General features: G+C 42.9%; 3 protein-coding genes across 8 annotated transcripts; all 3 read right to left on the minus strand.

The window, feature by feature from the left end:
* Positions 1–13777: 13777 nt before the first annotated feature.
* On the minus strand, positions 13778–377164 carry spata20 (spermatogenesis associated 20). 4 transcript variants are annotated; one of them, XM_060844319.1, is made up of 16 exons: positions 377038–377164; positions 363502–363669; positions 359464–359528; positions 354026–354180; positions 352092–352235; positions 351310–351511; positions 345874–346004; positions 343052–343156; positions 324334–324408; positions 315898–316110; positions 305218–305410; positions 281429–281597; positions 264720–264928; positions 237708–237907; positions 159768–159848; positions 13778–15778 (listed from the first exon to the last, which is right to left on the minus strand). In XM_060844319.1, the coding sequence occupies exons 1-16, from the start codon at positions 377154–377156 to the stop codon at positions 15608–15610; spliced, it is 2400 nt and encodes a 799-aa protein (XP_060700302.1). In that variant the 5' UTR covers positions 377157–377164; the 3' UTR covers positions 13778–15607. The 4 variants fall into 4 exon arrangements, with proteins under 4 accessions (XP_060700302.1, XP_060700304.1, XP_060700305.1 ...); XM_060844321.1 differs by lacking the exon at positions 377038–377164 and adding an exon at positions 376735–376805; XM_060844322.1 differs by lacking the exon at positions 377038–377164 and adding an exon at positions 376693–376780.
* A 6561-nt stretch (positions 377165–383725) lies between these two features.
* On the minus strand, positions 383726–407514 carry tsen54 (TSEN54 tRNA splicing endonuclease subunit). Of its 3 annotated transcripts, none has more exons than XM_060844324.1 (11): positions 407400–407514; positions 404640–404804; positions 403221–403284; positions 401756–401839; positions 401065–401163; positions 399425–399477; positions 397359–397454; positions 393326–393990; positions 390739–390799; positions 389299–389415; positions 383726–385258 (listed from the first exon to the last, which is right to left on the minus strand). In XM_060844324.1, exons 1-11 carry the CDS (start codon positions 407438–407440, stop codon positions 385108–385110), a joined length of 1596 nt encoding a protein of 531 aa, XP_060700307.1. In that variant the 5' UTR covers positions 407441–407514; the 3' UTR covers positions 383726–385107. The 3 variants fall into 3 exon arrangements, with proteins under 3 accessions (XP_060700307.1, XP_060700306.1, XP_060700309.1); XM_060844323.1 differs by having other exon boundaries at positions 397359–397466; XM_060844326.1 differs by lacking the exon at positions 407400–407514 and having other exon boundaries at positions 397359–397466; positions 404406–404730.
* A 149697-nt stretch (positions 407515–557211) lies between these two features.
* LOC132827997 (melanin-concentrating hormone receptor 1-like) lies at positions 557212–570978 on the minus strand. The gene is made up of 3 exons (XM_060844850.1): positions 570773–570978; positions 561761–561840; positions 557212–558245 (listed from the first exon to the last, which is right to left on the minus strand). Exons 1-3 carry the CDS (start codon positions 570976–570978, stop codon positions 557212–557214), a joined length of 1320 nt encoding a protein of 439 aa, XP_060700833.1.
* Positions 570979–576716: the final 5738 nt, after the last annotated feature.

The raw sequence follows: 576716 nt of genomic DNA on the forward strand, positions 1-576716 counted from the left end.
TTCCTGTCAGGGTGAAAGGGAAGGCTGGTAGATATAGGGAATGCTGGATGACTAAAGAAATTGAGGGTTTGGTTAAGAAAAAGAAGGAAGCATATGTACGGTACAGACAGGATAGATCAAGTGAATCCTTCGAAGAGTATGAAGGCAGTAGGAGTATAATTAAGAGGGAAATCAGGAGGGCAAAAAGGGGACATGAGATAGCTTTGGCAAATAGAATTAAGGAGAATCCAAAGGAGTTTTACTAATACATTAAGGGCAAAAGGGTCCCTGAAAGATCAGCAAGGCAGGCTTTGTGTGAAGTCACAGAAAATGGGGAGATACTATAAACAAGTATTTTGCATCAGTACTTACTGTGGAAAAGGATATTGAATATATACTGTAGGGAAATAGATGGTGACATTTTGCAAAATATCCATATTACAAAGAAGGAAGTGCTGGATGTCTTGAAATGCATAAAGATGGAGAAATCCCCAGGATCAGGTGTACCTTAGAACTCTGTGGGAAGCTTGAGAAGTGATTGCTGGGCCTCTTGCTGAGATATTTGTATCATTGATAGTCACAGGTGAGGTGCCGGAAGACTGGAGGTTGGCAAACGTGGTGCCACTGTTTAAGAAGCATGGTAAGGACAAGCCAGGGAACTATAGACCAGTGAGCCTGATGTCAGTAGTGGGCAAGTTGTTGGAGGAAATCCTGAAGGACAGGATGTACATGTAGTTGGAAAGGCAAGGACTGATTAAGGATAATCAACATGGCTTTGTGTGTGGGAAATCATGTCTCACAAACTTGATTGAGTTTTTTGAAGAAGTAACAAAGAGGATTGGTGAGGGCAGAGCGGTAGATGTGATCAATATGGACTTCAGTAAGGCATTCGACAAGGTTCCCCATGGGAGACCGATTAGCAAGGTTAGATCTCATGGAATACAGGGAGAACTAGCCAAAGGTAGCAGAGGGTGGTGGTGGAGGGTTGTTTTTCAGACTGGAGGCCTGTGACCAGTGGAGTGTCACAAGGATCAGTGCTGGGTCCTCTACTTTTTGTCATTTACATAAATGATTTGGATGGCAACTTAAGAGGTACAGTTAGTAAGTTTGCAGATGACACCAAAATTGGAGGTGTAGTGGACAGCGAAGAGGGTTACCTCAGGTTACAACAGGATCTGGACCAGATGGCTAATGGGTTGAGAAGTGGCAGATGGAGTTTAATTCAGATAAATGCAAGGTGCTGCATTTTGGGAAGAAAATCTTAGCAAGACTTATACACTTAATGGTAAGGTCCGAGGGAGTGTTGCTGAACAAAGAGACCTTGGAGCGTAGGTTCATAGCTCCTTGAAAGTGGAGTCGCAGGTAGATAGGATAGTGAAGAAGGCTTTCGGTATGCTTTCCTTTATTGGTCAGAGTATTGAGTACAGGAATTGGGAGGTCATGTTGTGGCTGTACAGGACATTGGTTAGGATACTCTTGGAATATTGCGTGCAATTCTGGTCTCCTTCCTATCAGAAAGGTGTTGTGAAACTTGAAAAGGTTCAAAAAAGATTTACAAGCATGTTGCCAGGGTTGGAGGATTTGTGCTATAAGGAGAGGCTGAACAGGCTGGGTCTATTTTCCATGGAGCGTTGGAGGCTGAGGGGTCACCTTATCGAGGTCTATAAAATTATGAGGGGCATGGATAGGGTAAATAGACAAAGTCTTTTCCCTGGGGTTGGGGAGTTCAGAACTAGAGGGCATAGATTTAGGGTGAGAGGGGAAAGATATAAAAGAGACCTAAGGGGAAATGTTTTCACACAGAGAGTGGTACGGGTATGGAATGAGTTGCCAGAGGAAGTGGTGGAGGCTGGTACAATTGCAATGTTTAAGAGGCATTAGATGGGTATATGAACATGAAGGGTTTGGAGGGATATGGGCCGGGTGCTGGCAGGTGGGACTAGATTGGGTTGGGATATCTGGTCGGCATGGACAGGTTGGACCGAAGGGTCTTTTTCCATGCCGTACATCTCTATGACTCTAGATCAAATACAGCTAATCTACTCAGGGAATAAGTATATATCATGTGAGCAAAATTTCAGAAGTTTATCCGCCTCCTTTTCAATTTTCCCTGTTTTCTTCTGTACACGAGCTTGTTTAATGGCAGTCATATATCACTGTCAATTGTCGTAAAAACCCTTCTAGGTCATATTCTCCTTTCAGGAAAGAAATCTGCTGTCCTTATCTAATCTGGCCTGCATGTGACACAAGATCCATAGTAATGTGACTGACTCTTAACTATTGCCTGGGAAATTAAGTGTGGGTAATAAATGTTGGCACAACCAATACCCACATCCCATACACAAATAAAAAAAAGACACCTGAAGTCAGAACCATACATTCCAATGGAATGGTTTGATTATCTCAGTCAGTGTCAATTCTGGCAACTTCCAGTTCCACATCTACCTATCCAGTTTCTTCTTCAGAAGCTAATGGTCAGCACCTTAACTACACTGGGTGGACATCAGTGTTGAGGCAAAAGATAGAAGAGGAGTTTGTGTGCTTACTATCTTGGTCAAATGAGTTGAGGTTTCATCATATGACATGCCCAACTCTCCAGCCATTGGTCAGCCACCACATCCATCCCTGTGATACACTGCCTGCTTTGGCAATCATAAAACAACAACAAAATTCATGACTCCTGGGCTGTAATATTATTATGGATTCCCCTGAGAAAGGGGAACTGTTCAAATGAGATCTGAAGCAAAGTCTTCAAAAGAAACATTGGAATCCCTTGTGAGAATGCAATGAGATGCGATGAGTCACTGTGGGAATCCATGAGGTCCATCTTGACTACATTTTAGAGATCATTTCCTGTTCTACTTCAAATGGTAATATTTGTTGTTGGTTCCATGATTTAGGACAAACTTTGTGACTTTATTCTCTTTGTAAGTATCTGGGATCTCACACCTCATCAAGTTTAAAAAGATTACTCATGCATTGTCAGATTGTAACATAAATTTGGTGTTTGGTCTGGTGTATTACAGAATCAACTAGTAATGAAAGGGCCCTTTGGCCCATTAAGTCTACACCACCAAAGTTACACTAAAATTAATGGGAAACACTGCATTCTATTCACCTTCTCCATGTCCCTCATAATCTTGTACACCTTGATAAGATTCCCCCATCAAGCTCCAAAGAAAACAGCCCAAGCTTATTCAGCCTCCCTTCATAGCTGAAGTGATTCTATCCCAGGCAACAGCCGAGTGAATCTCCTCTGCACCCTCTCCAGTAGAATCACTTTCAGTAGTGTGGAGACAAAGCTCCAACTGTGGCCTAACCAAAGCCCTGTTCAGCTCTAACATAAGCTTTGTCTTTTATAATTTATGGCTTGACTGATAAAAAGGAAGTATCCTACATGCGTTCTTAACTGCCCTAATAACCTCGCCTGCCATCTTCAGGAATGTGAACAAACCCAAAGATCCTGCTGTTCCTCTGAGCTTCCTCATATCCTGCCATTCATTGAGTACTCCCTTGAATTGTTATTTCTTCCAAAGTGCATCACCTCACACTTTTCAGGGTTACACTTGAACTGTCACTGATCTTCCCATCTGATTAATCATTTACATTCTCCTGTAATCGCCAATCTTCTTCCACACTGTCAATTTGGCTAATCTTTGTACCATCTGCAAACGTATTTATCATCCCACCCACATTCTCATCTATATCATTTATATATTGAAGTCACTACAGTCTCATCAGACCAATAGAGATGCTCTCTCATAAGAGATAACTGGTGATGGTTGAAACTGAGGGTTACCATGCCTCAGTGAGGGGAGAGGTTGAGAATGAGAGCCCTTCATTGTAATCTCAGCTGTTGCAGGAATTGAACCCCCATTGTTGACCTCACTCTGTATCGCAAACCAACTCCTAATCACGAACAATAAGGGACCCAGCATAAATCCCTATGAAATGCCACTGGGCTTCAGTCACACAAATAGCCTTATACCACCACTCTGTCTCCTGCCACTAAGCTAACTAACCAAGTTGCCCTGGATAGTGTGAGCTTTCATCATCTTTTTCAGTCTCCCACATAGGACCTTGTCAAAGGCTTTGCTGAAATCCACATAAACTACACCGCCCTCATGTATACACTTGGTTAACTGTTCAACTAGATTCATTAGGCATGACCTCTGTCTGACAAAGGCATGCTATTTCTGACTAAACCTTGCTTCTCTAAATAGAGATGATTTCTTTCCATCAGAATTTTCTGCAGTAGTTTCCCTCTCACTGTTGTGAAATTCATTGGTCTGTAATTCCCTGGCTTACTTTTAGGACCCGTCTTGAAAAGTGGAACCTCTCTTCCAATCCTTAGCCACATCTTCCATGGTCAGAAAGGAATTAAACATTTGGGTTACAATCCCTGTGATTTCCTCCCTTGCCTCCACAGCAGCCTGTGATACAATCATCTGGACCTGGGCATTTGTCCACTATTAAATCCCTGCCAAATCACTCAATGCCTCCTCGCTCCCTACACTAATCCACTCAAAACCTCTGTCTCGCTTCCTGACACGACCTGTTCCTCACTCTGTTTCCAAAGTACTGCAAAATATGGCAAATAGATAGTTGATTTAACCTTTTCAGTAGGATGAAATTAGTGGACACTTTCCTTTTTAATTAATTGCTGTCAAGACCAACATTTATTGATCATCTGTAATCACCACTGAGAAAGTTGAGTTTCATCTCAAGCTGCCGCGGTCCACGTGGTTAAGGTGATCCCATAATGCCGCTACACCAGGTAATTACAGAATTTTGATCGAGTGATGATAAAGTATTGGCGAGAGTTAGGCTCCCCAATTATCCTGCTTTGGCTGGCTGATTCCCAGATGGTGGTTTCCCAAGTGCTGCTGCAAACTGGGAAAAATGGTCCTTGATTGCTGGGTTGACTCATGCATTGTAATTCACTTGTTCAGGCTTAGAGCGAAACATCATCTGATATCAGTCCAACATTTGGAAACACTGTTGGCTGCAAGGTGGCAAGGAAAATCATTTGGAAAGTCATTGAGTGTCAAGGGTACAACTCAGGAGAAGAGAAAGAGAGAGAGAGACAAACTGAGAGGAAGAGAGATCTTATACTAGAGAAATAGAGACACACAAACCAGGGAGGGTGAGAGATGAAAGCTAGTGGGAGGGAGAGCCAGAGGTGCAAAAACAAGGGAGGGTTGGTCTCTAATACAGGCTGTAAGGTGCATTTAATTATGGGAATCAGGTAGCTTCAGAATTGCTCCGTCAGCTCCTGGAGGCTGGGTTTCCACACTGAGGTAACAGAGCTAGTGAATTGATTAGGCTTGATTTCCACTATGATTTATTGTTTTGTTAAACATCTTGCTCAGTATTATAAAAAGGTATAAAATTGGATCAAACTTTATTCAGAAGTACTTGCATCGATAATGTTTTTCTTGAATTACTCTAATATGCTTGGTGTTCTGCACTGTGGTCGATACTGTAGAAACATCATGAGCAGTTTTTATTTCAACATTATTCATCATTAAATCCTCTCATTCTTCTCCACTCTGATTTATAAATAATGTTATTTGTCTCATTACAAAAAAAAACACATTTCATTCAGGGTTTAGCGATAAAGTAAACTGAATAATATTTGCAAGGGGGCAGATGTCACATGATCACCCACCATGTGATGAAGCATGACACAAGCTCTGTGTAATAATATCATATGATTAAATATCCCAGAATACATCGACCCAGTGTTGGTAACCCCAAGTATCACGAGGCCTTGCTAAAATGTATTTATTGTGTTGCTGCAGACTCTCAAGAGGGCCAATGCAAATCATTCGCGACGCACGCGCCTCCGATTTACAGAAAGATAATTAAAATTAATAATTGACTGAAGCAGAAATGAAGGAGAAATAATGTATATTAATATTTAATTACCCCAGAGTTCATTAACACCACAAAGAAAATGGAATAAATGCACATCTGATCTGAAGCTGAAGATTTCAACTTAAAATTCATTTTCCCTCTAATCATACAGAAACCTTGGATTAAATTAGTTTCACAGTTAATATATACATAATACTCAACTTCAATCGCTGAAGTTGAAAATGTGTTGCTGGTTAAAGCACAGCAGGTCAGGCAGCATCCAAGGAATAGGAAATTCGACGTTTCGGGCATAAGCCCTTCATCAGGAATGAGGAGAGGGTGTCAGGCAGGCTAAGATAAAAGGTAGGGAGGAGGGACTAGGGGGAGGGGCGATGGAGGTGGGATAGGTGGAAGGAGGTCAAGGTGAGGGTGATAGGCCGGAGTGGGGTGGGGGCGGAGAGGTCAGGAAGAGGATTGCAGGTTAGGAGGGCGGTGCTGAGTTGAGGAACCGACTGAGACAAGGTGGGGGGAGGGGAAATGAGGAAACTGGAGAAATCTGAGTTCATCCCTTGTGGTTGGAGGGTTCCCAGGCGGAAGATGAGGCGCTCTTCCTCCAACCGTCGTGTTGTTATGTTTTGCCGGTGGAGGAGTCCAAGGACCTGCATGTCCTCGGTGGAGTGGGAGGGAGAGTTAAAGTGTTGAGCCACGGGGTGGTTGGGTTGGTTGGTCCGGGCGTCCCTGAGGAGTTCTCTGAAGCATTCCGCAAGTAAGCGGCCCGTCTCCCCAATGTAGAGGAGGCCAAATTGCGTGCAGCGAATGCAATAGATGATGTGTGTGGAGGTACAGGTGAACTTGTGGCGGATATGAAAGGATCCCTTGGGGCCTTGGAGGGAAGTGAGGGAGGAGGAGTGGGCGCAAGTTTTACATTTCCTGCGGTTGCAGGGGAAGGTGCCGGGAGTGGAGGTTGGGTTGGAGGGGGGTGTGGACCTGACGAGGGAGTCGCGAAGTGAGTGGTCTTTGCGGAACGCTGATAGGGGAGGGGAGGGAAATATATCCCTGGTGGTGGGGTCCGTTTGGAGGTGGCGGAAATGACGACGGATGATACATTGTATACGGAGGTTGGTGGGGTGGTAGGTGAGAACCAGTAGGGTTCTGTCTTGGTGGCGGTTGGAGGAGCGGGGATCAAGGGCGGAGGAGCGGGAAGTGGAGGAGATGCGGTGGAGGGCATCGTCGATCACGTTTGGGGGGAATCTGCGGTCCTTGAAGAAGGAGGCCATCTGGGCTGTGCGGTGTTGGAACTGGTCCTCCTGGGAGCAGATGCGGCGGAGACGAAGGAATTGGGAATATGGGATGGAGTTTTTACAGGGGGCAGGGTGGGAGGAGGTGTAGTCCAGATAGCTGTGGGAGTCAGTCGGTTTATAGTAGATGTCTGTGTTGAGTCGGTCGCCTGAGATAGAAATGGAAAGGTCTAGGAAGGGGAGGGAGGAGTCTGAGACAGTCCAGGTGAATTTGAGGTCGGGATGGAAGGTGTTAGTAAAGTTGATGAACTGTTCAACCTCTTCATGGGAGCACGAGGCAGCGCCGATACAGTCATCGATGTAGCGGAGGAAAAGGTGGGGGGTGGTGCCAGTGTAGTTGCGGAAGATGGACTGTTCCACATATCCTACGAAGAGACAGGCATAGCTGGGGCCCATGCGGGTGCCCATGGCAACTCCTTTAGTTTGGAGGAAGTGGGAGGATTGAAAAGAGAAGTTATTCAGGGTGAGGACCAGTTCAGTCAGTCGAAGGAGGGTGTCAGTGGAAGGGTACTGGTTGGTGCGGTGGGTAAGGAAGAAGCGGAGGGCTTTGAGTCCTTCATGATGGGGGATGGAGTTGTACAGGGATTGGATGTCCATCGTGAAAATAAGGCGTTGGGGACCGGGGAAGCGAAAATCCTGGAGGAGGTGGAGGGCGTGGGTGGTGTCCCGAACGTAGGTGGGGAGTTCTTGGACTAAAGGGGACAGAACCGTGTCGAGGTACGCGGAGATGAGTTCGGTGGGGCAGGAGCAGGCTGAGACAATGGGTCGGCCGGGGCAGTCAGGTTTGTGGATTTTGGGCAGGAGGTAGAAACGGGCGGTGCGGGGTTGTGGGACTATGAGGTTGGAGGCGGTGGATGGGAGATCCCCTGAGGTGATGAGGTTATGGATGGTCTGGGAGATGATGGTTTGGTGGTGGGAGGTGAGGTAGTGGTCGAGGGGGCGATAAGAGGAGGCGTCCGCGAGCTGGCGTTTGGCCTCAGCGGTATAAAGGTCGGTGCGCCAAACTACTACCGCGCCTCCCTTGTCTGCCGGTTTGATGGTGAGGTTGGGATTGGAGCGGAGGGAGTGGAGGGCTGCACGTTCCGAAGGTGAGAGGTTGGAGTGGGTAAGGGGGGTGGACAGGTTGAGTCGGTTAATGTCGCGGCGGCAGTTGGCTATAAATAGATCGAGGGCGGGTAAGAGGCCAGCATGGGGTGTCCAGGTGGATGGGGTGTGTTGGAGGCGGGTGAAGGGGTCGTCAGAGGATGGGCGGGAGTCTGGATTAGTAAGACCCCAGTCCTGCCTGGCACCCTCTCCTCATTCCTGATGAAGGGCTTATGCCCGAAACGTCGAATTTCCTATTCCTTGGATGCTGCCTGACCTGCTGTGCTTTAACCAGCAACACATCTTCAACTGTGATCTCCAGCATCTGGAGACCTCATTTTTTACCCTTCAATCGCTGAAGACATAGCATAGAAGTTAAGTCTTAAAAATGTTTCTACCAGCAGTTCAATGCTATCCAGTACTTTTCTGTGCTCAACAAAACATCAGCACGGGGAATGGAACACTTTTCACTTTCGGTACTCAATCACAGAATTAAAGAAAGGAAAAAAAAACTAATTTTATGTAGAGTCTTTGACTTCCCTTGGATCACTGAATCACAGATCATAAGATGTCCCAAAACTCTTCACAACAACCTTTGAAGTAGAGTATTTCTGAAAAAAAGACATTTTGTCAAAGTGTCTTATTGTGGGCGCTCCAAGGTGACATCTCCAATAATCAGCATTCACTTCCATTGACACTTGCGGCACTGAAATAGGCTACTTGACCTATAATAAATAACAAAATCTGACCACACTAAACCCGTTTCCAGCTTTTGTCCATGACCCTGGAGAATATTGGAACACAAGTGAATATCTAAAGACTCTTAAGAAAGTTTTCCACTCGACCACCCTTTTATGCAGTGAGTTTCAGATCCTCACCACTTTTGAGTAAAATCAATTCTGAACCCTCTTCTTAGCCTTCTGTCTTTTAACTTAACACGACACCTCTAGTTATTGACCATGCTACTAATGGAAAAAGTGCCTTCTATTCACCCTATCCATATCTTTCATAACTTATACACCTCTATTAGGTCCCCTCTCAACCTTCACTGCTCCAAGGAAAACAGACACAGCCTATTCAATCTTTCATCATAGGTTAGCCCCTCCAGCCCAGGTCAATTCTGACAAATGTCCACTGCACCCTTTCTAACCAGTCAGCACTCTCTTCTTATATATAATAGTAAAAAAATGTTGCTCTCCCTTGACTGTTATTTTTTGTAAATTGTTATAATAAGTGCAAGACAGAAAGTTTCACCAAATGTGTCTTTTTACAGCAATACCCAACCTTTAGCAAGGCAGAGTAAACCTTGTTCAAATTCACCACCTCCAGTGTGATCAGTAAGACCCCAGTCCTGCGGGCTCCCTCAGTGAGCTTGAAAACTTAGTGGTCAGTGCCCTTTAAAATTTCATACATAGAATCCCTACAGAATAAACAATGTTGTGTTATGGAGGTCAGTCTGACTGAAAGGTAGTGGAGATGAACATCCTGCAATAACACAACCAAGAAAACAAAGGAAGAGGTCACTCTATGAAGGTTTACTGTTGAACGTTTTTGGCATCTTCTGCTTTTATTTCAGATTTCTAATGTCCAAAGTATTTATCTTTTATTTTCCAACTTTTATAATTGCATATTGGGAATGACCTCTATCTAGCACATGACTTTCTATCCAGTGTAATTTTCCAAATAGGTTGGCTCCAGGAAGCCAATCTATCGAGCTCCTCATTGCAGTTGGAATACTGCATATTTCATTCAGGGCTTGACGATAAAGCAAACAGAACAGTGCAATGTGATAATGTCATGTGATTAAATATCCAGGAATGTATCAAACTAGAGATGGTAAACCCAAGTATCATGAGGCTTTACTGGACTGCATTTTATGGTATCTCACTGCAGACTCAGAGGGAGTCTTTTATCCACATGTCCGAAAACACCGAAACACCAAAGGTCTTTTCAATCACAGACCTGTGGATATGCTGGGTCTGAGCACTCTGTGGGAAAAGAAAATTTTGCTTGGCCTGAATGAATCTAAAAGCAAAGTTGTTTTCCAAAGGCCTGAGCTCTGTCTGCCTACAGGTCTGTTTGGGTCCATTCAAGCCCTTTGGAAACAAAACATTCACACTTCTAGGTGAACAAAGCATTTTTTACCAAACCGGCTGAATGGACGTAAATGGTAAGGGTATCAACAAATGAAGACAAAAGAATAATGAGTGCCCAGATAATGAAAATAAAAGATTTACAGATACCATTGGATTTTTGATCAAGATAAAATGAACCCATTCCCCCATGGATTAGGGTATACCAAGTTAAAGCATTACATGAACATTCTGCTTTTGGTTGTGAGATGATTAGTGAAAGATCTTAAAGTGTATCTAAAAACTGAAAATATTCTTCATCTGAAGAACACTTGGTGCCAAGGTTTCTCGAAGGATTTATCCCTTTGAGTCTTTTCCACCAGTCAACTAGGATGTGACTGATCCACACCTTTAATTCCATCCACTCCCTTTGCTTCCATAACTCCCAACACACCTTGCTTAACAAAGAAACTACAATGTTAACTTTACAACCCTAATAACACACAGTATTCCCCCACCCAACCTCAAGTTTTTTTTTAAGAAATGGAGAGTTCCAGATTTCTACTACAGTGTGAAAAAAAGTTTCCTCTCATCAGCAAATGGCTGAGGTTTAATTCTAAACATGTGCCTCCTTGTTCTGAAATTTCCTGCACTACAGGAAATAATTGTCTTTCAAGACTATGAATTTCTTCAATCATCTGAAACACTTCACCCACTCACTATGTAATCTTCCATACTCAAGGGAATGTAAGCATGGTCTCTGCAACATACTAATAGAATTTAAATATTTTTGTCTCGTTACCTTTCTGGTAGATCAGTGCTGCGCTGCCCTCACCACGTTCCCAATGGCCAACATATTGCTTCTGAAGTGCAACACCCAAAACTAACCAAAATAACCTAAACAGGAGCTAACAAGAAGTCTGTGTGATTTGAAAATACCTTACACCCTCTATATACAAGCTGAAAATGTGTTGCTGGAAAAGCGCAGCAGGTCAGGCAGCATCCAAGGAACAGGAGATTCGACGTTTCAGGCATAAGCCCTACTTCAGGAACCGAAGAAAGGCTTATGCCCAAAACGTTGAATCTCCTGTTCCTTGGATGCTGCCTGACCTGCTGCGCTTTTCCAGCAACACATTTTCAGCTCTGATCTCCAGCATCAGCAGACCTCACTTTACCCTTTGTATACAATCCCACTTGAGATAAAAGTCAGTTCGTGACCCTTTTCCACTTTTTTTTTGTAGCTTCCCATCAGCTTTCAGTGATTTTTGTATGTTCATTATCAAATATGATGATGTCTATGCGTGCTACAGGTCAGGTATGTGAAAGTGGCAGATAAACAAATGCCCGAGAGCAACATGAGAAAGTTGTTCTTTCACTCCCAGTTTGGTAACTGAGCCACAGCGGTAATGTTGATACCAACAAATTCCAAATGTGAAGGTTTGAGTATTGCCTGGTGCAGATAACGTACCTTCATTTCCCAGAAATTAACTTAGTAATGAACACAGAGGGTATGGAGGAAGAATTTAATTACAACATTCTACTTGTCCAAACTGATAATGGGGAGCTGGAGACATATTGGGAATGATACTGGGCTCTTAATCCAGAGACCCAAATAAATGGTCAGTGCACATGGGTTTAAATCTCACTTGAGTTTATACTGCAGATTTGAGAATGTGTTAAAATTCCATCAGCTTGAATTATTCAATTAATAAATCTGTACTGGAAAGCTCATCTTAATAGCAATGAGCATAAAACTATTAATTGCTGTTAAAAAAAACATTTAGTTCACTAATGCCATTATAGAGATGAAAATCTGCCATCCTTGCCTGGTCTATCCTATATGTGATTCCAGATCCACAGCTCTTAACTGCTTTTGAAAGTAGCCTATTAAGCCAGTCAGTTAAACGGCAGTTAAGAAAGGACAATATCCTCCAACTCTGTTGTGATTTAGTCCCTGCCCTCCCCTTCACTGTTTGATCACACAGCATTGCCCTTTGATGTGAAGGGCACTGCTTGTCACTGGCCACTCCGGTGTTTCCTTTCTTCCTGGTGGTGGAAATTAAATAAAGATTTGTGCACTTTGTGTCTCTCACTGTGTCTTCACAACTGCACACACACACCATGGGTGCTGGGGAAAAAAATAAGCACTACCGCAGTTAGGCGGTAGTGTGGGGCTAATAAAAAAAAGGAAAAAAAAATATAACCAGGAGATTAGAATCTCCTTTAAAAAAAAGAAAAAGAAAAGAAAAAAATATAGACAGGATATTTCCCCTTCACTGTAAGAGAAAAAAAAGAAGAATGGACAATAAATATCAGCTTTATAAATGACACCCAAAAATCATGAAAAAGAGGATTTAACTAACATTCAGAAATCGGTAAACCCACAAGTGATTTGCAAGAGATAAAATCACTAAGATTTTGAGTGCTAATGCACATTCAATAACTTTGTGGTATACCTGTCATTGCTTGGAAAAAATAATGTTGCCATGGTTGCCAACTGCTCTTTCAAAAAAATCATAAACTACATTGCAACAATGCTAAATCAATGGAATTATCACTTAGGCAGAAAATGACAACATAAACCTAAATGACCAATAACACAAATAAATTATACATTTTTAATTGGAAAGGATAATAAGTTTACTTCCCAGTCTGGTATTATGGGACAGATGGAGAATGTCACTGGTTAAATTCCCTTTGTGTACTGTGTCAAACACCCTCAGCTATAGGTAATGAATGGTAGCTTTCCTTTCCTTGAGAACCGTGTTGGAATTCAGATTCACATTCTCTGGATTATTAGTCCAGTAAAAGAGTCATTTAGCTACGCTTTCCGTGCCTCAATAAGAATCAACTACTTTACTGGGGTTCAGAGAAAACATAAAATTGAACAGAAAGTGAGCAAAAAAAAATCGTGTGTGCTTGAATGAAGGAGTATAAAACTAAATCTATTGCATCTGCTCAATCTGTTAATGAGTCTTAATTATTTCATCATAATACATCAGATGTACTTCAAACACTTTCGGAGTCAAATTTGATCAAATATTCTACTGATTTCAGAAACAAAAGGTCACCAGGTACAGACATTGGTGTAGAGAGTATGTTTTGGATCAATTCATGATTACAGAGATCTTCCAGATATCGAGTATTCCTCAAACTGGATTGTCGTCACATCATGCTATGTCAGCTTTCATAGATGGACAAACAACAGAAATGTTGAGCTAGATGTTCCCAGTTAGGGTGCCTTTCTGATTTTGGTTTCAATTCCGAGTCAGGGATTAGGAACCCAGTCTGATAAAAGCAAGCTGGGAAGCTCAGTCAGAGCAAGTTCTGACCAGCAAACCCACAGAGAGCGGTGCATTGTTAAAGTATGAAGACATCCCCACAAGCACCACAAAATGAAGGTGCTCTCTGCTCTTCTCTTCTCTCCACAGTTGCCACCTGACCTGCTGAGTTTCTCCAGACTTTGTTTTAATTCAGATTTCCAGATTTAACTTTTGTATGTTTATTTGCAGCTCATCTTTAACCAATTGTCCTTTGCAGAGACATTTTAACATGACAATACAATAATAAGCAATCCTATTTAGTTACCACTTTAAAAATCATGAGAGATATGCTCTATTATGCCTGCAGTTAGGTCATTCTCCATTAATGAAGTCCTTGTACTTTGTATCCAAACGACATCCACAGCAAAATCACGGTCAATTGATTGTAGGGAACAATGCCCCATTTTCTGCATGTTATCTCAGATCATTAGTATTTTACTTTCTGCATTAAGGACCACAACCAGTGTCAAAAATCAAACACAGAAAACAACCAGAAGGAAAATCATGCACCAGTATGTCACAGGCAAAATCCTCAGTGTCACAGTGTGTGGGTTTTACAAAAATAAAGAATCGCATTTATGTAGGGACCACAGGTTCCTGCAAACACTTCACAGCCAGTTAGGTACTTTTGAAGCAGTTTTATAATAAGGACCAAGTAATCTGAATTAGCATGCTGACTGAGGGATAAAAAAAAAGTTTGGGACAGGCATTCTTGTGGCAGTGGCAGCGTTCCTACCTATGGGTCAGATAGGCTTGGGTTCAAGTCTGGTCCAAGGAGAAGTCATAGGACATATGAGCACACTGTGGGAATGGGCAGCAGTTGTCTTACTAATCTTTCTGAATACTGTGATGGAGGCAGTGTAGAGGCTTCAGATATCATTTATTTAAAATGCAAACAACTGGTTGGCCAAAAATGAAAAAAACACACACAAGTCCTGATGCTCACCCTAGGACTGTCCCGCTTGTATCTCTCTCCACTCTGCAGCTCTCCCTGTTGCTTCAGAAGTCAAGCTACTGATTCTACAGATTCTATGATAATGCTTCGGTCCCAACCAAGGGCTGGGGTGGTCATAAGCTCAGTGTCCTAACAGGATAGATATCTCATCAGAAAGGCCACCCCTCTGATAGTGCTGTATTTCCCATGTACCATGCTGGAGTGTCCATTTAGATAGCTGTGCTTAAGCCTTAGAGTGGCACTCCAGGGAGACGGTGATGTATTTATCAGTGGAGTGCTGGGAAGATTAAAACTGACTTCACAGGTGCATGTGCTTCCATGGTACACTGATGGATTGTGAAGCCCAGCTGAGAATGGCGACTGGGGGTGGGGGCACGGGAAACAGCCCCAAAGGTATATTAGATTAATGCACTGTCTGGGATGGTAAGGAATACAGACTTGCATTTGCATAATGTCTTTCACAACCTCAGAACATCCCAAACATTTACAGCTAACAAGGTATTTCTGAAGTGTAGTCATTGTTACCAGGTATGGACTGCAGCAGCCAATTTGTATATAAAGCAAGCTCTACAAACTGCAATGACCTACTGACAAGCTTTTCCTTTGGTGCTGGCTGAGGGATAAACACTGGCCAGGATTCCAGGAAGAAATCCCCTGGTTTTTCTTCAAAATAATGCAACTGGATCTTTTATATACACCCAAAAGGGTAGATGGAGCAAGGATTTTGTGTCTAATCCAAAAATATGAAACCTCTGGCAGTGCATAATTCCCTCAATACCAGGGCACAGGATAGTGTTTGCAAACATCTTGCTAATGTCATACTAAGCAAAACTGTGACCCGTCATAACCACTTAAATATCATAATAATTGAGCAAAAATTAGTTTTGAACATATACAATCACCAACCCCATACGACCATCTTGAAGCTTGTCCACTTGGCCAGAAATATAATAATACTCTTGAAGTTTAAACTTAAAATTAAATTCCATAAAATTTGCAAAGACTAATAGCAAATGATTTGCCCATTGTTGCGTATTATTATTTAACAAGTAAAGTCTGTAGCTCCCTGGCTGAGGTAACTGGCAGGGAGCAGGAGTAGTTCTGGCAAACATAGGCTGTGGCTTTACCATTCTTCAATACAAGCGTTGACAGGAAGGGCAACATCTGATACAAGCTGCTCTCGGAGTTTCCATCCGCCAGAAGTAATATCTGTTGAAGAGAAAGGAAATCTTTGTTAGGGTTAACAATGGAAAGAGTGTATTACAGAGACATCACAATGGAATTCCAGGATTAACTCCAAGCTAAAATGATGATTTCATGTTTTTCTTGCTGTTGGGAACATGGCTAACAATGACAATATCTTGCCCATCATGTTTCCATGAAGAGTATGGAATCACGTATGCTGGGACAAGTTGGTACGCAGGTCTCCCCTTGAAAGGCCTGACAACTTTCCTGCTGTATCTCTGGTTGCCAGCTGAAAATGACCAGATTTACAGAATTCAGTTTCATAAACTGTCTTGGAGTGTTTCAGTTACAAGTCTTGGCTATTACTTCAATACTAGAACCACTAGTTTCACATATCTGTTTGGGTAATGACAGGGAATAGTATGTTTGTAATATATACCCCTGATAGCATCCTGGCACACTCTTTCAACACCTCCTCCCCTTTCTATGACTCCTCTCTTGCAAATGCACGAGATGCAACACCAGAATAAAAGTAATATAACGCGAATGCTGAAAATCTGAAATAAAAACAGAAAGTGCCAGAGAAATTCAGCAGGTATGGCAACCGTGGCAAGAGAAAGAGAGTGCAAAGATGCAACACCTGTCCTTTCATCATCTCCCCTCCCAGTGCACTGCATCACAAATACACATTCCAGGTACACATTACCTGTACTTGATTCAATTTGGTATACCTTATTTGCCACTCCTGATGTGGTCTTCTCTATAGATTCAGCTACAAAATCCAAATAATGATCACCTTATGGGACGTCTCTGTTCATTGCAACAAAGTAATCCCAGCTTCTAGCCAATTGCTATTTTAATTCCCTGTCCTACACAATCTGGCCTGCTGCACTGTACCAAGGAAACATCAACTCTGTCTCTCTTACTGCTAACCTTACCTGACCTGAAGGTTTTATTTTTATATTAATCATTTCCAACAGTAGCAGTATGGTATATCGATGGAATATAGTACTGATATACAATTTGGTAGAGGTCTATATCATTCAAAGTTTGTGAGAAGATTTGTAGCTCGGGTGCTCGTTGTTGTGGTTCTGTTCGCCGAGCTGGGAGTTTTTGTTGCAAACGTTTTGTCCCCTTTCTAGGTGACATCTTCACAGGAGGCTCCCAAGCACTGAAGATGTCACCTAGAAAGGGGACGAAACGTTTGCAACAACAACTCCCAGCTCGGCGAACAGAACCACGACAAGGTCTATATCATGGTACATAAAGTATTTTTATAAACAGCACCTGTCTTTCACCAACAGTTCAGGAGGCCAAGTAGTCAGACAAATTGTTTGGACTGATGATTTTCAATCTCTATCCACTTAAGTGCCATATTTTCATTATCAGCTAACCACTTTGGGCCAATTGAGCAGAGCAGCAAACCTGACAGATGGCAGGCGGTGGACAATGTGCAGAAGCAGCAGACCAGAAATAGTCCACAGATTAATCCCAAACAGCAATGAAATTCCACCCTCATTCATAACAGCAAGAAGCACTCAAGATTAAAAGAGACCTACTGCCCACCTTGTACCTTTGCCCTGACTCATTGACAGGCACTGATATGAGCCCAGGCTTAAAAGCACAGTGCTTTCTACCAGTTACTGATGGTATATGGAAGGGCCAGCAGCAACATGCCTCACAGCAGGATGAATTTTGACAGCTGATATTAAACAGTGAACATATTATTCACTGGAAGTTAAATATTTTTAGACAAAGTCTAAACGTACATTTTCTAATTCCTTACCTTTGAACCAGGAGGCCTAGGTTCAAGTCCCATCTGTTGAAAAGTATGTCATAGCACATCAGAACATACACTTTCTCGTTAGTTTTTTTTAAATGAGCAGCACACCATAAAACTCAGCCTCTCCCTGGCTGACCCTCCTATAAATATTAGATTAGATTAGACTTACAGTGTGGAAACAGGCCCTTCAGCCCAACAAGTCCACACCGACCCACCGAAGAGCAACCCACTCAGACCCATACCCCTACATTTACCCTTCACCTATCACTACAGGCAATTTAGCATGGCCAATTCACCTAACTCTGCACATTTTTGGATTGTGGGAGGAAACCAGAGCACCCGGAGGAAACCCACGCAGACACGGGGAGAATGTGCAAACTCCACACAGAGAGTTGCCTGAGGCGGGAATTGAACCTGGGTCTCTGGTGCTGTGAGGCAGCAGTGCTAACCACTGTGCCACCGTGTCCACTGACACCCTCCTTTGACTGACTGAACTGGTCCTCACTCTGAACAACTTCTCTTTCCAATCCTCCCACTTCCTCCAAACCAAAGCAGTAGCCATGGGCACCCACATGGGCCCCAGCTATGCCTACCTCTTCATAGGATATGTAGAACAGTCCATCTTCCGCAACTACACTGGCACCACCCCCCACCTTTTCCTCCGCTACATAGATGACTGTATCGGCGCTGCCTCGTGCTCCCACGAGGAGGTTGAACAGTTCATCCACTTTGCCAACATCTTCCTCTCCGACCTCAAATTTATCTGGACCGTCTCAGACCCCTCCCTCCCCTTCCTAGACCTCTCCATTTCTATCTCGGGCAACCGAATCAACACAGACATTTACTATAAACTGACCGACTCCCACAGCTACCCAGACTACACCTCCTCCCATCCCGCCCCCTGTAAAAACGCCATCCCATATTCCCAATTCCTTCGTCTCCGCCGCATCTGCTCCCAGGAGGACCAGTTCCAATACCGTACAACCCAGATGGCCTCCTTCTTGAAAGACCACAATTTCCCCCCAGATGTGATCGACGATGCTCTCCACCACATCTCCTCCACTTCCCGCTCCTCCGCCCTTGAGCCCCGCCCCTCCAATCGCCACCAGGACAGAACCCCACTGGTCCTCACCTACCACCCCACCAACCTCCATATACATCGTATCAGCCGTTGTCATTTCCGCCACCTCCAAACGGACCCCACTACCAGGGATATATTGCCATCCCCTTCCCGATCAGCGTCCGAAAAGACCACTCCCTCTGTGACTCCCTCGTCACGTCCACACCCCCCACCAACCCAACCTCCACTCCTGGCACCTTCCCCTGCAACCGCAAGAAATGCAAAGCTTGCGCCCACACCTCCCCCCTTGCTTCCCTCCAAGGCCCCAAGGGATCCTTCCATATCTGCCACAAATTCACCTGCACCTCTACACACACCATTTACTGCATCCGCTGCACCCGATGTGGCCTCCTCTATATTGGGGAGACAGGTCGCCTACTTGCGGAACGTTTCAGAGAACACCTCTGGGACACCCGGACCGACCAACCCAACCACCCCGTGGCTCAACATGTCAACTCCCCCTCCCACTCCACCAAGGACATGCAGGTCCTTGGACTCCTCCATCGCTAGACCATAGCAACACGACGGCTGGAGGAAGAGCGCCTCATCTTCCGCCTAGGAACCCTCCAACCACAAGGAATGAACTCAGATTTCTCCAGTTTCTTCATTTCCCCTCCCCCCACCTTGTCTCAGTCCCAACCCTCTAACTCAGCACCACCTTCCTAACCTGCAATCTTCTTCCTGACCTCTCCGCCCTCACCCCCACTCCGGCCTATCACCCTCACCTTTACCTCCTTCCGCCTATCACATTTCCAACGCCTCTCCCCTAAGTCCCTCCTCCCTACCTTTTATCTTAGCCTGCTTGGCACACCTTTCTCATTCCTGAAGAAGGGCTCATGCCCGAAATGTCGATTCTCCTGTTCCTTGGATGCTGCCTGACCTGCTGCGCTTTTCCAGCAACACATTTTCAGCTCTGATATTACTACGACACCACCATCTCTTTCCCCTATCTCCAACCCTCTGTAAGATCAAATTTTCTGTCATTCTATCTCTCCTGTCTCATCCCTTCACAGGTCGTCCTTCGGTCCTTGTCCAATCCACCTCTTGCTCAAAGCCAATATGTTTCTAAATGCTCCCAGTTCTGATGAAAGGTCAGTGGCATGAAACATTAGCTCCTTACTTCTCTTCACAATTGTCACCTAAACCGCTGAGTATTTTCAGCACTTTCCATCTGAATGTCTGCCTCAATCAGGCTCTTTTACCATGTTCAGCATTCCTCAGTGCCTTGCTATTTACTTATTAAAAAAAAACAAAAATACCGTGGAAGCTGCCTGACAAAGTTCTGATGAACAGTCAATGAATTTAACTTTACTGTGTCTTTCCACAAATCCTTCCTGACCTGCTGAGTATTTCCAGCACTTTCTGTTTTTTGTTGATGCTATTTATTGGGCATTGTTTGTTCTTACACTTGGTGTACCTTAACCAGGTGTGAACCAGTGGATAAACACAGCTGTTTGTGCCCAACATAAATGGAGCTCTTAAGGTGCTCTAACTGGCAGCTTTGGAATTCATATTTATTTTTGACATTAATACAAATAGATAATGGTCATATCTTAGTGAATGTGCTTTCTTATCCCTGTCTGAAATGCCTACTCTCTCTACAGTGGGGATAATGAAGTGAATACACTTGGGCTTAAACAAACTGCTTCACTGACTGCTCGTCTCAAACTGTTGTTGATTTGTATTTGTACAGGTTAATGCAGGCACTTGTTTATTATAAGAATGCTGAAGAATATATAATCCTGTCACAGCCACACAAGACACAGCTGTAGACAGCCTGATCTGGGAAAATTCAACTGCTGGATCCCATATGACTTCTACTCATTTAGGAAATGTTTCAGTTAAGTAATACCTCTGCAGCCTTTCCCCAATGCCTTTGCTTTTTTTTAAACTTCATGAAGTCACTGTCAGATAATATGATGTTTAAGCAACTGACTACTGTAATTTTCTGCTTTAAGTTCAAACTGTAGTGGAGCAGCATTTACATTACAACTCTGCTGGTTAAAAATTTATTCAACCTTCACTTTTCCTCTCTAAATCTCATCAATAAATCTCTGTGCCCTTGTGATTCTCAGTTATAAAATTCTCATTCTTATGCTCAAATCCCTCCGTTTTCTTATTCTTATTGCTTTTTTCTAATATCCTGCAAGATATCAGCACTCTCCAATTCAGGCCATTTCTGCATCTTCAATTTTCATTATTCCAACATCTACTGTCTGTGCTGCAGCTGCCAAGACCCCTAATCTCTGGAATCCCCTCCCTAACTCTCTGTCCTCCTAACACCTTCTTACATTGTTCTGTATTAAATGTTAGGCGAAGATGACAACTGAAGAAGAAACTGTGCGTAAACAAAGAAAATAATTAAATGAATAGATAACATTGAGATGTTAACAGAGGGAGACTTGAAGAAAACCAGAGAAGGAGGAAGATGATACCATGGCTCCGCTAAGACCACGTGAAAACAAATGAGTGACTGCTTTTGTTAAGTGCCTTGAGATGGTATGCTATGTAAAAGGTATTTCATAAATGCAAGTGCTGTCATTTTTTTTGTTCTTTCTGGTTAAAACAATATTGGACATGTCTTGGTATCATCCTGAGAGTCTGAACGTTTCAGCAATGGCTACAGCAGAAGTAGAAATCAAATTGAGATGAAACTACAATTACATTATCTCCTCGGGGTTAGAATTCCCCAGAAAAACAATAGTTATACTGTCCTGCACGACGACCTGTTATAGTCACCACATATTATATTATCGCAGATCACCAGGTTACAGCATTCCAAGTTCGCTTATATTACAGTGGCTTGGGTCACCATGTGTTAGAGTCCCTGACTGCCACGTATTATAGTCACCATATGATAGTTACCACGTGTGAATGTCCCATGTTGCCACACGTTATAGCCACATGTCAGTGTCCCACATCACTATTACAATCACTACATGTTAATGTCCCACATCGCCAACAGTTACAATCACAACATGTCAGTGTTCCATGTTGTAAGGTGTTACAATCATGTGTTGGAGTATCCCTTGTCATCATGTGTCCCACAGTACCTTGCGACATAGGCACATGTTACAATGTCCTGTGTCACTGTATTAGTGTCCTATGTTGCCAAGCGTTCCAGTCATCATGTGTAAGTGTTCCCTGTCACCATGTGTTATAGTCACATGTTATCATCCCATGTTACAATGGGATAGTTACTGTGTTACAGTGTCCCATGTCACAGTGTTCTAGTCACTGTGTATTAATGTCCCATGTCACCATGTGTTATAGTCATGGTGTTAGTGTCCCACATTGCTGTGTGTTCTTGTCTCCAGATATCCATGTCATCAGCTCTTGGATCACAACATTTTGACTGGATTCCTGATCAGCCATCGATCAAGTCTGCTCTGTCATCCTGTCTCTCAGCTTTGAATATATTCACTGACTCATATACTTAAAGCCCTCTGCAGTACAGCATTCTACAGATTCCCTACTCTGTTGGATAACAAATTACTGCTCATTCTGTCTTAAATGTTCAGCCCTTTATTCAGTGCTCATGCCCTCCTATCCTAGATTGTCCCACGAAGGGGAAAAATCATCTCATAACTGAACAATTCACGTAGTATCGTTTTATTTGCATTGTAAAGTTGGGCTCCTCCGTTGGTCATCTTCTTTGTGACAGCTAGGGACTCTCACAATATTTGAACTTACTTCGGCTCAGACGCTGCTTCAGAGGTCGGTCAGTTTTTAACAACTAATGCATCAGGACTGAATTAACACAGCTGATACCAACCTAATATTGCACAGGCATGTCTTAAAGTATCCTGTGCAGCCGTATCTCTGCTGAATTTGCTGTGGAATCAAGAATCTTCAAATGTCACAGATTTATAACTCAGGAAAATGTTAATCCATCTTTAAGATGTGGTAGTTACATAAAAAATGCTTTTAACTAAGATAGACTTGCTAGAGTTAAAGCTAAGGTTCAACTTGCTTGAAAGTGGAACAAACATCGCCGATGAAAGTAGTGAGATATTCTTCTGTCAGTCAGTAAGAGAACAAGAATTCCTTACTGATTTAGGGATCAAAGGCCATGGGAAAAGGATGTATGATGTTGCAGTTGTTTGTGCAGCCTTGCTATTAAATGCACAGTAATTGCCTCAAGAGATTTCATAGAAGGAAGTAAAGTTGGTTTCAGAAGGTCAGTTTCTTGAGATAAAGGCTCCCAATAATGACTGCTCGATTTGAACATTGGGAAAATGCTGCTTTTATTTATTAAAAGACTATGGGTAACAAGATTATGACATAAAATGATTCTCTGGGAAAAGGAAAGGACTTATTACCATAGATACCAGTTTGGGTAAATGTCAAACTTATGTAATGCCAACAGGGGATTCTAGAGAGAAAGGAATTGACCCAGAAAGGATAGGAGAGTGATTGCAAAAATGATTTGAGTGCAAAAAAGGAAAGGAGTCAAAGTGGAAAAAAAGGAAGCTGAATGTTAAAAATAAACTAACTCAAGAGGACATTGTAGTGCAGCAGGATAGACAGTTGCCGTTCAACTCTGGAGCCCGAGTCTGAACCTAGCCCAGTCCAATAAATAGTACCAAATTCACCCTCTGAGAAAGAATACCAAATGAGTGGTGTAGGAAATAGTGAATACCACACTGGACAACAGCAGTTAGGATTGATGCACATAATGGAGTTTGCCAAGAGAGGTTTACTCTGTCTGTTTGTGCTAAATGTGGTCTAACATTATTTGAAGGGACAGTATGGAGGATATTTTATTCTGCGTCTGACTCATGCTATGGGCATCTTGGTTTTGCTTCTCTCACCATATTCTCTGTTTCTGTTACTTTCTATTAAAACATTTCCATTTGCTGACGAACGATTCCACAAACACAGCAAGTCCTGTGACTCCACCATGTATAGGCTGAGATGGTGAGTAACTCAATGGCAGACAGCATCACACCCAACTTCAGCATTCCAGCTGTTATCCCAACAATTGTTAAATTCATTTTAGGGATATGGGCATTAATTGCCCATCTGAAATTGTCTTGTGGTGGTGCTGATGGCCCCTCCTCATTAACCACTACAGGTATAGTGGTTTGATATAACATTGCAGTCTGCTAAGACACTTCATGGGCAGCTAAGAGACAATGCATTGGCGTGCAACTGGCATCACAGGCCAGACCTAGAAAGGATGGAGGTTTCCTTTTCTAAAGGACATAAGTAGTGATAGTCTAACTGGGCCAGATGAGCCAAAGGATCAAGAGATGCATATTTACAAATCACTTAAGGTCGTGACCCAGGTTAATAAGATTATTAAACAAACATGTAATAGGGTTAACTTCTAAAATTATAGAACTGAAAAGCAGAGCAAAGTTTTCTAAACTAGTATCAAACCTTGCCAAGCCACTGCAGTAAACCATACACTGACTGGTCTCCATATTTTAAAATGATAAAGAGACAACTGAGAAGCTAAAATCCAGAATTAGCAGAAAGACATCAGAGACTGAGGAGATTCCTAGCAGGAAAGGCCTATTAGAAAAGAAAGCTGAAAGGTTTGAGATGGTAGACATAGAGAAATTTTTGCAAGGTTTGTAGCTCAGGTTGAGGTTTAGGGTGTAGGTTTGCTCACTGAGCTGTAGGTTTGATATCCAGACGTTTCATTGCCTGGCTAGGTAACATCATCAGTGGCGACCTCCAAGTGAAGTGAAGCTGTTGTCTCCTGCTTTCTATTTATATGTTTGTCCTGGATGGGGTTCCTGGGGTTTGTGGTAATGTCATTTCCTGTTCGCTTTCTGAGGGGTTGATAGATGGTATCTAGATCTATGTGTTTGTTTATGGTGTTGTGGTTGGAGTGCCAGGCCTCTAGGAATTCTCTGCAATGTCCTTGCTTTGCCTGTCCCAGTCAAAATGGTGGGTTTTTTTCTCCATGTGTAGGGCTACGAGGGAGAGAGGGTCGTGTCTTTTTGTGGCTAGCTGGTGTTCGTGTATCCTGGTGGCTAACTTTCTTCCTGTTTGTCCTATGTAGTGTTTGTGGCAGTCCTTGCATGGAATTGTATAGATGACGTTGGTTTTGTCCAAGGGTTGTACTGGGTCTTTTAAGTTTGTTAGTTTTTGTTTGAGAGTGTTGGTGGGTTTGTGTGCTACTAGGATTCCGAGGGGTCTTCGTAGTCTTAGTGACAGCCAGACTACTAAGACCCCTCAGAATTCTAGTAGCACACAAACCCACCAACACCTCAAACAAAAACTAACAAACTTAAAAGACCCAGTACATCCCATGGACAAAACCAACGTCATCTACAAAATTCCATGCAAGGACTGCCACAAACACTACATCGGACAAACAGGAAGAAAGTTAGCCACCAGGATACACGAACACCAGCTAGCCACAAAAAGACACGACCCTCTCTCCCTCGTAGCCCTACACATGGAGAAAAAAAATCACCATTTCGACTGGGACAACACAACATCCTGGGACAGGCTAAGCAAAGACATGCCAGAGAATTCCTATTGGCCTGGTACTCCAACCACAATCCCATAAACAAACACATAGATCTAGATACCATCTATCAACCCCTCAGAAAGCGAACAGGAAATGACATCACCACAAACCCCAGGACAAACATATAAATAGAAAGCAGGAGACACCAGCTTCGCTTCACTTGGAGGTCGCCACTGATCATGTACCTAGCCAGGTAATGAAACGTCTGGATATCAAACCTACAGCTCAGCGAGCAAACCTTCACCCTACATAGAGAAATTGTTTCTACTTGTGTGTGAATCCAAAACTTGAGGTTATAAAACTAAGATTAGCACTAATAAGTCCAACAGGAAATTCAGATAAACCTTTTTTCCCAAGAGACAAGTTAGAATATAACCCTTGTCTTCCCATTTAAGTGGTCAAAGGGGAGTTTTATGTATTTGGCATAATCATCACTCCAGTTCTTGATCGGTTGTTTAAAACTAATTTTGTTCAATTATTCGACAAAATCAAGCAAGACTTTCAAAGATGGGAGGCGCTTCTGGTCTCATGGTTAAGTTGGATGGTGCTTATTAAGATGAACATTCTCCCCCATTTGTTGCACCCTATACGGATGCTCCCCCTGATTTTCAATAAGCAAAGTTCAGGAGACTGAATAGCTGGTTCAGCTCTTTTATTTGGCATTGTAAGCGGCTCCTTATTAAACTGAAATTGCCTCATAGATTGGGGGAGTGGATTTCCTGGACATTAAAAACTGAGTTGCTTTTATCTTATGTGTGAGATTGGGCTTGCAGGGACCCGCTTTCAATATAGTTAAATATTGAAGCCTCCCAGGCAGGGTGCCCCCTTACTAGCTTGGTGTTTTTGGACAAAATGAGGACAGTGTAGGGAATGTTACCATAACCCAATAGTTATCAATACTGTTAAAGCATGGAGGAAAATTCAGCAGAGGGAAGGCAATATTGGCAAAACATCTTTTTTTTTACACCTATAGTGGGTATGCCAGGTTTTCAACCAGGGATGATGGATTCAGGATTCAAACATTGGGCAACCACGAGGGTGTCTTGCATGGGCGATTTATTTGAGGGAAACACAATGATGTCCTTTGATCAGTTAGCACGGAATTACAAGCTATCTAACAGGGACTCTTCCGTTTCTTTCAAGTCAGGGATTTTATTCAAAAAAAGACTACACTTTTGACAGATCCCTACAAATCTGACATAGAGAGGACAGTGCTCAGTGCTAAGAGTACACTTTTTGTCAGCACTTGATATCATCAATTGGGGGGAATGCCCTATCGGATGAGTTTGATCGACTCTGCAGGCTGTGGGAGAGAGAGCTACATGTTGAGGTCTCCTCAGAGGCATGGGAAGATATTTGGGAAAACTCAAGAAAAATATCAATTTGCAATAGGACCTATGCTTTATTGTGGAAGATTCTCCACAGGGTCCACTTGGCTCTGGATTGTTTATCAAAATTTAAACCCGGGGTATCTTCAACATGTCTCAAGTGCAACGTTGTTATGGGCTACCCATTGTCTCTGGTCCTGTGTTCAGCTTCAAACATACTGGATTGCTGTGGCAGGAGTAATGGAGAGGATTTTGGGTGTAAGGGTGGAGAAGGACCTGATCTCTCTTCTCCTTGGCCTGCCCAGTGTATTCCCTGTAGATGCGCATATGAAAATGCTTTTTAACATTCTCACTTTTTGCACAAGAAAGAACATCTTGTTTGGTTGGGTATCCGAAAATGCCCTGGGTCTGTCGGGTTGGCAGAAGATTGTTATGGAGCACATCCCCTTGGATTTTCTCACCAGTATGGTCCACCCAAAACTGAGAATTTCTATAAGACATGGCAGCCCTTTTTGGACTCCATGGACACAAATTTATCTCCCTCACTAATAAGGGCTTTTATATAGCTGTAACAATTGTTCTGTACGAGTCCAATATCCAGAGATGGGGAACTGTGAGCATATGAATAGGTGAAAATGTATGCTCTCGATATTCGAGAGTTAGTGTTTTGCTTGGCTGAGCTGTATTATTATTATTTATTAGTTTGTTGTTAGCTATTATTTATTTAGCTAAGTAGTTGTATTTTTTAAGTATACATATTTATACAATTGCACATGAGGGCGGTTTGGGTTTTTTTACAATTTTTGGCATTCTTTGTATTCTTTTGAATTGTATTGTTTTGTATTGACTGTAATATTAATAAATCTATTTTTCAATAAAAATATATTAAAAAATATAGACCTTGTAGCCAACTCAGTAGTAAAGGCAAGTAGCACAGGTGCATTTAAGAGTGAGTTAGAAAAGCACAAGACAGAGAAAGAAATTGAAGAATATGTGTTAGATTAAGTCTGAGAGAAGTAGGTTTGTATGAAACATAAATGCTGGCAGGGACCAAATGGTCTGTGCTTCACATGAAACATGACCTGGGGCTGTTTAATGGATGTTGCTCTGCATTTAAATACGTTATATTCATTCAAAATTGATGGTACAGATAGACGGAGGTTCAAGCAATATTGGTGTGTGAAATGATGCTGTGAAGGTTTTTCCCTAGTTGTGGACACACTCAAGTAGTACAGGGCCTTGAGATAGGTGCCAGCAGACGGTCAAAATTCAAATCACTTTCCAAAGAATTGGAGCTGTGCCAAAACAGTCAGATGCAGCAAAGTTGTGAGAATACTATTGTCTGCAAATCCACAAACCACCCTGAGGAATATACATCATTCCTTCAGCAATGCTAGTTCAATAAACTGAAACTTCTGACTAACTTCTGATTAGAGGGCACCTTTATTGCCTGGACTAAAGTGCTCCAAGAAGGCAGTCTTCTAAAACCTTCTCAGGCTACTTAATGGCAGGCATTAAATGCTGCACCCATTCCTGTCCACATATACAATAAATTTAAAGATGCCACTTTGCTTTGATGCAGACACAAGAACATCCCATCTGGTTGCCTCCTAAGCTGCTTTCTAAAACCTCCTGGCTGGCTACATTTTTTGTTTCCTTAGCCTTTTCATTCCTCACCCCATGCTTGATGACTACCATATCTGTATCCTCCTCCTGGTAACATGCTTTGAGATTCCTTCTTACACATTCCAAGTGCAAAACTCCACCAGTTGAACCAAGCAGTTGAACCTCCTTTTGAATGAACAGGGAACAGCCCTAGCTTTAGTTTGTGACTGAGCCAAGGCTGTTAGCCATTTTCACTTCTGCAACAATGGTAAGGCCATTCCCCAGTGCCAGGATAAGTAACGGTGTCACAGATTTGCTATTGCCCCAGGAATTCTAGCTAGAATAAACATTAGAAAAAAACAAATAAACTGTTTTCTTCACATGACCCTTTAACTTAAAAGGTAAAGGCTTTCCCAGAAAAACAGCCAGAACCATAAAATAGTATTTGAAGAGCTTAAAAATAACTTGGCACTCCAGAGAAAAATCATAAATGTGACCACTTTGTCTCAGTACTTTGTGGTTCCTTCCTTCCCCTTTTATTGCTTCATTATTCTTTCTGCTTTTGTTTTTAAATCCTTCTCTGTTCTTTCTTCCCTGACCCTGTTGCTTCCCAAATGTGCCCTTTTTAATGCTTTCACAGTCCCCAATCTCTCTTGTTCATTTAGATCACATTCTTAAGTTTGGGAGCAAATGAAATGTATTTGCCAATCAGATCACCCAAAAGGTTATCTTTAAAGGAGATTTACTAGAATGATATTAGGAATGAGGGAGCGCAGATACAATGAAAGATTAGAGAAATTGTGTTTATTCTCCTTAAGTAGAGAAGGGTTGACCTTGCTGAGGTATTCAAAATTATGAATAATTTTGACAGGCATATTTTGAAGGATTTTCTACTTCTACTATTGGTATCTAGGAATCACAATTTCAAGATTGTCAGCAAGAGAGCAAGGAGTGAGATGAGGAGAAACTTCTTTACTCAGAGAATTGTTAGGATTTGGAATGCACTACCTGGGAGAGTTGTGGAGATGGCTTCTACAGGAAGTTTCCAAAATGGGCTGGGTATGTATTTAAAAGTGATGAATTTAGAGGGCTATGGAGATAGTGCTGGTGATTGGAATGAACGGAATAGCTCTTTCAGGAGCCAGTGCAGACACAATGGGCTGAACAACCTCTTTCTGGAAAGGAAAATTCTATCTGATCATTGTCACAGTGCTGCTTGTGGGAGCTTATTCTGCATAAATTAACTGATGTCCTTCACTGATTGTAATTTGTTTTGGAACATCCTGAGGTTATGAGAGGCATGACAGAATGCCAGATTTCCCTTTTTGTGAAATCTGGACTCATGGATGGATGAAAATCAGCTTCAAAAGGATGCTTTTCTGGTTCAGGTCAATCTCTGATGCGCGAAGACCAGAGGTACTGTTATCCACAAACTGGTAACCTCGGCAACCCTGACAGAGGCTGAATGAGTAAAATGGTTTGACTGCGTGGTTTATTTTTCTGTAGATTAAAAAAATACTTTTAGCAATGAACTTTGATGACCTCACTGGGAAATTGACTGGGAAGAGCAAGAATTACTGTGCCCAAGGGCACACAGAGCTACATTAACATCAATGATTCGGTCATTAACTCTCATGCTTCAGAAATTTATCAGTACAACTAAGTCTATATATTCAGTTCCCTTGAGGAGGCAGGCAACGAAACAGACCCAAGATAAGTAAAGCAATAATGTCATTAATCTCTATTTAATAGAGGTCCTTAAAATTATGAAGTAATTCAACAACCACCATATTTATAAACATTTAACATACTAAAATATGTCAACATGGTTCTCAAGAGCATAATATTTTTTTAAAAACTGAGCCGCATAAGCGACACTGGCCTGGAGTTTTGCTGAACTGGGTGACTCGGGAGATCTTTATAAAAGATCTTTATCACCTGATGAAGGAGCGTCGCTCCGAAAGCTAGTGTGCTTCAAATTAAACCTGTTGGACTATAACTTGGTGTTGTGAGATTTTTAACTTTATAAAAGGGGTGTGGGACCCAGATGCAGAAGTTTTTCTCTATTTCTGCAAGACACCCTTTTTGTCAGTAGTGGGAGAGGCAATGGATGCAAATCACACAGGGAGGAAATCTGAAACTGAGCGGGCTGTTAGATTTGACTGATGAATACATACACAACTAATATACCTTGTTCCAACGGCCTTATTCCACATCATGGGAGGAATGATTTTAGGAATATCAGATTTAAACTCTGTTTATCTTCCCAACCCTTAACATACAGATACCCACTTCTGGAGTACTTATCTTATGTAACTCAAGTTTTTGTTTGCAATTTCAATGGACTTCATTCTTAACATTTCCAAAGGTTTGTTATTATGGTTGTGAAGATCATGAATGCTCAGCTGAGTTTCAAATGTCTAGAAGAACATATCACTGCACAGGGTGTATAGACATTCTGAGTGACAACTTTAAGAGTTTTTTTTAGAAAAATTAATTTTTGACGTAACTGAAATAGGTGCTTGCTTTTACAACAACCTGACAACTTAAAAGGGATTTAGGCTTTTAGAATCTATTTCATAATTTTATTTTCATGATTAAATATTTGAACAAGAACTCAGTCAGGATACTGCATGAGTGAGATATGAAGGATGAATGGGAGAACGTGAGGAGCATTAGATGGCAAGTAGGTGGCATGGGGAAGAGGAGAGACATGGCAATACGAGGGGGATGAAGGCAGCATGGAGGGGGCATTTGGGATATAAGCGGGAATTGGGAATATGAGCAAGCATGGGAACATGAGGGGGAAAGGAGGGACATAGAGGTAGATGAAGGGATGAGGGCATGTGTGCAGTGGAGGTACAAATACATGCAATTTAAGAATTCATTCAAATAACAGTAGTGGTTTTTAGTTTCGTCTACATAGTCCCAAAGCGTCTAATTAACTCACCACAAAGTGCCTTGAAATGTTGCTGAATGATGTAACAAGGTTGAATATAATCCTTCTTTAAAAAAAAAATGATATTTCAGTTTTATATCTCAGACTGAGTCACTTTCACACATTACCATGCTTGGTAACTGCCTTCAAGCAGCAGCCCAAATCTCTGCCCCTCAGAAGCATTATTGGCGGTGCCTCCCCCAGGATGTGATGTTAAATATATCTGTCTGCTTAAATGAAGAGCGATCGCCTGTCAATTTTCATAGCAGGCAAGAGAAGTTATTCTTACTGCTGCTCTAACATTTTTCCTTTGACTAATTAACTTCATCTTCTGGTTGTTTGTAGATACTTGTTGTACATAATTTGCTTACCACTTTTGTAACAAGAAGTGCATTTAGTGGTCAGTGCATTGATTAAAGGAGTTAGGATGCAACGTTGCAGGACATGGGATACGCCATTTCTGGAATACTGCATTCAATTCTAGACCCCCTGCTACAGGAAGAATGTTGTTAAATTTGAAACAGTGCAGAAAATACTTACAAGGGTGTTGCCAGGGTTGTACGGGCTTGAGCTATAGGGAAAGGTTGTTTTCCCTGGAGTGTCAGAGGTTGAGGGGTGGCCTTATAAGAAGTTTATAAAATTATGAGGGACATGGATAGGGTGAATAGCCAAAGTCTTTTTCCCAGGGTAGGGGAGTCCAGAACTAGAAGACATAGGTTTAAGGTGAGAGAGGAAAGATTTAAAAGGGACTTTAGGTGCACCTATTTCACGCAGAGGGTGGTGTGTATAAGGAATGAGCTGCCAGAGGAAGTGGTGGAAACTGGTTCAATTACAACATTTAAGAGGCATATGGATAGGCACATGAATAGGAAGGGTTTAGAGGGATGTGGGCCAAATGCTGGCAAATGGAACTAGATTAAGTTAGAATAGATTAAGTTAGACGAGTTAGATCTAAGGCAAAAGCGAGGACTGCAGATGCTGGAAACCAGAGTTTAGATTAGAGTGGTGCTGGAAAAGCACAGCAGGTCAGGCAGCTACCGGGGAGCAGGAAAGTTGACATTTCGGGCAAAAGCCCTTCATCAGAAGTTAGACCTAAGGGTCTGTTTCCATGTTGTACATCTCTATGATTCTAAAGCACAAATTATTCCACTTGAAAAGTTCTTCAGTGGCTTTGAAAAGTCCAAACCATTTTGCCCCAGGTGTGAGGAAAGCTCTGTATGCATGCAAAATCTTTCTCAAACATTGTTCACTGATAGATCCAAAATGCAGCTAAAGGGAAAAAAAGGAGATTCTTCCAAGAAGTGAATGAGCACTATCAACGATCTATCTCCTCCTCTTCTTAGGCAGTCTCATGGGATCAAGGATGTACTCTGTTCCCAGTTGAGACAATAAGACTCTGATAGGTCTCCAGGTAAGAGAAAATGAATCAGGGACTTTTCACTTTATAGCGGCCCTATGATTACTGCTAAAATATACAGGTACACAGATACTCTCTGAATGACCTCAGTAAATGGATGTAGGTTTGCTCGCTGAGCTGGAAGGTTCATTTGCAGACCTTTCGTCACCTACCAGGTAACATCTTCAGGTGAAGCACTGTTCATGATTCCTGCTTTCTATTTATATGTTTGGGTTGCTTTAGGTTGGTGATGTCATTTCCTGTTCCTTTTCTCATGGGGTGGTAAATGAGGTCTAACTCGATGTATTTGTTGATAGAGTTCCGGTTGGAATGCCATTCTTCTAGGAATTCTCGTGTGTGTCTTTGTTTGGCTTGTCCTAGGATGGAGGTGTTGTCCCAGTTGAAGTGGTGTCCTTCTTTATCTGTATGTCATTTTGTGGCTAGTTGGTGTTCATGTATCCTGGTGGCTAGTTTTCTGCTTGTTTGTCCAATGTAGTGTTTGTTACAGTTCTTGCACGGTATTTTGTAAATGACATTAGTTTTGCTTCTTGTCTGTATAGGGTCTTTTAAGTTCATTAGCTGCTGATTTAGTGTGTTGGTGGGTTTGTGGGCTACCATGATGTCAAAGGGTCTGAGTGGTCTGGCAGTCTTTGATGTAGGGGAGAGTGGCTACAGTTTCTGGATGTGTTTTGTCTGCCTGTTTGGGTGTGTTGCTGAGAAATTGGGGGACAGAGTTCTCTGGGTACCCTTTTTTTTAAATACACTGCACAGGTGATTTTCCTCTGTGCTGCAGTATGTGTTTTGGCTCATGGAAAATCTTCTCAAAACTCGCTAAGACCTCAGTGAATGGCACACTGAACTCAAAACAATGAAGTTTAACTTTGCCAGCCTAGTATTCAAGACAATGAAAGGCTAACAATGAATCCAAAGAGATGCATTTTCAGAATCCACAAGTGATTGACGTTTTCCAGTTATGCCACTTCAAAACATATTTTGCCCACAAATCCCTGAGCAATGCTTCCAATATCCTCCTTTCACAACTAGTGAAAATGAGTCTGTTAATGGTCTCTGTGTCAGTGCTTTTCTCTGATTTGTCAGTAGGGATGATTCATAGTGCAGCCTGAGAACCTTTATTCTTATTCATTAGGTGCCTTAATTTTCACTCAGTGCAGGGCTAATGACCAGGTAAAGATTTGCTGTTTGTGTTGTGGCAAAGTTGTGACTGAAATTTGAGTGCTATAGATTGCTTTGTATTTGCTGGAGCACTGCTGAACAACATTCTGTCATGGAAAATGTGAGAATTAGTTGTGAACATGATTGAAATCAAGAAATATACTTGTAACTGGCTATAAGTTGGCACTTCGTAACTTGAAGAATATACTTGGATGGACCATGCTTTTAAGAAGCAACAATATTTGTTAATTGTCATATGGCTGGATAAATAGATTTATGGACTGGTGTTGTATTAGAGATCTGATTCCCATTAGAGATATGGTTTACAGTGACATTGCACTTTGAAGATTATTTTCAGCTTATCCCTTTATACGTGCCCTCGAATCCATGGACGTTATTGGTTACATTTGTTAAGTAATAAATTCCTTTGCTGCCACTTTTCAGGTATTGAATAATATGTCTAACAGGGTTAAAGATATATTTTTTTTAAATTAAAGGTTCCTCTCAAGATTTACTTAAGTTCTATTTTTTTTTATTTCTGGGGACATAGTTACTCACACTAACTAATTTATTAGGTATTTCCATCATGTAGTAACAAGAGAAATATAGCTACTTCATCAGTGATCTTCCCTCCATCAAAAAGCCAGAAGTGGGATTGTTTGCTGATGATTGCACAATATTCAGCACCATTCATGACTCCTCAGACACTGAAGCAGTCCATATTCAAACACGAGAAGATCTGAACAATATCCAGGCTTGGGCTGACAAATAGCAAATAACATTTACGCCACACAAATGCCAGGCAATGATCATTTCCACTAAGAGACAATCTAATCATCGTCTCATGACATTCAATGGTGTCACCATCACTGAATGTTCCACTACCAATACCTTGGGGGTGACCTTTGACAGAAAACTCAACTGGACTCATTGCATAAACAGAGTGGCTATAACAGCAGGTCAGGTGCTAGGAATACTGCAAGTGACTCACCTCCTGATTCACCAAAGCCTGTCCGCCAACTATAAGGCACAGGTTGGGAGCGTGATGGAGTATTCCCCACTTGCCTGGAAGGGTGCAGCTCTAACAACATTCAAGAAGTTTGACACCATCCAGGACAAAGCAGCCCACTGGATTGGCATATCTACAAACATTCACTGTCTCCACTTAGTACACACAGCAGCAGCAGTGTGTACTATCTACAAGATACAGTGTAGAAATTCACCAAAGATTCTTAGACAGCACCTTCCAAACACACAATCACTTCCATCTAGAAGGACAAAGGCATCGAGAAGCAGATGCATAGGAATATCATTACCTGTGAGGTCCCTCCAAGCCACTTGTCATCCTGACTTGGAAACGTATCACTGTTCCTTCACTATCACTGATCATAATCCTGGAATTCCTTCCGAAGGGTGTACCTATATATAGCACATGGACTGCAATGGTTTAAGGAGACAGCTCAGCACAACCTGGTCAAGGGCAGCTAGGGACGGGCAATAAAATGCTGGCCCAGCCAGCTACACCCACATTTCACAAGTGAATTTTAAAAATTATTGTGTATTTATGATGACGAGAGCCCACCAGAAGCAGAATTAGAATTAAAGAATAGGAAATTAATCAATAATAACAAACTCTCCATTAAATTTAAAGCTATAATATACAAAGAAAATGCCCTAATATTTGAGTTGGAACAAAATAATAAGCATAAGTAAAAATTTATAAGTTTTTGGAAAAATAAACTGACAGAAACTTCTACAAAAATATCACTTTAAACACAAATTCCCAGGACAGGTGGTACCAGGGGTTAGGTCTTTCCCTTGCACATAAACAAAGCCAGAACATTCGAAACACGGAGTTGCAACCTTATTTATTCCATCTCTGACTTCAATCTAAGATTTCAATTTAATAATTGACTGTGTCCATTACCTCACCTTCTACCCTATTAATCTCCGGATACAACGCATCATCCTCCACCATTTCTGCCTCCTACAATCAGACCTCACCGCCAGAGATATTGTTCTCTCTCCACCTCTATTGGTATTCCACAGAAACCATTCCATCCATGACTCCCTCGTTAGGTCCATGCCCCACCACTAACCCACCCTCTACTTCCAGCACCTACCCTTGCCAATGCAAGAGGTGCAAAGCCTGCGTGCACACCTCCCCCCTCACCTCCATCCATGGATCTGTTCACATCCAGAAGAGATTTTCCTGCACATCCAAACACCTCATTTATTGTGTCTGTTGCTCTTGGAGTGGTCTCTTCTACACAGGGGAGACAGGATGCCAATTCGCAGAATATTTAAGGGAACACCTCTGGGACACAGGCACCAAACAAGCCCACCGTCCTGTGGCCAACCACTTCAACTCCCCCTTCCGCTACGCCAAGGACATGCAAGTCCTGAGCCGCCTCCACCGCCAAATCCAAGCCTCCCAACACCTGGAGGAAGAATGCCTCATCTTCTGCCTTGAGACCTTCCAAGCACACGACATCAACATCAGCTTCACTAGTTTCCTTATCTCCCCTTCTCCCATCTCCATCCTAGATCCAACTCTCCAATTCGGCACAGCCATCTTGAACTGTCCATCTGTCCATCTTCCTTCCCACCTATCCGCTCCACCCATCCCTCCAACCTATCACAACCACCTCCCACCTGCATCTACCTCTCGCCTTCCTAGCTACCTAACCCCCATCCTATTTGTCTCTCAGCCCCCTTTCCTGCTCCTTGGATGCTGCCTGACCTGCTGTGCTTTTCCAATGCCACATTTTTCGATGGTGTCCATTATAGCAAAACCAAATAAATCTTTTCAATAGCTCCTGAACCTACGTAGTCCTAATTAGAGAGTCTATTTTAATTTGCAAGGAATTTATTATCTCAGTGATTTATAGGTCTACTGAATCCCAGTTAACTCAGTACTCTTGTTGACAGGTTTCAAACCATTTTCTCTTCATTGTAGTCACTTTCTGTCCCCACCAGCCCTCTTGCAGCCTTCTATTCCCAGACTCCTCCTGCAGCTTTGTCCACCTCTACCTTTCTTGTAGCCTCCTTTCTTCCCTCTTACATCTCTGCAGAGTTGCAGAGACAGGTTAAGAACATGGCAAAGGCTTGTCAAATGAATTATAATGCAGAAAAATATGAGGTTTTAGCAGGAGGAACACAGGAACTAAAATTTGAAATTGAGCTTTAAATGGAGAATGATTGGAGAAAGATACAGTTCATTCATCTTCTGGATCTTGATGGATGGGGCAGGATCGTGTATTTTGAGCATCACGCCTAATAGCATAGTTCTTAGACTGGAATGCTTGGAAGTGAAGTACTGAACTGACTGAACTGAAGACCTGCCTGGTTTCCATTAGTCCAGTGGATTTGAGCATAGTTCTGAGGCTTGAGTTACAAGGAGTAGTTTTTACTAACTAAAGTGCATTTACTGTCAACTGCTTTGTAAGTCCAAGCTGGGAGCAGACAGTTAGTCATGGATCCTTCAACTTCTAAGTGCTGAAAGATGCTGCAAGATAGTAAGAGGTGGCTGTCTTTAATATAAACTGCCTCCCACTAACTTTCATCAACTGGTTTAACTTTAGTACATTTAATTCTGAAGGTACTCAATATAATCATTATTTCAACTGCTTCAAACAAAAAGCACATTCTGAATTTGACATGATTGGCGAAGTGACTACATTGATTTAATTACGTCTGTTCTCATCTTTCATCATACATTTGAATTAACAGTAAACATACCTTGATAACATTATGAATTTTCAATATTAACTTGTTGGCTATAATTGACATAAATCAATTATGAAATTAATTTACAGGACGTGTACCCATGGTCAAATTTGTTTGGGAAAGTTCAGTTTTTTGCAGGATTCAGCTGGCAAAGTTTTATGGCAGATGCTCAAGCCTAATGCACCAATGGTCACATTTTCATAAACACATATCTATAAAATATTTTCTGAGGCTCTCGAGACAAAACTCAATGTGGACCTGGACTATATATACAGTTAGCATATGACATTAAAGTTGAAAAAAAAGTGAGGATAGTAGTAGACTTCTGAAGGACACTGAAACTCTAGTGAAACAGAAAGCCACGTGGAGCGGTGCGTTCTTCTGAAGAGATGTATTTCAGAAGAATGATTAGAGGCTCATGAACAAAATAGTACAATTTTAAGGGCAGTTCTGGAAAGGAGAGACTTGGGGTCTATATACACAAATCCTTAATGATTTTGGTTGTCAATTAACTGTTTAAAAATATATGAAAGTTCCTTTACATTATTGAGACACAAAAGCAATGAAGATGTACTAACTCTTTGAGATCACTGGTTAGCCTTCAGTTAATGCACTGAATCCAATAGTGGGCAGCACACTTCAGAAAGGTCACAAAGCCTTGGATAGGATTTCAGAGGAAACTCATTATAATGGAATCCCTGACGAGGGCCTTCAATTGCTTGCAGAGAGACTGGATAATTTGAGTCTTTTTCTTTAGCCCAGAGAAAGCAAAAGGAGATTTAAGAGACTTATTCAAAGTTTTGGTTTTGATGGAGTAAAGAGTTTTGAAATAAGTAAGGAGAAAACTGTTTCCAATGCCAGAGAGTCTATGAGTGGATGTGTACAAAAATTTAAGCTGATTTTTAACTTTGTACATCCCAGTCCAACACCAGCACCTCCAAATCATGACTACATTCAAGCTAATTGGCAAAAGAGCTTAAGTAACACAAGGAGAATTTTTTTTTCCCACGTGTAAGCTATTATGAATTGGAATGCGCTATCTAAAAGGGTAATGGATGCAGATTAAGTTGTAGTTTTCAAAAGGGAATTGGAAAAACAATAAATGTGAAAGAAACTGAAGAACTATGGAGAGAGAGCAGGGGAATTGATAGGTATTTTAAAGAACCAACATAAGCACAATGGACCAAATGGTTTATATTCTTCTAAATTCCATAATAATATTACAAAATTTTTTTTCAGATGCAGACTAATAGAAGTTAAATTATGAATTGGAATTAATTATGTATGTATTATAGCAAATTTTACAATATGCATTGGAATATATTCACTTCCATTAGACTTTAAAGTATTGGGATAAATTATATATCACCCAGACATTCACACCCAGAATTGCTCATATTTGAAATGGAGGATTCATTTTTAGAAAGTGAGGCAGATCATCTTCTGTCTACCCATGTTGCCATCTTTAAACCAGTGTTATTAGTACTTCTGTCACTCATGGGACAGGATAGGGAGGATAAGATCATCCTCCAAGTACATATAGAATGTAAATGAACATTTGGACCTGTTACTTTCCCACTTTTAAGGTCCACTTCATCTCCATTTACTGGAACAAATCAGGCTCATTATTACTCTGAAGGCATTGAACAAACACTTGCCAGCAACAAAACCAGCAACAGAATCAAACAGCAATCCCATTTCACCTCTATCTACAGGCCTAACGAGAACCAAAGAACTGTGGATGCTGGAAATCTGAAATTAAAATAGAAATTGTTGGAGAAGCTCAGCAGGTCTGGCAGCACCTGTGGAGAGAAAGCAGAGTCAACATTGTGGGTTCAGTGACCCTTCCCCAGAAGTATTCCAGGTTTGTGGCTAAGCATCAATTCAATTAACATGGTCAAAATCCAGAGTACAAGTAACTGCAGAACTATTCTTGAACCCTGGAACACATTTTGTACACCTCACACACATTTGTATTGTGGATATGAAACAGGTTCTGATTCAAATCAAATTCACCACAAAAACTGAAGAAAATCTATCAAATTACCTAGTGAAATATTTAGTTCAATTACTAGTTTAATGAAAACTTTATTCCAGTAAGTAATAAGTAGCTACAGAATTGAAATGGAATTATTATTACTGAAACAGACTCCCAGTTTCAATTATTCATATTAACTTCTTAAATTCTAAAAGTTATTAAAATTATAATTAAAAAAGGTTTGAGCAGCCTGTTCAAATCTCTGGTAAAAGTAACCAGTCTTAATTAAAGATATGCAATCCTGACATAGTAAATCACAGAAACCAGTCTGAAATTGAATTTTTCTGAACACTTATAACAAAGTTTCTAAAACTTCAGCTTTGACTCTGCAGGTCGCATTCTGATTCTTGAGCCGGAAGTTTGTGGATTCTAGTCTCATTCGAGATACCTCAGTACCCCACTGAGGCTAACATTCCAGTCCTGCAGAATAGAATAGAATTTCTACAGTCACCCAAAGCTGGAATTGAACCCGGGAACTGTGAGGCAGCAATGCTAACCACTGAGCCATCAGGCTGCCTAGGTATTTCTGCACTTTTGGAGTTCCATTTTTCAAGTGTATTTAAACCCAGGGCTCATCTGTTTTCCCAGGTGCTCGATCAATACTGCGAAAATAGTTTCCAGTCAGTCACCCTCACAAACCATGGAAAATCCATCAAATTACCGACTGAAGTACTTGGTTCAATTGCTAGTTTAACTGAAACTTCACCATTTCTTTTGTGGGAACTTGCTGTGCACAAATTGGCTACTGTGTTTCACTTCATAAGTGCTTTGGGAGGTCCTGGATTTGTGTAAGGTTTACAGAAATACAAATAATATTTTTAACTCATTTCAATAAACATTTTACCGACTAAATGATAGCAAGACTGTTCCAACATCAGACTTAGCTTCTCATGAGACAGCAACAGACCGCTCAGGATATTTTCCTCATCATTTTCCATGGTCGTCTCTTATTGATATTTCAATGTCAAGTTGCCATGCCAAGGAGATTAGATTTAGAATTTGAACACCAATTAAAAACCTGCCTCCTCTCCATTATCTCGAACGTGGCAGTTAGATTTCAAATGCAACTCATTATTCAAGCTATTGTTAGAAACGCTTCTTGTCGGAAGCTTTCGAAACAGAATGAGTTTTATCTTTGATTTAGACAAATCTGACTCTTGTGACATGGCAGAAAATGCTACTGGAAGGTTCCTATCTCATGATGTAGGTTTAGCTGACTATAGACCTGCAAGTCTCGCACAGTCAGTACAAACAAACTTAGCTCTCATTTGCAGAAGCTATCACTGATCAAACAGAAGTGTGAATCTGAAACTGTTTTAATATAAAGTCATACAGCACATGCGACCCAATGAGTCTGTACTGACAGTAACTAACATGGATTCAATTCCACTGTCAGCTTACTGGATTCATATAAAAACTCTTAAGGAAGGTCCTTGATTTTTTTAACTACTGGGATAAAAGAAGCTATGAAGAAAGGGAAGTGCAAGGCTGGAAAAGGAACAATCATTTGTGCAGGGCTATGGGAAAACAGCCAGGGATTGGATCTCAATAAATTGCTCTTTCAATGAGCCATTGAGGAGACAATGGGCAGAATGGCCTTCTTTTGTGCTGTATTCATTATGTGATTTCATCCGGCCACTTCTGATAATGAATTCTTCTAAACCACCCACTTCCTCAAGTACCTACCTATCCATTCTCTCATTTTATGTTTTGCCCTATATGTGTTATCAGCCAGTCCACTTCTGTATTAATAGGTTCAGTGCAAGTTTCCTCTTCTACATCTAATGCAACTTTTGGTTCCAGAGGAACAAACATATAACCAAGGTGAAAGAAACAAAATTATTTCAAGATGCTGTAAAGTTTTTGTCAACTAATTAAGTACATTTTAAAGCATAGTCAATTAGTGTACAACAATAAATAGAAAAAAAAACAAATCAGCAGAATGTCTATTGTTTAGATTTGGTTAAGGACTAAATGTTGGCTTGGAGACTGGGAAAACATTAATACTTTTTTTTATAATGAGGGTGCACCCTATCTGTTCCCTGAAGAATTCTCCAAAGAATTTGGGGCAGGAAGGTGGCTCAGTGGTTAGCACGGTTGCCTCACAGTACTAGGGACCCAGGTTCAATTCCAGCCTTGGGCAACTGTCTGTGTGGAGTTTGCACAATCTCCCTCAGGGTGCTCAAGTTTCCTCCCACAGTCCAAAGATGTGCAGGTCAGGCGAATTGGCCATGCTAAATTGCCCGTAGTGTTAGGTGCATTAATCAGAAGGAAATGGGTCTGGGTGGGTTACTCTTCGGAGGGTTGGTGTGGACTGGTTGGGCTGAAGGGCTGTTTCCACACTGTAGGGAATCTAAAAATAATTCTAAATACTGAATGAATATCTCCTTTGAACTCAGGATTCTACAAGCTCTTGGCTTTAGTATTATAAAGCCTACTCTGTATGCTTCCCTGTGAAAGCATTGACAGACACAAGTCCCTCATTTGATATAACAATGGCAGAGAGGTATGGTTGTAAATCTCCCAGATCCAAATATGCGAAGAATTTTTCAACATTTTGAGTTTGCTGTGCCATCATGTGCTAATGATGGCAATTAATGGTCCTGCCCTGTTATCAAATGGATATAAAACATGGCAAGGATTCTCTGACTCAGGAAGTGAAGATCCCTTTTCTGTGTTTAAACACCTAAGGAAACAATTGGGGTGTGTTATGAAGGTATAAAGGGGACTGTGCCTTTGAGAGAGTTAACAGTTAGTAGAAATACCTGTCAGCACTACGTGTTCTGATCAAGATAAAATGTAACATTTTGGTCCAGCAGCTAGGTTAGCTGGTTGTCTGGAGACAAAAACATATTTGAATTAGGGCAATCAGTTAAATTATACCCCAAAAAAACTGAACTCCAATCAAGTTTGAATTTAGTAGATTGACAATATTAAAAGCCAATGACACAATCTGAAGGTTTGGGGGTGTAAGACCAGAGAAAATTGAATAGTTGAGGGAGGACTGCCATGCCAGCAGCATGTAAAGACTGCCTGAATAATAGCTCTCTTAAAGGTACCTTTATCTATCAGTGACCTGTGAAACAGAAATCCCTAAGAAGAAAAGAAGACAGAGGAAGACATAAAGATTCGACAGCTGGCTGGCTTTGAAATTTGAATTTTGGTAAATTTTAATCAGGGGTTTTATCAGACTAGTATTGTAGAAGGGGAAAGTAAAGCATAGGTTAGAGAAAGGAGTTATAAATAGATCTTGTTAATTATTCCCTGTCATACTTTAAGAAATAAAGTTTTTTTTAACTGTAAATGGTTCTTGGCCTTTTGAAGTTTCACAGAGTATCACAGGAGGTTAAACAGGCTACTTTAAGTGCTTATGAATTGGTACCAGAAGCATATAGACAGTGGTTCATACATACAAAGAAGGAACCAGGTCATGGTTTGAAAGAATTAAACAGTCATTTTGATAGATGGGCACATGCTTTAAAAACAGATAAGACCTTTGAGGCTTTATGCAGGAGTATTCTGCTGAAGGAGTTTAAAAACTCACTTCTACAGATGGTAAGAATTCACATGGAGGAACAAAAAGTTCAGGGAGTGAGAATGAGCAGATGAGTACATGCTGGTGCATAAGACAAGCTTCCAGCCAGAATTTCATCCTATGAGGAATTAAAGTTAGGAGAAGGGGAGATCTTACACTAGGAAACCAAGAGTAGAGAGCACTGGTATGAATTTAACACAGGATACAAAAGAAGCCCAAGAAGTTGGAAATGAGGTGAAAGGCCTCAGGTATTTCCACTGTTGTAAAGTAGGACACTTCAAGTCACAGTGCTGATCGTTGAAGGAAGGCACTGTGGGAAAAGAAGCGAAGTCAGTGGCATTAGTGAAGGTAGTAAAGGAGACCCCAAAAAGAATCGAGGAGCTGCAGGAGAGTGCACAGCCTAGGAAGGGGCTGGATATGGAGTTAGTACCTGATCTTTACAAAGAATTTGCCTTTGGGTACAGTTTACTCAAAGAACAGGGGGAGAAGGACAAGTAATTATAACTTAGAGAGATACTATCAGTGACTGGTTAGATCCTGTAAGAGTTGAGTGAGAATGCACTCTTTCTGAGCTGTTACCCAAGAGTGGTAATTTGTGGGAAAGATAGACAGAAATTTAGCATTCCCTTACGTAAGATGCAGTGCCAACTAAAGATGAGGGAAATTACAGTGGGAGTGCTTGACAGAATGTCAGTTCCAGGAATTCAGTTTGTTCTTGAAGAAGGATCACCGGACCCAAAACATTATCTCTGACTTCTCTCGACAGGTACTGTCAGACTTGCTGAGATTTTTCAGCAATTTCTGTTTTTGTTTCAGGATTTCCAGCATCCGCAGTTATTTCTGTTTTAAACCTGCACCATTAGCGTTATTCTCCACCAGTCTAGTCAACTAACCAACTGTGCAAACTGGCACCACATTGAATATTGGCCATATATATAGGCTAAGCTCAATATTACCCCTCACTCCTAGAACCTTACCATAAAGGAGGAGGCCATTCAGTCCATCGTATCTATGCCAGCTTTTTCAAGGACCTACCCATTCATCTGACAAGGTTCTCAGAGCACAGCAACTTTTACTTTTTCAAGTGTTACGTCCCACTCATTTCTGAAAATTACTACTGTAGTTGCTGCCACCAACCTTTCAGGTCATTTTCAGATCATAACAACTGGTTACATAAATGCTTTGTGTTATTTGTTCAAAGGGAGGTAAGGAAAAACAACAACTCAATTTGTATAGCATAATTAACATAGTAGAGCAGCCCAAAGCTTTTGTGTTGGACCAATCAAATTTTGGCACTTTGCCAGTTCAGAGGATGTTGGCATTGATGATCTAAATTTGGTCAAAGCATTAGATTTGATGAGCAAAGCCAGGAAGAATGAAGGAGAAGTTAACGGCAAGTATTCCAGAGCTTGAGGGCTTGACAGCTAAAACAACGTTCGCCAATACTGGAGAGATTAAAATTAGGTTTGTTGAAAGAGTATGATATCACAGAGCTGGAGGTCAAAGCAAAAGTTTTTTTTTAACCTGGATGAGTATTTTTAAATTGAGACATTGATTAACCAGAAGCCAATATAGTTCAGCTCGGACAGTGGTTATCTGAACATAACATGATGCAATACAGGAGGCAGGCAGCAGTGTTTTGGATCTGACACTGCTGTAAACCAGATTAAATGCACCTCATTCCAATCCTTAACACAGAGCATCTGAACAATCCTCAGAGACAAAGGAACCCTTGCACAAACAAAGTTAACAAGGCAAAGATACAAAATGACACTGACCCCAACTGGTGACATGAACAAAGCAGGATTTCTGTCATTTTCTAGTCATTGCAGGTCATCCAGCTTCCTACATGGGAACCAACAGGCAGCAGACTGCATGCCACTCTGAGCCAGATTTTCACTACTGAGGCATATAGCTCAAATCGCATAATTTCCTGACTCAGTTTAAAGGTATCACAAAACTCAATCTTCTTTTTGGGGAGGTAGGGACCGACTATCAATCCTGGAGCCACAGGGCAGACAAGTGCTTAGATGAACTGATTGGAAGGCCCACGCGATTCATACCCCTGCCCAAACACCATGGGCTTTCACAGCTGCAACATTATATCTATGCCAACAATTCTCTTCCATCCACCCATGTTTCTGTCTCTCAGCCCCCATGCCAATTCATGCCTCCCCCCTCCCCCAAGCAATACCACTTCCCCTCTCATAGCCCCATGCAAACGCTATACCAACTCTGTATCCAGCAGGATCAGAGATCAGGCCATTTGGAAATGAAAGTAAACCAACAATCTAATACAGCTCTTAATCAAATACATTTGACCATGAAATGTTCCCATTCATGAAGCATATTGAAAAAGATTCAAATATCACATGATTAACATCTCTGAAAAATAAATTTCTATTCAGACGCAACATTAAACACATAATCATTTCATAACGTTTTAAAACTATCGATCAAACTGTGAACACAGATCCTCAGTGTGATGAATGTTCACTTTGAAACTCAGCCAAGCATTTATAATGATATATTAGCCCTTGGGGAAATATCAACAAAACCATCAGACGTTAACATTGTTTTCTAACCCACAACTAATGGCCTGTAAATCAAAGCACTCCAGCAAAGTGATTTTTTTAAACTCTCAATGGCATTAATAGCCTGTTTGTCCAAAGGGCGGTTATTGTTTGTTTAAATCCTTCAGGTTCTGAAATTTAAGGATAGAAACACAGAAAATAGGGGTAGAAGTAGGCCATTAGTGCCCATTCTGTCATTCAACTTGATTGTGTCTAATTCTCCATATGAGTGACATAGATTCACTATCTCCTCATACAAATCGACATCTTTAGCTTCTAGAGATCTAATTATTTCTTACTGATATGTATTTAATCACCTCCACAGCTTTCTGTGGTAGAGAATTCCACAGCTTCACCACCCTGAATGAAGAAATAGTTCCCTATTTTAAACTGATATGGCTTTTCCTGTATAATGAGACTGCGTCCACTTGCTTTGCAAATGCAGGAAGGGGAAAATATAATCCCTGCACCCAGCCTGTCCAGCCCTGTCAAAGTTTTATATCCTTCAATGAGCTCCCCTCTCAATCTTCTCAACTCCAGTGAATGAGGGTTCAATTGGCTCAAGTCTCCTCTTATGACAAACCTGCCACCCAGGTAACAGTCTGGAGAACCTTCACTGCATTCCCTCTATTTCAAATATATACATACTTTCTTAGGTAAGGAGAGTAAAACTATATGGAGTATCCCAGATATTGTCTCACCAAGGCTCTCTATAACTGCAGTAAGACATCCTTGCTTCTGTACTCAAAACACTCTTGCAATGAAGCAACTACTTGCTGGATCTGCATGTTTGCTCTTAATGACGATGTACAAGAATTCCCAAGTCTCTTTCCTTTTCTAGTTTATCACCAATTAAATAATACTCTGCCTTTCTGATGTTCCTACCAAAGTGGAAAACTTCACATTTATTCATACTATATTGAATCTGTGATGGATTTGCTGACACAATCAACTTGTTTAACTGCCCTAAAGCCTCCTTATGTCGGCTTCACAACTCACTCCCACCATCAACAAATGATGAATAGTGGTGGACAATTAAACCACCACACATTAAATAACTCATTGGAGGAAGACACTCACAAATACCTCCATCCTCAAGATAAGGCTGAACCATTCGCAACCACCTTCAGCCAAATGTGGTAAATGGCTGATCCAACCTGTCCTCCTCCAGAGGTCCCTAGCATTACAGACACCAAGTTTCAGACAATTCGATTCACTTTACATGATACCAAGCAGCAGCTAGAAGTACTGGATACTGTAAAGATTATGAGGTCTGACAACATTCCACCAATATTATTGAATATATGTATTTCAGACTCAATAGATGTGGACCTGGAAAACCACAGCAGATCAGACAGCATCTGAGGAGCAGCAAGGTCAGCGTTTTGCACTTTCCTGCCCCTCGGATGCTGTCTGATCTGCTGTGCTTTTCCAGCTTCACATCTAGAGACTCCTGTTTCCTGCATCTGCAGTCCTTACTATCTCCACAGTTAAAAATCACACAACACCAGGTTATAGTCCAACAGGTTTTAACTGGAAGCACACTAGCCTTAGTTGTGATGCTCCGAAACTAGTATGCTTCCAATTAAACCTGTTGGACTGTAACCTGGTGTTGTGTGATTTTTAACTTTGTACACTCCAGTCCAACACCGGCATCTCCAAATCATGATTACTATCTCCAAGTCACTTGTATTTCAGAACCTGCTACACCCTTAGTCAAGTTAGTCCAGGACAATTAAAACACTGACAATCTACCTGACAATGTGGAAAGTCACCCAGGTACATCTTGCACACAAAAAACAGAACAAATCCAACCTGGCCAATTACCACCCCATCAGTCTACTCTCGATCATCAGTAAAGTGACTGAAGGTCTTGTCAACAGTGTCATCAAGCAGCACCTGCTCAGTGACACACATTTTGGATTCCACCAGGGCCACTCAGCTCCTGACCTCATTACAGCCTTGGTTCAAACATGGACCAACAAGCTGAATTCCAGGGGTGAAATGAGTGTGAAATATTGCCTTGACATCAAGCCAATGTTTGACCAAGTATGGCATCAAGGAGCCATAGAATTCTCTAGCAGTTGGAGGCATACCTGGCAGAAAAGAAGATGGCTGTGATTGCTGATGGCCAGTCATCTCAGTTCCAGGAATCTCAGGAGGTGGTCCTCAGGGTAGTATCCTTGGATCATCCATCTTTAACTGCTTCCTCTATCATAAGTTCAGAAGTGGGGATGATCACTAAAGATAGCACAATATTCAGCATAATCCATGACTCCTGAGATACTGAAGGAATACATGTCCAAATGCAACATGATTTGGACAATATTCAGGCTTGGGCTGAGAAGGGACAAGTTACATTCATACCAACAAATGCCAAGGAATGTCAAGCTCAAACAAGAATCCAACCATCATCCCTTTACATTTAATGGCATTACCATCACTGACACCCCCATGACCAAACAGTCTGGGGCTTACCATTGATGAGAAATTGAATTTGACTAGGCATATATATATAGTGGCTACAATAGATCAAAGGCAAGGAAACATGTAGCCAGTAACTCACCTCCTGAATCCTAAACCTTGTCCACCAGCTGCAAGGTACAAGTCAGGAGTGTGATGGAATATCCCCCACTTGCCTGGACGGGTGCAGCTCCAACAATACTCAAGAACCTAGAGACTGTCGAGGACAAAGCATCCCACATACTGGCACAACATCCAGGCAACGCGGCAGCTCAGTACCACCTTACATAGAAAGTTACAGTGCAGTACAGGCATTTCAGTCCTCAATGTTACGCTGACCTGTGAAATTAATCTGATGCCCATTAGATTAGATTAGATTCTAATTAGATTAGTTTCCCCACAGTATGGAGGCAGGCCCTTCGGTCCAACAAGTCCACACCGACCCTCCGAAAAGTAACCCACCCAGATCCATTCCCCTACCCTATAGTTACCTCTGACTAATACACCTAAGACTATGGGCAATTTAGTATGGCCAATTCACCTGACCTGCACATCTTTGAAATGTGGGAAAAAACTGGAGCACCCAGATGAAATCTACGCTGATACAGGGAGAATGTGCAAACTCCACACAGACAGTTGCCCAAGGCAGGAATTGAACCCAGGTCTCTGGTGCTGTGAGGCAGCAGTGCTAACCACTGAGCCATGTATGTCCAATGCCCATATAAATGTCCTTAACGTCGGCGAGTCTACCTATTGTTGCAGGCAGGCTGTTCCACGCCCCTACTACTCTGAGTAAAGAAACTACCCCTGATATCTGTCCTAAATCTACCACCCCTCAATTTAAAGCTATGTCCCCTCGTGTTAGCCTTCACCATCTGAGGAAAAAGTCTTTCACTGTCCACCTTATCTAACCTTCTGATTATCTTATATGTCTTGATTAAGTCACCTCTCAACCTTCTTCTCTCCAACGAAGACAGCCTCAGTCCCCTCAGCCTTTCCTTGTAAGTCCTTCCTTCCATACCAGGCAACATCCGAGTAAATCTCTTCTGAGCCCTTTCCAAAGCTTCCACATCCCTCCTATATTGCGGTGACCAGAACTGCACACAATACTTCAGTTGCAACCTTACTAGTGCTTAGTACAGCTGAAGCATGACCTCATGGCTCGGAAACTCTGTCCCCCTACCAATGAACGCCAACACACCATATACCTCTGAATAACCCTATCAGCCTGGGTGGCAACTTTCAGGGATTTATGTACCTGGACACCAAGATCTCTCTGTTCATCTACACTGCCAAGTATTTTACCATGATCCCAATATTCTGCATTCCCGTTACTTCTTATAAAGTGAACTAACTCTCATTTTTCCGCATTAAACTCCATTTGTCATTTCTCAGTCCGTCTCTGCACCTTATCTATGTCCCTTTGTAACCCACAACATCCTTCAGCACCATCCGCAACTCTGCCCACCTTCGGGTCATCTCCAAATTTACTAACCCATTCTTCTACGCCCATCTTCAGGTAATTTATAATTACCTTCTCAAGGACAAGTAGGGATGGGCATTCAATGTTGGCCCAATCCAAATCCCATGAAAAATTCAGAAATATTACAGTGACTCCTTAATCCAAATCATTAACATATACTGCGAATAGTTGGGGCCCAAAGCACTGAGCCCTGCCAGAGTACACTTGCCTGTCACCATCTTCTACTCCAAAAATGACCCATTTATTCTTACTGATGTTTTTCCTGTCTTCCAATCATTTCCAATCTATCTCAGTACATCACCATCAAATACGATTGCTTTGGTTTTGCACAATAACCTCAAGACACAATAATCTCTTGAGGGACTTTATCAAAACATTTCTGAAAATCCAACTACACTACATCTACTTGTTATATCCTCAAAAGATTCCAGTAGACTTATCAAATATGATTTCCTTTCATAAATCCATGCAGACCTCTGTGGATTCCCAGTGATTTTATGTTTTTTAAATGTCATGTTACCGCGTATTTTATCATAGACTTCAGTATTTTCCATATTACTGATGTGTGGGAAACCAGTATTTTAATTCTTGTTTATTTTTCTTCGGTTCTTTTTAAAACAGTAGTGTTACATTTGCTATCTTTCAATCTGCTTGGACTACTCAGGATGTATAGAATTTCTGAAAAATGACAACTAACGCATCCACCATTCCATAGCCACCTCTTCTAGCACCCTGGGATATAGATTAACAGGCACTGGGGATTTACCTGCTTTCAGTCCCAAACAGACCGTATCTATTATTCAAGCACATTCAACTCCATCAATTTGTGCTTGTATGAATTCAGCACTAAATTCAATCGGTCTTGAAGAGTTAAGATTTTCCTTCTTTGTAAGTCATGCCCTGTCCATTACCCCCACTGGCAAAAATTGAAGACATCAGAATTGGAGTGAGAATTCGACATCTGAGTTGATCATGACTTTGAAAAGTCTGTCTGACTCCGTATCCCTTCCCTCCCCATGTTTCTAAACCTTCTGCTCTCGTTGCCTTTCCTCTAAGTTTCTCCTTCTGGGAAAAATTACTAAAGATTAGTCACAATAATATTAATAGGTTTGTGAAGTTAAAATAATCCTGCACAAATTAAATACTTGGCTTAATGTCTGACAAAAAAAACATTTTTTGTAATCCACAAATTTATTTTTTTTCATTCCAATTCTCTTCAGTCATGAAGTTACCGTCTCCCTGAGAAGTTGAGAGATTTCTGCAAATGTTCCTTTGATAGGTAGAGCTAGAGAGAGTTGCTATTATTTTCCTTTAGAACTTCCCATTCTATCTTCATGAGACATCAACATTCAGTACAATTCAGATTGAGAACCCACTAGAATAGGGAATCTGTTGCCTACTATTTCAAACTTCACACAGTTTTTATTTTAAAAATCTCTGCATCAAATATGAGCAGGGCATAAAGACATTTAGTTTAATAAGGAGCACATGAGGACTGCAGATGCTAGAGATCAGAGTCAAGGATGAGGTGCTGGAAAAGTACAGCAGGTCAGGCAGGTTGACACTTCAGGATTCCTAATGAAGGGCTTATGCCTGAAACGTCGATTCTCCTGCTCCGCGGATGCGGCCTGACCTGCTGTGCTTTTCCAACATCCCACTCTCGACATTTAGTCCAATAACACAGAATTAAATTATAAAATCAAGCTGTGTAAATTGGGTTGGTTTACCCTTTCACAAAAAAAAATTTTGCAGCTAACTAGCTTTTTTGACAACCACAGGGAATGAAGTATTTCTTATGCCTAGTCGCTATTGTGATTTCAGAAGCTAATCTGATTGAGGTTTTTAAAGCACTAAAATTAATTGAAAGAGTTCTCATGGAGAAATTATGATGCCTTTTGGTACTGAATCAAGAGTAAGGGGGCAAAATCCAGCACTGAATTCAAGAAACACATCTTTCCATAAAGAGAAATCTGGAATTTTCTTCTCCAAAAAGCCTGAGAGTGGTGTGTTAATTGGAGCTGCCAAAGGTTTGATAGACAATTATTAGGTAAGTTTATTAAGGGATATTGAAGTAAGGCAGCTAAACAGGTTTGAGGTGCAGATCAACCACGGTCTAACTGAATGTCTTGAGAAGCTGAATGTTTTATTCCTACTCCTATGTTCCTAAACAGGTGCACCTTCAAGAGATCTGGTCAGGTGCCTTCCTGTGTGAATTACCAAGTTTAGTGGTGGTCAAGCAGTAGACGTTATCCAGGTTCCTCTCTGGAGTCACTGCTATCAAAAATAAAAATGTTCCATTCTACTGTCAATTCCATATATCCTCACAGAGTCATGATGGCCAAATGAGGTTTCTCAAGCTTAATGGAGACATGTTAAGAAAATCAGTCCCATATTGTTGCAAGACTGCTCCATCAATCTCTCTCAATTATTGCACTGACAACATGGCGTTTGATACAAAGGTTAATCTTGCCTGTAAATCAATTATCAGCAGGTGCTTGTGTGCTTCATGAAGCACTGACAAAGCATTGGAGAATTTGAGCTTTCTTTACTGTTTGAATGAAACAGAGCAATCTTATTTCATAAAATAACAGTCATTTAGTCAGTGGGAATCTAACCAGCAATCTCATGCTAGCAACTATTAAAGAATCTCTGTGCTTGAACATTGAGTGGCGATGACCACATCTTCATCTGATGTGTTTGTTACTTACAAGACATTAATGAGCAACTTCTGTCAGTTGCATTATTTTACGGAGAGATAGTAGTGGGATTAATGATTTTGTTAAGTTTGAATATGTCTGTGTTCTAATTTACACAAGATTAAATTCATTTAAAGTTACAGAGATACAGCACAGAAACAGACTCTGATCCAGCTCATCTGTACCGAGCAAACATCCCAATCTGACCCTGTCCCATTTGCCAGCATTTGCCCATATCCCTCAAAACCCTTCCTATTCACATACCCACCCAGATGCCTTTTAAATATTGTAATTGTACTGGCCTCCACCACTTCCTCTGCAGTTTGTTACATACAAGTATTACCCTCTGTGTAAAAAAGTTGCCCCTTAGGTCCCTTTTTACCCTCCACCCTAAATCAAAGGCCTCTAGTTTTGGACTCTCCCACCCTCAAGGAAAAGACCTTGGCTTTTCGCCCTATCTGTGCCCTTGATTTTTATAAACCTCTATAAAGGTCAAGTTTAATAACATCTTTCCTATTGCAGAAACTCCAAAACTCCAGAACTCACAGTACTCCAAAATGCTTTTGCACATCAGTTTCTTACTTCTCCACTCCCAGCTAACACAATCAGCAGATCTTCCATTCCTTCCTCCCTTGTGAATTAATTTACCTTCCTCTTAAATGTATCGATGCTATTCTTTCTGGCTGTTTCATGTAGACAGGCTGGACTACACTCTCACCAATTTCTGGTTGAAGATTTAACTAGAGTTGTAGGAGTATGTAGTTTGAATTGCCTAAAGGGGAAATACCCTAACTGGAATTTAATGTTTGTAGAGGTGGCCTGTCAACTTGTGGCACAGCTACTGGTAACCCCTCCCAGTGAATTCGGCTTCATTTCACCACACTCTTCCATCCCAATCATCAGTTACGAACTTACCTGTTTGATGTCAGACTCTTCCCCATGGTCAGGGGAATTTCTCACCTGTGCAGCTGCCATCAGATGTAGTGGCCAGTGCTGAAACTTCAGGGGGTCCAGATTGAAATTTGCCGATGAAGTCTAAAGTATAGGTAGGTTAGACAGCCCCCTTGAAGTCTTCTTGACTGGCCCTGATGTGTGTCGATGGGCAGGGGACTTCAAGTATGTGCAGCTAACGTTGTAGGCAGGTGTCTAGGTTAGACATGGACTGTTCAAGGAGGGGAGGACCCCTTCCAAGACACCAGGTGAATTGGATGTGCTTTTTCCATTGATGCTTGCAGAGTAATGGCAGTGGGATTGAGTCCTGAAGTGATATTTAAGTGGTCTTAAAACCTTAAATTGTACCTGAGTGGGAAGATTTTTCTCTTAATTGGAGCAAATCAGAAATACGATGGCGTCCCCATGCTGCACTTTCTTGCTGACTACATAGCCCCTCCCATAGCATTCAAACTCTTTATTAAACCTCTTTGTAATTTTAAAACTCTCTACTAACTCAGCCTTTAATCTTTTGAGAGTTAAGAAACCCCATTTTTATTTAATCTTTCTTGTTAGTTGCAACTTTGGTTCAAAGCTAACTCATGCAGCACAAATAAAGAGAACTTCAAAAGAAAATCTATTTGAAATGTTCTATGAAAATGACTGAAGTATGGGTTCAAACATTGCCTCTCAGAGATAGAAGGCAGTGTTCTGACTGAATAAAGGACCTGTTGAAATCCTTTCAGGGTCCTAATACTGGGCTGTGTAGTGAATGGCAATAATAAAGTACATTTTAAGTATCAAAGTAGAAAAAGTGTCAGACAATTTTCCCATTACCAATCCCTCCCACAGACATCAGTATGATAAATTACCATATAATTATAGTGGCATTGCTTGAGGTATAAAGACTGGTTGGCGTGGGTGGGGGCTCCCTTTCTCTTTATCAAAATATACCCACCTGAATGATTTGGAGATGCCGGTGTTGGACAAAGTTAAAAATCACGCAACACCAGGTTATAGTTCAACAGATTTATTTGTAAGCACAAGCTTTCGAAGCACTGCTTCCAAATAAACCTGTTGGACTATAACCTGGTGTTGTGTGATTTCTAACTTTGCCCACCTGAATGGACAGGCTGCCACAGTTTACCATCTCATCCAAAAGAAAGCATTCCAACACTGAAATGCCAGCCTGGATTCTGGGTTGAAACATGGCTTGAATCCACAGACTCCCTCAGATGCAGGAGTGTTGGAACTGATCTGCAAAGCCTGGAGACACGTCTTTTAGTTATTGCCTACATTTCCTGCCTATATGCCATCCTCACAGTTCATTGTAGGTCATTACTAAGCAGTCTACAGGTGTTGGCGAATTAGCCTGCAGATGCTGATTGTTGATTGGTTATGTTCTTATTCTGGAATGGACAGAAGACAGCAGGATTCCAGTAGGTTTGTAAATGCATAATATGTTATAGTTTACCAGATGCTCAAAAAATATTGTGCTGCCATCTTGACAAGTTCCCTCCCTGGAGAATTTTACAGATATCAGTCTGCATCATATTTTTTTTTTAGTTGTTATGTTCTGGAGAATACAACAAAGATGAGATAACCCTCAAAGGTGAATGATCTGTCACTGTGTACTTATTATTTCTTAAACATTCTGCAGTCAACACAGTCCCAGATGACATTTTATTTTGCTCCAGATGATTTGGTGGGTGACTTCAACACAATATTTACTTGTTAGAGTTTCAGAGAACAAGGTAGCAGGCTTTGGGAGATAGGTTGTCATTGCACAGTCAGTCATTCTGCTACATTGGGTTCTCACTGAACCCAGTGTGTTTGGCCCATTTACAGTTTTTTTTCTGCTCTGCTGTTCATGCATTAAGTTCATCTAGGGTCATCTACTGCTGTTGAAAGTGTCTCTATAGCTTTTCCCTCACAACATCCAACCTTGAGCCTATTCTGCATGGTCAGTTATTTCAACTCCTGGCCTGTAAATATACAAGTTTTAAACAAAATAATTCAGAAAATTAGAAAGAAATCAGCTTCTAAAGTAATCTCCTGAATCCCCTGCACACAGCAGTATCCAATCTTTGAGTCTCTAGGAATTAATAGTGAAGAATTGCTACACTAAACTTCACATCACAGAATGTGGGAGATTGTGGTGCTTTTCCAAATCTCACTAGCCTTGCAACCTTTGTCTTAATATGTGCGTTTAGTTTTCCCACTTGACCAGCTTGGGCATCAGCTGCTTCAACGTCAGTGATGACATCCACAACCATTTCTTGGTCCTAAATCTTTTTGTGCCTCACATTGCCTTTAACCACCTAGGTCCTAAACTCTAAGACAATCCATAAATCTCTTACCTGTCCAAGTCTCCTTGCACTTTGAAGGTCTCTTAAAAACTTACCACTTTGAACACACTTTAGGTCACCTGGGAAATGTTTCCTTCACTGGTTTGATGTTAAATTTTGTCCTGACTTCATTGCTGTGTAATAACTTGAGAAATTTTATATTGCCAAAGTAGTTATGAAAAGATCAGTTCTTCTTGATGTTTTGAATCATGACATTCCAGGGCAAAGAAGCTTGTATCTTTAAGACAATTACATGACATCACGACAATCTGCTACATGTCTCAACTTTAGTCTCTCCATGTCATGCAGTCACTCAGTAAACAAACTTCAAGGCATCTGTCTCGTGTCTGCCCTCAGGTGGGAGATTTCAAGACGAGAGGGTACATTTTTAAGATGAGAGGAGAAAGATTTTTAAAAGCCACAGGGCATTTTTTTTTACACAGAGGGTGGTTCACATGTGGAATGAACTTCCTCAGGAAATGGTGGATGTGGGTACATTTAGATATGCATATGAATAGGAAAGGTTTGCAGGGATGTGGGCCAGGTGTAGACAGATGGAACTAGTTTAGGTTGGGATTATGTTTGGTTTGGACTGGTTGGATCAAAGGGTCCATTTCCATGCTTTATGACTATGAGAACCTGAATCGTTGTAATTCAAATGGCCTCTCTCTTCTTGCATTCAAAATCTTCACAACACTTTCAATTTTAATTGTTCCTTTGCCTATCATCTTTAACCCTTCCCCCATCACACTCAATGCCTCAGTCTCCTCAATGACACAGGTTGGGATATTTACTACATTCAATACACCATATTAAAAACAAATTGCATCCACAGTGTTGGTAACTATGCATTGTGAACATAAATTTTATTTTTAAAACATTTCAAAGCAATGATTATAAGTTTTTGTCAGCAGTCCTAACACTAGTTGGAATGTATACATGCGTGGACAAGTGATCAGACTCTGACATAATTAAATATACTGATGGTGGTCATCTTATATATTCAGGTAAGAAAGATGGTTTCTTCGACAAATTTATCAGAGGATACTGTACTCCTATCAGCAGCAAAGGAGGATAAGACAGAGTTGGAAAGAGAATAACTTAGGGACTTGGTGCAACTGGAACTGAAGTAATTGATACAATGAATGTGATAGACAGGCCAGACCTTACGTTCTGTTTTAATACCAGGAAGTAAAACAGGCTTTCTTTGTTAATAATGGGTGGCATGGTGGCTCAGTGATTTGCTCTGCTGCCAGGGACCCAGGGTCAGTTCCACTCTTGGGAGACTGTGTAGAGTCTGCACGTTCTCCCTGTGTCTGCGTGGATTTCCTCTGGGTCCTTCGGTTTCCCCTCTCAGTCCAAAGATGTGCAGGTTACATTGATTAGCCATGGGAAATGCAGGGTTATAGGGATAGGGTTGGGGGTGGATCTGGGGTAGAATGGTCCTTGGATGGTTGGACTCAATGGGCTGAATGGTCTGCTTCCACACTAAGGATTCTAATGATAATAAAAAAAAGCACATAACTAGTTGCAGTAATAATTAAGTTTTATCTAATCTTTGTATTAATGCCCTGTGGCACTTTATCAGCAAATTCCAAATGTGCAATTAACTTCGGGACAAAAACAAGTTATGTTTTTGAATCATAACAAAATCATGTGTATGCAAAGAGTCAGGCATCTAAATACACATATGCAGTAAACAGTAATAATTAAGAACCATAACACTGTTTACGAGATAGACACATTCATATAGAAAGGTATTAACTACTTACATACAGCAAACAATGAGAAGACAACATGTTACATTAATTGGTTTTCAGAAGACATTTGAAAAAGTGTTACACAGGAGGCATATTAACATAGAAGTTTATGGTAGTAGGGGTAAAATGGCAGTATGCATATGAAATTATCTTAGTAACTAGAAGCCGAGGGATTCATCCATGGTGAATGGATGGTTTTCAGACTACAGATGTTTTGCAGTGGCGATCCCTGTGAGACCACTACTCTTTTCAATTCTTATAGATGACCAAGACTCAGTTGAAGGAAATGCAACATCATAAAGTTGGCAAAGTACTAGATCATGGTAAAGATTGTTATGGAATTTGTGATATAGACAGATGTAAAATATGCAGAAGGATGGCAGATGGAGTTTAATGCCATGAAGTGGGAACTGATGTAATTTGGGAGGAATGGTCAGGAAAGACATGACACTATAATTGACATAATTTTGCAAAGTGGCCATAAACAGAGAAACCTTGGAGATCCATGTACACAAATCAGATCAGGGATTGGGAGGGGTTCTGTGGGAGTGGCTCTGGGAATCTCACCAGATCAGGTTGTGGGGGAGTTCGGGATCAGTTTAGGAGAGCAGTACTGTCAGATGTAGGAGGTGGGGGCATTGGCAGGTGAGTTGAGGGGCTCAGTACAATAGTTACTTGAAGTTGCTTTAACTCTCTAACATCTCCTGTATAGCTATTCAGTTTGATTCAGAAACCTCTGAAATCTCAGAGTCTACTTCAGAAATGGGACTCTGCAGAGGTTTCCAGCCACAGGGTTATTGACTCAAGGAAATTTCAATTTCCCAGGCAATTGTCATGAAGTTAGTTGCATCCGGATTTTGGGATGATACTGATTTGCAACTCCAATCTAGGCTGTTGCAACAACTATCGCCCCACCAAAATATCTGGACCATGTAATCTTCTACAAAAAGTGAAGTAGTACTTGAAGTGAAAACATTGCATACACAGGATATTGGTCTACCTAAATTGCTGTTGTAGAGAACTAACACAACTTCAATGGATTGAATGGTCTCCTCTTGTTCTGAAATGAATGTTTTGATTTCATCATAAATTTCATATTTATAAGAGGCTTTTCCACAGGGAAGCATAATTGAGGCAATAACTAGAGGTGATAGACTCTAAATCATTGCAGAAAGATCTAGAGGGAGATAAGGAGAACTTTGTTCACTCACTTGAGCTAAGCACAAACTGCTCTTTCAAAGCAGTACCATGTTACGATGGGCCAAATGGCCATCTTTGGTGTTGTTAATTTTTGTACTTCTATAATCCTCCATGAGGACACATAACACAGGTACACAAGGGAGACATGCAGAAATAGACAGGTGATTAAGTACGCACTGACTGCAGACAGTAAATGAGAAATGATATGCTCAGTAACTCCACAGTTACTGGACAGCTGTCAGAAGTTACTCCAATCAACACTGGAACAATGTGGAGCAATAAGAACATCTCCTTTTCAACATGTTGGGATAGAACAGGTCAGAATTAGAGTCACACCAATTTAGCAATGACTGACTGACCCAGGGCACTTTGAAAATGCTCTGTGAATTTACAGCAATGTGATCTGACAATGCAGCACATTCCACAATTGCATTTAGCACTATAACAGGACTCCTGTGTTTTATTACTGAGAAACTCAGCAGCCTGTTCTACCACGAAGACTGATGCAAAGCATATATTCAATTCTTCTGCCATTTCCTGGTTCCCCATTATTATTTCTCCAACTTCATTATCTAAGGGACCACAAAAAACAATGTGGCAAAGATTAGTGGTACGCTGGATGATTGGCAAAGTTTCAAAACCCGACAAATGATCACCAAAAAATAATAAAAAGCGTGAAAATAAATATTGATGTAAACTAGCAAGGAGTATCGAAATGGACAGTAAAAGGTTCTTTAAATGTATAAAAAGGAAGAGGAAGACCACAGTGAATCTTTAGTGAATGATGCTGGGCAAATAATATAGGGGAACCAGGAATTGGCAGAGGAGTTGAATAAACATTTTGCAGTCTTATCCGTAGAACACAGTAACAAGATTCCAAAAACACTAACTAATCAAGAGCAAAAGATGAGAGGAAACAAACAAACACTGGAGAAAAGGTACCAGGGAAGCCAATGGAGCTGAAGGCTAATATGGACCTAATAGGTTGCATCCTGGGATATTAAAGGAAGCTTAGTTAGAGACAAAAAAACTGCAGGTGCTGGAATCTCCCGACCAATCCCCACCTGAACCCCCTGGTACTTTCGCCTGCAACCGGATAAGATGCAAAACCTGCTGGTATATCAGCCCCTCACCTCCATCCAGGGCCCCAAACAGTCCTTCCAGGTGAAACAGAAATTCATCTGCCTCTCGTCCAACCTAGTTTAATGCATCAGGTACTCCCTATGTGGTCATCTCTACATCGGGGAGACCAAATATAAACTTATGTCATGTTTCTCTGAGTATTTCAGTCGGGCCCACAGGGCCTGACCAGACCTCCCAGTTACCGCCCATTTTAATTGCCCTGACCACTCCCTTTCCAACATGACCATCCTTGGCCTCCTCCATTGCCACAATGAACCACACCTCATTTTCTGCCTGGACAGCCTACAGCCCAGAGGACTCAACACTGGGTTATCCAGTTTCAAATAACCTTCCCTTCCCCATCCCCCGACTCCCTTCCTGGCCCGTCACCATCCCTTCCACTACTCCCAGCCACCAACCTGATTCATTCTTCCCATTGACCAACCAGGTTGTACCTTCTACCTGTCTTCACCTATCCCCACTTCATCACCCTGCCCCTGCCACTCCCTTTATCTACCGCTCCCCCTACACCCACCCCCAGTCCTGAAGAAGGGTTACACCTGAAATGTCGACTTCTCCACCTCCAGATGCTGCCTGGCTTGCTGTGTACTTCCAGCCTCCTGCCTGTCTATTTTAAAGGAAGCAGCTACATAGATAGTGCATGCATTGGTAGTAATCTTCCACCCATCCTTAGATTCTTAAAAACTCTTCAATGATTGGAATATTACCAACATAACACCCTTGTTCAAAAAAGGAAACGGACAGAAAAAAAGCTAACTATAAACCAGTTAACAGTGGTCTTTAGAAAAAGGTTTGCTTTAAGGAACAGAACAGCAAAAATAAACAGAAATAGAAATACAAAACACAATTAAGCAGAGTCAGCATGGCTTCACGAAGAGGAAGTCACATCTGATAACTTTATTAGAATTCCTTGAGGAGGTAACAAGCAAGATAAATAAAGTAGAACCAGTATAAGTTATTCAGTTTGATTTTCAAAAGGCAATGAATAAGTTACTGCATGTTAATCTACTGAATAAAATAAGAGCCAATAGTGTTGGAGATCATATATTAGCCTGGAAAGACGACCCTTTAACTAATAGAAGAGAGGATTGGGATGGGGGGGGGGGCATTTTTCAGGATCACAACCAGTGAATGTACCATAGCTAAACTTGCAGATGACACAAAAATAGGTGGGAAGGCAAGTGATGAGGATAAAGAGGAAAGATAGAGCCTGCGGAAGAACGTACATTTGGCAGGCAATTGGGCAGAAACCTGGCAGATAGATAAGAATAAAAAATGTGAGGTTATGCATCATATCTGGAAAAGCAGAGGAGCTGAACATTATTTAAATGGAAAAAGATTGCAGAAAGCTGCCGCACAAAGGGATTTGGGGCTCTTTGAGCATAAGTTACCATCCAAGTTCCCCAAGTAATAGAAAAAGCAAATAGAATATTGCCTTTATTTCAAAGGAAATGTTTATAAAATAGGAAAGTCTCGCTAAATCTATACAATGCATATACATTGTATAAGTTTAGCAAGAATACTCTGAAGAGTTCTGGTCCCCTTATTCAAGGAAAGGTGTACTGGCATTGGTTGCAATACAGAGCAAGTTCACTACATTGATCGTGAGTATGGGGGGAATCTTCTCATGAGGTAAGGGTGAGTAGGGGAGGCCTGCATTTATTGGAGTTTCACAGGGTGAGTGGCAAAGACATTGAAACATACAAAATACTGAAGGAGCTTGACAGGATAGATGCAAAAAAGTTGTTTCTCCTTGTGGGAGAGTGTAGGACCAGAGAGCAACATCTCCAGGTAAAGAGTCATTTAGTAAGAACAATGACGATGAAGAATTTCTCTCATATGCTGTCGAGCCTAGGTCTTTCGATATATTCAAGGCTGAGATAGATTGTTAATCAGTAAGTGACTCGAGATTGTTGGGAAAAGACAGGAGAGTGGAGTTGAGAATTACCAGATCAGGCATGAAAACATCAAACAGTAGAACAAATTAGGTAGGCCTGAGGCCTAATTCTGCTCCTACATATTATATTCCTATGATCTAACTCAGGTGAAAGTATACTGCAGGATAGTGCTGCAAAAGGAAAGAGAGCGCACAAAGACTGTTAAAGCAGGGGTGGCTGATAATTTACCTACGTGGCTGATACCCAGTTTGGATATCAAGAGATTGTCCTGCATTTCCTAAAAGCAAGTTAATAGTGGCATTAAATGAACAAAATCACTTATAGGCAGGAGGTTGAGATTCAGAAATGTGCCAGGCTTTGATGACTTTCTACTTTAAAAAAAAACATGAAGTGATACTGGGTAAATCTGTCCATACTATTTAAAGTGAAGGGAGTTGAAAATGCTGAACACCACCAGTCACCTGTTCCAAACATGTATGTTCTGCAAGTTAATTGGCATGGTAATAATGGTTTCAATAAACCACAAGTGTGAATCTTGACAAACCAAGTAATACAGGTGAGCATTTTGGAAATGGCAAAATTCTGGCCCTGTGGTACATTTGGCTATTGAATTACAAAATGACTAACATTGTGATTGGTGTCTGCTAATTTTATTTGTATGTTCATTCTTACTTTGTATAATTTCAACCATGAAATACTGTGTTTAAATATTTCAAAATAAACTTGAGTTAAACAAAGTGACTTCAAAGTTTCTTCAGAAAGAATACAGTAATGTCAGACAAATGGAAGTGTATAAAAAAAAGTAATTAGTTAGCTCAGTTGGTGAGGTTTGTAATAAAGGTTATGCCAATGATATGGGTTCAATTGCTACACTAGCTGAGCTTATCATAAAAGTCCCACCTTCTCAACCTCTTCCCTTCTCCAGGGCGTGTTCAGCTTACGTTAAACTACCACCAATATTTTTGTCAGAGACAGCTTGGCTACCATCCACTGCGTGAGAATTCATTTTCAGCCTTAGCCCCATAAGGAATCCCACTGGCTTCAAGTATATTCCTCAAATCAGACTTCAAACAAAACCCTGAAAAGACATCAAACAAACTCCAAGCCATTAATGAACTCCATCAGCATCAGTTAAGGATACTTTCTTTACAGATCTCAAGTGCATCTACTCGTTAGCTTCCACTAACAATGATGCTTCGCATGAATTAGTCATTGATTCTTTCACTTGCAAATTTCTGCTCAATCATGTCTGTTTATGAATTCCCAACATTGTGGCTGAGAGTTATGAACAAGGGAATCATCCTTGACATAAAGGAAAACAAAATGCAACTTACTGAGGAAAATATGACTTCCAGTGTTTCACTATGATTCACATCAAAATTCTGGATTCAAATTTTACATTTTGTGACAGAATTGTGTGTGTGATTAAGAAAAACGAAAGAGAAGTGTATATATTGTTTTTCATAACATCTGTATGTCCCAACATGGTTTAGTTAGTGAAGTACTTTTACAGTCATATTGATCAAGTTTATCGTTGCACTGGGAATTAAATAAGATTTTATAAAATTAAATTACAACAGAATAAGGTGACAAGGTAATATTGCGAGGTATATTTTAGCAGGAATCAACCTCAAACACCCTAAGGGTCCACGTCAGCAAAAATGACTGAAGAGGAATCTTGTACCCCCTAAATTGGCTTTGGAAAAATATTATAGATAGATTTGTATCATCAGAATAATGGAAAGGAAATATCTATTTATTATACAAGAATGAAATGCAAATAAATTATCCATATAAAGGCTGGTGGAGCGACCCTTGTGGTGCAGTCATTCAGAGCTGAGGGACCCTGGATCAAGTTGCATTGCCTCAGCAAGGGTGTGTAATAACAACTCTGAACAGGGCTGATCAGCAAAATATCTATAAGGGTGAATGATTTTCTGACTGAATCGGTCAGACATGGGACAGAGTATCAGACAGAATTCTGTTTTGCCAGTGTCAGACTAAGACGGTTTACATAAAAATAAAGTGAACCTGTTTACCCAAATCCTCTTGGGATCTGTGTAAGATATATTAACCACAACAGGATGCCAAGCATCATATTACCCAGATATCTGTGACAGAATTGGGTGGGGACGGCAGAAAAGAAAGAAAGATTTACATTTTCGTGGTGTCTTTCACTCTAGTGGAACTTCCAATGTGGATTATAAGTAGACAGGCAGGAGGCTGGAAAAACACAGCAAGCCAGGTAGCATCAGGTGGTGCAGAAGTCAACGTTTCGGGTGTAACCCTTCTTCAGGACTAGGGGTGGGTGTGGGGGGAGCTGCAGATGAAGGAGGTGGTGGTGGTGAAACGGGGATAGGTGAAGACAGGTTGAGAGTACGACCTGGTTGGTTAATGGAAGGAATGAATCCAGTTGGTGGCAGGGACCAGAGGAAGGGAGGGGATGGGAAGGGAGGTTATTTGAAATTGGAAAACTCAAGACAATAGGAGTTTGGTTTGTTTTGGCAATGGAGGAGGCCAAGAATGGTCCTGTCAGAAAGGGAGTGGTTGGGGGAACTGAAATGGGTGATGACTGCAAGGTCTGGTTGACCCTTGTGGACCTGTCTGTAATGCTCAGTGAACTGTTCCCTAAGTTTACGTTTCCTCTCCCCGACGTAGAGAAGATGACATCAGAGGTATCTGCTGCAAGAAACTAGGTTGGAAGAGGCTGTAGCCAGTGAAGTACTTTTCAGGTGTAGTGCTAGTCATTTCGTACAAGTTGGCTATTACATATTTCACTACCAGCTGCCAAGAACACGGTGGCTCAGTGGTTAGCACTGCTGCCTTACAACGCCAGGGACTTGGGTTCGATTCCCACCTCGGGTGACTGTGTGAATTTTGCACATTCTCCCTGTGTCTGTATGGGTTTCCTCTGGGTGCTCCAGTTTCTTCCCATAACCCAAAGATGTGCAGGTCAGGTGAATGAAGGGCTTTTGCCCGAAATGTCGATTTTCCTGCTCCTTGGATGCTGCCTGACCTGCTATGCTTTTCCAGCACCACTCTAATCTTGACTCTCATCTCCAGCATCTGCAGTACCCACTTCTGCCTGGGTCAGATGAATTGGCCAGGCTAAATTGCCCATAGCGTAAGGTGCAATAGTCAGGGGTAAATATAGGTCAGGAGAATGGGTCTGGGTGGCGTTACTCTTCTGAGGGTCGGTGTGGACTTGTTGGGTCAAACAGCCTGTTCCAATATTGTAGGGAATCTAATCTAAACAATGAGCTGATTATGACCAAACCAGCTATTTCAATGCTAGAGCTCAAGAGATAAATATACCTTTTCCAAAAGTGCCTTGGGAGCTTTTACATGCATGTGTCTGGGCAGAGTAGTTATGATTAGATCAGATTATTTACAGTGTGGAAACAGGCCTTTCGGCCCAACAAGTCCACACCAACCCTCCGAAGAGCAACCCACCCATACCCATTCCCCTATCACTACAGGCAATTTAGCACAGCCAATTAACCTAACCTGCACATTTTTGGACTGTGGGAGGGAACCGGAGCACCCGGAGGAAACCCACGCAGACACGGGGAGAATGTGCAAACTCCACATAGACAGTTGCCTGAGGCAGGAAATGAACCCGCGTCACTGGCGCTGTGAGGCAGCGGTGCTAACCACTGTGCCACCCATAATGGTTATGGTTTTAAAACCAGCAAGATATCAGTCCCATGCTTAGAGATTACATCTAGGATTATTCATTTCGTATCAAACCACAATGGGAGTTGAACAGACAACCAAACAGTGTTCTCAAGACAACACTGAAGATAGTTAATTGAATTTGAGACTCTGCATAGATTGATGCTGCATTAGCTATATAAATAAAAAGCAGGGTCATGTTAATTGGGCTTGCAATCAACAACACTCTTTCTAGAAGCTATTTAATTGGGATTCCAGCAAGACACTCCCAGGGTTGCAGAGTCCTGATTAAAGTCAATACAATCTCTTTAGTACTCGCTGCAATTTCCACAATATATTGAACCACATCGTGAAGGGCCCACTCAGAGACAGTGCACCTCCCCTCTGTGGAGCCAAAACTGACTGAAGTTAGTTTCTTGGAAAATGCATGAAAATAATCTGAACTAAAGTTCAGTATCATTTAAATCACACAAATTGATGACAACGAGGAAAACCCATCTTCTTAACATAAATTTGAAAGAGTGAAATATTCCCAACAGTTTCTCCTGTAATAGCACTGGCCACAAACAGAATCATTAAAATTGAGTCTGCTGTTGACAGTTCAGTCCTCTGGCTAACAAAATTGCCCATCCGTGTATAATTTAAATTTCTGCACAGATAATTATGGAAGACTGCCACTATAACTGATTAATAATGGGAATATTATTGCATTAATTTTGCAATGATGCACAGTTAGTTTTACAAGGACTTGGGGGAACTGAGGACCCTATAGAAATACAGTGGGAAAACAGTGAATCAATTCTGCACTTGAAATGAATTATTCGTAATTTATCATTCCCAGCAATATTTAACCTCATCTTAGGGTGAGAAGATGAATGGATGTTTTCTAATGAATTGTATTTTCTTTAACCAATGTTCAGTCTTGCAAGCACTCAGCCTTAAACTCATATAGCTAAATTTATAAAGGTATGCTCCAGGATTCTCATACACCAGGAATACTTAATGGGAAATGGTGGGCAAGGCTTCAAATGTTGAAAAGTAAGGCCTCATTTCTCCTGAAATGAAATAAAGAACTAAAATTATTGAGATAACCTCTTCAGAACTGACAGTAGATGGGCAAAAGTGAAATATACACTGAAGACATAGCATGGTGTCAGGGAGAAGGGGCAAACGGATAGGTGAGAATGGAGCCCAGAGAGAGACAACAATAGTGAGGCAGACAAAGGAATGGATGACAGTATGCCAGGGAGAAAATAAAGCTGATAATGAGGACAATGAATTGGTGAAAATGATCTGAAAGCAATTAATGTTATGACAAGGTCTGGGGTTTGGTTTATAGGTAAAGGACATGAAAGAAGGTGTTCAGGTTGGAAAATATTGACCTCAATACTGAAGCATGAAGGTTGCTGGATCCCCAAGCAGAAAATGAGATGCTGTTTTTCCAGCTTGTGCTGAGCCTCCCTCTAAAAACGCAGCAGGCCTGAGAGAGAAATATTGACCAGGGAACATAGTGACGTACAGAGGAAACTCGATTATCTGAAGGACACAGGCAGAGAATATTTTGTTCTGTTAATCAAATTCTGGATAATCGAATGCCAGATAACAGCCAAGCATTGGGACCTTGCGATCTTATTCGGATAATCGAATGCCGGATAATTGAGGTTCCTCTGTATTGAAGTGACAGGCAACTGGAAGCTCAGGGTTATTTTTGTGGGCAGAATGTAGGTGTTCCGCAAAGTGTTCACCAATCTGCATTTTGTCTCCCTAATGTAGAGGAGACCACATTGTGAGCAGCAAATACAGTAGACTAGATTGAGTAAAATGCAGGTAAATCGCTGCTTCACCTAGGAGGAATGTTTGGAGTCTTGGGTTATGAGAATGAAGGAAGTAAATGGACAGGTGTTACATCTTCTGTGACTGCATTGGAAGGTGCAGTGGGGATGTGGGTAGGTGTTGAGGAATGGAAGACTGGACCAAATTGTTCCAGAGGGAATGGTCCCTGCAAAAGGCAGATAAGGGATCGGAATGGAAAATTAGTCTGGTGGTAACATCCTGCTAGAGATGACAGAAATGGTGGCTTATTATCCTTTGGATGTGGAGGCTGGTGTGGGAAACAGGTTGGATATGGCTAAGGAGTCTGTAAACCATGGTGGCGGGGAATCCTTGGGTGAAACAAGATGTGAAAATTTCTGAGATCATCAGAATAGATGCAATAAAGACAGAGAAACTGAAAAATAAAACGGAATGGAGTCCTTATGGAAAGCAAGATGTGAGGATATATAGTCCAGGTAACTGGTTTTGGTGGCTTTGTAGTAGGTATCAGTTTATCCCCAGATATGGAAATTAAGATGTTGAGGAAGAGAAGGGAGAAGTCATAGATGGACCAGGTGAAGGTGACAGCAGAGTGGAAGTTAGAAACAAGGCTGATAAACGTTTCCAATTCCATACCAGAGAGGGAAGCAGCAATGTTGATGTCATTGATTTATCAGAGAAAGAGTTATGGGTAGAGGCCCCAAGTAGGACCGGAACAAAGAATGCTTCAGGTTCCCCATAAAAGAGACAGACATAATGAGGGCCCATGCAGGGAGCCATCGATCTGAAGAAATTGGGGGGACTTAAAGGAGGATTATTCAAAGGTGGATGAGCTTGGCCATACGTAGGGTGGTGGATGGGGATGGCTCAGGCCTTTCTTCCAGGAAGAAGTGGAGATTCCTAAGACCATCTTAACTGGGTCCATAGTGCACAGGAGGCAGCTGCTGCCCATGAACTGGAAATTTTGAAACTGACAAAAAGTGTCAGAAGAACGTGGATTAAGTGGGGAGGGACTGGACAAGGGAAAAAAAAACGTGGAGTCAAAGTAGGATGAGATAAGTTTCACGGGGCAGGCACTGGCTGAAACAATGGTTCTGCCCAGGCAGCCCTATTTGTGGGTTTTGGGAAGAAGGAAGATGTGGGCTGTATGGGGTTGTGGGACGATGTGCTTGGAAGCTGTGGAGGAGAGGGGGTGTGTTGGAGAAGAGACACCGAGATCTTCATGAAGGTGAGATTAGTGACCATTACAGATGCCTTTTTCAATGCCCTTGACAGACCCCCACACCCCAGGCACCTTTAACGACATGAATTGCTTTCAACACGGCTAACCCATTTTCACCTATTCATTATCCTCATTATCAGCTTTACCTTCTCTTGAGGATACTATCATCCATCGTTTTGTCGGCCTAACTGCCCTTTTCTCTTTGGACTCCATCTCTGTCTCGTCGCTCATTCCTTTCTACTGCCAATTACTTGTCATTTCAAACAAAAAGTATTGGTTGGAATTTTAACATCCGAGACGGATGTTAAAAACGTGACTACAAAGAATGCAATCCTCCTTGAACCTGCCCATTTCTGCTTTTAAGAGAGGTGGAATGAAAGACAGGTGAGCTCAGGATGCAAATCGGTTCTTGAATCCTTCTAACAAGACAAAATACCTCCATATTAACAGGATTTCTACTTTTGAAACAAATGTTGACGAGGTTGTCTGGCCACCAGGAAAACCAGCCAGGGAAAGAAAACTGATGCACACAGTAAATGTTTCCACAGGGTTGTCTGAACACAGCAGCTTATCGGTAAAAGTTTTGCTACCTCCACGATTGCCTCAAGGATCACCTTCTTTACAAAACTATCACCCACTGTAATCTCTGAATCTTGACAGCCTCCATGAACTGCACTCCCAACTTTCAAAACTTTACTATTGCCACCAAAATCCCACTGGCATTACACCCTAACAATGATAATCCAAGATGGAGGGTGGGAAAAATTGTGGCTGTAAGAGTTGCTCCTTTTCTGAGACATTTTAGGTGATGGAGGTGTTTTCCTCAAATTCCAGGAGCATCAATTACTGTTTTGTATGTTTTTGCATTGTTTTGGAACTTTCTTGGGTAAAAAGATCAAAACAACAGTACTTTAAAAAGGAGAAAGACAGACAAAAGACAGTGTCCACGGGTCAGGTTGGGAGAGAGAAATAAACCTATACTGCTAATTGATGCAGCAATGATTCTGCACAGTTATTGCCTTTACTGTTTGAGTTCAGGACCTCCGGTGATTGGAGTGCATCTTGGAAAAATGAACAAACAGCAAAATTCACAGCTGACCTTGGAGGAACCAGTGTGGGAGACCTCAGCACAGGAACAGTTAAGTACATAGTTTTTAATGTGTAATCTTGCTGTAAATCTACAGTAGTGAGTAGAGTGGGTTCTTTCTTGATTATATGTTTCATTGAGATCTGTCTCTTGACTAAATTTTAAAAATATAAACTATAAGTACTAAGTTAGCCTGGAGCATTTGTTTTACAGCAAACAGATGGTACTATATTTTTGTTCTTAGATTGTGAAGGAGCAAAGATGATCTTTAGTAGAGTGACATGCTCTTCCTGATGAATGTGGGAGTTAGGTAGAGTTTCCATGTTACTGATGATTATGTCTGCAGGAAGTGTCTTCAGCTGCAAATCCAATCAGATCGCATGGATCGGTTGGCGCGGCAGTTAGAGGCAATGAGGAATTTACAAGAGCGATGGGGTGTGATGGATGGCAGTTATAGAAAGGGAGAAAAGCTGCTGATACAGTCAGGTATATGGGTTAACTCCAGGAAAGGTAGCAAGGATAGTCAGGTAGTACAGGGATCTTCTGTTGCTTTGAAAAATGTAGGGGGTGATGGACACTCAAAGGAAATAGCACAAACAGCCAAGTTTCTAGTATCAAGACTGGCTCTAATGTAATGAGGGTTCCAAGCAATTGATTGTAACAGTCTCTAGTCAAAATCATACAGACGTTTCTGCAGCCAACAATGGTGTGTTACGTCCCTGGTGCCAGGATCAAGGGCATCTCAAAGAGGGTACAGAGTGTTCTCAAAGGGGAGAGGGACCAGCAGGAGATCATTTTACACATTGGACCTAATGACAAAGAAAGGAAATGGATGAGATTCTGAAGGGAGAATATAGAAAGTCAGGCAGGGATTTAAAAAGGTCATGGAGGGTAGTAATATCTGGATTACTCCTGGTGCTACAAGCCAGTGAGGGTAGGAATAGGAGGATAGAGCAGAAGAATGCATGAATGAGGAGCTGGTGTATGAGAGAAGGATTCATATTTTTGAATCATTGGATTCTCTTCTGGAGTAGAAGTGACCTGTACAAGAAGAATGGATCACACCTGAATTGGAAGGAAGGGGTCTAATATACTGGCAGGGAGTTTGCTACAGCTGCTCAGGAGGATTTAAACTAGTAAGGTGGGGGGGTGGGACCCGGGGACATAGTGAGGTAAGAGATCAAACTGACACTGGTACAGTTGGGAAGAGGAGCGACTCAAACAGTTAGGGCAGACAGGAACAAGGCAGAGAACAAGGGAAGATGGTTCACTGCCAGAGGACAAGGTAGGACTGCTAAACTAAACTGCATTTATTTCAATGCAAGAGGGCTAACAGGGAAGGCAGATGAACTCAGGTCACAGTGAGGAGCACGGGACTAGGATATCATAGCAACTACAGAAACGTGACTCAGGGATGGACAGGACTGGCAGATTAATGTTCCAGGACAGAAATGCGATAGGAAGGATAGAAAGGGGTGGGGGGAAACAAGAGAGGAGGGGGAGTGGCATTCTTGATCAGGCATGCTGTACTTAGGGAGGATATTCCTGGGAATACATCCAGAGAAATTATTTGGGTGGAACTGAGAAATAAGAAAGAAATGATCACTTTATTAGGATTGAATTATAGACCTCTTAACAGTCAGTGGGAAATTGAGAAACAAATTTGTAAGGAGATTTCAATTATCTGTAAGAATAATAAAATGGTTATGGTCGAGGATTTTAACTTTTCAAACATAGTTTGGGACTGCCATTGTGTTAACAATTTAAATGGAAGGAATTTATTAAGAGTGTACAAGAATATTTTCTGATTCAGTATGTGGATGTATCTACAAGAGAAGGTACAAAACTTGACCTACTCTTGTGAAATAAGGCAGGACAGAGATGTCAGTGAGGAAGCACTTTGGGGCCAGTGACCACAATTCTGTTATTTTTAAAATAGTGATGGAAAAGGATAGACAGGATCCAAATGTTGAAGTTCTAGATTGGAGGAAGGCTAATTTTGATAGTATTAGGCAATAACTTACAAAAGCTGATTGGGGGCATATGTTTGCAGGTAAAGGACAGCTAGAAAATGGGAAGCCTTCAAAAATGAAATAAGGTGAGTCCAGAGACAGTATATTCCTGTTAGGGTGAAAGGAAAGGCTGGTAGACAGAGAAAATGTTGGATGACTAAAGAAAAAGGAAACATATGTCAGGCATAGACCGCAGAGATTGAGTGAATCCTTATAAGAGTATAAAGGCAGTAGGAGTATACTTAAGAAGGAAATCAGAAGGGCAAAAAGGGGCCATGAGACAGCTTTAGCAAGTATGGTTAAGGATAATCCAAAGGGATTTAATAAATACATCAAGGACAAAAGGATAACTAGGGAGAGAAGAGGGCACCTCAAAGATCAGCAAGGCGGCCTTTGTGTGGAGCCACAGGAGATGGGGGAGATACTAAATGAGCATTTTGCATGTGTTTACTGTGGAGAAGATCATGGAAGATATAGAATGTGGGGAAATAAATGGTGACATCTTGAAAAAAAAAGGTGTTGCTGGATGTCTTGAAATGCAAAAAAGTGGATAAAACCCTAGAACCTGATCAGGTGTACCCTAGAACTCTGTGGGAAGCTAGAGAAGTGATTATTGGGCCCCTTGTTGAGATGTTTGTATCATCAAGTCACAGATGAGTTGCCGGAAAACTGCGGGTTGGCTAACGTGGTGCCACTATTTAAGAAAGATGGTAAGGAACAGCCAGGGAATTATTGACTGGTGAGTCTGACATTGGTGGAGAGCAGGTTGCTGGATAGAATTCTGAGGGACAGGATTTACATGTTTGTGCGAAGATTTGTAGCTCGGGTGCTTGTTGTAGTGGTTCTGTTCGTCGAGCTGGAAGTTTTAGTTGCAAACGTTTCGTCCCCTGGCTCGGAGACATCATCAGTGCTCTGGAGCCTCCTGCGAAGCGCTTCTTTGATGTTTCTTCCGGTATTTATAGTGGTCTGTCCTTGCCGCCCGGACTGACACCCGGAAGCGGCAAGGACAGACCACTATAAATACCGGAAGAAACATCAAAGAAGCGCTTCGCAGGAGGCTCCAGAGCACTGATGATGTCTCCGAGCCAGGGGACGAAACGTTTGCAACTAAAACTTCCAGCTCGGCGAACAGAACCACTACTACAGGATTTACATGTATTTGGTAAGGCAAGTACTTATTAGGCAGGGATAGAAAACATGACTTTGTGTGCGGGAAATCATGTCTCATGAACTTGCTTGAGATTTTTGAACAAGTAACAGAGGATTGATAAGGTCAGAGTGGCTGATGTGATTTATATGGACTTCAGTAAGGTGTTCAAGACGTTTCCTCATGGGAGACTGGTTAGCAAGTTTAGTGGAATATGGGGAGAACTAGCCCATTTGGATACAAAACTGGCACCAAGGTAGAAGACAGAGGATGGTGGTGGAGGGTTGTTTTATAGACTGAAGGCCTGTGACCAGTGGAGTGCCACAAGAATCGATGCTGGGTCCTTTTTAATCATTTATATAAATGATTTGGACATGAACATAGGAAATACAGTTAGTAAGTTTGCAGATGACACCAAAATTGGAAGAGTAGTAGACAGCATAGGTTACCTCAGAGTAAAACAGATCTTGATCAGATGGACCAATGGGTTGAAGAGTGGCAGATGGAGTTTAATTTAGATAAATGTGAGGTGTCGTATTTTGGAAAAGCAAATCTTAGCAGGACTTATACACAATGGTAAGGTCTTGGGGGAGTGTTGCTAAACAAAGAGACCTTGGAGAGTAGGTTCATAGTTTGTTGAAAGTAGAGTCGCAGGGAGATAAGGATAGTGAAGAAGGCGTTTGGTATGCTTTCCTTTATTGGTCAGAAAATTGAGTACAGGAGTTCAGAGGTCATGTTGTGGCTGTACAGGACATTGGCTAGGCTACATTTGGAATATTGTATGCAATTCTAGTCTCCTTCCTATCAGAAGGATATGGTGAAACTGGAAAGGGTTCAGAAAAGATTTACAAGGATATTGTCAGGGTTGGAGAATTTGAGCTATAGGGAGAGGTTGAATAGGCTAGGGCTGTTTACGCTGGAGTGTCAGACACTGAGGGGTGACCTTATACAGGTTTATAAAATCCTGAGGGGCATGGACAGGATAAATAGACAAGGTCTTTTCCCTGGGGTGGGGGAGTCCAGAATTAGAGGGCATAGGTTTAGGGTGAAAGGGGAAAGACATAAAAGGGACCTAAGGGGCAACTTTTTCACACACAAGGTGGTGCATGTATGGAATGAGCTGCCAGAGGAAGTGGTGGAGGCTGGTACAATTACAGCATTTCAAAGGCGTCTGGATGGGTATTTGGGTGGTTTGAGAGATATAGGCCAAGTGCTGGAAATGGGACTAGATTAGATTAGGATAGCTGGTCGGCATGGATAAGTTAGATCAAAGGGTCTGTTTCCATGTTGTATATCTCTATTATTCTATCACAGTCACTTAGCCTTTCTGCACTTCAGCCGCCACGTATTATCTTTAGGATCTCCCACCAAAATGCAGGCGCACACTCCATGGAATTTTATGAACTTAAGGGAAGCTTTTATTTCCAGGATCATCTGTGCCACCTACCACATCTCCTCCCTTGAAAAATGTTGAGACTTTGAGCATGTAATCTAGGTAAACAATCCAATGCATTATTGAGTGAGTGCTACACTGTCTGCTCTCTCTCGTGAACAATGCTACTGTTTTGATGAACAGCAGCAGACTTTGTGCTCAAGCAGCATGAGTAAAAATATTACCCAGTCATTATGATATTGCAGTCTGCTTCATGTTACAGTGCATAAATTAGCTGTCACATTATAGTAACTAATTTCTAAATTACTTCATTCCCTGTCAGGTGCTTTGTTATGTCTTTAGAACGTGTAAGGTGCTACATAAATGCTAGTTCTTTATCTTCTTTTTAATAAACACAGACTCCTACAGGCTGGCTGGTTTACTTTTTATGTTCTGCTTGCACTATGACACCAATGCAGGAACAGCTTGAATATGATAACATAATCCATAAACCACATTTTCTGATAAATTGTACATCTCTGCTAACCAACACAACCTTTCAAAGCCTAAGCTACAAAAACTAGCAGAATTTTACATTCAAAGAGTGTTCGTCCATTAGGCTTTTTCCCCCAATTCCTTGACTGTTCTTCCTCCTTATTAATTTCATTTTTAATCTCACTTTTATCTATGATTTTACAGGTGAGAATGTTTATATTCCTTCATAGTTGGCTAATACGTATTAGCCAACTGTTGTGGAGATGGAAGTGGTCCAGCTATTTTTCTGTAATGTTTAAAGCCCTAATCTTTCAGTGTGTGAGGCAATGGTCTAAATTTGGAAAAGAGATTTAACACGATGAACCTGAAAACAAAAATTACTTCCAACTCAGGCTTTATCTCCAATGTTCAACAGTGCAGAGATAATTAAATGCACCCAAAAGGTCTTCAGAGCATCAATTGCAAATTGTGACATTTAATAAAAATTCAACAGTGACAAATAATTAACAACTTCATTACGTCTATCCTTGAGGACCATTCTGAATATCTGTGTTTGAATGATGAATAATGATGGTTCCCCAGTCCTCACCTCATCTCCAGGGGTGATTTCTGAGCAACATCTTCTTTCCAGGCTGTTCTTTGTATAAGACTACAAAGGGAAATTTTTCTCTTTTTAAATTAGTTCATGTGATGTGGGCATCGATGGATGGGTCAGCATTTATTACCCATCCCTAATTACCCTTGAGAAGATACTAATGAGCAGCCTTCCTGAACTAATACAGTTCATTTGGTTCCGTTGATCATTTGTTGATGAAAGCCTTATGCCCGAAATGTCAAAATATGTTCCTCGGATGCTGCCTGATGGCTGTGCTTTCCAGCACTACACTCTCAACTCTGATCTCCAGCATCTGCAGTGCTCACTTTATCCGTTGATCATTCGCTCCATTCTGAGGAAGGGTCATTGGACCCAAATCATTAACTCAGATTTCTCTCCACGGACGCTGCTGGATCTGCTGAGCTGTTCCATCATTTTCTGTTTGTGTTACAGATCATCTGGTGTTGTTATGGAGGGTGTTCTGCATTTTGTCCCAGCAACACTAAAGGAATGGCAATATATTTCCAAGTCAGGATGGTGAGTGGTTTGGAGGGGAACTTGTAGTTGGAGGCATTTTCATGTGTCTGCTGCCCCTGTCCTAAATGGAAATGCTATGGGTTGGCAAGATAATGTCCAAGAAGTCTTGGTGAATGTTGCAATACATCTTGTAAATGGTACAAACTGCTTCTACTGTGCAGAGGGAATGGATGTTTGTTGATACTCTGACAGTAGGGGGTGCCATGTACAACAACGCAGCCTCCCCTTCCTCTGGCAGTGAACCATCTATGCTGTGAATATCAAACATAAAACACGAATGACAGAGGAAACCTTTCAAACCTGCTCTATTCTTCAGTATGATTACAGCTGATCTGCCTCAAACCCATTTCCTCTTCAACTCCTCAGATATCTGGTTTCCTTGAGATGTCAGAAATCTGTCATGCCTCATGTGATGAGATGTATCCTGTTTCTCTGGAAGAGGGCTGTTGAAATCCTGGTGCTAAGTTGTCTGCTCCATGGACACCAGAGTAAAATGTTTTGGTTTTTTTTGAAGTAGACAAAAGAAGCATGAGTGGGTGGATTCAGGCTGACACATACCTGGGTTTAAGACTTTGCTTTCAGTTGTCGAAGCTGGGGTTTTTGAAGTTGAAGCCACTAGGTACAGCTCTCTCTCTGCTGCTGGATTCATTTGATCGGAGTCCTTTCTCCTGGATGGGAGGTGATGGCAGGAGAGGGAAATCTGCTTTGTTAAATTTGTGTTTGCCGAGGGTGTGTTTATGGGATGCTGCTATAGTAGAACAATTGATGAGTAGTAATTAAATATTATCTTACAATATATTATGTTAAGTATTTCAAAAGAGTTAAAGTTATGCCAATTCTTCTTTTTTTGTTTGTATTTTAACTGTGGTGTAAGAATAAAGTACGTTTTGCTTACTGCCAGTCGAGCCATCAACATTTAAGGTAAAAACAATGACTGCAGATGCTGGAAACCAGATTCTGGATCAGTGGTGCTGGAAGAGCACAGCAGTTCAGGCAGCATCCAAGGTGGAGCGAAATCGACGTTCTGGGCAAAAGCCCTTCATTTAAAGACAAGTGTAATTCAGCACCTTACACTTGCCTTTAAACAAGATAAAAGTTAGATATAAAGGCATCGCCTTTATATGTTTTGAGGGCATTTGGCCTGGTCTGTAACAATGGAAACTCCTACAATAGATGACCACTCTGTACAACAATGAAGCCTCCCCTTCCCTTGGCAGTCACCCACATCCATTGACAATTTTATTGCCTCAATCATGCATTTGCAGCTTGTTTCATTTAACAGTGTAAATAAAATAAAACAGTATTAACAGCACTCCTAATCTAATGGGCGGTCTTCCTTTTTTGAAAATTCATTCTAAAGAGACATGCATGTCGCCAGAACGATTGCCATTTGTTGCCCACGCCAAGTTACCCTTGACACGACAGTGATAAACATCTTTGCCAAACTAACACTGTCCACTGGTGAAGGTACTTCAACAAGGAAGTATGCCAGAAGTCTGGGGCTGTTAGAGTCAGGTTGTGGGGGGGGGTGGGGGGGGGGGGGGGGGGGGGGGGGGGGGGAGGGTGGGGGGTTGTGCAGGTAACAGAATAATAGTTGAGTTCAAACGTTTTATTTTTTATTTATACATAATTATAAAAATAACATTCAGATTTATGCATTTAATACAGTCAATTTATGTTTTAACATTTCCAGATGCCTGACCACTTTTTATTCTTGTGAATTAGTGTCTGTTACAAAGTCACAATGAACTGTATCAGTTATTCTGCAGGTACGTGGAGTATAGTATTAATAGAACATTTATGATGCTCTGTTTTTCCTGACGTAAAGCCTCCCTAGGGTAGACAATTGTCATTCCTTTATTAATGCCAGGCCATTGTCTCAGTCTATTCTTCTCCTTTTGTCCTGAAGGATTTGGTCTATACTACCAATGTCAGTGCTAAGAGACTCAGGCATCCTGCTAACAACAGATAAAGCTCTAAGGGGAGCTCTACTTAGCTTTGCAGCATAGATACAGCCTGTGTACATTTCCAGAATTTTTGCTGTCACTAGATGTAAAAACATATTCCAATCTGGTTCTAAAGATAGGGGAGGTTTGAAAATACATGGCAGCTCACCATTTGCATTGGCTCAGGTAGCAACTGCAGCCATCATTTTGGCCCAAAGCTGTCTAAATCAAATAGATTCTAGGTATGAATGTGTATTGCAAGGCTGGCTGGCTGTTCAACAGGAATGCCTGGTGTACAAAGCTACAATCAGGGATCAAAGAGGAGGAGAGTGTGTGTGTGTGTGTGTGTGTGTGTGTGTGTGTGTGTGTGTGTGTGTGTGTGTGCGCGCGTGGGTGTGGGTGCGTGGGGGGGGGGTGGAGGGTGTGAAAGGACAAGAGCAGAAAATCACATTGCAGGGTGGGCAAAAAGTAAGGTACAGGGAGATCATGAGGGCAATGAGCGTGGCGTCGAGACATCAGCCACATGAGATCGGGTTGGGGGGTGGATGGGGCTTGGCTAATGGGGACTGGGGCAGGATCAGAAATCATAATGAGATGGTGGTGGAGTGCGAATGCTACTGGACTAGCAATTCAGAGATCCAGGCTAAAGCTCTGGGGCATGACTTCAAATTCCACCCCAGAAAATAGTGAAATTTCAATTTAATTTGGAAATTTGGAATTAAAAGCTAATCCAATGGCAGCCATGCCCAAACAGAAATCAGCCTATTTTTTTATTTGGTGAGAGGAGTGGAGGATTTCTGTCCATGAAACCCATCGAGTTTTCTCATATCATCGTCCCAAGCTCTCTTCATTAACTGCACACCTCTATGGTGTCCCTCTCATCCTATTTTTCCACTCACTGTAGGCAGAAGTACCCATCACAGACATTGGTAGGATTGACCACTATGCTGTCCCGTCTTCACATTGAGGATATCCTCAAATCATGTTGTGGGGCACTACCATCAGGCTGATTGGGATAGATTTCAACAGATCGAGCAATTCAAACTGGGCATCATGAGGTGCTGTGAACACCAGCAGCAGCAGTATAGCATTCAACCACAATTTATGACCTGACAGCCCAGCACATCCTCCACAGCACCATTATAATGAAGCTAGGAGATGAACTCCTGTTCAATGAAGAGTGCTGGAGGGTGTGCCAGCAGCAGTATCAGGCAAACCTAAAAATGAGCTGTCAACCTGGTAAAGCTATAAAGCAGAATTATTTGTGTGCCAACCAGCATAAGCTGCATAAAGCCAAGTGATTCCACAACCAAAAAATCTGATCTAAGCTCTGCAGTATGGCCATATTCAACTGTGCATGATAGCAGACAACTAAACAACTCACTGGAGGAAGATGTTCCACACAATAATTGTGGACATCAGTGCAAAAGACAAGACTGAAGCAGTCAGAACCACCTTCAACCAGAAATGCTGAGGAGATGATCCATTGCAGCTTCCCCTTGAGGTCCTCAGCATCACAAATCCAACCTTCAGCTAACTTGATTCACAGCACATATATCAAGAAACTTCTGAAGGCACTGGATGCTGCAAAGGTTATGCACCTCTCACCCAGTTATTCCAGTACAGTAACAATACTGGCATCAACACAGCAATGTGAAAGCTTTGCCAAGTACATCCTGTTAAGTGAAGGCAGGACAAATTCAAACTACCCAATTACCTTACTGTCAGCCTACTCTCAATCATCTGCAAAGTAATGCAAGATATTGACAATTGTATTATCATGTAGCACTTACACAACAATAATCTGCTCACTGGCCCATTTGGCTCCTGACCTCATTGAAGCTGTGGCCCAAGCAAGGACAAACGAGATCACCTCAGGATGTGCAGTGTGGGTGACTGCAAGTGACATTTCAAACTAGCATTTGACTAACAGTGGCTGAAATCAATGGGAATCGGAGGAAAGGTCTCTACTGATTGAAGTCATACCTCACAAAAAAGATGATGGTTGCAATTATTTAAGGTTATAGAATGTCTCTGCAGGTGTTTTTCAAAGTATGTCCTCGGCCTAACCATTTTCAGCTGCTTCATCAGTGAACTTCACTCCAACATACATATTTCGGATATTGACTTATCACTGTGCAATATTCAGGACTGTTTGTGACTCCACAGATACTGAAGCAGCTCATCCAAACAAAGCAAGATCTGGACAACATTTAAACTTGGGCTGACAAGTGACATGTAGCATTCATGGCACACAATTATCAGGCACAAACCATCTCCAACAAGAGCAACTTTGACTATTGCTCCATGACAATTAATGATACTACCATCACTGAATTCCCCACTATCAACATCCTCGGAAGTGTTACGTTTGACCGGAAAATGAACTTGACCCAACTATATAAATAGTGTTGCTACAACAGCAAGTCAAATTCTGGGAATTCTACAGCAAGTGACTCACTTCCTGACTCCTGTCCACTTTCTATAAAGTGGTCTCAGCTTTCCTGGGTCAATGCAAATTCCAAAACCTCAATGAGCATGACACCATCCAGAACTAAAAGTAGCTTGTTTAACTGGCACTCCACCCAAAAACTTCAACATTCACTTCCATCACTGCTATAAGATACACTACAACGATTAACTCACCAAAGCATCTCTGACAGCACTGTCCTATTCTGGGACAACTATCATCAAGACAGACAAGATCAGATATATGGGAACTCCATCAACTGCAAGATCCCTACAAGCCACATACCATCTTGACTTGGAAATGTACCACTGTTTCTTCACTGTCAATATCCTGGTTCTTCACTGTCAATATCCTGGAATTCTCCCCCTAACAGTACTGTGGGTGTACCTAGCCAACGGAACTGCAGCAATTCAAAAAGACAGCTCATCACTTTCATGACCTACTTGAGAACTTGCGCTGCTATTCAAGTCTTCCACTTCCAGAGTCATTACAAAAGTTAAAGATTTAGTCAAATTGTACAAAGTACCCGGATTTCCTGTTTGATGAACTCGGGTTAAATTGACCAGGATTCTGTATTTAACAGGAACTATTATTTATTGCAAATACATTAGTTTTAACAGGAAAACAATAATCGTAAATATCAACACATAACCCTAATCATTGAAAGTCTTACTCTCTTCTTAAACTCCTATAATACATAGGCACGATGTGTACCATCTTTAAGATGCACTTCAGGAATTCATCAAGATTCCTCAGATAGTACCTTCCAAACCCACAATTATTAACATCTCGAAGGACAGGACAGCTGATAAATGGGAACACAACCACCTGCAAGTCCCCCTTGAAGCCACTGACCATCCTGATTTGGAAAAAATATTGCCATTCCTTCAGTGTCACTGGGTTGACAGCACTCCCTAAGAGCACAGTGGGCCTTCTTATAGCACATGGACTGCAGCAGTTCAAGATGGCAGATCACTTCCACCTTCTCAGGGGCACCGAGGGTTGGGATGTAAATGCTGATACAGCCAGCACTGCCCAGATTCCATGAACGAATAATAAAGACAGATGACAAAAACCATGGATACTGTGATTGGAAAAAGAACTGGAAAACAACTGTTCCACAGCAACAGTCCACAAATTTGATAAGGTGCCATTTACTTCTTTCAAGATCTTCTGATCTCGAACCTCTTTATTTTAGGATTCATTCAGCTCTTTACTGAAGACACAGAGTGCTTGGTACATTAATTATACAGCCTTTCAGCCACTGGTTAGAAACAACAGTTTACAGTAGCTGGTGGGAGAGAACAGCTAGCTAACTTCAGGTTTCAGTTACTTTATTGCAGGGAGGGAGTGTGTGTGTGTATTTGAGAGAGAACTTGTCTTTTTTAAGAAGTCTGCAGGCTTTTCTCCTCTCACTTCTGCATTGTTTACATACACTCTGTTCACCTGCTCAGGAGGCATAGATCTGTCATCATGCTGGTGACTTCTGGTGTCCATAACATAATCAGCAATCTGTCTCTGGCTGAAGCTTTCCTCGCACTGTCAACTGGGATGAACAATAAATACTGGCCTGGCAAAAACAAAGCCCATATCCCATGAATGAATTAAACAAAAACTCATTCTTGGGGCTGTGATGGCTTAGAAATCTCCTCTCACTACTTCACTGCTTACAAAGCAACAGTGAAAAAAAACTCTCAATGAATTCCAGTAACTTGCTTTTACAAGTGGAGCAACTCCTTCCAGTCTTTGGTTCAAAGCACTACTTTTCCCATTTTGGTCCAAAATAAAAAGGAATTTTTTAAAAAATCTGATCTTTATACGACCACTTTCTCAATAAGGATAGTAGTAAATGCTAGTCCATGCAATCACATCCATCCTGTGGATGAATAAAAAAGCTTACAGTATAGGCAGGCCTGGATGTTAACTTGTGTGCTGGATCGAATACTTTTGCTTTGGTCAACTCATAAGCAGTACTGGAACACACAAGACTGGTTCTGGTTTTGTTCACATTTACTTTCAGCTTTTGTATTACCCAGCCTTGGGAATCTGGACCAAATCCAAACAGCTAGTAAAATCTGAACCAAGCTACTTCATTCAGATCTTAGGAGTTGGCTAAACAGTCGCACCCAACTCAATTCTGAAAAACTTGGAGAAGACACACCAGAAGTTGGGGGTTTGATTTCTCTTTGATATTAATTTAACATCTCAATTGTGTGGAATATTAGGAGTTAAAATGCCCACCAACAAAACAGTCACTGAAAACAGAAACTGGCTCAAGCATGAATATCTCCATTTTATATTCCGACTTTTTTTTTAAACTAGGGGAACAGACTATTAATGCAGTGGCTTAGACATCACCAATATACAATAATGAGTTATGATCAATCTATTTAAAATTTTGGTTTTGGTGTTGGACTGCCCAGAGAGTATTAGCAGCAATAACGTAGAGAGCTGTAATCTATAACAAACCTCTGCTGTACCTGCCCAGGGAGGGTTTGATGAGACTGTATTGAGGGGTATTAACTCAGGAACCACCAGTAACCTAATCCGTACTCTAGTTGTCTTCGAAGAGTTTGATGGCTTAGTGTGGAGGTAGCTTTACTCTATATCCAATTCGTGCGCTAGCCATGTTTGAAGGAACAATGGGAAGAGAACTTTATATCTAAGCAGTGCTACATCTGACTTCAGGAATCAGCCTCAACCAAACTATATGTTGTACTATACCTGGGAATGTACTATTATAACTGCACAGAAGTATTTAAATAAATCAGACTTCCATAGCACTTAACTCTGCATTGATGAAAAATACATTATAGAGAAGTTTCAGTGTAGAATGTTCTTTTTATTATCGGGATAAGCTTGTATCTTGTACATCCTCATTCTGCCTTGCTTTTGTTACCCTATGCTACCCAAAACTAAAGACTGGCTACCTAACACAGGCTATCATTGACCGACATGGCACAAAAAGATTGGCCAATGAAAGTAAAAGAAATCTTTAGCTTTCTATTCTGGTAGAAAATCAAAGACACAGTAAGTCAGACAAAGCAGTCAGAAGGGCAATGGCATGTTGTTGGCACTTTCTTGTTACATCTGTCAACTTCAAATTGCCTTTGTTATTTTTGTCTTATTTCTATCAAAAAGACAAATGAAAAGCCCATGCCATGCATCAGGGCAGGCAGAGCCTTGGTGACCCTCAAGAGACGTCAACACCAACACTGTGCTGTCAAAACAACTCAATCAAAGTAACAAGAGTTAAAGTAGGAGCTGATGTTCTGAGGATGCCAATATTCTCAAAGATGTTGAACTGTAGATGGTATTAAATTTTCTTTTTCTTTCATGTTACTACAATGAATTCTAACCTTATCGATAGCTAGAATGAAGGAAATATTCCAAGAAATAAAGTAAATGAAACATAAAAAAGAAAATAAGGAAAAGCTCGTAAATTGAAGGAGAAAGACTAACATATTATCTGTGCAGATATTCAGCTCAATTCATTTGTTTTACTATCCACTGCAGGTTTGCCCTCAGAATTAAAACCTCAAGGAATGTGGAATGGCTGATGAATCAAAACTCCTTCAGAACTATTCAAAACTTGTTCAAGTAATACAAAGACTCCACAAAGTACTGGAAATGTCCACACATTTCAGCCGGATGTGAAGTATCAGGTTATCAGCCTCATGTGGAGTATAAACACTGGCATGGAATAGTTGGGGTGTTTCTTGCCGTAAGAGACAATCTATCTTAAGCAGCAACAGCGAGAGTGCACATCAGTACGACTGAAGAAAGAACAAGTTCACCTTCCACCTTCTCAACCCAATATTAGATGAGGGGAGATGAAGAAAGTTTTGCTGACATAATTATGTAGTGTTACATTGCAGCAGCACACAAAAGTGTCATTTTTGTCCAACTCCAGCAACCTTTCCTCATATAACTTTATCCCACAGATACTTATCAAGTATCTAGGCTATTTTGCCTCAGCAACTTGGTGTGATACTGTGATCCACTTTACCACCATGCTCTGGGTTAACAGGCTGATTCACCATATTCACTTAATTGTATTTCTGACTTCACTTTTGGACTTCCCCTCAAAAGGAAACATTGAACCACTTCTTTCCTGGTCAAACCCTCTCTAAACCTTGAAGACTCTAAAAAATAATCATCCCTTGGCCTTTTTGCTAGAAAAAAGAAACCCTGCCTATTCAGCCTTTCCTGAAATACAGAAAATGTGAGGTGATATATTTTGTTAGAAAGACTAAGGACAGATGAATACACCATAAATGGTACAATTTTACAGGAGGTGAAAGTGACTGCAGGCTGTTTGTGAATAAATTTATTCAGGTGCAAGTAGAGATTAAAAAGTAATTAAAAAGTCTATGTTTTATAAGCAGAAACAAAGAACACAAAATGCTAGAGAAGTTATGCTAAACCCTATATAAAATCAGTAGCTTTGGTGAGTTTCACAACATTCTGACAAAGCAATCAGGTGGTGTGAAAGAAGTTAACCACTAACTTGTAAATTCAATTAAATGTATTTAAACATATACAGAATTCCTTCCACCATTACTGGAGTGCCTAAAAGCAAACTTGCTGTCTTTGGGCCAGGTAGCTCTAGATAACCTCCCTAACTTTGTAAAGATAGAAACATGTCCTATTATCTCACGAGGGGGGGTGAAGGCAAGTGGTGTGACATTATCAGATCAGCCTAAAATCAACAAAACTCAACTGGTGAGTCTTCATTGACTCGTGCAGTCCAGAAGAACATCATCCTTGAAAGTTATCTAATTATCTCCATAACCTCATTATCAGTTCTGAAGGAGGGTCACTGGACTTGAAACATTATTTCGAATTTCTCTCCACAGATGATGCCAGACTTGCTGAATTTTTCCAGCTGTTTCTGTTTTTGTTTTTGCTTCCCATTTCCAGTATCCGCAGATTTTTAAAAAAATTATAATTATTTATGTTCTCTGACTCTTTCCCCATAGTCCTGCAAATGATTCCCTTTAAACATTATTTATTCCATTAAACTCCTCATAATTTTGCAAAACTCTACTTAATCTCCCCTTAACCTCTCTGGTCAGAAGAAAATAATCTCAGCTTCTCCATTCTCGTCCCTTATTCCTGATATCATTCTAATAAACCTCAGTGTGGAGAGAAATTATGAATCATTGGGACAAAAAATGTTTTTCTAAAAAAGGTAACACTATTTAGTTATTATACTGAGTTTTGCAAATGTCTGCTTCCAATGTTTCACATTCGTTGAACAAGGATGAGCAATTAACAATAAACAACCACCTTATGTTTTATCCAACCTTTTCTAGATACATTGGAACTACATTCATTGCCAAGGGGCAAAAAGTTCTCCCCCAGGACAATCTTCCTCCTTGAATACAGCACAAATCCATCCACTGATGGAATGGTTGGCATCCAAACGGGTGCCAATTATTAAGGCTCATGCTTAATGTTAATGTGAGAGGCCCTTGCGAACGTTGTTGTTTCTGCAAAAATCACAGGGCTGAGTCATGGAGCGGGGGGGGGGGGGGGGGGTTGTACGTTAAGCTAGATATGCTTGCACAAACAGTTACAAGTAACTGTGTCTTGCTTCTACAAAAATTGCAAGGTGGAATCATGAGAGTGTATACCAAGAAATAATTAACCAAAAAGGGAGGTGGTCGAATGGTAGAAACAGATGTATTGGCATGACAGTTGCAACTGTCACACGCATACGGAGTTAGTATGAACTAGATAACGAAATAAGACCCAGTGTTGCGTCAGCAAAAGTGATAAGATGAAGGTGGGGGGGAGGGGGGTGTTGCACGCAGATGTGGTAAGTCAATTAGATTAGCAGCTGCAGATTGCAATGCAACTATCAGATATGAAGTAAAAGGGGGAATACCAAGAGACTCAACTGAACTGTATAAATTGTAATGTAACCTCCTGAATTAGGTGCCTACTATATGGTCACCTGGCTTGCAAGACTGTATGAATAAAGACTGCTTCAGAATTTGACTCGGACTGAAATTATTGAACAGTGAGCTTTGTTTCTCACAGTTAAGGATCTCTCAGCATGTTTCAAAACTCTCCGGATATTCCTCATTCAAAAAGCATCACCAGAAATTCAGCTGTATTTGTTGGATTTTTCTGTTCACGAACTCTGTTCCATGTTTGCTGCACAAGAATAGCCACTGCATTTCAGTGTCATTCATTGTGCAGATTGGGACCTTCAAAAAGAAATTGGATGTATTTAAATGCAATATGTTTTTCATCAGCGATACCCAGTAATGTTTTGCCGTTAGGCAGGCGAAGGTTATCAATGTTGAGGAGTGAGGTAAGTTTCCAGGTTTCAAGCTGTAATGCAAAACGGTATTTCACCTAGAGTGACTCATGCATTTTTAGTCCTTTCAGTCTGCGTTCACCAACTAAGCTGGCATGACTCTTAACAAGTTAAATTTTTAGTGTTAGCATTCTACATGGGCTGTGTGAAAACTGATTGCAAATCAGAAGTCACCTTTGTGTAATTCATTGCAATTACAAATGTAGTCATAGTAAAAAGAAATATTTCTTCTAAAAGGCCCTGAGGTCATAACATCCAAGTTTTACTTTCCTTCTTGTACAGATTTGAAATTGGCCACTCTTCAGCAACAGTTTCTGTACAGCTGGTTTCACACCACTGCATTGCCTGAAGTAAATCTCAAGTTCAGAATAGAGACCCTTGATAATTACTTCAAGATAAAACACACTGCAGACTCGGTAAAATTTCACCCAGCATGCAGAATCAACCTAACTTTGGATATTATGTGCCAGTCAGCTTTTCTGCTTTTTACCTCAGACATTGCAAAAACATATCTAAATGAAAATTTTAATCAGTGTCACAACGTGGGCAGCTGTTACTGCATTTATTGAGAAGTGAATGATGAGCACCCAAACTCATTTTTGAGCACAGCCAGCAACACAAAAGGAGGTTTAGAAATCAAAGGTCAAGGAAGTGCATTCCAAGATACCTGCAAACCAGCCCCCTTCAGTTAATTAATTAGTAAAAAAACAGTCCTAGTAAGGAAGCTAGACTGGATTGAATGTATACTTTGGCTGAGAGGATCATGAGTTCAAGTCTCACATCAAGAACTGAGCAATCTAGTCAACAGTTCAGTGTAAAAGTTAATAATGTGTGCTGGAATTTTCCCAGTTTGCACTAACCATTAGCACTGCACTATACATACATGGCTGCTTCTTCAAGCAAAATTGAGTGAAATTCCTGCATGATAACATTTACTTCAAAAGCATTTATTTGGGTATTAAGCGCTTTGGGACATTGTAAGGCTGTAAACGGTGTTACATAACATCTTTCTTATCTCTGTCAAAAGTTGTTGGTGTAGCTCTGGCTAAAGCAATCACTGAGCAAAGTATCTTTGACACTTTTCAACATGAGAAAGTTGCTGCATAAGTAGAACAATCGCTTTTTCTATGTGAACACACAAAAAGAAAGAAATTACATGAAAGCAAAGCAACAGGAGGCAAATGAAACAAAGTTGTCAAAAGTGGCACTAATTGAGTGACAGTCTGTCACAAGTTATTTCTTGCAGCTGTTGACAACAGGTCAGCTTATTTGCTTTGTCAGGTTGACAAACGAAGTGACCATGTTGGCCAGAATAGGTGGTTGTTTTTGTAATCCTCGGGGGAGAGGGGGTACATTTCAGTCACAATAATGTGCTGTCAAAACAACAAGTTGCTCAAGAAAACAACAGAATGGCAAGAAAGTAATTGATGTTCTGAATGAATGATTTATTTTACTTACTTAATGAATAACTGCAAGGCAGTTAAAGCCTGCAGTAGTGCAGGGCAAAAAAAAAGTGAGAAGCTATTTTTATTGTGAGCACAAACATAATGAAGGGCAGTGGACTAGGCATGCGGAAAACAGCCGAGAATTTGTTTGCCTAAGACTCTTTTTGAAATTGAAACACTATCTCAGGTCGAGTGATAGCTGGGCCGGTTGAATTTTGGGAGACATGGAGATGAAGAAGCTTAAGTTTGACTTGAATTGCAAATCTTTGTGGCACAGAAGCACAGCCCCTTGTGTTTCTGGTGGATCTGTAACAGGAGCCACAACAACAGTTTACAACTATACAGCAAATTAAATTTGAATAATGACTCAGAGCAGCAAATGATCACAAGGACATATGAAGCAGACCATGTGGCCTCTTGAATACAATTTAGGCTGACCATTGGCCTTAACTACACTTCCCACCACTCCACGTATTCTCTGTTCCTTGTAGGATTTTTTGAATATAAATTACATATTACTAACTTGATATTTTTTTGATGAGGTGACAGAGAAGGTTGTTGAAGGTTATGCAGTAGATGTGATGAATATAAATTTGAAAAATTCATTCACAGGGTGTATCAGTCTCTGTGCAACCACCACATATTGTTCATCCCTAACAACATTGGAGAAAGTGCTGATGAGTTGCCTTCTTGAATTTCTCAAAGGTAGTCAGCTCAGGATTACTACCTGTGCCACAAGCTAGTCAGAGGAGAAACAGCAGAATATAAAGGCTGAACACGTGGCTGAGAAGATGATGTGAGGGAAGAGTTTTGGTTTTATGGGGAATTGGGGCCGGTTCTAGGGAAGTTGGTACAAACTGGATAGGTTACAGCTGCATAGGACTGGGATTGATGTCTGGGGCGGGGCGGGGCAGGGCGGGAGGGAGGTACTTGGCAGAGTGACTGGGGAGAGTTTAAACTAGGGTGGAGGGGTGGGAACCAGAGCAGTATTGCAGTAGATGCAGTGGAGGGGTTGAAACCAAGGCTACCATGAAGAAGAACATGAACAGGCAAGGAAACGCTGGTGAAAAGAGCAGAGGTGGTGGTCTGAAATGCATGTGTTTCAATGCGAGTTATAATAGGCAAGGAAGATAGAGTTATAGAGATGTATGGCATGGAAACAGACCCTTCGGTCCAACTCGTCCATCCCGACCAGATATCCCAACCCAATCTAGTCCCACCTGCCAGCACCTGGCACATATCCCTCCAAACCTTTCCTTTTCATATAACCATCCAAATGTCTCTTAAATGTTGCAATTGTACCAGCCTCCACCACTTCCACTGGCAGCTCATTCCATACATGTACCATCCTCTGTGTGAAAAAGTTGCCCCGTAGGTCTCTTTTATATCTTTCCCCTCTCACCCTAAACCTATGCCCTCTAGTTCTGGACTCCCCGACCCCAGGGAAAAGACTTTGTCCATTTATCCTATCTATGCCCCTCATAATTTTGTAAATCTTTATTAGGTCATCCCTCAGCCTCCGACGCTCCAGGGAAAACAGCCCCAGCCTGTTCAGCCTCCCCCTGTAGCTCAAATCCTCCAACCCTGGCAACATCCTTGTAAATCTTTTCTGAACCCTTTCAAATTTCACAACATCTTTCCGATAGGAAGGAGACCAGAATTGCACACAATATTCCAACAGTGGCGTAACCAATGTCCTGTACAGCCACAATATGACCTCCCAACTCCTGTATTCAATACTCTGACCAATAAAGGAAAGCATACCAAACGTCTTCTTCACTATCCTATCTACCTGCGACTCCACTTTCAAGGAGCTATGAACCTGCACTCCAAGGTCTCTTTGTTCAGCAACACTCCCTAGGACTTTACCATTAAGTATATAAGTGCTGCTAAGATTTGCTTTCCCAAAATGCAGCCCCTCGCATTTATCTGAATTAAACTCCATCTGCCACTTCTCAGCCCAGTGGCCCATCAGGTCCAGATCCTGTTGTAATCTGACATAACCCTCTTCGCTGTCCCCTACACCTTCAATTTTGGTGTCATTTGCAAGCTTACTAACTGTACCTCTTATGCTCGCATCCAAATCATTTATGTAAATGACAAAAAGTAGAGGACCCAGCACCGATCCTTGTGGCACTCCACTGCTCATAGGCCTCCAGTCTGAAAAACAACCCTCAACCACCACCCTCTGTCTTCTACCTTTGAGCCAGTTCTGTATCCAAATAGCTCGTTCTCCCTGTATTCCATGAGATCTAACCTTGCTAATCAGTCTCCCATGGGGAACCTTGTCGAAAGCCTTACTGAAGTTTATATAGGTCACATCTACTGCTCTGCCCTCATCAGAGCAGAAGATGAACTTAGAGCTTTGATTAGTACTTGGAACTATGACACTACTGTCATTATGGAGACTTGGCTGAAAGAAGTACAAGACTAGCAATTGAATGTCCCAGGATCTAGATGCTTCAGGTGTGATAGAAGGGGACATAGCATTACTGGCACTGGAGTATCTCACAGTTGTACTGAGGGAGGATATATCAAAGGACTCATGCAGCGAGGCAATATGGGTAGAACTCAGGAATAGGAAATGTGAAATCACAATGCTGGGAATATATTATAGGCCTCCCAACAGCCAGTAGGAGATAGAGGACAGAGTATGTAAACAGATTTTGGAAAGATGCAAAAACTGCAGGGTTGTTGTGGTGGGTGATTTTAACTTCCCCTATATCGACTGGGACTCAGTTATCCTAGGGGCTTGGATGGGGCAAAATGTGCAAAGACCATTCAGGAGAGTTTCTTGACACAGCATATAAATATTCCACTCAGGGAAGGGGTTATATTGGATCTGCTTTTGCGAAATGTGCCGGCGAAGTGAGTGAAGTTTCAGTGGGGGAACATTTAGGGAGTAGTGACCATAATACCAAGAGTTTTAAGATACTCATGAATAGGGATAACAGCAGTCATTGGATGAAGGTGTTAAACTGGGGGAAGGTGAACCATTACAATATTAGGCAGGAACTGGAGACTTTGATTGGAGGTGGCAGTTTGGAGGTAAATCTATATCAGACATATTGGGGTACGTAAAATGGCAGTTGTTAAGAATTCAGGAGCAGCACGTTCCTATGAGAATGAAGGGTAGGTATGGCAAGTTACGTGAACCTTGGATGACCAGGGATGTTATGACTTTGGTCAAAAAGAAAAAGGAAGCATACATAAGGTCTATGAGGATGGGAACCGACAAAGCCTTTGGAGTATATCAGGGAGATAGGAAAGAACTTAAACATGGAATAAGAAGGGCTAAAAGAGTCATGAAAAGTCATTAGCAAACAGGATTAAGGACAGCGCCAGGGACCTAGGTTCAATTCCCACCTCGGGCAACTATCTGTGTGGAGTTTGCACATTCTCCCAGTGTCTGCGTGGGTTTCCTCCGGGTGCTCTGGTTTCCTCCCACAGTCTCAAAGATGTGCAGGTTAGGTGAATTGGCCATGCTAAATTGCCTGTAGTGTTAAGTGCATTAGTCAGGGGTGAATGTAGGGGAATGGGTCTGGGTGGGTTGGTCTTCGGAGAGTCGGTGTGGACTTGTTGGGCCAAAGGACCTGTTTCCACACTGTAAGGAATCTAATCTAATCCAATCTAATCTAATATAAAAAGCAAGAGGGTGGCCAGGTAAATGATTGGTGCATTCAAGGACAAATGAGAGGATCTATGTGTGGAGTCAGAAGAGGTAGGTGAGATCCTAACTGAATATTGTGTTGGTATTGAATAAAGTACAGGAAATAGTGGAGGATGATCTCAGGGAAGAGAGTGCGGAATTTCTAAGCCAAGGCACTATTAGATTAGATTAGATTAGATTTACAGTGTGGAAACAGGCCCTTCGGCCCAACAAGTCCACACCGACCTGCCGAAGCGAAACCCACCCATACCCCTACATTTACCCCTTACCTAACACTATGGGCAATTTAGCATGACCAATTCACCTGACCCGCACATCTTTGGACTGTGGGAGGAAACCGGAGCACCTGGAGGAAACCTCCGCTGACACGGGGAGAACGTGCAAACTCCACACAGTCAGTCGCCTGAGTCGGGAAATGAACCCGGGTCTCAGGCGCTGTGAGGCAGCAGTGCTAACCACTGTGCCACCGTGCCGCCCACAAAGGTGTTGCGCATCTTAAAAAGTAGATAAGTCCTCAGGTCCTGAAAGGATCTATCCTAGAATACTCAGGATGACAAGAGAACAAATTGCTGGAGCACTGACAGGTATCTTTTAATGCACTTTAGCCACAAGTGAGGTCCCAGGCTACTGGAATAGCCAATACTGTCCCATTGTTTAAGAAGGGTAGCAAGGATAATCCAGGAAATTCATTCTCCCCGTGTCTGCGTGGGTTTCCTCCAGGTGCTCCGGTTTCCTCCCACAGTCCAAAGATGTGCAGGTCAGGTGAATTGGCCATGCTAAATTGCCCATAGTGTAAGGTGGATTAGTCAGAGGGAAATGGATCTAGGTGGGTTGCTCTTCGGAGGGTCGGTGTGGACTGGTTGGGCCGAAGGGCCTGTTTCCACGCTGTAAGGAATCTAATCTAATCCAAAAAAAATTACAGACCCGTGAGCCTCAAGTCGGTGGGAAGGAAATTATTGGAGAAGATTCTCAGGGACAAGATCTATACGCATTTAGAAGCAAATGGACTTACTAGCAAATAGACAGCATGGTTTTTTGCAGGGGAGATCATGCCTCACTAATAGGTCAAGTTTTTTGAGGTGGTGATGAAAGTGATTGATGAGGAAAAAGCAGTTGATGTTGTTTACATGGATTTCAGTAAAGTCTTTGACAAGGTCCCTCATGGCAAACTGGTACAAAAGGTGAAGTCACATGGTATCAGAAGTTAAAAATCACAACACCAGATTATAGTCCAACAGGTTTATTTGGAAGCACTAGCTTTCAAGGCGCTGCCTACTCATCAGGTGGTCAACCACCTGAAGAAGAGGCAGCACCTTGAAAGCCAGTACTTCCAAATAAACCTGCAGGACTAAAACCTGGTGTTGTGTGATTTTTAACTTTGTGCACCCCAGTTCAACACCAGCTCCTCCAAATCATGGTATCAGAAGTGAGCTGGCAAGATGGATACAGAACTGGCTGAATCACAGGAAACACAGGGTAGTGGTGGAAGGATGCTTTTCAGAATGGAGGGTTGTGACTAATGTTGTTCCACAAGGATCAGCGCTGGGGTATCTGCTGTTTGTGGTCTCTACAAATGATTTGAAGGAAAATGTGGCTGGTCTAATTAGTAAGTTTGTGGATGATACAAAGATCAGTGGAGTTGCAGATAGTGTGGAGAATTGCCTAAGGATACAGCAGGATATAGATACATTGGAGGCATGGGCAGAAAAATGGCAGATGGAGTTTAATCCAGGCAAATGTGAGATAATGTATTTTGAAGGATCAAGTATAGGTGGAAACTATACTGTGAATGGTAGAAATGTTAAAGAGTATTGAAATGCAGAGGGATCTGGGTGTCCAGGTCCATAAATCACTGCAGGTGGCAGCACAGGTAGATAAGGTAGTTAAAAAAAAGTTCTATGGCATGCTTACCTTCATTAGAAGGGACATTGAGTATAATGATAGGCAAGTTATGCTGCAGCTTTATAGAACTTTAGTTAGGCCACACTTAGAATATTGCATTCAGTTCTGGTCACCACACTACCAAAAGGATGTGGACGCTTTGGAGAGGGTACCAAAAAGGTTTATCAGCATGTTGCCTGGAATGGGGAATTTTAGCTATGAAGAAAGTTTGGATAGACTGGGTTTATTTTCACTGGAATGTAGGAGGTCGAGAGGTGACCTGTCAGTTTAGAAGATTATGAATGGCATGGATAGAGTGGAAAGTATGTCGCTTTTCCCAGAGTGGAGGGCTCAACTACTGAGGGGCATGGCTCAAGGTGCGAGGGGTGGGAGTTTAAATGACATGAGTGAGGCAAGTTTTTCATACAGAGGGTGGAGTGTGCCTGGAACATGTCGCTAGAGGTGTTGGTGGAAGAAAACACAATAACAGCATTTTGAGAGATACGAGATGAATTATTTGCTGCAGAATTTCTAGCTTCAGACTGTTATTTATGCAAGTGGTCCAGTTCAATTTCTGATCAATGGTAAACCCTAGGATGCATCTCGGGTAAAAGGTGTTTGGTAAAAAGCGAAACAGTAGGCTTGCCAGCAAGTTGAAGTCCATGAAAAAAATACATTAGTGGCAGCAAGGATACAAGTTGGCTGAGTGATAGAAAAGAGAACAGTGCTTAATGGTTAATGTTGTATTGGAAAAAGGTACATTACAGAGTCAGCATGGGTCAGTACCACAGCCAGCGATTTTCATGACACATATTAATAACTTAATTATGTGCCCAGGGCAAGTTTCAAAATTTGCGAATGGTGCAAAACATGGAGTTATAGTGAATGGAGACATTGATAGGCTGGTATAATGGACAAACACGCGGAGATGCAATTTGATGCAAAGAGGTATGGATTCATTTATTCTGAGAGTAAGAACATGGAAAGCATCCAATTCTAAAGATGGTGAAGGTGCACAGAGACATGGGAGATATATGCACATACCATACGATAGCAGAACAGATTCATAAAATAGTAATTTTAAAAATGCCTAAGAGATCTTGGTCTTTACAGATGTAGAAATCAACAAAGATACAATGAGCCACTTTAAAAACACTATTTTAGCCTCAGCTGGAGTACTGCGTCCGATTCTTGGCATACACTTTAGGAAGGATGTGAAGATTTTAGAGAAAGTATAGCTTTAAGGATGAGGAATTTCAATTGGATGAAAAGACTAGAGAAGTTAGATTGTTCTCCTAGGTGAAAAGAGGGTTAGAGGAGATTAGGGAGAGTTGCTCAAAAGCATAACGCAAAGAACTGTGGATGCTGTAAATCACAAACAAAAACAGAAATTGCTGGAAACATTAATTCTGATTTCTCTCCACAGACCTGCTGAGCTTTTCCAGCAATTTGTTTTTGTTCAAAATGCTGACAGGTTTAGGCCGAGTAGAGAGAGAAACTGTTTCTATTAGATGGGAGAACTGATAACCAAAAGACAAAAAATTAATTGGCTGCAGAATCAAAGGCAATATGAGGAGAAGTATGTTAATTCAGTCATGGTTAGGATTTGGGACTAGCTAAACTGCTCTTGCAGAGAGCCTGTTCTATTTTTTGTGTTAACCATTCTATGGTAAAAAAAGCAGACCCACTACCACCTTCTCAATGTAAGATGAACCAGAACTAACATACTTCATCTGACCTGGAAATGCTTAATGCTGACAGCACGTATGCAAATTTACAGTGTTCTGTTTTGCTGCACTCACAGAAGAAAATTTGCTGAAAGAAAGCTGGATTTTTTTACCTCATGCCTATTTTAAAGATTATGGCAATAATATAAAAAACCTTGAATGTACAATTTTCTTTTTGGAAATCTAGGTTAAAGGCAGCAAACTATACAGAGCTACAAAACAAATAACTGGCATCAGCAAATAAAAATTGTTACGTCTTTGGTTCTATTCAGAGGTACCGTTGGCAAAGTATAATCTATCAGTTGGAAATTAGGACAAATGTTTTGAGAATATCTGCCTCAGAAGTTGACTTGATGAAGACACAGAAATTGCTAGTTAAGGATTTTAACACTCAAAAGTAGGAGAAAGTGAGGACTGCAGATGCTGGAGATCAGAGTCGAAGAGTGTGGTGCTGGGAAAGCATAGTCAGTCAGGCAGCATCTGAGGAGCAGGAGAATCGACATTACATTAGGAATGAGGCCTGGGGGCAAAGGGGGCTGAGAGATAAATGGAAGGGGGGGTGGGGCTGGGGCTAAGGTAATTGGGAATGTGATAGGTAAATGAAGGTGGGAGTGATGGTGATAGGTCGGAAAGGAAGTGGAGCGGATGAGTGGGAAGGAAGATGAACAAGTAGGACAGTTCAAGAGGGCAGTGCTGAGTTGGAAGATTGGGACTGGGATAAGGTGAGGGAGAGGGAAAAGGAGAAACCTGGTGAAATCCACATTGGTCCCATGTGTTTGGAGGGTCCCAAGGTGAAAGATAAGTTGCTCTTCCTCCAGGTGTCGGTTGGTTAGGGTTTGATGATGGAGACAGCCCAGGACCTGCATGTCCTTGGCGGAGAGGCAGGGGAAGTTAAAGAGTTTAGCTGTGGGGCAGTGGGGTTGGTTAGTGCGGGTGTCCCAGAGACATTCTTTGAAATGATCTGCAAGTTGGCATCCTGTCTTCCCGACGTAGAGACGACACATTGGGTGCAACGGATGCAGTAGATGACAAGTGTGGAAGTACAGGCAAATTTCTGACAGATGTGAAAGGATTCTTTGGGGCCTTGAACTGATGTAAGGGGGGAGGTGTGGATGCAGGTTTTGCACTTCTTGCAGGGGAAGGTGTTGGGAGGGGAGGCATGGATCTAATAAGGGAGTTGCAGAAGGAATTCTTTCTTCAAAATGCACATGGGGTGGGGAGGGAACTATATCTCTGGTGATGGAGTCTGTTTGTAGGTGGCTGAAATCGTGAGGATGATGCGGTGTATCCAGAGGTTGGTGGGTGGAAGGTGAGGACTTCTTTTTCAGAAGTGTAGAAGAAACAAGCTTTCACTTAACCTGAAGTATTAGTGTCTTAATGCAACTTCCATAAATTGTCAAAGCATTCCTGTCTCAAATCCATATTAACTGTTAGGAAATATGTCAGTCTAAGTGCACCTAAAAAAGGTGTATTTGAGTCGGCTGTAGACGTACTCCAGAGCCTGAGGACAGACAGCAGAACCCTACTTCCTCACTGATGAAAATACGCAATTTGAAATTATTCTCTTGGAACTTTCATCATCTATTGGGTTGCACTTGGTTTTAGTTTCTCTCCACAAACTTACGCAAAGGGAGCCACATTTAAGGGAAATCTAGGCAAAAAAGTACCCCCAGTTCTTTATCCACCAGCAACTAGAGCTTCACTCAATTAGTACTTTCAACCTATATAATATCTTGTAAAGACATCCGCAATTTTACCAACTGCTGAGGTGGGATTTAAACCCATGACCCAGAACATTATCCTACGGTTCTGGATTACTAGCCCATTGATATTATCATTACCCCACATCACACCATCATTTCATATGAGTTAAGTGGAAAGTAAAATATGGCTGGAGCAGAGGCTGAGAATCTCAAAAGAAGTACAAGATTAAAAATCACAACACCAGGTTATAGTCCAACAGGTTTAATTGGAAGCACTAGCTTTCAGAGCGCTACTCCTTCATCAAATGGTTGTGACACGATTGTAAGACAGAATATATAGCAAAAGTTTACAGTGTGATATGACTGAAGTTATACATTGAAAAATACCTTGATTGTTTGTTAAGTCTCTCATCTGTTAGAATGATCACATCGGTTTCACTTCTTTCATATATAACTCACAAAACGTTTTTTTTTAGAAGTTACATTCTCACTTGAAACTAACGTGGTCATTCCAACAGATGAGAGACTTGACAAACAATCAAGGTATTTTTCAATGTATAACTTCAGTCTTATCACACTGTAAACTTTTGCTATATATTCTGTGTCTTACAATCGTGTACTCCACAATCACTTGATGAAGGAGCAGCGCTCCGAAAGCGAGTGCTTCCAATTAAACCTGTTGGACTATTACCTGGTGTTGTGAGATTGTTAACTTTGTACACCCCAGTCCAACACCGACATCTCCACATCAAAAGAAGTAGCTCCTGTCCATAATAAAAGCAAAGAACCTGCAGATACTGAAAATCTGAATTAAAAAACAGGAACAGTCAAACAGATTGTCGAAGTGGCACTGATCTGGGAACGTTAACTGTTTCTCTCTCCACAGATGCTACCATGCCTGTTGAGTTTCTCCAGCACTTTTTGCTTTTCTTTCTTAACTCCAATTCGAGATATATTGGAGAACACAAGAGAGCACGGATTCCAGGATTTTGGACACTGCACAGACGTTGAAGGAAGTTCAAAGGAGAGTTCCTGGATTGGAAGTGGGCAGTGGGGTCAAAGTGGACATCAATGTCGCGAGTGCCTGAACATGATGCAGCATCTGTTAGGCAATATTGCAACTTCTACAGCAGCACAAGCAGCAATTCCAAACAATTGGCTGTTGCAGTAGAAACTCAGACTGCTATCATGCAAGGTCAACTGGCTAAGGATTACAGTGTACAAAGGGGCTTGTATGGCAGCACAGCAGTTTGGACTCCAATAAATTACGTTGCGACACTACCCAAGAATGCCTTCTATTCATTCTGAATACTTAATGTTAGTGATGGAAGTTCTCAGAGTGTGTTTTAATTAACAGTCAATTACACCAAATCAGAAGTGAGGAAACAGGCCATTCAGCTCAACTAGCTTATGCTGGTCTTAACCCTCCATACAAATCTCTGCACTTACAACGTATCTTTCCTTTCCTTTCTCCATTTTACTTAACTAGCATTTCTGGAAAACAGATTGGTTTGCCTTAAGCAATCCATGTGACAGTGTATTCCACATTCTTGCTATTTAAACTGACGGCAAAGACCTGGAGATTTTTGGTCTTCTGTTTGTAAATTCTACTTGATGGTTCCATCAAAACATTTCTGCAAACTTTCTCTAAATTTGCTGTCTTTTCACCAACTGTCCATAGGTAGCAGCAAAGGGGATGCAAAGATCTCAGTCCTATCCTCTATTTAACAAAATGAATTTTTGTGATTTTTGTTTAAACTCTCAATTTCTGTACTGTCCAAGTTAGATTGTAAGTGATTATGCCCAAGGTTACCAATCTTCATGTGTTAACTTAGTGAGTAAGCATCAGGAGTCAGTCCCAACATGAGCACTGTCGCCAAGTGCAATCTTGATCTCACTTGAATGTCATGCAGGTTTCTGGCAGGGATTGCTGGATTGGAAACATGAACACTAAGACTGGTTAATATTTCCTCTTCCTGAGATCAATAGTAATGCACACATCACTGGTTAGGCTGATAATCACAGCGGGTCAGGCAGCATTCATACACAGACAACAAGCTAACGTTTCAAGTCTAGATGACTCTTCACCAGAGCTGACATGAAATATCATCCAGGCTCAAAACATTAGCTTGCTCTCTCTCCACAGATGCTGACCCGCTGTGATTTTCAGCATTTTTTTTACAGTACAGATTCCAGCATCTTCCTAGTCCGTGTGCCACAGGTGAATGGGAAAGTCAGCATGGCAAACCTTACAAAAGGAAATAACTCAAGCCAGGAGCATTCAGGGACAATCTGAACAAATGAAATTTGTAATAGCAGCTGCCAGAGCTAGAAATAACGGACTTGAGAAAGTCATCACTTATGCATGTCAGTGCAAAGCAACTGGGACAATTCCCTGGCAAATATAATGTGGTGAAAACCTACCATGTCAGCACATTCCTGCTGTAAATACATCTTTACTGTGTCCCAGTGTGCTTTTTGATTGATTCAGTGGTACTGTTGCTGTTCCAGCTATTTGTCTGACCTAGTGCATTTGACAGGAACGTAAGGTGCTTGATCTAAACATCTGATAAAGGAGAGCTACTATTGTAAATGGGAATTGCCGGTCAACTCTGTTCCTAGTACAGTTTCCTTTACATTCTTTGACAAGGTAATTTGCCTTCCATAGTTCCGATAACATGTTGATACTCTATACCTATACACTAATTGTAATTAGCATCAGGTATGAAGATATCACTCTCTTCCCACCACTTTGCTTGGGAAGCAGCATTTCCGAAAGAATAAATTCAAGATTAACAAGAACCCATTCCTATGCACTCCAGCTGGCCTCAGTCTTCGATGCTCCCCAAATTAATTTAAAAAAAATATATATAATATATATATATCACTTGCCAGGTGACTGTCAACAATTCAATGATAGGAACCATTACAGCTAAGCCAATCCCATTACAGTATAACAGTTCGACCACGTACGTACATGAAAGGAGAGCTTTTCAGCAACAAGTGCAAACAAGATCTGGACATTCAGTTTCATACAATGGACCCAATTAGTGCACTGGCAGCTCATGATAAGGTAAATTGCTGATTTCTCCCTTGTGGGTCCAGCTACTGACAGCATCATCAATCTCAGTCATGTGTAACACTGACCTTTTCCACTATCAGCAGCCTTGCAGCTGAGTTCCTGACAAAGATTTGAGCTCAGTGTGAGTGAGCCCTGCAAATGATTCTGCTTCATGACATCTTAAGGTCTGAGGTCAGCAAGCACAGGTTTCATGGACACAGAGTTGGTACTAAGGAGCTGCTTTTTCTAAATTAAAAGTTGTACTTTTCCATACCAGAGAAATCTTGAAAGGAAACAAACTTCTCACTCAACATTAGCCAATATGTAGCCAAAATTGTCAAACAGTTCAGATTCAAGAAGGCTTAGAACCGTGATTCTGTTCCCACGTTTGGAGAAACCCTCCTAATATCGCTCCACATTTTTGACCAGAATATAAAAAAAACTCGTCAGCTAATACTGTACATGGTTCGTCAACAGAGTGCATGCCCCTCCCCCCCAATAAGTCATCCTAGTTTTTTTATGATAAAACTAACATATAGATTTATGATGTCTCTGAGTTCCAAACACTGCATCCTACCCATCTACCCTTCACATCCATAAATTCAGAAGGTTCATTGCTCTGGCATTTAATTAAACTCTACCTTTAATGGATTCCAAAGCTGTCCTTTCCTCCTCCCTCCTCACCATATGTACTTTGCCAGCTACAAAGCACTCTGAGGCATCCTGGAAGGTGCTAGATAAATCCAATTGTTTCTTCTTTCTTTGTTCCAAGCACTTCCTCCAGCACAATGACAAAGCTGAGATGCTGCCAAACAGATATTAATGCCATATTCTGTATCCAATTGGGAAACATTTATTTTAATGCAGTATTGTTACACATCACAGAAGTAGTGTGATAGCAATCAAGCCTTGTTATTTCCAGAGTTGTGACAAAAGTTAAAGATCTTAATAATGGCTCCGGATCACAGGATGCAGAGATCAGGTTTTGAACTTAACAAAAATGACTATTTGGAACTTTTAACTTAACTTCTTATTTACTACTTTATACTGAGAAGAACTGTAATGTTGAACTTTTAACTTAATTCTTCATGTTTATACTTTTAACTTACGATTTTGTACCAATGTACCTTGTACTTACGATGATGCCAGGAATGGTGACATTGTAAACTTCCTGTTTCCCTGTACTTGAGTATATGTGAGAAACAAAGCTCACTCACTGCAATAATTTCAGTCCGAGACAAGATCTGAATCAGTAGTGCCCTTTATTTCACACTTGCAAGTGGGTGTGATGTCCACAAGGCAGGGACAAAACACACTGAATTCAACAAATACTCGATATTTATATAATTTGGTTCCTACATTCTTTTCTTATTTCATTGTTTCCCCCCCCCCCCCCCTTTTACACCCTCCACTTCCCTAAGACCGGTACCCATTACTCCTGTTTATCTTGTGTCTTATCCGGTCTTGTCTGTGAAAAAAATGCTCATTCCTATTCTCAAGGCCATTTGCCCTCATCCTGCTGTGGGCACATCCTTGCTGAAAATGTGTTGTTAGTTAGGCAGCATCCAAGGAACAGGAAATTCGACGTTTCGGGCCAGAGCCCTTCATCAGGAATGAGGAGAGGGTGCCAGGCAGGCTAAGATAAAAGGTAGGGAGGAAGGACTTGGGGGAGGGGCGATGGAGATGTGATAGGTGGAAGGAGGTCAAGGTGAGGGTGATAGGCCAGAGTGGGGTGGGGGCGGAGAGGTCAGGAAGAGGATTGCAGGTTAGGAGGGCGGTGCTGAGTTCAAGGGAATCGACTGAGACAAGGTGTGGGGAGGGGAAATGAGGAAACTGGAGAAATTCGAGTTCATCCCTTGTGGCTGGAGGGTTCCCAGGTGGAAGATGAGGCGTTGTTATGTTCTGGCGATGGAGGAGTCCAAGGACCTGCATGTCTTCGGTGGAGTGGGAGGGAGAGTTAAAGTGTTGAGCCACAGGGTGGTTGGGTTGGTTGGTTCGGGCGTCCCAGAGGTGTTCCCTGAAGCGTTCTGCAAGTAGGCGGCCCGTCTCCCCAATATAAAGGAGGCCACATCGGGTGCAGCGGATGCAATAGATGATGTGTGTGGAGGTGCAGGTGAATTTGTGGCGGATATGGAAGGATCCCTTGGGGCCTTGGAGAGAAGTAAGGGAGGAGGTGTGGGCGCAAGTTTTGCATTTCCTACGGTTGCAGCAGTTAACCAGCAACACATTTTCAGCTCTGATCTCCAGCATCTGCAGACCTCACTTTTTACTCGTGGGCACATCCTTGCCTTACCATTATCTACTCCCTCCATCTGTGCTGCCCTTCACAGCATCTTATCACTAAGCCCTTTTAATTGGGGTTTGTTCCTGTGTTTCTGTAAAAGAGGGAAACAGATCTTTATACCTACTGTTTATACAGGCCTGTCTTCACAGCATCTTACCACTAAGCCTGTATTTTTTAACCATTGTTTTACAGTCCCATTTCTTTCTTGCAAACATTTTTAGCTAATACAAAAAAACAATTATGCATTTCCTCCACATAGTTCCCATTCTTGTTGACTCAGCTCCTGGCTGAAACAATTACACACTAATGTGAGTTCATTCAACTTGTATCAGAAATTATAATTGAGAATTGCAGAAGTAACATTAATTTACCATATCCCACAGTATACATGACAATAAAGCCTAATTCTAAGAAATTAGACTCTAGCTACAGGTACAACTATGAACTGTAGTCATTTAACATTACTAATTAAAACTCTAATTCCTTTGTGAGTCTCCCCTTTTACTCTCTCTCACTCACCAGCCAGCCACCCTTCCCCCCCACCCCCCAACACACACACACACACACACACACACACACAGACACAGAACAGGGGAGAAACTTGGGTGTCATGGATAGAGGGGAAACTACAAGTTTTGCAGTTCAATGGATCTGGAAACAATTCTTATGACTTTTCTAGTGCTAACCCATGCCATATGACTCCAAATTCCCATTAAGTCCCACTTCACCATTATCCCCACATGGCCAGTTTCCAAACGTGAGCCCAGATTGTGAATGTCAATCAATAGGTGACTTTGGTGGTGATGCAAGTCTAGTTTTCTTATTTACACCAAACTCTCATGATTGCAGTTTCTAGTGTCACTGGGAATGACCATGGACCTCAGGTAATATTTCTCTGTTTCTCAATTCATAGTTACAGTACTCATACCATATTAGATTAGATTAGATTAGACTACTTACAGTGTGGAAACAGGCCCTTCGGCCCAACAAGTCCACACCGACCCGCCGAAGCGCAACCCACCCATACCCCTACATTTACCCCTTACCTAACACTACGGGCAATTTAGCATGGCCAATTCACCTGACCCGCACATCTTTGGACTGTGGGAGGAAACCAGAGCACCCGGAGGAAACCCACGCAGACACGGGGAGAACGTGCAAACTCCACACAGTCCGTCGCCTGAGTCGGGAATTGAACCCGGGTCTCAGGCGCTGTGAGACAGCAGTGCTAACCACAGTGCCACCGTGCCACCCATAGGATGAAATCAACTAGCTCCACACAGGTCAAGAACAGTTGGCAATTTGCTGGTCAATAAGGCGCAGTAGAACATCGGGCATTTCATTTATCTACTGAGCTATTTTGGGAAGCCAGCTTCTATAAAATGAAAGCAGGTTTTTAATGCAGAGATTCGAGATGTCAAATCTGTATTTTAAATACGTGACGTCCCTGTGAGATGTCAACTATCATTGAAATCAAAGTGCCACATGTTCTGAAGGGCTGGTGAAAATTGGCTGTTAGATTGTATGCAAAGAAGTGAAAAACATGAGAAAGTGCTTTTGTAGAAGGAAACCTGCTTTTATATGACATATTGTCAGACCATTCAGTAAAGGTTCAGAATTACTCATCATTCACGTTCTGAGATGTAATGAAACAAAAGGAGTAAGTAAGTCATGTCAAAGTCTACAAATGCCACACTGCCAGTGATTTACCTGAATGTTGTCATGCAATATTAATCTTTCGGCTTTGTCTGTTAAGCAGGGAAGACAAATGGGTTTTGCACTAGGATTGATCTCAGATTAATGGTCAGTTTCTGAAAGTAATTCATTAATTGCAAAGCTCAACAAAGGTGAACATCTAAAAACATAACATCCATTTTACTTAATGATACAGAAGCAAAAACAGTCTCAATCAAAAGTTTCACTCTGGTAGAACTGCAATTGCACTGAACAAGATTGAAATTATCACAATATAACAAAGTAAGGAAGCTTTGTTAATTCGATGCAAAAGTAAAATAAAGTTAATAGTAAGGCCAAGCCAATTCAATTGTCCTCACAAGGAGTTGTATTTTAATTTGTATATAATGTTGTGTTGCAGTTGTCACACCCTTGGGCAGTCTGTGTGATTCGTTTAGTCCCTTTTCAGTTGTAAAAAGTGTTCAGATTGGTAAACATGCAGCAGCAAAGGTTTAATCTGAAGCAAGATCCAAGTTCATTGCACAACCAACTATGTTGAAAATTACTTCGTAAAGAGGGACAAGATTATTAACGAAACACAATACAAAGATGTAAAGGTGGGTACTGAGAAACGATACTGCAGAAATGTGAAAGAAAGGCCAGTCTATTACCTTTGTAGGCCTGGCTAGTTTGAAGATTTCTCTTTCCAAGTTGAAACAAGTAAAACCTTGAAGTGAAGAGTTCAGCTGCTGTGCATGGTTTCTGCAGTCAAATATCTGGAGGTGACTCTCCCAAAGGGGGACTGAACACAGCAGGTTTTGGGCAGGAGCGAGAGCTCCTTTATTTCACTTTTTTTGCACGTTCTATCCATGTCCTGAACTGTGACAGTTCAGCACAGCAGTCCTTAATAGGGTTGCCTTTCTTGATTATCCTTTAGGAACCATTTCTCTCAGATAGTGTTACAGAATCATATTTCGCCCAACAAGTCAACACCGACCCTCCGAAGAGTAACCTACCTACACCCATTCCACTAACCTATTACTCCATATTTAATCCTGACTAATGCACCTAACCTCCACATCCCTGAACACTACGGTCAATTTAGCATGGCCAATTCACCTAACCTCACATCTTTGGATTGTGGAAAGAAACCGGAGCACTCAGAGGAAACCCACACAGACACAGGGAGAATGTGCAAACTCCACACACACAGTCACCCAAGGCTGGAATCGAACCTTGACCCCTGGCGCTGTGAGGCAACAGTGTTAAACACTGAGCCACCATGGTTGAAAATGGCAGCTCACAGTCTGTCTGATCAAAACTTAAAATGTCTGCAATCCCATAACTCTTGCACCATACTTCCATATTGGGTAACACATCAATCCACTGTCTTTCAATGGAGGTAGCTAACTTTTACCTGTCCAATCTTGGTCAAAAGTTAAGTGATGGAAGTTGTAATCAACAGTGTTATCAAGCAGCACTTATTTACCAACAACCTGTACATTGATGCTCAATTTGAGTTCTGACAAGGCGAACTTCATTACAGTCTTAGTTCAAAATGACAAAAGAATTGTGCTTCAGAGGTGAGACAGGAGTGCTTGTTTTGACATCAGGGCATACATGACTGACTGTAAAATCAGGAAACCTTAGGACAACTGCAGCCAACAGGAATCAGGGAAAGCTCTCTGCTAGTTTGAGTCATAACTGGCACAAAGATGGTTGTGGTTGTTGGTCCATCAGTCATCTCAGCTCCAGGCCATCTCTGCAGGAGTCCCTTAAGGCAGTGTCCTAGACCCAACTGTCTTCAGCTTCTTCATTGATAACGTTTCCTCCACCAGAAAGTCAGAAATGGGGTCATTTGCTGATGATTGCATAATGTTCAGCACCATTCATGACTCCTTAGACGCTGACATAGACTATTCCCAAATGTAGCAACAAGTGTATAATATCCAGGTTTAGGTTGACAAGAGGCAAATAACATTGGTGCCACATAAATGTCAGTAAATGACTAACTCCAACAACAGAATTAACAATCAATCCTCAACATTCAATGGCATTACCAACATCAGTGTTCCCTACTTTCAACACTGTAGAATTATTCATTGACCAAACATTGTACTAGATTAAGCCATAGAAATGCTATGGCTATAAAGGCAGATCAGAGGCTTGGAATCATGTAGCAATTAACCTCCTGATGCCCCATGGCGTGTCCACTGCCTACAAGGCATCATTCGGCATTCTGATAGAACACTCCTCATTTGCCTGGATGAGTGTAACTCCAACAATGCTCAAGAAACTTGACACTATCTAGGATATTGATACCATCCAGGACAACACAGCCTACCTGACTGAACCACATCTACAACATTCAATTCCTCCACCACCAACACTCAGTAACAACAGCGTGAACAATCCACAGGGTGTACTGTAGCAATTCACTGAGGATGCCGAGATAGCACCTTGCAAACTCAGGACTACTTCCAACCAAAAGGACAAGGGCCACAGAAACATGGGAGCACCACTACCTGAAAACTTCCTTAAAAAAATACTCACCATTTTGATTTGGAAATACATCACCATTCCTTCAGTGTCTATGGGTGAAAATCTTGTAACAACCTGTTTCAGAATGGAGGAAGAGTCACCGGACCCGAAACATTAACTCTGATTTTTATTCACAGGTGCTGCCAGGCCTGAAACTTTTCAGCAATTTCTGTTTTTGTTTCTGATTTACAGCATTCACAGTTCTTTTGGTTTTTATTGTAAACTTTCACTGTACTCCTGTACTTGAGTACACATGACGATAAAACCTAATTCTACGCTATTCAATCTTTCACCAAATATCAAGGGCAGTCACTCTCACCTCATCAAAGGGAACATTTTTGGATTAGTGACGCTGCTTCGAAGTGGAATGGGATCTTCAACATCCACCTGACCCACTAAAGACGACACAATGGTCAGTGAGATACAATTAAACATAAAGGATGCCAGGTCTGCCAGTTCAGTGCTCCCGCAGCACTGCAACTGAACAGAGTGATAGAGTTATCAAGTGACCCACTAACTCAGAGCTGACAGTGCTATCAACTAAATCAAACTATTACATATACATGGCTCCAGTGAACAGCACTTACTATAGTAGATGCAAATTCAGAAGTGTTAGCCTGATTTTAACTGTCCCCACATGGCAAAAACTTGGCTCTAACTCAATACATCCTACCTCAAGTCTCTGTTCCTGCTTGAAGGCCAGGCTGTCAATCTGGCTGGGCGCCAGATGGGTCACTGCACATTTTGTTTGAAATCAGTTGTCTGTTGTTAAGTTTGATTGAGATTTCACACACCCAGCTTTATTGGGTTACTGCTCACAATCCTGCAGAATCTCCCCATTAATGACATGGCCCAAGTCTACAGCTCAATATTAAAGGGCAAGTTAAAGCATCCTCACTTTTAAAACTGACAGACATATCTGATTAGTTATTTAAAGTGCAATCCCCTCATTGCAACTTAATTACATAGATTATCCCACAGGCAGGGTGACACCACTGATTATAGTAATTGATCTGCCACTTCTAATTAGCCAGCTAATAGTTCATCACCTCATGAAGCACAGCAGGAAACCCCAGAATTTGGTGATGATCCCCCATCATGCAGGCACTAACTCCCAGAAACCCATCAGAGGGAAAGCTGCACAGCATGCTGAATTACATTCAGAGACTGTTACCATGCAACCAGAAATAAATTCTCTCCTTGCACAGGCTCACCTCGGTATGTGTGAACCCTGAGGCACTCTGTCATGAGGATAAATCTGATTATCACACACCTCCGCTAGTAAGAACACAACTATCAGGCAAACCTTGCTCATCAAATTCTATGGTCTATTAGAGGAGAGGACCTACTGCAGTGGTCTGCTCGTGCCATTTTGTTGGCTCAGGTTTCATGTGAACTTGGGCTCAAATGAGTCACAAAGTACAGGGTTCAAGTCACACTCCTGGGTTTGTGAACAAAAGTCCAGGTTGATTGGAGTGTTGCCTTTCAAATGAAACGTTAAACCAAGGCCCCAACTGCTTGCTAAGGTAAATGCAAAATATCACATGGCACTATTCTGAAGACGAGCAGGCGAGTTATCCCTTGCGCCCTGGCCATTATGTATCCTCTAATCAGCACAACAATATCAAAAACAGAAGTTGCTGGAAAAACTCAGCAGGTCTGGCAACATCTGTGAAGAGAAATCAGCGTTAATGTTTTGGGTCTGGTGACCCTTCCTCAGAACTGACGGTAGCTAGGGAAAATGTTGATTTATATGCAGAAGACAGGATGAGAGGAGGGAGGACAGAGTAAACGATAGATGGGGATAGAGCACAGAAGGAGAGAAGAACAGTTGGACAGACAAAGGAGTGGATAACGATCTGGCTAGGAGATTGAATAGCTGTTAATGGGGACTGTTAGTGGCTAACAATAGTTAGTGTACAATAGCAGACTACGTGAAAAGGCTTGGTGTGCGGGGGGTGGGGGCTACGATATGGGGGAGTTCAAGCCCTAAAGTTATTGAACTTGACAGTGAGTTCAGAGGGTTGCAGGGTTCCCAAGCGACAAATGGGTCTTTTACTTCCAGCTTGTGCCGAGCTTCACTGGAACACTGTAGCAATGTGTTTTATGTTCTATGATGCTGTCTAGTCCTCGATTCCCCAACCCTGGGAAAAAGAGGCATTCAGCCGATCCATACCACTCATGATCTTATGCACTTCTGTAAGGTCCACCCTCAGTTTCTTACATTCTTAAAGAAAAAAGTCCTAGCTTGTCCAACCTCCCCCTACAACCCAGACTGTTTTGAGCCCTAGCAATATCCTTGTAAATTTCTTCTGCAAACTTTCCAATTTAATTACATTCTCCTCATAAACTTGAATTAAAACCAAGAAAATCAGCTTGCCTGCACCCACCTTTAATTCTGAGCTTTCCATTCGACAGAGCAACAGGGTAAAGTCTCACTAAGGGAGACAGACCAACACTGTATGACACACATAGTGCTGATGCAATTCTGTGGGCATATAAAGTAGAGTGCATATCATGGAGACTCCACTCAGTAAAAATCAGCAATAAAAGGTAGAAGCTCCAAAGAGACAAGATCACAGACTCTTAGAATCCCTACAGCATGGAAGCAAGCCACTTGGCCCATCAAGTCCTCACTTACCCTTCAAAGAGCATCCCGCCACCTTATCCCTGTAACCTCACATTTCTCATGGCTAATCTATCCACCAGGTACATCCCTGAATACTAACCACTGAGCCACCATGTCACCCAAGTTGGACATGACTTTAGTGATGATGGAAAGAGTGGGAGTATCACACTTCTGACCGTTCTTTGGCACTCAGTTGCAAACTGGACCAAGACAACAGTCGGAATCATGGGGCAGCCATTCTGCATGTTTTTGATCAGCTGCAGAAATCACTACAGAACTGTATGAGTGCACAGATTGTCAAGTAATCATTGGAACCATTCAGAAAGAAGCACTGATCTGAGTGCATCCACAACTCTGCAGTCAACTGCAAGCTGAAACATCAAGGAAGTTTACAAGTCAAGTTGAGAAAATGCCTCAAACTTAACAGTAAGGAACAGCCATCTACACATGAAGGACTAGAATCTTGATTTGCTTACCGCAAGTAAAACAATGCAGTTACACACAGATTTGTCATTACCGAGAGTACATTTTTTCCCTGGAGCCCTCAATTGCCATCACTAAGAGCAACTGCTAAGGAAAACGTTCTCAAATTTTTCATCATCAGGCTACTTCAGCAACAAGTAATGAAAAACCAAGGCAAGTATATTCAGTGGAAAGTGGTACGGGATGAGAAGTTGTGATTTGCTGACCTCGACACCTGTAGCAGAAGGGGAAGATAGAGGCAGGTAAGAAATCCCACAGAATTGATATCTTGCTGGGAAAAAAAGCAATCAAATAGGAGACATACCACGGAGTGTAACACAACAGAAGGAACATTGTGTAAGTACGGTATTTGGAGTGAACAAGTTGGGAGGAGGACTGACCATTACACAGTTAATGACAGGACTACAGAAAGCAATGTATAGAATGCTACTGCAGCTTTTCTCAAAGCTGATAGCAAACAGTGGAAATACGTAAAATTTATTAACAATGAAAAGGCTCGTTAATCCTACAGCAAATGCACAGTTTTCTCATCATATTCACGATTCATTAAATTAACATTGATATGTTATGACTTGAATGATTCACATGCACAAGCTTACTGCACAAGGTCCAAAGGTCTGCTTCAAGTGGTTTAACATGAATTTCCCTGATTGCATAATGAACCAATGGTGAAGCAGTAAATTGATCATTTAAAGTTGAGTATCCACAGCCCACTCAATGGAATTTGCTAATTGGAATGGGGTATCGCATATCATATATGTCTCCAGTGTGGCCCATAGCCTTCAGGTAACCACAGTGTGACCCACAAGCTCCAGGTGACTGCAGTATGATGCACAAGCATGGGATGAACTGCAGTCTAACCAAGGAATCTGTTAATGTGACCTGAGCCATAGAATCTGAACCACTCCAGTCAGACATAGAGCCTTCAGATGATTCATTTTGGCCTACACTCTTGTGATGTTCGGTAACTAACCCACAGTCAATGTATGATCCTAGCCCGATGTAATAAAATTACCAGCTTCCACACTAACCCTTGTATAAATCTTACCCAAAGCCTACAACTACTATAATACTCCACCTATATCACTACAGTTTGTAAGTGAGCTATGGACACACATTGCCAGTCATTAATGGCAGTAGTTGAGTGCTTTTGTAACAATACTAGGTTTTGAAAGATGTACTATGTCCTTTTGTTTTAATGAAGAAAGGTTGAGACAGAGGTGTTGATCAGTCTATATGGAGCCAATAAAGTAAATAGTTTGTGAAGCCTTGGGGATTTTGTTTTGAAGTTGGGACAGTAGAGGCAGTCTGAATGGGTCGAGCTCCCACTGTACCAGGACTGTAGGTTTAGATGGATTTGGAAACTGCAGTACATCTCTTCCTGCTACTCCCTCTCACTCAGAGTTTACTCTTGACGAGTTTTTGTCCAGGACTGGAAAACTGCATGTGAGACAATTCATTTTAGCAAATTTACTTTTTCCAAGGGCACATTTATGGAATGTTACTATATTGATACAGTTGCTGTTTAGAAGTTAAACAATCTATTATTCTGTTAAGTTTTCCAATATTGTTAAGTTATTCCAATTCTTTCCTTTGTTGTATTTTAACTATAGAGTATGAATAAAATGTGCTAAGCTTCAAGACTAGTAGTTTAATCAATCAAGTTGCATCTGGAACACTTGCTTTTAAAATAAGAAAAAGTTAAGGTCTAAGCGATCTTTTAATATAATTTGAGGGGGTTCGGTCTCGTCCATAACACTATTCACTTTAACATGGCAGCCCACACACTTCAATAGAACAGCGTAAAATCTGGAACAGGCCAATTGGAAATCGACTATTTCATGTAATATTTAAATTTATCTTTACCCACAATAAGAAAGCTACAGTAGAAACACAGAAACATAGAAAATAGGTACAGGAGTTGGCCATTCGGCCCTTCAAGCTGCACCACTATTCAATGTGATCATCAATTTCAGTATCTCATTCCTACCCTCTCCCTTGATCGATTCATCCGTACAGTCACAAGGGCCATGCCCAGCTCCCTCTTGAATCTATCTAATGAACTGGCCCCAACAGCTTCCTGTGAGAATTCCACAGGTTCACAACTCTCTGAGTGAAGAAATTCTTCTTCATTTCAGTTCTGAATGGCTTACCCCTTATTCTTAGACTGTGACTCCTAGTTGTGGACCTCCTCAACATCAGCAACATTCTATCCATAACTGGCCTGTCCAGTCCCATCAGGATTTTATATTTTTCTCTGACATTCATCCCTCATTCTTCTAAATTCCAGCGAATGGGCTCAGCGGTTAGCACTACTGCCTCACAACACCAGGGTCCCAGGTTCGATTCGGCCTTGGGGACTGTCTGTGGAGTTTGCACTTTCTCCCACTGTGTCTGTGTGGGTTGCCTCCGGGTGTTCCGGTTTCCTCCCACAGTCCAAAAATGTGCAGGTCAGGTGAATTGGCCATGCTAAATTGCCCGTAGTGTTAGGTGCATTAGTGAGAGGGAAATGGGACTGGGTGGGTTACTCTTCGGAGGGTCGGTGTGGACTTGATGGGGCGGAGGGCCTGTTTCCACACTATAGGGAATTTAATCTAACCTATTCATAAAAGCCCAGTCAATCCAATCTTTCCTCATATGACAGTCCTGCTATACTGGGAGTAAGTGTGGTGAAGAATTTCCTTTCTCTGACTAGGAGACCAAAAGTGCACACAATACTCAAGGTGTGGCCTCACCATGGCCCTGTATAAATGCAGCAAGACATCCTTACTCTGATACACAAATCCGCTTGCCATGAAGGCCAGTATGCCATTATGTTTCCTCACCGCCTGCTGTAACTGCATGCAGTTTTCTTTTTGATGGAAGACTAACTTTTGTTAATCCTGGATTAACAAAAGTGGCATCAATGATAACTCCAAGAGCAGCAGACAGCAGGTAGGTCTGCAGACAGTCGGAGAGTTTTTGCTGGTGGCCCAGTCAATGAATGAAGGATCAAACTTAGCTCCAGCCTGGAACTCTCTTCTCAAATTCTACCAATCTTGATAAACACTCTCTTCTTTTTGAAATCCTACCTCCTTAACCTTTCTCAGCTCTTCTACCAGTTCTCCTGAGTGTCCAAATCCCTTTATTAAGAATTATGTGAACCCCCTTGAAATATTTCTGAAGTACCATGTAAAAATAAACATGGAATAGGCAATATATGAGCAGACATGTTTAAACTGTTGGGACTGGTATGTCACCATTGATATCAAGGGAAGTTTGCATAATGAAACTTCCTTTAGAGGTCAGATTAGAGTGATGCTAGAAAAGCACAGCAGGTCAGGCAGCATCTGAGGAGCAGGAAAATCGGCGTTTTGGGCAGGAGCCCTTCATCAGGAATTCCTGACCTGCTGTGCTTTTCCAGCACCATTCTAATTTTGACTCTGATCTCCAGCATCTGCAGTCTTCACTTTCGCCTTCCTTTAGAGGTGTCTAATGCACAATCCAGTTTCAAGTGTGGGCTCAAGTCTGTGTTATGCAGGTCTTTGTTCTAAGCAACATTGTAATAGGATTATTTCACTTGGTCCTTTTATTTGTCCACTGACACTTGGAAAAAGTGATCCTTCCCAATTAGGTTCAACATTGCATTTTAGAAAAAAAAGGGCTTAGACAACAAAGTAAAGCAGTGACTAGGGCATCTCCGACCTGATTTATTTTGTGAAGCATTGAAGGGAAAACCTTTGTGCTTCAGTGATATCAGACCTGAGACCAAAAGGATTTTAAAATAGCATTATATCCATTGTGGGTTTCATGACTAAATTCTTGTAAAGGAGCTATACGACAGATGTTTTCAGTGTTCTGAATGACCTACTTTACATTATATTTTCTCTTTTTACTAAATTAAGTAAATTAATCACAAACGTAAAAGAATGAAATGCAGACCTCATTGCCTAAATGTGAACAAATCATACACATTTATGAGCAGTGCTGTGAAGAAGGCATATGGTGTACTGGGCTTTATTGGTAGAGGAATTGAGTTCCGGAGTCCTGAGGTCATGTTGCAGTTGTATAAGACTCTGGTGCGGCCGCATCTGGAGTATTGTGTGCAGTTTTGGTCGCCATACTATCGGAGGGATGTGGAGGCACTGGAACGGGTGCAGAGGAGGTTTACCAGGATGTTGCCTGGTATGGTAGGAAGATCGTATGAGGAAAGGCTGAGGCACCTGGGGCTGTTTTCATTGGAGAAAAGAAAGCTTAGAGGTGACCTGATAGAAGTGTACAAGATGATTAGGGGTTTAGATAGGGTTGACCATGAGAACCTTTTTCCACATATGGAGTCAGATATTATGAGGGGGCATAGCTTTAAATTAAGGGGAGGTAGGTATAGGACAGATGTTAGGGGTAGATTCTTTACTCAGTGAGTCGTGAGTTCATGGAATGCCCTGCCAGTAACAGTGGTGGACTCTCCCTCTTTATGGGCATTTAAATGGGCATTGGATAGGCATATGGAGGAAAGTGGGCTAGTGTAGATTAGGTGAGCTTGGATCGGCGCAACATCGAAGGCCAAAGGGCCTGTACTGCGCTGTATTTTTCTATGTTCTATGTTCTATTAGATTTAAAACATGATCCCACTAATAATCTGGGGTTGATACCAAGGCAAATTTTGCTAAGGGCCATGTTTTGCCAATTCATTTGGCTATACTCAACAGCAAATCATGACAGAAGTGTTTCCACGGTCTAGGAAGCACCATGTTCATGACTGGCCTTGCACTCAATGCTGACCTAGGTCATGCATGTTGTTCAAAGAAAATACACCCTACATCAAGGAACCTTGCAGAACATTGTTCTTGCTTGTAGGACATTTCCTCACTACTGCTGCATTAGACCCCAACAGAAGCAAATGATATTCAGCTTCTGCCTAGAAGTGGAGAAATGTTAACATCTAAGAAAGACATCTAAAAAAGGGCATCTCAACAGAAGCCAACTCTCAGCTTCAGCATTCAAGCTATCCCCCAGAAAAAGCAGTAGACTGGCCATGGGCAACAAGCCAACAATAGCATTTTGCCCTAAATGCCCTAAAAGAGCCAACAGTGCTAACAATGTAAGCAGATCTCATGCATCCTCAACTCAACTGTCATTAGCAAATAATTTTATGCATTAATTGTCCCAAATATGTGCACAAGAAATATCAATAGCTCTAATGTACTGACCCTGAAAGGACCAAGGAATCAAATATACTGTGTCTTCATGAAATATGTCTCTGTCTATAGCCCTTTCAATTTTAAATGATAAATAAAGCAGGTTGAAGTGTAATTCCCCAGGCTAACTGTATTTGATGTCTTCAAAATGCAACTTCATAGATTCTGACAGGCTGATGCTAAGTCACCCAGACCAACTGCAAGCATTGCAAGCTTCAGTGATAAAGCTAACCTGAAGTGATCATTCAGAATAGGAATGAGTACACAGGGCCACACTGCAACTGGGTTATGGTCCCCTCCAAAGAGCAAAAATGCACTGTATGAGTCACCACTGGAGGGGAGTTCCTCCTTACAGTCTCTTCATGTATAAGCTACCCTGAAGCTACGTCACAAGGCATTAGACTCAATGACAATTGATATGATCTGTACAGAGGCTCCAACATGGGTCATAAAGTCTGAGCATTTCAAATAATCAAGAACACTAAACCGTAAGGCCTAAGACAGAATGGCAAACAAAATGAAGTCAACAACATTTCAGATTGCAATAGAGTTAAGGTTAGGGGAATTTCATGGTAGTTCAATCAGGAGAAATGACTGAAGTTTTTCATCTTCCTAAATGTAAGATCTTGGTTACATTTTTGAAAGAAATGTTTATAAGTTAAATGGAGCAATGCAAACAGAGCTCCAAATAAATTAGGAGCAACAATAAGCCATTCAGTCCCTCGCTGCTGCACTGTCATTTGAAAAGAATATGGCTCATTTCATTGTGGTCTCTACATTCCTATATAGCCCCAATACTGTTCAACTCTGTTGGCAGTCAAAACTCTAACTCCATCTTAAAAATATTCAATGACACATCTCCATTGCTCCCTCCTATAGAAATTCCACAGATTGTTAATCTTCTGACTGGTAAGGATTTAAAATGTGATTGATCATTTGGATTATATGCCAAATGTGAAACTGTAATCAATATTGTAAATAAAACTCTACTGCCTATGTGCTAATTTGCGGTATTTCATACACCTATCATTCCAGTGCTCACTGATCTACATCAGATCCAGATATGGTAACATGTCAAACTTAAAATTCTAACCCTTGTGATTAAATTCCTCTGGACTCCATTCTGACACTCCTACACACACACACACCCACACATATATGTTTGTGGGGTGAATTTGTACTTGCAGAGTTCCATTGTACTTTGCTCAACAACTGCACAAATCCATGGAAGACTCTGTTAACTATTTGTTTAGATTAGAATCAGTCTAAACATTATGGCATAGACAACAGCGCACCGTGGGCTAACACCTTCAACACATCATCTTGGCTGACACCAATTGTTAAAGTTAACTTGAAAATGTAACTTTTAAAAAAAAGGTTCTGTGATTTACATATGAAAGAAGTGAAACGAACATGGTCATTGTAACAGATGAGAGACTCAACAAACAATCAAGGTATCTTTCAATGTATAATTTCAGTTACATCATACTAAACTTTTGCTATAAGTTGTGTCTTACAATTGTATACTCCACAACCACCTGATGAAGGAGCGGCGCTCCGAAAGCTAGTGCTGCCAATTAAACCTGTAGGACTATAACCTGTATTGTGTGATTTTTAACTTTGTACACCCCAAATCCAATACCAGCATCTCCAAATTGTGTTCAGGTTTGGTCATCTTGCTCTCAGAAGGATGTTATTAAACTGGAAAGGGTGCAGAAGAAATTTACAAAGATGCTGCCAGGATTCAATGTTTTGAGTTATAGGAAGAGGTTGGACAAACTACACTGTTTTCTTTAGAGCATAGTAGTTTGAGGGGGGAATCTTACAGAAGCATATAAGATCACGAGAGGCATGGATAGGATGAATACACTCAGCCTTTTACCCAGGGTTGGAGAATCGAGGACGACACAGTATCAGTTTAAGGTTAGAGGGGAAAGAATAAAAGGGAACCTGAGGGACAACTGTTTTTTACACAGAGGGAATGAGTTGTCAGTGGATGTGGTTGAGGCAGGTACACATTTGGACAAGTACATGGATAGGAAAGATTTAGAAAGATATGAGCCAAGTGCAAGGAAATGGGATTAGTGTGGATGAACATTTCGGTCAGCATGGACCAATTTGGGCTGAAGGGACTGTCTCTGTGCTGTAGGACTCTATAACTGTTGCTGAGCTATACTGTTACTGGACTACAAGATAGACTTCATTTGCCCAAAATTTGATAAAGTTGTACCTAGATATTAAAGCTTTGCAAAAAGGACCTAAACAAACAGCAGGAACACCAGAAACACGAGAAAAATGAACTACACTGAAGAAAACATCATTCACAGTCTTAGAACGTGCCCAAGTGGTCCACACAAAATGTCAGCAATACACACATGGCAACTAACTTTATCCAGTAAGGTTCCAGAAACCAGGTACAGAATAAATTGTCACAAACAATTGGACAAATGATCTCCATTGTGCCCTGATTCTATGACCAGATAGTATTGCTGGTGATGGCAAAAGGCAGGAATTGGGGAGAAACACATCCTCTGATCATCTTGAAACTCTGCCAAGAGATCAGTTTTCATTATCTTTGGGATGGCAGGGGTCAGGTTACCCTAAGGTCATCAAGAGTCAATAGACTGCAGTGGGCCTAGAATCACAGAAATTTGTAAGGGTAGCAGATTCTATTTACAAATGACCAAATGTATAGAATTCAATTTCACAATTAACCATAGATACTCATAAACACCTGTATTACTAATCTTACACCATACCCCACCAGAGAACCTTATCCATTACTGGAAAAACATGTCCTTGTTTTGACAATCCATCTGTCTGAAAACCTGCACCTGACATAAAGCAGTACACCCCTATAGTGCACTGAGATCTTGTCCCACAACCTTCCAGCACACTGGGCAAGTCTGTGCCATGGATTCAAATTCAAAGAAACAGTGAAAGACCAGAGGCTCAGCTAACATAATTGCTGTGCAAGTATCACCACAAGGATTCCACTCCGATCTGATGGTGATAAATGATGAAAGGTGAAGAGATTTAGGACATCATGAAAATTACAAAATTTCAGTTTTACTCTATTTAGCACAATTCTATTTTGACCGAAACTTCCAGAATTTCTCCTCCTACCTTTAATATCGAATTATGTTCTCAAAACTCATGGAAACTGTGAGAAGCACCAAGTCTCAGTCTCTAAACTATATCCATTAATACTGAAATTTAGCAGAACCACAACCTCAAAAATGTGCCCTATAAAGTTTACAGACTTTTATAGTCATGAAATTGACTGCAAGTGTTCTGACCTAATTTTTTGAAGTAACAATGTTTCTTTGCATTTCTCCTAACTTGGAATCTTCCCCAGAACAAACTGTAAGAAATTGTGTTCTGTTATATTAAGTACACAAACGCCATCCATTCAAAGAACCCCTAAAGGACAAACAATTATTTTACTGATCACATTTCATGCAGTTTTTTACTTTGGAATTCATTCTCCACTCACTGTGGGGAAACCACATTTACTCTGAGAGGAGAGGTTGTACATGGGGCTCTAACAACATAACCCCAACTCTCTAACCCATGTCTCTTGGAGCATTAGATACTGGAATTATTCCCTCTGTTACTTTTCTTACTTATGACTATATTTTGCTTCTTACAATTATTCTAATCATCTCCTGGTTGGCCTGCTTGCCAAACTTCATGATCGCAAACCGAAGCACATCTAATTTGCACAAACTTCCATTCATCTGTAGCACAGCATCTGAACTGGCTCCTGTTCTGGCAATGCCTCAGTGTTAGGACTTTCTCACCCTTGTTTTAAAATCATTATAAGCCTTCACCCCTCCTCATCTGTCTCACCTCCTTTGCCCACAACCCTGCAAGATCCCCGCCAATTCTAGCCTCCAGTACATCTCTGATTTTCATTGCTACATTGCTTACGACCCTGCCTACAGATGTCTATGTCGGAAGCTTAGAATTTCCTCCCAAGTACCCTTTGCCACTTCTCTATCCTAAAATATTCTTTAAAACTCAGTTTAGATTAGATTAAATTAGATCACCTACAGTGTGGAAACAGGCCCTTCGGCCCAACAAGTCAACACCGACCCTCCGAAGAGCAACCCATCCAGACCCATTCCCCTACACCTAACATGATGGGCAATTTAACATGGCCAATTCATATGCTTTCATCTAGTTCAATGTTAAATCTGGACTGAAAGTGATGTAGTATAGACATGGGTCATCTTACTATACGAAAGGCTTTAGCTAAAAGCAAAGTGTGGACAGACTCCCAAACACTCATAGGAATAACACTGATCTTGTACAGTTACACAACGTAACCATCTCTGTGTTGTTCTATTCACATTAAACTAAATAGCTGCCAGCTCAACAGGACACCTTTCACATGTACAAGGTTACTATCTTTTTTTGTGCTGAAGTTCATTTTAATTATCTCGTCCCAGAGGCATTTTCTCATTCTGAAAGCAATAAAACAAAATGGGATTTGTACTGCTTCCAGTGCTGTCAGTCTGGCTATAATAAGTGTTTATATAACCAAATAGGTTGGTGCAGGATAGGGATGGCAGGAGAGTTTGTATGCTACAATCAAGGAATCAATTTTGTCATGAAAGAGCCGCTTCTAACTAGGATGTGGTTTAACTATTGGTAAGACACAACTTGCAGCTGAACAGAGGCTACAACCATATTTTAACAACCAATCTGAGACCAACAGCTTCAGAATCGATTCCGAACTGTGAACAATCCTTTCAGGCACCCAGTCATCGAACCAACAGCCTGACTGTAGCTAGAAACTCCCAAGTGGAAATGACTACTGCAATAATGCACTGGCATTATTGCAGTGTGCTCCTTTACTGTTGCCAGGGATGCCAATTCTGCAGCTCATCGGTTTAACAGTGTCACAGAACCACTGTAAAGCAAGTCTTGCCTTTTAGTTAATTGTATGCCACGGCACTGACTATTCAGTCAGTCATGTATGAAACTCTTATTGTCATTTCCTGATTCAGGGTAAGACTCAGTGCGATTGACAATATTATATGAATGAGAAAATGAAGTCTTCCATTACAGCCAAATGGTGTGTGTAGAAGGCAAAATGCAGTAAATCTATCAGGTCTGTTTTATCACAAGACAAATACCAAATTAGGCAATGTCACTGCTTGACTAGTACGGAGTTATCTTCCCAGGTGGAAGCATTTCATCAACTTGTTAAGTAACACTGACAGCAGTGCAGATCCATGCTCACTCATAAGACCATGAGAAATGGAAAAAGGAGGAGGTCATTTGGCCCCCGTGAGCCTGCTCTGCCATTCATCAGGATCATGGATGAACTAACATTTCTTATGTCCACTTTCCTGCCTATGATCTATAAACTTCGACTGACTCAACATCAAGTACACAACTACACAGCCTGATTCCATCCCTCTATGATTTTTTTTTAACCCAACACTACATCCAGTCCTGTTATGTCCAGGCCTTTTCACCCACACTCAGGCCTGTTATCACATGACATAATTTGCTTCAGCATAGATTATCCATTCTCTGCTCCCTCAACTCTCATTACCATTTATTCAACTTCTCTTCTATTCTGGCCCATTATTCAGATTCCTCTTGTTTACGTAACACTTTTCATCTCTCTCTCACTCTCCCTGGGCTCCATCTCCACTTATCTGCTCACCTCTCCCTTTCCCCTCCTTGCCCTCCCTCAATCTGGTCTTCAGCATTAATGCCCCTTTTTCCAAGCTGCTGTCAGTTTTGATGAAAAGTCACTGGACCCGAAACGTAAACTCTGCTCTCTTTCCACAAATGCTGCCTAATTTTGCTGATATTCACCAGCAAAGTCTGCTTCTGTGTTTGCTTTCCTTTGATGCTTTTTCTTTAACCTCTGCCCAAAAGGCTCTACATCAGCTACACCCAGATCCCTTCTCACAACTGGCCTCATTTCATCTCTTATTAACAATGCTACCTCACCACTTTCTCACTCCTTCTGTCTCTCCAAATTTGAAGTTTCCATCTTTGATGTACTTGTAAGCATGTTTCCGTAGTGACTAGGATTTCATATTAATTTACCTTGATTTGTGCTGTCGGTTCATCTACCTTATTCCAAATGCTTCATGCATTAAAGATACAATGCCATTAAGTTTGTTTTGTAATTGCATCTCTTTACACTTTTATGAATCCTTGGTAAAATAGGACATTCAAACATTCTGTCCCTTAACAATCAACCTCAACACTAACCTGCAATCCCAGCTTCCCTTTAACCTTTGGTTTTATATTTTTCTAGGCTATACTATTTTATTTAAAGCCCTATCCACAGCCCTAATTATGTGATTCGTCAGGACTCTGGTTCCATTAATGATTCAGGTGGAGCTCATCCCATCAGAACAGCTCCCTCCTTCCCCAGCATTGGTGCCAATGTCTCATGAATTCAAATCCCTTTCACTCACACCGATATTTGAGCCACATATTTATCTCTTTAATCTTGTTGACCCTGTGCCAATTAGCTCATGGCTCAGGCAATAATCTTGAGATTACCACCTTTTCAATTCTGGTTTTCAATTTAACTCCTAGTAGCTCATATTCCCTCAATAGTACCTATGTCTGCCTTTATGGTTCATACCTAATCAATCTATCCCTTCCAGCAGGAGAAAGTGAGGACTGCAGATGCTGGAAATCAGAGCTGAAAATGTGTTGCTGGAAAAGCGCAGGTCAGGTAGCATCCAAGGAGCAGGAGAATCGACATTTCGGGCATGAGCCCCTTGCCCAAGTCCCTCCTCCCTACTTTTTATCTTAGCCTGTTTGGCACACTCTCCTCATTCCTGAAACTCAACACTTCAACTCCCCCTCCCACTCCACCAAGGACATGCAGGTCCTTGGACTCCTCCATCGCCAGACCATAGCAACACGACAGCTGGAGGAAGAGCACCTCACCTTCCGCCTAGGAACCCTCCAACCACAAGGGATGAATTCAGATTTCTCCAATTTCCTCATTTCCCCTCCCCCCACTTGTCTCAGTCCCAACCCTCAAACTCAGCACCACCTTCCCAATCTGTAATCTTCTTCCTGACCTCTCCACCCCCATCCCCAATCCGGCCTATCACCCTTACCTTAACCTCCTTCCACCTATCGCATTTCCAACGCCCCTCCCCCAAGTCCCTCCTCCCTACCTTTTATCTTCGCCTGCTTGGCAAACTCTCCTGATCCTCTCCCACTCCAAGTTCCTCTGCAGCTTAGATAAGATATCCTGAATCTGAGCACCAGATAGGCAACACTGCCTTCTGAACTCTTGATCTGGCCACAGAGAACACTCTATTCCTCCAACTATACTATATCCAATCACAATTACAATTACATTTCTCTCAGCTTTCTCCCTCTTGAACGGCTCCCTGTACCATAGTGCTATGGTCAGTTTGCTCATTCTCCCTACAATTCTAGCTCCTGAGAGCAAGAATGTCAAACCTCTTAGATGAGCTTACGGGCTGAGGCTCCTCCAGCACTATCTCCAGACCCTTCGCTCTGCCTCATTCATAGTCACAGCCCCCTGTTCCAGACCACTGACTAAGTTCAAGTTGGTTTATCTAAGGTAGTAACTGCCTCCCGAAACACGTGTCCAGGTGGCTTCCCCTTTCCTGATGTGTCGCAATGTTCGAAGCTCTTGCTCGTTAAGTCTGTAACAACCACCCTACCAATGCATCTTCTCATATGGGGGTCTGAGCAGTGAATATCGATTAGATATTGTGGAGTCTCTCACTCTCATCACCAAACATCATTTTAACGTAGGAAACTGATGCCAACTTAATGCCATTTGTGGCTTAGACTGGGTGCCATCATTTCTCACTTGTAGCAAGGTTCAAATGTGGCAGCCTCCTAGTCTGGATAGTTAAATACCATGATGGGTCAATACCCTCAATGAGCCAATCAATACATCTTCCCTACATCTCAATTGTCTTTCCCTCTTTCGCCTCCTGGTTTTAAATCAACACACTTATTAGATCAGACAAAGAATCTGAGGCTCAGGGTAGCTTTGCGATTCAGTAGATCTAACCAACTTGAGCGTCTGCTGTTATGAATGACCGAGAGACTGAAGAGATATAAAGTGGGCTTGCAGCCAACCAAGGTCTGTGTGCTCACTGGGCAGTGAGAGTTTTCCTCAGGGCTGGTCAAATATGTCAATGCAATGTTTAAAACTTTGTTGTTTGCCTTGTGAAGCAGAATCTGGTTACATTAGTGCTGACAATGTTTCATATTCCTCCTGAATGTGCTAATTACTTACGACAGCACAGTTTTACAGGGTGCCAGCTGCTTTCCAGCATTCCAATTAAGTGGTCAGTATTCAGCCAATAGAAGGGCTCACATTCATTCACATACACTAAACATGAGGAGAAATGGGTGGCCCAAAGCAACAAAAGTCTTGGCTGCTTTTATTTTCCATCTGTGGCACCCCACATGAGATCAGCTAGCTTGGCTAAACAGCATGGACATTCCAGTTCTGTACTACACTGTTTCACACAGCACTGCCTCCTAGCACCTTGAGCCATAAGTTAAGAACTGTTCCCACTGTTCAACCAACAAGATTGTAAAGTCATTTTGGTTTGGCTGAAGGGATGACGTACGTAATTGTTTGAGAATCTAATCTGAACATAGAGACCTCATCATTCTGAAATCAGCCAGGCTTAAATATTGCGTTTCTCTATTACTGTTACCATGTCAACCATCATGAGTCAGCTCTCGGGGAATAGGTTTTGATTTCCTCAAATATTCACTGTGCTTTAATTGCAAAATTACAAAATAACTCAAGCTGGCATTCGGTGAGACAGAACTGGCCCTGTCATGGACAAGGGTTGAAACAAGAGAGTGCCACTGTATATTCAAGCTGCCATCTTGTTGAATTCACTGTGATTCTACATTAAATGCACAAATACTCTAACATTTGACTAGCAAAACAATTCAATGATCACAGCTTGGCTTTTATTTCCTAAACTTCTCACCCTCCATGTCATGGGATGGTTCCATAAGGTAGCACAGCTTCTATAGTATCACCAGACTTGTTTAAGGTTACCTTGCAGCCTATTTTATTATATAGGTGTACTGCAGCATCAAACTGTGGTTAAAGATGCCAGATCAAAGGGAAATGGGCATTAAGAAGCAGATTATAATATTCAGCAGAAAGCATCCTATGTTACACAGGAGATTCCCAACACCATTACTGAAGGGGACCCCACAGCCCTGGCCAATCCTTCAATCATGTTCGCTTGCTTACTGGATAGCAAACAGAAATGCAAACCCTGAGCTGGATATGTTACTTATTGTCTTACTTAGGTCAGGTTCCAACTCAGGGCAGAATGTTTGAAAGCCTCAATTTACATGTCATCAGTCAATCAGGATTTTACGTTTCCCTCTTTCACTACATGTGATTTATGACATATTGAGAGAATCATTACGAGTAACGATGTGATTCAAAATGCTGCAATGCTGGCCATTCTTTGCACTAAAGCTCCATGTGCACAAATTGTGAAAGAATGAAGGGACTCTCAAACTTAATAGCAGGATGTCCAAAGCAGCTGAAAAACTTTTGAAAATTAGTTGCTGTTTTAAGAGGAAATGTGATATGCCATCTTTGCACAGCATGAGCCCACAAACACCACTCAGTTAATAACCAGGTATTCTGTTTTAAGGCTACAAATATGGTTGATAAAACGAAGATTACAATTAAGACTACACACACCCCTGCAACACATGAGCAGGACAAAACAAGTGTCTCTACAGGCAAACTTCCAGTTGCTTTGATACTGAACGAGACATTTATTTAGATCCTAGGTTTGATTCTGTTTCTGTTCTAATTTAGTTGATCTAACTCAGAAAAGTGACACAACTCAGATCAGTGTTCCTGTGCTCATAACTAAATTAACAAACTTGGTTTTCCACTGCTGACCATTGTTCATAATGATGGTGGAAGATAAATGGAGGCAAGTGAAGACCTGGCTTGGCTATGAAGACCAAACTTGTTCCCTCATGGTTAAGAATTATATCCAAATAGACAGTGGAAACAGATCTAGATGGTCATGTTTTTGTGTGGGTAGAATTTGTTTGGGTAATTTGCCATAGTGTAATTGGGAAGATATCAGTGGCTGCAGTGGTGCAGGGTAAAATAGTTCTATGATATGTAAAACCTCAGCATGATCATATCTAGGTTGGCAATTAGAACATTCCAATTATTTACTTTGATGAAGAACAGCCACTGCATTTGGGGCTGAAGGCCACTAATGTTAAAGGAGAACGGTTTGAGAAAGCGATAGCCTAATGTTATTAGTTCAGGGACCCACGTAATGCTCTGAGAACCCGGATTCGAATCCTGTAATTGCAGATGGTAGAACATAAATTCAATTAAATAAACTCGAATTAGGAATCTAATAAAGACCATGAAAATGTTAGCAGGAGAAAAAAAATCTGGTTCACTAATGTCTGAAGGAAATTAAGATAAATCTGTTGATCTTATCCAATTTAGCTGACATATGACTCCAGACACACAGCAACGTGATGGAGTCTCAACACCCTCTGGACAATTAGGGATGGGCAGCAAATACTGGCCTAACCAATCACGCCCACATCCCATGCAAGAATTTTAAAAATGCCATATTACCAACGAGCTTCAGTACCTTGAAAGGGGAGAAAGCAAATTGGGGGCAGAAATAACTGTTTAAAATTATAGGACAGTAAGCTGGTTCTTGAATGAGATATGAACAAAAAAACAATAATGAGTCAAATAGTCTTTTGTTTCTTCTTCGTTCTCATGCAGGACAATTGAATAGTACTAACAGAGGAAAGATGAAAAATATATCATCAGAAGACATTAACTTATCGTCATAGCCTCCATCAAAGACACGGTCAACAGAAAACACAGTCATCTCATCCTTCAACAAGGGAGATGGACACCTGAAGGCCATACATTTCGATTCATCCTTTCTTTAAGGAGAATGAAACGTGAAAAGTATAACCGTCTCTCCTGAGAGAAATTGTATTCTAAGTCCCTTCACTAAACCACTCACAAGCACTTTCTATTTCCCACTCAAAAGCACTTTATGTCTATTCATTCATAAATTCTTTACTAACCCACTCACAAGCTAACATCGCATTTCCATTTCATTCATTCATAACCCTTTACTAACCCATTATTTACTATAACACTGCTTCATTCATTCATAAAACCACAGTTCTGCAGTATATTTAACTAATATTAGACCAAATTTAAAACAACTCTCTCTAATCAAAAGAACCCTTTCAAACCCATGACTGCATTTTTACACTTAAGCAGCTGTTGCTACCTCTGAATCAATGTAGTGTACAGAACAATACGATCCCCGCCACCATGTCTCCACAAAACATTATAATATTAATCAGCCCTTACCAACCGTCTTCCGGACCCGAGTAGATTACAGAACACCAAACAGTTTCCCCAGTTAGTATGTACTTGTTGAATACCTTTTGACTGGGCTGATATCCTTTTAAGAAACTGAATGACAAAACAGAGCTTCGATGAAATTGCATGAATGAATGAAACTCATACCAGCAAATAGTAACCAACCACAACCCAGCTGTGGTAATCAGTTTAATATCCTTTATTATTTTATTAAGTACAGGTACAATTTCTAACTTAGAGCATATAGGCTTAGTATTTTTACTAAATATATTAACTTAAAAGACAAAAAGCCTGACATCTCTTAATTATGCAAGCAGACCAGATAGACAGTCTTAATCCCATCAGAAGTAGCAGCCAGCACTTACAGCACATAGAGTAACAGAAATACACAGCACAGAAACAGACCCTTTGGTCCAACCCAATCCAGTCTCACCTGCCAGCAACCGGTCCATATCCCCCCAAACCTTTCCTATTCATAAACCCATCCTGATGCTTTTTAAATGTTGCAGTTGTACCAGCCTCCACCACTTCCTCTGGCAGCTCGTTCCACACACGCACCACCTTCTGCATGAAAAAGTTGTCCCTTAGGTCTCTTTTATATCTTTCCCCTCTCACCCTAAACCCTATGCCCACTAGTCCTGGACTCCTGCATTCCTGGGAAAAGACCTGGTCTATTTATCCATGCCACTCATGATTTTAAACCTATAAGGTCACCCCTCAGCCTCTGACACTCCAGGGAAAATAGTTCTAGCCTATTCAATCTCTCCCTATCGCTCAAATCCTCCAAACCTGGCAACATCTTTGCAAATCTTTTCTGAACCCTTTCAAGTTTTACAACATCTTTCTGATAGGACGGAGACCAGAATTGCACGCAATATGCCAACAGTGGCTTAACCAATGTCCTGTACAGCTGCAACGTGACCTCACATCTTCTGTACTCAATACTTTGTTTTAAACTATCTCCTATCTCTCAGGCCAGAAGCCCTTCAAACCTTTGTGTACTACAGATAAAAAAAAGTAACAACATAGTAATGAAATTTTAATATATTTAAGGACTGTGTATAAAGAGACTCTTGTAAGGATTGTATTTCAGGATTCTATTGCAGCATCAAACTTGTGCCATTTGCAGTTTCTGAATAAAGACACTATTTTTGTCAATCACAGATTTTGGTCATATTTTGAACTTGATCCCACTCCCATCTTTCAATAAGAGAAATTTGTTGGAAGGGCTTGGCCTTTCACCTCATCATTTGATGGGGAAAACTTGATAATTTACTTCAAACATCAGTCAAGCTTCCTTCTCAATCCGAGAAAAGGTGGATGTGTTGTCCCAGTCGAAGTGGTGTCCTTCCTCATCTGTATGTGAAGATACTAGTGATCGTGGGGCCTGTCTTTTAGTGGCTAGTTGATGTTCATGCGTCCTGGTGGCTAGATTTCTGTCTACTTGTCCAATGTAGTACTTGTTACAGTTCTTACAACATTTTCTGTAAATGACATTTTGTTCTTGTTGTCTGTATAGGGTCTCTCATCTTCATTAGCTGCTGTTTTAGTGTGTTGGTGTGTTTGTGGGCTACCATGATGCCAAGAGGTCTGAGTAATCTGGCAGTCATTTCTGAGGTGTCTTTGATATAGGGTAGAGTGGCTAGGGTTTCTGGATGCATTTTGTCTGCTTGTTTGGGTTTGTTGCTGAGAAACTGGCGAACTGCGTTTATTGGGTGCCCGTTCTTATTGAATATGCCATATAGGTGATTTTTCTCTGCTCTTCATTGTTCCTTGTTCTGCAGTGCATGGAAGCTTTTTGAAATAATGTTCTAATGCAGCTCTGTTTGTGGGTGTTCAGATGATTGCCTTTGTAGTTTAGTATTTGGTCTGTATGTGCTGTTTTCCTGTAGACACTGGTTTGAAGTTCCCCATTGGCTGTTTGCTCTACTGTGACATCTAGGAATGGCAGTCTGTTGTTGTTTTCCTCCTCTTTTGTGAATTTTATGCCAGTAAGGGCATTATTGATGGTCTTGTAGGTTTCCTCTGATTTGTTTCATTTGGTGATTATTCACGTGTCATCCACATAGCGGGCCCAAAGTTTGGGTTGGATGATTGGCAGAGGTGTTTGTTCAAGTCTCTGCATTACTGCCTCTGCTAAGAGCCCTAATATCTGAGAACCCATGGGTGTTCCGTTGGATTGTCTGTAGGTTTTGTAATTGACAGCGAAGTTGGTGGGAAAGCATAGGTCCACTAGCTTGACGATGTTGTTCTTTCTGATGAAAAAAATACCTTGCAAGAACTATAACAAACACTACATTGGACAAGTAGACAGAAAACTAACCAGAAAAAGACAATACCCACTATCACTATTATCCTTACATACAAATGAGAAAGGGCAGCAGTTCGACTGGGGCAACACATCCGTCCTAGGACAAGCCAAACAGAGACATGCACAAGAATTCTGAGAAACATGGCATTGTAATTGGAACTCTACCAACAAACACATCAAATTAGACTCTATTTACCATCCTCTGAGAAAAAGAACTGGAAATGACATCACCACAGGAAATGACATCATCAACCCAAGGAAACCTAAACACAAATAGAAGGCGAGTCATAACACCAGTGCTTCATCGGTGGCTCACTGATGATGTTATCTAGTATGGTGATGGAACGCCTGAAAATGGACCTTCCAACTCAGCGAGCAAACCTACATCCAGACCCTCAACCTGATCTACAAATCTTCTCAAAACTTACGGAGACAGTGGGCCAGTTATTCTAATCAGATTTCCAACCCCGACTGGATTAGAAATTATCTACTTCCTTTACGTAACTTAGAGTCATTGAGTAATACAGCATGGAAACAGGACCTTTAGCCCAATCAGTTCCATGCTGGATGCCCATTCAGTTGGTTCCAATTGTCTGCATTTGGACCATCCCTCTAAACCCTTCCCATCCATACACCTATCCAAATGTTTTTTAAATGTTGGTAATGCACTTTCCTCAATGACTTTCTCTGACAACCCATTCCATATACACTACTCTCTGCATGAAGTTGCCCCTCAAGTCCATCTTAAATTTTTCCCCTCTCATCTTAAATCTATTACCTCTAGTTTTCAATTCACCATTCCAATTTCTGCGGTGGAGATTCCTGGACAGAGGTGTACAGTTATGAATCTGTCCAGGAATCCACAAATCCAGAAACCAAGTTGATCTTTGTAGGAACTATACCCTGTCCTATCAGTGTGCACTATTACATGTCCAGCAACACAGCCAGCCAGTTTGCAAGCTCCTGCTAAAGGATAACAGTCCAAGGTAAGTGAGAGGGTTAGGGTGCCAGATGGGTGAGGTGTTTGGAATGCTTGTTGGATAAGTAAGATAAGATGCTAAATATGTGCAGTGCCAAATGTTTGATGGTTTGGTAGGGGAGGTATTACAGGTGGCACCAGGTAAGTGAATGATAGCTAGGATAGACTGTACATGGCACATTTGAGCCAGGTGGTGGTTGTCAGGGTGGCGGGACGTCATTTGGAGAGACTGTTTAGATGTCAAGTAGATGCTTGTAGAATATTCTCCAGTCATCTGGATGAGTGCACATCCAAAACTTAAGAAGCTGACACCATCCAGGACAAAGCATACCACTTGATTTGCACCATGGTTAACATCTTCAACAATGAAACAACGGGAATTGTGTTTATCACTTCCACGGTGCACTGTCCAAAGACCATATCATTTTTCTTGTATATTTTTGATTGTAGATTAAAACGAAAGAAAGGACTATTTCAAAATCAAAGGACTGTGGAAGGAATAGCTGCATTTCGAAAAGAAAGTTTCTGAAATTCATAAGTGTGTTGTTTACACTACAGCTTTGTTGAAGCAGTGGGGGAAGGAGTTTGTAGATGACACAGCAATGGAGTACACGTGTGTGTGTGTCTGTGCGTGTGTAGTGAAATATCCCTAACAACAAATAGTTAATTTGTGCAACTTGTTTGTAGGTATCAACAATATACTGAGAAGCCTTTGGACTACTGGAAGGGCAGGTGACATGTTTCATGCTCTCTCTCACTCTCACTTCCTCCCTGCAGTAGAAATACCAGAAAAATGCTTGTTGTTTTCTCCTACCAGTAGCTGTAAGCTGTTGATTTTCTCCAGTAACTAAAAGACTTTGTAGTTGGTGTATCAATTGCCTGTGCCTTGCAAAGAAGTAAAGGGACATGGAGATCAGAGACTGAAGAACCCTATGGACTGATGTCATTAAACTGTGGTTCCCAGTATTTTCCCAACACCTCTAAAACAAGCGATTTTTGTTTCAGTATCTGCCTGTGGACGTGTGTGCACACACACAGAGGGGTGTAAATGGGAATGAGAGTTTTAACTAGTAGTGCCAAATATTGATAGTCCATATCTGTTTACTTGTGATTAGAATTTACTACTTATAATAAACAGCAGTAGTTAAATTAGAAATCTGGTCAGTGTTTCGTGTTCACAAGTGCCCAAGATAGGTAAATTGGGGACTTTGCGTGCTTTAATTAAATCATTAACTTCTCTGGCAACAATGGGAGTAGTAGTGCTTGAGGATCAGTGGACTTTTGCAAGTGGGTCATAACAACTACAGACTTTCACCTAGACTTCTTAGACAGCACCCTCCAAACGTGCAACCTCTACCATTTAGAAAAGCTTTGGTTCCCTTATCTCAGGAAAGACATAATGCATTGCAGGCAATCCAGAGACATTTCATCAGATTAATTCCAGGTTAGCAGGGATTTTCTCATGAAAACAGTTGGGCTTGTATTCAATTTAGTGTAGACGAATAGGTGGAAAACTTATTGAAACATACAAATTTCTTATGGGGCTCGACAGGAGAGTATCAGAGAGGTTGTTTCCCTGTGTGGGAGAGGGCATAATCTCAGAGTAAGGGGGTGTCCAATTAGGACAGAGGAGGACTTTTGTTTTCTCTCCACAAAGTGCTTTGAGAATAGGATAGATAGATTATTAGTCAGAAAGGAATCAATGATAATATGGAAAAGACAAGAGGGCAAGTGGAGATGAGAATTATTAAATCAGCCATGATCTCAATGACAGCCCTGGGCCAGTTCCTACATTGTATGGTCTTACAGAAGGATGATCACAGCAGATGGTCAGCACAATCTGAATGCTCTTCTTCAAACTATACACATCTTGACTCGAAAAGATATTGAGGCTTCATTGGCATCGGTTACAACCCTGGAAATCCCTACTTAACAGCACTATGGATGTACCTACAACCCAAGGACCACAACAGTTTAAGAAAGCAGTCACAACTCATTCTCCACAGGAACTTAGGGATGGGCAATAAATGCTGGTTGAGCCAGAGACAGGCACAACAAACAAATTTTAAAATATCATCGATATAAGATAGCATAAACAAATTCAGTAAGGAATCCAGAAAAAAAATGTCCTTTCCCAATATATGAATCTGAAACCTACTATCACAGGGAGTGGTTGAAACAAATTAGGATTAGGTTTAAATGCGAAGAGAAAATTAGATAAACATATGAAGGAGAATGAAACAAAAGGTCATACTGATAGATTTGAATGAGGAAAGATAGAAAGCAGCTGGAGTGCAGCATAGATGCCCAGTTGGACTAGTTAGGAAAAAGGGTGTGTTTTCCATGGTTTTTATCCTATGTAATCCTCACTCTTTTTTTAAAAATTATGCTTCAAAATGAACCAGTCAGGTCTTTGACTATTTTTAGCTTGACAATATTGCTGAGTTCTCAACTTCTTCCCACCTCCAGACTCTCTTTCTGTCCCAAGTTAATGCATTATCTTCCTCCTGAGCTTTCAGTAATAAACATTTTCATAAATATTTATTGAGACCTCTAAAATAAATTTGCAAGTGCGATACTCAAGCTGAGCAATGACTCAATACTATCAAATCATTTCCAAAGCTGCTGCTTCAACGTAATGATATTTTTCATCAGCTACTTTTGTTTTGATTGAATTAATAGGAGCAGCATGTCCAATTCTCAGAGCAGAGGTTTCAACAGACTTCCCTCACTTTTGTGTAGCATCTCAGCATTTATGAATTCAAAATTATTCTTTTTATCAGCAGTGAATATATTAATAAATCCTATGAATTATTGTGCAACTCCAAAAGCAAACTCTCCCCTTCATGCACTGTCTCAGTAGGTACCTAAACATTCGATACCCTAATGACAAGACATAGAAACTTGCTATCACCTGCCCTCCACTACACCCCTTCTGATGTCAGCCTTGGTTCAGTGGTGGATCCAAGGCTGGAGGTGAGTGGCTTCAAGTCCCACTCAGAGTCCTGAGCATAAAGTCTAGACTGGCCCTTCAGTGCATCCAGAAGGACATGGGCAGCAGATATATGGAAACATCACCACCATCAAGCTGCCCCCCAAGTCACTCACCATCCTGACTTGGAAATATTTTGCCGTTCCTTCTCTATTACTGGATCAAAATCCTGCAGTTCCCTTCCTAATGGCATTGAAAATCTACCCATAGTAGGTGGACTGCACCGGTTCAAGAAGGCAGCTCATCATCACCTTCTCAAAGGCAATTAGGGATAAGCATAAATGCTGGCCAATCAGTGATACCCACAAATGAATGTAAAAATGACTTTGTCCTTGGAAAATGCAGTAAACACAGAGTTTGCAAGCAATTCCAAACATGGAGGCTTGGCAAACAGCGATGAAGATATAAATTGTCTGCAAAGAACATAGATAGGTCAGAAGGATAGCAGACAAGTGGCCTATCAAATTTATAGAGAAAAATGTGATATGCATTTTAAAAGCAAGGATGGGGAAAAGTGAAATATAAATTTAATTGTACAATTCTAAAGCATGTGTAGGAACAGAGATACCTGGAGTGCCAGGTCTTTTAAAGTGGTGGGACATATTGTTAGAGTGGTTAGCAAATTATATGGGATCTTGGGCTTTATAGAGGCATTAAGGACAAATGCAGTAAAGTTCTGCTGAACTTACATAGCTCTGCTTAGGTCATAACCAAAGTAGTACATTCGGTCCTGTTCATCATGTTTCAGGAAAGAAATGAAGATCCTTGAGAGGCTTCAAAGGAAATTTACCAGAAATTTACAAGGACAGCTGGTTACATGGTTAGTTTGGAAAGGTTGGTGTTGTTTGCCTGAGAACAATAGAGGTTGAGGAAAATTTCATTGAGGTGTATAGGGATTTATATACAATAGGTTTAAATATTTCGAGAAGATGACCTCTTCCAATTAGCTGATGGTATAAGAACTAGGGGTCACAGATTTAAGTATTTTTATGTAGTGAGTGATAGTGGCCTAGAACTTGTTGCCTACAACGGTGGTGGATACAAAAAAAAACTGCAGATGCTGGAATTCAAGGTAGACAAGCAGGAAGCTGGAAGAACACAGCAAGCCAGGCAGCATCAGGAGCTGGAGAAGTCAACGTTTCAGCTGTAACCCTTCTTCAGGACTGGGGGTGGGTATAAGGTGAGCTGCAAATAAAGGTGTGTGTGTGTGTTTGTTTTGTGGGGTGGGGAATATGACCATAACACATAGGAGTGGAAGCAAGTCCATTTGGTCCATCGAGTCCACTCTGCCATTTAATCATGCCTGATGGGCATTTCAACTCCACTTACCCGAACTCTCCCTGTAACCCTTGATTCCTTGCGAGATCAAGAATTTATCGATCTCACCTAACGTCCCAGCCTCCACTGAGCTCTGTGGCAATGAATTCCACAGGCCCACCACTCTCTGGCTGAAGAGATGTCTCCTTATTTACATTCTAAATTGCCCCTCTAATTTTAAGGCAGTGCCCACAGGTCCTAGTCTCCCCGCCTACTGGAAACAACTTCCCAGCATCCACCCTATGAAGCCATGCATTATCTTGCAAGTTTCTATTAGATCTCCCCTCAACCTTCTAAACTCTAATGAATACAATCCCAGGATCCTCAGCCGATCATCATATGTTAGGCCTACCATTCCAAGGATCATCAGTGTGAATCTTCGCTGGGCACGCTCCAGTGCCAGTATGTCCTTCTTGAGGTATGGGGCCCAAAATTGGACACAGTATTCTAAATGGGGCGTAACTAGTGCTTTATAAAGTCTCAGAAGCATGTCACTGCGTTTATATTCCAACCCTCTTGAGATAAGTGAAGAGGTGAACACAGGTATGACCTTGCTGGTCGATGGGAAGACTGAATCTGGTTGGTAGCTAGAAGGAAGGGTTGATCAGAGGAATGGGAGGGAGGGGGAGGGACTACAGTTCTCCAATTTCAAAAAACCTCATTTCTCATCCCCCGACTCCCTTCCCAGCCCCTCCACCTTGTTATGAAGGGTGTGGGTGTACTGTACCTTTAAGAGAGTTAAAAGCCAGCAGTGACAGCACCAAGTGTTCTCAATAAGATACAATGTAACATGTGGTCTAGCTACTGGAGTAGCTAGGCTAGCTGGCTGCCTAGAGACAAGAACAGATTCAAATTAGGCCAATCTGTTTAAGTCATACCCACAAAATTACCTAACTCCAAACAAGGTTGTATTTAGTATATTGACAATCTTAAAAGCCAATGACACAATCTGAAGTTTTGGGGGTATAAGAACAAGGAAAATTGAACAGTTGGGAGAAGAACCGCAAAGCCAATGAAATCTGCAAACTGCCCAGAGAATACCTCTCTTAAAGGTACCTTTATCAATCAGTAACCTGTGAAGCAGAATCCGCAAAAAGAAAAGACAGATTTACAGAGAAGAACTGAAAGCTGCTTGGTTTTGAGATAAGAAGCTTTGTTTAGTAAATCGTAATTGGGAGTTTTATCAGGCTAGTATTATAGAAGGGAAGATAAAATAAAGTTAGAGGAAGGAATTGTAAATAGCTGTTAGTTAATTATTCTCTGTTATACTTTAAGAAATAAAGGTGTTAATTTTTACTTTAAATAGTTCTTGGCCTCTCAAACTTTCACAGATTACTGCACAGGATAAATCTTTTCCATGTTGCTGGTTTAACTTAAATAGGAGGGTTTACCCTGTGTCGGAACACACTCCCTTCCATTTCTCTGATTGACCCTTCCTTCCAGCTATTCAATCCTCCATCGATCAACAGGTCATATCCTCTACCTGTGCTCACCTATCCCTACCTCATCATCCTGTTCCCACCCTAGGGAAAAGGCAACTACTATTAACTCTGTCTATACCCCTCTTTATTTTATAAACTTCTGAAAGATCTTTGAAGTTATCATTGCAGGTAGCAAAGGCCATTATTATTGCTGAAACAGAGAAGTGAATGTTAATTTTGCGTAAATAAGTAGTGGTTTGGACCACAGACCTCAGATTACAATGGGATCTTGATCAGATGGGCCAATGGGCTGAGAAGTGGCAGATGGAATTTAATTTAGATAAGTACGAAGTCCTGCATTTTGAGAAAGCAAATCTTTGTAGAACTTCTACACTTAATGGTAAGGTCCTAGGGTGTGTTGCTGAACAAAGAGACCTTGGAATGCAGGTTCATAGCTCTTTGAAAGTGAACTTACAGTTAGATAGGATAGTGAAGGTGTTTGGTATGCATTCCTTAATTGGTCAGAGTATTGAGTACAGGATTGAGAGGTCATGTTGCGGCTGTACAGGACATTGGTTAGGCCACTGTTGGAATATTACGTGCAATTCTGGTCTCCTTCCTATCGCAAGGTTGTTGTGAAACTTGAAAGGGTTCATAAAAGATTTACAAGGATGTTGCCAGGGTTGGAGGATTTGAGCTAAAGGGAGAGGTTGAATAGGTTGGGGCTGTTTTCCTTGGAGCGTTAGAGGCTGAGGGAGTGACCTTAAAAGAAGTTTATAAAATCATGAGGGGCATGGATAGTATAAATAGACAAAGTCTTTTCCCAGGGGTGAGGGAGTCCAGAACTAGAGGGCATAGGGTCAGGGTGAGAGGGGAAAGATATAAAAGAGACCTAAGAGGCAACCTTTTCATGTAGAGGGTGGTACGTGTATGGGATGAACTGACAGAGGATGTGGAGGAGGCTGGTACAATTGCAACATTTAAAAAGCACCTGGATGGGTATATGAAAAGGAAGGATTTAGAATGATATGGGCCAGGTGCTGACAGGTGGAACTGGATTGGGTTGGGATATCTGGTCGGTATGGACGAGTTGGACCGAAGGGTCTGTTTCCCTGATGTACACCTCTATGACTCCATGACAGTCAGATTAATGTTTACAATTCTAGGCTCCCATTACATGGAGAGAATATAGTTGACTGTACTTCACTCAATTTACCTACCATCTGCCTTGAAAATGTCAATTGCCCTCAAAGGTTTCTGGGGAAGTTGAGATTTTACAACTGAAGAAAATTATTCCTAATTTAACTCTTGAATGACCTGATTCTAATTTAACAGTATCTCACATTCTTAACTTATTCACCAGAGAGAAATTATCCCCCTACTATCTGCCCCAATCATATCCTTTTAACATTTTAAGCACTCAAAGCTGCTTATGCAAAGGAATGAAATATCATGAGGAGATTAGATGGAAAATTAATATTAACTGGCTGCTTCTGACCTATTGATAGATGCTAAGTCCTTTTGGACAGCTGATTGATGCCCACATAATTGCTTCTCCAATTCTGGCCTCTTGTGAATCCTGATTTTCATCACCGGAGCATTGGTGCTCATACTGCCAAATACTTCGGTCCTAAGTTCTGAAATCCCTTCCTTTAAACGTCTATACCTTTGTAACTTCCAGATGCTATTTAAAACCAATTCTTTGACTTACTTTTTGATCACCTGTCTTACTTTTCCCTTTTCTGGCTCTGTACCAAGTTTGTTTGGTAACATTCCTGCTAAGGATACTGAGATCTTTATACATAAATGCACGTTACATATAGAGACAGGAGGTTTTTTTTGTGGAAACAGGCCCTTCAGCCCAACAAGTCCACAATGACCTTCCGAAGAGTAACCCACCCAGTCCCATTTCCCTCTGACTAAAGTACCTAACACTATGCTAAATTTAGCATGGCTAATTCACCTGACCTGTACATCTTTGGACTATGGGAGGAAACCGGAGCACCCACAGGAAACCCACACAGGCACAGGGAGAATGTGCAAACTCCACACAGACAGTTGCCCGAGGCTGGAATCGAACCTAGGAACCTGGTGCTGTGAGGCAGCAGTGCTAACCCCTGAGCCACCGTGCTGCCCCGGGTTCTTTTTTTTTAGACTTACAGCGTGGAAACAGGCCCTTCGGCCCAACAAGTCCACACCGACCCGCCGAAGCGCAACCCACCCATACCCTTACATTTTACCCCTTACCTAACACTACGGGCAATTTAGCTTGGCCAATTCACCTGACCCGCACATCTTTGGACTGTGGGAGGAAACCGGAGCACCCGGAGGAAACCCACGCAGACACGGGGAGAACGTGCAAACTCCACACAGTCAGTCGCCTGAGTCGGGAATTGAACCCGGGTCTACAGGCGCTGTGAGGCAGCAGTGCTAACCACTGTGCCACCGTGCCGCCCGTAACTCTCTGAATTCCCCTTTCCTTGGTTGATATGATTTTTTATTTGTTTTCTCTACTTACATGCAATAATAATTTGGTTTAGAATTTTAAAACACATACAAACAACAGCTCTTAAAACAGGATTAAATTCAACACTGTGGTATGGAAAGTGTGCACAAAGACAGGAAAATATCAGATCCTGTCACAGCAATGACAGCAGACTATCATTAAGCAGTTATAGGTTGTAGCTTAACTGGATATGGTAATAAATCAAAGGCTCTTTTCTGGATCATAATACATTAGGTACAGAGGCAGAACAAGCTTCTGTGCAACAGTGTATGCTGAACACAGCCATAGTGTAGATATTAGCACTGCTGTTGCAAACTGACAGCTAGCAGACTTTAATGAAGATAAAGCAGAATGATTAATGATAAGTGGAGAATATGGCACGCCAGGGACAGACAACTCAGATATCTCACACTGATGGAGAGGACTGACACAAGCGATCCAGAAGCTGTTCACACGCCTCTGTGCAATCACAGCTGGTCCACTGCTCATCAACAATACCAGTAAGAAAAAAAATCTACCATTGGATGTCACTGATGGAAGATTCACTTTTATTCAGTTTTCAGTCTGAAAGATGTGTGACATAATCAGCAAAATATAAACTGAAATGTTGATGAGGTGAGGCGGAGCTGGTCTAAGTGACTAGACTCCGCTTCAGGCTCAGTAGAATTTCTTTTTAAGATTGTACTCCCACCTGCTTTGCCTTTCATGTGATCTATGGAATCCAGCCCCATTTGCATTCTCTGGTCTACGTAAAAATTCTAAAGCTCAAATTTAAAAATCAGGGAAGTTTCTTCCCAGGTTTCCCAGCCAATATCTAACTATCCACCAATATTCCTAGAACAGATTATCTGCCCATTATCCAACTGTTCTTTATGGGACCTTGCAGTGTGAACTGACTGCTGCATTTCCCAACACTTTAACAAAGACGGTATATCAGAAGTACTTCTGTGGCTGCATTGTGGTTTGGGCTGGCACCCTGAGGGCCTGCTAAGTCTTTATAAATATGAGCTTTTGGACTGAATTCTTAAGCTGACCAACTTGGTAACCCTGTTGGTTATTCTCTCTCTTGAAAGTCTAACCTAATTGACAAGGTGGCTTCCAATGAGCTGGGCAACTGATTGGTTAAGGGATCAGGACAGAGTAGGAGACCAGAGGTGGACAAAGGATCATAACATAATCTCAATGAAGAGGTTAAGAAGCTGATCAGAAATCTGGTTTGGGGTGGGGGTTTATTGGAGGCTTCAGAGGGTGAGATCTTGGGCCTAGGGAGGTTGGAAATAGGAAGCTTAGGGTAGGCTGTGGATTGGAAGCTTAGTGGGGGAGGAAGTCAGGGCTTGCTGCAGTGGGTTGGACAGATTGGGCAGTGTAACTGAAGATCTACTGCAGTAAAGTCAGAGGTTGAGGTGGTGAGGAGTTTTTCAGTTAGACTTTGGATGTAGGAGGCAGATGCACAGGGAGTCATTCCTGGATCCACCTAGCTGTCAACTGGATTAAGCTGTTGGGTTTCTTGAGATTGAACAAGGCGGCTCACAATCTTGCTATCATATTTAAAACTCAAATCTGCTTCTTTGGAATAGGTTAGTTGTTTATCTACCATGCTGTCTCAATTAAAGCCAAAGGTGAATTTGATTTAGATCAGATTCTGATTGTTCGATATTTTCACCACCCCCAACTAACCCAATCCACAGTTTAGTTAGGGTAACCCTTTTTTTCAGCAGCTCTACCTATAGGCCTGAACAATACAGAAACATACAATATATACATGCTAAAATAAGCGTGCATCCTCATGAGAGAGTCTAAGGAATTAATAGTGGGACATAACGTGACAGTAGAGAGTGTTTAACAGCTACTCTCTACACTTTAGAAGGTACAAATAACACTTTGGAAATAATTCCAAATCAAGAGGTAAAGGAGGAGAAACAATTACAATCACAAAGAAATTGTACTGAGGAAACTATTAGAAGTACATTTGGGCACAAGAACTTGCCGGACATCATACTTAGATCCTAAAAGAAATAGGATAGTTGAGATAGTTGATGCATTGATTTTCATTTTCCACAATTCCCTTAGTTCTGTCAAGTGTATAGATTGAAAATTAACAAAAGCAGAAAACTACAAGCCAGTTAGCCTAATATGTGTCGCAGAAAAATGGTAGAATCTATTATTAAGGGGGTTATAGCGGGGCATTTAGAAAGTCTTAATGGTATTAGGCAGAGTGAACATGATTTTGTGAAAGGGAAAGTTTGACGAATCTATTAGGATTCTTTGAGAAAGAAACAAGTAATGTGGATAAAGAAGAAGGTGCAGATTTTATAAAGAATTATAAATGTTGACAATACAGGAGGCCATTCAACCCATTATATTTGTGTGGTCAACAAAGATCTGACTACACTAATGCCATGATCTAGCTATTGGCATAGTCCTGGAGGCTATGGCAATATAAGTGAAAATCTAAATAGTGCCTGAATGATATAAGAGTTTCTAAGGGGAGAAAGTGAGGACTGCAGATGCTGGAGATCAGAGCTGAAAATGTGTTGCTGGAAAAGGGCAGCAGGTCAGGCAGCATCCAAAGAGCAGGAGAATCAACGTTTCGGGCATAAGCCCTTCTTCAGGAATTCCTGAAGACCTCCACCACACTCTGGATGAAAAATTGTTCTCCATCTCTCCTCTTAGATTTAAAGTAAGAGATAGAAGGCTATATCCCCTTTTATTGAGTCCTCCGCTAAGAGCAAAAATTGCCTTTCTGTCCACCCCAATCTATGCCCCTCATAATCTCATCAGGTCCCCTCTCACCTTTCACTGCTCCAAGGAAAACAACCTAAGTCTATCCAATCTTTCCTCATTCCTCAAACCCTCCAGCCCAGGCAACATTCTGATACATCTTCTCTGCATCCTCTCAGTGTAATCACATCCTTTCTATAATGTGATGACTGAAGCCACATACAGTACTCCTGCTGCAGCCTAGGCAGCATTTTTACCAATCCAGCATAACCTTCTTGCTTTTGTGTTCTGTACTTCAGCTAATATAGCTAAATATTCCAGGAGCCTTCTTTGCTGTCTTATCCACTTGCTTTGCTATCTTCAGGTTCTGTGAATACGGACATGAAGGTCCCTCTGATCTTCAGTACTTTCGCAGGTCCTACTATGCATTAGGTAATCCCATGTCTTTTTAGCCCTCCACATGTGTACTACTTCACTTTTCAAGGTTGAATTCTATTTGCTGTTGCTCTGCCCACCTGATCAATCCATTGCTACCCTCCAATTGTTTATGGTTATCTTTCTCACTATTTACCATCATACCAATTTTCATGTCATCTTGATCATACCCTCCACAATTAAGTCCAAATCATTCATGTACAAACAGCTAGTACCAAAACACCAAGCCCTGTGGAATCCCACTGGAAACAGACTTCCATTCTCTGATTCATCCCTCTACTGTCACCCTCTCTCCCAATTTTGGATCCAATGTGCCAGTTTGCCTTGGATCCCATGGGCTTATACTTTTATGGCCAGTCTGCCATGAGGGATCTTATCAAATGCCTTCTTAAAGTCCATGTGGATGACATCAAGTGCATTACACTCATCAATATTTGTAGTTATCCCTTTAAAACGTGATTCATCAAACATGACTTTCCCTCAACAAATCTACGCTGACTATACTTGGTTAATTTGTGTCTCTCCAAGTACAGATATATATTCTCTTAGAATTCTTATTAATAACTTTGCCATCACAGAGGTTAGACAAACTATCCTGAAATTTCTTGGTCTTCCTTCCCTTTTTAGTAATGGCACAATGTTAGCAGACCTCCAGTCCTTTGATATTTCAGATATGGTGTACTTGGATTTTAGAAGGGATTTGATAATGTGGCACATCAAAGCATACTACACCATTGCTCCTGGTGTAGGGGTTAATATATTACTAAGCATAACTGATTGGTTGGCTAACATGAAGCAAAGAGGTAGGATGAGTATCATTTTTGGGTTGAAAGAGAAAGTTAGTACTGCAGATGCTGGAGATCAGAGTTGAAAACTGTGGCACTGGAAAAGCACAGCAGGTCAGGCAGCATCCCAGCAACAGGAGAGTCAATGTTTCAGAATGTTCATTCATGATGAAGGACTTATGCCCGAAATGTTGACTCTGCTGATCCTCAGATGCTGCCTGACCGTGCTTTTTCAGTGCCACACCTTTCGTCTCATCATCTTTGGGCTGGCAGACTGAACTTTGTAGAGTGCCACAGTGCTGAGGTCTCAACTATTTACAAACTACATTCGTGACTTGGATGAAGGGACCATGTACGGTTGCTAAATCTGCTGATGTAACAAAGATAGATAGGAAAATCATGTGAAGCTCACAACATCTACAAAGATAAGTTATTGAGTGGGCAAAAACTTGGCAAATGAAATGGAATGTGGGACAACATAAACTCATGGCATGGTGATTAGAAAAGTGATATTATTTCAATGGAGAAAAACTGTAAAACTTTGTGGTACAGAAGGTCTTATGTCCTCGTACATGAATCATTAAAAAATGGCATTGCTGATACAGCAAGTGATGAGGAAGACAATGGACCATAGTCATCTGTTCCACAGGAATGGAATATAAAGGTATGGAAGTTTTGCTTCAATTGTATTGTGCATTGATGAGACCACATCTAGAGTACGGTGTAGTTTTGGTCTCCTTACTTCAGGAAGGACATAATTGTATTAGAAGCAGTTCAGGAAATGCTCACACAACTGATGCCTAGGACGAAGGGATTATTTTATGAGGAGAGATTGGATCAAAAAAATGGAATCTGCAAGAATGAGATGTGATTTTCATTGAAAAATACAAGATTGTAAAGGAACTTAACAGTCTGGATACTGACAGAACATTTGCTTTTGTGGGAGAGATGAGAACTAGGAGACACAATTTAAAAGTAAGGGTTATCCTATATTAGAATGAGATGGGAAAAACGTATCTCTCTCTAAGGCTTGTTTGTAGAATTCTCTCCTCTACAGAGCAGTGGAAGTAGTATCACTGGATTTTTTTTTAAGGCCATGTTAGGTGGGTTCTCGATTGGAAGGGGAGTTAAAGGGTACAAGGTTGATAGAGAAGCAGAGTTGCAGCAGCTACAATCAAATTAGCCATGAACTTATCAAACAGCACAGCAGGTTAAAGTAGCTAAATAGCCTACTCCTGCTCAAAATTCACATGCTCATATGTATGTTTGTGTTGCTACAACTGAGGCTCAAGGAGAATTCCGTGGCTCACAGCAAAATAAAAGCGTACTTTTCCCAGTTACCAATATGACCTATTACATACTGTCACAGACATAGAATTAAACACACAGACAAATACCAAGTGAAGAACTGTGGACCTGTAACATGTGATGGAAGCTTTGTAAAGTTATCGCAGTAACTCCTCCAAACCTGTTCCTCAATTTACTGCCCCGAGCCAAACTTATTATGAAGACTTCTGACACTGTTGGCTTTATGTAAAACAAAAATAACTATCTATTATCAATAAAAGTACTTTACAAAATTCTTGGGATGGCAATGATTCAAAATCTTAAAACCATGACCAACTGGCAGATAAGACAAAGCTTAGTATTGGAGGTTAGATATTAGGTTAAAGATAGAAAGCAAGCTGATAAGCCATGTGCTGGACTCACAGTATTTGCATCTCAGGCTAGCAGTTCTAACCTGTAAATGTGCTGAATCACTCTGAACAGCTCTTTGACAGTTTGGTCTGGAAAGAGTTTATGCCTTTGAAAGAGTTACTAAGTTGGGTTTGTTCCTCATATTAGCCTACTAACTGGACACTCATGATATGGTTTCTTGCCAAATACTGTCTTCTGGTTTGACCTTCGCTGCTCTAATAATTATTATCCATTCTTTGCTCTAACCAATGTCTCCGTGGTCCCCTATCAAGCAGGCATTCATGGCGTGTTTCCTCTCTAGGAGCAATCCTTTCCTCTGCCTCATTGCTCAAGATCTAACCATCAACACCTAACACAGGGCTGTGGGGTTTATAACTCTGTCCTTGTGATTCCATCCAAATTGTAATTTCTTGTGCCCACTTTTTTTTGTACTTGTGAGAGGTCAAAGTTAAACTCCCTCTTAGTTTTTGGCAGCTTTCTGTATGTGTGGGTAACCAATCAGCAGACAGTCCTGAACTGTGCTGATTCCTGCTGTCCCCAATATCGATTCCCAGCAGGCAAGGGGTGAAGAAAGGGGGCTAGACTGAACCATGAACCTTAAACAGTATCCCAGTCTCTTCTGATAAATTTTAAAAGTTAGGAGATCGTTATAGATGGAAAAGTTGGAAAGAATGGATTGGGTTATAACAATACCTATATCAACATTTTAAACAAAATCAGCTGGTTTCTTAATTAACACAATTATGGGATTATTGTTGAAACAAAACTTATTCAATAAAGATGCATAATTTGGTGAAAGGATAAAGTCTCGGATGTTCTTGAATCTATTGCTCTGGTATTCTGGCACATGGTAAGTTCAATTATGCATAATTGTCTCTGAAGTCTTACAGACACAGCTTGCTCAAAGTATAATCTTGAGAGGTTCTTTCTATTACTGTTTCAAAGAATAAACAGATTTCACAGTGAACTGATTTGGAGGACTCTCTTCACAGGAAGAGGGGAAACCAGCTGGATACCTTGTTCACAGCAAGTTTTCCTCCAACTCAGCTACATAAAATAAGTACCTCTTCCAAGTTACTCACTATTCAAAACCATCCCCAGCAGAGGTCTACAGCAAAAGCATGTAGTTGTCACCAGTCAGAAGAAGCTTTGTTATAAAAGAAGAATTCCTGTTCTAGGACTTCTTTTAAAGAACCCATTTCAGGTATGTCTACAAAACTTAAAATAAATTCCTGTTTGCATAATGCTTCAAAACTCATGTTATCCAAATATTTCCACCCTCCACATGCCTGGAATGATGCAGCTGCCACAATACTCCAAACACGTGACACCATCCAAGTTAATCCTCGCAACCAAATTAAGCATTCACTCCATGCACCATAAAGTGAGTGCAGGAATGTGTATAATGTACAAGCCGTGTGCCAGTAACTCAACAATACTTCTTCTACAGCTCTTTCCAAACCCATGACCTCTCCCAACAAGAAAAATCAAGGCCAGTATTATGGTTGTACCATTACCTTCAAGTTCCCTTCTAAATGCCACCCTGTCTTGGAACTAAATCATGGTTCCTTCACATGTCACAGGATCAAAGTCCTGAAAATCCCTAGCAGCACTGTGGGTGTATCTCCACTAGGTGGTCTGCAGCAGTTCAAGAGGGGGCTCAAACTGCCTCCTAAAAGGCAGTTAGAGATGGGCAACAAATGTTGGGCTTGCCAGCAGTACCCATGTCTCACAAAAGAAAATGTGCTCATATATCTTGCTATTCAATGAAGGTGAAAAACAGAGAGCCACACCCACTCAAATCAAATTTTGAAGCTGCAACCCTAAAAGAGAGAGCAGAGAAGGTGAACAGAAGGTTGGTTAAAAAGACAGATCTTAAGGAATTTCTGGAAGAGGATTGCCAACATAACGGAGAAGTTTAGGGACAGAATAACAGGCCTTCGGGCCTAGGCACCCACATGTATCCGCCCATGATGGAACCCTGAAAACAATTTTTTTGATGCAAGACATCAGTATTGAAGAAGCACAGAGTTCACTAAAGTCAGGAAGAAACTGGTAGAAGTAAGATTGTGGAGGAACAAAGATTAGAAATTTAAAATCAAGACACATCTGGATGAAGTGCAATTACTTAAATATAAGTGACATTTACGCCATCTACCTTAAGTAGTATAATAGAGGGAATGATGTGCTCTCTTATTAAAAGCTATCAGTTAATTTTCTTCACTTGTTATCCACCTTACCCAGTGCAGTTATCCACCTTACCCAGTGCAGTTATCCACAGCTAATTATTGCTACCCATTCACCATGAAGGGAGGGGAAGAGGCGGAGACAGTGGGCTATTCCATAATTACTTTCAAACCTGTTCCAAATTGGCCAGGAAAAACACCTGAGTTTTGTTTTAGGAACATTGCTACTATCTTCAATGTCCAACATGTCCACACAAAATGTGACTTTTCATTGGAGCATTAATAGCCACCTGAACAGGCAGAAACTCTCTCAGGTATACATCCTAGCCAAAGCAGTGTTTCATCAATACAACAACCCTTAATGTTATGCTAAAGTGCATACATAGATTATATGCTCAAATATCAGAATGGGGTAGAAAACCACCACATTTAGGCTCAGTAGAAAAATTAGCTCTAACCACTGAACAAAGAGACAAACAGATAAACCAGTTGTCAAATCTGATCTTATTTGGAGATGTTAGCCTCTCTCATTAGGCTTCTAAAACTGACTTCGTCATGAGCTGTAGAACAAAATTAAAATCAGCCAGAGCTCCCACACCAGATCACTAAGAATTTAACCCTTGCACTGATGTGGATGGGAGTCTGAACAAGATTGGACTCAGAGGGGACCCTTCTCCCAGCTGAATATTCTGACTTTTGCTAACTGATCTTACATACAAAGAATGAGCAGTTCTCTAATTGGACAAGAGTTTAGGGCTGGGAATAAACTGGGAACCAGAAGAAACATATAAAACCTTGTAAAACAAACACATTCCTTCATGTAAAGATCAAATTTGATCAAATTGATAATGTATAGTTAATAAATGCTTCCGCATCCAGCTTTTAAATATGAATGTCCATACAAAAGCCCTAAAACAGAGTCAACAAGCTAATCAGTCATTTACCTGCTAATAAGATAGGACATGTTTTTATATTTGTTGTGTTCACAGATTAATAGTTGTGGCTCAGTAAGTAAATAGGTCACACTGAGAATGAGGCGATGTCATGCCTGCACCTGCACCAACTTCACTGGACAACCGAATTCAGGGATGAAAAGCATTACTTTTGGCATTTTCATTTTATCCCCACCTCTCTCAAAGATTTTTATTTAAAATCACACATGGGATGTGTGCACCAATGGCTGACTAGCATTTAATGCCCAGCCCTAATTGCCCTTCAGAAGGTGGTGGTGAGCTGCCTTCTTGAACCACTGCAGTCCTTGTGCTGCCGGTTGACCCACAGTGACATTAGGGAGTGAATTCCTAGATTTTCACCCAGTGACAGCGAAAGAACAGAAATATATTTCCAAGTCAGTATTGGGAGTCGCTTAGAGGGAAACTAGCAGGTAGTGGTGTTCCCATCTATCTGCCACCCTTGCCCCTTTAAATTGGGATGGTCATAGTATTGAAAGGATCAGTGGCAACCTTCTGCAGTACATCTTACAGAATATACACACTGCTGCTACTGAGCATTGGTGGTGGAGAGAGTGGTTGTATGTGGATGTGGTTCCAATCAAGTAGGCTGCTTCACCCTGGATGGTGTCAAATTTCGAGTGTTGCTGAAATTGCACCCATTCAGCCAGGTGGGGAGCATTCCAACACAATCCTGATTTGTGCCTTGTAGATGTAAGTGAGTTTAGAGGCGAGTTACTGGCCGCCATATTCCTAGTCTCTTGTAGCCAGTGTTTATATGGCAATTCCAGTTGAGTATCCGGTCAATAGTCACTTCAAGCTGCCAAGAGTAGGAGGATTCAGAGATGTTAACACCTCTGAATGTCAAGGGGAGGTGGCTAGATTGTCTCTTATTGGAGATGATTATTGCCTAGCATTTGGATGGCATGTTACTTTACCACCTATCAGCCCAAGTCTGGATATTGTCCAGATTTTGTTGCATTTGAATATGGACTGTTTCAGTATCTGAGGAGTCGCAAATGGTGAACACTGTGCACTCATCAGCAAACATCCCCACTTCTGACTTTTTGATGAAAGGAAGGTCTTTGATGGAACAATGTTGTGCTGCTCTAAAATCAAACTAACTTAGATATCTTTCATTTTACTATCATCCATGTCCCTATCCAAGAGTCATTTAAATGTCCCTAATGTATCTGACTCTATTACCACTGCTGGCAGTGTATTCCAGGCATTCCCCACTCTCTATAAAGAAAGGGCAGCACAGTGGCTCAGTGGTTAGCACTGCTTCCTCACAGCGCCAGGGACCTGTGTTCGATTCCATCCTCGGGTGACTTCTGTGTGGAGTTTGCACATTCTCCCTGCATCTGCATGGGTTTCCTCCGAGTGCTCTGGTTTCCTCCAACAATCCAAAGATGTGCAGACCAGGTGAACTGGCCATGCTAAATTGCCTATAGTGTTAAGTGCTTTAGTCAGGGGGGTGGGTCTGAGTGGGTTACTCTTCGGAGGGTCAGTGTGGACTTGTTGGGCTCAAAGGCCTTTTCCATACTGCAGGGAATCTAATCAACTGAAGATAGTTGGGCCTGGGACACTACCCTGAGGAACTCACACAGAAATGTTTTTGCAGCCGAGATGACTGATCTCTAACAACTTTTACAAACTTAGGGCCTACACTTTCATGTATCTCTCTGTGCCAGAATGGAAGCAAATTGCTAGTTTTATTAGGGTAGATGGTTCACGGCACCTCTGAAAAATTATGAATTAATCACCGAGTCCCAAATAGGGTCCAAAACAATACCTCCTGGAAATCATTTATTGATAGGCTTTAAAATACTCACAAAAACTCTACTTTTAATTTCTATAGTCAGACACACATAGTCCATTTCCAATGCAACAAGATCTGGACAAGTTGCAAGGAGCATTCGTGCCACACAAATGCCAGGCAATAATCATCTTCAATAAATACACTTTTACTAATTGATGATATTTACTTATTAAATTCTGGATGTAGGTTTGCTCGCTGAGCTGGAAGATTCGTTCCCAGATATTTCGTCACCGTACTAGGTAACCTCTTCAGTGAGCCTCCAAATGAAGCACTGGTGGTGTAGCCCAAGGAAACCCAAATGTATAAATAGAAAGCGGACTACATGACCAGTGCTTCATTCTCAGGCTCACTGAAGATGTTGCCTAGTATGGTGACGAAACGTCTGGAAATGAACCTTCCAGCCCAGTGAGCAAACCTACATCCAGAACCTCAACCTGAGCTACAAATCTTCTCAAACTTCACTTACTTATGAAGGATGTGGCTCAATCCTGCAAAGGTAAGTTGGCCATTGAATGCTAAAATGTATTAGAGTGCATTTAAATTGTATTAGAGTTGAAGAAAACTTAAAATCTTTACTGAAGTAATTTGAAGTGATTTCATGCCTGGATTCCTTCCGAATAAGTAAAAATTGTCAGCAGCTATCACAGAAGAATCAAAATTCCCATGTGTTCTCAACTTAATTTCATTGACAGAACATCTCATGCCAGACTGTCCCACAAACTCAGGAAAGCCCAATTTTTAAACTTCCAAAATCCATACTTTGCATGACTTTGCCTAGGACTTACATCAGTTCACAGAGCTATCACATTCGCAATGCAGATCTGAGCCAGAATGGAGTGCATAAGAGTGTGGGTGCAGAAATGGGCCAGCTAGACAATACAGCATAACAGCTACTAACATCAGCCCCTTAAAACATAACCCTCATTACTCAGCTTAAGATCAAGAATTTAAGCTCAGGTTTGATTCTGAAACCTTCTTGATTTAATAACCTGCAGGATAATGTATACATCTCCTGAGTCAGAAATGGAGCTTTCTGCATCCCATATTAAACCGGCATGCATTCTTAGCCATTCATGAGTGTGTGTAAACGATCCTCCTGGAGTGCTTAAAGAAGAGTGAGGTGTTGTCCTGCTGGGACCTCGGTATCCACAAACTGGCTGTCTCATTTGTCCATAAAGCAACTTTACTTCAGAACATTGGCTGTGAAGGGCTTTCAGATGCCCCACAGACATGCAGCACAAATTCATCAGAAAGATACTGTTCAAGTTCCAAGGCATTCAAAGATATTCTATCAGATATAAAATATCATAAAGAGGTAATCTAATTATGTGTTTCAATGGATTCACTAGGATACTTAGAGAGAATCCATTCACCCATTAGGAGAATCCATAACAAGGGATTTAATCTTAAAATTAGTGCTAGATTATTCACAGGCAAATTCAGGAAGCAGTTCTTCATCCAAAGGGCTATGGAAATCTGTAACTCTCCCTCAAAAGTCTGGGGGTCATTTGCAGATGCAGAGATTTGAATAGGGAAAGGCAGTGAAAACATTGTGGAGATATGCATTAGCCATGATCTAAATAAATGACAGACCAGACCTGAATAGCTGAAAGGTCTACTCCTTCTACTATACATCAACATTAGTTAATTTTCTCAAAATAATAACAAGCTCTTTCTCACGATTGCAATCTACCATCTGGCATGCTGAGACAAGACTATATTTTCCCACAAGTGAGACTAACCCAAACTCTGATTAGCAGTAAAGCTGGTTGAAATCCATCTGATATTTATGACCAGTTCACATTACAACAGCAAGAAATTCAAACAGAATTATCAAGTTTTCAACATTTTGAAGTAAATATCTGAAACTACCCCTGGAACATTGACAGAATATTAAATGGGGCTTCCAAAACAAAGAACCAAGCTAGCAATCTTGGGTGTTGGTGCAATTTTCATTTTGATTTATTTTAATCTGTGATTGGCAGATTTATTATTGCTAAAAGCTAGTTTGAAAAAGTGAAACCGCCTCAAAACTTGTTGAATTTATTCAGTGAGTAACAGCTTAGAAAGATTAAGTTGATGTCTCTCTTGAACTGTTAAGGTGACCTCAACTTCGGTGTTCTAGAGAAACTATGACCACAGAGGGCACTGCCCAGCAATCTCCCCTGAACATTTGCATGCGCAAAATTAAAGTTAATAGGATGTGGTACAACTGGTACACATGGACCCAAACCCAAGTGAAGAGTGGGGTAAAGTGGCAAGGAAAGAATCAATAATGTCTCAGGTACATGTAAAAAGAGAAATCAAGAATACAGATTATAATAACTATAAAACATTCTTGCATTTATAAAGGGATTTTTGAAACCACCATACACCTCAAAGCACTTCACAGTGAATGAATGTCATGGAGGTTTATTATTATTTTATTATGAATTGGATACTTGGGTTGTGAAGTGGAGACAAAGGTTTGAGTTTTCAGTTCTGTGAAAGTCTGCGCTTTCTTTTAAGAAAGGTTAGTTTGAACAGCAAGCTCGAAACATAATTTATGAGAAACCATATGATTTAAGGTAAACAGTCAACAAACCACCTGCAGTCAGGCTAGGGAAGATCCTGTAAAGCACAGAGGTCAGCGGTGGAAGCTCCAGAAACAGAAGGGCATCAAGATGTCAGAGAGGAAAACATCCTACAAAGCTACTGAATAAATGAGTTTAACATAAGTAAACGTGAGGAGAGTTAGTAGTTTGTTTAAACAGTCTTGAGGAGAGACTTTAATTAAAGAAAATGGTACTGAGTGAATGCACATTAGACATTTGCCAAAATAAACTAATTACAGTTGTACCAGATAAACAAGAAGCTTTAGAACAGAGATAGGAATGACTTCACTGAAATTTGAGTGTGCTATGCAAGGTGTAATTTATATATATCATAATGCCATTTACTTTTAAATCTTTGCATTTTGAATTCATGGTATATATGTTCTCTGTGTGCCTAATTTAAAGATTAATTTGTAAGTATTTCTGTAACCATGGTGATTTCTTTTGAAACATAGTATTAAAGAGAATATCTGAAGAGTAATGACGATTTGTTTACATCAGGAGAATTTACAAGTGAACAAAATTGAACTGGAGAGTGTGTTACGCTTTCAAATGGAAAAATCTGGGATTGTTCCTTTGGGTTTAGAGGAAACATCCACAATGTGGAGAAAGCTCTTGAGTTTCAGTTTGGGCAGTTTGCAGAAGTTTTGGCAGAAGCTGGATTTGTATAACAGATGTTCCTGAGTAAAATAAGTCATTTTAGAATTGTTAAGGAAGAGGTTACCTGCGTGCAAGAGGTTTGATTTCAAATTTCCAGATCAGAAGGCTAAATCTCTGGAGGGAGTTATGTGAAGCTAAGAAAGTCAAAGCTCACTTACACATCAAATCAGGGAAGAGGTACATATCCTACATTCTCAATGTTGGGAACTAAAAAAAATTTCAGATTAAAACCTACAGATGAGAAAGAGATATTAGCTGGTACGAGCACTCTGATGGAGTGTCTATTTATCATGTGTTTTGTAATCTTTAATTTTGTGTTATAGGTTTGGTTTATTCTGTTTTATCTTCATTGATTTTGCACAACAAACTTTGTCTCATGGTTAAAACTGGGTCTGCAGCAATGTTTATTTATGTTTCAGTGAAAAACCACCTTGTAAAAGTTAAAAAAGAAATCATTATCTATCATGACAAATTTCAGACTAAGACCTAACTTTTCCAGTAGTAACATCAGAAACAAAAATAGAAATTATTGGAAAAGCTCAGCAGGTCAGGCAGTATCTGTAGAGAGAAATCAGTGTTAACATTTTGGGTTGAGTGACCCTTCCTCAGAACATCAATTCAACTGGGATTGTAAGAATTGTTTGTAACATTATTGCTAGGGTAAAAGAGATTCGTCTTTCTTTTTGATGTTAGTAATGAGATCATTCAAATACAGCAAACATTTTTATTAACAGGCACGTATGGAATCAAGGAGTGTGCTGGTTAATCAAGAGATATGCATACCGCAATAAACCCAAACCAAACTAAGTAAAAACAGACTAAGTAACAGAAATGTAATGCAAGGGATACACATCACTGTTATACTTGATTTACATCATAAATGCTCAGACAGTGTGATAGATTGCGTTATTTGAAGTATAAGTTTTGCCGGTTTACCCGGAGTGCTGGTTGATAAGGTGCCAGTTAAAACAACGTTTGGTGTACTTTTTTTTAAATTTGTGTTTATGTAAATGAAAGAACATCAAATGCATTAAAGTGCCTTGGCAGCCTCTTGTTAACATGTTCAGTGATTGACTTCTATGATTTAAATCATACAAAACTTACAAACTTGTCCAGTATCAGAGCAGTGATCAAATGCAACAGCCAATTTACGCACAGCAAGCTTCCACAAAAAGCAATGTTGTAATGGCCAGATAATCAGTCTTTTGTGACACTAATTGAGAGACCAATACTAGCCAGGACAGATAATTCTCTGAACTAGCAACAGCAACATCTCAACAGGACCTCAGATTAACATCTCACCTGGATAAAACATATCTCCACAGTGCAGCACACCTTCAATCCCAATTTGGAGAGGAAGCCTTAATGTTTGTACTCAGGTTTTGGAGTGCAACTTGAACCCAGGACTTGTACTCTCATCTAAGTCACTATCAACCGAATCATAGCTAACATGGCATTACTGCACCTCCCTGTCAAGTGCCACAGTGCTTTGTCAGAGAAAAATTGGCTGTATTTTATCTGGGCATGTAGTGTATATGGCTCAGAACAAAGTAGTAAAAAGCAGCAAGAGGAGACCAGACGACAGACTGCCCAAAACTTGAAAGAGCTTCTCCTGTTTAATACAAACAATGTACTGTGGATGCTGGGAAGTACTGCTTTTTTTTAATGCTGCTGATAGGAGTGGAGCAGGAACGAGTGGAACAAATGGTGAGAATGCAATAATTTACTTGTGCTGCTTTCAATCTAGTCTACTGTATGTTACGCTCACAATGAGACCTTGTTCATGTTGGCGAGACCAAATACACATTGGGTTACTGTCTTGCAGAACACCTGTGCATTGTCCACCAGAGTAACAGACTCTAGCCTTCTCGTTGCTTACCAAACCTATAAACACTCCAGCACAAACATTGCCATCCTGGGCCTGCTGTAACATTCCAATTAAACTCAATGCAAGCTGGAGGCACAACACCTCATTTTCCCTTCAGCACTTTACAGCTTCTAGGACTCAACATTGAGTTCAACAACTTCAGAGCATGACCGCAGTCCTCCGTTTTAATTATAATTTCCTTTTCCATTCCACTTTGCAATAATCATACAGAAAATGTCTGTTCATCTTTGATATTTTGAGTTTTGATGAATAGGTGAGACCTGATTAGTTTGTTTCTCTCTGACCTGCTGAGTGTTTTTAATATTTGTTCTGTTTTTATGTCATATTTCCAGCACTAACAAGTGTTCTTATGTCATATTTCCAGTGGATACAACAGAGAGAGAGACAGAACAGATTAAGGCAAATAGGAGCATAACATGACCATTCAGTTCCTCAAGCTTGCTCTGTCAATCAATTAAATACAAAGATGTGAATGTTAGGCGAATTGGCCATGCTATATTGGCCATAGTATTCAGGGATGTGTAGATTAGGTGCATTAGTCAGAGAAAAATATAGGGTAGGGATTTATGTCTGAGTGGGTTACTCTTTGGAGGGTTGTTGGGCTGAATCCTGTAGGGATTCTATGATTGTCTTTTAACCCCAATAACCTTCTTTGCTGTTGTGTATCTTAATACTTGCTTATTTGCTTAACAAACATCAGTTTTTGAAATTTTCAATTGATCCCCAACTTCAATCGTTTTTTGGGGGAAGAAATTACCATTGGCCTTTGGTGAAAAAGTGCTTTGTGACATCAACAAATCCATGAAAGGCCTGCTCTAATTTTAAGGTTGTACTCTTTCGATCAGGACTTTATCATCATTGTTTTAACTTGGTGCACTGTGTCAATATAATAAAAAGGAATACAGCATTAATGATTTGGAGATGCCGGTGTTGGATCGGGGTGGACAAAGTTAAAAATCACACAACGCCAGGTTATAGTCCAACAGGTTTAATTGGAAGCACTAGCTTTTGGAGCGCCCTCCTTCATCAACCACCTGATGAAGGAGCAGCGCTCAGAAAGCAAGTGTTTCCAATTAAACCTGTTGGACTATAGCCTAGCATTGTGTGTGATTTTTAACATAGATCAACCACACAAGTGTTGGAGGAACAGGAAGGATTCTAGGTTAGGATGATTTTGAAGTTACAGCAGAAGAAAGGGTGAGCTTGAGTTTCCAAATGAAAGTGTGCATAATAGAAAGATTACCAACATTGTCTAAAGAAAGATTATTCCAACTCAATTTCAAATCCAGAGAATATAGAAGCTATCCAGGCATTGGGCACACACATTTGTAGGGGGATTCTAGGAGAACAGAGGGTGCGAACCATGTTGGAGTGCTCACTAGAACATCACCATCAAAAGGAAACATGGCTGTACCTATATAGACCAAAATCAGTTCAATAGCCCCTGTGGATTTTTACTCGCACAGAACATCAGAACTAATCACATTCAGTGCATATGTCCAACGATTTTGGTGAGACTGTGAGCTATATATTTTAAAGTGTGGATTCGGAAATAACTCAGTAGTGTGTCCTGGTAATGCTTTTGGCACTTGCACGTTGCTCATTATTGGAGGTTCTAAGTCTAAATATCGGGACTTTCATACTATTTTCATAGTTTGATAATTAAAGTTCAGGACGAATCTACAAATTCCTGCACGTTTTCACAAAAGGGCACTGAAAACAAAAGAAGTATCAATGGAGTTGTTCAAGAAGGTAGCTGATCACCACTTTCTCTAGAGCAACTAGGGATAGATGCAATAAATGTTGGCCCAGACAATGATCCTACGCGTGAATAAAAATAAAGACAATGAAAGATTATTTACACAGCCAGAGATGAATTATAAAACTGCACTCACAAAAAAGACAGCAACAGTCTTAAGGCTACAAAAAAGGGTTATGTTCCTTTTGAAAAACTGAGATAAAAATAGTCAAAATAATTATACTGGATTGACAATATTGTCTTGTTTAAAACTTTTAATTGGATATCTAACTATTTTTAAGGTAGAATTAAACACTGTGCATAAATTTAAAGTAGAATAGTCATATTTTAACTGTTTTTAATACTCTATGATGTTATTATAGTATAATTTAGAATAGAGTCTTTAGCTAGTATTAAAGAGTTGTCCTCTCATATTCAATCATCTTGAGCCCACATCTCAATAACAAAATCCTAAAATTAAATTATTTTTCTAAGTGCCAATAGACTTAAACTTTAAAGAAAAGATTGCTTCTGCTATAATATATCTGTAGTTGTATTCTATTGAGATAATCTGCTGTGAAAATTCCTGCAGGGGAGGACCTTCTGTTACAGGATCCAGTGTTTGGGTGGTAAAACTGAAAAACTTCCTTTAATTGTCTGAAATTTCACATGGTTGAGGTTTTAAGCTGACAGTAAGTTTGGCTACATGGGTTTACTTTGCTGGGTGGTGAGGGGGTGAAACTAAAAGAGAATAGAACCATGGGAATGCCTACTTGTCCATTCAGCCTGTCCCACATGGTTATGGCAGTTCATCCATCATGACACACATACTTACACATCACTTAGAGGGAGAGAGAGAATTTTCTGAGAGATATGAGAAACAGGCTTATTTCAAAGGTATTGTTTTCTCTCTGATATCCTGGTTCATTCTTCAATCACCTACAACAGCCTGCTCCCTTGCTTTCCCTTTCACATGCAAAGACAGGAGATTTAACACTTGTCATCTCACCTCCTCTTTCTTCATCATCCTATGATACCAAACACTTCTCCAGGTGAAGCCACAATTTCACAGAAACATACAGTAAAGAAAAGGCCCTTTGACCCATCAAATCTGTACTACCAAAATTACACTAAATCTACACTAGTCCCACTTTCCAACACTAGGTCTATAGCCTTGAATGTTACACTTTAAGCGCTCATCAAAACACTTTTCACAGGTTGTGAGGTTATCCGCCTCAACTAACCTCACAGGCACTGCTTTCCAGACCACACTCCCCCACCCATCTGGGTGAAAGCATTATTCCCCAAACCTCCTCTAACCTCCTTTCATCTGAACATTATGTCTCCTTTGTTACTCGTCTTTCAACTAAAGGGAATAGCTGTTTTCTATTCACCTTGTCTATGTTCCTCATTATTTTATACACCTCTAACAGGTACCCCCCCCTCAACCTTCTCTGCTCCAAAGAAAACAACCCTACTGTTTCCAGCTGCTCTTTGTAGCTAAACCACTCCTACCCAGGCAACATCCTAGTGAATCGCCTCTGTAACCTCTCCAGTGCACTTAGAATCCTAATTTCTACAGTGCAGTGACCAGAACTGCACATAGTTCTCTAACTGTTGTCTAATAAAGTCTTATACAGCTTCAACATAACTGCATTCAATTGTCTATCATGAATCCCTACAGTGTGGAAACAGGGCCTTCAGTCCTTCAAGTCACACCAACCCTCTGAAGAGCAACCTACCCAGACCCATTCCCCTACCCTATTACTCTATCTACTCCTGACCAATGTACCTAACCTACACATCTCTGAACAGTACGGGGCAGTTTAGCATGGCTAATTCACCTAACCTGCACATCTTGTGGGAGGAAATCGGAGTACCCGGAGGAATCCCGTAGGGATCCCAGTGAAAAATGTTTTGAATGCTAATCATACCTTATATAGTATGTCAGAGTAATAGAACAGAATGCATAATGTACTGTTACAAATCAGGTGCAGAGAAAGATCAACTGTAAGATATGAGGGGTCTATTCATAACAACATCAGGGAAGAAGCTGTTCTTAAATCCGTTGGTACGTTTTCAAACTGTTGTATCTTCTGTCCAGTGGAAAAGAGTATAACTGGGTTGGGAGGGGTGTTTGATTATGCTGGCTGCTTTCTTATGGAAGTTAGATGGAGTCAGTGGAAGGACAGCTGATTTACATGATGGACTGGGCTGTATTCACAACTCTCTATAATTTCTTGCGGTCTTGGGCAGAGCAATTGCCATTCCGAACTGTGATGCAACTTGATAGGATGCTTTCTATGGTGCATTTATAAAATATGGTAAGAGTCATTGTGGACATGCTGAATTTCCTTATCTTTCAGAGGTGTTGGTGTGCGTTTACGACTGATCTCTAATTCTTCCATAATTCTGATGAATTTTCATGTTGCAGTTGTATAAGACTCTGGTGCGGCCTCATCTGGAGTATTGTGTGCAGTTTTGGTCGCCATACTATAGGAAGGATGTGGAGGCATTGGAACGAGTGCAGAGGAGGTTTACCAGGATGTTGCCTGGCATGGTAGGAAGATCGTATGAGGAAAGGCTGAGGCACTTGGGGCCTGTTCTCATTGGAGAAAAGGAGGTTTAGGGGAGATTTGATAGAGGTGTACAAGATGATTAGGGGTTTAGATAGGGTAGACACTGAGAACCTTTTACCGCTAATGGAGTCAGCTGTTACTAGGGGACACAGCTTTAAATTAAGGGGTGGTAGGTATAGGACAGATGTTAGGGGTAGATTCTTTACGCAGCGGGTTGAGAGTTCATGGAATGCCCTGCCAGTAGCAGTGGTGAACTCTCCCTCTTTATGGTCATTTAAGCGGGCATTGGATAGGCATATGGAAGTTATTGGGCTAGTGTAGATTAGGTAGGATTTGGTCGGCGCAACATCGAGGGCCGAAGGGCCTGTACTGCGCTGTATTTTTCTATGTTCTATGTTCTATATGTCACAGACCCGAAATTGCTTTTCTCTGCACAAATGCACCTGAAGTGCTGAATACTTTCAGCATTTTCTGATTTTTATTAACAAAACCCAGGACATTAAAGAAGAAAGCTAGATAATCCATGGCCATCCACCTAAGCAATCAATATTAATCCATATTATATTAACCCCAATTATGTTACCAAGTGTACCATTCTGGATTATTTGCAACCCAACCAAAAATGCGTACAGCTCTCACTTGAAAGAGTTAAACAAATCAGTGTCCATCATTTATGTCAGCACCTTGTTGCAGATACCCATCATTCCCAATGTTGACATATATTGGGTCTCAAATAACTTGTTCAAGAGAGACCCCTCATCATTCCTGTTGAAATAAATGCAATCTAGTTTCTTTATTTACGTTATGAAACTAAATGAGATCATTTCTAGATCTGCTCTTTCTAAACTATAAATGCTTATGCTCCTTAAGATGATCTGTCAACTGAAGTGTTTTAAACTAGGAATTAATCTTTTGCACTCTTTACCCATCATAGCAAGAGACCAGAGCTGGACACAGTTTTATCTTGCAACTGAGCCTAAATCAAGTTTTGTTTTTACAAGAATACAATACCAATGGTCAAGAAAGATGACAATACAAACCTGGATAACAACAAGCATCATGAAAAGTTTAAACAATGGAATCTGTTAAAAACAAAATACAGAAGTAACAAGGAGCCAGTAGGTTTTCAGAAGGGATGGCTCAGTACTTTAAGAAAATTGCATCCCAAGTGACTATTCGAAAGCCCTCTAATACAGTGGACATAGATTTCCAGAAAGCCTTGATAAAAAATCTGCACGAAAGGTTTGAAGGCAAGGTTAGGCTTGAGCTTCTGTTGTAAAGTCATCATCCTGAAACATTAATTCCTTCTCTCCCTCCACAGGTGCCACCTGATCCTGCTGAGTATTTCCAACAATATCTTTTCTTTCCGATATTTAGCATCGGTGGTGCTTTTGTATTTGTGCTGTGTAGTGTTATAAGTCTTTAGTTATCTTTAGTAAAAGTTGAAAGACGATGAAGAAGTGGCTGTAAGAAAGTGGCTACGTGGCCTTAGTTAGTGACGTGAAACTCGGTTAGAGCAAGAGATCTTGTGGTAGTGTCCCTGTGTCCGGGCTAGAAGGCCTGTGTTCAAGTTCCACTTGTTCCACAGATTTGTAATAACACATCTGAACAGGGTGATATGCGGAGTGCAGCACCTAAGAATCAGGGTGTCTATTCTGTTTGTTCTACATAACGTTTGGACCACAAACTAAATTGGTCAAAGTTGCAGATAATGTTAAACTGCGATAGGGGTAGTGGCAGAGAATGAACTATCAAAGATCTTTCAGAAATTCTGAAACCTTCCCAAGAACGTGATATCCTTCCTAAAGTACAGTGCCCAAACTGAACATGCAACACCCCAGTTGAGGCCTAAGCAGAAGAACCCCAAGCAAAGTTCAAAGTGGAATAGACAAAGCAAGGGGTTTAATGGATATTACATTATCACAAGCCCAAACGCTGGCTATGACACAGACTAAAGAATGTTCTGGTGAAGCTGCACTAGGAAGTTACGTGTTGTCTTGGCAACATAACAACAAAAAAAATGTGTGGCATTGAGTTGTTCTCTAATAAACTGCAGCACAAGTTTCTGCAATGTGTTGCATTTTCTAAAGCTTCCCATCGTACACAGAAACTATAAAACATGCACTGAGCAGGTTTGAATTTCACAGAAAAAGAGATAACAATCTTTGCTGATATTTTTCCCTATATATTTTACAAAGTTATCATTTAGAGTTTAGCCTCAAACTGCCAATCATTACTGAGAAATATCGCTTGAAGCTTGGACAACAATATGCATTGTCTAGGAGAGATCATGAAAGATTTTCAGGCAGTTGAATTCCTCTGTAATAGGTGCCTCTTCCAACTTCCAATACTTATACGCCCAGCTCTTAAATCCCTTTTCCACAAGTGAACATTCATTTCCTACCTTGTTGTGTACAAAGTGGTTATTGACGCACTGTATCAACTCTTGTGTGTCAAGTGCTTCAAGCTCCCCACGGATCACGACCTGCAACAAAAGAAGAACAAGTAGAAACGTGAAGACATGAAGGCCAGGCTGTATCTACCTGCCGTCTACTGATTTTAATCACGTCTCAATGTTTGTCAGTACATTTCAGACTGTCTACACTTCAGACTAGAGAAAGCTACAAAATTCATAACCTTTCTTGTTCCCTTCACTGCTCCTGTGACTGTGACACTGTCTGCCCAACATCTGATCCTGCACATCCAGAAACTTCCTCCAATTTACCAAAGCCCCATCTTGCTTCCTTGTCACAAACTCCATCCTATAGTTACTAACTCCACTTCCCTCCCTGGACATTACCTCAGACTGCACCAAACTGTTCACAAATTATCGTACTGTCTCTCAACTGAGTTTCCGATGCCCTCCAAAGTAACTTACTTCCACCTCCATGTTACTATCTGTCCCAACTTGTGTTTTAGCACATCTGGTATGTGGAGTTTGCACATTCTCCCAGTGTCTGTATGGATTTTCTCCGGGTGCTCCGGTTACCTCCCACAATGCAGGTTAGGTGAATTGGCCAAGCTAAATTGCCAGAGTGTTAAGGGATGTGTAGGTTAGATGCATGAGTCAGGGGAAATGTAAAATAATAAGGTAGGGTAAATGGGTCTGGGTGGGATACTCTTTGGAGGGTTAGTGTGGACTTGTTGGGCCAAAATGGTCTGTTTCCACACTGTAGGGATTCTATGATTATATGATTTCTATGCCTTTATTATCTCCAGTAAACCAGCTTTTCAGCAGCTTAGGCATTAACCTCTGAAGTGATCCCTAAACCCCTCTCCTTTGAGATGGCCCTTTAAAGTCTTTGAACAAGTGTCTGTCCTAACTTGTCCTAATTTGTATGTGTGTCAATTTATCTGATCCAATTATGTTCTTCTAGAGTACATGGAACATAGAACAGTACAGCACAGAACAGGCCCTTCAGCCCATGATGTTGTGCCAACCATTGGTCCTCATGTATGCACCCTCAAATTCCTGTGATCATATGCATGTCCAGCAGTCTCTTAAATGTCCCCAATGACCTTGCTTCCACAACTGCTGCTGGCAACGCATTCCATGCCCTCTCAACTGTCTGTGTAAAAGAACCCACCTCTGACATCCCCTCTATACTTTCCTCCAACCAGCTGAAAACTATGACCCCTCGTGTTAGCCTTTTCTGCCCTGAACATAGAGTCGATAACCAGAGACTATCTATGCCTCTCATTATCTTGTATATCTTAATTAGGCCCCCTCTCCTCCTCCTTTTCTCCAATGAAAAAAGTCCGAGCTCAGTCAACTTCGCTTCATAAGATAAGCCCTCCAGTCCAGGCAGCATTCTGGCAAACTTCCTCTGAACCCTATCCAAAGCATCCACATCTTTCCGATAATAGGGCGACCAGAACTGGACGCAGTATTCCAAGTGCGGTCTAACCAAAGTTTTATAGAGCTGCAACAAGATCTCACGGCTCTTAAACTCAATCTCCCTGTTAATGAAAGCCAAAACACCATATGCTTTCTTAACAACCCTGTCCACTTAGGTGGCCATTTTAAGGGATCTATGTACCTGCACACCAAGTTCCCTCTGTTCCTCGACACTGCCAAGAATCCTATCCGTAATCCTGTACTCAGCTTTCAAATTCGACCTTCCAAAATGCATCACCTCACATTTATCCAGGTTGAACTCCATCTGCCACCCCTCAGCCCATCTCTGCATCCTATCAATGTCCTGCTGCAGCCTACAACAGCCCTCTATACTGTCAACGACACCTCCAACCTTTGTGTTGTCTGCAAACTTGCTGACCCATCCTTTAATCCCCTCATCCAAGTCATTAATAAAAATTACAAACAGTAGAGGCCCAAGGACAGAGCTCTGTGGACTCACCACTAACTTCCAGGCAGAATATTTTCCTTCTACTACCACTCGCTGTCTTCTGCTGGCCAGCCAATTCTGTATCCAGACAGCTAAGTTCCCCTGTATCCCATTCCTCCTGACCTTCTGAATGAGCCTACCATGGGGAACCTTATCAAATGCCTTGCTGAAGTCCATATACACCACATCCACAGCTCGATCATCATCAACTTTTCTAGTCACATCCTCAAAGAACTCAATAAGGTTTGTGAGGCATGACCTGCCCCTCACAAAGCCATGTTGACTGCATTTAATCAAGCCACGCTCTTCCAGATGGTCATAAATCCTATCCCTCAGAATCCTTCCTAACAGCTTGCAGATGACAGACATGAGACTTACTGGCCTTTAGGATACTAAAAGCACTCTACAAGTGCAAGTTATTGCTGCATTTCATATGGGTAATTTACTATAGGATTTCTCACAGGTTCAGTACACTGCTGGTTGACATTTCCACCAGCGACTGCATTTTCATGTTTGCAAGAAAGGAAATATGATTGACAATAATGGGATGGGTCCATGTTTTGTTGCTTGGTCTAGAATGTTATGTTAGACTAGACTAGACTAGACTAGACTTACAGTGTGGAAACAGGCCCTTCGGCCCAACAAGTCCACACCGACCCGCCGAAGCGCAACCCACCCATACCCCTACGTTTACCCCTTACCTAACACTACGGGCAATTTAGCATGGCCAATTCACCTGACCTGCACATCTTTGGACTGTGGGAGGAAACCGGAGCACCCGGAGGAAACCCACGCAGACACGGGGAGAACGTGCAAACTCCACACAGTCAGTCGCCTGAGTCGGGAATTGAACCCGGGTCTACAGGCGCTGTGAGGCAGCAGTGCTAACCACTATGCCACCGTGCCGCCCACGATGTTATCTCATCCGCATTTGATGCTGGAGCTCTAAATCAATTCTGGGTTATGGCGTATAATAATCAGGCCAGATTCCCACTCTTGGGTCCACAGTTTCAGTTGGGAACTTATTGGAATCAGTTCCAGGTCCATATTCACCACAATTCCAGACATATCCACCTGGATTGTTATAGCGCCAGGCTACTTAATGGCAAGGTCAGGCGTGCTAACCAAGTAGGAACCTTGGGCTGGCTCCCTATCCTGAAGGAGCAATGGTACTGATAAACTGTGGGGACATGTAGATGATGCCAATCAGATATTTAATTCAACTTGTTAACTGTGCACAAGCCACACTATATGGTCCATTTTTCACACCTATCTGCAGGCTAAAGGTTAACAACAAACTTGTAGAGAGTTAGTCTTAATTGACAGCTGGTATTTAACTTCATTGTGAATCTTAATTCCCTTGATGCTTGATAAAAAAAAACTCCAGGTAATTAAAACACATAGGACTGGCACTGTGGTTTAATCTAGAACTGTTGAACATTAGATTCATAAATCTATTCAGTAATTCATTTTTTGGCAATATTGGAATGAGGAAAGCTTTTATCATATGATCCCTGCCATGAATATCTGATTTGTCCATTCTCTCAGCACACTATTTTCTCACACCAATTTGAAAGAAAATCAGACACTTCTGGCTGATATTATGTCTAAGCAATGGAGGTCCTGCCTGCTAGTTATAGAGCAATAAGTGTGTCTCAGGAAGTGCCACCGAACTGTGCCAATCAGATATTTAATTTGAAAGCAACAATTACTCGTCAGGATTGAGGAAACCCCAATAGAACAGCTGCTGGCGTATCAGTAGCCTGGAGCTGTGAGCTGCTTAATCTGTGAGAATGTAACTAGTGCTGCTCGTGTATTCATCCAAAGTCCAGGACTGACAAAAGAACCAGGCCATAGATGAGTGATGGGAATAGTTTCAGGGAAAAAAGGGGGATGAGTATCAACAACAAGGGCAAAACGATGGCTCTCTGTGACAACACCCCACCCTCACTTCCCACAATTGAGTTACTCAAATGGACACTGAGTTCCTGTGAATAAGAGACCCCACACAAAAGGTGGTGAGGTTCTCCCAAAGTGATCATTCCTTCGGATTTCTACAAAAATCGATCCCCTGGCATTCACCCAGAGATGGGCAGTCATATTGGGATGAGGCCCTGAAGTGAGCTATAACTGCAAATTTAAGGGCCTTATCTGGCAGTTTATTCATCACTTTGGGTAGCCTGATCTAAATCCGAATCATTGAAACCAGACAGTGCAGATACAGGCCATTCGGTCCATCGAGGCCACACTGACACTCCGGTAAGCATCCCACCCACACCCCAAATATACCATGGCTAACCCACCTCACCTACATATCCCTGGACAAGATACCATGGCAAATCCACCCAACTTGCACATCTTTGCACTGGGACAGGAAACTGGTTGGGGAAGAAAATACAGTCCACTCATCCCTCTAAGTTGCACAGAGATATAAATAAAAATATCAAAGTCCATTCACAAGGCGTTCCTTTTAAATTGCCCCAGTATGCAAGACCACATAAAATGAAGCTGAAGGAATCATACATTCCAATAAATCATCCATCCACTCTGAATACAAACTAAAGGCTGTGTTGGTTGAAAATCGAAGGTCATATGATGAAACCTCCAGTAATAAAATCAAACAGAGGTGGAAACTCTCAGTTTGTGAAATAATGGTTATAAAATGTATGTTATTGTTCCAAAACTACACAATGTGCAATACATGCATAAAAAAGACAAAACAAACACTTAGACTCTCAGAAGGAAGAATTCTAATGCAAGAAACTCCTAGGTCCACCAATCGGCTATTGAATCGAAAATTGACCATAGCTCTGCAGGCCATATCATGTCAGCATCATATAACAACTTCAGAAAAACTTAAGTAACAAGTTTCCGTTCTTACTGTCTAAATTTCTTATCCACAGAATTTTTTCTTCCTGTCTATATATTTCCACCATAATATTTGCGTGAAATTGTCTTTTTTGCGATTCTTGAGAAGCTCTATAAGCTCAGGTTGAGGTTCAGGTTGTAAGCTTCTCGCTGAGCTGGCAGGTTTATTTTCAAACAATTCATCACCATGGTAGGTACCATCATCAGTGAGCCTCTGGTGAAGCACTAGTGTTCTGTCCCACTTTCTATTTGTGTGTCTTGGTCTCTTCAGGTGGGTGGTATCATTCCCAGTTCTTTTTCTCAGATATGTATGATATTTAAAATCTGATTGAAGATTTGTAGCTCGGGTATCCGTTGTTGTGGTTCTGCTCGCCGAGCTGCAAGTTTTTGCTGCAAACGTTTCGTTCCCTGGCTAGGGAACATCATCATTGCTGTTGGAGCCTCGTGTGAAGCGCTGCTTTGATGTTTCTTCCGGTATTTATATTGGTTTGTATTTGTTACAAACCAATATAAATACCGGAAGAAACATCAAAGCAGCGCTTCACACGAGGCTCCAACAGCAATGATGATGTTCCCTAGCCAGGGAACGAAACATTTGCAGCAAAAACTTCCAGCTCGGCGAGCAGAACCACAACATATGTATGATATCTCAGGTAATGATATCACCCACCTGAAGAGACCAAGACACATAAATATAAAATGGGATAGAATACCAGTAGTTCACTGGGAAGCTCAGTGATGATGCTAGCTAGCATGGTGACGAAATGTCTGAAAACAAACCTGCCAGCTCAGTGAGCAAATGGACAACCTGACTGTCTTTTTTCAATCAATCTTATTTGTGAATAAGATAGTTGTGTGTTTGTTGGGAATTTTACGGGGTTATAGTTTATGTTGTAGTGTAGTAAATTAGTAACATTTAATTTGTTAAAGAAAAAGATGATTTCCAATAGAGTTATTTTCGTGTTAATGACAAAGTCTGGGAGGAATCACTCAATCTGAACAGCAGTCACAGAGATGTACAGCATGGAAACGGACCCTTCAGTCCAACCTGTCTATTACGACCAGGTATCCCAACCCAATCTAGTCCCACCTGCCAGCACCCGACCCATATCCCTCCAAACCTTTCCTATTCATATACCCATCCAAATGTCTCTTAAATGTTGCAATTGTACCAGCCTCCACCACTTCCTCTGGCAGCTCATTCCATACACGTATCACTCTCTGCATGAAAACGTTGCACCTTAGGTCACTTTTATATCTTTCCCCTCTCACCCTAAACCTATGTCCTCTAGTTCTGGACTCCCCGACCCCAGGGAAAAGACTTTGTCTATTTACCCTATCCATGCCCCTCATGATTTCGTAAACCTCTATAAGGTCACCCTCAGCCTCCGATGCTCCAGAGAAAACAGCCCCAGCCTCTTCAACTTCTCCCTATAGCTCAAATTCTCCAACCTTGGCAACATTCTTGTAAATCTTTTCTGGACCCTTTCAGGTTTCACAACATCTTTCTGATAGGAAGGAGATCAGAATTGCATGCAATATTCCAAAAGTGGCCTAACCAATGTCCTGTACAGCCGCAACATGACCTCCCAACTCCTGTAATCAATACTCTGACCAATAAAAGAAAGATACCAAACGCCTTCTTCACTATCCTATCTACCTGCGACTCCACTTTCAAGGAGCTATGAACCTGCACTCCCCCAAGATCTCTTTGTTCAGCAACACTCCCTATGACCTTACCATTACGTGTATAAGTCCTGCTAAGATTTGCTTTCCCAAAATGCAGCACCTCGCATTTATCTGAATTAAACTCCATCTGCCAATTCTCAATCCAATGGCCCATGTGGTCCAGATCCTGTTGTAACCTGAGGTAACCCTCTTGGCTGTCCACTACACCTCCAATTTTGGTGTCATCTGCAAACTTACTAACTGTACCTCTTATGCTCGCATCCAAATCATTCATGTAAATGACAAAAAGTAGAGGACCCAGCACCGATCCTTGTGGCACTCCACTGGTCACAGGCCTCCAGTCTGAAAAACAACCCTCCTCCACCACCCTCTGTCTTCTACTTTTAAGCCTGTCAGGCAGACTGATTAGCTTGGTTGTTTAATTGGCTATTGACACATTTGAGGTGCTTTGTGAAACATTGGAGCTTAAATATCATTCCCAAGTGAGTCATACCAAAATGATAAATCACTTCTTTTGTGCTGATTTGCAGTTTAACATGAAATGGCATGGGGGCCCTCAACTTCCTCAGCACCGACCATCCAATTTCCTTTCATCTATTCCTCTTTCTGATATGTTCAGATGGACAACTTATTTTGGAATATCTGAAATGAGCAAATTCAAGTATTTCCTTAACTGAAAGGCTAAGTAAAACATGAATGTAAGCAGAACACGCAGACTGCTTACATTTGAAGTGAATTATCTGAACATTCTTGAACATAGCTGAATGCGTTCTCTTTGTATTGACACGCAATGAAGGTGGACCGCTTTCTGATGGTCTATTGCTTTGAACCCCCATTTAGCCATTTATCAAAACTGGTAGAAACAAACTAATTCCATCTTACACCCTTGGCAAAAATGCTGGTCTTAGTGCATCCCAGTAGATATTTTGGTTACAGAATTGGCACTGGTGTTACATAATGTCAACATTACTACTGACTGAGACAACGCTTCATCATACAGTACTTCCAGAAACATCCATTAACTGTCAGGGGGAACGGTCAAGTTGTGGGAGAATTTTAGTGGATTGAAAGAACCAAGAGTTCGCCTTCAAACTTTGGAACCAATAGGAGACAAAACTTGGAGAAACAGAAACATTTTCAATGATCATAATTGGGTCTCTCCTATTTTATATAATTGATGAGTGTATGATCACAGCCACAAGGGCCAATGGTATAAACTTCTATTAGTATGGTTCTGTAATGTGAGCATTTAACTTATGTTTCAAGTTTTTTTTCCAGATTTGTTTGGATTAATTAAGAAAAAATGTCGAGGGTTCCCAAACCTCGATATCAGCGAGTTTCCACCAGTTAGACATTTTAGCTTTCTGCCACAGTATGTTCACATGAACTGATGTGGGCAGTTAACTGCTGGCCTGGCATCAGAAGTCAGAACCAGGTCAAACCACACAATTTTAAAAAGAGCTATCTCCCAGTCATTTCTCTGGATCTCGTCAATGTCTGCTGCTGAGAGAATAAAGAACAAGACAGCAGAGGGACAGTCCCTTCAGCCCTCCAAGACTGTGCCAGTACATTTTGCCTCCATATCCCTCTATTCCCTTCCTATCCACGTATTCATCCAGTTGCTTCTTGAATGTTGTTACTGTGTCTGCTTCCACCACCTTCACTGGCAACACGTTCCAGGCACTCACCACCCTTTGTGTGGAAAAAACCTTGCCTCGAACATCTCTTTTAAACTTCCACACTGGAACCTGTGTACCCTAGTAATTAACCTGTCCACCCTGGGGAAAAGGCCTCATACTTTCCATTCTATCCAAGCCATTCATAATCTTGTAAACTTCTACCAGGTCGCTTCTTAGCGCCTTGTGTTACAGTGAAAATAAACCAGTCTATCCAACCTTTGTTCATAGCTAAAATCTCCCAGACCAGACAACATCCTGGTAAACCATTTCTGTACCCTCTCCAAAGCATCCATATCCTTCTGGTAGTGTGATGACCAGAACTGCACTGACAGCTTTATTAAGTTGAGGACAGGAACTGGGGAAAGTCAAGATTTGGGAGGAGAATTGAGAACGGGTGCACATCAGGATTGATGGGGGAGCAGGTCGAGGAGCTGGTAAAAGTGGTTCTAGCAAAAGGTGATAGGAATTGTTAGAAGGTTAGGAAAGGTTAACGTTGCATCTCTCTCTACATATGTTGCATAAACTGATCTTTCTTTTGAGCTCTTTTCTGTTTCTACTTCAGATTATAAAAGTTTATTCCTCCATTTAAGAGGCAGGAACAACTACAATGTCTAAACGATCAATCCTTCTACTGCACAGCAGTGGCGATTCAAGCTTTTGCTGATGTAACACTGTACAGTCTTGCTGCATTAAAATACATGATGATTCTCTCTTCAGTAACTGGATTTAGATAAATTATAATACAAAGCAAGTCTTTGTCTGAAATGTTAATTTGCCTTTGCTTATTCCAAAAGCGGATGGTTCTACTGTGCACTGCCAGTATTTTCTGTTTTTATGTCAAATTTAATGTGCTTTTTCTGTACAGTATCTGAATCTAAGCAGGGGAGCTTGAGACACAGAAATGCTAAGTGCTTGTGAAAGCCCATGGGATATGTTGAACACCAGGCACAGGGTGTTGCTATGGCTCTGGCTTTGTAATAACACGATGCAGTGTTAGCAGAGCCTTCCCAATGTCCAGCCTTTGCAAGAAAATCTTTGATGTTTAAAAGAGTTCATCAATATACTACAACAATGACGCATATTTGATGCTTTGGGATAAGCATGAGGCAATTACATTTAACGCACTATGAAACAGGAACTATCCATTTGCGCCCCTCATTTCTCAGATTCTCATAGTCTGAATTTAGAATAGGATTTTTATCTTTTGATCAAATTTGTCGTGGACAGATATGCGAGAGTGAATGAACCAAAAGCCAAGCTCTGCTCAGCACACACCTTTCTCTATGCACTGCCATGTACTGTATAGTCATTCTTTTATTTCTTCTGCAAGTCCCACCTACAGAACCTCAATGCCAATTTCACTGAACTATCAAATTCTCTCCACACGTAAATCATCTAGAGCAGCTCCAGAGCACTGCATTCAACAGCAACACCTGGCATTTACACAGCAGCTCTGAAATAGTAAAATAAAGCACAGTGCTTTACAGGAGTATAATCGGATAAAAGTTGATCAGAGAAGATGTTTGAGAAGTAGAGTGAAGTTTAGGAAGGGAAGGTACAAATGGAGTTTAAGGCCCAGGCAGCTGAAGTAAAGCTGCCAGTGAGCACCAAGAGGGTAGGTCTGTGCAATATCTGCACACTTGACCACACTTTTGAATGCTTCCCCCAACACCTCCTTTGCATCTTGCATTCCCTCAGCCTCTGTAAAAAGTGTTTTGAAACATTTGCCATGTAAAAGCTGCTCTGTCAATGTATCTTCTTGTTGTAAAAGATATATCAAAACTGCGACCATGCTGTCCCCTCTGTTGCTATCATCTTCTCCAACTCTCTGAGAACTTTGCATTCCTCCAACTCTGATCTCTTGTGTATATCCTTTGTTCCAAATTTATTCCAACTTAATGGGTTGCTTGGGCCTTAAGCTTGATCTATACTTTCCCACCTTCAATCTTACTCCACTTCTCTCCTCGCATTTAACATTCATCTTAAAACTTTTTTAACCAAATCAAACATCTTTTCTGGTCAGCTTTTACCCAATAATATGACTGTAAAACACCACTTAACATTTTAGAATTTTAAAGCCGTTGTTTAAACTGAATCATAGAATCTCTGCAGTGCAGGAAGTGTCCATTCGGCCCAATGAGTCTACACTGACCCTCCAAAGAGCATCCCAACCAGATTCAGCCCTCTACTGTACCCATCTAACCCCACATGGTTAGTCCACCTAGCCTGGACACAGTAGACAATTTAACATGGCCAATCTGCCTAATCTCAATTGGACTGCAGAAGGAAACCAGAGCACTGGAGGAAACCCATGCAGACACAGGAAGAAAGTGCAAACTCCACACAGACAGTCGCCTGAGGGTGGAATTGAACGTGGATCCTAGGTGCTATGAGGTAGCAGTGCTAGCCACTACCCTCCCTGTCACTCAGATGAAAGGTGTCGCTGTTGAATGTGTGTTCCCTTTGATGTAATTGTGTCCACTCTGAGGGAATGAGCAGGATTTTCAGAGAATTTTAGCCTCAAGTAAAGTTCAAGAACCTGTGCTTTGTTAAGAAAATTCTGTGATTTAGCCTAAAATAAATAATTGATAGGCAAAGGGTAGGGCTTACTGTCTACTTAAGGATAGCAGGCAGGCTCTCAAAGCTGAAAGACCAGTGGGACACCATGCAGTGTATAAGCAATAGCAGAATATCATGGCAGCTGAGGGAGAGAGAAGAGGTGTAGAGAATTGACAGGGTTGGGGAGAGGAAGAGAGCGAGAGAGAAAGAGAAAGAAAGAAAGAGAGTGTTGTAAAGAAAAAGAAGAACACATATGTCAGGTATAGACAGAGTAGATTGAGTGAATCCTGAGAAGAGTATAAAGGCAGTAGGAGTATACTTAAGAGGGAAATCAGGTGGGCAAAAACAGGACATGAGATAGCTTTGGCAAATAGAGTTAAGGAGAATCCAAAGAGTTTATACAAATACATTAATGATGAAAGGGTAACTAGGGAGAGAATAAGGCTCCGGACCCGCAGGAGATGGGAGAGATACTAAACGAGTATTTTGCATCAGTATTTACTGTGGAAAAGGACATGCAAGATATAGAATGTAGGGAAATAGATGGCGACATCTTGAAAAACGTCCATATTACAGAGGAGGAAGTGCTGGATGTCTTGAAACACACAAAGATGGATAAACTCCCAGGACCTGATCAGATGTACCCTTGAACTCTGTGGGAAGCTAGGGAAGTGATTGCTGGGCCCCTTGCTGAGATATTTGTATCATCAATAGTCACAGGTGAGGTGCCGGAAGACTGGAGGTTGGCAAACGTGGGGCCACTGTTTAAGAAAGGTGGTAAGGACAAGCCAGGGAACTATAGACCTGTGAGCCTGATGTCAGCGGTGGCAAGTTGTTAGAGGGAACCCTGGGGGACAGGATGAACTTTCCAACAAGCACCAAGACATGGCTTGGCTGGTGGTGAGAAGGACTCTGCATGTGAGATCCTTTATGCACGCCCGGACTCTCAGCTGCACCGCACGCTGCCCTCAAAGCGGCTGTGGGGGGGGGGGGGGGGGGGGGGGGCGGAAACGAGACTGTCACACACCTCCTTCTGGAATGTGCCCATGCAGAAGAAGTCTGGAGAGGAATGCAGTGGTGTTTGTCGAGTTTCGTCCCGAGCAGCACCGTGACGCGGGACTCCGTGCTCTATGGCCTGTTCTCCAGGACGCATACCAAGACGAACATCAACTGCGCCTGGAGGATCATCAACTCGGTGAAGGACGCTCTCTGGGCGATCCGAAACCTGTTGATCTTCCAGCTGAAGGAGTTGACCCTGACTGAGTGTTGCAGACTGCCACATTCCAAGGTCCAGGACTACGTGTTGAGGGACGTGCTGGAGCTTGGGGCAACTGCCGCCAAGGCACGGTGGGGAAAGACCACCGTGTAACATCGGCCTGCCTAAAGAAGAACAGGGAGCCCATGCAGTCATTTGGGCTTTGCTGACGCCTCAGCTAAAAAATGTGATTGTACAGACCTGTAAATAGGAACGATTACTCTGTTTCGGTGTGAAAGAAATGGAATGTTTACATATGTATAGCATGTCCACTTGTATAGATCATCAAAGTATTTTATGAATAAAGTATATTTTTGAAATAAAAACAAAGACAATTTGTACATGTATTTGGAAATGCAAGGACTGATTAGGGATAGTCAACGTGGCTTTGTGTGTGGGAAATCATGTCTCACAAACTTGATTGAGTTTTTTGAAGTAACAAAGAGGATTGACGAGGGCAGAGCAGTAGATGTGATCTATATGGACTTCAGTAAGGTATTTGACAAGGCTCTCCATGGGAGACTGGTTAGCAAGGTTAGTTCTCATGGAATACAGGGAAGACTAGCCATTTGGATACAGAACTGGCTCTAGGGTAGAAGACAGAGGGTGGTGGTGGAGGGTTGTTTTTCAGACTGGAGGCCTGTGACCAGTGGAGTGCCACAAGGATCGGTCTGGCTCCTCTACTTTTCATCATTTATATAAATGATTTGGATGTTAGTATAAAAGGATTAGTTAGTAAGTTTTAGATGACACCAAAATTGGAGGTGTAGTGGACAGCGAAGGTTACTTCGGGTTACAACAGGATCTGGACCAGATGGGCCAACAGGCTGAACAGTGGCAGATGGAGTGTAATTTAGATGAATGCAAGGTGCTGCATTTTGAGAAAGCAAATCTTATCAGGAATTATATACTTAGTCATAAGGTCCCAGAGAGTGTTGCTCACCAAAGAGACCTTGGAGTGCAGGTTCATAGTTCCTTGAAAGTGGAGTCTCAGGTAGGTAGGATAGTGAAGGCGGCATTTGGTATGCTTTCCTTTATTGGTCAGAGCATTGAGTACAGGAATTGGAAGGTCATGTTACGGCTGAACAGGACATTGGTTAGGCCACTGTTGGAATATTGCGTGCAATTCTGGTCTCCTTCCTATCAGAAGGATGTTGGGAACTTGAAATGGTTCAGAAAAGATTTACAAGGATGTTGCAGGGGTGGAGAATTTGAGCTATAGGGAGAGGCTGAACAGGCTGGGGCTGTTTTCCCTAGAGCATCGGAGGCTGATGGGTGACCTTATAGAGGTTTATAAAATTATGAGGGGCATGAATAGGATAAATAGACAAGTATTTTCCCTGGGATGGGGGGAGTCCAGAACCGGATTGCATAGGTTTAGGGTGAGAGGGGAAAGCTAAAAAAGGGACCTAAGGGGCAACCTTTTCATGCAGAGGGTGATACATGCATGGAATGAGCTGCCAGAGGAAATGGTGGAGGTTGGTACAATTGCAACATTTAAGAGGCATCTCGATGGGCATATGAATAGGAAGGGTTTGGAGGGATATGGGCCAGGTGTTGGCAAATGGGACTAGATTAGATTGGGATATCTGGTCGGCATGGACAAGTTGGATCAAAGGGTCTGTTTCATGCTGTGACTATGACTGTAATACTGATATTATGTAAAACCAGAGCATGATCTGGCACCAATTCTGAGGCTACGGCATTAAGGTCAGCTCCCTCAAAAGGCATTTTTTCAAGGATGTAAGATGGAATTAGGTTAATTCTATCAATTTTGGTAAATGGCTGTTGGGCGTTCAAAGCAAGAAACAACCAGAAAACAGCCCACTTCCACTGGATGTCAGTACAAAGAGAGTGCATTCAGGTATGTCAAAGAATAGTTAGATGATTCAATTCAAATACAGGTATCCTGTGTGTTCTGTTTACATTCATGTTTTGCTTCGCAGTTTTTTTTAAGGGATATATACTTGAATTTGCTTGTTCCAGACATTCAAAAATAAAGTTGGCCATCTGAAAGCATCCAAAAGTGGAACAGATGAGACAGGAAATTCAATGGACGGTGAATGATGAGGAGATTCAGCGTCATTATGACATAAGAAGTGATTTGTCGTTTTGGTACGATTCATTTGGGAATAGTCCATCAATAATTAAGGTCCAGTATTCCACAAGGCACCACAATTGTGTCAATACCCAACCAAACCACCAAGATAATCAGTTTACTTAACAGACTGCTATTCAGGTCAGAATCCACACCGGACTTTGTCAATAACTGGAAAATAATCCTTTTGTAAATAAATTTATTCTTTAAGGAGTAGCAATGAAATGACTAATTTACCATAACACAATTTAAACTATAACCTGTGTAAACTCCCAACACGTTTATTCATTCTCAAATAAAATAGATAAAACAGGCAGTATGACACAACTATTACGGATCTTAAAAAAAGCAAAAACAACGAAGGAGTAGATACTTATTTCTCACAATTCTTTTGATCTTTTTTAAGTGATGATGACAATGTTGTCTGTAGAGCTATGGTCAATTTTCAATTCAATAGCTGATTGAGTGGACTTAAGCTCTTCGTTGGAAATTATTGTAGTTGAATTCTTCCTTTGCAGTGTCCAGATTATTTCTGGTCTTTTCACTCACACAGACAGAAGGTAGATAGGGAGACAGTGAGGAGCTTCCTTTTTGCAGGTTTCTGATGTCTCAAGCTGCACTCTTTGGTCTGTAAGAAAATGTAGATGTAAAGGAAAGCTAGGCAGTCTTTCCTTTATTCAGTGACCCTGATGTATTTCATATTATATTCAGCTCACGACTGGGAAAAGTGGCATACTCTGACATAGCATTATAGTATTCTGGTGTTTTCTAAAGGGTTTGTCTCCACGAAGCCTTGTGAATTTTCTTGTGGTGTCTTCCCAAACTTTCCTCCTTGTTACATCCCAATCATCATATTCTCCGATCAGCCTATGGTGGAACCCATTGGCTTTGGGAGTTTTAGTCGACCAACCTTGGGTGTTTGTGTCTAGAGGACCCAGGCATCTTGAATATCTCTTGCCCAGAAGCAGGTGCACCCTCCTTGGCTTGAGTTCCCACAGGGTTTAGGCTGCCAGGCAGGATGGAGTTAGAAGGCCCTGCCACCTTTGGAGCATTCTGAGAAGAGACTTCTGAGGGCCACTGTGTGTTTCCGCTGATTTTTAAAGAAGGGGCCAGGAGGGGTTGAGGTTAAGGTCCCTTGTCATCTTATTGTCTCACTATCAGTGCTGAGTACCAAAGACTAGAACAATGGACTGCAGATCTATGCATATAACCAGCAGACAGTGTGCTGGCCCTAGCTCTGTGAGGCAGTGGCCAACCTGTCCTTGGAGACAGCTAGATGTTTGCATACCACGGACAGCAGAGATCTCTTCTCATTTGAGACATTATTTCAAACCTATTTATTGACCCAAGATTTTGATTATCTTGTGAAGACTTTCTCTATTTTTATACATTTTTCATTCTGCACTGAAATGAGAAAATAACTGTTTCAAAAACCAAGCATTTCTGAAGGATTGATACATATTTCAAAAGCAAGAAACCTGACCCTCATTGTAAGCATCATTTACATAGCTGCTTGTTCAAGTAGCAATTGAAACATAGTAAACAGACAAGCTGGAGACGAGAGATGTGTTCAAATGGAAATTCAGCCAGTAACAAGTAGCAGATGGTCCATGGACTATTGACCAGGAGCTTTCTCTGCTTTCTGCAGTAAAAGTCATTTTAAGCTAAAAGAAAATGAATTAATTCTTCCTTCAGCAGCTCTTGCAAGCTGAGACTTGTAATCAGTTTGAGGCCTTCTATAAGTGTAAACCAATCCTTATACCTCCTGCAAACCAGTGAAAGCCTCCAAAGGAAAATCAGGAACCAGTGTTCTGACCAGCCAAGAATCATCTCAGCAAACCCTGTGAACAGGAACCAACAGCTTCCAAGTCTTTCCCTGCAGCCATCACACTCATGTATTTTTCTTTTCAACATGTGTTTGTATATGTAAGACAGAGTTTTTAAGATATTTAAATTTTAATTAGTAAAGTTATCTGCTGAAAGTTCATAATTGTTTACCTGTACCTAGAATGTGATTACTTGTAATAAATTGGCATTTTTGTTAAGTGAAGAAACCTGGTCTGTGCTTTCTGTCAACATTGACCTAAAAGGCAGGTTAATTGGGGAATTCTTTGTATTTTTAAAATCTTTCACTTTCCTCAAGACTCTGAGAATTGCACAGCTTTATTGCTAATACATTACTGTTAATAACACTCCTGTGAAGTTTGTTGGAATGTTTTAATATATAAAAGGCAATGCATAAACACAAGATGTACTTGCATTTCAGTCCAGTGAGAAAGACAAAAACCAGCCAGTGTTAACACAATTAATTGTTAACTGCAGCATGAAGACTCATTCAATATCATTGTTGTTCAGCAGGTTTTAGATTTAGCCATAGTTGTATGGAACTTTTATTCCACCATTTTCTAAAGTTAAGAATGATCAAACAAATGCATTGCCATAACCAGTAGGTGAGATAAAGTAATGAGGATTCCATGGGAATGAAGTGACACAGGGGTGAATTGAGAAAGTGAAGTAGAAAATCAGCCATGATCTAATGAATAGCAGAACAGTCTTGAGGGGCTGAATGACCTATTCCTGCTCCAATTTCATATGTTCTTATCACCATAAATGTATGTGATGAATGTTACAGAGGACAAGACTGACCTATAGGAGTGGCCTAAAATTTTCAACTGGGAAAACTAAATAAAAAATTCTTGTGACCCTCCATGATACCCAATCTTGGAAATGTTTATACTGGGCATACAGTATGTGGTTGTACTTTAGAGGAGCTTCCTTAAAATACCATTATCATAACCAAAATTCTCTTCGAATGTTGTCTACACAAGGTCCTGCATATCAAACCTGCATAAACTCAACAAGAATGGGCTAATTTCATAAAATATACGTAGACTAAAGTATAATTCTCACCCAAAATTAATCAAAATGACTAACAGGATACATGTATATTCTGCTCCAGTATTTAACAGCCATTTCAATACTTAAGGTGACTGACGTTAGCCGTTCACTGACAATGCATTATGGCTAAATCTTACATTCGGGAAGAAAAACCTAAAGCACCTGAGATGGAAATAAAAATAACACAATATGTCAGGTCAGGTCACTGATCTGGAACTAAACAGTTCTACAATGTCTCAGTTGGTAGAACTCTCATATTTGGGTTGAATTCCCACTCTAGGGCCTGAGCACAAGAGTCAAGGCTGATACTCCAATGCAGTACTGAGGGAGGGCTACACTTTTGGAGGTGTCACTTTTCAGACGCGACATTAAACTGAGCTCCCAACTGCCTGCTCAGATGGCTGTAACAATCTCATGGGACTATTTTAATGAAAAGGCAAGTTACCTGTGCCTTAACCAATATCTATCACTAAATCAAAACTACCAAAACAAAACAGGTTACCTGTTCATTATCACATGACAAACCATATCTATACACATCAGCAAAATGGGAATCTTAGTCTGTGTGCTGACACAACAAAACCTAAAGCAGAACTGATTTGAAGATGCCGGTGTTGGACTGCGGTATACAAAGTTAAAAATCACACAACACCGGTTATAGTCCAACAAGTTTAATTGGAAGCACACTAGCTTTCGGAGCGCTGCTCTTTCATCAGTAGTGGAGGATACAATTCTAAGGCACAGAATTTATCGCAAAAGTTTACAGTGTGACGTAACTGAAATCATACATTGAAAGATACCTTGATTGTCTGTTGAGTCTTTCATCTGTTCGAATATTTCAATGTATAATTTCAGTTACATCACACTGTAAATTTTTGCTATAAATTCTGTGCCTTAGAATTGTGTCCTCCACTATCAACTGATGAAGGAGTGGCGCTCTGAAAGCTAGTATGCTTCCAATTAAATCTGTTGGACTATAACCTGATATTGTGTGATTTTTAACCAAAAAGTAGAACTAGCATTTGTGTCCTAATTAACAATCAATACTGTGAACCCTGGCAGATTACTTTCTTTTAACCCTTGCCTGATTAGAAGATCCATAGTCTCCTGTCTCAGCACAGAACAAAATTGCCTGCCACATATCCTACATATAAAACTAAGTACACTTCAAAAATACTTAAATAAAACAAAGACCTGCAGATGCAGGAGATCTGGAACAAACGAAAACAGAAATTGTTGAAGAAACTCACCACATCTGGCTGCATCTGTGGAGAAAAAAAACAGTCCAGTTCAGTGAATCTTCTTCGAAACTAGAAGTGCCTGGAAAAGGGTGGTATTTATGCTAAGAAGTTGGCAGGTGAAGCTGGGAAGGAGTCAATGAATAGTGGAGACTGAGCCCTCAGAGAGAGGAAAAAGAGTAGGCAGACAAAGGGATTGTTGATAGTTAGTCAGAGAAAAAGAAAAGCTAGGCAGATTAAAATGGGAATTATAGATGAAAAGTTGACTATACTGAAAAAACCCATGTCATGACAGGGCCTGGGGCAGTAATTAGACAAGGAAGCATCACCTTTTTCCTCAACCAAGGACTGTCCACCACCACAGCTGACAGGGCACATAGCTGCATTCAACCCATATCATGTACTTCTACCTTCATCCCTTTTCCTTCCCCCACAACCCACTGAGATATCCTAATCCACACACATTACCAGCCTTAAAAGGAGCATTCGTCACCCTTTCCACAACCTCCAGCAAGATGCCATCACCAGATACATAATCCCTTTCCCTTCCTTGCCAGCATTCTGCAGAGTACTCCAGCAGGACACCCTGTTCTAAGCCATCTGTATGTTCAACACCTCCCCACATTACCTTCCCATGAAACTGCAAAAGATGTAACACTTGCCTATTTACCTCCTCACAATCCAAGACCCCAGCTACACCTTCCAGATGAAATGGCAATTTACCTGCACATCATTCAATCTAGTCTACTGTATTCACTGCTCACAATACAGTCTCCTCGACCACTGGGGAGACAAAACGCAGACTGTGTAACCACTTTGCGGAACACCCATGTTCTATCTATTAAAAATGACCCCAACTTTTAGTTGCCTGCCATTTCAACACGCCACTGTGTCCCCAGGCCAACATTTCAGTCTCAGGCCTGCTACAGTGCTCCAATGAGACTCAACACAAGCTGAAAGATCAACATCTCATTTGCCACTTAGGCACCCAGCAGGCTTCAGGACTCAATATCCAGTTTAATAATTTCAGAGCATGAACACCTCCTTCCCAGATAGACTGGTATCTAGTCTATCACAGGTATACTGTCATGAAATAGTTTGCTTTTATACAGCCAAACAATTTTCATCCACTCAAACTCTATTTTCACCTACTTAGCTTCCCTTCTTTGGCTGACTTTCAACAACCCTTTTGACTGTCTATAATTTTGCCTCTCTCTCTCTGGGCTCCATTTCCATCTAACCGCTCACTCCTTACTCTCTTTCAGATCCTATCATCAGCATAAATAGCACTCCTTCCCAGCTGCTTCTTGTTCTGAAGAAGGGTCACTGCATCCTGTGTTTTCTCTCCACAGATGCTGTCAGAACTACTGAGTTTTATCAGCAATTTCTGTTTTTGTTTGCTTCAAAAATACTTAACTGGCTATATGGACCTTTGGGATGTCATTTGATCATGAGAGAGATAATATAGACCATACAATATAGGAACAGAAGCAGGCCATTTGACCCCTCCAGCCTGCTCTACCATTCAGATTAGATTACTTACAATATGGAAACAGGCCCTTCGGCCCAACAAGTCCACACAGACCCGTCGAAGCGCAACCCACCCATACCCCTACATTTATCCCTTACCTAACACTACGAGCAATTTAGCATGGCCAATTCACCTGACCCGCACATCTTTGGAGTGTGGGAGGAAACCGGAGCACCCGGAGGAAACCCACGCAGACACGGGGAGAACGTGTAAACTTGAGAGCTTTTTCCTCGGATGGTGATGGCCCATATGAGGGGACGGAGCTTTAAATTCAGCGGTGATTTCAGAGGTAGTTTCTTCACTCATTGAGCAGTAGGGGCATGGAATGCACTGCCCGCAACAGTAGTAGATACACCAACTTTAAGGGCATTTAAGTAGTCATTGGATAGGCTTATGGACGAGAATGGAATACTGTCCGTTGGATGGGCTTCAGGTTGGTTTCACAGATCGGCGCAACATTGAGGGCCGAAGGGCCTGTACTGTGCTGTAATGTTCTATGTTCCACACAGTCAGTCGCCTGAGTCGGGAACTGAACCCGGATCTCTGGCGCTGTGAGGCAGCAGTGCTAACCACTGTGCCATCGTGCCGCCCTTAATTCAAAAGGATCATAGCTGATCAGACAATCCTCACATCCACTTCACTGCCCTTTCTCCATAAGCCTCGATTCCCTAACTGATCAAGAATCTATACATCCAAGTCTTAAATATACACGAGGACTCTGCCCCCAAAGCTCTCTGGGGCAAGTTCCAAAGACCCGCGACCCTCTAGGAAAAGAAATTCCTCCTTATCTCAGTCTTAAATTGGCACCCTTTATTCTGACAGCATGCCCTCTGTTCCTTGACTATTCCTTGAGGGGAAACATCCTTTCAGCATTTACCCTGTCAAGCCCTTCAGGATCCTATTTGTTTAAATGAGATCACCTCTCATCGCTCTAAACTCCAGGGAATAGAGTTCCAACCTATTCAGCATTTGCTCACTTACCAGGGATCAACCGAGTGAACCTTCTCTGAACTGTCTCCAATGAAATTATATCTTTTTAAAACTGGTCAGAATACTTCAGATGCTGGTCTCATCAGCATCTTGTACAGTTACAGTAAGACTTTCCTACTCTAACACTCCAATCCCTTGAAATAAGGGCCAACATTCCATTGGCATGTTGCACTTGTGCATCAGTTTTCTGTGTTTTATGCACAAGTACACAAGTTCCTTTTTGTTGCAGCTTTCTACAGATTTTGTTCATTTAAATAATACTAGCCTTTTGTTCTCCCTTCCAAAATTAACTACTTCACATTTTCCCACATTGTACTCCATTTACTAACATTTTGCTAACTTACTTAACCTTTTAATATCTCTCTGTCAACTGTCTGTATCTCTCACACAACTTGCCTTTCCACCTATTTTTGTGTCATCTACAAATCTGGCTGCAGTACATTTACTTCCTTCCTCCAAGTCATAACAAATATTCTAAACAGTTGCAGTCCCAACTCTGATCCCTTGTGATCACACTATTTAAAGACTGCCAACCTGAAAAAAAACTTTATCCTCAAAAATATATAAATATAGGTGGAAATATAAGTCATTATTTTCTTGATTGTCATGGCTAAACTACTTAGTGAATCAATGAAACATACAATAGTTCACATTTAGGAAATTCCCAGAAAGCCACATTGAAATAACAATGTTCCTTGTTTCATTTAAACATCTCTGTCAACATGTTGGCAATATGCAACCGGACACTCAGGATCCTAACACTTCTGTTTCCAATTTGCCAACGGTCAGATTACCCCAGTAGAAAACTAAATGAAACACACATCTGGAAATCCCCTTCAGGAAATATTCTCAGAATCCTGGTCTCCAACAATTTTTGCCCCACAAAACACTCCAATCAGAGAAGGGCAGCTGTCCCACTCTAGCCATTAGGTTCAAATCATTCAGGACTATGCAGAGAAGCCAGAATGAAAGTTACATATCACGTGGTAAACTTTGGCCATGGCTAGGCAAATTAGTTGATCTGTTAGCATAGATTACATACCATTGGAATCAACATGGGTAAAAACCCAGGGCAACTGAACAATTGGAACTCTGTAAAAGTGACTACAAAGTTGTTGGTATACCACAGAATCTCAACTGGCTCACTAACAGGAGAATCCTTTAATTAACTTATCAGAAGATAGAAATCCGCATTTTTACTCCTGAGATGAACTTCCAACATCATTTTCATCCATGGCTAAGATCTCTTTTTTGTTTACCTCTGTAACATTGCTTTACTTCATCCCTGTCTTAGCTCATATGATTGTGAAACTCTCATTTGTGCCTTTGTTACCTCTAGAATTGACTATTACAACACATTGCTGCCTGATCTTCCACATTCTAGTCCCTGCAAACTGGAGGTCATCCAAAGGTCTGTTGCCCATGCCTGGACTTGCAGCAAGCCCTGTTTCCCCAATTACCCCATTATATTGGTCAAGCAAAGTCATGAGTTTAGAACACTCCTTGTAGGAAATCCCTCCGTGGTCTTGCCCATCTCTCACTGCAATTTCCTCCAATATACCTGTGGTTCTCTAATTCTGGTCTCATGTGCATTCCCAGGTTTACTCACTTCACTACTGCTGACTGTGTCTACAGTTGAGTCCCCAGACTCTGGATTACACTCCTTCCTGCCTCTCCACTTCAATTCTTTCTGTTGAGATGCTCCTTCAAACTTGCCTCTTCAGCCAAGGTTTTGATCAGCTGACCTAACGGAGTTCTGTGAAATTTCATGACATTGAGCCTACCCTAAAGACCATTAAGAACAGTAGGTGGGACTCAATTCCAGGCTTCCCGCACGATCCACAATGCTGGCAAACACTGCCATTCTTAATTTCACCAAAAGAAGCTTCACTCCACATCACAACTCAATTTTGGCCAGAAAACATTCGGATCTCAAAAAAAGATCAAAGAAAGAATACTTTATTATGACCTAATAACAGTCCACTCCAAACCGATGTCTGGCTGTTTTTTATTAGCATAAGACCATAACAAATAGGACCTATCAAATCTACTTCACCATTTGATCATGGCTGAAATGTCTCTCAACGCAATTTCCTGCCTTCTCCCTGGAACCCTTGATCCTCCTACTAATCAAGAACATATCTATCTCGGTCTTAAATGCATTCAATGACTTGGCCTCCACAACCTCTGCAGCAATGAGTTCCACAAATTCACCACCTCCTGGCTGTAGAAATTCCTCATTTCAGTTCATAGAGTCCCTACAATATGGAAACAGGGCCTTTGACCCAACAAGTCCAAACTGACCCTCCGAAGAGTAAACCACTCACACCCATTTCCTTACCCTATTATCCTATATTCACCTCTGACTAATACACCTAACTTACACATCCCTGAACGCTATGGGCAATTTAGCATGGACAATTCACCTAACCTGCACATCGTTCGATTATGGGAGGAAACCCATGCAGACACGGGGAGAATGTGCAAACTCCACACAGACAGTTGCCTGAGACTGGAATCAAACCTTGATCTCTGGCACTGTGAGGCAGCAGTGCTAACAACTGAGCCACTGTGCTGCCCCCAAAGTTCGAAAAGATCATCCCTTCACTCTGAGGCTGTGCCCTCGAGTCCTAGTATCTCTTACTAGTGGAAACATCCTCTCTATGTTGACGCTGCCTCTCAGTATTCTCAAAGTTTCATTCGGATTCCTCTCTCATCCTTCTGAACTCCATTGAGTACAGACTCAGAGTCCTCAACCACTCCTCATATGACAAGCCCTCATTACAGAATCCCTACAGTGCAGAAAGAGGCCATTCTACTAAGAGTCTGCACTGACTTGCCAAATAGCATCCCACCCAGTCACATCCCCTGTAACCCTGCATTTCCCATGGCTAACCCACCTAGCCAGCACATAGCTGAACACTACGGGCAATATAACATGGCCAATCCACCTAATATGCATATGGATCATAGGATGAAACTGGAGCATCCAGAGGAAACCAACACAAAGATGGGGAGAATGTGCAAAATTCCACACTGTCACCCAAGGCTGTAATCAAACCCGGGGCCCTGGCTTTGTTGGGCAGCAGTGCTAAACACTGAGCTATTGTCCTGCACATCCCATTGCTGGGATCATTCTTGTAAACCTTCTCTGGGCTCCCTCCAACACCAGCACACCTTTCCTTAGATACAGGGCCCAAAGCTGCTTGCAATATTCCAAACGCAGTCTGAACAGATCCTTGTGCTGACTAAGCAGTACATCGCTGCTCTTGTATTCTAGCCTTTGTGAAATGAATGATAAATTGCATTTGTTTTCCAAACTGCCAAATGAACTAGATTTCCAAAGCCTTTCTTCATTTAGAATAGTCAGTGGCTCTTCTTCCTACCAAAATGATTAATTTCAGTTTCCTATATTGTATTCTATCTGCCACATCTTTGCCCACTCTTCTAGCCTGTTCAAGTCTTTCAGCAGCATCCCCATTTTCTCAACACCTATCTTTATGTCAAACGCAAGCTTAGCAACAATGTCCTCAGTCCTTCATCCAGCTTGTTAATGCAAAACATGAAGAGTTATGGTCCCAACATGGACCCTGTTAAATCTACTAGTCACTACCTGCCATCTTGAAAAAGATCCCTTTATCACCACTCTCTGCTTTCTGTCAGTCAGCTTATTCCTCTATCCATGCCAATACCTTGCCCCTAACATCACAGGCCTTATCTGATAAAGCAGCCTCCTATACGGCACCTTGTCAAAGGTTTCAGAATTAGATTAGATTACTTAGTGTGGAAACAGGCCCTTCGGCCCAATTTGGGCGGCACGGTGGCACAGTGGTTAGCACTGCTGCCTCACAGCGCCTGAGACCCGGGTTCAATTCCCGACTCAGGCGACAGACTGTGTGGAGTTTGCACGTTCTCCCCATGTCTGCGTGGGTTTCCTCCGGGTGCTCTGGTTTCCTCCCACAGTCCAAAGATGTGCAGGTTAGGTGAATTGGCCATGCTAAATTGCCCGTAGTGTTAGGTAAGGGGTAAATGTAGGAGTATGGGTGGGTTGCGCTTCGGCGGGTTGGTGTGGACTTGTTGGGCCGAAGGGCCTGTTTCCACACTGTAAGTAATCTAATCTAATCTAGAAGTCCACACCGACCCTCCACAGAGCATCGTACCGAGACCCATTTCCATACATTTACACCTGACTCATGCACCTAACCTACACATTCCCGAACACTATGGACAATTTAGCACGGCCAATTCACCTAACCTGAACATACTTGGATTGTGGGAGGAAACTGGATCACCTGGAGGAAACCCACGCAGACACGAGGAGAATTTGCAAACTCCTCATAGTCACCCGAGGCTGGAAACAAACTCAAGTCCCTGGTGTTGTGGGGCAACAGTGCTAACCACTGAGCCACTGTGCCACCCAGATCTTCTGGAAATCCAAACAGATAACGTCCATGCCTCTCCTTTGTCTAACTTGCTCATTATCTCCTCAAAGAATTCTAACAGATTTGTCAGTCATGACTGCCCCTTAATAAATCCATGCTGGCTCAGTCCCATTTTACTACGCACTTCCAAGTATTCCACAAACTCATCCTTAACAAATCTTACCAACAACCAAGGTCAGGCTAACTGGCCTACAGCTTCCTGCCTTCCGTCTCCCTCCCTTATTAAACAGGGGGTGTTACATTTGCCATTTTTCAGTCTTCTAGGACCTTCCCTGACTGTAGTGATTCCTAAAAGATCACCACCAATGCTTCTACAATCTCCTCAGCTGTCTCCTTCAGACCCTGGCGTGTAGCCCATCCAGTCCAGTTGATTTATCTACCTTCAGACCTTTCAGTTTCCTCACTATCTCCTTCTTAAATGGCCACTACACTTACCTCTGGTTGTCTTCATATGATTGCTAAGCTGAACTCCAAGAGTCAAAACAGATTAACGTAATAAGGGCCTGTTTACACAAGCTGAAAGTGCAATGTTAGCATTAATTGTAGTACTATTAAGAGTTTGAAGCAGGGTAAGGTTTGTGTTATGGAGAATATGAAAAGCAGTGTCTCACTTACTTTTACTAAGCTCTAAAAGCAGCTGCAATTTTCAAAATAGATTTTGCAATAGATGTATACTTTCATGAGTTGCCTGTGCTACTGTACAATTTAATGATTCCATATATTGCATGAGTGAGTGGTCAAGTAGTATGGCGGGGATGTGGGAGACATGAGGGGGAATGGGGGGAGTAGTTGAATTCTTGTAAGAATTCTGCACTAGAGGCTTAACTATCTTTAATATAACTGGCCAATGCCCCAAGAAGGGACCTCTAATCAGCTTACCATGGCATTTGCCCACCTCCTTGGCCACTTACTATCTCTAAGGAGAATAAAATGGTACACATCGTGGCCATTTATGTGGAGACAGGTCTGCTGAGTCAACAGACATCCAGACACAAACTTCCAGAGTTGTGAGTGAAACTTTAATCCAAGATCTCTATTTATGGTTGAAAGTCACACTTTGCTTCATAATGTTTCTACAAAGTGCCTTGGGATATTTTATTACATGAAAGTCACTTTATAAATAAGTCATTGCTGATTTTCTAACTTACAAAAGATAGCTATAACCACACAGGAATAGTCTAACATACGTGCATTAATGGATTGTGATCAGGTGTAGAAACAGGGAATAAGTTTTACCCTCCATTGTCCAGGGACAGTCAGGTTAATTTTGCTCCACACCTACACTCAAGTAGATTGCTGGGATTAGACTTGTGAAATCGCCTATGAATTTTATGGCTAATACTACTAGAGAGTTTACTTGTGAGTAAAGTGATAGGATTTATCATCATCTAGAAACAAATAAATTGATTAGGGATAGTCAACATGGTTTTATGAAGGATAGATGATGCCTCACAAACCTTACTAAGTTCTTTGACATGGTGACTAAACAGGTGGATGACGATAAAGTGACTGATGTGGTGTATATGAATTTCAGTCTGGCGTTTGATAAGGTTCCCCATGGTAGGCTATTGCACAAAATACGGAGGCATGGGATTGAGGGTGATTTAGTGGTTTGGATCAGAAATTGACTAGCTGAAAGAAGGTGGTGGTTGATGGGAAATGTTCATCCTGGAGTTCAGTTACTGGTGGTGCACTGCAAGGATCTGTTTTGGGGCCACTGATGTTTGCCATTTTTATAAATGACTTGGATGAGGGTGTAGAAGGATGGGTTAGTAAATTTGCAGATAACACTAAGGTCGGTGAAGTTGTGGAACAGTGCTGAAGGATGTTAAAGGCTACAGAGAGACATAGATAAACTGCAGAGCTGGACTGAAAGGTAGAAAATGGAGTTTAATGCAGAGAAGTGTGAGGTGATTCACTTTGGAAGGAGCAACAGGAATAGAAAATATTGAGCTAATTGTAAGATTCTTGGTAGTGTAGATGAGCAGAGAGATCTGAGTGTCCATGTACGTGGATCCCTGGAAGTTGCCACCTTGGTTGAGAGGGCTGTTAAGAAGATATACGGTATGTTAGCTTTTCTTGGTAAAGGAATTGAGTTTCAGAGCCATGAGGACATGCTGTACAAAATTCTGGTGCAGCTGTACTTGGAATATTGTGTATAGTTCTAGTCACCGCATTATAGGAAGGATGTGGAAGCTTTGGAAAAGGGTTCAGAGGGAATTTACTAGGATGTTGCCTGGAATGGAGGGAAGGCTGAGGGACTTGAGGCTGTTTTTGTTAGAGAAGAGGTGGTTGAGAGGTGACCTAATTGAAACATAGAAGATACTCAGAGGGTTAAATAAGGTGGGCAGTGAGACCCTTTTTCCTCAGATGATGATGGCTAGCATGAGGGGACATAGCTTTAAATTCAAGGGTGATGGATACAGGACAGATGTCAGAGGTTGTTTCTTTATTCAGAGGGGAGTAGGGGCGTGGAACGCACTGCCTGCAACAGGAGCAGACTCACCAACTTTAATGGCATTTAAATGGTCATTGGATAAATATATGGATGAAAATGGAATGATGTAGGATAAATAGGCTTCAGATTGGTTCCACAGCTCAGCGCAACATTGAAGGCAGAAAGGCCTGTACTGAGCTAGACTGTTCTATACTATACAGCAGCAGCTTTACCCTGGTGGTTGAGCTAACTCAGAAACACTTAGCAGAGAAACTCTCTGAAACCTTTGTGTCAGAAATGATGAAATTCTTTGGTATTATACAAAGGAACAAGATTACTGTGTGATTGCTCAAGCAGAATCCTCATAAAAATGAGGCTTATTAAAGCTGACAAATTCATGGTACAGTACACTATGTTCCAATTTCACTTGATTAAATTTGCTATAAAGCAGAATAACAATTCTCAGTTCAAACAATCAATTAAGCATAAGAACTAGGAGCAGGAGTAGACCATTCGGCCCTTTGACCCTGTTCCTCCACTCAATAAGATCATGGCCAATCTTTGTGTGGACTCAGCTCCACTTACCTGTGTTTTCACCATATCCCTAAATTCCTCTATTTTTCAAAAAATTACCTTAGCTTTAAAAGCGATTACTGAAGTAGCATCGACTACATCCTTTGGCAAGGAATTCCATAGATTAATAACCCTCTGGGTGAAGAAGCTCCTTCTCAGTTCAGTTCTAAATCTGCTTGCTCTTATCTTGAGGTCATGCCCTCTTGTTCCAGTTTCACATCCCAGTGGAAACATCCTATCTATTTTTATTTTATCAATTCCCTTCATGATTTTATATGTTTCTATAAGATTCCCCGCCCATTCTTCTGAATTCCAATGAATATAATCCCAAGCTACTTGCCTCTCCTCATAAGCCAAACCCCTCAACTCCAGAATCAAACTAATGAACCTCCTCTGCACATGCTTTCTTAAGTAAGGAGACCAAATCTGCACACACTACTCCAGATGTGGCCTCACCAGCACCCTGTACAGCTGCAACATTACCTCTCTGCTTTTAAACTCAATCCCTTTAGCGGTGAAGGACACAATTTCAGTTGCCTTCCTAATTACTTGTTGTACATGCACACCAACCATCTGCGATTCATCACAAGTACACCCAGGTCCCTCTGCAAATCAGCATGCTGCAACTTTTTACATTCAAGTAATAATCTATCTTGCTGTTACTCCTACCAAAATATATGACTTCACATTTACTAACATTGCATTCCATCTGCCAGACCTTTGCCCACTCACTCAAGCTATCTATGTTCCTCTGCAAAGTTTCACAGTCTTCTGCACACTTTGCTGTGCCACTCATCTTAGTGTTATCGGCAAATGTTGACACACTGCACACGGTCCCCAACTCCAAATCATCTATATAAATTGTAAATAATTGTGGTCCCAACACCAATCCCTGAGGCACACCATTAGTCATTGATTGCCAGCCAGAATAGCACTCATTTATCCCTACTCTTTACTTTCTATCAGTCAACCAATCCTCTGTCCTTGCTAATACTCTACCCTTGACACCATGCATCCTTATCTTATGCAGCAACCTCTTGTCAAAGGCCTTTTATAAATGTCAGTACACTACATCTACTGGGTCCCCATTGTCCATCTTGCTTGTAATGTCTTCATAGAGTTTCCAAAGATTTGTGAAGCATGACCTGCCCTTCATGAACCCATGCTGTGTTTATACAATGGGACAATCTATTTCAAGATGCGCTGCTATTTCTTCCTTGTTAATAGATTCAAGCATCTTCCCCAATACAGAGGTCAAGCTCACTGGTCTATAATTCCCCACCTTTAGTCTACTTCCCTTATTAAACAGTGGCATCACATTTGCTATTTTCCAATCTGCTGGGACTGCCCCAAAGTTCAGCAAGTTTTGCAAAATTATCACCAGTTCATCTGCTATTTCTCCCACCATCTCTTTTATTATCCTGGGATGCATTCCCTCAGGGCCAGGAGATTGATCTATCCTTAGCTCCATTTGCTTATCCAGCATCAACTCTTCTGTAAAAATATTTGTTTCCAGGTCCTCACCTACCTTCATCTCTTTGTCAATTACTGGCATGTTATTAGAATCCTCCACTGTGAAGACTGATGCACTAAAGTACCTGTTCAATGCCTGAGCCATTTCATCATCTCCCATAACTAACTGCCCTTTCTCATCCTCTAAAGGACCAACATTTAATTTAGCCACTCTACTTAGTTTTATATATTTATAGAAACCTTTGCTACCTGTCTTTATATTCCGTATTAGTTGTTTCTCATGTCCTATATTACTTTTCTTTATAGCTCTTTTTGTGACTTTCTGTTGAACTTTAAAGTTTGCCCAACCTTCTAAATTCGTGCTGTTTTTGGCCAGTTTGTGTGTCTTTGTAAACATGTGTAGATATTCTTCTCTCATTCCCTAGTCAACATAATTTTGAAAGTTTAAGAAACAGTAGAGAATTCTCAGAATTTTTAATGACACCGTGGATTTTTCCTTGATAAACTCCGAACAAATATCTCCACAGTCACCACTCTCTCACGCTCACTTTCCAAACCAATATTGTACATTAATGCTAGTTGCAGTGCAGTTCCACACTGATGATTTATAGAAAATTACTCCCTTTAGTGAGCAATTAAGAGATTTCCCTTTGTGTTGGGTGAGAGCAAATACCCACACTTCCAGGGAGGCTGTGTAGTCAGTGACAATTTGCTGCAGATGACAGTGATTCACTTCCAGGATACCCTGCAAACACTAATACTTCCGGAAACCTCCTGCAATTATCAAGACCAGTCCAGGGACTCTCTGAAAATATCCCACTGCAATACCATACGCTGACCTGCAACTACTGAGTAGTTTCTAGAAACCCCTCCAAAGACTAATACAAGTCCAGTCACCCCCTACAAATACTGAAACGCTTTTAATAAATACAGAAAAAGAGTAGTTGTATTGCTGAACTGTAATCCAGAGGCTGAGGCTAGCGATCTGGAGAAGCAACTTCAAATTCCAACAGTTAAATTCAGTTAATGAAATAAATCTGTAATAAAAACATGGTGTCAGTAAATGCAGACTACAAGCTTATTGAGTTGACATTAAAAAAAACCTAGTTCACTACTATCCTTTAGGGAAAGGAATTGTCATCCTTATCTCATCTGACCTATATGTGGCTCCAAATTCCTAGCAAGTGGCTGATTAACATTCAGTTGTATTCAAGGAAGTGGCACACTAGTACCAGATATAACTCCAACCAGTGGAGAGTTTTCCACAATTCCTATAACAGTTTTGCGAGTGCTCCTTGATGCGACATTTAGTCATTTGCGGCCCAGATATCAAAGTCACTCACTCTGACCTCACCTCTGGAATTCAGCTCTTTTCTTCATGTTTGAGCCAAAAGGTCAGGAGCTCCACAGGCCCGAATGGAACCCAAATTGTGCAACAGTGAGCAGGTTATCACTAAGGACATGTTGCTTGTTCGCACTATTGATGGCAACATCTATCATTTTACTGATGATTGGAAGTAGACTGATGGGGTTGGGGTTGGAGGTAGTGGAATTGGACAGGTTGGACTTGTCCTAATATTTTGTGTATACAGGACATATCTGGGCAACTTTCCACATTGTTGGGTTGGTGCCAATGTTGTAGCTAAACTGGAGCAGTTTTGGCTCAGAATGTGGCAAGTTCTGGAGCATAAGTCTTTAGTGTCTTCAATGAAGAGTGCAGGAGGGCACGCCAGGGGCAGCATCAGGCATACCTAAAAAAATGAAGGAGCAACCTGGTGTAGCTACAAAGCAGGAGGATACGGACTCTCAAACTCAATAATTATTCAAGAAACATTAGAGAATTAAGAATCTAATTTAATGCATGGGTAACTATTAAAATGAACACCAAGATCACCACTGACCCCTTCCCAATCCTTAGCACCCTTGACCTGCCTCAAGAGGATAGGCTAACTCCCAACAATGTCCCCTTAATCAATACCACTCCCCACCAGCCCTACCAAACACAATAGCTCATGCCAGAACCGACACTCCACCCCAACCCCTTTTCTGTCCGTAAACATTCATCCACCTAGCTGGCAGCCTAGCACCACTCCCCCACCTTCCCTCCCCAATGCCTGACTACACCCCATCATCTCCTTCACCCACCTGCTACCCTACCCCCTCACTAAACTGGCACCCTACCTGGCTATAACACGAACCACCCACACCCCCTAAAACTGCTCGCATTATTTCAAAAAAATGTTAGAAGATTTCACCCAATTGTCATGACCAACATTTGTCCCTCGTCCAACAACAGTAAAAACGCAGAGTATCTGATCATTATCATACGGCTTGTTTTAGGAATATGTGTTACTTGGAAAATGGTTTCTAACCTACAATTTTAATATGCTTTGGAATGTCTTGAAGTTGTTAAAAGCACTAAGTGAAAACAAGTCTTTCTTTTCGGTCCCTCTGCATATATATTTGTCAGGCCAGCTATTTAACATGCAATGTACTTGGCTCATCAAGTATGCATAACACTTGAACAAAGCTGAGAGGGTGGATAAATAGTCAATAAGAGCAAAGTACTGCAAATGCTAGAAATCTGAACTTAAAAAAAGTGCTGGAGAAAGTCTGGCAACATTTGTGGAGAGAGAAACAAAACTAATGTTCGAGTCCAAAGTAACACCACAGTTCGAATTGCTGTCGATGATCAGAGTGTGTATGCAGAATTTCTGTCAGGTGATTAATTCATTGTAAATGGAGTCTACAGTATAAGTCACTTGCATATCTGGACTCCTAAAATGTGTGGGGTTACAAGCTGAATTTCTGGAGTTGTGAACTGCGAGGCTGCAAAAGCTGCCTTGGAGCTCTGACATGGTATAAACAGCTGCAAGGCTCCTTGAAATCCTCAATATTATCAAAGATGAATATGGCCTTACTGACCAATCTTTGAGATCTGGCTCCTGTTCAGAAGGAAACCTAATGAAAAGGTTTTTATTTTACTTAAAAATCGTGCATTGATCCCAATAGGAAAAGTTTGGGAAGTATAAGGTCTGGTGTAGTCAAACAGCCAGAATAACTAATTATGTTTTTATGCAATTGTAGCATTGCACATCCCAAAGAAAACAAACTGCAAAATACAAAGGATTGATTGTGCTGGATTGCAGCAGTTTTGAAAGCTGTCAATTATTTGCGGCAGGTGCTTATTTGTGGAAGATCAGGAGAGAGAAAAACTGTTCTCCTAAGGTTGCCAAAAAAGTTCAGATGCTGCTAGATAGGAAGTGGCAGATGGTGATTACTCTGTAGAAGAAGTTTAATTATTCAGTTCTAGTCAAACTGTCACTGAAGACAGCAGATAATTCCCTGGGTAAATAAACTTGTGTGACTGACGTCTTACTCCAGTCTGGCATTAAATTGCTGTGATCGATGGAACTGCTAGGCTATGACAAGAATCTGATTGTTGGTGTCTTAGCTTTACCGATACTGGTCCATGATGCTTTCCTCACAACTAATGCAGAAAATTAACCACTAAATCCGGATTTAAAATATTTCTAATCCAATTAAAATGGACTGCCGAATGGAACTCGATGGACAGTACCACAAAGTTCACATTTCCCCGTCTCAGCTTATTTTCCGTCTTAAAAAAAGATCACTAGGTAAATTGGTGAAAAAAAGTCACGTATTCTGTTTATCTAAAAAATAGTGAAATCCAATAACACAAGCCAGGTTTAACCCCTGACTGTATTAAGCTTTTGGAATGAGAAATACGTTTCATTGCCTCTGGCAGGTCTAACCTCAATCTGTATGGAGTTATTGGAAGAAGAAATATGTTCCATTACTTCTGCATTCATGGGGTTTGGGGCCAGAGGTTTCCTGCAAACAGAGTCATTGTATAAGATAATGTCTCCCTAGGGGCTAGTGTTTACATTACAGTACATGTCTCCACCCCAAAATGGGTGTGCTATCAACAGAAAGGGGCAGGCAGGAGTTTTTATTCCAGCTTTCAGACAGGAGATGCAGTTAACTTATTCTTATCATTAAACTTCTTTGTTCTCTAAGAACAGTATCTCTGTATGTGTATATAGTGGTGAATTCACTATCATCAATCACCAGGTAGGTGCAAGGCCAAGCAAGTTGAGACAACCACCTACCTCAAAAAACCTTCAGCCAGTACCACATACTGATAGAAAAGGGAAACACCAAAAGTTATCATGAATTATCGTTTGGGAAAATATCACAAAAGTGAGAAGGGGTATGTACTATGGTCTACACACTGCCAAACAGTTCCATGACCTCAACACTTGTCACAAAATACAAGTCAAGCCTGTAGACTGAAACATAAAGCAGCATAATGCAAACATTCTCAATTAGAATGCACACAAATCTCAAAATAAAATATCTTAAAACATTCAGATTCCCAAAAAAAGATAATTCCCAAATCAAAGCAATCTTCCATTCGAGCAATTCATCTCCCCTCCACCAGACTAAAGGTTTCTGAAGGAACATGGGCATATGGCACATGCTTGGAGTAATTCTTTGAGTAATCATGGTCAAGTTGCATTATAGCATTTGTAGACAACATACTGAATAACTTAATGAAGAGAAATAGGTGCTGCGTCCTTTGACACTAAAATTCGCAAAGAAATAACTTGAAGATGACAAATTGCATTATTTGTTCCTAAGTAAATGAAATACTTTAAATGGTTTTGTTCTGAAAGCTACAAATAGTAGTCTTCAGAGAAAGAAGATCTGATGTAATAGGTAACCACTTAAGGTTTAAAAGATTTCAGCCTGAAGGGCGGCACGGTGGCATAGTGGTTAGCACTGCTGCTTCACAGCACCAGAGACCCGGGTTCAATTCCCGACTCGGGTGACTGACTGTGTGGAGTTTGCACATTCTCCCCATGTCTGCGTGGGTTTCCTCTGGGTGCTCCAGTTTCCTCCCACAGTTCAAAGATGTGCAGGTCAGGTGAATTGGCCATACTAAATTGCCCATAGTGTTAGGTAAAGGGGTAAAGGTATGGGTGGGTTGTGCTTCGGCGGGTCGGTGTGGACTTGTTGGGCCGAAGGGCCTGTTTCCACACTGTAAGTAATCTAATCTAATCTAATCTAATTCATTGCAATTAATGGTAAATCACATGAAATGGCCTCCAATTCAAAGTTTATAGTAATGGGGCATTAGTGATTATTACAGAGAAGGTCTGGTTACATGGGTGAACAAAATATCTCCCTGTCTCTTTTATGATGTAGGGAATAGGAAGTTTGTCTCACAAGATGAAGGCTGTTTTCATAGTATGGTTACAGCACAGAAGACAGCCATTCAGCTTGGTGTGCCCCTACTGACTCTCTGCCACAGTAACTCAGTTAGTCCCATTAGTAATTTGCACACTTCACACTCGGAGGTGTTCTATGATCAGGATGACAATGTACTGTTGGTGGAATAGAAGCGCTTTACTCAGACTCTCACATGGTTTAGCAAGTTTGAGAAGATTTGTAGCTCAGGTTGAGGTCCTGGATGTAGGTTTGCTCACTGAGCTGGAAGATTCATTTCCAGATATTTTGTCACCCTACGAGGTAAATCTTCAGTGGGCCTCCGGACAAAGCACTGTTGATATAATTCCTGTTTTCGATTTCTTGTTTGGGTTTCTTTGGGTTAGTGGTGTCATTCCCTGTGGTGAAGTCACTTCCTGTTTTTTATTCTCACGGGGGTGGTAGATGGGGTCTAACTCGATGTGTTTGTTGATGAATTCCGGAACTCTATCAACAACACATCGAGTTAGACCCCATCTAAATGGAAAGCAGGAATTATCAGCAGTGCTTCGCCCAGAGGCCCACTGAAGATGTTACCTAGTAGGGTGACGAAACATCTGGAAATGTACCTTCCAGCTCAGCGAGCAAACTACATCACACAAATCTGATGAGTTTGCAAGTGCAGGAAAAAGAATGCATAGTCAGGGAATCATTTGAGCACAATCCACCCATTTGACATAATGTGAGGGGAAACAATGGCTTGTCCTAGCTGGGTTCAATTTCACTCCACGGGTAAAAAGGATACTGATCTGACCAAATCTAGCTGCACTGATTAGCTCCTGTTGATGGTCAAGGATGTAAGAAATGCAGAATGCCAGTCATCTCTTGGGCCAATGTAAACAACAGCATGGAGACCTTCTCCCAATAGAGCTTCTGGAAACTTCAAAGCAAAGTTGACACCTGATCTATTCAGATTCCTTCCTACCTTCAGCCCTTCTAGCCAAGTGCTGCTAGAAGTACAATGAGGATTCCAGATCAGCAGAGTTTTGGTTGAATGGAAATGTTGGGATGGTGGTGATTTGGCGAAGTAAAGCAATTGAGTGGTCTTGGTCAATAGTGTGAACCAGAATTGACATTTTGTTTATGTCAAAACTAACAAAAATATACTATATTTTCACAGCACCATTCAAGTCCTTCAGAGAAGCATGGATACATTATAAATTAGGACCAAAGGTTCTAACTAAAAGGTTGGTCAGAAAAATGGGCTTGAAGGAGCAATTTAAAGGAGCAGAGACCTGGTCAGCCAACCAGCTTTCGGGAGGGAATTCTGGAGCTTAGGGGGACTTAGACTGCTTAAGATATGGCTGCTGATGATAGAACAATGGCAATGTATAATATGTACTTATAAAGTTTTAGCATTACAAAGCAGAGATCTGCCTGTTACAGGCAGCATTGGTTTGATAAATCTTCCCCAGAAAGCTGAGAAGTTTATCATGCCATGAAAAGCCCAACAGCACAGTCTACTGTTCATTAGCATTAAAAAGAAATTTACTGAGTTTTCTTCATGTTAACAGCAATGTTAGGGATTGTGGAAGCCTATAAAACTCCCTCTCACCCTCACTGTGTTGGGGCTAGCCAAGCAAGCAGCTGGTGTATTGATGGCTGTAGTTATGGAAGGAGTATCCATGTCACAGCCTGTCAGAATGTGAGTTAGTCTGCAGATTCTTCCACTGTTTCACACTGCTTTCCAGGGGAAGAGTGCGAAGATGTGAAAACAACATCAGTAGCAGTAAAACTGCAACCAATGCCAAGCCAAGACACTGTCAGATGAGTTATTGATAAAACCTTGATTCCCTGCTATTTGCTCCTGACAAGGAAATAGGAGGGTTCTGAAAACAGTAAATTAAATAATTTAGCAAACAATAGATCACATTATGAAAAGAGTAAAAAATGAGGTCTGCAGATGCTGGAGATCACAGCTGCAAATGTGCATTATGAAAGTCAGGCATATGCTAAAGTCACAAGACTGACAGCTGTATTCAGCAAAAAATAGCCTGTAAGATTCAGACTTATGATTGAAATGACTGAAAGAGCTTCAGTGATTACTACAATTGTAAGTATAAAGGAAGGCAAAGGTGAGTCATTTGTGGAGAGACTACACGAGCTTGGGGATCATAGGAACATCAAGACCATATACACACTAATTACACTTAAACAACCAAGAAGGCCACTGATCCAAGATTCAGTGAAGAACTGGGTTAACATTTCAAATGGGACAAATAATCAGAAATTACACGCCTAAGCTGAGTCATATATTATGCTTAAGTACACAGCATTTGGAATATATGTGTACTATACCCTAATCATACCTTCTGAAGGAAGCCAGGAATGACCAGTAAACTTACACATGTCTTCACTACTCCAGAATGGTGTATCTCTACATGCATCATATAGTGATGTGCTCAAATGTTATGCTTTAATGTTTGAAACCAAAACTTGCAAAGTGTAGGGGGAGTGTTAAATTATATATGCTGCATAAGTTTAGAAATCAATATCCTGTAAATGAGTATGGATGTGATGGAGGTTCATAAATTAGTTACACACAAATGAAAAATCATTAAGTACAAGTGAGATCTTAGAGTCCTGGTCAGAGAGTTGTACAGCATGAAAACAAACCCTTGGTCCAATTCGGCCTTTGCCAACCATCTATCCTAAATTAATCTAGTCCCATTTGCTATCATTTGGCCCACATCCCTCTGAACCCTTCCTGTCCATGTACCCATTCAGATACCTTTTAAATATTGCAAATGTACCAGCTTCCACCACTTCCTCTGGCAGCTCATTCTATACACGTATCACCCTCTGGGTTTAGATCCCTTTTAAACCTGCTCCTCTCACCTTAAACCTATCCCCTCCAGTTTTGGAATTCCCTACCTGGGGAAAAGATCTTGGCTATTCACCCTATCCGTGTTCATGATTTTATAAACCTCCATAACGTGACTCCACAGCTTCCAGCACTCCAGGGAAAATAGCCCCAGCATATACAGCCTCTCCCTGAAGCTCAAATCCTTCAACCCTGCAACATCGCTGTAAATCATTTCTGCACCCTTTCAAGTTTCACAACACCTTTCCTATAGCAGAGAGACCAGAATTAAACACAGTATTCCAATAGTGACCGAACCAACGTCCTGTACAGCTGCAACATGACCACCCAATTCCTAGACTAAATGCACTGACCAATAACAACAAGCATACCAAACACCTTCTTCACTACCCTGTCAACCTGTGATTCCACCTTCAAAGAACTACAAGTCTCTTTGTTCGGCAACACTCTCTAGACTTTACCATTAAGCGTATAAGTCCTGCCTTGAATTGCCTTACCAAAATACAACACCTCACGTTCATTTAAATTAAACACTACCTGCTGCCACTCTGCCCATCGGATCAAGGACCCACTGTACTCTGAGATAACCTTCTTCACTGTCCACTGCACCATCAATTTGTGCCATCTGCAAATGTATTAACCATATCTCCTACATTCACATCTAATGGGATTTAGTATGCAGGATTTATATTTTGAATTTATTTTCTGTATGATTCATTTCATGGTCAAAATGCAAGTTAAAATGCCAGGCACTCTTCAGCTGCCAAATAGCTGTAAGGAAATAGTGTGCGCTGAATGCTCAAAATATAGTCATTTCTCGTTTACCTAGTGAATTCTTTATAAATTCATAATTGATCTTTTCACTCCTTGCCAGTGTAACTTAGTTGGTATTATTCTTGCCTTTGGTTAAGAAGGCTATGAGTTCAATCATGTAGGACACTTCATTAGAACTGGCTCAATTACAATGGAGAAGTTCCCTTTCAAAATCTTCATCTCTCACCCCAGACTGAGCTGGCTTTTATATATTTCACAGCTCATTAAGTCTTCATCCCAATTGTGTTATAAACTTTACGAGACAACTGTATTTTGAAATGTCTCTTAAAAAGTCCCTTTCGATTTTGGATTCAAACCCATATCCTCAGAACACTGGCCTGGGGCTCCGGATTATGTTCACCATCTTACCTTCCTACCAGTTCCCTCCAAAAGAGACACCCAGCCCAATGTACCTGAGCTAGTTCTTTTGATAGAGCAGTCTTGTTGGTGAATGAGCAACAGCCAACCTGCAACAATGGGAGAAGCAAACAAAGTGGACCTCATAACAGTCAGTCATTATCACTGAGATGAGCAGGTAAGATGACATTCCTGAGACAGGCGGTCAGCATAACTGAGGGAGTGAGCATGGTGAGGACCCTATAACAGGCAGTTAGGGACAAAGCTAGATTCACAGGGCCTGACTTGAATTGATTTTTGCTCTACTACAGAGAAAAACACTAGCTGTTTGATGAGTGCCTCATATTTGGTAAAGGTGTTTTCTATACTTAAATTTGAATACAGTGTACAAACCGATGGTAAAGTTAATAACATATATAAATGGCAAACATAAGCAGGTGAGTAATATAATAAAATCTTACATGAGATCAGGAAGGTTTGAAACAGGGTGAGAGAACAGCAGAAATTTTCAAGTTGGGGAGATATAAAATATCAGAAGCGTGACACGACTGGGGAAAAGTATCAAGGAGACCAAGAGTTCAAAAGCTGCCCGGGAAAGGTGAGCTTCGAAAATATTCAACAGTGACATTGTAAAAAAAATGTAAATCCACAAGTGAGACCTGAAGCAGTACAAGTGATCACCTTGGTAAGCAAGACCAGGTAAATATTTCCACGGTCCAATCTTTAAAGTAAAAATTAATCTTTAGCTTAGATTGAGGATTTAATGCATAAGGAATAAGGTAAGGTATCTGATATATACAGTATTTAATATTCTGTAAACTAGAGGAAGTTAACAGAAAGAGAGTAATTTAAGACTGAATCAATGCAAGACAGCTTGTCCCAGTGAGAGGGTTTTTCTGTGTGATGGGGAAGTCAGTCCAGTACCCAGGGTGACACCATGCACTGCAAGTGTATTCAGCTGAAACTACTGGAAATTCATAATTTGGATCTGGAGCAGCAGCTGGAATCACTGTGGAATAACTGCAAGGCTGAGATCTTCACGGATTGTACATAGTGAGGTGGACAGACCAGAGGTAAAGAGTAGGTAGGCATAAAGGGAATGAGTGACCACCATTAGGTAGAGAATGCAGGAGTCCTCTGAGACCATTTCACTCTCTCTCTCTCTCTAACAGATGGAACATTCATAAGATAGATAAATTAACAGCACTGATAGCTGAACATAGGTAGATAATGATTGTGATTTCAGAGACATGGCTACAGGATGACCAAGGCTGGAAGCTGAACCCCTAAGGGTGTTTAGTCTTTAAGAATGATAAGTAAAACAATAAGATAGTGGAGTAACATTGTTTGTGAAAGACTAAATCAATGCAATAGTGAGAAAGGATTTCACATCAAACTGGGTAGAGCTAAGAAGCAACAAGGAGTGGAAAATATTAGTGGGAGTTTTCTATAGATCTTCAAACAGTAGTGGTAAGGTTGGGGATGGCATCAAACATGAGAGTTGAGATGCCTGCAACAAGGGTACGATAGTAATCATGGGTAATTTTAGTTGACATATACACTTGGCAAACCACTTTAGCTGTAACATTATGGTGGATGAATTCCTGAAGCATGCACAAGTAGGGTTTGTTTAAGACCAGCACATTGGGGCACCAACTTAGGGGCAGGCTATCCTAAAGCAAAACAAAGAACAATGAATGCTGGAAACCTGAAACAATTCAAGAATTTCAGGAGAAACTTGGGAGGTCTGGCAGCAGCTGTGGTGCAAAAGCAGAGTTAATGCTTGGGTCCAGGGACCCAAAATCAGAACTATTTGTAGCTAGCAAAACATGGTTACATATGCTGAAGACATGGGGTGGGGTGTGAGTGGGTGGGAGACGGATGGGCAAAGGAGGAGTAAACAAATAGGAGATTGAGTCGCAAGAGAGAGGAAAATAAAGGCAGTTAGAAAGATAGCTATTTGTTCAAAATCTATCACCTTGAATGGTCTTATTGGATTACTTCTTAACCTTTTCTGTTTCAAGGGGAGTTGTCCTAAAATCAAAGCAATAAGTTTATTATTTTATACATTCAACATGTAGAAAAGGAAAGTAGGTAGAAAAGGACATGGGGAAGGATAGACAAAAAAGGAGGAAAAAATGGAAAGGGCAAAAGGAAGGAGAGTGACAAGAGGGAAAAGATGGGGGGAAGAAGGAGGGAGCAAAGGGAAAGGAAAAAGTCAAAAAGAATGTGGAAGGGCAAAACGGAGGTCTGGAAACAATAAAGGAAAACAAGAATGAATTGAGAGAAGCAAGAGAATGGAGGAAGATAAGGGAGTAAGAGAAAATTTCCAATTACAAAATTAAAACCCGTCAGGTTATCCTACATCACGACACACACACGGTTCAATCAATGTTGTTGTATTGGCAAATGAATAGGGGTTGAGTAAAAATAGGAGGGATTAAAAAGGTGACAGTGAAGACAGGGAAAATATTGATATATCTTCATATAAAATTGTGCTTTACATTCTTGGTTATTTCAGGTAAATATTTTAGCAATTTTTGTTCTGAATATTGAGAATGTTTTTGTTGCTATAATAGTAGCCGTGTGTCACTGAAAAGCAGATCAAATTGGTTCAGGTACAGGTCCCATGGACCCGCTGGCAGCCTCATGGTTAAACAGCAAACTACTGCAGCTTCAGTTCACCCTCACTCAGAGATATGCTCTACGTGCAGAGGTTTTCTCAACTCTATTGCATCATCATTCAAACATTTTATGAATTATTTTTGTTTTCACATGACCTCTGCGTGATCTTTGCTCAGCTTGCAAAGACTTTTGGGAACTGATCTGAAGTTTCCATGGAGACTGCCAGGCCGATTGGTCCATCCTGCAGATGTGCCCTCATGACGCTGATTCACAAGGGGCATGTGAGCCAAGCAAACACATACGTGCTGTGATGAGGCATATTCAATAAAGAAAAAAACCTCAAGGCCACATCAAAAGGATTTGTTAACACAATCTGACATCTAACGCTTTGGAAACAGAGTGTGCACCTGCTCATTGACCTATCAGAGCAGGTAATAACGTGGCTCAGAGTTTATAATCTACATACATTACACAATGGCAAAGTTGGGTCATTTCAGAACACACCGAGACAAACACAATGTTTTTACACCTTTAAATTTCAGTTCAAACCTGGCCCTGATTGCTTTGGGCGAAATTGTCAGTCTTTCTCCCTGTTCAGAAGCTTTCAGTTCAAAAGTGTCAACAGCCTATAATCCTGTATAAATCAACAGTGTTACTTTGAAAGGTCTTGTCAGTGATTCCTAAAATATGAATTAAGGAACATTACAATGATTAAAGCAAAAAAGACTCCAGAATTTGTTTAGCCATGCCAGACCCAGCTGGGTTAACCATTGAACGTTTGCTTATTCTCTTATTTCTAACTCCCAGATGTCTCTTTACTCTCTCTCAGTTTTATCCGTGTTCTGTTCAGTATTAAAACTGTCAAGGTTCTGACAGGAGAAACGTGCTGATAAACAAGCCAACCTTTCACAGTCACACCATACTATGTTAGTTCAATCACGAAACCGGCTGAATAATTCTCTCTTGTGCTACTATGCAGAATAAAAGATTTTCATGAGGCTTCTTTAATGAACTCAAAATAATATGTGTGTATTATAAACAATAACTCTTAAGAGAAGTGGCAAACAATGTTTGACATCTAACCCAAGAATTAAAACGATACCCCACTAATCTTAAACACAAACATATCCACATGCCACAAGAAAAGTTTCTGCAGAGAAGATATTATTTTAAAAAGGCATAAAACATTGGCCATGGTCTGAAAACAAAATTTGGAATATGACGACTTCACACACTCCAACAGGTTTCATGTCAAGGAAAACTAATTGGTGGCAGTCATAGATTGAAAGGTCTTTCAAGCAAGGCTTTGATTTGAATAGAAACCAAGTTAGTTCAAGGAAAGTGATTACCAACTAGCTCTTCAGAATTTGCAAGGTAGTAAGACTTGAAAATTTTATCTGTTTCCTCAAAATACTTCAACCAAGGCAGAACTTCAGAAGAGACAGAGGCTTGATTTCATCGACAGTCTTGGAGATCTTTCTCTTCTGAATCCCCAGATTTTAAAACATAAAGAAACACAAGTCCAAAAAAAATGCAAAGCAACCATTAACATACAGATCCTATAATCTTTTCACATCCATAGTTTTCCAGCCATTAAGAGCTGTAAACCCTGTCTCTTATCTTCATAAAATATTTGCTTGCCTTTTCTCCACAATCATCTGATTTTGTGAAAAGAGATGGCGTACAGTGTATATTAAACAGTTGTCTTCATTTCCAAGAAACCACATGGTAAGCCCTTTTTAATCCAGAAAATATCCAACAGTTTTATATCTTCCAGGATTGCACATAGTCCTTAAAGATAAATATATGTTCCTACCATTTTTATACACTCATAAGTAAAGGTGCACAAAGCCCCATTCTTTCACTCAAAACTGCACAACTCCTTGCTTCCTATTTTTTCTTCCTAAAATATATAGCTTTGTAAAACCAGAAAAGTCAGCATCATAGTAAACCCGCAATTTAGGTGTCACCTCAGATTATGGGAATTTAATGCTACATCTAATCTAGTCAAATCAAATATTGAATCAGGTGCTAAAGTCAATTCACATACAAACAATTTGTGGTGTTCAGGACAGTCAGTCAGAAAGGAAGCTCAAAGTCAAACGTGTTATAATTTACTCATTGAAAGACATTAGGGTAATGTAGAATCTTCCCATAGATTCAATGGACAATTCAATAAGTCAATTGCACAGATGTGCTAGAACTCCACATTCAAATATGGGTTTGAGCCAAAATCTATACTCTTCTTCACTAAAATAAACCTAACAGATCCAAACTTAAATCATTAACAATGTTGGAAGAAATGTTATAGTCAGGTTAGACCTCATAGACAACATTAAAAGAAAGTCTACAATCGGCTTTATCCCTCAAAATATTTGTGTTAGGAATCAGGCTATCCTTTGACAGCAACGTCTATCAATGAAATGGAGAGGCCAGCATTGGACTGGGGTGGACAAAGTCAGAAGTCATACGTCACCAGGTTATAGTCCAGCTTTTGGAGTACTGTTCCTTAATCAGGTGAAGTGGAAAATTAAAGATTGTCCAAAGCCTGTTATAAGTAGACATGACAGATTTCTGTGGATCAAGTCTGTAGGTCCTGACGTCACCTCCAAGTTGTCTCCACTGATCAGAAGCAGGTGATTTGGTGAACAATGGGAGGTACCAGCTGAGGAAGCAATGAACTTGGAGGAAACAAAATATCTATTTCAAGAAGATACTGATCAAGTTCTTTTTCAGCCCTAGACAGGCCACCTTGATACTGCTGCTGTGTTGAAGCAGGTAACTATGCTGTTGATTTTACATTCATGTGATGAGAATTTTGATGTCATTCGATGTGAAAAGACTCATGCTACATGTTCTTTTTTAACCACTTGTTAGTGACAGGTGGGTGTCACTGACTAGCCCAGCATTTATTCCCAAGCCTACTTGTTGAGGAGGGTCAGGAATCACATGTAGGCTAGACCAGGTAGTGATGGCCAACTTCCTTCATGAAAGTTAATTAAACTAGATGGGTTTTTACAAAAATTGATGGTGGGCACATGGTTGCCATAAGGCCAGTCTGAAGTTTTTTTTATTGAATTAAAACTTCACTAACTAGTGTGTTGGGGTGTGATTCTGTGTATATAAAATATTTGACCTGGGATTCTGGATCGTTAATCCAGTAATATTATCACTGCTCCATCATCTTCCCCGAACATCATTACATGACTTTGGATCCATACAGTATAGCTCTTGTCTGAATCAGAAATGAATCAAAGAATATGGGGACAGTAGAGGAAACTAACGTTGAGGTTGATCCACTAATGATCTGGCTACTTGGTGGAGGAAGCTCATCAAGCTGAATAATCAAAACCTATGGCCGGGTCTTGTGCATGTGTCGGATTTGCTGGAAAATCTGTGATTTACAAATGGAAACTTTCTAAAATTAGACAACAGCCAGACATGTCTTTTCTCACTCTATATTAGTATAAACATGAGCTGCAGGTAACTTGCAATCACATGATAGAGCTTGCATCAGTGCACTTCAGTGTTGGTCAAACTCTACTCTAAAATGTGAGCAAGGGCCAAAGACTAAATGCTACAGTCCTGCAAGCAGAAACTTCATCCTAAGATTTCCCTTCTGTTGAAGAAGTTCCCTTCCAAATAAACGATATTAGAAAACAATCTTTTTTCATCTCTTTCTAACAAAACAGATTCATAGCTCCAATAAAACATGTGGCACATTTGTAATCTATAAATCTTTCACTGACAGCAGCTACAACACCTGCACTTCATGTTACTGACCAATATTCCCTCAAAGTTATGTAAAAGCACAGCCACTTGGAGTTTCTGCACGCCAATCAGCGCACTGAAGCATCAACGTCTGTTTCCAGATGCCCTATTACGCACAGACCTTGGAGACTGCACAGTGGCAGAAACATTCACAGAGAATGTAGCTGCCAACTCACTGGAACACTCCTGGAGTCACCAGGAATCTATTTTTATTATTTCATAGAACATGGGAGTTTCACAGCAATTTATCAGTAAAACTGTAAATGTTGATCAGAATATATGTATTTTGAATGGATTTAAATCACAATAATCAGGCATCAAATAGCAGAAGCATGCAGGGGGTGAGATGGACGTCAGTGAAACATGGAGAGATTAAATCTCCAGGATTACATCCAGATCTGACAATGCGACTTGCACAGATCCAGCTAAGTGTTAAAACAAAATCAGACACGAAACTGGTTCTACTTTCAAAAAACTATAATAATAGGTCGAGCTTCTAAAAGGAGGAAATGCTAAAATCTTAAGTTCATTCAAACTTACCTTTGACCAAGCTTTTAGTCATTTACCTTAATACCTCCTTGTATAGTTCAGTATCAGATTTTGTTTTGAGGCCCCCTTGGGGAGTGTCCTTGGGCCTTTTCTTGCATTGAAGGCTGACAAAAAGATTATAAACAAAAATGTAGGTACTAAAAAGATAAAGTCCCACAGGGCTTCTCTTTCATGACAGAGAGACACGAGTAGTGGTGGTTTAACCCGAGGGTCACTGCTCCTCAGGCTAGGGGAGAGGTTAGTATATAGGTCCTGGTTACAAGCCAGTGTCACCTCGAGGTCTCAACTTCATATTGATTTAAGCTCATAACTTACATGTTTAAGAAACACCTATACACATTTCCCAATTCATTCTTCATTTTAAAACTGTATAATATCAAACTCTATAATACCATCTGCCATTTTAAAAACTACTTTGGTCGAGCATGCTGTCTTTACAAAACTCTCTTACAGATGCAGAAAACTTCAATTTGCTTTTTGGAGTTTCCGATGCAAGGTTAAGCTGAATGGGCTTAAGGAGCTGGCATGCCTTAGGATGGCTAAGCAGTTTTTAAAATGGTCTTAAATTGCAGACATCTGTGTCAGGTTTCCAATGATTTCTATCAGTTTTGAAGCTCTACTCAAGATGAAATGCTGACAACTTTTATTCAAGGAGGTCAGATTGAGGAAGTGCAGAGGGTTCACAAGTTGGAAACATTTCAATTATTTATTGAGCTATGAATAAAGAACTCAGTTCTATATTACCAACTAATATCAAGCCACTCTACATCATTCTCTCACTCTAACATTACACTCCATTCAGACAGTAACAAAACACGATTGTACCTCAATAACCAAACACTGTTCATTGGAAAGTCAGGAGTGTGCATTCATTTACACACTAATGTCTGCTCAACTTGCTTAAAAAAAGGATAATGCGCAAAGAGAGCTTTTGATAGATCACAGGAAAATGCTCAACTATTGGACTATAATTCTCCTCAAGAGTTTCTCTGGACTCCCTGCCAACCCATTATCATTTCACAGCAGTACCTTTGGGCCTACATTCAGAATTGAAAAATATGTCAAGCCATTCTATCGTTATTGCAAACTTCTGAACCTCTGTTTAATTGATATGACTGTTAACCGTAACCAAAACTCTGCTGCCTTTGTCCTTACTTGAACCAACTGCCACTCGTCTATCATTTCCAAAATTCTTATTCTTGTTTTAAAATGTCTCCTCTCTATCTCTTTAAAGGTGATTGATGAATAGCATGTATTTAATGGAAGGACAACAAATAGCTGATTTTTGGATGGCCTCAGGTTCTGAGAGAATGGCATGTGAGAGCCAGCTAGTAGCGCAAGTATACTGGCTTTCATAGAGAAAGGATGAGAGTACAGGAGGAGTGATGTCTTGCTGCAATTATACAGAGCCTTGGTGAGACCACACCTAGAATATCGTGTGCAGTTTTGGTCTTATCTGAGGAATAATGATCTGCTAGAGGGAAGGGCAGCGAAGATTTACCAGAATGCTTCCTGAGGTGGCAGCACTGATGGATAAGGAGGTTATGTCTGGAGTGCAGAAGAATGAGAGAGGATTGCATAGAAACCTATAAATTTCTGACCGGATTAGACAGGATGCAGGAAGAAGGGAGAAAGTTGACAGGAGAGTCCAAGAGAAGAGGGTAAACCATTGAGGACTAAGCTGAGAAGAAATTTCTTCACCTGGAGATTGGTGAGCCTGTGGAATTTGTTGTGACAGGAAGCATTCAAGTCCAAAACATTATATGATTTCATGAAGAAGTTAGCTGTAGCACTTGTGGCTAAATTGATCAAAGGATACAGGGAAAAAGCAGGAACAAGCTAATATTTTGGAAGATCAGCCATGATCAAAATAAATGGCACAGCAGGCAAAGAGGGCCAAATAGCCTACCCCTGCTCCTATTCTCTTTGTATCTAGGTGGAAAGAGAACCAGCAAGTGCATTCACAACTCACTGGACAACAATGGAGAGGCACTGTTGATGGAGGATGGTGTGATCAACCATGTCAAAGTTCACTGGCAAATCAAGAAGGATAAGGAAAGCTAATTTACTTTTGTTGAATCACACAAAGTCACTTGTGACTTTGTGAAGAATTGTTTTGTTACTCTGGGAAGTGGGAAGCTTGATTGGATGGATTCAAACATGGACATTTGAAGAAGATGAACATTAATTTGGGAGGCGAACATGCTCAAGGATAGAGTGGAGTTTGCAAGGGTCTTTTTAAGGAGAGAGATGATAATGACAGATTTGCAGGAGAACAGAGCAACATCTGAGGAGAGAACTTAATATCAATAAACGTGAGGACGAGAAAGGGAAGTGTACAAGTTAATTATTTATTTTATTTGACAGAGCACATTTAGTATTTAGAAATCTGAATTATAGCCTTGTGATAGTCTAACCGTACATTGAATCTAAAATGTGTTAAACCCTTGCTTAGAGCCAATATGAACCCCTGCTGTGATTTCCAGATGTAAGGTTCTACTTTAAATTGCAAATCTTTTGCTTTCCAGGTTTTCTCTTATTATACTTGAGTACAATTAAACAGACATCGAGAATTTTGTTTTGCACCTAAACAGGACTTATTTCACCAACATAATTAGATTTATTTTATCCTCATGGAACATAAGCGCACACATTTTCCATGAGCAAATATAAAGACAGACCCCTTGTGGAACCTCTGAATTTCTAATTTTGTTTACAGACAATGACTTTTTTTGGGTCATGTGCAATCACTGAAAACATTGCAATTAATTTGTGTACTCCAAGTTTGCATAAACAGCATTAATATTGCGGCCACACCATCATTGTCATGGGTGCTCTATCCAAAATCAGATCTATTCAGACCAAACATTTGAGCTCCTCCACTGGGAATATTGTGGATATGTCTCAATGGACGAGTTGTCAGTAACTAAACTGGAACTATGCTGGAATGCATTGACAAACTACCAGAATATAAACAATTAAAAGGCTTACAATGACAGCACAAATAAACACCAGCAGCATTGATGGAACCCCCTATCAAATGGGTAGGTGAAATCATGCTCGGCAAGGAGGAGAATGAGACCCCGGGTTGTATCCAGCAAAATCCCGATAGAAACAAGCCTGGCAATATTAAAAGAATAAGGATGTTGATTGTACAATAAACTGTAAAAGGAAGCGAGAGAAGCTAGTTCAAGAAAAGGCAAAGAAAAAACTAAACATCCTAGGATAAAATTCAGCCTTAGAATTAGAGGGGGTCAATTCAGAACAGAAGTGCGGAGACATTTCTTCAGCCAGAGAGTGGTGGGCCTGTGGAATTCATTGCCACAGAGTGCAGTGGAGGCCGCGACGCTACATGTCTTCAAGGCCGAGATTGATAGATTCTTGATGTCACGAGGAATTAAGGGCTACGGGGAGAACGCTGGCAAGTGGAGTTGAAATGCCCATCAGCCATGATTGAGTGGCGGAGTGGACTCGATGGGCCGAATGGCCTTACTTCCACTCCTATGTCTTATGGTCTAAAATCAGTCCAATAGATAGAAGAGGTGACTTTTTCAGTGAGAAAGTGAAAATGATATATTCAGGGGCAAGTGAGAAGAAAGTAGCAACAAAACTACATAAGGAAATTGCAAAATGTGTCAGCGAGGTGAATCTAAAGGGGCAACCATGGACATTACCATCATTCAGATATCTATGACCATAGAAAAGCATCCAGGCAAGGGAGATTGATAAAATGTGAAATAGAACTCAAAAACTTATCAGATATATTAATTTACTGAAGGGTGGAGGGGTAACTTTATTTGTAAAAGATGGAATAAATACGATAGCAAGATGTGAATTGGAGCAGAAAATACAGAATTCACATGGAGGGAATAAATAACAAGGGGAAGACAACATTGATAGGAGAAGTCAACAGGCTTCCTAACAGTAGCTATAAGGTAGACAGATTTAATCAGAAAACGATGGGGGTACGTATAAAATGTAATCCATTAATTACAGATAACTTTAATCTTCCTGTAGATGGGGAAAGTCAGATCTGCAAAGTGTTGGGATGGATATATAATAGGCCTAGGGAGGGTAGAGTTGTAGTTACTTTTTGGGAAATCGGGGGGCGCTGCGGAGCTGTAGTTTGTACTGCTGACCACAGCTGTCTGTGGTTCTGGGCTGTCAACCAGACCGAATACAATGCAGACTTCACTCGAATGCACCTGCAAGGTCAGACTGGCGTGTGAACTCTCGTGATAGCAATTCTCAGAGACGGCGAACGTCTCGCGGAACCTGCTGAATCATTCACGTTCACAGGAGGCCTTTGTGTGTGAGAGATCACGTGTGCGAGTGATTACGTAGCTTAGCTTAGTGAAAAAATATATCAAGCAGGGGATTTTGGGGGAGAACTCAGAACGTGTACACCTTCTCCAGTGAACGCATGTCCTTCACTGAATTTCAGCTAAGTTTCTGCATAATAAAGTACCAGCTTACACCAAATAACTGAGCGTCTGTGGTCTCTCCTCTAAACGAACATGCGAGGACAAATTTCTGTCCTAACAAAAGGTAGCCACAAAGACGAATTCACAGTATATACGAGACAGTTTCCTAGAACAATATGGGCTTTGGCTTCAATCAGGGATCTTGCTATTTTGATCTGGTGATGTATAATGAAGCTATTATAACAAATGATCTCAAAGTAAAAGATCCCTTATGAAACGGTGTCCATAACATGTCAGAATTTAGCATTCAATTTGAGGGGGAAAAACTTGAGTTAGAAACAACTGTGCTAAACTTCACTTATGGATAATTATGAAGAAATGAGGACAGAGTTAGCTGGAGTGGAATGGGAAATGAGTCTAGCAGCAAGACCAGTTGAGGAACAATGGCAGACATTTAAGAAAATATCTCATGGCTCACAACAAGGATTCTTCAGGGACTTGAGGCAGGATAGATGCAGAGAGTGGGAGAATCTGGGACCGGAAGGCATAATCTCAGAGTAAAGGAGTTCACTGAAATGAGGAGGAATTTCATCTCATAGAGGGTAGTGATCAGTGGAATTCTTTATCACAGAAGACTGTTGAGAGTGGATCATTAGTTATATTCACTGCTGAGATTGATTCCCTCATTGATTAAAAAAAATTAAGTTATAGGGAGAAGGTGGGAAAGTGTCATTGAGGATTATTGTATCACCCATAATCTCATTGATTGGCACAGCAGACTTGATGGGTCGAATGGCCAACTTCTGATCTAACATATTCTGATTTGTGGTCTTATTAGCTGATGGATTAATATTACTCAGAACACTGGGAAGAATGCCACTCTACAAAACATGATTTGGAAGTGCCAGTGTTGGACTGGGGTGAACAAAGTTAAAAATCACACAACGCCAGTTTATAGTCCAACAGGTTTATTTGGAGGCACTAGCTTTCGAAGTGCTGCTCCTTCATCAAGTAGTTGGTGGAGCAGAATCATGCGACACAGAATTTATAGCAACACGATTAATATTAAGTAAATTTAGTTGGAGTCTTTCATCCTTTAGAATGATCATGCTAGTTTTGGTTCATTCATATGTAAATCCCAGAACTTGTTTTAATGTTGCATTCTCAAGATAGCTTTTAACGATAGCTGCCATCTCAGCTCAGACAATGTATTGAAGGTACGAAGTTAAAGTCTGTCTGTGACCCAATGTTAGGTCCGACTGATTCTATTCCTAAAGTGAGACTTACAGAATTTAACATGGATTTATGCAGTTTTTGAATAAAACAAAATTCTGCAAGTACAAATTCACCCACAAACTTATATGTGTGCTTGTGCAGGGAAGTACTGAGTGTGTGCGTGTGTGGGGGTATAATGGAGTATAGGTCTGTGACAGGGTGTGTGTGTGGGAGAGCGTGTGGAGGGTGTCTGAGTGTGCATATGAGAGAGAGCTTGTGTATGAGAAAGGGGCTGTAGGGGTGTGTGTGTGTGTGTGTGCGCGTGTGTAAGTTTGCGTGTGCGTGTGTATATATGTGTGAGTGTATAATGCAGTGGGGTCACCTGTAATGCGACATGAACCCAAGGTGACCCCACTGCACGATTTACTCTCTCACACGCACACCCCTATAGACCCACACACCCATGCAGACCTCTCTCATCACCAAGCTTTCTCTCATACGCTCACACGTACACCTCCCACACTCCCTCTCACACACGCACCCATTCACAGACTTCTACCCAATGACACACACACACACTCATAGACAGTCACACCTCCACACATATACGCACTCACTCAGTCTCCTCTGCACAAACACACATATAAGTTTGTGGGGTGAATTTGTACTTGCAGAATTACATTTTATTTTGCTCAAAAACTGCATAAATCCATGTAAAATTCTCTAAGTCTCACTTTAGAAATAGAATTAGTCTGACCTAACGTTGGGACACAGACAGACTTTAACTTCACACCTTCAATGCATTAGTAGAGTTGAGATGGCACCTATTGTTAAAAGCTATCTCGAAAATGTAACTTTAAAAAAGTTCTGAGATCTACTTATGAAGAAACCAAAACTACCATGATCATTCTAAAGGATTTGGAGATGCTGGTGTTGGACTGGGGTGTACAAAGTCAGCAGCGTTTTGAAAGCTAATGCCTCCAAATAAACCTGTCAGACTATAACCTAGTGTTGTGTGATTTTTAACAATAAAACATGCTATGAGGTATCTGACACCTGCCTGAAATGGCACTAAATTGCAGCATTCTCCTGGTTCAGCCCTGGAGTTTGTGAGTACATTATATGATCAAGTCTACAGAGAAGGGCTCAAAGCTCCAACCTTCTGACAAGTGACAGTTCTACAAAACCATAGCTGACAATTATATAAGCGTTAGTTTACATCTAGGAAGTGAAAATCAAGCTATCAATCCCCACCCCACCCACCCTCCTCCACCTCAAGAAAACTGATATCTATTAAAGAATGTTGATTACCAATGTAGCTAGGATCAAAGACCAAGGATGAACTTTGCACCTTCTTTATCTTTACTGTTGAGCCAAACAACAAACAGCAAATTTACCAGCTCGGCTGCAGGAGATTGCAAAGATTGGCTGTGACATATCAAATATTTAATGCACACCTGTGGGGGGAAATGGATAACAATTCACTTTAAAGTCAGCTGTTTCGGAGAAGAAATATGTTTGACTGCAACAGTATAATCTGGCATATACTGAAAAAAGGCAACATCTTTCCTTTGGCATTGATAAAGAAAGGTGAATTTATTAGATCACTGCTACCTTTGATATATCACAAAATGGCAGAGGAATCCAATAGGGAGAGGTGCTTGAAGGGAGATCACTGTGAATTGAAAATAGGCAAACCTCCCCAAAGCCTCTTGTATATTCTGTTCTTATTAATAATTCTTGATTGGGCATGCAGTTTTGAGAGTAAGCAAACACAAATACAGGCTGACAAGATTTCAAACATTAGGAGCAATTGATTTCTAATTGTTGACGGGGAAAAGAATTGGGGGTGAAGAGATGGTATTGGTGAGGTGTAAAAGGACAAGATGGTCATCCACACTATGACAATTTAATGGAACATGCTGTATATTCTGAAAACAGTGGTTAAAGTGGTAGTACTTGGTGAATGTTATATGTCACCATACAATTATTGTAATAGTTAGAGTTGGTCTCAGGTTCACTATGTTCGCATTGAAAGTTCAAGCCCCACTCCATACATGAGGCAACTATCTAGGCTGAGACTCTGTAGCAGTATTGACAGAATATTGTATTATTGGAGATGCCTTCTATTAAATGATATGTTAAATCAAAACACCCGAATTGCCTGTTCAGTAGACAAAAATGATCACATAGAATGATTTCAAAGCAGAGCTGAGGGATTTTCCCTCATGGTCCTGGTTAATATTTCTCCCTCAATAAACATAATGATATCTGGTCATAATCATATTGCTGTTTGCAGGAGATGGCTTTGTACAAATTGGCTGTTGTATTTGCTATATTAAAGCAGCACCTAAATTCTAAAAGTACTTAATTGGCTGTTATCCATTTTGGGGCTTCATGAATTGTGAAGTGCATCTGACTAGGCTGGGGCTGTTTTCCCTGGTGCACCAGAAGCTGAGGGCTGACCTAACAGAGGTTTTTTAAATCATGAGGGGCATGGGTAGGGTAAATAGGCAAGGTCCTTCCCCTGGGTTGGAGGAATCCAGAACCAGAGGGCATAGTTATAGGGCGAGAGGAAAAAGATTTAAAAGGGACTTATGGGTAACTTTTTCACAGAAAGGGCGGTGTGTGTATGGAATGAGTGCCAAAGTGGTGGAAGAGACTGACACAATCACAACATTTAAAAGGCATTTGGATGGGTGCATGAATAGGAAGAGTTTACGAGAGATATGAACCAAATGCTGGCAAATGGGACTAGATTAATTTAGGCTATCTGGTCAGCATGAACATGTTGGACCAAAGTGTCTATTTCCATGCTGAACATGGCACAGTGGTTAGCGCTGCTGCCTCACAGCGCCAGGGACCTGGGTTCAATTCCCGCCTCAGGCGACTGACTGTGTGGAGTTTGCACGTTCTCCCCGTGTCAGCGTGGGTTTCCTCCGGGTGCTCCGGTTTCCTCCCACAGTCCAAAGATGTGCGGGTCAGGTGAATTGGCCATGCTAAATTGCCCGCAGTGTTAGGTAAGGGGTATATGTAGGGGTATGGGTGGGTTGCGCTTCGGCGGGTCGGTGTGGACTTGTTGGGCCGAAGGGCCTGTTTCCACACTGTAAGTAATCTAATCTAATATCTATCACTCTATATTAACAAATTAAATTATATGTCTCCATACGATAGTGAGGATGCTGCCGCTGCTGACCAGATTGTTGCTCCCAGGAAGATGGCATTACTGCTACATAAAGGAGAGCATATAATACCTGCACTTGACCAGCCTTGTTGATGCTGCACAATCATTAGGCAGCCTCCTACACACTGTTTTATACTTGTTGAGACCTATCTTTGACAAAAGGTTGAATGATAGAACAGTACAGCACAGAACAGGCCCTTCAGCCCACGATGTTGTGCCGACCATTGATCCTCATGTATGCATCCTCAAATTTCTGTGACCATATGCATGTCCAGGAGTCTCTTAAATGTCCTCAATGACCTTGCTTTCACAACTGCTGCTGGCAACGCGTTCCATGCTCTCACAACTCTCTGTGTAAAGAACCCACCTCTGACATCCCCTCTATACTTTCCTCCAACCAGCTTAAAACTATGACCCCTCGTGTTAGCCATTTCTGTCCTGGGAAATAGTCTCTGATTATCGACTCTATCTATGCCTCTCATTATCTAGTATACCTCAATTAGGTCCCCTCTCCTCCTCCTTTTCTCCAATGAAGAAAGTCCTCAGTCAACCTCTCTTCATAAGATAAGCTTTCTAGTCCAGGCAGCATCCTGGAAAACCTCCTCTGAACCCTGTCCAAAGCATCCACATCTTTCCTATAATAGGGCGACCAAAACTGGATGCATGAAACAATACAAAGGCTTCGGGTATTCCTTTCCTCAACTTATGCAACGCATACACCACTTACATATTCCCACCTGATGATCTTCAGAATTGAGTCTTTTTGGATGTGAAAGACGCGTCTTCAACCTGTCTTCTTTTGCAAGTTGCAATCTTTGGATAAGGAAATACTGTGAAGTGAGTGAGTGAAGGTCTTGTGCTACACATGTCATGCAGCAAAGTTTTACAAACCTGCAGCAGCCTTTGACATCTGGCTGATGGGACAATAATTACAGAATTCAATCTCTCTTAGCAATACTATTCTGAGTTGGTCTTTTATGATGAGTTGTATGTTGAATTAAGCCTAACACTTGCTCTGTTTCAGGCAGCCATTATTGCAACCTTACTTACTGTTCCCCAGCAAAGAGGCAACATCTCAGACTCACAGCTAATATATCACAAACCCTCCCCACTTAAAAACTTGTGCATTAAAACGTAAAACAGTCCACATACATCATTTCCCAAAACAAATTATGACTAAACCGACAATGAAATTTAACAGAACGTATTTCATATTTGTTTTTACTGTAATCAGAAATGTAGCAACACTGCTAGAATAATTTGCATGTTACACCAAGGTGCCTTTAACAAAAGTACACATTTAGAAGAATGAAAACAATGTATTTATGTTCTTTCCTACATACAGCCAATTAAATAGCTACTTAGCAGTAGAGAACTTGCAGATTGCTTAAAAGAGGGACATTACAAGTTTTTTGCATTTTTGCACTCAGCAGGAGAAATGCAAGATTGCCAAATTTCCAATGAGCACAACCACCTCTAACACGTGAGAAATTATCATGTTTGTAGGTAATTCAAAATATAGCAGGCCTATCATTTCCTGCTGCTTTCTCCATAACAACATGGTAATCAATCAGTGCCCTTTTTTTCATTGGTGTAAACTGTTGTGGATGTTTGAAATTTGGTATTCTTGCTCTTGACCTGATAAGAGCAAGGCAAAAAGCTTCAGCAATATGAAAATCTTTTCAGCTATTTCAATGGGACATTTTCCCCTTTTCATATGGGCATCTCTTTTCACTTCCATTAGTTGGACACTGCTCTCTCAAACTGCTAGTGTCAACCCTGAATTTGACTTTGCCCATACCACTTAATGGTTAGGAATGTAACATAGATAGATTTGTCTTAGTCAAAGATCCTAACTCAATTTTTCTTTACTGAATAGATTTTGCAATACTGTCAGATTTCAGTTTCTTTCTGACTTTGAGGGACTGGAGGAGGAATTTGGATTTGAAGAAATTCTTCTGGTTGCTCTTTGTCTGATTTCCCGTTCCAAACAAATGATTTACATGACACTGACAAGAGTCACTCTCTCATCTTCACTTGGTATAGAAATGTATCTGATCTCTTTACAACAACTCCAATCACATGCTTCCCCGATCACTTCAGTGACTTTTCTGTCTAGCACTGAAGTTTCATGCCTAACGTATTATGATTTATCTTCACTTGGTCTTGCTTTGCTTTGACTTGTTACTGATGTCAGGCTTAAGTAAACGGAGCCTTGTCTGAGGAGAGTATTCAAACATTAACTTGTGAATGACTTGTGGTAGATCATGGTGCTATTCTGTATGTAAATAGAAAATTGTCTAGCCTGCAAATAGTTCTGCGAAGCCCTCTTCAAAACTCATACACTTCTTTCTGCAGCACCATTCAGTCTTGGTTGGGAACACTCGGTAACCACTTCGCAGAACATCTATGCTCTCTACACAAAAAAGAGACCTTCCAGTTGCCTGCCACTTCAGCATACTACCTTGTTCCCTGGTTAACATCTGTGTCACAGGTTTGCTGCAGTATTCCAGCAACTGTCAGTGAAAGCTGGAAGAACAGCACCTGGTTTTCCACTTGGGAACTCTACAGCCTTCTGGACTCAATATTGAGTTCAACAACTTTAGGGCTTGTGGCATCTTACCTCAACACTCACACATCAGGTCTTGTTCTCATATGGTCTGCTATCACACTAGCCATTGTTAGCCACTATTATCCCCATTAGCAGCTTTTCTTTCTCCTAAACTGACCGTTATTCATTCCTTTGTCTGCCTAAATGTTCTTCCTTCTCCTTAGGCTCGATCTCCACCTACTCCTTACCTGCTCTCACCACCCTATATTTTGCATAAAAAGACAACTTTTTCCCAGCTACCATCACTTCTGAAATGCTAACACTGATTTCCCTCCATAGATGCTGCCAGACCTGCTGAGACTTGCCAGCAATTTCTGTGTTTGTTGTTGGTTGGGGAGATGATGGTCTAGTGGTATTGTCTCTAGAATGCCGATCCAGAAAATCAGCTAACGGTCTGGGGACCGGGATTCAAATCTACTTTCCATCACTGAGGCAATTTTGTATCAGCATTGTTCCTGACCTCTTTATTCAATGGCATTGTACCAAATGTATTCTAAAAGTTCATGTACACCCAAGCAGTGTCACAATTAGAGCCTGTTAGCTCTTCAAAAACCTCCAGCATATTAGTTAAACATGATTTCCCTATTCAACCTATATTTTTTAAGAGGTAACTACTAATTTTATCACAAATAATTGTCCTGAATAATTGTTCCTCATACTTCATAATGCAACCTTTCAAAGTGTCAGATGTACATGTTTTTTAATTTGGCTTGAGATACCTAAACTTATTCTTTTATCTTCCTTACTCAAAGGCTTCCTGGTGGTCTTTCTTTATAAAAGCACACATGGATAGTTGGCTTCATTGCCTGGCCAGCAATTATTGGCCATCCCAGTTGCCTTTGAGAAGGTAATAGCGGCCTTCTTGAATCACTGTAGTCTATATGCTATAGGTAAACTAACAACACCCTTAGGGAGGGAATTGCAGGATTTTGACCCAGAGACAGAGCAAGAATAGTAAAATATTTCTACTACACACCTAACTCCTGCTGAGTAGACAGTTGACAGGTTTTATGGGATCAGGTGGTGAGTTGCTTGCTGTATATTCCTAGCCTCTGATCTGAGTTTGTAGCCACTGTAGTTAAATGGTAAGTCCAGATGAGTTTCTGACGAATGGTAAACCCAGGATGTTAGTGGTGGGGGATTCAGTGATATTAACAGTGCTAAATGTCAAGGGGTAGTGGCTGGATCGCCTTCAGTGGAGATTGTCATTGCCCGACAGTTGTGTGGCATGAATATTTCTTGCCACTTTTCAACCCAAGCCTGGTTACTTGTCCAGGTCTTGTTACATTTGAACAAAGCACTGTTTCAGTATCTGAGGAGTCACAAATGATGCAGAATATTGTGTAATTATCAGCAAACATCAGCATTTCTGGCATTATGTTGAGGGAAGGTCAGTGGTAAAGCAGCTGAAGATGGTTGGGCCGAGAACACTATCCCGAGGAATTCCTGAGCACATTTCCTGGAGCTGAGGTGACTGATCTCTAACAAACACAACCATCTTCCTGATGTGCAAGGTATGACTCCAACAGCGGAGAGTTTGCCCCCAAAACTCATTGATTTCCGGGTTTTGCTAGGGCTCCTTGATGCCACACTAAGTCAAACGCAACCTTTATATCAAAGGCCGTCATTCTCACTTCCCCTCTGGAATTCTGTGCTTTTGTCCATATTTCAACAAGGCTGGAATGAGGTCAGTAGACTTGGTGGAACACAAACTGAGCAGGTCCTGCTTGATAGCATGATACTCTCCATAACTTTACTGATGATCAAGAGCAGAGCAATGGTGAGGTATTTTCCCCTTGGCAGAGGAATCACTGACCAGGGGGCATAAATTTATGGTAAGGTGCAAGAGGTTACAGGTAATACAAGAACTGTATTGTGGGCGGCACGGTGGCACAGTGGTTAGCACTGCTGCCTCACAGCACCTGTAGACCCGGGTTCAATTCCCGACTCAGGCGACTGACTGTGTGGAGTTTGCACGTTCTCCCCGTGTCTGCGTGGGTTTCCTCCGGGTGCTCCGGTTTCCTCCCACAGTCACAAAGATGTGCGGGTCAGGTGAATTGGCCATGCTAAATTGCCTGTAGTGTTAGGTAAGGGGTAAATGCAGGGGTATGGGTGAGTTGCGCTTCGGCGGGTCGGTGTGGACTTGTTGGGCCGGAGGGCCTGTTTCCACACTGTAAGTCTAATAAAAAAAATAATAAACTGTTTTTTTTTATCCCAGAGGGTGGTGGGAATCTGGAGCTGACTGCCTGTAAGGCTAGGGGAGACAGAAACCCACATAACATTTAAGTAGTAATTATATGTGCACTTCCATGATGCCAAGGCCTGGGCCAAGTACTGGAAAATGAGGTTAGAATCACTGGATGCTTGTTTTTTACCGGTGTAGACTCAATGGACCAAAGGGCCGCCTTCTGTGCAGCAGAGCTCTACGATTTCTATCCTTACTGAAATTAACTTTGTCCAGTTTAATTGTACTTCCTTACGATAATTCCTTCCTCTTGAGATGGCTTTGTTCTTCCTACTACTGTAAACGGCAAGTAATTTAAAATAGTATCATACTCCACTCTCACACTAACTTCAAGCAAAACAGGAATGCTGTTAGTCAGTTTCACACCAGTTTTGCATGAGAGAATGCAACTCAGGGATCTACTGCAACAACAGTTAAAGCAAGCTGCTAGTTATAAATCTCACACTTTCATTTCTACTGTGGCATTGAAATTCTATCTTCAGCTTCAATTACATGGTTTTCTTACTCTCTTATTGAGTAAAACACTTGACTTCCTGTTCATTAACATCAACTTCTGTTTCCACATATATCATGTGCATGAGGTCTAAATTCCTAAAGTAACTTTTGATTTAGCATGACCACAACTCCGTAAATGGTTGCAAGCTGGAAATTGTAGTTTCCTCCAATCCTGCATGCCGTCTGGATAAGATACACTTTCCTACACTCCAAGCACTTTGACTGAAAATTGGGACAATTAAATTGTCAATGGCTACCATTGAGAAAGCGTATAAGGTATGAGCAGGTAGGGAAAGAGTTAAGTTTTGAGTTTTGTGAAACAAAGGTTCAGCTAAGCATGACTCAGATCAGATAAGAACTTGCAGTAAGCAATGGGGTGCTGGACACAAGGGTAGAGGGTTAACAAGGTGGAAAAGCATTCATTATGTAAAGCCATTTAACAAGAAGAAGAATTCAGTATGTAAAATCAGTTAACAAGGTGAAAAGTATTCATTATGTGAAGCCAGTTAACAAGGTTAAAAACATTCAATGTGTAACGGCAGATGGATTAATCTTTACTATAGACATTCAGTGATTGTAATGGTCACACAATCAATTTGTATGTTGCTTTATCTGGACGTTCCTCCCTGCACGTGACTATATAATTCATTAAGAATCTGCTGTCCGAGAGAAAACCAAGAACTCACATCCCTGTGCACATGGGCAATTGTTCCCTCTTCCTCCAGTGCATGGAATAGAGATGAAGGAGGTAAAGCCCTACTATGTATCTAAGCATTTTGCTTCGAGTGAGGTGGAGACGGGACAACAACATTGGTACACTCGGCAGGATCCAAACGAATAGTAATGATCGGACAGTGTCAGCAATCGCCCGGAACACTGGTATCTCGAGACAGATCAGCCCACAAGGTGGCACGGTGGTTAACACTGCTGCCTCACAACACTAGGGTCCCAGGTTCGATTCCAGCCTCAGGTGACTGTCTATGTGGAGTTTGCACATTCTCCCAGTGTCTGAGTGGGTTTGCTCCAGTTTCCTCCCACAATCCAAAGATGTGCAGGTCAGGTGAATTGGCCATTGGCAATGGTAAGCCGCCTAAAGTTAGGTACATTAATCAGAGGGAAATGGGTCTGGGCGGGTTAGTCTTCGGAGATTGGTGTGGACTGGTTGGGCTGTAGGGCCCATTTTCACACTGTAGGGAATCTAACCTAAACCTTGGTCCCTCCTGATATTCTTGTGTATCGGAAGCGGTTTCCTCATTCAATCAGTCTCTTTTCTACGGAATCCTCAGATGGTAATTAGTTCAGTGTAGAGAGACAGGTTCGCAACTGCACTGATGAAGGTTTCAGTCCTCTGCGCTGTATTGGGGTTCAAGTCCCCTGGGTGAGTTTAATTGAGGTTTGAGTCCCCTGGGTGAAATTGAGGTTCGAGTCCCCTGGCTTTAATTTAGCTTCAAGTCCTCTGTGCTGTAGAGGGATTAGAGTCCCCAGCAGCTGACAAACAGAGGTTTGGGTTCTCTATATTGAAGTGGGATTAGAGTCCTGTGTGTTTAATTGGGATTCAAGTCTTCTGTGTTTATAGAGTCATGGATATACAGCATGGAAACAGACCCTTCGGTCCAACCCGTCCATGCCGACCAGATATCCCAACCCAACCTAGTCCCACCTGCCAGCACCCAGCCCATGATGCAAGTCCTCTGTGTTTGATTGGGGTTCTAGCCCCCATGAAGAGTAAAATGACGAAGGGTTCAAGTCCCATTGTGGCGAAATTTGAGGCTCTGCAAGTCTTTGTTCTGAGGGGAGTGGCTTGGACTGTGGTGCCAGGTTGTCCGCTGCAAGTGCTTTCTCTTTTTCTCAGTAATTTCAGCGAGAAGATGCAAAAAAAAACAAGAAACGCTGAAAGTAAGGTTGTACTAACACTTGGGTTGAAAAAGGAAAGTTTCAATGTAAATTGTGCCATGCTGAGAGTGTTCGATGTTTGAAGATTTTGATTTGTTAAACACTGCTTCAGAAAATCCTTTTAAGTAACTGTTTTGCCTTGTTTGAATCAGAATCTTGATTCAATGTGTTTTGTGGGCTATGTAATGGGGCAGGTTTTGTTTTTATATTGAAATTGTACAACATTATGTCCTTTTTAAAATTATCAAACTTATAACCTTAAAACCAATTGATTGAGTGCCTTGAGCCCCTGATTTGTTTGAAATTCTACAATGCCGGTTTTAAAAACAACAGTTGGGTCAGTGGTCTCGCTGTAGCCAGATGACGGTATTGTATTAAAATGTCTTTTTAATGCCCAGTGTTCACAAAAAGAAGAATGCATTTTGAGTTGGATGTTTTGTTAAAATATTACAGAATAATATAACTTGAGGCTGAGCTGTTTCAGTTCTGTTAATCATTGTCAGGAATGCATTGGCCCCCTTCATATTGCAAATTCAAAGAATGTTGATCTCTGCCAAAGTTGCCATTGTAATTCCGACTGTTTTATTTGGGAAGTTCCACTTGGAGAACATATTTAAAATATTCATCATTTGTTTCCCACAAATATTTGAGATTTAAATCTGAACTGAAATGGCCTCTTAAATGGCTAGAACATAGGAAACATTTTGTTGTTTTCTTGCTTTTCTAGATTTTTGTAATACTTTTCCTGACAGCTTTCACATGAGCCAAGTATAAATTTGTTAAAGGAAAATAATTTTTGAATAACCTGAATGGGGTTCCCCCAAGGGTTTGATTTTAGGACCACTGACTGGTGTTTATAAATGATTGAATTGTTTAGGCAGTACAATTTAGAAGTTTATGGATTGTATAAGACTAAGTATAAGACTGTACAAGGACAGACCACTATAAATGCCGGAAGAAACATCAAAGAAGCGCTTTGCAGGAGGCTCCAGAGCATTGATGATGTCTCCTAGCCAGGGGACGAAACGTTTGCAACAAAAACTTCCAGCTCGGCGAACAGAACCACTACATTGTATAAGACTTGACAATGTCATAAATAGTGAACAGAGTAACAGACTTCAAGACATCTGAGCACATTGAAATAGACAGACACAGTTTGGTGTACTTAAATGTGTGACTGTCTTCATACTGATAACTACCTTGGCAAGGAAGGAATGAGACAGGGAATGCATAGATACTTTCAGCAGCTAACATCATCTCTAGAATGTCTCTATTCACAGGTAAAGCACGCCTTCGGACTACTGTCCACTCCTCCACAACCTGATCCAATGGATTCAATCAGCTCCCCTGTCATGAGCACAAAAAGTGAAGAAGCTAACAACAGTGAAGAGGAGGTCAGTACGCTTTTTGTCAGTGGCCTTCCTATGGATATTAAACAACGTGAGCTTTACCTTGCCTTTCGATCATTTAAGGAATATGAAGGTTTACTGATCAAGCTAACATCACAACAGCCAGTTGGTTTTGTGACATTTGACAGCAGAACGGGAGCAGAAGCAGTAAAGAATGCTGCGTTGACCTAGCCTGCAGCTGCAGCTACAGTTGCTGCACTGCACACCCAGATCCACTGGTATCCTCCATCTGAAGCATCTCTGGAAGGATGGAAGCCTCGTCAGTTTTGTTAAGTATTTAACTGTCATTATCCAAGTTTTCAGATTTCGCCATGGAGTGATACAGAAGGACAGACTGAATTTTGTTTTCAGCTTGGACTTTAGAAAAGGAGATTTTGGAGAACTGGTTCATTCGTACTTGACTTGGAGGGGATTGAGTGGTCACTAAGGACAATGAATTTAAGAATATTACTGGTGAATGTTTTCCCACATGGGAGGATTCTTCCAATGCTATTTACTGTAACAGACTCATAATTTTTGCTATAATCATTGTATGCTGAGTGTCAACAACATGCTTAAATACTAGCTGTCAGAGTCTTATGAAAGCTGGTAGTGCTATCTCAGTGGTTATCATGAAATGATAAAAGGAGGGAATGAGAAAGTGTATAAGGTATGAGCAGGTAAGGAAAGAGTTAAGTTTGAGTTTTGTGAAACAAAGGTTCAGCTAAGCATGACTCAGATCAGATAATAATTTGCAGTAAGCAACGGGGTGCTGGACACAAGGGTAGAGTGTTAACAAGATAGAAAAACATTCATTATGCAAAGCCATTTAACAAGATGAAGAAGAATTCAATATGTAAAATCAGTTAACAATGTGAAAGGTATTCATTATGTGAAGCCAGTTAACAAGGTTAAGAACATTCATTGCGTAACGGCAGATGGATTAATCTTTACTGTTGACACTCACAGATTGTAACGGTCATCAATGTGTACATTGCCTTATTTGGATGTTCTTCCCTGCAAGTGATTATATAATTCATTAAGAATCCGTTTGAGAGAAGACCAAGAACTCATGTCTCTGCGCACATGGGCGATCATTTTCTCTCCCTCCAGGGCCCGGAATAAAGATGAAGGAGGTAAAGCCATACTGTGTCTCTAAGCGTTTTGCTTCAACTGAGGCAGGAACAGGACGACACCATGGCAATGCAACTTCTAATCTGCAGACTCTGAGATTGCAAACTTCGATGCTGAAGCTTGGATCTTTTTGAAATCCTGTAGACTTCACCTGCTGGTTCAGAATAAAAACTCCCATGCAATCTGCAACTCTCTCTTTGACATTTCCAAATCCTCACTACAGGCCTCCATGCACATCAGCCTTTGTTCAAAAGCTTGGTCTGAATTTTACTATTTTTTAGATCTTTACAAATGTGCTGTTGAGGTTGATTTCTAAGCTTGTGCCATACCCACAGTGACATTGGAGTTTCTTTAACTGAAGAATGGAATCTGAAACAAATCTTACAAAACAACTATTGCCTCTAATTGTGCATAACTCTTGGTGCAATTTCACTCTCAATCATGTCTTTGTAGCAGCCCAGAATCTCATTATTTTCATAATATCCAGAGATCGGAAGTCTCACCGAGTGTGTAACCATAAACTCAAATATATCTAACCCCATTATTGGTAAGAAAAGCAATTATTTTATCTTCATTTCCTATTTTATTCACTTAGAGACAAAAGGTTTAACACTCACTGATAATTACACTAATCCTCATAGTTAGGGATGACATCTCATATTATCCTCAAATATATATTTCCAGTATTTTTTTTTCAGTTATGCAGCATATTGGCTCACTGTGTACTTAATATGATGTGCATCCTTCAGATTACTCAAACCTTCTCAAGACCAACTTTAGATCTTTCAAAAACATACCACAATATTCTGCAGTCCTTAAGGTCGATACTAAAATTTAAAAGAAAATTCCTTTCTAGCATCCTTCTGCTCTAAGACAATATTGTTTGTTCTCAATGGCTTTCATTATTTCTCTTCTTGCAATTTCAGTTGTGATAATATCTGAATGACAACTTCTACATATAGCTGCTCGCGTTTATTCACTCACACAGACACAATCACTCACACACATTTCTTCTCAGTTAATACATTCTCCCGCTGATCTTTTCAGGAGAAAGTGAAGACTGCAGATGCTGGAGATCAGAGTAGGAAGTGTGCTGCTGGAAAAACACAGCAGTTCAGGTAGCATCCGAGTAGCAGAATCAATATTTCAGGCATAAGAAACCCTCATAACATTTCCTGATTAAGGGCTTATGCCCGAAACGTCGATTCTCCTGCGCTTCAGATGCTGCCTAACCTGCTGTGCTTTTCTAGCACCACACTCTCGACGGTGATCTTTTCAGCCAATCTTTGAAGGAGCACTAGGGTGGCTGCTTGTGAAATGTCATTTAACATCTGCCTCACCATTGGGCACTGTCACTTTGCCCCTTTACTCCCTACAGAGCAGTTCTCCTGGTCTTCCCTTTGGCCATTGTGGCCTGCATTCTTGCTCACAAACCTGGCTCTCTGTGTACTCGCTCTCTCTCTCTCCACTCCTGCCCTAATCTACAGTTCACTACTCATATGAGTTAAATGTCCTAGCTAACTAAACAGTATCACTGAGAGTGCCTCTCAAATGGTGAAACTACTTGATTTATTTTGTTAGATGTGCACTTTTTGACAGTGCTTTGGATGTTCTTATAAGGCTGTTCAAAAAACACACTAAGGCCTTCTAGCTCTCTATGTGCATAAACAAGTACAGTGCAAATTCTTTTTCATTGGACAATAGTGTTGCTCATATTATTGCTTCCCATGTACTTGGGATGCTCAGCAGACATCATAATCCATGTACCTCAAATCACATGGCTGTAGATCAGCAGGGTCATTGTCGGTCTCTACCCCTTTTCTGCTTAAGTGAAGGCAAGAGAAAGCCATCATAATGCTATTAGGAGGTCCAGAACTAGTGAAAGGACCTGGTGAACAAGAACTGCAGGTGTGCTGTCAAAATGCTTAACCAAAGATGCAAATTTTAAGAAGTCCCTGAAGGTGGAAAAAAGTGAACAGGTTCGCTAAGAGAATCTTAAAGGTTAAAGCCTCAGACACAGCTGCCAATGGTAGGTCAAAAGAGTGGGGAATGGACGAGAACCCAAAATTGAAAGAACAAGGAGTTCACAAAGGATTGTATGGAGATGGGCGGCACGGTGGCACAGTGGTTAGCACTGCTGCCTCACAGCACCAGAAACCCGGGCTCCATTCCCGACTCAGGCGACTGACTGTGTGGAGTTTGCACGTTCTCCCCGTGTCTGCGTGGGTTTCCTCCGGGTGCTCCGGTTTCCTCCCACAGTCACAAAGATGTGCGGGTCAGGTGAATTGGCCATGCTAAATTGCCCGTAGTGTTAGTTAAGGGGTAAATGTAGGGGTATGGGTGGGTTGCGCTTCGGCGGGTCGGTGTGGACTTGTTGGGCCGAAGGGCCTGTTTCCACACTGTAAGTAATCTAATCTAATCTAATTACAGAGATATGGTGGAACAAAGTGTTGGACAAATTTGAACATAAAGATGTGAATTTTAATTTCTCTATTGAAAGAGAAGCAATAAATGATATGCATTGCAAAGACAGTCAATCTATTATCCTGCTCCAGTGAAAGGACATTCATTTACATAATTTAAGAAATGTTAAAGGAAGCACATTCAATAAGCTGCTTTGACTTGATTCCACTTTTTTAGGAGACAGTTTGATCCATGGTATGAAATTTTTTTCCCTGTAACCAACAACTGCCAATGTTTTCTGTGCACAGAAGTGACACATCATTTTGACAGCTATCAGATACACTATGCAGATGTTCAAATAGTCCCATCTCGAATAAAATAACACATTGTTTCTCCACACAAGAAAGAGAAGAAAAATATATGCTGACAAGATGAGAAAACAATCACTTATAGTCACCAACTCTGTGTAATCTTCAGGACAAAACAAGATTCAGCAAAATATCCAGTTTGGTATTTAGTCATTGCTCCTTGCTTTGCTGGTGGATTCCACCATTTTGCAGTGGCCTACATTAATCGACATGAACTCAGGTGAAAGCTGGAGTATGACACTGCACATGTTAAATTGCAAGCTTCAGAAAAAACTTTGATCAAGTCACCTAAATTTGTTTGAAAGTGCCTAGTTTGTCATTTAAAATGCTGAAAAATGTCATGTAAAAAGGCGAAGTATCAAGGGTGACTGAAAATATGTTTTCAGATAAAAAGTATACTTATCATCTTAAAAAAGAAAACTTTCTTCCCAATGATTGGAGTTCCACTTTGTTTGGAATACCCACTCAGATATTAGACGCCATTATCCAGGATGACACTCCAACGAGACATGCATCTTAATAATGAGATATTAGCTCAAGGTACTACCTTCCCTTTAAGATGGGCATAACACTATTTCAAACAGCACTGAGGCCTTCTCCAGAATCCTGGTCAGTGCTCATCCCTCAACTAACCTCAGTAAAACAAAATAAATTATTTGTGTATCTCACTGCCGTATGTGAAACATTGCTGCGTTGAAATTGACTTGGTTCCTTATAGCAGTGACGACAATTCTGTACTGTTCCACTGATTGAAAAGTGTTTTGAAGGTTCCTGAACAGCTGACAAACAAATACTGGTCTTTTCCTTTCTTATACCATTTCCAGAACAAATCCAGTCACTTGAATGAAGTTTTAAATGTAGGTAAGCTGAATGTGGAAAAGCAGGAGCTTTTTGTGCAGATATACATATACAACTTTTAAACATATGCACATTTTTTTTTCATGCTTTGTGGATGTCATTGGCTAAGCCAACATTTATTACATATCACTAATTGAATTTGAACAGAGTGGCTTGCTCAGCCATTTCAGAGAGTCTTTAAGAGGCAATCATATCGCTGTGGGTTTGGAATCACATTGAGGACAGGCTAGGTAATGATGGCTGCTCTCTTTCCTTGAAGGTCAGTAGTAAACCAAATGGGTGGTGTGTGTATGGAATGAGCTGCCAGAGGAAATGGTGGAGGCTGGTACAATTACAACATTTTAAAGGCATCTGGATGGGTATATGAATAGCAAGGGTTTAAGAGGGAAATTGGCCAAATGCTGACACATGGGACTAAATTAATTTAGGAAATCTGGCCAGCAATGGACGAGTTGGGCCAAAGGGTCTGTTTCTGTGCTGTACACCTCCATGACTGTGTGTTTTTAGCACAGTCAATAATAGTTTCATGATCCAATCACTGAATCTAGCCTTAAATTCCAGATTTTTAAAATTACATTCAAATTCCACCAGCTGACATAAGAGTTGAATCGTTGTACCCTGAGCAAAATCACTATCACATTCCATTGTCTCCCATTGTCCTCAAATTGAAGTCTTGCAAGTCCGAGCCGAATCACTTGGGAGTATAGGACCATTTGCACCGCAGAGGCATCTTTGGAAGCTTCTGTACAATTTTCTGGAGTTCAATGAAGCAGAATTACATTTTACTTACATACTGGTTTCCACAGCAGCAGCTGAAGGCAACTGTGATTCACAAACAATCCATTTGGCAGATGGTGTACAAAGGAGGTGAGCAGAAATCACGTCTAGTGCCCAGGAAGGGCAGTTTTGAGAAAACATTTTAACCTTTAAAAAGGCCTTGTCCCTTCCCAAACATACACCTTGCACTCCTTAAAGTATCAGACAGCTTGTTGGGACACGGTTCCATAGACATTTGCTGCTCTTTGCCACACTCATTTCCTCATATGCCTCTTTTTACTCCTCTGTGCCCAGGAAGTCAAGGGTCTGAATCAACTAATAATGGAGGAGGCAATCTGTGTCAGCTCTGAAACCATAACAAGAGAAACAGGGCCAAGTTTCATTTATCGTACTATTTCATGATAAGATGTTAAAAGCATTTTCATTTCGTTTAGAAAACACTTCCCAGGAGAGCAATCTGATTTTGTTTTCAATCAACTCAGAGTTTGCAGAACAATCAAAAATCTGAGATAGGTACTCATTACAAATCTCCAATAACCTCTAAACAGGACCATGCAGTAAAAAAGGAAGAAAACTGCTATGCACAATAAAGGTCATTCACCTAGATTAGCACACATTGAGTATACAGTGCCGCAGAGAGCACAATTCAACCCGAAAGAAAAACCACTCCGTCAGATCCAGTATTGTAGTCTCATTTATTGGTAAATCTTCCACTTATCCTTGACTGTCTTTCTGGCCAGGTTTAAAAAATCATACAACTAGTTTACAACGAAAAGCACCAAAGGAATCAATAAAAGGCATTTTGTCATATCTGATAGAATCCATTAGCTTCTAGTCAATATGATGTTGTATCGTTATGTAGGAAATTGCCTCAATATTTCAGTGCCCTGGCTGATGAACTTTTCCCTCACAGGCTTACATGCAGGTTTGAAAATGGGCTCTGACTGATTATGCAGTGATAAATAGCACACAGGACACACAATAAATGATACTCTTCCAGCCCCATGTTATCAGAACATTCAGGAATTCTGCGAATCCAACAATATATTTTCTGATTATTAAAAGACATTATTTAAACATATGACATTTCTTATTTGGCAATGAATTGAGAGTGATGGAGAGTGAAAATAACGAAATACCAAACCAAGTGAGTACTGCATCTTAGACTTAAGAATGCTTTCCTTGTTGCTATTGTCAGTAACAAGTCAAATATTGCAAGATAGATTTTCTCAATTGTTTGGTTTTGATTTTCCTTCAGTCCAAGTCAGTAGCATTCATCTAACCTTGCCAAGTGATCACCACAATATTGCTACTGTGTATATCTCAGACTCCAGTGATGCCTCCTTCCTAATTGCTGATTGCATTTGACTCAAGTGTCTCTTGACATCTATTCTGGTTTCCTTTCTACGTTTGTAAGGTGCCTTTGAAGAATTTCTAAGTTAAGGTTACTGGTGTTTCTCTCCCCTTACTTAAAGATCTACTTCTACTATTCTTAAGGCAAGGAATCTCTCACAGCTCACAAGGTCACTCAGCAGTCCTTCAACAAACATGAAAACATTTCCATTAGTTGTACCATCCAGGCACCCACATGTCAAACAGATAGACAAAGAGTGAGTGATTTGCTAAATACGTCATGTGAAAGACAGTCTGGTCTCAGCAATAGGAAAATAAAGCAGGATGTATTAATGTGCTTGCCTTACCCAAAGCTCCTTCAACTGAAGGGACTCCTTGGAAAATCTCCAAAGGAACAGATCTCTATGATCCACCAGTCCCTTCAGCTAAATGTCAATCACAATCCAATCACCAAGGGGATCTTATATTTTCCCTATTCATTCCATTCAATTAACCAATTATTCTTAAATATGTTAAAAAAAGACCTATGTATGAGCCTGAATTATTATATCTAGCAGTATGGCATGCAGTACGAATTGTTGCCTTATTCTAGCCAACAGTTTCTCTCATTTCCCTCAGCTTCCACTTGGCAGCTGTCCCTTGTGACAATGATTGAATGAATGCAGCGCTGTAAGATTGGCATGTATTGGATAAACTTACAACAGATTCTGAAGAATGAAAAGGAACAAATTGTGATTGCCTTCCCAGTTTGACAATTGCTTTTCAAACCAGAACAGATCATTTCAAATGTAGTCACGATGATTCTGACAATTCTCCTATTGTAGATAAATATTAAACAAAATACAGAGGCTATGAAATAACGCTGCAGGCCCATTTCCTTCAACAGGAGATACAGGTCATCCACTACCAACAGAACCTGTAGCCACATCCCAAATCAAGGAGATCAGATCATTCCCACAATTGGGTTGGATACACCCATGTGTTTAAGCTCATCAACACATGTCTGGAATAATCTCAGCTCCTCCAATTGAAAAAATTTACCTTCAGTTGAAATGATCAGTGAAAAGGCTGAGGTACCAGTTTTAGATTTCAATGGTGACAAAATAAGGATGGGCAACAAACGTTAGCCTTGTTGCTAGTTCCATAAAAGACAATCAAGTTGCATAGTTTGAATCCTTATTCCCTCTTGGAATTGCAAGCCTAATACATATAAAGATAGCAATTTGCTGCCTTCGTTTTATTGAAGATGAGAGGAAGAACTCTGCACTGCATAGTATATGCACTTACATTGAGAATAAAAAAATGAGGTCTGCAGATGCTGGAGATCACAGCTGAAAATGTGTTGCTGGTCAAAGCACAGCAGGCCAGGCAGCATCTCAGGAATAGAGAATTCGACGTTTCGAGCATAAGCCCTTCATCAGGATGCTCGAAACATCGAATTCTCTATTCCTGAGATGCTGCCTGGCCTGCTGTGCTTTGACCAGCAACACATTTTCAGCTTACATTGAGAATAGTCAGGATGCATCAATAGGTTAAGTTTTATAAAGATCACACATACATTTACAATCATGATTGTGATGTCTGAATTTCATTTTTTTTATTCATTCATGAGATGAGGGCATTGCTACCTAGGGCAGCATTTATTGCCCATCCTCAATTGCCCAGAGAGCAGTTAAGAGTGAACTACATTGTGGTGGGTCTGGAGTTACTTGTAGGCCAGACCAGATAAGCATGGCAGTTTCCTTCCCTAAAGGACATTAGTGAACCACATGGGTGTATGAACATACGAATGAGGAGTTGGCCATTTGGCCCCTTGAGCAGAATCCCACCACAAAATAAGATCAAGGCTGATTGCCTATTCTGAGAGTCTTTTACCCCCTTACTTATCAAGCAGCTCTCTACCTCTGCCTTAAAAACATTCAAAAGCTGTAATTCATACATAGATTGAGGGAAAGTGTTCCAAATGTTCACTGTCATCTGTGAGAAAACATTTGCCCACATCTGTGTGTGAAATAGATATCCTCTTGTTTTTAAACATTGACCTCTAGATTGTCCCACAACAGAAAAAAACATTCTTTCCACATGCATGCTGTTATCACTCTTGCATGTTTCAAACTATTCACCTCTTATTTTTCTAAACTCCAACATATACAAGCCTAGTGTCGAGAGCATGGCATTGGAAAAGCACAGAAGGTCAGGCAGCATTCGAGGAACAGGAAAGTCGATGTTTCAGACAAAAGTCGTTCATCAGGAGTCAGGCTTTAGGTATCACATCTCTTGCGGTTGCAAAGGTAGGTGCTGGGAGTGGAGGATGGGTTGGTGGGGAGCTTAGACCTAACGAGGGGGTTGCGGAGGGAATGATGGTGGAGAATGGTGCATTGTATCTAGAAAGTGAGGATCGGGGAGTTCTGTCCTTGCTGCGGTTGGAGGTATGGGGTTCAAGTGTAGAGGTACGGGAAGTGGAGGAGATGCACTAGAGGGCATTATTGACCACCTGGGAGCTGTGGGAGTCAGTGGGATTGAAGTAGATGCCCATGTTGAGTCTGTCACCTGAAATGGAGATGGAGAGGTCCAGAAAGGGGAGGGAGGTGTCTGAGATTGTCAAGGTGAATTTGAGGTCTGGGTGGAAGGTGTTCCTGAAGTTTAACATCTTGCCCATGAAAAGTTTTTAGTTAACAGGTTGGTAGTTTTTTTTGTATGTTTCTGGCTCCCTTCTTTTTTGAATAAGGATTACAAGTGCTGATTTTCAATCCAAATGAACCTGTGTCGAATCTAGGGAATTTTGAAAAATTACGACTAACGAATCAACTTTCTCACTAGTCACTTCTTTTAAATCCCTCGAACAAAGTTCATCAGGATCCAGAGATTGTCAGCCCACAGCTGCAGCAATTTGTTCACTACTTCCTTTTGGTGACTGCATTCTCCTGAGTTCATCCCTCCATTCCAAGTAGCTATATGCTACTTGTAACTTCTTATAGTGAAGCCTGAATCAACATACCTGTTGTATTATATCTTATTATATGCCATCTTATATTACCTTATTAAATCTTGAGACTCATTTTCTATATCACTTTACACATCATTTTAACTTTTTTCTTTAAGTAGCTATTGAAACCCTTACCGGTGTTTCAAATTTAGAGTTAGCTTTCTCCTATACTTGAGCTTTTCATCAACTTGAACAGAAGCTGCTTGAGCTACAAAAACTTACTGCAGAAGAGTTTAACCTGGATCACACCAGCATCTTTACACTTTTATCCAATACACAACTGCTAAATTTACTGTTCGCTAACCACTGCATAATTAAAGCTGGTGTTATAGAACAATGGGATAGAAGCAACAGCTCCTTAACATCTTCCAGTCAATGCAGGCTGTTGTAAGAGCAGGACTACTCCTGTATTATTCTCTTATACCCTGGCATTTTTTCTTTTAAGCAATTCACTTTGAAAGCCTACTCTTGAAATTACTTATCTTATGCATTCTAATTCTAATAATCTGCATCATTGAAAAAAAATTCTCATCATACCACTGGTTCTTAACAATGATTGCATACCTCAATTGTCAAAGCATAAATATCAGAGGTATGAGGAATGTCGAGTTGAGGTTAAAATCAGATCAGCTATGATCTTATTAGATGGCTGGGCAGGTTCAAAGCACCAAGCGGCTATTTACTACAAATCAATATTTCAACCACAGGTAAGAAACTAACAACATATTATTACCAGTTAAATCGCTTACTCTCCTTCAAACCACCCCCTCCCCCCCCCACCACACACACACACACACAAACAGGCAGTTGCAAATAAATAAAAATTGGTGTTATGGATGCAGGGAAAGAAAATTGAAAAAACAGTTCAATGGCTTCAGTCCACAGGGTTCACTGAGATTATCTTTTTGCTTACCAGTTTTTGTTCTTCAAATTCTTTTCACTTCTCTGTAGTCATTGGTTTGCTGGTTAAAATTACTGGTTAAAGATCTACAACTATCCTTCTTCCAGCTTACAGTATTCTAATGGAGTGAAGAACACACTTTCTGCCCTTGAAGCAGACTGAAGGCTTATGCTAGTATTATTCACATCCATAAAATGTTCAGCAACCCTACAATCAGATAGTTGTCAGACTGATAGCTTTTGACACTACGATTGGCCACAAGCAAATCAGCCATCTGCTGTCTGCCAAACCTTACTTCATATGTATCCCTGGTGCCAACTGCCTACAAATTGCCTCCGCCATTGCTTTAACAAGAGTGAAGGATTACACCTGAAACGCTGACTCCTCCACTTCCTGATGCTGTCTGGCTTGCTGTATTCTTACAGCCTCCTGCTTGTCTACTACTTGAAAAAAGCAACGTAAACACAACTTTCAATGAGTTGCAATAACTTGTTTTTTTAAAAGAACAGAAATTCGTTTTTTTTAAGATTAGATTAGGTTCTCTACAGTGTGGAAACAAGCCCTTCGGCCCAACAAGTCCACACCGACCCTCCGAAGAGGAACCTACCCAGACCCATTTCCCTCTGACGAATACACCTAACACTATGGGCAATTTAGCATGGCCAATTCACCTGACCTGCCAATCTTTGTGACTGTGGGAGGAAACCGGAGCACCTGGAGGAACCCACACAGACAAGGGGAGAACATGCAAACTCCACACAGACAGTCGTCATAGGCTGGAATCGAGCCTGGGACCCTGGTTCTGTGAGGCAGCAGTGCTTACCACTGAGCCACCGTGCTGTTTGCTGCAAGAGAGTCATTTTTTTTTCCATTTTAGTCCGTTACCAAAAACTACAGCAAAAAGACATGGACTTCGTAACAGACGGTTTCAGTGGTTCCGTTCCTGAGGGAGAGTGCAAATGGAGTTTCAGTTTAACATTTCATCAAAAGGACAGATTTGCATAGGCTCGTATTTACTATTTAAACTTACAATTAAGCTGTTTGTTTTCAATGGATTAACTCTCTTTTGAAAAGCTTCGAACATGTCTCTGAGAAATCAATGGAGCATCAAGAGGAGAACAAAAGGAGTATCAACAAGAAAAAGGACTTCATTTCAATTTATTCGGAGAGTCTGAGGCTTTTATCAAATCTCTCTGTCTAGTTTTCAAGCAGACGGAAACCAGTTTGGATTACTGGTCCTGGCAAAAATCAATTTTATTTCTTAACCTTCCCAAATTACAATGCTGTTACTGAAGGAAGACATTCGACAGAAAAGAAGGAAGCCGTATTGTTAAAGAAATGGATCATTACCAGAGCTACTCTTATCGGGGTATGTCAGCCACTCTATTAAGTCCACAGGGAACCAGGCATTTGACAGACCATTTGTTGCCTAATGCCAGGAGCACCCCCTCTTCTCATTTTATTCATCATCATTTCCAACTTCCAATGTATCAGTAGTCGACACAAGGTGTCAATCACATGCAGGATTGGATTGCAAAACCATTCTCTCCACCCACTTTCAACAAACATATTTCACAGAGGGACAATGTTCCACAGCATTCTGCCTGGGCAATTGCTGGATACACTTGCTTTATCAGCACAATGAAGCTATCATTCTGGAAGGAAGATTGTCTTCTGTACTGCTGACCTTTCCATATCATTATTTGGATGGAAATTGAACATAATAAATATCGCATTTCAAGCCAACACACAATGCACTTGATACACTTGTCAAAGGGAATTTGCCAAGAGGATGTGTGGAGGTGGAATTTAACATACCCTGCCAGTGAAGAAAGTCAGTACAACAACAAGTTAGATTTATGTAACATCTTTAACAAAGATTCACACAGTACATTGAGACAAAGGCTGACACTGAGTCAAAGCAGGAAACATTAAAATCAGTGAACAAACGGTGCAACAACTAAGTCAATTTTAAGGAGGATCTTAAAGAAGAGCAGAGAGTTTTAGCAAGGAAATTTCAGAACCTTAGGATCTAGAAAGCTGAACACATGACATGGCAAAGAGTGCGCACAAGAGACCACTGATCAAAGAACAGAGATTTCAGGGGTTCCATGCCTGAGGGAGTTAGAAACATGATAGGGGTGAGGCCATAAAGAGATTGAAAATTTTTAAGTTAAGATATTCTGGACACCCATAGTGGAGGATACCATAGCTGAGCTCAATCTGTCGATTACCCTTGTACTCCCCGCAGCAGCTGTCTCTGGGCATGGATCTAAAGTAGAAATCCTGGCTAATTTTGGCTCTCTCCATCCCTAAATCAGAGTTATACATCATGGAAATAGGCCATTCAGTGCACCATGTCTATGGTGACAATGTACACCAAATTACACTAATCCTACTTACCTGTACGTGGGTCCATAACCCACTATGCCCTGGCATTTAAATGCCCATCCAAATACTTCTTAAGTGTTATGAGGAGAATACCTGCCTCCACAATCTTCTCAGGCAACATGTTCCAAATACCTACCACCTTCTGGGTGAAAAAATCTTTTCCTCAGATCGCCTTTAAACCATTTACTCCTCACGTAGAACTTATGCCCTCAGATCTTAGACACATTTGTCACATGGAAAAGATTCTCATGATCTCCCCTGTCTATGGTTCTCATGATTTTGTATACCTCAATCAAATCCTCCTTCAGCCTCTTTTGCTGCAAGGAAAACAAACCCAGCCAATCCAGTCTCTCTTCACAGCGAAGACTTCATTTCAGGCGACATTCTGGTGAATCTCTACTGCACTCTCTCCAGTGCTGCTGATAGTGTAGCAACCAAAACTGCACACAGTATTCCATTTGGAGTCTAACCAGCGCTCTATATACAACTTTGCTGCTCTATATTCTACACTCCAGCTAATGAAGATAAGCATCGGTATGCCATCTTCACCACCCGTCTACTTGCACTGACACCTCCTGTGATAAATGGACCTGTACACCAAGGTCCCTTTGGTTTCAGTACTCCCTCGGGACCTACCATTCTTTGTGTCGATCCTTCTCTTATTAGATCTCCCAAAATGCATCATCTCATATTTAAGGATTAAATTCCACCTGCCATTGCTCTGTCCAATTTAGCAACTGATCAATATTAGACTGTAGCCTGAGATCATCCTCCCCACTATCATCTTGCCAATTTCCTTGTCATTGGCAAACTTACTAATTATACCTACTACATTCACACCCAAGCAATTAATGCAGTTAACAAACAGCAAGGGTCCCAGCACTGATCATTGTGTCATACTGCTGGGCACAATCATAGAAGCAAAATTCTGCCTAAATCTCCAGTACAGCTAAAATGAATGTACACATTCTGGAGCCAGAAATTTGAGCCTTTTGCTTGAAAGGCTCTTTATCACATCAGGCAATGAACATATTGGTCACTGGAGAGTCAACGTGAGATAGCACTTGGATCTCAGATGGAACTGACATTGGCCACATGGCGTGGTCAACAAAAACTCAACGAAATTATGATGGTCAAACAGTGGGTCCTTTAAGATGACCTCTCCTTTGCAAACCCTGTTCAAATAACTTGTTATATGCTGTACTCATGTGAGTACATGTGACAATAATTCTAATTGTAATTCACTACTTTATCGAATGTCATCATAATAATCCTTCTCAATTAATGACCACTCTATGTACCACTAACAGTGCCAGCTGAGCCTGTTCACTCCAGCTGTAATTCTATATTTTTAACAGCACAACGTTGTAATGTTTAAGTAATGTTAAGCAGAAGTAATGCTTTAACCTACCTGTTTGAGTGGGTAATGTTGTGACATCAGGGCAGTTACCATTTCCGGCAGTGCCACGGGCATACGGTCCAACAGGTTTGTAAATGCCGCCACAAGCTGCCTTGACCTATCACCCCAGTCTGGTCGGTTGGAGAAATTCGCCAGGCGCACGAGATTGGAAGCAGCTACTGCATTGCCACTGGGTTCTGCACCATCCTGGTCTATTTAAAAATATTGAAAATTAAACATTTTTAAAAATCTTGCCCTTCTATCATTTGAACTGAAACATTACTAAACTACAAAGGTCATAACAATGACAAGTAGCTCCACTTTTCTGCTTGCAGTGTACCGGCCCAATGATAAAACCAAAGAGCTAGAAATACTCAGTGGATCTGGCAGCATCTGGAGATGGGGAAAATAAAACAGCTTGTCCTTATTATATGGCACCTTATCCTATATCTCAGATTTGGTAAGAGCACTTTATACCCAGTGAAATGAATTCCAAACAGTTACCAATATGTACTTAGCAAGCTCCCACAAATTGTATGGCATGGTAACAACCAATCTGCCCCTACTTATGTGTTATCATTCTGTGGATCCCAATTATAATTACTGGTAGCATAGCTGCCTTTGAGTCACAAATCACCAGGTTCAAGTCCCACTCCAGGATTTACTAGTCACAGCAGCGCTCATACAACAGATTTGCACCTTAAAAAACTTTTTAGCATTCCACACTATCCTCTAGTCGAAAGGGATAGCCATGGACACCCACATGTGCCCCAGCTATGCCTGTCTCTTTGTCGGTTACGTGGAACAGCCCATCTTCCACAGTTAAACCGACACCATTCCCCATCTTTTCCTCCGCTACACTGATGACTGCATCGGCGCCACCTCATGCTCTCACGAGGAGGTTGAACAGTTCATCAACTTCACCAACACATTCCACCCAGACCTTAAGTTCACCTGGACCATCTCAGACGTCTCCCTCCCTTTCCTGGACCTCTCCATCTCCATCAATGGTGACCAACTCATCACTGACATCTTTTACAAGCCCACTGACTCCCCACAGCTACCTAGACTACACCTCCTGCCACCGTCTCCTGTAAAAACACTATCCCTTATTCCCAATTCCTCTGCTACACCTGCTCCCAGGAAGACCTGTTCCATCACTGAACACACCAGATGGCCTCCTTCTTTAAATACCACAATTTCCCCTCCCATGTGATTGATGATGCACTCCAGTGCATCTCCACTTCCCGCACCCCGTCCTCAAACCCCACTCCTCCAATTGCAACAAAGACAGAAACCCCTGGTCCTCATCTTCCACCCCACCAACCTCTGTACACATTGCATCATCCTCCACCATTTCTGTCATCTACAAATGGACCCCATCACCAGAGATATATTCCCCTCCCCACTCCTATCCGCTTTCTGTAAAGACCATTCCCTCCACAACTCCCTTGTCAGATCCACGCCCCCACAACAAACCACCATCCCCTCCCCGGCACCTTCCCCTGCTACCGCAGGATTTGCGAAACCTGCATGCACACCTCCCCCAATTACCTCCGTCCAAGGCCCCAAAGGAGCCTTCCACATCCATCAGAGTTTTACCTGCACTTCCACGTGAGAATTCCGAGAAGCACTGCATTCCAACCAGAACTCTATCAACAAACACATCCAGTTATAACCCATCTACCATCCCCTGAGAAAAAGAACAGGAAATGATATCACCACAGGAAATGACATCAACTACCCAAAGAAACCTAAACATATAAATCGAAAACAGGAATCATCAGCAGTGAAGACGTTGGCTAGTAGGGTGACAAAACATCTGGAAGTGAACCTTCCAACTCAGCGAGCAAACCTATATCCAGACATTTACTGTATCTATTGCTCCCGATGCAGTCTCCTCTATATCAAGGAGACAGGACACCTATGTGCAGACCCGCTTCAGAGAACATCTCTGCGACAGCCGCACCATCCAACTCCACCTCCCCATTGCCAAACACCTCAACTCCCATTCTGCCAAGGACGAGCAGGTCCTGGGCGTCCTCCAACGTCACTCCCTAACCAGCTTAGAGGAAGAGCGCCTCATCCACAGACTCAGGGCCTTCCAACGCCACAGCATCAATAGGGAATTCACCAGTTTCCTAATTTGCCTTCCCCCCACATTATCCCAGTTCCATCCTTATAACTCGACACCACTGTCATGACCTGTCCATCTTCCTTCCCACCCAAGCAGTCCACCCTCCTCTCCAACCTATCACCATTACCCACACCTCCATTCACCTATTGCACTCCCCCCCAGCCCCACCCCTCCCATTTATCTCTGCACACCTGAGGCTCCCAGCCTCATTCCTGATGAAGGACTCCTGCCCGAAATGTCGATTCTCCCGCTTCTCAGATGCTGCCTGACCAGTGCCTTTTCAGCGTCAACAACAACATAAATGGCCTCCCTCTGATTTTACAATTACACAACATGGCTCTGCAAGCCACCAATCAGAAGAAATAATATAATAATAAAAAGACCCATGGGTTGCTTGCAATCAGAAATAAAAATAGAAATTTCTGGCAAAACTAAGCAGGTCTACAAATATCTGTGGGGAGAAGGGAGAGGTCACGTTTCAAATCCAGTCACTCTTCATCAGAGGGAGAGAGAGAGGGAGAGAGCGAACGAGCGACACAGAGAGGGAGAGAGCGAACGAGCGTCACAGAGAGGGGGAGCGCGAACGAGCGTCACAGAGAGGGGGAGCGCGAACGAGCGTCACAGAGAGGGGGATCGAGCGAGCTTCACAGAGAGGGGGAGTGAGCGAGCGTCACAGAGAGGGAGAGAGCGAGCGAGCGTCACAGAGAGGAAGAGAACAAGCGTCACAGAGAGGGAGAGAGCGAACGAGCGTCACAGAGAGGGAGACAGCGAGCGAGCGTCACAGAGAGGGAGACAGCGAGCGAGCGTCACAGACAGGGAGAGAGCGAGCGAGCGTCACAGAGAGGGAGAGAGCGAGCGAGCGTCACAGAGAGGGAGAGAGCGAGCGAGCGTCACAGAGAGGGAGAGAGCGAGCGAGCGTCACAGAGAGGGAGAGAGCGAGCGAGCGTCACAGAGAGGGAGAGAGCGAGCGAGCGTCACAGAGAGGGAGAGAGCGAGTGAGCGTCACAGAGAGGGAGATAAGCATCACAGAGAGGGAGAGAACGAGCGTCACAGAAAGGGAGAGGGAGAAGCACAGAGAGGGAGAGAACGAGCGTCACAGAGAGGGAGAGTGAGCGAGCATCACAGAGAGGGAGAGTGAGCGAGCATCACAGAGAGGGAGAGTGAGCGAGCACCACAGAGAGGGAGAGAACGAGCGTCACAGAGAGGGAGAGTGAGCGAGCATCACAGAGAGGGAGAGTGAGCGAGCATCACAGAGAGGGAGAGTGAGCGAGCACCACAGAGAGGGAGAGAACGAGCGTCACAGAGAGGGAGAGTGAGCGAGCATCACAGAGAGGGAGAGAACGAGCGTCACAGAGAGGGAGAGTGAGCAAGCATCACAGAGAGGGAGAGAGCGAGCGAGCGTCACAGAGAGGAAGAGAGCGAGCGAGCGTCACAGAGAGGGAGAGCGCGAATGAGTGTCAAAGAGAAGGAGAGAGCGAACGAGTGTCACAGAGAGGGAGATGAGCGAACGAGCGTCACAGAGAGGGAGAGAACGAGCGTCGCAGAGAGGGAGAGAGCGAACGAGCGTCGCAGAGAGGGAGAGAGCGAACGAGCGTCGCAGAGAGGGAGAGAGCGAACGAGCGTCACAGAGAGGGGGAGAGCGAGCGAGCGTCACAGAGAGGGGGAGAGCGAGCGAGCGTCACAGAGAGGGAGAGAGCGAACGAGCGTTAGAGAGAGGGAGATAAGCATCACAGAGAGGGAGATAAGCATCACAGAGAGGGAGAGAACGAGCGTCACAGAGAGGGAGAGGGAGAAGCACAGAGAGGGAGAGAACGAGCGTCACAGAGAGGGAGAGTGAGCGAGCATCACAGAGAGGGAGAGTGAGCGAGCATCACAGAGAGGGAGAGAACGAGCGTCACAGAGAGGGAGAGTGAGCGAGCGTCACAGAGAGGGAGAGAACGAGCGTCACAGAGAGGGAGAGTGAGCGAGCATCACAGAGAGGGAGAGAGCGAGCGAGCGTCACAGAGAGGAAGAGAGCGAGCGAGCGTCACAGAGAGGGAGAGCGCGAATGAGTGTCAAAGAGAAGGAGAGAGCGAACGAGTGTCACAGAGAGGGAGATGAGCGAGCGAGCGTCACAGAGAGGGAGAGCGCGAGCAAGCGTCACAGAGAGGGAGAGAACAAGCGTCACAGAGAGGGAGATGAGCGAACGAGCGTCACAGAGAGGGAGATGAGCGAACGAGCGTCACAGAGAGGGAGATGAGCGAACGAGCGTCACAGAGAGGGAGATGAGCGAACGAGCGTCACAGAGAGGGAGATGAGCGAACGAGCGTCACAGAGAGGGAGATGAGCGAACGAGCGTCACAGAGAGGGAGATGAGCGAACGAGCGTCACAGAGAGGGAGATGAGCGAACGAGCGTCACAGAGAGGGAGAGAGCGAACGAGCGTCACAGAGAGGGAGAGAGCGAACGAGCGTCACAGAGAGGGAGAGAGCGAACGAGCGTCCCAGAGAGGGAGAGAGTGAGCGAGCGTCCCAGAGAGGGGGAGAGTGAGCGTCACAGAGAGGGAGAGAGCAAATGAGCGTCACAGAGAGGGAGAGAGCAAATGAGCGTCACAGAGAGGGAGAGAGCGAGCGTCACAGAGAGGGAGAGAGTGAGCGAGCGTCCCAGAGAGGGAGAGAGTGAGCGAGCGTCCCAGAGAGGGAGAGAGTGAGCGAGCGTCCCAGAGAGGGAGAGAGTGAGCGAGCGTCCCAGAGAGGGGGAGAGTGAGCGGCACAGAGAGGGAGAGAGCAAATGAGCGTCACAGAGAGGGAGAGAGCGAGCGTCCCAGAGAGGGAGAGAGCGAGCGAGCGTCACAGAGAGGGAGGGAGCGAGCGTCACAGAGAGGGAGAGCGCAAATGAGCGTCACAGAGAGGGAGATGAGCGAGCGAGTGTCACAGAGAGGGAGATGAGCATCACAGAGAGGGAGAGAGAGCGAGCGTCCCAGAGAGGGAGAGAGCGAGCGAGCGTCCCAGAGAGGGAGGGAGCGAGCGTCACAGAGAGGGAGAGCGCAAATGAGCGTCACAGAGAGGGAGATGAGCGAGCGAGTGTCACAGAGGGGGAGATGAGCATCACAGAGAGGGAGAGAGAGCGAGCGTCCCAGAGAGGGAGAGAGCGAGCGAGCGTCCCAGAGAGGGAGAGAGCGAGCGAGCGTCCCAGAGAGGGAGAGAGCGAGCGAGCGTCCCAGAGAGGGAGAGAGCGAGCGAGCGTCCCAGAGAGGGAGAGAGCGAGCGAGCGTCCCAGAGAGGGAGAGAGCGAGCGAGCGTCCCAGAGAGGGAGAGAGCGAGCGAGCGTCCCAGAGAGGGAGAGAGCGAGCGAGCGTCCCAGAGAGGGAGAGAGCGAGCGAGCGTCCCAGAGAGGGAGGGAGCGAGCGAGCGTCCCAGAGAGGGAGGGAGCGAGCGAGCGTCCCAGAGAGGGAGGGAGCGAGCGAGCGTCCCAGAGAGGGAGGGAGCGAGCGTCCCAGAGAGGGAGAGAGCGAGCGAGCGTCACAGAGAGGGAGAGAGCGAGCGAGCGTCCCAGAGAGGGAGAGAGCAAATGAGCGTCACAGAGAGGGAGAGAGCGAGCGAGCGTCACAGAGAGGGAGAGAGCGAGCGAGCGTCCCAGAGAGGGAGAGAGCAAATGAGCGTCACAGAGAGGGAGAGAGCGAGCGTCCCAGAGAGGGAGAGAGCGAGCGAGCGTCACAGAGAGGGAGGGAGCGAGCGTCACAGAGAGGGAGAGCGCAAATGAGCGTCAGAGAGGGAGATGAGCGAGCGAGCGTCACAGAGAGGGAGATGAGCATCACAGAGAGGGAGAGAGAGCGAGCGTCACAGAGAGGGAGAGAGCGAACGAGCGTCCCAGAGAGGGAGAGCGCAAATGAGCGTCACAGAGAGGGAGAGAGCGAGCGTCAGAGAGGGAGAGCGCAAATGAGCGTCACAGAGAGGGAGAGAGCGAGCGTCAGAGAGGGAGAGCGCAAATGAGCGTCACAGAGAGGGAGAGAGCAAATGAGCGTCACAGAGAGGGAGAGAGCGAGCGAGCGTCACAGAGAGGGAGAGAGCGAGCGAGCGTCACAGAGAGGGAGAGCGCGAGCGAGCGTCCCAGAGAGGGAGAGAGCGAGCGAGCGTCCCAGAGAGGGAGAGAGCGAGCGAGCGTCCCAGAGAGGGAGAGAGCGAGCGAGCGTCCCAGAGAGGGAGAGAGCGAGCGAGCGTCCCAGAGAGGGAGAGAGCGAGCGAGCGTCCCAGAGAGGGAGAGAGCGAGCGAGCGTCCCAGAGAGGGAGAGAGCGAGCGAGCGTCCCAGAGAGGGAGAGAGCGAGCGAGCGTCCCAGAGAGGGAGAGAGCGAGCGAGCGTCCCAGAGAGGGAGAGAGCGAGCGAGCGTCCCAGAGAGGGAGAGAGCGAGCGAGCGTCCCAGAGAGGGAGAGAGCGAGCGAGCGTCCCAGAGAGGGAGAGAGCGAGCGAGCGTCCCAGAGAGGGAGAGAGCGAGCGAGCGTCCCAGAGAGGGAGAGAGCGAGCGAGCGTCCCAGAGAGGGAGAGAGCGAGCGAGCGTCCCAGAGAGGGAGAGAGCGAGCGAGCGTCCCAGAGAGGGAGAGAGCGAGCGAGCGTCCCAGAGAGGGAGAGAGCGAGCGAGCGTCCCAGAGAGGGAGAGAGCGAGCGAGCGTCCCAGAGAGGGAGAGAGCGAGCGAGCGTCCCAGAGAGGGAGAGAGCGAGCGAGCGTCCCAGAGAGGGAGAGAGCGAGCGAGCGTCCCAGAGAGGGAGAGAGTGAGCGGCACAGAGAGGGAGAGAGCAAATGAGCGTCACAGAGAGGGAGAGAGCGAGCGTCAGAGAGGGAGAGCGCAAATGAGCGTCACAGAGAGGGAGAGAGCGAGCGTCAGAGAGGGAGAGCGCAAATGAGCGTCACAGAGAGGGAGAGAGCAAATGAGCGTCACAGAGAGGGAGAGAGCGAGCGAGCGTCACAGAGAGGGAGAGAGCGAGCGAGCGTCCCAGAGAGGGAGAGAGCGAGCGAGCGTCCCAGAGAGGGAGAGAGCGAGCGAGCGAGCGTCCCAGAGAGGGAGAGAGCGAGCGAGCGAGCGTCCCAGAGAGGGAGAGAGCGAGCGAGCGTCCCAGAGAGGGAGAGAGCGAGCGAGCGTCCCAGAGAGGGAGAGAGCGAGCGAGCGGCACAGAGAGGGAGAGAGCGAGCGAGCGTCCCAGAGAGGGAGAGAGTGAGCGGCACAGAGAGGGAGAGAGCAAATGAGCGTCACAGAGAGGGAGAGAGCGAGCGTCAGAGAGGGAGAGCGCAAATGAGCGTCACAGAGAGGGAGAGAGCGAGCGTCAGAGAGGGAGAGCGCAAATGAGCGTCACAGAGAGGGAGAGAGCAAATGAGCGTCACAGAGAGGGAGAGAGCGAGCGAGCGTCCCAGAGAGGGAGAGAGCGAGCGAGCGTCCCAGAGAGGGAGAGAGCGAGCGAGCGAGCGTCCCAGAGAGGGAGAGAGCGAGCGAGCGAGCGTCCCAGAGAGGGAGAGAGCGAGCGAGCGAGCGTCCCAGAGAGGGAGAGAGCGAGCGAGCGTCCCAGAGAGGGAGAGAGCGAGCGAGCGGCACAGAGAGGGAGAGAGCGAGCGAGCGTCCCAGAGAGGGAGAGAGCGAGCGAGCGTCCCAGAGAGGGAGAGAGCGAGCGAGCGTCCCAGAGAGGGAGAGAGCGAGCGAGCGTCCCAGAGAGGGAGAGAGCGAGCGAACGTCCCAGAGAGGGAGAGAGCGAGCGAGCGTCCCAGAGAGGGAGAGAGCGAGCGAACGTCCCAGAGAGGGAGAGAGCGAGCGAGCGTCCCAGAGAGGGAGAGAGCGAGCGAGCGTCCCAGAGAGGGAGAGAGCGAGCGAGCGTCCCAGAGAGGGAGAGAGCGAGCGAGCGTCCCAGAGAGGGAGAGAGCGAGCGAGCGTCCCAGAGAGGGAGGGAGCGAGCGTCCCAGAGAGGGAGAGAGCAAATGAGCGTCACAGAGAGGGAGAGAGCGAGCGAGCGTCCCAGAGAGGGAGAGAGCGAGCGAGCGTCCCAGAGAGGGAGATGAGCGAGCGAGCGTCACAGAGAGGGAGATGAGCATCACAGAGAGGGAGAGAGAGCGAGCGTCCCAGAGAGGGAGAGAGCGAGCGAGCGTCCCAGAGAGGGAGAGAGCGAGCGAGCGTCCCAGAGAGGGAGAGAGCGAGCGAGCGTCCCAGAGAGGGAGAGAGCGAGCGAGCGTCCCAGAGAGGGAGAGAGCGAGCGAGCGTCCCAGAGAGGGAGAGAGCGAGCGAGCGTCCCAGAGAGGGAGAGAGCGAGCGAGCGTCCCAGAGAGGGAGAGAGCGAGCGAGCGTCACAGAGAGGCAGAGAGCGAGCGAGCGTCACAGAGAGGCAGAGAGCGAGCGTCACAGAGAGGGAGAGAGCGAGCGTCACAGAGAGGGAGAGCGCGAACGAGCGTCACAGAGAGGGAGAGAGCAAATGAGTGTCACAGAGAGGGAGAGAGCGAGTGAGCGTCAGAGAGGGAGAGCGCGAACGAGCGTCACAGAGAGGGAGAGCGCGAGCGTCACAGAGAGGGAGAGAGCGAGCGAGCATCAGAGAGGGAGAGAGCGAGCGAGCGTCCCAGAGAGGGAGAGAGAAATTGAGCGTCACAGAGAGGGAGAGAGCGAGCGAGCGTCCCAGAGAGGGAGAGAGCGAGCGAGCGTCCCAGAGAGGGAGAGAGCGAGCGAGCGTCCCAGAGAGGGAGAGAGCGAGCGAGCGTCCCAGAGAGGGAGAGAGTGAACGAGCGTCCCAGAGAGGGAGAGAGTGAACGAGCGTCCCAGAGAGGGAGAGAGCGAGTGAGCGTCCCAGAGAGGGAGAGAGCAAATGAGTGTCACAGAGAGGGAGAGAGCGAGTGAGCGTCACAGAGAGGGAGAGAGCGAACAAGCGTCAGAGAGGGAGAGAGCGAACAAGCGTCAGAGAGGGAGAGAGCGAACAAGCGTCAGAGAGGGAGAGCGCAAATGAGCGTCACAGAGAGGGAGAGAGCAAATGAGCGTCACAGAGAGGGAGAGAGCAAATGAGCGTCACAGAGAGGGAGAGAGCGAGTGAGCGTCACAGAGAGGGAGAGCGCGAGCGAGCGTCACAGAGAGGGAGAGCGCGAGCGAGCGTCACAGAGAGGGAGAGCGTGAGCGAGCGTCACAGAGAGGGAGATGAGCGAACGAGCGTCACAGGGAGGGAGAGAGCGAGCGAGCGTCACAGAGAGGGAGAGCGTGAGCGAGCGTCACAGAGAGGGAGAGCGTGAGCGAGCGTCACAGAGAGGGAGAGAGCAAACGAGCGTCACAGAGAGGGAGAGAGCGAACGAGCGTCACAGAGAGGGAGAGAGCGAGCGAGCGTCACAGAGAGGGAGAGAACAAGCGTCACAGAGAGGGAGATGAGCGAACGAGCGGCACAGAGAGGGAGAGAGCGAGCGAGCGTCACAGAGAGGGAGAGAGCGAACGAGCGGCACAGAGAGGGAAGAGCGAGCGAGCGTCACAGAGAGGGAGAGAGCGAACGAGCGTCACAGAGAGGGAGAGAGCGAGCGAGCGTCACAGAGAGGAAGAGAGCGAACGAGCGTCCCAGAGAGGGAGAGAGCGAACGAGCGTCCCAGAGAGGGAGAGAACGAGCGTCACAGAGAGGGAGAGTGAGCGAGCATCACAGAGAGGGAGAGAACGAGCGTCACAGAGAGGGAGAGAACGAGCGTCACAGAGAGGGAGAGTGAGCGAGCATCACAGAGAGGGAGAGAACGAGCGTCACAGAGAGGGAGAGAGCGAACGAGCGTCAGAGAGAGAGAGAGAGCGAACGAGCGTCACAGAGAGAGAGAGGGAGCAGCACAGAGAGGGAGAGAACGAGCGTCACAGAGAGGGAGAGTGAGCGAGCATCACAGAGAGGGAGAGAACGAGCGTCACAGAGAGGGAGAGTGAGCGAGGGTCACAGAGAGGGAGAGAGCGAGCGAGCGTCAAAGAGAGGGAGAGAGCGAGCAAGCGTCACAGAGAGGAAGAGAGCGAGCGAGCGTCAAAGAGAGGGAGAGAGCGAACGAGCGTCACAGAGAGGGAGATGAGCGAGCGAGCGTCACAGAGAGGGAGATGAGCGAACGAGCGTCACAGAGAGGGAGATGAGCGAACGAGCGTCACAGAGAGGGAGAGAACGAGCGTCACAGAGAGGGAGAGAGCGAACGAGCGTCGCAGAGAGGGAGAGAGCCAACGAGCGTCACAGAGAGGGGGAGCGCTAACGAGCGTCACAGAGAGGGAGAGAGCGAACGAGCGTCACAGAGAAGGAGAGAGCGAACGAGCGTCAGAGAGGGGGAGCGCGAACGAGCGTCACAGAGAGGGGGATCGAGCGAGCTTCACAGAGAGGGGGAGTGAGCGAGCTTCACAGAGAGGGAGAGAGCGAACGAGCGTCACAGAGAGGGAGCGTGAGCGAGCGTCAGAGAGGGAGAGAGCGAACGAGCGTCAGAGAGGGAGAGAGCGAGCGAGCGAGCGCCACAGAGAGGGAGAGAGCGAGCGTCACAGGGAGGGAGAGATGGAGCGAGCGTCACAGGGAGGGAGAAAGGGAGCGAGCGTCACAGGGAGGGAGAAAGCAAACGAGCGTCACAGGGAGGGAGAAAGCGAACGAGCGTCAGAGAGCGAGCGAGCGAGCGTCACAGAGAGGGAGAGAGGGAGTGAGCGTCACAGAGAGGGAGAGAGGGAGCGAGCGTCACAGGGAGGGAGAGAGCAAACGAGCGTCACAGGGAGGGAGATGAGCGTCACAGAGAGGGAGAGAGGGAGCGAGCGTCACAGAGAGGGAGAGAGCAAACGAGCGTCACAGGGAGGGAGAGAGCAAACGAGCGTCACAGGGAGGGAGAGAGCAAACGAGCGTCACAGAGAGGGAGAGAGCAAACGAGCGTCACAGAGAGGGAGAGAGCAAACGAGCGTCACAGGGAGGGAGAGAGCAAACGAGCGTCACAGGGAGGGAGAGAGCAAACGAGCGTCACAGAGAGGGAGAGAGCAAACGAGCGTCACAGAGAGGGAGAGAGCAAACGAGCGTCACAGGGAGGGAGAGAGCAAACGAGCGTCACAGGGAGGGAGAGAGCAAACGAGCGTCACAGGGAGGGAGAGAGCAAACGAGCGTCACAGGGAGGGAAAAAGCAAACGAGCGTCACAGGGAGGGAAAAAGCAAACGAGCGTCACAGAGAGGGAGAGAACGAGCGTCACAGAGAGGGAGAGTGTGAGCGTCACAGAGAGGGAGATGAGCGAACGAGCGTCACAGAGAGGGAGAGAGCAAACGAGCGTCACAGAGAGGGAGAGAACGAGCGTCACAGAGAGGGAGAGTGAGCGAGCATCACAGAGAGGGAGAGAACGAGCGTCACAGAGAGGGAGAGTGAGCAAGCATCACAGAGAGGGAGAGAGCGAGCGAGCGTCACAGAGAGGAAGAGAGCGAGCGAGCGTCACAGAGAGGGAGAGCGCGAATGAGCGTCAAAGAGAGGCAGAGAGCGAGCGAGCGTCACAGAGAGGAAGAGAGCGAGCGAGCGTCAAAGAGAGGGAGAGCGCGAATGAGCGTCAAAGAGAGGCAGAGAGCGAGCGAGCATCACAGAGAGGGAGAGAGCGAGCGTCACAGAGAGGGAGAGTGAGCGAGCGTCACAGAGAGGGAGAGAGCGAACGAGCGTCACAGAGAGGGAGATGAGCATCACAGAGAGGGAGAGAGCGAACGAGCGTCACAGAGAGGGAGAGAGCGAGCGAGCGTCACAGAGAGGGAGAGAGCGAGCGAGCGTCACAGAGAGGGAGAGAGCGAACGAGCGTCACAGAGAGGGAGAGAGCGAACGAGCGTCACAGAGAGGGAGAGAGCGAACGAGCGTCACAGAGAGGGAGAGAGCGAACGAGCGTCACAGAGAGGGAGAGAGCGAACGAGCGTCACAGAGAGGGAGAGAGCGAACGAGCGTCACAGAGAGGGAGATGAGCATCACAGAGAGGGAGAGTGAGCGAGCGTCACAGAGAGGGAGAGAACGAGCGTCACAGAGAGTGAGAGAGCGAGCGAGTGTCACAGAGAGGGAGAGAGCGAGAGAGTGTCACAGAGAGGAAGAGAGCGAGCGAGCGTCAAAGAGAGGGAAAGAACGAGCGTCACAGAGAGGGAGATGAGCGAACGAGCGTCACAGAGAGGGAGAGAACGAGCGTCGCAGAGAGGGAGAGAGCGAACGAGCGTCGCAGAGAGGGAGAGAGCGAACGAGCGTCACAGAGAGGGGGAGCGCGAACGAGCGTCACAGAGAGGGGGAGCGCGAACGAGCGTCACAGAGAGGGGGAGAGCGAGCGAGCGTCACAGAGAGGGGGAGAGCGAGCGAGCGTCACAGAGAGGAAGAGAACAAGCGCCACAGAGAGGGAGAGAGCGAACGAGCGTCAGAGAGGGAGAGAGCGAGCGAGCGAGCGTAACAGAGAGGGAGAGAGCGAGCGTCACAGAGAGGGAGAGAGGGAGCGAGCGTCACAGGGAGGGAGAGAGGGAGCGAGCGTCACAGGGAGGGAGATGAGCGAACGAGCGTCACAGAGAGGGAGAGAGCGAACGAGCGTCACAGAGAGGGAGAGAGCGAACGAGCATCACAGAGAGGGAGATGAAAGAACGAGCCTCACAGAGAGGGAGAGTGCGAGCGTCACATAGAGGGAGAGTGCGAACGTCACATAGAGGGAGAGTGCAAGCGAGAGTCACAGAGAGGGAGAGAGCGAACGAGCGTCACAGAGGGAGAGAGCGAACGAGCGTCACAGAGGGAGAGAGCGAACGAGCGTCACAGAGAGGGAGAGAGCGAACGAGCGTCACAGAGAGGGAGAGAGCGAACGAGCGTCACAGAGAGGGAGAGAGCGAACGAGCGTCACAGAGAGGGAGATGAACGAACGAGCCTCACAGAGAGGGAGAGTGCGAGCGTCACATAGAGGGAGAGTGCGAACGTCACATAGAGGGAGAGTGCAAGCGAGCGTCACAGAGAGGGAGAGAGCGAACGAGCGTCACAGAGGGAGAGAGCGAACGAGCGTCACAGAGGGAGAGAGCGAACGAGCGTCACAGAGAGGGAGAGAGCGAACGAGCGTCACAGAGAGGGAGAGAGCGAACGAGCGTCACAGAGAGGGAGAGAGCGAACGAGCGTCACAGAGAGGGAGAGAGCGAACGAGCGTCACAGAGAGGGAGAGAGCGAACGAGCGTCACAGACAGGGAGATGAGCATCACAGAGAGGGAGAGAGCGAGCGTCACCGAGAGGGAGAGAGCGAGCGAGCGTCACAGAGAGGAAGAGAGCGAGCGAGCGTCACAGAGAGGAAGAGAGCGAACGAGCGTCACAGAGAGGAAGAGAGCGAACGAGCGTCACAGAGAGGAAGAGAGCGAGCGAGCGAGCGTCACAGAGAGGGAGAGCGCGAGCAAGCATCACAGAGAGGGAGAGCGCGAGCAAGCGTCACAGAGAGGAAGAGAACGAGCGTCACAGAGAGGGAGAGAGCGAGCGAGCGAGCGTCACAGAGAGGGAGAGAGCGAACGAGCGTCACAGAGAGGGAGAGAGCGTGCGAGCGAGCGTCACAGAGAGGGAGAGAGCGAGCAAGCGTCACAGAGAGGGCGATGAGCGAACGAGCGTCACAGAGAGGGAGAGAGCGAGCGAGCGTCACAGAGAGGGAGATGAGCGAACGAGCGTCACAGAGAGGGAGATGAGCGAGCGAGCGTCACAGAGAGGGAGAGAGCGAGCGAGCGTCACAGAGAGGGAGAGAGCGAGCGTGCGTCACAGAGAGGGAGATGAGCATCACAGAGAGGGAGAGAGCGAGCGTCACAGAGAGGGAGAGCGCGAGCAAGCGTCACAGAGAGGGAGAGAGCGAGCGAGCGTCACAGAGAGGGAGAGAGCGAGCGAGCGTCACAGAGAGGGAGAGCGCGAGCGAGCGTCACAGAGAGGGAGAGCGCGAGCGAGCGTCCCAGAGAGGGAGAGAGCAAGCGAACGTCCCAGAGAGGGAGAGAGCGAGCGTCACAGAGAGGGAGAGAGCAAATGAGCGTCACAGAGAGGGAGAGAGCGAGCGTCAGAGAGGGAGAGCGCAAATGAGCGTCACAGAGAGGGAGAGAGCGAGCGAGCGTCACAGAGAGGGAGAGTGAGCGAGCGTCACAGAGAGGGAGAGAGCGAGTGAGCGTCACAGAGAGGGAGAGAGCAAATGAGCGTCAGAGAGAGGGAGAGAGCAAATGAGTGTAACAGAGAGGGAGAGAGCAAATGAGTGTCACAGAGAGGGAGAGAGCGAGTGAGCGTCACAGAGAGGGAGAGAGCGAGTGAGCGTCACAGAGAGGGAGAGCGCGAGTGAGCGTCACAGAGAGGGAGAGCGTGAGCGAGCGTCACAGAGAGGGAGAGAGCGAACGAGCGTCACAGAGAGGGAGAGAGCAAATGAGCGTCACAGAGAGGGAGAGAGCGAGCGAGCGTCCCAGAGAGGGAGAGCGAGCGAGCGTCCCAGAGAGGGAGAGAACGAGCGTCACAGAGAGGGAGAGAGCGAGCGAGCGTCACAGAGAGGGAGAGAGCGAGCGTCACAGAGAGGGAGAGAGCGAGCGAGCGTCCCAGAGAGGGAGAGAGCGAGCGTCCCAGAGAGGGAGAGAGCGAGCGAGCGTCCCAGAGAGGGAGAGAGCGAGCGAGCGTCCCAGAGAGGGAGAGAGCGAGCGAGCGTCCCAGAGAGGGAGAGAGCGAGCGAGCGTCCCAGAGAGGGAGAGAGCGAGCGTCACAGAGAGGGAGAGAGCAAATGAGCGTCACAGAGAGGGAGAGAGCGAGTGAGCGTCACAGAGAGGGAGAGAGCGAGTGAGCGTCACAGAGAGGGAGAGAGCGAGTGAGCGTCACAGAGAGGGAGAGAGCGAACAAGCGTCAGAGAGGGAGAGCGCAAATGAGCGTCACAGAGAGGGAGAGAGCGAGTGAGCGTCACAGAGAGGGAGAGAGCGAGTGAGCGTCACAGAGAGGGAGAGAGCAAATAAGCGTCACAGAGAGGGAGAGAGCGAGCGTCACAGAGAGGGAGAGAGCGAGCGTCACAGAGAGGGAGAGAGCGAGCGAGCGTCCCAGAGAGGGAGAGAGCGAGTGAGCGTCACAGAGAGGGAGAGAGCGAGTGAGCGTCACAGAGAGGGAGAGAGCAAATGAGCGTCACAGAGAGGGAGAGAGCAAATGAGCGTCACAGAGAGGGAGAGAGCAAATGAGCGTCACAGAGAGGGAGAGAGCAAATGAGCGTCACAGAGAGGGAGAGAGCGAGTGAGCGTCACAGAGAGTGAGAACGCGAGCGAGCGTCACAGAGAGGGAGAGCGTGAGCGAGCGTCACAGAGAGGGAGATGAGCATCACAGAGAGGGAGAGAGCGAGCGTCACAGAGAGGGAGAGAGCGAGCGAGCTTCACAGAGAGGGAGAGAGCGAGCGAGCGTCCCAGAGAGGGAGATGAGCATCACAGAGAGGGAGAGAGCGAGCGTCCCAGAGAGGGAGAGAGCGAGCGAGCGTCCCAGAGAGGTAGAGAGCGAGCGTCACAGAGAGGGAGAGAGCGAGCGAGCGTCACAGAGAGGGAGAGAGCGAGCGAGCGTCACAGAGAGGGAGAGAGCGAGCGAGCGTCACAGAGAGGGAGAGATCGAACGAGCGTCAGAGAGGGAGAGCGTGAGCAAGCGTCACAGAGAGGGAGAGAGCGAACGAGCGTTACAGAGAGGGAGAGAGCGAACAAGCGTCAGAGAGAGGGAGAGAGCGAACGAGCGTCACAGAGGGAGAGCGCGAACAAGCGTCAGAGAGGGAGAGAGCAAATGAGCGTCACAGAGAGGGAGAGAGCGAACGAGTGTCACAGAGAGGGAGAGAGCGAATGAGCGTCACAGAGGGAGAGCGCGAACAAGCGTCAGAGAGGGAGAGAGCAAATGAGCGTCACAGAGAGGGAGAGAGCGAGCAACGTCACAGAGAGGGAGAGAGCGAACGAGCGTCACAGAGGGAGAGAGCGAACGAGCGTCACAGAGAGGGAGAGAGCGAACGAGCGTCACAGAGAGGGAGAGAGCGAACGAGCCTCACAGAGAGGGAGATGAACGAACGAGCCTCACAGAGAGGGAGAGTGCGAGCGTCACAGAGGGAGAGCGCGAGCGTCACAGAGAGGGAGAGAGCGAGCGTCACAGAGAGGGAGAGCGCGAACAAGCGTCAGAGAGGGAGAGAGCAAATGAGCGTCACAGAGAGGAAGAGAACGAGCGTCACAGAGAGGGAGAGAGCGAGCGAGCGTCACAGAGAGGAAGAGAACAAGCGTCACAGAGAGGGAGAGAGCGAACGAGCATCACAGAGAGGGAGAGAGCGAGCAAGCGAGCGTCACAGAGAGGGAGATGAGCGAACGAGCGTCACAGAGAGGGAGAGAGCGAGCAAGCGTCACAGAGAGGGAGATGAGCATCACAGAGAGGGAGAGAGCGAGCGTCCCAGAGAGGGAGAGAGCGAGCGAGCGTCCCAGAGAGGGAGAGAGCGAGCGTCACAGAGAGGGAGAGAGCGAGCGAGCGTCACAGAGAGGGAGAGAGCGAGCGAGCGTCACAGAGAGGGAGAGAGCGAGCGAGCGTCACAGAGAGGGAGAGATCGAACGAGCGTCAGAGAGGGAGAGCGTGAGCAAGCGTCACAGCGAGGGAGAGAGCAAATAAGCGTCACAGAGAGGGAGAGAGCGAGCGTCACAGAGAGGGAGAGAGCGAGCGTCACAGAGAGGGAGAGAGCGAGCGAGCGTCCCAGAGAGGGAGAGAGCGAGTGAGCGTCACAGAGAGGGAGAGAGCGAGTGAGCGTCACAGAGAGGGAGAGAGCGAGTGAGCGTCACAGACAGGGAGAGAGCAAATGAGCGTCACAGAGAGGGAGAGAGCAAATGAGCGTCACAGAGAGGGAGAGAGCGAGTGAGCGTCACAGAGAGTGAGAGCGCGAGCGAGCGTCACAGAGAGGGAGAGCGTGAGCGAGCGTCACAGAGAGGGAGATGAGCATCACAGAGAGGGAGAGAGCGAGCGTCACAGAGAGGGAGAGAGCGAGCGAGCGTCACAGAGAGGGAGATGAGCATCACAGAGAGGGAGAGAGCGAGCGTCACAGAGAGGGAGAGAGCGAGCGTCACAGAGAGGGAGAGCGCGACCAAGCGTCAGAGAGGGAGAGAGCAAATGAGCGTCACAGAGAGGAAGAGAACGAGCGTCACAGAGAGGGAGTGAGCGACCGAGCGTCACAGAGAGGAAGAGAACAAGCGTCACAGAGAGGGAGAGAGCGAACGAGCATCACAGAGAGGGAGAGAGCGAGCAAGCGAGCGTCACAGAGAGGGAGATGAGCGAACGAGCGTCACAGAGAGGGAGAGAGCGAGCGAGCGTCACAGAGAGGGAAATGAGCATCACAGAGAGGGAGAGAGCGAGCGTCCCAGAGAGGGAGAGAGCGAGCGAGCGTCCCAGAGAGGTAGAGAGCGAGCGTCACAGAGAGGGAGAGAGCGAGCGAGCGTCACAGAGAGGGAGAGAGCGAGCGAGCGTCACAGAGAGGGAGAGATCGAACGAGCGTCAGAGAGGGAGAGCGTGAGCAAGCGTCACAGAGAGGGAGAGAGCGAACGAGCGTCACAGAGAGGGAGAGAGCGAACAAGCGTCAGAGAGAGGGAGAGAGCGAACGAGCGTCACAGAGGGAGAGCGCGAACAAGCGTCAGAGAGGGAGAGAGCAAATGAGCGTCACAGAGAGGGAGAGAGCGAACGAGTGTCACAGAGAGGGAGAGAGCGAATGAGCGTCACAGAGGGAGAGCGCGAACAAGCGTCAGAGAGGGAGAGAGCAAATGAGCGTCACAGAGAGGGAGAGAGCGAGCAACGTCACAGAGAGGGAGAGAGCGAACGAGCGTCACAGAGGGAGAGAGCGAACGAGCGTCACAGAGAGGGAGAGAGCGAACGAGCGTCACAGAGAGGGAGAGAGCGAACGAGCCTCACAGAGAGGGAGATGAACGAACGAGCCTCACAGAGAGGGAGAGTGCGAGCGTCACAGAGGGAGAGTGCGAACGTCACATAGAGGGAGAGTGCAAGCGAGCGTCACAGAGAGGGAGAGAGCGAACGAGCGTCACAGAGAGGGAGAGCGAACGAGCGTCACAGAGGGAGAGAGCGAACGAGCGTCACAGAGAGGGAGAGAGCGAACGAGCGTCACAGAGAGGGAGAGAGCGAACGAGCGTCACAGAGAGGGAGAGAGCGAACGAGCGTCACAGAGAGGGAGAGAGCGAACGAGCGTCACAGACAGGGAGATGAGCATCACAGAGAGGGAGAGAGCGAGCGTCACCGAGAGGGAGAGAGCGAGCGAGCGTCACAGAGAGGAAGAGAGCGAGCGAGCGTCACAGAGAGGAAGAGAGCGAGTGAGAGTCACAGAGAGAGAGAGAGCAAATGAGCGTCACAGAGAGGGAGAGCGCGAGCAAGCGTCACAGAGAGGGAGAGAGCGAGCGAGCGTCACAGAGAGGGAGAGAGCGAGCGAGCGTCACAGAGAGGGAGAGCGCGAGCGAGCGTCCCAGAGAGGGAGAGAGAAATTGAGCGTCACAGAGAGGGAGAGAGCGAGCATCACAGAGAGGGAGAGAGCAAATGAGCGTCACAGAGAGGGAGAGAGCGAGCGTCAGAGAGGGAGAGCGCAAATGAGCGTCACAGAGAGGGAGAGAGCGAGCGAGCGTCACAGAGAGGGAGAGTGAGCGAGCGTCACAGAGAGGGAGAGAGCGAGTGAGCGTCACAGAGAGGGAGAGAGCAAATGAGCGTCAGAGAGAGGGAGAGAGCAAATGAGTGTCACAGAGAGGGAGAGAGCGAACAAGCGTCACAGAGAGGGAGAGAGCGAACAAGCGTCAGAGAGGGAGAGAGCGAACAAGCGTCAGAGAGGGAGAGCGCAAATGAGCGTCACAGAGAGGGAGAGAGCAAATGAGCGTCACAGAGGGAGAGAGCGAACGAGCGTCACAGAGGGAGAGAGCGAACGAGCGTCACAGAGGGAGAGAGCGAACGAGCGTCACAGAGAGGGAGAGAGCGAACGAGCGTCACAGAGAGGGAGAGAGCGAACGAGCGTCACAGAGAGGGAGAGAGCGAACGAGCGTCACAGACAGGGAGATGAGCATCACAGAGAGGGAGAGAGCGAGCGTCACAGAGAGGGAGAGAGCGAGCGAGCGTCACAGAGAGGAAGAGAGCGAGCGAGCGTCACAGAGAGGAAGAGTGAACGAGCGTCACAGAGAGGAAGAGAGCGAACGAGCGTCACAGAGAGGAAGAGAGCGAACGAGCGTCACAGAGAGGAAGAGAGCGAACGAGCGTCACAGAGAGGAAGAGAGCGAACGAGCGTCACAGAGAGGAAGAGAGCGAACGAGCGTCACAGAGAGGGAGAGCGCGAGCAAGCATCACAGAGAGGGAGAGCGCGAGCAAGCGTCACAGAGAGGGAGAGCGCGAGCGAGTGTCACAGAGAGGGAGAGAGCGAGCAAGCGTCACAGAGAGGGCGATGAGCGAACGAGCGTCACAGAGAGGGAGAGAGCGAGTGAGAGTCACAGAGAGGGAGAGAGCGAGTGAGAGTCACAGAGAGAGAGAGAGCAAATGAGCGTCACAGAGAGGGAGAGCGCGAGCAAGCGTCACAGAGAGGGAGAGAGCGAGCGAGCGTCACAGAGAGGGAGAGAGCGAGCGAGCGTCACAGAGAGGGAGAGCGCGAGCGAGCGTCCCAGAGAGGGAGAGAGCGAGCGAGCGTCACAGAGAGGGAGAGAGCGAACGAGCGTCACAGACAGGGAGATGAGCATCACAGAGAGGGAGAGAGCGAGCGTCACAGAGAGGGAGAGAGCGAGCGAGCGTCACAGAGAGGAAGAGAGCGAGCGAGCGTCACAGAGAGGAAGAGAGCGAGCGAGCGTCACAGAGAGGAAGAGAGCGAACGAGCGTCACAGAGAGGAAGAGAGCGAACGAGCGTCACAGAGAGGAAGAGAGCGAACGAGCGTCACAGAGAGGAAGAGAGCGAACGAGCGTCACAGAGAGGGAGAGCGCGAGCAAGCATCACAGAGAGGGAGAGCGCGAGCAAGCGTCACAGAGAGGGAGAGCGCGAGCGAGCGTCACAGAGAGGGAGAGAGCGAGCAAGCGTCACAGAGAGGGCGATGAGCGAACGAGCGTCACAGAGAGGGAGAGAGCGAGTGAGAGTCACAGAGAGGGAGAGAGCGAGTGAGAGTCACAGAGAGAGAGAGAGCAAATGAGCGTCACAGAGAGGGAGAGCGCGAGCAAGCGTCACAGAGAGGGAGAGAGCGAGCGAGCGTCACAGAGAGGGAGAGAGCGAGCGAGCGTCACAGAGAGGGAGAGCGCGAGCGAGCGTCCCAGAGAGGGAGAGAGCAAATGAGCGTCACAGAGAGGGAGAGAGCGAGCGTCAGAGAGGGAGAGCGCAAATGAGCGTCACAGAGAGGGAGAGAGCGAGCGAGCGTCACAGAGAGGGAGAGAGCGAGCGAGCGTCACAGAGAGGGAGAGTGAGCGAGCGTCACAGAGAGGGAGAGAGCGAGCGTCACAGAGAGGGAGAGAGCAAATGAGCGTCAGAGAGAGGGAGAGAGCAAATGAGTGTAACAGAGAGGGAGAGAGCGAGTGAGCGTCACAGAGAGGGAGAGAGCAAATGAGCGTCAGAGAGAGGGAGAGAGCAAATGAGTGTCACAGAGAGGGAGAGAGCGAACAAGCGTCACAGAGAGGGAGAGAGCGAACAAGCGTCAGAGAGGGAGAGAGCGAACAAGCGTCAGAGAGGGAGAGCGCAAATGAGCGTCACAGAGAGGGAGAGAGCAAATGAGCGTCACAGAGAGGGAGAGAGCGAGTGAGCGTCACAGAGAGGGAGAGAGCGAGTGAGCGTCACAGAGAGGGAGAGAGCGAACGAGCGTCAGAGAGGGAGAGAGCAAATGAGCGTCACAGAGAGGGAGAGAGCGAGCGAGCGTCCCAGAGAGGGAGAGTGAGCGAGCGTCCCAGAGAGGGAGAGAGCGAGCGTCACATAGAGGGAGAGAGCGAGCGAGCGTCCCAGAGAGGGAGAGAGCGAGCGTCACAGAGAGGGAGAGAGCGAGCGTCACAGAGAGGGAGAGAGCAAATGAGCGTCACAGAGAGGGAGAGAGCAAATGAGCGTCACAGAGAGGGAGAGAGCAAATGAGCATCACAGAGAGGGAGAGAGCGAACAAGCGTCAGAGAGGGAGAGCGCAAATGAGCGTCACAGAGAGGGAGAGAGCGAGTGAGCGTCACAGAGAGGGAGAGAGCGAGTGAGCGTCACAGAGAGGGAGAGAGCAAATAAGCGTCACAGAGTGGGAGAGAGCGTGCGTCACAGAGAGGGAGAGAGCGAGCGAGCGTCCCAGAGAGGGAGAGAGCGAGTGAGCGTCACAGAGAGGGAGAGAGCGAGTGAGCGTCACAGAGAGGGAGAGAGCAAATGAGCGTCACAGAGAGGGAGAGAGCGAGCGAGCGTCACAGAGAGGGAGAGAGCGAACGAGCGTCAGAGAGGGAGAGCGCGAACAAGCGTCAGAGAGGGAGAGAGCAAATGAGCGTCACAGAGAGGAAGAGAACGAGCGTCACAGAGAGGGAGAGAGCGAGCGAGCGTCACAGAGAGGAAGAGAACAAGCGTCACAGAGAGGGAGAGAGCGAACGAGCATCACAGAGAGGGAGAGAGCGAGCAAGCGAGCGTCACAGAGAGGGAGATGAGCGAACGAGCGTCACAGCGAGGGAGAGAGCGAGCGAGCGTCACAGAGAGGGAGAGAGCGAGCGTCACAGAGAGGGAGAGAGCGAGCGAGCGTCCCAGAGAGGGAGAGAGCGAGCGAGCGTCCCAGAGAGGGAGAGAGCGAGCGAGCGTCCCAGAGAGGGAGAGAGCGAGCGAGCGTCCCAGAGAGGGAGAGAGCGAGCGTCACAGAGAGGGAGAGAGCGAGCGAGCATCACAGAGAGGGAGAGAGCGAGCGAGCGTCACAGAGAGGGAGAGAGCGAGCGAGCGTCACAGAGAGGGAGAGAGCGAGCGAGCGTCACAGAGAGGGAGAGAGCGAGCGAGCGTCAGAGAGGGAGAGCGTGAGCAAGCGTCACAGAGAGGGAGAGAGCGAACGAGCGTCACAGAGAGGGAGAGAGCGAACAAGCGTCAGAGAGGGAGAGAGCGAACAAGCGTCAGAGAGAGGGAGTGAGCGAACGAGCGTCACAGAGGGAGAGCGCGAACAAGCGTCAGAGAGGGAGAGAGCAAATGAGCGTCACAGAGAGGGAGAGAGCGAACGAGCGTCACAGAGAGGGAGAGAGCGAATGAGCGTCACAGAGGGAGAGCGCGAACAAGCGTCAGAGAGGGAGAGAGCAAATGAGCGTCACAGAGAGGGAGAGAGCGAGCAACGTCACAGAGAGGGAGAGAGCGAGCGAGCGTCACAGAGAGGAAGAGAACAAGCGTCACAGAGAGGGAGAGAGCGAACGAGCATCACAGAGAGGGAGAGAGCGAGCAAGCGAGCGTCACAGAGAGGGAGATGAGCGAACGAGCGTCACAGAGAGGGAGAGAGCGAACGAGCGTCACAGAGAGGGAGAGAGCGAACGAGCGTCACAGAGAGGGAGAGAGCGAACGAGCGTCACAGAGAGGGAGATGAGCATCACAGAGAGGGAGAGAGCGAGCGTCACAGAGAGAGAGAGTGAGCGAGCGTCACAGAGAGGGAGAGAGCGAACAAACGTCAGAGAGGGAGAGAGCAAATGAGCGTCACAGAGAGGGAGAGAGCGAACGAGCGTCACAGAGAGGGAGAGAGCAAATGAGCGTCACAGTGAGGGAGAGAGCAAATGAGCGTCACAGAGAGGAAGAGAACGAGCGTCACAGAGAGGGAGAGAGCGAGCGAGCGTCACAGAGAGGAAGAGAACAAGCGTCACAGAGAGGGAGAGAGCGAACGAGCGTCACAGAGAGGGAGAGAGCGAACGAGCGTCACAGAGAGGGAGAATGCGAGCAAGTGAGCGTCACAGAGAGGGAGATGAGAGAGCGAGAGTCACAGGAAGGGAGATGAGCGAGCGAGCGAGCGTCACAGAGAGGGAGAGAGCGAGCGAGCGTCACAGAGAGGGAGATGAGCGAGCGAGGGTCACAGAGAGGGAGATGAGCGAGCAAGTGCCACAAAGAGAGAGTAGGAAGCAACCGCCACAGCGAGGAGGGAGAGTGAGAAACATGTAGAGAGTGCAAGCGATACAGAGAGGGAGGGAAAGAGTGACAGAGAGTGACAGAGAGGGAGTGAGTCAGAGAGGGAGAGCAAGAGCAAGAGCTAGCGACACAGAGAAGTAGTGGGGGAGGGCGAGAGAGAGAGAGACAGACAGGCAGACAGAGTGAGCAAACGAGTGACACAGACATTTAGGGAGTGAGCAGCGCAGAGAGGAAGAGACAGTGAGCGACACAGAGTAGGAGAGAAAGCAAGTGTGAGAGCAAAAGCCAATGAAAGGGGTAGGCAGACTGTGCAATTATTGAAAATAGGCCGGGGAAATAAGAAAGGTTCAAATAGCATCCCCAGAAAATCAGTATCCCTGTATCTATCATATAATTTTACAGACTTTGTTTATATTACTACATATACGCAAGTAATACTCAATCTCATGTAAAAGTCGACCCCTTATCTTTGGCCAAAGAAATCTGGAATTTTCCATATATCTCAATTAAAAGTCAACTCTAATTCTTCGCAGATAACAGATCAACATTGAGGAGTCAGTGTACCAGCCATCCCACTCTGTTCCAAGTCTTCCAATCTGGCTGCCGTCATGCTCCACTCTGGGTTTTCATAATTATTGCAATTTCTTGTTTTTTCTATTTTTCATTCTGAGATCAACTGGGCTTCTGCTAATGATACTGTATGAATTTGGACAGGCATGAATTTCAGCCCCTCAAAAGTAGTATGCATGTAATAGTCGAGCTGTAAACTTAATCTTAACAAGTAGTCAAACAATTCCGTTATTACTCAAGTATATATGGGTATGTGCTGGGATACCTTGCTGATATTTTTCTCCACAATCCAGAGGTATTTGGGTTAAGAAGAGAAATCTAAAATTTAACACAAGGATCTCGACCTTAACCTCGTGTGATCTCGTAAAACAAATGATACTCTGAAGCCAATTTTACAGTTGTCTTGATTTTTACTTTCATGAAGTCAACATCCCGTTTCTGAAGTTGATATACACATGAGAAACTAACAAGGCCAGGGGTATGTGAATTTGCAGCAAGTAAGACACAGGCTACAAATGAGTGTAACTTCAAAACAATGATTGCTCTGGCAATGAGCAAGGTATGCAAATACACAAAATGGACCTGAACGATACATGAGGCACAACATGTGGGCGGCACGGTGGCACAGTGGTTAGCACTGCTGCCTCACAGCGCCTGAGACCCGGGTTCAATTCCCGACTCAGGCGACTGGCTGTGTGGAGTTTGCACGTTCTCCCCGTGTCAGCGTGGGTTTCCTCCGGGTGCTCCGGTTTCCTCCCACAGTCCAAAGATGTGCGGGTCAGGTGAATTGGCCATGCTAAATTGCCCATAGTGTTAGGTAAGGGGTAAATGTAGGGGTATGGGTGGGTTTCGCTTCGGCGGGTCGGTGTGGACTTGTTGGGCCGAAGGGCCTGTTTCCACACTGTAAATCTAATCTAATCTAATCTAAACAACATATAGCTTTGGCACCAACAGATAGTCATGACTGATGTAAGAGAACAATTCTATCATGTACCCAGCTCATTTTCCTTTACTGCTGACATGTCAAAACAACTTAATCTTACAGAGCCAGTGTCCATTCTTGCCCTCATTTATTTGAGGTAAGAGAATTAACCCAAGCTGTTCCTTTGGCACAACCATTCAGTTGGATTTCTGCTACTCCAAGCTGCACGTTTACATCTCAAACGTCATTCTCAGGAGATTGAAGACGACAGGTTCATTAACATCCAAGGACATGTTATAACAACAAAAGGAAGAACTAATTCACATTCAGTTTTTGTCAGTCACATCCTTAGGACACCCTAAAGCACATCACAATCATTATATTGAGTAACTAATGTGCTCAAGCGTAGTCATGTATTGCACAGATAACTAGGGCAACTAATTTATCAGGAACAAGGTCCTCAACAGCAATCAGATAAATGGCAGATCATCTATTTTGGTTGCTGTTTGAGGGACACATGTGAGCAGGACACCAGAAGAACTTTCCACACTTCTACAAATAGAATGAAGTGAAATGCAGTGAATTAAGTCCCTTACAAGCCACTGGGCAAAATGCCTGCATATGCTGGAGATTAGAAATGGAAAAAGAAAATATTAGATATACTCAGTAGGACAAACACCATCTGCAGACAAAGTTTCCATTTCAGTTTCAAAGTTTACATTTCATTTCATTCATAAGTCAGCAACCCTTTCTAAAACATCACAATTTTCTAGAAAAAAATGCGAACAGCTAACATCTAAATTTTGGGCGGCACGGTGGCACAGTGGTTAGCACTGCTGCCTCACAGCGCCAGAGACCCGGGTTCAATTCCCGACTCAGGCGACTGACTGTGTGGAGTTTGCACATTCTCCCCGTGTCTGCATGGGTTTCCTCCGGGTACTCCGGTTTCCTCCCACAGTCTAAAGATGTGCAGGTCAGGTGAATTGGCCATGCTAAATTGCCTGTAGTGTTAGATAAGGGGTAAATGTAGGGGTATGGGTGGATTGCGCTTCGGCGGGTCGGTGTGGACTTGTTGGGCCGAAGGGCCTGTTTCCACACTGTAAGTAATCTAATCTAAATGATTGCTGGCTTGTACAATTTGAGATGGTCATTATGGTCTTCTGTAACTTGCTTCACTGAAATGAATTATCTACACCAACTAAATCTACTTGCTTAAACATTTCATGAACTTCAATCAGATCAGCCCGAGAAGCCTATGTTTGCTGAAGGTCACGGAACTGAGCAACCTAAGATTCATTAAATGAGAAAGAAATTGGAAGCAAAAACACAAATTGCTGAAAAACTTAGCAGCTCGGTCAGAATCTTTGGAGAGAAAGCTTTAACGTTTCAGGTCCAGAGTCACTTGTTCAGAATTCCAGAACTTCTTCAGAAATCTGAGGCTCTCCTTTCCATCTTTTAGAAAGTTTGAGCATCACTCACATTTCAGAACCAACTCGGAAAACAAGCAAAATCAAACAAAATGCTTTAAAACACAAATCTGACAAACGAACTTCGGAAAAGGTGATTAGAATTCAGATTGCTTCCAGCTTAGGCCAGAGCAACAAGAATATTTTTACACTTGTGTGAGCACTCTCACTAGGCTGAACTCAATCATGTAATATATTCCTCTGTGCATTGGTCTCTAACTCTGTGCTGACTTTGCAGAAAACTGCTAATAGCGATCACCGTATCCCAAGTGACTTGACTAAGATTGCAATTCTGTCAAATTTATACTGGCACATGTCAGGCATGGCTCAGTTTTAAAAACATTACTACTAAGTCTGGAAATCAAGGAGTACAACTCAAAAGCCACATAGACCCCTCATCCAGGTAGATATTCAAACTAAAGGACAGCTGCACTATCAGAGGTGCCATTCTAATGGACACGACATTAATCAAGGCTGAGCCTGTCCTCACATTTGGGATAAAAAGAAACTACAGAAAAATTCTTAAGAAAACAGGGTAGTTCCCACCTACACAAATGTCAAGGGAATAGTTATCCCTCAACAAACATCATTTAAAAAATTGACAAGTTGTTATCTCATCACTGTTTGTTGGAACTTGCTCCTGCGCTGCCACAATCAACCGTGACAACATTTCTAAAGTACTTCATTGGCTAGGAGCCACATTGAGATATCCTGTGTTCAAGGAAAATGTTTTGTAAATGCAAGTTGCTTCATTCCACATAAATTTAAAAAACATGGTGAAGCACTCATCAACAGATTTGCAGTAAGTGAACTGTGATGTAACTGATGATTATCAAAGACTTTCAAATCCCAAAATGCTCCAGCAACTATCTTGAAGGTGGACAACAATGGAAGTGAACACTATACTATCAGAGATGATAAAAATGAAATAAAATCCTTCAGATATGAAATACTCACCTTCTTTGAGACGAATTAACACTGATGGATCGTGGGCATCATCAGAAAAGTAGGCAAATCCTTTAGCATCCCAGAACAAGGAATCCTGTTCTTGCTGCAGCTTCACAGCCCAGTCCAACCACTGCTCATCAAAGGAAGCTTCATACAGGTCCAACAGGCCACGAATAACGAATGCATAGTCAGCCAGAAACCCATGGATCGGTGTGGCTCTGAAAACACATCATAATAGGCACTAATTAAGTCGGATTCTGTTGGTGCAGCATCACATTGCTTATTCACCAGTGGCTGATTTTCTTTACTATATACATCAAGTGAGAGCTAATATATTACTGCTAGAGCCCTACAACTTTAATCTGTTTGCAGGACTTTGATAGCCAACCCTCCCAAACCTGCGAACTCCACGACATGGAAAAACAAGCACAAGCAGATGCATGGAAACACCATGTTTCCCTCCAAGTCACAATACTTCCCCGATTTAGGCATAAATCATCATTCAAAGTTTGTGAAAAGATTTGTAGTTCGGGTGCTCATTGTTGTGGTTCTGCTCGCCGAGCTGGGAATTTGTGTTGTAGACGTTTCGTCCCCTGTCTAGGTGACATCCTCAGTGCTTGGGAGCCTCCTGTGAAGCGCTTCTGTGATCTTTCCTCTGGCTTTTGTAGTGGTTTGAGTCTGCCGCTTCAGATTGCCAGTTCCAGCTGTCCGTTGCAGTGGCCGGTATATCAGGTCCAGATCGATGTGCTTATTGATTGAATCTGTGGATGAGTGCCATGCCTCTAGGAATTCCCTGGCCGTTCTCTGTTTGGCTTGTCCTACAATAGTAGTGTTAGGACTAGCCACACTACCATACATTAAGAGCATTTCCGAACTGACAGCCAGACTACTGCGACCACAAGGACTCATAACAGCACACAAACCAACAGCCACTCTCAGACAACAACTCACCAGAACGAAGGACCCGATACTCAGCAGGAGCAAAACCAATATAGTGTACAAAATCCCATGCAAGGACTGCACAAAACACTGCATAGGACAAACAGGAAGAAAGCTAACGATTCACATCCATGAACACCAACTAGCCATGAAACGACACAACCAGCTATCCTTAGTAGCCACACACGCAGATGACAAGCAACATGAATTCGACTGGGACAACACTACTATTATAGGACAAGCCAAACAGAGAACAGCCAGGGAATTCCCAGAGGCATGGCACTCATCCACAGATTCAATCAATAAGCACATCGACCTGGACACAATATACCGACTACTGCAACAGACAGCTGGAACTGAATCTGAATCGGCAGACTCAAACCACTACAAATGCTGGAGGAAAGATCACAGAAGCGCTTCACAGGAGGCTCCCAAGCACTGAGGATGTCACCTAGACAGGGGACGAAACGTCTACAACACAAATTCCCAGCTCGGCGAACAGAACCACAACAATAAATCATTATTTCACTGTCACTAAGTCAAATTCTTCCAACTTCTTATCTAATAGAACCGTGGGAGAACCTACACTAGAGTTATAGTTATGCCGCACAGAAACAGGGCCTTCAGTCCAACTTGTCCACAGTGACCAGATATCCTAAACTCCTCTGGTAGCTTGCTCCATACATATACCACCCTCTGCATTAAAAAGTTCCTCAGGTCCTTCTAGATCTTTCCCCTGTCACCGTAAACCCATGCCCTCTAGCCTGGGACTCCCCCAGTCTCGGAAAAAGATCTTGGCTATTCACTCTATCCATGTCCCTCATAGTGGCTCCACAGAGGCTCAGTGGCTAGCACTGCTGCCTCACAGCGACAAGGTCCCAGGTACGATTCCAGACTCGGGCAATTATCTGCTTGAAATTTGCACACATTCTCCCCCTGTCTGCGTGGGTTTCCTCCAGTGCTTCAGTTTCATCCCACAGTCCAAAGATGTGCAGGTCAGGTGAACTGGCAGTGCTAAATTGCACATTGTATCCAGGAATATGCAGGTTTGGTGGGTTAGCCATGGGAAATGAAGTTATAGGTAGGGTGGTGGGTCTGGGTGGATTGCTCTTCAGAGGGTCGCTGTAGATTTATGTCTGATAAACTTGGTAGGCTGATGGCCCACTTCTACACTGTAGGGATTCTATGATTTTATAAACTTCTATAAAGGTCACCCCTCACTAGATACACTGCATGGGTTCAAAAAGAAGGTTCACCTTCATTGTTATAGCCAACCAAGACAGCGAATAGATATCAGCGTTGTTAGTACAATAACTATTTATTTCAAAGCTGTTGCATCCTCTCTCACTATTTCTTGGCTTTAAAAAGTTTATTCTCCCAAATAACAGAAATTGTGAACTTATTTTGTGGGGGTTATGAAAGAAGAACTTCTATCAGCATCATGGCATCCTGGTGGAGACCCAGTGCTACATAACTGCTCAGTTTTATTTCCATTAGGGAATGCAAAAGTGAATAAACCAGGTTAAAATTACAACTTAGAACAAAAACATTGGAAGAAACAAACCAAAATCAGTAAGGTAAGCTACTCTAAAGTCAAAGATATATGCCATTGATTCTAAAAATGACAGCAAGATACAGAGCTATAGAATACCACAGCACTGAGTGATGAATTTCATGCAGCAACACACCAAGAACCATCAGTGACACAGGGAATTATTCATTAAACTAACATGGGAAATAGTCAATTGAAAGTAGCAAGGTCAGTATGCAGCCCATGGCTTCTGAAAAAAAGTTGCAACAAAACGTTGAGCTGCCTTTTATTTCCTTGAGATTTGGATTAGCCTCCTGCACAGGTCAAAATTATGTTGACTTCTTTTCTTTTTCAATTTGGGTTTCTAGTTTACCTCTGTTAAATGAAGGTCTGTACCTTGGAAGCAGTGCTTAGAATTCCCCATAACAATATCATGGCACACAGACTGCTAACATCAATACGGTTCTATTGATGGCAATTTTCTCTCTGTCGCCAGATTGCACTTGTTCAGCAAATTGAACTCAGCCATAACACATCAGTGCACACTCCACAAAATACCAATTAAGCCAATTATTAGTGAGGAAGCCAGACCGAAATAAAGCATGTTGACATCTTATGTTTTACTTTGCACAAACCCAACTTTTTGTCACATGAGCAGTACTGTTAAATACTTTAGAGATGGTAAGATTAGGAACATGAGTTACCAATGAATAGAAACTAAACTGGACTGGCAAATATGGTGTTCTGACGAAGAGTCACACCACTTGAAAAGTTAACTTTGGATTTCTCTCCAATGATGCTGCTAGACCTACTGAGCTTTTTCAGCAATTTCTGTTTTTGCTTCTGATTTACAGCATCCACAGTTCTTTCGGTTTTTATTTGGCGATTACAAACTGTTGCTATAACCGCAGATCACAAGCTAAGAATCTTGCAGCCAGCAATCCATCCCCTGACTTCCCAAAGTCACAGGCACAAGTCAGCAATATGATGGATTACTTCCCATTTACCTGGTGGAGTTCGGCTCCAAAACACTCAAGAAGCTTGACACCATGCAGGACAAAGGAGCCATTTGACTGGTACCTATCCAACTGAAGGGCTTGCTACACTATTTCAGAGGACAGTTAAGAATCATTCATATTGATGTGGGTTTAGAATCACATGTGGGCCAGTCCAGGTAAAGATGACAGTTTCCTTCCTAAAGGACATGTGAGAGCCAGACGGGATTTAACAACAATGAATAGTAGCTTCATGGACACCATTAGACTTTTAGCTCCAAAGTTTCATTCAATTCAACCATGGCATGAGTGGATTTGAACACGTCACAACAACATTGCCTAGTTCCTGCATTATGAGTCCAACAACAATACCAGTAGACCATTGCCTCTGCTTTGAAAATCTCACCAGTTGGTATATGCACTTGGGTTGAAGTTAAATCAAAGATTTTCCCTCTAGACATGCAGTATTCTCAAAATACAGCCTGGATTTTAATATGAGGACTCAATACAGGGTTCTAGTACTTGAGGCAAAAAGCAAAGGAAATCAAACATCCCAGAGAAGCAGAAGAATGCTCGCCCTTCTCACAGGTGAATCTATACGATTTGGTAAATCGTTCTGGGAACGTGCAAATCAGCTGGCCTTTCAATAGAAAATATTCAGCAAAACACAACAGCTATTTGCAAAACCTGCCAGATGTATGTGGTGTAAAAATATTTGCTCAAAAGTTCTAAGTCAGCAACTAGTTACTTCACCAAATGAAATATACTTCAATAGTGAGACGTCGGGGTTCCACAAGATATGGCAGTAGTAGAACCTAGAGTTTGAGTTGACAAAAACGGAGAACAAAAGGAATGTCTCAAAGCAACTGCATTCTTGGTCAAACTCGTGGGAACTCCATACGACAAACTGAAACGCCTCAGTGTGAGCTTAATAAATATTCAACGAATAGTTAAAGCTTTACAGCAACAGTACAAGAGGATCTGGTAAATAGCGTCTCATTAATTGTACAAATGAAAATATCTAGGAATGCGTCAAATGCATTACATATGTACATTTGACTTCTTTTTGCTCAGCGACAGGATAAATTTTGTCTGAAATGTCCTGCTGGTATGACACTGCAGTCAACAAGGTAAATTGCCGGTTCAACACCAGCCATTCCTGACTTTACAGGAAGGTAGGCTACATGCATTAATGCCTGAATTTGTCACTCACATCTAAAATCACCCAGATTGACAGTCTCTCACAGAGTTCCAAGAAGTGCATAACAGTGCTTTAAGAGAAAAAAAGATAGTATTGTAGAATATGGATTAAAAAGATATGTAGGTTTAACTGATAGAGTTTTCTGAACTCTGTATGCAAACAAACTCCATCTGACAAACAAGCAAAGGATTCAATCAAACTATCGTCACAACAAACCTGTCACAGAAAGGTGAAAAATTCCTGTACAGAATCTTAGTTCTGATCAATCCCTATTATTAAAAGCTCCCACCAACTGTCATCCTACTCCATCCATTCAATTGCTGAACACTATGGCCCTTGCTAAGATGCAAGTGTTCTTCACAAAAAGAGCTCGCCACAAATAATATCAGAATGATGAGGTATAGCACGTCCAGCATCCTCCCTATCTTCATCCAGTAGTTTCAGCACCGTCAAGCACTTTGTGTCATCACCCAACACCAAAATGTGCACTTTTTAGAAACGATCACTGGCTGATGATCAAAAGACAGTTTCAATTCTCTAGTATTCCTAGCATCCGAAACACAGTGACATTTATTGAAGTAACCAACCAAACACCCTCAACAGCGTCTTTCAAAACCATGACTTGCATCACAGAAGGATAAGGACAGTAGATACATAGGAACACCACCATCTAAAAAGTCTCTCACCAATCTGACTTGGAAAGAAATTGACATTCTACCACTGGCACTGGGTCAAAACCCTTCCTTGAGGAGAAAGTGAGGACTGCAGATGCTGGAGATCAGAGCTGAAAATGTGTTGCTGGAAAGGCACAGCAGGTCAGGCAGCATCCAAGGAACAGGAGATTCGACATTTCGGGCATGAGTCCTTCTTCAGGAATGAGGAAGGTGCGCCAAGTAGGTTAAGATAAAAGGTAGGGAGGAGGGACTTGGGGGAGGGGTGTTGGAAATGCAATAGGTGGAAGGAGGTCAAGGTGAGGGTGATAGGCCGGAGTGGGGGCGGAGAGTTCAGGAAGAAGATTGCAGGTTAGGAAGGTGGTGCTGAGTTCGAGGGTTGGGACTGAGACAAGGTGGGGGGAGGGGAAATGAGGAAACTGGAGAAATCTGAGTTCATCCCTTGTGGTTGGAGGGTTCATAGGCGGAAGATGAGGTGCTCTTCCTCCAGCCGTAGAAACGGGCGGTGCGGTGTTGTGGGACTACCTCCTGCCCAAAATCCACAAACCTGACTGTCCTGGCTGACCCATTGTCTCAGTCTGCTCCTACACCACCGAACCCATCTCTGCATACCTCGACACGGTCCTGTCCCCTTTAGTCCAAGAACTCCCTACCTACGTTTGGGACATCACCCATGCCCTCAACCTCCTGCATGATTTTCGTTTCCCCAGTCCTCAATGCCTTATCTTCACCATGGACAACCAGTCCCTGTACACCTCCATCCCCCATCACGAAGGACTCAAAGCCCTCCGCTTCTTCTTTTCCCACCGTACCAACCAGTGCCCTTCCACTGACACCCTCCTTCGACTGACTGAACTGGTCCTCACTCTGAACAACTTCTCTTTCCAACCCTCCCACTTCCTCCAAACCAAAGGAGTAGCCATGGACACCCGCATGGGCCCCAGCTATGCCTGCCTCTTCGTAGGATATGTGGAACAGTCCATCTTCCGCAGCTACACTGGCACCACCTTTTCCTCTGCTACATCGATGACTGTATCGGCGCTGCCTCGTGCTCCCACGAGGAGGTTGAACAGTTCATCCACTTTACCAACACCTTCCACCCCGACCTCAAATTTACCTGGAACGTCTCAGACTCCTCCCTCCCCTTCCTAGACCTCTCCATTTCTATCTCGGGCGACCGCATCAACACGGACATTTACTATACACCAACCGACTCCCACAACTACCTAGACTACACCTCCTCCCACCCTGTCCCCTGTAAAAACGCCATCCCATATTCCCAATTCCTTCGTCTCCGCCGCATCTGCTCCCAGGAGGATCAGTTCCAATACCGTACAACCCAGATGACCTCCATCTTCAAAGACTCCAATTTCCTCCCAGACGTGATCGACGATGCCCTCCACCGCATCTCCTCCACTTCCCGCTCCTCTGCCCTTGAGCCCCGCCCCTCCAATTGCCACCAGGACAGAACCCCACAGGTCCTCACCTACCACCCCACCAACCTCCATATACAGCCTATCATCCGCCGTCATTTCCGCCACCTCCAAATGGACCCCACCACCAGGGATATATTTCCCTCCCTATCAGTGTTCCGAAAAGACCACTCCCTCCGTGACTCCCTCGTCAGGTCCACACCCCCCACCAACCCAACGTCCACTCGCGGCACCTTCCCCTGTAACCAGAAGAAATGCAAAGCTTGCGCCCACACCTCCCCCCTTACTTCGCTCCAAGGCCCCAAGGGATCCTTCCATAACTGCCACAAATTCACCTGCACCTTCACACACATCATTTACTGCATCAGCTGCACCCGTGTGGCCTCCTCTATATTGGGGAGACAGGCAGCCTATTTGCGGAACGTTTCAGAGAACACCTCTGGGACACCCGGACCAACCAACCCAACCACCCCATGGCTCAACACTTCAACTCCCCCTCCCACTCCACCAAGGACATGTAGGTCCTTGGACTCTTCCATCGCCAGACCATGGCAACACGACGGCTGGAGGAAGAGTGCCTCATCGTCCACCTACGAACCCTCCAACCACAAGGGATGAACTCAGATTTCTCCAGTTTCCTCATTTCCCCTCCCCCCACCTTGTCTCAGTCCCAACCCTCAAACTCAGCACCGCCTTCCTAACCTGCAATCTTCTTCCTGACCTCTCCGCCTCACCCCACTCCGGCCTATCACCCTCACCTTGACCTCCTTCCACCTATCGCATCTCCTTTTGGGACAAAAGGAGACAAGCAGGCCAGTAAGGACCACATTAATTCATCTTAGGAGCACAGACAACCAGGAGTTCAAACTCTAGAAACTTGTTTCTAAATTAAACACAAACATTCTCCAAAATCTTGACCTTTATAGAGGTTACAATGGAAGTTGGGCCACCTAAGTCCCTCCCCCAAGTCCCTCCTCCCTATCTTTTATCTTAGCCTGCTTGGCGCACCTTCCTCATTCCTGAAGAAGGGCTCATGCCCGAAACATCGATTCTCCTGTTCCTTGGATGCTGCCTGACCTGCTGCGCCTTTCCAGCAGCACATTTTCAGCTCAAAACCCTTCCTTCCCAATAATAATGCGTCCCAACAGAGGCTTCAGCAGTTAGAGAGGCAGTTCACCAGCACTACAATCTCAGGGGAAATCAGAAATGGGCAATAAAGGTTGGTCTAGCCAATAACACCGACAAGCCATGAATTATTAAAGAATTTTTAAAAACTCACATTAATAAGGTGTGGTCATTATGTAAAAATACAGCCAACCTGCCAAGATAACAGGGTACGTGCACATAATCTTGTCTAGCATTAGAGGGCTTGCCATATTGCTGGGAGTATAAATAGTATATCTAATATGTCTTCTCCATTTCAAGGGAATGTTAAATATCACATGGTCTTACACAAAGGAAGGCTCGGATGGAGAAACTCTGACTGTTCTCCTTGGAGCAAAAGAGTTTGAGGGAAGGTTTGATAAAGTGCAAAAGATTATTACAAATACATAAAAACAGAGTTTCCATTAACTATTTGTAAAGGATTAAAGGACAGCGAGAACAAGCAGTTTGGATCAGAACAAAACCAATTTTAGATTTAACCAGCTTAAACTTGCATTAGCTGGTTTTGTTCTGTTCTGATCTGAACTCTACTGGAGGTAACCACAATAGTAGTAACTATTGAAATAGTCAAATTTCCAGTTCAAGTCTCATGAGTTAGTATCAATAGTTTTCAGATGACTTTCAGATTACTACCCACTTCTAACTTTACTGTTTCTATGAATTTGTGTTTCCTTCATCAAAATTCATTTATGGGGTGTGTTTACTGTCTCAATGTTTTTATGTTGCCAATAGAGACATCACTGCAGCTGGTTTCCAGCACCAATTTAGCCAACTTATCAGATAGGAAATGCATTTGCAATTAAGTTCTGAGATCTGTAGACCTGGCCCTTGAGAATGAACTCTTATTAATGTGATGTAATTTGTTTACAAATGACCTCTCCTGACACCAATAACATGATTACTCATGACAGACTCATTGTATTGGAGTGGAAAAATAAGAAATAAAATTATTTTGAGAGAAGCAGTTGTTTATGTACATTTCCTATTGGATTTATTTACTGTTTTAAAACAAAAGCAAAACAGCCAAATCTCTAGTTAGTTCTCAAACAAAACCCCATCATTAGACAGAAATGGGACAAAAGGAGACAAGCAGGCCAGTAAGGACCACATTAATTCATCTTAGGAGCACAGACAACCAGGAGTTCAAACTCTAGAAACTTGTTTCTAAATTAAACACAAACATTCTCCAAAATCTTGACCTTTATAGAGGTTAGAATGGAAGTTGGGCCACCTAAGGCTTAAATTCACATAGCTCCAGCCACAGTGACCGAGGTACCAGAGGGACTGGAAGAAGTCATGAGTTAAATACTGAGTTTTAACTGATGGGGGCTGCCAGTCTGCTTTGTCTGAGGATGAACTGGGTGGGTTCAACACAATTTGCAAAACATAGATCAATCGGCTGAGACAAACACAGAAATAGTCCAATGAGAATGTTCTTCTGAGATGAAGAGGAGACATGGTTTTGGTAATATAAACAAACCTTTATTTAGCATTTAATCCATGTTGTACCGGCTCTATCAGTATGTAATGAATGTTCTTCTATATTTAAATACTCTACAACTGTCCCATGTATGCTTGATGGGTGAGGGTAGAGGAAGCTCCATTCTATACCTAACCAGTGCCATGCCTACCCTAGGAGAAAGGCGAGGATTAGAAGGGAAGGTGATCTGCTGTAAATATGGTTCTTATTTAAATAAAACAAGTAGTAAACATCAATTCATGCTCAGAAGACTTGTTTTTAAATTACTGGCTGGTAACTTTAGAACAACATTTAATAAGAACAAGGAGTTGAGTTTATAAAATTTCAGGATCAGGAAGTCAAACTCCTCAAACAGGAATGTTAGGAAAGGTCTTGTTGTGGCCTGCCACCATATGGTTACTGCTGGTAAAGTTAACAAGCTAGTCCCAAAAGTTACATACAGACTAGCACGAATGACAAATTCCCGTATGACTGAAAACAAGCCATTAGCCGGCTACATCAATATGATTATCTTCTGTTTAGATATCATTGTAAATTAACAAAGCAACAGGCAACCAGAATTATTTTGATTTAAAATTGAATTTGAAAAGGTCTGGTTCAGAAATTGCACAATAATGGCTTACACTTAAATGTGTACGTGCACACCATCAAATACTACAATTTGGAAGAGACTTTATTAGCGAAGTGCTATATCACAGACATGAAGGACAAAGCCTCAGCATGTTTTATTTCTTAAAGTAAAATGTTCTTTTGATACAATACAGAAACACAGAACAGGAGTAATCCATCCAGTTCTTGAAGTCTCTGTGACCACTTAGTTAGAGATTATCTGTATCTTAATTCCACCTACCTGCATTCTATAACACTTAATATCCTCCAAGAGGTGCTTCATGACATCACCCCTGAATAGTTCTCTCTAATTTTAAGGTAATATCCCCTTAATCAGAGAAAATGGTTTCTCCCTCTACTTTAGTTATCTAAAACAGCTTGATTAAATCACCTCAGAGGAGTTTCAGTTCATCCCATAAAGAGTCAATTTCACCATTCAAGAAGCAATATGCTGATGTATCTGTCAAGAGAGGTGTTCTGACCAAAGGCAAAGTTGAGGCTAGAACAGAAGTTAAACAAAGTCGGCAAGAGCAAGGTAAGGAACAAAGAAAGCCTGAGGAATTAAACATTGTTTGTTTCAATGCAAACGACTTTACAGGTAAGGCAGATGAACTCAGGGCATGGATGGGAGAATGGGACTGGAATATGACAGAAACATGACTGAAGGAGGAGCAGATTGGCAGCTCAATGTTCCAGGGTACAGATGCTATAGGAGGATAGAAAGGGAGGCAAGGGTGGGAGGGAGGGTGAGTAGTGCTTTTGATTAGGGAGAACATCATGGAGTACTTAGAGAGAATATTCCTAAAGGATCATCTAGTGAAGCTGTGTGTGTGGAACTGGGTGACCACTTTGCTACGATTGTACCACAGACCCCCATAGTCAGTGAGAAATTGAAAAGCAAATACATAGGGAGATTGCAGATAATTGCAAGAATAATAGGGTTGTAATAATAGGGGGTTTAACTTTCCAAACATAGACTGGGACTGCCATAGTGTTAAGGGTTTAGATGGGAAAGAATTTCTTCACTGTTTTCAGGAAAAATTTCTCAATCAATATGTAGATGGTCCGACTACAGAAGTGGCAAAACTGGACTTCCTCTTGGCAGATAAGAAAGGGCAAGTGACTGAGGTGTTTGCGGGGGAGCACTTTAGTACCAAACTAAACCAGCACTTTAGTTTTAAAATAGTTATGAAAAAGGAGAGGTCTGCTCCACAAGTTAAAAGTGCAAAGTGGGGCAAGACCAATTTTGATACTATTAAACAGGAACTTTCAAAAGTTGATTGGAATTGGTTGTTCCTCAGCAAAGGGACATCTGGTAGTGTGAGGCTTTCAAAAGTGATATAACACAAGTTCAGGGCCAGCATGTTCCTGTTAGAGTGAAGGACAAGGCAGGCAGGAGAAGGCTACACTGCATTACTAGAGATATTGAGAATTTGGTCAAGAAAAAGGAGGCAGCTTATGTCAGGTATAGACAGGTGGAAGCAACTGAAACCCTTGAGGAGTATATTGGGTGTAGGAGTTCATTTCAGAGGGAAACCAGGAGGATGAAAAGGGAACATGAGATAGCTTTGGCAGATAGGGTAAAGGAGATTCCAAAGAGATACTACAAGTATATTAAGGGCAAAAGAGTAACTAGGGACAGAATTGGGCCCCTCAAAGAAATCCTATTTCTCATAAGTGTTTACCATGGAGAAACACATGGAAGCTAGGGAACTGGTGGAAGTAAATAGTAATGGCTTTGAACACAGTCCATATTACAAAATGGAGGTGCAAGTGGTCTTAAAATACACAAAGATAGATAGATCCCTAGGACCTGATCTATTGTATCCCAGGACATTCTGGGAAGCAAGGGAAGAAATTGTGGGACTCCAGCAGAGATATTTGTATCATCAACAGCCACAGGGGAAGTGCCAGAAGATTGGAGGGTGGCTGATGTTGTGCCATTATTTAAGGAAGGCTGTAAGGAAATGCCAGGGAAATACAGACCAGTGCACCTAAGTCAGTGGTGGCTAAGTTGTTGGAGGGGATTCTGAGTGACAGGATCCTACCTGTATTTGGAAAGGCAAGGAGTGATTATGAATAGTCAGCATAAAAAAGTGTCTGACAAAATTGACTGGGTTGTTTGAAGAGGTGACCAAGACAACAGATGAGGGCAGAGTGTGGGAGAAGTTGTCTACATGGACTTTAGCAAGGACTTTGACAAGGAACTGCATTATGTATGGTTAGTAAGTTTAGATTACATGGGATCCAGGGAGAGGTGCCAATTAGATACAAAATTGGCTTGTTGGTAGGAGACACAGGGTGATGGTAGAGGGCTCTTTTTCAGACTGGAAACCTATGGCCAGTGTGGACCATAAGGATTAGCGCTGGGTCCACTGTTGTTTGTCATTTATGTAAAAGATTTGGGTGAGAATATAGGAAGCATAGTTTGTAAGTTTGCAGATGACACTAATATTGTTGGTATTGTGGACAGTCAAGAAGAATAGGCGAAAATATGGACTGCAGATGCTAGAGATCAGAGTCAAGATTAGAGTGGTGCTGGAAAAGCACAGCAGATCAGGCAGCATCTGAGGAGCAGGAAAATCCATGTTTCGAGCAATTGATGTTCCTGATAAAGGGCTTTTGCCCGAAACATAGATTTTCCTACTCCTCAGATGCTGCCTGACCTGCTGTGCTTTTCCAGCACCACTGTAACCTTGAGTCAAGAAGAATATCTTAGTGTACAATGGGATCTTGAGCTGATGGATGCCAGATGGAGCTTGACGCAGATAAATGCAAGGGATTGCATTTTGTTTAGACAAACCACAGCAGACCTCCACAGTTAATAGTAAGGCCCTGGAGAATATTGTCAATTGGAATCCTAGAGGTGCGGATACATAATTTCTTAAAAGTGGCATCACAGACTGACAGGGTGGTGAATGTGTTTGTGGTCATCAGTCACAGCATTGGGTACAAGAATTGGGATGTCACATGACAGCTGTACAAGACATTGTTAAGGCCACATTTGGAGTACTGCATACAATTTTGGTCACTCTGCTAGGAAGGATGTTACTAAATTATAAAGTGTACAGAAAAGATTTACAAGGATGTTACCAAAGTTTGAGTCATAAGGAGAGGCTGGATAAAGCTGACACTTTCTTTTCCTGGAGGGTTGGAAGCTGAGAGGTGACCTTATAGAGATTTATAAAGTCATGAGGGGCAGAGACAAGATGATTGGCCAAGGTCTTTTTCCCAGGGTAGGGGAATCCAAAACTAAAGAGGATATATTTAAGGTAAGAGGGAAAAGATTTAGAAGGGACCTGAGAGGTAACTTTTTCACACAGAGGGTGCTGAGTATATGGAATGAGCTTCCATAGGAAATGGTAGAGGCAGGTGCAATTACAACATTTAAGACATTTGGACAGGTACATGGATTGAAAAAAGATTTAGAGGGATACAGGCCAAATGGAGGCAAATGGGAATCGTCCAGTTCAGGAAAGCTGCTCGACATGACGAGTTAGGTCGAAGGGCCTTCTTCCGTACTGTATACCTATGATTGTTCGACTCTCTCTCTCTCAACAGTACACAAATTACTCAATATTTGCTTAAACTGCTATTCACAATATCCTGAAAGTAACAGTCGTTACATTTGCAAACAGAAAAAGTCACCACCATTTAAAAAATATGGCAGCATGGTGATGATTCCATCACAGATTAATTTTGAACTTCACTTTCAAAACCTTAGTTCTCTAGCCTTTGGCTCTCCATTCCCACAACATTTCTGCAGCTACTGATTTACTTAGCATTACCTCCTTATTCAGCTTTGATATATTTGTCCCCAGTAAAATTCTCTCTCTCTTTCACTCTTGCCTTTCAGTCTGGTACAGCAGTCATGTCCACTCACATTAAACTAAAGATGTAGATATTGTAACGAAAGATGTGAGAAAGGTGTGTTAGCTTTTATTTGTAGAGGGATTGAGTTTTGGAGCCATGAGGTCATGCTGCAACTGTACAAAACTCTGGTGCAGCCACACTTGAAGTATTGCATACAGTTCTGGTCACTGTATTATAGGAAGGATGTGGAAGCATTGGAAAGGATTCAGAAGAGATTTACCAGCATGTTGCCTGGTAAGAAGGGAAGGTCTTACAAGGAAAGGCTGAGAGACTTAAGACTGCTTTCATTAGAAAGAAGAAGGTTGAGAGGTGACTTAATTGAGACATATAAGATAATCAGAGGATTAAATCTGGTGGACAGTGGGAGCCTTTTTTCCTCAGATGGTGATGGCTAGTACAAGGGGGTATAATTTTAAATTGAGGGGTGATAGATATAGGACAAATGTCAGAGGTAGTTTCTTTACTCAGAGTAGGAGGAGTGTAGAACAGCCTGCCTGCAACACAGTAGACTCACCGATTTTAAGGATATTTAAATGGTCATTGGATAGATACATGGATGAAAATGGAATAGTGTAGGTTAGGTGGGTTCACAGGTCGGCACAACATAGAGAGCCGAAGGGCCTGTACTGTGCTGTAATGTTCTATGTTCTAAATATATTATCATTTTCAGAATTTGGATTATTGTAAAAAGAAAGGCATGTTGATGTGGGCTAGTACGGAGAAGGATTTTCTTTTCTATAATGTACAGAAAGTAGTTTTCGAAAGTAGTCTAAAATTGCCAGTTCCAAGAAGATACGTGACTAGAATAGGGTGTTTATATTTCATGGTTTCTGACAGACAGTGTACGCACAATAGGCTATTTATTTTGGCTTCAAAGTAGAAAACTCAGAGTTCAGTTGAAAGGAATCAAATGTGGAGAAACGAGGTTTAGTTTTCCCCCTTGTAGGATTCTTCTTCATAGATACTGCTGTCATCACCTTGCTTCTCAAAAAGCCAACCTTTCATAGAGATATAGAGATGTTCAGCACAGAAAAAGATCCTTCAGTCCAACTTGTCCATGCTGACCAGATATCCTAATCCTAATCTTACAAAGTACCATCACACTTTCAACCTCCCTTTCCTGTTCCTTGGTATTTAACATCTTGCCATCCCTAAAATAGTCACTGTCTTTACCAGAACTTCATGTCTGAATCTCTCTTATCAGGTTTCTGAGTCTGCCAGACCACCAAATCACCTCTTATCAAAGTCACACATCTCGTCTTATTTTAACAGAAGTAAACTGCCCTGTCATCTATTTTGAACTGTGTATAGTCTGTAACATAGTTCATCACACCCTTCTCTTTCAAGGGAGGGGCATAGATAGGGTAGACAGAAAGAGGTTTTTTATCTTGATGGAGAGATCAATGACCAGGGACATAGATTTAAAGGGACAGAAAATTTAGAGGAGATATAAGAAAAATAAATCATCCAGGTGGTGGTGAGAATCAGGAAATACCTGCCTGAAAGGGTGCAGAGGATGGAACACACATAACAGTTACTCAGTATTTAGTATTTTAACATTTAATAAGTATTTGTACATTTGCAATACGAACGTATACATGGTTGTACAAAATGTGTAAAATAGTTAGGTGCTTGTTTGTGACCAGTGCAGACTTGATAGGCTGAAACACCTTTTTCTGTGCTGTAGATCTCTATGACTCTGATTCTAACCCTTCTCCGTTATCCTGCAGCTGGGGAGGTCTATTCTCACCTAGTTCCATTCACATCTATCTCAGCATGCTCAAAGAATCATTTTCCAATGGTGTCGCTTCCTAGTCCTATACGGTTTCAATCCTGGACACACTTCTAGATCTCATCTAAATGCTGCCCTATTGATGATATTAGCTGAAGTCAACTCGAAATTTCTGCCTCTGTGACTTCTGGACTTGCCTGGCTGATGTACCATATTCTATCCTTCAAATCTCCGAGGTCATCCAAAAGTCTCCTGCTTGTGTTTTAAGCCAAAACAAGTTCCATTCTACTGATTATTCACCGATTTACATTTGCTCCTTGTACATACTGTCAGATTATAATATTTTCTTCTTGGTTTTCAAAATCTCTCCAAGGCCTTTCTCCTCCTTATCTCTATAATAACAACCAAACACACAATCCTCTGAGGTACTTACACTCCTTAGATTAGATTAGATTAGACTTACAGTGTGGAAACAGGCCCTTCGGCCCAACAAGTCCACACCGACCCGCCGAAGCGCAACCCACCCATACCCCTACATTTACCCTTTACCTAACACTATGGGCAATTTAGCATGGCCAATTCACCTGACCCGCACATCTTTGTGACTGTGGGAGGAAACCGGAGCACCCGGAGGAAACCCACGCAGACACGGGGAGAACGTGCAAACTCCACACAGTCAGTCGCCTGAGTCGGGAATTGAACCCGGGTCTACAGGCGCTGTGAGGCAGCAGTGCTAACCACTGTGCCACCGTGCCGCCCACTAAGTTCTGGCCTCTTCTCTGCATTTCCAAACACAATTGCTCCACCACTGATGTCCGTGCCTACATTTATCTAGGCCCCAACCTCTTTCTTAGCTTTCTTCCTAAACCTCTCCCTCTCACTTTGTCACCTCTTTAACCAATCTTTTAGTCAAATAACCTAAAATCAGTTTTGTACCTCAGTGTCATACTTTGTTTTAAAATTCTCCCAATGAAGAACCTGGGACATTTCATTTCTTTAAAGACATAATACATGTTGGCATCATTTGGGAGGGTTGGTCAGTGTTTAATGGAAGTTGGGGGCATACCATTTCTGAGTGACAGTTACTTACGTCTGCTCCACCGCACATTCATCTCCGCGGTAGCAGCTACGCAAGAGTCGCCCGCTGCTGGAGTCGAACATGTGCTCCCTCAGGAAGCCAGCAGCCTGTACTGCACGTTGAATGTAACCCTTCTCCCCAAGAACTGCGCCCACTCGAGCGAAACCAGAGATCATGAGACCTGTAGCAGGGATAATAACAACCAATGATCCATGGTTAATCAATCAAATACAGGATCCAGCAGGTGACTGGGATTGTCCTCTGTAAACAGAGACTTTATTAGGAGTATTCAAAATTTGTGCATTGATTAGAGCCAGCAAGGGAGAAAGCAACTCCAGGATGGTCAACAACCAGAGACATGGGCGGCACGGTGACTCAGGGGTTAGCACTGCTGCCTCACTGCGCCAGGTACCCAGGTACAATTCCAGCCTCGGGTAACTGTGTGTGGAGTTTGCACATTCTCCCTGTGTCTGCGAGGGTTTCCTCTGGGTGCTCCAGTTTCCTCCCACAATCCAAAGATGTGGGGATTAGGTGAATTGACCATGCTAAATTGCCCATAGTGTTCAAAGATGTGTAGATGTGCATTAGTCAGGGGTAAATATAGGATAATAGGGTAGGGGAATGGGTCAGGGTAGATTACTCTTCAGAGGGTGGATGTGGACTTGTTGGGCTGAAGTGTCTGTTTCCATACGGTAGGGATTCTATGACAGCTTCTTTTATGCACAGCTAGTTGCCGTTGTCAGGAATGCCTGAGAGGCGGGTGGATTGAGATAAAATACTATCTCTCAAGTGGAACCTGGATAAATAACATAGAACATAACATAGATATCCTACAGTGTGGAAACAGGCCATTTGGCCCAACAAGTCCACACTGACTCTCCAAAGAATATCCCACCCACAACCATTCCCCTACCCTATTACCCTACATTTCCTCTAACTAATGCATCTAATGTACACATCCCTGAACACTATGGACAATTTAGCATGGCCAATTCACCTAACCTGCACATCATTGGACTGCGGGAAGAAACCAGAACACCCAGAGGAAACCCACGCAGACACAAGGAGAACGTGCAAACTCCACACAGACAATTGCCTAAGGCTGGAATCAAACTCTGTTCCCTGGCACTGTGAGGCAGCAGTGCTAACCACTGAGCCACCATGCCACCCATCTGAAGAAGAAATACTTGAGAAGAAAAATGTTCACTTCAGACCAGTGAAAGGGGCAGAAATCCGAGTAAAGACAGTTAAACTTGGAATCATGGCGTCTTAGAGATGTACAACTCATCCGTACCGACCAGATATCCCAACCCAATCTAGACCCACTTGCCAGTATTTGGCCTATATCCCTCCAAACCCTTCCTATTCATATATCCATCCAAATGTCTTTTAAACGTTGCAATTGTACCAGCATCCACCACTTCCTCTGGTACCTCATTCCATACACGCACTACCCTCTGCGTGAACCAGTTGCCCCTAGGTCTCTTTTATATCTTTCTCCTCTCACCCTAAACCTCTAGTTCTGGACTCCCCCACTCCAGGTAAAAGACCTTGTATGTTTATCCAATCCATGCCTTTCATGATTTTATAAACCTCTATAAGGTTACCTCTCAGCCTCCGACGCTCCAGGGAAAACAGCCACAGCCTATTCAACCTCTCCCTATATCTCAAATCCTCCAACCTTGGCAACATCCTTGTAAATCTTTTCTGAACCTTTTCAAGTTTCACAACATCCTTCCAAGAGGAAGGAGACCAGAATTGTACACAATATTCCAAAAGTAGCCTCACCAACGCCCTTTACAGCTGCAATATGACCTCCCAACTCCTGTACTCAATGCTCCGACCAAATGCCTCCTTCACTATCCTGTTCTACCTGCATCGCCACTTTCAAGGAAGTACGAGCCTGCATTCCAAGGTCTCTTTGTTCAGCAATACTCCCTAAGACCTTACCATTAAGTGTATAAGTCCTGTTAAGATTTGATTTCCCAAAATGCTTCACCTTGCATTTATCTAAATTAAACTCCGCCGGTCAATTCTCAGCCCATTGGCCCATCTGGTCCAGATCCTGTTGTAATCGGAGATAACCTTCTTCACTGTCCACTACACCTCCAATTTTGCTGTCGTCTGCAAACTTACTAACAATACCTCCTATGTTCAGATCCAAATAATTTACAGATTCCTGATGAAGGGCTTATGCCCAAAATGTCGAATTTCCTGTTCCTTGGATGCTGCCTGACCTGCTGCGCTTTTCCAGCAACACATTTTCAGCTCTGATCTCCAGCATCTGCAGACCTCACTTTCTCCTCCTTGATGTTTTTTGTACATTGTTTAATTTGAAGGTTAGACCTGGAGAGATAAAACCAATCAAAATCTCACAGCTCAGTTGTTGTTAATGACCTTCAGAGACCAAGGTGTGCTGGAGAATTGAATAAAATCTTTAACAAGTAAAAGAAAATCAATCAGTGCAAAGGAGGATCTTAGCTCAACACCTGGGCCATGTGCTGGCCATGAGTCCTCAGAATTAGGTCTTAAGTTTTTTTTTAATTCAATTGAGAGATATTGGCATCATTGACTGGGCTAGCATTTATTGCTTGTCCCTTGTTGCTCGAGGTAGTGGTAAACCAATTTCTTGAACCGCTGCAGTCCACACACTGTAGGTAAAATCTCAATACCCTGAGAGGGGGAATTCCAGGATTCTGAATCAGCAACAATGAAGGAAAAGTGATATATTTTGAAGTCAGGATGGTGAGTGACTTGGAGAACTTTTAAGTGATGATGTTCCCATATATCTGCTGCCTGTCCTTCAAGATGGAAGTAATTGACTGTGAATTGTGATCTGTGAATTTCTGTAGATTGTGCACACTGATGCTATTGAGCTTCAGTGATAGAGGAAGTGGATGCTCAAGGATATAGTGTCAATCAAGCAGGCTGCTTTGTCCTGGATGATGTCAAACTTCCTGAGAGTTGTTGGAGCTGCACCCATCCTGGCAAGTGAAGAGTAATCCTTCACAGCCCTGACATATGCCTTGTAAATGGTGGACAGGCTTTCGGGAATCAAAAAGTGAGTTATTCATTGCAGTATTGCTAGCCTCTGACTTGCTCTTGTAGCCACTGTGTTTATATGGTGAGTCTACTTCAGTTTCCGGTCAATGGTAATCCCAAGAATGTTGACAGTGGGAGATTCAGTGATGGTAACATCATTGAATGTCAAAGGGTACTGGTTAGATTGTCTCTTGTTGGACACAGGCATTGTTTGGCATTTGTGGGGCACAAATGTTACTTTCCACTTTTCAGCCCATGTCCGCTTTTGTCCAGATCTTTTGCATTTGAACATTGACTGCTTCAGTTTCTGAGGAGTCGCAAATGATGCTGAACATTATACAATCATCAGCAAACAACCCCACTTCTCACCTTACGATGGAGGGAAGGTCATTGACGAAATAACTGAAGATGGTTAGGCCAAGGACACTAACCCATAGAACTCCTGCAGAGATGCCCTGGAACAGTGATGACTAATCTCCAACAACTTCCTGTGTGCCAGGTATGACTCCAACCAGTAGAGAGTTTGCCCCCGATACCCATTAATTCCAACTTTGTTCACTCTCCTTGATGGCACACTCAGTCAAATGCAAGGGCTGTCACTCTCACCTCACCTCTGGAATTCAGCTCTTTTGTCCTTGGTTTGAACCAAGGCTGTAATGAGGTCAGGATAAGATGATCAGAGGAATAGATAGAGTAGACAGTCAGGAACTTTTTCCCCAGGTACAACAGAGTGTTACAAGGGGACATAAATTTAAGGTGATGCGTGGAAGGCATAGGGGAGATGTCAGAGGTGGGTTCTTTACCCAGAGAGTGGTGGGGGCATGGAATGCGCTGCCCATGGGAGTGGTAGAGTCAGAATCATTGGCGACCTTTAAGCGGCAATTGGATAGGTACATGGATGGGTGCTTAATCTAGAATAGATGTTCGGCACAACATCATGGGCCGAAGGGCCTGTTCTGTGCTGTATTGTTCTATGTTCTATATGTTCTAGGAGCTGAGTGGCACTGGCACAACTCAAACTGGGTATCAGACAGCAGGTTATTGCTGAGCAGATGCTGCTTCACAGCACTGTTGATGACACCTTCCATCATTTTACTGATGATCAAGTGTAGACTGGTGAGGCAGTAATTGGACGGGTTGGATTAGTCCTGCTTTGTGTGTCCAGGACATACTTGGGCACCTTTCCACATTGCTGGGTAGTTGCCAGTGTTGTAACTGTATTGGAGCAGTTTAGGATTTCTTTCTCACTGGTTTGTCATGATTGTTTTGTGTTACTGCTACCTGATTGGCAGATAAACCCTAAGCGGAATACAAAGAGCTGTTAAGATATTAGTCAGAAATTTGGTTGACACAACTTCATCCCAATCCACAGACAAAAGGCCAGTACACCTCAAATGAGTGCATACACACACACGACAGTCACAAAAATTGGTCTTTGCAAACACTTTTTTTTCTCTGAACAGAGCTTCAGCTGTCCAGATTGACAACTCTTTTTAGCTTTCTTTAAGAAACCTGCAAACAATTCAAGATTACTACTCAAAACCAGGAAGCCAAATCCCCTAATGTCTGCCCACGTGTCACAGTGTCTTGGCAGCATTCAGACAGTTCAAGGCAAGCGGAATATGCTTGAAGAGATTTGGCAATATTAAAGCAAACAAAACCTTTGTCAACAGTTTCTGCCCCATGATCATAATTGATATTCAAGATCATTATTTCATCTCTCTCTCTCAAACTCACTTGCTCCCAGGAACTGCCTCAAAAAGGAATCAACATTATTTTAAGAGGCACCTTTGACGCCATCCAATTATTTCTCATTAATGAATTTTAATTGCTCTCTTACCTTTTACAACTGTGGTATACTGCTTCTCTTAGATTGAGCCCTTCACTTGGGATTACTTTAGTCAATTAAGCTATGCTCATTCATTTGGCTAACCTTTAGTCCAAGTCTAAGTTACAATGGGATTGCTGAGAACATCTTAGAATGCTGACAGGGTATAATGGATATTGAACACTGGGCAGACTAATTTAAGGAATAAAAGCCAAAAACATGGAAGAAAAATTACAGCAGTTAAGTTTGAAAGTAGGGAGAGAGAGGATGCAATTCTGAAGGATTTGTGCAACAGGGGAAGGTGAGACAGTGGACAGTGAAAGCATCAGAGGGCATGGCAGCTGAGAAAATGACAAGTGGCACAGTAAAGAGGATTGGAGAATGAGAAATAATCAGTATTAGAATGGAGATGTTTGAGGACAAGGACACAGGCTGAAGGAGATGGTAACAGAAGACTTAAAAAAGAAAGAAGGCATAGGCTCTCTATTGAGATTTTAAGGCAACAGTTAACACATCTGTTAATAGAACACTGCTATTGATTTTTCCAGATTTAATTCTCCCTTTTAAGTAAGAGTGTCGAAAAAAAATTGTAACAGAAAGGCTTGTTTTATTTTGGATACGTGTGCGTTCAATATAAAATACCAATGGTCAGGTTAGACAGAAATTAAAATTTAAATAAATTCCAGTCAAGAAGTTTTAATTGATAAAGTTATTACATAGACACTGCAAAGGCAGAAAAGCAGACTCTGTTCACTTAAAATTTGAAAACTAAAGGGTTTGCCTAAGGAAGATGGGGGCGGGTGCTATATGTTATGGAGTTAGAGGGCAAAATAAATAGAGCAAAAGGTAAAACACAAAATGCTGGCAACACTCAGCAGGACATGCAGCATCTGTGTAGAGAAAAACAGAGTTTACATTTTAGATCACTGATTGCTAATTAAGAATTAACAGATGTGCATGCTCCTATGGCAGCATAATCAAATGAGTGTTGAAATGATAACTACGCATTTGGTAATGTGTGGAATATGAGAGTCATTGTGCAAAGATTGGTGTTAGTATACATACTTTGTCATCAGGGAGCTGACCAGTCAAATATACTGACCTCAGCACTCTAAGATATTTTGAATTACCTCATTTAAAAATGTTTAGGGTGTAAGTACTGCCAAGTGTATGTTTAATTATTTTTAATAATAAGTAGGTTTGATAAATTTGTGAAAACCTCACAGTTGAAGCAGTCAGCCCCTTTGTTTAGGAGTGACTTATAAGCAAAATCACAATCCTCTTAAAAGAATAGGAAAAGCATTATTCTGTCTCTAGCCTGTACTATCTTGAGCTGGTGTTTATTTAGCGCTAACTATGAGGAGAAAATAAAGGTGAATGGAAAGCTTTTGCAGCATGATGCTTGACAGAGCATTGAAACAGCACTGTGAGGTTCTTTGTTACCAGTGAAAGCAATAGCTTTTTCTAAACTCAATAACATCGAACAATAGTATTCATCGCAGATCTGCAAATTAAAGTTGTCTCCTTGTACAAGCTAAACTCTAAATCTCTTTCATAACGAGACGAAGCTTGCTGTCATTCCAAAAGGCAACACAAACAAATCAGCAATCCTAGTACGACAACAACTTGCATTTATATAGCTGCTTACATCTATATGTTGGCAACAGCGTAGTTAATCTGTCACAAAGCACTTCACAAAAACATGAACAAATAAAAGGTGACATAGACAAAACTTGGAGGGGGAGAAAAGTTTTAGGGAGTGTCTTAAAAGAAGAGAGGTGTAGAAAACTGGAAAGGTTAGGGAGGGAATTCCAGATAATGAGCTTAGGCAGCTGAAGACATAGCTTCCGAATGTTGGAGCAATTAAAATAGCAAGAGCTGAGAACAGAGATCTTGGAAGGTTTAGGGCTGCAGAAAGGAAACCGGGAGCAAGAACAGCCTTTGGGATCTTTCCAAGAGGCACATTTAGGCATCTTTGAAATTCATTTACTCACAGTGGTATTAACATGCCCTTCAGTGCAGATCATCTCTCCATTTCCAAGGTGCATGGCATTGAGGGAGCAATGTGAGGGATGAGGGGGAACGGGGCTTGGGAGGTGTTGAAAGAATGGCACCTTTTAAAAAGACTGCTGATTTACAAAAAGAAAGACATTATTTTGCACCATTCAATCATGTTGTAGAAATATAATTAGCAACAAGGACATTGAGGAAGAGAACAAAACTCAACTTGTGATGTTATTAAGCATGTAACCCTTCACCCCTTGGGCGCCTAGAACATGAATCTCAAAGTCCCTTTGCTAATTATTTCCAAAATATTAATAGGCCCCAGCAGCAATCTGATGCAAGAAGTCAAACAGCAACTGCAAGTCAAACATTAATGAGGGCTGCAAGCTTTACTAATATTAAGCAGAGGACAGCTTGAAATTAGAATCAGGCAAATCTTACTGCCAACAGCAAGAAGAGTATCGCAATTAGATTTTCAAAGGTGTGCTCTAAATAGAATGATTCATGCCATGCCTAATTCAGCAATGACGGCCAGGATACCCCTAAACACTTCTCAACCAACAAAGCAGCCACTGTTGTTCTCTAGCAAATGTGGCAACCAGTTTGGATATAGCAAGATCTGATAGAGACCAGATAATCTTTTTTTAGTGATGTTGGTGAGGGAGATGTATTAGCTAGGACACCAGACAGGTTTCCCTGGATCTTCTTTGAAATGAAACCATGGAATCTTTCATATCTATTTGTAAGGGAATGTGGAGTTAACTATCCCACTGAAAGGCACCATCTCTGACAGTGCAACCCCTTCTCAATAGAACACAGAACAGCACAGCACGGGAACAGGACCTTTAGCCAATCTTGTCTGTGTCAAACATAATTCTATTCTGAACTAATTCCATTTGCCTGCACGTGGTCCATTATTCTCTGCATGCTTCATGCATCTGTCTAGATGCCTCTTCAGCTTTGCTGTTGTAGTTTATCAACAAAGACCCGATCACAACGTCTCTGGAATAAGATTTGAAATCACTACCTCCTGACTTAAAAACTACCAAAGTGAGGAAGTTTGACACTGGATGAGGGAGCTGAAAACGTGTTGCTGGTTAAAGCGCAGCAGGTCAGGCAGCATCCAAGGAACAGGAAATTCGACGTTTCGGGCATAAGCCCTTCAGGTTGATTCCTGATGAAGGCCTGACCTGCTGCGCTTTAACCAGCAACATATTTTCAACTCTGATCTCCAGCATCTGCAGACTTCACTTTTTCCACTGGAAGAGGGAGGTTTGATTTGTACCATAAAGGGTAACTGTTTGAAGTTCAACTAAAAGTAGTATCAGGGCAACATTTCATAGCCATGCATGAGAAAGCACATTTACATATTAGCTCAGCTTACGACACATATATCCACTCTCCCCTTTTGTGGTCATGGGAGGTTTCTTGGCAATATTTGACCTGAGTAGCGACAAACTTACCAAGTCACTGAAAGGAAGAACTTGCATTTATTCCACAACTTTTACAACATTCCAAAGCACCAACATCCTATGAAGTTCTTTTTGAAGTCTTAATATAGGGAAACACAGCAACTAATTTGCACACAAGGACCTACACAAGTTCCCATGAAGAACAATATGAAAATGACTTGGATCTGTTTTACTGATATTGGTTCAGCACACTGCTGAGAACTTCTAGTTGCTCTTCAAAATAGTGCTATGGAATCTTTCACATCCAAATGGGAAGGCCAACAAGGCATTGATTTATCTCTCACCCAACAGACCACACTAACCTCTGACGGTGCAGCACTCCTTCAGTACTACACTGGATAGATTTTGTGCTCAATGGAAAGAATGGAGTGGCACTTGAACCCACAATCTTCAAACTCAGAGGTCAGTGTTCTACCTACTGGCTCGGAGCTGACACCTTTCTTTATTCTCTGCTGGAACGGGTGCAAAAAATATTTACAAGGATGTTATTGAGACTAGATGGCTTGATTTATTGGGGGGGGGGGGGGGGGGGGGGAAGAGAGAGTGGAGAATGGATAGATTGGGACATTTTCCCTGTGGAGCATTGGAGGCTGAGGGATGACCATATAGAGGTTTATAAATAGCCCAGGTCTTTTCCCCGGGGTAGGGGAGTGCAAAACTAGAGGGCATAGGTTTAAGGTGAGAGGGGAAGATATAAAAAGAACCTAAGGGACAACGTTTTCACACAGAGGATGGTGCATGCTTGAAACAAACTGCCAGAGGAAGTGGTGGAGGTTGGTACAATTCCAACATTTAAGACATTTGGACAGGTACAGGAACAGGAAAGGTTTAGAGGGATACGGGACCAATTCAGTTTAGGAAATCTGGTCATCATTGACGAGTTGGGCTGAAGGGTCTGTTTCAATGCTGTATAACTCTATGACTCGACACTACTGCAAACACATCAGAACAAGCATAAAACAGAATATTATTATCACAAGAGGGGACACAGGCTCAAACACTAGAAAGGCAAACTTAAGAGTGATGCCATGTTAGCCATGCAAAGTGTGATCTACATAGAGATAGATGTCTGGGAAGGATATGAGGATGAAAAAAGCCTGCTAAACATCTGTGGTGGAAAGTTTGTATTTATTGGGACTGATGAGCTGTAATACATCACATGGCATTCCTCTTTATAGTGTGGGATCAATCATCCAGTCCTGTGACACATCTCCTGCACTTGAAAGAAAATCAGGAGAAGCATTTTGTTAGAATTAATCATGTAATGAAACTGTTGCAATAGGACATAGTACAGGCCCTTCTGCCCTCTATGTTGTGCCAACCTTTTATCCTATCGAAGATCAGACTAACGCACATATCCTACATTGTACCATCATCCATGTGCATATCCAAAAGTTGCTTAAATGTCCCTTTCATATATATCTCTACGACCATTGCTGGCAGTGCATTCCAGCACACTCTGTGTAAAGAACCTACATCTGACATCTCCCTTAAACCTTTCTCCAGTCACCTTAAAATTAAGCACCCTCGTGATAGCCATTTCTGCCGTAGGAAAAAGTCTCTGGCTATCCACTCTATCCATGCCTATCATCTTGTACACCTCTCATCCTTCTTCGCTCCAATGAGAAAAGCCCTCATTCCCTCAATGTTACTTCAGACAATATTGTCTTCATTCCTGAAAATATTTAGTGGCTCTCTTCCTGATCTCATATGATTTATAAAATGGTTACTAATTCTTAACTGATCTGTAGTGAATTTATAAAATTAATCTGGTGCAAGGTGCAATGATTTTTAAAATTATCATTTAAAACCTGATGTCTTGTTTCTAAAACATTAACTGATCCAAGCCTAATCTGTTATGACTTTTTAAAATGAGTATAAATTCTAATCTGGTCTTCTTAGATTTAGAAATGATGAGTACATGAATGGGAAGAGTTTAGAGGAATATGGGCCAAATGCTGACAAATTGGACTAATTTAGGATATCTGGTCAGCAGGGACAAGTTAGACCTGTTTCCATACTGTACAACTCTATGACTGTAAATGATTCTATTTCATTTGGAACAATTTGCAAATAGCTAATTGTTCCAATCTCTTGTGACTCAATAAAAAGTTGCTTACTTCTTGCCTGATCAGTGTTTTATTATAAATGAACTACAGGTGCTTATTGCTTTTGCCACAGGCTTTGCTGCCATCTGCAGGTTTGTATAAAATTAAAATCTTTACAGAAAACTGCAGTATAGGACCCAGAAGATATGAATGTCAACAGAAGGTCAGCTATCAAACTTTCCACATAAATTCCATCACACTCTGCTTTTTTTCAAAACCTTTCACATTTTTCATGAAAAAGTATTTAACTAATTGCCTCTGAAATTATGAAGCCATATGCCCCATTACAGCATATCAGTTCATCTGGCATTTTTTTTCCAGATGAAGTGTCTGCATGAGCTATGTGTTGGACGCTAGTGAAGTCAGACACTAAGAGTTTACAGACATTTAACAAGTCCCATAACAACAATCAAGGAAGAGCAGCAAATTCTTCTGGTACTCTTGCCAAGATTTTTCACTCATCCAACACCACCAAGAACAGATTCTTTGATCATTTAACACTTTGTATGTACAAAACAGTTTCTGAATGTGGCAGTTCCAAGTATTGATATAATTGTTATGCTACTAGACCAGTAACCCAAAGATCTGGATTCGTAATTGAGAGAACTTGAACCCCATTCATAAGTTAATCATCACTCGTTGAACAAAAACTACTGAAACAAAGATGTGCATTCATATAAGCACCATTTCTGTCCTCAAAATGCTACACAACAATGAGATATTTTTAACGTACACCACTGTGTACTTTGGAAATGCAACAGCCAACTTGTACATAGCAAACTCTCTCAACCAGCAATGTGATAATGACCAAAATAATATGTTTTAATGAGGTTAGTTGTGAGATAAAGCTTGGCCAGGAAAAACTTCCTTGCAGCCCTTGGGAAAAATACAATGCAATCCCTTGCATTTGATATTTCCACACCCTTGCATTCAGTTGTCAACCTTGACTGTGCCCTTATGTCCCTGGAATGGGCCCTCATCTCATGACCTTCTAGTTTAAAGGCAAGAGTGCTAGCACTAAGTTGGAATTAATACATTGTATGAACCTTTTGATAAACTGATATTAAATGTTTAATTTCTTATTATTTTCCATCAAACTGATAAATCTGGTCATGAGCTAGGGTCTTCCCTCCTGTGCAAATACATCATACGTTCTTACTTTCGTATGCAAGCCTTTGGCAACAGAATAACACTTTTCAGTCACTGAAAAGGCTGTCGGGTAACTTACAAAGCAACACAGCATTTGAATATCCTACAGCATGCTGAAGTATCATTAATTTTCTTTATTTGCAAGCCTTTGAACACCAAGTATCTAATGCAGGTCAGAAAATTTCACAATTTTCAAGTTACACTTTTATGTTCCCTATGGGATGGATGTTAACATTGAGTTAAATGTTTTCAAACTAATTAGTCCTAATTCCCTACTCTTTGTTCACAAACCTGTAAATTTGTTCCCTTTCAATATTTCTTGAATTCCTTTTTGAAAGCGACTGCTGAATCTGCCCTCCAAACTTTTAGCTAGCACATGCCAGATTACAACAACTCATTTGGTTTTTTTTTCTCCCATTCATATCTCCTACAGTTCTTTGGCCATGTACCTCCTTTCTCCTCAACTGAGATTTCCCCATCACTGTGGTTGACAGGACCCTCAGTGGTGTCCGGCCCACCTCCCACACTTCTGCACTCACTCCTTCCCACACTAACAATAGGGATTCCCTTGTCCACACTTGCCATTCACTAGTCTCCGTACTCAAAGTATCATCCTCTGCCACTTCCAGCAGGATGCTGCCACCAAACACACCTTCATCTCCCCTCCACTGTCAGCATTCTGCAGGGACCACTCCCTCCGTTGTACCCTGGTCCATTCCTCTAGTACTCCGAACACTTTCTCACTTCCACGGCACCTTCCCATGCAATCGCAGAAGGTGATTCCCATTCGCCTCTTTTCTGTCCAAGGCCCCAAATGCATCTTCCACGTGAAACAACATTTTAGTTATATTTCTTTCGACCCAGTCTATAACATTCACAGCTTTAGATCTCTCTTACAATGGCAAGACCAAAGGCTGCCAGGGCAATTTGCAGAACATCTACATTCTGTCTGTTCTCAAGTTGCTTGCCATTTCGATAAACCAATGGTAACATTTCTGACCTGGGCCTACTGCAACGTCCCACAAAGCACAATACAAACTTGAGAAACAACACCGCATTTTCAGTTTAGACTCTTTATAGCCTCGAGGACTTAATATTGAATTGCACAACTTTGGAGTCTGACCACATGATATTTGCCTTTCATTTTTCTCACATTCTGTCCCCTCTCTGAACCGTGGTCGCGTCTCATTTGCGCCTTGTTATTTTGCTCCTATTCTCTCCCTTTCACACTTTATTTTACATCCATTTTACTTCGCTATTTCTCTTTCACACAATTAGCAACCATTTCATTTTTTGCATTGGACCTCCATACTGCTCGTTAAACACGTCCCTTCTGTCAGAAGTATAAAAATCACTATTTCCAAACACTTTTCAGTTCTGAAGGACATCATACCAGACTCAAAACATTAACTCGGCTTCTCTCTCCACAGATGCTGCTCAATCTGCTGGGTTTCTTCAGCATTTTCTGAATTTGTTTTAAATCTGTGTCCTCTTGTTATCAACCTTCCTGTCAGTGCAAACAGTTTTTTTTTCCCCATTTACTCTGACAGAACTGCTTATAATGTATAACATCTATTAAGTCTCCTCTTAAACAGCTCAGCTCAACATTGAACAATTCTCTGGTCTATCATCTCTACTAAACACTCCAAGATCAGTGAAAGCAGAGATTGGGTATAAAGTAAAATATACATATTCATTTTTTTTTAAGGAATCCCAGGACAGGCGTAGCATATCTTTGATATGTTATCGAACGATACTCCCTCAAAGTTCTGCACAGTTCAACACAAGCTATGGTTTCACAATTTTTAAACATTTACTACATCAGCCATTTTCTCACTGATCTCATTATAGGGCACAATGGTAGTGTCACTGAACAAACAATCCAGAGGGCCAGCTGAATACTCTGGGAACAAGGGTTTAAATTCCACCTCGGCACCTGGTGGAATTTAAATTCAATTAACAAAATTGGAAACCTAAAGCCAGTATCAATAATGGTTAGAGACAAAAAAAAACGCAGACACTGGAATCCAATAAGGAGGCTGGAAGAACACAGCAAGCCAAGCAGCATCGTGTGGGGGAGATGTCAACATTTCGAGTGCAACGTTTCTTCAGTAATGGTGACAAAATTATTAATTGCTGTAAAAATCCAACTCCTGTAACTGATGCCTTTTATAGAAAAAAAAATCTGCTGTTCAGACAGCAATGTGGTTGGCTTATAACTGGCCTCTGAAATTGCTGAGCAAGCCACTCAGAACAAGGGAACAAATGGTGTCCTTCCCTTCTGTTGAAGAATAAAATGCACATTCTTAACTTGACATCAGTTTAATATTGTGGAAAGATGCCCACAAGTAGCTTAAGTGAAAATTACTCGACTCATTTCGGATCCATGTCACCAGCAACTCTCTGGGGTCTAGGCTGCCTGGAATCCAGGCCTCCAGAGTTGAAAGTCAAAACCACGCCTACTGCTTAAATTGTGAGCACCACAGTTTAGTTGATTAGATTAGATTAGATTACTTACAGTGTGGAAATAGGCCCTTCGGTCCAACAAGTCCACACCGACCCTTCGAAGCACACCCACCCAGACCCATTCCCCTACGTTTACCCCTGCACCTAACACTATGGGCAATTTAGCATGGCCAATTCACCTAACCCACACGTTTTTGGACTGTGGGAGGAAACCGAGCACCCGGAGGAAACCCACGCAAACACGGGGAGAATGTGCAAACTCCACACAGTCAGTCGCCTGAGGCAGGAATTGAACCCGGGTCTCTGGCGCTGTGAGGCAGCAGTGCTAACCTCACTGTGCCACCGTGCCGCCCAAATGATGATACTCATGACTCAGTGGTGGGTGTATGTGGGATCCAACCTAATACCAGATATGTGAATACATTAGTTCAGGTGGACATATAGGGAGTGCTTCATTGTCAGAGATGCTGTCTTGTGTTTGTTTTAAATCTGGTTATTGACCTTCCAAACAGGAAATAAAAGATTGTACAGCATGAATCTAAGAGGATCTATCTAGCTCCCAGGTGTCCTGGCCAAACTTGTTCTCAATCAATATTTCCAAAAATAATTCACATGGTCATTGATCTCATTTTTGTTTGTGGACTTGCTGATTGCAGAAGAAGAAATTTATTGACTATCAAAAGTGCCCTGGAAAGAAGGACACAATATAAATGGAAGTTATTCCTTCCTCAAAAAACATGTAAAATGGATAAGCATTGGTCTGTCTTTCATAGATGGAGGACTGGAAAAAATTGTGGCTGTAAGAGCTGCTCCTTTTTTTTTGAGGTATTTTAGGTGTTGGAGGTGATTTCCTCGAATTCCAGAAGCAGCAATTACTGTTTTATATGCTGTTGCATTGTTTGGTAACTTTGGGGAACTAAGATCAAAACAACACCATTTTTACAAGGAGGAAGACAGGGAAAAAGCAGCAATCACATGGTCAGAAGGGAGCGAGAGAAAAAGAGACCTAGACTGCTAACTGACACAGTAGTGAATCTGCATAGTTACTGCTTTTCCTGTTTGAGTTTATGTATCACTGGACATCAAGGTGCGTCTAGGAAAAACGAGCAAACAGCAAAATTCACTGCTGAACCTGGAGGAACTGGTGTGGGTGAGCTCTGAGCATAGGAACAGATAAATCCTTATTTTTTAATGTGCAACCTTGCTCTAAGTCTACAGTAGTGAGTGGAGTGAGTTATTTCTTGATTATACATTTTATTGAGATCTGTCTGTTGATTAAATTTTAAAAATATAAACCATAAGTACTAAGTTAGCCTGGAGCACAGTTTTTTTTAAACAATAAAAAGTCGGTGCTATTTTCTGGATCTATAGATTGTGAAGGAACAGAGATGACTTTTAATAGAGTGATATGCTCTCCCTGTCAAATACGGGAGTTTAGGGAGAATTTCCATGTCACTGATGATTATGTCTGCCTGAAGTGTTTTTGGTTATGAATCCTAATAGATTGCATGGATCATTTGGAGCAGCAGTTAGAGGCAATAAGGAATTTACAAGAGCTAGGAGGTGTGATGGAAGGCAGTTATAGGAAGGGAGAAAAGCTGCAGATACAGTCAGATGGGTTAACTCCAGGAAAAATAGGAGGGGTAGGCAGGTAGTAGAGGAGTCTTCTCTGGTTATCATCATTTCAAATACGATGGACTCTCAGGTGAATGCAGCATGAACGGCCACGTTTCTGGTATCAAGACTGGCTCCAATGTACATCGGGTTCCAAGCAATCGATTATGATAGGGGACTATCTAGTCAGAGGCACAGATAGATGCTTCTGTGGCCAGCAGTGAAAATCAGTATCGGGTATTTCCTCCCTAGTGCCATGATCAAGCATCTCTCAGAAAGGGTGCAGAATGTTCTCAAGAGGGAGAGGGACCAGCAGGAGGTCAGTGCACAGATTGGTCCTAACGACATAGGAAGGGAAAAGGATGAAATTCTGAAGGGAGAATATGGAAAGTTAGGCAAGAATTTAAAAAGGGGATCGTCGAGAGTAGTAATATCTGGATTATTCCTGGTGCAATGAGCTAGTGTGGATAGGAATAGGAGAATAGAGCAGATGAATATGTCGCTGAAGAGCTGGTGCAGAGGAGAAGGATTCACATTTTTGGATTATTAGCATCTCTTCTGGGATAGAAGTGACCTGTACAAAAAGGACAGATTGCCCTAAATTGAAATGGAACTAATTTACTGGCAGGGAAATTTGCTAGAGCTGCTTGGGAGGATATGAACTAGTAGGTGGGTGTGGGACCCAGGGAAATAGTGAGGAAAGAGATCAATTGGAGAGTGGTAGAGTTGGGAAAAGGAGCGAGTCAGACAGGGCAAGCAGGAACAAAGCAGAGAACAAGGTAGAACTGATAACTTAAACTGCATTTACTTCAGTGCAAGAGACCTAACAGGGAAGGCAGATGAACTCAGGGCATGGTTAGGAACATGGGACTGGGATATCATAGCAATTACAGAAACATGGCTCAGGGATGGACAGGACTAGTAGCTTAAGGTTCAAGGATGCAAATGCTACAAGAAGGACAGAAAGGGAGGCAAGAGAGGAGGGGTGTGGTGTTTTTCATAAGGGATAGCATTACTGCTGTACTTAGGGAGGATATCCCTGGGAGTATATCCAGGAATGTTATTTGGGTGGAACTGAGAATTCAGAAAGGGATGATCACCTTATTACGATTGAATTATCGACCCCCTAATAGTCAGAGGGAAATTGAGAAACAAATTTGTAAGGTGATTTCACTTATCTATAAGAATAATACGGTGGTTATGTTGGGGATTTTAACTTTCCAAACATAGATTGGGCCAAAAGTGTTAAGGGTTAAATGGAGAGGAATTTGTTAAGTACGTACAACAACATTTTCTGCTTCAGTATGTGGATGAACTTACTAAAGAAGGTGCAAAACTTGACCTACTCTTGGAACATAAGGCAGGGCAGCTGACTCAGGTGTCAGTGGGAGAGCATTTTGGGGCCAGCGACCATAATTCTATGAATTTTAAAATAGTAATGGAAAAGGAAAGACGAGATAAAAACTTTGAAGTTTTAAATTGGAGAAAGGCTAATTTTGACAGTATTAGGCAAGAACTTTCAAAAGCTGATTGGGGACAGACATTCGCAGGTAAAGGGATGCCTAGAAAATGGAAAGCCTTCAAAAATGAGATAACGAGAGTTCAGAGATAGTAATTTCCTGTTTGGGTGAAAGGAAAGACTGGTAGTTTTAGGAAATGCTGGATGACTAGAGAAATTGAAGTTTTAGTGACGAAAAAGGAAGCTTATGTCAGGTATAGACAGAATAGACCAAGTGAATCCTTAGAACTGTATAAAAGGTAACAGGAGTATAGTTAAGAGGGAAATCAGGAGTGCAAAAGGGGACATGAGATAGCTCTGACAAATAGAATTAAGGAGAAACCAAAGGGATTTTATAAATACATTAAGGACAAAAGGTTAACGAGGGAGAGAATAGGGCCCCTCAAAGATCAGCAAGGCGGCATTTGTGTAGAGCCACAAGAGATGGGGGAAGAGACTAAATGAATATATTGGATCAGTGTTTATTGTGGAGAAGGACATGGAAGATATAGAATGTAGGAAAGTAGATGGTGACATCTTGAAAATTATCCATATTACAGAGGTGGTGGTGCTTGAAAAAGCATATGTCTTGAAAAGCATAAAAGTGGATAAATCCCCAGGACCTAATCAGGTGTACCCTAGAACTCTGTGGGAAGCTAGGGAAGTGATTCCTGGGCCCTTTGCTGAGATATTTGTATCATCGATGGTCACAGGTGAAGTGCCAAAAGACTAGAGGTTGGCTAATATTTAAGAAAGGTGGCAAGGAAAAGCCAGGGAACTATAGACCAGTGAACCTGATATTGGTGGTGGGCAAGTTGTTGAAGAGAATCCTGAAGGACAGGATTTAGATGTATTTGTAAAGGGAAGGACTGATTCGGGATAGTCAGCATGGCTTTGTGCATGGCAAATCATTTCTCACAAACTTGATTGGGTTTTATGAAGAAGTAACAAAGAAGATTGATGAGGACAGAGCAGTAGATGTGATCTATATGGACATCAGTAAGGCATTCGACAAGGTTCCTCATGGGAGACTGGTTAGCAAGATTAGTTCTCATGGAATACAGGGAGAACTAGCCATTTGGATAGGGAACTGGCTCAAAGGTAGAAGACAGAGGGTGGCAATGGAGGGTTGTTTTTCAGACTGGAGGCCTGTGACCAGTGGAGTGCCACAGGGATCAGTATGAATCCACTGCTTTTAGTCATTTACATAAATGATTTGGATGCGAACATAGGAGGTAGTAAGTTTGCAGATAACACCAAAATTGAAGGTGTCGTGGACAGCGAAGAACGTTAGCTCAGAGTACAACGGGATCTTGATCAGATGGGCCAATAGACTGAGGAGTGACAGATGGAGTTTAATTTAGATAAATGCGAGATTCTGCATTTTGGAAAAGCAAATTAAAGCAGGACTTATACACTTAATTCGATTTAGATTAGATTCCCTACAGCGTGGAAGGGCCATTCGGCCCAACCAGTCCACACCAATCCTTCGAAGAGTAACCCACCCAGACCCATTTCCCTCTGACTAATGCACCTAATACTATGGGCAATTTAGCATAGCCAATTCATCTGACCTGCACATCTTTGGTAAAGTCCTGGGGACTGCTGCTGAACAAAGAGACCTTGAATTGCAGATTCACAGCTCCTTGAAAGTGGAGTCACAAACAGTTTGGATAGTGAAGGCAGCATTGGTATGCTTTCCTTCATTGGTCAGAGCATTGTGTGTCGGAGTTGGGAGGCCATATTGCTGCTGTACAGCACATTGATTAAATTCCCTACAGTATGGAAACAGGCCCTTTGGCCCAGCAAGTTCACAGTGACCCTCCGAAAAGTAACCCACCCGGACCCATTTCCCAACCCTGTATTTACCCTTGACCTTTACCCTAACACTATGGGCAATTTAGCATGGCCAATTCACCTGACCTGCACATCTTTAAATTGTGGGAGGAAACTGGAGCACCCAAAGGAAATCCAAGCAGCCACAGGGAAAATGTGCAAACTCCACACAGTCGCCTAAGGCGGGAATTGAACCAGAGTCCTGGCGTTGTGAGGCAGCAGTGCTAACCACTGAGCCACCATGCCACCCCAAATTGGTTAGGTCACTTTTGGAATAGTGCATGCAATTCTGGTCTCCTTCCTATCAGAAGGATATTGTGAAACTTGAAAGGGTTCAGAAAATATTTACAAGGCTATTGCAAGGGTTGTAAAATTTGAGGTATAGGGAGAGGCTGAATAGGCTAGGGCTGGTTTGCCTGGAGTGTCGGAGACTGAAGGGTTACAGCTTACAGAGATTTATAAAATCATGAGGGGCATGGATAGGATAAGCAGACAAGGTCTTTTCCCTGGGGTGGGGGGGGCAAGAACGAGAGGGCATAGGTTTAGGGTGAGAGGGGAAAAGATATAAAAGGGACCTAATGGGCAACATTCTCACACTGAAGGTGCTGTATGTATGAAATAAGCTGCCAGAAGAAGTGGTCGAAGCTGGTACAATTACAGCATTTAAAAGGCATCTGGATGAGTATATGAATAGGAAGGGTTTAGAGGGGTAGGGGCTAAATGCTGGCAACTGGGACTAGATTAAGTTAGGATATCTGGTCGGCATGGACAAGTTGGACCGAAGGGTCTGTTTCCATCCTGTACATCTCTATGACACTATATATTACTTGGAGGAGCCCGTATTGGACTGGGGTGAACAAAGTTAAAAATCACACAACACCAGGTTATAGTCCAACAGGTTTATTTGGAACCACTGGCTTTCGGAGCTCCAAAAGCTTTGAACTCCTCTACCCTGGAGAAAAGACTTTGGCTATTCACCTTATGATTTTGTAAACCTCTATGAGGTCTCCCTTCAGTTTCCAATGCTCCAGGAAAAACAGAGGTAAAAACAATGACTGCAGATGCTGGAAACCAGATTCTGGATTAGTGGTGCTGGAAGAGCACAGCAGTTCAGGCAGCATCTGCTCCTTGGATGCTGCCTGGACTGCTGTGCTCTTCCAGCACCACTAATCCAGAATCCAGAGAAAACAGCCCCAGCCTATTTAGCCTCTCCCTGTAGCTCAAAACCTCCAGCCTGGCAACATCCTTGTAAATCTTTTCTGAACCCCTTCAAGTTTCATAACAACCTTCGATAGGAGGGAGATCAGAATTGCACAAAATATTCCAAAAGTGGCCTAGCCAATGTCCTGCACAGTCACATGTCTTTCCAACTCCTGTCCTTTACGCAATGACCAGTAAAGGCAAGCATACCAAACGACTTTCTCACTCCCCTGTCCACCAGTGATTCCGCTTTTCCAGGAGTTATGAACGTGTACCCCAAGGTCTCTTTGTTTTGCAACACTCCTCAGGACCTTACCATTAAGTGTATAAGTCCTGCCCTGATTTGCCTTATCAAAATGCAGCAACTCACATTTATCTCAACTAAACCCCATTTGCACTCCTTAGCCCATGTGTCTATCTGGTCAAAGTTCCATTGTACTCTAAGGTAACTTTCTTCGCTGTCCACTACACCTCCAATTTGGGTGTCATCTGCAAACCTACCACCTATAATCATATCCAAATCGTTTATATAAAATGTCAAAAATCAGTGCAGCAGCACCAATCCTTGCGTCACACTGCTGGTCACAGACCTTCAGTCCAAAAAGCAACCCTCGGGGCAGCACGGTGGCTCAGTGGTTAGCACTGCTGCCTCATAGTGCCAGGGACCCAGGTTCAATTCCCACTCGGGTGACTGTCTGTGGAGTTTGCACATTCTCCCAGTGTTTGCGTGGGTTTCTTCCGGGTGCTCAGGTTTCCTCCCGCAGTCCAAAGAAATGCAGGTCAGGTGAACCTGCCATGCTAAATTGCCCATAATGTTAGGTGGATTAGTCAGGGGGAATGGGTCTGGGTGGGGTACTCTTCGGAGGGTCAGTGTGGACTTGCTGGCCCCTCAGGGCCTGTTTTCACACTGTAAATAATCTAATCTAATCACACTTCAAACCAATTTTGTATCTAAGTGGCTGGTTCTCCCAGTATTCCATGTGATCTAACCTTGCTAACCAGTCTACCATGTGGAACCTCATCAAACATCTCACTGAAGTCCACACAGACAATGTCCATCACTCTGCCTTCAACACTTCTTCAAAAAATTCAATCAAGTTAGTGAGACACCATTTCTCATGCATGCTGACTATTGCCAGGTCACCAGTCTATAATTCCCTGGTTTTTTTCTTATCACCTTTCTTAAAATAATGGCACCAAGTTAGCCAACCTCCAGTCTTCCAACACTTCACCTCACTTAGGGCATTACAACATGTTAGAGGTGCTATTCAAACAAAACTTGCCATTGTTGTAAAATGTTTCATCAGAAGGTAAGCAAATGACTGCTTGTATGTAGGCAAAAATCACAGCAATGCTCCTTAAACTCCCATAAGCTGAATGAGCAGTTAATTTGAATTTGTTTCCAAAGGGAAAATGGGCTGTCAGATGAGGGAGGAATGATTCCCCAGCATCTCAGACAACTCTTCATTCTTTTTTATCTTGTGCCCCTCACTGTTAAGTTTCCCAAAGAGTAATTAAAACTCAAGAAAAGAGATAAGATGTTTGGCTGAAAAATCTCATTATGGGATTACAAGTATAAGAATCGGAATAATTAACTCTTATACAGTTTTCTAACAGAGAAAGATTTGCCAATAATAATCAGCCTCATGTTTTTTTAAACATAACTAACAGAATCTACACTAAGTCATCTCTTTATGCTTGCCTTCACTGAAATCTCCTAAAGTCCTTTTGAAAGGTACATCAGCAATGTAGTTGAGATCTCGATTAATAATCCAGAAACAAATTTAAATCCCACCTCAGGGGCTAGAAAACCTAAGTTGTGAACAAAGGAATCTAAAATAAAATGTTAGGTGACTATGAGATAGCAGATTGCCTCTCTCAAAAAAGGATTTGTTCACATATGTATTTTAGGGAAGAGAGACTATCCTGTCTTCAGACCCCAGCAACGTTGTGGGGTGGTTGCTGGCCCTCTGTTTCACATTTCATCAAATTCACATCATTGAGAGTCACAGTGGAGAAACAGACCCTTCCATCCAATTTGTCCATGCCAACCAGATATCCAAAATTAATCTAGTCCCATTTGCAAGCATTTGGCCCATATCCCTCTAAACCCTTCCTATTCACGAATCCAACCAGATGCCACTTAACTGTTGTAATTGTACCTGCCTTCACTATTTCCTCAGGCAGCTCATTCCATGCATGCACTACTCTCTGTGCGAAAAAGTTGCCCAACAGGCCCTTTTATATCCCTCCCTTCTCACCTTAAACCTATGCCCCTAGTTTTGGACTCTCTTTAACCTGGGAAAACGATTTTGGCAATTCGTTAACCATACCCTGCATGATTTAATAAAACTCTATAAAGGCTACCCTTGAGCCTCCAAAGCTCCAGGTAAAATAGCCTTAGCTTATTCAGCCTCTTCCTGTAGTTCAAACCGTCCAACCCCAGCAAAACTGTTGTAAACCTTTTCTGAACCCTTTCAAGTATAGGCTGTTCAGCCCAGAATTCTGTTCTGCTATTAAATCGAATCATTGCTGGCCTGTACATCAATCTCATTTACTCGTCTTCACTCCTGTACCATTAGCATCACCATTAAATAAAAAAATTATCCATCTCAGTCTCAAAAGCTCCAGATGAAAACCAGCATCTACAATTTCCCAGGAAAGAGCATTCCACATTTCTACTATCCTTTGTGAAAACTTGATTCCTGATATCATGTCCTGAAATGTCTACATCTAAACTGAAAATGATGCCTCTTTCCATCACGCAGTATTGGGCTCAAGTGTTAGCCCACATTAGGTGCTGCCATGACACTCAAATTCACAACTGTCCAACTCAGGTGAGTGTGCTGCCGAACAAAGCCAGGCTAACACATACACAATACTGTATATGCTACATGTTTTACCAGTTACATTAAAAATAGATAACACGATGCTCATCATCGATTGCCAAATTCTTCTCTAAGAAAACTGAACAAAAGATAATTATTCCAATCCATTTGGTTGTAATTGCATAATGACATTTTCAAGCCAAATGCTTTATCTCCTCTCTACAGTTTTAATTACTCTGTGAGCAACTTAACAACTAGGAGCTGAAAAGAAAAGACAGACATTACAATCCAAGCTCCTGTTTAAGAAAATCTTATATCTGAAGGCTATGCTAACCTAAAACTGTCAACTTACTTTAGTTTTTTTGGCAGTAAACATCACAGTACCATTGTAATTTGGAACCCAGACAAGTCACAGAGTTGTCCCGAGCAATAAAGATCTGTAACATAGCTATGTTTAAAGCTTACATAACAGCAGTCACTGCACTATAAACTCCCTCATTCTTTCTGCAGCATTTTAATTGGCATTGCCTAAAAAGCCTCATGGGACCTCCTAGGGTCATGAAAGATGCTAGACACGGTACAAGATTTCTTTTCCACTTTTTGATCAGTCCAAAAGGAGTGAACACATCTATACAATCCAATTAAATAAATGAAGCTTAAATTCTCATAGTTCATTCACTTGCAAACATGATAATACAAGCTATTAACTTTTAGATTAAATCTAGTATTAGGCCATGTAGGAGCACCCTCACTCACCGTTCCATGATGCTAACATCTTGCTGTCCAAATGGGGAGGTGGCCTCTGTTTCCGGATCTCATACAGCCTTTTTCTACATGTACTTAGAATGTCTTTCACCTTCTTCACTTCTAAGCCAAACTTGGTAGCTGTGAACTCTGCTGAGTAACGGACAATGAGGACATTCTTGTTTTCCAATTCTCCATGAGGGTCCTATAAATTTTGAAGAAGCATTAAATCAAAAGACAAAAGAAAAAACTGCACCCACAACTGTTCTCCAATTTAACTCCAGTGCTCGTGAATACTCAATGAGTTGAGGCATGCAGCACTGAACATTTACAGCATTACTCGATGTCTAGTTTCAAGTGGTCTGTCAGCAAGAGCCTGTGACTGGCCTTAATGCCCCCTCCCTGAGTAAGCGGGGAATCCACCAGCATTCCTGCTCCTGATTTTCCTTGGTTAATATATTTCCAAAAACCACACATTTAGATGAAACAAGCTCAGATCAACCAAGAGGATCAGACAGAAGTTTTCTGGAGAATCTCCCAAGAGATTATATGGCTGCATCATGTTAGAGGAGGGGAAGGGCAAGTGTCTGATTGATGCTGTTATAAATGTGGTGCAAGTCAGGCTTGATGGGCTAGCTGGTCTTTGACATTTGTTTATTCTTAATTGGTTTGAAGCATAACCTCAAAAAGCTACAAAATAGAACGGCGACCATTGACTTCCAAAGCATCAAGAAAAATAGTAAATCTTTGGTACTAGGTCAGATGTGGGTGTCTGATCGGCATAACAAGTTGGACCAAAGTGTCTATTTCCAAGCTGTCTGACTCTAACGCAGGAGATGGGACTTACTGGACAAAGACAACCACAGCAATGGATCAAGCCTTCAAAATTGCAGACGATAAAGCTGGAAATGTGGATATAATGCTATCTCCAGGATTTATCACATTCACGGATTGATGCCTGAAGGAGTTGAGTTAAACCCGACTTTTTCATAATAAAGGGATGAGACACCAACAATGTGATACAATATTATTATATTAATGAGCTGACAAAGCCAGAGATCTAGAACACTAAACCAGTGCCATAAATGCTATCCCCACATTCACAGCATAAATTCAGTTAATTAAAATCAGGACAACAATGGTGCTTACGAAAGAACGCAATAGACATGGAAGTCTGACTGCTTCACAAACGTCCTTTACAGGAGAAAGTTTACCATTCTTACTCCAGCCTGGCAAATATATGACTTGTATCATTTCCTTGCAGGCTACTCAGTTATATTAAACCACTAACCATAAGCATATTAAGAATATCTGGACAGACCACACAGGAGAACCTGAGACATCAAAGTCAGATTTAACAAGGGCACAACCTGCCCAGTCAACTCTCAAAATTCTCTTCCCTGACATCCATGACTAGTGGTAAAATCAGGAGAGCTGTTCCATAGACCAGTAATGCAACAGCTGATATAGTTATTTTTACAGAATCATATCTTTCAGCCAACATTCCAGATCCATTTCCAACCTGAACAGGACTGACCTACAAGAGCTGAAAGTGCAGTGATAGAACAGAGAATGGAGTCCTCAACATTAACTCCAGATTCTATAAAGTCGCATGGCATCAGGTCAAACATGGGTAAGGAAATTTCCTGCTGATTGCTAATGATTGTACTCCCTCAGTTAACAAATAGTGCCTAATTTGCATTTCAGTCACTTGGAAGAGCACAGAATGTATGCTAGGTGGAGGACTTCAAAGATGGCCAAGGTGGTTGTTAGCAAAATTATGGTCCAGGTTGGCAAAGGTTTGACATTTACATGTGCCACCAGTAGCTCTGTAGCAGGTGGAGGAAGAGCCAACAAGGAGGTAAAAGCAATTTAAATTCATCCTCAGTAATCTACTTTATGTAGATGTTGCTGCATGCAATATTGGTGGGAAATACCACCATAAAGTCCTTATGGAAATGGAATCCCCATTTCAGTACCAAGGACATGATGTTTTGTGTCACTAACATATATTAAATAATTCAGAACAGATGAGGTCAAATCTGGACATCCACAAGACATTATAGGTTATCTCTGGTATTTGCCTGTTTTGGAAGGATGGATCACACCTGGTGTGTGTTCCTACTGCTGTAATTGAAGACGCCAATTTGTAAATGCAATCCCATCCACACAAGACACAGGTGGGTAGTGATGGCCCAAGTTTCACTGATTTTGTTTTCCTTCTCACGGAGATCCTTCTCTGGCCCTCAACATTAGCAATACTATATTCGACCATAATGTGCAACCTTGTAGCACAGCACTTCTGTTCTACCATAAGCATTAAGTCTGGGGACTATCCCTCGTTCAGTGAGGGCTGTAGGGAACATTCCAGGAGCAGAAACCGTTGTTCCTGAAATTAGGTGTCAAACCATTGAAGCTCCAATTTAAAGCTACATCTACACCAATCTGTTAAAGTAGCATTCAACTGATGGAACTAAGCAACCTAAAACCAATGAATTAGATTTAAGCACTGCAGTCCTGCCACATGAAGTCGTGGATGAGGATTTCCATAGACAACCCCATCCCCAAAGATGCCGGAGCCCATTACATCAATGCAAAAGCCAAAGTTGAAGCTTTCACAACAATCTTTGGTCAGAATAATTCTGTCAAAAGCACTGCCTGATCAATCTCAATCACTATAGTTGTAATGTCATTGAACTAGTAATTCAGTTATAAATTCTGGGGACATGGGTTTTAATCACATCATTGTAGATATTTAAATTTCACAAAAATCTAACCTTAAAAATTTGCATAATGGTAACTGTGTAACCATTACACACTGTCAAAAACCTGAAACAAAATCAGAAGTTGCCAGAAAATTTCAACAGTTGGCAGCATCTCTGGAGAGAAATAAGAGTTAATATTTCACATTAAGTGACCCTTCTTCAGAACTAGAGTTCTTCAACTCCATATTAGCTGAGTACAAAGGCAAGATCAGACAGTATTATCATTATTCAAAGCCACAGGAAATACTTCTCCTTTTCAGATAAAGAATGTCTAACTGTCTGATATTTTCCTAGACAAACTTTGAATGATGATTTGCATAACATGCCTGAACCCTCACTCCCTTCTAAGTGCAGTCTAAGGAAACATGATCAAGCGAATTGAACATGCTAAATTGCCCATTATGTTCAGGGACATATAGGCTAAGTGCATTAGTCAGGGGTAAACATAGGGGACTGGGTCTGGATGGGTTACTCTTCAGAGGGTGGGTGTGGACTTGTTGGGCCGAAGGGCCTGTTTCCACACTGTAGGGATTCTATGATTGTTTTCTTTGTGACGCAACTAGTTTGAGTACCTACTTCCCTTTTGAATGTCTCTTTATTTGAAGGCTCCTTTGGTTTTCCTATGACTGCAATAGGTCTCCCACTTAATTTCCCATAATTAACTCGAGGATGTCCAATTTTACTGCAATGAAAACATTATAATTCCTTTTCACCATTTTTTGGTTGAAGCCTTTGGCATTTATTGGTTAGGGGTCTTTGGATCTGTTGTTTAAAACTAATACCTGTACTTCTATCTACAGACTTTCTAAAATTTCAATTTTTGTGGTGTTCTATATGACCGTCTCCCCACTTGCAACTGTCTATGTGAGATATTATAGATTTCTGTCAGATCGGCTGCTTGTCTGATCTTAAATACCTGACATTGATCTAATTAAATTCTAAATTTGCTTTTACTGAGTTCTTCTATGATCATAATTTCATTACACTTTCAACATATTTCTCTACCTTGAGTGATCTAAACCACTCATCCCACAACATTTCTTTCTCCTTTGCAAGTTCCACAAATATCTCTTAGGTTTCTTTTTTGTACTCCTCAAATTTATTTGATAAATGTCAAACACAAGCTCATAAGTATTCAATGTTGCCTCTTTGACAGCGAAAATTGTTCTTCGGACAAGATGGCATACTCAGTTACAGCTGTATTTCTCAAAACACTGTTTCAAATTAAGGTCCAAACCTCTTTTGGCCACTTCAACTGTCGAGCCACTTTCCCAAATGAGAGAAAATGCCTTTTGACTCAATCCTTATTAAATTTAGGCATGCAGCATAGATGGTTGATTAAATCAAATCCCTCAATGGAATCAAAATAATCATCTGAGCTGGTAACCCTTTCTTTATTCAAGCTTTTCTTTGGCTAAGTCATGTTCGCTAATCTTCTTATCTCTTTGATGTTCAAGTTTTCTTAATTCTATTTGTGTCTGGTTTTGGCAAAACTCAATTTCAAGTCTTAATTTTTAATTATATTTTAGGTAATTCTGGTTGTGACATCCTAACTTCAGGTTTTCTTTCTACTATTTCTAAATGTGGTATGTTAACTCAAAGTATCACATCCTTATGAGATCTGCTTTTACTTCTACTTTCAATACATCTGCTAAACCCCTCAGTTTAGTTAAAGATGTTAAATAATCGACTCTTTGATATTCTACTCTCAGAAAATTCTTCACAACCAATGAAGCAATCGTCAAATACATGCAAGAAACATCACCATAACAGTGTTTTAAACCCAGATGCCTTTTACATCCAGTGAATTCAAAGATCCCAGATGTGTTCCAACTTGTTATAATCCCAGTAAATGTTACACAGGACAAGTCAGATCCCAGTCAGGAACCTAGTTTGATGGATCACATTTTTATTTGTTTTGGTTTTTAACAAAGTGATCTCTCACTGAAACGTAAGCACACGATGCTGCAGATTTTGCTTTAATAACAAAGCTGCATTTTAATACAAAACAAACAAGATAAAATAGAATAATCTAAACTGTCTACTTACAATCCAAATTCAAATGTTTTACAATAAAAGTATAATCCAATTATTTCCAAAAAGTCTTTGTTAAATCGAAAAGAAACAAAACAACACAAACCAGAATCTCCGTATACAAGACTTTACAAGGTTTAAGTAATTTGTGATTTGAACTTTTAAATTGGAACTGCAGATAGCTACAGTAAGAATCTATCGCATACTTGAACTTCAGTGCACTGAGAATCACAGAAGAGCCAATGGGCAGAAGGGCCTTTTTGTGCACTATCGTCTTCTCTGACTCCATGTTACCGTGCAGAAAGAAGGTACTAAGACCATCATGCCTGCATCAGCTTAAGTAATACTTCCGGGAATGTTGTCCCCAACACATCTGGTCTGAGACTGACACTAACTTTCACTCCAATAATTCAATAAATCCATCATTCATCTCCCTACACAACCCCCTCTTCCAAGATCATCACATAACACAACCCCACACTTAAAAGGAAATGCCTGCCTTCCTCAGCTGTGGACATTTCCATTCAGCATTTTTTAAAAGTCCAAAACTCTTAACAAACCTTTGACTTGTTTACCCTGCTGGGTAACAGACAAGTAAACACCCATTCAAAACAAAACCCATTTACTCTGCATTCGGCCTCAAAAGTATTTTTTTAAAAAGGAGTTAATATGGCTACAGAAGTAATAACAGCTTAATTACTAACTCCAGACACACAGAAAAGCCCAACAACTACAAACTTAAAATCAGAAATCAGAAGTTTACAGCAACTAACATTAAAGCTTCCACATGAATCCCAAAACTTTCACCACACCATGCTCAGTGAAAGCCAGGTCACATAGCAGCTTGGATATGGAAAAGAAAACTGAACCAAGGGAATTTACATTATTAGTTCTATTATTAGGATTTGATCTGATAAGTGCACCCAAACTAAATCTCAATTGAAAGTCTTTTAATCTCCAATTTTCCAAACCATAGTGACAATATCAAGTCATTAAAAGGTGAGAGTCCCAAGTAACAACCAATGCAATATATGACAGCTGGTAAATAACAGAAAGTATAGGAAATAGGAAATAAACAATCAGTGTTTTAATTCACAACTGACAACTGAATTCAATGTTTAAAAATGACTTATGCCCTTTGCTAAATTTGATAGCAAAAGACTTTCCAGATAAAGTAGATTATTTGCAAAATCTAGAGACTTAATTTTAGTTATCTGACAGTACAGAACTTGAGTAGTGCTGAAAGAGACACATTTTGTCAAAGCTTTTCATCTTGCATTCATCAGGATAATTCACAAGAAATAAGTAGAAACCTACATTTATACTATATGGTTAGCAAGTACACTGATTAGTAACAGTGTTGCTATGAAGATTGCATGAGTTAATGATTACTGACAGTTAAGTGGGTGGCACGGTGGCACAGTGGTTAGCACTGCTGCCTCACAGCGCCAGGGACCTGGGTTCAATTCCCGCCTCAGGCGACTGACTGTGTGGAGTTTGCACGTTCTCCCCGTGTCTGCGTGGGTTTCCTCCGGGTGCTCCGGTTTCCTCCCACAGTCCAAAGATGTGCGGGTCAGGTGAATTGGCCATGCTAAATTGCCCGTAGTGTTAGGTAAGGGGTATATGTAGGGGTATGGGTGGGTTGCGCTTCGGCGGGTCGGTGTGGACTTGTTGGGCCGAAGGGCCTGTTTCCACACTGTAAATAATCTAATCTAAAAAAAAAGTCTCAAGATTTGATTACATTTTAGAGCAGCCAGCTTAACTCTGATCAGTCAAGGTATTACTGTGAGATATGAACCATTTTGTTGAGTTGGAACAATTGCTGTACATGTTCTTTCTGTTTGCAAAGTAGAAGGCCTCATGTATTAAGATATGTATGTTCCAGCCCATGAAAGTGCACAACACTGATAAGCGTAAATTGACTTAAACATAATTCTTCACACAATCAGGATTTTACAACAAATGTTATCTAGTCATGGAATTGTTTTAATGTCGGACACCACATCATGAGTTTTGCAAGCATGGCTGGAAGAGTTTGGTCAGTACCTCCCTTGCTGTGAACAGCCAAAGAGATATGATTTTGGTATTCTTGTGCTGTCCTGATAAATACAAAACAAATTGCTTTGACTAAATGTAATGTTTTTCAGCAAGACTTGATTTTGTTAATCAGAATTTTGTTTGTCCAGGGCAGCTAGAGTTATTGTCAGACACCAATCATATCTCAGGAGAATATCTACAGAATCAGCACCTGGTAAAACAATATATTGATATCTTTCATCAAACCATCACAGATATTTTTGTTAACATGCCACTCAGTTCTAATATCAAGGTTCAGCATTAGCACTCTCCACAATGAATGAGGAGTTTGCTAATAAAATCTAGGATCACACTCAAATACTATTCTAAGGTTTACAAAGTTAAAAATCACACACCAGGTTATAGTCCAACAGGTTTAACTGGAAGCACTAGCTTTCGGAGCGCTGCTCCCTCATCAGGTGGTTGTCATATTCTAAAGGTGTCACTTTGACGGTTTTTCTGACTTGTGAAACCAAAACCCCAGCTCCCTCTCACTGGGAGTAGTAGATTCCCTTGACACTCCTTTAAGCAGTGTAAATGAAGACTTGCAAGGTACATTAACCAATATATATCCCATAGCCAATATTGCTATAGATTGTCTAATCTTTACCTTATTGCAAATTGTGGGACCTTGCTTTGGACAAATTAGCAATAGTGCACCATACATTATAACAGTTAGAAATATGAACAGACTGCAAAGCAACAAAATTTCCTAAAGTTATAAAGAGCACTACATAAATGTTTTTTTTTATTTTTAATTTTAATGATCATGAGAAGGTTACAAAAGCTTCTCTGACTGAATTAATGTGAGACTGCCTTTTTTTTTGATCTCCGACACACCACACTCTGCGTTCAGTATTATTTCCTTTGACTGACATACTTAGCAAGAGCTAATGAGTGAGTACATCATCTGCAGCGACCTTGGCTGCCCTCCACTGACATCTTCAATTCTGACTCAGAATGACATTTTTTTAAAAACAGATTATAATCACGGCTTAAAACGAAATGCTTTTTATTTTTGGAAGATGCCACTTACGTATAGAATCCTTCACATTCATCAGCACTTGCTATTACTTTTATTGTGATGTTAATTCAATTACTATCTCCTCTGACCTTTCCTACAAAGCGTTTGAGAGAGATATGGTGACAAGCAGTGGACAAAAGGAAATGTGAGGTATGGTGTGTAATTTATATATTTTGATACAATTTAGTTTTGAGGTTGGATTTTTTTTTAAAACTTTCACCTAGTTAGATATGGGGCTGTGTGTCTGAAGGGATTTAATAATTAACTCCTCAGAATTTCTGTGGCCAGAGTAATTTCCTCATAACATTGAGAGAAATTGGCTCAAAGAATATGAGAGACTTTGAGTGAACTAACCACATAATGTAATATACCAAGCTCTCTTTTGGAAATTATGAAACCTTTTTCTAAGTGATTAGGGGAAACACCCATGATTTAGAATTAAACCTAACAATTTTAGATTCAGTTAGCAGCAGTCCTACAAGGCTCTTAGTTGAAGGTAGATGTGTAAAGCAGTTTTTATTGAGAAGGGGAAGAGACAGTTGAGATTTGTTTAAATAAAAGCTCAGTGTAAGGACTTCAGTAATTGTTCCGGACCATAACTGTTTAGGTAAAACCCTGAAAAGGATTATTTGAAACTTAGAAAATTTTAGCTCAGGTCATTGAAGGTTCCAGGAAGAGGCTAACAGATTCTCCATACTGGAAGTTGAAGTCAAGGTTAAATGAAGCCAGTAGAGGTGATAAAAGAGGAGGTTATTTCTGGTGTTAGTTCTATAAAGGGTGCTTTTGGGATCCATTGAGGGGTGTTTTTGAGATTAATGGAGTAATGTTTTTATCATGTGTTTTGAAATTTTTAAACGTGTGTCATAAATAAATAGGTTGGTTTATCCTGTTTCATTCTTTCAATCGTATCTTAGATCTTTTGAATAATAAACATCTGTTTTATTATTAAAACCAAATTTGCAAAACTGTGTGCTTATACTTCAGTGAGAGACCACCTGTTAAAACAAAAAAAAACAAGATAGGATCTATCCACTACAATATCAGTCTGGGAACAGACTTAGGTGCAGCAATAACATCAGCTGGGATCATACCAAAAGTGATGTTGATTGACTTGTGTGACACTTGAGTCAGGAAGACAGAAATACAACACTTGCTGATCAAATAAAGATCGCAGTTGATTACATTAGTAGCTAGATGATATCATGATCATGCTCGGATAGAATACAAAACCAAGGAAGCTTTCTGCCTTAATTGAGACTGTTGTGCCCAATTATAGGCACTACACTTTATATGAAGAGTATGTTGGAAAGCAGAAGAAATTTGGAGGAATAGTTTTATATTAGACTTTACATTAAGCAGAGGTATAGACTAGGTTACACAAATGTACAATCTGTCCTTATTTTCATAGAACGCTTTGTTTTTCTATAAATAATCTAAAATCAATCAAATACATGGAAATTGAGGAATCAGAGGATTTATGCTCCAGAGACTCTGGATCAGAGAGATGCAATATTGAGTTCCATAGCATTACCACGAATGACTGGCTATAACTGGACTACGCCAAGGTTACATTGGCACTTTCTGATGAGGTCAGGGGAAAGATTCCAAGGGGCCTGGAACCAGGAAGCGTGTAAGAAGCACATACACAAAAAAATCATAGGTTGTCATTACAGGTTACTGAAAAGCAATCTCCGAGCAGAAGTTATAAGAAGTACAAGACAAAACAGCATCAGAGGATCAATCTGGGATTTGGGATGCTGCCTGACCTGCTGCGCTTTTCCAGCAACACATTTTTCAGCTCTGATCTCCAGCATCTGCAGTCCTCACTTTCTCCCAATTAAAGGTAGTCCCATAAAATCCAAGATGGTAATCTTCCTGTACAAACAGGAACTTTAAATCTATTGTCTGTTATTCATGACACTTTATCTAATATTTTATTAAAGGATTCATTCTAGTGATGTGGGCATTGCCAATAAGGCTGGCAATTATTGGTCACCACCAAATGCCTTTAATACAAATTTGCCTTGTTAACTACATGAGCGACTTGCCTGAGATCAGTGAAGAGCGAATCACATTGCTGGAGTCTGGAGTCACATTTTAGATTAGATTACTTACAGTGTGGAAACAGGCCCTTCGGCCCAACAAGTCCACATCGACCCGCCGAAGCGCATTTACCCCTTGCCTAACACTACGGGCAATTTTAGCATGGCCAAATTACCTGACCCGCACATCTTTGGACTGTGGGAGGAAACCGGAGCACCCGGAGGAAACCCACGCAGACACGGGGAGAACGTGCAAACCCCACACAGTCAGTCGCCTGAGTCGGGAATTGAACCTGGGTCTCAGGCGCTGTGAGGCAGCAGTGCTAACCACTGTGCCACCGTGCTGCCCTGTTAACTCAGAACAGACAAGGACAGCAAATTTTCTTTCTCTGAAGAACTTCAATGAAAAGATTGAGTCTTCATTGCAATCCAATAATTGTCACCATTTTTGATGCTTGTTTTTATATTTCAGATTTATTTAATTACATTTAAATTCCCCCTTCGCCAAGGCAAGATCTAAACCTAGGTCTCTGGATTACTAGTCCAAGTCTTTAAATGACTAGTCACTAGTTGCAAAATCTTTAGTCCAGCAAGTAAACACTAAGCTATTGTACACCTCCTTTAATTTGACTATGTTAGTTCTGATTAGAGGCTGCAGCCAAATCATGAAGCTGACTTTCACAATTAGGTATGCTGAATAAGCGGTTTTCCATTTTCAGCAAGTTCTGTATTTCGTTTTTTGTTCACTCACCTGAGCTGGGTTAACATTTCCACCCTCTTTCACACCATAATAATAGGAAAAGATATCTGCCATGGTTATGTTTTCAGTGGCATCCGGGACTGGGTCTGGGAGAAGTTGTCGAATTTCTTCCTCTGTCCACACACAGAAAGCTCCCTCTTTCTTGTCAACTGACTGAGTTGTAGGGTATGAATCTGCATCTTCAGCACTGTAGAAACCTCCAGACTGTAAAGACAGTTTGAGTTAATCACACAGGGGCAGGAAATATACAACTCTTTCATGAACAATACATTGAATTCTGGCTTCCCCATAAATTAGATTCAAGGTTTGAGAAATTAAGAGTGAACTGCAATATATTCTAGTAAAGTACCAAGTGGACTAAAGTTCTTGGACCCCTTCACAAAATGAGTACAATCACTACTCTTACCTACCTTCCCTGGTCACAGTTTCAAGCTGAACCCAATTGTTTGCAATCTTGCCATCTCAATCAACTTGAAGATGAGCTCTCAACATTGACTACCTACTACAATTCTGGATTAGTGGTGCTGGAAGAGCACAGCAGTTCAGACAGCATCCGAGGAGCAGTAAAATCTTTAGTGGTACTGGAACAGCACAGCAGTTCAGACAGCATACCTACTACAATTGACTACCTACTCTATTTCTAATGCTGCACTCCTCTACCCCAACATAACCCATCTCCCTGGTGCTGCTGAAACCCCTATCCAGCCCTTGATCATCTCTAGACTCGTGCTGAAGTGATGAGTCAACATTAATACAAAAGCAAAATACTACAGGTAAAAATTTGAAACAAAAACAAATTGCTGGAGACACCCAGCAAGTCACAATATCTATGGAAATAATGCGATCATCAGGTTGGCAACATTTTACTCCCGTCTTAGTGATGGATGTAAAGGACATGATGAGAATTGGAATAGGAGCAGCAGAGTTTTGGTTAACCTCAAACTTATAGAAGGTGGAATTGGGAGAATGACTAACAGAATATTTGAATAGTTAAGTATCGAGGGAAGAAAGCATGATTTAGGCTATCCATGAACCATAGGGCAGACTTGAAAATCACAGTATTGGAATCTTCACCGAGAGGTACAAATATTTGCTCAGCAATCACTGCCCTACAGCAGGGACAGATATCAAAATATTAATCCTTCCACTTGTGACAATGTGACAGAAACAGAACAGCTCAGGACTGAAGCAATGTGTTGCTTAACTTCGAAAGGTCAGTTGTTGAATTTTAACGTTAACAGCATTCATAAAAATGCCCATTTATTTTAAAATTGAAAAATAAAAGGTGAACAGCAGCAGCGATCTGCAACAAAACATGCATGTTCTGTCATGGGCTTTCCTCCTGAATATTTCTCAAACTACCTAAAAATCAACGCGATTGAAGCACCTATTTAGCAAATGCATAACATAGCCCCTATTTGAGCACAGCAAGACCCTAAGTAATAATGTGAAAATGACAAGATAATCTATGGAGGGTGTGGTCGAAGATGGTGAAAGGACAATACGTATGGCTAATATATTAAGCTCCTGCCTAGTGATACCCACACACCAAGAATAAATGCCAACAAGCTTGAAAAACCTTGCCTAATGATCCAACTTGATGTTTAGATTTTCCAATATCAACAACCTTTGTGACCTTATTCAGTAATCATCAATCACATACAACAGCATACTTTTATGTCAACATCCTGAACAAAAATAACCATTGTCCCAGTATTTTTCAGTCACTGTATTTTTCCAGTCATTCCAAAAACAATATAAAACACCTTCTGCAGGAGTCATGTGTGGCATTTTGTAGCACAATAATAACGAGGCAATGCACTGACAAACAAAGGCCTTGAAGTGAAAGAGAATCATATCAATAATTTAATAGTTTTGAATTAATTGGATCTTTGTTGTTCAAGAAAAGATAGATTTCATTAAACATTTGACCTTGGATATTTAGCTACTACTGCTGCCTCTCAATAATCGGAATGCTACAATGACAGAATTAAAAATCACACAACACTAGGTTATAGTCAAACAGATTTATTTGGACTATAACCTGGCATTGCGTGACTTCTAACTTTGTCCACCAAAGTCCAACACTGGCAGCTCCACATCAGAACGACATGAGCAGCTCCATCTGTGGAGTACACATCACTCTGCCCCGGGTCAGAAGGTTTTGAATTCAAGGTTCAGTCTGGGAAATAAGATCAGCACCCAGCCAGAGATTACCTCAAGAAGCCATCCCTTATATAAAGTTTTTTTTTTAAACCACAGCCCCTGGTCTGCTATCCTGTAGCATTATTTGGGCATTCTACCCAAAATTTCTCTTTTAACTAACCGCACAGAAAACAATGAACTGGTTATCACTTGATTGTTCTTGCTTGCAAATTGGCTGCTGTATTTGATAGATTACAACAACAACCTAAAAGCACTCCTCATCCTTAATGTTGCTTCTGATCCTAAAGAAATGCAAGTAATTTCTTCTTTATAAGAAAGTACTGAATAAAAGCAGGAATAAACCATTCCATTTGACTCTATGCTTGTCTTGCCATTCAATACAGCACAATCAATTCAACCTTGCTGTGTAGTCCCCCCTAAACTATGTTGTCAAACTCCTTTCAATTAAAAGCTCAATTGACAAAAGGGGTCACACTTCCTTTCAATTTGAAGCCAAAAGCATTTTGTTCAGTAAAACTGCACTTAATAGATGTTGCACTGAATTCCCCCAGCTTCTCCACATCTCCATCTTTGCTTGTCTTTGTTCCTCCCACTCTATTTCCTTGTCTCTAAACCTCCTTAAATTCCGTCATAATTCTAACTTCTTCCAGTTCTGATGAAAGGTCACTGACCTAAACCATCAATTTTATTTGTCCCTGCAGAGTTACTGTCTGACCTGTCGAGTGTTTCCAAGTCTTTTCTCTTTTTTATTATAGATTCCAGCATCCTCAGTATTCTACATTTGGTGCTTCATTAATTCAATACCCTGTTCAATCTGATGATTCATTTGATGACATACAACTATTATCAGACAGAACAACGACAGAAACTGAACCCTGATCACCAAGCCTGATAAACAATTTGTTTGCATCTGCTGTTTCATTAGCAGGCTGTCAAGAAATGGATTAGCAAACTAAAATTAACTGTGCATTTTAGCAGGATTATACTATAGACGACCAATTCATCTTAATTGAATAATCTATGGGTTTTTTTTGCAACAATTAATGGCATATTTGGCTGTATTGAAACACTAAAATAATTCTGCTTCCTTGTTAAGCACGCATGTTGTGTCTTGTCTTAGTGACTCAACACTGAATTTAACAAGTGGTGGCTTTTCCCCATTTTGTTTATGCAATCTCATCAATTCTCCAGCTAGGTTTGAAGGTTACAAACATTTTGCAACTTTTTATTCATGATACTGCAAACAGAGTTACAGCAGGAGAAATCTGAAAGGATTGTATCAAAAGTGCTTGAATTCAAATGTCAGAAGGCTGACCACAACATTTTCAAATGGATTTCTTCACCACTGTCCTGTGCAGAGCTCAACAGATTCACCCGACTAATTCCAGTGATTTTCAAATCGGACTTTATTTATTCTGTACCCTTTTTTTGTAAAACTGTCTTCACCGTTCAATTATGGAAGAAGCAATGTATGTGTGTATCTGTGTGTCGACAGCTGAGATCTTTCAACCAAAATAGCTAGTTCATGCCTAGTAAAGGGGACAAAGTAAATATTAACTGTATGTGCCAGTGCAGAGACTTTGGCCTCAGTGTTACAGTTCACATTGATGAAGTGGTTATGGAGTGACCTTATAGCAGTTTATGAAATCTTGAGGGGTATAGATAAGGTGAATGGTAAGTGTCTTTTCCCTAGGGTGGGGGATTTCAAGACCATGGGGCATATATTAAGGTGAAAGGAGAAAGATTTGCAAAAGGCACGAGGCACAATTGTTTTGACACAGAGAGTGGTTAATGTGTGCAATGAACTTCCTTAGGAAGTGATGGATGCAGGTACACTTACAACATTTAGACGACATTTAGATAAGTACATGAATAATAAATATTTGGAGGGATATGGTCCAAGCGTAGGTACAGAGACTAGTTTAGTTTGGGATTATGGTCAGCATGAACTGGTTAGACCGAAGAGTCTGTTTCCTTGCTGTCTGATTCCATGGCTCTTTGACTTAGTGAGACATTAAACAGCTAACCGTGCTCACTCCTACTGTTCAGACCCAATGTAGGCTGTAGAAACATTTGGGTAAGTGAAAATGTTACCATTCACTAGAGTCAAGAATTGACTCCTGATTTAGAGGCTTAGAGTGTCCCATTGAACCAAGTTTGTCCCCCTAATTACAGATGACCCAAACCTTGTTTACAAAATCGAAACTGGGAAATACTGTGTCATAACATGTTTGCTACCTTGGATATTTTTTCGCACTTTGCAGGTTCCAGTAGCAGGAGTAAACGCTATTAGCCACTTAGGGCTTCACCAAGTCATCTGTGTGAGCTACAGCTTGGAGGTCAGGGCTCCTGCATCTGGAATAACCAAGCAGGATTCCATTTCAAACCCAAAGACAACTGTTGACAATATGGCACTACATTGAAGTGTCAACACAGGTTGTTACTCAAGTTATAGAATGGGCCAGAATCTATAACCTTCGGAAAAGCCACAGTTACACCTGATAGAACAGGACTAAACCCATAGTATGGATGGCATGTGTATCAACACGGCCTTTGTCTCTACCAGCCTGAAACCTTTAACAATGTTCATTGCACCAGCCTTCTCCAAAAGCCTCTCCACCACTGTCTGCCTGAGTGGAACTGCACTCATCTGATTCAATTCCTAGGCATCCAGTCATCGCCAAAGAATCACATGCAATCGAGTTTTGAGAAGATTTGTAGCTCAGGTTGAGGTTCTGGATGTAGGTTTGCTCGCTGAGCTCAAAGGTTCATTTTCAGTCACTATACTAGGTAACAACTGAGAGTGGGTCATGTCATTTTGAGGCTAGTTAATGTTCGTGTAACCTGGTGGCTAGTTTTCTTCCTGTTTGTTCAATATAGTGTTTGTTACAGTCCTTGCAAAATATTAGTTTTGCTTGTTGTCTGTATAGGGTCTTTCAAGTTCATTAGCTGCTGTTTTATGTATATGGACCAAATATTGAACTACAGAAGCAATCATCCAACATCCACAAATGAAGCTGCATTAGAACATTATTTCAATGAGCCACCACACACTGCAGCACAGAGGAACTAAGCAGAGCAGAGGAAAATCACCTATACACTGTACTCAAAAAGAACGAGTACCCAATGAACACAGTCTGCCGATTTCTCAGCAACAAACCCAAACAAACAGACAAAACGCATCCAGAAACCCTAGCCACTCTCCCCTCATCAAAGACATCTCAGAAATGACTGCCAAACTACTCAAACTCTTTAGCATCATGGTAACCCACAAATCCACCAACACACTTAAACAGCAGTGAATGAACTTGAAAGACCCTGTACAAACAAGCAAAACTAATGTCATTTACAAAATACCTTGCAAGAACTGTAACAAACACTACATTGGACAAACAGGCAGAAAACTAGCCTCCAGGATACACAAACATCAGCTAGCCACAAAACAACATGACCCACTCTCACTAGTATCCTTACGTACGGATGAGGAAGGACACCACTTCGACTGGGACAACACATCCATCCGAGGATAAGCCAAACAGAGACATGCACGAGAATTCCTAGAAGCATGGCATTCCAACTGGAACTCTAACAACAAACACAGTGACTTGGATCCCATTTACTACCCCCTGAGAAAAAGAATAGGAAATGATGTCACTATAGGAAACGATGTCACCAGCCCAAGGAAACTCAAGCATATAAATAGAAAGTGGGCGACACCACCAGTGCTACATTCGAGGCTCACTGAAGATGTTACCTAGTATGGTAACGAAACATCTGAAAATGAACCTTCCAGATCAGCGAGCAAACTTACATCCAGAATCACATATAATGGATATTTTCCAACCTACCCCTCTCCCTTTGATGTTTCTGAAAGATTTAGCCTTACTCTTCTCTTGTTTCTCATAAATATTCTGCCCTCAGTAATTTCATCTGAAAACAGAGGATGGAAACACTCAAGTCTACCTAAACCATCAACTCTCAACTTCCATACTATTGCTAAATTGTCTAACTGATTGTTCAACATCCAAAACAAGATGAACAGAAATGTTCTCCTACCAAATAATGTGGCCAAGACCATTGTTGGCAGTCCCACGACAAACCACATTCCCTAACCAGTGATGGCATCCCTCTTCCTGACAACTGTCTCGAGGCTGAACTAGAATGTTCACCTTCCTTAGTTTCATAAATGACTTCTGGAAGAGTTTATGAGCCAGATATCCATCATGCCATTGCTAACACCACCGATTTGCACTTCTGTGACATCAATTGCCTCTGGTTGCTTTAGCTCTTCTCCTGAAAATACCCTCACCTGTACATTTGTTACTTCCAAATTTAATTACTGGCCAGAACTCCATAGTCCAGCCTCTGTCAACTTGAGATCAGTACAAATTCTGCTGCTCTTGTCATAACTCACATCCAGTCCAAATGTGTGACTTCATTAAGTGCCCCTGTGCTCAGTGACTTAGACTGGTTCTCAGACAAGTAATGCTAAGATTTTTAAATTGTCAGCTGTGGTCAAATCTTCACATCTCTCTATTTCTCTATAGCTCCTCCAGTGCACAGCTCTCCAAGAGACAAAGATATCAACGATCTGCTAATTCTGAATGCTTAAGCTGAAATTTATGATCCATCATAATTCAGCTATTAAAGTCTGAAGCTTTGGGAATCTCTCACTTAAACCCCTCTGCCATTCTATCTCTCTCTGTTTTGAAGATATATCTTAAAAACAAATATCTTATTATTATGTGGCAAAATATCAAATTTGTTTGTTAATACTCCCAAGTACCACTTCGTATTGTTCCAATACTTTAAAACATGCTATCACAATGCAGCTGATATTGTTGTCTCTACAAAAATGTGTGTGTTTCAATGCACTCCTCCAGACTGTGTTACACCACCCGGCCTCTTCCAGTGTTTCATTTGAATCTGTTTGCTCGTCTCTACGGTTGCAGAGGCAGAGAATATAAAATCAAGGATTTACATTCAGCCAGAAATCAGTTATGATGCCATGGAGAGAGATAGCATCAATCATCAGGAAAAGTAGCTTGTGATAACCTAGAATAGACTGTCTGAAAAAGCAATGGGACTGATTCAACACTAACCTTTGAAAGGAAGTTGCATAAAATACTTGAAGGGGAAAAATTTGCAGGGAGATTGGGAAAGGGCAGCAGGACTAATTGATAGCTAGTTCAAAGAGGTGACAGGTACACAATGGATCCTCGTGTGTTCTATTATGCTATGATCTCATGACTGATGGCAGTATCATAATTTAGTCCTCTGCGTCTCTATAAAGAAGTGAGAAAGAATCCTGTGCTCCTGTTCACTCTGGCAACAGCTGTAAGGAAGGGGGAAGTATGCACATTAAGAAATAATGAAATCAGGATCTGTCGTGAAGTCCTTGCAGTGTAATAGCTCAATGATCAGTATCAAGGTTCACCCATAAATGCTATGGCTTTGCAAGACACTGCCAGAAAACCAGCTCACAGGTCGGTATAAAATAAACAACTGCAAATGCAGATCTGAAACAAAACAGAAGTTGCTGGCAAAAGTCAGTAGGTCTGCAGCATCTGTGAGAAGAAAGCAGAGTTAACGTTAAACACAGAACTGCTTAATGAAGAGTCACTGGAGTCAAACGTTGACCACTTTCTTCCCACAGATGTTACCAAACCAGCTACGTTTCATCAGCAATAGATGTGTGTGTGTGTGTGTGTGTGTGTGTGTGTGTGTGTGTGTGTGTGAGTGTGAGTGTGAGTGTGAGTGTGAGTGAGAGAGAAAACAAGACCAAGAGATATCAAGAGCAAGGACAAGGGGGAGAGCAAAACGGACAGTTAGAGGGAGCAAGAGCAAAGTGGGAGATGGAGAATGAAAGGGAAAACAAGATACAGCGAAAGAAAGCACAAGATGCAGTGCAAGGAAGCATGAGGGCAAGCATGTGTGCAAGATAGAGAGAAGAAGAACGTGAAAGAGAAATTGATGCATTGTTTAACAGGAAAAAAATAGGTCGGTAAACAAGTCCTGACTGTAACTGGATGCATGTTAAAGCCCTGACAGCAGAGTTTTGAATGAACTCAAGGCTTTGAAAGAAAATATGGAGAGCCTGCAAATGAGCCCAGGGGTGTCATTCCTTTCAGAAACATAAGCATTACAAAACAAACTTCCAGTTCGACATGAAATATGTAGGGGCGAAGAAAATGCAATGAACTGTTATATTCATGATACAGTCCCCAGCAAGTGGCACTCAAATGGGAAACAATGACTTACCGGGTCACTCAGATCTCGGGAGACGTACAGCAGAATGTCTTGAGCAACATCCGCAAAGAATGTGTCACCAGAAATCTGTGGAAAGATGCATTGCTGCTTAGACTCTGAACTACTGACTGAGCAAAAAGGATGCCCCAACTCAATGTAGAACTAGGTTAATGACAAACAGCAGTGAAGCAAAACTTTCAAATTTACTTCTCAATACCAAATACCATCAAAGATATTTTTGTAAGCTCTCTGAAACACGGCACATGTACATTGTTTAACATAATTATTGAAGAGCACACCATCAGCAGCCTTATACAGCACGGGGGGTGCGGAGTGTACAAGTCAGAACCTGCAACGTGATTTTAAATATGGAAATGTGGTTAACAACAGGGTGCCACACAGGTTTTCTACACTGTACCACTTTGATGTAAAACTACACAAAGTCTTTACTCAGCTCCTGGGGGAAACAAACTATATTCGTTAAGCTATTAAAATTTAGGGCAACACTCAGATTTTTCTACGATTTTAGTCAAGTACTTCCGATTCTTTTTGGTTCAATGAAGAGTGCTGGGGGCATTCCAGGAGCAACACCAGGCACACTTTAAAATGATATGTCAACCTGGTGAAGATATAACATCGGACTACTTATGTGCCAAAAAGTGGAAGCAGCATGCAATAGTCAGGGTTGAACAGCCTCAAATGAACAAAAACAGAAATTGCTGGGAAAAAAACTCAGCAGGTCTGGCAGGATCTGAGGAGAGAAAGCAGAATTAATGTTTCAGGTCCAGTGATCCTTTTTTAACACTGACTATAATGAACAAATTAGATCTAAGCTCTGCAGTCCTACAAAATTCACTTGTCAATGGTGGTGTACATTAAGTAACTAACAGAAGGAGAAGGCTCCACAAACATCCTCAACAGTAGGGCAGTCCAGCACATCAATGCAAAAGGCTGAAACATTTGCATCAATCTTCAGCCAGGAGTGTAGAGTGGCAACCTTTTATCATACTCTTAAGATCAAACTAATCTACATACCGTACAATTCACTATCATCCATGCTCCTATCCAAGAGTCGCTTAAATGCTCCTAATGTCTGACTCTACCACCACTGCTAACAGTGCATTCCACGCACCCACCACTCTCTGTGTAAAGAACCTACCTCTGACATCTCCCTGAAATCTTCATCAAATCACTTTAAAATTATGCCCCTTTGTGATAGCCATTTCCACCCTGGGATAAAGTCTCTGACTATCCACTCTATCTATACCTCTCATCATCTTGCACACCTCTATCAAGTCACATCTCACCCTTCTTTGTTCCAATGAGAAAAGCCTTAGCTCACTCAACCTTTTCTTCAGAAGACAAGCCCTCCAGTCCAGGAGCAGTCTGGTAACTCTCCCCTGCACACTCTCTAAAGCTTCCATATCTTTCCTATAATGAGATGACCAGAACTGAACACAATATTCCAAGTATGGTCTCTCTATAGAGCTGTAACATAACCTCACAGCTCTTAGACTCAATCCCCCTGCTAATAAAAGCCAACACACCATACACCTTCTGAACAACCCGATCAACTTGGGTGGCAACTTGAAGGGATCTATGGACATGGACCCCAAGATCCCTCTGTTCCTCCACTTTACCAACAATCTTGCCTTTAACCTACATTCACATTCCACATTCCAAAATGAATCACTTCACACTTTTACAGGTTGAACTCCATCTACCACTTCTCCGCCCAGTTCTACATCCTGTCAATGTTCTGTTGCAAACTACAACAGCCCTCCACACTACCCACAACTCTACCAGCCTTCATGTCACCAGCAAACTTATTAACCCATCCAAGTCATTTATAAAAATCACAAAGAGTAGAGGTCCCAGAATAGATCCCTGCGGAACACCACAGATCACCAAGCTCCAGGCTGAATACGTTCCTTCTACTCCCACCTTCTGTCTTCTATGGGCCAGCAAATTCTGTATCCAGACAGCCAAATTTCACTGTATCCCTTGCCTCCTTACTTTCTGAATGAGCCTGCCATGGAGAACCTTATCAAACACTTTGCTAAAATCCATATACACATCCACTGCTCTATCTTCATCAATATGTTTTGTCACACCCTCAAAGCATTCAGTCAGGCTTGTGAGCTATGGTCTTCCCCTCACAAAGCCATGCTGACTATCTCTAATCAAGTTATACTTTTTCAAATAGTCATAGATCGGTGACTCAGAATCCTCTCCAATAATTTGCCCATCATCAACGTAAGGCTGACTGGTCTATAATTCCCAGGGTTACCCCTATTCCCTTTCTTGAATAAGGGAATTACATTTGCCACCCTCCAATCATCTGGACAGTGAGGGTATAAAAATCATCGCCAAAAGCGCAGCAATCTCTTCCCTTGCTTCCTATATTAATCTTGGCTATACCCCATCTGACCCGTGGGACTTATCTTTCCTAATATTTTTCAAAATTTCCAGCACATCTTCCTTCTTAACATCAACCTGTTTGAGCATGTCAGCCTGTTTCATGCTGTCCTCACAAACAACAAGGTCGCTCTCACTAGTGAATACTGAAGTAAAGTATTCATTAAGGACTTCCCCTACCTCACTGACTCCAGGCACAAGTTCACTCCATTACCCCTGATCAGCCCTATCCTCAGGCAAAGGTGAAGATTGCCGATGCTGGAGATCAGAGTCAAGATTAGAGTGGTGCTGGGAAAGCACAGCAGGTAGGTAGCATCCGAGAAGCAGGAAAATCGACATTTCGGGCAAAAGCCCTTCATCAGGAATGAGACTTGTGGGCCAAGGGGGTTGAAAGATACTCTGGCCATCTTCTTGTTCCTCACATAAATATAGAATATCTTGTGGTTTTCCTTAATCCTATCCGTCAAGTCTTTTTCATGTCCACTTCTATGCTGTCCTAGCTCCAGGCTTCAGTTCCTTCCTGGCTACCTTGTAACCCTCTATAGCCCTGTCTGATCCTTGCTTCCTCAACCTTACGTAAGCTTCCTTCTTCCCCTTGACTAGATGTGCCACATCTCTTGTTATCCAAGGTTCTTTCACCCTACCATCCTTTCCTTGCCTCAGTGGGACAAACCTATCCATCAAGTGCTCCCTAAACAACCTCCACATTTCTGTCGTACACTTCCCTGAGAATATCTGCTCCCAATCTATGCTCCACAGTACCTGACTAATACTATTGTAATTCCCCCTTCCCCAATTAAATACTTTCCCATTGTGTCTGTTCCTATTTCTTTCCATGCATATAGTAAAGGCCAGGGAGTTGTGATCATTATCACCAAAATGCTTTTCCACCGAGAGATCTGACACCTGACCTGGTTCGTTGCCAGGCACCAAATCCAATATGGCCTCCCCTCAAGTTGGTCCATCTACATATTAAGTCAGGAATCTTGACAAAATCTGCTCCATCCAAATTACTTTCACTAAGGAGGTTCCAATCAAAATTAGGGAAGTTGAAATCACCTACGACAACAACCCTGTTATTTCTTTCCAAAGTCCACTTCCCAATCTGCTCCTCCATGACTCTGCAGAAAACCCACAATAAAGTGGCTGTTCCTTTCCTGTTTCTGACTTCCACCCACAATGACTCAGTAGACAAACCCTCCTTCACAACCTCCCTTTCTGCAGTTGTTATACTATCCCTGATTAGCAATGCCACTCCCACACCTAACCACTCCCCCCCATTCGTTTTGAAACATCTAAACCCCGAAACATCCAGCAACCATTCCTGACCCTGTGACATTCAAGTCTCCGTAATAGCCACAGCGTCATAGCTCCAAGTACTCATCCATGCTCCAAGTTCATTACCCTTATTCCTGACACTTATTGCATTAAAATAGATACACTTCAACCCATCACACTGACTGCAACTTTGCCCTATCAACTGTCTGTCCTTCCTCACAGACTCTCTGCACACTGTACATACCTGGACACCAGCTACCCCATTCTTTGATCTGTAGCTCTGGTTCTTGACCCCCTGCCAAACTAGTTTAAACCCTCCCGAAAAGCTTTAACAAACCTCCTCTCTAGAATATTGGTACCCCCTTAATTCAGGTGCAACCCATCTTCCTTGTACAGGTCCCACCTTCTCCAAAAGGTATCTCAATGATCCACATATTTGAAGCCCTCCCTCCTACACCAGCTCTGTAGCCACATGTTCAGCTGCGGTAACTTACCTCTTGTCTTCCCATTGCCCTATCCACCATCAACAAAGCACAAGTCAGGAGTACAATGGAATACTGTCCACTTGCCTGGAAGAGTTCAGTTGCAGCATCACTCAAGAAGTTTGACACTTTACAAGCCAGAATGGCCTGCTTGATTGGCAACCCATCCACCACCTTCAACATTTACTCCCACAACACCAACACAAAATGCAGCAATATGGACCACTTACAAGATAACTCGTGAAGGATCATACAACTGTCGCTTTCAAAACTGTGACTCTACCATCAGCAGGGATACGTGCAGCAGATGCATAAAAATAATACCACTTGGAAGCTCTTCTTCAAATCGCAAACTATCCTGACGTGGAACTACTTTGCTGTTCCTGGACTGCCATTGGGTCAAAATACTGAACTCCCATCTTAACAGGACTGAGGGTGAGCCTACACCACCAATCACTACAATGGTTAAAGGCAGCTTACCACCACCTCTTCGATAAGGGAGGTTTTAATTAAAGATGAACGAGTAATGCCAGTGCTCCATGAGTGAATATTTTAAAAAGAAGACTCAAATAACAACTTTTTAAGTTGGAGTTCACAACCTTGGGTATTGAAATTCAGTGTATGTGGTCCTAGGTGCATTGCTGGCCCATTGCACCTCACCTCAGTGTTTGGCAACAGGAAAAGAAGAAGTACCTAAAGTTCAATTACCTTTTTGGGTGTAGATCTTGTCACCTAATCAACCAGTACTAAATGATGCAGAGGGTACCTTAGTGAAGGGATGGGAGACAACGCAAAGCAAGACTACTTAAATGTGATGATCCAGTTGATCTCACCTCACTTCATGTACCTGAGTTTGAAACGGCTCAAAACAACTAAACTGGAAATATTCTAAGGATCGGATGAATCTTTGGGTTTATAAGCTATGCAATCACTTTCAGGATGCAAGTCTAGAGTGATGGAGTAGACTTTTGTTGAACAAGTTCCAAAACAAAGTGCAATTAATCACAACTTAGTTCCTACTAGCCATACATCCACAGTACAGAATTATTTTCAAACTTTTTACCCTTAAATTTACTCTAAGAACCTTTAACTCACTCCATAATTGATGATATGGCAATGTCAAAGGAGATTTGCTCTCTTCCCAACATATGCTGCTTACCCTAGAAGTACTAGACAAGCATTGGGCAGGGAGCTTTATTCCATCCAGCCTACATTGGATCATGGAGCATTTTGAAATGTTATTATCAGGTGGAATTCAGCAGCAGTGATGCACTGTTGGGAGCCCCATGTCATCTTTCCACAGGTGGGTCTAACATTATTTTGAGACAGTCAGCCACTTCGAGTCAGAGATGTACAGCATGGAAATAGACCCTTCAGTCCAACTTGTCCATGCTGATCAGATTGCCTAAATTAATCTAATCCCATTTGCCAGCATTCACTCTGAACTCTTCGTATTCATATGCCCATTCAGATGCCTTTTAAATGTAATAATTATACCAGCCTCCACCACTTCCTCTGCCAGCTCATTCCATACACGCACGACCTTCTGCATGAAGAAGTTGCCCCTTAGGTGCCTCCTAAATCTTTCCCCTCTCACTTTAAAATGATGCCCTCTAGTTTCAGGCTCCTCTACCCTGGGAAAAAGACCTTGACTATTCATCTTATCCTTACCCCTAATGATTTTATAAACCTTTATAAGGTCACTCCTCAGCCTCTGATGCTCCAGGGAAAACAGCCCCAGCCTATCAGCCTATCCCTCTAGCTCAAACCCTCCAACCCTGGCAACATCCTTGTAAATCTTTTCTGAACCCTTTCAAGTTTTACAACATCTTTTCTATAACAAGGAGACCAGAAGTGAACGCAATATTGCAAAAGTGGCCTAACCAATGTCCTGTACAGCCTCGACATGACCTCCCAACTCCTATACTCAATGCTCCTACCAATAAAAGCAAGCTGACCAAAAGCTTTCTTCACTACCTTTATGCCTGCAACTCTACATTCAAGAAAGTATGAACCTGCACTCCAAAGTCTCTGTTCAGCAACACTCCCCAGACCCTATTATTAAGTGTATAGATCCTACCCGGATTTGCCTTACCAAAATGCAACATCTCACATTTATCTAAATCAACTCCAGCTGCCACTCCTCAACCCATCAGCTCATCTGATCAAGATCCTATTGTACTCTGAGAAAAGCTTCTTCCTGGTCAACTACACTATCAGTATAGGTGTGATGTGCAAATTTACTAACCATAACTCCTACATTCACTTCCACTGTCATGGACACCACATTAACACTCCAGTGGTGGAGAAATCCCACCTTAGAGAGCTGCTAGGCAGAGACCAGCAACCCTGGAGTCCCACCTCGAACAGTAGTCACTACTTTAACTTCACTGTGATCTCCCAAGAAGATAAGTGATGGGTCCCATCTTATGTTCTTGAAGACAGTTATGTGGGTAGGGAGGGGGTGCTCAGGAATTTTTGCCTCAGGTAGAGATGAGGGGTGATGGATGGGGGATCGACAGAAAGTGTGTAGACATGGCTGTCTGTGAGCTGCTCCCTCTGACCCAGAGTCCTACAGTCAGGCACACAGTGTCTGTGAATGAGGGATTCACCTTAGGCCACATGAGCAATTTCAAGATCCAGACGAATGCCAGCATCAACAGATGAGATCCCTAGGTATTCACTTAAGGCCCTCAAAAGGCCTGCCGGACTCTATCACAGGGAAGTCAAAGGGTGGATAGATTCCTGGAGATCAATTTTTCACCCCTTCCAACTTTAAAACTGCATTGTTATAAAAGTAGGGACAAGCATCTCCCTAACTTACTCAGCCAGAAAAATTAGACCCTCACTTCTCTTAGTTTAAGATTGATTTCAGCCAACGATTCAACTGAGAATACTGCCAATAAAAAAGTGAGAGAAAACAAATCCTTTCATATAAAAGACTGACAACTGACAACTTGTAAGTGAGTGGTTTATCCAGGGGAATATAATGAATGATGCTTCAAGGTGTCCCTAGGAGTTAGGGGTAATGAGATTGGTGTCTGCCATTGTTTGGGAGGTTAAGCAGTACAAAGAATAAGTGGCTTAAATCCTCGGCAAATTCTTGTTTCCTGAAAACAATGTCACTTATTGATTTCACCGTGTTACTAGCTGATTAATGCTTTTCAAAAGCTCAGTCCTGAAATACTCCCAGCCATCACTCAAAGACAGGACAAAGTAAAGCAGGCTCAGCTACTGGGAACTGTTTAAGGTCACAATCACAGGAGGGCTACTGATGCCAAGCTGAGTCACTGGCTACAAGTCTGATTCTCACTGGGGTATAACACTCTCAGTCAGTAGTCTGTCAGTTCAACATTCTGCTGAGCAGAAGATCCAGTATAATACTGAGAGAATGCTACATTGTCAGATATGCTGTCCTTCAGTTATGACCTGCAACCAAAGCCCAGATAGCTCTCAAGATTTGACCATGCAAGTTAGATTCACGATTATGATTCCAAGACTATAATGATTACTTTATGAGAACAGATTGCATAAATTGGTTTGTATTCTCTTGAGTTTTGATAGCTGAGGCATGACCTAGTTGAGGTGACTATAATGACAAGAGCTTTAAAATAGATACTGCACACAAATATTATTTCCGTGGATGCAGAATGCACAACTAAGAAACACATCGTAACATGAAATGTAAAATCAGGAAGCACTTTTTCTACAAGTGTGACTTTCCAACCAGCAGAAAGAATTTTTCTCAATCTACATACGTTTTCCTTAATAACTTGTGAACTCCAGTCAAATCATCCCTTATGTTTCCTCTCCTCATAATTTAACCCTTGGCAACTCAGTGTCATTTTGATAAACCCTTAAAGGCTAATGCCTTTCCTAGGTGTGGCTTAGAACTGCTCACAACAATTCCAAGTGTTGGCTAGCCAGGGTTTTGTTTAGCTGCAACTTCAAGGTCCCTGTATTCTTATGTTCTAGACGTAAAGGTCAGACGTCCACCAGTCATCTTGACTGTTGTGTCTTTTCATAACATTTTAATGATCTGTGAACCTGGATTCCAAAACGTCTTCCCCATTTCCAACCTTTTACCATTCAACAAAGTAAGAGATTCAAACCTTATCAAGTCCATTGTGGATGATTCCACATTTGTCTGCACTGAACTTCATTTGCTACCATTGTGCCCAATCCTACAATGTCTCATCCATGTTTATTATTGCATCTACACAGCTTATATTGCTATCTGACATCGTGTTGACAACAGATCTGAGTATGTGACTTTTGATCCCATCATTTACACCATAACAAAGCTAGATGTAGTCGAGATCCCAACACCAATCTCTGTAACTCCTGCCGAGCACCTCTTGGCACATTATGCCAATTGATCTCAATCACACTTTCCTGCCTTTCAGCCAATTTTCTACTAAGGACAACAATCTCCCTTCAATTCCATGAACTTCAACTTTAAGCCACTGAAGAGTAACTTGACCACATGCGTTCTGTGAATTCCTATTAAGTAACATCCAAAGGCATTTCCCAGTCTGTCACTTTAAATTAAATTCTGAATAAAAATACACTCAGGTATGGCAAGCCTCCATGCTGGCTGTCCTTGTCCATCTTGTTCAAATACCAACCACCCCACTCATTGCCCCAACGGGGTTGAAATTACCAATTTTCTCCCAATCCTCGACACATTCCTGATCATGTCGGTGGTCCAGTTACCACTACAACTCTCCACCTGATGGCCAGAATGTCTGTCACACACAAATTAAACCCTTATAATTCTTCAGCCTATTATGGATGGCATTAACAACATCATGGCCTTGACAGGCACTAGTGCTCCCCCATCAGCGCCCAAAGTAAAGCCTCCATCGTTAGGCATGCCTCTATAGTTGCAGTGGTGAAACTCTTCTCACTAAATCTCACCATGGTCTGTCCCCTTGCTCCTCTGGCACTTTTTCCTGCATTTTACAACTCACTTTATTCCACATCTCTCATTTAAAATCCTTGTTCTCTAATTCTCCTCCACGTACCATGTCAAGTTTCTAAACAAGCTGTCTCCACTTGTTTTCTCTCTCCACCTCTGCTCCAGGAAACTTCTCAACCTTGATGGCTTCAATCTTCATTACAATCAACATGTTGTTGTTCCTTGAATTCACCACCTATCTATCCCCATAAACCTCTCCCTCCCTCATATCCACAGCCACTTCCTTGATCTGACAATCTCCCATGGCTTCAACACCATCATATTACCCACACAAAAAAAAAAATCACATCTGATGACTTTTTACATCATTCTCCACTCATACCCCATGTGTCCCTCCAAACCCCACATCCATCTACATCTGCCTCTTAAATTAAAACTTTTTCTCCAATTCCCTTACAACTGCATTCTCCAAATCTCAAATTATTTAGTTTGGCCATCTGCTACAGCTATCAACTTCACACGTTCACTTTCAACACCCTCATCTCCATTAAAATATTACTGCGTCTCACCCTCACCATTCTCCTTTAATGTAGCCATCAACTCACTTCTCTTAAATTCATATGATGCAGATCTGGAAGGATGAGGAGGACAATTGCTTTAGTCATTCACTGCCAGATTTGGCTGGAGCACATAATGAAATATCAGCTTCTGCTCTTACCTGCTGTTATTTTTCACTATTCCAGGAACTTTTAGAAGACAAGAAAACAAATGTAGCTTTTTTTTCCCGAGCGCAGGCTGTTCTCCCCTGCCTCTTCCACCCTCACCTCCAACAATATTTGGAGTTCAAAGATTTCTTCATCACTAAGATAAAGACTAACTGATCAGCTGCTTCTGCCATTTCTTGTCCTTCTGCTAGGATGTCAGATCAAACTTCTTCTGTTGCTGCTCTCACCCTGGGGCTATATTTTTAACTTCCTCTAAGTTCTCACTGATGTACTCTTATGCATTTTCATCTTGCCCAAGCTGCTCACCTCTTACTTTCTCTACCTTGTTTCCACTAAACTACTGACCAGACAACTTCCCTTCCTCGCTCTCAAGTTAACTGATATGGTTTTCTCTCTCTCTCCAGGCTTTATCCTCCTGTTGTCATCTCTCTCCTCAAAAAGAGACAAATCTTCCATCCTTGCAAACAAAAGCTCCATCTGCTATTTCACAAGTAATATTCAAGCTACATGGTAGAGACCTTTTCAAACAAAAGAGAATCGAGCTATTGCCCAATGGCAATATCATCACTGAATTCCCCCATCATCAACATTCTGGGAGCTAGCATTGACCAGAAACTGAAGTAGCCATAAAATACTGTGGCTACGAGAGCAGGTGAGATGCTAGGAATCCTGCAGCAAGTAATTCACCTCCTTCTTCCGCAAAATTTGTTTACATCCACAAAGCATAAATCAGGTATGTGACGGAACACTCCTCACTTATCTGGATGAGTGCAGCTCCAACAAACACTTTAAAAGCTTGACACCATCAAGGACAAAGCAGCCAGCATGATCGTTTGTGGCTATGGTGCCATGCAGTCACTCCACCATCAATCTTTGGTGCCACTGCTGTTGTTTTCTACAAGATGCACTGCGGATATTCACCCAGATTCCAAAGACAGCGCCTTGCAAACCCACAACCACTTTCATCAAGGACAGCAGATATACACCTTCATATTCTCCTGCAACACACACCATGCTGACTTGGAAAAAAAATCACCATTCGTTTCAGTATTGCTGGGTCAAAAACCTCGAACTCTCTCCCTAATTAAATTATGGTCTACCTACAGAACATGGACTGCAGTGGTTCAAGAAGACAGCTTCCTACCATCTTCTCCACGGTAACTAGATATGGGCAGTGAATGAATACAGAGTCAACCAATTAGGAGTGAGGCGAGGAGAAATTTCTTCACCCAGAGATTGGCAAGTCTGTGGCATTCACTACCACGGAAAGCAGTTGAGAATAAAACATTGTGCAGTTTCAAGATGGAGTTAGACACAGCTCCTGGGGCTAAAGGGATGAAAGGAAATGGGCAAAAAGCTATTTTGCTACGGTTATTTTCTAATATTATTGAATTGGATGATCAGCCAAGACCATAACGAATGGCATTGCAGATTTGAATCGCTGAATGGCCTACTGCTGCTCCTTGCTTCTGATTCTATGCAACACTGGCTTTGCCAGCGTTAACGGCATCTCCCTGTGTCAAAGAACTCTGTTCCACCACTAAATCATTATCAAAGTCACAAATAACATAATCTGTGACTGCACCAAAGGAATCTTACCTGAACTACTTCCAGTGGCATCCCACATTCCTACACAATGTCTGGCATGAGCTACCTGTGAGAGCTATTATTGCCATGAGAAATTTTTCTTCAAGGAGAGTCAAGTTCTCAGTTGAAGCTCTATATGTTTCACTTAAGTTTTTCACTGCAACAGCTACACTTGAAAGCTTGCAAGATGTAACATTATTGTAAGACATTGCAGCACTTCATTCTTGCAACTCTCCACCAATGTAGATAGACTCACATTGATGAGTTGTAATCACACATTTAGAGCAGGTAGCACAATTGATAAGCATTTCATAAATGTACAAAGGTACACATGCAGGCAGTGACACTCATTGGAGTGAGATGGGACACAGAAATGCTGAACTCTGAGCAAATTGAACACCTCGGATATTATCATCATCAAAACAGAAGAGTCTCCAGATGAAAGTGAAACATGAGATGATCTGTCAGATTGTCCAAAAGCAATGAAATTCCATGCACAAAATGAGAAACCTATCCATGAATGAAAGCAAAAGTCACCATAGTCCCAGAGACTGCTGTAGAGAGTCAGCCATTGCTGAGGTTAAACTGAAGGTTACCAGACCTCAGGCAAGGGTAGAGGTTGGGAAGGTGGGTCATTCATGGTGATCTCAACTAATACAGGAACTGAACACACACTGTTGGTGTCACTCTGCATCGTAAACCAGCTGTCCAGTCAATGGAGCTAACTGACACCCAAGGAGATTCAACCTATGCCATAAGTTATCTATTTCTCCAACCTGTGGATGCACTGTCTTCTCCTGGGAAAGACATATGGAGGGTAGCACCAACAGATGCAAACTGACATCCCGAGCACAGCTCAAACTTGAGGTTAATGGAAAATATATGGATGATATGTACCAACTATGCAATCTCCTCTCATCAGGAGTACAACCACAGGAGTGAAGGTGAGGCCTCAAGGGACAGCAGTGATGGGACTCTTTTCTAAGTAGTAACATCCTCAGTCCCCGAATCCACACTGAATCATGCTCTCATCAGAGGCAATCCCATACATCAATGCATGGGATTCCAAATGTCCCAATTCCCTGCATGATTCAGGAACCCCAAGAACACTGGCCATGGTCATCTATCACAATGGAGCACAATGACACAGCACCACACCTCCACATCAACCGGAGATGCTGGGAGAGCACCTCATAGAAAGTGACCATATAAAAGTTAGTTAAGTGCTTGGACTGATAATTGTGCTTTGCTGAGTGTATTATTTTGTTATATCCAAATTTGTTTAATGTTTACTGAAGTAAAAGGTTGCGTAAATCTATAAAATTGGCCATTTTCGCTCACTTGCTACTGAAATGTTCATCTAGGCCTTTTTTTTAACCTCTATATGTGAAGATTCACATAGAAGCCTGGATCCTCTTCCCATAAAGTTAGTTGTCCAAAACTCTGCAGCCCTGTGTTCATTGAACCATATTGATTCCAGGTTTAGCAATGCCTCATGTTACAATTCTCAACCCTGGTCTCAAATCCACCTATGGCTTCATCTCCATCAAAGTCTGTAATATTCCAAGAAACAAAAAAACTGCAGGAGCTAGAATCCAAACTAGACGAGATGTTGGGATACGGGGAGCCATTGATACATTGCTACCCCAACATCTAGTCCTGAAGAAGGGTTATACACAAAACGTTGATTTCACCTGACGCTGCCCAGCTTGCTGTGTTCCTCTCCCTCCTGATGCTGCCTGCCTTGCTGTGTTCCTCTTCCCCCAATGCTGCCTGCCTTGCTGTGTTCCTCTCACTCCTGATGCTGCCTGGCTTGCTGTGTTCCTCTCACTCCTGATGCTGCCTGGCTTGCTGTGTTCCTCTCCCTCCTGATGCTGCCTGCCTTGCTGTGTTCCTCTCCCTCCTGATGCTGCCTGCCTTGCTGTGTTCCTCTCACTCCTGATGCTGCCTGGCTTGCTGTGTTCCTCTCACTCCTGATGCTGCCTGCCTTGCTGTGTTCTCCATCTCCAGTGCTAGCCCTGTCTTCAGTCAGAGGCCTGGAGCTCTAGAATTCCTTCTTTAAACCTCTAACTCTCTACCCAAATTCCCTCCTTTAAAATGCTCCTTAAAACCAATGTTTATCTGTCCTAATACTTCCTTACATGATTCAGTCATATTGTGATTTATAATATCTGTTAAGCATCTTGGAATATTGTATCATGTTAAAAATGCCAGGTAAATAAGTTTGTTTTAACTTTATTTGTGACTGCTATTTTGTTGATATTAATTCTGGCACATCCCTGTCCCTGATTTGATGCTAGTTTCCTTGATATTTCTAGCATTCTGACCTCTTTCTCTATTGTGAAAGTAATTATCAACATGGTTGCAATTTCCATGTTTTCCCTGGCAGTATTGTCAAGCTACCCACAACACACCTGGCCACCCTCTTTCTCTTTAATATCATTATAAAAATGTTCAATGATGAATTTTATTTCCCAAACAAGTTTCTTTTGTCACTTTTTGCTGTTCTTTGTATTTTTCCCATTTCCCAGAATGTCTGCCATTATTTTTGCAAGTTTGAGATTTTGTCTTTAGTTTTAAGTTGTCTTCTGGTTCCTCAGTAATGCATGGTTATTTTTATCTCATAATTAAGGCAAAGTAGCATAGCAGGAATGTTGCTGGACCAGTGACCCAAAGTCCCAGCCTAATGCGCCAAAGAACCGAAACTTCAGAAAGGCAGTTTGGGGATTTAAATTCAATCCATCCATAAAGGAGAAATAATCATTACTGAGACCACCTGTTTATTATACCAGATGGAAATTAAAAACACATTAATTAATGTTCTTCAAGGAAGGGAACTGCCATCCAGACCTGGTCTGACCTACTCGTGACTCTAGACCTAGACCAAAGTAGTTGTGTCTTAACCACCCTTTGAAATGGTCCCAGAAAGCGACTCAGATCAAACACAATTAGAATTGAGCAATAAATGCTTGCCATGACACGTACCTCTCAGTGATGAATAAAATAAGTACAGCTTTTGCACCTTGGGAGTTATAAACTGGTTCTTTTCCATGAATACTTTCTGAACACCTCCCACTGCTCGTCTGTTGTTTCATTTGTTAAGAAACTTACCTAATTCACTGCGCGCAGTCTCTATGCCATTACATTGAAGACAGCTTACTGAAATCTAAAATCTTAATAACTGTAGTGCAATTGCACCTTTCCTATTGTAGGAGACCAAAACTGAACATTGTCCTCCAGCTAACATTACATACAGCCTTCTGATAACTTCCTTGCTCTTGTCAGTCATACAGCACATGCTTTGGTCCAAACAGACCATGTCAAACATAATCCCAAACTAAAAGAGCCTCACCTGTCTGTACTTGGCCCATATCCCTCCAACCCTTTCTTATTCATGTACACATCCAAATGTCTTTTAAAAACTAACTGTACCCGCAACCACCCCTTCCTCTGGCATTTCATTCCACACACAAACCACTGTGTAAAAAAAATTACCCCTCATTGTCTTTTTAAAATTTTTCTCATCTCACCTTAAAAATATGCCCCTTGGCTTCAAATCCCCCACCGTAGGGAAAAGACACCTACCATTCACCTTATCTTTATTCTTCATAATTTTATAAACTTCTCTTCTTTGGTTCCCTATTTTGGTACCTAATCTATTTTATTCCCTAAGATTTGAAATTAGGAGCTTTGTACCTGAGATGGCACAGTATGTGGCAACGTTTTACACGTTTCACTGTACTCTGGTACTTTTGCACTTGAGTACACATGACAATAAACTAATTCTAATAAGGTCACCCCTCAACTTCCTATGCTCCAATGAAAGAAGTCCCATCCCATCCAGCCTCTCCTTATAATCTTGACTAATAAAGACAAGTATATGCCATTTGCCTTCTTAACCACTTGATGTACTCGCCCAATTTCAATACGCCAGTGTTCAGCCCATCTTGACCATATTGTCTTGTAGTCTAAAGAGTTCACTCCTTGTTACTTACCTCACCACCAATCTTCAGAACATTGGCAAAATTGCTAATCATATCTCTTACATTCATGTCTCGATCATTAATGTATATGAACACTGAGGGACGCAGTCACTGGACAGGTTTTAAGTAAGAATCTTCGACCATCACCCGCTGCTTCCTATCACAAAGTCAACACTGGATCTAATTTTCCAAATTGCCCTGGATCCCATGGGCTGTTAGCTTCTTAACCAGCTTGCCATCTGAAACATTGTCAAAGGCCTTAATGAAGTCCATGTAGACCACATTAACCGCACTACCCTTATTTACGTACCTAGTCAACTCCTCAAGAAATTCAATCAAAATCGTTAAACATGATCTCCCCTTTCACAAAACTATGCTGACTATCCTTGGTTAATCTTTGCCTCTCTAAAGGCCTCCCCAAACGTCCCCGAAATCTGTCCCTCGGAATGTTTTCCAATAGTTTCTCTACCACTGATGCTCAACTCACAAGGCTTGTGTAATTTCCTAGTTTATCTCCCGCCTCTTTCTTGAATAGTGGTACAATATTAGCTGCCCTCAATGTAGTGACTGAACAAGGTCAGCCAGGTGAACCTCAGACTATTGGTTTCCTGACTGGGGTAATCCTGGTCCAATCAGGGAGTCCTGGCTGACAGATATAAACAGGAGTGTTGAGAAAAAAAACAGGAGTGTCAAGAAGTCTGCTCGCTCCAGGAGCCAGCTCTGAGCTAGCTGGGTCAGTGTCGTGCACTGTGCGTACATAAATAAACGGTGACTTGGTGACGCAATATTGGACATAAAGGTATTTCACTCCTGTCCTCTGGCACCTCTCCAATGGCCAAATTGGTTTCGAAAATTATCAGAGCCCTTGCAACTTCATCCTTTACCTCCCACAGCAGCCTGGGATAGATCTCACCTGGTAATGGGGATTCATCCACTCTCAACCCCACTGAAACCACTAATACATGTTCTCTCTCTCTCGCTCTCTCAATGCAAAGCTGTTCAGTTATATTACAGTCCCCCTCCCTGATTTTTATACCTATAATCAGCCTTCTCTACTATCAATACAGATGCTACGTAATCATTTAAAATCTCAGCTCCCCACACATTGCCACTTTGTCTCCTAGTGGGCCCATGTCTTTCTCTGGTTATTCTCTTGCCCCTAATACAACAATAAAGTGCCTTTGGATTTTCCTTAATGTTAACAGCCAGCATATCCTCATGCTTTCTTCAATCCCCTAATTTCTTTATAATCAATCCTCCACATTGTCTATTTTCCTCTAGGCCATCCTGCTGTTAAAAGACAACAAAGGAGTGGATTGTACAGAGATTATTGGAGGCATCCTTTTGCACTAAAATGGAAATTTGCAGCAGTGGTAAACAGCCCATTTTTTTGGAAAGGTGGATGCGAATTCCTGACTTTATGATGCAGGCCTCCCCTGAACAACGGAAGCCAGGCAAGGCCTGAGCAGGCAGGACAGCTGAGGTTTCTGACTGGGGCTACAGAAGGGGCAGCACAGGGTTACAGCCAGCACGATAAGCACCATCCTGATACACCATGCTATACGTGACAAATTCCAAACCCTGACCGTCTTGTTCCTTGTCAAGTTGACCAAGATATGAGCCATTAACTGCATAGACTGGGACATTTGAAATCTTTTAGAAACAAGGTTGGAGAAATAAGTTTTTTTTAATCTGTTAAAAAATATGCAACTGAGAACCAAAAATCAAACCAGCAAGAACCAGACATTGCATTAGATTCTCATCCTCTGGAGTTTGCCCACTTCAGTCACATTATTGGGATTCATGTGTTACTAGCACCCTCTGGTGACTGCAATAAGGAAACGTTCAGCATCGCAAATTTCTAACACTTTGACCCAGAGATACCAATTACAGTCAGAACAGATTCAACCAACAGTAATCCTCTTTAAAAATTATCCACTTATCAGTGAGAATTTTCCAGCCAAAATTCCTAGACTAGACTGTCCCAAGGGCTTCTACCAGTGGAAACCAGGGAGAAATCCATCAGCACAGGAGTAACATTGTAGGCCAAGACATGTCCCTTTCACTGCCATACTTGAGGGTTAAATTGTTTAAAGACCAGAGGCACTTGAGCAGTGTATAAGAAAAATTGTGCACAATTATTTTTGAGGGGAAGGGGATGGAATGGAGGGTTGCAGATAGATACCGGCAGGGAGAGGGAGTGCGCTTTGGAAAAGTCAGGGCCAAGTGAGCCAAGTAGAATCAAGACACAGGGGGAAGCTCAGGTCAAGTCTAGGGAGAGCGGGAGCAGTATCAGTAAGGAGTTAAGGCTTAAGTTTAATAGGCATCTGGGAGTTAAAATGGGTTTTCAATACTTTAACATTTTCTGTGTAACTACCAACATTAAGTGAGTCAGTAACTTCAGAACTGCCCCACATTCAAGGACTTCTTGGAGCTTTTCAGACCAGGAAAGTTAAATGTTTTAAGTCAGCTATGTCTGAAATTTGACTTGGTCCCAATATACACTGCTGCAAATCTGTCCTTTGAATATTGGAGCTAGTAAATATAGCCTCTCACGTTATTAAAAACACAATTACATTACACTAATTTTAAAAGGAACAATAAAATTAAGCAGTTTTTAAAACAAGAACATGAACTATTCTGAGATACTTTACCTCTGAAATCCACAGATATTTGTCCCAGAGGATTGAACACTTCCTTACATTTGGGATAAGAGAGATTTGTGAACTCCGGACACATTTAGATGACAACTTGTATTTATGTAACACTTCCTAATTAAAGAAGCTGTTCTAGCTTGCCTCACGGGGGTATAATCAGTCAAAATTGACACCAAGCTTAAAAAAAGGCAGCGTTAGACATGACTGGAAGTGCAGTGAAAGTTGTACATGTTGGGGAGGAAATTAGATATTTGACAAGCAGTCCAGATTCAGAGAAGCTGACGATGGAATTCAAAAGTTTAGGGTCTAATGAGATGATGATGCTTGGGATTAAGTGATTCTAGTTTGATTTCAAAGTTATGATGTAAATCAGTTGAAGGATTCCTGAAGGCAGTAGATTCACAGAAGTTCAGTAAATCCACCCCACACCATGGAGAGAGAGTTAATCTGCATTTAACTCCACGCTGTCCTTGCCCCAAAAGTGGTTAATGGGGACAGCGTAGAGAGAGCTTTACACTGTACCCAACACTACGCTTTATCACCCTGGGTGTCTGCCAGAGTTACAACCAAAATGAAGGCATGTTCTTTTCCCTATACTTAATGGCATTCACATTAGTGACATTTATGGGCATCAAAGAGAGCAAAACGCAGAGAATGGATAGCATTCTCTTTCACTTACCTGATAAGCTTCCACATAGGACACAGCCAGCTGTCCTTGATCATACAGCATCTTCTCAAAATGAGGAACATGCCACTTCCCATCTGTGGAATAGCGATGAAAACCCTAGTGCAGAGCAGAGCAACATTACCATTCAAACAAAAATACACTGTATAGGCCAAGGTCAACACCGGTGACTTCCTGAATGGACAATGCATTCTGACACCACTCATTTTAAAAGTGCTTCACTGACCTCCACTGCCCTGGGGGTTATTAAAGGCACGATATAATTAAGTGTATCTTTATTATGTGAGACATGAAGTGAACTCCACTACTATTGGAGACTGGGTGTAGGTGGCCTAAATCTGGCAGAACCACAGAGTTTCCAAGGAATGCAGACTAACATGTAGACTTGAGCAAAGAAAAGGCTCACTTTCAGCTCAACATGAACTGTCATGGTTCCAAACACTAAATACTGTCAAATAAAAATATATTCAACTGAACAACCAGCCAGAATTACCACCTCCGACCCTCGAAAAAGTGCATATTCCATGCTGGGGTTCAGTCCCACAGACTCAGCTCACTCCAGTATCAGATACAACAGTGCTTCTTTTTCTATTTGTTCAGAGAACGTTGGGTGTCTCTGGCTGAGCCAGCATTTATTGCCCATCCCTAGTTGCCCTTGAAAAGGTGGCAATGGGATGCCTTCCTGAGCTTCTGCAGTGCATTTAATATAGGGTTAACCTCAATGTTATAAGGGAGGGAATTTCAGGATATTGAACCAGCTACACTGAAGGAACAGCAATATAGTTCTAAGTCAGGACGGTGAGTGGTTTGGAGGGGAACTTGCAGCTGGTAGGTTCCCAGGTATCTGCAGCCCTTGTCCTTCGAGATGGAAGTAGTCAGGTGATGTCTAAGGGGCCTGAGTGAATTGCTGCAGTGCATATTGTGGATTGGACACACTGCTGTTACTGAGAATCAGTGGTGAAGGTGGTAATAACTGTAAATGTGGTGCCAATCAAGCTGATAGTTTTGTTCTGAATGGTGTCAAGCCTTATAGACCACAAGATCTGAAAATAAAGGAGCAGAATTAAACCATTTGGGCCATCAGGTCTGCTCCATCTGATTTAGTTCCTGCCTTCTCCCTGTAACCTTTCACCCCTTTACTGATCTGGACGTATCCATCTTGTCTTAAAGACACTCAATGAGCTTGACCTCCACAGCCTCGTGTGGCAACTGGTTCCACAGATTCACCATGCCTTGGCTAAAGATTCCCTTGACCATTCACTCTAAAGCTGTGTTTCTTGGTCCTAATCTCTCCTACCAGTGAAAACATCTTCTCAATGTCCACTTACCCAGGCTTCTCAGTATTCTGGAGGTTACAATGACATTCCCCCCTCACACTAAATTCCACAAAGTACAGACCAAGAGTGTTCATCGCTCCTCATATAACAAGCCCTTCATCCTCAGGATCATTCTTCTGAACCTCCTCCAGACCCCCTCAAATGCCAGCATATCCTTCTTCAGAAAAAAGCCCAAAACTACTCTCAATCTTTCTGAATGCAGTCTCACCAGAGCCTATTACACCTTCAGCAGTCATCTCCGTTGTTGGATTCTAGCCCCCTTGAAATGAATGTTAACACTGCATCTGCCTTTCTAACAGCCAATTGAACTTACATATTAACCTTAAAAGAATCCTGAACTAAAACTTCCAATGCTTCAGATTTCTGAAGCCTTTCCCAGTTTAGACGAGTATGCACCTCTATTCTTCCTACTAAAATGTATAACCTCACACTTTCCCCCATTATATTCCATCTGATACTTCATTGCCCACTCTACTAGCCTGTCCAAGACCTTCTGCAGCCTCTTCACTCCCTCAATATTACTTGACCCTCCATCTATCTCATCAACAAACTTGAATATTGTTGGAAATGCACTTATACAGCCAAGTGGGAGTATTCATTCACATTCCTGACTTGTACCTCATTGATAGTGAACTGGCTTTAGCAAGCCAAAAGGCAGTTCCTTGCTACAGAATTCCTATGGCATATGTGGTAGGTCCAGTTCAGTTTTTGGTCAATAACCCCTATGATACTGTTTCAGCAATCGTAATGTTATTGACATCAAAGAGCAATGGTTAGATTCTCTCTCATTGGACATGGTCTCTGCCTCCTATTTCAGTGGCTTGAATAGTATTTACCACTCAATTTCCCAAACCTGAACGTTGCCCAAGTTTTGCTGAAAATTGACACAGAATACTTCAGTATCCGAGAAGTCTCAAATAGGAAAGAACATCCTGCAATCATCAGTGGGCATCCCAGGTCTGACCTTATGATCAGTGGAAGGTTATTGATGAAGTGATTCAAAGTGGTTGGACCTGTAACACTACTTTGAGGAAACCCTGCAGAAATACCCTATACCTGAGGTGGCTGATCTCCAATAACCACAACCATCTTCCTTGGGGCTCATTATGACTCCACCAATCAGAAGTATCACCTTTCCAATTCTCCATGACTTCAGTTTTCCAGGGGTTTCCTCATGCCACTGATGACAACAGCTGCCTTGAGCTCAGCACTTTTGTCCATATTTTGGAAATGCAATGAGATCAGCAACAAGTGGTCCTGATTAAACTCAAACTGAGTGTCAGGGAGGTCTTTGCTGAGTAAGTGCCATTTTATAGTACTGTTGATGACACTTTGCTGTTATAGAAGCGCAAGTCTGTCTTTCAAACCAACATATGGTTATTACTCAGCCTAATTACCTTATATTAATTAAACCCACAATTATCCTCCCCCATTACCTCTTCCAGAAAGCTACCTTCACACCACAATGAACTCTCCTACCTGCCCAATGTGATCATGAATTCCTCCAAGAGCCATCATTTTCAGAGTGTGTAAAGCCATCTGCAGCGCCTGGGCTCCTTTCTCTTCACTCTTGTTCAAAGCCCAGAAACGGAACAGAAAATTGAAGTTTACTGTTAGGGGAAAAGCAATGCATTACTTTGCGAAAACCAGAGACAATCAATTAACCACTGTTCCAGTCCCCCATAATATAGGAGATAAATGAGATCTATCCAAACTACAAAGAGTTGGTATTCCCTAGGCGGTTAGATATTACCATTCAGTAAGTCACTCTCTCTTTCAGCTCATCCTCCAAAATCTGACTATAAAGGGTATTCGGATAGGTATATGAATAGGAATGGTTTAGAGGGATATGGGTCAATTGCAAGAAATGGGACTAGTTCAGTTTAGGATGCGTTATGCTGATTTCCATGCTCTATGACTCTACAACTCTATTTTTCTCCATTGAAAACCTGTAGCGCTCTGTCCTATTTTCTGAAAACTGGGGACAATTCTCTATGATGCTTCTACACTTCCCAAAGACCTTCTTCATTTGTTGCACTAGCCCTTCCATATACACCTGCCTCTTCCCAATTTTGAAATCAAAATTAATTGTACCATCCTCAAAACCACAGTGATACTTTAAAAGCCCTCAAAAATGTGTAACCCCTCACCTACTTTCCATTCAATCTTCACTTGTCTAAAACTCCAGTGTCCGGTCACCCACCTACTTAATTAATCTCATACATTCTGCTAAATGCTCCAAATGTAATAACAGTCTTGGGCAGCACTTAGAAATTAAAACAGCCCCACCACATATTTCTGAGGAAAAGAAAAGTTATGACAGACATTTTATCTCTGCTATCACTTCAACTAAAATGAATAGAGTTACAGATTGTTAAATCAGATAATTCCTGAAATGTTAGCACTATACTATATTTGGACAAATTATAAACAGTTCATATATGGAGACATGACACAACACTAAACACAGTTGAAATGTCCTACAAGTAATTTCCCATGGAAAATGACAGATTTATATGAAGCAAATCAATGCCACACCAAGAGATCAGCAGTAACTAAGGCAGCCACAGACAAACTGTCTGACCTGGTAGTTCAGCACTCGTCCACTATCTGTGCAAAAGCAGGGAATTCTCTCAGACAACAATACAATCAATTGGTAAACTGCCTGATGTACGTTCACAAGATCTTATGGTATGCAAATTGATGCTGCTTTTAGCTATTTAACAATAGTCACTCAGGGTATGTAACGCATGCTGAGAAATATACCTTTTTTTTAAAATCAATCCTTGAGCTGAATTAGCTCGACATGACCTTGACCAAGTTGCCTTAAGGTCAGAGGGGGTAGGAGAGAAAGGGGAAAGGAAATCACCCTGTAATGCCCAATGGAAAATTAATGCATATGTGCGATGTGACTTAATGCCAAGATCCCTGCTAACGAAGATCTCACTGATGTTCAAAGACCAGGATTTCAAAGAATGGTCTCATGGGTGACGTACACCAGAGGGCAATCAATGCTTTTGGCAGTGTACCCAGCATGAGTCAGCACCTTCAGAGAAAGAAGGACAATCACTACAAGTAGGGAAATTGCTGCAGCAATTATGAACTAAGTCCATTTACTTAGAAACATTAAAACCGTACGAGTAGACCATTTAGCCCTTCTCTGCTTCACTGTTCAATATGATCACAGCTGATCCTCTATCTCAATGGCATATTCTTTCTTTCTCCCTATTGCTTTCGATGCTTTTGAAATCTAGAAATTTTTCGCTTTCTTTAATATATTCAAAGATTTGGATTCCACAGCAGGTTGAAAACACCACAGATCCACTATCCTTAGAGTGAAGAACATTTTCCTCATCTTAGTCCTAAATGGTCTAGCCCATATCCTGATACTGTATCCCCTCTTTCTAGACTTCCTAATCAGGGGAAAAAGTCTCGCTGCATCTAGTCTGTCCAGACCTGTCAGAATTGCATACGTATCAATCAGATCGATTCTCATCCTCCTACACTATACTGAATAAAAGGTCCAGTTGAATGAATGCCACCTCATTAAGACAGTCTTGCCACCCCCAGTATCATGCTAGTGAACCTCTGCTGCACTCCCTCTATAGCAAGTATATCTCTTCTTAGATAAGGGGGCCAAAACTGCATGCAGTAGTCTTGGTGTAGCCTGTATAACTGAGGTAAGACATCACTGGGTTAGCTTGGGGCAGGCATTCCAGTAGTGCTTGATGATGGAAAGAATATAAGTAACATAAAACAGTGTTAAACAGTTTATAAAACTGACATTATGATTGAAAAAAAGGGCAGAAGAGGTAAAATGCACTGCATTCTTTAGGCTTCAATGCAGAATAGCATTCACTACCCTTTTGTTTTTATAAGATGAAAGCCTTGGCACCCTTGTTCACAAAGTGATGATAAGAATTAAGCAAATACTGCTTTACAGAACAGGGCTATTCAGATCTAGTTTTCAGCCAAGTCCACCTGACACAATTGGAAGTTTCTGCACCAGATTGTATGTCCAAAGGCCTCTTCTTTTACTTACAGTCAAATGATTTGAACAGAAATAACATCAATCAGAAAGAAACACATTCAAGGAAAAGAGCAGTTATTCACAGCCCTGGCTGCTGCCTAGCAAAAAGCATGCAAATTGTACATGGCAAAAAGAATCATACATAAAGCAACAGCCAGGGGCAAATACAATCTGTCCTTAAGTGCAATAAGGCAAAGAACATTCACAATTACACATGGGCTCTAAATATGATTACATTCTACCCTTATGTAAATCATTGGTTTTAAGATTGAAATAATTGATAATAACTTGCAATATTTAGTCCCTTTTGTAAAATAAAACATCCAGCAATAGCTTGAATTTATACAGCACCTTTAACAAAGTAAAATTTTCCACTGTGTCTCACAGGAGGATAATCAAACAAAATTTGACCTTGAACCTTTCAAGAGATATTAAGAGAAGCAACCGTAGGGTTGGTGAAAGGAAATGGTTTTAAAGAGTGTCTTAAAGGAGAGGGGAGAGGTATAAAGGCTGAGAATTAGGAAATGAGTTCCAAACATTAAGATTTAGACAGCTAAATGCAACTAGCTTCTCACAATAAGTAAAAGTAAATATCACAAAGTTGCCATGCCAGGATATAGAGGTAGGGAGGGGAAAGACCATGGTGGGATTTAAAAACAGGGCTGACTGTTTTAAAATGTGAGGTATTGGCACACCAGGAATTAATGAAGATCAGCAAGCAGAGAGGTCATAGTTTAATTTGAACTAAGTTCTGTTCATCTATGGCTAACGTTGCACAGCATAGATGATAAGAGTACCTGTCACAGGAGATTTAAGAAAGTTAACCAGTACTGCAGAAGAAAAGAGAAGTGGTGAAGCTTTTGAAGGTGGTGTGGGAAGTAGTAGGTTTTACTGAGTTTCAAATGACAATAAAGTCTTCCACAAAGACAAAAGCATTGGGTGTGGTTTCGCTTATGCCCGAAACATTGATTCTCCTCCTCCTTGGCTGCTGGCTGACCTACTGTGCTTTTTCCAACTCCATGCTTTTCAACAGTACAATAGACAAGTCTTCGTAACACGTGAGTGTAGGCCGAGATCCAAAAGTGGAGAAAATGACAGGACACAAAGTAGGGAAAGGCCATTGGTGGTGGTTTATAGATGAGGGTAAGGATTCTGAATCAGGTATAGTGTGAGGCGAAGAGTCAGAACAGGTTACGGAGCAAATACAAGTGATGATCAAACAGACAGAGAACACAAGGAGGACAGGCAAAATTGTACATCTGTCAAAACTTCATGGTAGTTATTTTCCAAAAGCCTCTTCCATTAGTCCCTCTTTAAATTATCCTTGTCTGTCCTGTCAACCTATTTTAAATAAATGATCAGCTTGCAAACTTCTTCAGCATCAAGACTGTGATCAATTCCATTACTATCCCAGCATCCATAGTGCCTCAAAGCAAACATCTCTCATTCAAACCTGAAACCTTGCCTTTCCATACAATCCCAACAGTACGCAAACAGGCCATTAAGCCCAACGAACCCATACCAACCCTCCAAAGAGCATCCCATTCCCAATTCCTATCCAGAGAACCCTTCATTTTCCCGTAGCTAACGCATCTAACCTACACATCCCTAAACACTATGTCTGACCTGGTAGTTCAGGACTTGTCCACTATCTGAACAAAAGCAGGGAATTCTCTCAGTCAACAATACAATCAATCAGTTAACAATCTGCCTGATGTACGTTCACAAGATCTTATGGCATGCAAATTGATGCTGCTTTTGGCTATTTAACAATAGTCACTCAGGGTGTGTAACGCATGCTGAGAAGTAAACCTTCTTTTAAAAATCGATACTGAAGCTAAATTAGCTCGACATGATCTTGACCAAGTTGCCTTAAGGTGAGAGGGGGTAGGAGAGAAAGGGGAAAGAAAATCACCCTGTAATGCCCAGTGGAAAATTAATGCATATGTGCGATGTGACTTAATGCCAAGATCCCTGCTAATGAAGATCTCACTGATGTTCAAAGACCAGGATTTCAAAGAATGGCCTCATGGGTGACGTACACCAGAGGGCAGTCAATGCTTTTGGCAGTGTACCCAGCATGAGTCAGCACCTTCAGAAAAAGAAGGAAAATCACTGCAAGTAGTTCATAATTGCTGCAGCAATTTCCCTAAATCCATTTATTTAGAAACATTAAAACCGTACGAGTAGACCATTTAGCCCTTCTCTGCTTCACTGTTCAATATGATCATAGCTGATCCTCTATCTCAATGGCATATTCTTTCTTTCTCCCCACTGCTTTCAATGCTTTTGAAATCTAGAAATTTTTCTCTTCCTTGAATATATTCAAAAATTTGGATTCCACAGCAAGTTGAGAACACCACAGATCCACTATCCTTAGAGTGAAGAACGTTTTCCTCATCTTAGTCCTCAATGGTCTAGCCCATATCCTGATACTGTATCCCCTCTTTCTAGACTTCCTAATCAGGGGAAACAGCCTCGCTGCATCTAGTCTGTCCAGACCTGTCAGAATTGCATATGTATCAATCAGATCATCTCTCATCCTCCTAAATTCTACTGAATAAAAGGCCCAGTTAAACGAATGCCACCTCATTAAGACAGTCTTGCCTTCAACGTTAACTCATTAGACTAATTCATTTCACTCTTTCTCACACTTCTCCACTACAATCCTTTTCAAAATTGATCTCTTTGCCTAAGCCTTTGATCACTGTCCTAATTTCTCCTCCTTTCCTAAAGTATCCCATTGCAGAGTTTGCCCGATTATCCTTCTGGGAAAAGTCTTGAAATATCTTCTTACGTTAAGAATGCTATGTAAATGCAAGTTGCTGTTCCTGTGACCATTCAAAGACAGGAAGCAGAATTTCAAATAAAGTTTTATTTCTCACCTGGTGATGGGAACTTTGGAGACTCAGAAAACCCTCCATATTCATCTTCGTAGGAATGAACCAGCTGCTGGAAGCACCTCTGCATCACCCGAGCACATGACGGAGGCACTGCCTCTTTGTTGGCACTCACTTCTACCCCTTTCTGCAGGGCTGTCAGGATCTTATTACTACGTTCAGTTAGCTCCTTCCGGTTTCTCTTCCACTAAAGCAAATGTTTTAGAGCATGAATTTCTAACTATTTAAAGCACTCTAATGGTCCAGCAAGTCTCAATAAGAAGCCTAACTTATGAAACACAGGGTTTAAGCACTGACTTAAAAAGTACACTTTCTACTGAAGATTGGTTAATGGTTAGTATCCACACCGAGTTTCAGCAATCTTAGATCAAAATTAAACTCTTTTTTTGCAATGCAGAACATGAAATAAACAGGTTTTCTCATAAGTTATGCTTTTTTTCTTGTTTTACGTCCATCCCTTACCTTAGTTGCCTCAACCCATTTGATTCAGCAGCCAAGTCCCCTACAATAAACTTGCAAATAAGGAAAGTTATGCAAAGTTTTCCGACCTACCCAATGAATCAAGAAAGCAACCTGCAGTTTACCCACCTAACATTATATATATTTGCCAGGATTGATCATTGTTAATCTATACCTCAACTCCACCTGCTCACATTGGTTCTACATATCTTATTAACCTTACTGAATTAGAATAAACTTGTGCAAGGATTCAAAAGGTATAAGACCAGCCTATTCTACACACCATTTAAAAACAATGTATATCATACCTGTTCAGCCAGGTTGTTCAACACCGTCTTAAAACCCAATCGGTGGAATCCATCTTCAGGTGGGAAATAAGTCCCTCCAACAAAAGGTTTGAGGTCAGGGGTTAGCCAAACACTCATTGGCCAGCCACCCCCACCACTTGTCGCCTGCAGCCAAAAAGGAAGGAAACAGGAATTGTTACAGCTCCAGTCCAAGAGTTGTTAAGATGGTTTAGGCTCATGCAAATTCCAGTTCGCATTAAAAACTGTCAAAACCACTTGGAGAAGAGACTTGAAGAGAAAAACAGTAAAGACTTGGATACAGTAGCTTTCATGATCTCAGGAGATGAGAAATAACATTGCAGCCCCCTTAAAGGGTAGCCACTGTGGGATTGTAGGATTTACAGAAGTCAATTTTGCATGCACCAACTCCCACAACAGCAATGAAGTTACTGGACAATTGAATTTGAGCAGCAAGTATCAATCAGGAGAAACCCTACTCCTCTTCTTAGATTTTGTGCTAAAGGGTTGGACTTGAACCACAACCTTTGACTGAGAGTTGAATATGACCATTGAAGCAGCTCGGACACAGTTCCTTGCTGTGGCCAGAAAGGATGACTGTCAGCTTTAGTCAATGGTAACACCAGCAATACTTGCTGCTTTGTTCTGAATGATGTCAAGCATAAAGTTTTACTGAAGCTGCACCCTTCGAGGCAATTGGAGATTATTCTATCTCACTCTTGACTTGTATCTTAGAGATGGTACAAAGCTTTGGGCAATCATTGATGACCTCTCAGTACCAGGGTCCCAGGTTCAACTCCAGCCTCGGGTGACTGCCTGTGTGGAATTTGCACATTCTCCCCGTATCTGTGTGGGCTTCCTCCCACAGTCCAAAGATGTGCCGCTCAGGTGAATTGGCCATGATAAGTTGCCCATAGTGTTAGGTGCATTTGTCAGGGGTAAATGGGTCTGGGTGGATTACTCTTCAGAGGGTCGGTGTGGAGTTGTTGGGCCAAAGGGCCTGTATACTGTAGGGGACCTAATCTAAAGCCTCTAAATAGTTGTCATCATGGCAGCTGACGGTTCATAATATGCTAGTAATAAGCCAGGCAGATTTAAATAAAAGTAGGCTGGCTGTAACTTGGTAGGTTCACCACTTGGTAGGTTGTAGCCATGGGTTTGTGTGGGAACTACACTATGGGAGTCGATAGTTTAAAAAAAGGGACTTTAGAGCATTGTGATTGCTTTTCAACATTGCTTTCAACTTTAGGATGACATGGGCAAGCAATCAATTTTATGCCACTCCCTTGTCACTTACAATGTCAGCTGTGGCTCAGCGGGTGGCACTCTTAATTTAGAATCACCAGGTAACAGATACAAGTTCCACTCCAGAGACGAGCATAAAATCTAGGCTGACACTCTAATGCAAAACTGAAAGATTCTTTAAAAGCATTAAGAAGAAACCAAACCGTATGGTCATGGGAAGTAACTGTCAGCTTGACTCAAAGAAAGCTACAGTAGCAAGAAGCGGAGCATGTGGGTTCAGGGCTAATGGACATACGGATGTTGGCACTCAGTGCAGAATTGAAGAAGTGCTGTAGTATCAAAGCTGCCGCCTTCCAGAGGAAACATTAAACTCTGGCTGTCCCCTGCCTGTTAAATGGATATGCAAGATCTCAAGGTAGCTTGAGATGGCCTGCTGGCTGACTTCCCAGAGTTCAAATTAAAGAGCAAAATATGTTAAATGTTAAAGAAATAGCATTGCTGTATTTAGAACACTGAAGCAGGTAGCTGAGAGGAAGGCATTTAGTGTTATTTTCTGTTTGTCTCCTGATGCTCAGTCATCTAATACAATCCATCCATTTACTGACTAAAGGGTGCCTGAACATCTGAAACTTGATGAAACACAAGGTGTTGGTAGGGAAAAGTCAAGTGATTATATTAAACAATATGCTCACCTGGACAAACGTCATATAAACTTTATCAACATCTGGTCGCTCTTCTCGGTCAACCTTGATGCAAACAAAATTCTCATTCATGATTTTGCCAATCTCTTCATTTTCAAATGATTCCCGTTCCATAACATGGCACCAGTGACACGTAGAGTAACCAACTGAAAAAAGACAAAAGTAGAGTAAAGAATGTACTGGATGCACGCACAATGCTTCATCATTAAGACTGAAGGAGAAATCTAGGGGTAGAGGAAGAGCAGGGTCATAAGCCCACAAAAACCCAAGTTGTTTCCTTTCACCTACTGCTAGGAAAGGCAGTCAAAGCTTCTCACCCTTTTGATGAGAGGGTAGCACAGTCCTATTGCCCAGTTTGGTTTGAAATGATATCTGCCATAGTGAAGTCGAGAAGTTACAACCTTAGCTCCAATATTTTCACAACAAGATGAAAATAATTATAACTGTGGGGTGTGGGTTAAATAGAAAAAGGAATTATTTAATAAAATAAAAAGATGAGATGAAATAATAGGAAATAATCTAGAAGTATTTTTAAAATAAAATCAGGTGACCCCCATTGGTTTTGAATATTTATCCAGTGAATAATTCAACAGCGCAAGTGAGTAAGAGACCATCTCTGATTGTTATTTCATCAACACAAGAGTGCTTGACGACTGTCTCCTCTTTCTCACTCTATTACGTTTTCCAATTACCGTCCAATGTTATCCAGGTTTTACACATTGATGAATGGCTAATCAGCTTCTCTTAATTTGTTCCATTCCCTCAATGGGATAATGAGAATCTGTTTTCTTTCAAACATGTCATGGAGACTTTTTCGTGTCTCTCAAAATCTCCAGTAACCCCTGATAACAACTTCTACCTCTGCCATTTAATGTCTTTAGTTTCATTTTCTGCTCCATCATCACAGATCCTGCAAGAAGCCCAGTTTCTTGATCTTACATTGCACACCACTTGCTTTTCTCTCCATAACTACATAAAGCCTCATTTCACACAAAACCAATGTTGCCACCATACCTGAGCAGACTCATTTAACAAGTTGACTGATAGAAAATCTCCAGTTGCCTTCATAGCTTTCATCACTCCCTTTTTCTCTCTTGTAAGCTTAGTCCTTCACCAAAATTATTAATGCTACGGTGGTAAATAATCCTCTGGGTTTTCCAATCCTAAACTGCAAATATGACATCTTACGTGCTCACTAGTTAAAATTAATATTCATCATCCAAACTTGAATTTTCATTCACTGTTGGATTTTGAAACGTGACATATCAACTCCATCTAGATTTCGAACTTCCTCCAACTCACCGGCCTTTATAACCGAATGTAGTTCAGTGCATGGCCTGTGTCAGAAATTGGACTTTTAAGGTGTAGGCCGCAGACATCACAAAATCCTTTAGATGAGATGTTGAGTCGAAGCCTTTCTATTCTTTTCAAGTTGATTTAGAAAATCTCAATTTTGTAGAAAAGCTAGGGATATCTCTCTAGTATCCTGGCCAATACTTATCCCTCAACCACATTATTAAAATATTATATATTTATTCAATCATAGAAATCCCTAGAGTGTGGAAACAGGCATTTGGCTGAACAAGTCCACACTGACCATCCGAAGAGTATCCCACCCAGACCCATTCCCTTACTCTAGTATTCTACATTCCCCTGCACCTAATCTACACATCCCTGAACACTATGGGCAATTTAGCATGGTCAATGTACCTAACCTGCAGAGCTTTGAACTGTGGAAGGAAACCAGAGCACCCAGAGGAAGTCGTCGCAAACACAGGGAGAATGTGCAAACTCCACAAGGCTGGAATCGATCCCAGGACTCTTGTGCTGTGAGGCAGCAGTGCTAACCACTGAGACATCATGTCACCCAATGACAAGGCAGAATGCACGTAGGAACCTCTAACTTTACCTTCGGTCCTAACACTATCCCGACTGAGAAATATATCAATGTTCCTCCAATGTTGATTAATCAAAATCCTAAAACTCCCTTCCCAAAAGCAGTGTGAGGACCCTATGGTTTGTCATGGTTTACGATGTCAGCTCACCACTGACTTCTCTGCAGCAATTAGGGATGGGCAATAAATGCTAATGTTGGCCTTATCACTAACACTTATATTCGGTGCATTAATACACTTTGAAATGTTTATCACGCAGAGTTGCTTGGCATTTCTAGGAACATTAGACTTGGGATCAGAAGAAGGCCCTTAGGGTCTGCTTTGCCTTTCAATAAGAAAAAGTTTTGCCTCATTTCTGACCTCTTATTCTTAAACACTATCACCTAGTTCTTAGTGTCTTCAACATGAGGAATATCTATCCCAATATCCACGCCAAGTCCCCTTAAGATCATACGTTCTATGAAGAGCACATCTTACTTTCCTAAATTTCGACATCGATGTTCCTATGCATGTGCTGTCTTTATCCATGAAAACTTACTGTGCACAAACAGCTGCAGTATAAGGTAACACTAAAACAGAGACTACACTTCAAAGGTACTTCATCAGCTGTGAGGCAGGAGGAAACATCCCACATGCAAGTAAGGTAAAAGGCTTTTCTTATTTCCTTTGCATGACTTTTGAGTGACCAGATTTCCTTCCAAATTGCTTTCAATTTTGGTAGCATCTACAATTTGGACCTTGCCCTTCTCAACACTTTCCCAATGTTAAAAATGGACCTCTGCAGAAGTTGGTGTTCCTGAAATTCCAATGGTTGAATTGGAATTCCGGCTCTCTTAACGGTCTCTTCAATCAGAGACGAGCCAAACCCACAGGAAACAGGCTTGAGTCAGCCACCTACAGTGTCCCACGATTTCCAGCAGTTAGAAACAGGAACCTTTCAAAAGCTAGATTTGCCAAGATATATCCACAGAGGTTTGATTACATGGATTTTGTTGATGAGATGGGGCATTTCCTGCAATTAACTATAATCATCAAGGTTATCATCAAAGGCCAGGTGTCATATAGCTGACTGCTTTTTCATGATTTGGCAGGTTCTGCAGGAAGTTCTAAGAGCTCAGTGGCTGTCTGTCTGAGAGTGGAGAATGTCAAAGCAGTGCACAAGCTTCAAGAATGATCAGCCTTGGCACTGGATAGATTAGAACTTAAAACCTTTAATAGATACAATCTCAGCAAAACATACGCAAAGCTTTCACTCTATCAACCAAGAGGAAGCCTTCAGTGCAAAAACATAATTATACATGAATTATTACACACCAGACACAGAATTCTGAACTGTACATCAGAACCCTGCAATTCCTATGGTATTTTATGCTCCATTCAACCTGTATACCTTAAGCAATAACAGCAATACACCAATGGAAACCAGTGCCCATCACTGATGATCAATTATTTAAGAAAATTAATATCTATGATGCTTTCAGAAAATATGAATGATTTCAGTAAAAGCAATGAATAAAATTAAATTTAACATTTTTCACATGTTCTGCTGAGAAACACATGCTTTCTTTAGCAGTGGTTTGGCTTTCTGCTGATCTACTTTTTCCCTCTTAAGTAACCTTTAATTTTTGTCAAATTTGCAATCTAATAAAAAACAGATGCAGAACTGGAGATTTTGACTTTAACATTTAATATTTCCTGTTTGCATCTTTACAACTTTAGAGCTAAAAATGTGTTGCTGAAAAAGCGCAGCAGGTCAAGCAGCATCCAAAGAGCAGGAGAATAGACGTTTCGGGCATAAGCCCTTCTTCAGGAATGAGGAAAGTGTGTCCAGCAGGCTAAGATAAAAGGTAAGGAGCAGGGACTTGGGGGAGGGGCGCTGGAGATGCGATAGGTGGAAGGAGGTCAAGGTGAGGGTGATAGGCCGAAGTGGGGTGAGGCGGAGAGGTCAGGAAGAAGATTGCAGGTTAGGAAGGCGGTGCTGAGTTCGAGGGATTTGACTGAGAGAAGGTGGGGGGAGGGGAAATGAGGAAACTGGAGAAATCTGAGTTCATCCCTTGTGGTTGGAGAGTTCCTAGGCGGAAGATGAGGCGCTCTTCCTCCAACCGTCGTGTTGCTATGGTCTGGCGATGGAGGAGTCCAAGGACCTGCATGTCCTTGGTGGAGTGGGAGGGGGAGTTGAAGTGTTGAGCCACGGGGTGGTTGGGTTGGTTGGTCCAGGTGTTCCAGAGGTGTCCTCTGAAACGTTCCGCAAGTAGGCAGCCTGTTTCCCCAATATAGAGGAGGCAATATCGGGTGCAGCGGATGCAATAAATGATGTGTGTGGAGGTGCAGGTGAATTTGTGGCGGATATGGAAGGATCCCTTGGGGCCTTGGAGGGAGGTAAGGGGGGAGGTGTGGGCGCAAGTTTTGCATTTCTTGCGATTGCAGGGGAAGGTGCCGGGAGTGGGGATTGGGTTAGTGGGGAGTGTGGACGTGACGAGGGAGTCACGGAGGGAGTGGTCTTTTCAGAACGCTGATAGGGGAGGGGAGGGAAATATATCCCTGGTGGTGGGGTCCGTTTGGAGGTGGCGGAAATGACAGCAGATGATACGCTGTATATGGAGGTTCGTGGGGTGGTAGGTGAGAACCAGTGGGGTGCTCCTCATTCCTGAAGAAGGGTTTATGCCCGAAACGTCAACTCTCCTGCTCTTTGGATGCTGCCTGACCTGCTGCGCTTTTCCAGCAGCACATTTTCAGCTCTGATCTCCAGCATCTGCAGTCCTCACTTTCTCCTTGAAGATTTTAACCTACTGCGAATCCTCTTGAAAGGATGCCTTCCTTGAAGAAGCTCTCTTCCTCCCTCTACAAGGCTTAGCCTGCTGGACACACTTTCCTCATTCCTGAAGAAGGGCTTATGCCCGAAACATCGATTCTCCTGTTTCTTGGATGCTGCCTGACCTGCTGCGCTTTTCCAGCAACACATTTTCGGCTCTGATCTCCAGCATCTGCAGTTCTCACTTTCTCCTCATTACAACATTAGTTCAATAAATGAGCCAGCTCTCAGAACAGAATAATTCATTCTGAAATTAAATGGTAATAACTCCCAAGCCACTCTTGGAATTTAAACACTTTTGAATGCTTGCAACACGAAATCACATCTTGGAAATCATAAAATAAATGGCTTCTCACAAACATGTTGACCACGTGCAATGGATGCATTCTGCTCAATATTTGCCCCTCATTTTGTGTCTCTGGCCAAAGACACCAGTACTGGAGATGACAAAATAAAATTTAAGTGAACGTGGCTACAACAAGTATGCAAGGCAACCTCCACTGACTTGTCAGCTCTCTTCTTCCAGAATGCTCAATGCAGCAGCTCAGAGATCCATCTTGAAATCTGGGAGATGTCCAGACAATCCCTGAGGTTTTGGTAATCTTAGAAGAATGCTTATAGCTCTAGCGTCCTAATATCTTCAGGATTAATACATAGGGGAAGAGACCAGAGAAAAGATCCAAAAGCAAAGGATGTCTAAATTAACTTGACCCACATTGTACCTGACAGAAAGATTGGCTTGTCTTCTTTCTTTGCTTTGGCAAATGCCTCTTCTCCCCACGGATACCTAGATAATTAAGACACAGTAACTATAACATTGCAAAAACAATATTTTGGGATACTGTAATTAAGTAATTTGAGACATGAAATGTGGTGAGTGTTGCATTTTCAGAAGAAACAGGTGATCTCGGATCTATGCACCTGAAGGTATAAAACACCGGGGTGTTCTGCTTGTTGAGATGTTAAAGGGTTGATTTGTTCTGCTGATATGTAAGATATTAGATGCCTGGGGCAGGGGGGTTCTGTCTTGCAGGCAGGATGTGATAACTTCATCTCACACTGTTTTGAGGAATAACCTAATCACATACAGTTACATTGTGTCATAAGTGGCACGTGACTATGGGGGAGTGGCAGGGGGTTGTCTTCAGGGCATTACTGGTTATGTCTCATCATGTATAAAAAGGATGATGAAAACATGTATAAAAAGTTCCCTTGTTCAGAGAGCTTCTCTTGACATTTTTCGCAAGCATTGCAAAGAGTGTTAAGTGATGCTCAAACGTTTATACTTGCTTAATAAATTTTAGCTGTTCACAGAAGTTAGCATGTTGCAGCTGCAACAAGTGCGTGAGAATCTCGAGAGAAAGAGCCTAACATTTGGTGGCAGTGGGAGATTCCAACATATACAGAGCTTCCAGGCGGACTGAATAAGTCATTGTCTGAATGCTGGTTACGTGAGATGGATGGGCCCACGGGATAAGATTTACCTTGATCTCTCTCCTTAACCTACCACTCAGTCAACCCCTTGTCCCCTAGGACTCTGTACTGACGGAATCTCTGAGATAATTTACGCACTTGTATGATGACAAGTTCTTGGGAAGGGAGGTTGGAGACCCCCGGAATTCAGAGGTTAGAGTCCTCAGAATCATAAGTTCTCAAAGTAAGATAAGAGACCCCCTGAAATTCAAAAGTTAGAGCCCTCTAATAGTGAGGTTTGAGGCTCCGGAACATAGTACATAAGATAAAAGATAACTACTTTGTCTGTCTCAATCACCCTGCCTTAGATTGGTTGTTAAGAGGCAAAGTTCCACCACGTAACGGCCTGGACCCTGAAGTGGGTGTGGAAACTGAAGACATTAGACTAGTATATAGAGATAAGCAGAAAGTTCAGGCCTTAACAAAAAAGGGGACAAACTTTGGATAAGTCAGCAGTCGGAACCCCTTTGCCAGGATGACTTCCAAAATGAGGAAAGGTTCAGGCGCCTGTCAAGATGTTTAAATAAAAAATTGGCAAATGAAATTTGGCCGCTTGGAGGAACTTGGAACATCAATAAATGTTTAAAAGCACAGGAGGCAATTTGGAAACGTAATATATGGATTAAATGGAAAACTTTAATATCCGAATGAAGAAAGACTGCTGAGGAAATAACAAACACACCTAAACAGGCCAGCTGGGAGAATGACGCACATCAAAGAGGGATTAGAGTGCATGATCATGAGGGAAACCCGAAGTCTCGGGAAGTGCTGAAGAGACGATGTGAGGATAGTGATAAGAGTAAAGGAAAACAGTAAAAATTGAGAAAGGAAAGACAAAATAAAGAATAAGAGTTGAAACGCCAAGCTGAATTTCAAGTAGGTACCTCCTAACACATCTGGTCTGCCAATAATGTTTCAAAATAATGACACCGATGATCAGTTTTGGTCACAACACAGATTTCTGACCACCTCAGAGACATCTTCCAAAATCTCCTCAAAGCCATCCTCCTCTCAAAACAATTGACCATAATCAAATGTGCTGCCCTCTGTGAACCAGCAGGCACTACATCGATCACCTGCCTCAAAAACAACAGGCATACCAGACATTGTCACTGTGCAGTGTTTACAGGGGGATGCCCCGACCCAGATACATGGGGGCTAGCACTCTGCACAAAAGGCCTCTGGATCACTCCAACTGGCCAAGTGTGTATACCTGATGTCTTGTCACCAATGCCAAAAATACCTGGAATAGTTAATTTTCTTCTGTTTTTATCATGTTATGTTTCAGTTCACTGACATGAATTTAAATTGCAGATGTTTAGAAAGCATTCATACGTTGCTATGTTTTGTTAAGTGACTATCCATTTCCATTTTCTATAAGTTTACAAAATACTTATTAGTAGTTGGAAATAAAAAAATTGAAATATTTGTGTATTGATTTTATATTCTATGTAAAACATTATTTTTATCAATTACTTTCAACATTTTAGAATTAGAGATCTTTGTGTGTGAGATGACACAAGAACTTAATTAGTATAATGCTTACTGTGATTCCATTTGAATGATTCTCAGCTGGCAGGACTATTTAAAAATTGACTAGTAGATACAGCAGCAGAAGTGATTGCTGGGCCTCTTGCTGAGATATTTGTATCATCGATAGTCACAGGTGAGGTGCCGGAAGACTGGAGGTTGACAAACATGGTGCCACTGTTTAAGGGTGGGCGGTAAAGACAAGCCAGGGAACTATAGACTGGTGAGCCTGACCTCGGTGGTGGACAAGTTGTTGGAGGGAATCCTGAGGGACAGGATGTACATGTATTTAGAAAAGCAAGAACTGATTAGGGATAGCCAACATGGCTTTGTGTGTGGGAAATCATGTCTCACAAACTTGATTGAGTTTTCTGAAGAAGTAACAAAGAACATTGATGAAGGCAGAGCAGTAGATGTGATCTATGTGGACTTCAGTAAGGCGTTCGACAAGGTTCCCCATGGGAGGCTGATTAGCAAGGTTAGATCTCATAGAATACAGGGAGAACGAGCCATTTGGATACAGAACTGGCTCAAAGGTAGAAGACAGAGGGTGGTGGTGGAAGGTTGCTTTTCAGACTAGAGGCCTGTGACCAGTGGAGTGCCACAAGGATCGGTGCTGGGCCCTCTACTTTTTGTCATTTACATAAACGATTTGGATGCGAGCATAAGAGGTACAGTTAGTAAGTTTGCAGATGACATCAAAATTGGAGGTGGAGTGGACAGCGAAGAGGGTTACCTCAGATTACAACAGGATCTGGACCAGATGGGTCAATGGGCTGAGAAGTGGCAGATGGAGTTTAATTCAGATAAATGCGAGGTGCTGCATTTTGGGAAAGCAAATCTTAGCAGGACTTATACACTTAATGGTAAGGTCCTAGGGAGTGTTGCTGAACAAAGAGACCTTGGAGTGCAGGTTCATAGCTCCTTGAAAGTGGAGTCGCAGGTAGATAGGACAGTGAAGAAGGCATTTGGTATGCTTTCCTTTATTGGTCAGAATATTGAGTACAGGCGTTGGGAGGTCATGTTGCGGCTGTACAGGACATTGGTTAGGCCACTGTTGGAATATTGCGTGCAATTTTGGTCTCCTTCCTATTGGAAAGATGTTGTGAAATTTGAAAGGGTTCAGAAAAGATTTACAAGGATGTTGCCAGGGTTGGAGGATTTGAGCTCCAGGGAGAGGCTGAACAGGCTGGGGCTGTTTTCCCTGGAGCGTCGGAGGCTGAGAGGTGACCTTATAGAGGTTTACATAATTATGAGGGGCATGGGTAGGATAAATAGACAAAGTCGGGGGGTCCAGAACTAGAGGGCATAGGTTTAGGGTGAGAGGGGAAAGATATAAAAGAGACCTACGGGGCAACAATTGTCATGCAGAGAGTGGTATGTGTATGGAATGAGCTGCCAGAAGATGTGGTGGAGGCTGATACAATTACAACATTTAAGAGGCATTTGGATGGGTATATGAATAGGAAGGGTTAGGAGGGATATGGGCCGGGTGCTGGAGGTGGGACTAGATTGGGTTGGGATATCAGGTCAGCGTGGACAGGTTGGACCGAAGGGTCTGTTTCCATGCTGTACATCTCTATGACTCTAAAGTGAATACGAAATGTTTGGATTCACAGATGCAACAGAGTGAGCCAGTTAGCCCTTCTATCCTAATATGCACAACAATTTGAAATAGATCATTATTACAGAATAAACAGCCTGGTATTCAGATCTAATTTCCAATTCCCTAATCTTATAAAGAGTTCGATGCTTACCAGTCTACAGGATTGTGTGCATGCTGCAAAAGATAGGGAGACTTCTCATGGATCAATCTGTTGGTGTGCTGTTTTGTCTTTGGGCCTAACGAACATCGTGATCCATCACTGCCACCTGTTGCCATGGTTACAAATGCTGTTTTTCTAAAACCTCTGCTGGGACAGTTCCTGTTGATTCAAAGCGAAAAAAAAATGACACATCCAAGATACGACTAAAGTTCATGCTCATGTGAGCACATTTAATTTCTCGACGAGTTAAAAAATTCAGATTCTGATCTGCTTTTTAAAAGCTTGATCTCTAAAACAGACCCAGAGTTGTACTCAATTTACATGATTTAACAGAAACCAATATGTCGAAAGTTGAATAGGCATATCTTTACAGTATTTAACATTTGCTTTAGATTCCCCTGTTTCTGAAATAGTCGTAAGGGTGTCTAAAGTCTCGAGAAATACAGGTTTAAGAGGAGCTAAGGTCAGCTAATTTTTGCCAGATGGAAGCATTTTGCAACACAATTTACAACATTAAATCACCCACAGAATGGGTAGAATGAGTTGATGGAGGTGTTAGTTTTTTTTTAAAAAAATGTTCAAATCTAGTTTTAATGCAGCCCACATACTGATTTAAAATAGATGGAACTGGAGACAGGTTGTCTGTTTAAATATTATAACGGGTGCAGGGGCGTGGAATTGACTAGGCCACGGGAAAGCTGAAGGGATGTGAGGACAGCTGAGAGAGAAGATAAGTTACAGTATGGTTTTGTAGGTCAGGTGAAACAGCAGCAGATACTCCCCTCTCTCCTCTCCCAACCAAGCAAATGATTTCCCAGGAATCAAAACCATACTCCCATCTCCCCTCCCCACCTTCAAATCCCCACCCATCCAATCTCTTCACATACAAACTGATTTGTTTGTTTCCAATGCACAACTCTAAACAACCCCAACACCACTACCTACGCAACAGGGCGAGTACACCACTACATTCCTCTCTTTTTCTCTCCACTCACAATAAGTTCAAATGCTGTTGTCCCAAGAATGGTATTTAAGTTGTTCCTTAGTTTATCTGGATGATAGGAGAAAATCTCACACCCACTATATTGCAAAGATCTTTGATACCCATGAACAGCAAAAGATAAAATACAAGAACAGGATACTGTGGGAGGTTAGAATTTGGAAACAAAAAAACTGGGAAAGCAAATCAAGAAAACAACCACAGTGAGAACTAGTGCTTTGAGGGTGACCCTTTGACATCAACTATTCTCTGCTCGCCACATACAATTACTGATTTCTGTGTGATCAGCACTCTACTTTCGTCTCAACATTTCAGCATCTGCAGTATTTTGCTTTATCTTTTACTTATTTAGTCAAATTCATAAAGAGGAAAGATGGGAGCATTTGGTGAAGTAAGACATTGGAGGATATTTAGAATAAGAAAATCTTGTTTAGGGTAAGAAAATCAACCAAATTATGTAGAGAGGAACAGAATATTTAGTTAACTTAAAGAAGGAACAAACTTGCATTCAAGAGGGGAAAACCAGTAAAATAAAAACAGTAATACTTAGAAATGAGCATACTGTACTGATCATGCTGGAACTCTGTTTTGAGGTACACAAGACAAGTTGCATCAGTATGACTCAAGCTTTACTATTTTCGTTCTACTAGGCAATACCTTTATGAATGCAGGACATCTTAAACTATGTTCCAGACTCTCTAGTGCTTAAGAAATGATATCACTGCTTTAGCAAGGTGAGCACACCACTGTGATAATGACCAGACTATCTGGTTTCACAGTGTCATGGGATCTTTTACATCTACCTAAGAGGGCAGAGATGAACCTTGTTCTCATCCAAACACAATACCTCTGAAGATGCAACATCCCTCCCAAGTGTATTGAGAGTGTCGGCCTGAAATTCATGCTCAAGTCTTCTGACCTACAAAGCAATACTGTAACTTAGCCTCTCTCACAGCTGTCTTCGAATCTCTTCAGCTACTGTCTTTCCTGTGGCCTAGTCCATTTCCCCCACCCTCCGTTATAATATTTAAACAGACAACCGGTCTCCAGTCCCACCCATTTTAAACCTAAATGTGGGCTGCATTCAAACTGGATTTGAGGTTTTTTTTTACAAAAATAACATCTCATCTGACTCATTCCATCCTTTCCGAGGGTGATTTAATTGCCATGCAGAGACCAAAGTACTACCGACTGAGACAACAGCACTGTCATTGTTCAAACAATAAAAACCTATTTTTATAGCACCTTTCATGTAATGAAACATTCCAAGGTGCTTCATAGGAAGTATTACAAACAACATTCAACACCAAGAGACATCAGGAGATATTTGGTTAATCCCTTAGCCAAACAGAGGATAAAGGAGAGTCAATGTGGAAACAGAGATGGAGGGGCTTTGAGAATGAATTCTCGAGCTCAGTTCTTAACAGCTCAATACACAGCCATTAAAAAATGGAGCCGTTAAAGTTACGCCGATGAAAAGACTAGAATTAAATAATATTTCAGAATGCTGAAATCTACACTAGATTATTCATATCCAAGGAAGCACATCTATTAAAGGGACAGGCAGAAGGGATTGGGCTGCCTTGTTCATAAGAAATGAAAGTAAATTAATAGTAAGAAATGATAAAGGTGGAGAATCTGTGTGGATAAAATTGAGGAACCACAAAGGGGAAAAAATACCCTGATGGAAGTTGCGTACAGGCCTCCTAACAGTAGCCAGCATGTGGGGAAGAAAATAAATCGGAGATAGAAAAGCCAGGGAGGAAAAGCACTATTACAATAATCATGGGGAGCTTCAGTGTGCAGTTGGACTGAGAAAATCTGGTTAGTAGAGGATCTCAAGAAAAGAAATTTGTGAAATGTCTATGAAATGTTTTTTTTTGGAGCAGCTTGTGGTAGAACCCACTGAGGAAGAGACCACTTCTGGATTTGGTAATGTGCAATGAGGCAGATTTGATTAGGAAACGTATGGCAAAGGAACCCCTTGGAGGCAGTGATCCTAAAACGCCTGAATTCACTCTGCAGTCTGAAAAGGAGAAACTGGATTCAGATGTAACTGGATTACAATTGAGTCCAAGTAGCCTCAAAGATATGAGGGAGGAACTGGCCAGAGTTGAGTGAAAGGAGCACCCAGCAGAAAAGACAGCGGAGTAGCAATGGCAGGAGCTTCTGGGGATAATTTGGGAGGTTTGGCAAAAATTCATCCCAAGGAAGAATGAACATACTAAGGGGAGGTTGAGGCAACCATTGCTACAAGGGAAGTCAGGGACAGCAATAAAAGCTAAGATAAAGCATGCAATTTAGTGAAAGGTAGTGGGAAACCAGATGAATGGGAAAACTTTAAAAACCTTCAAAAGATAACTGAAAAAGTAATAGTGGGGTGAGATGAAATATGCAGATAAGCTAGCTGGTAATATAAAACAAGATTCCAAGACGTTTTTTGGAGATATATAAAAGAGATGAGAAAAGCCATTGAAGTGCTGGAAAATGAGGCTGGAACATAGAAATGGTGGAGAAACTGAATAGGTACTTTGCAACAGTTTTCACAGTGGAAGACACCAGCAGCATAACAGAGCTTCAAGAGAGTCGGGGGCACAGCTGAGAGCAGTGGCCATCATTGAGAAGGTACTGGTGAAGCTGAAAGGTCTGAAGATGGATCTATCACTCCGTCCAGATGGACTCCACCCTAGAGTTCTGAAGGAGATAGCGGAGACCTTGGTGGTGATCTCTCAGGAATCACTGGAGTCAGGGAGGTTCCAGACAACTGAAAAATGGCTAATGTAACACCCCTGTTTAAGAAGGGAGGGAGGCAGAAGACAGGAAATTATAGGCTGGTTAGCCTGACCTCAGTCGTTAGTAAGATTTGAGTCCATTATTAAGGATGAGATTGCAAAGTACTTGCCAGTGCATGGTAAAATAGGGCTGAGTCAGCATGGCTTTGTCAAGGGGAGGCTATGCTTGACAAATCTGTTAGAATTCTTTGAGCTGGTAACAAGCAAGCTAGACAAAGGAGAGCCAGTGGATATGATCTTTTGGTATTTCCAGAAGGCCTTAGACAAGGAACCACACAGGATGCAGTAAAATAAGACAAGAACCCATAATGCTGGGGTGAGGTACTGGCTTGGGTAGAGGACTGGGTGACTGGAAGAAGGCAAAGAGGGGGAGTAAAGGGGTCTTTTTCAGTGTAACAGCTGGTGACTAGAAGAATACCATAGGGATCCATGTTGGGACCACAACTATTCAAGTTACACATTAACGATCTGGGCAAAAGAACCAAGGGAATTGTTGCTAAGTATGCAGATAACGAAAAGATAAGTGGGGGACAGCTAGTGTTGAGAAAGCAGAGATACTGCAGGAGAATGGGCAAAGAAGGAACAGATAGAATACAATGCGGGCAAGTGTGAGGTTTTGCACTTGAGTAGTAGAATTGAGGTGTAAACTGTTTTCTGAATGGGAAAAGGCTTCAGAAATCTGAAGTACAAAGGAACTTGGGAGTCATTGAGTCATAGAGAAGCACAGAAACAGACCCTTCAGTTCAACTCATCCATGCTGACCAGATATCCCAATCTAATGTAGTTGCATTTTCCAGCACTCGGCCCTTATCCCTCTAAACCCTTCCTATTCATATGCCCATTCAGATGCCTTTGAAATGCTGCAATTGTATCAACCTGCACCATTTCCTCTGGCAGCTCATTCCACACACACATCAAGTTCTGCATGAAAAAGTTGCCCCGTAGGTTCCTTTCATATCTTTCCCCTCTCACCCTAAAACTATGCCCTCTTGTTCTGGACTACCCCACCCCAGGGAAAAGACTTTGCCTATTTATTGTATCCATGCACCTCATAATTCTGTAAACCTCTATAAGGTCATCCCTCCGCCTCCGTCACTCCAGGGAAAACAGCCTCAGACTATTTAATCTCTCCCTATAGCTCAAATCCTCCAACCCTGGCAACATCCTTGCACATCTTTTCTGAACCCTTTCAAAATTTCACAACATCCTTCCAATGGAATGACAGAGTGGGAGATATGCTAAGATTATAAATTATGGTTGAAAACAATTCTTCTGCTACTGATGGCCCAAAGAACCCCATGATTTCCCTGTTTTGAGTTGTTGCATCTGTTCTGATTCAATCGTTCTAAGGAAGGTGGTAGTACCATACTGCATGATGCATGGCACCCTCAATGTGAAGATGGGATTCTGGTTCAATAAACACTGTATGATAGTGATTTCTACCATTACTGTGGAGATACATCTACAACAGGTCAATTATAGATTGAAAAACCAAGTAGGTTATTCCCTCTTGTTGGTTTTGTTACCATTAGCCACAGTCCGTGTCTGGCACAAAAGGTAGCACAGTGGCTCAGTTGTTAGCACTGCTGCCTCAAAGTGCCAAGACCCAGGTTCAATTTCAGCCTTGGTGGCTGAATGTGTACAGTTTACACATTCTCCCCATACCTGCATGGGTTAACTCCAGGTGCTCCAGTTTCCTCCCATAATCCAAAGTTGTGCAGGTTAAGTGGATTGGCTATGCTAAATTGCCCTGTCGTGTTTAGGGATGTGCATGTTAGGCGGCCACGATGTGGAGGTGCCAGTGCTGGTCAAAAACCACACAACACCAGGTTACAGTCCATCAGGTTTATTTGCAAATACGAGATTATCATGCAGGTTCAGTTGGCCTTTAGGAAGGCAAATGCATGTTAACATTAATTTCAAGAGAGCTAGGATACACGAGCAGAGAAATATTGAGAGTGTAAAAGGCTCTAGTTAAACTGCATTTGGAATATCGTATGCCGTTTTGGGCCCTGTATATAGATTAGATTAGATTCCCTACAGTGTGGAAACAGACCTTTCGAACCAACAAGTCCACACCGACTCTCTGAAGAGCAACCCACCCAGACCCATTCCCCTCTGACTAATGCACCTAACACTACGGACAATTTAGCATGGCCAATTCACCTGACCTGCACATCTTTGAACTGTGGGAGGAAACAGGAGCACCTGGAGGAACCCACGCAGACACGGGGAGAATGTGCAAACTCCACACAGACAGTTGCACAAGGCGGGAATTGAACCTGGGTCCCTGGCTCTGTGAGGCAATAGTGCTAACCACTGAGCCACCAGGCCACCCCAGAAGAAAAGATGGATTGATGGTGGAGGGGGTCCAAAGGAGGTTTACAAAAATGATCCCAGAGGTGAAGGGCTTGTCATATGAGGAACAGTTGAGGACTCTGGGGCTGCACTCGATGAAGTTAAAGAGGATGGATGAGGAAAGTCGCACTGAATTTATACAGAATATAAAAAAGCCTGGATAGAGTGAACGTGGAGAAGGTATTTCCACTAGTAGGAGAGACTAGGATGTGAGGATGCAGCTTCAGAATGAAGGGCCAACTCTTCAGAACTGAGATAAAAAGCAATTTCTTCAGCCAAAGAGTGGTGAAAATGTGCAACTATTTGCCACTGAGGGCTGTCAAGGCCAACTCATTGCATGTACTTAAGACATATGGATAGGGTCTTGATTGTTAGGGAGACCAAAGGTTACAGGGAGAAGGTAGGAGAATGGGGTTGAGAAACATACCTGCCATGAATGAATGGCAGAACAGACTTGATGGGTCAAAGGGCCTAATTCTCCTTCTATATTTTATAGTCTTATTACAGGAGGGGAGGGGGTGAGGCTACGGAGGGATTGAAATTAAAAATAAATTGTTGAATTGGAAAGATAACTTGTGTTCTATATATTCTCCTCACTATAAAGTAAATTACTTCAATCAATTTAGAAGACATCATAATGGCTATTTATTTGTACATATTCACAAATATTTAAATTAACAAGTATCTGATCCAGGTCATAATGGTTTTTTTGTTACAATCTAAGACATGTGATCTTCTATTCAACCAGATCAGAATAATATAAACAATCAAGCTCCTAGAAGTTTCTATATTTTACTGAAAGTGGCACTTGTATTTCAAGTAACATTCAAAGTAATTGATCATCTGTAAACAACTGTGATTACAAGGGAGACAACCTTTTGCTGCAAGATATCTTCCAAGCCCGATGAATGATGATACATGGACAGCATATGCTTTTGCAGGTTCTTGACAAGAAGTTCATTGTCTATGCACATAGACGTTTCTTCAATTCAATCTAGGTGGACATTGTTGGTAAATCTGAAATTTGTAACCCTCCCTAACAAAAACAGTATTCGCTAGAAAAACTCAAGCATCTATGGAGAGAAATCAGAGTTAACTATTCAGGTCCACTGACCCTTCTCAGAATTGATTTTCACTCAGAAAAGGTTGATATATTCAAAGATGTGCAGGTCAGGTGAATCGGCCATGCTAAATTGTCCATAGTGTTAGGTGCATTAGTCGGAAGGAAATGGGTCTGGGTGGGTTACTCTTCGGAGGGTCAGTGTGGACTGGTTGGGCCGAAGGGCCTGTTTCCACACTGTAGGGAATCTAGTCTAATCATCATATGTGCTGAAGATATCGGGGTTGGGGGTGGGTGGTGGTGGTTGTGGTAGCGGTAGAGATAAATCAGAGGTGGAGATGGAGCCCAGAGAAAGAGAAAAAAAACACAATGAAAGAACATTTGTGCCATTTTTATTATCTACATGTCATTTTGACTGGTGAAATGCACAATGTATTGTTTTGTACTGAACACATAATTTACTCATTTTAATCAAACAAAACTGCCTGTTTGCAGTCGAATGCATTTAAACCAGTTTTGAAGGGTGCAGTATTGCATGGTAGCAGATGATACTTCTCCTGAAATAGTGCACTGAGTATGGAGTCACTATTATGATCCCTGGATCCCATCATAATTTTGCTGGATATGCAACAAAAAAAAGCCTTTCAGCCCTTTGAACCCTCACTTGGCTGATCGATGTCTGAACTCTATCTGCCTTCGTTCTGTAAACTGTAATACCTTGCCTTATCTCTTGTGTAGTATTTTATCTCTTAACTGTCCTCTGAATTGGCCCAGCAGTCTTTTCAATTCAAGGCCAATTTGGGACAGACAGCAAACATGGGCCTTGCCAGCAATGTCCATGAAGAATTTTAAAAATCACAAAGGGAAAATGTACAGGTTGATCAGGAAAATCAGGATGGCTTTTACAAATAGTCAAGCACTATAGGTCAAATGTTCCCCCTTCTCCACTGGAACATTCTTCAAACTTGTAGCTTTATAAACAAAATGAAAACATTAGGAGATCTAATCAGCAAAAACAGAACAATTTTTTTCACAAATCTTAGGTTTTCCAGACTGCAAAAATCTTGTATGTTCTCAGGAAAGGTCACATTCACCTCAAAACATTAACTCGGATTCTCTCTACCTGCTCCATTCTCATCAGGAAAATATTACAGTAGGGGTCAGTTGAGTGATGGAGGAGGTACAGGCCATAGGTTGAGGCCACACTGACCTCCCTGAAAACAGCACTTAACCTCTCAAGTTTTGCTCAGGAGAGAAAAGCCTATTCAGACCCTTGAAGAGCTAGAGCTTTCAAAGGAAATCCCCAGATGTGAAAAAATTATCATCACCCACAGGACAGAATCTAGCCAAGCTTTACAAGTACTAAATGGTATAACCATCATCATGTTCTTCACCATTAACAGTTACCAGTGATCAGAAATGCTGTAGTTACAAGAACATGCCAGAACACAAGTATTATGCCACAGATGATTCATCCCCTGACTTCTCAAATATCTCCAAGGTTGAATTCAGGAGCTTAACATAATAAAGTACTCTCCATTTTCCTACATGAGTGTAGATGCGACTAGATTTGTGAAACCCCAGCAAACAACCAAGCAACCTCTAGGTTAGCACTCTATCCACCATCTTAAAAATCACACGTTCCAAAACCCTGTGCAGTGGCAGCAGTGCATAACATCCCCATAATCACCCCAACCCACAAGATGCACTGCAGCAACTCACCATGCATCCTCCGACAGCACCTTCTAAACTCTCAACCTCCACTACCTGGAATGATAAGGCTGAATGCACATAGGAATTTCTCAGTTTACTTTCAGTCCTGACAGTATCCTGGCTTACAAATATGCTGATGTTCCTCCAATGTTGATTACTCAAAATCCTAAAACTTCCTCCTCAACAGCAGTGTGAGGACACCTATGGTTTGTCATGGTTTACAATGTCAGCTCACCACTGACTTCTCTGCAGCAATTAGTGATGGGCAGTAAATGCTAATGTTGGCCTTATCACTAACACTTATATTCTGTGCATTAATACACTTTGAAATGTTTATCCCACAGAGTTGCTTGGCATTTCTAGGAACATTGGACTTGGGATCAGAAGTAGGCCCTTCAGGTCTGCTTTGCCTTTCAATAAGAAAACATCTTGCCTCATCTCTGACCTCTTATTCTTAAACACTATCACCTTGTTCTAGTCTCTTTGACATGAGGAAATATCCATCCCAGTACCCACCCCAAGTCCCCTTAAGATCATATGTTCTATGAAGAGCACATCTTATTTTGCTAAATTTCTACACTAATCTTCTGATGCACGTGCGGTCTTTGTCCTTCTAGGTGATCAACAGAAGTGGAAATGTCAAGTTTTTTCTTCCCAGGAAAGTTATGGTTAACAGGGTTTAGATTGAAAAATGATAGAAATGTTTATAGCCAACTAGGGAGTAGACTATTCCAGAATCAAACAACAAGGAGGATAAACCAACTCAAGATCAAGTCATCTTTTAAAGTTGGTCTTCTAAACCAAATCTGTACATATTATTTCAGATCTGGTCTCACCAAAGCCCTGTACAACTGTAGGAAGGCGTCTCTACTTGTGAAAAACTTCACCTTCCATTCAATCACAACAATCCATTTGTCTTCCTAATCTTCCGAATTGTATCTGCAAACTAACATTTTGTGACTCATAGTTCAGGAAATCCAGATCACTCTGTACCACAGTCTCTGTCTTTTCAAATTGTACACACCTTTTCACCCTAAAGTTCATCTTTCCCAAATTATACTCCATCTGCCAAATGTATGCCCATTCATTTAACCTATCTATATCCCTTTACAGACTTTCTGTAACCTCTTAACTGCTTACAATTCCACTTGTCTTGGTTTCAGCAGCAAGCTTCGCTGTCATACATTCAGACGCTTATAGTCACTTCATCCAAAACATTAATATAAATTATAAATTGCTGAGATTCCAAGACTACTCTTATGTACCCAAATAGTTACAACTTGGCAGTCTGAAAAGGACTCATTTATTCCTAACCTTCACTTACTGTTAAATAAAAAGTCCATTATTCATGCAAACACATTATTATCTACACCATGTGCTGTTATTTCATGCAGCAACCGTTTATGTGGCACCTTATCAAATGTCTTTGCTAACTCAAGTATCCATCTACAGGTGGGGGCTCCTGTGTTGCAGTGGTATAATGCCTAATTTAAACCAAGAAGCCATGGTTCAAGTTCCACATCTGTGACCAGGATGATTAGAAAATATCTACATGTACAGGTTCCTTTTCGCCCCCCGCCTTACTTGTTACAGCCTCAAAAAAACTCAATAAATGAGTTACTCAATTGCCATTTCACAAAGTTATGGTGACTCTGCCTGACCATGTTGTGATTTTCTAAGTATCATGCCATAACTTCCATAATACTGAATTTGTTTACCTAAGACCAATGCTAGGCTACTGGCTTATAGTTCCGCATTCCCTCTTTTTTTAAAGTAAAGGCTTTGCATTAGCTACTTTTCAATCCACTGGAAGCCTCCTAGAATATCTGAAATAATTTTGGAAGAGTATAACCAATGTTTTCACTAGTTCAGTAGCTGCTTCTTTTAAGATCCTAAAGTGTAGGCCACCTGGACTGGAGACCAGTGAGATCTAATCATTTTCCCTGTTGAAGATGACTGTTTTCAGTCCCTCCCTCCTATTCAAGTGATTTTCAAGTGTGTTTGGGATGTTTTCTAAGGTCTCTGTAATGAACTGTTTAACTTTTAACTTTCTTCTTTCTTTCCATTTGGTTCTTACAATTCTGAAAGACACTTGTATCTAAGACCATGCCTTGTGTGTTGACATTATACACTTTTCACTGTACTCCTGCATCTTTTGTACTTCAGTGCATATGACAGTAAAATCAAATCAAGGCAAACACAACATACCTGTTCAACACGTCTGCCAATTGCAATTCTCCAGTCTAGAGGACCATCACTAATTTTAGGTACACCTTTCAAATTCTTGTAGCAACTACCAGTTCTTGTATTATTGGTTAATCAAATTCATAGTCTATTTACTCCTCAGTTTTTTTGCCATTCATTTCTGTTTTTCTGCAATCTGACTGATATTCTGACCTAGCAATAATCTTTGCAGATTTGTGTAGTTTTTTTTCAATTATACGTTATTTTTAACTTCGTTATTTTGACAAAGGCAATGAGGGCGAGTGGTGGACGTTGTCCATATGGATTCCGACAAGGATCTGCATACAAGACTGGTTAACAAGGTTAGATCTCATGGAATACAGGGAGAACTAACCAATTGGATTCAAACCTGGTAAGAATGTAGGAGATAGTGGATGGTGAAGGAGGGTTAATTTTCGGACTGGAGGCCTGTGATCAATGGTGTGCCACAGGAATCAGCGCTGGGTTCACTTTTTGTCATTTATACAAGTGATTTGGTTGTGAATATAGGAGGTATGGTAGTAAATTTACAGATGACACCAAAATTGGTGATGTTGCAGACAGCAAAGAAGGTTATCTCAGAATACAAAGAGACCTTGATCTGATGGGCCGATGGACCAAGGAGTGGCACATGGTGCTTAATCTAGATGAATGTGAAGTGCTACATTTTGGGAGTGCAAATCAGGGCAGGATTTATACTATTAATCTTAAGGTACTGGATGTGCTGCCAAACAAAGGGACCTTGGAGTGCAGATTCACAGTTCTTTAAAAGTGGAGTCGCAGGGAGACGGGGTAGTGGAGGAGGTGCTTGTTCTGCTTGCCCTTATTGATCAATGCATTGAGTATAGGTGTAGGGAGCCGAAGATGTGTTGCTGGTTAAAGCGCAGCAGATCAGGCAGCATCCAAGGAACAGGAAATTCGACGTTTTGGGCAAAAGCCCTTCATCAGGAACATCCTGATGAAGGGCTTTTGCCTGAAACGTCGAATTTCCTGTTCCTTGAATGCTGCCTGACCTGCTACGCTTTAACCAGCAACACATTTTCAGCTCTGATCTCCAGCATCTGCAGACCTCACTTTTTACTATAGGTGTAGGGAGGTCATGTACAGCTGCACAGTTCATTGGTTAGGCTATTTTTGATATATTGTGTTCAACCCTGGTCTTCTTGCTATGGGAAAGATGTTATTAAGGCGGCCTTATAGAAGTTGATAAAATCATGAGGAGCAGGGATAGGAAGAATAGTCAAAGTCTTTCCCCCAGGGTAGCGGACTCCGAAACTAGGCGGCATAGGTTGAAGGCGAGAGGGTAGTGATTTAAAATGGACTTAAGGGGTGATAACTTTTTCACATAGAGGATGGCGCGTGTATAGAATGAGCTGCCAGAAGTAGTGGTGGAGGCCGGTACAATTACAACATTGAAATGGCATCTGGATGTGGTCATGAATAGGAAGAGTTGAGAGAAATATGGGACCTGATTATTTTAGGATATCTGACCAGCATGGACAAGTTGGACAACGGATCTGTTTCCACGCTGTGTACCTCTGTGACTCTATGATGCATCTTCTCGTTTCAAATAAATAAAAACAAAGCAAACGGTGTCTGAATACTGTGCTCTATCTCAAGGTTTTGAACAGTTCAACCTCTTCCATTTGCAGTAATGCAATTTCTATTACATGGCCTGTAAGGGAAAAAAAAATTCAGCGAAGCACAAATCATGGTTTGGAAAATCTCAGACATGATAACCTGCTGTAAATACTTTATTCGCGAAGTATTCAGTGACAGGCCCATAAACAGTGGCAAATTCGATCCGAAAAAATTAGCTGTCGATTATAGTATTTTAAGTGCCTTAACTTATATTATTTTTTCATTAGCGTTAGGAAACAACACCCCAAATAGGATTATTCTGAGAAGGAAGTCTGAGAAAGAGGCACAAGCAAAAAACATTCACTAACTTTTGAAACAGAAAGTGAAAAAAGTTATAACGCTAAAAGTAGCCAATTAATTCCAAATCATGGGACGCGTACCTTACGAAGAATTACCTTTAAAACGAGCAACTTAGAGTAAAACAAGCGACCAAATACCTGCTGAGCCCCTCTGCTCCACAGCAAATGCTGCATCAAACCCACCTGTCAAGGTGAGTGTGTGAGTAAACAGTAGGGGGCGTGACCTAGGCGCAAGACTCGTCGGGAGTTGTAGTCCGCTCTGCTGGTCCCCTTGGCGATGACGACCGAGAGCGGAACCTGTGGAGACTACAATTCCCAGCATTCCGCGCAGCAGCACTGCGGGTCGAAAACCGAGCTCAACTGCAATGCCTTTCGCCTACTCTTCAAAGATTTACCACGGCCCCTGAGGGGACACTGACTCTCTTCTGGCGCTCACTTTACCTGTTCGACGTAGCCGCTCTCGCCAAGCCGTTCCCCGCGCTAACCCAGGCCGAAGTCGCTCCCACCGCCCGGCCGAGGCACAGAGATAGACGCCTCCCGCCACCCAGGCACTGCAGCATCACCCGGATTGGCATCGTGGCGCCTGCCGCCGCGCCCCTAGCGGCCGGAGGATCATTTTCACCACGACAGCCTCAGCCATCACATGCCCCATGTTCACCATTCTGTTGGGCAGTGAGGGTCATTCAGTTACAGAAATTGCTGGGAAAACTCAGTAGGTCTGGCAACACCTGTGGACCCCAAATGCTTTCTCTTCACAAATGCTGCCACACCTTTTGAATTTTCCAGCAAATTCTGTTTTGGTTTTTGATTTTCAGCATTTGAGTTTTTTGGTATTTCAGTTTGCAGCCATTCAATTGCTTACTGGATTTATCAGAAACTATCTTACTTTGTGGGGAAGGGCATCATTAGAAACCATCTATTGTATAAGGCACAGGAACAGAAATTGCTGGAAAATCTCAGCAGGTCTGGCATCTGTGAGAGAAATCAGAGTTGCCGTTTCTGAAGAAGGATCACTGGACCGCAACCTGACTTCTCTCCACGGTTGCTGTCAGACTTGTTGAGATTATGCAGCAATCTCTGACTTTGTTTCAGGTTTCCAGCATCTGCAGTTCTGTCAGTTTTTTGTTGTTTAAGGCAGTTAGCTTCTGGTAGAGTGAACTGACATCTGGAGGTAGCTATACAGATTAGGTTGGCTGGTCAATCTTGCTGAAAACATGTTGTTGGAAAAGCGCAGCAGGTCAGGCAGCATCCAAGGAGCAGGAGAATCGACGTTTCGGGCATGAGCCCTTCTTCAGGAATCTCCTGCTTCTTGGATGCTGCCTGACCTGCTGCGCTTTTCCAGCAACACATTTTCAGCTCTGATCTCCAGCATCTGCAGTCCTCACTTTCTCCTCGTCAATCTTGCTCCACCATTCAATAAAATCATGGCTGCTCAGTTAGTGTTTGGAATTCCACGTTCCCCTTGGTGACACAGCTGCTTGGTGGCACATTGACTTCAGTTCCAGAAGCTGCTTCCACAAACTGACCAACAGTGGTCTCTGCAGTGGCAGGAAGAATTGTAGGGAATGCAGCCAATTCCCCTTCCTTTGCCTAACAAGAACCTATCTAGAAGCAAAGTACTGCAGTTATGCTGGAAATCTGAAACAAAAACAAAAAAGAGTGAAGAAGCTCAGCAAGACCGGCACCAATCAGAGATGGAAACACAGAGTTATGTTGGACTCAAAATATGAACTTTGTTCACACTGTTTAATTTAGTAGTATAGTTTAATTTAAATAAATGTGAGGTGTTGCATTTTGACAAGGCCAATCAGGGCAGGACTTATACACTTAATGGTTAGGGTCCTAAAGAATGTTGCCAAACAAAGAAACCTCAGGGTGCAGGTTCATTGTAACTTGAAGGTGGAGTCACAGGTAGACAGGAGAGTGAAGAAGGTCTTTGGTGTGCTTGCCTTTAACAGTCAGGCCATGGAGTATAGGAATTGGGATGTCATGTTGCTGCTGTACAAGACATTAGTTAGGCCATTTTTGGAATACTGTGTTCAATTCTGGTTTCCTTGCTATAGGAAAGATGTTATTGAACTTGTAAGAATGCAGAAAAGATTTACAAGAATATTGCTGGGTTAGGAGGGTTTGAGCTACAGGGAGAGACTGAATAGGCCAGGGCTATTTTCCTTGAAGCGTTGGAGATTGAGGTGTGACCTTATAGAGGTTTATAAAATCATGAGGGGCATAGCCAAGGTCTTTTTCCCAGGGTAGGGAAGTCCAGAACTAAAGGGCAGAGTCTTAAGGCAAAAGAGCAAGATTTAAAGAGATCTAAGCGGCAACTTTTTTTCACACAGACATTGGTGCATGGTGGTGGAGGCTGGTACAATTTCAACATTTAAAAGGCATCTGGATGGATACATGAATAGGAAGGGTTTAGAGGGATATGGGCCAAGTGCTGGCAAATAGGACTAGATTAATTTAGGATTTCTGGTTGGCATGGACGAGTTGGACCTAAAGGTCTGTTTCCGTGCCTTACAACCCTATGGCTCTATTTGTTCATTTCATCTGCTATTTCCTTATTGTCTATTATCTCAGTCCCTAGAGGACGAACAATCACATTATTTACTCTTTTTAAATACCTGCACAAATTCTTGTCAGCCATGTTTTACATCCCAAAGTACTGTTCTCTCATACACTCACTCCTTGTCATACACTTATTCGCTTATTCAAGATCAGTCCCAGATCTGATTCCTTTTACCTCTAATTGACAGGTCCTGATGATCCTTTGCGGTAGATAGGGGATTTGTATTATGACATTTTCTGTGTTTTTGTGTTATCCTCTGTGGGTAACAAGGATTTGATTTATTCCAATTTCTTCCTCCTAATTAATCTTCCTGTTATTCTCTGTAGTTCTTTATATTCTGATCTGCCACTCACCTTCGTGCAGTCATTTTTATTTTGCAGCCTATTAAATATTTACAAGCAAAGCCCATTAGGGGCAATGCAAACTCCATCAAAGGTAAGGGGGAGGAAAGGACTAAATTAAAATGGAGCTAGAAGGGGAAATAAAACACTGTATACCCAGTGGCACCCACCCCTCTCTAAAGGCACAAAAGCATTGATGGACACCCCATGCTCCTTCTTCAAGGATACCCAGGCACGATCGCAGCTGTGGAAGAGGGGCAAGCAGTCAGCAGAGATTACCCCTCCATAGCCCACTGCATGGACCTGTTTATTGCAGTGCTGGTGAAAAAGGATTCAAGAACTAAATCTATTTAGCTAGTGCTAAGGAAAAAAAGGGTACAACTACACTGCTCAGTATAGATCACCAACTAGTGATGAGGATTTGGAGGGTCAAATCTGCAAAAAAATGTCAACATTATAAAGTAATTATAATGGGTGACTTTAGCTACCCAGGTGTAGCCTGGGCCAGTGGTAACACACAGGACAGAGAAGGGCAAAGTTTCCTTGATGGTTTTTAGGAAAGTTTTTGCAGCCTTGTGTGCCCACTCCAAAAAGAAAGGATGCACTGTCGAACCAGATTCTTGGAAATAAGGTGGGCCAAGTAAGTCATCATTATATCATAAGGTGTAGCGTAAGGATAGTGAAGGACACTAATCAATCCAGCACAAGAATAATTAACTGGGGGCGAGCTCACTTCAATGGGGAAAGAACGGAGCTCAGTATGATAGACTGAAAAAGATTGGCAGGAAAACTGTAACTGAACTTCATCAACCACTATCCAAGTTGTTTACTAGTACAGGACTTGAATATTGTGAACAGAGGCATGTTTGCTGAAATGTTTTATCTTTGACTAAGCTCAGGGGGTGACTTTATCGAGGGTCATAAATCATGAGGGGCATGGACAGGGTGAATAGCCTAGGGTAGGGGCGGAGTCTAAAGCTGGAGGGTATAGGTTTAAGGTGAGAGGAAAAAGATTTAAAAGGGACCCGAGGGGCAACCTTTTCACATGGAGGGTGGTTCGTTTGTGGAATGAACTGCCAGAGGAAGTGGTAGATGCAGGTATAGTTACATCATTTAAAAGATATTTGGACAGGTACATGAATAGGAATGGTGTAGACGGATATGGACCAAGTGCAGGCAAATGGGACTAGTTTGGTTTGGGAAACCTGGTCAGCATGGATGAGTTGGACTAACAGGCCTTTTCCCATGCTTTTTGACTCTATGGCTCTAATCAGTTTTACTACACTAAGATACATCAAGTTGGACACTATCTGCAGTTAACTTTTGTGGATCATAGCCAAAAAGACCCTCTGTGAAGCCTTACCTTATCGCCAGATCCCATTTGCTTGGGACACATATCATCGTTTCTTGCAAAATTCAATGGTAGTATTCCATTTCTTGAGTGAGGTAGTGTAGGGCTGAGTCCTTGCTCTAACTCCTGCAAGCTGGGCTCTGACTCCAAATTCTTGATTAATTTCCAGTGGCATGCTTGCATCAAAGAGTATTAAATGCCCTGAAAATCATGCCACTGCTTCAATACTACATGCCAATGATCTCTTTGTTCGCAGTGCGTTGCAGACAGTAACACCAGGGATCAATCCACAGATCCCTCCAGCAGTGCTCTCCAATCCCAGCAACATCTTTGTAATACAATCTTTTCAAGTGTACAAGTCTCTGCAAACAAAAGGAATTTGTTCAAGCCTTGTACCTTTTTTGGATTATGTGGAAGCTTGGCAAGCCTGTGGTTCCCTGCTACTTTCTCCACGGCATTGCCTTCGTCACAAAAAATAGTAAATGTGCTGACCAATCAGCACCCTTTTCTCTGGTAGTGTGAATCGTGATTATTAGAAATTTGACGTTCCTGTGTTTATCCTGACAAATACAAGATAAAACGGTGCAGTGACTGACTTCAACATTCTTTGGTCATGAAACCATTACAACACAAGAGGGTCGCCATTTGGCACATCAAATTTATGCTGGAAGTTTACTGGGCATTCATAGCATGGAACAGCAATGATGTCAGCAGTGTTCCACTTTAACCACATTTGAGCTATAGGGAGAGGTTGAATAATCTGGGGCTATTTTCCCTGGAGTGTTGGAGGCTGAGGGGTGACCTTACACACGTTTATAAAATCAGGAGGGGCATGGATAGGATAAATAGCTAAGGAATTTTCCCCAGGGTAGGGGAGTCCAGAACTAGACAGCAGAGGTTGAAGGTGAGAGGGGAAAGATTTAAAAGGGATCTAAGGAGCAACTTTTTCACGTAGAGGGTGGTACATGTATGGAATGAACTGCCAGAGGAAGTGGTGGAGGCTAGTACAATTACAGCATTTAGAAAGCATCTGGATGGGCACATGAATAGGAAGGGTTTGGAGGGATACGAACCATCAGTTGGCAAATGGAATGAGATTAATGTAGGATATTTGGTCAACATGGATAAGTTGGACCAAAGGGTCTGTTTCCATGCTGTACAGCTCTATGACTCTATGATGTTAAAATATTTTCACTAAGACTGCTTGATGGTTAGTTCCTACCAGTCGGATATGGACAGAAAGTGCTCTAGTCTACAAGCACCTTTTAGGTTAGTACTGTCTATCACTTGTTAGGAAATAATGTTTCGAAGGACATTGAGCACCAAGCAGAGCCTGGACTCAAGAATTGGGGATGGAAATCTCATCAGGGATGTGGAAGGATATCTGGAAATATGTTAGCAAGATCTCGATTTGCAATAGGACCCAGGCTATTCAACTGAAGGTAATCCACAGGGCTCAACTTGGCACAAGAACAGCTGAGAAATTCAAGACAGGAGTGTCCCTAATGTGCCCCAAGTGTAAAATGGATTTGGCACGCTTACTCATTGCTTGTGGTCATGCCACAAGCTTCGCAGACATTAGGATGCCATAGCGAGTGTTTTGGAAGAGGTTTTAGGAACTGAGGTTAAGTTGGATCTGGTGTTCCTCCTTTTGGGTCTTCCAAATCCTCCCTCTTTGGATGTGCATGGGAAGAAATTGTTTAACATTGTCATTCTGTGCAAGGAAGATTGTTCTAATGAGCTGGGTGTTGGGAGAATCCTTCAGAGCGTTCAAGCTGGTATAGGTTAGTGATGGAACACATCCCCCTGGACTTCGTCACATGTATGGTGCACCAGAAAACGGAATTGTTTTACACAACATGGCAGCCCTTTTTGAATTATATTGATGCAGCCTTGTCAGCTACACTTATCAGGGCCTGTGTGTTGCCGTAAGGGTTGTGTCTGGCAGCCCGGGGGGGGGGGGGGAAGAATCCTGAACAAATATAGGTCTGCTTACTATTGCTCCCAGTGGTGGGGAGCTTTGGTGAGATTGTGCTGAGTGTAATAAGCTAATTGAATATAATTTAAGTTACCTTGTATAACTTGGTTTAATTTTATTTTGTTTGTTTATTTATGTTTCTTCTTTATTTTCCTTCGTTATGTATTGAACTGTAGTTTTTGTAGAGATTTTTTGCTTTTTTTCCGTGTTTCAGTAATTTGTGGAGTAAAGTAGTAGTTTCCTATTATTGTTATTATGTTATAAAGTTGTTACACTATTTTGTACTGGTTTGTAATTTTGTAAAAACCTTAATTTTTTGCCATGCTAAATTGCCCATAGTGTCCAGGGATGTGCACGCTAGGTGGATTACCCATCAGAGATGCAGGGTTACAGGCATAGGATCTGGGTGGGATGTTCTGGCCTGCTTCCACACTGCAGGATTCTATGATTGAATGATGCTATATGCAGCTTCATGTACAATGATTACAGGGCTTAAGGAGGACATTTGGCCCATCATATCTGTGTCAAACTCCTTGTAAGAGGAATTCACCTGCCCCCAATCCACATTGTCAATATCCTTAAGCTGTGGCCAGTGACAGTTCACCCTCAACACTCCACATAAAACAAACAGCCCGATCAGTTTTAACAATGTTGTTTGATGGGTAAAAATTTGTCAGGACACTAATCAGAATTCTCCTGCTCTTTTTCAAAGCGATGCCATGGAATATTTTACATCCACCAAGGCAGGCCAATATGGTCGTGGCTTTACTTCTTATCAGAAAGACACTTTGTCTGCCAATGTGACTTTTTACCATATGGAGACAAAACTGAGGGTAAAATCCACACAACATTGTCCTTCATTTTATTAAGAGGTTTATTGCATTGTGGCAAATTTGTGATGCAGGTATTGCAGTAACCAAATACCAGAATAGAAAAAAAATATACATTTGAATTGAGAAATACAGTGAACTCAAAAAAAGCATGCTGATAGCATTATCTAGTCAAAATGTGAAATATGCAGCAAGTGTCAACATACACAAGTTACATGAATGAAACATGATGCATTGAAGTTGGTCAAAGATGGAGGAGTTTCAGATAACTGATGCTCCTTAAAACCCACCTCTCTTTGAATAATGAATCAGTGGTATTTTTGTAAAGAAATATAATTCTAGCCTGCTACAGATCGTTCAATACACTGCAGTACTCCTATAACTGTGTCAAACCTTTCAGTATTAAACAAAATCTTGCTTCCTGAGAAACAACTTTTACATTCAACTCTTTCTTCTCTGCTCAGGTTTTCTTTTTAATTACAAAAAGCAATAATAAAAACAAATGTCAGTTAAAGAAAACTTCAGTGGTTTCCTCCCAGCTTTCTCTTCAAGCATCCCCTCCTATAGTTCTAACCTCCGATGCTAACACTCAGTAACTATTAAACGATCTCCACCCAATAAGGTTGAGCCAAATTATATCCACTGCAGTAAGTGATACAGGACCATTGTTTTTAGAAATTCCTGCAACACACAAGGTATACTGACAACATGGTCACTGTCCTACACCTCCCTGCGTCTCTACCTTGCTATCCTTCTTTTAGGTGCTCCTTAAAACCTCTCTCTTTAACCAAACCTTTATTCATCTGAGATGACATTACTGTCTGTGCCTCAGCATCCTGTATTTTGTTTTAAAACACTCGTGAAACATTTTTCGGAAGTTTTATTACGTTAAAGGCATGATGTAAACCTGTCGTTGTTTAGATAGGAAAGAGACAACGTGTGTAACAGGAGAATGGGGACAATCATGCAAACCCATGACAATGTTTAGCCCCAAGTATGACAAGTCTTGCAGAATTACTACTACTGCAGTTAAAACAAACAAATATATTTTGGACTTGTTCTCTTATTTTCAAAGCAACTGAAGGCAACCAATTCCATATCATAAATGGCTTTTTCCTGGTACCAACTGAATTTTGAATATAAATATTTCAGCTGGGATAAGTGGAGGAGGACTCTGGAATTTCTTTCTGACGTTCAAGCTTTGTACAGAGGGGTTAAAATATTGTTTGGAAGTTCCGTTAGACATAATCATTGATTGCTGTCTCAGCAACAATCTTGTTACTCAGTTAGATTGGATGACCAAGTAGTCCACACACTATGAGGAGGACAAAAAGCTTCAGACAATCACTGATAACTAAAGCTTACTAACCGGAAGGTTAGTGTCCTGGATATCCCTGAGAGCATGCGCAATGAACTACTGGCTGTCCAAAGCTCCAACAGCATCAGGGGTAGACATCCACCGGCAGTTTGAATTCTTTAAAAGTGTAGAAAGAAATATCCCCATTATCCACCACAGCAAACACAACGGGAACTTCACCACTCTGAAATGCTAACTTCTTCATAATACGCAGGTCTGGCACTGGCCCATCAAAGCTGCAGATACATCAGGTCAAAACATTAGTCAGAAAAGAAATAAAGACTTGCATTCAAACAGTATTTTTCAGAATCTCAAAGCATTACAAATTGATTCACAGCCAATTAATTACCTTTGAAACGCATTCATTTTTTTCTGTTAATTTCACCCGATCGGACAAGCAAGGCATTGAGTTAATATCTCATTCAAAACTCTGACAATGCAGCACTGCCTCACTACTGCACTGTACGCTCGCTCCTTGATATACACAGATTCACATACTTGTGAAATCAGCTCCAGACCTGATCTTTTTTCCCTAATTGTGTGGGTCTTCGCAGTAGATAGGGGATTTCTATTATCATGCTGGTGTTGTCCTTGTGAGATCTGTGTCCCTATCCTCCCCCTAAAACAATGATTTGTTATAGCGCCTGTGTGTTCAGGTCTCTGGAGTGAGAGTTGAATCTACAACTCTTTGACTCAATAGCAAGTGTAATACCGATTGAGTTAGAAACATCTAACATTAGAAACTAGGAACCTTAATGCTGAAAAAGGCTGTCAAAATTTGTGGAATCCATAGCAAAAATGTCCAATGGTAATATTGTTTTAAAAGTAAGAAAAATCAGTGCTTTAGGCCAAAGAAACAGCTCATGTTTTGGAACCCATACATTTAGCTTTGATATCAAGTTGCAGCAGGTGGTATTATAGAGAAAGATCAAGGTAACAAAGGAGTCACATAGCTCCTGAAGTAGGACATCACCAACACAGTTATGATGGTCATATGTCCTCCTTTAGTGCTGTCATTTATTTGACTGCTTGAAGGTGGCATTTTAATTCTGGATTAAATAAGGAAAAGAAATGCATTATCTATTCTTAAGCCAGAAGCGGGCTCTCCATTACCAAGCAGCTCTGAAAGGCGCTGACCAGAAATGTTAACTTTTTCTCTCCCCATTGGTAGTACCAGACATGCTAAGTATTTGCATCATTTACACTTCCATCTTCAGTGGCAAACATCATTTCAGAAGCTAATGCCCTGTTTTTTGCAGGGGACAGACATCGTCTTTGATCTATAGGTCAACCAGAAGCTAGAATCTTGGTTTTAGATAGAGGCATCGCTCAGGTACAGGCAGCTGGGATCAAGGGAATCTTTGGAGGTATATAGGGGATACAGAAGTTTACTGAAGAAGGAAATCAGGAGGGTGAAAAGGGGGCAGGAGTTGGCCTTGGCTGAGAAGATTAGGGTGAATCCAAAGAGGTCTTTTAAGTATATTAAAGGAAAAAGAATAACTAGAGACAGAATAGGACCCCTCAAGGATCATAGTGGACATGTATGTGTAGAACAGCAGGAGATGGGCGAGGTCCTCAAATTAGCAGTGATATTTTGGGGATAGTCCATATCACAGTAGATGTTGGATGTATTAAAATGTATGAAGCTAGATAAGTCCTGACCAGATATATCCAAGAACACTAAGAGACTAGAGAAGAAATTGCGAGAAATATCTGGCTAATATTTTTGCATCATTGTCAGCCATGAGTGAGATCCAGAAGAAGTGTAGAGAATGTTGTGCCCTTAATCAAGAAGGGCTGCAAAGAAAAACATGGGAACTATAGATCAGTAAGCTTAACATCTGTGGTAGGTAAAGTATTTGAAAAGATTCTCAGAGATAAGATATAAATGCATTTGGAAAGACAGGGTTTAATTAGGAGTAGTCAACATGGTTTTGTGCATGGGAGATTACGCCTCACCAATTTGTTAGAGTTCTGTGAAGAAATGACCAGGAAGGCTGAGGAGGGCAGGGCGGTAGATATGGTCGATATGGATTTCAGTAAGGCCTTTGATAAGTACCCTGGTGAGTACATGGTGAGTACCCTGGAAAGTTAGATTGCATGGAATCAAGGGGAAGCTGGCAAATTGGATACACAATTGGCTTGATAGTAGAAAGTAATAGTGGAAGGATGCTTGTCAAATTGGAGGCCTATGACTAGTGATGTGACTCAGGGGTCAGTGCTGGGACCATTGATTTTGTTGTTTATATCAGTGATTTGGAAGAGAATGTTAGTAAGGTTGCTGATGATACTAAAATAGGGGTATTGTGGACAGTGAGGAAGGTTATCAGAAATTGCAACAGGACCTTGATCAGCTGGGGAAGTAGCCAAGAAATGAATAAGTGTGAGGTCTTCCATTTTGGAAAGTCAAATCAAGGTGGGTGAATGGTAGGACCCGAAGGAGGAAACACAGGGATCTTGGAGTTCAGCTGCACATATCTCCAAAAGTTACAGGTAGAAATGGCAATGAAGGAGGCTTTTGGCACACTAACCTTCATCAGTCAGGGAACTGAGTATAGAAGGTGGGAAGTTATGTTGCAGTCGTATAGTGGTGAGGCGCACTTGAAGTATTGTGTTCAGTTTTGGTCACCTAGCTATGGGAAGGATGTTATTAAACTGGAAAAGGTGCAGAAGAAATTTCCAAGGATGTTGCCAGGATAAAAGGCTTATGCCCAAAACGTCGATTCTCCTGTTCCTCAGATGCTGCCTGACCTGCTGTGCTTTTCCAGCACAACACTCTCAACTCTGATCGCCAGCATCTGCGGTCCTCACTTTCTCCCCAAAGCGTCTGAGTTACAGGGAGAGTTTGGACAAGATAGGACTTACCTCTTTAGAGTGTAGGAGACTGAGGGAGGATCTCATGGAAGTGTATAAGATCATGAGGCATGGATAGGGTGAATGTACTCAGTGTTTTTCCCAGAGTTGGGAAATTGAGGACTTGAAGGCATCAGTTTAAAGTTAGAGGAGAAAAGATAAGAGGGAATCTGAAGGACAATTTTTTCTACACAGAGGATGGTACGCATATGAAATGAGCTGCCAGCAGGAGTGGTTGAGGCAGGTATATTAACATCATTTAAAGGGCATTGATAGGAAAGGTTTAGAAGGATATGGGCCAAGTGCAGAGAAATGGGGCTAGCATGGATGGACATTTTGGTCAGTGTGGACCAGTTTAGGCCGAAAGGCCATTCTCCATGCTGTAGGGCTCGAGGACTTTATGAGTTAAGCTCCTGGTTATTTCATACTGAGAAGTACATTTCATCACCAATGTAGGTTTGGCTGTAGAAATTTACAGAAAAACAAATTACATTCTAAATGGTTAAATGATAAAGAAGGATTTGTGACATTTGTAACATTACTGACAAGGACAGTACTACTGCCTGCAACTTTGGTGGGCAGGTCTTAAGCAGCAAACACATTTCTATAAAGCTTTCCTTTTACATCAAATGAACAAGGCACCAAATTGTCCATGGTTCACAGGGTGTATGGGAGTAGAGGGGAGAAACATTATTTAACCATATATGACCTTATATGATTGTCTTTATCCAATTATAGGTCACAAAACGAAAATCAGATCAGCATGCTAACAACACATTCACTACCAACAACTGGCCTCCTAACTTTCATGTTCATCAGGCAGTTTATTGCACAAAATAAACACTAAAAAGAATTTTTTATTTTAAAATAGAGTCATAGAATCATACAGCACAGAAACTGAACCTTCAATCCAACTTGTCCGTGTTGACCAGACATCCCAAACTGACCTTGTCCCATTTGCCAGCATTTGGCTCATATCCCTTTCAACCCTTCCTATTTATAAAACCATCCAGATGCCTTTTAAATGTATTGGAGGAATCTCAAAAAAAGGGAATATTACAGAAAAAGGGGACTCTCGTTTAATACTGAGATGTAAAGGAACTTCTTCTCCCAGAGCAAAGTGAATGCCTAGAATTCTCGATTCCAGGGTGTTGTGGAACCGAGATCATAGAAAGCATTTAAAAGAGGAGATAGATGGATCTTTTGAAACACTGGGGAAGTTGAGAGCTATGGTAAATTAGCACAAAAGAGGAGTTGAGACCTGGACCAGATCAGCCGTGATCTTGTTAAACAGTAAAGCAGACTTTATGATCCAAATGGCCCAAATTGTGTTAGAATTGCACCTTTTAGTGCAGAACAAACATGTATAAAACACTGTGCTTCAGAGGTGTAATCAACAATTCAACTCTGCATTGTGCTTTACCTGCAAACACACATCCTTGAAAAGGGTTTCCCAGGTTGGGTTTTACGGAATTCCGCCACAGTATCAGCCTGGTACACATCGAAGACTATCTTTATTTTCTCAGACGGTTCCTGCAGCCTAAACAGGACCATTGGGGAAAAAGTTAAGATAAAAAACTCACCAATGTAAAGAGATGAAATTACATTTACAAAGCAATTTTCACTTTGTGAAGGTCAGCTGGAGTGGAATGGGAAAGGAATTTAGCAGAAAATATGTTTGAGGAACAATGGCAGAGTTGTAAAAATATAGGGCTTCACTGACAGCAAAGGTATATTCCAGTCAGTGACAAACACAAAGCAGGAAAGTTGAGGATTCTATTAAATTGAAAGAAAAAAAATCATAGTATGTGGAAAAGATTAATATTAAATAAGAGGATTGCAAAAGTTTTAAAAGACAGCAAAAGATAACCAAAAAAAGGGGAGAAAATGCACTACAAGCAGGTAATATAAAAATAGACAGTAAGATATTAGCAATTTGAGAGAAGATTTGTAGTTCAGGTTGATAATAAGTTAGCTTACTGAGCTTGAAGGTTTATTTTCAAATACTTCGTCACCATACTAGATAACATCATCAGTGAGAATCTATCACTAGAAAGAAAGAACCTGGAAATCTAATGGGGCTAAAGGCCAATAAGTCCCCTGAACCTGATGGAATACATCTCAGGATATTAAAGGAAGTAGTTACAGAAATAGTGGATATACAGGCGATAATCTTCTAAGAATCCTTAGACTCTGAAAAGTCCCAGAGAATTGGAAAATCGTTAATGTAATACCCTTAATCAAAGGGTATTTTGGTCTCCAAAGTTGAGGATGGGCATTCTGGGTATTGAGGGAATGCTGCGTAGGTTCACGAGGTCAATTCCCAGAATGGCAGGACTATCATATGTTGAAAGATTGGAGCAACTGGGCTTGTATATACTTGAGTTTAGAAGGAGGAGAGAGGATCTGATTGAGACGTATAAGATTATTAAAGGATTGGACAGTCTGGAGGCAGGAAGCATGTTTCCGCTGATGGGTGAGCCCAAAACCAGAGAACACAGTTTAAAAATATGGGGTAGGCCATTTAGAACAGGGTTGAGGAAAGTGATGTGGATATGTGGATATATGGAATGCTCTGCCCCAGAAGGCAGTGGAGGCCAAGTCTCTGGATACTTGGATACTCTTATAGATAGTGCAATCAAGGGTTTTGGGGATAAGGCAGGAACAGGATACTGATTGTGGAGGATCAGCCATGATCATAATGAACAGTAGTGCTGGCTCGAAGGGCCGAATGGTCTACTTCTGCACTATTGTCTATTGTCTATAGAAGATGCAGCACTGCAATGGGCACAGAGTTAAGAGTCAAATGGTAAATAATTGTCAGAACAGAAGTGATCCCAGATATTGCTGAGTAAGAACGTACCAAGGGGTTTGATCCAAGAGTTGTGTAGACTGCATGATGCAGATGTGCTGTTGTAGTTCTCCTTTGAGAGGGGAAGAAAGTAATAGATTATTACAAGGAGAAAATCAATTTGCATATCATTGTGACTTGCATTATTTGGCAGTTTGCAAAGTGCTTCACAGCCAATGGAGTAATGAGGTGGAGTTGCTGGGTGATGCCAGCTTACACAAGGTCCTACAAATAGGGATAACAGAATAGCCTAGGAATCTACTTTCACAAACATCAGTTCAGGGATGAACATTGGCCAAGCCACCAGACAGAACATTTCTGTTCTTCTTCAGAATAATGCCATGGGATTTTTAATGCCACCTAAAGGCACAGACAAGAATTTAATTTAATTCTATCTCATCTGACAGGATCTCCTGCAGTACTTACTGTTCTCAGTAATGCACTCCAGGGCCTGTCTGGATGTTGTGCCCTAAACTGAGGAACGGAATTCAACCCACTGACTTCTGCCTCAGTATTAAGAGTGCTATCTAGGCACTGCAGCAAATACTGAATGTGCTAAATTCCTTGGGTACTGGCAACCCTCTGGCTCCTTGACTTTGATTTGTATATCATTTTAAATTTTATTAAAATAACTTCCACCCATAGAGTCACACAGCATGGAAACAGACCCTTCAGCCTGACCGGCCTACATAGCCCTATTTACCTACGTTGGCCCATATTCCTCTAAACCTTTCCTATTCATATACTTATCCAAATGTCTTTTAAATGTTAAAACTGTATCTGCATTCACCAGTTCATTCCACATACCAGCCACACTGTAAAAAAGTTGCCCATCATGTCTTAAATCTTTTTTCTCCCCTTCACCTTAAAAATATACTCCCGAGTTTTGAACTCCTCCCACCACCCCTCCACCCCCGGGGAAAAAAGCCTCGTCATTGACCTTATCTTTGCCCCTCTATGAGATCACTCCTCATCTTCTATGCTCCAGTGAAAAAAGTCCCAGCCTTTCCAGTCTATTTTTATATCTCAAACCTTCCATTCCCAGCAACATGTCGGTAAATCTTTTCTGAATCCTCTCCAATTTAATATCTTTCCTTTAACAGGGTGACCAAAATTGCACATGCCCAGTCAAGACTGTAGCCTTCCTAATCGCTGTATCTGAATGTACAATAATTGGGTGAGAAAGAGTGGCCTGGATTGTAATTTGATAGCGCCACACTTTTCGACTGTAATTTCACAAACTAGGTATCCTCCAGGGAACAATCCCAGCACTCTCTCCATCTAACATTAATACCCAACTCAGCTGTGAACAACAATCACTCCTTATTGCACATTTTTTTGATAAAGGCATTCTTTTATGGACTATGATGTCTCTGTGACTGGCATTAATTTGGGTTACACAGGCAGTCAAAGAATGTTCTGGAAATTGAGTGGTGATATCTTTGATGTCTCAAATGTCAGTTTCAGTAGCATGTGGCTGCAAGCAGTTTATAAATGTCTTACACATCTCAAAATTTGGAAATGTTCCTTTCCAGTGAAATTGTAATTTTTTCCAATGTGTCTGAGAAATCAAAATCCAAGTGGGATGTTTCCAAAATGCATGAATGATAAAATCCATTGCTACCTCGTCTTTCCAAAATACTTATTATCCAATTATATTTATTACACACGATGTACAGAGTTGACATCTGGTCTAATATCGCACCTTTAAAAGCAATTTTGACAAAGTATACTCTTTCAGAAGGTTGTGGGTTTTAATACTGAAGCAGAGGTCTGAATGCAACTAGTTCGGCTGAGTGGTTACTTTACAATAAATCAGTGCACCCATTAATATAACTTCACAACAGGGAGTCTCATAATTGTTCATCTGTGTTTGCTGCTCAATTAACAGTAACAGACAGCACAAGGACTCAAGAGGCCCATTTCACTATGAGAGATGGCCACCATTGAGGTAGAAAGCGAATGGATGGACATGTTAAAAAAGAGGCACTTTCAAAAGGTCATAGAGAATTGTATAACAAAGATGGCCTGAGGTGTTAAGACCATTAGTGTGGAAGGAAAGCCCAGAATTATGCTATGTTCTCTGTACCACTATGAGGCAATCTAAACATTACTAAAACCAGGTTAAAAGCAGATAAACTTAATATATATAAAGTTTTTGTGCCACTTCAAAGCTCCTTAAATTGGAGATCACAGACCATTAATACAGCACAGAGACTCTGCTACAGCATACCTGATCCCATTCAAGAACAGGAATGCTTTCCAAAATAATTTAGTGAATCCTCAATAATTTAACAACCTACCAGTTGGAGGAGAATAGTGATGATGTAGCATTTGACAAACAGTGAGAGATAGGTTAATGTCAGCTCCGAAGACCGGGGTTGCGGGATCTCTGTCGGTGGTTGTTCTGATTGCATGTTGGGATACCAACAAAAAGCTAAAACAGGCTCAGCAGCTGTTAATGCAGTTTCTCTGAAATGTAAGCCAACATTATAGCGCACATGCCCTCTCCCACCCCTCCAAACTCCAACTGAGAGTTCCCAAAGCCCAGGTCTGCAGGCACATTCCTGCTGCGTTACCCAGATATCCTTCAGCCTACCTGCTGAGCTAACCTGGCCTGGTTTGAGAAGCGGCTGCACTTTGTCCTTCCACAGGTGGGCAGGTAACGTTTTATTTCTGGCACGCTTCCACTTGAGCAGCTCCTTGTACTCCTTCCAGTTGGTGCACTGCCTCACCCGCTTGTCCTTATTGATGTCTGTTTTATACCTGCTTTCTCTCTTCATCCTCTCCTTCTCTCTCTGGGACAGCTTCTCGTGCTTCAGGTTTATTTTCTGCTGCCAGGCAGCTTCATCGGAGGCACGGCCCGGTACGTTCGGTGGCAGGAGGGTGGGGTCGAGCGCCATTAGCTTAGTCTGAGGGCAGTCGCGTCCAACATTTGGGAACTTTATCCTGCTGAAATCCCACCTGGGTTTCCTAATGACCGAACTTCTCCCTGGACTCCCTTGGGAAGATGCAACCGAGCTCCCTGACACACATTGAGAACAGGCCTTCTGTTCTGGCTCAGCTTGTTGCCTAGTGATACCCAAGGACTTGGCGTCACACTCTTCCAATCTGTCTGCTTTGGTTTGTGGTCGCAATTCCAGGGCCACTTTAGCAATGTCCTGTTCCAGCACCTTGTAAGTGGCATCCTGCTGACTGGGTTTACCCGGCTGCTGTCCTTCTGTCTCGGTCTGTGCCAGTTCATCACAGTGGCTTTTCTTGGACCTGAGACAGTTTAAAAGAAAGCGGCTGGATTAGTATAATATTGATGCAAAAGAGGAGCACACCCCACGTACAACAAACAAACGTGCAATGGGCTATACTCTGCACTCAACAAAACAGATCTCAAATACTTGTCTAATGGTGACAGAACAGTCTTCCTGATGTCCAGGGTGGTATCTATGACAGCACATGTATACAGATGGAAGATGAGGAGTGGTTTTGGTAGTTTTTCTCCAACTCTTTTTCTGAGCTGTGTATGGAAGAACCTAGAGCACGTAGTCCTAGGGCTGGAGTGTGAATATTTGGCATCAATGTGGACTTCACCAGTTTCCTCATTTCCCCTTCCCCCACTCACCCCAGTCCCAAACTTCCAGCTCAGCACTGTCCCCATGACGTGTCCTACCTGCCTATCTTCCTTTCCACCTATCCACTCCACCCTCCTCTCTGACCTATCACCTTCATCCCCACCCCATTCACCCACTGTACTCTTTGATACCTTTCCCCACCCTCCTCCCTGATCTATCACCTCCATTCCCACCCCCATTCACCTATTGTACTCTATGCTACTTCCTCCCCACCCCCACCCTCCTCTCATTTATCTCTCCAACCTGCAGGCACTCTGCCTCTATCCCTGATGAAGGGCTTTTGCCCGAAACATCAATTTTCTCGCTCCTCAGATGCAGCCTGAACTGCTGTGCTTTTCCAGCACCACTTTAATCCAGAATCTGTGAATATTTGGACAAGAAAGGGGAGATCGATTCCTTGTAAGGCACAGTTCCCAGAGACCGGCAAGACCAGCGGTTATGTAGCACTGAGTAGACTCTGGAATTTGACAATGATAGGGTGTGGGTAATTGAAGGCAAGATCATTCAGATCTGTAGAATTCTATTTTTTTCTGTCGATTCTAAAGATTGGAAGCAGGACTATGAGCACCTTATGAATACAAGCAAAAAAGATGAATTAGCTTTATACAAAAGGCAAAACTCACTGTATGGGCAAGGACACAATCAGATTAGTTCAGAGTTTTAAGCTTTAGAATTGTTGTTTCAAACCTTACTGAACTAACTTAGACACCTGAGAGCATTCAGGATAGTTAAGAGAAGTACATTGTGTGCTGCTCTTTTAGCGAACGCTATTTTGGGTAATTTATGATGCATGGGGACCAAAGTCTTCTGTCCTGCAGCGAGACATCATACTCAAAATGACAAAACTAATAGAAGTAGTGGCGGCATGGTGGCTCAGTGGTTAGCACTGCTACCTCATAGCACCAGGGTCCCAGGCTCAATTCCAGCCTCAGGCGACTGTCTGTGCGAAGTTTGTACATTCTCCCCGTGTCTGCGTGGGTTTCCTCTGGGTGCTCCGGTTTCCTCCCACAGTCCAAAGGTGTGCAGGTCAGGTGAATTGGCCATGCTAAATTGCCCATAGTGTTAGGTGAATCAGTCAGAGGAAAATGGGTCTGGGCGGGCCACTCTTCGGAGGGTCGGTGTGGACTTGTTGGGTCGAAGGGCCTGTTTCTACACTGTAGGGAATCTCATCTAATCTAATCTAAAAAAGGATGTTGTAAAACTTAAAAGAATTCAGAAAAGATTTGCAAAAATGTTGCCAAGGTTGGAGGGTTTAAGCTATAGGGAGAGGTTAAATAGGCTGGGGCTTTTTCCCTGGACTGTGACAAGCTGAGGGGGGACCTTATAGAGGTTTATAAACTGAGGGATATAGATAGGGTGAATAGCCAAGGCCTGTTTCCCAGGGTGGGGAAATCCAAAACTGGAGAGCATAGGCTTAAGATGAGGGAGAAACATTTAAAAAGGACCTAAGGTTTTCACACAGAGGATGATGCATGTATGGTATGAGTTGTCAGAGGAAGTGGTGGAGGCAGCTACAATTACAACATTTAAAGGCATCTGAATGGGTATATGAATATGAATATCGGCTAAGTGCTGTCAAATGGGACGAGGTGAGATTTGGATGTCTGATCGGCATTGACAAATTGGAAGGGTCTCTTCCGTTTGGCTCTAGGAAGTTGCTGATCAATGGAACTCTGGTCTCTGTGGAACTTATTAAATAAGAACACTTGAACTTGAGAGCAGTCTGTGGCCACCTTGCAGGACCACAAACCCATGTGAAACAATAAAAGTAAAACAACCACAGCAAACGTGAGAATATCAGAGCGTCGTTTGTTTATTTTTTAAAAGTAAGATTTCAATGACACACACCAATCTTCCTTACTGAAAAAGGCCTGGCCCAGAGCCCAAGGTGACTCAACTGTGTGCTAAGAGAGGGAGGAAGGGAGTGTCTCTGTCAGTACAAAAGATGAAAGATTCCAAATGCAGACTGGAAAATAGGATGCGTTCAGGTGATGGCAAATTGTTGAGGCAGAGATGGGGGGTGGTTTGGGGGGGATAGAATGGGAATTTGATTTTGATAAATGTAACTATGGTCAGGCTGCTTTGGGTATTTGGGTAGTTGAGTTTCCTTTCTCTCCTACCCTGGTTTGACCCCTTGTCATGAACTGGTCCTAGTGTTGTTTCCTTGCTGGGGCTATCACCCTAGTGCCCATGTTTTCTGACTGAGCGAAAGATAGCGTGGGCAAGATCATCACTGGAGCTGGTCACAGCCACATAAGCATATTTGGGTCAGAAGGCTGGCTAGACATCAGGCAGGAAGAGAGCCCTGTTGTTTTTTTTTCAATCCTAGGTCAAGAGTGTGGTGGTCAGTTATAGACTCCCCATTGCAGTGGTTAGGAAAATATGTTGCGTGTCTATGTACTGTAACTGATGCCAGGCAAATGTGACTCACCGCAACAAAGTTACTCCCATCTACAATAAACAGGACCAGGCAGTCAGGATTCCAGCACAACAATGACTTTAAATGGCCAGATTAGGAGAACGCTCTCGTTAACACACAAAAGTCATTTCAGGGATTTTTATTTTAGAAAGATGATGGAGATTAGCGTCAGCACCCAAGTTAAAAGCTAGCAAACAGAAAGAATTCACACAAGCCAAGTGACCCTCATCCTCTGTCACGTTTTACTTCCACTCCACTCCCATGCTTCTGGTAATTCTTGCCATACAGCAGGAATGCTCTTTGTGGTTCAGGCTTAAAGAGCACTGTTCTGGCACAGCAACAAGCTTCCATACCAATGCCTGGCCTGAGAGAGCCCTGGCATTGACACTGGGTGACCAAACAAGAACAAAACTTGCCTGCCTGGCATTGACCTCCAGCCCACAAAACACAAGTCCAGAATCAGCATCTGGCTGTCGTCCATTCTGGATCTTGTGAAACTGTCCGTACTTCTGACCCATGTGAATAAGTGGCTGAGGGGCCTGTTTATCCACCCAAGCTCCCCCGCCGCGCCTTGTCCCAGTTTGTACCTGGTGCCCTGTTGGCTGCGACTCCGCTTCCTCTTGCGATGGTGCTTTTCCAGATCACCGTGAGAAGAATCCAGGTGCAATTTCCGCTCATAGGAACTAAAAACAGGACTTTTAAAAAAAAACTTGCATTTATACAGCATCCCTCACAAACCACTTGCCAGCCAATGAAGATATTTTAAAAGCATAATGAATGTTGTAATTTAGGAAACGTGGCAGCTAATTTGCACCCATCTGGATTCCATCACCACCAATGTCAAAATGACCAGATCATGTGTTCTAGGAAGTTGGCTGAGAGCTAAACTCTTGGGAATAGCTCCCCAGTAAAGAGTGTTATGGAGTGTTTTTTTTAACGTTCACCTCAGATGGTAGTGAGGGGGCCTTGATTCAGCAGCTGATCTGAGAAACACCAGCTTGGATAGTGCAGTGTACCCGATTGTCAGCACAGAATATGTGTTCCACTCTTTGGGTGAGGTAAGTGGCTTGTGTCGATCCCATCGGAAGCTCTGACCAGCAGCTCAGCAGAATTTGACTGCCATCCTAACTGTAAACTGTGCGCAGTTTCTGATCAGCATTCAGTAATGTAAACGTAGGTGTCCTTCAGGGAAGGAAACCTGTCCTGCTTCCCCAGTCTGGACATTAACCTCACACCAAATTCTGGCTGTGCAATAAATTCCAGTCATGCCGGCAATGCCCACATCCTGAGAATAAATAAACAATTAAGAAATTTAAGTTGCATTCTTCTGCTTTTTTCTGCTAATGGCTTCAGGGATTATTACAGCTAATGGCGTTTGTCCTTACTTTTTCATGGGATTTGATGCCTGTCCTGAATTGCCTGGAATGTAGTGGCTTGCTGTGCCATTTCAGAGAGTAGTTAAGAGCCGACCACTGGAGCTGGAATCACAGAGGTTGAATCAAGTCAGGCCGGCAGATTTCCCTCCCTGAAGGGCATTAATGAACCAGTTGGAGTTTTGCTCAAACCAACAACAATTTCACGATTGCCAGTATTGAGATTAGCTTTTCACTCCAGATTTATTAAGCAAATTTAAATTTCACCAGCTGCTGTGGTGAGATTTAAACCTGTGACCCCACTGCAGCATTAGTCGCACTGACTGGATTATTAATCCAGTGACATTCCCAATGACCCAGCAACTGCATGAAAGTGGAGGATCCTTAGTGCACAACCTAGCTGCTCTTTAAACACCAGTGTCAACACCAGGGAGCTTGGGAAGGCAAGACACATGCAAGAAAGTGAGAGAGAGGATGGTGTACAGAAAGACGAATCAAGCTTGCAATTCAGCAGCAGGCCATTTAGATCCTCAAACCTGCTCTGCATTTAAGAAGATCATGGCTGATTCGATTGTAAACTCAATATTACATTCCCACCTTCCCACCCCCCCCCCCCCCCCCCCCCCCCCTTAATTGGGTCACCCTTATTTTTTAAATAGTGATCCCTAGTTCTAGATTGTCCCCCTTGAAGAAACATCCTTTCACATCCCCCTTGTCAAGCAACTGGAGATCTTAACATTTCAATTAAGTTGCCTCCCACTCTTCTAAGCTCACACAAATATATATCTTGCCTGTCTCACTTTTCTCATAAGACAAACTGCCCATTCCAGGTATTACTCTGGCATTCTCTGAAATGTCTTCAATGAACTTATAACCTTCTTGAAGTAGAAACTAGGAGCAGGTGGCCATTTGGCCCTTTTAGCCTGCTCTGACATTCAATCTGATTATGGCTGATCCTCCAATGAATACAGGTCCTGTTAAACCCATGTCTCCTCAAATGACAATGTTGTCATTCCTGGTATCAGCCTAGTGAATCTCTGCTGCACTACCTTAAGTACAGTAGCCAATATTGTACAATGTACTCCAGATGTGATCTCAACAGTGCCCTGTAAAACTGACGCATAACCCATATATTTTTTTATTTCATTCCCTACTCAATAAACTGTATCAGTCTAGTAGATTTCCTAATTGCTTACAGTACCTGCATACTAGCCTTTTGCAATTCATGCACGAGAACACTCATATTCCTCAGGGAAATGCTGACAGAGAAGGGAATTTACCTGGGATCAAACCGCATTATAACGTAACCCAGTCTTTTCAAGTGGCTGTAGACCTTTAGAAACAAAGAAAAGAAGATCTGAGAGAATATCGCAAAACTGCATCTTCAACCAGTACAAAGTTGGATGGTGAGAATCCTGAAATATAAACAATAGTCAACGGGTCTACAGCAGCATGTGGGGAAAGAGAAACCATTAACCTTACAGATAAATGACCTTCCAGCTCTTACGTTTTCCAATTCTACCAGAAGATCACCAACCTGAAACACCAATTCTCTTTCTCTCTCTTCATGTGCTGCCTGACCTCCAGTCAGTGAGGGTTAAACATCAGAAGCAGCAAAGAACCCCACCATTGCAGAAAAACACCAAGTAAATATTCCAAAACAATTTTTTTTTGTGCAAAAATCCAAGTGAAAATAGTTAGCTTACATTTCCTGCATTCTCAACACAAATTGTGCACATTATTTCCGAAGCATATTCATTAAATAAATAATGCCTGGTCAATAAACCTAAAGGTCACTTCTTTCATCAAGAGGCAACAGATTCACACCTCGACATCTCAAATCACGGAACCAAACTCCCCAAATGCCGTGCCTGATGGAAGGAGAGTGGGAACTATTACTTGGGTAAAGATCCCTTGGTTGAACGTTGCCAGCCTGCCTAACACAAGCACTTGTGTTAAATACAGTCTTACTCTCCATGTGTGCCTGGTCAGTATTTTATAAATAATTTTATCAAGTTCCTTAGGTTCACTGCGGTAAACAGGTTGACTAATGAGCAGCTTCTGTTTACAGACACAACAGGACGAATCCCTGTTCTGTACTGGGTCAACTTGATCTCAGCAAGGACAACAATCAAGAGTCCAAACAAGATCTCTGGAGAGGAGTAAAGAACACCATTTCTCTCCCTCTCTTGATTACCATCAGTGACTCCAGTAAATAGGGCCACTGCGCGACGACCATAAACAAACTGGACAGTGAGCTATTCTCTCACTCTCTCTCACTCTCTCACACACACACACACACACACACACACACACACACACACACACACACACACACAAACCACATAACCCTCTGAAACTCCCAGGCTTCACAAGAACAGAAGCAACTTGAACAAGAGTGCCCAACACACTAACTTACAACTAGCAAGTAGTAAACAGCCTTATCACAGAAGACTCAACAGTAGAGGAAAACTTCTATCACTGCTCAAAATAAAGTGACTTAGTGCAGCTCGGTTTAAAAAAAAAGAGGGTGAACATCAGTGTATATGGTCAGTGGCGAGTATTTGCACAGCATCTGTATAAAATGTCAATGGTCCCTCTGGATTAACAGAAATATTGCACTGAATTCTTTAGTCACCAGAGGAATAAGCATCAACATTGCCTTGACATCCACACATAATGGAAAAAGGTGCACTGGAGGAACGATATCTGCAACATTTTCGGATAATATCAGAAGCCCTGAGTCTCCTCCGTGCTGACATCTGAAACTAGTTTCAGGAAAAAAATTGACCAAAGACCCAAAAAAAAGTTGCAGGTGATTCGAGCTGGTTTAGCTGACACACTTGTTGCATTATCCACCATGAAATCAGATGCATCCATGTTCCATAGTTAGTTTTAGAAGTCAGGTCACTTCCAGTACCTGGTACTGTTCCAATGGAATGGTTCTGGCAGACAGTAAAATCTCATACGACTCCTGAATGGACAGCGGCAGCTCCCTGTAATATATCTGTATGGATCCCTGGAAAGCAGGTAAACTGCAGTTAAGTATTTATTCAAATAGGAGGCCTCACAGAGAGAGCACTATAGAAAACCAGCAACCTTAGCATTAGTGCTACAACAGGATTAGAAGACGCTTTCGGGGGGCAGACGGACTCAGCGCTGCACAGTAAAGGGGTAATTTTAACCCTGTGAGGACAGGGAGCAGTTAAATAGGTAGCAGCTTACCAGCTGCCTTTCTGCAGTTTGAATCTTAGCACTCAGGTTGAGCTGATGAGAGACTGGGTAACAGAATGGAGCAGGGGGGAGGGGGCCCTGGTTTAAACATGATTTCTGATGATTAGATTATAGTAGTGTTGCTAAGGTTTGAGAGTAAAGTTATCATGGATTCCCCATCAGGCAAATACATGGCAAACAAAAGCTGGAACACAAATTGAAACTCTCCCTTGGTTCCCATTTGAGCTGATAAAAGCAGGACTCCTAATCGGAGCTCCACAGAGAAAGGTTGAGCATCCACACAACCAAGGACTGTGTAAATAAATCCCGAGGGGGAATTTAAAATTCCTTAGTATAGCGGTTTTAGGTCAGCAGATCTTACAGCTTTGCATACTTACACACTCAAGAAGGTACAGAGCTTCCTCAGGGTACAGTAATTGTTTCCCATGTTGCACATGGCCCATGGTGTGCCAGAATTTCCCCTGTGTAGAATCGAGAAGGGAGGTGGAGCGGGGAGGATGCAGTAGAAATAAGAAATCAGACGGATTGCAGTTACGTTAGGTACCGACAATCAAATTTTAGCAATGAACATCAGTTACTGAAGGTTAGAAAGAAAGAACCTGTATTTACAACCAGCCTTTAATAACCCCTTAATGTCTTAAAGTGCTTTACTCCACAAGAAATGTGACCACCAAACAACACACTGAAAGTTCTCGCAAAATAATCTTTAACAGCACAAAAAGCAAGATGTTGTGTAGGCCAGAAATCAACTAAAAGTAGAAAAAGTATTTGAAACACTCAGCAAGTCATGCAGCATTTGTGAAGAAAGAAACAGGACTAATGTTTCAGGAGAATATTCGTTCATCAGCATTTTCTGTTTTTATGTCTGTGCTGATGTTGTTTGGCAGAACTCTGGGGAGAACTCTCTAGCCCCACATTAAATAGTGTCATGGATTCTCACATGCACCTGAAAGGGATGATAGAGCCTCAAGTACTCACCTAGTGAGTACAGCTCAGGTTCCATTAACGATTTTTTTAAAAACTCATCCAAACAAAAGTGTGTCTGACAATGTAGCACTTCACTGGAGTGTCCACCTTGGTTTTCTCCAGAATGGGACTTGAACCTGTGATCTTCTTACTGGGAGAAGGCCATGCTGACACAGAGCCATGCCTGGCCGTGATGTGTCGAGTATAATAAAGTGGGATGAAATTTGGTACAGCGTGACTTTTCAATTATCTTCCAGCTGACCGAAATGTTCATAAATTGTGGAGATTGCAACGTTAGAAGAGGAACCATTAGGCAAGATGTGACCATTTCCACCAGAATGACTGGACTGGGGCAGAGTCCTGGCAATCATTCTGATTTGGACAGAAAGAGGAAGGCACTAAGAGGGAAATCAGGCTGTCCACTACACCCGGTTCTGCTATAACGCATGTTTCTTCAATGCGAATTGGTTAACACGATTGAAGAATTTAACCATTATTTGTACAACCCAAACTCTCCTTACCTGTATTGGCTATAACGGAATTCCAGCCCCATTAGTTTGAAAGGCATGGCTATTGCATGATTTCCTTATAACGTGAGATCGCATGAGAATAGAACTATTGCGTTATGTCAGAACTGACTGTATTCTGTAATGAATTCCTTTCTATCTCCTTTCTGCACATTATTTAGAACAGTTCACTTTTTTTTTAAAATCACCTTTATGAAAGGGGAGTTGCACAGAAACAGGTAGAAAAGCTTGCTCTGAACATGGAAGAACATGCTTATTACTGAAACATGATTAAAGCAGAAGCCACTTTAAGGTTACATGTTCTATCAAGAGCTATCTGCTTTAGAAATGGCAGGAAAAATAAACTCACTGCATTGGATTTCAGCTCCACAATGCTTTCCTGGGGCTTCCACTCGGCTTTTACCAGGCTGCCGCTAAATGAAGAGAGAAACTTTATGCAACTATCTCCCACAAAGCAAAACACAGCAATTCAGTCATCATAAATCTGCCAGCTAAGGGAATGAATAACATTATTATCCTCGCATTCCACCTCATTTATAAAACTCATTAGTCCGTGTAGGAGATTACTAAGCCATCAATTGTCACAGAATTATCAACTAGTGCAGAACTCCAGAAAAGTCTGCCAATCAGTATCATCTCCCTAACACCACACTAAATCCAAAGATGTACAGGTTAGGTGGACTGGCGACGCCAAATTGCCCACCGTATTCAGGGGTGTGGGGGTTAGGTGCATTAGTCAGGGTAAATGCAGACTAATAGGGTTGGGGAACAGGTCGGAGTGGGTTACTCTTCGGAGGGTCAGTGTGGACTTGTTGGGCTGAAGGGCCTGTTTCCACACTGGAGGGATTCCAAAATCAGCATTCAATGTGTGCTATTTCTGTAATGGAATTATTTTAGTGGAAAGCTCAAAGGAAGCTCCATTCTGTCCGTATCTTGTGCTGTCCCTGTCCTGGGAATGCTTCATGGGGACAGTGTCACAGGAGCTTCATTCAGGCTCTAACCTCATACCGTTCTTGTCCTGCGAGTATTTGATGGGGACAATGTAGAGAGATCTTTACATTTACCTTCAGTTTAAAAGAGTAGGGAAGTTTTACACGATATTTGTGTGCTATCCCTGCCCTTGGAGCATTTGATGGGGACAGCATCGAGAGAGAGCTTTGTTTTCCATTTATTTTTAGTTTAAAAGAGTAAAGGTAGATTTACGCCCAGTTTAAAAGAGTAGGGAAGTTTTACACTATATTTGTGTGCTATCCATGTCCTGGGAGTGTTTGATAGGGGCCGGTACAGAAAGAACTTTTCTCTGTACCAAACTAAGCTTAATCTGTCCTGGGAGTACATGATGAGGCCAGTATAGAAGGAGTTTTACTCTGGATCCAACTGCGTTCTGTACCTATCCCAGGGCTGTTTGATGAGGTCAGTATAGGGGAGTAGCTGTAATCAGTATTTAACATATGGTCCAACCCAAATCCTATAAAGTAAGTTGAAACATTGAACTCTCATCAAAACAGGCTAGAAAACAGCTGAGGCTACGTACTTCACAATAGACTAGAGACTGAGGGAACAGTCTTTTCAGCATATTCTCAATGTCAAACCAAAGGAACTGCACCACGCTCCCACAATACAGAAGTTTCTCCTGCTGTCCATTTCCTACTTCTGCCTGTGTGGTTGAGCTATAGTTATTGTCGTGAGGCCATTGCTGGGTTCTGGCAGCTGCCCCATGGTTATTTCAGGCCCCGGGTATTTCTGACTGACAAGCTGCAATCCTTACAGTCGTTCCACTCGCTCTTCAGATAGGAGCTGCCATTGCTCTTCTCGACACACCCGCAGCCTCTCCATCTGCTCCTCGGAGTCATCCGGAATGAAATCTTTCTGGCCATGGGTCCGTTGGGGAATTTTGTGATCCCGGGATCGTGCCGCAAACAATTCCTCAGAGCTGCAAAAGGAGCACAAAAGAAAGTCAGCAAGCTTTAGCTGCAAGCATGTTAAAGCATTTATTTATCACTCTATATGACATAGAGAGTGTACCCCCACTACAACTGCTTGCTGGGTTCTTCATTCTTTCAAAAGATAGGGTTGTTGCTGACAAGGCTGGCACTTGTTCCAATGCTTGAACTGAATGGCTTGCTTGATCATTTTAATCGGGCAATTAAGACACAACCACATTGCTGTAGGTCTGGAGTCACAGGTAAGGATGACAGGCCTCCCTCCCAAAAGAACATTGATGAACCAGCTAGATTTTTACAGCAGTTAGTGACGGTTTCTTAGTTACTATTCTCGTGCAACAGCGTTTCTTATTTTGCAACAATATCTGCACTTCTAAAGTAACTCATTGGCTGGAAGTACCTTTGAGACATAACAGGTCACGAAAAGTGCTGTATAAAAGCAAATCTTTGCTCTTTTGTTGCAACCCTGCTGTTTAAAAACGTCAGAGGACCAGTTTGTCCTTTCCACCTTCTGCCAGGTGAACAGATACATACATTATTACACGAAAGAACAAAGAAGAGCTTGCATTTATACAGCACTTTTCACATTTTTGAGACCACACTATGCTTTATAGATAATTAACTTACTCATGTTTCAGATCTCAAACCCCACAAACTTCCAATTGGCATTAGTGTGCGCTACTCCTGATCTCAGGCTAACGAGGTTTTTTGTAAAATAATAAATGGAGAAAGAGACACTTTGGGAGAGAGAGTAGTTCATCACACCTGACCTCTAATTTAGGATGAAAATAACCAAAACAAAAACCTTCCAGGATTTCGATTCATCAACAAGTTATGCGGATGTTGAGGGGGTGAGTTGCATTTATCAATCAGAAGTGCAAAACAAATGAGAAAATCCACAGACTGGTGCCATTCTATTGTGATTACAATCATCACAAGTACCTGCATTTACATCAATACCTGATCGAGAAGTCTCGGATGAATACAGTACATCCCAAGCTAAACACAAACCCTTGAACACAGCATATTCCAGGCCTCAGATATCACAGGCATTCTCCCATCTGTCACTGATATGTACCCAGACTGAAGCCGAGCGATGGGATTTTTGGGGTAGATGAGTGAGGACATTTCACCAAATTAGCCCGGTCAGTTTTGGTGACTTTTGTGGCTCAGATCCCATACAGACCACCCGATGAAGGAGCAGTGCTCTGAAAGCTGGTGTTTTGTGATTTTTAACTTCATACAGACCAGGAGGGACCACACAATGCCTGCACGAGACAGCAACAGGAGTAGGCCATTCAGCCCCTCTCGCCTGCTGGGCCACTCAACAGGATGGAGCCTCGGCCAACGTCCTTCACGTCCACTCTTCTGCCCTTTCACCCTAAATCTTTGATCCCCTGATTGATGAAGAATTTCTCTCAGCCTTAAACATCCACAAGGTCCCTATTCTCCCACAGCCCTCTGTGGTAATGCTCTGAGAGGAGCAGCTCCGCCTGATCCCAATGTGGTGATGCTCCTCTATCCTGACATGGTGACCCCTGACCCCTGCCCTGGGGAGAGAAGGGGAGGGATTGGGGGGGGAGAAAGAGTGTGGAGCTGAAAATGTGTTGCTGGAAAAGCGCAGGTCAGGCAGCATCCAAGGAGCAGGAGAATCGACGTTTCGGGCATGAGCCCTTCTTCAGGAATGCTTATGCCCGAAACGTCGATTCTCCTGCTCCTTGGATGCTGCCTGACCTGCTGCGCTTTTCCAGCAACACATTTTCAGCTCTGATCTCCAGCATCTGCAGTCCTCACTTTCTCCGGGAAGAGTGTGGACCCTGAGAGGCCCCTTTAACAACCCAGTACATCCCCACACTCTCACAGACAGACCCACCCTCACACACCCACACACACACAGATACACTCCCCACCCACACTCACACCCACACTCCCCCACACCCTCACACCCACACTCCCCCACACCCTCTCACACACACTCCCCCACACCCTCTCACACACACTCCCCCACACCCTCTCACACACACTCCCCCACACCCTCACACACACACTCCCCCACACCCTCACACACTCCCACACACACCCCCTCCCCCACATCCTCACACACTCCCCCTCCCCCACATCCTCACACACTCCCCCACACCCTCCCACACACACCCCCTCCCCCACATCCTCACACACTCCCCCACACCCTCTCACACACACTCCCCCACACCCTCTCACACACCCTCTCACACACACTCCCCCACACCCTCACACCCCCTCCCCCACACCCTCACACACTCCCCCACACCCTCACACACTCCCCCACACCCTCTCACACACACTCCCCCACACCCTCACACACTCCCCCACACCCTCACACACTCCCCTACACCCTCACACACACCCCCTCCCCCACACCCTCCCCCACACCCTTACACACTCCCACATACCCTCACACACACCGACACAAACACAGACACAGACACAGACAGACCCATTCCCTCCCGGGTTTATAAACTACACTGTTCTCCATTTCACACCCAGCAGCCCGGCCGGTTCAACATGTAAACACCGCGGTTTTAACCCGGGCCCCGCTCCTTTACCTCAGGCTCCGGCTCACAGCCCCCAGCGCGGCCGCCTCCATCTCCACAGTGAGGGGGCGGGGCTTCCGGGCTCGAGCCCGCACACGGAAACCCCGCCCCCCGCCACCGTCACCGTCACCGCCGGGCCCGGGAGCCCGCACACAGAAACCCCGCCCCCCCGTCACCGTCACCGCCGGGCCCGGGAGCCCGCTCAGAGTAACCCCGCCCACCGTCACCGCCCCCAGCGCGGCCGCCTCCATCTCCACAGCGTGAGGGGGAGGGGCTTCCGGGCTCGAGCCCGCACAGTAACCCCGCCCACTGTCACCACCTTGCCCTGGAGCCTGCACAGTAACCCCGCCCACTGAAACCGTCACCGCCCCCCCCTTCACGGCCGGGCCCTGGAGCCGCACAGTAACCCCGCCCCCCGCCCAACGTCACCGCCGGGCCCGGGAGCCCGCACAGAGAGACCCCACCCACCGTCACCGCCCACCGTCACCGCCGGGTCCTAGTGCCCAGCCTGACCACAGCCCAGAGTCACTATCGAGTTAGATGATCATGGCTCTCCAGTAGCTTACGTCCACCCACCCACCTTGGCTACTCCATGGGTAGCGATCCAATGGCCTGGGGTTTTGTTTTAAATGGCGTTCTTTGCAGTTTTTCTGCAGAGGCTCTCAGCCCAATGGAGTGGTGTGCCAGTGTCTTGATGTCAATGAGGCTGTCACTTTAAACCATCTGGAACCCAGCTCTGTTGGTCCATGTTGGACCAAGGCTGGAATGAGGTCAGACGCTGAGTGATCCTGGTGGAACCCAAACTGGGCGTCACTGAGCAGGTTATTGCTGAGCAGGTGCTGCTTGATAACACTGTTGGTGACACCTTCCATCACTTCACTGATGATCGAGAGTAGACGGATGGGTCAACAATTGGCCGGGTTGGATTTGTCCTGTTTTTTTTGTGTACAGGATATACTAAAGTAATTTTTCACATTGTCGGGTATATGCCAATGCTGTAGCTGTACTGGAACAGCTTGGCTGGGTATATCATACAGTTAGTGGTAGTGAGTACATCTGATGCCTGACCAGAGTGTGGAAGCAGACAATTGGAAATTGGATGGGAAGCCAATGAAAATAAATTTTCGGCTAAGGGGATAAGCCAGGGTTTGGGACTGAATGAACTATTCTTTAGATAACATGCTCTTGGGGTTGGGCTGAATGTCCTTTTCCTATAGCACAATGACTATGACTTCCCATTCAATGAAAACATCCTCTCAGCATCCACCCAGTTAAGTCCCTTCAGGATTTAATATATTGCAATGACGTCATCTCTGATCCTTCTGAGCTCCAAGAAATATCAGCTGAGTCTATTCAAGCGCCACTCCTAGAACACACCAGTCATCCCAGAAAGCAGTCTAGTAAACCCCATCCCACACTCTCTATAGCAAGTGCTGTGTATCCTTTCATAGAAACTGACCAAAACTGAAACAGTGTGAAAGTAGACTTGAAATGATGACCTTGTTTGTCTCTCTAAGACCTGCTGACTATACCCAGGATTTGTCTGTGTTTGTTTCAGGTTTTCAGCTTCCCAGTATTTTATCTTTCTTAACAAAATATTCCAGGTATAGCCTCATCAGGACCTATACAGTCCTGTTAGACATCTTTATTCTTGTACTCCAATCTTTTTGCTTGATGTACCTACATGCAAATTTTTGGTAACCTGTATTAAATGACAGAGCAGGTTTGTCAGCCCTGCTCCGATTTGTTATGTTCTTATGACTCATTAACAAGAAAAGCAGGTCAGATCCACAGAACAATAACATTTTCCAGTCAGTCAGCATTTAAAAACTGTTATGGCTTCCTCTTTTCACTATAGCACTCTTACATTCTTGCCCATTCATTTAAACCATCTGAACCATTTTCAAGTTTCAGTGTAATCCTCCTGAAAACTCACTTGCCCACCTGACTTTGTATCATCAGAAAGCCTGTGTACAAAATACTTCATCCTTTCATTCGGGTCATTGATATTAGATTAGATTACTTACAGTGTGGAAACAGGCCCTTCGGCCCAACAAGTCCACACCGACCCGCCGAAGCGCAACCCACCCATACCCCTACATATACCCCTTACCTAACACTACGGGCAATTTAGCATGGCCAATTCACCTGACCTGCACATCTTTGGACTGTGGGAGGAAACCGGAGCACCCGGAGGAAACGTGCAAACTCCACACAGTCAGTCGCCTGAGGCAGGAATTGAACCCAGGTCCCTGGCGCTGTGAGGCAGCAGTGCTAACCTCTGTGCCACCATGCCACCCCATGTCGTGGCATAAGCTGCACCCTAACATTTCTTCCCTTTATCCTATCAGTAGCACATTTTCAATCTATGCCAAATATGACCCCAATCCAATGAGTCATAATTGTGTATAATCACCTTTTACTTAATAGCCTCTTCTGTTTTTAATAACCTATTGGAATCATAGAATCCCTACAGTTCAGAATGAGGTCATTCGGCCCAACAAGTCTCACTGACCCCCTGAAGAGCACCGACCAAGACCCTACCCTATCCCCACATTTCCCATGGCTAATCCACCTAGCCTAAACATCTCTGGTCACTGCGGACAATTTAGCATGGCCAATCCTCCTGACCTACCCTATTAGTAGACTGTTTGACTTCAATTCAATGAGCTTTAGATTGAACTAACAATCTTTGTTGTGAAAGTCTATTAAAATAACTTCTAGAAGTACGTACAATCTGTCTTTTCTCTCAATGTCATTGCTGAGAAATGATCCATGGATTTTCAGTGGGTTGGTCCATGTTTATGAATGAAGGTACTACAATAGCTGGCCATTGACTTCTGCAGAATGACTGATCAGGAAACTCCCCTGCTCTTTATCGCCTGCCATCAGGCATATTGGAAGGATTTACAGGCACACAAACAGCCTGACTGGCCATGTTGCAACCACATTGTACATGACCAACAAGTCCTGCTGTGAGACTTGAACACCAAGCTTCTAGCGTCGAGATAGGGTCACTACCACTGCTTCAAAAGACATCCTTTATATAAACGACTGCCATAGATATATGGACAGTGCAACCTGCAGCTCTATGATGAATGATGGGGATAGTCCAAAAGAGCAATTAGGAAATGAGTTGCAGACAAGGAAAGACATCACATGACAAGACGTACCTCATTTCCATGGTCAATTTGCCATCAAATGGAGATATCCCAAATCAAGCATTCCCATATAAACTTCCCATCCTATTAAATTTGCAGCAAAATCAGAAATTGCTGGAAAAAGTCAACAGGTATAGCAGCATCCATGGAGAGAAAGCAGAATTAATGTTTCAGGCGCAGAGACTCTTCTTCAGAAATGATCCACAGACGCAGCCAGACCTGCAAATGTTTTCCAGCAATTTCTGATTTCCAGTGTCCACAGTTGTTTGGTTTTCTACAAAATTTGCAGATGTAAATATTGAAGCCTATTCCCAATGGTCATCCAGCTTGTCCTATATTAATACAGATATACAACTCCTCACTAGTCCTCAGCAGTACAGCTCAGGAATTCTATTAGTGCCTACAACCTACCCAACACTGGCGCAATGCAAAGTTTCCTACAGACTTATTTTAGTAGTCTGTTTTCATAGAGAAATAAACATTTCATAGGAAATGGGAACAGTGGTTAACTAAAGAGAATAGGTTAAAACACATGCCTTGTAAATTGTCAAAGGATTGGAGTGATTTCAGCCGAACTCCTTGGGCCTGTTGGCCTACATCCTAGAGCATCCGCAAAGAAGTTGCTGAATGTAGTGGATGGGCTAATTGTAAACTTCAAAAATCCCCTAGCATCACTTGGGAAATAATAAATAAGTGCGATTATTTAAGAAAGGAGGGAAAGAGAAAACAAGATACATCCAGTCAGTTCACATGATATTAGTCATCTGGAAATCATTCTAAAGTAGGTGATTACATGATACCAAGAAAATGATAATATAAACAAGCATACCCCACAACATGGTTTTAAACTAGCACACAGTACGCTGGAGAAACTGAGCGGATCTGGCAGCATCTGTGGACAGAGAAACCGAATTAACATTTTAAGGCCAGAGTGAATCTGTTTCTGTCTCCAAGATTTAGCCAGACTGCTGAGCTTCTCTGTGATTATTTCAGATTTCTAGCTTCCACAGCATTTTGCTTTTCTACACCATGGTTTCATGAAGAAGAAGCATGCTTAACCAATATATATGGGTATTTTGGGCTCTTGACAACATAGATCCCATCATCACCCGGTGTAGCTCTTGTGCACAGCAGATTGTGAGGTTCAGTTAATATTACAGCACTTCCTTGGAAAGAACCAGGGCTGAAAAGTATTTAGGGCTATGTTGACAAAGTGGAAATGCTGACTCACATGGTCCATGTGTCCAGATGTCTTCTTCCAGGACACTCCAACTGACTGGACATGACGTGAGATCCTACACCTTCCTGAGACACGAGTCAGCCATTTCCAGAAAGCTATCCTCTGCCTGTGTACCTCACGCTAAGCATATTGCCTTCTGAGGTTTGGAATTATGCGCTTATCTCTCCTGTCCCATGGAGAGTTTGGTGTTTGAACAGACAATGTCTGCTGGTGCTACTCTTGTTGAAGTTTTGGCATTAATTGTGATTCTTTGCATCACATCAGAGGCTTCGTTAACCTTCATCATGCTGACTTGGAGTTTGGAGCTGATAAGGCCACCACAAAGGCTAAAGGAAACCCTGTTGTGTAAGGCAGTACCTGAAAGGCATCATGAGATAAATTCCACCCATCAGGCTAAAAAGCTCAATTTTTATTGTGCAACTAAAACTTTTCTTAAAGAACCGATAACTGCACAAAGTGATTTTTTAAAGTCAAAAATGGTACAATGTTCCTCGCAGTAGCAAAAAGGGTTGACTTTGACTCAGTAAGGTGATGGCTAAAGAAATCCACTTCATGACCTCTGTGGGTAAGAGCACATTGAAACTCTCTGAAGCCAAGATCTTCATCAAATATGGCACTAACAGTAGTTTCTGGCAGTTGCTGTTGGCTGAAAAACCTAGACTGCTGCCCAGTTTCACCATTCTGTTTGGAAAATACTGTTTCAAAAGGTTGTCTTTTGAAATCATCTCAGTTCCAGAGATCTCCCGATGTACCATATTCATCATTCTACAAGTATTGGAGGGTGTTATGTGTCAGCCTCGAATGCCCCATCCATAGGTATTGAACAGCTGTCTTCGACAAACAGTCAGAAGGATACAACAAACAGTACGTTATGAATTCCAAGTATTAATAGAATCATACAGTACAGAAGAGGCCTGTCAGCCCATCGAGTTTGCACTGACATGTAAGAAACTCCTGACCTTCACCCTAATTCTATTTACCAGCACTTGGCCCACAGCCTTGAATGTTATGATGTGCCAAATGCTCATCCAGGTAATTTTTGAAGGATGTGAGGTAACTTGCCTCTACCACCCTCTCAGGCAGCACACTTCAGACCATCACCACTGTCTGGGTGAAAAGGCTTTCATCACATCCCAACAAACCTCCCACCCCTCACCTTGAACCTGTGACCCCTCGTGACTGGCTCTTCAACTCAGGGGAACAACTGCTTCTTATCCACTCGGTCAACGCCCCTCATAATCTCACTCACCTCTATCAGATCACCCATCAGTCTCCTCTGCTCCAACAAAAACAACACAAGCCTATCCAACCCTTCATCATAACATCAATTTTCCATCCCAGACAGCATCCTGGTGAATCTCCTCTGCGCCCTCTCCAATGCAATCCCATCCTTCCTATATTGTGGTGACCAGAACTGCATACAGTATTCTAGCTGTGGTCTCACCAAAGTTCTATACAATTCCACCATGACTTCCCTGCCTTTGTAATGTCTGCCTCAACTGATAAAGGTAAAGATTCCATATGCCTTTTTGCACCACTCTACTAATACATGTTTCTGCCTTCACACTCAATATGCAGTTACTCAAATGGAAGGGTTCTTGCTTATGTGAACCTGTGGGACATTTTCAGATCATATACTGAGTGCACTGATTCTTACAAAGACTGGTCATAAACTGCTAGTCTCATTGTTAGGTGAAAAATGAATTGACAAAGAAAATGTGCAGATAAAACCAGTCTTTGACACAAGATTTGCATATAAGACCAAATGGGTGTAAGGAGTATACAGCCATAAACAGATGCACTCTCCGGAGCTACTGTTGACAACCTTTCTGCAGCAGATAAAGGAATTTCCTGGTGAACTTGATTCACACACTCAGGCAACAAGAATGTTGTGGTTAGCAGCAAAACAAAGCTTAACCTCATAAGAGAGAAACAGGATCCCAAATGCCTCACCATACATGGATACTGGGTAGAAGGTTGGCCAGAGGATAAACTCAATGTCTTCATTGTGGAAAATCTATTTCAAACATAGGTAACCATAATGGAAAATTATCAATTTCCTGTGAAATTAATTATCCATTTACTGTGAAATTTAAAGAGAATGCTTTTTGTTTAATTCAATGCTGTGCTGAGCTTTGTAGACGATGCTTTGATGAAGGTTTGCAGTTACCTTATCTCTGTTTGAATTCTGTAAACACTCAACTCGACCTTGAGATAGTCACACTCAGCGAAAGCTGAATAACTGTTATGTCTAGGACCAGGGGATGAGAGGATAACAACTTGAGTTTCCCCAGTCTCTGCCCTTGGGAATGTGATAAGGAATGCTATAAGGCAGGCGTCTGTGTAATCTTTTGGTACTCATTGCATTAAGGCATCTGGCTTGGTGTAATGGGTCAATCTTGCAAGATTTTTAATAAAGACCCTTGCTTTGCTTTTGCTAATTATTGAGTCAAGTCAATTTAATTTCCACGACAGTAAACTTGGCGGCTTGTCCCGGGACCCCACTACTGGGTGAGATTCTGAAGATTCCCAGGAGGTGCAGGTGCCAGCGCCTTGAAGGTCTTTCACTTCATCTTGAGCGCTGAATTGGCCCCTTTGCGTGAGAGGACTGGAAATCTGTGGATCGCCCGAGCGCCGGGGTTTCGAATCAAATAAGATCAGGGTAAGAGTCATGGTTTAAGTAATCCTGCATAGAGACTCATTCTAAGAGAATAAATACAGCAGGAAAAGGGTTCAGTGAACTCTCGCATGGTATTAAAGTAAAACCCTAAAGGAAGGGGCTTGCCGTCTCAAGAGTGTTTAGGAGACAGCAAGGTTACAGGTGGTTATAGACTTGCAACCACCACTGGCTGAGTTGGACTCGCCAAAGACATACCGGGTATGTGGTTTCTTGGTTTATGAAAACCAAGGCATTGAGGCGGACACGCCCAATGCAAGATGGGACCTCCGGAGGTAAAAGCAAGTCAAAAGGGAAAAGATAATGGTACCACGAGAGAGAGAGAGAGAGCTGAACACTTTTCCAGTTACACTAAAAGTGGGCTCCAGCAAGAGCAAACAAAAGGAGAGTCCACACAGGACTTGGAATGGCCAACCAAAGATACAATACATGCTAAATAATTACGGCCCAGAGTCTGTATAGCAGTTAGAATTGTGGATCAAGGAATGTGGTTTTCAGGAGGGAGGAAGTTTTAGTAAAAGACAGCTGGAAATATTGAGGTCGAGGTTGGAGGATAGAGAGAAGGAGAAAAGGAAGGGAAATAGAACCTGTGAATTGGAGTGCTTATAACATGTGGAAGGCTGAGCCTGATATCAGGGAAAGGAAATCTCAAGTAAAGGATAGATCAAATACTCGTACAAACACCAGTGCACATGCGGACAACCTAACGAAGCTGTACAGTGTCTTAAGTCTGTTTCAGATTCTGACCTTGATGACTGCCCTCCAAGACCTACAGCCCCCCTACACGATCCGCCTGGCGAAGGTTCCAAGTCAGAGGCCCCCAACTCAGGGTCTGCTGAATCACCGGTAGCATCTCGTACCCCCAACAGATCAAAGCAAGAAATATAACTGGCCAGCCCTAAATGTCCATGCCAGAGTAGCCAACCCGCAAATGGAAGAGAACGGAGACATTAATGCTTTTGTTGCAGCGCTGGCAACCGCCTGTAGGGAGGCATTCCCAGTGCGAATGGACATGACTAAAATAGCAATGTGTAAACAACAAGAAGATGAGACCATGTCCCAGTACCTTACACGCCTCACTGAACTCCATAATGTCCATAGTGGACTGAGACCACCCGAAGACATAACGGTAGCAGAAATCATACCGTATGAGGCACACCAAGGAAAAGCTTCATCAATGGAATGAAGGATGAAATAGCCAAAAAGATGGTCACCCAGCCTTTGGAGGAAGGTGCTGCAGGAAAAGAGGTCGTGGAAGAGGCGCTGGCAGAAATAGATCTGGCAGGTGCTTTGTTTGCCGAGCAATGGACCACTGGGCGAGACAGTGCCCACACAGACAGTCCCAATCGGCCCTGGAGGCTGGACAGCAGGGTGACTGACAGGGGAAGCCTGAGGTGGAGGTGAGCAGTCCACAAAGCACAGGTAAGCCACTTTCCTGTATGCTTGGCAAAGAAGACTCGCTTATGTTAATCTCGTCTACTAACCTTATGGGCACTGAGACATGTCACATCTCTATGTTATATGTGGAAGGTACATCAGTTACCTTTTTGGTAGATACAGGGGCAACATACTGTTGGGACAGATCCTCTGTCCCCGTGTTCGTTTAGAGGAGAGAGACACCGGGTCTGATTAAAAGTATAAACAGGTTTAATGAGAGAGAGTCGTACACAGTACAGTGAGGTGTCTAGCTCACTGGAGAAGGCGTTCTGACTATTTTTTAAATTTGTCTATCCTTTTGTTCTCTCACATTCCAGAGTTACATCCTTATTTGGTAAAAAGCAGAATTTTCGTATGTGATTGGGTCTCACCTGATAACGTTCTATTACCTCAGTTTGAGCTACGTGCATCTAGACACGGCTCTAATGTCCTGTTATCTCTCACCTTCCCTGGGGCCTCTTCAGGCTATGCCATCAGCTTTTCAGTCTATTCTTAGTGTAACATAATGGCTTACTGTTGTCTAGTGAAGCTAACAAGTTCCAGACTTGCTAATACTACCTTACGTGAGCACTACCTAACAATAAAGTTTTTTATACTACCTAACCTTAATAATGGATCCCAACAATACTCAGTCCTTAAATTAAGCCAGTTTACACAATCGACACAAATAAAGATGAGTGAAAGGTTCCTGAACACAATGGGTACATCAGGAAGTCGTGGTGGGGGAGAGATTTTCCGCACCCCTATTGTGCGAAACTACTAACAGGGAAACATTCCAATTCTCCTTCTAGTTATCGGAATTCTGTCCTTTAAATCTGATGGGTCGGGATCTCAGAGTGAGACTGGGGTTGGATTTGCTCAGTACTCCGACGTGCTTGCGGTAATTCAAAGGGAAGATTTACCAGTGCAGGCTGTAAAATATGACCCACGACCCCTGATGTATGTCTATGAGTGGCGATTAGGCCAGAGAGCGATAAGTTCAGTGAGCGATTCACTCACCCTGGAAGCAAGCAACACCAATTTTCTTGCTGGAGACATGCTGCACGGCACAGCACACATACACCATGATGGCCCTGACAAACCATTTGCGAATGATTGGTTCAGGAGATTGGTTAGATCAGATCAGTTGTTATTGTGCAAATTTTATTGAAGTGATCACAGATGTGCAGTCAGTGTGAACTTATCTAAGGTATCTGTAACAGCAAACAGACCCTATCTTTTTGATGTGAAAGGGTCTGCTCCTCATGTGTCACTGGCCAAGGCGTCTGGTGACAGGTGGCAGGATTTGGGACCATGGGTGCTAAAGGCACAAAGAACGAAAGATTGAGTCTTCAGGGATGATGTGGGTATCTTGTTCAATGCAGATATGCGAACACATAAAAAGAAACTAAGTTGGATAACTCAGGCAGACAAGACAGTCCAGGTAACCCCTGCTAGCTCTGAGAAGCCTAGGGAGATAGCCTGGCATTTCCCTAGGATAGAAGTCTCAGACCCAAGATTAAAAATGGTCCCTACTGAGTTGTGGGCAAGGGCAAACATGGTGTGGGGCTCATATGGAACTGTGAACCCATAAGGATAACCCCGAAGTCTGAGTATCGTCCTTGCAGAGCACAATACCCGTTAAAACCCGAAGCCATAGCAGGAATTACTCCAGTCTTTGACCCCCTCCTAAAGGCTGGAGTGATACTCCCCTGTGAAAACTCACCAGTGAGAACCCCCATTTTTCCGGTCAAAAAGGCAAACATTCCCGGTGAACCGGAGGAATGGAGGTTTGTCCAAGACCTGCAGGTAGTCAATAACGCTGTTGTCTCACACGCCCCAAATGTTCCCAACCCCTATACTATATTGGCTCAAATTCCACCGGACAGCAAATGGTTCTCTGTTGTGGATTTAGCAAATGCCTTCTTTAGTGTACCGGTGCACCCAGATAGTCAATTCTGGTTCGCTTTTTCATTCAAAGGGAAATCATATACCTTCACACGACTTTGTCAAGGTTACTGTGAGTCCCCCACCATATATAATGAGGCACTACGCAGGAGTCTGGAGACTCTTGTTCTAACCCGGGGCCAGCGCTTTTGCAGTTTGTAGATGATTGCTTGATAGCGGCACCAACAAAGGAACAATGTGAGAAGGATACCCCTGCATTGCTCTGCCATCTAGCGAGGGAAGGGCACAAAGCCAGTCTCGCAAAGCTACAATTTGTGCAAAACAGGTGAAGTTCTTAATATCTGAACAAGGGAAGGTCATTGGTCAAGACACAGTTCAAACAATCCAGCAAATTCCAAAGCCTCACACGAAGAAACAATTACTATCCTTTTTGGGCATGTGCTCCTACTGTAGAATGTTTATCCCACATGATGCAACCCTTGAGGTGCCCCTAAGTGACATAGCCCATGGCAAAGGTTTGCAGAAGCAGAGTCCATTGCAGTGGACCCCAGAGGCCGAGTGCCTTTGTTGAATTAAAAAAGGTGCTCCAAACTACACCTACGCTGGGGATTCCGAATCCAAACAAGCATTTTGTACAAATGGTGGATGAGAAGCGTGGCTGCATGACATCGGTGCTGTTGCAGGATCAGGGGACGATTGAGCTTATTTTTCAGCTAAACTAGACCCTGTAGCGGCAGGATTACCTAAATGCCTGCGCGCCTTGGCTGCAGCTGAAAAAGCTGTTGTAGCGTCCAGGGATATAGTTGGCTATGGTGGATTAAGGCTGAACATGTGTTGCTGGTTAAAGCACAGCAGGTTAGGCAGCATCCAAGGAACAGGAAATTCGACGTTTCGGGCATAAGCCCTTCATCAGGATTATGGTGGATTAACCCTTCTGGTCCCACATGCAGTATCCTTACTGATTCCTGAGCAAAGGCCTGCACACATGTCAGCAAACGCTGGCTCAGATATAATACTGTGTTATTGGAGATGCCTCACATTATAATAAAATGATGTAACGTCCTTAACCCTGCTAGCCTTCTCCCCACAGAAGGAGACGGAGACCCACATGATTGTGCCACTGTAACTAATGAAATTTGCAGCCCTAAACCAGATTTGCAGGATTCATCACTTCAGAATCCGGATATGGAGTTTTTTGTGGATGGGTCAGCATTCAGGAGCAAGGAGACAGGCCAGAATTGTGTTGGTATGCTGCAGTGACTACTCACGAGATAGTCAAAGCAGGATCACTCCCTTCTCATCTGTCAGCACAAGCAGTGGAGCAGATTGCCTTGACTGAGGCCAGTAAGTTCGCTAAGACAGTGAATATTTACACCGATAGCAAATATGTATTCGGGATTGTACATGATTTTGGAACCCTGTGAAAACACAGGGGCTTCTTGACCTCCACTGGAAAGCCAACCACACACCGCGACCTGATTTCCGACCTCCTGGAAGCGGTCCTGTTGCCTAAATCAATCGCTGTGTGTAAATGTGAAGCCCACACAAAAAAATAATGACTTAATTTCTCAAGGCAATGCAAGGGCAGACTCAGCAGCAGAAACAGCAGCCCAGCAGCCGCCAACTGAGCAGATTGACATGCGTATGACAAAAATTTGTACCCCAATAGCAGACATACAGGAGTTACAGTCACAGGTCACACCAGAAGAAAAGTGTGAGTGGATGGAAGCAGGATGCAGTGTGAGGGAAGGAGTATGATGTGGCCCCAATGGTAAACCCTGTCTACCACGATCATTATTTCCATTCTATGCCGAACTGGCACATGGTAAGGACCATGTGTCAAAAGGGGGTGATGTATGACAGTATTTTAGCAAATTAGTGCACTAAGGGATTTACTCATTAATCCCTGAAATATTGTGAGCGCTGTTTTATCTGTGCCACTAATAATGTGGGGAGGGGAATACAGATGAGTCAGGCAGCCCACACCCCAACCCTAAAAACCTTTTGAACATTTACAGATGGATTTAATTGAGCTAACGCCCAGTGAAGGGAAAAGGTATTTTCTGGTAATGGTTGATATGTTTTCCAAATGGGTGGAAGCGTTCCCCACGTCTAAACAGGATGCCAGTGCAGTAGCCAAAGCTTTCCTAACTGAGATAATTCCGAGATGGGGCATCCCTGAAAGGCTTAGTAGTGACAATGGGACACCATTTGTCAATAATGCCCCACAGCATATCAGTGATTATTTGGGAATAAACATGAGATAACGCTCCCTACCACTCAGCGAGTGGTGGGGCAGTGGAAAGAGAAAATGCTACCTTAAAAAATAAATTGACAAGATGTTGTGTTACTGTATAAAACACTCTACACTTTTATCTGAAATACAGAATCAAGTGAAGGCAGCACTACCCCAACCAGCAGGAGGGAAGCCACACGATCTAGAACCTGGAGACTGGATAGTGGTGAAAGACTTCAGGAGGAAAAACTGGAAGATGAAGAGGTGGCTTGTACTGTTTCAAGTGCTCCTCACAACACAGACAGCAGTTAAGGTGGCAGAAAGAGCCACGTGGATACACGGCAGCCATTGCAAGCGTGTAGCTGGGCCTGAGGAGACATTGGACTGCACCGGAACTAATTAAGTGCAAGTAGTGATTAGAAGTCTCATACGAAGATGGGGCTGCCCCAGCTCACACTTTTAGCAAGTGCCCTGGTAGGACTATTTGTAAGGGCAGGGACATTGTGTGGACTGCACCCTACCATGGCTTTGGCGAGTGTGATGTGTGAACAGGGGCTGTGTACAGGGCACACCAGAGCAAGTGACAATACCACCACAAAGCTGTGTTTCGGGTTGGTGCTATCTGAGGAAAGGCCTGGTGTTTCATAAACATTTTCTGATGTATAGCTATTCTAGCTCTGTATTTTTTTATTGTTGCTATAGTTGTCCTCGTCATAAAATGAAAAAAAGGGGGAAAATGTAATGGAAAATTATCCATTTACTGTGAAATTAATTATCCATTTACTGTGAAATTTAAAGAGAATGTTTTTTGTTTAAATCAATGCTGTGCTGAGCTTTGTAAACGATGCTTTGATGAAGGTTTTGCAGTTAGCTTATCTCTGTTTGAATTCTGTAAGTATTCAACGCGACCTTGAGATAGTCACACTCAGCGAAAGCTGAATAACTGTTATGTCTAGGACCAGGGGATGGGAGGATAACAACTTGAGCTTCCCCAGTCTCTGCCCTTGAGGGTGTGATAAGGAACGCTATAAGGCAAGCGTCTGTGTAATTTTTCGGTACTCATTGCATTAAGGCATCTGGCTTGGTGTAATGGGTCAATCTTGCAAGATTTTTAATAAAGACCCTTGCTTTGCTCTTGCTAATTATTGAGTCAAGTCGATTTAATTTCCACAACAGTGACATTTCACTATTGTTTACAGCTTTTTGGTTTCCAATGACAAACACGTTGCCCTACCTTTACAAACAGAAGTTTTAATACTAAACTCTTACCAAGTACAGAACAAAGTCAAATGTTGGAATCAAGGATCTCGACAAGAATGGCATAGTCATGCATCAAATCAGCGAGAGTCATACCTCATTCTTATGTCCAAGAATATGCTTTGGAATTACAAACACCTTGTCTCACTCAAGAAACATAAACCACCCCGAATAAAATAGGGTAAAAACAATGCCAAGACACAGACCAGCCACAATCAACTCCAACGTGACATCAACAGGCAAATCCACTCTCCTCAGACAATACAAACACAGGTCAGCCAGTCTAACACATTCTCAATCGGGGTGAATAGTTGAGCACCTGGAGATCAACTGAATTATGAAACCAGAGATTGGTGGGAAATTTGAGCGAGGAGGACATGGGGCTGTGATAAAACTACTTTACATATTTGAAACAATTATTTTTAAAAATGAATAACCAGTTAAAAGCTTGAGGCAGTTGTTTGAGACATGTTGTTTGAGGCACTTTAGACCGGAAAGGATTTGCTGATGTCAGAAGGCATGCTCTGCCAATCAGAATATAAAGAACTGATCCCAGGAAGATCGAACCAATCTTCAAGGGATTGCAGCATAACTGCTGCTCAGTTGTTTCTAAGTTTGCACCAGAATGTTTCCATAGTGTGTATTGCCTCTTACGTTGATCTTAATGTCTCACAAGAGATCATTGTGTCCCTCCAATGTAATCAGAAGGAATGGTGGTGGACTAATGATATTATTGCTGGACTGTTAATCCATAGACCCAGATAATGTTCTGGGGACCCAGGTTCAAATCCCACCATGATAGGTGGTCAAATTTGAATCCACTAACAATCTGAAATTCAGAGTCTAATGATGACTATGAGTTGATTGCTGGGGGAAGAGCCCATCTGGTTCACCCAATGTTCTCTTGGGAGGGAAACTGCCATCCTTACATGATCTAGCCTACATTATGACTCCAGACCTAATAGCAATGTGGTTGATTCTTAACTGCCCTTTGGGATGAGTAATAAGTGCTAGCCTAGCTGGCAATGCCTCATCCCAAAAATGATTTTTTTTACAAGTAAGCAATATATATTTTTACTCCTTTTTTAATATTGAATCCAAAGTGTGCCAAAGTTGAATGGGCATCTTTCCCCATATGGTGTCAGTAGATTAGATTAAAACTATTAAGAAGGATTGATGGCATTGAAACTGTCTAGGGCATCCCAGCCCCACCATTACAATCAAAATAATGTCCTAGATCTTGTCAAAGACAGTGAAATCACAATCTCAGAACAATTCTATGAGTAAATCACTTTCACTTAAAGTAGTTGTTTCTATGTCACATGAACTAAAGGCTTCCAGTCTGTCAGTTGCTCACCCTAATAATCCTCATTGTATTGCCATCTTGATAAATCTGGTAAATTCCTGGAAGTCTAGGAGAGCACTGGCTATTAATGTCAGAATCTAAACTTAAAACTCATTCAATGTTGCCTTTTAGTTGACAGTAATAACCTGTCTCACTGCACAGAAAATAGTGCGAACAGAGGAAGTGTTTCCCAGCACGCTGGCATTTTCGGCTTTTTCACCTCCTGCACCAGGATATGATTTCTACCCAACTTGGCAAAGCAACTCTGAAAAACAACCCTCCACCACCACCTCCCGAAAGAGATTGCAAAAGGAAAGGTGAATTATGCGTAAGATTATTCACTTTGGTAGGAAGAATGAAAAAGCAGAACATTTTTAAGCTATTAAAAATGGGTCTTCTGGTGGATTTGAGTGTCTATTTTTCTCTCACCGTACACAAAATATAGATACTACAGGATCTCGATACTTATCCCAATATCAATGATATTGAGGGTCTGACTGGTCTGATGTTCTAATTCATATTGATGAGGGCGCCTGCTGTTCTCATATGTGTTTGTTAAAACTTCATAAAAATGTCAGGACAGTCTTCTAGATTGTTCGTGCTACAGAGCAGCATGCTCTGAGCTGTACTGGTTGCAACCTCCTAGCAGAGTCCCAACAAATGTCTTGAAACAGTTAAAAGTGAATAAATCCCCAGGACCTGATCAGGTGTACCAGAGAACTCTGTGGGAAGCTAGAGAAGTGATTGCTGGGCCTCTTGCTGAGATATTTGTATCATCCATAGTCACAGGTGAGATGCCGGAAGACTGTTGCCACTGTTTGTGAAAGGTGGTAAAGACAAGCCAGGGAACTATAGACCGGTGAGCCTGACCTCGGTGGTGGGCAAGTTGTTGGAAGGAATCCTGAGGGACAGGATGTACATGTATTTGGAAAGGCAAGGACTGATTAGGGATAGCCAACGTGGCTTTGTGCATGGGAAATCATGTCTCACAAACTTGTTTGAGTGTTTTGAAGAAGTAACAAAGAAGATTGATGAGGGCAGATCAGTAGATGTGATCTATATGGACTTCAGTAAGGCGTTCGACAAGGTTCCCCATGGGAGACTGATTAGCAAGATTAGATCTCATGGAATACAAGGAGAACTAGCCATTTGGATACATAACTGGCTCAAAGATAGAAGACTCAAAGGTGGTGGTGGAGGGTCGTTTTTCAGACTGGAGGCCTATGACCAGTGGAGTGCCGTGTCCTCTACTTTTTGTCATTTACATAAATGATTTGGATGCGAGCATAAGAGGTACAGTTAATAAGTTTGCAGATGACACCAAAATTGGAGGTGTGGTGGATAGCGAAGAGGGTTACCTCAGATTACAACAGGATCTGGATCAGATGGGCCAATGGGCTGAGAAGTGGCAGATGAAATTTAATTCAGATAAATGCGAGCTGCTGCATTTTGGGAAAGCAAATCTTAGCAGGACTTATACACTTAATGGTAAGGTCCTAGGGCGTGTTGCTGAACAAAGAGACCTTGGAGTGCAGGTTCATAGCTCCTTGAAAGTGGAGTCGCAGGTAGATAGGATAGTGAAGAAGGCATTTGGTATGCATTCCTTTACTGATTAGAGTATGGAGTACAGGAGTTGGGAGGTCATGTTGCGGCTGTACAGGACATTGGTTAGGCCACTGTTGGAATATTGCGTGCAATTCTGGTCTCCTTCCTATCGGAAAGATGTTGTGAAACTTGAAAGGGTTTAGAAAAGATTTACAAGGATGTTGCCAGGGTTGGAGGATCTGAGTTACAGGGCGAGGCTGAACAGGCTGGGGCTGTTTTCCCTGGACCGTCGGAGGGTAAGGGGTGACCTTATAGAGGTTTACAAAATTATGAGGGGCATGGATAGGATAAATAGACAAAGTCTTTTCCCTGGGGTTGGGGAATCCAGAACTAGAGGGCATAGGTTTAGGGTGAGAGGGGAAAGATATAAAAGAGACCTAAGGGGCAACTTTTTCACACAGAGGGTGGTACGTGCATGGAATGAGCTGCCAGAGGATGTGGTTGAGGCTGGTACAATTGCAACATTTAAGAAGCATTTGGATGGTTATATGAACTGGAAGTGTTTGGAGGGATATGGGCCGGGTACTGGCAGGTGGGACTAGATTGGGTTGGGATATCTGGCCGGCATGGATGGGTTGGACCGAAGGGTCTGTTTCCGTGCTGTACATTTCTATGACTCTATGACTCTAAATGACTAATGAGGTCACAGTTACATCACAACTTATCTCAGAAGCTTATCTGCATATTCAATAAACTCTTACCTCCACACCAGCCATATGTTCCAGATCCAAGGGCAGCACGGGGGCTCAGTGGTTAGTACTGCTGCCTCACAGAGCCAGGGTTCAGTTCCACCCTTAGACCACTGTCTGTGTGGAGTTTGCACATTCTCCCGTGTCTGCGTGGATTTCTTCCTGGTGCACTGGTTGCCTCCTGCAATCCAAAGATGTGCAGGTTGGGTTGACTGGCCATATTAAATTGCCCGATATTGTGCAGGCTAAGTGGATTAGCCTGGGAAGTACAGGCTTACGGAGTTGATCTGGGTGGGATGCTCTTTGGAGGGTCAGTGTGGACTTAATGGGCTGAATGCCTATATCTACCCTGTAGGTATTCTATGATTTTATGATGTATACAGACCCGAAAGGTGCTGTTAACACCTGTATATGTACAGAATGTAGAACCTCCATTAATTAGGTATCTGCATATCCAGACAGTCTGTCTGTTTTTCTGTTGGCAATGGAATATTCAAAGCTCCTTTTGACTGAAACTAGGTATCTACCAATTGAATATGTGTCTTCATTTAATCTCTTCAAAGGTGGGACAATTGAATACTCAGGATGATAAGATTTAATACTAAAGCAGCTATTTTGCCTCCTATTAAGTGAACATACAGTCACTTATTTTGATGAAACACGAGTTGTTTTAGTATGTTAATAAAAGACTAATGAGCATGTTGCACTATTCTGTTTCAGCAATTCCATTAAATGTTGTCTTGAATAGTTGAATTTCACTTATCTGTGGAAGAGTGAAAAGGATTCCAGTGATTTGGGTAACTCTGGGAGGTTAAAGCATTATTCTAATGTTTTGGAGAACTATGATGTCTAGTTTCCATCAATATAATCTGTAATGGCCCGAGCCAAAACATGTCCAGTCAATGTGGCATTATGCAGGAAATTATTATATGAACAACCAGTCTCCTATGGTTTGGCTCACAGTAAGTCAGAGGATTCACTGTTTCACAAAAAATAAGGGAATTTTCCAACAAAAACCACAAAACAAAGCACTGACTCACAGTCACAAAGTAACATGCAATCTGGGAATATTTGTGGTACTTTATTAATTGCCAATTATTCTGTGGAAACTATTGCTGAGCAGCTTTTCCTTTAATGCTTTTGTGTGCTGTGAGTGTTCCTGGTAAGGACAGCCTTTGACACTGAAAGGATCTGAGTATAGGAATAGGGATGTCTGAGGATCTGAGTGTAGAAGTAGGATAATCTTACTGCTGCTATACAGGGCCTTGGTGAGGCCACACCTTGAGTACTGTGTGCAGTTTTGGTCTCCTAGTCTGAGGAAGGACATTCTTGCTCTTGAAGGAGTCCAGTGAAGGTTCACCAGACCGATTCCCGGGATGGCAGGACTGACTGACAGATGAAGAAAGGCTGGATCGACTAGGCTTGTACTCAGGGTTCCCAGTCTTGGTAAAATAACCCACTCCTGCAACTATTTTCTTTGTTTCTGTGTTCCATCCTTAACTTCCTTTGAACTAAATGATTTTCTGGTCCATTTCAGAGGAGAGTCAAGATTCAACCACTTTGCTGTGGGACCATAGCCGTATGTAGGTCAGAGTGGGACCATAGCTGTGGGACCATAGCCGTATGTAGGTCAGAGTGGGACCATAGCTGTGGGACCATAGCTGTATGTAGGTCAGAGTGGGACCATAGCTGTGGGACCATAGCCGTATGTAGGTCAGAGTGGGACCATAGCTGTGGGACCATAGCTGTATGTAGGTCAGAGTGGGACCATAGCTGTGGGACCATAGCTGTATGTAGGTCAGAGTGGATAAGATATGCAGATTTCCTCCTTAAGTACTGCAGTGAGCCGGTTGGGTTTCGACAACAATTAAAGCTAGTTTCCCCTCGTTCTGGACTTCCCCAACATTGGGAACATTCTTTCCGAATACAGCCTGTCCAGTCCAATCAGGATTTTATCTGGTTCTATGAGGTCTCCCCTCATTCTCCTAAATTCAAGCCCATGGTAAGGGGTTGGATCAGGGTGGGATACTTTGTATGGACTCAATGGGCCAAATGGCCTGTTCTCCACACTGCAGGGATTCTGTGATCTATGAATTTGGACACAAACACCCTGATGGAATTTGAACTCACATTCCCACAGCTTTAGCCTGGGTCACTGCATTATTAACCCATTAGACTTTACCACAACAACATAGAGGATGTGGCTTCCTGACCTGCTCCATCACAGTGCCCTCAAGAATCTCCCCCTTAATGTTCTTGATATATTTTTCTTTTACTACGTACTTTGTACTCATTCTATCTCATTTTGAAATTGAAGAACGTAGATCTAATTCAATATGTGCTTACAGCTCTGAATAAAATAATTTATACAATTCGTCCAAGGCTAGTTACCTGGGAAAGATCAGTGACTTAAATTCAGAAGTTTATTGAATGTAGTAAACACATTCACATAGAAGTTAAATCAGTGGGTAATTCTGATTCTGGGGAAAGGCAGGTTCTTGAGCCAGTGCTGAGGAAGTCTATATCGTACGGAACCTCTGCTGTGATTGGTTGGTGAATGTTTCATACATCAATGAAGAGAGGTCTTTGTTCTGCTATATCAGAATGGGGCTACTTTGCTGGAGCATTGGGCATTTACCCAGTATGTCACAAAAAATCTGCAGATGCTGGAATCCAAGGTAGGTAAGCAGGAGGGTGAAAGAACATAGCAAGGCAGGCAGCATCAGGAGGAGGAGAAGCCAATGTTTCAGGACAGGGGTCAGTGTAAGGGGAGCTGCAGATAAAGGGGGAGAGTGGTGGGGGGTACTGGTTGGGGAGAGTGGTGAGGTAGAGATAGGTGAACACGCCAGGTACAGCCTGGTTGGTCGATGGGAGGAATGAATCCAGTTGGTAGCTGGAAGGAAGGATCGGTCAGAGGAATGAAAGGGAAGGGGAGGGGCTGGAAAGGGAGTAAGGGGATGGGAAGTGAGGCTATTTGAAATTGGAGAACTCAATGTTGAGTCCTCCGGGCTGTAGGCTGAGGTTGTTCCTCCAATTTGCGTTGTGATTCGCTTTGGCAATGGAGGGGTCTGAGGATGGTCATGTCGGAGAGGGAACGGGAACGGCAATTAAAATGGGTGGTGACTGGGAGGAACATTGGATTCCCTGCGGGTGGCCCATTTGAGATGCCAGGTGAAACATGCCCTGAATTTACATTTGGTCTCCCCTATGTAGAGAAATTGGTCCACCAGAACGTTACCTGGGTCTCTGGCTTAATAGGGAAAAAGTGAGGACTGCAGATGCTGGAGATCAGAGCTGAATATGTGTTGCTGGAAAAGTGCAGCAGGTCAGGCAGCATCCAAGGAGCAGGAGAATCGACATTTCGGGCATGAGCCTGAAGAAGGGCTCATGCCCGAAATGTCGATTCTCCTGCTCTCTGGCTTAATAGTCTTGGGATGAAAGCACTAGAAAGTTACCTCCTCAGATATAGAATCCCTACAGTGTGGATGGAGGCCATTCAGCCCATCAGTCTGCACTGACCTGAACAAGTAGCCCACCCTATCCCAAGGCCAATCCACCTAACCTGCACATTTTTGGATTGTGGGAGGAAACTGGAGCACCCGAAAAGGAAACCCACACAGACACAGGAAGAATGTGGAAACTCCACACAGACCCCCGAAGGTGGAATTGAGTCCAGGACTCTGGCTGTGAAGCAGCAGTGCTAACCACTGTGCCACCCCCTGATCAAGAAGCCACACTCAGGTCAAAATTTTCCCCGAGTTCAGTTTGGACTGTACCAGCCTCAGAAGACCTGGATTTCAAAATGTAATCAAAGACACATGAGGCCATTTGGCTCATCCCAGCTCACCATGGAAACACAGGAATTGTTAGATGGTAAAGATTAAGGTCAATCTTATTCAGCGTATGTGTTCTTGGTATTTGCATGATATAATTGGGTTTAGATTCCCTACAGTGTGGAAACAGGCCCTTCAGCCCAACAAGTCCACACCGACCCTCTGAAGAGCAACCCACCCAGACCCATTCCCCTACACCTAACACTACAGGCAATTTAGCATGGCCAATTTACCTAACCTGCACATCTTTGGACTGTGGGAGGAAACCGGAGCACCCAGAGGAAATCCACGCAGACACGGGGAGAATGTGCAAACTCCACACAGACATTTGCCCGAGGCAGGAATTGAACCCAGGTCTCTGGCACTGTGAAGCAGCAGTGCTAACCGCTGGGCCACCGTGAAGCAACAGTGCTAACCATTGGGCCACTGTGAAGCAACAGTGCTAACCACTGGGCCACCGTGCCGTGGTTATTGACTAGTAAACAACAACATTAGCATTCTGCATTTGTACAACACCTTTAACACAATAAAAGATCATAATTTTTTTTATTGACTTGGGCATTTATTGCCCGTCCCTATTTGCCCTTGAGAAGGTGTTGGTGAGCTGCCTTCTTGAACCACTGCAGTCCATGTGGTGTAGATAGACCTGCAATGCCAACAGGGAGGGAGTTCCAGAACTATGACCCAGAGACATTGAAGGAATGGCGATATATTTCTAAGTCAGAATGGTGAATGGCTCAGAGGTGAACTACAGGTCATGGTGTTTGCATGTATCGGATGCCCTTGTTCTTCCAGATGAAAGTAATCATGGGTTTAGAAGGTGCCATCTAAAGATCTTTGGTGAATTTCCTCAGTGGAGGGAGTGGATGCTTGTGAATGTGGTGCTAATCAAGTGGGCTGCTTTGTCCTGGACGGTGTTAACCTTCTTGAGTTGGGGCTGCACCCATCCAGGCAAGTGGGGACTGTTCCATCACACTCCTGACTTGTGCCATAGAACATAGAACATAGAACATAGAACTATACAGCACAGAACAGGCCCTTCGGCCCACGATGTTGTGCCGAACATCTAACCTAGATTAAGCACCCATCCATGTACCTATCCAATTGCCGCTTAAAGGTCGTCAATGATTCTGACTCTACCACTGCCACGGGCAGCGCATTCCATGCCCCCACCACTCTCTGGGTAAAGAACCCACCCCTTACATCTCCCCTATACCTTCCACCCTTCACCTTAAATATATGTCCCCTTGTAATACTCTGTTGTACCCGGGGAAAAAGTTTCTGACTGTCTACTCTATCTATTCCTCTGATCATCTTATAAACCTCTATCAAGTCACCCCTCATCCTTCGCCGTTCCAACAAGAAAAGGCCAAGAACTCTCAACCTGTCCTCGTAGACCTATTCTCCATTCCAGGCGACATCCTGGTAAATCTTCTCCGCACCTTCTCCAAAGCTTCCACATCTTTGCTAAAGTGAGGCGACCAGAACTGCACACAGTACTCCAAATGTGGCCTAACCAAAGTCCTGTACAGCTGCAACATCACCTCACGACTCTTGAATTCAATCCCTCTGCTAATGAACGCTAATACACCATAGGCCTTCTTACAAGCTCTATCCACCTGAGTGGCAACTTGCAAAGATCTATGTACATAGACCCCAAGATCCCTCTGTTCCTCCACCTGACTAAGAACTCTACCGTTAACCCTGTATTCCGCATTCTTATAGAATGCCTTGTAGATGGTGGACAGCATTTAGTGAGTCAGGAGGTGAGTTATTCACTGTAGTATTCCTCATCTCTGACCTTCCCTTGTAGTCATTATATTTCTATGGCAAATCCAGTTGAGTTTCTGATCAATGGCAAGCCCTAGGATGTTGATAGTGGGGAACTCAGTGACAGTAACACAGTTGAATGTCAAGGGGCAGAGGTTAGATTTTTCTTTATTGAAAATACTCATTACCGAGCATTCCTATGGCTTGAATGTTACTTGCCACTTTCCAGTCCAAGCCTGGGTATTTTCCAGATGTTGGTACATTTGATTATGGACTGCTTTAGTATTTGAGGAGTCATGAATGGTGGTGAACACTGTGCGAGCATCAGTGAGCTTCCCAATATCTGAGCTTCTGGAGGGAAGGTCATTGATGAAGCAGCTGAAGAAGGTTGGGCCCAGGACATTACCCTGAGGGACAATGTGCTTGTTAAAAAGCAAATTAATCACTGAACCACATTGGATGATTAACAGGATGACCAGAAACTTAGTCAAAGAGATGGATTTTAAGGATTCTTTTCCAGGAAAGAAGAGAGGTAGAGAGATGGAGAGGAGTAGGGACAGAGCTGAGAACCTTGGAATCTGTTACAAGGTTGACCAATGTTGGAGCAATTAAAATTGTAGATTATCATGAAGCACATATTCCATGAGAACAGATAGCTAGGAGGACTGTGGTGGTAAATGAAAGCACAGAAATAGGAAAGGACAAGGTTTGGGATGGCTTGGAAAACAAAAATGAGAAATTCAATGTTGAGATATTGCTGACCAGATGTTAACGTAGGGTCAGTGAGCATGAGTGTGATGTGGACTTGGCACAAGTCAGAACTTGGGCAGGAGAGTCTGAATGACCCCATGTTTGTAGAGAGTAGAATGTGGGAGGTCAGCAGTAACTATAGCAACTGACAAAGACATGGGTGGGACTTTCATCAGCAAATGAGCTCCGGCATAGACTAAGTTGGGTAATGTTACAAAGATGGAATCAGGGCATTTTAGTGATGTCACAGAATGTGGTCACAAGCTCAATTCATTGTCAATTATGTTATGAAGGTCATTAACAACCCAGTTCTGACTCAGATAGTTGACAGGGAGAAGGATAGAATTGGTAGCCAGGAAATGGAGCTTGATGCGCATTTTGTCTGAAAAGAATACTCAAACATTTTACCCAAGCGTTCTTCCTATCTGTGACAAGCAAAAGAAGGAAGTTGACTCCGACATTACTGAAACAGACCCTTCTTTATTTAACTCTTTAGGTACCAATACTCAATATAAAACATACATTCATTGTACCATTTACTTTCTACTTCACCTAACTTAACTTCCACTTTTAATTCACTTAATTTAACCTCATTTTACCTTATTTCAATTTAATTCACATTTAATCTTAACTAAAACGCAATAAATTTGGCTTGAAACAAATACTATCCTGATTCGGGTGAAGTGGCCAACGTTTGGTCTTGATGTGGGTCTTGCCTCTTGGTTCTTTGTCGTCTCTGAGGATGACTTCAGGACATGTCACTTCTCAAATGTTGGCCTGGAAGGTTCACTTCTGCAAAATCCTTTATTCTGATAACTTTTCCCACAAAATGTGCTCATTTCCAGAAACTTCTCTGGTACTCAGCCAATGAATTGACCAAACCCTGATCACACTGTTTCAGCCTAGCCAATGGAGTTTTACTCGTAAGCAACTCCCAAATATTAATACCAAGTTGATGTGCCATATCAGATAATATAGTGCCAGTATGTCTAGCAGACCATCATGACATCTCCCTTATTGGACCAACACAAGAAACTGCAGATCACAGCTTACAGGACAAGTCCCAACATGTCCTGACTCCATTTTTAGTTGAGGTCAGAGTTTAAATTAGCTTGACCAAAATTCCCAGCATGCTTGATTGTAGCTGTTAACCAGTCTTGTAGCAATTTCTGCTGCTGGCCACCTGACCGCAAGGGCAAAGAAGACTTGGGCTTGATTGATAACATTCTCATCTGTGAGTCATCAGGCTGGGGGAACGGGTCCTGTTCCAGGATTTGAGTCATGTTGTGGTTCTGTTCACCGAGCTGGAAGTTTTTGCTGCAAACGTTTCGTTCCCTGGCTAGGGAACATCATCAGTGCTATTGGAGCCTCCTGTGAAGCGCTGCTTTGATGTTTCTTCCGGTATTTATAGTGGTTTGTTCTTGCCGCTTCCAGGTGTCAGTTTCAGCTGTAGTGGTTTGTATATGGGGTCCAGGTCCATGTGTCTGTTAATGGAGTTTGTGGATGAATGCCATGCCTCTAGGAATTCCCTGGCTGTTCTCTGTCTGGCTTGTCCTATGATGGTAGTGTTTTCCCAGTCAAATTCATGTTCGTGGTTGTCTGAGTGTATGGCTACTAGGGATAGCTGGTCGTGTCGTTTAGCCACGAAACGACACGACCAGCTATCCCTAGTAGCCATACACTCAGACAACCAGGAACATGAATTTGACTGGGAAAACACTACCATCATAGGACAAGCCAGACAGAGAACAGCCAGGGAATTCCTAGAGGCATGGCATTCATCCACAAACTCCATTAACAGACACATGGACCTGGACACCATATACAAACCACTACAGCTGAAACTGACACCCGGAAGCGGCAAGAACATCCATCAACAGACACATCGACCTGGACCCCACATACAAATCACTACAGCTGAAACTGACACCCGGAAGCGGCAAGAACAAACCACTATAAATACCGGAAGAAACATCAAAGCAGCGCTTCACAGGAGGCTCCAATAGCACTGATGATGTTCCCTAGCCAGGGAACGAAACATTTGCAGCAAAAACTTCCAGCTCGGCGAACAGAACCACAACAACGGACACCCGAGCTACAAATCTTCAACCAGGCTTTAAACATTTGAGTCATTTATTGAGACTGAGATGGCACCCACATATCAAAGTTCACAACTAAATGAGATAGTGTGCTTGAAAAATGTCTGCAAAAAGTCAACAGCAGGGGCAACAAATGAGGAAAAAAGTTACCCCTTACATTCAGAAGAGATGGAGAAAGGACAGTGAATGGGTGTGGCCCAACACCCAGTGCAGGCAGTGATCTCAGGGGCTGGGGACAGGTACAAAGCCAAGCTCGATCCCCTGTCACCATATCAGGGAAGGAGGATCTATCATGCTCAGCAGGAAGATAACTATGCGACAACTAAAACAACACATTCCCAAAAAAACGTGGAAGCATATTATAGGCTAGTCAGGATATATCGGAAGGACAAACCTGGGAATTTTTCAGCTTTCCTTCATTATTGTGAAATAAGTGGCAAACATTTTGGTCTTTGGTCTTCTCAATAATAAATTGGCTTGACAGTTTTTTTTGTAGTAGAGATGGTGGTGTGTTGAAGTATGGTAGAAACACTACAGACAAGGTGTCTGGTTACACGAACAGTGCTGTCAGGGAAAAAGTTCCAGGATTTCAACCCAGTGACAGTGAAGGAGCAGTGTTATATTTCCAAGTCAGGATGGTGAGTGGCTTGGAAGGGAACTTGCAGGAAATGGTGTTCCCATGAATCTGCTTCCCTTCTCCTTCCAAATGGGAGAGGTCGCAGGTTTGGAAGATTCTGTTGAAGGAACCGTGGTAAGTTACTGCTGTGCATCTTTCACATGTTGCTACTGAGTGCCAGTGATAGAGTGAGTGAATGTTAAATGCGATGAAAGGGTGTCAATTAAATGGCTGCTTTGAGGAGAGTGAAAGTACTGTGGCTACAAGAGCAGGCAGGATGTGAGGAATCCACCTTTGAGAAGGCCCAAGTCAGGAGTGTGATGGAATTCTCCCCACTTGGTTGCATGAATGCCATTCCAACAACACTTGAGAAACTCAACACCATCCAGGACAAAGCAACCACTTGATTGGCATCATATCCGCATCCACAAACATTTACTCCCTCCAGCTCTGACGCTCAGTAACAGCAGTGTGTAACATCTACAAGCTGCACTGCAGAAATTCCATATTTATCAATTGAATTTGAATTCCATTAACTTTCCTTGTTGGATTTGTACCCTGAGCCTCTGATTATTAGTCAAATGACAACACCATTAACACCATCTCCTCTCAAGTCCAAAGTTGATCATTTAGCAACAACAGAGGAGTTGGTGAAGTTGAGCTGGGTGTCGTCAGCCTCCATGTCAGTAAGAAGAAACCTGTGGATGAGAAATAAGGGGAACAGGGATAGATCTTTGTGGGACACCAGAAGGTGTTGAGGGGGAGTAGAAACAGGAGCCATTCACAAGTGATCCTCTCGTTATGAATCAGATGAATAAGCATGGAGCCAGCTGAGTGTTACCCCACCATGTGACGATGATAAAGAGGAGCACGCTGTGGCCAAGCATGGGATAGGTCCCCAGAAAGATCAAGAAGGGAGAGGAAGGAAAAGTTATCTTTACACTGTCATCAGGGATGTTATTGGATGATCCTGATAAAAGCTGATTCAGGGCTGTGACAGGGCTAGGAAGAAGGAATTCAAAGTTATCAGAAAAAGTTCTGAGAAAGCTAGTCGCAACTTTGGAAGGCAAATACATATTTTTAAGGATTTTGGAGAGGAAACAGAGCTTGGGGGCGAACTGGTAGTTTGCAAGGATTTTTGATTTATCATTGTATCTAATCTCCATCAATGATCCACAAAGGTCCCAAAGGAAAACCCTACGGTAGAGAACTTTACAAACAATGGCCCAAAGTCAACAAGCGCTTCAGGTGCTACATCGATTAGGCACTGACTCTGTGTCACATTCAGGTGGAAAGTCCATTCAATTGGTTCATCAATATTTTAAAGTACTCATCTCTATTTCCTCACCGATGTAGGTCCCTAAATGTTTGTAAAGAACAGCGTCCTGATATCAATCTTCAATTTGCTGGTTCAAATCTATGAGCCCTTGCTCTGCTGTCATGGTTTAATTAAAACTAATATTCCAGAACTATGTCTTCCATGATACACCTTGCCTACCCTACAGCATGGAAATGGGCCATTTGGCCCAACAAGTCCACACCAACCCTCCAAGAGTAACACAGCAAGAGCCATTCCCCTACCCTGTTATTCTACATTTACCCCTGACTAATGCACCCAACCTACATCTCCCTGAACACTATGGGCCATTTAGCATGGCCAATTCACCTAACCTGCACATCTTTGGATTGTGGGAGGAAACCAGAGCACTCAGAGGAAACCCACACAGACACAGGGAGAATGTGTAAACTCCATGCAGCCTGAGGGTGGAATCAAACCTGGGTCCCTGGTGCCACCTTTATGAAATCTCTTATCAGACAATGTTATTCCATTCCAGGTTAGAGAGATCAACTTTGTTCACTTTTGCTCTTAACTATGAGCAGTGTCTCAAGGAGACAGGCCAGTGATTCCTTTCCATTGCTTAAATATCCCCCTTATTATTCACTACCCAGATCTGTATATACAGCTCAAGCCAAGTCAGGACTTCCTATGATTTGTTCCAATTATTATATCTGTCCAGGTAACTTTGCAGTCGGCTGCCTTTGGTGACTGTTGCTCTGCTCTGCTGGACATTCTGAGTGGAACATAGGGACTGGAGGAAGCCTTTGGTTTTTTAGACCATATTTGCCATCAGCTTAGACCATTGTGCACAGAAACCCCTGGTGGAACAGGCAGGAAAAATGTGAGCTTGACTTGGGCTTGATTGACAACATTCTCATCTGTGAGTCATCAGGCTGGGGGAACGGGTCCTGTTCCAGGATTTGAGTCATTTATTGAGACTGGGATGGCACCCACATATCAGAGTTCACAACCAAATGGGATAGTGTGCTTGAAAAATGTCTGTAAAAAGTCAACAGCAGGGGCAACAAATGAGGAAAAAGGTTACCCCTTATATTCAGAAGAGATGGAGAAAGGACAGTGAATGGGTGTGGCCCAAAACCCAGTGCAGGCAGTGATCTCAGGGGCTGGGGACAGGTACAAAGCCAAGCTCGATCCCCTGTCACCATATCAGGGAAGGAGGATCTATCATGCTCAGCAGGAAGATTACTATGGGACAACTAAAACAACACATCCCCAAAAAAACATGGAAGCATATTATAGACTAGTCAGGATATATCGGAAGGACAAACCTGAGAATTTTTCAGCTTTCCTTCATTATTGTGAAATAAGTGGCAAACATTTTCTTGGAATCAGAACAGAATGGAAGCGAGAAAAATAAACTTACAGGTAAACAGATAGAAAACATTATTAAACATTATTTGTAATCAGGGGATTACAGTGTAGTACATCATCTCAGTCACATGACAAAGCAGCGTGCATGATTGGCACCCAACCTTCACTCACATCCGATTGATTGATTGATTGATTGTCACGTATACCAAAGTACAGTGACAAGCTTTGTTTATGAGCAGCACAGGCAGATCATAGTAAGCAAGGATGTACGGATCAAACAGACTGAGACAGAGGCACACAGGTTACATTGCTTATTGAAGCTAGAGAGTCCATTCATCAGTTTAATTACAGCCAGGAAGAAGCATTCCCTGAATCTGCTGGTGCGTGTACTCAGTCTTCTGTATCTTCTGCCTGACGGAAGAGGTTGCAGGAGTTCATTCCCGGGGGACAATGGGTCTTTGATGATGTTGGCAGCCTTTCCGAGGTAGCAAGCCATGTTAAAAGGGCGCATGGATGGGAGGTTGGCTTCTGTGATAGTCTGGGCTATGCCCACCACCTTTTGTAATTTCTTATGGTCTTGGGCAGAGCAGTTGCCATACCAGGTCGGACAGTATGCTTTCAGTGGTGCATCTGTAGAGATTGATGAGAGTTCTTATAGGCATGCTGCATTTCCTGAGCTGCCTGAGGAAGAAGAGGCATTTTCGTGCCTTCTTGACCATTGCACCTAAATGGAAAGTACAGGACAAGTTGTTGGTCATTGTCACTCTGAGGCACTTGACTCTCTCCACCCTCTTAACCTCAGTTCCATTGATGTAGATAGGGGCATGTTCTCCTCCTTTCTTTCTGAAATCAATGATCAGTTCTTTGGTTTTGCTGGCATTGAGAAAGACCATGCACCATGTCACCAAGCTCTCTATCTCCCTTCTGTATTTTGGCTCATCATTGTTTGACATCTGTCCCACTTTGGTGGTGTTGTCAGCGAACTTATAGATGGAGTACATTTGGAATTTGGCTACACAGTCACGGATGTACAGAGTGTACAGTTGGGGGCTGAGGGTGCATTCTTGGGGCCTCCAATGTTGAGTGTTATTGGAGAGAAGCAGTTGTCTATCTTCACTGATTGCGGTCTGTCAGTCAGGAAGCTAAGGATCCAGTTGCAGAGGACAAAGCCAAGACCTAGGTCTCAGTGTTTTGAGATCAGTGTGGAGGGGATAATGGTGTTGAAGACGGAGCTGTAGTAAATGAGCAGGAGTCTGATACAGACGTCCTTGTTGTCCAGATGTTCCAGGGATGAATGCAGGGCTAGGGAAATGGCATCCACCAAGGACTTGCTAAATGAATAGGCAAATTGTAGGGGATTGAGACAGGCTAGGAGACTGGAGTCTCCACTGATATTTATTAGCAGAGGTATAGACCATCTACAAGATACACTAAGAAATTCAGCAAGACTCCTTTAGACAGCACCTTCTAAACCCACAACCACTATCATCTCGAAGGTCAAGGGCAGCAGTTACATGGCAACACCACCAACTGCAAGTTCCCCTCCATTTGATTTGGAAATATATCTCTGTTCCTTCACTGTCACTGGGTCAAAATCATTGAATTCCCTCCCTAACAACATTTAGCGTCCGTACACCACACACACTTCAGTGGTTAAAGGTGGCGGCTCACCACTGCATTCTCAAGGGCAATTAGGGATGTGTGACAAATACTGGCCCAGTCAGTAACAACCATATCACATGAAAAAATAAAGCAACACCACACTAGGAGATTAAAGAACAGTTTTACAATTCAGAGAAAACATGAGAGTTGAAATTGATAAGTATTAAGGTTATAGCTAAATTATAAATTTCTTTCAATCAAAAGGTTGCAGGATTACAGTCACAGAGATGAGATTTCTTGATGTCTTTATGTTGAATTTTAAATTTGCATTTGAGTTTAATTTTGCCATTTATGAAATATACCCAAGGACTTCTCAATCTTCTCGACACAATGCATCTTTACAATACTCTCTGTTTTAATGCTGTTGACAAACAGGAAAAAAGCTTTCAAGTTTAAAAAAAACACTTGTACAATGAAAGTGGTTTCACCTGCTTAAAATAACTAGCAAAGTTAGGGTCTGGGCTACTTTCTTGAAATGTTTTGAGAGGGTCTGGCCTGCTCCATTCTTAATCTGGTAAAAACAATGACTGCAGATGCTGGAAACCAGATTCTGGATCATTGGTGCTGGAAGAGCACAGCAGTTCAGCCAGCATCCAACGAGCAGCGAAATCAACTTGGGCTTTTGCCCGAAACGTCGATTTCACTGCTCGTTGGATGCTGCCTGAACTGCTGTGCTCTTCCAGCACCACTGATCCAGAACCATTCTTAATCTGGTCCAACTTCACAGCAATGTGCTTGACTCTGTGTTGGGCAAGTGAGCCAATTAGGGATGGGCAATAAAAGGTGGTCCCATCTGCGACACCCATATCCTGAGAGAGAATAAAGGAAATGATAGTCTCCCACCAGAAATGCAAGCACCTAATTGGAATTGGTAACCCAGGGTTAGACTGGAGCGTCCAGCATTCAGGGAACGCCTCCAGTTCTAATGATGCTTCAATGAAGTCATCGATTTGCTCAGGTGGACTTCCTTAACACAGGTGGAGCAATGATTTTTTTTCCAGAGTCTTGGACAATACTTAGCCCTTAATTTATACATAAAAATAGATTAATTTGTTATTTATTTCCCAGCCTACTTTTCTTATCCATTTAAAGAAAGAAACATAAAAATCAAATCAACACAAATACAGAGGGGAAATTAGTATGTCATTGCATTACTAGGTGTGGTGGCTCAGTGGTTAGCACTGCTGCCTCACAGCTGTAGGGACCCAGATTCAATTCCAGGCCTTGGACGACTGTCTATATAGAGTTTGCACATTCTCTGTGAGAGTGTGCTCTGGTTTCCTTGCACAATTTAAGTGAATTGGCCATGCTAAACTGCCTACAGTCTTCAGTGGGCTGACTACCCTCCCTCAGCCTCACAGACTTCACTGGTGTCTAAGTTAGGTGTAAACGTAGGGGAATGGGTCTGGGAGGGTTGGTGTGGACTTGTTGGGCCAAATGGCCTGAATCCACACTATAGGGACTCTAACTAAAAATATAGTGGGAATAAAAAGGCGTTCATAAAAATATCAAGGTGATTATTGATAAAATCTCAACAGTAAAAGTCTTGATCTGTGATATAAGTACTGAAGGAGTGTGGCGCTGTCAATAGTACCATCCACAATGTTTTTTTAACTTTCAAAAATATACTTCATTCATAAAATATTTTGATGATCTGTATAACTGGTCATGCCATACATACGTAAACCTTCCATTTCTTTGCATACAGAGACAAAGTAATTGTTCACATATAGAGATCTGTACGATTACTATCCACATATTTAGCTGGAGAGATCAGCGGAGCCCCTTTACTGCATCAGCCCCCTGTGCTTAGGGAGGCAGATGTTACACGGTGGTCTTTCCCCACCGCACCTTGGTGGCAGCTGCCCCAAGCTTCAGCGCGTCCCTCAACACATAGTCCTGGACCTTGGAAGGCGCCAGTCTGCAACACTCAGTCGGGGTCAACTCCTTCAGCTGGAAGATCAACAGGTTTCAGACCGCCCGGAGAGCGTCCTTCACCGAGTTGATGATCCTCCACCGAGGACAGGTAGTATTGCCGACATATGAATGCTAAACTTCCCCTGGCATTATTCAGTAAAGATTTGGAGAATTACCACAACAATCATTCCTCTTTAACTAAGCCCATCAGTTTAAGACTCATTTCATGCTGCTTGTGGCAATTTGTGTGCAAAGTGGATGCTAGATTACTTGCAAGCACTGAGCCATAACACTTCAAAATAATCCAGTCTACACAAAATGGTTTAAGAGCTGGCATTAAGTACATACAAATGTAAATCATTGTACCATTCAGTGAAGTAGGTACCTGGTATTCCAGGCAGTAATATATGTGAGTGTCAGCAGGGGGCAGTACAAAACAGCAGAACTGTACTGTCCCATGATTCTGCAAAAGCAACAGATTGGTCAGGGTTGAGTGAAGCAGGAGAAGAATATTTAACTTGTGAAAATAGGAGACATATCAGACAACAAGAATAACTTACATTTAAATAGCATCTTTCCAAGGCAATTTTTTTAGGAAAAATATTCCTGGAAATACATCCAAGGAAGTTATTTGGGTGGAACTGAGAAATAAGAAAGTGATTATCACCTTTATTGGGGTTGTAATATAATAACCCCCCCTAATAGTCAGCAGGAAATTGAGAAACAAATTTGTAAGGAGATTTCAGTTATCTGTAAGAATAATAAGATGGGTATGGTAGGGGATTTTAATTTTCCAAACATAGACTGGGACTGCCATAGTGTTAAGGGTTTAGATGGAGAGGAATTTGTTAAGTGTGTACAAGAAAATTTTCTGATTCAGTATGTGCATTTACCTACTAGAGACAGTGCAAAACTTGACCTTATCTTGGGAAATAAGGCAGGGCAGGTGACTGAGGTGTCAGTGGGGGAGAACTTTGGAACCAATGACCATAATTCCATTAGATTTAAAATAGTGATGGAAAAGGATAGACCAGATCTAACAGCTGAAGTTCGAAATTGGAGGAAGGTTAATTTTGATGGTATTAGGCAAGAACTTTCAAAAGCTGATTGGGGGCAGATGTTTGCAGGTAAAGGGACGGCTAGAAAATGGGAAGCCTTCAGAAATGGTATAATGAGAGTCCAGAGACAGTATATTCCTGTCAGGGTGAAAGGAAAGGCTGGTAGGTGTAGGGAATGCTGGATGACTCAAGAAATTGAGGGTTTGGTCAAGAAAAAGAAGGAAGCATATATCAGGTATAGACAGCAAAGACAGTGTGAATCCTTAGAAGAGTATAAAGGCTGTAGGAGTATACTTAAGAGGGAAATCAGGAGGGCGAAAAGGGGACATGAAATAGCTTTGGCAAATAGAATTAAGGAGAATCCAAATGGTTTTCACAAATATATTAAGGACAAAAGGGTAACTAGGGAGAGAATAGGGCCCCTCAAAGTACAGCAAGGTGGCCTTTGTGTGGACCCGAAAGAGATAGGGGAAATACTAAACGAGTATTTTGCATCAAAGTTTACTGTGGAAAAGGATATGGGGGATACAGAATGTGGGGAAATAGATGATGACATCTTGAAAAATGTCCTATTATAGAGGAGGAAGTGCTGGATGTCTTGAAACACATGTAGGTGGATCAATCCCCATGACATGATCAGGTGTACCCTAGAACTCTGTGGGAAGCTAAAGAAGTGATTGCTGGGCCCCCTGCTGAGATATTTTTATCATCGATAGTCACAGGTGAGGTGCCGGAAGACTGGAGATTGGCTAACGTGGTGCCGCTATTTAAGAAAGGTGTATAAGGACAAGCCAGGGAACTATAGACTGGTGAGCCTGACCTCAGTGGTGGGCAAATTGTTGGAGTGAATCATGAGGGACAGGATGTACATGTATTTGGAAAGGTAAGGACTGATTAAGGATAGCCAACACGGCTTTGTGTGTGGGAAATCATGTCTCACAAACTTGATTGAGTTTTTTGAAGAAGTAACAAAAAGGATTGATGAGGGAAGAGTGGTGTACGTGATCTATATGGACTTCAGTAAGGCGTTCGACAAAGTTCCCCAAAGAAGACTGGTTAGCAAGGTTAGATCTCAAGGTTAGATACAGAACTGGTTCGAAGATAGAAGACAGAGAGTGGTGGTGGAGGGTTGTTTTTAAGACTGGAGGCCTGTGACCAGTGGAGTGCCATAAGGATCGGTGCGGGATCCTCTACTTTTTGTCATTTACATAAATGATTTGGATGTGAGCATAAGAGGTATAGTTAGTAAGTTTTCAGATGACATCAAAATTGGAAGTGTGGTGGACAGCGAAGAAGGTTACCTCAGATTACAATGGGATCTTGAATAGATGGGCCAATATGTTGAGGAGTGGCAGATAAATGCAAGGTGCTGCATTTTGGGAAAGCAAATCTTATCAGGACTTATAAATTTAATGGTTAGGTCCTAGGAAATGTTCCTGAACAAAGAGACCTTGGAGTGCAGGTTCATAGTTCCTTGAAAGAGGAGTTGCAAGTAGATAGGATAGTGAAGAAGGCATTTGGTATGCTTTCCTTTATTGGTCAGAGTATTGAGTACAGGAGTTGAGAGGTCATGTTGCGGCTGAACAAGATGTTGATTAGGTCTCTTTTGGAATATTGCGTGCAATTCTGGTCTCCTTCCTATTGGAAAGATGTTGTGAAACTTGAAAGGGTTCAGAAAAGACTTACAAGGATGTTGCCAGGTTTGCATGTTTTGAGCCAAAAGGGAGAGGTTGAATAGGCTGGGACTGTTTTCCCTGGAGCATCGGAGGCTGAGGGGTGACCTTATAGAGGTTTATGAAATCATGAGGAGTGTGGATAGGGTAAATAGACAAGGTTTTTTCCCTGGGATCGTGGTGTCTAGAACCAGAGGGCATAGGTTAAAGGTGAGAGGAGAAAGATATAAAGAGATTAGATTAGATTACTTACAGTGTGGAAACAGGCCCTTCGGCCCAACAAGTCCACACCGACCCGCCGAAGCGCAACCCACCCATACCCCTACATATACCCCTTACCTAACACTACGGGCAATTTAGCATGGCCAATTCACCTGACCCGCACATCTTTGGACTGTGGGAGGAAACCGGAGCACCCGGAGGAAATCCACGCAGACACGGGGAGAATGTGCAAACTCCATACAGTCAGTCGCCTGAGACGGGAATTGAACCCAGGTCCCTGGCGCTGTGAGGCAGCAGTGCTAACCACTGTGCCACCGTGCCGCCCACGGGACAATGTTTTCATGCAAAGATCTAAGGGACAATGTTTTCATGCAAAGTGTGGTATGGGTATGGAATGAGCTGCCAGGGGAAGTGGTGGAGGCTGGTACAATTACAACATTTAAAAGGCATCTGGATGGGTACATGAATGGGAAGGGTTTAGAGGGATATGGGCCGGGTGCTGGCAAATAGGACTAGATTGAGTTAGGATATCTGGACTATTTGGACCGAAGGCTCTGTTTCCATCTCTATAACTCTGTGACTCTAATTGACAGGTGCACTTTGGAGAAAGTTTGTCATGGATAGAGTTAGAAAGATACTGGTGGAGCATTTCAAAGGTTTGGTCAAAGGCCAGTTTTTATGTAGAATAAATGCGTAAATCTGAGAGATTTAGAGTGGAAATTCTAGAGTTTAGAGGTCAGGCCTTGTGGGCTTAGAACTCTATGTTTCAATTTTCACCTTAACATTGAAACTTACACATTGAATCCGTCACTTACACATCCTTAACATAGCCAGTTTCATCCCTGCCTCAACTCCTCTGTGCTGATACCCTCCTTTATCCCTTTGTCACCTTGAGCTTTTACTGTTCCAACAAGCATAGAAAGAAATGCCCAGATGCTGCAAGCCGGAAACAGAAGAGGCTAGATACTGGCAGACAGCAATCTATGAGTTCAGGTTTCAGTTGAGTTACTGACAAATCAGATTCCAACAACAAAGATCTATCCTCAAAGATATATGTAACTTCTGTTAGAGTGCAGCATTTCCTGTGATAGCCGCTGCATCTTTTACAAAGGTACCCTTTGTGATATAGGATACAGCATTTTCTCCTGATGACTTGATCCAGTCAAATACAGACTTCTCAACCCATAGTCAAATTGCAAAATGTTAAAGATAACACTTTGGTCTAACAAGGGAAGTCAGCAACAACATAAAAGCAAAAGCATACAAATGTAGCGGAGATTAGTGAGAGGCCAGAAGAGTAGGAAGCCTTTATAACCTGCAGAAAACTGAAAAAGCAATAAGAGGGTGGGAGGATGGAATGTGAGGGTAAGCTAGCTTGTAATTTAAAATCTTCGAGTAAAAAATGAGGTCTGCAGATGCTGGAGATCACAGCTGAAAACGTGTTACTGGTCAAAGCACAGCAGGCCAGGCAGCATCTCAGGAATAGGAAATTCGACGTTTCGAGCATAAGCCCATCATCAAGAATGAGAGAGAGTAGCCAAGCAGGTTAAGATAAAAGGTAGGGAGGAGGGACTTGGGGGAGGGGCGATGGAGGTGGGATAGGTAGAGACTCACTGAAATCCTTGTAGAGGGAGGAAGAGAGCTTCTTCAAGGAAGGCATCCTTGCAAGAGGATTCGCAGTAGGTTAAAATCTTTGAGTAAAAAATGAGGTCTGCAGATGCTGGAGATCACAGCTGAAAATGTGTTGCTGGTCAAAGCACAGCAGGCCAGGCAGCATCTCAGGAATAGGGAATTCGACGTTTTGAGCATAAGCCCTTCATCAGGAATGAGAGAGAGTAGCCAAGCAGACTAAGATAAAAGGTAGGGAGGAGGGACTTGGGGGAGGCGCGATGGAGGTGGGATAGGTAGAGACTCACTGAAATCCTTGTAGAGGGAGGAAGAGAGCTTCTTCAAGGAAGGCATCCTTGCAAGAGGATTCGCAGTAGGTTAAAATCTTCGAGTAAAAAATGAGGTCTGCAGATGCTGGAGATCACAGCTGAAAATGTGTTGCTGGTCAAAGTCTGCAAGAAGATTGCAATAATTATTTTTAGACACGAAATAGGTAAGGGAGAGGCAAGAATGGATATTGGAATGCTGGAAAATGAGGCTGGAGAAGTAATAATGGGGAACAAAGAAATAGTAAAAAAATTGAACAGGTACTTTGCATTAGTTTTCACAGTAGAAGATACCAGCAGCATTCCAAAAGTTCAAGAGAGTCAGGGGGCAGAGGTGAGTGTAGAGGCCACCACTAAGAAGAAGGTGCTGGAGAACATGAAAGACCTGAAGGTGGATAAATCACCCAGACCAGATGGACTCCACCCTAGGGTTCTGAAGGAGATAGCCAGGAAGATTGTGGAGACATTGGTGGTAATCTTTCAGGAATCACTGGAGTTAAAAAGGGTCCCAAGGAACTGGATACTGGCAAATGTAATACCCCTGTTTAATAACGAAGGGAGGCAGAAGACAGGAAACTGTCAGCTGGTCAGGTCGACCATCATTACTGGTAAGAGTTTAGAAGCAATTATGAAGGATAAGAATCCAGAGTACTTGGCAGTGCATGGTAAAATAGGGCTGACTCAGCATGGCTTTTTAAATGGAGGGGTAAAAAGTGAGGTCTGCAGATGCTGGAGATCAGAGCTGAAAATGTGTTGCTGGTTAAAGCACAGCAGGTTAGGCAGCATCCAAGGAACAGGAAATTCCACGTTTCGGGCCAGAGCAAATGGAGGTCATGCCTGACAAATCTCTTAGACATTTTGAGGAGATAATGAGAACGTGAGACAAAGGGAAGCCAGTGAATGTGATCTATTTGGATTTCCAAAAGGTCTTTGACAAGGTGCCACATAGGCAGCTATTAAATAAGAAGGTGGTCAGACTGTGGGACTCATTGCCACCGAAAGCAGTGGAAGCCAAGTCATTGAGCATCTTTAAAAATGAGGTAGGTTCTTGATTACTAAGGGAATCAAGGCTTACAGGGAGAAGACAGGAGAATGGTGTTGAGAAACATACCAACCATGATGAGTGGTGGAGAAGACTCGAGGGGCCGCATGGTCAAAATCTGCTTCTATATGGCTTAGATCTTTATGTCGGCATTGTCTACAGGAATAGTGCCAGAAGACTGGAGGATAACAAATGTTGTTCCCTTGTTCAAGAAGGGGAATAGAGACAACCCTGGAAATTATAGACTTGTGAATTTTACTTTGGTTGTGGACAAAGTGTTGGAAAAGGTTATAAGTGCTAGGATTTATAATCATCTAGAAACGAGTAAGTTGATTAGGGATAGTCAACATGGTTTTGTGAAGGGTAGGTCGTGCCTCACAAAACTTATTGAGTTCTTTGAGAATGTGACCAAACAGGTGGATGAGGGTAAAGCAGTTAATGTGGTGTATATGGATTTCAGTAAAGCATTTGATAAGGTTCCCCACCATAGGCTATTGCACAAAATACAGAGGCATGGGATTGAGGGTGATTTAGCAGTTTGGATCAAAAATTGGCAAGCTAAAAGAAGACAGAGGGTGGTGGTTGATAGAAAATATTCATCCTGGAATTCAATTACAAGTAGGGTACCGCAAGGATCTGTTTTGGTTCCACTGTTGTTTGTCATTTTTATAAATGATCTGGATGAGGGCGTAGAAGGATGGGTTAGTAAATTTGCAGATGTCACTAAGGTCAGTAGGGTTGTGAATAGTGATGAAGGATGTTGTAGGTTACAGAGAGACACAGATAAGCTGCAGAGCTGGGCTGAGAGGTGGCAAATGGAGTTTAATACGGACAAGTGTGAGGTGAGCAACTTTGTAAGGAGCAACAGAAGTACAGAGTACTGGGCTAATAGTAAGATTCTTGGTAGTGTAGATGAGCAGAGCGATTTCAGTGTCCAGGTAGATTGATCCTTTTAAGTTGCTGCCCAGGTTGATAAGGTTGTGAAGAATGGATAGGTGTGTTCGCTTTTATTGGTAGAGGGATTGAGTTTTGGAAGAATGAGATAATGCTGCAGTACAAAACTCTGGTGCAGCCACATTTGGAGTATTGCGTACAGTTCTGGTCACTGCATTATGGGAAGGATGTGGAATCTTTGGAAAGACTCAGAGGAGATTTACTAGGATATTGCCTGGTATGGAGGGAAGGTCTTATGAGGAAGGGCTGAGGGACTTGAGGCTGTTTTCATTAGAGAGAAGGTTGAGAGGTGACTTAATTAAGATAATCAAAGGATTAGATTGGGTGGACAGTGAGAGCCTTTTCCTCGGATGGTGATGGCTAGCACGAGGAGACATAGCTTTAAATTGAGGGATGATTGATATAGGACAGACGTCAGAGGTAGTTTCTTTACTCAGAGAGTAGTAGGGGTGTAGAAAGCACTGTCTGCAACTGTAGTAGACTCACCAACTTTAAGGGCATTCTAATGGTCATTGGATAGGCATATGGATGAGAATGGAATAGTGTAGGTTAGAAGGGCTTCAGATTGGTTCCACAGGTCGATGCAACATCGAGAGCTGAAGGGCCTGTACTGCACTGTAATGTTGTGTATCTAATAATTTTATGGTCTGTGTGTGCAATATGTTAAAAGGTTAGCCCTGGACACACATTGTTGGGATTTGATTAGGTGAAGAGTAAGTTTCCATGCTGTATGTGTTTATAATAACTCAATCACACTTTACCAGCCTCACACTACATTTTACATAACATTGTGGAAATGTCAGTTTCTAAACCAGTAATTCTTCTTTTGTCCTTCAGTCCTTCTGCCACCAGGTGGAGCTACTCCACCGCCCAAACCTGGGACTGTCTCCCCTTCCAGCAAGGACACCATCCAACAGCTGGGCCAGAACAAATGTAAATGGTATTTCACATTTAAAAGGTTTTCTCATCTGCAGTCTGTGTCATTAAAAATCACACAATACCAGGTTATCGTCCAACAGATTTATTTGGAAGCACTAGCTTTCAGAGCGCTGCTCCTTCATCAGGTGGTTGTGGAGTGTAAGATCATAAGACACAGAAATTATAGCAAAAGGGTTACAGTGTCGTGGAGCTGTAATTACATATTAAACAAATTTAGATTAAGTATTTCATCTCTTAGAATGGGATATGCTGGTTTCGGTTCTTTTAAATGCAGTCGATGTACTTCCAATTGCCCTTAGCATTTCGAAAAAGACTACCAGCTCAGCTTGGGTTGCCAACCCTCCAGGAATTGAGACAACCTGAGATTTAAAAAAATTGAAGGCTGAAATAAAATATATATAACGGAGATGGGGCGGACAGAAGCAGGGGTTATGGTATCAATACGTGAGGAAAATATCCAACCAGAATTAACTGTCCCAAAATGTTCTCCAGACTGCAAAGCTTTCAAATTGATCATATAAGTGAGATTTTTCATGATTCAAGTCTACTGTATATGCACAGAGCATTTTGTATATGTTTTTATATTTAAATTCACTCATGTGACAAGAATGTTGCTGGCTAAGCATTTATCACCCATCCTTAATTGCTCAGAGAGCATGGTGGTGGGTCAAATGTAGGTCAGACTGAGTAAGGAATACAGATTTCCAAAAGATTGCCAAAAGACGTTACTAAACCAAATGGAGTTTTACTACAATCAGCATTGGTTACCTGGCTTTCTGTTCCTTTTTTTAAAATTAAATTCAAGCGTCAAACTGGAGTAGTTTTGAACCCACCTTCCTGGAACAAAGGTCATTGTCATAGAGTCTTTGAGATCCACAGCACAGAAAAAAAAAGCCATTCAGCATATTGAGTCTGCGTCAGTCAAGAAGATTTTACCTAGCTATCCTTATCCCATTTTCCCAACATTTGGCCCTTAGCCTTGTATACATTGATATCACAAGTGCACATCTCAATCCTTCTTCAATGTTATGCGGGTTTCTGCTTCTCTCACCCTTATTCCCATCACCCTCTGGGTGAAAACATTTTTTCTCTCATCTCCTGTAAACTTTCTGCACTTTCCCTTAAATCCTTAATGGTCCATTCATCCCTCCACCACAGAAACATTTTTTTTCCAGTCTATCTTATCTATAACCCTCATAATTTTATAAATCTTAATCATGACCCTCTCTCAGCCTCCTCTGCTTTCAGGAAAACTACTCCAGCTAGTCCAATCTCTCTTCAACTGGAACTCTCCAGCCCAAGGCCACATCCTGTTAAATTTCCTCTGCATCCTCTCCATTTCCATCACATCCCTCCTATAATATGGATTCCAGAACTGCACACAACACCCTAGCTGTGGCCTAATCAATGTTTTGTGTTGTTCTAGCATAACCTCCTGCTCTCAAACTCTATGGCTTGACAAATAAAGGCAAGCATCCCATATGCTGTCTTGACTACCTTATCCACTTGCTCTTGATGCCTTAAGGAACCGGTTACATCTGCACCAAGGAGACCAAGAAGCCTCTGATCTTCCCAGAACCTACCGTTCATTATCTTGATTTGTTTGTCCTTCCTGAGTGCATCACCTCACATTTATCGAGATAGAATTTCCATTCACCACTGATCAACCTGACTATATCTTCCTGTAATCTAAAGTTAACCTCCACTCTATTTACCACCCCACCCAATCTTTGCATAGTCTGTGAACTTGCTGATCTCAACCCTCCTATATTCAAGTTTAAATTATTTATATAAATCACAAACAGCAAGGGCCCCAGCACTGACCCACTGCAACAGACCTCCAGTTGGAAAAACATCCCTCAACCATCATCTTCTGCTTCCTGCTACACAGCCAATTGTGGATCCCATTTACCAAATTTCCTAGGATCCCATGCTTTTAACCTTTGCTATCAGTCACCCATGTGGGATGCTATCAAAAGCCTCACTGAAGTCCAAGTAAGCCACATCAAAAACATTGCCCTCATCTACACACCTCTTTGAATAATTCGATCATGTTGGTCAGATATGATCGCCCTGAACAAAACCATGCTAACTGTTCTTAATTAAACATTATCTTGGTATCTTGTATTACTAACCTAGCGATGTTACCACTACATCGTGGGCAGCACAGTGGCACAGTGGTTAGCACTGCTGCCTGCTGCCTCACAGCGCCAGAGACCCGGGTTCAATTCCCAACTCAGGCGACTGACTGTGTGGAGTTTGCACGTTCTCCCCGTGTCTGCGTGGGTTTCCTCCGGGTGCTCCGGTTTTCTCCCGCAGTCCAAAAATGTGCAGGTTAGGTGAATTGGCCATGCTAAATTGCCCATAGTGTTATGTGAAGGGGTAACTGTAGGGGTATGGGTGGGTTGCGCTTTGGCAGGTTGGTGTGGACTTGGGCCGAAGGGCCTGTTTCCACACTGTAAGTAATCTAATCTAAGTAATTATACACCACCACCTCCGCCCATGTGTTGATTTTTACCAGAACAATCTGAGATATCTCAGTATATTCACTGTTACCAGTCCTTCTAATGGATTTTAGTCTACATTACTGAAACCCAGCGGGGAAGGATACCCTCATAATGTCTTCAGCAGAAGATAGCCTTGGCCTTGATGAATAGAATATGTTTATTACATATTACTTTCTAATATGTTTCTAAACAAGCAAATCATACACTATACTTCCCTTCAGTCTTTCCAAAACTAGGTATCGACTCTCACAAAGTAAGGCTGCACAAGCAGTAAATGACCAGATAAACAGTTTTCATGATTAATAACCTGGATTATGGGGAGGTACATTGTAGTCCACAGTGATCGAGAGTGTGGTACAGCAGTCAGGCAGCATCCGAGGCACAGGAGAATCGATGTTTCAGGCATAAGCCCTTCATCAGGAAACATCGATTCTCCTGCTCCTTGGATATTGCCTGACCTGTTGTGCTTTTCCAGCACCACACTCTCAACTTTAATCTCCAGCATCTGCAGTCCTCACTTTCTCCTAGTCCAAAGTGATCGACTGATTGAAGCAAACGGTATGTTATTTTGCTTTCCAAGTTCAAATTGTACTTAAGCAGCCTGCTTTTGCAAAACAACCACTGTTAGGTGAGTTTCCACAATTGGGAAGTATTTGTTATACAGCACTGAAATCATTAGTAGTTATGCTGACATCCAAACTGAGATAGTTCATCAAACTTGTCATGTAAACTTACATTTGCCAAAAGTGATGTATGTTCATACACAGGGACACGTTCTCTGCAAAACAAAAGGAACATGTTAAAATTTGCAACCTTTTGAAATGATCAGGAAGCTTGGGGAGCCAATATTGCCCCATTGCTTTCTCATGGTAATGCCTCAATTGGTGTTGCCTTCTCAGCCAAACAGCAGCTATTTGTCCTGCATATAAATGACAGTGATTGTTTCGAAAGTTGGTTTTCTTGTGTGTGTCCTGATGAGTACAAGATGAAAAGCATTAGTAATTTGACCAACGGTATCCAACTACTGTATAATCAAGTTACTGACTATGCACTGGACAAGGTGAAGTTGAGAGTTGATATAGAGTCATAGAGATGTACAGCATGGAAACAGACCCTTCGGTCCAACCTGTCCATGCCAACCAGATATCCCTACCCAATCTAGTCCCACCTGCCAGCACCTGGTCCATATCCCTCCAAACCCTTCCTATTCATATACCCATCCAAATACCTCTTAAATATTGCAATTGTACCAGCCTCCACCACTTCCTCTGACAGCTATTCCATACACATACCACCCTCTGCATGAAAAAGTTGCCCCTTAGGTCTCTTTTATGTCTTTCCCCTCTCACCTTCTAGTTCTGGACTCCCCGACCCCAGGGAAAAGACTATGTCTATTTATCATATCCATGCCCCTCATAGTTTTATAAACCTCTAGCCATTTGGATACAGAACTGGCTCAAAGGTAGAAGACAAAGGGTGGTGGTGGAGGTTTGTTATTCAGACTGGAGGCCTGTGACCAGTGGAGTGCCACAAGGATCAGTGCTGGGCCCTATACTTTTTGTCATTTACATAAATGATTTTGATGCAAGCATAAGAGGTAAAGTTAGTAAGTTTTCAGATGACATCAAAATTGGAGGTGTAGTGGACAGCGAAGAGGGTGACCTCAGATTACAACAGGATCTGGACCAGATGGGCCAATGGGCTGAGAAGTGGCAGATGGAGTTTAATTCAGATAAATGCAAGCTGCTGCATTTTGGGAAAGCAAATCTTAGCAGGACTTATACACTTAATGGTAAGGTCCTAGGGAGTGTTGCTGAACAGAGACCTTGGAGCGTAGGTTCATAGCTCCTTGAAAGTGGAGTCGCAGGTAGATAGGATAGTGAAGAAGGCATTTGGTATGCTTTCCTTTATTGGTCAGAGCATTGAGTACAGGAGTTGGGAGGTCATGTTGTGGCTGTACAGGACATTGGTTAGGCCACTGTTGGAATATTGTGTGCAATTCTGGTCTCCTTCCTATTGGAAAGATGTTGTAAAATTTGAAAGGGTTCAGAAAAGACTTACAAGGATGTTGCCAGGGTTGGAGGATCTGAGCTACAGGGAGAGGCTGAACAGGCTGGGGCTGTTTTCCCTGGACCGTCAGAGGCTGAGGGGTGACCTTATAGAGGTTTACAAAATTATGAGGGGCATGGACAGGATAAATAGACAAAGTCTTTTCCCTGGGGTCGGGGAGTCCAGAACTAGAGGGCATAGGTTTAGGGTGAGAGGGGAAAGATATAAAAGAGACCAAAGGGGCAACTTTTTCACACAGAGGGTGGTACATGTATGGAATGAGCTGCCAGAGGATATGGTGGAGGCTGGTAAAATTACAACATTTAAGAGACATTTGGATGGTTATATGAACTGGAAGTGTTTGGAGGGATATGGGCCGGGTACTGGCAGGTGGGACTAGATTGGGTTGGGATATCTGGTCGGCATGGATGGGTTGGACCGAAGGGTCTGTTTCCATGCTGTACATCTCTATGACTCTATGACTCTAAGGTCACACCTCAGCCTCCGACGCTCCAGGGAAAACAGCCCCAGACTGTTCAGCCTCTCCCTGTAGCTCAAATCCTCCAACCCTGGCAACATCCTTGTAAATCTTTTCTGAACCCTTTCAAGTTTTGCAACATCTTTCCAATAGGAAGAAGACCAGAATTGCACACAATATTCCAACAGTGGCCTAACCAATGTCCTGTACGGCCATAACATGGCCTCCCAACTCCTGTACTCAATACTCTGACCAATAAAGGAAAGCATACCAAATGCCTTCTTCACTATCCTATCTACCTGCAACTCCACTTTCAAGGAGCTATCAACCAGCACTCCAAGGTTTCTTAGTTCGGCAACACTCCCAGGGCATGACCATTAAGTGTATAAGTCTTTGATTGGCATTTCTCAGACTCTAAAAGGAACTCTATGACAAACACACACAACTTCATTGTATCCAACATAGTAGAACCAGGGAACACAAAGGAAGACAAAACATAAATAATTCAGCAAATATTATGGGCATGATGTATCTAAATGCACATGCATCAACAAAGTCCATTAGGGCTTAATTATCTTTCACAGGAAATTGGGAAGAAATTTCAATGCCTTCAATGAGTTGCTCTCCAAAGCTCTTTGCAATGTCTTGAGCTGGTGTCATTCAAAACAGGAGCACTGTCATCTGACTGCACATCATAATTCCTAAACAAATCCATACACCGATCTCTGGGAAACCTGAAAAAGATCCCATTTTCCAAATCCAGAACTAATTCTTCATATGACTAGCATTTAGGACACTTTAAAATTTAATTCCCAATTATATTCTCATGAAACACAAAGTAAAGATTCTATTTACAACATAAGAAAGTACATATTTTAGGATCAAATTACATACACATGTTTTGCCCATGGAGATTGAGCTAAGCTTCATGTTTCCTGGCAACCAGGTTTATTAATTTAGCAGACCAGATATTACAATAGAAAGACAAACAGCTATTTTGCTTTTTTGAAAACTTCTGCTGCTTGACACTTGAGATTTGAAATAATGATCTTTTCTGAGAAGGAGCCAGAGTACACCAGCTGATGTTTGAACAAGCTGAACATACAAACACAATATAAATCTTCTGGCAACACTGAATAACCATCGAGCCTACATTACTGATACCCAGTGGGGAAGGATAGCCTCACGATGTCTCAGGCAGAAGATAGACTTGGCCTTGTTGAATAAAACATGTTTATTACATATTTATATTATTACTACAGTACTGCAGTACCGAGGGAGTTCTGCACTGTTTGAAAGGCTGACTTTCTGCAACTGAGACCGTATCTGCTCTCTCTATATCTCTCTATCTCTTTCTCTCTATCTCTCTATCTATCTATCTCTCTCTCTCTCTCTCTATCTATCTCTCTCTCTCTCTCTATCTCTCTCTCTCTATCTCTCTCTCTGAAAGGCATAACTCAGCTCATGGTATCATCTTGAAGAGCAGAGAGATTGCCCTCTATCCGGGCCAGCAATTTATTCCTTGACGAGCATTATTAAAAACAGATTATTTGGTCATACTGCTATTTGTGGGAGTTTCCTCTGATTGGGCCATATGCCCTCAACATTATTGCAGTGAATGCACTTTGAAAAGCATCTCATTGGTTGGAATGCACCTTGGAATGTCCTGACGATATATAGACACACGTTCATAGGGAATGGGATTTAGGAGCTGGAGTAAGCCATGTGGTCCTTTGAATCTACTCTACCAGTCAATGGTTGATCTATTTGTGGTTTCAACTCCATTTTATTTTTTGCTGCCCTTGACTCCCCTGCATCTCAAAAGCCTATCTCACTCTGCCTGGGATAAGATCTGTCATCCAGCAGTTGTATAATGAGATTTGTGGAAATCATGGTGGTGTAACTTATTGCTTTGATATCAGTAACACCAGCGTGGGGTGAGTTTGTGAAGAGAGAGGTCTTAGACACTGCACTAGAGTGTAGCCTACCATGTATTTGGTAGCCTACCATGTAAAGATGTAAATAAAAGGAGTGTTACAGTGCAGGAATTGAGGGGCCTTAGTAAGAGATAAGGAGCAAGCAGCCTCAGGGACAGTGCCCATGCAGATAGCAACAGTCAGAGATACTCCAGACCAGTGACTCTGTGTGCAGGGAGCAGAATTGGCTGCTCAGGATAAAGCAAACAGCCTCCACTGTTTTCCAATTCCAAATGACCCTCTGAAAGAAAGTTTCACCTCATCTCTAATCTTGATTCTTTTAAATTGTTTTCTCTGGTGTGAGGGGTTCAGGGTTGTGCAATTGGTTCTGTCTCCAGGCTAAAAATCATTCTGGGTTTGAATCCAACCCAGGGAGTTGTTGGTCATGGAAGATGCATTTGTAATCTAGCCAAACAAATTGATTGTCTGTGTGTAGGTCCTTCCCTAAGCAAGTGATAAGTGCAGGAGAGTCTCCTGGTCAGCTATCCTGCAGAAGGCAGTGACAGACCATTGCAGTGATTTACCCAGAACCATGAACTAACCTGATGCAAATCCATGGTCCAACCATCAGGAACAAGCTGATGAGAAAAGACACACCCCTGTTCTAGTCTCCTCCAACAAAGGCAGAATTTTTTCTTGACATTCAATCAATCAAGCCCTATCAGGATCCTATACACTTCAATTTGATCACCTCTCATCCTTCTAAACTCCAAACTATACAGTGAAGTTCAATTTTGGTTTATTCTGGAGGTATTTATTAGTATGTTTTGCCTTTTTGCTATATATAAATGTCTCAATAGAATTTGTTAAACCAGTTTCCACTGTGTAGAATGAGTGTTTTTGTATGAACATGATCCTGCTCCTGTGTGTGTGACTGTCTGATTAAGAGAGTGGTGCTATAATAAGAATTCTACTACAACAGGAATTATTCTTTCTGCATAGGAACGGGTAGTTCAGTGTCTCCAGCTCAACTCTAAACTGCAGCTTTACCCAATACAGTCACAGTCCAGTGCAGACCAGCCCCACACCACTTAGAGAGGATTAAAAGTGTTTAGATACACAAAAGATAATTGAATGAGGGTTGTTAATTACTTATATACTTCTGACATTCAATGTGTCTTAATTAGGTGTAAAATAATAAGTAAACTTTGAGTTTTCTAGTTAAGATATTCCTACTTACAACTTTGACATTGACATTAATGCAATTAGTTGATGGTTATCATTCTTCATCCAATAGAAGTGGGTGACCACTGTAAACAGAGATTATATTAAGTGATTGTGTATGTGTAAGAGCAGACTGAGGTTACAGTCTAGTTGAATGGCAGAAGAAGTAAGGGATGGTGCTATTATCCTCTGGCCTGAATTCTCCTGTCTCTGATCTCCATTGCTCAGGCTTCACAGCACAAATACACCCTCCTACATTTATGTGACCACCTTCCAAGACTAGTGTCATCCACTTTCTCAGTGCTTCAACTCATTGTCAGTTTCAATTTATGTGTTAACCAGGAAGCCCTTTGATTGGCTGACAGCCTCAATAGACTCCAACACCAAGGAATCACTAATGACATGACCTGAAATATGTATGTGAGCAGTTTGACCTTTGACAATATCTGGAAACTGATAGAATCAGGATTAGTGGTCATTTTACTGCCTGCCCTACCTTTTTCCTAGTTTGAAATTTCATTCACCCAATCTTACACAATTCAAATGTTAATGGACAGGGGTCTAAACACATCATCTCACCTGGCCTCATGGGTTCCCTGTCCAGGGAGCTGGTTAATATGACTTCTCTTGTTTGTCATTTATATATATACACAATTTCAATGAGAATATAGGAGGAATGGTTACTAAGTTTGGGGATGACACCAAAATTGGTGCTATAATGGATAGTGAAGAAGAGCGATAGGGTTGTGATCAGCTTAGCCATCAGGTCAAGGAGTGGCAGATGAAGTTTAATTTAGATAAATATGAGGTGTTGCATTTTGGTAAAACAGATCAGGGCAGGACTTTTGCAGTTAATGATAGGGCCCTGGGGAGTGTTGTCGAACAGAGAGACCTCGGGTTTCAGGTACATAGTTCCTTGAAAGTGGCATCGCAGGTGGTCAAGGTGTTGAAGAAGGCAATTGGCATGCTTGCCTTCATTGATCAGAGCATTGAGTTTTGGAGTTGGGGTGTCATATTGGGGCTGTACAGGACATTGGTGAGGCCACTTTTGGAATACTGTGTACAGTTCTGGTCACCCTACTAAAGGAGGGATATTATTTAATTGGAGAGGGTGCAGAAAAGATTTACAAGGATGATACCAGGACTGGAGATTTGTGTTGTAAGGAGAGGCTGGATAGGCTGCGGTCTTTTTTCCCTGGAGCGTAGGAAGTTTAGGGGTTACCTTATATAGTTTTATAAAATCATGAGGGATATAGATAGGGTAAATAGCCATGGTCTTTTCCTTAGCCTAACATTGTAACTTCCCTCAAAACTACAGGGCATAATTTTTAGATGATGGGAGAAAGTTTTAAAGGGACCTGAGGGGTAATTATTTCACACAGAGGATGGTTCATATGCAGAATGAACTGCCAGAGGAAGTGGTAGATGCAGGTACAGTAACAACATTAAAAGACATTTGGACAGGGACATGAATAGGAAAGAATTTGAGGAATATGGGCCAAACATAGGCAGGTGGGACTAGTTTAGTTTGGGAACCTTGGTTGAATGGATCAATTGGACCATACGGTCTGTTTATGCGCTGTATGACTCTCCAACTCTGTAGTTACTATTGGCTAAATATGAGATTAGTTGTTTTAATTGAAGGCTTTGTGAACAGCGAGGGACCATTTTTGCAGGAAAGTGTTAATTTCCAACAGGTTGTTTCTCCTTGAGGAACATGAGGATAGTGAAAGGATATTCAAATCTATTTGTTCCCCTCTTTCCAGCAAACCTTAGGATGTATCGAATTGCACATCCGTGATCTAACTGACCTGTGATTCACAATGGCATTAACTCCAACAGCTGCTATTAACAAAGTACTGCTTTTCTAAACAAGAAATAATAGCATTGCCTGCAATTTTCATTCTGCACAGAAAAATAGCTGGCGCATATTGTGACTCCAAACTCTTCATAAAATTGTCTGCAGAGAGACAGCACATCAGTCTATCATTGATGGATGGATATCCTTCATCAGCTGGCATCTCTCGCTGATTATTCATTTAATAATATGTTCTCACTTTAACATTTACCTCTCAGCTGGACGCATTCCAATGATCTTTGATTGACTGACAGCCTCAATATTTCTTTAACTAACTGTGAAAAGATCTTTGAAGTTATGGAATTATACAGAGAGAGGCCATTAGGCCAATTGTAACCGTGGTGGCACTTTGACAGAGAGACGTGATTAGTTCCATTCACTTGCCCGTTTCCCTGGTCAGAGACAGGATTTTGTTTCATAATGTTTTCAAGTATTTCCTTTTGACTCATACTATGCAATTTATTTCCATTTATCTTTAATGCTGACAACTCACTGTATGAAAGTAACTTTTCCCGACTGGTTCCTTTGTTTGTTTGCTCTGACATGGCCTCAAAGACTCTTCACTGAGAATCCCAATTCCATATTTCTCGCTGCCTTGTGGAAATCTTCTCGACAGTATTCTGTTCTGTGCAGAAGGGTTGATGTGCCGATAACTTGCAGACGCATCACCATCTCTAGCCTTGTCCGCCATCCAGACATTCCATGGTGAGACCACCCACCCTGCCCCACCCCCACCAGCCATTCATCCAGAAGTGAGGAGGGAGTATTGTCTATGTGGGAGTTTTCCCTTTTACCATTGGGGTCTTGACTTGGAGGCACGGTCATTGTGGTTCACAAACTGTCAGTCCGCCTCTGCGGGTCCGTGTTCTAGTTGAACAGGGGATGTGCTTGGTTATAACCACCATGAATTCTGAGGGACAGAATGTATCTGCAGTTGAAGAGACACAGATTAATCAGAGAGACCCAGCAAGGACTTGTTCAGGAAGGGTTGCGTTTGGCAAATTTAGTTGAATTTTCTTATAGAAATAACCAGGAGTGTTGATTCGGATGGTGTCTTTGATGTGATCCATGCAGACTTTAGTAAGGCTAATGGTAAGGTCCCTCGTAGCAAACTGGTCAAGGAGGTAAGGGCGCATGAGATTTGACACACATTTCCTGCAGTGGGCTATTCCTGCAGTCTGTCAACATTGTAAGCTCACTGCATTGCCCTCTTTGTGATCCACCAAAGTGAGCCTTGGAGTGCTCTGACACGCATACATCACCCATGTCCCATCACTACTGTCCTTCCCCTGACTGCTCTTGAAACCAAGACAGCATTTGGCCAAGTGCAGCATCAGGGAATCCTGGATAAACGGGAGCTGACGGGAATTAGAGGCAACAATCTTTGTTGGTTAGAGTCATACCTGGCACAAAGGAAGATGGTCGTACCTTACGATCCTCTCCCCTAGCCTCCGTTGCACTGGGCTAGAGCAATGCAGCGTAGGCCTGTATGCTCGCGCTGTCTCTCCATGGCTGTGACCATCCTCTCCATGGATGCAGCCATGGCATCAAATGTCTGAGACACATCAGAATCCATGACTCCTCCATACCCTCAACAAAACTGCACAAAACCTCCGCCATATATTTCCCTAATCTCTGCTGCATGTCTGGCAGTGAACCTTCCTGTTAAGTTCCCAACAATAAAGGTGGAGGCTGGTGCAATTGCAACATTTAACAGATGGGTATATGAATAGGAAGGGTTTAGAAGGGTATGGGCCAAATGCTGGCAAACGGGGCTTAATCAGTTTAGGATATTTGATCAGCATGGATGAGTTGGACCAAAGGGTCTGTTTCAGTGCTGTATAACTCTATGACTCTATGACCAATAGGTCCATTATCAGTCTGAAGCTCAGCAGGAGCCTACTACCCAGTAGTCCTTCCATTGTCTCTGGACAATCACATCTTATCTCAGCTGCTCGGTCACATCAGTGAAGTTCTCACCACTTTCTACTCCTGAATCTACACATGATTCCTTCACAGGTTGTGTGAGTATAATGGCATAGGTAGAGGGTGGTTGGTGAGGCAGGTGATGACACATCCTCTGGGATACTGGCTTTTTTGGCACCAGATGTGGAGTCTTCAGCTTCCTCCTGTGGTTGTGACCTGGCTTTTTGACCCTGTAGAAAGAAATAAAATGAATTACACTGAGACCCTTCACTGTCTGAGTGTTTCATACTTCATTGTCTCCATCCTGTAGGTTCATATGCCATCAGCAGTGTAGTTTTCTCTCTCTCTCTCTCTCTCCACCTCCCACCCTTCCTGCTGATGGTCCAGCCTCCATGGCTGCCACCAATCATATTCCGTCATAGCTGGAGAGGGAGATCAGTGCACATGCTCCTCCTCCTGTGGGTCTCCTCTCCTGGACATTGTGGCTCTGCTTGTCCGGAACTTGTGACACCCAATCACCTTTACTACACAAACCGTACACTGCACCGTACACAAACAGTCACATGTAGCACCCAAGCAAAAACCAAACTTCTACTTCCTTTGGTCTAATTGCCTTGTGACTCATGGGTTGACTATGGATTCATATTTCTGGCGTAGCTGCTCACTATTACTTACAAAGGATTAACAACAGATCAAAGCTGCTTAGTGACCATTGTCTGCACTGAATCCAGGATAGTGCATGATAACATGGTTTCCCACCTCCTCTTTCAACTCCATTCAAGCTGTCTTTTAGAGTCATAGACTCATACAGCACAGAAACAGACCTTTCGACCCATCTTATCCATACCAACCAGATTTCCCAAACTAGTTCCACTTGGCCCCATTTGGACTGTATTCCAGTAAACCTTTCCTATAATGTACCTGTGCTTAAAAATGTGTTGCTGGAAAAGCGCAGCAGGTCAGGCAGCATCAAAGGAACAGGAGAATCGACATTTTGGGCATAAGCCCTTCTTCAGGAATGAGTTCAGAGCTTAAAAATGTGTTGCTGGAAAAGCGTAGCAGGTCAGGCAGCATCAAAGGAACAGGAGAATCGACATTTCGGGCATACGCCCTCTTCAGGAATGAGCATCTGTAGTCCTCACTTTCTCCTATAATGTACCTGTCTAAATATCTTTTAAATAATTGTTGCCACCCCTGCCACTTCATCTGGTAGCTTGTTCCATAGACATTCCACTCGCTGTATGAAAAGGTTGCCCCTTAGGTCCCTTTTATATCTTTCCCTTCTTACCTTAAACATATGCCCTCTAGTTTTGGACTCCCCTATCCTGGGCTGTTCACCCTAACCATGACACTTATGATTTTATAAACCTCTATAAAGTCACCCCTCAGCCTCCAACATTCCAGAGAAAAAAAGTCCCAGTCTATCCAACTTCTCCTTCTAACTCAAACCTTCCAGTTTTGGGATCATCCTTGTAAATTATTTTTGTACACTTCCCAGTTTAATAACATCCTTCCCGTGGCAGGGCAACTAAAAGTGTAAAACCAGAACTCAATGGCTTCTTCACCACCTGGTCTACCTCTGACGCTATTTTCAAGAAACCTCATACCTGCACCCCTGGTTTCTGTGTTCGACAGTAGTCCTACGTCCCTAACTTTAATTGAGTAAGTCATGCCCTGGTTTGTCTTGGCAAAATGCAACACAAATTTATTTGAATTAAACTCCATCTGCCATTCATTGGTCTACTGGCCCAGTTGATCAAGATCTCATTGTTCTTAGATAGCCTTCTTCACTCTCCACTGTACTATTAATCTGGGTGTCATTCACAAATTTGCTAACCATGCCTCTTATGTTTTCATCCAAATTGTTTACACAGTATAAAGACTGAACAATAGGGGACCCTGTTGGTCACAGGCATCCGGTCTAAACAACAACTGCCTGCCTCCTACAATCAAGCTAATTGGCTAACTCTCCCTGGATTCCATGTGATCTAACCTTACTAACCAGTCTACCATGCAGAATACTGCTCTACCTTCAGTTGCCTTCTTGGTTACCTCTTCAAAAAAATTCAAAATATCTCACAAGCTCATAAGATATCAGAGCAGAATCAGGCCATTCGACCATGACTGATACCCTCCTCACCCTCACTTTCCTGCCATCGCCCCAAAACCCTTCAACCCATTACCAATTAAAAATCTGTCTAACTCCTTAGATTTATTTTGGAAGGTCGATGTGGACTCAAAGGGCCAAATGGCCTGTTTCCACACTGTAGGAATTCTATGATTCCGTGGTGCAATGTTCCAGCTATACCACTGGAATACCATTCCATTGGTAAACTCCAACCAACAGTTAACTTGACGGATTTGTTCTGGATCTGATACAGTGGGTATTCCTGCAAAGTTGGAAACAAGTCAAGACAAAACAAGAAAGCAGAGCCTTCACCAGCTGCCAAAAGAGGCTCCAAGGTCAGTGTCAAAGGGAGAAGCTGGCCAGGAGGTAGGCGTCCAGGGAAGGTATTGTCAGAGGTGTGGCAGCACATCTTCAGCATGAAAACTGACTACTTGTGAATATCAGAGAGCCAGTCCCACAGACAGCTGACGTTGTCCCAGCAAGCAGTCACAAGGATATGCAGCCAGACTGTGATGCCACATGGATTTGCCAGGAAAGCCTTGCTGGTGTCCCCAAGGTGATGCTCAGTTTCTCTACCATCATTGTACCCTGGGCACCACAAGCAACATATGCAACATTTGTCATCCCTGTAATAGAATGGCTGCATAATGGAGGTGGGTACTGCCTTCTGCCATCACGTGAATGAATTAATCCAACTCTCCTCAGAAAGGGGGAAGATAGGAGGCAAGCTCATTGGTTCTGGGCTATCTCTGGAGTGTGAGGGATCACTTACCACCCTCCGGTGGCCTTTAGAGCCCACAAAGACCAATTACGTGCACATGTGCATCATAAGGGCCTCCAATCTTTCAGCATACAATGGGGCAGTGACCACAATGGAAGAACCATGCAGCTCGATGATCATTCCCAGGGAGCCCCGATGGCTATTACATTTGGTGCAGCTGGCAAGTCAGTAGCTGGATCATGGGTGGCAAGGCCTATCCTATCTGGGCCTAGCTAATGACACCTTCACAGAGAGGCACCTTCCTACTGCACTGGTAGGGAGGTAGTATGCAGCAGACACCTCCATAAGATCCATCATTGAGAAAAATGATCGAAAATGTACTTCCATTGTGCTGATCAGTCTGGAGAATTCTTCAGTATGCAGTACTGAGGGTATTGTGGACAGTAGTGCCTCCTCTGTACCTTATCATCATGTAAGATGATGAGAGAGCATGCTCGGAGGCTGAATAGCCTGCTCCTGTTGCATGGAAGTGGCGGAGAGCACTGGTCCTTAGGCGAGGAAGAATTGGATTTGCCTCAGGCGGAGGTTATTATTTTTTATGAGGATTTATTGGATGTCAGGGCCAGAGAAGGATGGACAACAGATACCAGAGGCAACCAAAATACACCTGATTTGCTCAAGAGTGATATACCTATGTGACCAAGGTCCCATTGCCTGCTGGGGATGAGTGCCCATCCAATGGAACAAGGATCTTTGTCTCACACACGCTCAGTTGTGAAGGTGGCCCCAAGGAAGTATTTTCCATTTGGACATATACCAGTCAGCCAAGTGTGACCATGAATTCAGATCCTGCATCTTCACTGCATGGCTTGAAGCACATCTACAGCAATTCATCTCTCCTCATGGAGAGTAATCTTGGAATGTCTCCTTGACGATGTGCATCAGGGAGAGATAGCTGAGCCCTGGAGCAGGCATGCATGTGCTCCCTCCATCTCTGAGGGCAATGACTCCTCTCTGCCTCCCTGAGGAAAAAGAACAGCTGCGTAGAGGTTCTCAGCCCTGTCTCTTTTAGCCATTGCAGTATGGAGGCCATGGCTACAGCCACAGCAGAATATATGTTGGCCTTGGCTCTCCCCATTGGCATTGCCAAAATCTCCACATGCACCCACATGCCGGGGACATGGCAGAACCCAGGACATTTGCCCAGAAAATTGTTGGAGATGTCTGGCATCTCTGCCTATGTTCCCTTACCTTCTGCTACAGGATTCCTGAGGCTACAATCAAGGTCCCCTCACCAGGATGAGAAGACTGGCTTCTCCAAGTGTCAGGGGCCGTGGGTGCTATAGTTCCCCACCATTCACTGGGATGTGTGCTCCCAAATCTAAATGGAAGCCTTCTATAGGTGTACTGTACTGGCGGAAGCTGTGTAGGAGATAGATGATGGTGCATCCTCTGGCACAGGGCTGTCATTGTATGAACTTAATGAGTTAACAACAATGAGCCATTTGACTCCTCCAGCCTGCTGGACTATTCAGCAAGATCATAGCTGACCTAATGACCCCACATTTCAGCCTCCCCACAATAACCTTTCACCCCCTTGCTTATCAACAATCCATCTCCCTTTGCCTTAAAAATATTCAAAGCCTCTCTTTTCAGCACCTTGCAAGGGTGAGAATTTCAAAGACTCCAGGCTGTGATTAAAAACTTCTCATCTCTATAATTAAACAGTGACTCCTCGATCTAGAATCACCATTGACCGTAGCAAGGAGCTTGATCTGAGGTGGCTATGGTTATGTTACCATTCAAAGCATAAGGAACTAAACACAGATACGTGACATTGAAGAATCCAACAAGTATTTCTTACAACTGACTTTAATATAGTTAGAGAAGTGTCTTGGCCATTATTAAGCTACTAGTTTACACCAGAGCAGTGTGCTTTTGACAGTATGTCATGCTTCAAGTGATCCTCGTATAACAGGACCTCCAACAGCAAATGGTGACAGCAATGGAGGACACTGAGCAAGAGAGCTGGGTTGTTCACCATGACCTCCACCAACAGATGGCGATGGTGAAGGAGGGCAGCAGGAACAGTCCAGCGGCTTTTGCTGGAGAGAAATTTGATGGAAAGGAAGATTAGATAAAGAATCCCTCAGCCCAAAGTAGCTCACATTGTAATTCCATTTATACACTGTCAATAATTCCTTGTTCATCTTTAATTTCCCTTCTATTGACCTGATGCCCATGAAATGAAGAATCCCTGCTTTGTAATCTTTGGACTGTCAGTGTGATCAAATATCATGTTACACTAAGAGAAGATGGAGTCTGGGCCCTTTATGTTTCTCGTTTCACATCCTATGAATTTGTGATGATGGCATGGGAGTATCTCTTAAAGGTATACTGACCATGGAACATAACATGATTCTGGTGTCTTCAGTCTTCTATCTTTGCAGAGGCCTAGGCCTTGGATTGTAAGGACATAAAGTAGTGAAGAGCAAAAGAAGCCGCAAGAAGGATTTGCAACGTCTATAAGTGCTTCACATTTCCTGGGGCTCCTCCTACGTGCCCACATGCCAGCACCAGGAACTGACTAACCATCCTACAGCCTTTTACGATAGTGGAAGCTGTAGAATGCAATCCAAAACTCAGTCAACCACTGTGTTCAGAAAGTTTTAGTTTTATTTCCTCCACTTCATATTCTAGTTTTTGTTACATTGTCACTTCATGCTTCTTTACCAATGAAGAATTTCAGCAAAATATAGGTGTACACACCAGAGAGAGATACTTGAATTCGTCTTTCATGTACCTTTTAAATTATGACTATTCAGCTTTATATTTAAAAGGTTCTGAGCACTTGGTTTGTTAATTAGTTTCAATTTACTTTAACAGAAACAGCTCACAGTAACACTGGAAATCATACTTTCGAGAGATCCACAGTTCATTAAGCAGGCCAAGTCTTTGAAATGGTACTAGCAGTAATACTTAAATGACTCAAGTCAATATTATTTTTTTAATATTGAATTTACTAATAAGTATGATCGCACAAGCTTTAGTTGAATTCATAACTTCATCCTAACATTTGCTTTTTAATACACTTCTAGTTGCCTCACCTATCTCACAACTGATTTAATGATCTACCTGTGAACTGGTAAATGATTGTGCAATCTTTCCCACACACATTTTGCACCTGCATGGATTAAATGTCTATCTGCAGTGGTTCTTAATGCTGGCTCTTCTGCAATGCCATTGAATGCTTTTTCCCTATAAACTGCCACTAGCACAAATGAACAGTCTCTGCTCACAGAGCACAAAACAAAAGTGATATGGCTGTGTACAGAACTAAAATCTCAATTAAAAGGAAACCTGCTTTAAGAGTACAGTCTGGGTTCAGAATTAGTGTTTACAGAAAAAGTATTTTCAAAACTTGAATCTTCATTCTAAACACATTCTACCTAAAAAAAATTAAAGGGTTATTACTAACTGCATCCTTTTCTATTCAGATCTACTTAAAATAATTCTGTAATGTGCAATTGTGGCAATTAATGTCTAATGGCTAATGTCATTGGTGCTTTACCCAGGAAATGCTATGTGCCTTTGAGTAGGCAGTGAACCTAGCACCTTTAATATAACAGAAATTGTAGCCGTGACACTGAAAGGCACTATTTCTTGCTCACAGGCAGCAAAGTGCTTCAGGATTTTACTTGGGCGCACAGATCCCCATTATCTAGTCTGAAATATTCAAAAATAGTTATAAAATGAAGGTGACATTAAGTCCATGCAACCAAATTTGTGATTCAACAAATTAGTTTGATCCACTGGTGAAGTTCATCAGTTGGAATTTGCTGATTGTCCACAGTTAAACATTTCAAGTAAAAAATTTGTAGTTCAGGAGAATCTTTACCATATGTTCCAATTCCACGCAAAGGAATGAATGTTGCACACTGGCCTCCTTCAACGCCGCTCCCTCACCACCAGACGCCTGGAGGAAGAACGTCTCATCTTCCGCCTCGGAACACTTCAACCCCAGGGCATCAATGTGGACTTCAACAGTTTCCTCATTTCCCCTTCCCCCACCTCACTCTAGTTCCAAACTTCCAGCTCAGCACTGTCCCCATGACTTGTCCGGACTTGTCCTACCTAACTATCTCCTTTTCCACCTATCCACTCCATCCTCTCCTCCCTGACCTATCACCTTCATCCCCTCCCCCACTCACCCATTATACTCTATGCTACTTTCTCCCCACCCCACCCTCCTCTAGCTTATCTCTCCAGCTTCAGGCTCACTGCCTTTATTCCTGATGAAGGGCTTTTGCCCGAAACGTCGATTTCGCTGCTCCTTGGATGCTGCCTGAACTGCTGTGCTCTTCCAGCACCACTAATCCAGAATCTGGTTTCCAGCATCTGCAGTCATTGTTTTAACCTCACTGGGTACATCAGTCAGCTTGTACCAGTTAATAGTTTCTTTGATCAAATCAAGCTCTTTCAAGAGTTAATGTGATACCAGCCAAATAAACATTCTCTCTCAACGACTCTCCATTTAGCACTCAGCTGTAATTTTCTCTGTTCAAGTAATTCTTTACTGTAACCACTGCACACCAACTAAAAGAGGTGAGAAAATACAGCATGAAATTGGACATCATATACACATTCATGCTTTCAACTTCTGCAACTAACACCAGTTTATAGTTTATTAATATTACAAGTGAACTGAAGAATATTCTGGTACTACAAATATTTCCCAAGACAGTTTGAGAAATTTTAATAATGCATACAACTCTTTCCTCAAGGTATTTCTCATGATAGTCTGGCCATTGGCCCACATCTACATTAGGGTAGATGTGCATGTAAAGCTTATTTACAAACTGTATTTGACAAAATGGTCTAATCCAGAGCCAAACACACCAGTGACATATTAGCTTTGCTATGCCTTATTTGTGTTAAAATACAACTTGCCCCAACTCCCCCTCTTCACCCAAGGACAATTTAGGAATCAAGAAAAACATATTTTAATGGTTTTGCAGTTTCAATGGGAGCTGTATTTCTTGACAGTACAAATCTCTGAGAGCTGAGGTCTTTGATATACTTGTATATAAGGTGTTACTGAAGCTAACAGGTTGTTTAAAGGAAATCAAGAAAGTCAGAGCATTCTATAAAGCTAAACCATTAATGCCATTCTGAGTTTTTTTAAAACCACTTCAGTAAATGATTCTTTTTAAATTAAAAAGCTGATACAAATACAAAATGATGAAACTGTGCAATGATCATTCAGAAATTCAACTAGTTTAATAATGTCACTTTATTCATTCTTAATTTCTTTACCGTTAGAAAGGAAATGACAGCATGGTGGCTCAGTGGTTAGCACTGTTGCCTCACAGCGCCAGGGACCCAGGTTGAATTCCAGCACTGGGTGACTGTGTGTGGAGTTTGTACATTCTCTCCGTGTCTATGTGAGGTTTCCTCCGCGTGCTCCGGTTTCCTCCCACAATCCAAATTTGTGCAGGTCAGGCGAATTGGCCATGCTAAATTGCCTGTAGTGTTAGGTGCATTAGTCAGAGAGAAATGGGTCTGGGTGAGTTACTCTTTGGAGAGTCAGTGTGGACGTGTTGGGCCGAAGGGTCTATTTCCACACTGTAGGGAATCTAATCGAACAAGAAGACTTCCTCAGCTAGTTAATGAACTGCATCATGTTCTCAAAGGGCAAATGAGAAAGAAAGGCAGAAATGCTAATGTTATTTGCAATGGCCTCATCCTGAGAACAGCTTTTTTTAAAAGGAAAAAAAAGGATGCTATGTCGCTGTCAAAATGCTAGCTTGAGAAAAATCAATGACTTAATATTGCAACTGTCAATGGACAAAGTCTGAAAAATGGACACTCCATTATTCAGAGACATAAAAGCAACAGCTGCTTCAGAAAGAAGCCTTGTAACATGTGCAGAGACTGTGAAATTACCTCAAAATTCATGACTTCAAAGGAAATGATCCATTTTGTAGAACATTTTCAACTGCTGTGAAATTAGCATTTATTGTCAGAGCAAACTCAAGATCCAAATCAGTTCTGAGGAAGAGTCACCAGACCCCAAACATTCACTTTGATTTCTCTTCACAGATGCTGCCAGTCCTGCTGAGGTTTTAGAACATAGGACATAGATCAGTACAGCACAGAACAGGCCCTTCAGCCCACGATGTTGTGCCAACCACTGATCCTCTGTTTGAACTTCTGTTTTTGTTTCTGATTTGTAGCATCTCTGTGGTTATTTCGGTTTTTATTAAAATCAATGACCATGGACAGCCAACCACATTGCCTGCAGCAAGCACTGATTATCACAAGGTAGCACCTTAGACCAAGTTATTTGCCCAATTCAGGAAGAATTGTAGGATCTTTTACAAACAGATAAAAAACTGTAATAATTAGAAATAGCGCTGCAATTGTTGTTAAACCTGCCAGCTTCAAGCCACTCATCTATTCCAAAAAATCAAGAAGAAAACTTTCAAAGTGACAAGATGAGAAACTAATTTCCACTCTGATGACCAGTTAGCCCAGCCTTTGGGCTGTCCATGTGATCAAATATCATGTTACACTAAGGTAAGGTGGAGTCTGAGCCCATTATGTCCTCTGTTCACATGCTGTGGATTAGTGATGATGGCACGGGTGTATCTCGTAAAGACACACTGACCAGGGAACATGACATGACTACGGGAGATTTATTAGACCCAAAGCAGTCATTTTGTCACACATTAAAAGCCCAAAAACCATATTAATGTCTGCTTGCTAAGCTTGTACTTTCCTAGGCTCAGTGAAGTGGTGGCCTTACAGCTGTACTAATGCCTGATAAAATTAATTCTTTCCCAACATGGGAATGCTCTTCTTTTACAAGAACCTATTGTCTACTTGCTTATCAACTCCTAATCAACACTGTCCAGACACTACATGACTGAGGCTAGTGACTGGGCAAAGTGCCTAACCTGCTCATTATACTGCAATTCACAGTTTACAACTGTCTGTATCTTGTGGGAGTGACTTATGACATTAGGTAGACTTGTCTCTCCCCATGACCTCATGAATAAACAGTCTATAACTCGCGATTTATTGTTCCCCTAAATTGAGTCACCCACTGCGTAATTCATATCATCCCTAACGACAGAACGTGTGTCTTCAGTCTCCTATCTTTGCAGAGGCCTGGGTCTTGGATTTTGAGGACCGAAAGTAGTGAAGAGCAAAAGGAGCCACGTGAAGGAGTTGCACAGTTTATGAGTGCTTCACATTTCCTGGGGTGCCTCCTTTGTGCCCACATGCCAGCACCAGTTTGGGTGGATTTCCACTCTTATGAGTGGCTAGCCCAGCCTTACTGGAACCAGTTGCGTAGCCATCCTGCTCTCCTGTCATCTCCGCAACTTCAAACAAGAATTCCATCTCCAGTCCTTACCTTTTCCCTCAGCAAGGCCAGCTTTACCTGCATGAGGATGTGCAGATTGAGTGATGTAAGCAACCCTGAGCTCTCTTGGCTGGATGTATTCCCAGCAGACATACTCACCCATCAGTGCTGAGCTCTGTCCACAAAAGCCAAACTATCACAGGCTTTGGCATCCATTGCCACATAGTGCTGATGTTGATCACTCTGTCTGACCGAGCTGTCTACTCACATATGGACTCCCATAAAAGAGCATTTACTAATATGGGACTGCAGCGCTAACCCTGTGTATTTGGACTGGACAGCTCACTGACCACCTGCACTGGACCCAGGATTCACCCCGTGACTATGTTAACTCCTTTCCTCTGAGAACACTGTCCAGGCCACTCTGGTCAAGCAGGAAGGTCTGTTGTTAGCAAAGTACCTCCCGCGGTTCCCTGGCAGCCCGGAGGAGAATCTGCTGGAAGGCGTCACTCAAATGCAGGGCTGGTCTCTGTCTAAAGATCGGTCAAATCTGCAGTTGAAGGCATTGGGATGTAAAGAGGTCAGGGCAGATTGTAAATGAACAGTGGGGAGAGGGGTGAGACTATTGAGCAGGAGTAGGTAGAGAGAAATTGAGAAATTCTAGCAGTTGAAGGACTGCCACAAGAAACTGAACAAAATATGAATAGTATCGAGCTGAATGAGAAGGTTGTAATGGGGATGTAGGGTCTGATTACTTATCCAGAGGGCTCTTTTAAAGCCAAAGGACTTGTTGGGCCGAAGGGCCTGTTTCCACACTGTAGGGAATCTAAACGTGCATTTGTGGGCGGCACGGTGGTTAGCACTGCTGCCTCACAGCACCAGAGACCCGGGTTCAATTCCCGCCTCAGGCGACTGACTGTGTGGAGTTTGCACGTTCTCCCTGTGTCTGCGTGGGTTTCCTCCGGTTTCCTCCCACAGTCCAAAGATGTGCGGGTCAGGTGAATTGGCCATGCTAAATTGCCCATAGTGTCAGGTAAGGGGTAAATGTAGAGGTATGGGTGGGTTGTGCTTCGGCGGGTCAGTGTGGACTTGTAGGGCCGAAGGGCCTGTTTCCACACTAAGTAATCTAAACCTGCTACATTGGCACCTAATAGTAGGATTCACCAATGAGTCCTTTCCCTCCCCCATGTGATTACAAGTGTCTCCCATGCCCATTCCTGGCCCTTTAAGTATTATTGGTAATCACCTGTATGCCAGTCCCAACATACAAGTTGTATGTAAATTGCACAGTTCAATAATGAGATGTTGTTTTGTGCATTGGCATTGAGCCTGACTGAAACACAGAAGCAGACCAAGGTCAGAGCATGAGTTGTGGAGTCGTTACTTGCTATACCTTTACTGAGAGTGGTTACTGAGCATATGCATATGTTGTTGTGAAACTATGTCACATGGAACTGAGCCTGTAGCTTTCCAGCGATGTCCTCTCAGTCGCTCCCATATATTCAGTCAGGACCAATAAAGTCAGTTAAAGTTTGTGCAGCTGAGTCTAAACCTGATCTTACAATAGGAACAAGGTACAGCACTGTAATGGCAATCAACAGGAAGCTCAGTGTCAGGGCTTAGATACTGAACAAAGGTATTCATGCTGTCTGCACTTCGTCATTCTATTGCAGAGTCAATAACATTATGAAAAACAGATAAAATATATTAAATTGAAAGTGATGTAAGTGAAGGAGTGTTTTGGGGTCATCAGTGCTGAGAGAGGAGCATCAACTGCTTGCACAGAAAGGTGCCTTAAATACGGGAATAGGGTGCAGTGCACAGTGCGTGTAAAAGGATATTGTGATGAGGGAATGATCCTTTGGGATATCGAATAGCGAATGAGGATGGAGATAAGCAAAAGGATGGAGGGGCAATGGTCTTGTTGTATTATTGCTGGACTGTTAAACTGGAGACCTGATTAATATTCCGGGAACCTGGGTTAAAATCGCACCATCTGATGAGATTTGAATTCAATGAGAATCTGGAACTAAGAGTCTGATTAGATTCATCATCTAATGAGGACCATGAATCCACTGGGGGAAAAACCCACCTAGTTCATTAATGCCCTTTAGGGAGTACATGTGACAGCAGACTTACTGCAATGTGGTTGACTCTTAACTGTCCTCTGGGCAATTAGGGGAATACATTTTAGCCTGGCCAACAGTGCTATCATCCCCTCAATGAATAAAAAAAAAGGAAGTGGGAATGAACCATTCAAAGAAAATAAAAATATGCTGCGAGGTGATGTGGATGGCAGAATCATAAATAATTGTCATTGTATCAAAGTGGAGCTGGTGGAAATGACAGAGGATGATCTCATCAAAGGATGTATAGTTAAATACAGAGATGGGGTGGGGAGGGTGGGGCAAAGCAAGAGAGCTTTCCGAAGTCAGGGGAAGAGGGGGAGAGCAGAAGTCTGGGAAATGGTCCCAGTCATGGGCCTCATTAATCATGGTGGGGTTTGGGAGATCCTACACAGAGGAAAAAGTAAAACACATCAGAAGACTTAGTCAGGAAGGTTGCATCATCCAGATGTGACAGATGGAAAAAAAATGGGGGGGAAAATAGAATAGACCTCTTCAGGAAGTGATACGTGAGAAAGTGTAGTCAAGGTATCGGAATTTTACTTCAAAAAGGTATCTGAAAGGTATACTTCAAAAGTACTTCATTATTTGTGTGGAAAGTGGTTTAGGAGGTGAGGAAGAGTGCTATATAAATGCAAGTTTCTTCCTGCATAGAGGCAGCTTATCACAGTGTGTATGAATGCTCTAATTGCAGACAACTCGGTGTAAAGACTTCAAAAGAAAAAGAGAAAGATCATTATCTACGGGGCGCAGGCGGTTAGAGAAGATGCTCACTGCACATCTGTCAATACTGTAGGATTTCAAAGGTTAGAGAGAATGAGACAGACAAGAGCAAAGACGAGGAGAATTGGTTGGTCACTCAGCTCTAGCTGTATTGTATAAATAACACAACAAAGTGATGCGCTGCGATGTTAAGAGTGCAATCTTGACCCAGCCATGTCAGAATTGTGATTCAAAAACTACTCCTGTGGAATTATAATGCATTTGCATTGTCAGCTTGATGTCCATTGAATTTCAGTGTTAAACTTCCATCACAGTTCCTCTTACAGAAAAACTGAGCACACAACCAGTAGTTCAAAAGGCAAGAATTTTAAAGTGAAATTTGCCCCACATCTTTGGTATTGTCATTGGTTCGCTTGTGCCCATTTAAATTGAGGTAGGTGGATTTATCTGCCTCCCATGACTGATATAGGCTGTGCATGTTACCACAGCTGCTCTGTTATTCCCATACTGAGTCAGGCCGCTGTGTACAGTAGGAGGGCTCAGCAATGTTGTTTGCTGATCATGTATTTCAGGCATCTACTCCTCCTAAAGGGTCTATACCTATAAATTATGAGCTGCTTAGCATGCTCTCCACTTCTTCATTAACTCCCAGTTTCCCGGCCATCAGTGCTTTATCTTCACTGTGGATGTGCAGTCCTTATACACGAGCATACCCCAAAGGAAGGTCTCCAGACCCTCCACCTCTTCCTCTCCAACAGCCCCATCCAGTCCCCCTCCAGCAATAACCTCCTCTGCCTCGCCAAACTTGTCCTCACTCTTAAAAACCTTTCCTTCAATTCTTCCCATTTCCTCCCAATCCAGGGGTGGTGTGGGTACAATCCAGTACTTACACAGGTGCTGTGCCCCAACTCTTCTGCCATTATTTCAATGACAGCGTCCTGCGCCCAGGCTGAACTGGAGCAGTTCATAGATTTTGCCCACAACTTGGCCCACAACTTCCACTCTGCTCTCAAATTCACTTGGTCTATTTCAGACAACTCCCTCCCCTCTCTTGACCTCTCCATTTCTACCTCTGGTGCCAGTCTCTGACAGACATTTACTATAAGCCCAAAATCCCAGAACCGACTGGACTACACCACCTCCCACCCAGTATCCTGCTAGAACTCCATCCCCATTCTCCGAACGCCTCCATCTCCATTCCCCGTTGCATCTGCTCAGATGAGGAGATGTTCCACTCCCAAGCATCCCAGATGTCCACCTGTTTCGAACAATGTGCTTCCCCCACCCCCATATTCCAGACAGCCCTCCGCTGCACCACCTCCATTCCCTGCTCCACTGGTCTAAACTGCTCTCCCCCCCACTCTAAATGCAAAAACGACAGGGTCCCCTTGTTCTCACCTACCAACCCACCAATCTCTGCATCCAACGCATCATCCTTAAACACTTTCACTAAATCCAACTAGACCCCACCACCAAGAACATGTTCCCCTCCCCACCACTCTCTACCTTCCGTGAGGACCGTTCCCTTCACCAATCATTGGTTCACGCCACACTCTCCACCAACCACCCGAATCTTTTGCAACCGTAAAAGATGCAAAACTTGCCAGCACATCACTCCCCTCACCTCCATCCAGGGCCCCAAATAGTCCTTCCAGCTGAGACAGAGGTTCACCTGCCTCTCTTCCAATCTAGTTTAATGTACCTAGTGCTCCCAATATCGTCTTCTCTTTATCGGAGAGACTGAACGTAAACTTAGGGAACAGCTCACCGAGCATCTCAACCAGGCCCACAAGGGCCAACCTGACCTCCCAGTTACCGCCCATTTTAATTTTCCTTCCAACTCCCTTTCCAACCTGACCATCCTTGGCCTCCTCCATTGCCACAGCGAATCAGACAGCAAATTGGAGTAACAATACCTCACCTTCCAACAGAGCAGCCTATATCCTAGAGAACTTAACATTGAGTTCTCTAATTTCAAATAGCCCCCCTTCCCATTTCCGACTCCCTTCCCAGTCCCTCCTTTCCATTCCTCTCACTGACCCTTCCTTCCAGCTACCAACCGGATTCACTCCTTCCATCGACCAACCAGGCCATACCCTCTACCTGTGTTCACCTGTCCCTACTTCACCACCCCGCCTCTCTCCACACCCAATACCCTCCTTGCCCCCCGTTCATCTGCAGCTCCCCTTACACCCACACCCACACCCAGTCCTGAAGAAGGGTTATACCGGAAATGTTGACCTCCCCACCTCCTGATGCTGCCTGGCTAGCTGTGTTCCTCCAGCCTCTTGCCTCTCTACCTTGGAGTCACATGTAGGCTATACCAGATGTGGATGGCAGCTTCCTATCCTAAAGAATGTTAGTGAACCTGATGAGTTTTTCTGACCATCGATAATGGATTCATGGTCATCGGTAGCCTCTTAATTCCAGACTTCTTTTCTATTGAATTCAAATTCCACATTCTGCCATGGTAGGATTCGAACCTGGGCCTCCAGAACATTATCTGGGTCCAACAATGTTACTATGAGGCCATTGACTTCTCTATTGAGACAATGTTTCTGTGAGAAAGAATCCCCCTGGTCACAGCCTGAGGAAAGGATGGAGTCACAGCTCCCAGGAGTGACAGTCAGCCAGACCAGGTGGACTGTGAAGAGATAGAAATACAAGGCCATTAGAGACTTAGGAACATACAGACAAGGAATAAAAGGAGGCCACTCTGTCCTTCAGGGTCTCTGCCATTCGATAAGATCATGGTTGACCTCAACTCTACAGTCCTGCACAACCCCTGATATTCTATCATCCCAATTTCAGACACATTAAAAAGAGGTAGGGCCGGGTTTAAACAACAAGAAGGCAACAGTGATGAAAAGGGTGAAGGCAGAAAGAAGGATATGTATCAGACTGATTGACATGAACTAGTTGTCTCTGTTTAAAGCAGTTCAGTAATTTACTTCATTTTACTGCACTTGTTGAAATGAAAGGCTTGTGATTTGTACTGCAACACTTTACTGCTAGAGGCACGATATAAATTAAAAATGTTGCAGTTGATTGCACGAACAACTGGAAAAAGTACAGATGTTAAGATGCCCAGCTGCCCCTCTACTACTCTCACACTGTCTTTCCTGCCAATGGAACACTTTCTCCCCGTCCACTCTGTCCAAATGCCACATGATTTTGAACATGCTTTTCAAATCATCCCTCAACCTTCTCGGAGGAGAACAGACCAGCTTCTCTAATCGACTTTGAGAATGCTGCTGTCAATATGCTTTGAGTGCACGTTTTGTCATGGATTCCATATTCTCCTGGATCTCTATGGTATTGGAGTGTCCACACTTTTGAGTGCTCTGTCTGATGATGCTGCTCTAGATTGAAGTCCCTAACATTCCTAGTTTGCCCTTTTCTCAGACCAAGACTCTCTTGCTCCCTTCAATACAGTAAACTATATTTATACTTGGGAACAGGTTACAAATGTATGTTACTAACTACAGTCTCCAGTATAGAGTTTCCCTCCAACTTCATTACTCACTTCTCTCTAGATCACACTGCCCTGTTTTCACAATATCATCATTGACTTATTACAGTATAATACTCTATTCATTCTCATGACTAAAGTCTTTGAAACTGTTCTCAATCATTTTCTCAACCCATTTTAAAAGTTTTAAGATGTTTCCCAAAGATTATGGTGTCCTTTGCAGAAGGATGCCAGACCATTGAGCAAGGTTGCAATAAGCTACACATCACTCAGTATACATACCACAGTGAAGGGTGGAGTTCAAACAGACTGGAAGGAACGAAGAAGATACAGTCTGGAATGTATCACTCTAAAAGCACACAGAGTAATTGTACACACTAATACTCAAGTTAGATTAATTTTACCTAATTTAAATCAGAACGCTATATATATAGAATCCCTACAGTGTGGAAATAGGCCATTTGGCCCATCAAGTCATTCCCCCTAACCTATTACTCTATATTTATCCCTGAGTATTGCACCTACCCTACATATCCCTGAACATTATGGGCAATTTCCCATGGCCAATTCACCTAACCTGAGCATCTTTGGACTGTGGGAGGAAAAACACACAGACATGGGGAGAATGAGCAAACTCCACACACAGTTGCCCAAGGCTGGAATCAAACCCAGGTTCCTGGTGCTGTGTGGCAGCAGTGCTAACCACTGAGTCACTGTGCCATTTAACATCTATATTTGAGTTTGGTCTGAGTGTAAAATAAACAGTGAGGATTTGAAGCATAAGCTTGAAGATAATTCTTGATTTTGCCTTCTCCTTGACCGCTCTGTTTCCCAAACTCAGTGTTGCATCAAACCACATGACAAAAGAATGGCAAAAATTAGTGATCTTTGTACTAGTCCCAAGGAACCCCACAGTCGAATTTCCCTCTGTCTGGAAAAACAATCCATTTTACCATTACTCTCTGTGTCTAGGCACTCAGCAAGTTTTGTATCTCAGCTGCCACTATCTCTTTTATTCATTGCACGTCAACATTGCTGAACAAGCCAGTTACGTGTCACTTGTTAAATATTTCACAGGACCCTGAGCACACGTCAACCACATTACTTGCATCAATCTTTTCTGTTATTCTTCAAAAAACAAGCTGAAAAGCTAAACACAATCTGCCTTTGTAATAACTCATCAAACCTGACGAGAAAGGAGCATTGGTAATTGGTGAACAGTAAAAGAGAGCCACTACTTGTGACATACAATAGGCTAGTCTCAACCTCGATCTTCTTCCTGACCTCTCCGCGCCCACCCCACTCCGGCCTATCACCCTCACCTTGACGTCCTTCCACCTATCACATCTTCATCGCCCCTCCCCCAAGTCCCTCCTCCCTACTTTTTATCTTAGCCTGCTGGACACACTTTCCTCATTCCTAAAGAAGGGCTTATGCCCGAAACATATTTTTAAGTGAATCTCCTGTTCCTTGGATGCTACCTGACCTGCTGCGCTTTTCCAGCAACACATTTTCAGCTGATCTCCAGCATCTGCAGACCTCACTTTCTCCTCTAGTCTCAACCTGGCACAGAGAGCTCTGCAGACTCATTTTTGGGTCTGTTTTTTTTGTTTACATCCAGGCATATCACAAACAGCTGAACGTATTTTATCCCCCCATCACCAAACCACTGTAGTTTTATTTTTATACGTGAACCACAACCAGTAAATCAATCTGTCGATCTCGGGCTTATAGTTCAGCACCAATGCTCCACCACTGTTTTACTTTAAATTAACCCACTCAGATGTATGGAGCAAGTGGGATTTGAACCCAAGCCTTGTGGCTGAAAGGTTTTAAGAACCCTCTTTTTGAAAAAGACTCTATCAAACCTGAAACATTAACTCTGTTTCTCTCCCCACAGATGCTGCCAGGCTTTCTAGGTTTCTCCAGCATTCTGTGTGTTTGGCCAGCATCTGCTTTGTTGGTAAAGACACTGAAAAGTTCTCATATTGTTCCTCACCATGAGGTGATGGCCTCATGCTGGGACTGTTAATCCAGAGACCCTGATAATGTTCTGAGGACCTGGGTTTGAATCCTGCCATGGAACTTGAATTCAATACAAAAGAAATTGGAATTTCAGACTCTAGTAATGACCATGATCCATTGCTGATTGTCAGAAAAACCCATCTGATTCACTAATGTCCTTTTGGGAAGGAAACTGCCATCCTTACCTGTTCTGGCCTACACGTATCTGCAGACCCATAGAAATGTGGTTGACTCTGAACTACCCTTTGAATAATTAGGGATGAACATCAACGCCAGCTTAGCCAGTGACTACCTCATCCCGTGAATGAATAAAAATCATTCATGCATAGATTACCCTTTTTGTCCCCTGTTTGGGATTGAATGAGGAGAATCTAGTTATATGCAGTGTGTTGTTAGGACCTCAAATGCATTGCGTGAAAATGTAATGTAGACAATTTCAACTGAGGCTTTCAAATGGAATTGGATTAGCTACTGAAGTGAAAGAGAATTGATGAGTCGTGCTGAAATAGCTGAATTGCAGAGAGCTGAGGCACAGACTCAATGATCTCTTTCGAGTTGTACCTATTCTCTGATTCATGAAGGTAGATAAATTGTTAATTTTTAAATAAAGATGATTGATAATCTCAAGAGGAACTTGAACAAGCACAAGAGAAATAAAATTGCGGGGCTATGGAAATAATATGAAGGAAGGCTAGGTTTAGAGAGCTAGTATGGATTTGATGAGCCGAATTGCCTCTTTCTCCAGGATAGCAAGTGTTAAGGGAAATGAGGCACAGATATGCAGAATTAGTTCACTGATGGACAATAATCTCAATCGATTCAATGGACAAAATGACCTTCTGACATTCTCACAAATGACAGAACTATTGTACATTTGGGCCTGGGTTTAATTAAAAATGGTCCATTAAATATAAGTTGCGCTGAATCATTTGTTGAATAATCAGTCTAAAGGTCTCTCCATAGTGGAACATTGCTAATTCATAATCTCTGCCAACATCGAGTAATGATTTGCTCCAATGTACGGACCAGTTCGAGGAGCTCACTGTTTGCATAGAGAGGAGACATTTATTCCAAAATCCAAAATTTATACCCCTAGGGAGAGAGGACACTGACTCACTGCCAAATGATGCTCCATTAGTGTTACCCCATCAAACGTGGCATTTTCACTTAAATTATTCTTTGATCAAGAGATCTTCAACAAGACATATCCTCAATATTCATTGCATTTCTTTCCTCATTAACTCTGTTGAAAAATGTATTTGGTTCATTATTTAACAGAGAGCAGGATATACATTGCACTAGTCAGTGAACAACTTCCCACAAACATTTGCCTCTAATCATAAATAAATAATAGAAACCTAAATTAATACAAGGATAATAACAATACAGTTTAAAATACACATTAAAATGCAGCCTAGTTTTCGAAGATACTAACATCCACCGTGTTTCTCCTAGCTATCCTGATTATTTTACATTGCCACCAAATGGGGCACATCCAAACCCAAACAAATGACCAGTGGAGGGCAAATCTTCACTAAAAACACCCAATTACTTGTGTATTATTTTAATTTGTTCATAAAGTGTGGGTATTGCTGGCAAGCACAGTATACATACATACAATCCAATAACTCAGCAGGAGGCTATTCAGTCCTCCAAGCCTGCTCCAACAATCGATATAATTATGATCGAACCAATTGTGTTCACAAAGTCACATTCACAACCACTGTGGATAATCTTTGACTTGCTGGTTATTCAAGCATTTATCTTAAAACTATTCCAAGAGCTTGCCTCCATTTGTCTGTGGGGAAGAAAATTACACCCACTGGTAGAAAAAGATACTCCCGAGCACTCTCTTAAATGGGATACCTCTTATTTTAAAACAGCATTCCCCAGCTCTACGATCAGAGTTATTTTGGTACCCACTCTGCCAAGATCATCCAGGATCTTATAAATGTAACATAACATAATAAAGTCACTCTCAATCTTCTCTACATTGATGGATACATAGCCCCAGAATTGGGTAGCTGCATTTTCTATGCACTGATTGAAATGTAGACAATAGACAATAGGTGCAGGAGTAGGCCATTCAGCCCTTCGAGCCTGCACCGCCATTCAATATGATCATGGCTGATCATTCCTAATTATTATCCTCTTCCTGCCTTATCTCCATAACCCTTGATTCCACTATCTTTGAGAGCCCTATCCAACTCTTTCTTAAACGAATCCAGAGACTGGGCCTCCACTGCCCTCTGGGGCAGAGCATTCCACACAGCCACCACTCTCTGGGTGAAGAAGTTTCTCCTCATCTCTGTCCTAAATGGTCTACCCCGTATATTTAAGCTGTGTCCTCTGGTTCGGCACTGACCCATCAGTGGAAATATGTTTCCTGCTGCCAGAGTATCCAATCTTTTCATGATCTTATACGTCTCAATCAGATCCCCTCTCAGTCTTCTAAACTCAAGGGTATACAAGCCTAGTCGCTTCAGTCTTTCAGTGTAAGGTAATCCCGCCATTCCAGGAATTGACCTCGTGAACCTACGCTGTACTCCCTCAATAGCCAGAATGTCTTTCCTCAAATTTGGAGACCAGAACTGCACACAGTACTCCAGGTGTGGCCTCACCAGGGCCCTGTACAGCTGCAGAAGCACTTCTTTGCTTCTATATTCAATTCCTCTTGTTATGAAGGCCAGCATACTATTAGCCTTCTTCACTACCTGCATGCTTGCCTTTATTGACTGGTGTACAAGAACACCCAGATCTCTCTGTACTGCCCCTTTACCTAAATTGATTCCATTTAGGTAGTAATCTGCCTTCCTGTTCTTGCCACCAAAGTGGATAGCCTTGCAGTTTAATGTGGATAAATGTATCTGCCATGTATCTGACCACACACCTAACTTGTCTGGGTCATCCTGTAATCTCCTAACATCCTCATCACATTTCACCCTGCCACCCAGCTTTGTATCATCAGCAAATTTGCTAATGTTATTGCTGAGACCATCTTCTATATCATTAACATATATTGTAAAAAGCTGCGGTCCTAGCACGGATCCCTGCGGTACCCCACTGGTCTCTGCCTGCCATTCCAAAATGGAGCCGTTTATCACTACCCTTTGTTTCCTATCAGCCAACCAATTTTCAGTCCAGTCTAGTACTTTGTCCCCAATACCATGCGCCCTAAGTTTACTCACTAACCTCCTATGTGGGACTTTATCAAAAGCTTTCTGAAAGTCCAGGTACACTACATCTACTGGATCTCCCTCGTCCATCTTCAGAGTTACATCCTCAAAAAATTCCAGAAGATTAGTCAAGCACGATTTCCCCTTCATAAATCCAAGCTGACTCTGACCTATCCTGTTACTACTATCCAGGTGTGCCGTAATTTCATCCTTTATAATAGACTCCAGCATCTTTCCCACCACTGAGGTCAGACTAACTGGTCTATAATTTCCTGCTTTCTCTCTCCCACCTTTCTTAAAAATTGGTATAACATTAGCCACCCTCCAATCCTCAGGAACCAACCCTGAATCTATCGAACTCTGGAAAATAATCACCAATGCATCCACAACTTCCTGAGCCACCTCCTTCAGTACCCTGGGATGTAGACCATCAGGCTCCGGAGACTTATCAACCTTCAGACCTAACAGTCTCTCCAACACCAAATCCTGGCAAATATAGATTCCCTTAAGTTCAGGTCCTTCAGCCACTGTTACCTCAGGGAGATTGCTTGTGTCTTCTCCAGTGAACACAGATCTGAAGTACCCATTTAATTCTTCTGCCATTTCTTTGTTCCCTGTAATATATTCCCCTATTTCTGTCTTCAAGGGCCCAATTTTAGTCCTAACCATTTTTTTGCCTTGCACATACTTAAGAAAGCTTTTACTATCATCCTTTATATTATTGGCCAGTTTACCTTCATACCTCATTTTACCTCTGCGTATTATGATGTCCTTTCTTAAATAAAGAGGCTGAAACTAAGTGTAGTATTTTGGATGTAATCTCACAAATACCTTCCAAAACTGTCACATAGCATCCCTAACAAACACACAGTATGCCAGAGAACTGCCTCAGCTGTTACTGCTTGGTGCCTGCCTCACTGCTGCTGCCTGGGACTCGCCTCAGGGACCCTCCCCAACAGGTCTGCCCCCACCACTGCGACCAAGGGCCTGCCTAGGACTTGCCTGAGGCCTGCCTCCACCACCGCTGCCTGGGACTCGCCTCAGGCCCCTCCCCACAACCTCCACCACTGCTGTGACCTGAGGCCTACCTCCGCCTGCTGCTGCCACTGCCTGGAGCCTCACCTAGACTTCACAACATAGCTGGTTCCCAGGGCCTACCACCATTCAGCAGCACAGTCTGGCAAGTCCCAAAATTGCAGGGCCCAGCCGCACCTACGCCTGGGTAGCTGCTACCTTAGGGGCGGCTGCTTCAACCCTGGCTACAAACCCGACCCCCTTCAGGCAGCTAACTAAACGCCTGGGGGTCAAGGCCTATCCCCACCCCAATATGACTATTGAGGCCTGCAGCAAGGCCATGGCTAGCGTGGTCAGCCCACTGGCCATCGTCGCTGTGGCCCATATGTACAGGAAGGCTGTCTTTTTCCTGAAGGCCGAGCAGGCAGTCTACCTGGCTGTGGAGAAGGGGCTCACTGTGCGCGGGATACATCTCGCGTGGAGATGTATCCACACTGTGCTTGGAGGTTATGGCCCAGAGGGTCTTGGTCTCCAACATCCCACCCTTCATTGCCAGTGAACTCCTTCTCCCCCACCTCACCAACTTGGGGGAGATCCGGTCAGGTATCCAATCGCTCCTGCTCAGTCTTAAGGACCCTGCCCTCCTTCACATATACTCCTTCCGATGCCAGGTGTTCATTTGCCTGGCACGGGAGGAGGTCACAGAGGACTCTTTCTCTCCCCATGAGGGCGCAGCCTACCACATCTTCTGGACGACTGACAGCATGCAGTGCCACCTGTGCCACATTATAAACAACTGCCCCACCTAGAAGGTTGCCCAGCCTACACCAATGGCTGAGGGTGGCACCGCTGCACCCACTCCCCCTCCCCCAAAGTCAACACCAGGGAGGGGGGGTGAGCATCCGACCAAAGAGAAGGCACCCAGGAAGACATAACATGTCAGGCCTGTCCACAGGGAAACCACCCTATCCCCTTCCCCTACACCTAGCCCACGACCTGCCCGCCCCAGCATGACAATGCCCCAGCAGCCATGCCAGACACGGGAACCCTGACCCCATCCCATTACAGAAACCCCTGGGGCTCGACGCCTGAGCCCCATACTAACCTGGGGGAAACTATCACTGCTTCACCTCCTGTGGTGACCATGTCTCTGAACCCCTGCCCCAACCCACCATCACCTGATAAACCAGCTGACCCTCCCCACCCTGGCCACACCCCTGTCTCACCCCAGCCAATCGTATTCTGGAAAAGGCTGGGGGGGGAGGAACCTTGGGCCCCATGACCACCAAGGCAGGCAGGGAGGGGAAGCCCCATAAATTCCCCCCTGTCTCACTGCGGCAGAGGTGCTGGTCCTTGGAGGGGGAGGGGGAGATATCCCAGCAGTGTGCCAGTGGCACTGCCCCTCTCCAGGGAATGAGCCTATGGTGTCTCCTACATGTCCCGCACAGTGGTCTGACCTGCCCAAGCCCCCAGGGGCTACAGCAGGACCTTCCACTGCCATAACTTCTCTGACCCCTGGGGAGGACTTTAATAACCACACGGGCCGTGGTGCGGGTGACAATGGTGAATTCTCTGCTGGGTCGTTGAGCGGTGGAGGGGACGAAGGTGTTATTCTCGCTCCTCCTTCCCAGACTGTTTTTCCAGGGGCTTTGGCCCTGTGGGAGGACCCTTTCTCCTGAAGAGCCGAGTGTCCCGGTGTCAGGAGAGAAGTGGGCCCTCCACACGGCAGATGTTGTGCATGGACCATCACCTTGTGTGGGTGGAACTCCTTCTGTTCGGTGCCAGGCTCGGCTCCGCGTACTGGCACGTTAACAACCTGCTGCTGGAGGACGAGTGATTCCGGGACTCGTTTCGTCGTTTCTGGGCCGGCTGGAGAAGGAAGCGGGGAAGCTTCCCCTCCCTGAGGCTATGGTGGGACGTGGGCAAGGCTCACGTCCACGTCTTCTGTCAGGAGTACGCGAGGGGGTCGACAAAGAGGCGGAAATCCAGGATCGGGGAGCTGGAGAGGGAGATGCTCAACCTGGAGTCACGCCTCGGTCAGCCCGACGCGGACCCGGCCCTACACAGGGTGTATGAAGAGAAGAAGGCCGCTCTCCGGGACCTTCAGCTCGTCGGGGCTCGGGGCGCGTACGTGAGGTCGCGGATTCAGCTCCTCCAGGACCTGGACCGCGGCTCCCCCTTCTTCTACTCGCTGGAAAAAAGGTGTGGCACCCGTCAGCTGCTCCTTGTGCTGCTGGCCGACGACGGGTCCCTCGTCTTGGGTCCGGAGGGTATCAGGGCCCACATCCGAACCTATTACACGGCTCTGTTCTCTCCGGATCCGTCCAGCGAGGATGCTCACGGAATTCTGTGGGAGGACCTGCCGCAGTTCAGTCCGGAGGACGCCTGAAGGCTTGACGCTCCAGCTCTCGAGGGGCAAATCCCCGGGGCTGGACGGGCTGACTGTGGAGTTCTTCAGGGCGTTCTGGGACGTCCTCGGGAGAAACTACAGACAGATCCTGGGGGAGTGTCTAAATGCCAGAGAGCTGCCCCTTTCTTGGCGCAGGGTGGTCATCTTCCTGCTGCCAAAGAAGGGGGAACCTTCGTTCTTTGAAGAACTGGCGCCCGGTCTCCATCCTCAGCATGGACTACAAAATCTTCACCAGGGTGTTGTCTTCTCGCCTGGCTTCCGTGCTGGCCCACATGATTCACCCAGATCAGTCCTACACGGTCCCGGGCCGGAGGATACACGACAACGTCCACCTGGTCCGGGACCTGATCCATTTCTGTCAGCGGGCTAGTCTGCCGAGCGCCTTCCTGTCTCTCAACCAGGAGAAGGCGTTCGACAGGGTCGATCACGAGTACCTGCTCGGGACTCTGCAGGCATTCGGGTTCGGGACGCAGTTTGTCATCCGAATCTGACTTTTGTACGCCGCCGCAGAGGGTCTGGTTAAAGTTAATTGGTCCCTGACGTCGCCCTTTCGCTTCGGGAGAGGAGTGCGTCAGGGTTGTCCCCTGTCCGGCCAGCTGTATTCCCTGTGCATGGTGCCTTTCCTGCGTCTTTTGCGGAGGAGGTTGTCGGGGCTGGTTCTGCGTGGCGCGGGCACGGGGGTGGTCCTCTCGGCCTACACCGACAACGTGCTCCTCGCTTTCACCGACCCGGCTGACCTGGGAAGGACGCGCGAGTGCCAGGCCGTGTACTCAGCAGCGTCTTCCGCCAGGATCAACTGGGTCAAATGTTCCAGACTACTGGTGGGTCCGTGGCGGGTGGACTCCCTGCCGGAGGAGTTACAGGGGTTCAGCTGGAGTACCATCCATCTCCTCTACCTGGGGGTCTACCTCAGCCCCACCGAAGAATCCTGGCCGGCCAACTGGGAGGAGCTGGACGCCAAAGTCTCGGCTCGCCTAGGCCACTGGACAGGACTGCTCCGAGTGCTATCTTACAGGAGCCGAGTGCTGATCATAAACCAGCTGGTGGCCGCCATGCTGTGGTACCGGCTGGTCACTTTGGTCCCTCCTCCTGGTTTTGTTGCTGACATCCAGAGAACGTTGGTTGACTTCTTCTGGGACAAAAAGATGCACTGGGTCGCTGCGCAGGTTCTGAGTCTCCCTATTGAGGAGGGCGGTCAGTTGCTGGTGTGTGTCCGCGCCCAGGTCGCGACGTCCGCCTTCAGACCTTGCAGTGATACCTTTACATCGAGCCTCCTCCTAGGTGGTGCGCCCTGGCGACGTATTTTTTCCGCCAGGTGCGTGACCTCCACTATGACACGCAGCTCCTGTTCGTTGACCATGACGGTTTGGAGGTAGCCCTTAAGGTGCTGCCTGTCTTTTACCAGGACCTGATCACTGTCTGGAACATGGTCGAATCGCGCCGTGTCTGGAGTAGCGGCTTTCGTCAGTGAGCCGTTGCTCTGGAATCCGCACCTCCGTGCTCACGGGTTTGAGTGGCTGTCGGAGGGGAGGGGACGGCCGTGGCAGCGAGGGTAACCAAGGTCGGGGACGTGCTGGGTCACATTGGCCCCAGGGTCCCGTCCCAGAGTGGAGTGCATTATTTCCCCCTCCAACTCTATTTTGATTTAGTCCCTGCCCTCCCCTTCACTGTTTGATCACACAGCATTGCCCTTTGATGTGAAGGGCACTGCTTGTCACTGGCCCTTCGGGTTTTTTCCTGGTGGTGGAAATTAAATAAAAGACTCCTGCACCTTGTGTCTCTCACTGTGTCTCACACCTGCACACGCACACACCATGGGAAGAAAAAGAAAAGGGGGGGAAAAAAATAAACAGGAGTGTCTCAGTTCTGTTCACTCTGAGAGCTGGCTCTGAGGGAGCTGGGTCAGTGTCAAGGACTGTTCATGTGTAAATAAAGGGTGCCTTGGTGATGGGACCCCAGCCTCTGTCGAGTTATTTCACTTACTTCTCATAGAATCCCTCTGTTTATACTCCATTCATTTTGCAAAACACAACAACATTCTCTTTGACATTGATTCCTCTGTACCACAGCATTCAACAATCTCTCAATTTAATTAATAAACTGTTATTGTGTTCTTCATATCAAAGTGAATAATTTCAGAATTTTGTGCATAGCCTATGTTGCCTCTCCTTAATCGTATCTGTTACTATAAGTCTGCTCATCTATTTAACAATATCTCTGAAAAGCTAAGATTTCAACAAAAGCTGATCCACTGATGGGGCAGTTTTTGGAAGAAAGGACCAGGTTTTGCTGAAGATGTGAATGTGGATCTTACTCAATACTGTGGCTAGAGGATTACAGAACCAGGTTGGGTAAGGGTACTGGCAGGTTCCCTCGACTACCAACACAAAAGAAATCGCTGTTGTCATAACTTTAGAGGGGTTATGCCTGAGTTGAGTCATGTCATTTGGACTCTGAAATTCCCACTCTTCCAAGGCTGATGAACCAGATAATGGCAGGTTTATCTATTTGCGCAGAGCACCCAGACAAACTCCTAGTGTACACTGACACCTGGGAAACTCACACAGAACAACTGGAGACCTCTTCCAGCTAATACAACGAGCTGTCCTGGTAGTCAATCTTGCAAAGAACCAATTTGCTAAGACTCAAGTGATCTATTTAGGACATATAATGGCTCAAGGGCAAGTATGCAAATATAGAAGCAGCAGCAGCACAGTTCCCTGTTCCCATAGCAAAACCAGAATTCATGAGGTTCTCAGGAATGAGGGAGTTCTACTGATATTTCATCCAAAACTTCACAATAGTATCTGAGCCACTGACAGACCATGGACTGACAATAGCAAACATAGCATGGCCTGAGAGAGTCCAAATAATTGTAAAGCTGAAGGCTATTTTATGAAGTGAGTCTTTACTTCCAAATCCAAACTTTTAAATGAGCATCAATGTAAGTAACATCAGGATCGGACTGTTCTTCTTCAGAGGATGAATGCAGAACATAGAGACTAATCAGATAACTCTCCAAAAACCTGAACGAACAACAGAGACTGTACTCCACGGTAGAGAAGGAGAAGCTCAGTTCATTCAACCCGAAATATTAACTGTGATTTCTCTGCACAGATGCTGAGCTTTTTCAGCCATTTGTTACTGGCTCTTAAACATTTTGACAGAGGTGCAGAGAGACCACAGTCTAAAATGGAACCAATAAACCACAGTTGATGCTGACACAAACTGTGTTAACTTCTGTGGATCTTACTCAATACTGTGGCTAGAGGATTATAGAACCAGGTTGGGTAAGGGTACTGGCAGGTTCCCTCGACTACCAACACAAAAGAAATCGCTGTTGTAATAACTTTAGAGGGGTTATGCCCGAGTTGAGTCATGTCAGATCCACACTCTGCCACATTGTCAGGAAATCAAATGTAATTACAGAAGCCCTGTCAAAAAGTTAAAGGGACACGCTTGGAATTGAAATGATAATATTACCGGAGGATAAGGGAATGAATGTGAGTCTCATTGCGTCTGTTGTTTCAATATATTCAACTCTTTTTTACTGTTTGTAATGGATCTCGTTTCTGCAGGCCATTCAAAGAGTGTGGTGCAGGAAAAACACAGCAGGTCAGGCTGCATCCAAGGAGCAGGAGATTCAACGTTTTGAGCATAAGCTCTTCATCAGGAATGAGGGCGTGGCCCAAGGGGGCTGAGAGATAAATGGGAGGAGTGTTGGACTGGGAGGGGTGGGGCAAAGGAAGCTAGGAATTTGATAGGTAGATAAAGGTGAGGGTGAAGCTGATAGGTCGGAGAGGGTGGTGGCACAAATAGGTAGGAAGGAAGATGTACATGTAGAACAGTTTAAGAGGGCAGTGATGAGTTGGAAGGTTGTTTCTGAGATAAAGTGGAGGAAGGGGAGATAAGGAAACTGGTGAAATCCATATTGATCCCACGTGGTTGGAGGGTCCCAAGGCAGAAGATGAGGTGTTCTTTTTCCAGGTGTCAGGTGGTAGAGGAGGCCCAGGACTTGCACACACTTGGCAGAGAGGGAGGGGGGTTACAGTGTTCAGCCGCAGGGCAGTGGGGTTGCTTAGTGCGTGTGTCCCAGAGATGTTCTCTAAAATGTTCCGCAAGTTGGTGTCCTGTCTCCCCAATGTAGAGGAGACCAGAGCAAGGGCAACGAACACTGTAGATGACATGTGTAGAAGTACAGGTAAATCTCTGTCAGATGTGGAAGACCCTTTGGGGCCTTGGATGGAGGTGAGGGGGAGGTGTGGGTGCAGGTTTTGCACTTCTTGTGGTGACAAGGGAAGATGTCATCAGTGGAGGGTGGGTTGGTGGGGGATGTGCATCTAACAAGGGAGTCATGGAGGGAATGATCTCTCCGGAATGTAGATTGAAATGGAGTGGGGAATATATCCTTGGTGGTGGGGTCTGTTTGTAGGTGGTGGTAATGGCAGAGGATGATGCGATAAAGCTGGAGGTTGGTGGGGTGGAAGGTGAGGACCGGGGGGGCTCTATCCTTGTTTCGATTGGAGAGGTAGGGTTCGAGGGTGGAGATGTGGGAAGTGGACGAGATGTGCTGTAGGGCAACGTCTACCACATGGGAAGGAATTTGTGGTCTTTGAAGAAGGAGACCATCTGGAATGTTCTATGGTGGAATTGGTCCTCATGGGAGCAGAACATGGGATCAATATGGATTTCACCAGCTTCCTCATTTCCCCTCCCCCCACCTTATCCCAGATCAAACCGTCCAACCCGGGACCACCCTCTTGAACTGTCCTACCTGTCCATCTTCCTTCCCAACTATCTACTCCAGCCTCCTCTCCAACCTTCATCTACCTACCACATTCTCAGCTACCTTCCGTCCAGCCTCCCATTTATCTCTCAGCCCCTTAGGCCACCCCCTCATTCCTGATGAAAGGGTCATGCTCGAAACATTGACTCTCCTGCTCCTCGGATGTTGCCTGGCCGGCTGTGCTTTTCCAGCACCACACTCTTTGACTCTGATCTCCAGCTTCTGCAGTCCTCACTTTCTCCATTCAGCCCCTTGTGTCTGCTCCCCCATCCAATGAGATCATGACTGATTTGATAATTCCCTATAACTTTTGATTCCCTGACTGATATCTGTATATCTTAAACATACGTTAATGACCCAGCCTCGCCAGCCCTCAGATTCATTACCCTCTGGGAAGAAATTCTTTCTCACTTAGAGTCATAGAGTCATACAGCACAAAGCAGGCCCTTTCACCAATTAATTAGCACCAACACTAATCTGACATTACAGTGCATAGCCCATAACCTTGATTATTATGACATTTCAAGGTCTGTATTTTTTTTAAAGGTTATGAGATTTCCCACCTCTACAACTCTCCCAGGCATTGAATTCCAGAGTCCCACACCTTCCATTGAAAATAATCTCCTAAACCTTTCACCTTAAAATTATGCCCCTTGTCGTTGACCCTTGACTAAGGTGCCCCGTTCTAGGTGCCCCGTCCATGCTCCTCATAATGTTTTACACATAAATCAACCCTCTCTGCTCTAAGAAAAATACTCCAAGCTTATTAAGCCTCTATTTGTAGATAAGATGCTCCTTCACGGGCAGTATTCTGGTGAATCTCCTCTGCATCCCTTCCAATGCAATCACATCCTCCCTACAGTGCGGTGACCACAACTGCACACAGTACTCCAGCTGTGACCGAACCAAAGTTCTATACAGCTCCAACGTAACTTCCTTACTCTATAACCTATGCCACAACTGATAAAGGCAAGTGACCTTTGTGCCTTCTTAACACTCTATGAACCTGTCCTGTTGCTTTCAGAGATCTGTGGACAAACACTCCAAGATCCTTCTGTTCTGCCATTCATTGAATAATCATTTGATCTTGTTACTTCTTCCAAAACGCCTCACTCTTTATCAGGGTTAAATTCCATCTACTACTGATCTACCATCTGGCCAATCCATCTATAACATCCTTTAACCAAAAACTTGTTTTTGTCCCTATTAACCATCCAGTCAATCCCTATGCCATTCACAAACTTACCCATCGTCACCCCCACATTCTTATCTACATATACATATATCACAAACAATAAGGGAGCCAGCACTGATCCTTATGGTATGCTACCAGACACTGGGCTCCAGTCACACAAACAGCCTTCTAGCACCACCCTCTGTCTTCTCCCTGTAAGTCAATCTTTGATCCATCTTGCCAAGTTACCCTGGATCCCATATGTTCTTACCTTCTCCATCAGTCTCCCATGTGGGATATTGTCAAAGGTTTTGCTGATATCCAAATAAACTACCTCAATTGTACACTACTTTTACCTACACACCTGACCACCACCTCAAAAAAATTCAGTAAAATCACAACCTCTGACAAAGCCTGACTATCCCTTGTCTCTCCAAGTGGAGATTAATTCTGTCCTTCAGAATTTTCACTAGTAGCTTCTCTATCATGCCTCGATGGTATGTAAATCTCTGATTTATTCTTGAGTGGTGAATTTGCAATGGCTGTCCTTCAGTCCTCCTGAGGCCAGATAGGAATTAAAAATTTGGATCAGAGCTTGTGAAATTGCCTCCCTCGTCTCCCACAGAGGCTTGGGATACAACTCCCATGGACCTGGGGATGTTTCCACTTTAAAACATCAAAACCTCCACTCCTCCTCACTCCCTGTGTCATAACTGGACAGCCCTTATTCTGAGGTTATGCTGACTGGTCCTAGATTCTCCCACAAGGGGAAACAACCTCTCCACATCCACCTTGTCAAGTCCCCTAAGAAACTTGTATGCTTAAATAAGGTCTTCTCTCATTCTAAACAGCAATGAGTACAGGCCTAATGTACTCAACCTCTCTTCATAAGTAGACCCCTCCCTACCTGGTATCAGCCTAGTCAAGCTTCTCTGGACTGCCTCCAAAAGCCAGTGTATCTTTCCTTAGATAAAGGGCTCAAAACTGCTCACTGTATTCCAGCTGTGGTCTAATTGCTGTCTGTGGCATGATGGCTCAGTAGTTACCACTGTTGCCTCTGGTTCAATGTATGGAGTTTATACATTCTCCCTGTGTCTGTGTACATTTCCTTCCTCAATCCAAAGATGTGCAGATTAGGTGATTTGGCCATGCTAAATTGTCCATAGTGTTCAGGGATGTGTAGGCTAGGTGCATTACTTGGGGTAAATGTAGAGAAATAAGATAGGAGAATGGTTCTGGGCGGGTTACTCTTCGGGAAGGTCAGTGTGGACTTGTTGGGCCAAATGGTCTGTTTCCATACTGTAGAGACTCTATGATTATAACTAGTGCCTTGTCTCACTTTATCAAAACCTCCCTACTTTTATATTCCATTCCCATTGAAATAAATGTAAACACTTCATTTGCCTTCTCTATTACCGATTGAACTTGAATGCTAGCTTGTTATGATTTGAGCATGAGTACTCTAAATTCTTCTGTTCTGTACGTTTCTGCAATCTTTCTCCATTGAAATAATATTCCATTCCTCTATTCTTCCTGCCAAAGTGCATCAACTCACATTTTCCCATATCATACTCAATTTGCCAAATTTTTGTTCATTCACTTAACCTGTTGCTATTTCTCGACCGACTCTTTGTGTTCTCCTCACCACTTGCCTTCCCCTCACCTACTTTTGTGTTGTTTACAATATAGCAAACTTAGCTATATAGAACTTTCATTTTTCACATCAAAGTCATTAAGATATAATGTAAGTAATGGTGGCCCCTTTACTAATCCCTGTGACATTTCACTGCTTACAGGTTGCCATCCTGAAAATACCCCCTTACCCAACTTAGTGTCTTATGTAATTTAGCCAGCCCCCTATCCATGCTAATATACCATCTCCAACATTCTGGGCTCTTATCTTATTATGCAGCATAACTTGCAGTACTCAATTACAAACCTGAAAATCCAAACATTGGTCACTCTGCTATAACGCCCATTTCATTACCACGAATTGGCTTTAACGCGATTGACGAATTATGAACATTGTTTGGAAAATGCAACCTTTCTACTCAATGAGGTATAGAGATTTTCTGTTCGTGATCTTCTACAGCTCAATTTTCTATAGCGCTTTTCCATGGCACAATTTTCTGTAGTGCAAGGTTGTGGAGGAACACAGCTGTCATGTTATAGCAGAATGACCTGTACACCACATTACTGTCTCCTCATAGGCCCATTATCACATTATATGGGTTGCATTCAGCACAGCTAACCTTATCATCTCACTCTTATCTCTTATTATCACTTATTCTGCCTTTCTTCTATCTTGGCCTGCTCTCCATAATCTCCCTGTTTACTTGCTCCTTTAAAGTCTCTCCCTCTCTCTGGGTTCCATCTCCACCTACCCGCTCACCTCACCCCTTCCCCCTCTCCTCCCCCAGTTCAGCTTCAGCATAAATACCACTTTTTCCTAGCAACTAGCAACTCTGATAAAAATTCGCCAGTCTCGAAATGTTAACTCTGCTTTCTTCCCACAGATGCTACAAGACTGCTGAGTTTCTCCAGCAATTTCTGTTTCTGTTTCAGATCTCCAGCACCAGCAGTTATTTTGTTATTTTCTTTTATTCTATCTAGTGCTTCCCCTCTATCTATCCTACTTGTTACTTTCTCCAAGAATTCCAATAAATCTGTCAGGCATGTTTTCCCCTTTGTGAACCTGTGCTGTTTCTGCTTGATCAACTTGCGTATTTCCAAATGCTCTGCTGTTACATCTTTTGTGGTAGACTGTAACATTTTCCCAATAACTGGCCTGTAGTTACCTGTTTTTGTCTCTTTCCCTTTTTGAATAATGATGTCTCATTGCCTTTTCCAATTGTCTGGGACTTTTCCAGATTCTAAGGATTCCTGAAAGATTACTACCAGTGCATTCTCTATCTCTGCTTGGTTATTTCTTTTAATATCCATCAGGTCCAGAGGACTGATCAGACTTTAGTTCCATTACTCTCCCTAGTATTTTTTCTGTAGTGGTAATTCTTATATTGATTTCCTCTTTTTTTTGCCCTTGATTAGTGGGTAATTTTAGGAATCTATTAATGTATTAGATTCCTTCCAGTGTGGAAACAGACCCTTCAGCCCAGCAAGTCCACACCGACCCTCCAAAGAGGTTACTCCAAAGAGTAACCCACCCAGATCCATTCCCATTCCCTAAATCTACCCTGACTAATGCACCTATCACTATGGGCAGTTTAGTGTGGCCAATTCACCTGACCAGTACATGTTTGAATTGTGGAAGAAACTGATGCAGACACGGGGAGAATATGCAAACTCCACACAGACAGTCGCCCGAGGCTGGAATCGAACCCAGGTCCCTGGCACTGTAAGGCAGCAGTGCTAACTGCTGAGCCATTGTGCTGCCACTCTACCATGAAGTCTGACACAAAGTATTTATTTAATTTCTCTACCATTTGCTGGTTTCTCATAATGATTTCCCTGTCTTGTTCTCCAAAGTGATTATGTTCCCTTTAGGTTTCTCTCTTCCTTTTGCTATATTTGAAGAAGCTCTTGCTGTCTGTTTTGTTTTTTATTTTCACAAGTTTGCCCTCAAAGTTTATCTTCTCCTTTTTTTTGCTTATGTTTTCTTAATTCAAAAAAAGTCTGATTAAATTGATTCCACAATGGAGAGGAATTCTTTCTGAATTAACCATGTTGCAACCATCCAAGGGGATGGGTGAATAAAGAAAGGGGCTGATTCATCCCTTTTCACCTGGGAGCTGAGCAGGTTGTGGTATTGCCATCTAGAGCCATAACAAGTTGGGAAACATCAGCCAGTGTCTCGGTGTAACCGAATCAGAAATTCATGCTGCATTGAAGAGCCTTGACCACATGGCACTCACTGTGTGGCATCAACACTCTCTCGATGAAGAGCAGGGGAGTCTCCATAGTGTCCTGACCAATATTTTTCCATCAACCAAAACCAGGCCAACAGATTATCTGATTATTGCAGCATTGCTATTGGTGGGAATATGCTGCATGTCTATCCAGTTTCCTATGTTACAGCAATGACTATGCTTAAAGAGCAATTCATATTGCAAAGCACTTATGTACCATCCTGAGGTTGTGTAAGGCACTATGTAACTGAAAGCATTTTCCCTGTTTTGATTCATTCGGAATGTTGTTTCTGGTTAACAACCAGTGTGGTCCTCACATCTTAACCTCACTTTATTCAGGTCAGGCATATTTCACTATGCTCTTGTCATGACTATTACTGTTAATGTCAGCGCATGAATCAAGCCAGCTTTCAGTTCAGTCAGCCATCACAGCAACATTACAATAATCTTACCAACTAACTCAAACACTGCTATTCCAACTATTATTTTGCAATAGGCAATTTTTATCTTTGACATTCGTTTGTCACCTATTAACTCTAGGAAAAAGTGAGGACTGCAGATGCTGGAGATCAGTTGAGAGTGTGGTGCTGGAAAAGCACAGCAGGTCAGGCAGCATCTGAGGAGCAGGAGAATCGACGTTTCTGGCATAAGCCCTTCATCAGGAATGAGGCTTGTGGGTCAAGGCTGAGAGATAAATGGGAGGAGGGTGGGGTTTGGGGGAAGGTAGCTAGAAAGTGATAAGTAGATGTGGGTGGTGGAGGGGAAATGAGGAAGCTGTTGAAATCCACATTTATCCCATGCGGTGGCAGGGTCCCAAATTGGAATATGAGGCATTCCTCCTCCAGGCATTGGCTGGTAACAGTTTGGCAGTGGAGGAGGCCCATGACCTGCATATCCTTGAAGTGTTAACGCTTCAACTCCCTCTCCGACTCCATTAAGGACATGCTGGTCCTGGGCCCCCTCCACCGCCAAACCGTTACCACCTGATACCTGGAGGAGGAATGCCTCATAGAACATAGAACATAGAAGGATACAGCGCAGTACAGGCCCTTCGGCCCTCGATGTTGCGCCGACCGAATCCTACCTAACCTATACTAGCCCAATAACTTCCAAATGCCTATCCAATGCCCGCTTAAATGACCATAAAGAAGGAACGGGATAAATGTGGATTTCAACAGCTTCCTCATTTCCCCTCTCCCCACATTACCCCAGTCCCAAGCCTCCAACTTGGCACCGCCCTCTGGACCCGTCCATCACTGCCCCCTCTGACCTATCACCTTCTCCCTCACCTTCATCCATTTCTGAGGTACCATCCCCCAAACCCCACTCCCTTTCATTTATCACTCAGGCCCAGCCCGCAAGCCTCATTCCTGATGAAGGGCTTCTGCCCGAAACATCGATTCTCTTGCTCCTCAGATGCTGCCTGAACAGCTGTGCTTTTCCAGCACCGCACTCTCAACCTATCAACTCTCCCAAGTTTCAAATTCTTTTGCAGCTGCTGCTGTTGGTTCTATTGTCCTTAATCAATCATAGTTACACCAAACGGAGGTTACAAAAGTGTATATTATTTCCTTGCAAGTTACTAATCACAACATCTACACGTTCTCCAAAAGTGATTTCATTAGTTATTTTTGAGTTTAATTAATGACTGAATTTTCTGATTGTGTTTGTAGCTATACACAGTGGTGGCTATGATAGGTTTTCATACTTTCAAGATTACCCCTAAGGCTTACAACCCAAGGAAGCGTGAAGTGTTGGAAATGAAATCAGAAGTAAATCCCTTAATCTCATCTAGAACAGAGCTTGTTGTGATGAGAACATGTCAGAAGAGTTAGTCAACCATGTCACTGCATAGTCAGCTCAGAGTATTTAATTTCTGGGATAGTTAAAGACCAGAATTGCCTGCTGAGGACATTTCAAAGTGCTTCCTCACATGTTCATTCTGATTATTTTGAGAATGTCATCACTGTTGCTGTGTGGAAAATTAACTTGAGTGCAGACTGTGCACACATAGAGCAAAGGAAATCAAAGACCAGTTGATTTCATTTTTTGGTTAAAAGCAGGTTGCTCACCTGGACAACTCCAGCTGTTAAAGTGCTGCCATTAATTTGGACCCTGCATTTAAGCCCTGCCCAATGTGATATGATACTAGTTTGAGTGGGGAAAATCTTAAGATCTTCGATGCACAAATTTCCTCACAGTCTCAGTAAAATTGCAGATGTAACTTCTACCTGATTGCTACCATGAAATAAGCTACATCTTCTTAAAGACAACCTTCTCATCTGAGAATGGTTTGTAGCCTTTGGCCAATGGGATCATGAGCTGGGTTCAAATCATCCAATGGGGTCTCACCAACACCCTTCACTGTTGCCATGCGGGAGGTGTAAAGTACATTCTCAGGCAGTCAAGGTGCCAGAAAGTCTGATTGACATTTCAACAATACACAGCCTTCAGGCTGGTTCTAACTGTTGCCCCTGAACCTTTGTAACTGCTTTGATATTGATGTCCATTGTTCTCTGCAGAGAATAGCTTCCAGCTGTTTAACTTAATCTGGCCAATTTTCAGTCAGGCCTGATTTCTCTGGCTGTGGGTCAATTTAGAATGTCCAATTTTGCCACTTGACCCAGAATTCACTGTATTTGTTTCAGATTTCCAGCACCTGCAGAGCTTTACTTTTACCACCATCAGAACTTCCCTATTCTCCCTTGAAGTTTTATTCATTGCATTTAAATTGCACCAGCTGCTATGGTAGGATTTGAACCCATGACCCAGTGCATTAGCCTCTGCTTCAGAACTATTAATCCAGCAACATTACCACTGTCATTCACTTCAGAGGGCATATTTCCCAATGGTTTATCAGTTAATCAGAGAAGTCAGCATTTCTGAAAGTTTAACACTCTTTTGATCCTGTCCTGGAGTGTCAGCCTGGATTACATGTTCAAGTCTCAAGAATAGTGCTTCAGCCCACATTTTTCATCTTGAGCTAGAAGTGATACCATTGTAGTATGAAAATCAACTAGAATCATAGAATCCCTATAGTGTGGAAATAGGCCCTTCAGCCCAACAAGTCCACACTGACCCTTTGAAGAGTAGCCCACCCAGATCCATTTCCATACCCTATTATCCTATATTTATCCCTAACTATTGCACCTAACCCGCATATCCCTAAACACTATGGGCAACTTAGCATGACCAATTCACCGAACCTGTACATCTTTGGACTGTGAGAGGAAACCCATGCAGATACTGGGAGAACACGCAAACTCTACACACACAGTTGCCTGAGGCTGGAATTGACCCAGGTCCCTAGCGCTGTGAGGCAGCAGTGCTAACCACTGAGCCACCATAATCATACTGATCATACTGAACTCTGATCATACAGGGCACCAAAAATGCACTGTATCACATTTTGAGATTTCCTATCAAATTAGTGGTTCCCAGGGTAACTGTCGGACAAATTGATTAATGCCAACATTTCATAAATCACATGGATAATAACGTGTAATTTTAACAAGGCTTTAAAGTTGAACTGCAGTAACCTTCCAATAGGCAAAGGAGAGCAGCTTAATTAATGGCTATTCTGTAACACTAAAGTATTAAATTACACAGTAATGACATTACTGAAAACGGGAAACTGCAAAACCCGTAACTTTATACATTATCAATCTAGAAGAAATGAAAGAGTCTTCTAACAGACTTAAGTACAATTAGATGTATTTAGATGTATTAATTAAAGGCTATTTGCACAAATAATTGCTTACAATTAATTCTTTATTTTATTCCCACTTTATGGAACTTGCTTTCTGGATAATAGATACTACTCAGCTATCAACTGACAATAAACACATTCTTTTCACTAAAGCTGATGTATGCCTTGGGATGCCAACCATGACCAACTTATGTTTGAGGTAGTTTTCTGCCGCCAAGTGAGTTAAACGTTTGGGTCATTGCGGGTAACATCCTTTCTCAGACGGATAATGCCAGATGGAGCATAAATATTGTGGGAATTTGGGAAAAGCTCACATGGTGTTTTTAATAAGGAATATTTTGTTGATAAAATTGAGTTTAACCTCAAACCGAATTCCGTGTCCCTGGGTCCACTTCACCCACCCACAAGAGCGCTTGGATAAAGTGTTTTTAAACGTAAACTGGTCGAAGTGTTCAAAGCATGGATAAGAATGCTGGAGAAACTCAGCAGGTCAGGGGGCACCTGTGAAGAGAGAAATAGAGTAAATGTTTCGAATCCAATGACTCTTCATTGGATCTAGGGCATTTAAACATTTTCCTTGCTGGAATTTTTTATTAGATTAGATTACTTACAGTGTGGAAACAGGCCCTTCGGCCCAACAAGTCCACACTGACCCGCCAAAGCGCAACCCACCCATACCCCTTACCTAACACTACGGGCAATTTAGCATGGCCAATTCACCTGACCCGCACATCTTTGGACTGTGGGAGGAAACCGGAGCAAACCCACGCAGACACGGGGAGAACGTGCAAACTCCACACAGTCAGTCGCCTGAGGCAGGAATTGAACCCAGGTCCCTGGCGCTGTGAGGCAGCAGTGCTAACCACTGTGCCACCGTGCCGCCCATTAAGATTAGATTACAATGTGGAAACAGGCCCTTCGGCCCAACAAGTCCATGCCGACCCGCAACCCACCCATACCCATACCATTTGGACTGTGGGAAGAAACTGGAGGAAACCCACGCAGACACGGGAAGAACTTGCAAACTCCACACAGTCAGTCGCCTGAGACGGGAATTGAACCCGGATCTCGGGCGCTGTGAGGCAGCAGTGCTAACCACTGTGCCACCGTGCCACCCTTATGGGTGGCACGGTGGCACAGTGGTTAGCACTGTGGTTAGCACAGTGGTTAGCAGCTATTGCCATTATTGCAATGATCCACTCTGATATTGGCTCTGCGGTTTGCTGGAGACTTCTACGTTGCGCTGAATCCTGCACCAGATGCCCAACTGAAGATGTCCTGGACTCATTTTTCTGGCCCCGACCAACAGCTTTGGGCTACTATGTCTGCATATGACCACATTGCTGTAGAATAGTGTCTCATATATTTTAGAATTTAAGTTAGAATTAGCTTTATTGTCACAGCAGTGATTATTTTTCAAAAATAAATCTTCATCGGTTTTGACGTGCTTTGAGATATCCAATGGTTATGAAAAGTGGATATCTGGCAGTGAGACACCCAAAATATACCCTAATCCAGTGTAATGGTTGGGCCACGATCAGAGGAAGTACAGCATACTTTTTAATTAACCAGCAGCTATGGGAGCCAGTAATATTCCAGTTGATCAAATATTCCAAATAATAAAGAGGTACACGTCACCGCAGTAAACCCTGACCAGGAGAAGCTTCGAGACATCAAAATCCTTCAAAACAATCAATGAAAAAACATCAACACAGCTCCTAAAATCAACGTTAAAAACATATGGTAATGCGGGGATATACAATCACTTATTTATAGCATAAATACTTGAACATCACAGTATTTGAAGTACATACGTTTTGCCAGTTTACCAAGAGTACTAGTTGAGAGTATCAAGACAGTCAAGGTCAGTCAGTCTGGGCTGGTTTGCTGAAGAACCGTGTCTTACAAAGGAATCTCACTCACCCTAACCTGAGAGCCAGAGGACTGAGCAAGTTTCAGTCAGTGAGATGGTGTGACATGCTTTATCTTATACATGATGATGTGTTTGACATTAAACAGAGTCATAGAGTTGTACAGCCTGCTAACAGACCGGTCTAAATAAGAACTAGAATCAGGAGTAGGCCATTTGGCCCTTCGAGCCTGTTTTGCCTTTCAATAAGATCATAGCTGACTGTTTCATGGCCTCAGTTCCACTTACTGCCCTCTCACTGTATCCCTTAATTCGTTTATTATTCAAAAAAATTATCTATCTTACCTTTAAAAACATTTACTGAAGTAGTGTCAACTATTTCACTGGGCAGGGAATTCCACAGATTGACAACCCTCTGGATGAAGAAGTTCCTCCTCACCTCAGTCCTGAACCTGCTCCCCCTGAATATGAAGGTATGCGCTAGTTTCATCTGCCAGTGGAAATATCCTGTCTACATCTATCTTATCTATTCCCTTCATAATTTTGTTTTTATAAGATCAACCCTCATTCCTCCAAATTCCAATGAATATAATCTCAGTTTGCTCAGTCTCTCTTCATAAGCTACTCCCTCAACTCCAAAATTAACCTTGTGAACCCCCTCCAGTGCCAGTACATCCTTTCTCAAGTAAGGAGACCAAAACTGCACACAGTACTCCAGGGGTGGCCTCACAAGCATCCTGTACAGCTGCAACATAACCTCTCTGTTTTTAAATTCAATCCCTTTCGCAATGAAGGGCAAAATTCCATTTGTCTTCCTAATTACCTATTGTACCTGCAGACCAATATTCTGTGATTCATGCGCAAGAGCACCCAGGTCCCTCTGCATAGCAGCACGCTGCAACTTTTTACCATTCAGGTAATAGTCCATTTTATTGTTACTCTTACCAACATGGATGACTTACATTTATTAACATTGTATTCCACCTGCCAGCCCTTTGCCCATTCACATAAAGCAACTATCGTCCTCTGCAAAGTTTCACAGTCCTCTGCACACTTTGCTTTGCCACTCGTCTTAGTGTCTAACTCATTCAAGCCAACCAGATATCCTAACTTAGTCTAGCTGGATTTTGATTGTCAACTATCAATCATTAACTAAAAACAAAGCAGCTGAATAATACATTGTTTATCTCATCTTGGTGAAGTATTTGGCAATTTACTTTTTGGAGGGCAGGAGAATCAGGTATGAAAGGCTCCATATTCAGATCAGGATGTAGAAGCTGTAGAGCAGGAAGGCGTGCTCCTGAACATGAATCTCTCGGAGTGAACAATGGTGAGGATTGGTGTTCTTAGTGATGAACAGACTTGCATTAATGTAGAATCTTTCACAAGGTTAGGACATCAACCAAAGGAAATGTAGCGGCCAACATGTTTAAAGATATTTAAAGAAAACTTTAACACAATACAAAACCAGGTTACACTCCTGAGAGGGAAAACTCCACTCCCCCAGGTAAAGAAACAGCCAGGGACAACTAAAGAGTTAAGAGGCAGCTTAAAACTAAAAACAAAGGGCTGCCAAAAGTGGAAAGGCCGTTCAAATCCTGCTGAAAGATATAAAGATGAGCATGAGCCACAAAGCAATTTCTAAGAGGAATTATGAAAAGGAATTTACCAGGGACATCAAAATCAATATGAAGAAATGTTGTAGTTGCTCAAAGGGATAGTGGGTGGTCAGGAGCAATGTTGGCCCAATTAAAAATGAAAGTGAGGATATTGTCAATGACAATGGGAAGTGGCAGACATGTTAAATAATTACTTTACCTCAGGAATTGGAGTAGAAAGAAGGATGGTCTACAGAAAGTCATGAGTAAATTAACAGTGGATCAGGAAGAGGGATTAAATATAATTAATCCAAGTAAAACATTGGTAATGGGGAAATTAATGGAATTGACAAATCCCAGGAACCCACAGTTTCCATCCAACCATGTGAAAGGAAGTAGGGAAGCACATTGTTAATGCTTTAACTAATATCTTTCAGAGATTCCCAGATATAGGAGTCAAGCCTCTGGATTGGAATGTTGCACATATTGCTCCACCTTTTTAGAGGGACAAGAAAGGAAAACCAGGGAATTACAGACCAATTAGCCTGACATCAGTGGTGGGGAAATTGTTGGAGTCTAAGTCAAGGGTAGGGTAACTGAACACCTCAAAATTTCTGTTAATTAGCATGTTCTAGCATTTATTCATGACAGGTAGGTCATGCCTGACATAACCCAATAGATTTTTTTGAAGAGGTGACTAAGGTAGTGGACACAGAAATGTCTACTGATGTATGTATAGACATCCAGAAAGCATTTGAGAAAGTCCCATGTAGGAGATAACTAAGATGGAAATCAGAGGAAATGATGGCAAACTACTGACATGGTTGGGAAATTGATAAATGAGATGAATGGGCAAACCTGTGGCAGATGAAGTTCAATGTAAGCAAGCGTGCGATTATCCATTTTAAGCCAAAGAGGATCGAACAGGATACTTTCTAGATGGTATGAAGTTAAATACAGTGGCTGTCCAAAGAGACTCAGATCTTTTAAATTCCATGAACAGGTGAAGAGAATAGGGCGGCACGGTGGCACAGTGGTTAGCACTGTTGCCTCACAGCGCCAGGGATCTGGGTTCAATTCCCGCCTCAGGTGACTGACTGTGTGGAGTTTGCATGTTCTCCCCGTGTCTGCGTGGGTTTCTTCCGGGTGCTCCGGTTTCCTCCCACAGTCCAAAGATGTGCGGGTCAGGTGAATTGGCCATGCTAAATTGCCCGTAGTGTTAGGTAAGGGGTATGGGTGGGTTGCGCTTCGGCGGGTCGGTGTGGGCTTGTTGGGCCGAAGGGCCTGTTTCCACACTGTAAGTAATCTAATAGTCACATAGTTAATGGACATGGGGAGAATGTGCAAACTCCATACAGACAGCCGCCTAAGGCAGGAATTAAACCCAGGTCCCTGTGAGGCAACACTGCTAACCACTGAGCCACCATGCCAACCCATTCAATGGCGGCAGAATAGACTTGAGGGGCTGAATGGCCTAATCTTGTTTCTATGTTTCTAAAATGTTCAAGAGAAGATCCTACAAGCAGTAAAGTAATGATAGCTAGCTAACAGCTTCTGCAATGTTGGTTGAGGGATAAATATTGATCAGGTCTATTAGGGAAAACTTAAACAAAAACAGAAAGTGGTGGAAAAACTCAGCAGGTTTGGCAGCATCTATGGAGAGAGAAACAGAGTTGATGCTTCAAGTCTGATATGACTGTTTGAAACTGGTTGGAAATGAATGGGCTATTTATAGAATCATAATGTCATGCAGCACGGAATCAAACCCTTTAGTCCAATCAGTCCAAGCCAAATATTATCCCAAACTAGAATAGTCCCACCAGCTTGCTCCTGACCGATATCGCTCCAAACTTTTTCCTATTCATGTACTTATCCAAATGTCTTTTAAATTGTGCCCTCATTCACCACTTCCTCAGGAAGTTCATTCCACACGCGTACCACTCTCTGTGTAAAACTTTTGCTGCTCATGTCATTTTTAAATCTTTCTCCTCTCACCTTAGAAATATGCTTCCTCGTCTTGAAATCCCCCATCCAAGGGAAAAGACAATGACCATTACGCTATCTGTACCCCTCAATATTTTATAAACTTCTATAAGGTCACTTCTCAATCTCCTATGCACCAGTGAAAAAAGACCCAGCCTGTCCAACCTTTCTTTATAACTCAAACCTTCCACCCTCAGCAACACCCTGATAAACCTGTTCTGAACCCTCTCCAGTTTAATAATATCCTTCCTATAACTTGGCAACCAAGACTGGACACAATATTCCAGAAGAGGCCTCACCAATGTCCTGTACAACCTCAACATGACTTCCCAACTACACTCAAAGGACTGAGCAATGAAGGCAAGCGTGCCAAAAGCCTTTTAAACCACCCTGTCTATATGTGATGTAAACTTCAATGTCTTCCCCATTCAGTGATCCACCAGGGATCCTAAGTACAGCTGTACCATATCTCAGTTGTAATAGATGTACATGTTCATAGCCATTGTGTTAACAATGTAGCTATTCACAATGTAGCTGCGTAACCATCCCTTCAAAGCCTTGCTCAGTAACAAATAGCAATACCCTATTATGGCTCGAAGTTTGGAAAGACAGTACTGCATTTCCATGTGTCCCTCTGAAAGTGCTGCAACTTGAAGCCATTACCCGGATTAGGACACGCCTTGGATGTCTGCAGGTCTCTCAGCCAGATTCCCACTTGTCATCCCAACTTCATTCAAACCAATGAAGACTTTTTTTCTGAAAGAATAGTCACTGCCGAACTGTCGGAAATGCAGATGCCAATATTCTGCACAGCAAGCTCCCACAGAGGGTAATAAAGTTGAGGGATAAAATGTTGACCATGCACCAGGGATAATGCAACCAGCTCTCTTGCAAAATCGTGCCACAAGATTTTTCACATCCCCTTGAGCATGTAGTTTAAAGTCTCATCTGAAAGATAGCATCTCTGACAGCACAGTGCTCCCTCACTTCCCCTGACGATACAGCAACGCTCCAAAAGCTTGTGATTTTAACTAAACCAATTGGACTATAATGTGATGGCATGTGACTTCTGACCCTCACTTCTGCACTGGAGTCAGCCTGGGATTTGTACTGATGCCTTGTTATGGTATAAATGTAAAATATTTAAAATGTAAATTAAAAATGGCTGCAATACAGTTTGTTTGTTTGAAGCCCCTTTAAGTCAAAACTAAACTGTATTTCATTTCCAAATCTTGTGCTTTGCATTCTGCATTCATTCTTCACGCTGAGGGGGGTGTTCAATGAGCTGCTTGTTCATTAGATGAGGCACCTGGCATACTGGCTGAAACCTTTCAATACTTACCAGTGCTTCTGAAAATCCAATTAGTTCTGACACCGTTAGTGCCTGAGACAATATTTTCTGAGCTGTTGATCTAAGTACTTGGACTGCGTCAAATTTTATTAAGAAAATTTGATAAATTGAAAGCTACTGTCAACAGCCTACAATCTAAGGGAGTGAATTGTTTCCTTCACTGCATGGTCAATAATCTGATGGAGTGGATCTCCCGCGCATGACAGAACCTTTTCTTCAGGCTGCCAGTCTTTCACACATAGGAATGGAAATTAGAATCAGGAATTATGTTTGGGCACAGGAGGAGGCCATTTAGCCATTGAGGCAAAACAAGCTCTTCCCAGAGCAATGATACTGTCCTAATCCAATGTCCTTTAGGGAAGGAAACTGCCATCCTTACCTGATCTGGCTTACATGTGACTCCAGACCCACAGCAATGGGATTGACTCTTAACTGCCCTGTGGGTAATTAGGAACGGGCAATAAATGGTGGCCGAGCTATCAATGCCCATATCTTGTTTAATTTTAAAAATGAGTCATCCTTATCTCCTGTCTTATCCTAGATTATATTTCCTATTAGTGCTGATCCGACATCATTTTGAAATATCTTCATTGTCTCTGCTTTTACCTCCCTTGCTGGTGATTAATTACAGGTCATCATCACTCACTGTGTAAAAATGTTCTTTCTCGCATTCCTCCCTTTAAATCTGGCCCTAAACCTGTACCATCAGCCAAGGGAATCAGTTTCTCCTTGTCCAAAGGTAGGCCACAAATGCTAGGCTTGTTAGTGACACCCATATCTGACGAGAAAATGGAAAATTCTGATGCCAGGATGCCCCTGCCCCACTCATCTCAGACTGAGCCTCCTTGAATGTTGGGCTAGAGCTCTAGTCAGTAGCCAAGTCTTGGAGGGGGTTACCTCACACTGTTTACAGCCTGGATGTTGTGGCCTTACACTGAAACTCTTTCACTTTGTCTTCAAAGGGTGTTCTCCATGAAAGGTGACCTTGCTCTCTCTTAGTTGCATGGACACCTCCAACCTCTTGTGGCTTAGAGTTTGCTGGAGGGCAACTCTATTCTTAAGTCTTAATCGGATGGTTAGAGTACTCTGTGATCATTCATTGGCCATCCTCTTTATGGACTAAACCAAACCCCTCAAAATATATTAAGAAGATAACCTAGATCCCAACTTTATTCTAAAGGCAAGTGCAGGGCATTGAGTTCTAGACAATAATTTGATGTGTTAAACTATCAGTCTTGAAGCCAAACACACTTTGGATGCGGGTTTGTTCGCTGAGCTAGAAGGTTCATTTTCAGACCTTTCATCACCTTACTAGGTAACATCTTCAGTGGGCCTGCGAAGATGTTACCTAGTATGGTGACACAACGTCTGGAAATGAACCTTCCAGCTCAGTGAGCAACCCTGCATCCAGAACCTCAATCTGAGCTACAAATCTTCTCAAAACTCAGTAAACACACGTTATTCAAACACTATAGTTAAATACAAACAAAAGAAAGAAGAAATTGGAATAACTTAACTCTACTGCAAACCATACCAAAATAATAGATTATTTAACTACTAAACAGTAACTGTTTGAATATAGTAACATCCCATAAACACACCCTTGGCAAAGAAAAATTTAATAAGATAGATTGCCTCACATGCAATTCTCCAGTCCGGGAGGGAAAACATCAAAAGAAAACTCTGAGAGAGAGTAACAGGAACAGATGTACTGTAGTTCCAAATGCAGCTTCAAGACTGCAGCAACTGCCACTGAAAGATTAAAACTAAAAACCCTGGTTTAGATTAGATTACTTACAGTGTGGAAACAGACCCTTTGGCCCAACAAGCCCACACCAACCCGCTGAAGCGCAACCCACCCATTCCCCTACATTTACCCCTTTACCTAACACTACAGGCAATTTAGCATGGCCAATTCACCTGACCCGCACATCTTTGTGACTGTGGGAGGAAATCGGAGCACCCGGAGGAAACCCACACAGACACGGGGAGAACATGCAAACTCCACACAGTCAGTCACCTGAGTCGGGAATTGAACCTGGGTCTCTGGCACTGTGAGGCAGCAGTGCTAACCACTGTGCCATCGTGCTGCCCCACGCCCTCTTGGGAGAAAGTGAGGACTGCAGATGCTGGAGATCAGAGTCGAGACAGTTGTCCTGGAAAAGCACAGTAGGTCAGGCAGCATCTGAGGAGCTGTTTCGGGCATAAGCCCTTCATCAGGAATGCCCAAAACGTTGATTCTCCTGCTCCTTGGATGCTGCCTGACCTGCTGTGCTTTTCTAGCACCACACCCTCAAACCCCACCCAATCATGCTACTTCTATTGTTCCAACCTAACAAAAACTTCAAAGCCTTACAAGGTATTTATCTTATTGGATTCAAATAGAAAGCTCTGCACCTCTGTCTTAAAACTTCTCTTCAAATAAAAAAGGACAAAAAATGTCTCTTAAAGCCATAGTATCACCACAATCTTTAAAGATGTCATGTCAGACATTTCTTGCCGATGAGTCATATGGTCAAGACCCAGATATTAGAGCTCTTGCGGCACGATTATACTGCACATACTACTGAGCCAGGAGACCTGAGTTCTATAACAACATCTCTGAACAAATTGATTGAAAGTATATTTTAAAAATACCCAGTAATTCACCTGGCACTGAAGTCAAATTGGTTGTAACATCACTTATATTACAACATCACGCGCATTTTATTTGGTCTGTGATTGTGTGCCATTAAAATGGCAGAACGTCATATCTTGCTTCTACTGGCTTGCTAAGGGTTAATTTGATGTGGAGATGCCAGTGTTGGACTGGGGTGGATAAGGTCAGAAGTCACATGACACCAGGTTATTGTGCAACAGGTTTATTTGAAATTACAGTGATGCTCCTTCATCAGGAGAAGTGGAGGGAAGCCGGCGAAGAGTTAATTTGTTTTTGGCTGGGGAGGAACAACGATTTCTAATTAACCGGTTCAGTGATGATCTGAAAGAGGTGGGACTTGAACCCAAGCCCCCGTCCCAGAGGTAGGGTGACTAACACTGTGACAGAAACCTCTCAGGTGGTGAGGGAAATCAGTGATTCATAATTCAGAACCGATTATACTCCATTAGACCTTCAATTGAACAGAATTAATGGTTCATTTGCTGAAATGTAAATCTTCCCAGAATTGAAGTGTTCTGAGTAACTAGCACTTGAGATAATGACTGAGTATTTAAAGTGACAAAGGCTGCCCATCTGTACAATTATCACAGCATCTCCTAAAGCAAGCCGTTATCATGCCATTGCCTTCCCCTGCATCTATTAATTATGGGCTTAATTTGCTGCTGGGTTACAATTGATAACCATTAATATCTATGTTTATTGCCATATTCAAGGAGGCACAGAAACAACATGATGCTGTGATCCTCATTTACATCAGACAATAAATCTACATTACTGATGCAGCATTTTTATTATAAAGGCTCTCTACAATGAGAACTGGTGCTTCTACAGCCTGTTCAATGTGAGCAATTATCCTGCGGTGTTTCACAGAGAATGGAGCCAGTAACAAAGAGGCTGAGAGATTGATTGAGAAAGTGTGTTTCTGGAAGGTATTTTTTAAAATGTGGGTGAGGTGTGTGTGGAATGGCCAAAGGGTTTGGACTGAAGGGGAAGGAGAAATGATGCACAGGGAGACTGAGGACACAGGAGAGGAACAAAGTGCAGGTCAAGAATTGAGAGATGACATAAGATGAAGGTGGACAGAGACTTGCAGATGATGAAGATGAGGCTTCAGGCTGAAGGATCCAATTTTTGAGAGTTGTCAGTTTCTGGCAAGTTAACTCATGTCCTTTCATAACACTGGGAACCACGCTTTCGGAAAAGGTGTGAAGAATTTGGATGGGTCCAGAAAAGATTCATGAGATTGTGATCACTGAGATAGGCCGTGTGGATGGATTGAAGGAACTGGTGTTGTTACCCCGATAAAAGAACAACTTGAGAGAACATTGGATACTGGTGCCTAGACCATGTAGATGGGGAAATTTTCCCATTGGTGAAAGAATAGAGAAAAAGAGGACACTTAGTTAAGATAAATGGGAAAAGATACAGTAAAGGCATAAGGGATAGAACATAGAACATAGAAAAATACAGCGCAGTACAGGCCCTTCGGCCCTCGATATTGCACCGACCAAAGCCTACCTAACCTACACTAGCCCAATAACTTCCATATGCTTATCCAATGCCCACTTAAATGACCATAAAGAGGGAGAGTCCACCACTGCTACTGGCAGGGCATTCCATGAACTCACAACCCGCTGAGTAAAGAACCTACCCCTAACATCTGTCCTATACCTACCACCCCTTAATTTAAAGCTGTGTCCCCTAGTAACAGCTGACTCCATTAGCGGAAAAGGTTCTCACTGTCAACCCTATCTAAACCCCTAATCATCTTGTACACCTCTATCAAATCTCCCCTAAACCTTCTTTTCTCCAATGAGAACAGCCCCAAGTGCCTCAGCCTTTCCTCATACGATCTTCCTACCATGCCAGGCAACATCCTGGTAAACCTCCTCTGCACTCGTCCCAATGCCTCCACGTCCTTCCTATAGTATGGCGACCAAAACTGCACACAATACTCCAGATGAGGCCGCACCAGAGTCTTATACAACTTCAACATGACCTCAGGACTCCGGAACTCAATTCCTCTACCAATAAAGCCCAGTACACCATATGCCTTCTTCACAGCGCTATTTATCTGGGTGGCAACTTTCAGAGATCTGTGTACATGGACACCAAGATCCCTCTGCTCATCCACACTACCAAGTAGCCTACCATTAGCCCAGTAATCCATCTTCTTGTTACTCCTACCAAAGTGAATGACTTCACGCTTAGCTACATTGAACTCCATTTGCCACCTTTCTGCCCAGCTCTGCAACTTATCTATATCCCGCTGTAATCTGCTACATCCTTCTTCGCTGTCCACAACTCCACCGACTTTCGTGTCATCCGCAAACTTGCTCACCCAGCTTTCAAGCCCCTCCTCTAGGTCATTTATAAAAATGACAAACAGCAATGGTCCCAAAACAGATCCTTGTGGAACACCGCTAGTAACTGCACTCCAAGATGAACCTATACAATCAACTACTACCCTCTGTCTCCTTCCAGCCAGCCAATTCCTAATCCAAATCTCTAATGTACCCTCAATGCCATACCTCCGTAGTTTTTGCATTAGCCTACCATGGGGTACCTTATCGAACGCCTTGCTAAAATCCATATATACCACGTCTACTGCTTTACCCTCGTCCACTTCCTTGGTCACCTTCTCAAAGAACTCAATACGGTTTGTGAGGCATGACCTGCCCTTCACAAAACCATGCTGGCTATCCTTGATCACATTATTCCTATCCAGATGTTCATAAATCCTATCCCTTACAATTCTCTCCAAGAGTTTGCCCACAACAGAAGTGAGACTCACTGGCCTATAGTTACTCGGGCTATCCCTACTCCCCTTCTTGAACAAGGGGACCACATTCGCTATCCTCCAGTCTTCTGGCACTATTCCTGTAGACAATGACGACATAAAAATCAAGGCCAATGGCTCCGCTATCTCCTCCCTAGCTTCGCAGAGGATCCTAGGATAAATGCCATCAGGCCCAGGGGACTTATCTATTTTCATCCTTTCCAGTATTCCCCAGACCTCTTCCCTACATACCTCAAGGCCATCCATTCTAATCACTTGTGACTCAATATTCACATCAGCAACAGTGTCCTGCTCCTGAGTGAATACTGACGAAAAGTATTGATTTAGTGTCTCTCCAATCTCCTCCGCCTTCACGCACAACTTACCACTACTATCCTTGACTGGACTGATACCTACCCTAGTCATCCTTTTGTTCCTGACATACCTATAGAAAGCCTTTGGGTTTTCCCTAATCCTACCAACTAAGGACTTTTCATGTCCCCTTCTCGCTGCTCTTAGTTCTCTCTTTAGATCCTTCCTGGCTATCTTATAACTCTCAATCGCCCCAACTGAACCTCCACGCCTCATCTTTACATAGGCCACCCTCTTCCCTTTCACAAGGGATTCCAATTCCTTATTAAACCACGGCTCCCTCACAAGACCCTTTACTCCCTGCCTGACTGGTACATACTTATCAAGGACACCCAATAGCTGTTCCTTGAACAATCTCCACATATCATTTGTGTTCTTCCCTTGAAGCCTATTTTTCCAATCCACGCATCCTAAGTCATGCCTCACCGCATCATAATTTCCCTGCCCCCAGCTATAACTCTTGCCCTGCAGTGCACACTTATCCCTCTCCATCACTAGAGTAAAAGTCACCGAGTTGAGGTCACTGTCCCTGAAGTGCTCACCTACCTCCAAGTCTAACACCTGGCCTGGTTCAACACCTAGAATCAAATCCAGTATGGCCTCGCTTCTTGTTGGCCTGTCTACATATTGTGTCAGGAAACCCTCCTGCACACATTGGACAAACACCGACCCATCTAACGAACTTGAGCTATAGCTTTCCCAGTCAATATCTGGGAAGTTAAAGTCCCCCATAACAACCACCCTGCTACTTTCACTCTTCTCCTGAATCATCCTTGCAATACTTTCCTCTACTTCTCTCGGACTATTAGGAGGCCTGTAGAAAACTCCTAACAGGGTGACCTCACCTTTGCTATTTCTAACCTCAGCCCAAACTACCTCAGATGGCAAGTCTTCCTCCATTGTCCTTTCCACCGCTGTAATACTATCCTTGACAAGTAATGCCACACCTCCCCCTCTATTACCCCCATCTCTGACCCTGCTAAAACATTTAAACCCTGGAACCTGAAACAGCCATTCCTGTCCCTGTTCTACCCACGTCTCTGTAATGGCCACAACATCGAAGTCCCAGGTACCAACCCACGCTGCAAGTTCACCTACCTTATTTCTTATACTTCTGGTATTGAAGTATACACACTTCAAGCCACCTTCCTGTTTACAGGCACCCTCCTTCGAGATCGATGCCATGTTCCTAACCTCCCTACACTCAAGGTCCTGTACCCTAAAGCTACAGTCCAGGTTCCCATGCCCCGGCAGAGTTAGTTTAAACCCTCCCAAAGAGCACTAGCAAACTTCCCCCCAAGGATACTGGTGCCCCTCAGGTTCAGGTGTAGACCATCCTGCTTATAAAGGTCCCACCTTCCCCAGAAGGAACCCCAGTTGTCCAGAAACCGGAAACCCTCCCTCCTGCACCATCCCTGTAGCCAAGCATTTAACTGTTCTCTCTCCCTATTCTTCGACTCTCTATCACGTGGCACGGGTAACAAACCAGAGACAAAGTTCGTTCTAGCTCTGAGCTTCCAACCTAGCTCCCTGAAAGCCTGCCTAACATCCTCACCCCTCTTCCTACCTATGTCGTTGGTTCCAACGTGGACCACGATCTGGGGCTGCTCCCCCTCCCCCTTAAGGACCTGGAAAACATGATCAGAGACATCACGTACCCTTGCACTTGGGAGGCAACATACCAATCGTGAGTCTCTGTCGCCCCCGCAAAACCGCCTATCTGTGCCCCTCACTATTAAGTCCCCAATAACTATCGCTCTACCTTTCTCCACCCTTCCCTTCTGAGCAATGGGGACAGGCTCCGTGCCAGAGGCCTGAACCACGTTGCTTACCCCTGGTAAGTCATCCCCCCCACAAGTATCCAAAACGGTATACTTGTTCTTGAGGGGAATGAACACAGGGGGTCCCTGCACTGGCTGCTTCCTCCCACTCCCCCTCACTGTCACCCATCTCTCTATAACTTTCGGAGTAACTACTTCCCTAAAGCTCTGATCTATGACCACCTCTGCCTCCCGAATGATCCGCAGTTCATCCAACTCCAGCTCCAGTTCCCTAACACGGTCTTGAAGAGCTGGAGATGGGTGCACTTCTTGCAAGTGTAATCAGCAGGGACACTAATGGCTTCCCTCACCTCATACATGTTGCAAGAGGAACATTGCACTGCCTTCGCTGCCATCCCTCTAAAAGGTAAACTTTAAAAAACTAGATCTAAAGAAACAAACAAGCAAAATGCAGCACTTACCTGCTTACCACAACTGGTCTTATTATTAGGTTAGAGGAGGAGGGCGGGTGGGAGGCTCTACACCTGTAGTGCCTCGGGTTCCTCGCCTGCGCGCTTATTTAAGAAAAAAAACCTTCCCAGGTAAGCTAGCGTGACACCAGCTTCCGGGTCCGCTAGGCGCTTAAAAAAAACTTTAAATTTGTGGTGGCAATATCACTGGGTTGGTAATCCAAATCCTCAGGGTAATAATTTGGGAACGTGGGTTCAAGTATTTTTTAAATTCACTCATGGCAGATGGACATCGCTGGCTGACCAGCATTTATTCCCTGTCTGTAGTTGCCCTTGAGAAGGTGGGGGTGAGCTGTCTTCTTGAACCACTGCAGTCCATGTGGTTGGGGGCAGACCCACAATGCCTTGAGGGAGTGAATTCCAGGATTTTGGCCTAGCGACAGTGAAGGCATGGCAATATATTTCCAAGTCAGGATGGTGAGTGGAAGGGAAACTACAGATGGTGGTGTTCCCAGGTAACTGCTGCCCTTGTCCTTTTGGATAGAAGTGGCCATGGGTTTGGAAGGTCTAAGGAACTTTGGTGAGTTTCTGCAGTGCATCTTGTAGATGGTACACACTGCTGCTACTGAACATCAATGGTGAAGGGAATGAATGCTTATGGATGTTATGCCAATCAAGTGGGCTGCTTTGTCCTGAATAGTGTCACACTTTTTGAATGTCATTGGAACTGCACCCATCCAGGTAAGTGGGGAGTGATCTTGTAGCCAAAGCACCTGTATGGCTGGTCCAGCTGAGTTTCTGGTCAACGATAACCCCCAGGACATTGCTAGTGGGGGATTCAAGGAGTGGTGATTAAAGTGTTTCTTATTGGTGATGGTCATAGCCTGGCATTTGTGTGGGATAAATATTACTTGCTGTCTCAGCAGTCGGTATACTTAAAATTCAATTAAAATCCATAATATGAAGCTAGTAGCAATAACAGTGCCACTTAAACTATCATCAATGGTTCATGAATTGCTTTTACATGGGGTGGGGGGGGACATCTGACATCCTTACCTAGTCTGGCCTGTACATGACTCCAGACCCACAGCAATGTGGTTGGCTCTTAACTGCCCAGTGAAATTCCTCAGCAAGGCACTCAGTTCAAAGAGAATTAAAGATGGGCAATAAATGCTGTCAGTGCCAGTGATACCCACATTCCAGTAAAGAAGTTTAGAAATTACTACTTCTTATGTGGCAAGAGTTTTAAGTTATGGGATGCACAACCCGAGAGCATGGTGAAAACAGATGCAGTTATGGAATGAAAATAAATAAATAACAGGGCGACCGGTGAAAATGCAGGGGAGTGGGACCTGCTGAGTTGTCCTTGAAAAGGGCTAGCATTGACACACCTGGGCGGAATGGCCCTCTTTTGTGCTATAGTAATTTAATAACTCTATGATTCAATGTTAAGTCAGAAACTTGTGAGTTCAAGTGATATTCCAGAGAGCTGGGTGCAAAATTCAGTCTGACACTGTAGCACAAAGCCTGGCAAAATGCAACATTATCAGAAGGGCCATTTCTAAAAATAAAATCTTAACATCATACCTGTCTGCCACTCCAGATCAAAGCAGTAAAAGTAAATGAGTTGGCTGATATTTTACCATTTACAGAGAACAGTCTATTTCCGGTGGAAACATGCTCTGCTCAAATTAGTTGCGACATTGACCAATGACAAATTGGTGAACACATTTTGAAAGTAATTAGAGTCATAGAGATGTACAGTACAGAACAGATCCTTCCTTCCAACTCGTTCATGCCGAACAGATATCCTAACTTAATCCAGTCCCATTTGCCAGCACCTGGCCCATATCCATCTAAACCTTTCCTTATCATATACCCTTCCAAATGCCTTTTAAATGTTGCAATTTTACCAGTCTCCACCACTTCCTCAGGCAGCTCATTCCAAACACACACCACCCTCTGTGTGAAAAAGTTGCCCCTTAGGTCCCTATTAAATCTTTCCCCTCTCACCCTAAACCTATACCCTCTAGTTCTGGACTCCCCCACCCCAGGGAAAAGACTTTGTCTATTTAGCCTATCCATGCCCCTCATGATTTTATAAACCTCTACAAGGTCACCCTTCAGCCTCCGACGTTCCAGGGAAAACAGCCCCAGCCTATTCAACCTCTCCCAACAGTTCAAATCCTCCAACCTTGGCAACATCCCTGTAAATCTTTTCTGAATCCTTTCAAGCTTCACAACATCCTTCTGATAGGAAAGAGACCAGAATTGCACACAATATTCCAAAAGTGGCCTAACCAGCATCCTGTACAGCTGCAACATGACCTCCCAACTCCTATACTCAAAAGAAAGCATATCAAATGCCGCTTCACCATCCTATCCACTTGTGACTCTACTTTCAACGAATTATGAACCTGTACTCCAAGGTTTCTTTGTTCAGCAACAATCCCTCGGACCTTATCATTAAGTGTATAAGTTCTGTTCTGATTTGCTTTTCCAAAATGCAGCACCTCACATTTATCTAAATTAAACTCCATCTGTCACTCCTCAGCCTATTGGCCCATCTGATCAAGGTCCCATTGTAATCTGAGGTAGCCTTCTTTGCTGTCCACTACACCTCCAATTTTGGCCTCATCTGCAAACTTACTAACTGTACCTCTTTAGCTCACATCCAAATCATTTACATAAATGATGAAAAGTAGTGGACCAAGCACCAAGCCTTGTGGGACTCCACTGGTCACAGGCCTCCAGTCTGAAAAGCAACCCTCCACCACGACCCTCTGTCTTCTACCTCTGAGCCAGTTCAACATCCAAATGGCTAATTCTCCTTGTATTCAATGAAATCTAACCTTGCTAACCAGTCTTCCTTGAGAAACCTTGTCAAATGCCTTACTGAAGTATAAATAGATCACTGCTCTACCCTCACCAATCCTCTTTGTTGCTTCTTCAAAAAACTCAGTCAAGTTTCAGAGATGTGATTTCCCATGCACAAAGCCATGTTGACTATCCCTAATCAGTCCTAGCCTTTCCAAATACATGTAAATCCTGTCCCTTATGATTCCCTATGACAACTTGCCCACCACTGATGTCAGGCTCACTGGTCTATAATTCCCTGGCTTGTGTTTACCACCTACCTTAAACAGTGGCACCACGTTTGCCAACCTCCAATCTTCCAGCACCTCACCTGTGACTGTCGATGATACAAATATCTCAGTAAAAGGCCAAGCAATCACTTTCCTAGCTTCCGCTAGAGATCTAGGGATGCATCCACCTTTATGTGTTTCAAGATATAATATGTAATATATGTCCTCTGTAATATGGACCTTTTTCAAGATGTCACCATCTATTTCCCCACATTCCACATATTTCATGTCCTTCTCCACAGTAAACGCTGATGCAAAATACTCGTTTAGTATCAACCCCATCTCCTGCAGCTCCACACTTAGGCTGCCTTGCTGATCTTTGAGGAGCCCTGTTCTCTCCCTAGTTACCCTTTTTGTCCCCTTAAGTATAGCCCTACTGCCTTTATACTCTTCTAAAGATTCACTCGATCTCTTCTATCTATACCTGACATATGTTTCCATCTTTTTGACCAAAACCTCAATTTCTCTAGTCATCTAGCATTCCCTATACCTACCAGCCTTTCCTTTCACCCTGACAGGAATATACTTTCTCTGGATTCTCGTTACCTCATTTTTGAAGGCTTCCTATTTTCCAGTCGTCCCTTTGCCTGCGAACATCTGTCCCCAATCAGTTTTTGAAAGTTCTTGCCTAATACCGTCAAAATTAACCTTCCTCCAATTGAGAACTTCAACTTTTGGAGTGCAGGCAAAGGGATGGCTGGAAAATGGGAAGCCTTCAGAAATGAGATAATGAGAATCCAGAGAAAGTATGTTCCTGTTAGGGTGAAAAGGAAGGCTGGTAGGTACAGAAAATGCTGGATGACTAAAGAAATTGAGGTTGAAAATGTGTTGCTGGTTAAAGCACAGCAGGTCAGGCAGTATCCAAGGAATAGGAAATTCGACGTTTCGGGCATAAGGTGACGTCGAATTTCCTGTTCCTTGGATGCTGCCTGACCTGCTGTGCTTTAACCAGCAACACATTTTCAACTGTGATCTCCAGCATCTGCAGACCTCACTTTTTACTTAAAGAAATTGAGGGTTTGGTTAAGAAAAGGAAGGAAGTAAATATCAGGTATAGACAGGATAGACCGAGTGAATCCTTAGAATGGCAATAGGAGTATACTTAAAAGGGAAATTAGGAGAGAAAAAAGGGGACATGAGATAGCTTTTTCAAATAGAGTTAAGGAGAATCCAACAGGTTTTTACAAATACATTAAGGTCAAAAGGGTAACTGGGAGAGAATAGGACCCCTCAAAGATCAGCAAGGCAGCCTTTGTGTGGAGCCACAGAAAATGGGTGAGATACTAAATGAATATTTTGCATCATTAATTACTTTGGAAAAGAACATGGAAGATATAGAATGTTGGGAAATAGATGGTGACATTTTGAAAAATGTCCATATTACAGAGAAGGAAATGCTGGATGTCTTGAAATGCATAAAAATGGATAAACCCCCAGAACCTGATCAGGTGTACCCTAGAACTCTGTAGGAAGCTACAGAAGTGATTGCTGGGCCTCTTGCTGAGATGTTTGTGTCATCGATAGTCACAGGAGAGATGCCGGAAGACTGGAGGTTGGCTAACGTGGTGCCACTGTTTACGAAAGGTGGTAAGGACAAGCCAGGGAACTATAGACCAGTGAGCCTGACCTCAGTGGTGGGCAAGTTGTTGGAGGATATCCTGAGGGACAGGATATACATTTGGAAAGGCAAGGACTGATTAGGGATAGTCAAAATGGTTTTGTGCGTGGAAAATCATGTCTCACAAACTTGATTGAGTTTTTTGAAGAAGTAACAAAGAGGATTGATGAGGGCAGAATGGTAGATGTGATCTATATGGACTTCAGTAAGGTGTTCGACAAGGTTCCCCATGGGAGACTGATTAGCAAGGTTAGATCTCATGGAATACAGGGAGAACTAGCCAAAGGTAGCAGAGGGTGGTGGTGGAAGGTTGTTTTTCAGACTGGAGGCCTGTGACCAATGGAGTGCCAGAAGGATCAGTGCTGGGTCCTCTACTACTTGTCATTTATATGAATGATTTGGATGCGAGCATAAGAGGTACAGTTAGTAACTTTACAGATGACACCAAAATTGGAGGTGTAGTGGACAGCGAAGAGGGTTACCCTAGATTACAACGGGATCTTGATCAGATAAGCCAATGGGCTGAGAATTGGCAGATGGAGTTTAATTCAGATAAATGCAAGCTGCTGCATTTTGGGAAAGCAAATCTTAGCAGGACTTATACACTTAATGGTAAGGTCCGAGGGAGTGTTGCTGAACAAAGAGACCTTGGAGTGCAGGTTCATAGCTCCTTGAAAGTGGAGTCACAGGTAGATAGGATAGTGAAGAAGGTGTTTGGTATGTTTTCCTTTATTGGTCAGAGTATTGAGTACAGAAGTTGGAAGGTCATGTTGCGTCCGTACAGGACGTTGGTTAGGCCTCTGTTGAAATATTGCGTGCAATTCTGGTCTCCTTCCTATCAGAAAGATGTTGTGAAACTTGAAAGAGTTCAGAAAAGATTTACAAGGATGTTGCCAGGGTTGGAGGATTTGAGCTGTAGGGAGAGGCTGAACAGGCTGGGGCTGTTTTTCCTGGAGCATTGGAGGCTGAGCTGCCAGAGGAAGTGGGAGGAGGCTGGTACAATTATAACATTTAAAAGGCATTTGGATGGGTATATGAATAGGAAGCATTTGGAGGGATTTGGGCCAGATACTGGCAGGTGGGACTAGATTGGATTGGGATATCTGATCGGCTTGGACGGGTTGGACCGAAGGGCCTGTTTCCATGCAATACATCTCTATGATTCTATCTGGTCTATCCTTTTCCGTCACTATTTTAAAATGAATAAAATTATGGTCGCTGGCCCCAAAGTGCTCCACCACTGATACCTCAGTCACCTGCCCTGCCTTATTACCCAAGAGTAGGTCAAGTTTTGCACCTTCTCTAGTTGGTACATCCACATACTGAATCAGAAAATTATCTTGTACACACTTAATAAATTCCTCTCCATCTAAACCCTTAACACTATGGCAGTCCCAGTCTATGTTTGGAAAGTTAAAATCCCCTACCAAAATCTCCCTATTATTGTTATAGATAACTGAAATCTCCTTACAAATTTGTTTCGCAATTTCTCTCTGACTGTTAGAGGGTCTATAATACAATCCCAACTAGGTGATCATCTCTTTCTTATTTCGCAGTTTGAACCAAATAACTTCCCTGGATGTATTCCCAGGAATATCCTCCCTCATCACAGCTGTAATGCTATCCCTTATCAAAAACACCACTCCCCCTTCTCTCTTGCCCCCCTTTCTATTCTTCCTATAACATTTGTATCCTGGAACATTAAGCTGCCAATCCTGTCCATCCCTGAGCCACATTTCTGTTATTGCTGTGATATCCCAATCCCATGTTCCTAACCATGCCCTGAGTTCATCTGTCTTACCTGTTAGACCTCTTGCATCGAAGTAAATGCAGTTTAATTTCACAGTTCTATCTTGTTCTCTGCTTTGTTCCTGCCTGCCCTGACTGTTTGACTCGTTCCTTTTCCCAGTCTCAGATTGATCTCTCTCCTCACTATTTCCCTGGGTCCCACCCCCTTCCTTGCTAGTTTAAATCCTCCAGAGCAGCTCTAGCAAATCTCCAAACGTATATTAGTCCCCTTCCAATTCAGGTGCAACCCATCCTTCTTGGACAGGTCACTTCCACCACAGAAGAGATTCCATTGATCCAAAAATGTGAACCACTCTCCCCTGCACCAGCTCCTCGGCCACACATTCATCTGCTCTATCCTGTTCCTCCCCACAATAGCTTGTAGCACCAGGAGTAATCCAGATATTACTACCTTCGAGGACCTCCTTTTAAAATTCCTGCCTGACTTTCTATATTCTCTGTATAGAATCTCATCCTTTTGCCTTCTTATGTCGTTAGGTCCAACGTGTAGAATGACCTCCTACTGGTCCCTCTCCCTTTCGAGAATATTTTGCACCCTCTCCAAGATATCCTTGATCCTGGCACCAGGAGGAAACACACCATTCTGATTTTTTCTCTGCTGACTGCAGAAACATCTGTCTGTGCCTCTGACTAGAGAGTCTCCTCTCACAATTGATCGCTTGGATCCCGACGTAACCCTCATTACAGGAGAGTCAGTCATGATACCAGAAACTTGGCTGTATGTGCTACATTCCCCTGAGAGTCCATCACCCCTACATTTCCCAAAACAGCATACTTGTTTGAAATGGGGATAGCCACAGGAGGCTCCTGAACTACCTGCCTATCCCTCCTACCTTTCCTGAAGTTAACCCACCTATATGACTGTATCTGCGGCTTTTCTCCCTATCTATAACTGCCATCCAAAACATCCCCTTGCTCTTGTAAATTCTTCATTGCCTCTAACTTCCACTCTAACCGATCCCTGCAGACATAATCATCAGTAACATGGAAACTCTGCCTAAACTCCCACATCCGACAGGAAGAGCAGGTCACTCTATTAAAGACCATCTTTGCTCCTTCGCAATCTACAGACCCAGAAAATAGCAATGTCTTATTGCTCTGTAAAAACAATGCTCCAGTCTAACTTAGTACTTATGGTTTACATTTTTTAAAATTTAATCAATAGACAGGTCTCAATAAAACATAGAATCAAGAAAGAACCCACTCTACTCACTTCTATAGATTTACAACAAGATTATATGTTAAAAGCTATGCACTTAACTGTTCCTGTACTGTGAGGTCTCCCACATAGGTTCCTCTAAGGTGAGTTTCGCTGTTTGTTAATTATTCCTAGACCCACTCCGATGTCAAGAGATACATGAACTCAAACAGCAAAGGCAGTAACTGTGCAGGTTCACTGTGTCAGTTAGCAGTGTAGGTTTCTTACCCTCTTTCCCTCACTGACCATGTGGTCACTGACTTTTGTCTGTTCCTCTCCCTTTTAAAAGTGCTGTTGTTTTGATTTTTTTTTCCCCAAACTTCCAAAACAATGCTTCAGCATATAAAACAGTAATTGCTGCTCCCGGAATTCAAGGAAATCACCTCCAACACTGAAAATACCTCAAAAAAGGAGCAGCTCTTACAGCCACAATGTTTTCCCATTTTCCATCTTGGATTACCCAGAATCCTCTTTTTGTCATTGGTTATAAATTACATCTGGTTACTTTGAGGATTTAAGAAGATGCTATGTTCTTTCTCAAGACCAGCAGTCAGTCATAGTTTACAATGAATGATGTTGGAGAAGTATCAAGATATATTAAAGGGATGCATCAAGGATTTGGCAACACTGAGGGTAAAGTAGAAGCAGATGTGGAAAATGTTAAGAGATAAATAATCAGTCTTGGTAATGGGTGGCATAAGGGGATACATACTCAACTTGGGGTTTAACAAAAAGTCAGGATTGTAACTCTGGTTTGACTAGACAAAAGCCATTAAAGTCATTGGCCAAGGTACAGAGTAGAATACAATAGCTGTCAATTCTGGGAAAGATAGTTTTATTAAAGTTAGGCTTATCCATGGCTTCATGTCAGGCACTTTGAGGAAAAGAAGCATTCTGCTCTTTGAGCGGGTGCAAGGGGGCAGCCGAGGGGATCACTGCTAAGAGAGGTGGAGTAGTCCAAGCTGGGGAGGGATGGAGAAGCAGAGGTATTTGTAGAGATGAAGACAAGGATGATGTCACAACAGCATGACAGGGCATAGTAAGCTATTAGAGGGCAGCTTAATGGCAGTGACCACCACAGTGGCATCCACAAGAGGAGGACAAGGCTGGGCATTATTAAGGTGTAATGTTAGCAGGGATGATAGTTGGAAGACAGCTTCATTGCAGTGGACCTCTGTATTGGAAGGGGTTGATGGGAATAGAGTGTGGGGATTTTGGGGCTCTGAGGAGTAGGAGAGTACCTTCAAACCAGTCTGACTCCAGCGCTGACAGTGTTCACTTGCCATTCTCTAGATACCACCTGCAGTTGGAAAATGGTTGTGCCAATGCCCAGGTTGGGCAGAGTTGGTGTCAGTTTGATGGGTGAGAGTTTGAAATCCACCTTCAAACTGGCTGAGGACATTGATGGGGGCATGAAGCAAACATTTCCAGCTCCAATGAACTTGCAATAATTCCTTCGCCCATGCACCATGCATGCAGAGCCAATGTGCTCAGGCTTCAAATACTAGTCAAGGGTGGGTAGCATCATAACATTGGCATTTGGAAATCTAACATTGATATCTCCTTGATGTAAGTGTGGGCAGCAATGACTTAGAAAGAGGTGAATGCTAGCCAGCAGTGTCTCATCACTTGTGAAACATCCAAGGGCTGTGAGAGGAGGTGATCATTGTTGCTTCCTCTGTTATATAAATATGTTGCTCACTGCAAATATGTAAATATACGAAAAGATGAGTGATCCTCATCTGTAATGATGGTGATAAAAATGACGATAGACTGTACTGAATGTAATGAAAAGTGGAATGATTATATGGCTCTGGGATGGGAAGGGAGTCTGAGTGTAGCAGGAACTTCCTTTTGGATGTAATGGGTTCGTCACTCAACTGATGTGGCACTTCACCAAATGGGTGCCCACTCTGCAACCGGGGCTGCTGAAGATCTGGTTCTGCTGTTGGAACCAGTCGGGGACACTCTCCACTAAGTGTCTGACTGCTGTGTTGTTTGAGGAATAGCACCTGGTAAGATGGGGCTAGCATCAGAAGAGGTGGACACCAGAGAGGCAGGCTAGGTGAGACAGGCCCTGTAAGATTCAGTGAGAAATCTTGTGGTGGAAATCTCCAAAGAGCCCACCACAATCAGCACTTCACCACAACAGTGCAAGGTTCAGCCCACCACAATCAGCACTTCACCACAAGAGTGCAAGGTTCAGCCCACTGATGCTTTTCTTGCTATAATTTTGCCAGTCACTAAATGTTTAAAACAAATTTTAAGTTATATAAAAACAAAGGTCTGCAAAGCATTTGATTTACCTATTGTCATGTGTATCTTGTTACACAGCGAAAAGTGCTGTGTAGTGTCGCCTCTCTCTGGTACCATCTTTAAACACAGAAAAATAGACCCAAACAAAGCTTCTAAAGTGAATAAATAAATAAATACCGGAGATCAAAACAGAGAAAACTGGAGAAACTCAGCAGGTCTGGCAGTGCCGATGGCCAGAAACAGAGTTAATCTTTCGAGTCCAATAAGACTCTGCTTCAGAACTTTTAAAAGCTGAATAAATACAACTTCAATTGTTTCTCTTGATTAAAATGATATGAACAGCTCATTCACAATAATTTATCATTTCAGCTACATTTAAGTCAATAATTGTCACAATCGTAAAATGTTTTCCTCAAACCAAAGGAGTTATCGCTAACCATGCTATTGCTAGACTACATGAATCATTTAATTTACAGTTTGATGATGCCTATTGTTTAACAGATAGGGTAACGAGGAGCATTCTGTCCAAAACAAAACAGCTATTTTTTTTAAAGACTTTTCTCAAGGAGTGGAAGCTGCAAATGAGGAGCTGCATGTGCGTCTGGAGTCAAAGGTTATCCAGCCCTGACCTAGTCTGTAATGTTAGCAATCCGTCAAATTCATGGCTGCAAATTATTGCACTGCAAAGATGAAGTTTATTCAACATCTAGCTACTTGTGTCCTAGACCCTCATGCTATCAAAGTTGGCTCCATTCCATGATACCGATATGTAGAATCATGTAAACTAGGTCAGGAGAGCAGCTGGGAAGGTAGATTTGAATACAAAATACCCCCGTTATGAATCAGTAGCCTCCATTTCAGCAGCGGGAGTAGAGAGAGAGCGTGAGCCGGGGGCAGCCGGGAAGGTAAATTTGAATATTAAATACCTACCCCCATGAATCAGCAAAGCGAAGGCTGAACAGGAGCAGAAGTGGACACAGGGACTGCTGGGAAAGTGGACTAATATATTCGGGCAAAAGCTAAACACAAAACATTATCCAAAGGATCCCTCTAACGAAAACAACTGTGTACAGGTTTGGTAAGGTAAGGTTTTGTTTTTACCTCTTTTGGTAATTTAGAGTCAAGGGGATGGAAGCGAGGGCAGTGGGATGTGGGCGGTAAAGGTCACCATGAATGCCCCTGCTGACTTCACCTGTGAGAAGTGCACCCAACTCCAGCTCCTCACAGGCCACATTAGGGAACTGGAGCTGGAGCTAGGTGAACTTCAGATCATTCGGGAGGCTGAGGGGGTGATCGTGAGGAGTTACAGGGAGGTAACTACATCAACACTACAACATGAAGGTGGCTGGGTGATTGTCAGGAGAGAGAAGGGGAATAGGCAGACAGTGCAGAGATCCCCTGCGGCCGTTCCTCTCAATAATAAGTATTTCACTTTGAATACCGTTGTCGGGGGAACAACCTACCAAGGGAAAGCCACAGTGGCCAGGTCTCTGGCACTGAGCCTGGCTCTGTGGCTCAGAAGGGAAGGGGAGAGAATAGGAGAGCGATAGTGATAGGAGATTCAATGGTGGGAGGAACAGACAGGAGATTCTGTGGTCACGAGCACGGCTCCCGGATGGTGTGTTGCGTCCTGGGTTCCAAGGTCAGGTATGTATCAGATCGTGTCTACAGGACTCTTAAAAGGGAGGGTGAGCAGCCAGAAGTTATGGTACACATCGGTACCAATGACATAGCTAGGAAAAAGGATGAGTACGTGAAAAGTGAAAATCAGGAGTTATGTTGGAATCTAAAAGGCAGGATGAGCAGAGCAGTAATCTCCGGATTATTACTGGTGCCAGAGGTTAGTGAGGCTAGAAACAGAGAACGAGTGCAGTTGAATATGTTGCTGCAGAGCTGGTGTAGGAGGGAGGGCATCAGAAATATGGATCATTGGGATACCTTCTGCGGAAGGTGGGACTTGTACAAGGAGGATGGGTTGCACCTTGACTGAAGGGTCACCAATATACTGGCCAGGAGGTTTGCTAGAGCTTTTCAGGAAGGTTTAAACTAATTTGGCAGGGGGATAAAAACCAGAGCTACGGATCAGAGGATGGGGTAACTGGTAATCAGGCAGACACTGTGTGCAGACAGTTTGTGAGGACGGATAGACAAGTGATAGGGCAAAGTTACAGTCGGTGTGATGGGTTGAAGTTTATCTATTTTAATGCAAGAAGTGTATTAAGGTGGAGTAAGGATGATTAACGTAGAGCATGGATCAGTATTTGGAGCCTTAGTGTTGTGGCCATTATGGAGACTTGGATATCACAGGGGAGGAATGTTCCGGGGTTTAGATGTTTCAAAAAGAATAGGGAGGGAGGTAAATGAGGTCGGGGAGTGTCATTTCTAATCAGGGAGAAAGGGAGATCATTGAGGAAGGTTTTGTCTACTGAGTCAGTATGGATAGAAGTCAGAAACAGGAAAGGTAGACAAGCAGGAGGCTGGAAAAACACAGCTAGCCAGACAGCATCAGGAGGTGGAAGAAAGGTTATACCTGAAACATTTTCTTCCACCTCCTGATGCGACCTGGCTAGCTCTGTTCTTCCAGCCTCCTGCTAGTCTACCTTGGATTCCAGCATCTAGTTTTTTGATCTCCAAAAAGGAAAGGAACAGTCACGTTATTGGGAGTTTTCTATAGACCCCAAAAACAAAAGAAACACGGAGGACCAGGTTGGGAGGGAGGTTTTGGAAAGGTGTGAAAATTACAGGGTTGTTGTCATGGGTGACTTCAACTTCCCTTATATTGATTGGAACCTCCATAGTGCAAATACTTTGGATGGAGCAGATTTTGTCAGGTGTGTCCAGGAAGGGTTCCTGACTCGATATCTAGATAGGCCGACTAGAGGGGAGGCCATATTGGATTTGGTGCTTGGCAACAAACCAGGTCAGGTGTCCGATCCACAGGTGGAAGTTCATTTCAGTGATAGTGATCACAACTCCTTGACCTTTACTAGAATCATGGAGAGGGATAGGAGCAGACAATATGGGAATGTATTTAATTGGGGAATGGGGAATTACAATCCTATTAGGTTGGAACTGTTGATCATAAATTGGGAACAGATATTCTCAAGGAAATGCAAGACTGAAATGTGGAGCTTGTTTGGGGAGCACTTGCTGTGACTGCTGGATAGGTTTGTCCCACTGAGGCAAGGAAGGGATGGTAGGGTGAAGGAACCTTGGATGACAAGAGAGTGGAACATTTAGTCAAGAGGAAGATGGAAGCTTACTTCAGGTTGAGGAAGCAAGAATCAGACAGGGCTTGAGAGGGTTATAAGGTAGCCAGGAAGGAATTGATGAATGGACTTAGGAGATCTAGAAGGTGGCATGAAAAAGCTTTGGTGCGTTGATTAGATTAGATTTCCTACAGTGTGGAAACAGATCCTTCAGCCCAACAAGTCCACACTGACCCTCCGAAGAGTAACTCACCTAGACTGAGACAGGAGGATTAAGGAAAACCCCAAGGTGTTCTACACTTTAGTGAGGAACAAGAGGATGGCCAGAGTGAGGGTCGGGCTGATCAGGAATAGAGGAGGAAAGTTGTGCCTAGAGTCAGAGGAGGTAGGGGAGGTCCTTAATGAATGCTTTGCTTCAGTATTCAGTAGTGAGAGGGACCTTGTATTTGTGAGGATAGCATAAGACAGACTGATATCCTTGAACAGGTTGATGTTAAGAAGGAGAATGTGCTGGAAATTTTGAAAAACATGAGGATAGATAAATCCCCTGGACCAGACTGGATTTACCCAGTTACTATAGAAAGCAAGAAAAGGGATTGCTGCTTCTTTGATGAAGATCTTTGCACCCTCACTGTCCACTGGAGTAATCCCAGATGATTGGAGGGTGGCAAATGTTATTCTCTTGATCAAGAAAGGGAATAGGCATAACACTGGAAATTACAGACAGATGGGCAAATTATTGGAGAGGATTCTGAGAGACGGGATCTATGATTATTTGGAAAACCATAGCTTGATTAGAAATAGTCAGCATGACTTTGTGAGGGGCAGGTCATGCCTCACAATCCTTACTGAATTCTTTGAGGATGTGACAAAACACATAATGAAGGTAGAGCAGTGGATGTGGTATATATGGATTTTAACAAGGCGTTTGATAAGGTTTCCCATGGTAGGCTCAGTCAGAAAGTAAGGAGGCACGGGATACAGAGAAATGTGGGGAAATGTAACTGTCTGTGTATGGAATTGGCTGGCCTACAGAAGACAGGGGGTGGTGGTAGATGGAAAGTATTCAGCCTGGAGTTTTGGTGACCAGCGGTGTTTCACAGAGATCGGTTCTGGGAACTCAGCTCTTTGTGATTTTTATAAATGACTTGGATGAGGAAGTGGAAGGTTGGTGGAGTTGTGAATAGTGTGAAGGGCTGCTGTCATTTGCAATGGGACATTGACAGGATGCAGAGCTGGGCTGAGAAGTGGCAGATGGCATTTAACATAGAAATGTATGAAGTGATTCATTTTGGAAGGTTGAATTTGAACGCAGAATACAGGGTTACAGACGGGATTCTTGGCAGGGTGGAAAAACAGAATCTTGGTGTCAATGTCCATAGATCCCTCAAAATTGCCACCCAAGTTGTTAGCTGCAAATGTGTTGCTGGTCAAAGCACAGCAGGTTAGGCAGCATCTCAGGAATAGAGAATTCGACGTTTCGAGCATAAGCCCTTCATCAGGAATAAGAGAGAGAGAGCCAAGCAGGCTGAGATAAAAGGTAGGGAGGAGGGACTAGGGGGAGGGGCGATGGAGGTGGGATAGGTGGAAGGAGGTCAAGGTGAGGGTGATAGGCCGGAGTGGGGTGGGGGCGGAGAGGTCAGGAAGAGGATTGCAGGTTAGGAGGGCGGTGCTGAGTTGAGGGAACCGACTGAGACAAGGTGGGGGGAGGGGAAATGAGGAAGCTGGAGAAATCTGAATTCATACCTTGTGGTTGGAGGGTTCCCAGGCGGAAGATGAGGCGCTCCTCCTCCAGCCGTCGTGTAGTTGTGTTCTGCCGGTGGAGGAGTCCAAGGACCTGCATGTCCTCGGTGGAGTGGGAGGGGGAGTTAAAGTGTTGAGCCACGGGGTGATTGGGTTGGTTGGTTCGGGCGGCCCAGAGGTGTTCTCTGAAGCGTTCCGCAAGTAAGCGGCCTGTCTCACCAATATAGAGGAGGCCACATCGGGTGCAGCGGATGCAATAGATGATGTGTGTGGAGGTACAGGTGAACTTGTGGCGGATATGGAAGGATCCCTTGGGGCCTTGGAGGGAAGCGAGTGTGGAGGTGTGGGCGCAAGTTTTACATTTCCTGCGGTTGCAGGGGAAGGTGCCGGGGGTGGAGGTTGGGTTGGTGGGGGGTGTGGATCTGACAAGGGAGTCACGAAGGGAGTGGTCCTTGCGGAACGCTGATAGGGGAGGGGAGGGAAATATATCCTTGGTGGTGGGGTCCGTTTGGAGGTGGCGGAAATGGCGGCGGATAATACGTTGTATGCGCAGGTTGGTGGGGTGGTAGGTGAGAACCAGTGGGGTTCTGTCTTGGTGGCGGTTGGAGGAGCGGGGCTCAAGGGCGGAGGAGCGGGAAGTGGAGGAGATGCGGTGGAGGGCATCGTCGATCACGTCTGGGGGGAATCTGCGGTCCTTGAAGAAGGAGGCCATCTGGGCTGTGCGGTGTTGGAATTGGTCCTCCTGGGAGCAGATGCGGCGGAGACGAAGGAATTGGGAATATGGGATGGCGTTTTTACAGGGGGCAGGGTGGGAGGAGGTGTAGTCCAGGTAGCTGTGGGAGTCAGTCGGTTTATAATAGATGTCTGTGTTGAGTCGGTCGCCCGAGATAGAAATGGAAAGGTCTAGGAAGGGGAGGGAGGAGTCTGAGACAGTCCAGGTGAATTTCAGGTCGGGATGGAAGGTGTTAGTAAAGTAGATGAACTGTTCAACCTCCTCGTGGGAGCACGAGGCAGCGCCGATACAGTCATCGATGTAGCGGAGGAAAAGGTGGGGGGTGGTGCCAGTGTAGTTGCGGAAGATGGACTGTTCCACATATCCTACGAAGAGTTGTTAGGGCTATTAAGAAGTTGTATGGTGTGTTGGCTTTCATTAGCAAGCGGATTGATTTGAAGAGCCGTGAGGTTATGCTGCAGCTCTACAGAGCCCTGGTTAGACCACACTTGGAATATTGTGTTCAGTTCTGATCATTTCATTATAGGAAGGATGTGGAAGCTTTAGAGAGGGTGCAGGGGAGATTTACCAGGATGCTGCCTGGACTGGAGGGCATGTCTGATGAAGAAAGGTTGAGGGAGCGAGGGCTTTTCTCATTGGACCAAAGAAGGATGAGAGGTGACTCGATAAAGGTGTACAAGATGATGAGAGGCACAGTTAGAGTGGATAGCCAGAGACTTTTTCCCAGGGCAGAAGTGGCTATCACAAGGGTGCATAATTTTAAGATAATTGGTGGAAGGTTTAGGGGAGATGTCAGAGGTAGATTATTTACACAGAGAGTGGTGGGTGTGTGGAATGCACTGCCAGCAGTGGTGGTAGAGTCAGCGACATCAGGGACAGTTAAGCGACAGGCACATGGATGATTGTAAAATGTAGGATGACCTTAGAGTAGGATAAAAAGTCGGCACAACATCGAGGGCCGAAGGGCCTGTACTGTGCTGTACTGATCTATGTTCTATGCTTTATGGCACAGTGGTCATGTTCCTAACTGTGGGTTTGAATCCCATGTCAGGACATTGTCCGAAGAAGATGTGTATGTGGCCAGACAGGTTCGTTGTCAGTCTTTAAATCCTTCCTTCCACCTGATAGCAGGCAGTGAGAGTTGGGGCAGTCTCTTTGTCAGCTCTCCTCCACAAGACAAAGGCAAACCACAGCAGTAATTTACCCAGAAACATAGTCTTCTCTTTGGAAATGAGGATGGGAGAAGAGACAGATAGACACAGTTGGATAATTATAGTTTCATAGTTATAGAAGTAGGGATAGGTCATTTGGCCCATCAAGCTTGCTGATCTATCCATCATCTCAGCTCCTCCTACCTGCATTATCCTCATAACCCTTAATCCCCCTACTGTGCAAAAACCCATCCAACTGTGTCTTGAATATATTTAATGAAGCTGCCTCTACTGCTTCCTCAGGCAGAGAATTCCATAGGTTCTCCATTCTCTGGGATAAGCAGTTCTTCCTCGTCTCTGACCTAAATCTACTCCCCCTAATCTTGAGGCCATGTCCCCTAGTCCTGGTCTCAACTGCCAGCCTCTATCTTATGTACCTCTTTCATAATTTTATATGTTTCTACAATATCTCCTCTCATTCTTCGAAATTCTAATGAGTACAGTCCCAGGCCATTCCAATCTCTCCTCTTAGGATAAACGCCTCATCTCCAGAATCAACCTGGTGAACCTCCTCTGCACTGCCTCCAAAGCCCCTTCCTCAAGTAAGGAGACCAGAACTGCGCACAATACTCCAGGTGCAGCCTCACCAATACCTGTACAATTGCAGCAGAACCTCCCTGCTCTTAAATTCAATCCCTCCAGCAACGAAAGCCAATATTCCATTTGCCTTCTTGATTACCTGTTGCACCTCCGAATCAACTTGTAACAATTCATGTACGAGCACTCCTAAGTCCTTCTGCACAACAGCATGCTGCAATCTTTCACCATTTACATAATACTGTGACCTACTATTTTTCCTTCCATAGTCCATAATGTCACATTTACCAACATTATACTCCATCTGCCAGACTCTTGCCCACTCACTTATCCTATCTAAATCTCTCTACAAACCCTCCACATCCTCTGCACAGTTTACCTTTCCACTCAATTTAGCATCATCAGCAAACTTCGATATGGTCTCCTCTTCCAAACCGTTTACATATATCATGAGTAGTTGCCCAACACCGACCCCTGCATCACCCTGCTCACCACTCAACATCCAACCAGAGGAACACCCATTTATCCTAACTCTCTGCTTTCTTTTGGCGAACCATCCTTTATCCATGCTAATACATTCCCCACAACTCCATGCATTCTTATCTTATGGATGAGTCTTTTGTGTAGCACCTTATTGAATGCCTTCTGGAAATCCAAGTATACAACACCCACCTGTTCCCCTCCATCCACTGCGCTTGTTAAATCCTCAAAGAACTCCAGTAAGTTTGTCAAACATGACCTTCCCTTCCTGAATCCGTGCTGCGTCTGCCTGATGGAACCTCTTCCATCCAGACGTCTCACCATTTCTTCTTTGATAGCCTCCAACATTTTCCCAACTACAGACATTAAGCTTAACTGGCTTGCAGTTACCAGCCTTTTGCTACACCCTTTTCTAAACAGCAGCGTGATATTCACTGTCTTCCAGTCTGCCAGGACCTGACCAGAGTCCAGTGAATTTTGGTAAATTACCACTAACGCATCTACTCTAATTTCTGCCATTTCTTTCAGCATCCTGGGATACATTCCATCAGGATCAAGGAACTTATCCACCTTTACACCCTCAAGTTTGCTCAACACTCCCCTTTAGTGATAACAACTGAATTGAGGTCGTCACCTCCCATTGTAACCTTCACATCATTCTTTGGCATGTTCAACATATCTTCCATTATGAAGACTGACACAAAATAGTTATTCAAGGCCTCGGCTGATTCAGCATTACCCAATATTAATTACCCTTTCTCATCTTGCAAGGGACCTACATCCACTTTAGCCACGTTTTCCATTTTATATATTTATAAAAACTCTTTCTACCTGTTTTTGCCGGTTTGCATTCATAATCTATCTTTCCTTTCATCAGTGCTTGCCTTGTGATTCTTTCTTGATTTTTAAAAGTTTTCCCAATCTTCCCGTTTCCCATTACTCTTGGCTCCTTTGTAAGCCTGAGCTTTTAATTGGATGCCTTCCTTTACTTCCTTGGCTCTTCCTACCCTTACTATCCTTGTTTTTGATTGGAATATACTTTCCTTGAGCACTGTGAAAAATCTCTTTGGCAGTCCTCCACTGTTCCTCAACTGTTCCACCGTATAACTTGTGTTCCCAGTCTAATTCAGCCAATTCCTTCCTCATCCCATTATAATCTCCCTTGTTTAAACATAACATCTCATTTTAGATGATACTGTTACACCCTCCATTTGTATCTGAAGTTCAATCATACTGGGATCACTGTTTCCGAGAGGACTCATAACTACGAGATCATTAATTTTACCTTTCCCATTACACAGGGCCAGATCTGAGTTTGCACACTCCCTTTTGGATTCAGTATCATGCTGTTCAAGAAAGTTATCACGCTGAATTCTATGAACTCCTCTTCAACCCTGCCTCTACTGATTTGATTCGACCAATCAATGTGCATGTTAAAGCCCCCCATCTCTACTGCCGTTCCATTCTTACAGGCATCAGAGATTTCTTAACTGAACGTCCATGCCACTGTAGCATTATTATTGGGTGGCTTACAGGTTACTCCCACCAGTGACTTCTTCCCTTACTATTCCTGACCTCCACCCAAATGGATTCAACATTTTGTTCCTTAGATCCTCTCTCATCTCTCCCTATCGCCCTAATCTCATCCTTAATTAAGAGCGTGACCCCACCTCCCTTACCTTCCTGCCTAACCTTCCTAATTACCTGACACCCTTGGATATTTAATATCCGGTCATCACCACCCTGCAACCACGTTTCTGTAATGGCAACTTTTTTATACCCTTCTGTACTGATTTGCACAAGTTCATCGACTTTATTTTAAATACTACGGGCATTCAGATAAAGTGACCTTAAACCCATTGTCCCTTTAGAAACTAGCAATAATTGTGTTGTTCATTGAGAACTTAAGTAGTAACACTGAAAAGAGAATAAACTAAATTAACAGGAAAGAAACTGCATGACTATGAAGAATGGAGCAGGGGAATGGGATGAATTAGACAGAATATTCATGGAATCCCTCCATTGTGGAAGCAGGCCATTCAGCCCATTGAGTCTACACCAACCCGCCAAAGAGCATCCTACCAAGAACCATCAACTACCCTGTAACCCTGTATTTCCCATTGCTTATCCACCTAGCCTACACATCCTCGAACAATTTAGCATGGCCAATCCATGCTAACCTGCTCGTCTTTGCACTGTGGGAGGAAACCAGAGCACCCAGGGGAAACGCTCACAGACATGGGGACAATGTACACAGGGACTGTCGCCCAAGGGTGGAATTGAACCCAATTCCCTGGTGCTGTGAGGCAGCAGTGGTAACCACTGAGCCACCATGTTGCCCTTGGATCTGGAACATGTGGCTGGTGTGGAGGTAAGAGGTAAGGTTCTGAGGTAAGCTGTGATGTAAATGTGACCTCAATTGTAATTAACGGGGACTCTGCTAGGAGGTCGGATATGGTACAACTCTGAGCATGCTGCTCTGTAGCCCTAACATCATGTACAGTCTATTAATGAACATGCTTAAGGACAATCCAAAAACTGTCCTGAGAACAGCAGACACCCACATCAATATGGATTAGAACATGAGCCACCTTGCCACTCCATCCAAATGTCGAACACAGAAATGATAGGCCAAATGGCCTTCTCTGTGCAAATAGAATTCTATGTGAGTGTACTGGGTATTTAGAATCAGAGACTTTATTCATCTACCTGTTGTATTGTTACCAGCAAAGATGAACAAGGACGTTGGATTATGTGTTGTTTTGATGGTTTCTTTCTGCATTTTCCAATTGGCTGCTTGCTTTCAAAACAATTGCTTTAAATATCTCAATTAAGGGGAGGAACAAAGGATCAGAGAGGCATTGAAATGGTGACAAAGTCCTAACTGTCTAATCAGCCATTAATTCTTTCTTGTGTAACTAAATGGCCAAAGAATACTAATCAGCTTTCATAATTAATTCCAAACATTGCAATCTCAGAGGGTACATAAAGAGAAATTAGACACATCCTCACCAGCATGCAGGTCCTACCTGTGGTCAGGTGTTGGCTGCTGCTGCACATTTCTAGTTTCCCTCTCTATTGTAGTAACAAGACCAGCCAGGTGGACCTCCTAGAAAATGAGTTCCCAGATTGGGGCTGTTAATCTGCTCCAAACTGGGAACCCTGGCTGACATGACCAGAGATGCTGACACTCTGGTAGCTGACTCTGAATGTGGCAGTATTAAGCCAAGGACTGTTCATGTGGAAATTAAGGGTGTACTGGTGAGCGATACTGGTCGCTGTGGAGTTGTTTCAAATATCCTCATCATTCTCTGCAGCATAGCACAGGAATAACTCAATCACCGGTGGAATATCCATCATTTCACCCTGTAAAGGTCTTTTTTTTAATTCTTAGGAGGGGAATCCCAGAAGCCATTTTTAAAGATGGAGTTTCAGCAAGAGATACCCAGTTTGCTCCCTGTACCGACACTGAGTGTAAAGTGGGCAATTTTTCTACAGGAAAGATTCCTGATGAAGGGCGTTTGTGCGAAATGTTGATTCCCCTGCTCCTCGGATGCTGCCTGACCTGCTGTGCTTTTCCAGTACCACTCTAGTCTAGACTCTGATCTCCAGCATCTGCAGTACCCACTTTTGCCTTTCTACAGGAAAGTCTAAGCTATTGTGTCAACTATTTATTGTGGCACTGGGGTCACGCAAGAACCTATCAATCCAATTGGGCTGGAATGTACCTCTTCCTGATGTTATTCATGAACTAGCAGTGCTTTTAAAACAGTATGGAGAGCTTCCAGGTTATTTATTATGGTGGCTCAGTGGTTAGCACTGCTGCCTCACAGTACCAGGGACCCAGGTTCGATTCTAGCCTCGGGCATCTGTCTGTGTGGGTCCAAAGATGTGCAGGTCAGGTGAATTGGCCACACTAATCTGCCCGTAGTGTTAGGTGAATTAGTCAGAGGGAAATGGGTCTGGGTGAGTTTCTCTTCAGAGGGTCGGTGTGGACTGGTTGGGCCGAAGGGCCTGTCCCCACACTGTAGGGAATCTAATCTAACAATATTTTCCCCAGGGCAGCTGTACAGTGCCACAATGAGATCTGAATTCGTTCTCCTTATCAGAAGTGCATGTGTGTGAATATTGGTTCACAATGCTACAGAGAGTCAGCAGTCCCAACACTCACAGACACAACTCCCACAGAAGGAACGCTGCTGGAATCAGCAGAATATTGATTCTTTTAGCCCAAACATTAAAGAGAGATGTAGAGAAGATTAGATGAGGCATCTGGTCCCATTTCTTTGGTGTTTTAAAATTCAGCACATGTAACAAATTACTGAAAAGGTCCAACCTCTACAGTGAATACCCAGACAACCCTGGAACTGGCTGGCTTCATTGCAAAATTTGATTCAGACAAGTGCATCAGATAACCTGTCAGAATCTCATTATTTCCAGAAATGAAATAATTTCTCTTAAATCAATCACAGAAATCCCACAGTGTGGAAGCAAGCCATTCAGCCCATTGAGTGCACACTGACCCTCTGAACAGCATTCCGACCAGCCCCACTCCATCCCTGTAACCCTGAATTTCCCATGGCTAATCCACTTGGACTGCATGTCCCTTGAACACAGTGGGCAATGTAGCTTGTCCAATTCACCTAACCTGCATATCCTTGGACCGTGGGAGGAATCCGGAGCATCTGGAGGAAACTTATGCAGACACAAAAAAATGCATAAACTCCATACAAGGCAGTCACTCGAGGAGGGAATCAAACTTGGATCTCTGGCTCTGTGAGGCAACAGTGCTAACCACTAAGCCACTGTGTCACCCAATCAGTGGGATTTAGATTATTTTTAACTTCTACAAAAGTATAGAAATCCCTCAGTCTCTTAAGGTTGACCATGAATTCAGAAATGGAGAGGGTGTGGGATTGGCTTTACTCTCATTAAGAAGCCAATGTTGTCCATTGGCTGAGGTAAAATATCATGCCAGCTCTCTCCAAATAAAAACTGTGTTCTGGGGATTGATTGTAGTTGATGTTCAGACTCTTTGCGTAGTTTAATTTGACACAATTTTGACCAGTTATGTAATCTCACTGGATAGGAAACTGTAGACTACCCAAGCACCCCCTCACTTTTCATCGGTCCACTTTTGGCAGCTGTCTCTTCAGCTACTTCTGGCCCAAGCTCTTGAATTCACTCCTAAGCATGCCATCCCCTCTCCCCTGATTTATAGCACTCCTCAAAACCCAACCCATCTGCCAAACGTTTGGTCTCCTGACTGTGTAGTTAATAATGTGGCTCAGCATTAAACCTTGTTTGATCACACACATCTGAAATGTCTTAGGCCATTAAATCACAAAGGAAATGTCAGTTCTTAATTCTGTCAATTCAGTTTTTTTTTCAGATGAGGCACTTGGAACTATACTGTTTATCTCTCAATATTTGTCTCTCAGGCCAAGTAATGAATGATGTGTTCAGTAAAAAAAGACCAATTTAATGGGCCCAAGTGCTCCTTCTGATGCTTTCTTTTCCCCACACGCTTGTTATAGTTCCCATCACTGATCACTGCATTCAGCCCTTGCTATTATCCATTATTCTTGTCCCATCACTACGCCCCCAGAACCACATCCTAACAATGAGTTGCCTTCATACAGGCATCTCAGGGTGCAGCACACTCATAACGTCAGCCTGTGCTCAGATGCCTGATGCTTTATGCAGGTGGCCACTCTTGAGGGGATGGTGACATTGGTGCAATGGCTTACTGCATCATAGCACTCATGGTGAGATTGACTTCTCCAATCTCTCTCTTTCTCTCCAAGATGGCACAGTGCCTCAGGGAAAGTTGACAGAACCTCAAACAATCTCAGTTCCTGCTCCCAGAAATGGTTCCTTTTGTGGAAAATCCCTGAGTTGCAAAAGCAGCATCGACTTGAGCTGAGGTTGAGGGATCCAGCATCCTCCTCTATGGATTGCTATCCCTGTCTCTAATCCTTGCTCTTATTTACTTCAGATGTGTGCTTCACTGTGAAAAATCTCTGCTCCCTGTCTTGATGGAGCACATCAATATTTTCATCTGAAATTTGACCTTCTGCTGTTCTAACAGAGCTAGAGTCAGAGAGTCAAACAGCACAGACACAGACCCTTCGGCCCAACAGTCTAGGCGAACCACATTCCCAAACTAAACTAGTCCCACCTGCCTGCATTTGGCCCACATTCTGCCAAACCTTTCCTATTCATAAAGTTATCCAAATGTCTTTTAAATGCAGTAACTGTACCCACATCCACCACTTCCTCTGGCAGTTCATTTCACAGATGAGCCACTCCCTAGTGTAAAAATATTGTCCTTCATTTCCTTTTTAAACCTTTCTCCTCTCACTTTAAAGCTATGCCCCCTAGTTTTGATCTCGCCCAGCCTAGGGAAAAGATCCTTGTCACTCACCTTATCTATGCCCCTCATGATTTTATAAACTTCTGTAAGGTCACCCCTCAACCTTCTAGGCTCCAGTGAAAAAGAACCCGGCCTATCCAGCCTCCCTCCATTTCCAGTAACATTCTGGTAAAGCTTTTCTGAACCTTCTCCACTTTAATATCTTTCTTCTAACAGAGTGGCCGAAGCTGCACACAGGGATGCTTTAAAAACAAAGACATCAATGCCTTTGAGAAAACAGCACACAACAAATTTTATACTAATGTGCTAGATGTTGCACATCAGTTATTTAAAACTGCTGCATTATCTTTCGAAAGTTTTGTTCCCATAAAATACCAAAGCTAACACCATTATATAACTCTGAGCATTGTTTTTAAACGCTCAAGGATTTGTGAAGAATTTACCCTGTGGGACTTGTTTGATGCAGTGGACTCTTCTGACAGTAACCATCTCCTGTTGTCATCTCTATTCAGTAAAGTGGGTAATCTGCATAGAATAACCTCACATTTCAGGTATCAACACAAAGCTTGCAAAACGGTTTACAATGCTTTCTGAAACTTTAATCCCTACCAAAAAGCAATATTATAATAAAATGCCAGTGCTTTATTCGACGGCAGAATACAGTATGAATTCAGCAATAAATTCAAATTTTATACATTCAAAAGACCACAGCTTTGCAACAAATGACAGTTTTAAGTGTTCACAGTAAATTACACTGACGGTCTCATCAAAGTTATGACAGGATCAACCAGCGGGATAATCAAAACAGGACAGCGCACTTAAGACTCAAAAGCAGCGAAGACGTGGTAAGTAAAGTCAGTCAGCAATAGCTATTTAGACAAGGACCATCCCAGATTAGTTGCTTGGGCTGTGAAGATCTCAGCCAAGGCTTTTACAATTGTGCTCAGCAACTTCAGGTCAGTGAGGAGGCAACCACATATCTGAGGATCTTGTTCGGCAATCTTATCCAGTGACTCATTAGTAACCATGTGCGTGTGACTTTAAAACTGAGTTATCGTCGTGTCATAGAGTCATACAGCACAAGAAAAGACCCTTCAGACCAACCAGTCCATACCGAATGCAATCCCAAACTCAACTGGTCCCACCTGCCTGCTCCTGGCCCATATTCCTTCAAGCTTTGCTACTCATGCAGTTGCGATATTTTTGTTAGCAAAGATATGAAAGGATTTGGGGCATAGGGGGCTAAGTGGGGTTAGTTTGCAGATCAGTCGTGATCTCAACAAATGGCAGAACATGTTTGAGATGTTAACTGGTCTTTTTCAGGTCCTATACGAACGCCCCTTGGCTGAGGACAGGATCAGCCTCAGTTATGTTGCCATGATTTAGCCTAAACTCCGCCTTAAATGTAATCAACAATTTACAGAACCTCACGGGTGCATCGGAGGCCAATATTTTAGACCAAACAATGTAAAGAGATGTACTGAAAACAACGAATGCTGGAGATCACAGCAGGTCAGACAATGTCCATGGACAGAGAGAGAGCGAGATAGCATTTCAAGTCTAGGTGACTCTTCATCGGACCTGCAATGTAAAGGAGATATCAGGAGCTGTGAACAGAAACTTTATCAAAGAGGCAGGTTTAAGGGTTTCCGAGATGGAAAGGTTCAGGGATGGGTTTCCAGGCCTTTGGCCTATGTTGAAGGCACAGTCCCAGTGGTGAGATAAAGAAAATCAGGGATGTGCAAAAGGCCAGAATTGGAGGAATGTGGGGTTCTCAATGAGTGCTAGAGCCAGAGGAGCTTATAGAGAAATCATGAATAAGACCAATGAAGAATTTTAATTATCAGTCTACACATGCTCAATTTATTTTTTTGACCCCAAAAGTATGCTTTACTCATAAAATTTGTAAAAGCACATTACACAACATTTCAATTCTATCTTTTAATATTTGCAATAAAATTGAACTTGTCCTCATATAGCATGCTACAATGCAATCAGGCAAGATTGAGTCTACATAGGATGGGGAAGGAAGCTACAGGGGATGGGCATTTTGAAGCTTATTCAAGGAACAGCTACTGTGGGTCCTTGATAAGTATTTACCGGTCAGGCAGGGAGGAAGTTGTTGAGTGTGGGAGCCGTGGTTTACTAAGAAAGTTGAATCTCTTGTCAAGAGGAAGAAGAAGGCTTATGTTAGGGTGAGATGTGATGGTTCAGATAGGGTGCTTGAGAGTTATAAGTTAAGAAAGACCAAGAGAGCTAAGAAGAACCAGGAGGGGACATGAGAAGTTGTTGGCGGATACTATCAAGGAAACCCCTAAGGCTTTCTGTCGGTACATCAAGAAACAAAAGAATGACCAGAGTAAGATTAGGGCCAATCAAGGACAGTAGTGGGAAGTTGTGCATGGAGTCAGAGGAGATAGGGAAAGTGCTAAATAAATACTTTTCGTCAGTATTCACGCTAGAAAAAGACAATGTTGTCGAGGAGAGTACTGAGTTACAGGCTACTAGACTAGACGGGATTGAGGTTCACAAGGAGGAGATGTTAGCAATTCTGGAAAATGTGAAAATAATTAAGTCCCCTGGGCTTGATGGGATTTATCCTAGGATTTTCTGGAAAGCTAGGGAGGAGATTGCTGAGCCTTTGTCTTTGATCTTAATGTTGTCATTTTTAATAGGAATAGTGCCAGAAGACTGGAGGAGAGCAAATTTGTTCTCTTGTTCAAGAAGGGAACTTAAGACAACCCTTGCAATTATAGACCAGCGAGCCTTACTTCAGTTGTGGGAAAAGTGTTGGAAAGGGCTATAAGAGATAGGATTTATCATCTTCTTGAGAGGAATAAGTCAATTAGGGATAGTCAATACAGTTTTATGAAGGGTACATTGTGCCTCACAAACCTGATTGAGTTCTTTGAGAAGGTGACCAGACAGGTAGATGAGGGTAAAGCAGTTGATGTGGTGTATTTGGATTTCAGTAAGGTGGTTTGTTAAGGTTTCCCATGGTAGGCTATTACACAAAATACGGAGGCTTGGGATTGAGGGTGATTTAGCGGTTTGGATCAGAAATTGGCTAGCTGAAAGAAGACAGAGGGTGGTGGTTGATGGGAAATGTTCATCCTGGAGTTCAGTAACTATTGGTGTACTGCAAAGATCTATTTTGAGTCCACTGCTGTTTGTCATTTTTATAAATGACCTGAATGAGGGCGTAGAAGGATGAGTTACTAAATTTGCGGATGACACTATGGTCGGTGGAGTTGTGGATAGTGACGAAGGATGCTGAAGGTTATAGAGGAATATAGATAAGCTGCAGAGCTGGGCTGAGAGGTGGCAAATGCAGTTTAATGCAGACAAGTGTGAGGTGATCCACTTTGGAAGGGGTAACAGGAATTCAGAGTACTGGGCTAATGGTAAGATTCTTGATAATGTAGATAAGCAGAGAGATCTTGGTGTCCATGTACATAGATCCTTGATAGTTGCCTCCCAGGTTGATAGGGTTGTTAAGAAGACAGACAGTGTGTTAGCTTTTATTGATAGAGGGATTGAGTTTCGGAGACATGAGGTCATACTGCTGAACAAAACTCCGGTGCTGCCACACTTGGAGTATTGCGTACAGTTCTGGTCACCACATTATAGGAAGGATGTGGAAGCTTTGGAAAGGGTTCAGAGGAGATTTACTAGGATGTTGCCTAGTATGGAGGGAAGGTCTTATGAAGAAAGGCTAAGGGACTTGAGGCTGTTTTCATTAGGGAGATAAAGGCTGAGTGGTGATTTAATTGAGACATATAAGATAATCAGAGGGTTAGATAGGGTGGACAGTGAGAGCCTTTTTCCTCGGGTGGTAATGGCTAGCATGAGGAGACATATCTTTAAACTGAGGGGTGACAGATATAGGACAAATGTCAGAGGTAGTTTCTTTACTCAGAGAGTAGTAGGGGCATGGAATACAGTGCCTGCAATAGTATTAGACTCACCAACTTTAAGGATATTTAAATCGTCATTGCATAGTCATATGGACAAGATAGGGCGAAAGTGAGCACTGCAGATGCTGCAGATTAGAGTCGAGAGTGTGGTGCTGGGAAAGCACAGCAGGTCAGGCAGCATCTGAGGAGCAGGACAATGGACATTCTTGATGAAGGTCTTTTTCCCGAAACATCGATTCTCCCGCTCCTTGGATGCTGCCTGACCTGCGGTGCTTTTCCACTCTCGACTCATATGGATGAGAATGGAATAATGTAGGTCAGATGGGCTTCAGATTGGTTTCATACCGAGGGCTGTAATATTCTATGCTCTATGTTCATTTCATATGATTGTAATATACTAAGTATTTACAAAATACATTCCATATCAGGTATACAGCCAGAGAGTGAAATATTTCAAATTGGAAATTACAGCAAGGGGCAATAGATATAAAGTTCGTTGTATATCATCTTCCACTCCAAGGTGCCTCAGTACAATTTCAGTAGTCGACACACACAAAGCATGGGTTTTGTCAAGGATTCTACTGTTTGCAACCCATCAGTGTATCCTGTTTTAGAAAATGTAAAGTCTTAATGGGAAAGGCCGATGTCTTAGTATAGTGCCTTATTTTCTGACAACTGGGAAACTTTGTGGAACCCTTTGAACTATATGTTTGCATGGAAGGCAAACAGTAAATATCACATCTACTGAAAATTGTCTTGAAGCTGTTATGGAAAAGATCAGACTCCTCAAGATATTCTATGAAGGGAGCCTAGACATAAACATTTTCTTATTTTAAAGGCAAATGTTAAATGTCTGTTCCAGATGCAATGCAACTGATCAAGCTTCTTGATGTTAAGCAAAACACAATTTATTTAACCACTGCAGTTAAAATACAACCAAAGAAAGAGGAATTTAGAATAACAACTCTATTGGAAACAACAGAAGTAAGATAGATACAATAGCTATTACTAATTAACTGTTCCAATATAGTAACATTCCATAAACACACCCCTTGGCAAAAAGGCAAATTCAGGCACAGATTCTCCCATGAGGTTCTCCAATCCAGGAGGGAAAAAAAATCAAGAGAAAATTCAAATTAGAGTAACATCCAGGAGACATTCAGTGAAGCTTCCAACTGTTTTGAGATACCAAAAGCTCCTGATGTTACTCAGAAATGTGGATCTGTGAGAGCTGGCCACATCCATTCAGGCTATTTAACTCAACGTCTTTACACATGTGGTTCTCACTAGCCAGCTTGCCACCTCAGACCTACAACCCCTCTTCAAAAAAACCACCAGGACAAAATACGCTGTTAAAGTGACAGCCGCATCATAAAGCTCTGAGAGATAAATGTGTTGGAAAGAGAAACGGTAAGTTTTCTTTCACTGTCTAAAGTTCCAAGTTGAAATGTACTTGTACAGGTTTTATGAATAAAGTTTTTTTGAGAGAAAAAGCTTCAGTATAATATAAGAACAACACGTGCCTCTAAAAGGCAAGGACTCTATATTGTGTAATTAAATAACCTTGGTCAGCAAGATCAGTGAGTTTGTGCAAAACTAAAGGAAATGGCTTAAACAAAGGCAGAGAGGAGAATGGGGCCTGGGAACTAGAAGAGACAAAACAGCAAAGGGATATCACGCAAGTGTTAATAGCAGCAGTAGAAAAAAATGAGAAAGGGCTTGAGAGAGATATGAAAGATAACACTGAAGGTATTGGGAAACTTGAAAGGGTTCAGAAAAGATTTGCAAGGATGTTGCCAGGGTTGGAGGATTTGAGCTAAAGGGAGAGGCTTTATAGACTGGGGCTGCATTCCCTGGAGTGTCGGAAGCTGAGGATTGACCTTATAGATGTTTATAAAATCATGAGGGGCATGGATAAGGTAAATAGACAAAGTCTTTTCCCTGGGGTAGGGGAGTCCAGAACTAGAGGGTATAGATTTTGGGTGAGTGGGGAAAGATATAAAAGAGACCTAAGGGGCAACATCTTCACGCAGAGGGTGGTACGTGTATGGAAAGAGCTGCCAGAGGAAGTGGTGGAGGCTGGTACAATTACAACATTTTAAAAGGCATCTGGATAGGTATATGAACAGGAAGGGTTTGGAGGGGTATGGGCTGGGTGCTGGCAGGTGGGGCTCAATTGGATTGGGATATCTGGTCGGCATGGGCGAGTTGGACCAAAGGGTCTGTTTCCATGCTATACATCTTTTTGACTCTATGACTCTAATTTGATAAATGAAAATAAGAGGAAGAGGATGATTAAAAATAATGAGTGTGGAATTATTTGTGACAGATATAAGTGATATTGCAATGGGATATCATGGAATGGTAGATTATGCCATGTCAACTATCAAAGAAAAGGATAAAAATAAAATATCAGCAAAATAAGGAAAAATGAACAGAAATCAGGAGGAAATATACTGAACTCAATATAAATTAAATAAATAACCATCTAGAAAGGCAAAGGGCAGCAGGACAACAGGTACCACCTGCAAGTTCCCCTTGAAGCCAGTCACTATCCTGACTTGGAAATATATCACCGTTCTTTCACTGTTGCAGCATTCCCTCCCTAATGGAACTGAGGGTCAACCTACAGTGTGTGGATGCAGCGGGTCAAGAAGGCAGCTCACCACCACCTACTCAAGGGAAACTCAGGACAAGTGAGAAATACTGACCAGCCAGTGAAGCCCAGGTTCCATGTTTGTTTCGTAAAAAATCCGAGGCAAGACCTGCAGCATATTCACTCAGACCTCCTGCCCAAACACAACAGCACAGCCAGCTCCAGGGCTAAATGGCCAGCAACTGAGTGAATATCAGAACCAGCAGCAAATCCAGAAATAAATATAGAATAAGTGGAGAAAGGTAACATATCTCAAACATAAATCTACTGATAAAATTGCAAAGTGAAGTTGCATAAGCTTAGAAAAAAAGAAAAGTTACTCCTGATACAGGCTCCAGCTATGGTGATTTATCTCCAAGCCAGGAGGGTAAGTGACTTGGAGGGGCACTTGCAGCTGATGGTGTTCCCATGTATTTGCTGCCCTCGTCTCCTTCTATATGTAAGTGAGTTATGAGTTTGGAAGGTGCTGTTTGGGGATTAGATTAGATTACTTACAGTGTGGAAACAGGCCCTTCGGCCCAACAAGTCCACACTGACCCGCCGAAGCGCAACCCACCCATACCCCTACATATACCCCTTACCTAACACTACGGGCAATTTAGCACGGCCAATTCACCTGACCCGCACATCTTTGTGACTGTGGGAGGAAACCGGAGCACCCGGAGGAAACCCACGCAGACACGGGGAGAACGTGCAAACTCCACACAGTCAGTCGCCTGAGGCGGGAATTGAACCCAGGTGCCTGGCGCTGTGAGGCAGCAGTGCTAACCACTGTGCCACCGTGCCTCCCCTTTGGTGAATTTCCGTACTGCATCCTGTAGATAGTACACACTGCTACTACTGAGCATCATTGGCAAAGAGGGTGGATGCTTGTGAATTTGGTGCCAATCAGGTGGGCTGCTTAAGCTTCTTTAGTGTTGCTGGAGCTGTACCCATTCAGGGAAGTGGGGAGTATTCCATTATACTCCTGACTTGTGCCGCGTAGATGATGAACAGGCTTTATGGAGACAGAAAGTGAGTTACTCACTGCAGCATTCCTATCCTCCGTAACCATTGGATTTATAGGCAAGTCCAGTTGCATTTCTGGGCACTGGTAATCCCAAGGATGTTGATAGTGAAGGGTTCAATATTAAAAATATCATTTAGATTGTCTCTTATTGGAGATGGTCATAGCGTGGGAATTTGTGTGGCACTAATGTTACCTGCCACTTATCAGCCTAAGCCTGGATATTGTCCAGATTTATTGCATTTGAACATGGACTGCTTCAGTTTTTGAGCAGTTGCAAATGGTGCCGACATTGTGCAATCATTGGTGAACATCCCCATTTCTGACCTTGTGATGGAGGGATGGTTATTGATGAAGCAGTTGAAGATGGTTGGGATTACCCTGAGAAACCTCCACAGAGATGTCCTGGAGCAGAGATTATTGGCTTCCAACAACCACAAACACCTTCCTGTGTGTTAGGTATTACTCCATCCAGCAGAGAGATTGCCCCCTGACACCCATTGATTCCAGTTTTGCTGGGACTCCTTGATGCCACACTCAGTCAAATGTGACCTTGATGTCAAGGTCTATCATTCTCACCTCACCGTTCTATTGAAGAGACTGTGTATGGGTTTGTAACCTTTAATGAATGGTTCCACAGGTAGGAAACTATGAAGTAAAATGGCAAGTCATTCTTATTTACAATATGTAGCTACTTTATATTTGTAAATTGACTGTACCATAACCAGGCAAAAATGAAGATACTCAGATTGCCTTGTATATATTAGTCTTTGATCTAATATTCAACCAAAGGCTAATATCTCTGGAGCTGTCATCACTTGATTATTTAGTCATGGTAACGTAGGTGGCTTTGCAACACTGCAGGTAGCTTCCATATCTCTAGACCAGAAGTTCCAGATTTGAGTCCTCTCCAGGGCTTGTTGGTCATGGAAGAGGTGTTCCTAACATGGCCAGATAGGTAATAAAAGCCTGTAAACCCTTCCAATAGACCCTGGACAGTCTCCTGCTCAGCCAACTTACAGACAGCAGTGGCAAACTACATCGTCCTCAAGCATGGACCAATCCAATGGTAGTCCCAACCCTCAGAAATGAGAACAGGAGAAAAGACAGACAGACATTGTAGTTGTGTTTTTACAAGATGGAATTCTGTCACATATTTGCTATTATTCTAAGGTTGATGCTGCTGTTTGATGGTGACCTGTTAACACTGCATCATGTTTTTAATAAATGGACCTTGTATTGCCATTTTGAAAATGCTCTTCACAAATAATTCAATTCAATCAGCAAGCTGGTGTCCCCTGATCATGGCACATCACCCTCTAGTAACTGGTGTGGCTGGATCAGTCTGTTCATAAATAAAACAGCAGCAAGATATTGCAAAGAGGAGCCTGGGGAGACTGCAATAATGTTAGCATTAGCCAGGGAAAGAGTAATAAGCCGGAATGGAAGATGGAAAATGAACACAATGGAGCGAGGAAAGCACAGAGCTGAAGAAGTAAGGATGAGAGGAAAGTCTTTGTAATTTGCAATTCCCATTTTGTCAAATGGAATTCAGGATCATTAATATTTGTATTATAATAAAATTATTTCCAAATCATAACCCCTTACATCTAGAAGGATGAGGGCAGAAGATACATGGGAACACCATCAGCTGCAAGTTTCCTGCAAGCCACTTGCCCCCCTGGCTTGGAGACCATAATATATTTTATAGTATTATAATACCATTAGTATTACACCAACACAGACATCAGCAGCTCTCAGCTTTCGATTTGCACCATGCACTCATTTGTCCTTAAAATGACTCTAAAACCCCAAAGCTATGAGAAGATGGATGCCATCAACATCGTACAGTTGGCAATTATTAACCATTTGGAATAGATTCCATACAAACTCAGCTTTTTTAAGAACAACTGGTTCTAAAGTGTCACCTTATACTGCCTTCAGAAAACATTACAGAGCAAACAGATGTGAATTTTCATCAATATAAAGCATTGAATGCCAATGGATAAGTAGAAGATGTAGTTGAAAAGAATCATGAGCTTTCAAAAGGATGTCTGACAAGTGTGAGGGGTTCAATAGTGTGATGACAAGAGTTCAGAGGCATATTGTTCCTGTTAGAGTGAAGGGTAAGCCTAGTAAGATTAAGGAACAGTGGATGAATAAAGATATTGAGGTTCTAGTCAAGAAAAAAAGATAATCTTAGAACATAGAACATAGAAAAATACAGCGCAGTACAGGCCCTTTGGCCCCCGATGTTGCACTGACCCAATCCCACCTAACCTACACTAGCCCACTATCTTCCATATGCATATCTAATGCCCGTTTAAATGCCCACAAAGGAGAGTCCACCACTGCTACTGGCAGGGCATTCCATGAACTCATGACTCACTGAGTAAAGAATTTACCCCTAACATCTGTCCTATACCTACCTCCCCTTAATTTAAAGCTATGCCTCTTCGTAATAGCTGACTCCATACGTGAAAAAGGTTTTCATTGTCAACCCTATCTAAATCCCTAATCATCTTGTACACCTCTATCAAGTCGCCCCTAAACCTTCTTTTCTCCAATGAGAACAGCCCCAAGTGCCTCAGCCTTTCCTCATAAGATTTTCCTACCATACCAGGCAACATCCTGGTAAACCTCCTCTGCACCCGTTCCAGTGCCTCCACATCCTTCCTATAGCACGGCGACCAAAACTGCACACAATACTCCAGATGAGGCCGCACCAGAGTCTTATACAACTGCAACATGACCTCAGGACTCCGGAACTCAATTTCTCTACCAATAAAAGTACGCCATAGGCCTTCTTCACAGCACTATTTACCTGGGTGGCAACTTTCAGAGATCTGTGTACATGGACACCAAGATCCCTCTGCTCCACACTACCAAGTATCCGACCATTAGCCCAGTCTTGTTACTCTTACCAAAGTGAATCACTTCACACTTACCTGCATTGAACTCCATTTGCCACCTTTCTGCCCAGTTCTGCAGCTTATCTATATCCCGCTGTAATCTGCTACATCCTTCCTCACTGTCAACAACTCCACCGACTTTCTTATCATCTACAAACTTGCTCACCCAACCTTCTAGCCCCTCCTCCAGGTCATTTATAAAAATTACAAACAGCAATGGTCCCAAAACAGATCCTTGCGGAACACCGCTGGTAACTGCACTCCAAGATGAACCTTTACCATCAACTACTACCCTCTTTCTTCTTCCAGCCAGCCAATTCCTAATCCAAACCTCCAACTCACCCTCAATGCCATACCTCCGTATTGTTTGCAGTAGCCTACCATGGGGAACCTTATCAAACGCCTTACTAAAATCCATATACACCACATCTACCGCTTTACCCTCGTCCACCTCCTTAGTCACCTTCTCAAAGAATTCAATAAGGTTTGTGAGGCATGACCTGCCCTTCACAAAACCATGCTGACTATCCTTGATCACATTATTCCTATCCAGATGTTCATAAATCCTATCCCTTACAATTCTCTCTAAGACTTTGCCCATAACAGAAGTGAGACTCACCAGCCTATAGTTATTAGGGTTATCCCTACTCCCCTTCTTGAACAAGGGAATCACATTTGCTATCCTCCAGTCTTCTAGCACTATTCCTGTAGACAACGAGGACATAAAAATCAAGGCCAATGGCTCTGCAATCTCCTCCCTTGCTTCCCAGAGAATCCTAGGATAAATGCCATCAGGCCCAGGGGACTTATCTATTTTCACCCTTTCCAGAATTTCCAACACCTCTTCCCTACATACCTCAAAGCCATCCATTCTAATTAATTGTGACTCAATATTCACATCGGCAACAATTACTTTTCATCACTATTCCTGAGTGAATAGTGATGAAAAGTATTCATTCAGTGTCTCTCCAATCTCTTCAGCCTCCACGCACAACTTCCTACTACTATCCTTGACTGGACCTATTCCTACCCTAGTCATTTGTTTATTCTTGACATACCTATAGAAAGCCTTTGGGTTTTCCCTAATCCTACCAACCAAGGACTTTTTTTGTCCCCTCCTTGCTGCTCTTAGCTCTCTCTTTAGATCCTTCCTGGCTACCTTATAACTCTCAATCACCCCAAATGAACCTTCACGCCTCATGTTTTCATAGGCTGCCCTCTTCCCTTTAACAAGGGATTCCAATTCCTTATTAAACCACGGCTCCCTCACACGACCCTTTCCTCCCTGCCTGACAGGTACATACTTATCAAAGACACTCAATAGCTGCTCCTTGAACAAGCTCAACATATCGATTGTGCCCTTCCCTTGAAGCCTACTTTTCCAAGCCACGCATCCTAAGTCATGCCTCACCGCATCATAATTTCCCTGCCCCCAGCTATAACTCTTGCCCTTCAGTGCACACTTATCCCTCTCCATCACTAGAGTAAAAGTCACCGAATTGTGGTCACTGTCCCCAAAGTGCTCACCTACCTCCAATTCTAACACCTGGCCTGGTTCGTTACCCAGAACCAAATCCAGTATGGCCTCACCTCTTGTTGGCCTGTCTATATATTGTGTCAGGAAACCCTCCTGCACACATTGGACAAACACCGACCCATCTAACATACTCGAGCTATAGCTTTCCCAGTCAATATCTGGAAAGTTAAAGTCCCCCATAACAACCACCCTATTATTTTCATTCTTCTCCTGTATCATCCTCGCAATCCTTTCTTCTATGTCTCTAGGACTATTAGGAGGCCTGTAGAAAACTCCTAACCTTTCCTATTTCTAACCTCAGCCCAAACTACCTCAGATGGTGAGTCTTCATCCATCGTCCTTTCCACCGCTGTAATACTATCCTTGACATGCAATGCCACACCTCCCCACTTTTACCCCCACCTCTGACCCTACTAAAACATTTAAACCCTGGAACCTGCAACAGCCAATCCTGTCCCTGTTCTACCCATGTCTCCATAATAGCCACAACATCGAAATCGCAGGTACCAACCCACGCTGCAGGTTCACCCAACTTATTTCGTATACTTCTCGCATTGAAGTATACACACTTCAAACCACCTTCCTGTTTACAGGCACCCTCTTTCAAGATTGATGCCATGTTCCTAACCTCCCTACACTCCAGGTCCTGTACCCTAAAGCTACAGTCCAGGTTCCCATGCCCCGGCAGAGTTAGTTTAAACCCCCCTAAGGAGCACTAGCAAACCTCCCCCCAAGGATACTGGTACCCCTCAGGTTCAGGTGTAGACCATCCGATTTATAGCGGTCCCACCTTCCCCAGAAAGAACTCCAGTTATCCAGATACCGGAATCCCTCCCTCCTGCACCATCCCTGTAGCCACGCATTTAACTGCTCTCTCTCCCTATTCCTCGACTCTCTCTCACATGGCACGGGTAACAAACCAGAGACAACAACTCTGTTTGTTCTAACTCTGAGCTTCCAACCTAGCTCCCTGAAAGCCTGCCTAACATCCTCATCCCTCTTCCTACCTATGTCGTTGGTGCCAATGTGGACCATGACTTCAGGCTGCTTCCCCTCCCCCTTAAGGACCTGGAAAACACAATCAGAGACGTCACGTACCCTTGCACCTGGGAGGCAACATACCAATCGTGAGTCTCTCTCGCCCCCGCAAAACAGTCTATCTGTGCCCCAAACTATCGAGTCTCCAAATACTATTGCTCTGCTCTTCTCCACCCTTCCCTTCTGAGCAACGGGGACAGGCTCCGTGCCAGAGGCCTGAACCCCATTGCTTACCCCTGGTAAGTTGTCTCCCCCACAAGTATCCAAAATGGTATACTTGTTCTTGAGGGGGACGACCGCAGGGGGTCCCTGAACTGGCTGCTTCCTCCCAGTCCCCCTCACTGTCACCCATCTGTCTGCAATCTTTGGAGTTACTACTTCCCTAAAACTCCGATCTATGACCCCCTCTGCCTCCTATGTTCATCTAACTCCAGCTCCAGTTCCCTAACACGGTCTTGGACGAGCTGGAGATGGGTGCACTTCCCGCAAGTGTAATCAGCAGGGACAACCATGGCATCCCTCACCTCAAACATGTTGCAAGAGGAACATTGCACTGCCTTCACTGCCATCCCTCTAAAAGTAACCTTTAAAAAACCTAGGTCTAAAGAATAAAACAAGCAAAATGCAGCACTTACCTGCTTACCACAACGGGTCTTATTATTAAGTTAGAGGAGGAGGGCGGGTGGGAGGCACTACCCCTGTAGTGCCTCGGGTTCCTCTCCTGCGCGCCTTTATTGGGAAAACCTACCCAGGTAAGCTTGCGCTGCACCAGCTTCCGGGTCCGCTCCGCACTTTTAAAAAAAATCTTTTAAATTTAAACCGTTAAAAAAACTTAACCGCAACTACAAAGAGACACTGCCAAACAGCCCTTACCTGCTCCGCCGAGCAGATATCTTATTTTAGATATAGACAACTTGGTTCAATTGGGTCTCTTAATCAATATAAAGAGTGTAGGGGCATTGGCAGATAAGGCTAAAGATAATCCTAAGAGATTCTATGAATACATTAAGACCAAGAGGGTAACTACAGAGAAGGTAGGGCCTCTTAAAGATCAAGGAGGTCATCTTTGTGTTGAACCCAAGGAGATGGGAGAGATACTAAATAAATATTTTCTGTCAGTTGTTTTACTGTGGAGCAAGAAATGGAGTCTAGAGAATGCAGAGAAATAAGCTTTGATGTTTTGAAAAGTTCACATTACGGAAGAGGAGGTTTGGGAGATCTTCGAGAATGTACTGGTGGATAAATCTCTGGGATCTGATATAATGCATCCCAGAATATTACAGAAAGTAAGAGAGGAAATTATGAGACCCCTTGCAGAAATATTTGCATCATCTGTAAGTATGGATGAGGTGCCTGATGACTGGAAGATGGCTAATGTTCTACCTTTGATTAAGAAATGTTGTAAGGAGAAACCAGGGAACTAAAGACCTGTGAGCCTGACTTCAGACGTGGGTAAATTGTTGGAGATGATTATAAAAGATAGGATTTAAGAACACTTAGACAGACAAAAATTGATTAAGGATAGTCAGCATGGTTTTATGTGAGGAAAATCGCATCTCACAAACTTGATTGAGCTTTTTAAGGAAGTTACCAAAAGTATTGATGAGGTCAGAGCAGTAGACATTGTTGATTTAGATTTTAGGTAAAGCCTTTGACATGGTTCCACATGGTAGACTAGTTAGTAAAGTTAGGTCACATGGGATTCAGGGTGAGCTTGCCAATTGAATACATCATTGGCTTAACAGCAGGAAACAGAGAGTAATGGTGGAGGGTTGTTTTGAGGACTGGAAGCCTGTGGCCAGTGGTGTTCCACAGAGATCTGTTCTGGGTCCTCTTTTGTTTGTCATTTATATAAATAATTTGGATGAGTTTGCAGATGACACTGAAATTGGTGGCAGAGTAGACAGTGAAGAAGGTTTTCTAAGATTACAAAGGATCTTGATCAAATGTGTCAATGGGCTGAAAAATGGCAGATGGAGTTCAATCTGGATATATGTGAGGTAATGCATTTTGATATAACAAACAAGGGTAGAGCTTATATATTTAATGGTAGGGCTCTGGGTAGTGATGTAGAACAGAGGGACCTATGGTACAGGTACATAATTCTTTGAGGTCCGTGTCACATATAGACAGGGTGGTTGAAAAGGCAGTTGGCATGGTTGCCTTCATTGGTCAGTCTTTTGAGCGTAGTAGTTAGGAAGTCAGGTTGAGGTTGTACAGGACAGTAGTGAAGCCTCTTCTGGAGTACTGTGTCCAGTTCAGTTGCCCAGTTATAGGAAGGATATTATCAAGTTGGAGGGGGTTCAGGAGAGATTCGCCAGGATGTTGCTGGGTATGGAAGGTTTTAGTTATGAAAAAAGGCTGGGACTTGTTTCAATGGAGCGCTGGAGTTTGAGAGGCGATCTGCTAGAAGTTTATAAAATAATGACAGGTATAGGTAGGGTTAATGGTGGTTGTCTTTTCCCTTTTCAATCTTATGAGGCATATTTTAAGGTGAGAGGAAAGAAATTTAAATAAGACATGGGGCAAAGTTTTTTTCACAAAGGGCGTTTCATGCGTGGAATGGACTTCCTGAGAAAGTGGTGCATGTGGGTACAATTTAATGTTTAAAAGACGTTTGGATAGATACAAGACAAGGAAAGATTTGAAGGGATATGGGCCAGGAGCAGGCTGATGGGACTAGTTTAGTTTGGGACTATGTTCAGCATGGACCGAAGGGTCTGCTTCTGTGCTGTATGACTCTATGATTCTATTAAAAGGCCATATTGCATCATTCCTTTGTATTCCTTTAACTTCAGAAGGTTGAGGAGTGATGTTAAGATGACACACATATTTGAGTGAGGAGAGAGAAACTATTTTCTCTGGTGGGGAAATCAGAATAAGGGGACATGATCTTAAAATTAGAACCTAGCTACGAAGGGAATGCTACACATCAGCAAGAGTAAAGGAAATCTGTAACCTCAGGAGGAAATGGATGAGGTGAGGACACTGTAACATCAGTTAGCATCACTGACAGTTGCCATGATGTGGGGGTGCCCGTATTGGACTGAGTGGACAAAGTCAGAAGTCACACGACACCAGATTATAGTCCAAACAGTTTATTCTTAATCGCAAGCTTTCAAGAGTGCAGCTCCTTTGTCAGAAGAGACTTCACTTGATGAAGGAGCAGCGCTCTGAAAGCTCGTAGTTTCAAATAAACCTGTTGGACTATAACCTAATGTTATGTGAGTTCTGACTGCAAGGAGTGGGAGATGTTAGACCACTGTAACAGGAAGTCAGCATCACTGAGGAAACTGGGTGAGGAGAGAGTAAGTTTTCATAATATGTTTATATTTATTGTAAGGATAATAAATAGTTTTCAGAGTTAAGGATGGCAAGTCAGTGCGAACGAATGAAATGTATTTCTTATGGTTTGTGATGGTATTGTACATCATGGACATAGCAAAAAAATGTTGTGATAGACATGTTAGGCTGAAGGGCTTGTTTCTATGCTGGATGACTCTAAAAGGCAGAAGATGCTGGAGGAAAATTGAAAGTTTTGGAGCTGAGAAACATCTAATAAGGAATGGTTAGTGTGGATTTCAAGTGGGAAAATCTTCTTCATCAGCCTTATTATTTTTCTGTTGTGGAGATAACGGAGACAGTACAGAATGATCATGAATTAGATAAAATTTACCCAGCGTTTCAATGGTCAGAAAAAGAACAAATGAAAACATTCTATAAATAACCTTTTAATTGTTATGTAACACTCCAAAGAAGGTTCCTGAAATGAAATGGTGAGGATTTAGACCTGCTTTGGGTTAGTTATAAACCACAACTTCCCAATCAGCCACAAGGCTGAATGCTGCAATGTGATGGATTGCTGGGCATTTGTGGGACCTATTGTGGTTGATAGTCCCATAGTTTATCGACAGTAATGACCAGGATACATCACACAACTTGAGCCCACATTCCATTTCATAGACTTGATGGGCCAAATGGCCTCCTTCTCTGCTGTGCCAATCTATGGCTTTTTACAGCCCACCATGAGTACCATGAGTTGGATTCCACAGCAAAAGGCTCATGAAAACCTTTCTGGCCAACGGATGTTGTTACAGTAAATCTTTCTGATTCATATTCGGTTAGTTATGACTTTTTAATTAGGGAAAGGCTTCAGAAAGCCAAAGCATAAAGGGACTTGGGAGTCCTCGTTCAGGATTCTTCACAGAATCCCTACAGTGTAGAAGGAGGCCCTTCAGCCCAACGAGTCCACACTGACCCTTTGAAGAGTAACCCACCCAAACCCATGGCTTCTATATTTAAACCTGACTAATGCACTCAACCTACACATACCTGAACACTATGGGCAATTTAGCATGGCCATTTCACCTAACCTGCACATCTTTGAGTTGTGTGACGAATCCGGAGCACACGGAGGAAACCCACGCAGGCACAGGGAGAATGTGCAACTCCACACAGACAGTTGCCTGAGGTTGGAATCAAATTCAGGTCCCTGGCTGTGTGAGGCAGAAGTGCTAACCACTGAGCCACCATGCCACCCCTCTTAAGGTTAACAGACTGGTTCAATTAGCAGTGAGGAAGGCAAATGCAATGTTAGCATTTATTTTGAGAGGGCTAGAATACAAGAGCAAAGATGTATTGCTGAGGGTAAAGAAGGCTCCGGTCAGACTGCATTTGAAATATTGTGAGCAGTTTTTGAGCCCCATATCTAAGGAAAGATGTGCTGGTAATGGAGGGACTGCACGGGACATTTATAAGAATGATACTAGGAATGAAGGACTTGTTGTAAAAGGAGTGGTTGAGGACTCTGGGTCTGTACTTGATGGAGTTTAGAAGGTTGAGAGGGCATCTGATTGAAACTTACCCAATACTGAGAGGACTGGATAGAATGGGCATAGAAACTCGAGCCCAAGGACACTGCCTCAGAGTGAAGGGACAACCTTTTAGAACTGAGATGAGGAGGAATTTCTTCAGCCAGAGGATTGGGACTCTGTGGAACTGATTGCCACAGAGGGCAGTGGAAGTCAAGACATTGAGTGTTTTTAAAACAGAGATCGATAAGTTGTTGATTGTTAGGGAAATCAAGGGTTACAGGGAGAAGATGGGAGAATGAGGTTGAGAAACATATCAGCCATGATCAAATAGTGGAGCAGACTCAATGGGCTGGATGGCCTTATTCAGCTCCTATACTTTATGGTCCTATGGTCTCACTGCCAACTATAATGTTTCATCTGGACTGCACCATTGGTCTGTTACTGACAAATCTTTCCTTAGTTCCCCTTTTATCATTTGCTATGTTGCTTCCAAAATATGGTATATCTGATTTGATTTATTGCTGTCCTGTGTACTGGCTACAGTGAAAAGTGTTGTCTAACGTACTTTACAGGCAGATCGTACCAGACAAGTGAATCAGGGTAACAGAACAGGGTGCAGGATACAGTGTTATAGCTGCCAAGAAGGTGCAGAGAGAGAGAGAGAGAGAGAGAGAGAGATCAACATTAACATTAAAGACTTTCCACTCAAACATCTGATAACAGCAGGGAAGAAGCCGTTCTTGAATCTGTTTGTATAGGTGTACAAATTTTAATATCTTCTGCCTGAAGGAAGAGGGTGGAAGAGAGTGTATCCAGAGTGGAAGGTGGCTTTCACTATGTTGGTTGCTTTCCCGAGGCAGTGGGAAATATAGATGAAGTCAATGGAAGGGAAGTTGGTTTGTGTGGTGGACTGGGCTATGTTCACAACATCTTTCACTATGTTTGTGCTGTAGGCCACTACATTAGCATTCACATGATTTGAAATGTTCATTTGCAATCAGGAAATCAGTAGACCCCACCTCCACCTCAAATCCATCAATGCATGCACCACAGTTTAAATGGTCCAATTCTATCCCTCAGGTGAGTCCTGTCAAAGTCTTTATCAGTGCTCAAATTGTAGTGATTGGGTGGTGTGGGGGTAGAGGCAGTTAATATGGGTGATGGGGAGTGAGGGAGGACTTTGTACTTGAAGAAACCATTGTTGGGAAACTCCTCAGAGTTGTTCCTGTTTCCAAATGAGAGGCTAATTTACAATCCATGTGGAATTCCACTATATTCCCAGAAAAGCAACACAAGATGTGTTCCGGCAGCAATTCCAGAAAGTTCCTTATATTTTGCCCTGTTTGTTATTCACAGTGAGATGTCACTTCTTTCAATTTAGGCTGTGGCTTTTCCGTGAGCAAATGGAGGCAAGAAATCTCCTTGGCATCTGTAAAACAGGACATCGACCAACCTTCAGTGAACTGCATCTGGAGCAGGCAAAGAGTTCGGCGAGAACCGACTCATGAAACGCATTTGGTGTGTTGGCTCACTGGAGAGTTTGATGGACAGGCTCCCTTCCGCCACACTGTTGTTCACCCGGAACTGCTGATGGGCTGGGCGGACGGTCATCAGAAACTGGCGTTTGAAAGTCTCACTCAGGGCGATGTACAAAAAAGGGTTGATGCAACTGTTGGCGTAGCCCAGGCTAATGGCAAAGTTATATGTGTAGAAGAAGGCGAGACTTGGCTTTTCAATGCTCAGGTGGGCCAGCTGAAAGATATAGTAGGGTCCCCAACATAGGAAGAAGGTTGAGCAGATGGCCACTGCCATGCGGGTGACCTTCCTAGTTCGCATTCGGAGTTTTCTTTGGGGTAGTGGGGCCACACTTGTGGACATGTGCTGAAGAATCTTGAAGTAAATAACACAGATAACAACCAGAGGGATGGCAAAGGCAACCATGAATTGGTAAAGGGTAAACCAATAGATATCAGTGGTTGGATTGGGCAGAAGTAAGGCACAACCAACCGTGCCATCTGGCAATGGCATTAGTCCTGTGTAGAGCCACACTGGGATGATGGTCAAGAAGGACATTAACCAAACCAAGCAGATCACAAAGGTTGCAACAGACGGTGTACGCATAGAGGTGGATTTCAGTGGGTGAACTGTGGCCAAGTAACGATCAAAGCTCATCACAGTCAATATGTAGGTACTGGTGATCTGGCTATGGCTGTCCAGGGTTGTTATGACGGTGCACAACGCAGCTCCAAAATGCCAAGTTCCATTTCCAACAAGTTGATGAATGAGGAAGGGCATCCCTAGAAGAAACAACAGGTCCACTAACGACAGGTTGAAGATAAAGATGTCGGGTACTGTATGCTTGCACCTGAACTTGGTCTTCCTGACAATAGTGTAGATGACGATACAATTGCCTGTGATCCCCAAACAGCTGATGACCCCAAACACACTTGGCATGATGACATTGGTGTATGGTGTAAACTGGTCAGAACCTGAAAGACAAAGAAAGATGGAGAAAAACAGGCATTTCCCTTTACAGTAGCTTTAGTCACATCAAGCGTATTGTTCTGAAGCTAAGCTCATGGGTACAGAATGTTTCCCCAGGAAATTGGCTATAGGTATGGCATTGGATGATTGCTGCATTAAATTGGTACTTTATTCATTTAATAATCTAAAGGCATGATTCTTCTCCTCTCCCTTGAGTTTCAGTAAATGTACTGTTTGTTTCTGAGAGTTACTGTTTATGTGCAGTTTGCATCTGAGATGCTACGTATTCAGTGTTCCACAGGGAGAATGCTGTTCGTAGGCACAGGTTGGCATCTTCCCCCTCTTTACTCTGGCTGTACTGAAAGGGCCATGAACTCTATAACACACCTGGTGGGAAAGCTGGATCTATGAGGAATCTTTGGCAGCATCACAAGCTCATCAGCAAATAGTACAGTACATTGTATTTTTACAGTGAACCCACAGAACTCTGCATACAAGATTGAGAAATTTGTGAGCTAATTTTGTCAATAAAAATTGGGTAAGTATTATGGACTAGATCAAACCCTCTCTCAATATATTAAGAGGATAGCCAAGCCCCTAACTTTTTTTTCTATTTTAAAGGTAAGTGTAAGACGTGGTGTTCTGAATGCAATTTGATCGGTCAAATTATCAGTTTTGAAACAAAACACACTTTATTCATACACTATAATTAAAATACAGACAAAATATTAATGAAATAAAAGAATTGGTTTAACTGTAACTCTATTGAAATGCTTAACAAAATTATAGTGTATACATACACTAACTACTACTGTTCGAATATGGCAACATCCCATTAACACACCCTTGGAAAAAACAAATTCAGTAAAACAGGTTGGCTCACATGCAATTCGAGCAGCAGGAAGAGAATCCCAGCTTTTAGCTGTAACAGAGAGATGAATTAGAGCTTCCATACCCGACTTCAAGATGCCAGCAACTGCTGAAAGCTAAAACAAAAATCCTGGCTCTGTGGGAGATTGGCCCCACCCATTCAGGCTGCTTCTATTGTGCCTACTTTGAAATAAAACTCATGGCCTCATAAGTTGTTTACTTTATTGGCTTTGGACCAGACTGCTTGGTCCCTCAACTTTCTTCATAAAAGTAAACAAAAACAAAGTACACCTCTTAAAGCCATTGTGTCACCAATGAGCTATAATCACAGTCATCGGAGTTTTTCATCTCATGAATGACGGAACTAACTGCATCTGTCCATCTTAGGGAGATGTTCTACATCATTTACTAAGCTCTTTGTTTTCCCTGTTTTTTGAAGGTCGATCCTAAGTGTAAGGTTGTTTTAAAACGGCATGGTGGCCCAGTGGTTAGCACGGCTGTCTCACAGTGCCAGAGACCCGGGTTCAATTCCCGCCTCGGCAACTGTCTGTGTGGAGTTTGCACATTCTCCCCGTGTCTGCCTGGGTTTCCTCTTGGTGCTCCGGTTTCCTCCCACAGTCCAAAGATGTGCAGGTTAGGTGAATTGGACATGCTAAATTGCCCATAGTGTTAGGTGGATTAGTCAGGGGTAAATATAGAAGGGTGGGTTCTTGTCAGAGGGTCAGTGTGGACTTGTTGGGCCAAAGGGCCTGTTTCCACACTGTAGGTAATCTAATCTATAAAACCTGGTAGAACTCCATCCAGTGGAGAATGGGATACCTTTTGAGAAGACTGCTCATTCCTGGAAAGAAATCACTGTTCCTCTCTCAAAAATATCAAAGCATTCATATACAAGATTAGCTTATTAATCTAAACCAATCTTTAACATTACTCAAAATCCATTACTTTTTCAGTTTGCTCTACTTAATGAAATCAGATTTGCCTTTACAAAGTTGTTGTATTTCATCTACACACTCTTACAAATATACACACAAACCTTTACACACACATTTCAAATACATTCACAGATGTTTACACACCCTATAAAAAAATGTTTACACACACTCCTACATACACATCCCTATAGATGTACACACAGACATTTACACACCCTATAGAAAAATACAAACGTTTACACACATCCCTGTAGATATACACACACCCCTATAGACATACACACAGAACTTTACAAACACCCCTATAAATATACACACAGAGTTTTACACACACCACTATAGATATACAAGCAGAGTTTTACACACATCTGACAGATAAGATGAGAGGAGAAAGATTGAAAAAAGACATGAGGGCAATTTTTTTTTAACAGAGAGTGGTTAGTATGTGAAATGAACTTCCAGAGGAACTGAGTACAGTTACAATATTTAAAAGACATTTAGATAAGTTCTGTACATGAATAAGAAATGTTTGAAGGGACATGGGCCAAAAGCAGGTAAGTGGGACTAGTTTAATTTGGGATTTTGTTCAACAGGGACTGGTCAGACCGAAGGGGCTGTTTCCGTGCTGTTTGACTCTATTCATGCAGACTTACAGAAAAACTCATGAATCCTATATTTATACACACTTCCACATACTCCTGTAGATACTCCTACAGACTCTTTCAAACATTTCTATACATATACATATTCGCAAGAAACTTCCTATAGGTAGCCATACAACTATGCAGTCAACTATACCTACTCATGCAGACTCAGACATGAGTACCTCTCTCTGCACACATATTGAGACAGATATACATCATTGACTGTCAGACAAAAAAAAAGTGATTAAACAAATTTTGAGCAGAATGCTGTAATAAAAGTGTAACTTGAGTACAACAAAAACTCTTAACTGCTCTCCCAAGTGCTCATGCGTAAATCTGCTGCCTGGTACAGGATGCCCCTTCACACAGCAGCTAGATCCTTCTCAATTAACGATAGAAGATCCCATTGTACATTTTAGAGAAAAGTGGGGGGAACGTTTCCTGGCCAATTTCGATACTGAGACAAATTACCTGCTGTTACAGTGGTCCTTCTATCTTACATCAGTGATTGTGCTGCAAAAGCACCTTCCTGACAGTAAAGGGCTGAGATTGGCAAGCACTTTCTTTATCTGATGTTTATAACGGTCTCTGCTTTCATTCTATACTAGTTCAATCTCGGGGCCTTGTATAACACAGAGCTGATGTACAAGTTGGAGGAGGCCATTGGGCCCATCATATCTGCACCGGTTCTCCAAATCAGCTTCACGACTGTAACCCCTTACTCCCTGTAACCCCTGTATAATCCTTTTTCAAATAATAGTCTGATTTATTGGAGAAAAATAGAGCACTGTGGATGCTGGAAATCTGAAACAGACACAGAATGCAGCAGAAACCTTGCATCTGTGGAAAGAGGATGAGAAAGAATCTAATTCCCTGCAACGGTCTCTCGGGCTTTGGCCCTTTACGCCTATTTCTTCCAATCTATGGAGAGATGTTGTTCCCTCCAATCCCCAGCCCTGGCGTTTCGCTGTACTGTCCCTTTAAAACAGAATTGTTCCCACTCGGAGTTCCTGCGGAGGGTTTCAGCCGGAGGGTTCACTGGACCCACGGTGCACACTGACTGCTCCTTACCGGACAGGTTTCCGAGGGTCCCTCTCGATCCGTTGTCCGGGACAGCGACCCCGGAGGAATTTGCTCGCCAGGTTTCCGACCTATCCATTTTCAGGGGAAGGAGAAGGGGACACAGCTGCTCAGATTCGAGGCTTGGCTGAGGGGTTGGGGGGCGATGATCTCAAAGGTGATTTACAACAGAGAATTCAACCCTACTTAAAAATATCAAAACACTTGTTCACTGTCTCAATCTCTTCACTTGATTTCAGAATTAAAGCCAACTTAATTTTTTTAAAAATAAACCCAATTCCTGTGATTGTTCAATCTGAAAGTGTAATTAGTGTTCCTCATTAACGATAGCCCCTTTAGTTCTCAGCCTGAATCTGATGACTGACACTATGTGGGTTTCTCTCTCTCCCTGTCTCTGGATCTCTCAGTGGGTCTCTATCTCTCTCTCCCTGTCTCCGGATCTCTCAGTGGGTCTCTGTCTCTCTCTCCCTGTCTCCGGATCTCTCAGTGGGTCTCTCTCTCTCCCTGTCTCCGGATCTCTCAGTGGGTCTCTGTCTCTCTCTCCCTGTCTCCGGATCTCTCAGTGGGTCTCTGTCTCTCTCTCTCCCTGTCTCCGGATCTCTCAGTGGGTCTCTCTCTCTCTCTCCCTGTCTCCGGATCTCTCAGTGGGTCTCTCTCTCTCTCTCCCTGTCTCCGGATCTCTCAGTGGGTCTCTCTCTCTCTCTCTCCCTGTCTCCGGATCTCTCAGTGGATCTCTCTCTTTCTCTCTCTCTCTCCCCCTTCCATTTAAAAAGACTCAGCTTCTCGCGTCATCGAACTGGAGCTTACAAACTTACCCACTGGGGAGGCGGAGAGGAGGGAAATAGAACAGGGAAATAAAGGAGAGTTTATACCCCCAACAACAAGGAAATGACAATGAAAATAGGGAAAAAGAAAAGGAAACAGAAAACCAGGATGAAAAAATGAGAGAGAGAGAGTCAGCATGGGAGATGTAATAAGGATGGAGAGCAGAATGTGAAAGAGGGTTAGCGAGAGAAATAGAAAGTAACAAGAGGCAAGTCGAGAACAACCACCCGGGAACCCAAGCAGTCACAACATGAAGAGACAAACAGGGTTCAGCAGTTGGGAATCAGTGTCTGGATCTACTGACATTCAGGACTAATTACTGTGGATTGATAGGCGCTAGTACAATTACAACATTTAAAAGGCATTCGGATGGCTATACGAATGGGAAGGGTTTAGCGGGATATGGCCAAATGGGACTAGTTTAGAGTTCCTAGTGAGCATGGGTGATTTGGATCAGAGACTGTTTTCGTGCTGGATGACTCTGTCATTGTAGGGTCTAGATTAATGTGGTGCTGGAAAAGCACAGCAGGTCAGGCAGCATCCGAGGAGCAGCCCCTTCATCAGGACTGATAGACTGGGAACTTTTGAGGGAGAAATTGGGTTGGGTGTATAGTTCAGAGGTAATTCCGTGAGCTTTTGCCTGCTCCTCGGATGATGCCTGACCTGCTGTGCTTTTCCAGCACCACTCTGATCTAGATTCTGGTTTCCAGCATCTGCAGTCCTTGTTTTTACCTCTGTCATTGTAGTGTTTCTCAAAATTCCACATATTCTCAATCTGTTAATGCAACAGGTTTACCAACTGCCTCACAACTTCAGACCAGTAAATATTAGCAAATCATGTCAGTTAATCTACACTACTCTATCCTAATAATATTCATTTTGTAAATTGTACATACAATTATCCGATAAGTGTTAAGTACACTATTATATGAGCCAGATTACTTAATGTGCACTCTTTTCAGTACAGATTGCGTGATAAGTGAAGAACGGTGCGAATATATAATCAGTATCATCATGTTCTCTACTGTCATGTAAAATACATCAGTCGTTATGAATACAGAATTTGTATTCATATGCACAATATCCATTTTCGAAAGTTACTTGTGTAGGTGGGGACTTAAGCCTGAAGATTTAGTTAGGGCACCGAGCATCATGGGAGAACAGAATGGGGACAAATGAGAAAGTAATTAGTACTAATTAAAAAGAACTGAAGATTATGGGATGGAATTAGTAAACATACAGATACACACATATGTGCATACATAAATACACACACATACATAAACCCACATATACTCATATACATATACACAGTTCAATAGATAGTGTCAAATTTCTGGATGAATGTCTGCCAATCTCTGTTTAACTAAAACATAAAGTACAGGTGAAGTATGATTACTCATCCGATGGTTGTAATTTAGTTGAGGGCTAAATCAATGAAATGTACAGCATTGAATGCAGTTCTATAGAAACATTTCTTGGGTTCTTATGAATAAGAAATGCCGTTGAAACCTTTCTCTAGTGACCTAGTCAGACACATTTAATGATTGTAAATGACTCCCACTGTAATCAAAAAGTGTTCTTTACTTTCAGTTAACCCCTTCTCCTGAGCATGGCAGATAGCTGAACTTTATACTTAAATTAAATACACAGTCCTCGTTAGACACTGATTTGTTGTTTGTGTCCCCCTGAGGACCGGTCTCCAACTCAATTGTTTTCAGAAGCTTTGACTCATACCAAAAAGACTTGACATGCCTCTGTAATAACTCGGCATTAAAATGCTGAAACATGGTATTTTATTATCTGAAGGGAGTTCATGCTCTTATTCCTGATGAACAACAAGTTAGAAGGATAGGCTGGGACTTTATACACCGGAGTGTAGGAAGTTGAGGGGTGACCTCATAGCGGTTTATAAAATCATATAAAATAATTTGAATGAAGTGAATGGCAAAGGTCTTTTCCCTAGGATGGGGGATTTATAAACTAGGGGGCATATTTTTAGGGTGAGGAGACAGATTTAAAGGGACCCACTCAGAAGGTGGTTCATTTGTGGAATGCACTGCCAGATGAAGTGGTACTTGTAGGTCCAGTTCCAACATTTGGACAGGAATGAATAGGAAAGGTTTAGAGGGAAATGGGCCAATTGCAGGCAATCGGGACTAGTTTAGTTTGGGGAAACTTGGCCGACTTGGACAATTGCAACCAAAGGGTCGGTTTCCATGCTCTATGACTTCACACACATTTGTATACACACACACAAACACACACAGCTCCCATCACACACACTCACACACACACGTGTGCATGTGTAAACATACACATATACATAAAAACACAAACACACATAAACACACGCCCAATTGTTTTGGTCCCGTGCCGGTATTGCACTTAAATTGATGCGTCCACGAAGACATCCTGCTTTTCCAAGCCCCATTGGCTGGTTTTCCCCTCCCTCTGGGTGGCTGTTAAGTTCATGAATCTTCATGGCATAGATATGGGCATCACTAGCAAAGCCAGCATTTGCTCCCCTTCCTTAACTGCCCTTGCATTGAGTGTCTTGCTCAGCCATTTTACAGGATAGTAAGGGAGCAGTGCCATATTTGTGGAGCGGTGATAACATCAATGGACTAGTTAATCCCAAACCTCAGGCTAACATTCTGGGGACAAGGGTTCAAATCCCGCCATGGCAGATGGTGCAATTTAATTCAATAAAAAGCTAGTCTTATGGTTACCATGGAAAGACTGTCAATTGCTGTTGAAAACCCATCTGGTTCATTAATGCCCTTTAGGGAAGGAAATCTACTGTCCATGGCCTCCATGTGACCCCAGACCCACAGTAATACAGTTGATTCTTAACTGCCCTCCGGGTAATTACAGATGGGTAAAAAATGCTGGACCAGCCAACAATGTCTACATCCCATGAAAAACAATAAAAAGTAAGCCTGGACTCACATAGAGGACAGGAGATTCCTTCTCTAAAAGATATCACTGATCCAGTTGGGATTTTATCACAATCAATAACCATATCATAGTGAGACTAGTTTTCAATTCCAGATTTATTTTATGATTGATTGAATTTAAGTTCTACTACCTGATATGTTGGGATTTGAACCTGTGTCCACAAAGCCTTTGAAATTCCTGTTCAGTGACGTTAGCACTACCCCTACTTTCTCCCTTTATTAGTTGGATTGAACACACATGACTGGGTCTGTTTCATAGCCAGGAGTTGGAGTCAGCAATTCTCCGCAGTCCAGAATTAGATTCCCACCCACTACTGAACACTGTGAAATTTACTCTCTGGTTTCTTGATGTAGAATAAACTCTGTCTCACATCCTCTTTCAGGACAAAATACCCTGTTGTACCAAGGTGATACTTAAGCTCTTACACCAACCAACATTTACCATGTCCTGTTCCAAGTGAGACAGCTCTCCTGCTGGAGAGGGTAGTCACACTGACTGACTGAAACTACCAAACCCATTTCACATGAGACGCCTGTCAGGAGAAAGGAGAGGGGGTTGGGGATTTTTACACCTCAGCAGTCTGGGCTGAATTCAAACCTAGGTCCCTGAGATGAGAAGCAAGACCCCAAATCACCTTTCTACTGCAATTGAAAGCATTCTTCGAAAGTGTAGACAGGATGTTGAAGAAGGCATTTAGCCTGCTAGCCTTCATTAGTCGAGGCATTGAGTATAGGAGTTGGGACTTTGTGTCATAATTGTATAAGTCATTGGTGAGGCAGCACTTGGAGTGTTGTATACAGTTTTGGTCACCCTGTTATTGGAAAGATATAGTTAAACTGGAAAGAGTACAAAGAAGATTGACGAGGAAGTTGCCTGGACTAGTAGACCTGAGTTATAGGGAGAGGTTGGTCAGGGTAGTGTTTATTACTTGGAATGGAGGAGAATAAGGGGTGACCTTAGTGAGGTGTATCAAATTATGAGGGGGCAGATAGATAATAGATAGATAATGCAGAAAGCCCAGCACCTTAATGCAAGATATCTTTAAGAGTCCATTAACAATTGGATACTATTTATGCATATAATGCATGTCATCTTATTTTCCCAGGATGGGGAATTGAAAACTATAGGGTAAGGGTTTAAGGACAGAGGAGAAAGATTTAAGAAGGACATGAGGAGCAACTTCTACATGCAGAGAGTGGTTGAGACAGGTACAATAGCAACATTTGAAAAATCATTTATAGGTCCATGGGTTTAGAGGAACATGGGCCAAATGCAAGCAATTGGAACTAGCTGAGAGGGCACCATGGTCATCATGGACCAGTTGGGCCGAAGGGCCTGTTTCCATGCTGTATTACACTATGACTCTATTACTCTATTTAATTGAAAATATCATTGTTTGTGTGGTGTCAAAATACAATATCTCTTGTAATTTGAGTGAATTCCTTTTGGATTCAGTCAATGTGTGAAAGCTAGATATTGACACATGGAAAATGAGTCAGCACCCTCATGATAAATAGTATCCAATTAATGGACTCTCAAAGATGCCTCAATACTGAGGCACTGGGCTTTGTGCTTTTATCTATTATGTATAGGTTTTTAAAAACCGTTTGAGTGTTATTTAAGTAGAAATGCGCACAGCTGTTCCTAACACTCAAGTGGTAGGAAGTAATTTGTTGCATATTGCTGAAGCTTCAGTGATAAAGTGTATGGCACTTCAGCGCAACTCAGACTCCACTCTGTGCATCAGCTGAGTACAGCTTTGTGACAGAAGCTAATTGGGTGAGATGTCTTTCTTTTTGTTCATCAGTCTCATTCCTGTCAAGAAGAAGAACAGAAGATTTGAAGAATAGGCCAGACCCACATTTTCTATGTGGGTCTGGCCCTTAATCCATATTATATCAGGCTGGATTTCCTGAAAACCACGCCGTTGTTATTCCCATGAAGATTGATGTGTATGTGGGTATATGCATATGGGTGGATCTGCAGAATCTCCATCATAACAAATTCTGAAGAAATTGCTCTGACTTAAACTCTGCATCTCTTCCCTGCCCCCCCTCTCCCCCTTGTATCCTGGCACACTACCCACCTTGCCCCCTAACCCTTCCCCTCTGCCACTCTACCTAGTTGTCAGCCTGGTAAAAACAATGACTGCAGATGCTGGAAACCAGATTCTGGATGAGTGGTGCTGGAAGAGCACAGCAGTTCAGGCAGCATCCGAGGAGCAGCAAAATCGACGTTTTGGGTAAAAGCCTTTCATCAGGAATAAAGGCAGTGAGCCTGAAGCGTGAAGAGATAAGCTAGAGGAGGGTGGGGGTGGGGAGAAAGTAGCACAGAGTACAATGGGTGAGTGGGGGAGGGGATGAAGGTGATACGTCAGGGAAGAGAGGGTGGAGTGGATAGGTGGAAAAGGAGATAGGCAGGTAGGACAAGTCCGGACAAGTCAACCCTAACCCTTTCCCCGGCCCCCAACGCCTCATCTTCACCATGGATATCCAATCCCTCTACACCTCCATCCGCCAGGACCAGGGCCTCCAAGCCTTCCGTTTTTTTCCTTTCCAAACGTCCCCAACAGTACCCTTCCACCGACACTCTCATTTGTTTGGCCAAACTGGTCCTCACCCTTAACAATTTCTCCTTTGAATCCTCCCACTTCCTCCAGACCAAAGGGGTAGCCATGGGCACACGTATGGGCCCCAGCTATGCCTGTCTCTTTGTGGGCTATGTAGAACAGTCGATCTTCTGTAATTACACTGGCACCACTCCCCACCTCTTCCTCCGCTACATTGATGACTGTATTGGCGCCACCTCGTGCTCCTGCAAGGAGGTTGAGCAATTCATCAACTTCACCAACACATTCCACCCTGACCTTAAATTTACCTGGACCATCTCTGACACCTCCCTCCCCTTCCTGGACCTCTCCATCTCCATTAATGACGACCGACTTGACACCGACATTTTTTTACAAACCCACCAACTCTCACAGCTGCCTGGATTACACCTCTTCCCACCCTATCTCTTGCAAAAATGCCATCCCGTATTCCCAATTTCTCCGCCTCCACCGTATCTGCTCCCAGGAGGACCAGTTCCACCACAGAACACACCAGATGGCCTCGTTCTTTAGAGACCACAATTTCCCTTCCCATGTGGTTAAAGATGCCCTCCAACGCATCTCGTCCACATCCCACACCTCCGCCTTCAGACCCCACCCCTCCAACCGTAACAAGGACAGAACGCCCCTGGTGCTCACCTTCCACCCTACAAACCTTCGCATAAACCAAATCATCCGCCGACATTTCTGCCACCTCCAAAAATTTCCATATATTTCCCTCCCCACCCCTTTCCACCTTCCGCAAAGACCATTCCCTCCATGACTACTTGGTCAGGTCCACGCCCCCCTACAATCCACCCTCCCATCCTGGCACCTTCCCCTGCCACCGCAGGAACTGTAAAACCTGCACCCACACCTCCTCCCACACCTCTATCCAAGGCCCTAAAGGAGCCTTCCACATCCATCAAAGTTTTACCTGCACATTCACCAATATCATTTATTGTATCCGTTGCTCCCAATGCACTCTCCTCTACATTGGGGAGACTGGGCGCCTCCTAGCAGAGCGCTTTAGGGAACATCTCCGGGACACCCGCACCAATCAACCACACCGCCCTGTGGCCCAACATTTAACTCCCCCTCCCACTCTGCCGAGGACATGGAGGTCCTGGGCCTCCTTCACCGCCACCCCTCACCACCAGACGCCCGGAGGAAGATGCCTCATCTTCCGCCTCGGAACACTCCAACCCCAGGACATCAATGTGGACTTCAACAGTTTCCTCATTTCCCCTTCCCCCACCTCACCCTAGTTCCAAACTTCCAGCTCAGTACTGTCCCCATGACTTGTCCGGACTTGCCCTATCTGCCTAGCTCCTTTTCCACCTATCCACTCCACCCTCTCCTCCCTGACCGATCACCTTCATCCCCTCCCCCACTCACCCATTGTACTCTATGCTACTTTCTCCCCACCCCCATCCTCCCCAAGCTTATCTCTCCATGCTTCAGGCTCTCTGCCTTTATTCCTGATGAAGGGCTTTTGCCCGAAACGTCGATTTCGCTGCTCATTGGATGCTGCCTGAACTGCTGTGCTCTTCCAGCATCACTAATCCAGAAACTAGTTGTCAGCCTACTTACCTGGCACTCCAGCCCTCCACCCACCTGGCACTCTAATCCTCTACCCACCAGGCACTCCAACCCTGTCCCCAACCTATCCTCCCTAAAGTCACACTTACTTTGTGTACTAATCATTTGACAGCAGCTGTCATAGAGTCACTCATCATGGAAACAGACCCTTTAGCCCAACCTGTCCATTCTGACCAGATTTCCCAAACTGGATTTGTCCCATTTGCCTGTGTTTAGCCCATATCCCTCTCAAAGTGTCTATCAGGGCCTTTAAACTTTAGAACATAGCAGTGCTGTGAAAAGGGGATTCAGTTTGCTTTCCTCGGACGTTTTGTACGCTACAAAAGAACTGTCAGAATGGCAGCATGGCTCCCTGTTTCCTCTGAGAGATGTGGAGCTCCATTCTTTTGTCAAAGAGAAAGGCTGCAGTGGCCATCTGTGTGCGATTGCCACTTCCCTGAAAGATCCAGCCCAATGTCTCCCTGACATTCTGTGAAGAGACTGAGCTGTGTCATCCCAGATCCCAGAGATGGACAACACAGGGTGGATGGGTTTATGTTGAACCTGTCAGGTGTGATGGCCGACACCAATTGGTTTGGCCTTGTTCCTACATTACTGTTGGGCTGCAATCCCAATAAATCAGCCTCAGGTTAGGCCTGACTTATTTCAGATGCCGTCCTCCATGTTGAGAGAGCAGTGGGCTTTCACTTGACCTCGTTTTCAGGTTTGGATTCCTGCTCCTGTTTCCACTAAGGTACTGGAGGCAGAAGTCTCGAGACTGAATCTTACGGTTTTTTTGCTGAAGTGTCAGTTTTGTTGAATCACGGAGGATTTGTCTCTGTGAGGCTAAGTGAGTTTTCTTGCTGCATTTTACCAAATTCTCCTCATTAACTGCTTCGCTTATCTCTATGACATACCCATTGTCCAATTCTAGTTCCATTCCACCACTCATCATTCCCAGAATAACTTGTCACTTGCTGGCATATCCAGGAACAGACCTGCATTCCTGGTACCATTGCCATTTTTAATGTGCACCGTCACAAATGTACTGTCCTGCATGGTTCCTGATAATTGCCCCAGACATGGCAGTCAGGGGGAAAGCGTAGCTCGCTTTGCGGGCAGGGACCTGGATCTCCTGCTGGACGGGGTGGTACAGACCCAGGTCTTCCCCCAGCACCAGCAGTGGAGAACGCAACACCAAATCAGGTCCAGCCTGCTCTGAGATTGCTGCCCAGGCCACAGCAATCTCAGCCATCTGGAGGACCACCCAGTGATGTAGGAAGAAGGTCAATGACCTTTTCCTCTACACCAATATAAGTGCCACCATCTTCTCTCCTCAATACCTCACACTCCTTCTATCCCTGCTCCTGCATCCACACAGACCCCCGCAAAAAGGTTCAAGCTCCACCCCCTCTCACAGTTGCCCACTACATTTTTTCCTTCATTCTGCCACCCCATCTCCTGGCACCCCAACTCCTGGCACCAGCAGCCCTGCATGCCCTCCTTGCTGCCTACTCACCCACCCGGGACACCTCCCCACCTGCTCCAACCATTTTCAGTTCCCTTAATATCTCATTCCAGGAGGAAATAGGGCCATAATAGGATAGACCGACTCAAGACAGATGGTGGGGTACCCAACATTCAGTTCCTGACCCCATGCATGCAATAGCTTCCTGACTTTGACCACCCCAAGAGGCTGACTAACCATGTCCCGAGTCCCTGGACTGTTATCACAGGCTGACTGTTGACATATTGTGCCAGGATGCTCCAGGCCAAGCCTATCTCCCTTGAATTGACCGAGGACCGTTAATATTTTGGGGGGGGGCACAGGTTCGAATGCCACCACGGCAGGCGGTGAAATTCGAATTCAACTAAAAAAGTTTAAAAAAAGCTAGCCCATCCACAGCTGGTTCAATAATCCCCTTGACAGAGGGGAATCTGTCATCCTTGCCAGATATGATAGGAGGCTGGAAGAACACAGCAAGCCAAGCAGCATCAGGAGGTGGAGATGTTGACGTTTCAGGTGTAACCGTTCTTCAGGATAGGGGGTGGGTGTAGGGGGAGCTGCAGATAAAGGGGATGGCAGGGGCAGGGTGGTGAGGTGGGGATAGGTGAAGACAGGTAGAGGGTACGACCTATTGGAGGAACAACGCAAATTGGAGGAACAACACCTCATCTTCCGGGTGGGCAGCCTACAGCCCGGAGGACTCAACATTGAGTTCTCCAATTTCAAATAATCTCCCTCCTCATCCCCCCACTCCCTTCCCCCCCGGCCCCCCCTTCCAGTCCACTTATCGGATTCCCTCCTCTCATTGACCAACCGGGTCATACCCTCTACATGAGTTCACCTCCTCAGCCCTGCCACCCACTTTATCTGCAGCTCCCCCCAACACCCACCCCCAGCCCTGAAGAAGGGGTACACACGAAATGTCAACATCTCCATCGCCCGATGCTGTCTGGCTTGCTGTGTTCTTCCAGCCTCCTGCCTCTCCACCTTGGATTCCAGCATCTACAGTTTTTATGCCCCTATCCTTACCCAGCCTGGCGTATATGTGATTCCAGACCTACAGCCGATGTGTCGACTCTTAATGGCCATCTGACCAATTAGGGATGGGCAATAATCACTGTGGTTCAATTTAGAAACTATGAGTAGCTTCCTGGCTTTGTGACTGTGTTAAACAGTGAGGCAATGTGGTGATGTCGAGAGATAAGGTGCAAAAAGATAAGGCAGGGATGCGGTGATATCCATTTGGGCTCAGAGTGAGCACTACGGCACCTAGAGAACAGGTCAGAGATGTCCCCTGGTACAGCACAGGAGCTGGGTGTGTGTACTTGAGCCAGAAAGTGTTCTTGCTGCCGTGTTATAATGATAGTTGGTGGTACAACACTGAAGTGCAAAATTGTACTGTAAGTGGATCAGAGAAATGCCAAGGGGTTCATTCTCATGGTGGGTAGTGCAATAAGAAGCCGCATATGAGGTGAGATCTGCAGTTAATTAGTTGATAATCCTCCTTAATAATGTTATGGACCTGACCGAACCCCCTGCAAATATATCAAGGAGGTAGCTTAGACCCTAAGTTTTATCTTATTTAAATGCAAGAGTAAGATGCCATGTTCCAGATGTGATTTGATTGGTAAAATAACTAGGCTTTAAGCAAAACATGTGTTATTCTTACATTACAGTAAAAATACATACAAAAAAGTTATAATTTTAACTCTATTGAAATATTTAACAAAAGAATATATAGACTAATCATCAATATTCCAATATAGCAGCAGCCCAGAAACACACCCTTGGCAAAGGCAAATTCAGCAAAACAGATTATCTCAAGAGCTGTCTCCAGTCCAGGAGAAATGAACACCAAATAAAATAAACTAGCAGCAGAGAGAGAAATCACGCTCTTAGCTGCTGCAGAGAGAGAGCTGTACCTATCAGCTTCAAACCCTCAACTTCAAGTGAAACCTAGCAACTGTGTGAGTCTGACTCCACTCACTCATGCTGCTTTCGTCTTTTCAAAAAACGCTCATTGAGCTCAAAACTGTTTAACCCCTGCTTCTGAAGCAGACATCCTTTCACCACTGTGAAAGCACCTCTCTATAAGAGATACAGCGCAGACCAAATCCCTCTTCAAGGCACAATAATGTCACAAGTGGCAACTCTCTGCTACCTGTAAAGACTCTTAATTTGACACTTGGAACTTAGTTCAAAGATACAGTAAATTGGTCCCAACACTGACAGAGTCCTCACTGGACCTCCTGTACAATTCTGCTGCAGGTTTTGCCAAACTCCATGTCATTCAGACTCCTATAAGATTCTGTATTGATTCTCTGAAAGGAATAAAAGTTCACCTGTAGGCCTAAACTGTATCCTCAACTTCCTGGAAGATTATTATCTCATTGAAACATATAAAATATTTAATGGATAGACAGGGTCGATGCAGGTCAGATATTTCCCTGTGGACATCCAAAACCAGGGGGCATCATTTAAAATTAAGGAGATTTAAGTTAGAACTGAGATGAGAAGAATTCTTTTTTCTCACAGTGTGATGTATCTTTGAAATTCTCTACCCCAGAGGGCTGAAGAAGTTCAGTCTTTAGCATTTTTTAGGTGCAGATAGATAGATTTTCGATTTTAAATTGTATATACAGAGATATAGGGATAGTGTCAAAAGATAAGGGCCCACGGTGTCAGAGGTAGTATATTGGCATGGTAGAAAATTAGCTAATGGATAGGAAACAGCAATGAGGGGTTCTTTATCGGGTTGGTGACCTGGTACCAGTGGGATTCTGCAAGGATCAGTGCTGGAGCCACAGCTATTTACAAAATATATTAATGCCTTGGAGGAAGGAAGCACATATACTGTAGCCAGATTTGCAAAAGACACAAAAATGGGTGGAAAGGCAAGATGCAAGTGGGATGCAAAGAGTTTATAGGGAGATTTTAGTAGGTTAATTGTGGGCAACAAGTTGATAAGCGGAGTATAATGTGGGAAATGTGAAATTGTTCCGTTTGGAAGACAGAGCAAAAGAGCAGGTTATTTTTAAACAGGGAAAAGCTGCAGAAAGCTGCAATATAGAGGGACTTGGGGATACTTGTACATGAACACAGAAAGCTAGCACAATGGTGCAGCAGGTAATCAGGAAGGCTACTGGAATGTTGGCTTTACTACAAGGAGTTGGAGTATAAGAGACAGGAAGTATTACTGAAACTGGACAAGGTGCTAGGGGGAGCACATCTAGACCAGCCTTGAGCATATTAGAAGAGCATAAAGATAACGAAGATACAAGTGAGGGTCAAAGAAGCGCTTGAGAGAAGGGTAACACCAATCAATGTTTTTGACTGGAAAAGGGTGTGTGTGTATATGTTTGTGTGAGAGAGGGGGAGCGACAGAGCAAGAGAAAGAGAGAGAGAGAGAGAGAGAGCAATGCCACCACGAGGTGGAACATCATGTGCCCAAACAAAATCTCAACATCATTGCATTCTATTTGTGAGATTGATTTCATTAATGGGACTGCTGCAGGCAGCAACTCATCTTACATATTCCCAGAGATCTCACTTGCATTTAATGACGCGTTTAGATCGAAACTTTGATCTAATTATAAAACAGTTGGAGTAAGACATAATAAACATCAAACGTTACTGAACCTTATGGCATCAGCATGCTGCAGTAACACTCTCTGTCACTTATAAAGACTACATTAAACGTCTCATTGTGCAGAACTTGAAACTACGGCAAAAGGAGACTAGAGATTGAAGCTTTTCATCTTGTACTCATCAAAACTCAAATGCTGGTTACAGAGGCACCATCTTATCCAGAATGCGGCGAGGGTGGCAAGAGAAAAGTGGCCACTCAATTCAAATTGAGATGCAAAGGAACACCCCAAGGATAGTGAATATAGAATTCTCTCCCCCAGAGAGCTGTGAAAGTTAAATCACCAAAGGTATTTCAAGAGGAAATTGATAGATTTTTAAAATATCAAGGAGTTGGAAGCTTGGAGAAGCCAACACAAAAGAAAAAATTTGAGGCTTGGGGCAGGTCAGCCATGATCTTATAGAATGGCAGGCAGATGTGAGGGGCTGAATGGCCTGCTTCCACTCCTAATTATTTAGCTATATGGCCTAATCCCCAATTTCTGGTTTATTTCTGATCTATTCTTCTTTATTTTGCTTCTGAACCTATGAACATATGCAGCACCTTTCCCATCTGAGTAACCCCATTTATTATAGTCCTTGTGGCTGATTTGTTTCTCATTTCTACTGGCCAGACCAGTTCAGATGGAGCTTATCACAATGGCATTGTTGATTTCTGGCTCAATATTAATACCTGTCTCGCATGAAATAAAACCCCTCCTTCCAACACCACTGCTTCATTCACATGTTCATTCTTCTGATCTGTTTAGCCCTATGGCTAGGGTAATAAGTCCGAATCTATAAACCTGGTGGTCCATTCTGTAATGGACAGGATATTTTCTTTAGTCTTCATGAATCACTCCATCTTTTCTGTCCCTCTCCAATATCAGTTCTGGCCGCTCAGTTATAGGAAGGATATTACTTAAGGTGGAGAGAGTTCAGTAGAGATTTACCAGAAAGTTGCTGGGTATGGAAGATTTGAACTATAAAGAAAGGCTGGACAGGCTGGGACTTTTTTTCACTGGAATGTAGGAGGTTGAGAGGCAACCTTATAAAAGTTCATAAACTATTGAGAGGCATAGCTGGAGTTAATTATCTTTTCCCTGGGATGGGGGATTTCAAGACCAGGGGGCACATTTTTAAGTGAGAGGAGAAAGATTTAAAAAGACACAGGGGCAAAAGTTTTACACAGAGGGTGATTCTCATGTGGAATGAATTTCCTGAGGTAGTGGTGGATGTGGGTACAATTACAATGTTGAAAGTTTTGGAGATGCCAGTGTTGGACTGGGGTGGACAAAGTTAAAAATCACACAACACCAGGTTATAGTCCAACAGGTTTAATTAGAAGGACTAGCTTTCGCTCCGAAAGCTATAACCTGGTGTTGTGTGATTTTTAACTTAATGTTGAAAGACATTTGGATAAGTACTTGAATGGGAAAGATATGGGCCAGGAGCAGGCAGGTGGAACTATGCTTGGGATTATGCTTGTTTAGCTTGGGAACATGGTTGGCAAGGACTGGTTAGACCGTGCTGTATGACTCTATGATTCGAAAAGTCTCTCATTGTGGAAAGTAAAATACCACATGGGACTCTCCATCCTGCTAACAAAAGATACTGCTTTTCACGCTATAGTTGAGTCACTTACAACAACCAGAATACACATCCCTACACCTCTGAAGTCCCACGGTCTGGCTTATTTTACTCACCATTAACACTTAAACTCACAGGCAGCAAATACATTGCCTTGTGCATGTTGGTTTCCACATCAATCGACAGCCACCCGTTCCTGATCTCGGTCTGATTCTCTGATACCACATGAGGTCCACATAAAGTCTTCACCAGAAGAATGGCTGAGTCTCAAT

The sequence above is a fragment of the Hemiscyllium ocellatum genome, chromosome 25 (genome assembly GCF_020745735.1).
Source record: "Hemiscyllium ocellatum isolate sHemOce1 chromosome 25, sHemOce1.pat.X.cur, whole genome shotgun sequence".
NCBI classification, from domain to species: Eukaryota; Metazoa; Chordata; class Chondrichthyes; order Orectolobiformes; family Hemiscylliidae; genus Hemiscyllium; species Hemiscyllium ocellatum.

Coding starts and splice junctions, on each gene's coding strand:
- spata20 (XM_060844319.1), bottom strand. CDS start 377,156: ATGCTGCAGTGCCTGGGTGGCGGGAGGCGTCTATCTCTGTGCCTCGGC. Junction 363,670..377,037: donor AGAGCGGCTACGTCGAACAG/GTAAAGTGAGCG, acceptor TTGAATCAACAG/GAACTGTCCCAGCAGAGGTT. Junction 343,157..345,873: donor TTCATGATCACATTGGGCAG/GTAGGAGAGTTC, acceptor GCTCTGCACTAG/GGTTTTCATCGCTATTCCAC.
- tsen54 (XM_060844323.1), bottom strand. CDS start 407,440: ATGGAGGCGGCCGCGCTGGGGGCTGTGAGCCGGAGCCTGAG. Junction 404,805..407,399: donor GCTGTGAGCCGGAGCCTGAG/GTAAAGGAGCGG, acceptor CTCCTTTTGCAG/CTCTGAGGAATTGTTTGCGG. Junction 389,416..390,738: donor CTCTTGGATCAAACCCCTTG/GTACGTTCTTAC, acceptor GGTCCTGTTTAG/GCTGCAGGAACCGTCTGAGA.
- LOC132827997 (XM_060844850.1), bottom strand. CDS start 570,978: ATGGCTGAGATTGCTGTGGCCTGGGCAGCAATCTCAGAGCAGGCTGGA. Junction 561,841..570,772: donor ATCAGGAACCATGCAGGACA/GTACATTTGTGA, acceptor GAAAATGGATAG/GTCGGAAACCTGGCGAGCAA. Junction 558,246..561,760: donor GACCCTCGGAAACCTGTCCG/GTAAGGAGCAGT, acceptor TTTGTCTTTCAG/GTTCTGACCAGTTTACACCA.